The 576,716-nt window shown below is 41.1% G+C and overlaps 1 protein-coding gene across 2 annotated transcripts; it reads right to left on the reverse strand.

Moving 5' to 3' along the window:
• Positions 1-13,042: 13,042 nt before the first annotated feature.
• Positions 13,043-380,356, reverse strand: EPHA6 (EPH receptor A6; the record flags this gene model as incomplete). 2 transcript variants are annotated; one of them, XM_084201421.1, is made up of 19 exons in its annotated part: positions 13,043-13,157; positions 16,136-16,285; positions 18,752-18,945; positions 24,075-24,224; positions 53,964-54,173; positions 64,019-64,076; positions 77,111-77,237; positions 92,168-92,353; positions 97,543-97,668; positions 99,571-99,641; positions 102,388-102,496; positions 110,935-111,097; positions 111,525-111,572; positions 129,982-130,106; positions 194,520-194,855; positions 203,355-203,510; positions 293,227-293,890; positions 353,283-353,347; positions 380,254-380,356. In XM_084201421.1, 19 exons carry the CDS (start codon positions 380,354-380,356, stop codon positions 13,043-13,045), a joined length of 3,156 nt encoding a protein of 1,051 aa, XP_084057547.1. The 2 variants fall into 2 exon arrangements, with proteins under 2 accessions (XP_084057547.1, XP_084057546.1); XM_084201420.1 differs by having other exon boundaries at positions 102,388-102,562.
• Positions 380,357-576,716: the final 196,360 nt, after the last annotated feature.

A 576,716-nucleotide genomic window follows, 5' to 3' on the forward strand; every position in this document is an offset into this window, starting at 1 on the left:
CACTGGATAACTCAGGTTGCAAGCTGAGGAAATCATAGCAGGAGGGGGGAAAGGTAAAAAAACCTTCATCAATAACAAATCTTTGATCACACTTCTTCAATAACTGACTACAAAATGATGGTTAACTGCTTTTTAGTAATTTCAGAACTTTGCATTTAATAAAGTCACACAAGTAATCATTCTGGCTAAAGGATGATTTTTCCTTTTTTAGTACATGCATTTCTTAGAGCTTTCTCTGGTGCATTTTGATTCGGGACTGGCCAAGAACCACATTACAGCTACACAGAATTATTACCAGGTTAAAAAAACCCAATATTAGTTATAGCAAGTCTCTCATTCTCACTCCCTTTGTTTTACGTCCCACTCCTTTTCTAATCCATATATACAACTCAGAGAGCGAATTAAAGCTGTTTATTATCAAATTACCCTGACAAAACCCTGCTCCAGCACACATTACTTTCTTATCCAATCAAGAGCTTCATCTATATATTCTAGATGATCAAAAAAATAGAGGATCAAAAAAATACATTCTAGAGGGCCAGAAAAATACATTGTAGGCACTCCTAAAATGAAACAGGAGGAAGTACAAGCCCTTAAAAATACTTCTATAGCTTCACTCCTAAATACAAAACCCTAAATACACAACAGTTTCTAGCAACATTTTAATTAGAGCCCTGTTTTTTTAGAAAATTTCCTGCCAGTTGGCACAGTCATCATTTAAGAACACAGTGGGAAAGAAATGTACCCTTGACTTCTTGCCCTGCCCCTATTTTCATGTTTTTTCTCATCTCTGAAGAGTTACAGCAGTTACAGCTAACACAGGTGCCTTTTCCCCCCTTTTTTGCCAGCTGGTATTTTGCCTACAGTCCTATACAGCATACATCAGACACCTCAGAAAATTATTTAAGCCAGAGTTTGGTCCAGGAGCTTAACAGGAACCTCTCTAAGCTTTTTTCTTCAGAAAGGATGTTCTTTTATGTCTGATCTTTGTCTATTTTCAAACCTAATCAACAACAAATGAGATTTAGTCCGTGAAATAGAGAGCGGCCAACAAACAAGCGCTAAGTGATGTCCACGTGTTAGAAAGACAAACGAATTTTTTCGGTAGAACTGCCTTGCTTAGGTTTAGGGCTAGATATATTTCAATGGTCTAAGATCCAAAAGAAGGGAAAGACTGAGCATGTGGGCTAATTAGCATGGGAAGCAAGACAGTCATTAGCCAACAGAACACAGGCTACTAACTGGTAAGTGTTGCAGCCAGTGAACATTACGCCTTTGTTTGCTAAAATGTACAAACAGTGAAAAGCTTTGGTAGCGGCCGTGCTGGCTTGGAGGATTTGCCGCTTAGCTCCCCTTTCTGCGCAGAACCAGAAACAAATCAAATACCTCGGCTCAGTGCGCGGCTCGGCCTCTGGCACACTGGGTGTCCCAGGGCCGGCCTTCCCTCCCTCCCGTCCGCACCACAGGGCCTCGAGCCACCCAGGCAGCGGCCGAGGGTCCCTTCTCCCAGGCCAGGACAGGGTCTCCTCTCCCAGAGCGGCACAGGGTCCCCGGGAAAGCCGGAACAGGATCCCCAGGGCAGGCCAGCCGAGGGTCCCCAGGGAAGGCCGGCCCCGGGTCCCCCCTCCCCGGGTGCGGCCCCCGCATCCCCAGCACCGACCTGGGCCCGGGAAGCGCCGGCCGGGCCCGCGCGCTGCCGCCGCCGTTGCCGAGGAAACCAAAGCCCCGCCCTCGACCTGCCCCACCAATCGCGTCCCGCCGCCCCACCCGCTCCGCCTCTTCCGGCCAATCGGGGGAGGGCTTTGGGGCGGGGCCCGCCCGAGGACACGCCCCCGACGCAGTGGGGCTGAGGGGGTCCGGGCAGGTTGGAGGGGCGTCCCCTTCGTTCTCCGTGTCCAGGGCCTCGGGAATTGCTTGTTTCCAAGCACTGCCACTGACCAGAGTGGCTGGATAAATCCTCGTGAGGATTGCGATGAACACAGAAGGAAACCCCTGAGTAAGAACGGCCACCGGAGATGTTGACAGCACCGCCCGTTCCGAAGCGGGCGTTTTGGCAGAGTCTGGAAAATCTCAAATGCGCACGTCATTGGGGCAGTGGCAGCAGCAGGGCTTGGGGAGGAAAGCAGCCTGGCCAGGCCAGGCAGAGGGGCTGAAAATACACTTGAGGGTTTTTTTTTTTGGTGGTTTTTTTTTTGTGGGTTTTTTTTTTGTTTGTTTGTTTTGTTTTGTTTTTTTGGTTGGTGTTGTGGTTTTTTTGGTTTTTTGGGGGTTTTTGTTTGTTTGTTTGTTTGTTTTTATGCGTGGCATAGTCCCGTCAGATTGGTTCAATGTTTCCTGTATTTCCTGTATCAGGAAGGTTCCCAATAAAAGCTGAGATTCCCTTGTAGTGGCATTATGAGCCACTAAAGGAACAGGCAGGTAGCATTAATCCCACAGTGAAACTCTGTGATGAAGCACTTCTAGACTCTAATCAAGTTGTGAGGTATATATGGTAGAGGAAGGTGTTTCTATTTGAAATCAGCCCGTATCTGTGGAGTTGTTCCAGATTCAGTGGAGAACACAGAACGACAAAGGCATTTCTGTAACCAGATCTAAAATGAAATATTCATTCCTCATTATGTACACTGTGTTAAACCTGACAGTCTGCAGTGAGAAAGCTCTTCCCATATAAAATAAAGAGGATGTAATGGACTGTGGGCATCTGACACTCATTTCATATTACTTTACAGCTACTTCTGTTCAGTCTTGCATTGCATGCATGTGATTTTATGCAATGAAAGGCTCATTATAACTTTAAGCTTTTTGAGGAAGGGTCTGGTTATTGTGTATGGCATTCACTTCTCTGTGAATTGTCGTGTGTTGTCCTGGAATTATTTACATAATATGATCAGTTTTAAAACTGCTTTTGTCAGTGAAAGCTTTGACAAATACTAGAGGAGTTGCATGGCTCAGTGAATCACCATGAGGAGGGTGAACGGTACTGCAGAATCTTAATAGCGCATTAAAAGCCATTTAAAATTCAGATTCACAGTGTTTCCCAAGAAGGAGAGAGCAGGGCTGTTTGCAGCTTTTAATGTGCATGGTTTTTTTTCCCAGATGCTGTGAACTGTATGTGCTTTTTGAGCATAAGTGCTCAGTGGTAAGCACAGAAGAGCATTTTTTAGCTGAAGAAAACAACACCACCCTGAAGCATCTGAAGTGTTGGAGAGTATTGCCAGTCCATCTTTATTAGTACACCACCCTGTGTTAAGCAGCTGGGATTTTTTTGCATGATCATGTATGGCTTCACTGTGGATCATTATATTAGTAACTTAAGGCCAAACAAACACCATTAACTCAAAAATAACCACCAGTACTGTAACTTTTATTTGCTAATAAATATCTTAATAAACAGGCTTACCCCATCTGTAAGACCTGATAATGCCTCTTAGGAAATCATAGAAAAATAAAATACAATAATAATCAATAACTTGTACTTTGTACAAAAATCTCATTATGTTGCTCAGCAGGTAGTTTTGCCAAACCCCATATTCTTTCTGCAAAGAGATGGCATATGTGATGCAATTCACCTTAAAAACACTCTAATGTTGAGAGCTGAGCATTCTATTACACTATTAACTTGTAGGCATGCCAGCACATGAAAATTTACATGAAACATCATAGTATCATAGGAATAGAATCATAATAATAAAGAAAAGAAGAGAACACCATTTTCAGTAAATAATAACAACTTCATGTCTAATGTAATTTCCCCTTGGGACTGCAAATCAGTAGGGTAAGTTTTTTATTCCACGGATATTCCTACAGTACCATTATAAACAGGCAAAAAGAAAGTGCAGTGGGATGTGTATGGGAGATGTATTAGGTGAAGAAAAGTAATTTTGGGAAGTGAGGCAGTCCCAGGGGGAAGCATCGACACTGGCTGTGTGCAATGTTCATCTCCCAGAAGGAGCAGCTCCAGTGGCACAGGAGCTCAGACCCATGGAGGTGGAGCCCAGAGCCTCTGGAACTGCAGCACCAGGGCAGCTCTGCTGGGAGATGAGTGCTGAAGACTGAGCCACGGGTAGTTGTCATTATTCAAATATGTCTTGGTTAAAGAAGCAATGGCAAAACAAACCTTAGCAGGGGTCTTTAAAGAAAAGGTGGGTTTCAGACTACTGGTAGGGATATGAGATCTGTGCTGAGGCCATGGTTTGATTTTGTAAAATAATTTGCAAGTATTATGACTATACCATTGCTTTTGAAGCCATCTACCTCTGAAGTTTTGACATGGCTGCTTAAATATATAATCTAAAGTGTCTGTCATCAAATATTTATTCATATATACACATACATTGATACATTTTATGGCTATGCTAGAACAGCAAACTATGAAGAGCAGTCATATTTAGTTTTGTACAATCTAATTTCACAGAAGAGACAGAGATTAAAACCCCTTTTAATTCAGATACATTTAAAACCAACACACAGAAATAGATAGAGGCTATCCTGAGAAAACATACCAACCACGTTATCTTCCAAAAGTAAATCAGAGCTAATGTTTGGAAGGTAGCAAAATATTATTTTTGTATTTTTTTTTCTGAAAGTCAAAATGGTTTGTTTTTCTTTAAAAAAGTGATGACAAAATTAAAACTGTTAATTGCAGCTAGATCAATGCATGTTGCTTTGCTAGAAAATAAAGTATTGCCTTTCAGTAAACAGTTTCACATGACCTTTTAAAGATTTTTTTTTTTTCTTGCTGAACTGCAGGTGCAATCCTGAGAAGTGCAGAGAAGTTCCCAAAGTTAGTAGGATTTATACCACCCCAGAGAAGAATGAGCCCTTTTTATGTCTCTGGGTTTTCACTCACAGCAGCACTGTGTGTCATGTAACTGATACCACCAGAGAATGAGAATGCAGATATTGGCCTCAACAGAAGCAGGTGGAAGGCTCTGGATAAGAGCAACAAACACTGAATCCCATCACCAGAGTTAACAAAGAAACAACTTTTCCCACTTTTACTGTGAAATAGACCACTCAGCCTTACTTAGAAGAGTTGGGAGAAGACATTGCTGCAGAAGAAATGGTAGTAAAAAACTACACTGCCAATTCAAAGCTCACTGTTTCATGGGGAGAGGCAAATAGGGAATCATGACCATTAAGCTGGAAAATGCTTACAGGTTTACTTATTAGGAATCTTGGAGTAGGATGGTTTTCTTCAGCTAGGGAATTAGTAAAAGAATCCAGAAAATGGAACCACTAAGAGGGCATTTGTTACTTTATTTGCTATTGTACCATTCATTAACTGGAAAATCTGAAAACTTAAGACTGCAGTGCACCAGGAGTATGAAGCAGCTTTTTCAAAGAGGCAAATCATCAGTCAGAACGTGTATTATGAAAGGGAGACCATAGTGCATCCTGATTTATGTTTAGGAAAGAAGAAAGATAGAAAAGTCCTATTTGTTTTGGAAGTTCTATTTGTCTGACGGGGCTGGTGGTTTCATCCTGAATTTAAATCCAGTAGTTTGGGAAATTATCTGGGGAAAAAAACCTCACAAAGCCAGACAATTTCTGCTAGATACCCTATTAGATGTGTAGGTCATTTAGGTAACTAATTCCAAAGTCAGAGTTGACTATCTATGCCAGAGAAAACAACAAACACTGCAGCACCCAACTTTAGTACCTTTTGCATTTTACCTTTTCCATGCAAGTGACCACAGCTTACTTGATCACATCCCTGAGGTAGCAGCCTTTTCTTTTAGGCTCAGTGCACTCTCTTCTGCCTTTTATATGAGGCCATCTGTTCCAGGAAAATCTATAGAAACCTTTGATTCAAAACCTGTTTCACTCACTTGACCTCTTCTTATGGATACAGCTGACTTTGGATCATGCCCTTAGGGACCAACCTACATCTCAACCAGGAACACTTCAGCAGAACAATTAAAATCAGCAAAAAGTTTTAGCAATCTGTTTGAACAAGACAATTCATGTCCCAGTAAATGCTGGTTCTTTAACAAGAAATTAACCATGACAGTAGTGGGGTGCAGAAAAGGAGAATCTGTTTGCAGAGCTGGAGCCTACCTACAGAAAATAAGGACATTGGGCCTATCCCACTGTGATGGAAGTCAGTAACAAACTGACTGTTTTTATATCACAACAACACTATTGCCTATTAACACAAAAACTTTTAATTCCTCACAGTCACATCACTCTCCCAGGAATTAATCAAGATGTTCATTAAAATCATTCAGCAGGATTTGGAAATAATGGGTGTGGTAGAGCAGAACTTCCCCAAGACAAAAATCGAAATTCCCAAACTGACAGTTAGTGACAAATAATCTACAGATTTGGAACATTGGCTGCACTTTGTCTTTTTCAGCTAATCCTATTTTACACAAAGAGATTGTGATAGTAAGTTATACAGCTCAGAGCACCCAGCTTCTTACAGGGAAAAAATAATAATCCTATTATGCTTTTCATTTTTGCTATTAATAATTTTCAGTTAAAAAGCGGACTGAATGAGAGAAAACTGAAAACTTGGTTTCCAAGACAATATTAACTGGAGATTTCTATGTTTTATTATTTATTACGTTCCTCTCAAGAAAGTCAGTACGTACCTATAAGAACAATTAGTCATTCAGAATTCTGTCTGCTGGACTTTCTAAACTGTACCTGTTTTTTTTGTCCTAGGCTAGAACTTGAAAGGTCAGAAAATAGATTTTTTTTTCCTTCTTATCACTCAGAACATTATGTGGTGATGATACTATGAAAATAGTCCCTAGACTGTTTTCATTGGGCACTTTTCCATCATCCACAACCAGAAAGGAATATTTGGGTTCCAAAGCAGATTTCTCCCAAACCTGACTTTCCAGATTCTAGATTCAAGGTTACTTTCTCTGGAGTTCCTTGACATCCCATAGTTCAGAATGCAGACACCTGGATTTCTCTTTGATTTGCGGGTTTTCAGTCCCAGGGTTTTGGCTTACCTACCACTCAACATGCATGCTGCTGCTGGCCAGTTCTTCACTGAATTGTCAGAAATGAAGAGGTGTTAGTATAGTAAGGCAAAATATCTCATCTCATGGTGTCTTACAGATATTTTATAGGGGTTTTAATTTTTGATTATGCCTAACTCAGTCTTGTATAAAGTTCCATGTCAAATCAGCCTTTTTATATGAATTAAGCTGCACAAACTCAGAACTGTTTACACATTTAGGAGTTTCTGAGGTGGCACTGAGATGTGTGCAGAACCAGTCAAAGTACTCAGATAGATACAGGTAAAAATTTTGGACAGGAACAAAGCAGAACAGATGTGAAAACTTTAAATTACTTTGAGACTATCTTTTTAATTCTATTGTTCCCCCCATATCTTCACTGTCAGAGCTTGCATTTCTTATTCCAGTTTAATTATTCAGGTGTGAAAATATCAGATAATATGCTAAACCTTTCTGGAAGAGATGGGTACTCTGGAAATCTCTTGCAGGAAAGGAAAGTAGGATATACTTGTGCAAGATATTTAAAGAAACATACACAGAAATAGATTCCACTGAACTGGTGTTACCTTATTTCACATATAAAATATGGAAATATACTTTAATCTGTTTTTTAACCTTAGGCTTTTCATCAAAAGTTGTTGTTGTTTTTCCCTTCTAAAAGTCAGCTTATCTTTTTATGCTATATGTTGGCATATCCCTTCTTTTATGCCCTTGAAAATTTTCCACATTTTGACCTCCTAAGTGTCCATAAATGGTCATTTAAAAGAAAATAATTTATATACTCTGTAAACATCTTTGGTGATCTCAGCAGAGGAACTGAAAATTCTTTATAGCATGGACTCCATCTTGCTAGTTCTGCTGGCTCATGGGCACCTTGTTCCCCTTTGGGATCACTAATTTCTGCAGTAATTAGCTGAGTGGAAGAGAATCAGGAGGAAGGGATTGGGTGAGGTGGCAACAGAAGGGCGAGCAGGCAGCTTTCTCTGAGCCAGTTGGAAAAGGTTTCTTTCTACCAGTGGAGGAAAAGAGGCTGTCCATTTCCAGCTGACAAGCCAAGGAATTTTGGGAAGAACCATACACACATAGTGCATGCCACAAAAATTTTTAAAAGCAAATAAACCCCATTAGTGCTGTTGGTAATAGGTAATTAATTCTGTAGATTTGAAAAATCTGATTATTACCATATATATTCTATTTACAATTCTTTATGTACATATAGACAAATATTTTATAACCACAACATGTTCACCATATCCTGGTCCATAATCTGAAGAATTATATACAACACTCATGGATGGGCAGTGTGCACTACTAAATACAGGATGTGATGGTGGAAAGTTTTGCCAGCTGTAAGTACTTGGCACTGTATTATGCAACTCTTGAGGTTTTTTTAGAGCTCCTTGGCACAGTATGGACAGTTTTCCCCTTTTTACCTTATTGTAGCTTTTAGGGAGGTTTTTTTTTTTTTCCTTTTAAGAGCTGATTCATTTGTTTCCCCAGGAGATTTCAAGATCATTGTCCTACTAAGAGTTAGCTCAGGCCAACACGTTTTTTCCTCACTCTCAAAAAATAATTATAGTAGTGTTATAAAAAAGAAATTATCTTTGCCATTTATTCAGGAAAGATTCAATACAATTGGTGAACAAGGGTATTCTGAAAGAAAACCGTTTAACAGAATACAGAGTTCTTCAACCATGTGCAAATGCCACAAGTGTCGCTATTTTTAGTGCTTTTCCTGGAAGATGCAATGGAAGACAGACTTTTTATAATGATTTTAACTAAAGAAATGTTGGACTGGATTAGAGGCAAGTCCTGCTTTTCACTCCCTGAAGGAATATTCCAAGACAGAGTGAGCCCATGACAGGGTAGTTACAGGTACCCTGTGTTCATAAGAGAATTCTGAGCCGCCAGAACGTGTCCCACAGAACCATTCCATCAGCTGAGGTAAAACAGTTCCATAACTGCTGCAGTTCACAACAGGGCCAGCTGCAAATGAGGAAGTGCTCTTCAAGACAAGGTCAAGAATGTTCTGAGCTGGTTTACCTTGGTGGCTGATGTGGTCCCATGGGGTCATTCTGACACAGAAAAATTGCTGCAGGCAATGCAGTCTCACTAGGCATCTCCACAGTCCCTGCTATTCCCCATGGTAAATCTCAGCTGATTCTGGATAAAGGGGGTCTGTTTGTTACTTATGACCCATCTTTGGATCCTGTAGGAATCTACATTGAAAAAGAAATTAATGAAGCCCTGTGTTTGGCTCATATTAAAAATGGCACATGGATAGTCAGTCTTAAGTGATGTAAAAATCAAAGTACTGCAGTCTGTGAGTTCTGTGTCAGAATAATCCAAGTAATACCTAAAAGAATATTGGACACAGAATTTATTTGACTAATTTACTCACTAATTTATTTTATTGTTGAGTGAATATTTGCAAGTAAAGGATTGCTTTATGCTGTCTGATGTCCTGAAGCATGGCATGTTTCTAAGCATTTATAGATGGAGACTGGATTTAAGTTCATGGGAAACAAAAAGGGTAAATTTTGTTTGAAAAAAATTTAAATGACGTGGCTCAATTCTCTTCCTTTCACCTCTTGGCTTCCTGTTGTTTCTTAATAACTCCAATGTGCAGACACCTCATGAGTAAATTCTATTAAACATTCTGCTGTGGCTTGTTCAGGTTTAACACCATGAACATCATGAACAAGACCCTCTCTGTTTCACAGGTTCAGCAAAACAACTGGATACAATTAAGGCATGAAATTCATCTGACCAAGCACAAATATCAGAATGGATGAGCTGTCACTGAATGCAGAGAAACAGGTAAGAATTATTTCTTTATACACATCCACGTTATAACACCTTTTCTTTGTTGCTTGCATATAGCTCACACTTCATTTTGTGAACTTTCAATGGGTACTTTTAGTCATAAAGCAGTCTGTAATGTGGGCCAGAGTCTCAAAAACAGCCTATTTAATTTGCTTTAATTTATCAAATTTCAACTCCAGCTGCACATTGCAGTATGCAGGATAATTAGAGCTAATTTGTCCTGAAGAAAGAATTTCCTGTAACAAAGAAAGTTACTTTAATTTCACATATGCATTTGTGGCCTGTACAGAATTTCACATTTGGAAAATAACACTTGTTAGGGTTGGTTTTTTGTTTTGTTTTTAAATTAAAAAAATATTAAAAAATCGCTAAACTAAAGCAAGAATAGACTAGGAATCAGCACAAGACCACATGAAACATTTCCAAAATGGGGAAAATGTAAATGTCATCAAGATAACTATTAGAAAACTGTCATACTGCATCACCACAAAAACAACAACAGAAAAACAAGCTGTAAAAGTCCTGGATTTACAATGTTATTAACAAATGTGCTCACTCAAAGAATCCCTTGTTCTTTCCTTTCTGGTCACCCAAACTCTTGTTTATATAAAAAATATATCTGATTATTAAATGTTTTGCTTTTGTTATATTAATTTCTATTGAAAAAATATTTTCAGTAGTGTGATAAATTTAGAAATTCATTTTCATTAAATATATCCAGGTTGTGTGCATATAACTATGTCAATTCTGCATCCTCACTACCAGGAACAAAAAAAACTGGCAAAAGACAATTTAAAAGTGCACATACATGGTTTGGGTTAGCTGTGAATGATTTTGAAACCTCATTAACAAGTAACAGGCTCCTACCTCCTCAGTAATGGATTTAGTTTTGAGAAAGGCTCATGCCACAGATGTCCTGTTGTTGGCCATGGAAGCAATGATAGGCAAAATGGATAATAAAATGATGAAGCAAAATCACTTTTAAATTTCTCTGTGGTGTGTCAGTATTTTTCAAAAGGTTTCAGGTAAGTATGGTTTTCTTTCTGTAAGAGTACCTCTACCAAAAAATTATTCAGATATGGAATTCAGGCAGAATTTTTCAAGTGACAGTCACAGAAGAGAACAAATATTTTTTTCCCCACTGAAGGGCTGTGATCCTGCAAAACTCATATCCTTGTGCTGGACTGATGACTTCAGTGGGAATACTCCTGCTGACAAAATTACCTTTGGAGCTACAATAGGATTGAAGCTGCCCTTCTTTAAACAAGCTCATCAAATCGGCATTGTAGAACACCAGTGGCTCCTGATCTTCAGAAAACTCTTTCCTCAGTTACATCTGCCCTTTTTTCTTTTAATGAAAGAAAGAAAAAATTACTTAGTGCATTCCTGCTATCTCACCTAAATTAATGCAATTATTCCAACATGAATTGACAACAGGGAATCAGGCCTCGTGTGTTCTTACTCTGTGATCTGGTTGGAAGCATAATCTTTTCTGAGTTGCTTTCTGATTTTCATTCTTTGTCACTGATATACAATGGCAGCCTTTTCCAAGACTTAGGAAATACCTTGTGATTTACAAGCTGTAAATGAAGCAGTAAATACCATTATGATTACACAAAGTAGTTAGTTCCTTTTGATATACACATAGATTATACTGATTACCCAAATGCACATTTTAACAGAAGAGCTGCAATGCTTGAGTACATTGGATGCCACAGAACTCAAAAATACCCTCCAAAGGACACAGGAATGAAGAGAAGCTTCTGCACAGGGTTACATGTGACATGCATTGTAGATCTGCGTGGGGTTCCCACAGCACGGCCATGCGGTCCTGTCCCTGCTCCCAGGAGTGCATATCCCATGCAAAAGTTTGGAAATGTAGCCCAGCACGTCTGTGTCAGTTGTCTGAACAAAACATGGAAGCTGGAAGTCTTAGAGAGGTACAAATATTATGTTAGGCCTTTGCTGACATTTTCTTGCATGTAAATATGGCTATTGAAGGGTTCTAAAGGTAATACTTCCAATGTCCTTTAGAAATCTGTACTAAATGAAGATCTGGCCTGGAATGACCAGAGCTCCATTTCAGCAGTTTGCTTTTTAACTTCTAAAAGCAGTTAGAAGTAGGCTCAAGGCAACATGTTACCACACTGCTGTCCTGCATCTCCTTTTTTGCCTTTGTGCAAGGTCTGCATCCTGCAGCCTGTAACGTCCAGCAGCAGTGGGGCTGTACTGCTGCCCTTGGCTGGAAGAGGATATGGCCAGCCTGCTCCCACAGGAATGATCCCATCATCCCACCCATGGCTGGCCCTCTGAGCTCTGCTGCTGCTGGAGATGATTCCCTATCCAACAGCAGAGACCTGCATGTTTGGAACAGAAAGCTCTTCTAAAATCTGTGCGTCCGCAACAGAGCTGATAACTGTGTTTTACATATGGTCATGGGAACACTACAACCAGTTTTCCAGTAGGAGAAGCAAACACTGAGTATTACTTAAAAAAAAAAAAAAAAAAGGGTTGTAGGGTGGTGAGGAATCCCAAGGCTAAATAAATTTTCCAACCTAATCTAAAATTTAAAGCATAAAAAGTGTCAAGTGCTAAAGTAATTGAAAATCAAGAACCTTCCTCACTATGCTTCCAATTATTCACACAATGAAAACTCGCTACATAAAATCATCAGTCATTTCTGCAAACAGTACTAATGTTTTGAGGCACCAGCTTACCAGCATTCAAACTATTAGAAAGCAATAGAATGATAGGACACATACTTTTGGATTTAATTAAGAGATAAAATAAATATTTATGTTAAACTTCTTTTTGATTGCACATTTGGTGTTGGAAGTTACATGGTCACAGAACATGAAAGAAGTCAAATACTTTTTGATCTACCAGCAAATTCTAAATACATCGATAAAGAAGCCACACCAGGCCAAATAGATTACTACTTTCAAGTAAGTCCATGAAAGTTTCCCAAATACTGTTATACAAAGTTACACATCCATGCTGAGTTATTCATCAATGTGTAGCAAGAGTCTTGCAGTAGGCCAGGATTTTATCGCCAGAGAACTGGTGGAGGAGCTGTGCAGTGTGATTAAAAATTCCAGTTTGGAAGCATTAACATAGAAGTACTTGTATAGTCTGAACTGGAGACTGCAGTTCTTGAAGTTGGGAAGAGCAGGAAGGAAGAATGAGAATATTTTTCCATTTTAGAAATGCTGAGGCACAAAACACAGTTGCTTCTATTACTTTCATACATGAAATCCTTTCTCCTGTATGTGCATCATGTGTAACCGCAAAGTCTGTAAACTGCTGACTATTCGTCTCTGGTGTCCAATGAGTGCAACTCCAATTCTTCTAATGTCACTGCAAGATAAAAAGTTTCATCTTGGATGCAAATATAATAAAGCCTCTGGTGCACAAAAGAGTATAATTATATGATGACTTTTTCTCCAGGACAGTTTACCTTCCCGGCCACAGCATATAAGAAAGCTGCAAATGTTAAATTTTTCTGCATCTGTCAATCTCAATTTTTGAAAAAACCAGTCATTTAAGAAAAGGAATATAATAAAAATATGTATTTAGAGCACTGGGCCTTAGTGCTCTAAATTAGTGATACTGAGGCTTATTAGTGATACTAATGGTCCATTAATCTTTCCAAATCTCAAGGACTAATCAGGTGAGTTCCAATAGCCCATTTTTAGTAATGGGTATTGTAGCAACTGTTTCCCACTCGTACTTGAAAGAGATTGGGGCTTACACACCCAGTATCACAGTTCTGAGGCAGAAATAACAGAGGTCCTGCTTCTGATTTGGGCAATGTGAGTGAGGCAGTGAGAGATGGTATAAAGATCAAATTAGCAGTGAATTTTCCAGACTGACCTTGATTTCCCTCCCAGTTTCCCTTCATCTCATTTAGCCCTGCACCCCAGAGGGGGTAGCTCTTGTCACCCACAGGGCTCGACTCTTTGGCAGGAATGAAGTCAACAGCCTCCAGAGTTCAGCACAATCCACCACTTTAGTTTTTCTCTAAACACCCCCAGCTGCAAGAGCTGAGAAAGATCACAGAGGCACTCAGGAGAGGAAACTTCAGATATGCCAGATTTGTCCATTATGCAAATCCCACACTGGGACATACACAGATATTGCCTGTTTATCCTCAAAAACTGTATGATGACACAACCAGTAAAGGAGCTCATGGGATAAAGCATGGCCTTCATGAGTTTCAGATGTGCACTTCCAGATATCTGCATCTGATCTCCAGATCGGTATCCTCCAGCTGAGGAACCACTGCAGAGCTTGAAACTATTATGTGCTTAGGCTTCACATTCTCATGGGGCATGACAGAAAACACTTGAGGTCAAAACTATTGAGCATCTGAGAAACTAAAAGGAGTCAGTGTAAAGAATAAAGCTTTACAGTAGAGAGGGGTCTTAGAAATGCAAGACAAATGCTTAGCATTTATCAGGAATGAAGGCCTGATAAAGCACAGAAAGAAGCCAGCAGGTCTTCTGTAACACAAATTATTTGAAGAGAGAGGGAGTCTCTCAAAAAGTTGAAATGGTATCTAAAGAAAGTAGAAAGGATGATAACCTTAGATTAACTGTAAAAGCACAATAAGGCAGACTAAAAAGGAACTTGAGTAGCAAATACAAAAAACAACCTCAATAATAAAATATAAAAAATAAAACTTATCATAAATCTTTTTGCGAACTCACTGGGTACAAGAAACCTGCCATAAAATGTGTAGAGTCTAACGATGATTTGGGCATAAAAGAGCACTGAAGGAGTGGCCATTGTTGGAAAACTTGAACCATTTGAGTTGACATTCACTGTGGAAGAAATTGAAATTACTCCCATGCCAGATCATTTCTGCGGGACTTGCCAGAGTATCTGAAGTGACTGCAGGAGAGGTTATAGGAAAAACTGTGAAAACAAGCAGCAGCCCATGTCCAGACAAGATTATATTTAAGCAAAAGTTCCAAAAGAAAATGAAGATGAAATAATGGACTTACTATCAGGGTTGTGAGAGAGGGAGTTACCAGCTGTGCTCCACATGTTAAAAAATTTCTTGGTGCCTCAAGTATGGAGAATGGTGCCAGACAAAATGTTTCCAGGGAAGATCTGGGGAACCACAGACCCATGAGTCTGTGATCATTACAGGGCGTAAGAGAAACTACAGGAAAGGACAAAATTACTGGATGCTTGGATAAATGAGCTACTTGAGTCACCATGGCTTTTGCAAATAAATGTTCTGTTTTATTAAATTACTTGTTTCCAGTGGATGCAGATGATCCATTTGATACACCTCACTTGGATTTCCAAAAGCTTTAGAGAAGATTCCTCAAAAAAGCTTTATAATGAAAATGAGGAGCAACTTCTGTGTAACATGGGGTATAACATAATATATGTATATAGTTTGGTCTTTGCATGACTAAATAACAGTTTAAATACAGGAGGTTAGCAGAAAATGGTCAGGTTTTACAATGTAGTCATTGATTTAAATCTGCAGGGACCTCTGATGGGATAATGTTGAAGATTATTGTTCAACAAATCAGTAAATGGTCTGGGAAAACATCTGAGCAAGAGGTGAACAACTCAGCTGGTGAGGCTGAATTGTTCAGGGCAGGAAGGGAAAGGGGCTGCTGTGCAGAGTTTTGGAAGGATCTCACAAGACTAAGTGACTATGAATTCCATCTACCACATTATGGCAATGTAGGTGAATATGAAATGATGCACGTGGGAGAAAATCAGTCCTAACTTTACATGTAAAATTCTTCAATCTTAACTGACAGCTACCATTAATACAGGCAGTCCCAGCATCAAATAAAAGATTGGGAATTCATGGAAGGGAATAGGGAGCAAAAAGATCCCATCATCATGCTATCATATGAATCCATAGTTTGCCCAAACACTTCTGTATTGAGTGAAGGGTTTGCATTAAAAAACCACAGGGTGGTGTCAGAGATGGTTGCAACAATTTCTTTATTAGGACTGATAAAGTCTTGATGATATTCATAGCAAAGTAAGAAAGTATTTTTGCCACTGATTTCAGTGGTCTAGATCAAAACTGATTCCCCAAGAAACACTCATCCCTGGCCTTTGGTTGCGTTTGATGTAGTCACAGAGTGGATCTAATAATTCTGGGTCACTCCATCATACATTTCTTGTGTTGTTTTAAATAACTGTATTTTTCTTTTGTGAGCTGAGGAAGGAAAGGAAATGAAAACACTGTTCCATACTCGGCAATATTTGTGTGTCTGCAGCATCCAAATTCAGATTAATTAGTCACTGTAAGGATAATAGATTATATACTTACTCAGGGAAATAGATTATATACTTACTCAATATTCATTCTTGAAACCATATCCAAAGTTGTGAAACCTGCTGCCATGAAGTTATTTTTGTACTGACCCATTTTTATGGAATCCAGCCAGTCACTGACTGAAACAAATAAAGGATATTCTGGAACTTCACCAGGTGAATCTGGCATTCTGTAAACAAAAAAAACCAAAAAAAACCAAACAAAAAAACCAAAAAAACCCAAACAACAACAACAAAAAACCAAACAAAAAAAAAAAAAAAAAAGAAAGAAAAGAAAAGGTTACCAAGCAATACAAAATGTGACACCAAATTTACCCTGGTAGACATAGCTTTTACTAAAAGGCAGAATGAATGAGAGAGGAGTCTGAGCTGTAAAGGTCAGACCTTAAGTGAGGATCTCTTTAACCTCTTGTCTAAAACTTATAAATCACTTCAGTCTGCCAAGCTGCACTGCTTAAACAATACATTTTATTAAAGAACTGCAGCTCAGTAACACACTGAGGAATCGGCCTCTCCCATTGCACTTCTTTTTGCTCCCCAGAATGTTTCATTGCAGCTCAACGTGTTCAGGATTATAATAATTTTTTGATACAGTATTCAATGTAGAGGACAATGAAAATTTAGCATAAGATGCAATTTAAAAAATTAAACCACCATGAGATGATTTTTACATCTACCTACAACCACCCCACCCCAGATGGCTCCTCATTGTGATACCATTATGCTACAGGAACACTTTGATTACAGTACTCAAAAGCTAAAATTCACCCTTAAAAGAAGCCAAAAGAATAAAATGTCATATCTTTGCTTTTACATGGAATTACATAGAATAGCAAATAAAATGGGAGGAGCTAATTTAGTCATATTTATTTTTGAGCTCTTTCCCCTAATATTATCACAACTGAAATAGAAAGATGGAAAAAAAAAAAAAAGATTGTAATTTTGGGGCACTGATTTCCAGTCTTCTATTGTGTGCCACATTTGGAGGGCTCACAACTTCCACTTGCTTTATACATTTTATGTAGAGAAATTGTATGAACAAAATGCAGAAAATGCACACTGCTGTTTGTAAAAGCTTTATGATAGCCTTTAGGAGAAAGGCATAATTTATTGTAAATGAAAATTTACACAGCAGAAGCCAGCCAACATTTACTGATGGAACATGACTTCACATGTAACATAGGAAGCAACACAGCCTCATATCTTTATGAACCAAGTTTCACCCACACATACTCAAATACAGTAAGTACAGTGATTTTCATTCATATTATCAAAATGATAGAGGGAAAAGGTGAAGGACAGGAGAACCCAGTTAAGTACAAACTGTAATTAAAGACCTACCACGGTCCCTTCCCATCTGAATTACTCTATGATTCTATAGAAGGTTACCCAACAACTGCATCAAGCATTCTCAAATGAAAGGAAAATACTTACACAAGCAGGTGAAGTCAGTCATAGTTTAATAAAGCATAAGTATTTTAGACCCTAAGTTATGATTTAAATAAAGAGATAAAAATACATTACTCTGTTGCTAAAAAAAGTGATCCAGGTACAAATATCAAGTCATATATATATGCATATATATATATAAAAATATATATTTATAAAAATTTATATTTATATTTATATTTATATTTATATTTATATTTATATGCATACACACATAGAGGATGCTAACTCTAAGGCATGAATATTTAATCCATGCCAAGTCTCCTAGTCTGTGTTGATGAAATGGCTGCAGCCCTCACTCCAGGTTTTCCTATCAACTTCTCCATTCAGCCTTTCCCACAGCAAGGTACCAGCCCCAGTTTTGTCTTGTCGCTCAGCCCTTCTCAAAAACATTTAAAGGTTCTCAGCGAGCCCCACTCAGGGCTGGAGAACCCTTTCAAAGCCCATGGGGTCTCCATGAAAGCACCTTCATCTTAAGATGACTCTTAGCGACTGAAGAGAGTGAGGCCACCTGGACCTTTGCTGATTTCAGCTGATATACGCAGGGACAGCTTGGATCAATAAGCCTACAAATACTGACAAATTCTTCTACCTCAGCCTTGCTTATCCTGTGGCTGCATTCATTTTGAAACATTATTAATGAAAAAAAAACCTGGGCAAGAATTTTTTGTGGGATGGTATAGACAGCATAGTCTCTTATTTGATCATTGCTGCCATTCTGCTGCAGAAAATAAAGATTTAGCAAGCTAAGACACAGCTACTTCTGCAGGATATTACTCCAAGGCAGTTCACAAATTGCTTGAGCACTGTCAGATGGAGAGACAGGCTGCTGAATGGAGAAAAAAAATTACAAAGAGAAAACAAGCACATAGGAAAAATGCACACACACACAAAAAGAACAAAGAGATTCACAAAGATTAAGGATAGATAGTGCACAAACAGAACTCAGACAAAAATAATAATAAAAAAGCCTAATATAATCTGTATGGCTTGAGAAAAAAAACCTCCTTGTACAACAGTGTATTAACAATGAAGCAAACCTTAAAAGGGGCTTAAAATTATTTGAACCTGCATGACTTTATGAACTCAGAACTTTGTGGTTCTTCCACCCCTACTTAATGCCTTAAACCCAGAATGATAGCCACTATGTGTTATGAAAAAACAGAATGTATCAAAAAGAGTCTTACACAAGGACATCCTCCACTAGGGTGTGAAGGGTGCTGGGGTTGCGGATCAGCTTGTCCAGGAAGCTGACAATGTCACTGAATTTGGGACGGTGGTTCCTCTCCTTCTGCCAGCAGTGAAGCATGAGCTGGTGAAGAGAAGCTGGGCAGCCCATGGGAGCTGGAAGCCTGTAGCCCTCTTCAATGGACAGTATAACCTACAGAAATACATACTGTATGGTTACCAGGCATTAAATGCTGAAAAGACAGTGTGACACTGATAATTAGAAACCAGGGATGATAAATTATCCATGGCACAGCCACCATCACTTTATGCATTGCTGGGGCTTCACCTGGGGAATCAGGACTGGCAGGGGTGTGACCAGAGGAGACAGGAAATATTTTGTAGGCATATGAAACACAGTAGGAACTTTTTTAGGGTCACTGGTCATCCCCTTCAAACAGCTAAGCAAGCAGGAGGGGAATAAAGAATTCAGCAATACCACCATCATTTTCCACTTCAGGGGACCACAAACCTACCTGGTGTGGCCACTGCATCCCACCGTGCTCTAATATTTGCATTTTGACACAGTGTTTGTGTGTAGCAATAATCCAATACAATCAAGCACCAAAATACACATTGTGGCACCTGATAATTTACTTGGTATTCACATTTTTTGGCTGATCTTTAGAGTATGATTAATTCTGACAATGTGCCCCACACCAAGTTACAGCAATGTTATTTTGTACAGTCTCCCTTCGAAGCCTGGATGTCTGAGATGTTTGTGACTAAACAAAAGTTAATGAAATTATGGTATTACCCTAAAGGGAGTGAGACCTTCAGTCAGACCAGCAGGTACATAAAATGTGTTTGGTAAAGATTCAGAAAGAAGCAGATCTGCTGCCACAGGTAAATCATGTAAGAAAATCATATAAATCACATGTTGATCCAAGTCAAAGGAAAGCTTATTTTCAGTAACACGGGTAGCAAAAAACATTGAAAAGAAGAGTCGCAGCCTGGCTTGATAGGAGTTACAAAAGCTAGCTAAGTTACATGGGAAGCTTCATGGATTCATAACAGCTTACATGGATTCATCCTATGTAAGGCTTGATTTAAAAAGGTCAGGAGGTTCTGCAGTGAGTGGTGGTAGCAGTGGGGATGATGTTACAAATTACACAGTCAGGATTCTTTTTTGTGCAAAAAGGAATGCAAAGCTACTCAGTGGCTGATCAAAAACGAAGCTAGGAAAAAGACCAGCCTTACCACACATGCATAACCCTCCCACATAAACATTCAGCCAATGCTAAATGTTTGCTAATGTACAAATGATTGCACACAATATTTATAACCACACAGTGCATTTAGGAGGAGCATACCTGCTGCACTGATACCCCCTGAGCTGCAAGGAGACATTAATCATTTTCACACAGATGTATGTACATGCTGCAAACATATTAATGCAGCTGGAATGGGTTACATTAAACTGTTTGCAGCAAATCAATGTTTTACAGCACCAGCTCTGGCTTCAATATATTCAATCTTATTATCCTGGAATATATCCCTGTTCTCTATTTGAATTCTGAATTAATGCTGGCACTGCTCAGCAATGCCTAATGCTTATACTGCAAGCATTATGTAAATAAAATAAGAGTAAGTAGGCCACATTAGGACCTGAACTCCCCTTGATTGCACGGCAGGAAATGGAATGAGCCTTTTGTCGGTGCTCACAGCTCCTTGTCTGTTTTATAAACACAGGAGACCTGGTCCTGTAGTGTCCTTGCTGCTGTTACAGGAAAAACGCCACCATCCCAATGCCAGGGAAATATTTCCTTCAAACCTTGCCTCCCAGTGATAAAAATGCCCCCATGGACTCAAGATGGGCGAAACTCAACCATGTGCATTGAATTTTATTCACATTTGTTTTTTCATTTATTACTAATATATCTCAAGCAGTTTGTCAGAAGTGGGTTCATAAAACACTCCCGACAGGGAGGGGCAGAGCTTACTGGCCATCCTTAGCAGCCCAGAAATGCAGATATTGAAATTTTTTACATTAAAACTCTGCCTGTTGCAAATGTGGAATTTATGAAATGTATTTTGTTTTTAAGGCAACAGGAAAGCTGCTCTACTTTTCAGAGATATATAGCATTTTCTCAACACAACAATAGAAGGCTGATGAGGTTTTGCTGAAGTAATTTATTCAGGAAAAACCCAAAAGCAATCATAATTTTCCAGATATATTTTCTCTGCCACACTTTATTTTAACACATCTCTGAAAATGAAGTCACAGTGCATTTTGTTTCCTCTCTTGTTCAAAAGGAACATTTCAGTATGAAGAGAAATGCCAGCTGATACTGGGATAATTATAATTCCTTATTAATACCAGCACATTTGAAAAATAAACTGGAAATATTGCCTCATTAGTATCCCTTGTGAGGCAAGTATTATTTTTAGATTCTAAGAAGCCAGAGTAAAGATGTGATAAGTGTCTAATACTGCAATGGGAATCAAGTTTCAAAGGAAGAATTAGAGCATTTTAGTTTGTTATTTATTTATATATTTATTTTAGCTCTTGCTCTACCATGCACATAGCACCTATCTCTCTCTGTTCAGAGAAATCAGATATCCATGTACCTAAAAGGGAAGAAGTATTAAGTTTTTCTTAGTAATATAAAAATTGTATATTATAAAACATGTAAAGAATTTACATGTTAACTCCTCCCAAATGCCTTTTCCCCTTGCCAGTTTAAGGCTGACAAAACACCACACTAATCATGAAATCTGCATCTACAGGAAGGGCAAAGCAACAGCTTGTTTGATGTTAGACATAGCTGTGAAGTTTGAATATTAAGAGTTAATATTACATATTGGTTATAATTGTCTGAGCAGTATTTTATGGGCTTCTACACAAAATTTATACATGTGCAATTTCAAAATAATTGGCAACTGGCAAAAATGCCATCTGAAAATAAAGCTGTAATCTTCCTGATAGTTTCAATATTAATAGTAACAAGGATTCTTGCTTTCAAAAGTTAACTGACAGCTTTTTTAATGAGACTGAGACAGAAGAGAGTCCAGAGGGACATTGTCCCTGTGTCCTCCTGACATCTGAAAAATCTACCAGGAGGGAGAGGCAGCTGCTGCTGCCTCATGGTACAGAGCCAATCCCAGGCACCTGCCAAGTGTTTTGATATCTGTGAGTTGAAAGAGCTATATTAGGATAAGTTGGTTTTTTTTAAGTATTACAAGAAACTTTCAGGAGTGTAAGTAGTTTTATTCTGTTTGCTACAGTAGTTTCCTTGCATGCCAATTACAACCCATTAAATATTCTTTTCATTTCTTTCCTTCTTTTTGAATACTGCAGCTCTGTAACATGCATTAATTTATATGGTGGCCTCTAACAGGTGTCCCAGTAGACTTCACTCACAGCTGTTCTACAAACCAAATGCATGGAATATAAATCTTCCTTCCCTCACATAAGCATTAGCAAGCCAGACTCTTAGCACAATCTGTTCATCAGTACACTAGTTTCCTTGGAAAGTTCAATATCTTGGCTAATGTTTATTAATTAAGCAATAAGACACGACAGACTGTGCAGCTGCCCTAATTAATGGACACCTCTGGTGCCTGCCACACATCTAAGAAGCGCATTAATCAGCACTGACACAGTTTGTAAGTGACTTACTACAATAATAAAATGGTTATTTACTTAAACAAGAGCAATTCTCAAACTTAGCAACATTTTTAAGCCTCTGCATTAATTTTGTGAGAACCATTTTGCAACTCGGTTTCCTAAAGTTGAGCTTCCAAATCCTTGCTGGGGAATATAAATAGAGGATGCGGGATTTGCAGAGATGTTGAGTCATTCCGGATACCTGTGAGCAGCTGTAGACTCTGAACACCAGACTGGGCTTATTTAGGTGGCACGTACCAGTTTAAAGCTTTTCTCATCAGCTGTGTTCATCACTTGCTTAGCCATGGTCTAAAAAAGAAGTGAGTTCATTTTCCAAAGCTATACTGTATCATTAGAAAAGCAATTGGTAATGGAATGAGAAAAAAAATCCCAAACCAGACCTGGTTCTGCAGAGTTTATACTTGGAAAAACTTTTGGTGATCTACCAAAATTCACCCAATTCAAGAAATATTTTGATTGCTATCTTGACAAGGACTTTATTATGATCAAAACTCAGTAATGTCTTAATGATAATGTCAGCAGACATTCTGATGTAGCAGAACCTCTGACTATACCCATATAAGACTTTATTAACTGTTGTTTGCATCCTGTGTCTTTTATGAATCTGTTTAGTGCACATCCCTCTCTGTTGTTTTCCCTGCCATCTGTACAGTAGCACTGACCTTTGAAAGTCCTATTATTTCTGCAAAATAAGCCCATGTGAATTCAGGGAAATTTACTGTACTAAAAGAGTGGTCCCAATATCCAGTAAAATAAACTTTACATTATGTCTAATAACTCAAAATTTCCCAATGACACTTGAAGTGACTAAATGGATGTAGAAGGTCACAGATGCTCACTGCTCACATTCTGGCACTGAAATCCTTTGGGTAGGAAAAAAGGAGTCCTTTGTGCTGGGAGCTGCTGAACTGCAGGGAAAGCCCCCAGCAACTGGCACCACTAGGGCCTGCAGCATCATTTTGTATTAACAGATATTTTTATTTTGGATGTAGGAGTAATTAAATGTAGCTATCTTCATGCTGTAGCTGATTATCTAATATATTCTAAATGGAGAGGTTTGTGGTAGTCTTTTTTTTTTTTTTGTTTCTGACAGGTTTGGTTGCCTCTTTCCTTTTCTTCCTCAAACAGTGAAATTATTTTTTAAAATTAAAATCTCTCTCAGATCCTTATCCCCAAATGACCGATCAGCCTTAACAAGCAACCAGACTTGAACAGCTGAATAACTTAGCAACAATGTAAAAACAGCCATCTGGGAATGTCTTGTCAATTCTTCAGAACCAATGCAGGAATATTCCAGGCACATAGATAAGAGAGGTTAAGGTGGCTTGGCTGATATACCACATTTTGACACAGAGCTTGATGGCTGGTGTGAAGACTCAGTGTACCAGTTTGAGCTGTCACAGGGATCCATCAAACAAGAGAATTTGTGAAAACTTAAATTGTGGTAGAGAAAAAAAAACTTTATCATTTCCCCTTTCCCATATTTTCTTTTGTAGAACAAGCTTTCAGTTATACTAGAAGAAAATTTGTTCTTTTTTAAAATTGAGATTCCAGCCTAGAAAGAGAACAAGACAGCAAAGCAGGGCAGGGAGTGGCAATAACTTTTAAAGCACATTTGAAAAAGATGCAGATGAATCCTGGGCATCACTCACATCCTGGTTGGACATCTCCCAGTAGGGCCTCTCTCCATAGGACATCACCTCCCACATGACAATTCCGTAGCTCCAGGCGTCACTGGCAGAGGAGAACTTGCGGTAAGCGATGGCTTCTGGAGCAGTCCACCTGATGGGGATCTTTCCACCCTGGAAACAGGTTGAAAACTTGTCAAGGTGATTAGGATACAGAATAACACATGTTTTAAAAGAAAAGATAAAAAACCCCCCCCGGATTCTGATATTCTACATTCTGACTTCCATCAGTTCGCCGTGTCAATTCGCTGCAAGTGGAAAGGAAGAAATAAGCCTTTTTTATGGAATTTGAAAAAAAAATTATTTCATATGTAGTCTAATTCACCAATACCTGCACTCTGTGAAAACAACTCAGTTCAAAGAGCAGAAAGCATTTGAGATTATTAATGTTTGTTTAGTCATATAAATAACCAGAACATGCATTTTGATTGAAAACATCCCAAGCCTTAAATTCCTAGTTCATTGACATTTAAGCTTTCTCCCTGAATGAAAGAGAAACATCTATTGCGAAACAGAACACTGAAAGCTCTTAATAAAATTGTATAATCAGGAAAGAAACTATACGTGTTCTATACGCCTTCAATTTGATGATATATTTTACTTTTTGTTGTGCCCTTTAAACATCCCGGTAGAAAACAAACCAAGTATGCTTCTAAATAGGCATTTCCTTAGGATATTCACCAGGCCATTCTGCAGCCTGCAATTTAAAATCCAAGCTCTCCCACCAAAAAAAAAAAAAAAAAAAAAAAAAAAAAAAAAAAAAAAAAAAAAAAAAAAAGGAAAGAAATCAATCAACAAACCTAACTTACTGTTTACAAGACCACAGGATGCAGAATTTTTCTCTGACATAAGTACTTTACACCACTGAATCCTTTCTATTCTCTCATAAATAGTTTCTGTGTGAAAACTATTTTTCCATCTCAGAAAAAAAAAAGGTATTTCCTCTCCAGGTACATTACTCATTTCAAAAGTGTATTTTTTCTTTTCAAGAGTATACATTTATTATCATTCTCACTGAACCCTTTGGAGATAGAAAAGCAGTATAGTCAAAGTGCCACTAGATGGTAGAAGGAGGCAGTCAGTAGAGCTGAGCTCACTCAGCAGTAGTTGCTTTTAACAAGCAGTAATAGATTCTGCTCAGTGTTTAATTGTATTTCTGACTGAAACAAAAGAGGAAATGAACTAGAACATCCATTTGGCAATGAAGAGAGGCCACAGTTAAAAACGAGTATGTAAATCTCTACTAATTTGCTTTGAATGTATGAAAAATTATCTGAGACTTGTTGAGGCCTGACTTTGGCCGGCTGAGAAGCTGTTTGTTCTACCAATAAATTGTTCCAAATCCAGGCTCTGTGTCTGTGGGGATATGCCACTCAGCCACGCTCTCCTTGCTGATGGAAAATGCACGGTTAACATTTATGTTCTATGACAGTGTCCAAGATGTCCTTTGGACATTTTTACATTTTTTGCAGCTGCTTTTTCAAAGCTTCTGCTTCCTCACATGTGGTAAATCACTTACTAATTTAAGCACTAATAAGGTATTTTTTGTATTTTTCCCCAAGTACCTCCACTATCTGCCTTTTATTTATCTATTATCCTGCTGGTCAGATCACTCATCTGACACATCAGAAATGCAAAGACTTTGTGCCTCACCTGCTGCCCTCACCAGCACTGCAGAGTGTGATGCTCTTGGTCCCGTCCTGGTACACCTGTTCCACTTCAGAAGCAATTAAAAATACTTATTGGGAATGTGAATGAAGAAACAGGGGGAAAAAAGAGAGTTGTAACAGGAAATTCTCCAAGGAAAGGCCAGGCTGATTTCTTGTCTCTTCTCCAGGAAATATTTATTTATACCTCCTAAAGAAATTGGATTTGATTGCCCAGTATGGTTTCAGTGGTCTTTTCATGGAATATGCAAGGCCAGGCTCCCTGAGGTAGTAGAAACATCAGCTATTCAATGCCACAAGTGTGCACCTTTTACACAAACCAAAAGGATGCATCTGAGAAACTGAGAGTTTTAGGGTCTAACTGTAAAAGATATTCCAAACATATCTCTTCACACCTCAGAGTTATGGGCCTTGTCCCTTCTACTGGATTTGGTTTAGTTCTTTACTTATAAAATCTTTATCACCAAACTTATGTGATTCCATCCTCAGAAAAATTCCTGTTTTGGAGAGTTTTATTAATAATTTATTTTTGTTTAATTTTAATGAAATTTTAATGTTACTAATTAAATATCTAGTTGTAGATAAAAGACGAAATTATACACATGAATCAAAGGCATTTGGATATTTATAGATTTTGATTTTAAAGTATATATTAACATAGTATGGATAACATAACAGGAAAACTATCTTTACACTGCATCCTGTTCTTAAATCTGATTTTGTATTCTCAAATGATACTCAAAAGAGAGGGCATATCTTGAGCAGTGTTTGCAGCTAGATTTGTGACTCCTGGCTAAACAAAAATGAGTTTTAAAGAATCTTATCAGACTCTATAACTACTTTCATGACACAGCTTCACTGACTGATCCCTTTTGGACTGAAACAGTAGCGGCTCATTGAGTGTGAAAATGAGAATGAAGAACAGAATCTTAACAAAATTCAAGGCAGTTCACATTCAAGGGCATAAGATGTGTTCAGAGTTTTAATGTAAAATAAAACACTTTTGTGCTGGCTCTAAAAGCCTGTAAAATTTTTACAATGGATTAATCTCATGTATGAAAGAGTTTTATTCAAGAAAATGTGAATTTCAATACTTAATTATGGTTGCAGAATATATTTTTATGCAAAAAGTTGTTTTATTTATTTGAAAGCCATTCAAAAGGTGGAGATTGCAATGAGTACCTTAAGGAACATGTATGACTGAACAGTAGTAATAGCTGCTCATGCATAATAAAAGAACACCAAAGATTTAGAGTGGCTGAAAATATATTTCCTGTTCCTGATTAGAGTAATAAACAGTGTTACTGATATTGGATATGCCTTTTTATATTTTAATCTAACTGGGGAAATAATAAATGTAATACTGTTTGTACAATGCCTCACCTTCAAATTAAGATAATTTATAAATCATCTACATTTTGCTGCTATAGCAATGGGATCTCTCAGAGCTGCCTGTGTTAGAAAGCCCTTTTTGCTTTTAGGTTATTTTCTCTTTTTTTTTCTTTTTGGGGGAGAGGGTGGGGAGGAGGGGCAGAATGGGTGTTAGGAAACAAATTGTTTTTCTGTTTCATCTCATACATTAATAATGATATCAGTGATAACCTAATTTTGTTTCCACACAGTGAAATAACACTAACTCCACTGTTCAAATAATTAGAATTCAGCCTTTTTTTCCCTGTATGCTGCCAGCTGAACAGTGACTATCTCCTCATTTTTTTTGTGATTGTAATTTAATAAGCAATTTTACCACACAGCATAAGAGTCCCCTTGGAGTTATAATATTAGGTTCACATTGCTTAGCTTGTAGAACTGTTCAGAGATGAGCCCTTGAAATGAAATTTACCCCCTCAGCCACACCGACACACCCGCTGGCTTTCCCTGCAGAACTGACAACAGCACAGTTTGCCTTTAAATAAAGGCAGGTCTGGAACTCCATAGAGCAAAACACCTCATCTTTACCTCAGGCCATGCATGAGAGAGAGACAGTCTTCACCAAGTGCCATTTCTGAGCTCACACCACCAAAAAGTGCTTATGATGTCTTGTGTGGCCACAGCTGCATTTTGCTTTCTCCAGAATGATTTTTTTTTTCCTATTCTACATGTTAGACATCTCTTTAAAAGCAGGACACATCAACAGTTCCTTTAATTAAAATCGAACCATATTTCCAAACTCCAGCAGAACAATGTAGCTGGCAGGTACAGCCCATGATTCTACCAAAAAAAGGTGGGGATGCATCAGCAAACTCAAAATGAGTGATGTGAAGAAATAAAGGAGGAAGCCTTTTAGATGCCCAGAACTTCTGGCATGCCCTGGTAGCTAATTAAAGTGAGGAGTGGTAACTGAGAGCCTGAGGTGAAAAACTAAAGGCAAGGTGTGTGAGCAGCCAGCAGCAAACCCAGTGAGTGCTCTAGGCTGACTGTGCCCCAGAGGTGTGAAAAATGCCTGTTTCTGTGGAAAAGCCCCTTCTGTATTTTCCTGGAATGACAGACACTTCAGAGGGACTGTCACAGCACTGGCTGCAGGTCTCCTAAATGCAGAGGTGCAAACCCATCAGATCCAGATGAACAGGCATCTAGAACTGTGTGATTCTGGGAGAAAAGGTGCTGAACTATGTGCACCATTAGTCTGACCTGGCACAGGAATTCCTGTGCATCTGTCAGTTACTGCTCCTTCATGTGCAGTGCCACTGAATCGTGCAATCACTTTCCAAGACACAAGCAGAGTACCTGTCTTTACCTCAATGACAGAAACAGGGGGGAAAAAAGAGCCTCAGAGGGAAGAGAGACACAAGTAATGAAAGAGACTAGTTTTAAATATTGGACATAATTCATCATTCTGTACAAAGACCTTCTGCCACTTCACTAGAGTGATGCTTTTATTTGATGCTCAAATTTTTCATGTGCGATGCTACAAGTAGTCAGAATTTAACATCCTCAAATCATAATTTAGAACTATTCAGTACTATCAACAGTCTTCTGTTGTGCCTTTTGAAAAGTGTCTATTGAAATACCAGAGAAACTACATGGCAAGATAACAAAACTGCTCTGCAAAAGCATTTCAGAATTTGTGCTCATTATGCCAACTCCAGTTAGTTCTACCAGTCTCATTTCACTCAGAACTGAAATGAATAAACCCCCCTGATTTTCAAAAATACTGAATTTGCTTTTTATCTCTGGGAAAGTATTAATTTTCTTTCAAATGTCCTGATTAACAATGCTGAAGTTAAATATGTGGAACTTGATTTTCCCCCCCTAAGTTAGCTATTCAAATTTTCAGAACAAGATATTTATGGTTTTGAGAGTATGTTAATTTTAGTGGCTGTTAACCCCTACACTGCACATCTATTTGTGTCTTCCAAAAGAGGGAAAGCTCTTGATAGATGGAAGGAATCAGCACTGAGATACTGGCAGAATTACAGCAGACAAGATAGAATGCCTGTCCAGAGATCATCAGAAATACTTCACATTAACCAGCAGAGGTGAATCAGGGTGCTTCTCCAAAATACTCCACACCATCCTATAATTTTGTCTTCCTGAAGGCCATGAGATGGATGAACTGAGTAGTGCTGCACACATATGCAAACCTCCAGCAAGGCAGATATATCCTACCCTGTCACCTTTTAGCTCTGACTTTGCTAAAATTCAAAGAACTATGAAATCAGAAACACTCTCTGATACAGTGGAGATTCTCATTAGGAGTGGCAGCAGCATTTATTTCCTTTGAAACAAAGCCCTTCAGCAGCCCCTTGCCTGCTCTGAGGCACTGATCCTACCTTGGGCTGAGAGATAGTAAGAAGGCTAAGAAAAATACATAGTTCTGACCCTCAAAATCCACATAAGTGAAACAATAGAGATTATTTTTGACCATTTACATCTATCCTGCCTTCTTTTTTTCTTGACAGAGCAGTTTAAGGAACTTTATACAGTGACAAAGAACTCCCAAATAGAAGTGGTTGATACCATTGCCTCTTGTCTGTGTAACTACCTGGATTATACATATTTTCTTGTCAGACAGGATCCCTTTATCTACAAGGTGCTCAGTGAAAATAGATAGATTTTTTTGCCAGAAATATTAATTTTAAAATATTTGTTAGGTTTGAAAATTAATTCCAGATCAGGCAGGCTAGTGAGTTCTGGTGGCATCCTCAGAGCCCTGGTGAAAACCAGTCAAGTGTACAAAGACAAATAAACACAATTATTTTGTAAAACCTCTTTGAGACTGCTCTTTTGAAAGGTAATGATGAGACTGGAGGGGCCAGGGAGTCTCATACTGTTTCAGGGAGTGGGACTTCACATTTCTTTGGGATTAAGAATGTATTTTACAGTATTGTGTACTTGGCTCTTGATCAAAGAGAAACACTTTCCTCTTCTGAAATTAAATATCGGGAGCATGTATCTCTACCAAACCCAGTTCAGAAACTACAGCGCTATTTGACAATAATGACAGGAAAAAATATCATTTTTCCTTGAAACTAATATTTCTGGCAAAGATCTATCTCTTTTCAAGAGCATCAATTTCAAGCTATCTGCCAGCTGTGTCAGCACAGCTCACATTACAGCCGTAACCAATTTCTTGAGAGTTACTCCTCCAGAGTCCTTCAATCTGCACATCTAGCCCATCCACTTTGCTTACACAAGGAGTCCTACCAAAGTCAATGGATAAGGTGAAAAGGACTTTTTTTTTTGTTCTGAGATGCTTATTTGAAGGATGCCTTACGTTGCACAACTCTGCAACAAAGGAATTTGCTACGTGGTCCATTCTTCCAGCAGAACTGAGTTACCAAACACAAATATTTCTCTAAACTCCAGTAATTTAAGTTGAAAACAAAAAAGAACTTACCAGGCACTATCTTTTTTTAAAAGCATTAAGGAAGGCTCCTCTCTGAAATTATGCCCCTGCCTTGCCCAGGGCTTCATGAAGTATTTATTATTGGATCAGAAATAAACTGTTACATGCACTGCCTGAACACTGGATGTTATTATCCATCATTAACGATTTCACAGCTAGTGATTTCCAAACTCGTATTGAGCTGACATGCACAGCAAACACTTCCCAAGTTTCAGGAATCAAGTGGCCTCTCTCTGCACTGTCATAATGCCCAGATAAATAATTCCTCTGCCCTGCCCCTGAACCCTGCCACAATTCCATCTATACCACACAATTTGAAGTGGCCAATAAAAACTCAGAAGCATCCGAGAGCTCGGAAAGTGAGAACAAACTGAAATGGATCTAAATGTAAAATTAACACTATATAAGCTATAGTACTGCCTCAAGTAAACATTTTAATATTCTATTATTTGGGATGCTGTTCTAGAGAGAATGTAGGAACCTAGATACTGAATTAACATACAGCTTGCTCTGGGGTACATGAGATTTTATTTACATAGGGCTTCTTCAAAATTTATTCCAGAAACAAGTTGGAAACACCACGAAAATTAAGCTTCTCTTCTGAGACTTGCAGTGCCGCACATGGATGATGATCAGAATTATTATGAGGCTGAGCTACTCTGCAAGTATCACTGCTTTAGTTCTCATCCCAGCTGCATCAAGAAGTGCAGAGGAGAATTAATAGCTTAGTAACTGATGGATTACATTTTCTGCTCACATTTTTGTGAGGTCACTTCTCATTTTATCCTGAAGGAGTTGGCTGGTTATTTAAGTTTCAGTCAATTCATGGATAAGTAGCTGGTCAAAAGATGGGAAACAAACAGTCAGGAAGAAAAGGTCAGTTTTTAGAGTGGCATCCCCCAGAGATCAATGCTCATGTTCTGCTGGCAGTGTCTGTAGAATCTATAATACAGGCTGAACAGGGAACATCTAAAATTGTACTAGAAATCTAAAGGTATTCATAGCAGTAAAGATGATGAGAATTTACCAAAAAAATTTGCTGAAGAACCTTATGATACTGAATTGAAAACTGATAAAATGTCATAAAATTCAGTGTTATAGTGATGCACACAGATTAAAATGCTCCTGACTTTACATAACAAATAACACAACTGTACTAAGCTGTCACAAGACAGATCTTGTAGTTACAGCACAGACTTGGCTCTATAACAATATCAACCCCCTCTTTAAAAGCAGAGCAAAGGGGAAAATAGAATGAAATTGTAAAAATAATCAGGAAAAGGAGGAAGCACAGCACTGCTGAAACCTAGGATAGTCCTGCATATTGCTTACTGATCACAGTCTTGATCCCTCATTCCAAAAGGACGCATTGAAACTAACAGACAGAATAGGTTATCAAAGGTACAGAATAAGGAAAGTAAGAATGGTCTATAAAACCCTGAATATAATGGATCAGATGAGAGATGGAGAGAATAGACCCAAAGTACATCAAACATAAGTGGCAAGCAGCAGATTAAAAACATTAACAAAACAATTTTTTTTAAAAAACACATTGCTACAGGATGTCACAGACTCTAAAAATTCAAACCTTTCCAAAAGCTACTAGGTCAACTTACAGGAGAAATATTTGTGAAGGGTATTACACACAAAACCTGCCTCTGATTTAAAGAAGTCTTGGAGCCACAGACTGCTGAAAGCTCAATAACCTGAACTGAGAATGCATTGTGTGCACAGCATGTGCACTTATTTCAGAGAATCTGGAATTCCTCCTTGGAATCTCCTGCTTGTTTGCCTTTTGGAGTCATGCTTTGGTGCTCACAAGCATTGCAGCCGTCTCAGTTAGGCCATTACTCTCTTCCCATCATCTCAGTTTGTTTGCAGGTGAAGTATAAGCACATGGTTAACAGTGTCACTGGAAAACAGTCAAGGATGCACATGTCAACAGCATTTTGTGGGAAAAGAAAATTTAAAAAAAATTTAAAAGTTAATTTTAAGGGAAGTCATCTGAAGTGAGGTGTTCTTTGATGGGAAAGAGTGTAATTGTAGATGGGTATCTGAAGCATCACAAGTCATTTTTTGTTGTTGATTCTATGACTACATTCCTGTGTCTCTACCATGTTCATGGATATCTTTTGTGACCAAACCTTTTGACAAAAGGAAATAATCAATTCTACTCTTAGTAAGTTTTAGCAAAGGAGAAAGCACTGCATACTAAGGAGAAGAGTCTGTAAAAGTATTGCCCTGATAGTGGGGGCTGACTCCTGGATGAGCACGTGGAAGTCTTATGCTTGCTCCATAGAGACACAACACTATCTTGTAAAGATTTTAGTAACATATCTTTCATCAGCAATAAATAATTGCACTTAGGAGAAAAAAAAGGAATAAAAGTATTCCCAGACTGCGGGATATCATGCAAGTTTCATGTCTAAATCATCCCATGCTGCATAAAAGTATGCTTTATATATATATTGAAGGGGAGATGGGAGAACAGCTGCTGATGAAGGAGAAGCAGCTGAGTCCAGGGCCACGGATTAAGAAGCATGACAGGGACCAGGGATGTCTCAAACACTGAGCACTGTGTCCTGCTTTCCCATCTGGGGACAAAGGGACGAAGACAAGGAAGGCTTTGCCAAGGCAGGGTGGGCTGTGAGGCTCAGCAGAGGAGAGCATGGTAACAGCCATATTCCCCACAACAGGCCAAAATGCTCCCAGTGCCACCCTGCTGGTTTTCCAAAGAAAATAAGTGCATGAGCCCCAGCTGTACCCCAGCACATCTGTCTGCCAGCCAAGCCCAGGCTGGGCTCAGATCCACTGGGAATTTAAAAAGCATGGCTGGTAGGAAGGCAGCATGGGAAAGACATCCAAGGCTAGGTCCAATCCCCTCCTCGTGGTCTCTAGTGTCCCTTTTGGCACTGCCACCTGCTCACTAGCTGTCACTTTAGGAAATGCAGTTCTCCCACTGTCTTGTGTCTGTCTGCCAGTTCTCTGCAGAGATCTCAGGGACCATTGGGCCTCTATAAATACACAGCTGGTTCCTTGCCTGTTTCCCCTGTGTTTAATGAAAACCAGTACCAAGCAAAGCAGAGAGATCCTGTACTTCTCCTGCTGGAAGACCTCAAGATGCTGCTGTACTTCTGGGCCAGGCAGCAGCTCCGTGGCCCATCAGGTTGCACAATTTCAGGCACAACACAAGTTGCCCAGCTGCTAAATATTTGGGCTACTGGGGAGGCAGGTATAGGGATGTGAAAGGCTTATGAGTAATTTGATATTGTGTGAGGCCACAGGAGCATGGGAGGGATCTAAACTTTAGCAGGGAAGTGGAAGAACTGAAGCTGGAGGTATTGTGAACTTGTCTGGGGAGATTCTCAGAAGATCAGAAGCTGTGCTATAGAGGTTGCAGAAGGCAGCCTGAGAACCAGGGTAACCGTGGCATGAAGATGCAGCTGATGTCTGTAATGGAGCACTGGGATACAAGGCTTTATTAATATAAATAAATGAAATAAGATTTTCCCTCTCCTCTGACCCTGGAAGGTATCCCACATATTCACAGATTTTTTCTGAGTAGCAAGAGACATACAAGGGTCATGGAGTCCAGCAGAAGGTGCAACACGGTGTTGTCAGACACTAACTGCACAAACACAGATGAAATGTATTGCCAAAAAAATGCCAAAGAAATGAACGTACAAGAGAAGTTTTCAGTCCAAGCAAGGGCTGCTTCACAACAAAGCTTCTCTGATGTTTCTATTTGGTGTAGTGACACAGTGGCAGTGTCCATAGATCACTGCAGTGTGGCAGAATGCAAATTGTTGAATAATAGGATAACCATCTGCTGGATGATGAATGGCTTGGCACAGGAATGTGGCCAAGCCTTCCTGCAGATACCCACATTCACCCAGATCTCTGCCAGCTGCCTGAGCAAAGGGCACTGAACATCAAGCTGGTGTCTATGTCACACTCATCTGCAGCTCACCAGAGCACAGCCCTGACTGATGAGCCTGATGGCAGCTCCAGTCATACCAGTGGCAAGGCCAGTTTCATATACTGGTGTTTATATAGTGGTGTAATGTTGGCTTACAGACAATGAGGATCTGCTTATGGCCTTTACAACAATCACACTCCTTAGTATTGCACTTCCTAGACTTTTGTACTTTTTTCCTGTATCTTGACATACTTTAATTTAGGCTGTTTGTGATTTGTGGCACTGGAATACCTTTTGTTCCATAAGTCAATTGGATTTACACCTTGTAATCCCCAGATGACTTTGAGTTTTTCTGACAGTGCATCATACTAAATCATCATCTGAATGGGAATAACATATTAACATAATTTATCATTCCTGTACCTTGCTCAGGGGATATTTTACTTTATCATATGTCACTTCCATGACATATTACAGTAAGACAACATCAGAAGGAAACATTTTGATGAAGTAATACTTTGATATCAAGGCCAGGTTGGATGGGGCTTGGAACAACCTGGGATAGTGGAAGGTGTCCCTGCCCATGGCAGGGGAGATTGTAACTAAAAGGTCTTTAAGGTCCCTTCCAACCCAAACCATTCTGGGATTCTATGACTATTCTATGAAATCAAACTTGCCACTGGTGCTAGACCAGCTGTGGTTTATTTTATAATGACACCCTCTCAGCAGTTGGAACTCTTGTATTACCTTCATAAATTCACCACAAAGCTTCATCAAAGTAGCTGAAAAAAAAAATCCAGCAAATTTATTTCACTTAAAAAAACCAAAACAAAACAACCTAGCTCAGAATCTTGGAAAACAAGTACAGGGTTTTTTTAATCATTACTTTTAATTTAGAAACAATAATTTAGTAGAGGTAGATTTTTCAAATGACAAAGCTTCTTAAAGCCCAAATTTGCTGAGGGACAGCCATTTTAATAATTTTCAGCATTGAGTCACAGGTGCATGACAGCCATGCTGACATGGAAACTTGCATTATATATGGGTGCAACTTCTGCAGGAAGCATCTTTTTGTGCCACAAAATCATATGTACTGACAGTTTCATCTTTTTTGAACATCTGAGTTACATTTATATACTGAGAAATGAACATATGCATATATGAATATAAAGTTAGGAAATGGATTTCCAAATCTGTGGTGGACAAACAAAGAAATGCATTGCAACAGGAAGCTCTAGCACAGCTGTGCCTGCAGCATCTGAAGGCAAACTCTTTCAGGTAGAGCAAATCAAAAACATCAGCAGAACTTTCAGGAAAATACATTTCCTACTCAGCCTCTAGATAATTAACACCCTACTCTTTTGCTCCCACTTGATTTCTGCATTATGACCTTGTATACTTAAGGAAATTAAAGCCAAACAGTTTTGATATCAACAAAGTTATGAAATACTAATGCATGGTTTTGATTTCTTGTTGTTAAGGTCTTTTGTGTAAAGTGCTAAAGTTCAACCTTATCTTCAAAATCTGTTTTACTTGAAAAGAAACCAAACCAGAATGCTAATCAAGACAATACTTATTTTCATGCTCACAGCAAAGTAGGGTGTTTTTTATAACAAATGCATTCCTCAGTTGCCTGTTTTTGGTGTAGACTAGAAATTCCTGGAGCAGCCTGGTGATCATTCTCAGCAATTCCCAAAAAAACAGTAAAAATCCAGTGAAAGAACTGAAGGAAGAACTTGAATCTTTCAGAGGATGGGGATCATACTTTCACCCCATAAAATAGCTCTATCAGCATGAAAAACCTTCAGGTAAACTCAGTGTCCAGTGATTTAACACCACCAAAAACAACACTGGAAAGAAGCCACCATTCCTTATCAGCAACTTCCAGAACATTACTTGATTTATTCCAGGTACCAGAGAGCTGACTAATTACAGCCTTAAGAATTTGCTCTGGGAAACTGATACAGATCAGTCCTCTATCCTTAAACTTCCATGCCTTCTGGAATACTCTCTGAGACTCTTCCCCATGACTACAGCATCAACAGCTCTGGGGCATGTATTCTTCTAACCAGTGAAAGGCAGATTAGGCTGCACTTTTGGCATAACTCAGCTCAATTAAAAAAAACCAAAAAACAACCACAACAAAGTAATGCCCTCTATCCCCAATCACAAAAGAGTTAAAGAAAGCAATGAACAATCGTTTTTCATGTGTATTGCTTTTTACAATATACAGTGTTTCCATGGACTAATGCCATAGCATTTTATTACACATTTGATCTTTTTTAGTGCTTCAAAATCTTTCAGTTGTATAAGATTTTCAGCAGTGGAATACAGACAATTGCTGCTTCATTAAAAATGTATAGCAAAAATAAGCATGAGTACGCTTAAATAATTTTGTTTATTTTGGCACTTGAGGGTTGAAAAGCTCAGTGTTGAAACTGCCTTCTTTAGATTCATGATAATCACAGCAAATGCACCATACAAAACCTCAAGTCAGATAAACAATCTTGTTTTTGTTTTGTTGCTCAATTGTCTTTGCAATTCCCTAAAAGCCTATAAAGATTTTTTTTTTCAGGTATGCTGACCAATAATGATTTTTCCAAGCACTGTAACCAAATCTGCAGAGCTGTTTTTCACGCTTCATATTTTATGTGTATTTCCAAAAACAAGAGGTGATTTTGCTGAAATGATTAAACATGAAAATGGTGCATTAACACTGCTCACCCATTTTGCTCCTCAGCATCTTTTACAGCCCCCAACTAACTACTCTCATGGCAAGCCTCTGAAGAACCTGCTGTCTCCATTTCACAGTGGGAAAAACAGAGACAAAAGTTAAGGACCATCAAATATTCTGAATATCTGCAACTCCCACTGGCAATAACTGGATTTCTGGATGCTCATTGTTACTGAAACCAGGCTGTAAATGATTTATATGGTTAAAACAGCAAGGTAGAAGAGAAGAATCTCTGAAATAAAGTTTTAGCTTATGCAGTTGCTGTGTTCCTGGGCTGTGCCTTCATCTCACATGTGACTTATGATAGATTTTTTTACTTATAAAAATAGAACAAAATAATGGTCTACTACTATGAGTGCTTATGTGGGCGCCTTTCTCATTTGCAATGTGTATACTTCAGTAAAAAATCCACATACAGATTTTAAAGAATAAAGTAGTTATAGGCAAAGTACTAATTTGGTATGGAAAATCACAATTATTCTCAATATGCACCTAACCAGGAATGGATAAACTATGCAACTCAACAAAAGGTATTACTTCTAACAATTCCACCTTGGAACAATCTTTATAATGCTTACCAGTCCTGCATTATATTCCACATGCAATGGAGAAATGCTGCTGAAATTATTAAGCCACAGAAACACATATAGACCTCTAGGCTGTTAAATAATGAATCATACTCACTATAATAAATCAAACCTTTTCCTCAGTGCAACACTGTGTTGCATGTCCCAAAGTACAGCAGTGTTGATCTGCTACCTCAGATTTTGTAAGCACTACAAAACCAGCAGAATGGCATTCAACCTCTAAGATCATAAAATCTGTTTTATTTTTTTAATTTCTCCTTTTCTGTTATTCGGCTTGCATGCTAACTTTCATAATGGAAATTCAGTTTCATATTTTAGGCTTGGATTTGTTTTAAGGTGTTTTTTTTGTGTGTGAGTGTTTTCTATTAAGTCTTATTCCTCTTACCATTAATTTGATTAAACACACATCAGCAATATTAAGCTGCAGGAGGAAAACGTTGGGTTTCTTGTGTTGCTCTGGGACTTGTCATGGAGCCAAACTCACAGATGTTCCAATGAACACACAGCATTTGGTCCATTTCTAGGATAAACATGGTAGTTTGCTTTATCCACACTGTCGTGACCCTGGATAAGTAAGCAGCAAGATCAGCTAAGTCCCCTCACCCACTCTGTACTTTTGATAAGCTGACACAAAGCAGGAAGCAAAAGTGAAAGAGGCAAAATTAGGGAAAAGGGAAAAAAATCCATGTGATTTTCATGCCTCATCCCAGAAGACTTCCTTCTTTGAAGATTTGCTTCTTGTTTTCCCTGTTGTGGCAAGATACATATTTTTTTACAAACAACAAGGCAGGTAGAAGTAGGAAAAACTGTGCAATTATATTTAGCAGCTGGGTAGAAATGTGATAGCTCCTAAGTGCATGAATAACCCTCCCAGAATCCTCACGGGGTCTCACCAACTTCTGTTGTGCTCTTGAAAGACACTGGCCTGTAAAAACTTAGTAAGACAGAAAACTGGGAATTGGTATGGTGAAGGACTCTGACATAAAGAAAACAACACATGTGCCTACATGAAGGAATTGCTCATGAGCAATGAACAGCTTGGTCCATGGAGATGTCAGCAACAAAGCAACTGCAAATAGAAGTGTGTGATGCCAATGAAACCTGCAGGAACACTGAACAGCTGGGAGGGGCTGTTCACATGAGCCATAAAACTGGTGTGGCACAGCCAGCAGCAAGAGTTGTGTGCATATTAGCTCTGAAAAATAGCTTTTTTACCATCAAAAAATCTATCAAAATATACATCTCTCTAGCAGCAGGGTAAGATCTTGGGTGTGGAGAGGTAGGTTCCTCATAAAGGCCTGTCCCAGCCTAATCTCCCATGAAAAAATTATGGGCCCACTGGAAAACGTTCACTGTATTTTCTATTTGTATTTTGAACAAGTACTTGTACTTGAGGGGGAATTTTTAAGACACATCTTTAAGGTTTTTTGTGAAAAGCACCTGTATTTCAGTGCCATGATCACTGCAGCAGCTGAAGCTTCCCAAACAAAGATAACTCAGAATAAAATCACCCATTCTGACAAGTGAGATGCCAACAGTTTGTGGGGCCCAGCCTGTGTCTGCTGTAATTAAATTTGCACACAAATTGAAGCTAGCAATGAAATAGCTATTTCTCTTAATGGAACAGACCTTCTGGACAGAACTTTCAGAGCCTGAGGTAGTCATCTCTGCTTTGATGAATCTTTGGCATGCCACATCAATCTTTACTTAAAATTTTGTATGAGCTTTAGATATTTCTATTTTACTGCAGAGATTAGCAAAGAACATCCCATCATGTACAGCTGACTAATACAAATACTTTTTGCTACTTGTTATGTCAGTCATCCAGTCAGGAGATGGAGCAATAATAGGCCTTTTTAGAACAGGAAAAAGGCAGCAATCCTGTATGATGGATATTTTCATTCTTCTTTGGGTTTTTAGGTGAAAGCCCTGGGTGAGGCTCCAAGTTTCCTCCAGCTCTACTTCTTAGGCCCCTTTGCTTGGGCTGCCACTGACTCTGCTCAGGGAGGGGCACAGAAAGGAGGATGTGACAGGCAAGAGAGAGCCTCAAGAAGTTTGTGATGATCTGGCAGCCAAACCTCAGAGAGGAGAGGAAGAACTTCCTAGAGATGAGAAGGCACAATTCATGAAGTCCCTGATTAAGCCTAACCTTCAAGCAAGATCTGCATTTTTTTGCCCAAAGCTCTGGCTGACTCAGGGTCCTGTCACCAACCTTTTGTCCTCAACTTCCAATAGGGACTTAAAGCCCTGATGAAATTAAAATATTTAACCCTGAAACCTGGTATCTTCTGCATGTCAAAATGATGATTCTGTCACCTACACATACCAATGGGATATTACTATTCTGTGGAATTAGTTGCTGCCAAAAATATGTACAAGCCCCCTCACTGTTCTCTCCTAACTAAGAAGCAGATGTTATTTATGGTACTATTTCTGACAGAGGCCAAATGTTCTAAATGCAATTGGAAAGAAAAAAAACCCACATATAAAAACCTCAACAAATACTGAAGCTATGGATCCCAGCATATTTCTTTCAAGAAGAGTGTAGCAGATCTGCTAAACAATTTATGAGCATGACAGTTTCATGAACTTTTGGCAGCTCTCATTTTGAGAAGACTGAAAAAAAGTCTGCACACACAGTGTGCATTCATTTAATTAAATAATTTACAGTGTATTGTGATGTGGCTTTCCCCCCCTTTTATTCTATAAACTGAGCAAATTTCAGAAGAAATACTATACAATGAAATATATTCCTTTTGTTAGTCACAGCTGTTAGGTGTATCTTTCTATTTGCTCCCTTTTTTCTATACCTCCTTTTATTGTGACATTGCTGTACCATGAAAAAAAACAGAATTTGATCAAGAGACTAAAAGAATCCCAGAAAGTTTTTCAATCTTTCTCATAAAAAAAGGGCCTAGTCCAAGAAAGTTATTGCTCACAAGAAATAATCCATTTATATGGCACAAAGCATGCCTTCCTGTTTCAGAGGCAATACCCAGCATCAGCCTGTCTCCAGCACAAAGGAACAAGGGGCAGAGATGAAATCTTGAGAAGCAGACAGGCAAATGCACAAGGCCAGACTCACTAGAAAAACAAGAGCAGAAATGCTGCTGGCTTATTCTAGTGCAAGTACAAGAGAAAGACAAGAGTTATTTCAATTAGCACATGGAATAAAATTACTATTTTAACTTGGTAATTCAATGCCCATCTCTGATCCTAAAGCCAAGGGAGACTGTAATAATCCTACAGTAAGGCTTCTATTCTTCTAGGCTTCTATTCTTACCCAGAAGAGCTGGCTATAGGAATATTTTTTACATGACATATTAAACTGGAAATTCTGCAAATCAGAAGGCTACATGGTTAAGCATAAAAATTAAATAAAATAATTAAACGTGTGTAATTACACAGTGTTAATTAGAGATGCTGGAATAGTGATCCTTGACTTCCCTGGATGATTTGTAGGGTGCTTTATTGACTTCCTCCCCTTTTAACAACTCCAAATGTTTACTGAGTAAATCTAGACCAATATATGATATATTCTTTCAATTTAGAACAACACAACTGAATCATTGTTACTCAAGACAGATACACACCGACTCTCTCAACTTCTGGGAATACATTTTCATCCCTAATCAGCATCTGCACATTTGAATAGTATCCTGAGTAAACCACAGCCCCAGCACAGGAGCTGTTTCCTTTTAAAACACATTTGAATTACTCCACTCCTGTAATGAACTATACTATACTTATTAGGAAAAGATTAGGCAGAGAGCTATTCCTGAGAAGGTTATATCAAAAATCAGACCAAGGGAGCAAAGACCAAATTAAACTTTATATCAAGAACATTTACTAAAAGATGTTGAATACATGATTTGGCAACTTGAATTAATTATTCTAGCTTGTTAGAGAAAAAGGTGAAGAGAGTCTCTTCACGTTAGGTACTTTCACTAAGCCAACAATTTCAGTAATAGTTTGGTGAAAATTCAGTGATCATTTCAGAGAAATCTGTTTAAGTACATTAAGCATAATACAAAAGTGACACTACAATGATTGTGCAAGGCTTATTCACTGACACAGAATGAAACCAGGGCCAGGCTGATGGACATCCCAGTTCTCCAGGAAAAAATAACTATGAACAGCGTGCCTGCCTACAGATTTAATCAGTGGTGCTGCTCCTGTAATTCTGGGAGTGTATCAGCCCTGAAAGGCCTCTCTGTGTTTAAAAATAAATTAATCTATAATCATGACATTGCTAAAGAGGCTGAAATAAGAGAAATGGCTAAGTGTGGTGGTTGACTTCCAGGATTTGGGAATGAAATTAATATTGGAGTTCACTCTGCCTGCTATAATGATGAATTTAAGGGAAGCTGTGTAAAGAGAGGCAAATATTTTATAATTGTTCCCAGCTTCCTCATTTCGGAGAAATGGTTCTAGCATGTTTTTCTTAGGCTACAACTGGTTGTTTCCCAAGTGTTCTTTTGTCCAGGCTGTGACAGCTACAGTGGGGGAAAGAGCTCAAGGTAATTGTTCTTGCTGGATAACACCTTATCCACATTTAGGAGTATTCATTTCAGGAGAAGTTCTGAAGATTTGGGAGTTATTCAGCCTGAGTAAGGATAAGCAAGCTTCTAAGGAGATGTGCAACACATTTATGATGAGATTTACCCTAGAGCTTTTTTTAAAAAATAAAGATTAGGGTGACTGCATTTTTATTCAAAAGGATCCCTCAGATATGGATCCTCAAGAGGGAATTGAAATGAAAAGCAGAGTGCCTGATGGAAAAAAAAAAAGAGATAGTTCCAGAGGGTCTGATATAAAACAAGATACAATGAAAAGAGGAAACACAGGTAGCACTAACAGGTAATGCAATGAGAGTGAAGATAGAGGCAGATAAAAATTAGGGCGGAAAGGAAAGCACAGTCAGTGATGTGGTGTTATGGGGGAGGATGATAAGTCTCATCTCAAAATGCACTTCAGCTAATTTTAGAAAAATAATGAAATATCATAACATTAAGCACGGTGACATTACTAAGAAGAAAACTAGATCTTCCATGTGGGTTCAAGTGTTTATGTATCTCTCTTTATATCCAAATGCCACACATTTCTTTGTGAGGGCAGTTAAGCATGTCCATCTAATGCCTCACTTGCAAACAAAACTATTTTGAGATAGTAGTGAATTTGAGTTTTTTAATGACTCAGTTTGCCAAATCTTTTACTCCACAAAACTGACCCTGGTCCTCACTGAATCAATTTCTGACGTTCGAACTGTGAACCAAAAGGCTCATATGAAACAGGCAATGATATGAACCTGTGAAATATTTTATAGGAGACAACAAAAAGCCATGAGATTTCTTAAGAGTAAAAATTCCCCCCTTCCCCCCCCCAAGCCCTCACAACTGAAAACAAAATTCTGTGGCTCTAAGCAGAAAAAACTGGAACAAGGAGTCCGGAATACAAAAATATAATTTCCTTTTCATGCATTAATACACACAGTTACTGCACAGAGATTTTGGAATTACTTTAACTATTGTAAATATGACGTTTTGCAGTTTAGGTTTTTTTAAAATATTCTGTTAATGAAGAGATGCTGAGATGCTTAATATTGGGAGGCACAAGAATCTGTGAGCCTTTAAGCTGAGGAGGACACAGCCACAGTGAGGCAGTCAAGGACAAGATACCAGATTTGCCTCTAGAGCACTTCCAAAAGCGCAAAGAACAGATCAAATATTTTAGATACTAAGGGCAAAATCCCACAGTGCTTAGTCAGGCAAAACTCCCATTGGCCTCAACAGGAGTTTTGCCTGAGTGAGTACTGAGCAAAGACTGTGATGTCTGACCTAAATTTATCGGAGTCACACCAATCTAGCATGTTTTTTGGCCAGAGAAGCACTGTGCTGCAATATTCCTGCGACATTCTGCTTAAAGGGAAACCAGAAACCACAAACTATGAATCATCCTCCCTTCCCAACCCCCCCTTATAAAGAAGGGAAGAATTCACAGCTGGGCAAGAAGCTGCTATCCTGAAAGTCTGCCAAAGAGCAAGACTAAAAAAGAATGAAAGAAACTAAAAGTTTACCATTGCAAAGTTTTGAAAATCTGATCAATAAGGAAAGCACACAAACGAGATTCCCAAGTGATTGTGTATGACTGAAGATAATCTAGCTTTCATTCTTGTAAGCAAAAAGGCAACAGTGAAAAGCTTCTTTCTGTAGTTATCTTTTTGATTTAGGGCAAATCAAAATTCCTACATGGTCAGTGGAAATTCCTCTGCTTGATTTCACTGGGGATTAATTTAGGTGAATAACTAGGTCAGTTATTCCCACGTTAACATTTCTATTACAGAAATATGAAAGTAGATTAAGTTTAACACAGGTGTCTACCTTGCTTCACAAACTTCCTTCTGTAATTACAGAATCCCATTTACAACAACTTTGATATCATGTACAGAAGAAATATTAGAATTAGTATCAAAGTGAGCAGAAAAATTCATCAGCATGTGAGACGTGCTTGTTTTTTTTTACTTCCTTCTACCAGCTGAAGTGAATACCAAAATCTTGACAACAGCAATCAGGCCACAGGTTCTCCCAGAAGAGATTATGAAACATCAATTCTGCATCTCCCAGAAGAGATTATGAAACATCAATTCTGCATCTAAACACAAAAGCAAAAATCATACTAGGCTGGAACTCCGCTGTTTCATATTTCACTGGATCTACCCTTTGGCAGATTCTTTATACAAATAGTAGTTGAGCAATATGGAGAGATACTCCTTTGTTATCTGTGAACTCTTCAATCAATAATGTATCCTAAACCCTCCCAGGTGTGCAATATTACCCAGAGAAACAGGCAGAATCATAGAATCATTTAGTTTGGAAAAAACCTCCAAGTTCACCAAGTCCACTCATTACCTCACCACCACTGTGTTCAGCACTAAAACACATCCCTAAGTACCACATCCACATGGTGACTCAACATATCCATAATGCTGATATTTGCCCCCAGAAAATCCCCACTTGCTCTCTTCAGTAAAAGAAGAAAAGGAATCTGGTTTTCCCCAGACTTCTGTTTTGAAGATTGGATATCAGAATCCCAGGCTAAAATCAGTTAGGGTCTAGTCCTTGCTAAATTAACAGAATTTGTTTTCTGTGTTACCATTTATCTTCATGGAACATGAACATAGATAGCATCTCTGAAATTTTAATGCTTCTTTCTCATTTGATAAATTTCAAATTGATGACAGTCATTAAGAAACAGGGGCCTAGCCAGTCACATGCAAATGCAATGTAGGGTAATTCCTCAGGAACCAGTCAGAAAACCCTCCACCCCTTAAAAAACAGTGCAACCATATGACAGATCTTTAGCACACAGGAATTCCCAACTCTGAAAAATAAACAGGATTTCATCACAATCTAGCAGCACTGCTGAGAATTTCCCACCTCTTCCAGGGTCATAACTCCTTGCTGTCCAGCTGACACAGCCAGCTCAGTGCAACACACAGTACAGGAGGGGAAATGAGACAGAACCATAAATGACCTACAGCAGCTGAAGACACAGGATGAGTCTCCTCCTCTCCAAGCTGATTCCACATGAGCTTTGAAATATACACCTGATCTGTGTCTGAACAACTGACTGCTTTTAAATAAGCAAGTCCAACAGGTGGTTGGTTTTTTTGGGGGGGAGGGGGGGTTGTGTGTGGCTTTTTTTTTTTTTTTTTTCTTTTAACCAGAGTCAAGATATCATTTAATTATACTCATGGACATAACATATCCTGCTGTGTAATATGTCAAGATTTAATTATGAAGCTTTACAAAAGCCTGGTGAAGCCAAGTGCTTCAAATTTTCAACCCAGAAGTTTTATATGCCTGTATGCAGAGTAGTAGTTACTTTTTACAGTGGTATTAAATGTGGCTCATAAATTCCCACTGAGAGTGGTACAAAAATGAAAACGAAAAATCACCCAGATATTTCCTTTCACTTACCAATAACTAAATAAAGGAGTTAGAGCTGAGCTGTTTGGCTCACTGGAGCTGAATGGTTTTCTTTTCCCAGTAAATTACTTACCTCTTGTAAGCACACAGTAAAAAAATTTTATAATAGTTTCTTGACTCATTTTTGGAAGGTACCAGTAGTTTTTAATGAGAAAAAAAAATAACACCTACATGAGTAAGCCACATTATTTTTCAAGGGGTTCAAGAGATTGTCCTGCTTGTTCTATAGATCAAAATACCATAACCTATGGGAATTGCTGTCAGCTGACAGGCTACTGAAAGCAACTGCTTTGACCTTAATGGACTGCCTTGACGCTCATTAAACAGTGTATCAGGAACTGTGTATAGTGCAGGTGTGTTCCAGCACAGGAAAGGTATTTTATGATTTACTGCACCTTGGTTGATACAATGAATACTAAAACCCTAAGTGAACTGTGATCCTTCATTTGCAATAAACAAAACAGGCATTCAAGATTGCATTCATTCACAGAATTAGCAACAGAGCAGTAACTTTGGTTTTATGCCAGTGCACCTACTTTTTTACTCCTAAGTGTGGATAGTATTGTTCTGAGTGAATAAAGATCTCACTAAAAATGTATAAGCATGTTCTGCATGTTTACAATAGCTTCTTCAATTGTAGCTTGAAATTTACAACTCTTATTAAAAATCATAAATGCATGCTATCAAATCCCAGCTGTGTCTGAAATTAGATTAATATTCTGAAAATCGTTAGCTTTAAAAAAAATTCTATGAACAGTATGAGGAATTAACAACAAAATGACTGCTCATAGTATGCACTGCATGTATACACACACATACAACTGTGCTGCTTACATTTATTGTGCTGGTTTCCAGGGAAAACAGTGTGCACAGACCATTTTTCAAGGTCTTCATGCCCAGCTGAGAGATCAGTAACTCTGGTGCCTTGGTCAGCCCCATGTCTTTTCAAAAACACCCCCTGTAGCTTTCTGAGATTCACAATCCTCTTTTAACTCTTACTTTAGAAATTATTTGTGAGTGCACTGAGTTTTTCCACCTCCTCTGTCCTTGCACAGCTACTTAGGATTTGCTCAGAGATGTAACACTGCATCTTTGTATGGAATGAATACTGGCAAGCTTTGAATCTTACACCAAAGACAGGCTTGACAGTCATGACTCTCTGTGAGAGGAAAAAATGCAACCACCTGCAGGGTTAAATGTCAGAAACAGATGCATCAATTATCTCGTAAGATGCAAAGATCCTCAAGAGCACCAGAACTACAATCTGTAAGTAGCTCACTCTCAATCCTGTGAAACATTTGTAAATAAAACCGCTGAGAGATGTTCAGAGAGTCAAACTGAGAAATAGCAAAAGCACATACATGTAGAATTCAAAACTCAAATTTGTTAATATGACAATGGGAGGAGGAGCCAGAGAGACAAAAAGCTGAAATCTGAGCTAAAATAAAGACAGAGTTTGCAAATCTTTAAATCTTTAGATTGATTACACTACAATATATTCTTCTGATTTGAAATTAAACTGGATTACAATGAATGAAGGATGTTGCTTTGAAATCCACATTAGGAATGAAGTATAAAAACCCACAATTTTTACAGCCAAACTTGTGTTGAATTCATCAACATCATAATTTTGGGAATGAAAAAGTGAAATGCAAATTTCCAACTGTATTTCTCTGCCAAATCTATATTTGGAGTTCCTACTTGGAGTGGTATGGAAGAAAAAAGGAGGGATGAGATTAAGTTTTATAATTGAATTCATCATTAAGCTCCTTTTAAATTTCTGCACATCTAAATGCAAATTTGCATGCATTCTCAAAACTCAAATGACTGTGGAAGCAAGTAGTCACAGAAATGCAAAGTTTGACAAAACATGGAGAGAGTTTAATTTTACATTCCTGTCCTGGGATCTTCCTCCTAAGGGTCTGCCTTTGTTGTGGTCTTTCATAGCCTTTTTGTTTCTATAACTAAATTTAAGGAGGGTTAAATAAACCAGAAAACTTCTTGGATGAACTTGGGATCACAGCTGGATAAAAGCTGAAGAGAGAATTTGAAAATTAATGTTTCCAAATGTTTAAATTTTGTCACATATTTTCATCTTCAGGGGCCACTACAAACAACAAAAATAAATAAAAGAAATAAATAGCAAGCATCACACCCTGCACTGAATGGCTCACTTTGGGATTTCTGTTACTTTTAAACACACAGCTACTAATTAAAAGTCATCAACCTCACACTGGTACAGCTCAATAGGCAAAAAGTCCTTTTTTCCAAGACACTCCTTCCTTTGGCTATTCCTTCACCTGTTGGCTACTTGTCCTTGAGAATGCTCTGCCCAGGGCACCAAAGCAGATGACAGAGGCTTGAAGAAGGCACATGCAGAGTCTTCAGCCCCAGGCATCCTCTGAGAGCAGGGAATGGATCCAGCTGAAGCTGACACTCATGGGTAGGTGGCTGATCTCCCCACCAGGGGACACAAATCCCATCACACACTTTAAAACCAGTTACTGCAATTCTCACAACTGGGCCCATCAGCACAGCTCTTGTGAACTTGCTTCCTTGCCCACATTCTGAGGTATTTACTCTCTTCTTCAAAATACTGATGTGTGTGCCAGAGTCCCAGCAGAGGAATTCCTACTGTTACACGGCAGGTAAAAGCAAACCTTTGTCCTCAGCAGGGTGGTGCCCAGCTAAGAGCAGGGACTGGCAGTGCCTGGGGGCTGGCAGCAGCAGCTGGATTCCTGCCCAAGAGCACAAGAATCCTGATGAGGCAAGATGGCACCAAGTTACCTATCCAAAGACAACCCCTTTGGGATCCCATTGAGGTCTGTAGCTCTAGTCTGGCAAATAATACTATAATCTCACACAGTAGCCTTGGAAGGATATTTTATTTTTCTAACATTCAATCTAAACCTCCCCTGTAGCAACTTGATGGTTCCTCTCATTCTGTCACTCATTACCAGGAGCAGAGGCTGAACCACACCTGGCTCCTTTCAGGGAGTTTTGGAGAGCAATAAGGCCCCCCCTGAGCCTCCTCTTTTCCAGGCTGAGCCCCTCAGCTCCCTCAGCCCCTCCTAATCAGACTGGTGCTCCAGACCCTTCACGTTGTGTCACACAAGGAGTTAAAGAGTTGACACCATTTATGCTCAACCTTAGGTCACCAATGGGTTTTAAGAAAACAGGTTAATGCAGACCTTTGCAGCTTCTTTTTCTTACAATGGTTGCCAATAACCAATTTACTCTAAATGATTAATTCCATGACTAATTCCAACCTTAAAGCAAATACTTAGGCAATATGCTTGCCATAGCACAGAGTTTGTTCAGAAACTATTGCTAACATCCCAAACTCATTGGAAAATCATTTAAATCCTGTTTTACTTTTCAGCAAATTAAACCTTCTCTCCCCAAACCTGTTACTTGTGTACCACTCAGGGAAATCTGAAAGTGTCTTGTAATGTGGAAAGTGTATTAACAAAGTAAAAAAATATTAATGTTTCATCCTAGTCCCCCCAGAGTTTTGCTACTTGCTAGCATTTATAAAGATTACTGGCATCAACCTTTGCTCCTCTAATGGCTCTAATAAGTCTGAAATGTTCCTGGATGGGTTATTTCACCCAACTGGCTTGAGAAGAATCAGACCTATAAGGTTTACAAAGTGATTCAGGAAATACAATATAATAAATCAACTCCCTAACTACTATTATGAAAAGAAGAAAATATTTCATATGGTAAGGCTGAATGAATGAATTCAGAATGGATTCAGAAATAAAGCTGATAAAAGAAATCTAGAATACATTTCTTTATCACATAATTCCATTTGTAGCAGCTTTTTGTCTTGCTAAAAATCAGACATCATGCAGACTATTAAGGTGCTACCTGTAAAAGAAACACCAGTTCAGTCCTTTTTGCAGTAGTGCCACAAATTCTGTGCTGATTATAAACATTTTGCTATATGTAAAGAGTTGTTCTAGGGCCATGTGGTTCCTTTTAAAATATATGTGAACCCAACCATGTTTTAAACTAAATGAATATCTAACAACTAACACAGTCTATCTAAAAAACAGAGATGCAAGAGACTAGATGTCCTCTCTATGAACAGAAATGCTTGTATATATACTAGGAATGTCCTTTTATCACTGTTGCCTGGGAAACCATTACTAAAAATGAAAGTTTTGCCTCCAAAGGCAAAGCCCACATAGTACTCAATTATCCCAAAGTTTGCCTTATCTTTTCCTGATCAATCAGGAACACAAAGATTTGCAGACAAATGTTCCTGGGATTTAATTCCTCCTTTCTATTCTAAAATGGTATCTTGATAAATTTTTTTATTCCATGTAACAAACAGGAATCAATATTTTATTTCCTAAAAGCCCTCTCATCAAAGACATATTTACATCCTTTGTCTCAATAGGCTAGAAAACAAAAAAGACACATTTACACAATAAATGACCACTGCATCATAGATATACAAGTCTATTTATATTTGGCTTACAGTGTATTGTATAAAATTTCCAAGGAAAACATCCAATTGTACCATTCAGTTTCTGACACCAGGACTAAGACAAAAAGGGGAAGATAAAATAATCAGTTTCCTATGAGCACTGACAGTGCTGTACAGGAAGATGCGAGACTAAAAATACCACTATTCAATATGCAGACCCACTCTGTGGATTTCTTGCAGTTACAGGTATGGGGCTGTTATCAACAAAAATCTCTGTGGAGGGGAAACATTAATTCTAAAATACTCGAATCTTTGAGAGAACACTGAGTGTTTAACTTTCTCATGGTAAAAACACAGTATGGAACTAAAGAGCTGCTATAAAATCCTCCAGGAATACACATGGCTTGTTGTTGGGAAGATGCTCATGAGAGGGAAAAAGGTCAGTGCCAAAGTGATGGGCAGGGAGAGCTGCAGGAGGATTTGGCACCTAGTGTGGGCTTCTTGTCCCTTCTGTTACCATGAAAGCCTTCCCTGAGTCCTCCACAGGCATTGTGACAAATCTTTGCTTCTTTGTGTCCCCACCCTATTTTGGTCAGAGTTGTGCTGAGTCCTTTTAAAACTGGCAGGATTTTTGACTTCCTGCTGAGTGTTCCTACAGAGAAATCTTCTGGACTTGCTCAAGGGGAACAAGACCCCGAGGATGGAGCCCACTGAAGACAAGAGCATCCCACAGAAACCTGGCTGTCCCCAGTTCATAGAGTGAGTGTGACACAGCACATGGACTGCAGCTGTCAATCTGCCCTCAGGAATGAGGGAAGGACACTTCCCAAGGACCACAGGTGACAGGAAGAACTAGGCAGGCTCTGCCACAGTGACTAAAACACTCAGTGTGTGAGGACGCACTTGCAAGGACAGGAAAGATGGAGTGAAGGAATAAGTGATTTGAAATGCTTTCCATTTCCCTTATACCTGACTCTGTTGCTTTGAACTCTTCCCATTTACAAAGTTTTTGTTCATGTCATAATGGTACACAGCATTTTTCCACCTTAGTTTCAATGCTTTTTGATCTTCTTTGGGGGGGTTCATGGTCAAAACAGATTCACCTTGGATGCCTGGCTGCCACAGGGACCTGCCACTGCCATCAGCCTCTGTGACACCCCCTCCTGCTAGGCATGCTCTAGGTACCTGCTCAGCAGCATTTGGTAGTCCAGCACCTGGCTGCAGCCTTGGCAGGGTGGGGAAGTGGCTCTGAGGCACTTCTGAGTTGTACACCTACCCCAGGCTCTCATGTTTGGGTGAAAAGGAAAACAGGGAGCATTTCAACAAAGCCTGTTCTATGTTTCAAGGAAGTCCTTCAGCACAGATAAAGGAAAAAAGGAATATGTCATGGCACTGTTTGTTTTTTTTCACAGCATAGAACTTCCAGATTAAAAGCAGCTCTAGCCATGATGACCAGGACAGGCACTAACTACTCTGTAAAGCTAATTGTTCTGTGTCGGTATCCAGCAGAAAATTACAGGATAAATTATAGCTGAAAGCCTCCAAGTCTCATTTGCTGTCTTCCCTGTACCTCACTGGGAGAAGGGCTGCCTGGCCATTCCCAGGGCCTGGCACCAGCTGAGGCTATTTGCCTTGGCTCAGAGTTGACAGTGTCACTTGACTCCTGTCACTGGGGCACTTGGTGCCAGCTGAGCTCCTCGTATGGGCCATTAGCCAGCCTCAGCCCTCATGTGAGAACCTGTTCAGCTGCAGCCATGTTTATCTTCCCTTTCAAGCCTCTTACTAAGAAGCAATGTGAAGGAAAACAGGTTTTGAGAACTAAATGAAGGAAATTTCTGCTATAAAGTAAAATCTGGGGTCTTTTTTTCGCCCAGCTGGCATATTAAAACCAATAGAAAAGCTTGTAAAGTGGCATGTTCTCCTCTAAGTCAGCCTACAGTTCTGTATAGAACTTCTAAGAAATGGAAGTTACAGCAAAATTATCAGAACACCTCTATTTTAGGCCAAAACTAAAAGTAAATACATATTCTACATATATAAATATATAAGATCTAAAATCCCATTACAATATCTTAATTGAATTCAGTAGATGCACCACAATACTTACTGCAGTACAGAGAAATTAGATGAGTTCCTTATTTTGGCCATACATCACTTTTTAAAGTGGAATAAAAAAAAAAAGGGTAACATAAATTATTTAATGTTCATTTATCTTCTCTATCACAATTCTGTCACTGTGCCCTATCATGGGAATATACAAATTCTGCACATTTTGTGAGAGTAGTAATGAGAATGCATTCTGCCTCTTAAATAGTTTTAGTTTAAATGATAGAGATGAAAGTTACTCAAAAATCAGCTTGCAATTAACTGTTGTGACAATAATTGCATCTGAAATATAGTTTGGTATCAGAAAAAATGGTGTATTGGGACTTGTCATTTCTTCTTCACGTTCAAGAATTTTTCATTTCACTGGAAACCCCCTACAACATCACAAACCAAAAAAATCCACCCAAACTCCCCTCACCCAAATCCCATTTTCCAGTTTATTTGCATCACAAAAGGAATTAAGTATTAATAAACTGAGACCTAAACCATGCAAAGAAGGTCCTACATGTCCTGCTAGAAGATAAACTTCAGTGAAATGAAATTAAAATTCTAATTTATTAATGCAAGGCTTGCATTGGCAGTGTCCTTCCAACAGTCAAGCTGCTAAGATTCTCTCCTCTCCCATCTCTCTTTTACCAACATATCCTTGTAAACAAACACAAATTTCCAGAAGACGAAACAACATGGGAAAAGAGTCTCCACAGCAAACAAAACCACAAAGAATGGAAAAGGTCTCCCACTTATACTTGCACATTTGCTTAAAATAAACTTTTGCCGAAGTTTATTAACACATCCCTTAGCCAAAAAAAAAAAAAAAATTCCCTTAGCACTGGCAGTGCGTTTGCTGAATCACATGACTGAGGAGGGAACAAAGCCAATTCCAACTGTGGCACAGACAAATCTGAAACTGGAATAGTGTTGGAACCCAGGACATTCCTCTGGCTGCCCTGGAGCAAGGAGCTCAGAGGCCTTGGCACGGACTCAAAGACACCTGTGCCTTTGATTTTGGCCCTTGGAAAAACTTACCAGCTTTGTGTGAAGATTACCATCCACAAGGGTTTGAATAGAACAATAGCTAATTTGTCACAGGGTGAAAAAGTAGAATTTTGGGCATTTAGAATGGGGGTTCAAGAGGCCAGATTGAGGAATCTGGGCATGATCTGTCCTTCTTCTTCTTGCCCTCCATCTTCTGCTGTGATGGTGACACTTCTGGATTGGTTTAGAGTAGACATAGACTGCCTAACATAGGTGATAGGTATTGGAAAATTATCATAAATAAAGTACACACAGTTCTTAGTACAAAAAACTAACACCACACCAAGGGTGATCAGTGTGCCTCAACCTGACCTGCCAGACAGACCTCAGCAGGTCAGAGAAAGAATGTTATAGATAAGACAAATTAAACAACCTTGAGAACCAGAGCCGAGGAATGTCAACTTCTTCTTTGACCGTGGGGCTGGGAAAAAAGACATTTTAGTACCTAGGGAGCCATTCCAACAACACAAAACCCAAGAGAACAGAAGAGGCACCAGGCAATCAGCTTCTAAATTAGATAAGAAACTCACACTTGTGGTGTAGGCAGCTTCAGGGTCGTCCTCCAGCACCCGTGACAAGCCAAAGTCCGAGACCTTGCACATGAGGTTGCTGTTGACCAGGATGTTGCGCGCCGCCAGGTCCCGGTGCACGTAGCCCATGTCCGACAGGTACTTCATGCCAGAGGCAATGCCCCGCAGCATTCCCACCAGCTGGATCACTGTGAAGTGCCCGTCGTGCTTCTGCAAGGCACAAACAGCACAGCTACTTCCCATTGTTTCATCCCAGTGATACCAAACACAGCTCTGATTTAAAACACTTCTGTCACCCGTCCAGCAAAGCTGCCCGCTAGTAAGCTTGTTTTTCTTCAAGGACTTAAGTTGCTTGGCAGTGCATCCCATCACATCTCTCATTGTGCAGCTTATCCCCCTTTCCTCCACATTTTCACACATTTCACAGTCTTCCTACTGAACGTTTAATTGCTCTCATACTTGGTTACTATGAACACCTTCGCCAACACTATTTTTAGTACAAGAATGAGAAACAACACAAATTTCTTCACCTATGGCCTCAGGAAACAAAGAACTCTCTTTTTATTGTCTCAGCCTTGATTGTCTGAGGTACTGCTGTTGCCTCACTTTTACGGTATTTTTTTGGGGAGAGTTTGTTTGTTTTAAAAAAAAAAATCCCAAAATAACCTGAAAAAAAATTTGGGGCTTTAACTCATTGCTGCTTGTGCACTTTATACCTAATCTCTGAACACTAGATCAGATGGGGTGGAATTCAGAAATTCAGCTTTGCCAAAATTTTCCTGACAGATTAAGGTTAAGCTCAGACCCATGAATGCATTAAACTTCTTGACACTTTCTGACATCTACTGTAAATAAGAGTTATGCCATTAACTGTGCTTGCCCAGGTGGGCAGCCTTGCTGGGCCTCAGTTTCTCCATCTGCAGCATCAAAGTTAACACTTCTCTGTGTCCTGCAGCATACAGCTCCTGAATTATGTGGCAGTGGGGACCTGCACAGAAATGTGATCGCAGGCTCTCTGCCTTGTTTAGACCTGCCCTCTCTACCATTCACAACAGACTGCTTGCAGGAGTATTTTTGTGACCTAAACTGGCAGACATTTAGCTTCTCATGGACTATTCAGTGACCCAAGGCTTTTTATGTTGACAGGAAACAAACAAAAACAACTCCTGCAAACAAGTTAACCTAGTTAACCTTCCATTTTCTCTTTGAACACTTCAGGCATTGGCTACAGACAAATAAGTTCTGATCAGCAGTCAGGACACTTCTATTGCTTAGCTCATGCATTTAAGCAAGATGATTTTTATATGGGGAGAAGCTTACAGGAAGGTCTGCAAATCCATTAGATTCAGCAAAGCAACAGGCTGAACTATGCTTAGGTTTATTCCTGGTCAGCAAAGTACTTCAGCATTCCCATAATGATTCAATGATTTGGGGACTGTATCCAGCTAGTCGGGATATGAACATTTAAAGACTATGACAAAAATCAGAAAGAAAGAGGTAAAAAGAGGATTTACAAGAAACACACCTTGTCAGCTAGATGACCTCACTGCCTTATTATACTTCTCAGCAACACTTGTATTTAAGGAGCCATTCCAAACACCACAGCCACCTCCCAAGAAAGCACATTTAATGACACTTCTTTAAAACCAGCTATTTACAACTGATTTAAAGCATTTTTTTTTTCCCCTTGAATGTGTAAGTGTTTTATGTCAGGGCAGTAAAGCATTTCTGTCTCTTAAAATCTCCACACTGAAGTAGAGACACCTCTCCCCAAGGAGGCCACACCGTCCCTTGTTGTCACCATCAAGGCCATGGATGAGCACCTGGTTCTGCAGAGGACACTCAGCTGAGGCTCAAGACACAACTTCTGTGAGTCCTACAGTACCAGGGACAGATGTTTTCAATAAACTAATTTCTTCCAGCAATTAAACAAAGAGGGACAAAAGATTGTATTCTTAACTATTTTAAGCTGCTTCCTGTAAAGGAAGGACAGGAATTCTAGCCAGCATTTCTTTAATGAGGACAACTGTGATTTCTGGGTTTGCCTTTTATTTAATAATTCTAATTGTTCAATTGATTAAAAAATTAGAAAGCTGGTTGCCAGCAGTTAGTACTCTTCATACTTACCATGGATGGATTACGTTTTTCAGATAACTGTAGAATTAGGATTTGGAACAAAGTGCCACCTGATTTTTGCAAAATGACCATTCAAGTCCCTCTCTACCCCCACAACAAAGCACCAAACTAAACCAACCCCTCAAACTTCTAGATTTTACCTCCTCCTTAACAGCTCCATTTTTTCAACAAACCTCAGAGTCATCTGCAGCACCTCCCTTAACCTTTTGTCTTCTTGGACTGCAAACATTCATTTCTTCCTTTTTTAATTTCTGCTCTTTCAAATCTAGACCATGCTTGGCTGATTTTTCATAAAACATAACCTTTTGTCTGCTCTTGCCTTACCAGTATAGCTGTAATGCCTGAGTTTAAAACAATCTCATGCTTTTGCCATTCTCTCTGCCGCTCTTTCAAATTTTTTGGGGATTCTGCCTTGGCATAAAAAGTTAAAGCTTCTTATCTTCACTGTTAAAGAAATGACAGACCCGCTAACGTACCAGCTGCAATTTTATTCTGTCCTCCATCTCCCTCTGTATGTTTCTCAGAATCCTCTACTGCATCTGTAGATCTCCTTTCTCCTCTCTCTTTTCTCATGCTTGGTTTTATATATTTTCACTGCCAGCCTTGCAGTTGGACCAGCTACATTTTTACTGTCAGCAGAACAGTCTTTTCTCAATCAAGTCTCTTTGTAATCACTTCTGCATCAGTTTCCATGCCAGCTGTATCCCTTACAAACTATAAACTTATCATTCAATACATCAAATTTTTTTTGATGTAAGCTGACTGGGATACAGACTATGAGCTATATTTAACCTTTGGAAAATTCAGCTAGCTTGATGAAATTATAGCAGGTAGAATCTGACCTCGTATTTTCAGCATTTTTCAAGCCCCCAGATACAATCCTTTGGAAACTTTCCTCTATCTTGTTTCATTCACTTGGCATATAGGGAAATAAAACACTCATCTGACTGATACCATGGTTGTTGCCCAGGGCTTTTTTCTGATTCCCACAGCTTAGATTTGAAATATGCTTTTGATAGGATTCCCACTGGGCTGTTAAGGGTGTTAATCAATACTGGCAGCAATTCAGACCTCAGTGGTCTCACCACATTTATCCTATCATCCCATTAAATTTTAATCAAGCTTTGATGGCTTTTCTAAATAAACTTTTCTCAACAGCTGGGTATAGATACAATATCTGAGTAACTGCTCTTGCATTCATGCAGACCTTGAGAATGCCCTGGGAAAATTATTTTTATTCAGCTACAGTTTGCTTTTAAGAACCTTATGAGTGAAATTTTCTCCTCATGTTACAGACCTTTCAAGAGGACTAACTTATAATGGGCTGCTGAAGAGGTTCAGTTACTGTAGGGGAAGAAGGAGGATATCCAGAGCTTCTCTCATTGCATTTTGCCCTCCAGTTTTCAGCCCCAGTGCCCAGTGTAGTGGTTTTCTACAAGCCCATGGAATTTTTCTTCTCCAGAAGGTTTTTTCCATTTTGCTACCCAGTAATCTTTTGGAGGCATGGCCACTGGATTTTTCTGTATTGTTTCTGGAGTTCCATCAATTCCAAAATCCACTTCCTTATGTGCCAAATGACTCAGAAGACTTTTTTAGGCCTTTATCCTCTGTGCAGGATTTACTACAGGTCTAAAAATTTTACTGCAGATTATTTAGATCTCATTTTAGATGGAGAACAGCACTGAAAATGGTGTGTGTGTGTGTCTAACTTATATCATATTCACAACTAACACTTCCAGCTGGGTGAAAGATGCAGTTTTTGCTATGCATTTATTGTTACAGTTTTACTGTGCAAAGTAAATGGTGGAAGTTTCTCAAGACAAATATTCCAAAATTCAACTTGAAGCTTGGTATTTCTTGGATGTGTAACTCATTCTTCGAACTATCATGTGTATCACACTAAAGTTTATCTTTTTGGTACTATATGAGGTCAGCTGATAATTTCTTCTTCATTCAACTGTTGACAGAGCTCCATGCAGACTTAATAATTATTAATAATTATTAATTCAATTTCTAATGATATGAGTTCATTTTAAATGTCAATGAGTGATCCTACACAGAGTGCAGAATGACCCCACCCCATACTTCCTTCCATCCAAATTCCATTCCCTCCACAGAGGGTGTAGCAGAAATTTCATGAAGACCATATTTCCCTGGCTGCTCACAAGCATCTCGTGTGAGAGGGTTTTAAAGCCTTACTGAAGCCAAAGTTTATGAGATCAACTGCTTCTCCCACAGCCACAAAGCTGAGCCCTGATACAAAAGGAAATCAGATCTGTTTGACAGAATTAGTTCTTGACAAATCCATGTTGGCTCACACTTATCTCACTGTTATCTTTAAGATGCTTAGACTTTGTTTGATAATTTGTTCCAGAAATCTTACAGCAGTTGACATTAAGCTGACTGCCCTGTAATTTCTTGGCTTCTTTTTTCTTCTCTTCTAAAAGACATTTAAAATCCCTTCATTTAAAAGACACTGGCTCTGTTCTGATCTTCTGATTTCTCATTCTTGACAAATTCATAAAGAGCACACTGAGAGAGTCCACATTACCTTTCAAATTCTTTTTGCCTTCAAATACAAGACCATTTGTAAAAAATTTCTTGTTGCTCAGTACTAAGAATATCTACAATATTTAATGTCTACGTAAGAATGTCTATATATTAAAAATGCCCAGCATTTCTAAATTAAATTCTCGCAGCATCAGAAATGCTGTTCTATACATCCTTATAGGAGAGTAAAACATTGCTTGAGTACAAATGCTGGCACTGTAGCATCAGTGACAGCTTCTCAGTGCAATCTTAGGTTACTTAAATACATGCTGCTTACAATTTCACTATTAAGGTAATGCAGGCTTTCAAATTCACTTTCTAATTGCTCAGTCCAATTTTAATGTTAAAAAAAAAAAAAGAAAAAAAGTATCAGCAATTTCCAGGTTCCCAGTGCATGTGTTCTCTTTTGCAGACTGATTTTTGAAAGCAAAATGCCACCTTTATCCTGCCAGGAAAGGAACGTGCCTCCAATAAACTAAAGTGCACATGAGTACTGTGTGGGAAAGCAAAATAAGGAATACTAGTTATGAGCTCCAGTGTTTTTGCCTCTCTGAATGCAAATAAATAATAACAGGAACCATTAAACTTAGGAAAGGCCATCTGGCTTTTTTCCCCCCACAGCCTACTCTGTCTAGTGAGGCCATGTTAGATGGATATATAACACACACTTTACAACACTGTTTCACAGAATTTGCTGCAAGTGTTCATTTTAGTCTTCTCTCACTTTCCCCCCAAACTTGCTAAATGTGTCTGCCACAGCATCTAAACTGTAGCTGAAAAAAGGGTGAGTGTGATGGCAAAGCTGCTCTGAGAATAACTTCATAACCATTACTGCAAGAAACAGCAATATATCACAATATTTTCTCTGTCTAGTAACACTTATCTTAGCCTCTGCTAGGCCAGCCTCGAGGGATTAAAGCTGAATTCCAGGGTTTCATTTGCTGTAAAGTCTGCTGCAGCTGGTGCTCTAAGGCAATTAAGCTTATTTCTTAGATACTCTTAGAAAGAAAGAAAGAAAAAAAAGTGTGGCAGCATTTTCACTTACTATGCTTGCCTGTATGTAAATCTAACTTTTTTCCACAAGTATTTTAATTTTCTGAAGTGAATGGAAATCCATCAGCACCAGTTTTGAGTAGGAAGAGGAGAATTACTATGGCAAATAGTAAAAATGATGAAAGCAAGGTGGTGCTGTGATCACCCCAGGTAAAGGCATCCCTTCCTTTTACAGCTCTGAGTTTCACAAAACTGGGGAAGACTGGAGCATCTTTCAAACCTAAATATCTCTGTCTATTCAGCACACCTTGGACAATGAGCAGACTTACTCTGGTAAGTCTGCAGCTGCAGAAAAAAAATACTGCAAGAAGTTCAGACACTTTTTTTGGTTCATTTATGTGATTCTATATAGCCAACCATGAACCTCCTCCAAAAGGCAGCTTCCAGACACGTTAGTTTTCTGTGTTTTAATCCATGCCCACACTGCCTGCTGCACGAGGAGGTGAGCACAGACCACAGCCAGCTCAGAGCTCTCCAGCAATCATTCTTCCCAAGAAGCCTCCTAAGCACCCTGTTCCTCTCCATGTGATGCTAAATCCAATTATTTTAGCCAAGAACGACCCCTTAAATGGAGCTGTGAGAACAAAATGGAGCAGATGAGATTTTAACCTGAAGAGCCCCATGAACCTGTGAGGCACAGGCTTGGAGAGCGGGCTGAGGGGGGGACGCTGTGTCAGGGAGAAAAAACCAACCTCAGGGAAAGGACTTTTGTAGGAATTACTGCAATCATCTCATAGGCTTGGGTCCAACAGCCATCTCCAACCCACAGCAGGGCAAACTGCCAAACTGCTTGCTAAAAAGGTTTTGTGGGTTTTCAGCTATTTTTTCCTCTACTTTGTGGTTATTCTGCATCTCTCCTGGTTGTCTTTCTTGTAGTCTCTTCTGCAGCCTGTATCCACAAGCCTGAGCAAACATATCTGACTGCAACTGCCCTGTCTAATCACTAACATCTTTCTATCAATCCAGAGAGCTGCCCTTTCAACCCTTCTTGCCTTTATTATTTGCCTCGTATGCCTGCAGAACAAAGGATTGCTGAGATCTCCATGACACAGGCAGATAAAACATAATGACAATGAGCCCCATCCAAAATCTGTGTGGGCTAACAGGAAATTTTAGCTGTGTCTCCTCAATTCCCAAGGGTTAGCCACTTTCTTTCCAAGCACAGATTTCCTCTGTCTGGAAGCTGTTGGTGTAATGCTGGAAGAAGCTTCTAGCCCCTAAGGAAATGCTTAGCTGGAAACCCACATCCTTTTTCAGAGAAATCCCTCCAAGTGTTACCAGAAATGAAGCCACATGAACCTCATTTCTGGTCAAACAATTGTTTCATTAATGGCAAATTTCAGGTATACTTTTGTGGGATGATTAACCTACATGTCTCAGTCTTATGTGATAAAAACTCCCGAACAACACTACAAAAAACTAAGTTTCATCTTTTGTAAATGAGTTTTATATAATAGCAAAAATAATGCAGTATTTCAGAGGAAAATTCAGTGTCAAGTGTATCCAGCAATTTTGGATGTCTGATGAAGCACAATCACTGAAATTAATTACCATCAACTTACAAAATTAGTTCTAATTAGCTGATGCCTTCCCACTTCAGAATATCTCTGAAGCGGCTTCATATTGCGAATCCATGCCAATGTTTTTTACCCAAAAGCTCAATGCTAGCAGTCGGCATGCAGGATCCTTTGTGGGGTGGGGAAGACATAATTCAGCTGAGCTGGGTGTTAAATCCACACAAATAGCAGAAAGTGGGCACTGCTGCCTCTAAAGCAAGGAGTAAAGGCTTTTTAGATTTTAGAGGTGAGAGATTAAAGGGTGGGGGGAGGCTTTTGATTCGTGGCATAACCTGTACTGGCATGAAAGCAAATATCCCACCATGGCTGTGAGGAGGGTGATGGCCCATGGAATTCTTCCTCTGGAATACCCTCACGTGGGTCACCACAGAATCTCAGTTTGAATTTGTAAGACTGACCCATTTTTGCAGGCTTTTGGAGAAAGACAGGTGGAGGGATGTGCTGGGGAATTTTCGCCAGTTGTGGTATGTGGGGAAATATTTCTTATGGTGAGAAATGGACTTTTTTCCCCTCTGTGTAAAAACACTTTGCACTGGAACAATTGATTCCTTTAAATAATAAGAAAGACAGACTATGTGATAAGCCCTTCCAAATCCCACAACATTTGTTATAGTCACTGAATGCCTTTCATTAGGATTGCTAAAGATAAGGCCTCTCTGCTGCTTTGTATCTTCACAAAAGCTTTTAAAAATGTGGACTTATATCTGCAGAAAACAACTATTATTAATGAAGCAGCTGGATTTCTTTTTAAATAGGTTACTTTGCAGCCATTTGCTCTGCTAATTATAAACAGAAATGCTGACATATATCTACAGTGCTTTGGGATGTTGAATATTATCTAAAGTACATTTAAAAAGCCTTTTAGAAGAATAACCCATATCTGAAGTATGAATTGAAGCTGTAAAATAATATACATGAAAAACAGCTTCAGGAATTATTAGCTCACATTTCCCCCCAGCAGTTCAGCTTCCAAATATATCTGATGCAATGTGAGAAGCATTGCTCCACAGTAACATCATAATTCTGCTGATGCCACTTTCTATTAAAGAATCCTAATAAGTAGTAACTGTTCTGATACATGAATGCATGTGAAATAAACCTGGAATATAGATATCACACCAGAACAGTTCAGAGAAAGGTAATTCTCTCTCATGAATTATTTCAGGACTTGGTTCTATTCTCTTCTACGAAATTCTCCCCGCACACACACATGCACAGAACAATGTTTTAGACAAATCTTCCTGGGGCGCTGCTGAAAAATCACAGAGCAAGAAAGCTGCAGGTAGGTACTCAGACCAGGGGCAGTTCCTGTGCTGCAGATGGATAGAGACATGAGCTAGAAAGGAAAGGGGAGTAATTTTTAAAAACTAGCCAGTGTCCAAGACATGGATGATATCAAATTCTCTATAAAAAGAACTTGCTTTTGAGAAATCAGCAAATTATCATAGGAAACTGCTGGTATGTTTCTGACAACATAACAGATATCTGTTATGTGGGTTGACAATGGAAAATAAAATATTATTTGGGAGAGTAGGTGAGGAGGACAACAAAGAGATGTCAGAGAAAAATTACTATGTCATAATCCAAACCAAAAAGTAAAGAGAATCAGGGTCTGGAGGTATCTGTGGTAGTGGCTCTGCTGTACTCCCAGGGCTGCATCCCTTGCTCCAATTGTTCTTCTCTGGTGGCTTCCCCTCTTCCCAGCAAGTACTGCCTGCATGACTTTCTCCCCTCTCATGTAAATCTTTCTGAAGTGCTGGCTGCTTTTCCCTCCTGCTTATTCACTGTTTTTCTCTAAGCAGCGCCTTCCTCCTGGTACCACAGAAGAGCCTTCAATCACCATCACCAAGATTTTCATGCCAGTATTTCCACAGCTCCCTGTTGAATGTCTCTCCTTTGGGACATCCTTTTAAACAAGTTCCCAAACCCACAGGCCCCTGACTTCCCACAAGCCCAGATTTACCATTCTGCAGGATGGAAATGACAGTGGGCTACAGAGGGCTGGTGTTTAATTTTTTGAGACATATCTGAGATACCTGACATTAAAATAATTCACACAGGTTCTTAGGTCAGTGGGTCTCTAGGGCATTTCCAGGGGTTCTGTTAAAAAAGAGACTATTTTAGGGTAAGTTTACCTCGCAGGGGGGGGGGGGGGGGTCATCCTTTCCTTTTATATTTCCAAAAAGAATGAAATACAACTTTGCCAGCATATTACATTTTCTGTAGTCCTTCTTTAATGTTTACTAAGGACCTTTGGGGGTTAATTAATGCCAGGACATTTCACACATAAACTGTTTTCTAATTCAATTTGTTAAATGCAAATAGCCATAAATATTATAAATCAATTACTGAGTATATTCTACGCTTCACCAACCAAAAAAATCATAACAGAGTATTTTTGAAGCTGACTGAGAAAAATTTACCACTTCCATAAGGCCAGGCATTTATGCTTCAATTTATCCTTTCTTTCACAAAACCAATTTGAAATACATTTTGCTAAATACAGGAACTACTTTTGTAGAAGAAATCAATTATATTCTGAAGTTTAAATCTTCTTTTTTTTCCAGCCGTGCCTTAATGTATTACTGTACCTCAGAAATGTACCCTGGGGAAAAGGCTTCTATTCTTCACTAGAAATCCATGAATAACATTATGTAGAAATTAATTTGTGATAAATGATTTAAAATCTTAACCTAGAATGGTTTCTGATTCAAATGTCATCAGAAAATGGCACCTCACCCGCAGGAAGGAGTCAAGGGATCCGTTCTCCATGTATTCAACTACAATCATTACTGGTCTGCCTGCAAAACAGCAAAGAGACACATCAGCATTATTGACATATTATGGGGCTTTTGCAATTCTAGCTGTTCTGCAGAGGTTATTCAAAGTAGCTGAATATATATTTCCAAAATTCTCATTTATATCACAAGCAAAATTGTCTGTGTTACTCCTAAGAATTATTTTCTATGCACATTTTTTTCCCTTTTGTTCTTACTGGATTAGCTGCATACACATCATTCCCTTTGGTGTGTTCTCTTAAAAATTATCAAAGAAGAGGCTGCTATCTCCAAATAGCAAAACTTGCTGTGTAGCATTTGGAATGTATGGGAATTAAGGCAAATCCCAAATCTTCATAAGCCACGTCCAAGTAATTATAAACTGAGGATCATAATTTTCCTCTAAAAAAAGTAAAAATCTCAGTGACTTACGAAGAGACAGGAAACAGAATGGGGCGTCACAAAAAAAGTTGTCCTAGATCTGCTGTGTGCATTGGGTGTGTATAATCCAGACAAACTCAGAATTCATATGTTTGTAAATACCTAAAATATACACAGTGCTACTCAAATCAAGGTTTTGCTTAACCAGCATAGTCCCATATCCAAATTGAAGCAGAAAAAACCATTACATTTATTTCTTGAAAGGATATCCAAATGTGAAGATACACTTTTGAAGTGTGTACTTAACTTAAACACAAGCTCGCTGCTGGTACCCTTCAAAAAAAAACAAAACCCTCTATAGGTGCTTGACAGGAGAGGGACAATCAGGCTGCCAACCAGGCTGCACAGCAATTCTTAGCATTATTAATATCCCAAAGCAGCCATTCTAGACAAAACAATTAATGAAGAAGAATGTTAATAAGATTAGGAAGGAGGCAAATGGGCTTAAAATGGCAGACTTTTCTCTTCCTGGGAATGCCCATCTCTTTTGGGGTTTGTGGGAAACCAGAGCTGTGCCAAGTGGTGACACTGTAAGTCCACCATTTACCTTCCTCAATTCCACACTAGATGGGCCAATATTTTTCAAGCCCAAAAGAAGACTCTTTCATCACTTCTTTTTCCTCTTCTGCTCAAATTATGTTTGTGAGTTTTTTGGATAAGGGGATGAGAATCAAACACAGTGTTGGGCTGATAAAACATAGAAGGGCATTTTGATTGTTTCACCACAATTGTCCATTTCTGTTCAGTTTGGTTAATAGTGAAAGTGTTTATTAAACTGCCCACAATGTACAACAGGCCACAGCCAGGTACTTCTCCTGAGCTGTTACAGTTTCCCTTCAATCTAAAAAAGGGAATGATCCATTTCTGTGTTTGCTCCAGCATGCTGACCCAGAGTTTTGGGTTCCTGATAATGCCCATTCACAGAGCTTAGTCTGTCTTTTTGTAGTTCCTATCAATATTCCCTCATTTCCTCTAATAAAATTTGTGATTATTTCTGTATTGACTCTCATGTTCACATCTTCCATGAATAAAACATTTCATAGTGTTGTCACAATACACCTTTTTTTTTTTTTTTTGTGAGTGTGTGTGGAAATTCCCAGATGCCTTGATAGTCTTTTTGGATAGCCCTTGGAAGTGTGAAGAATAACCAGCTTCTTTCTTTTTAACTGAATGTTTAGCCTCAGCTGCTGACATGCATCTGCCACCAAATCAGTTATATTAATCTACACCCATTGGTTATACCCTGGTTTTGCAATATAAACTTAAAAGATACATCACTTTTAAGTCTTAGAGATCAGAGGTTTTAAAAATTCATGTTTCCTTTAGTTCAGTTTGCTGATGATGACTGGTTGTACAGCCTACTCTCTTTAGTTTCCAGCACATGAATGCCCCAGATTCCCTTCCCTTTATCATTTCCTTACTGTCACAGGGCTGACACCTCCAGATGAAAGGAAAATCCTAAAACCTAGAGAAGTAAACAACCTGCAGCCTGATGCTAGAGAGTCTTTCACTGTGCAAAACTCTCTTGAGTAAGTAGTAATTTCTGAACTGATGCAGACAATAGCATTTTTCAATAAGTAGGGGTGTAAAGCTGCCTTTCAGATGGCATACTGGGTCAGAAATTTCTATTTCTGGGTAAATCAACGACTAAGACACCTGTACAGAAAATTTGCATTTGAAGGGAGGAACAAATGGAGCTTTAAAAGAGCACCCCTGGTTTCCTGTGGGGAATCCTTTGGCACGAGACACTTTCCAGAAGCTGTAATTTTTTTCTAGAGGTTCACAGGCCATCATTGCAGCTTTTATGCTCCTTAGATTCACATCCTTCAACACAAATTATTTTCATACTTTCTAAACAGAACTATTAATTCTTCTATATTCTCTCACAAAGTATTCTTCCCTCCAAAAACCCCACCTGTACTTCCTTTTGCTCAGACCCTCTGCTCCTAAGTTAAAGTACCAATGAAATATATTTATATGCATTAATCTGTAGATTTAAAGAAGATATTTTGGTATTTTTTTCACTGGACAATGAGTTTTTAAACCACTCAACTTCAATGACTTGAAATGATATGCCTTAACACAAAACCAGCTCTTCCAAGTGACAGCACAGGAATGGCACTAAATACAACAAAAAGTGCAGCATTTTCCTTCTAACAAGTTGCTGTATATCAGAAAATCAGCAAATCATAAATAAATTTAGTCCCTTAGGCTGATAACTTCCCACTGACTCAGTCTGTATCACTTGCCATGCTACCTAAATTTCAAATGAAATTAAGGTGGGATGTGTTAAGACACTACAATGTGTCATAATACCATGAAAATAAACCTGGCTCCATCACTTGATTATCTCAAGCAAAAATCTTTAACCTGGACACAAACCTAAATTCTCAAATAAGCTGGTCTTTAGTGTGACAGCACTTGATAAAAGCCACCTGATTTTGGCTCCAAGTTTAATGTATCCCTGGAGCTATTTATGTATTCCAAGCCAGACTGTGACAGTGACGTTTTTAGTCAGCACAGTATTTGTCTTTGGAGCACCTGTGGATTGAAAATGTCTCAGCTGTTGTTAGGGTGGCTTGAAGACATAGCCAAAAACTCTGTTACACAGTAGAATCCAGTGAGAACTTCTACCATCAAAGTGGCAACACTAGCTCTACTGCCAATGTGTTACCCTTTACAGAATAGTGCAATTTGAGTCCAGAAAAACTTGTAGGTGCTGGACCCCTGTACAAACAAAAAATACTGCTTTAGTTTTAAAGAGGACTACAAAACTGACTTCAAAAATAGTACTGGGAGATTTCTTAACTAGTGTAGTGTTTGCATCTAAATATTTTTTAAAAAAAGCCTATTACTTAGATTATGAAAATTCACGTTGTTCTTATGGCACTAAGAATTCTTCATCCTCAAAACAAAACCAGGAATGAATAAATGGGGGCGGGGCAGAGAAGTCTCTGAGACAAAGAAGCAATCTTTGATTATTTTATCAAGAGGTAGGCTAATGCAATGCTGGAAGGCATTGAATTATTTTCCCAGTTTTGCTTACAGCACAAAAGATGGAGAATAAAGAGGTTTAAGGATAAAGAGCAGCGGGACACAGATGGCAGCCAAGGCACTCCTGGGAGTGACAAGGACCTCCATAAATGGCTGAAATCTCCTGGGATGGGAACACACCCATCTCCAGCCCAAAGAACTTCCCACTTCAGGGAAGTGTTTCCACACAGATGCAGGAGCAGGTACAGGAGAAGGATCTGAAGAACTGAGTGAATTTTACAGTCAAGAGCCACACAAGAGAAGGAATGGAAAAAGGATATTGAAAAAGGCGTCGTTAGCTGAGGGCTTGGAACCAAGGAGATAGGAACTGTGGGTGTTGCTGGAGGAGAGCACACAGCTTCTTGTTTGAACTGGGGGAGGATGAAATAAAAATGTTTGAAGCTGGTTCAATGATCAAATCAGCCAAACAAATCAGACTTGCAGCAGTTTTAGATGCTTAGCACTTCTGGAGTGGGGAGTACTGGGAGGAAACAGACCTTGTAAAGCAGAGGAATTATGTGTCCTGAGAACCCTAAATACAGATTTTACACACTACATACATCACATTTATAATTTGCAGCACATTATAACGTGTATCATTTTACTACATAGGTAAGATAACAACATGAAATAATAACTGTATTTATACATGGCACACACACTGATACCATCCCCACATTCTCTGTTCTCAGATTTTTTCTGAAAGCATAAATATTCCTGCCCCAGACACATGTGGGATATTGTCTAAAGCAGTTTTCCCTCCTTGCACATGGAATAACTGTGACTCTGGGAGATCATTCATCAGAATTCCAGCATCTCACAAAGCCACACTGAAACAAGAGCAGCACTGGAGTATGACATAATGCAGAAAAGGACAGTAATTCAATTTATCCCAACTGAGATGAATCTATAGAAAGGGCAGGGGCTGTTCACTCTTTTGAGGCAACTCCCACCTTGTGACAAGAGGGTGACTGCTTTGGACAACTCTCCCTAAGAAAGTTCTTCACTGCAGTTCTCCCACTCAGCTGTACTGCAATGCCACTCAAACAAAGCCAGTGAAAATGACAAACAACCTGTATTGATGTCATGCCACCCCAGAATATGCTGCAATCTTGTGTTTTCCACTGATCAATCTGCCTGTCATTTTTTAATAAGCAAGAATGCAAAAAAAAAAAAAAAAAAAAGAGAAAAACCCCCATACATTTCCAAATAATATAAAATACTGATTAAATCTGAAATTCACATTGTATATATTTTTAAGGGGTTTTTTTTCCACAACACAAGATTTTGATAGCATGCAATTTAACTGAGTGCCAGAGTGATGAATAAGGAGGAGAATCTGAAGTGTCATGCCAATGACAAAATATTCAGCTTGTTGTCTCCTGTTGTCATTTTAAATAATACAGCAAAGCCTCCTTTAATGAATGTTTTATGTAAGATTAATCCTCCAAAAAGAACAGTTAGCACGTGTTTTTTTTCTGCAGACTTACAATGAAATCTCTAATACCAATTATGGGGGTAGATTTGTTAACATAAACACATGATCCTCATTCTTTCACTTAAAACAGCACAGGCTGGCACCTGTTCCCTGGTTCACATTAGAAAAAATTGCTCCATCACTTCTGTGGTTCAAAATCCACATGGCTCAGGAAATCACCTCCCTATCAGGCATCTCTTCATTCCAAAGCCATGTTCTGCTGTTGGTTGCCAGGGATTTATCTCCTGCTAAAGCAGAGATAAGCCAGCCCCAAACACAGGGGCACACCCTTGGTGAGGGCTGTGCCTTCCACACTGCCAGGGAAGCCCAGGGGAATGCCCAGGCCTTGGGAGGCACCCCTGGAGCTCACAGCTGCTCCATTCATTGCACACCCCTTCAAATCAGAGAGCCAGTGGCCACGGCACTGCAGCTGCTTCTCTCCTGTCTCCACTAAAAATGCATTTGCATGCACCAGAACAAATTAATTTCAGTGATTGAAAAAAATATTTTTCCATTATACAAAGCAGGTAGAGGAAAAAAGAAAGAAAACAAAAGATTATGAAAAAACCGCAAATAAAAATAATTCTGCCACTTTGCATTTTTGGTTTTGCATTGTTAGCCCACATCAATTCACATGAAGCCAGTTTGGATTTTACTGCAAGCCACCACACTTGAATTATTGACTCACAGTAGGCCCCTCAGACCTGTGTCCAAGCAGCCTCAAAAAATAGAAGTTGCAGTTCCAAACTAATTTTTGAGAGTTTAGAAGCCAGAGTTAGCAAACAGGATGAGGTAGCATATTTACATCGTGCTGCCACAGGAATTCCCATAGATACAACCTATTTATCTTGCTCCTAGAGCACTTTGGATTTTCTCACGTCTATATACCAAATATTATTAGTTAAATTAGTTTAGTCAGGGAAAGATACTTCTGCAAAATCAATTAATAACACTTCAAAACACATGAATGACCATAAGATACTGCTGAAATGTTAGGAAGGTATAACCAAACAGCTACCACTGCTAGCTGAAGATTTATTGTGTATCCACACAATCTGAAAAGATTTAATAACGTAAACCTGTTTTCCTGTAATTATACACTAAATGCTTTTCTACTTACTACCTTGTGACCCACTGGCAAGAATTTATGCCTGTTAATATATTTTGGAAGCCATGAAAAGTCTGTATGTATATTTATAAAATATTTATATTAATTATTAAATATTTATAAAAACCTTCTCAAACCTTCTGGTCTGAGACCCTGCAACCTTGTGCTGCAGGCAGCACTGCAAATAGCTCTCCTGGCTCCTCACATGACAAAGGAAGAATGTGCTTTGGACAATAAAAATTTGAGGAGTCCTGCTCCTCCTGCAAACCCTAATCCACATCAATCCCCCAGTGTGAGTACAGAAGATATTCTGGAAGATTTTGAGGACAGGAAAGTGGATCTATAAAGAGAAAGCAGCTATGTTGTTTCCATTTCTGATCCTTATCTTCCCATGAGAGAAGCAAGTGGAGTGCAGGAGAGGGTAAAACCAGAAGAAATAGGATTTTTTTGTCACTACTTGGGGGTTGGGTAGGTGAGAGAGACATAATGGCTAAAATTATAGGAATACAAAAAATGGCACTTTTGCTTTAGCACTGAAGCAAAGCTTAGGAGGAAAAAAATCATAACAGATAATGCATTCTGTTCAGATCTAGTTTAAGAGAGAGACTTTTGCCCAGTTGGATTAACCAAAACAATTCACCTTGTTATTTTATAACTGAAATTCAGCATACTTCACTTAATCTAATGACATCTCACCCTGAAGCTCCTCAGGGTTCATACCAACCCACATCCTCCTGTGGAAGGAGAAAGAGATGTTCTTTGGTTCAGCATTAGACCACAGAGTCCAACTGCATCAATGACTTGCCCTGCTGACCCCAGAGCACATAAAGGAGTTTGAGCAATGTGAAATCTGTGCACAAATCTGGGCTTCTGTACTTCATATTCAGTCTGCCATGATTCATAAAAAGTTCTTAGAAAACACAAGGAGCAAATCCTACCTAACTTCTGTTGTGAATTTACCTATTATCATAGGGGCATTATATTTAGAAGCTATAAGCTATAATGTAAATTTGAAAAGGAGCAAATTTTTAAAAAAAGCATACCCAGGGTTACAATGAAACAGGGCTTTGTGTTTTCATAACCATAATGATGTGGTTCAGGTATTATTTCAATCCTATTCTAAAATGTCATTTGTTGTTTATTTGATATTATGCCTAATTGAGAAGTTGATAAGATTCTGACATGATTTTAGGATATCCTTGTGTATTTTTCCATTTACTATTTGAGCCATTCTGTCCCATTTCCCTTTAGTCTACATAAAGATTAAACATCTGAGATACCACTGAGCTATGAAAAACTCATAATCCACCACTCTTCTTTTATGAGCAAGGCATCATTTCTCATGTGCAGAAGTAGTGCAGGTCACCCACCAGCACTCCTGAAGTTTCTGGAACCCACAAAGAACCTTTGGTTATAACATGTGGGCTGCTAAATCCAAAATTAAGAAAACAAAACATCATGAGTCAGAGCTCCAACAAATACATGATGCCCTGGACCTAACACTGTGATTTTTGTGATCTCCTGGGGTTTTTCATTATTTCTCTTTGAGGGTTTTTACCTTCACAACATGAAGGCACATGTCAAGCTTCTCCTTCCAACTCTGATTCTAACTGTGTGTACACACAGGTGACATGATTGTACAGGATTGTCTAGTCCTCACCAACTGCACAAGCCACAATACCACTGCAAAAAATTCAGATTTAGGCAGATTCTTTCCCTTACTCAGTATTTGGGCCTGGGAATGCTACTTCAGCAAGTTGAATTTGGTAAAGGCACACTGGCTTCCTACCTTAAACAGACCAAAAGAATTTAAACATTATTAAAGTTAGCTGTTTCTCCTGCCTCCTATTTCACAAAAATGAACCAATTCTGATTATGCTTTTACATCCAGTGTTCTATCACTGGCAAAAAAGGGAGTTCAGTTTTCCCTTAATCTTGAAACAAAGAAAATCCGTGTGCATGTCATTTACAAATATACTTGTGTATATCTGTCAAGTTCCTCCTGCTCTCTTCATATCTTTCTGTTTCTGTTAGTAAGCAACAGCAACTTGGTTCAACTAACATGCTTATGACAATAAATATATGCATTTTCTATAGTCAGATTTTTAAAATATGCAATAGTAGTGTTTATTATGTAAAAATGACACATATGCAAATACTTTTTTTCTGAACTTCTAGGATTTAAATGTTTGGAATTGTTTACCATGACCACCTGAGCATGAAATTAGATGTTTAGCAAGGGTGAAGAACAAAAACCTCTTTTTATCATGTCCTACATTCAGAGCTTAACCCCACTTTTACAGTTCCATCTTAACCCTAATTGACCAGCACAAAATGTGTTTCTTTCAGTATTAAATGCTACTTGCTGCTCATCCTTATTTTGGTTCTGAAGTACTCCCTGCCTGCCTGGGAAAGTCCATCTACATTTGGATTTCTGTTCTCAGAAAATACATGCCATTATGTATTAGTTATAGGGTTTATAAGGTAAACATTCCAGTGGAACAGCACTGAGGCTGGGAAGAATACACTGGAAGAGCCACTTGGCTCATGTATCCCAGGAAATGCATATGCAATAGAAGAATCAATTTATTAGTCACTGGGAAAGGATTAGCAGTTTTCATTTAACAACAAATATAGAAGTGTAGGTGCTGGAATTCAGAATAAAGAAAAATGCATTAACTGGGAATAAAAAAAAGTTACTTTTCTCATTATTGGAGTACTATAATCATAGTTGAATTCAGTATGTACAATTGCTCCTTGATGGTTCTTGTTGAGTAATTTTGTTCAATAAGGGTCTGTCAATAAAATTTGCTTTCAAATGTCAGTTTATATAATATCAAGAATAATGGGCTCACTCAGGTGCACTTGGAAATTGCAATAAAATATTAATTTTGGGCAAAAGAAAACTGTTAATCATCTAGTTTAGTACTCTACAATTATGCATGAATTTTTTGAGGAGCTCTGTGGAATAAATGTGAACATTGTAATGTGTGTTAGACAAAGAGCCATAAATAATGAGGCAGTAAAACACTGAAGAGGGGATATCCTCTGGAAAATGTGAAGAGGAGTCCAGGACAGCAGTGAGCAAACCATCCTATATCACTTCCAGTTTCTGGAAAGTAAGTGCATTCTCAAATACTTGCATGCCATATATTTTTTGAGGTTCACAAAGGTCGGTTGTTTCACCAAGACAAATTTCTTTACTTCTATTTTTCCTACAATGTCAAGGAGATGGATAGTTAACACTCACAAATTAAATAACTGATGGTCACACTTCATTAAAAAAGTCACATCAGGATATTTCCACAGAAGCTCCAGAAAGGGGTTCTGTGAGGGGAACAGGGGGAAACGATCCAGCTGCTGACCACAGCATGATGGGGAGATGATATTCACAGAGAGGAGTTTATGTCAAGAATAATTTTGATGGTTCTCTCCTGCTAATGCAGTTTGAATGCTGAACAGTCTGAAGGAGAGGTCTGGCTAACAGAACCTTTCCATGGTAGCTCATAGCCTGGCACCCATCTCTAGCTCTTGTTGACAGAAAAACTCAGTGAAGGACTTCAACTTAAAAGGAACAGTAGGAGAAGTATTTGCTTTCCCTTTTTTCCTTCCCAGCTCAGCAAGCTGAGCAATCTCTGGCTCTTCAAAGACAGCAGAACACCGTGGAGCTTCCTGCCTGTAACTTCTGTGGGCATTTACACAACAAACCCTTCACACAACAAGAGCTTCCCCAAAGTGGAGCAAAGAACAGGGCATGTCGCTTGGAAGAGAATGTGAAGAGAGAGAGGCAGCTCTGGCAGTTTACAATTTGGGTTTTCACAAGGTGTGTGTGTGATGAAGGAAGCTTCCACAGCTTGTGCCAGCATTAGTGTGATGAGGAGTGTAAATGCTAAGTGGTTTAAGAGTTTTATTTAATATATGCAAGGCTATCACTTGAGAAAAGGTACTTATTGCTCATGTGAATCCATCTGTCATTGCAGACCTCCATCAGCTAAGTCATGTCAATTTGTACTGCTAACAGGTGGAATAACAAGGGATGAAGTAATTTGTGACATAAATGATAGCTAAATAAAAAGGAAGCTGTTCTCTGCAAATGGTCTTGTTTTTGCAAGTATCTAAGGCAAGTTTTTTAGGCCTGCTTTAAGTTTTGCTTCTGGTGAAACTGCTGTACAGCAGTGACAGACTTTTGATGTAACTATCACATATAAGCACTATTGCATTAGAAATTATGTCTAGGCTTGAAAACCACCAACATTTGAGACAATCTATTTATGCAGAAAGACATAATGCCTTGTCCCAGCAGTATAAATTAATCTTTAAATTGGCTAAATGAGGATAGCTTTTGCATAAGAGAATCTCTGCACAGTGTAAAAGCTGAATTACACAAAACTGAACATCAGCTGTCAGTGCAATTGTAAAAGAAATACACTCCTCTCAACTACTAAGATTGAAGTAGAAAGGGAAAAAAGGAAACCAACAGCTGCATGGCCCTGCCAAGCTGCTTTCCAGACACTTATTTATAGCAGCTTTTCTAGTTTAGTTCTGTGTTTCATTAAAACATCTGTGGTGAATTTTGTAGAAAAAAGAGCTAAAAGCATGTTGTCTTTTGTTAGAAATAAATTTTCGGAGTATTTGGAAGGGAATCTGCCACTTAGCTTGAGTTAAAGGTTTTGGTAAATAAAGCATCTCATTATCTTTGCTTCCAATGACCCTATAGCAGAATAATGCTAGCATTTAAAGTCCTTAATGTAGTTAAATGAACTGAAATCTTACTCATAACCAATATGTGAAACAATTAGGTTATAATTCTGCAGTTATTAAATGTTAAGTACCTCTGTTAGGCTTATGAGAGCTACTGTCCAGGACAAGCCCAAACATCTCCACTGAATCATACACAGCAAGAGACTCAGCTCTCCTACATCCCACATCAGCACTACCTTGTTAAGATTTCTTTTCATGGTTTTTTTTTGGTTTTTGGTTTTTTTCCTTTTCCCCAAAATGTTTGGGATTTTTTTTTTCTCACATGTAAAGCAAAGCTACTTTTAGCAATTTAGAAATGGAAAGGGCACCCCCTGGTCATCTCTGATGAAAAAAGAGGCAATTCAGAATTCATGCCATGATTAATATAAATGTAAATATGATGAAGTAAAAAAGGAAGCGTTAAATAGCACTACAGATAAGGTTGTTGAGGTGTAACTGTTAGCAGAAGTTCCTGGCCTGCACTGCAGGGCTTCATCCCCCCTGACCCCCAACATGCATTCTTTCTCAAAGGTATACATCTCACCCATTGGATTTATCACAGTTCTTCATTGCCTCTCAACTACCTGAAAATCTTCCCTTTCTTTGGGGTTGCTGCTTTGCTCATTTTTTTATTTTTTTGTTGCTTTTGACATGATCAAACAACAACATTTATCTCCATTAACTTGAGAGGGTATCTGTTACACATCATGCAGCTGCAGTTCCATCTTTTCCCATTTTCAATGTTTCATCAGATTGAATCACAATTCTTAGTAAAAGACATTAAATAGCAAGGACTTATGGATGATCTTCATTAAACAAAACACATTTAAGAGTTTTAAGTCCATAAGACGAAAAGCTTTACAAGTACTCTGAAAAACAACATTCCTGAGGATCTTACAAAATCAACTTATAGGTAGGGAGGTAGTTGAGAAGCCAGTTCAGGAATTTGAGGCCATTTGTAATTTAACAGAATCAGTGGGATGCTCTACATAACACTGCGTTCAAAACAGAGAATTTTATGGGGCCTGCAATATTTCCTGCTCAATAGTTGTTTAGTTACAGGTACCACCTCATTGTGATGCTGACTGCCACAATTCCTAAGGGCTATTAAACACTCTGAGATATCCCATGGAGAAAAAAATATGGAAAATATTTCACAAACTGTCGACAAAAGAAACTCAAACAGTCATAAGAAAAGACATCAAAGCTGCTGAGATGCTTCTATTCAAAGAAAGCAAAAAAAGAAATAATAGCACTTGAAATAAAAAGAAAACTAGGAATAATCTTGTAATTAGAATTACTGCAGTAGATAAAATGGGGCACAGAGAATTACAATAGTTTCTTTTGTATAGCAAGTCAATAACATTACGTAATTTTCCAATTTTATCTCTTTTTTTACCAGAAGAGATTTTTTTTTTCTTTCAAGAAAAACTTTTAAGTAACACTACAGATAAGACAGGATGTCCAGAAAAGATACCAGTCTGACATTTGCCCATTCACAGGTCCATTTTTACACAGAAATACGTAGTTTGGAAAGGAACTTTGATTCAGCTTTAACTATAGTTGTATGTTATTTACTCTTCATTTACTACTTTTGATGGAAGATGGTGTTTAATGGCTCCAGAAGAGAATGGATAACACAAGTACCTGTCTTGGAAAGGATGCTAACCTGTCCTCACTCATTTAAAGAGAATTACAGGAGTTCAAATCACGGTAGAAGTTATTTAAAAAAACAAAAGGTGGTTTTCATGAGATACAACTTGCAGCTACCAAAGCACACAAAGGTTTCACACACCACATTAGTACATAATTAAGTTTTCCCTTTCCAAATTTGTGTTGCTTCCATATTTTAGCAAGGGAATATAAATTTTTAGGTAAGAGTCACAGAGTCACACAAATTCCAAGATTTTACAGCGGCATGTTTAAAGTTCTCCTTCTTTGGTGCACATGGACATGCTTCATGAAATGGATGACGAGAGGATACCAGGCCTTCTCTTCCAATATTTAGGTTGGCCACTTAACTGCAGCACAGCTTCCCTCACAATTTCTCCTGTGTATTAATTCAGTAAAATGGCTTGTTCCCAAGAAGCTACTGTCTTTTCCATTTCCTTTTGGTTTGGCTTTTTATTGGAAAAGACATCTGATCTCCCTGTCTGACAAATACCAAATTTGACTTCCCTGAGATGTGTGGAGAGATGGGGAAGAGAGTGAAGGAAAAAAAAAACAATCTGATGTGTGGGAACAGGCTGGAATACCTACCAGAGGAAATGCTGGGGGGTAAAGATCCACCACCTGCCACTGGATGTGAGGCCAGGATGCTATTTAAAAATCCCGCCCTCAGGAATCTCGAAAGAGACTTCACCCCAATGGTCGGAAAGGATCCTTTCAAAGAAATAGAAATGATCATTAATCAAATGGCTTGTTCTCTGGCTGACAAAAGAAGTTTACTGTTTAAAAAAAGAACAACCAAATCTCTGCAGAGTTAACAGTGGTTTCATGGGAACAGATCTCATGAAAAGCAGTTAAAAGCTTTTGTTTGCTTTTTAACCAGGTCATACAAAACACAGCTTTAACCAGAAAAAGGTTTTCTGCATAGTTTGCAAATGGAGAATTCCAGCACTTCTAGGAGAAATAGAAAAGTTTGTGTTTCAACAGCAAATTGCACCTGTGGGATACTCATAATGCATTCCAAACGACTCCACCATAGAGGCACATTACAATTTTGTGTTCAAATCAAAGACAGACCAGTAGAGGTGATGCTATAACAGCAAAGCTGTTTTACACCAGTATTTTAAAGCCACCTGACAAAAGTCCCATAAGGGAAGGGGCAAAGAGGAACCAGAATTTGCAGCTAAAATATTGAATTCTGAGTCAAGGCAGCTCCAGCAGTCAGAGCTTCTGTCACACCTCCCAACACCTGTCAATGTATTGATACAGGCAAAATCAGGAGTATGGATAATGCCTAGAGATTTTTAGCTTTTTTATATATTTTTCATATAATTGTAACTTTTTGATTTTAGGCAATGTGGACATGGCCCCTTTCTGCTTTGCTATCACCAGAAGCTCAACACATTTTATGCTTTCACTATAATAAACTGTATATTCTTCTTATTGCCTACATGTATGGTTTTAATCCTGGAAACAATGATTATCTCATCCACCTCTTCTAAAACAAATATTTGTGACATATCTAGTACAGTGGTGAGAAATGAAGATGCCTTAGCATTTGATCCACTGTTTCAGCTTTCAGCATTTGTACAGAGATCTGCAGACATCATTTCAACTTCCTCATGTTAGTGCTCAGCGAGTGCCAGCATCAAAGACGGATCTGAAATGACAGCTCTGCACATCTCACTTAAAAGCACAGAGTCAAGGTTCTCCCACCTGGCAATAAATCTAAACTGACAATCAGAATAATCTGGGTATTTTTGGAAGTGCATCAAGTAAGCATCCATCCAAAAAGTCAGGTAATGGCAAGTTGGTTTTCCTCACCTTGCAGGTACTTCATATTTGTTCTTTTGAGAGACAGAAAGCATCTTGATTTTATAGACAATGAGAAAAAGAAATAGCCTTCAACAGTTGAGATTTTTTTTTCCACTATTAAAAATGCATTAAGGAAAATTTACCCTCAAAACACATGTGCACTTGATGAATTTAAAGTAGCCTAGGAGAGCTTTAGGTTTCTTAGTTTTGTTTTCAAGCAAAAATTCTAATGTTTCCCCTCAATCCATCTGTCCTTTAAATTTTTTAGTTAGCCATGCTGCAGTCTGTGGAAAAAGAATTAATTTAATTGGTGGTCTAGATGCAGTACTTTTATACCTGATGGCTAAAGGTAAGTTTTCCCTCTGGACACTCAAGAAAAGTCTTTGGCATTCCTATAAAAGTGTTTCCATATTCCATGGCTTTCACTTAAAAATACTTGCAGAAGTGATCCAGGACAGACATTACAGAATGCAATACACAGAAATTTAATTTTAAAATGGAAATTGTTCCATTAACTTCAAGATGTTTGGTACTAAAGAGCATCTTAAAACATAAAGGCTAAATAATGAACATATGAAGACTTCCCAAATAGAAAATTGCTCCTGTTTCAAAATTTGAGTTATACCAACCATAAGGTATAGCCACTGAGTCACACACCATATGTACAAACCTTCAGAAAAGCCAATCAACTTCAGCTTCACCATTGACATTTTCCTCTGTTTAAATGCTGTTAAATGGCAAATAGCTCCAGTTTCCTAACAGTCTTACAATGAGTTACTTTGTTATAGAAAGTAATGAAGACAACCCCAAATTAATTTCAATTACTGTACATATTCAGAAATTAAAAAAACCAAGGAGTAGTGAATTTTAGGGCAAGTGAATCTATGAATACTAAGAAGAGAACTAGAGGGCTGAAATTATTGAGGTTTTATAATCAGCAAATAACTAAAAGAACACATATAAATAACACTTTTCTCTCACACTCAAAAGTCAGGGTTCAGTTGCTTAACTGTAAATGGTTTTTGTCATTTGAGATGCTCTAAAAAATCTGAGACATTCCCAGCTGAGTGGCAGACATGACATGATCAGCAGGAGTTTTCCACTCTGAAAGTGGCTGTAGGAGGCAAAGCAGCAGTTGGCTATTTAAGAGGAGGCACTGACTGTCATTTTAGGCAGCTGAATCCCATCCAGTCTCCTGTCACCTCAGACATGTCTCTGACTAAGCAGAACTCAGAGTTAGTAGAACAAGACCTCATTTAGTTTCTTTCAGAAGTCCACAAACACCTCCTGAAAAGGACAAGGTTGGTGACATTCATCCCTGACCAGTATCCATCAACAAAAATTCCAGACAAATGAGAGATTAAAAGTTCATTCATCTTGAAACATGCACAGCTCTAAATTTAAATATAGCCCCAGGATGAACTTTTTTTCAGCCCCAGGTGTGCTTTTTTCATCATGTGCACAATGTGAAAAGGATTTGAGACTTGATTCTGTGATTTTATGTTGGAAAGGTGATAATCACTGCAGATAAAGCAAATTAATTCTTGTTAAGCCACATCAATCACCACCAGATGGACAGAGCTTCGATAAGAGCTTTGGGCATTTACAGTAGTTTAGAAGTTACTCAAACATTTACTTGTTTGCCTAAACATTCATGAAATATTTGAATGAATGACACAGAATCACAGAATGTTTAAGGTTGGAAGGGACCCCTGGAGTCAGCTAGTTAACCAGATTTCTTGAAAAATTACACCATTCTGTCAGTCCACCTCACACAGACTCGTGTTTCCCACCACTTCTGTTGTTTCCTGCAAAAACTAACACTCATTTTGCAGCGGGTGCCTCATACTGATGGAAAGATCTTTCAGTACAAGATTCTAAACTGGGAAAAGGAGACAAGAATATTAAGCCATGATTCCTCAGTGCCCCCTAATGCTGTTGTTATTTAGCAGTTTACACTCATGGATTCATTGAGGAGAAAACCCCAACCTCTCCCTGCTCCACAGTAACACACTATGAACATTGTATCACCTTAACATGGGAAACCATATAAGTTACAATATTCGTTGGAAAAGTATGTTGAACTGTAGAAATACATGGAATAGCTGATAGTTCATGAAGTATCCACCACTTTCTGAGCCTTGTGATACCACTGTAGAACTCAGTGTAATTCTTCTGTTTCACGATAATTACAGCTAAGTGCCTGAGCTCAGAAACAGTGGGGGAGTGCTGAATCAATTAGCCTGCCTTCCACCTTCAGCTGTTGTTCCTGGGGGAATATCATCCCACAAATTGTGGAATTTGATAGGGAAGTCACTGGGACGGCATCCTAAAGTGGCATGGGTTTAAGTAGGATATTATCCCCCTGAGCAGAAGGGCAGGAGAGGGTGGCTGGGCAAAGGAAATCCATATGCTTAGCTCAGCTCCAGAGCACAGACCTTAATTCACACTCATTTATTGATACAGTGCGGTCACAGCATGGCCAGCCAAGGGGGACAGCCACTGCTCCCAGCCCACATCCCATGGCCTTGCACCAGTGAAAAAACTGTGCCCTGTTCTTTGTCACTGCTGGTTTTCCTTATTTATTGCTATTATTTATTATTATTAAGTATCTATTCAATACTTTCTGCAGGTGGAATTGACTATTTCATGTGTTGTGTACTTCTGAGCATCTAATTCAAAAGCAGCTCTTTGGCTGCCTAATTGAACAAACTGGATTGAGAAGTTCTAGACTAGTCACAATTGCCTTCTTCTATTTGTTTTTACAAGTACCATCTCTTTACTGGCTCCAGCAAAAGAAGACTTTAGTCTGTTGTTCCTTTCCCACAGATTTGGTTTGGAAAGAAAAGAAAAAATGCATGGGTGGTATATTTAATGTAAAAAATTCCATTGCTATTTATTTCTATGTAGTCAGTTCTCTTGATGCTTTCCATGCAGGGATTGTAAAAACCCAGCTAAGAGAAAATTCTCAGGAACTCTGCACATGAAGGCTTTGGGGAAGGGAGGGCTGTAAGGAGCTTTTGCATTCAGTTTGGCCAGAAGCAACTGGCTGTTTTCACTCCAAACTGCATTTTCGGGCAGGGTGGGCTGACCATTTAGTAACAGAATACTGGAGGACAGGGTCCAGAAAGTTTTCCTGCTTCTGCACAGGGGAATTATTCAATTTTATCACTTAATGTCTGAGAGAAGACTGGCTTCTGTTAGGAGCACTTCCCATTCTAAAATAAAACCTCGTTTTTATTGTTACTAGTGTTTCCTTGAGGAAGTCAGAAGCAGGGTTAGAGCATTTTTTTTCCAAAATCATTTGAAATATATCCATTATGGAAACTACTGAAAACCAGTTGACTTTTCTCTCACATGATTTTATTGATTTATCCTTGCTAGACCACCAGGAATAGCACATTACTTCATAATCTTTTATGAGGGAACATACGGAAGGTTTTTATAAGGAATGGCTTTATAAAACTTTGAAATTATGATGTCAGATTACAATTTTTAAAGCACTCAAAAGGCTTGACTAGCAATGGAAAAAAAATCAGAAGCAGGGAAAAAATGTATCCCTGATGAATTTCTTGGATCATGTTTTCAGTAAATTTAGAAAACATAAACTTTTTTCAATGCAATAATCTGGAGATTTAGAATATTCTCTTAATTTACTTTAGAGCTTTTTTTTCATGAAAGCAAAGGCTGATAGAGTGGTATGCCTAAATGCTTACCCAAATAATTCATATCTCTTAGAAAAATCTAATTTTAAAGATCACTATATAGTATTTTTCAATAGACATCAGAAAATATTAGAGCATAGCAAGAATTGACAAAAATTACTGTGCTTAACCCCTGCTGAAATCACAGAACACAGAAGGGCTGAGGTTGGAAATGAGCTCTGGAGGCCACCAAGTGCACCTTGCAAATAACACAGTGAAACTCCTGAAGGCTGAATTCTGCTCTAGGGTACCTAAACCAGTAAAACCAAACCTACCTTGTGCTGTGCAGAGGGAAATTTATTCTCTCGTGTTCAGCAGCATATTTTCAAAGGGGTGGTCCTCTTTTGGTTCCCCAGATTTCCCCAGAGTAGCGAGATCACACCCACAAATAATTGTGCCATCCCTCACGGAACTTTCAAGAACTCATAGAGTCCTTTGACTGCTTTTTCCTGGTGTCTGGATTATTTATTTTAATGCTTTTTACTCTTCAGTTAGATTTTAACTCTGAATTTCCTTCAGTTTACTGGTTTGGAAATAAAGAAGCATTCCTATGCTTTGGCTTCGTTTCTGAGGAACAGACCCTTCTAGCCCAGCTCTTGGGGAACATATTTTCAAAGTCCTACATTTCCATATCAAGTTTCCCAATTTCTGCTCCAGATTTAAATTGACAGGGTCTGTCTGGAAACATGAAGAAGACAAACACTGGGCAGGGCAAAGCTGCTGTTCACATCTGATCTCCATCCCTGATGAGTTTAACCTTGAAATCCTTGTGGAAGACAATGCTTCCCTACAAACCTGCACTCTCATTTCTTGGCTGGCAGATGGGAATAAATCCAGAGGTAGGAATATTTACACAAAATGAGACTGTTTTAGAAAACCCCAATTATAACAACTTCTGGCTTTACTTATGACTTCTCTGGGACAAAAAGCAAATGTGGAAAGAATCTTTCAGTTCCTAAGGAGGAACTGATGAAAATTAAAGAATATTTGGGAAGAATATTAACATCTATTTTAATTTCCCTTGCTGCTTCTAGACAAACAGGGTATTTGGGGGGGAAAAATGAGGGAATTGCTTGAAAAGAGTTCTACAAACACTATAGGCATTTATTTTGTGATGTGTTAAATGTCAATGCACACTGAAGTTCTGGTTGCTGGGAAGATTGGTGTGACAACATTAATATGATTAAGGCTTTTAACAGCCGTAACAAGTGCTGTGTTGAATCATCTTTGTAGCCTTAATGGAATAGAAATGGAAATACTGAGCTTCTGTGGGATAAAACTGTGTATGCTTAAGCTGTCTACTAAATAAGTGTTTTTCAGACCCTGCTAAACTGAAAATAGCTTTAGCACAATGTACATAAGAACCTGAAATCTTTATGTGTTTATAAGGATGTATGATACCCAGGACACTGCTACAAGTACTGTATGCTGTACATTTGGATCTCATTATCATGCATTCATGTATTATTAGATGAAAACAAAATGCTTTAAAATTAGTTTTCATAATAGAAGAAAACAATGCCTGTAATATCAGCTGAAAACTTTTTGATTCATTTTGTATACATCATTATTTTAAGGAATTATGAAGCCATTAATAATTATCTCAATTATCTTTTCATCACTCACTTTTTGTTATTTTGGAAGGAAAAATCTAAGCATTCCTGTAATTTGGAATTCTTTGTTCTTTTAAAACAGGCTACTCCCATGTGAAATGTTGATGGTGTGAATGGGATGGTTAAGAAATTCCAGTGGCTTTTTAAATTTTCAGTTGCCCATTTTCATGGTATTTCCATAAAAACCAGAGATTTGATTTTAATTTGGTACTTCATGTTTAGAAATTGCAGTAAGTTTAAATTTAATGAGTGAAGAAGCTTTTAATGGGTGACATCTGAAGGCAAATGTGTTCATGAAGCTGCTGTGCACACTGCAGTTCTGCAACTAAGCTCTGATTTTCTCCTCTTTTAGCCTTGTTACCCTTTTACAGTATGAACCAGGGCTAGCAGACAAACACTCCCAACTTTTAGACAATAGTCAGTATCACTGAAAAAGCCTCATTGTGTTCAGTTGAAGAAACCCCCTTGGGGCTGAGTGATTTTCTGCTGAACAAATGTATGGTACAAGTTGAGGATTCCTTTTGCTACTTCACATTCATCCATTCACAATTCACTGTGCAGTAATATCAATGAAATTAAGCCCATGGGTTTGAATTCCTTCCTTGTAACAAACAGCAAGTGACTTCCTCATATAAAAGATGCCAGGGTTAGAAGGGGAAAATCGCTGTCATTACCAGAATTATGACTTGGAATGAACTCTTTGATTAGAAGTGGATTAAATGCTGGTTTAGATTCACAAATGTGTAAGTTAGACAGAAAATCCTCTTTGCCTCTGCTCAGGGAAGGTGTCCCAGCCCACCCCTGGTAAACCAACACAGGTTGTGTTTGCTCTCTGACAACCTGAGGCACATGGACAGGAATTCTGCTTTCCTTTTTGAAAAATGCTGCTGACCAAAGAGAATTAGCTGTGCTTGTTAATTATCTCCTTGTTGATACCAGTGGACTCAGAGGATTTTCTCTGCAGCTCAAAGACCCCTTGGTGTTCAGTGAATGCCATGTGGTAAAACCTCTCTCATTTCACCTTCCTTGTGCTGGTTTTGGCAACAGTGACTCTGTCAGGATGGATGTTGGGCAGCATTTGTTTACTTAGGCCACAAAGTCACATTTTTCAATGCTTATAAAGACATTCATTGAAAACTGGAAGTAAATTTCCAGGTCTACCTGAAACACTTGTGTGCTGAAGAATGTGCTCAACTACAGGGTAGAAGAAAAAAACAGAGAAAGGAAAGAGGGGAGACTCTTTTCCAAAGTGGCTAAATTAATTATTGTCAGTCTAGGGAGATATTAACAAGTTTCTGTTGTTTCAGGAAGAACGGTAATTGATTATGTGAATTCTAGCAACAGTACAGTGGTTTGTTTCAGGTTTTTACTATTATAAAAATTCTGTACTATGCTCCTCTAGATAAAATATTGAAATGAAGTCATTATCAGCTAAACTTGATTGCTTTCAAATTTTATTCAGCAGAAATTACCTTGTTAAAGTTTAGTTGAAAAATGACAATATTTACAGATGGATGTTGTTATGAATCTATTCGAGAATGTCTGACAGAATACATTTGCTTCTGAAAATGTGTTTACAGGATTGTCATTAAAGTTTTGTGCTTATATTTAGAACATACTTAAACTGAATACTCTGTAACTTCACACCATCTATAATGATGTTTTAAAATCATATTCTTTTCTTTCCCACGCTGCTTCTCTCTTTCAATTGTGTCTCCCTTAACAGCTTTATCACCCTCTCCTGATTTACAAGCACTATGTTTATCTCTGAAGAAATGCACCATTTATGAAGGATTATTTTGTGCAAACTGAATTTCCAGCCGGGAGTTTGGAAAGGATCCCAAAAAGTTTGCATCTAAGTTATTTATTCTTCTGGAACCTGAACTATGTATGTATTAAAATCAGAAAGATAATTATAGTCAGTGAAATAGTTTCTTTTCCTCACATCTAACTCTCACATTTATATAAAATATCAGATATTTATATGAGAAAATTACCAGTCCATTTCTCAATTCTTCTCCTTGATATGAAGGAGAAGATATCTGCTGTTAAAGACTTCTTAAGCTTGTTGCTTTGCATTAGAAATTTGGGTATGAGCTTTAAAGCTGTAGGAAATATCATAATGCAAACTTTTGCAGCAGAAGTTTGAATGGAGAGACTAGACCTGGAGGGTCCATGGGTAATAATAAACAAAAATATTAATAAATAATACTAAAAGCCAATAATGGTTGCTAGTGAAAAACCACACATATTTGAAGATGAGTAACACAGGTCAAATTTAAAATTATTATTTCCTCCTTGTTACATCCTGCTTTCACCAGTAGAAGGTGTAGCAGGATGCTCTGCCTGGAATGGGGTGAAACAACTTGAACTTTGCCCTGTGTATGCAGAGTTATCCCCAGCCTTTTCCAATGCTCAATCACATGTACATTTACTAGTGTGTTTTTGCCTCTATACAGAAGAACAAATGAATGTACACTTATCAAAATAAATGAACCAAATAGAACTTGTGAATTGGGATTATTGATTGCTTCTATACACTCTTTAACCCCCTCACCCCTTTGGCTGTAAGCTGCAGTTGCCATTGTCATTTATTATTGTTCTCATCGTTGCTTTTATGGTTTTCCTGCACAGGCAACAGATCAGCCATGTTGTGCAGCAAATCTGTCAGAACCGGGCAATCTTGTCTCCCCCTGATATTCATTGATCTTCTAGTTGCTGTTGTTAAAAAAGTCCCAACCCTTCATATGTCTCCTGCACACTCTAAATATCTGGCCCTTTAACTTATTGTACCCTATTCTTCTTTATTTTCATGGTGGAGGAAGAAATTGCATATCGTATTCAGATATCTCAGATGGAAAAGCAATCATTTATGGTTAATAATGATGTTAATTATGAAAAATTATGACCATGCATTCCCTTCAAAAGAAAATGAAAATGAAATAGTCTGGCTATATTTTATCTACAGGACTTTATCTTTCTACAGTAGTTAGTAGGAGTCATTTCTGTCACCTATTTTTCTACTACAACCACATCTCACGTCAAAGCATGTGAATATCTTTGAAAGTCAGGTCCTGTGTGCCTGAACACAGACATCTGAAGGCAAAAGATCCTGAAGAAACTGAAATCCTGTTTCTCAGCTGTAACCTATGAAAGCAGAATTATGGAATTTAGTTATGTTAGATAGTGTACCCTGGTCAGATTAAGCTGCTGTTAACAGGGTGTTACTGCTTGACTGTTTGACAATGTGCTTTTTCTTCACTGCTTATCGTCCTGTGAAAGATGCAGCAGCAGAATTGACAGTCAAGATGTATGGCTTGCTAACTGGCAAAAAGGGAAAAAAACAGAACACAGAAATGTGCCTGATTTGAACTGAAGGAAACCAAAATGGCCCCTTGATATTTGGAACAAAATTTTCAGAATGAAATGCATGAAAGACAAATGTACATTTTTCCAGAAGGTTAAAACCTCATTTCTTTTAAGTATATGCCATTCAGGAGAACTGAGTATTGTGGATTCTTAACTTTTGCCAGCAACCTTCAACACATGGGTGCATGGTGGTTTGCATGTGTAATTTGAAATGTCCACACGGATGCATGTATGTGTAAAAATAGCTCATTACATTTCTTCCAGTCCCAGTCAGGAAGAGTAACCTATTTTGCAAGAGGGCAACAGATATTTTGTGTTGTCTGTGTTATGTACACAGCTGTAACTTTCAGCTCTGTATTTTGGATGATACTTCAATAAACTCACAAATTTGGCTAACAATGCAGGTGGTTGGTGGCTGTGGGTTTTTGTGTTAATTTGATGGCCACGCCAACCCTGGATTCAGCAATGTGTTGCAATATTTATCTATGAATAAGGATACAAAGGAAATTAAATGGAGTGAGCCAAATTTAAATGAACAGCTCCACTTACTGAACAATTTATAACACAGCTGAGATCCTGCTGTTTTGTCTTTCATTATGTGCACAACTACAATAATATTTTATCAGAAAAATTCAGCTTTATGCTCAATGCTAATATGACACACAGTCACACCACCACAGTGGCTTGTCCATAAGCAATATTTAAACTTTGCAGGATCCTGCTTCCTGGGAGTACAATTTCACCATCCATGACCAAGGAAAGAATATGGTCAATATTTCCACAAAAGTGACTCAATCCTTTTGTGTAGCAACAAAATATACAACATTATGTGTAAAATAAACACATGTACTACAAAATATGTCACCTTCTGAAATGGATTCTGAATGTAATTTAACAGGTGGGAGAAAAGAACAAATTGTAAATTCATTACAATAAAGGCTCAAAGGCTTCACTATGTCCTGTTTTTTTTTCTAAAAAGGGGGGGTGGGGTGGGGAAAGAAAGTCAGATATTAAGAGCTTCATAGGGTAAATTCCAGTGAAAGTGGATCACGTTGCTGCTCTGCTTCCCTCATGGACAAGGTAAGGTGCACTGATGTTAGGGCTTTTGTTGCACTGAATGGGTTATGTACAGTAATTTGAAAATAAAATCAATGATTAAAGCTTTAAACTGCTTTGAAAAGGAGTGCCTGAAGATTTCAGAACTGCAATACTCTTTACAATTTGAGAGCCATGAAATCAAAACAGTGAGGAGACAATAATGGAGTCATAAGTGTCATTCCAAAGCCAGGCTTGATGTCTGAGGATGTGAGTTTACACAGAACCAGAGGTCTAGCTGCTGCCTTCATTTATCCTCCTTTTGTGAAGGGACTATTTTGAAAATCCTTCTGGAGAATACAAATGTACATAGAGAATACATAATTCTGGAGAATACATAATGCTGTCAAAGAAAATGAACGCCTTAAAAAGATTCCTCTTGTACATGTGATGGGTATGAATCCTTCAGCAGTCAAAATCTGGAACAGACGCAATTCCTTAGAACTAATTTTCAAGAATTGGAAGTTATTTAGGGTAGAGTTTGTGGGGGAGCAGAACAAACAGATTATGAATGTAATAAAGCCCTTGCATGTATTGTTATTTTTTATTGAACCAGTATTACATTGTACTGGTTAGGTTTTTCTTTAAACTACTGTGTAAGGCACTGTCAAGCAAAACTAACTAAAGATTCCAGTCTGGATTTCTTCCAGTACAGTTACAATAGTCAGGGACACTTTTTCATGCCTTTTGTACATACAGTTATGCAGCCTGTTTTTTTTCTGTAGGCACAGCTTTAATTTAATTTATAGACTTTCCATGGGAAGTCTTCAACATGATGTAGAAATGAAGACACATCTTACTTCCCTAGAGCCCAGCTTTCAGTGTTGGTCACACGTGTTTGAGCTGGAGAAGGAAATTGTTGCTCTTATACCTGTTCATGAAATAGCAGCAGCTTGGCCACAGACCTAAAACTTACCTGAGCATGCCCTGGCACACCCAAAAGAACTCCCAAAATTATCACTGTGCTAACATGGCTTGAAAGGAAACATGGATGTTTTTATGAAGTGCCCAAGCATCTATGACAAATTTGTGAGGCAATCAAGCAGTCTTTTGTGGCAAACCATGCAAGGAATGGTGTTGCTGTAACAAAACCAAACAAGAATAAAGTTTCCCCTGTGAGTTCTGGTTAGCAATACAAGTGGAACCAGATTCTGTGGCATGGTGCCTTTGCCTTGGCCCAGCAAATTGCCCTTGAAATGAACTCCCTGCTAACAGAAAGCTTGTGCTACAGCAACTGTTCTGCTTACTGCCCTCTGTGATTAGGGATTGCAGCTAGGACAAATGAGAAATGAAGCCAGAAGAAAAGGGAATTAAAACTCTATTTCAGAGCTACTTTTGAGCAGGCTTAGTTTAGCATTTCTTTCCTCCTGTACAGTGCATATTCCACAGCAATTTTGAAAACAGTATAATTTAAAAGTTAACATTTGCTTAGCTGGTAGCACCAGATAAAAGCTCTCATTTGCCGTGAGCAGGCGAATTTGTTATTGCCCCAGTCAATAGCTATTGACCTGGTACACCACTTCTGCTTATTACAACCAAATCCTTTTTCTTTTTTGTTCAATAGTCAATGACACTGTAATGGAAGGCACTGCTTACAAACTGATGCAATATCTATCAGCAAGAGCTAGAAGTTAATGACTAATGGTTACACAGAGGAAAGCATGTGCTAAGAACAGCAGTACACATCTATTAATCAAATATACTGCATCTGATGTGCCTTTATAGCTTAGTGGAACTGCAAAGCACATCAGATAAATAGTTTCTGTTGTTATTAATCTAGGTCTTAGCACAAAACACCTTTTATTCATGCTATCAACACATAAATAATTTGGCTAGAAAAAGTTTTGTCTGACTTTTAGAGCATGCCTTTCAGTAATATGAAATTTGGATTCTGCAATTCTAGACTTAGTACTTTGGCAAGGCAACTGCTTTCCTCCAAGCTAAAATCATGTTATTCTCTAAATACCCCACATGGGGCAGTATAAATGCAAGGCAATACCCTAAAGACGAAATGGGAAGAGCAGAGTGCATTTTTGTCCATGGCTCAGCCTGCTCATGGCTCAGCTCCTTCTCTGTGGCACAGCAGTACTGCACAAGCCTGTCCTTTAGAACTTGTGGAACTTGCACTTTCTGTGCCTGGGGGTGAACTTTGCCCATAATTCATGTAGTCTATTTTAATTCTAAAATTATGTCTGTGTAATTGTTTTATTTTTTTTTAACCCTGCCTGACGCCAAAGTATTTTCTTTCAAAGTTCCACTACTTATACCTGAGAGATGTGTATTTTTAGACAACAGTGTGACTGTAACAGTAACACCTGCTAGTTCTATACTACCTTCAAACACTACAAAGCATTTATGAAGATTGAAGTTGATTCCTTGGTGAAAAGCAGAACTATTAATGATGACCTTTTGGCTTACAGTTCTCTATAATCCTTCCTGTAGGACATGCAATACTCCACTATTGGAGCACTGATTTATCTGTTTCTCTTTCCTGAATGCCACCTTGATTTCTCTCTAGACTGAGATGATGAGGCATTACAGAAAGAAAACTTACAAATATAAAGATTAAACAATCATGCCATTCCAAGGACATCCTTATACTGTACTCCCTATGCACCATTTAATTGGATTTAAACAATGCTCCTAAACCATGACATTTTGCCTTTTTCAGATGAGACACGCCCTACAAGATCCACCATGTGGATCCCAACCAGACCTGTGATACTGATTCATAAACTACCCCTGCTGGTGAAGACTGTTGGAATTTAATTGCTGATATGCTCAGTGTGAAGCAAGAGCTACATTCACTTAAGTTCCTACACATTTACATCTCTTGACAAGATCTCCAGTGCTGCTCAGCCAGCATTAACTTGTGTTCCTGCTTGTTGTGACAGAGCTGTTACTGACAGGAGAGCAGACTAAGTTCTGTCTTTCCTGCAATGCAATGGGCTTTGTTAGCCTACTAACCAAACATACCTAAAAACCAATAAATTTATTCTTCCAATACTGTGTGTGGAAGGAAAAAGATCATCTTAATTTAGAACCACAGAGAGACAGATTTGAACATGGTCAAGTCATTCCACACACCTACTGAAATTCCATTCCCACAACATGAGTTCAGGAGCTCAACTTTCCTCCTTGTCCTTAATTTTCCAAATATACCTTTGCATGTTGTAATTAGCTGAAAACAAGAAATATTCATAACTTATTTGTTGTGTTTACTGTGATGGTAAGAGCACACTGCATTATACACATAACATTTCCCTTTAAATGAAAAATGTAAGTTCTGCAAATTAGCAAACAACATGGCTTGGTTGAGACAATGATTGATTTTGAAAAGAATATACCATGAGCTTTTTAATTCATTACTGAAAAAAGTTGTCATTGAGGAAATTACATGCATGTTAATTAGACTTCTTACTAGTTAAGTGATAACTGGATGTTTCAGCCTTTCAGAAAAGTCCATAACACCACTAAACCTGCTGGATTTCAGAGGCAAGGGATCTCTCTTGGCAGCTGCAACAATTATAAGGAGTAAAACATTTCAAAGATTATTCTGGAATTTTAGTTAATCATTTGCAGTATACAACAAGCTACAAAGAGTTTACTTTTTATTTCTTCAAAATAGGAAATTCATCTCTTCTGGTACCAAAACCAGTAAATCTCAATCAAATAAATAATGAGCACTTCTGCAGAAATAAGATACTTTACAAGATGACTTCATTGTCAGCTCAGTTACATTTGTGGTTTTCTCCACTTGCCCTTAAGCAAACTCTCCATTCTCTTTCGTAAGAACCGGTAGAGACTTCTCTTGAATGAAGGTAATAGTAATTAAAAAATAACAATGAAACATTTCAAATTGCAAACAGACAGGCTATGCATTTCCTATTATGATCCCAAACTTTGCTGCATTGACTGTCAATGATTTGGAAGATTTCTGAGAACTGTAACCTGTACTGAATGAGGAAATAATGTTAATTTCAATACTAAATGAGACAGAATGGGAGAGCCAGCATAAAAGAATTAAGGAAAGGTATTAGTGACTTACTTTTTGTAACAACTCCTTCAAGGCGAATGATATTTGGGTGATCAAACTGCCCCATAATACTCGCCTCCCTCAGGAAATCTCTCCTCTGCCTGTCCATATAGCCACCCTTTAGAGTTTTTATGGCAACAGGGATCTCTCTTTTTCCTGGTGTCTTCAGACGTCCACTGCAAACTTCCCCAAACTCCCCTGAAACAGATCAAATGTCTGTTAGCAATTCACAGTGCCTGTACAGAACATTCAAGGAACTGACACATCCCATAAAAGTGCACAGAGAAATAACTGATTGAATATTCAGATTTAAGAGTGTCATCACATCCCAGAAAATCAAAATATTCAGCAGTATTCATGAGAAATGATCACCTTTCCTCTGTGCCACAGCAGAGACCATGGGACCTTGTACTGCAAAAGGCAAATCTCCAGCCCTCCCCACTGAGACTGAACATTGGTATCAACAGGTTTGGCATACATAACTGAGGAAGGAATGCAAAGACATCTGGATTTTTATTCCACTGATGACAAAATATCTATTGATAGAAATATTTATCTCTAGGGGTGAAATGCACTAAGACCTATATATTAAGAAAAGCCCTGAGAATATCAGAACACTTGACTATCCTTCAGCTACATTTAAAAAGTACTTTATGCTGTTATGACCTAGATAAGCACTTGCACGTGATTTATTTAAATGAACTTCCACACCTACTTGAAATTAATTACATATTTCCCTGTTCAGACAGCCAAAGGCCAACAGTGCCAACAAATCTGGAGTTGTGCAGAGAGCAATCTCAAAACTTGCTTCCCCTGATGTTTCCCTGTCTGTGTAGGGCCTGTGAAGGGTGTGTGCCACCCTGCATTCTCCTTACACATTTAATAATTCAATTTGTATGGAAACCACAACTTTCCTTTGATCTTGAAGTCACACAGAAATCATTTACAGCCCCTACCAAACATACTTTTAGATGGCTGCAGGTCAGTTTTCAATGGGTCATGATTCACTAAATGAAAAACAATGTTCACAGAAATATATCAAAGCATTTCTCAGTGCAGGTTGCTTTCACAGCAAATCTACATTTTTTACCCTAGTCATTTTGGAATCAGAACTGCAAAAAACCAAAAAGCAAGTAATGAACAGATAAATATTTAAGTGGGATTTAACACTCCTTTGAGTGCTGTCTGTATTAGTTTTCCCAAAACTTTAAGAACAGAAATAAACAAAATAAAAGAGCTCTATTCTGTAACAGTGTAACTTCAAATATGAACCAAATCTAGAAGAGAGGTACATTAAAGGCACAACCTTCACCTCAGAAAATTATAACTCCCTGATGTTACAGGATTAGAATGGATATTGTCACAAGACTTTTATTTTATTAGGTTCTGTTGCTTCCACTAAAACAAAGCAAAGTTTTATTATCTTTAGATCCAGGAAGGGTGAGATTAAAATAACAATTTCATAGCTTGTCTTTCACTTCAATGACAGAGGCATCATCAAGTGCAGGAGTACAATTAACACATGCTGAACATAGCCTCTGAATAAATTAGCAGCTTCCTAAACAGCTAAAAAAAAAATCAAGTTGTCCCAGGTCTTCTTTGTACAGTTCCTCCCACCAATTTATTTCTACTTAATTAAAAAAAAAATTAAAGATGTGTGCAAATATAAGATATGTGAAAATATGTGTCATTAGAGTGATGCTCTAGGAATCTTTTGACAAAAGGGGAGGTTGTGTGAGGATTTTCCCATATGATTTTGTCCCTTTCACCTTTAGAAGACTCTCCTTAAAAGTTTGCTTGCCTGACTACTTGCACTGAAAAAGCAGTAGATCATTTGGACTTGTAAAGTGCTCCCATAAAAGGAAGTGATGAAACCTGAATGTTTTGCAGGAGACATGGTCTTTCAGACTTCTGTTCTGTGACAGGTTCAGCAGAACTCCTCTAAAGCCATGACCCTATTGCATCTTGCTGGTTTTTCAAGCTTAAATATCTAAAATGAGATTTTTTTTCTAATTTTTTCTCTTGACAAAGCAGTGAAAAGCAAAAATACTAGAGCCTTAATATCCAGATTTTTAAAGAAATTCTGTGGCAAATAAACCAGCAGAATTGCAAAATCTCATTTTAAGACTAATTTGGAAAGCATAGGTTATAGAATAAACCATTTTGCTACTACAAGATTATACAAGAATATTACAGCTTCAGAATTTCATAAATAATGGCATTCATCCCTCAGGGACTGAAAAAGGCTGCTACCAAGTGCTTTAAAATGAATTAAACTGAAGGAGGCAGCTGAACAACTTGCAATTCCAAGCTTTATTATCTGTATAACATCCAAAGCAGAAGAAGGATGTTAGGATGTTTTGTGGTTTTTTTTTTTTTTTTTTTTTTTGTTTTTTTTTTTTTTTTTTTAATGCATGATTTGGAAAGTTAGAAAGAAATTTCCCTCCCCTTGGATATTGGGATTGATAAACTGGTGAAGACAAAGACTACCAGCAGGTTTTTTATGACATGCTATAAAACTTGAGACCATCAGCTACAGAACAGACAGAAACCTAAGGTGTATAATAACTTCTACTGCTTTAGACTAGATGGAGATCAATGGTAAAATTTAAAACATTGAATTATTTACACTGAGACTTTGACAAGATTTCATCCCACAGTAGCTTTTCTACACTTCTGTTCAGATAAAGAATTTTCAATGTTTTTAAAGTCAAAGGGGAATGGGTTCAACCAAAGGGGTTTTTCACATCTAAAAATCTCATTCTCCCTGCTCAAGTTTGAAGATAAACAGGATAAATGTTGACCCTGTAGCAGCTGAGGTTCATGACTGCATGTGTAATAAGTTGAAGCTAAGAGCCTGATGTCAATGAAGTCAACATTTTTCCTTGCTCCAGGGAAAAGGCTGATCACAACTAGAGAAAAAGATAGAGTCCACTGCCTGCTGAGTTTTAATAAAATGTAAATATCCTCCAGTTTAATAACAGAAACCTCACCCACCTTACTGTATATTATACAAAAAGGAGCTAATTGAGCAGGCTAGAAATTTAATCTGTACAAACCACACATCCCTTTTTGCATTCAGCAGGGCATATGTGATACTGAAAGTGAAACAGGAGTAGTCAGTCCCTTAAAAATCTGATGTGCAGCCTGGTATTACTGCATTGGATCAGAACACAGGTCTTACAGCACAGACAGTGGCTGCTGATAGAACTGAAAGGTCACAGCACCAAGCACAGCTCAACTCACTTCTCCATTTCTGTCTTTATACCTGTGGGAGAACCTGGAGGAGATTTAGAGCATGCAAAGAATATTGTCTGCTCTGGGAAAAACTGAAGAGTTGGTCCCTTCCTTGAGTTTCAACTATTTAACAAAGAAAACAGGAGGATAACTGTTAATTTTAAGACAGACTTGACAAAGTACCTCTGGGAATTCATTCCTTGAAGAGGGGCTGAACCCTTAAACTAAATAGCAAGAAGAGATGGAGCAGAAAAAAGTGTATAGGTGAGATATAGTTACCAAATACTGTAAAGTATAACTTGGGTACAGAGTTAGGTTGGAGTTAGCTGAAAAAAGAAACTAGCTAAAAATACTTGCCTTGAGTGCCACAGCCATCAGAACTGCAAGTAGTGAATTATCAAGAACTTGTGGACATGACTTTTTCCATTGAAAAAACAAACTGGAAACTGCTTTCAGGAGAACAGTTTTAAAAATGTCATGACCAGAAATGCTAGAATTTTTTTTTCCAAGTATTTGTCATTTTCCACTTTGGCAGTTTCTGAATGAAATCTTTTGGTTCTTGAATGGAAATAATTTTTGTTTGAAAAATTAAAGTTACAGAAATTAAAAATGAGAATTAATGGCCAAAAAAATGTTAAAACAAAAAAAAATTTGGAAATGCATCTATTAATTGACTAGTTAAAAGATATTAATGTTTCATTTTGGAGAAGAGGCTGATTTTTTGTTTCACTCAGGTGAAAATTGTAAACGTCTTTTAAAAGTAATTATCTTGTGATAAGAAATCCATTTTATATCCAATTAAAATGTGTACTACAGAATTAGAGAGAATGCACAGAAATCTTTAGGACTGCTGAGAATTATACTGATGTTATGTCCTCGAGCAGCTACTGAAAAACTGTGTGGGAATTTGTACTCTCCCTGCCTCAGCCATGGTATTTAACCTGTATCGTGTATGCATGGAAATGAGTTTAAATTTCATTTCAACCTGTTTGCAAGTCCTGTTAGGTGAGTATTGTTGAAGTTGACAAATTACTCATGTAATTTTAGAAAATAAAAACCATAAAAATAAAACCCATAAAAGTAAAATATGTCAAAGCATACACTTCCATGCATACAAGAAAGCAGAGAGAGAAGCTGAGAGAAAAGTTTTCATACAAGAATTAAACTGAGATTAAGGACACAATTTTAATTTGAACTAAAACAATTAACCCTTGTCTGTTGTATTCAACTGAAATCAGCAGTTAAACAGATGTGGAATGTAGCTCAATCTGCTTTATAATCTAAGACATCAATATCTGTAGTGTGTCTGAAGAAAGGGAAGAAATAGAAGAAAGCCAACTGAATATTCCCTGCAGAGGTCAGCCCTCCGGGGGCTCTCCCAAGCTCATAATTCCAGAGGTGCACAGCTCCAGTTGGAGATGATGCGGCCTAAGCAATCAGGTAACCTCCAGCACTACGGACAGCAACGTGAAAGAGATTTTTCTCTTTTACTTCCTCTCTCCTGTCTGCTACCAGACCTGGTTTTATCTCTGTAGGATTATTGCACAACGTTTTCTAGTGCATAAAACACTTCTTAGCAACACTGGGAATATTTCCATGTTTATCAGTGCAGTAACATATCATTGAATGAGGGGTTTAAACTTAAAAATACTATTCCTTTCTAGAGTGACTAAGATATATGAAACAATATTAAAAAAAAAAAAAAGGATTACATGGCATCATCTTTCATACTGTCTACATTATCAACAGATCTTCCTCTTTACCCTCTCTGCTAGTGATCCACCTCCAGACAGAAAAGCCTATCCCAAGCCAGCCTCTCCTTTTCCTCCTTCATCCTCCTCCAGTTTTCTATTTGAGAAAAAGATTTTCTCAGTCTTCAATATTCAGAATTTATATCCCCATAGAAAGAGATTCTGATCTAATTTCACCCTCAGTGACTGAGAATCCATGACAATAACTATGGCAAATGCTGAGTGACACACTGTTTTGAATACATCTGGAAAACAAAACAAAAAACAAAACAATCACCAACAAACTAGGTAAAAAATCAGTCCTACACAAAAAAAACTGTTAATGAATTAATTTCCTAAAGCTTATGAAAAGCAGTATTGCCATGCCTAGAGATTTTTTTACAGTAGGGATAGTTTTACCTGCCCCAATGACTCTTTCAATACGAATTCTTGAAGGATCAATCTCCTTGGCAAACTCATGGACAGCAAGAGATGGATCTTCATAAGTGTCTGGATCTATGTATGTTTTGAGTCCTGGGAAATGTACTGCAAGAAAGAGAGAATAAGAGGAATCAGGAACTCCTTGACATTCATGCATTGCAACAATAGTTTTCTTTTTCTTTTTTTTTTTTTAGACTAGACAATGGAAAGAACTGAAAAAAATATCTTCCAGGTTGAAAATTTCAGAAGCCAACAGAAGAAGCTGGTCACCTGAAAAAGGGTCTGCAGAGACAAGTGAAGGCTCAATGATATGGGGAAAAGCATGGCCTCAACACAGCAATGATTATTGCCAAAGCAGTTTATCTTCCCCTTTGCTGCTCCTTGGGCAATTGAGGCAATCTGTCCTTTACTTTGAAAACAGTTGTTTCTAGTTCACTCCCTTCATTTAGTAGATGGCAGAACATCCTGTTTTGCCAAACAAGCGAGGTCTTTGAGTTCCTTTTCTCTCAGGATGAGTCCTGGAGTGCTGTGCTGCTTTGTTCTCATCTGATCAGCTGGAACAGCCAGAGAGCCAGGTGCAAGATGACAACAAAAATATCCAAATCCATTTTCAAGATAATTTCTGTGTGTTTCCTTGGAGATGGCCATGGCAGTAGTGGGTTGGGGCCAGATTGCTTTGGCAGGCTCCAACAAGCTTTCATTTTTTGGCATGGCTGATATCCCTAGTGTTCCTGAGTATAGCACGTTCAAGAACTTGTCTTGTTTCTCCTGGATTATATGTGTGGGAATTCTTTTAAGCTGTTGCCATATTGTGATTAAGTTCTGGAAAACTTTCAATCCATTATCAGAAGTGGATGCTAATAATCCATCAATTTATCAGGACAAAAAAGAGGCATCTGCAGCTGGGTCCAGAGAATACCTTTAAAAAGAATGAAGCATTTCTCAGCCTTCTTTCTCCTGTGAGTTAATAGCTGTCTAAAACAGTAATTCCTCTTTATTCTTGGTTCTGTGGAGCACATATATGAGTAGAGACTTGCCCCCTTCGGTGTGAGGCTGAGACCACTACAAATGAATGGAAGGCTCTGAGATGAAGCTTTGTGTCAACATGAAATACAGTCATCATTTACCCTGGCCTGAAAGACACTGAGCGAGGCTTTTTTCAAATTCAGTCATGGTCTCAGAGGCATATATCAAACTCTCCAGGAGGAGGGTTTTTGTCTTCTTTTATTTCTGGCCATGCTTGGAAACAAATGACAAAACCATCTTTCTAGGCAGTATACTTTATGGGCAAATGTGCCCTTTTCCTTGACAGAAAGAGACACTTGGCTCGATATAGTGGTGTCACCTGAAAAAATATTTTACTTCTGGTAACTCCTGTGTTGATCATAGCATTTCCAGAGATGTTATCAAAATGATGAAATAATAAAATCTGATACCCCTTGTGCAATTCCCTTCAAATTAAAAAAATACATTTAAATTGTTACTCCAACAGGAAACAGTAAGGCAACTAATTTAAACTAGGTAGCTAAACTAAGCTATATAAAGTAATTACTGCCCATGAGAGAAACCCAGGATTTTCTCTCACTGTACTGATCAGTGAGCAGGAACATGAAGGAAGACAACCCATTCCACTTCTTATTTCTTGGGTGGCTAGAAGCATAGATCCCTAAATCCAAAGAGAACTAGATACAAATAAGTCATACAGTCACCAGGAGAGGAATTTTGAGGCAGAAGTCCAATACCCAGAACAACTGAGAGTTCAAAGAAATAAACCTGAAAACCTGCTTAATATTATTAGCTGATTACCAAAAACCCCTTTAATAACAGATTTAATAAGAATAGATTTAGTGAAATAGCAAACAAAAAAAAAGACCGTTGATGATGCAGACAATAAGGATCTACTCAAATAAACAGATTAAAACATCAAGGGCAAAAGTTGTTCAGGAAACAGTGGACCTTCTTCATTTAAAATATGATATAGATATTATATAGTGTTGAACTACTTACAGTGTCCATTTTGCAAATGAGCCCTTCTTTTCTCCTCAGATTTCATTTTGGCCTTTATGTACCACTGGCATCTTTCAAGAAAAACAAGTGAGGTTTTAAATAAAATACTTGCCATGAATAAAACAGATGTACACTGAGTTTTATCTGCAATTTTATGAAAGCCAAGTTCTTTGCATTTGGAATATATATTTACTCATGAATTTAAAGAGGGAAATATTCATGATGAACTACAAATAGATTATATACAAAGAAAAACAAATCATGGTTGAATGATTAGCATGACAATAACTACCTGAGTTTAAGTTTGATGTAATACTTTTTTTTGACTACTCCAAGAATTCTGATACTTCAATAAATTATTACTTTCCTGCATTCCTGTAGTAATTAAACCTTATCCCATTAACTTTCATATACAGTGGGTAAAATACCCTCTCATTTTCTTCATAACAGAATTATAATGATTTCACTGTGTTTCATGAAAAAAGAAAATATCTTTTCACATCTGGCCCCCTTTTTTTCTCTTTTGCTGAGTGGCTTTGTGTAGTTTGAGCTACTGAACACTGCCTACCTGCAGGTCTGATAATGCTGATTTAGGAGGTCACATGGCAGGACCACCTGTTCCAGTCACAAAAAACCAAAATATTTGCTCTTGGTCTTAAGGCTCTTTCTCACTCACTGAGCAGCCTCAAAATTAGTATTTTTTTTACTATTAGAGGGAAATATTTTGTTTAAGGGATAGCAAAGGGATAGCACAGGTTGTGATGCCTGTGGAGAACAGCAGTGCCTGTGGATGTGTGCTCTGGAGTACAGACATGCAGTTCCAAGACCAGCTTGAAAAAAAAAAAAACACTGTCCTCTGTGAGAACACTAACAGCATTATAAAATTAAATAAAACTAAATACAATCTGTAAATCCATACTAACAGTGGAGATCCATGAGGAATAGGTGAACACGCCCACTTCATTTCAATGGTTTGTTTAAACTGCTGAAACACAGCAGGAACAGTTGCAAGTTCATTCACTGCTACACAGGTGATGAGGAGGAAATTGAGGGCAGAAACTCCTGTAGCCTATGTGCCCTTGAGGAGGGAATGCAAACCATTGGATTCTCAGACTCTGTGGAAACTTGAGATTGAACACCACTTGCTGGGACTCCCTAAGGATGCCGGTGACACTTTTAGGACCTGAACACATGATCGGTAGGGTGCCACCTGTCCAGAGGTGGCACCTCCCTAAAAACAAGCTCTTACACTCCAAGTGCTTGCCCAAGGGAACAGGCAAAGAAACAAGACTTTAACTTCACCCAACCCTCCTAAACTTCCATGTAGCCCCAAAGTTTGACTACAGAAGCCAGTGGAGAAGTCTCCTCATTCTGTGCTCATGCTGGCTGCAGAACAATCAGTGATAAGGCTAAATCAGACTGAGCTTTAACATCCCATTTCCTGAAACTGAGCCAAGATCCCAGCCCTGTGTCTTGAAGCCTCTGTTGCTTCATTCCTATCTGCAATTGACAGCCCTACTTCCTGCTTTCTCCTGGTGGATAATGACCCAGCACAGTGCAGAGGCAGGTGCTCATTTCATCCAGCCTCTCCACTCTGAATAGGCTCATCAGCAGCCCTGAGACTCGACAGCTCATCAAATTGTTAATTCTCAACAGTGAAGCAGAGCACATCTGTAGGGTACCAGTGCCATTTTTCATGCTGAAATTTGCCTCTAGTCCTAGAGTAAATTGAGTATTTATTCAAAATTTCCTTGCTCTTTCTTCTGTGGAACATGCTCTTATCACTGCATTTAAACAACACTTCAAAATGAATTCCTATCTTACATAATTGAAATGGTCCCATTGAGTAAGGCAGTAGAAAGCTAAAAGAATCTCTGATATTCTTAACAGTAAAAAACAGGAGGAAGAAACAGAAAGAAACCCATTTCCACATTTTTTTTTCATTCCCAAGTTTAGTGATATTTTTCTAAGGAAGTGTTCGAGCTATTTCAGGATTTCACATATGGATTCCACAAAATCATTTTCTCTGGAAATTGTCTCTCTAAATAAGTCCTCTCTCTTCTAAAAGATCCTACTGCTTGTCACCTTCTGTAGTAATTGCAGGAATATTTACTCAGCCTCTAAGATAATCTAAGGCCACAATATGTTCCAGGGTTAACTGCTCTCATTACCTTCACCAGAACATTAGATTTAACTCGTTTTATTATTTAGAAGAGAGAGCATTAATTCACATAATGGCAGCTACTGCAGTGCCATATTTAGGGTATTGCTGGGGTATTACAAAAAAAACCCCTCTGGCCTGCACTGATAGAACTTCACTTTATGTTCAAATTAGAGGTAATGCTACACCAACAAAACAGATGTGTAATTACAAATCTAAAAGTGCAGCACCCTCTGTTGATAGCTGAGTAGTGCACTCCCTAAAGTTTTGCAATTGACAGCTATGAGATTTTGTAAAATACACTGCAGGGATTTTCTTCTTCTTCTTTTTTTTTCTTTTCCTTGTAATGTCAGAGCCTTGAAGGTGCAGCAGGTATATTGCATTTTTAAATTATCACTCTGCAGGCAAGAGGTCCAGAAACTTATTTTTAAATATTCAAACTACTTCCTGATTTCACATAATTTCTTATCTCCCCAAACTGTGTCTTTATGGAAAACCACAATTACAAAAGAACTGTATGACCAGTGCTGAACAAAGAGAATATTCCGCTTTGTCTAACCCTAATTTTAGCTCTGAAAATGTGCTTTAATGAGTTGAATATTATTCTTAAATTCTGAATTTTAGATGGGAGTATATGAGAACAGTGTTTTAATTACCTGCCAGTGATGAGGAAGAACAAAGTGAGGATGACCAGCAGAGTGAATCCACCCACAGCAGCAGTGGCAATTACAAGAATCTGTCCCTGCTCTGCAGCCATATCAGAAGCTGAAAGAGAAGTGCAGAGAAAAGGGGTTGATGCTCCATCCATCACCCAGGGATTTTGCAAAATGGCTGAAAAAATTTCAATGGTCAAATATTGCAATTTGTTTTTAATGTTCTCCTTAGTGTTTAGCAAGGGCATCAGATGCATATGTGTCTGTGAAGTGAGAAACCATAATCTATATCCCAACTAGTATAGAGGGGAGAAGATGTTTGCAGGTTTCCAAAAGGAGGATTTGTCACTATCAGACACTTGCAATTTATGAAAGTTTGAATATGGCAGGGTTTTGGACAAAAACCTGTATTTTCTTCCTTAGCTTTATCTCAGTCCTGCACCTAATTTGGATGTTCTCTCCATCCCCCATCCCAGTGAAGTCAGCAGTGCTGGGTATGTGAAGATACTAAACTGGGTTCAGGAGAAAGCAAAAGCCAAACCCCCACACCTAATTTGTAGCTTCACATATTCTTCAGCACATCTAGTGTTCAGTTTCATTGTCACAAAATACATAAAGTTTATCATAACATGCTTTGTTGATTAGAAACTCTGTAGTTGACAAAAAAAATTAATCTTTTACCTCTTGTTTTTCTCTCTGCTTTTTTTAGGAATTTGGGGGTTTAAAAAGACCACCTGAAATTATCCAGTTGCTGGAGACTTCCCAGTTTTGTTAATTTATTGTGTATAACATTAAATTTTTACATTGAATATTTACCTACTTACAGTTCAGGTGATCCTCACTGTCCAAATACTACATGAGCAGAAAAAGAATTAGGCTCATTATTTTTCTCTGTCTCCCATCTTGTGATTTCAAAGTTTTATTTGTTAAACTCTGTTCCACTTGAACATTTACACCACATGACATTTACCCAATTCTTACTATTTCCATGGGAAATAAAACATTGTATTGAAAGAAGAATAAATAATTTAATTCAATGACTCCTGAAAACAGGAGTAAATACAGAAAAGGGATTAATTTTTATGTCAGGGAAGCAACTTTGATTTGCTAAACTTGCAAACTGTTCAATAAGCAAAATCTTCAACTTTCTTTAGGCATCAGGTGATTAAAGCTCAGGGAAATCACCTAGGCTGCTGTCTAGAAAGCTCAGCAGGTGATATTGTCTCACTTTGCAGCAGATGAAGCTCAATGCAATCCACTGAGCATTTTCAAGGGAATAGACACCAAAGCCTCATAAAACACTGTTTCCTAGAAAAGCCATTTGGCTTCTGAACAAGATTTGTGTGTGGCTTAAAAACTCTTGATGTAAACGGGCTTTATAAGAGTAATTTTCAGCAAAACCAACTGTTTAGGTTTCTGCCATTAGGTTTCTGTCCAAATAATTGGATGGAAGCATGCACAGGCAGTAAATTACAAGGGATTCAGAGGGATTCAGTACCTGTGGCCAGACAAGTTAAATATACACATCTTCCAAGAAATAAAGGAGAAAATATTGACTGAATAGTTAAATGATATCTAATGATGTTATGGCAGTGGATTCCAGCTCTGTGTTACCTTCCACAAGTTCAGGTTTAGTTGGAAAAATGCAACATAAGAAACATCATTCCTCACAAGAAACAATGCAAATGCTGAATACAATTTTCAGACTAGTGGGAGCTGTGCTAAATGTGGCAAAGATGATTAAAGTCAGGCATGGTTTGAAGTTGTACGTGGAGAAGGTTGCAGAGGAGTCTTTCCTGCCCATCTCTGCAGTGGAGAGGACAAACTGCAGCTCTTCTTTTGTTTTTAATAGGAGGAAGACGTGTGCAAAAATAGTGAATTTGGCAGGAGGAAAGCAAAACCTAAGCTCAAAATTAGCAGCAAAATTTATTTGTCAAAACACAAATTAACTGTGATTTTTTTCAACAGATGTTCACTGCCAAAGCAACAACCCAGGAACCTTCCTGGTGCAAATGTAGGGGCTGATTCCATGGCCCAAAGAAGCACCTGCAGCTATCAAGATGAAGATGTATCCTAGATCATTTCTGGATGGAGCTGCTATTTTTTTTGTGTTCTAGCTAAAACAGGATTCAATCTACCCATTTAATAACATACATTTTTCTATGAGGAACCAAAGTCACATTAATGGAGGGGAGAAATTTAGACTGATTTATGTTCTTTCCACCAGTAAACAATACAGATTTTTAGCTGAGGCTGTACCTACTTGAAAAGTGATAATTCTGTTTCTCTTGTTTGTATGTTAGAGGCCAGAGTTGAATACATTAGGCTTTTTTCCTTCATGTAGTTAAATCACTACAAGGAGTTTTCAAGCCTGAAACTTCCACATGACCTTAATTTACCTGTCAGATAAAAATGTCAAATGACAGACAAGAATAACTGGAAAATGTGAATTTGTTAAAAACTGACAGAGAGGCTGGTAAGGCAAAATGATGGAAACATTTATACACAGACTTATCACATACAAGTAAAAGGTTCCACAAAAAAACTATTCAAGCAGTGAGAAGACAGTAATCAGGGACTCTCAATGTCTCGAATTTTTACAGCATTTTACCATTCTAAAATAAATTCTATGTGTCTCTCAACCTCTCTGCTCTTTTCTCATTTTTCTAGCTTTCTCTTATGGTGAAGTTGAAAATACTAAGAGCATTATTTGTTTCTGTTGTGCATGTTCTTGAATATTTTTTGTCACTTCCCGGTTTTCCTTTCTTATTTTTTTTCTGTGTATATTGGTCTATGATCCTGTGTTTCTCCTCAGAACTTCTTGGTTATGCAAGGCAGAAAAACACATTCTAAAAACCAACTTTGTCAGGTTGCAAAGCCAAGCAAGTTCCTGCAACCTCATTTCATCCCTTTGAGTGTACATATGAGAATGCTGCATCCAATCACAGAAGTGCGCAGCACTTTTTCCAGAATCTCATGTTGGACAACATGGACAACATTCCTGTACCTAAAATCAATATTTTATTGTCTCTACACTGTCCAGGGCACTCACAAACCATGAGCAGAGCTAAGAGAGCTTAGCACCCCTCTAACTGGGCTGACTACTTAGTCTGGTTCTATTTTTCATTCTGTCTACATGTCTGCTAAGTGAGCTCACTTGGACAGAAAACACTTAAAAAATGAGTAATTAAGACAAGAAAAAGGGAGAATTTATGTCTTATCCAAGACTTTTCAGTAGTATACTGCAATGTTTGGGTGGCAAAACTCTTCAAGAACATTTTACCTGCTACTGGTATGATTAGTCCAAGAGATTTTAAAACTGGATTATATATGCACCCAGGAGCTTTTTATCCAGATAAACTCCTCACTGCCATTGCTCTTCATGCTTAACTCATGCTATATGCCTGAAATGATGCTTGAAGTTTCTAATTGCATTGTTCCAGCTTCCTTCCTCAACACCATGCCCAAAAATCCCTTCTGCATCCAGCCTGGTGTCAGTTCTGCCCCTACAATCCACTTTTTACATCCATGCCCTGTCTCATCTTCTCTCTACCTTCTTCAAACAAATGTATGGAGGAGGAGCTGCACCTTCCCTCCCCTCTGGGCTGAAGGGAAATAATCCTCTTGTCCTCACTGGGCACACTGGAAGAAATTGTGCAGATCTTTTATTCAGAGTGCAAGAGGCTGCAAACCAGAGAGAATCTTTCAGCTCTGCTCTTTCTTTGAGCAAATTTTTCCAAAACATTTTACAAGTTTATGTATTTGGTATAAGAGAGCTGGAAGCCCTAATGACAGCTCACTTCTGTCTCTCAGTTACATCCCTTGCTTACTTCAATTTGACATCAATCAGGCAGCAGACCCTCCAGCAGACTGAAAGATAAAAAAGTGACAGAAAGACAGCCAGACTGATAACAGCGAGCAGCTGTAAGACAGATAAGAGTGGACAGTGAGCACTGGAGCTCAAATAGACAGGAACAGGCTGTCAGGGGGATTTACAAGGCATTGTAAACAACAGTGCTTAAGAACAGTAGGTAAGAAAAACACAAAGTCTCATTAGGGAAACCTTTACATTTCACAAATGCAAATGCATATCCTGTGCAGTTCCTGTGATACAGTGAGCAGATGGGCTCCAGTCAAATGGGACATGAGAAGGCAAAGGTGAACTTAAAAGGGACTGTCACTTGCATAAGAATGTAAAACTTTTTGGTGTCTATTCACTTGAAAGCTTTCTTCCGAGTATTTTCCCCTAATATCCACTTCCTGGCCAGTGGATACATGGAAAGTCTGTGCAGGCAGTTTGAGATCTGAATGAGGATGTTGCTCTTGTTTAGGAAATGCAGAGGAGAAGTGAAGTCTGGGTTTCTGGACACATGCAGTGGTGCAATCAGACAGACCAAAACTAAATGTGAAGAACAAATGGCTAAAAGTATTAAACACACCAATGAAATAATTAAAGACAAAATGAGACATTCATTTAGTATCCAGAGCTGACTAATACTGAATGAACAGTAGGATGTGGAAGAAGTGGGGAGAGATCCAACCAGAAGTTTCTAAATATGAGATATGTGTCATCTGATTTGTTTTGTTTCAACAAAGAATTCAGTGTACTACTGTCAAAACATTAAAAATATTAAAAAATCCAAGAAAATTCTATTTTGCATTGGTAATGCAATAGATTTTCTAAAAATCCTTATGATGGCTTCTCTGTCATGGCACGAACCAGGGCACGTGCTTAAACCAGTAATGGACCCGCACTGGAATCAAATATTCAGGACCCTTTTCTTGGGCTTTGGAGTTCTGGAAAGAATGAAGTCACATCTAGTGGCAAACCCAAAATTGACCTGAGGATGAAAAGTAAAAGATAGATTTTGTGGATGTAGGAAGAGGGAGAAGAATGTGAAAATTCAGCAGAATTTTCTGGCAATACACAAAAATCACCATCTGAGACTATGGCAAAGAAATTAAAGTTATTGATCCATCAAGACTGCAGTTTCAGCCAATTATTTTTTCACAGTCTTCAACTTTATAAAATACCTAATCAGGTATGCCATTAGCATTTCTGAAATGTTAAGGGTTTTATTGTTAATAATTTAAAGTATACAAAGTCTGCATTGCTTTGGATTAAATATCATAATGTGCTCACATTTATTGCTCTGTTCAGCCCAAGCACAAGTACACAGTGCATAAATGTTACTTGGTCCCTTAGGTCCCTTCCAGAACAAGCCAACCATTCCACTTGAAGATTATTTTTTCCTAATGATGAGAAGGCCAAAAAGGAAAATACCCTTGGTTTTAGAACCAGCCCTGCTTTGGCATGAAAACTGTCCAAAAGCTGTAAATTGTCTGATATTTTACAAATTCCTCTGGGCAGAAGGACCCCTGAGGTAATGTAAAGAAAAAACTTCTCTAGGAAAAAAAAAAATAAATAAAAGGTTTGAATCATTAATTAAAAAAAGAACCCAACAAAACCAACCAACCAAAAAAGGTATTCCATAAACAGCTGGTTAGAAGAGAGGGGGGGAAAAAAAACCAGAGAGGGTAACAATCAGAGATTAAAGCATCTCTGCCCTAGGAAAAATGTTTTTCTTAATTGTCAGAACACATTTTATTCTCTGTTAGGAAGGACCAGAGTGTTTCTGTGGTGACTCAGAAAGCTGGTTATTCTGACACATAAAAGCAGGAGCTACAAGTGAGGTTTATGCTCCAATTTAAAGCCCCAGCAGTGGCAGCTGTGTGTGTGCTGGAGTGTATGAAAGCCTGCCAGCTTTGCTATGAGTGTTTTGCCTGTAAGGTGCTGAAACAGAGACTGAATAAAATGACAACAAGAAACAAAGTCACAAGTGGTGGTTGCTGTGTTTTGGAAAGGTTTCACATTTCCCAGGTGCAGCCTCTGGGCTTTAAAAGAGGGAGAAATGCCTGTTAGCATCCATTCATCCGTCCCTGCTTCCTTGAGGAGAGTTTTTCTGACTATCCTAGGTAGCTCCATTTCCTATAAAAATAAAATACAAATTTTACTCTTTTGGATGCTCCACTTGTTTCTCTTTGCATCAGGGAGAAGAGTCCACAACAGAGCTCCCCAGGCCGTGGCTGCCTCAGTCTGTGGGTCAGTAAGTGAGGGTGCTTCCCAAATATACATCAGCATTAATAACTAACTTCTTTCACTACTTCTGCAAATTTGCTCTTCTCTCTCCCTCATGCACCACCTTTAGCATACCCACCAAAATGTTTTAGTGTTCCTGGTAATGATGAATCTATTTTATCCTTTATACCTTTATAATTGAAAAGACACAGGTAGTGTTTCACCCAGTACATCAGAAAAGGCAGGACACTGTCCTGCCAAAGGACAGTGTGTTTTAGGACATTGATATACACATCTTAGAGCTGATGAATCATTAATTTTCTATAATTAGGCTATTAAAGAAAAACCTTAATTTTTGATTGCTTGCTTTAGCACCATCTACTAACAAATTCTGTCAACATTCAAGCAGGGTAAATGGAATAACCTTGGATGTTTACTTGCATCTGGTCTGAGAATCAATTCTTCTCCACTGTAGCATGTTCAGCTGGCAGAGAGCTGGAGAATGTTACAATCAAAGGCCAATAAAAGATGACTTTTATCAAACACAGAATTTAAAATATTTTTTGTTATTTTCATGAGAGTGTTGGTTGATAAATTCTCTTTTCACAGTACAGACTTTTAAAACACTATTCTTCCCAGCCTTCTCATGAAAATGCTTCCTTTGAGTTAATTCAAATCTAATTGAAAGGCCACAAAAAGTAACTGCAAAAGTGGAATTTTCACCAAGTAACGTTTCTAGTGAGGAGGGTTGGAGAAAATTGCAATAGGCTGCTTTGGCCTAATATTATTTGCTATCTTTCAGAAAAATTGAGAAAAATGTATAGTAAAAAAAAATCCGAAAATTTTCAGCTGAGCTGCCCACTGCCACAATAGTAAATGATGAAGAGAGATTCCTACACAGCTGGATTAGGACTGGTTTGTAAGACAGATGCAGGCCAGCACAGGCAAATTAACATTTATGGGTACTGACAGGACCAAGCAGCCCAAATCTCAACACAGCTCTCCCAAATCTCTCTGTGAAAATGTTAGTCAGTATCTTGAAATACTGAAAAAACCATTGCTGTATTCTATTTCTTCAGCTATGTGAAACCATGTACTAGTTTAGGTAGCAAGTGCTTAGACACATAAGTAAAAGAAATCAGAATTATTGAAAGATAAACTGTGTTAGGTTTGTTTATGGCACCATGAACAGATTTATTTTTCCAGTTTATTTCAGTGTCAGGTTCAGCTTTGATGTTATACTCAAAAAGGATGTTAAAATTAAGCTTACCATGCAGCCACCTGCATCAGTGCACTGAGAAAGAGAGATGGGACCAGGATGGAGTAAGGGGAATGTCACTGCCAGGAGATTCCCTCAATACCAATGAGGGGAAATGTCACTGGAGCCACAGTCTTCCTGATTTAGATGGGCAAGTGACATTTTCACAATGTGAAACCTCATAGAGGTCTAAACACTATTTTCTTTTTACATGAATTAAGCCTTGTATTTACTGCACTAGAAGATACAGGCAATGCCTACTGAAATTCTTGAAAGCACCCAAGTGCTCAACTTCTATTCAAACCAATTGGCTTAAGCACCCAGCAAATTTTAAAAAGTCCAATTAGGCATTAAGCACTGGGAAATCTATCCCTGATTGATTTTTGAAATAGAAGTTAAGAAGCAATAAAAATGGAACACAAATCCCTGGGTGCTCTTGGAAGCACTTACATAGTTCTGAGTCTGTACATTAGCTTAAACAAATTGAATTCTAAAACACTAATGAAAAACATGGTATACGTAATTGCCTAATTAAAGTAATTTAATTAAGTGAGTGTTTTAATGTTGTATCTACTACACTAATTTCCTCTCAAATTCACATAAATACCTTTTTCTATGTTTCTTTGAACATGGAAGGCAACACATGACAAGTACAAATTCGTTCAGAGTGTGAACATCACACATGAAGCCTTTTTGCATATTTTGTAGGAATAGGAAGGCCTCTTGCCTCTTAGTGCCAAATTTAGTAGGTTTACTGGCTGATGGAAATGCATATAAAAGTTTTCAATTTTTTATTTGTGGATTCTGGGAGCACTGACAATTGCAGGGTGAAGAGTCCATCACTGGGAGCTTGCATGAAGCTGCTGGACTTAGGGAAAACCTGACTAAGGGTATTTCTAGATCTTAAGAGGCAAGACTTCTATAAGGAAAGAAGTGATCAGAGAATCCTAGAGCATCTTAGCTTGGAAGGGACCACAAGGAAATTTTATGGAAGAGAACATTTCTTCAGCTGCAGCACTGGGCTAACATTTCTGTGTTGTTGTAAATCCAGAACTGTGAGTCTGAGGCTTGTTTTTCATCCCATAGCACTGGTCATTTTGTGATAATCAAATGGTATGGGTTCAGCCATTCAAACTCCCAATGTCTCATTGGCTTAGAATTAGATGCTACTTCTATTGTATTTATTTTTTTTTTTCCTTTCAGTGAAACTTACTTTCATCTCCAGTTTCAAATTCAAACTTCTGGCTATAGCCGCTGTATCCTGCTGCCGTCCTGACTCTGATATGAAATATATACTTGGTGGCTGGCTTGAGACCTGTGATGATAACACTTGGAGCCTTGGACCTTGTGGAGGAATAGCTGAGCTGCTCATGCTCCTGAGGGACAAAAGAGGGAAGAAATGATATCAAGTTGAGTTGAACAATCTTTGCAAAAATTATATAACAGAACTGAAGCTCTATATTCTTCTCATGAATGTAAAATGTGTTTATAAAAGGAGGTGCAGATATGGATTGTTGTACTTTGGTTCTGTGCTATAGTCAGAATGTATGATATGGCCTTGACTTCTAGATTTCAGATTTTTTTGTCTCTAACCCTGCATACAGACATGTTTTTGTGACTTGGGTTAGCAACCAACCCAACTGCAGTCAAACCAACATGAATTTCTACAAGACTACATTCACAGAAAAATGGCAACTAGAATGGAAGCTCATTATTTTTGCACAATGGACAAACTAGGAGGTCAGGAAACACTACCAAGCTGCAAAATAAAGATGTGGGAGTATTCAAATACCCGCTACTCACTTCTACCCGCAGGTAGTGCCAAAATGCCGGCGCTATCCGTGGGTAGACCTGTGGGTAAAAGAAAATAGGAATTAACTTTTTCTTTAAAGCCTGTCGACTTTGAGCATGGTTCAACTGCTTCACTGCTGCTGAGCTCATGTCTCTTTCCAGGTAGCTGTAATGTAGTCATACATGAAATTCACTTTGAAATTCTAGAAGGAGAAATACTCTGTGCAAAATTCCCCTGTTAATCTCCTGGCAGTTGATCCCAGGCAGCTGCTGAGAATTCCTGAGTCTCACAGAGATCCCTGAGAATTATGGGCTCTGGAAATTACCACTGCAGACCAGCTGCTTCAGTATGGAGACCAGAAACATCAATTTCTGTGCTTTAACTGAGTGCTGCTTTGCTAGACAGGTCTTGGATGATGCTTTTACATGAGAGGATGAATTGGAAGAAGAACATTTATTCCCTGTCATTAGTTACTTGATAAACCAGTAATCTGTAATATTTTATGTGCTGCCTTAAGGCTAGGTTTGCTCCCTTGGAGCAGGATTTGTCTTGAAACCAAGCAGGAATGTCCTTGGCATGTGCTTAACAGTCCAACCGTGACACCCACAGGGCACCATACAGGTCTATTATACCACGCAGTGATATTAGAGCAGGTGTAAGTTATTCAAAGGGTGCTTCTAGCCTGTTCAGAAAGAAATCTATTTCACAGAAGAGATATAACCAGGAGAGGATTAGGTTTCAGTCAGATTCTGTTGGACTTTTAACCTCTTCTCAGTAATATGCATGCACTTTTTACATAAAACAAACAGTATTTATACAACAGTATTAGTTAACTTCAGCCATGTGAAACAAATCACATTAGCACAGGGCAGCAGGTGGATCACTACTCCTGTATACAGGGAGATGGCTGAGAAAACCAGATTAAGGAACAAACACACAGAAGCAATCCCATGATTCTGTTAAGGGAAGGAGCAAGAGGAAGGTAACAATGATCAATATTAAAAATAACTGCATTTAACTTGCACTTCAAACAGCAGAAATAATTTGAGAAAATACAGTAGAGGAAGTATTGATTTTTTCTACAGTCTGTTACCAAAGTTGAATCCATGAGGAGCATGTATTCATATTGAAATAGTAGGACAAAATGTACATGTAATCCTATGGTTAGAGACGATAATTAATACAACTAATTACTTCTTTACGTATAAGACTTCTCCCAATTACTTGAAATGTTGTAACTTCACTTTGAACAGATACAGTGGATTTTAGACATGCTTTAATGCATTTCAGAAACTACCTATTTTTTTCTGACAGAAAGCCTACTTGTTTGAGTGATAGGTGCTACTTTTTTTTTTCTGATTAAGCTTATATGACTTCCTGTGAAGGAAAGACCTTGGAAATCTTCATTGCAGATTATGTAAACAGCAAAGGTTTGTGTTATACAGGTATTAGACGAGTCTCTCATAGCCCATAGATGGGCAGTGACTTTATACTTTGGAATGCTCTGGATATTTCTATTTAGACTCTGTAAGCCAAGGAAGAGACCAGCACCTAAGGGATTTCACAGTACAATGTAATAGTTGCAAGCTGTTTCTACCTTACTGCTTGAAATCAAGTCCTAGCATTTAACAGTATACTGTTTCTTCTGACCTGCTAGAGAGATTGCTGAAAAAAAAGATGTAATTGTAAAAAGAAATAGGGTCTTTAAGGTATTAAAAAAAAAAAAAATCAGTGGAGATTCCCCAAGGTCCATTGACAAGATTTACTCCCTGAAGCCCGCAGAAAAAAGCCAGCAGCAGCAAAAAGTGGAAATGACTACTGGAAAAGAATCTGAGAAAGATTGCTTCTTTTCCAAATTGTTTCTTTTCCAGTTTCTAAAATGACTTTTGGAAAAGAAACAATCAATTATATTATTATATTATATTACAGGCTAAGTACTGCTTGTGTAAAACATACATTTGGGATACACTGCCTGCATAGCCAGGGGTGTGGACAGGCAGGCAGCAAATATAATTCATTGTTTTTCATTGGTCAAAGACAATGAGTGTGACAAGGGCTGTGAAAAGACAATGAGTGTGACAAGGGCTGTGATGGTGAAAATGGGTCCTGAGGGGCAAAATGGTTCCTGAGGGGCAGCCATCACTGCCTGTCCCTTCTGGAAGGTATTCTGGCTACCTCCAGGGGTTGTCTGGCCTGTTGCTTCCTCACCACCTGCCTGGGGTTGCCTGCAGGAAGCCCTGAAGTGTCCCTCCTTCATGCCCTCCCCTGTCCTTTCTTTCTGCAGCCTCTCACGCCATCCATCCCACAGACTGAAAAATGATGTCTGGGAGTACCCAACCTTAAAAGTAATAGTGCTGTCATGTGGGGAAGGGGGCAAGATTTGTTACTGCATGTGAAATAGTGGAAAGGGAACCTGTCACCTTGGTTTGAGAACAAGCTTCAGGAGCTTGAGGAAAAATTTGCTCAAACTCAAGACAAAATGATTCATAGCTGGAAACTTCCCAGGGCTGGAATGTTTTGCACAAAGAATCCAGCCTTTTAGGACTGGGTTCATACAGAGAACCCTCCAAAGAGTGGATGCTTTGCCATTGCTCCATTCTCTTGACAACTGATCTGCAGCCTACCTGGAAAGCCAGAGCTTTCTACAGAAATGCACGGAGGTGGCTCTGAAGGCTGGCCACTCCTTCTGCCATGATCTTTCCCAGGAAGGCTGAAGATGGACTCAGAACAAAAAAAAAATACAATTCTAGTCTGCACAGAAGTACAGGATGCTTTGTATTATTCTTGCTATTGACCATATGCACTCACTTCTACAGGAATTCTGTGTTCAAAAAGTCAATTTTAAACCGAAGGACCTAACTGTACTTCTTGGATATTAGTGCATGCTTTTCCCAGATCCTGCTTTCATGTTGTGGCAAAATACAGATATATATCGACTCACTTACCATGTACCCTATTTTCCATCAAAAGGAAGCATGATTTTGTGTGCTAGAAGGATCTATGTCTTGTGATAGATTTCTGACCTAGACAGTGATAGGGCCAGAATCAATGGGAAAGGCCACTACATTTATTCTGTACTTGATAACTACAGACTGCCAAATCTGCAAAACAAAACAGAAGTTTAACTGATATGGCTGCACCTCCTCCTATGGCACATCAGAAGTAAGATAATATACAGTTGGCCACTATGTATGGCTCAGCGTTCACAAAAAGAGAAGGGACACAAGAAATGCTCTGATGCTTTACACCAGTATCAGAGCAGCATTTGTGATCTTAAGGTGGCAAAGGACTCACAAGAAGCAGCTCTGAGAACACAGGGGCTGAGGGGTTAAAAATGAGTTAAAGGAGTCTATCTAATATAATATACTCATGTAACTATGAGACACAATCTGATATGAGGAAATTCATAAGACCTCTTCCATATCCTACTGTAAATTTATCTTGGTGAAAATCTGTAATTAAAACATAAATATAACCCAAATGCAAGCGATGCCAATGTTATAATACAATGTAATACTAACTCTATGACTACCTATCCAAGTTAAACAGAATTATATTATGAACTTTGAAAATGCTATCTCTGTTTCTAAGGAAATTGTATTTTTCTTATTGTTTGTGTGATTCTTCTTGCAAATGGAATCTGTTCTGATTATGAGGGACAGTGTTCACAAATTCATGACAGTTTGCTCTGTGCATGGACAGGAAAACCTTTCAGAATCAAATTCTTTCCTTCAGCCACCTCTGCCTATCTGGATCTGTATCTATCCTAATTTTATTCTTGGCTTTATAGATAAGGCATTTTCTTCATCTCTAAAGAGACAGACTGGCTGAGTGGAAGGCACAATGGTGCTAATGGTCTAAGACTAGACAACCTCATTTAATGGAGTAGCAACATCACAGGATAAATATTAATGAAATGTTTTCTGCTTCTGCAGTGCATCAGAGTAGCAGTCAATATTCAGATGTTCTATTATTGTGATGATTAGCACCATTTTTCTCATATACTTAAAAGAAAGGGGATTCCCCCCAAAACATTAACAATTTTAAATAAATAGATGACTATATTAAATAAATAAACTATCACATTCCACACCTGTGTGGAAAATATTGCTCTCTAATTTTATTCCCACCTTAGTACAGAAGAAAAGAGCACAGAAATGAAGACTTTGTGGACATATATAAGAAAAATACTGACAAAGGCTAACCAAAATGTGATGGCCTTTAATCACTTTAGACTCCTATGGCAATCAAAGAGTGCACATACTGATGTAGGTGAGAAAAAGATTATTTATCTCAAAATCTTTAGTGAAAAAAACCATTAGAAATTAAAGCTGAAATGCTGAATTTTGCTTGTAGTGCTGAAATAACCTTTAAAAGATTAACTTTACCAGTAAAGCACTGATAAAATCCTGGCACTTTCAGGCATACAAGATCTGTCACCATTAATATTTGAGTGGCTGAAAGAGACATGGCTCTAATAAAAATAGTATCAGTATTTAGTTTAGCAGTATGAAAAGATAACCAAATGTAATTTGTTATGATTTAGATTATATAATGGGAGCTATATACTCTTAGTCCAGCTTATTTTATGAATGACAATGAAGGTATTTTGCTCATTGAGTGTCACAAGTGACAAAAATCTTCTTAAACAGAGATAGGGAAAGGGATTTCTACCTTCTGCCAGCTAAAAGAGACTTATTGTCCCCACAACTTTCAAGTGTGTGTGTGCAGAAAGAATCCAGGGAGAGTAACTGAATTTACTATCAGCTGTTTGCAAACACATTTTCCTGTCTATATCTATTGTCCTGAAACATGAAAATTCTGTATTAAGCCACCTAATCCCACTTGGCCTTTTCAGAGCACTGTTATTTAACTGAAAGAAGAACTATAGAGATTAAATCTTTATACCACAGGGACAGGTCTTTATCCTGTACACTGAAGCACAATGTCAAAGCTGAGTAAGTACCACATTAAAGTAAAGAAGATTTGGAGTTTCATGATTCAGGTGCTATAAATGTTTAAATAAAAGCACCAAGAATAAAAAAGAATTTTTATGAGACCATTTGGTCACATTTTTCCTCTTTCCTGGATACATCAGCCTGAGGAACACACACAATGTGACCTACAGAGGAAGCATCATTATTTTAAAGGAATGACCATGATTCTGGAAGACAGCAATGTTTACTGATCATAGCTCTAGCCCACTGTGCATGGAAATCTCCAAATTCTTTCTTACTTTTCCCATGGGATCAGCTATGCTGGCACTCCATAATCACCTGAACTTTAATGCTGTGCTACCCATTAGGGTAACACAGTAGTTAATTATTAGGTATAGTCATTGACTGATTCATCAGTTCAGATAGAATCTATTAGAGATAAATAACATCAAGCTGTGGAATTTGTACTTACTCTCTGTGATGAATAAAAACAGAGTCCCCACAGCTCTAATTTATGGAAACTGCCTCTGATTTATAGAGTCTATACTCTTCTCACAACTAATTTTCCCCCAATGATTCTCAAAAAGTGTTTACTTTTTTTACAATAAAATATTTTCATAATATGATTTCTGAATGCCTGTCGCCTCTAGTCACAGCACCTTTGTCACCTTACACAGATGTAGACAAGGACTAATTACACTGAAAGCAATAAAATTAACTACACCTGTGGAACTCTGTGTCTGCCTTTGATAGTTTCTTTAGATTTACAAATTTTGTGTGTGATTTTCTCCTAGAAAACTATTTTGACCTACAGTACATCAACTAAGAGGAATGCTGGCAGAAGATTTGAGAAAATACTTAAATGTTCAAAATAGGGCTTCTAACATTAATTACTGATTACAATCTGATCAACAGGATTAGTAAATTTTTAATGTAACACAGAGTGGTAGGAAAAATTACAATAAGAGAACAAGAAGTAAAAGAGACCATTAAGATTCTTTGAAAAATGCTCTTCCTAAAAAACCCTGTATCTCTGGTCTTCAGCTGAACCACAAACTTGAAGTAAATTTAGAAAAGTGATTGCAAAGATCTGAGGACCAATCTAAACTAAGTAGAAAACTGTGCCAGCAAAAAATCAGGGCCAGATAGAAAATTGCCAATGGCTCTAGTGTTTGCTTCAGAGGAGAAATCTGCAGCACTTAAAGGCATCAGCCCCTTCAGGTTGTAACCCTGTCCCTTCCCTCCTTGGCCTCCCTCCTGATTAATCTGAGATGTAACAGTCTGGGGAGCTGAAACACTCAAGTGTCCTTTACCTGTTTGGCCATTCAATATTTTATATTTTGATTGCCTGTCAGTCAGCTCATCACTTTTTCCATATATAAAAGTGAAGCTGTCAACATGAAAAGGGGAAGAACAGATAACCAATCATAAAGAAAATATGGAAAGGTCAAACCCCAGACAAAATGCATTTTAATTGGATTATATACTTGGAAAGGCAGAAATGAGTTGATGTGAGGTGAACCATGAAAAGCAGAAAATTAAATGAGGAGAGAGATGAGGACAGGGAGGCTTTAAAACAATGTTAGAATTCTCACCAGCACAGGGAGGTGAGGGCTGGGCAGAGCAAAAACTGAGTGGTTCACATGCTGGGCCAAGTGGGACTGCCAGGTGTGAAGGCAGCAGACAGGAGAGAGCTGATTGTCCCAACAAGGAGATCAAAATGAAATAAAAACAGGCCTTAAGTTAGGGATGGAACAGGGTGCAATCTAGCATATAACAAAGGCAGCTGGAGAACATGGCCTGGGTGGTCAGATGAGCACAGATATTAAATCCCATCTTTCTGGCAGTAATAAGCTACTCTGATAATGGTTGTTTGTTAATTAAAAATATTTACCAGTGAAAACCTCTGCACCAGGACCTCCAGAAGACTCTCTAACTTCTGAATATAAGAGTGCCAGCTTCTTCAGCTGCCTTGAAGATTTTTCTCATCTTTTCACTCATTTTAAGTTTCTTTTCCAGTTCGAAAGAAGCAGGAAGCTACTGCAAGCACGAACTAAATTTCAAAGGTAAAAAATTCAACTCAAGTAATACTCAAAATTCACCTTAGGACAGTAAAGCACAGTTTCTCCTGGGATATCTAATGCTAAGATTTACTTCATAATGATGTAATAAACCTGCAGACAAATACAGTGCAACAGAAAACAGAAGCAATCCTGAAAATTTAAAGATTGGAAGGCTTCTGTGACTTTCTTTGCTGTGAAACAAGCCCAGAGAACTGTGGACATACAGTGAGCTGATTCCCAAGTCATTTCCTTTGGTGTATGAGGTTCAGGGCTCACAATTCTGAACGAGGTCCTGGTGCCACTGCAGGTTCCTTCTCCCCATTCTTACCCTTAACGCTCCCCCAGAGCCCAGAAATCTGCAGATCAGTGGCTTTCTGAATTAACTAAATTTGTGTCATTGTGTCTTACAGCTCATGGACTTTTCTTCCAGGAATTTCCTTAATTATTCCTTCAACCAATTTTGCTTGTGGCCTCCAAAACATCCCTAGGCAAAAAGTTTAATTAAAAACTGTGTTTAAAAAATACTGTGGGGATTTTAAAAAAAATTACCTTTCTGACTATTTTTTAAAATACACTTTAGTTTCTTATCTATAAAAATTAGTGATTAATAATCAATATCAATAATATGTTCAGCCAATTTCAAAATATCTGTGTATATAATTGAAACAGAACTTCTAGTTACAGATGGGAAGTAGATAATGAAATATTTAAATTGAAAATGCAATACCCTGTAAGAAAGATAACAAAGAGGGACAACTTGTGTGATGTGAAAAAAGTCACAGTCCAAACACCTGAAGGTCTCCAAGTTGCTGAGCCATGGGGCAGGCAATCTTCTCATACCCAGCATTACCAGCATGGGTAACATCACAGCTGTGCTCACAGAACTGCTGTGTCCCTTCATGGCAGAACTCAAAAATGTGGTGATCCTATTTCCTACTGAAGTGTGAAGGCAACTTAAATGCAGAGAAGCATCTTACAAAGGAAGTGGAATTTCAATACAAGAGCAATCATCCAATTTTTCAGAAGACTTGTACAAGGAGGTGACTTGCTACAGTACAGAGCAGCCAGCACTCTACTTTAACAACCCCCCAGCAAAAACCACTACAAAATAAACAAAAAATCCCCTAAAAACCCCAAAACCCTTCCCCCTCCCCCCCTCCCCAAATCCCAACAGCTCACAACATATCTTCAATGTGAAAATCAAATTATTCTACCAATCCAAAAATATAGTACAGCACTGAGTCAGCTACACAGAAGTCAGCTCTAATAGTGCTGCCGACAAATTGGCTTAATTCACTTCATTTCAGAATCCCTACAATATTCACAGGCCGACAGGACCAGGATTTGGATTAGGGCTTCCTTTCAGTGCTGAATATTTTGTCAGGTTTGTAACACCTTGCTGGGAAATTTCAACTCCTGTGGGATGCTTGCAGCTCCACAAACACCCTCGTAAAAACCACATTCTGTACTAAAACCACATTACTAAAAATCTCTTGTGGAATCATGCCTTTACAACTCCTTTCTAAGATGTGTTGCAGCCTTTTAGGATGTTAGGACATGTAGACTCCCTGGGCTTATTTTAAGATTAGTTTCAGCTTAGCTTGAATGTTCTACATAAATAAGTTTTAATATTAGAAGAGCAGACTAATGCAGAATTTTCTCTTTTCATTTGCTACTGAATGTTTCCTGCCTGGCAAATCCAGAAAAGATCCCTAATGATACACAACAGCTTGAAAATAAATTCAGTGGTATTAATAAAGCTCGCTTTTATTTAAGTAAGCAAAATATCTACTTTTATAGACTGAATTGATTCAGATTGCTATTCAGATTTTCTATTCTGGAAAAAAATGACTGAAGTCATTAAGATTAATTTCAGATGATATGAATGTTAAATGGTAACAAGTCTTTCATATGCTAACTAGGAATACATGTCTTTGGGACAAATACTTCCCTTTTCAAAGGAAATTGGGATTTATAAGCATAGAACAATGTTGACAATGTTAAGATAGATTTCAACCATCCAACAAATTCAATTTTGGAGGAAGAATTTTGGTCCTAAAACACAAAGTCTGACACTAACTAATGTTTGACTTTAATCACTGCAATCCAAATAATAAATCAGAGGCAAGAGGGAACTTACTGATCTCTTTATAGAGATTGTGTATTGCTTTTCATTATGCAAGCCTCTTCTGATATACACATACAATAGCTATTGAAGTCACTGAAATATCACATTTTTTGGTGAATTTGTGAGCACATGCAAAAATCTTTTTGTGTCTCCATGCAGGGAAACAGCAAACATCTATCTTGTAATGCTAACTCAGAAGGTCTGAATTCACCTCTGGTGTCATGACTGTAGTGCAATACATCAACACTAAACACAGCATATTCCTTAAGTTTATGTTTTCTTCAAGCACCTCTGTGAGTTAATGGGGTGTAAAGCAAAAACAGCAATCTTTTTTCCAATTAATTGAACATGAATTTCAAGGGCAAAGTAAACAAACCAGCAAATAAATCAAAAAGCTGATTTTGCACTTTCAAAACTGACACAGCAAGTTTTTGCTCAATTTTTTTGGGATGTGCCCATCTCTAATGTAGCTAACTGGAGCAGAAATATAATTTCTGGTGGTGGTAAAAGCGAACAACAAGAAAAAAATCTGGAAAAATGTTAACAAAAATTCACAGATGGATGTCAATACCTTTTCAAAAAGAGCTGCTCCAGCCACGAAAGAATTTTGTTAATATAATATAAATACTTGTATATGCATGAAAACCAGGTAGTTTGTGCAAGGTCACTGCAAATACAAGATGCGCCAACCTGGTGAAGTTCCTACAGCAACATAAATGTGTTTATGAGCAGCAGGTGAATTCCTGCAAAAGACTCTAAAGCTATTAACAGCTCGGTAAGGAGTACATAATAACAGGTTGTTAACTCAGCCATCCCAACAAGCACATCAAGAAAGGGCACTTTGAAACTATTAATGCAAATACATTAAACAACTCAAAAGAAAAGGAGAGAATTGTAAGATTTTGCTTGTTTCAATCAATCAAATACATAATTGTGGGTTTATTCGGGGACAAGAACAAAACTACATGGGAGTTACTGAATGAGGTGAAATTTTTATGAATTCAAGTTGGCTGATGAAATTATTAATTTAAATTAAAAGCTCCTCTAATGTTCATTTGGATTCCAACAACCACATCCCCACACCAAACCCACAACTTTTGTCTGACACATAGTAAAGTGATTATACTGATATTAAACAGGAAACAGTGGTTTAGTGCATTAAAATGGAGGGACTCTCCCTAAAGCGGCCTCCTCTTTCCCTCTGGATATTTCTCCCTTCTCCCAGAATGACTGCTCTGGGGACACTGCTACTTAATAAAAAAGAGACCATTCAAAGAGGAAAACTAATATCCTGTCTTTTTCTGTGCTTAAAGTACAACTAAAATGCAGTCTTAGAAAAAAAGAAAGGAAAAAAAAGAACTTTTTTTGGTTTTACTCTCACACCTTTGTACCTCTCCAGGTATCTCTTGAATGCATTGAATATTGAAGGAAGAAACTGTAAATGAAACAATACCTGAACACTCCTTCATTTAGACAAAGATATAAACTCATGTCTCAAGGTATGTATCTTGATTTAATCTGTGCATCCACCTTTATGGCTGCAAATCAACAACTTATAAACAGTAAGCCATCTGTGTATTGCGAAAATCACTGTGCTAGCTTCAGTTTTTAAGAGTTTGGGCTCACAGACGATTTTTTTGAATTCTCTACTTTGTATTTTAAGAGCGTCTAAAGGAAATATTCTGTCTTGTTTTAGAGATCTGGAGACGTAGACATTGTATTTAATTTATAAATAAGGCAATCACTTTCATTTAGATGACCATCTTTTGGCAGGTATGCTTGTTAAATTTAGGTCATTGTTCACAAAACTTGCCTTTTTTTTTTTGGTAAAAATCTGTGAAACTTTCAAACCCAAAGTTTGACTCCTGAATTTGAGTTAAGGTATCTGAGAGAACTCCAACTCCATTATCATATGCAACTAAAACTTACTGCACCTAAACTGGAAGGTGAACACACTGCAGGCAGTTGATAATAACAGACACAACAAAAATAAAATGCTTTGGGAGTACATTCTCTATTTTCTTCATTGAGGATTAAACATGTTCAACTCCTTACCACTTCCTTTTGTGCAACTGATACGTTATCTCTGATGAGAAAACAGTTCTTTTTTACAGTATGTTCATCAAAATCGTCTAAATGTTGCCTTAGCTGAAACTTTCTGCTCTATAAAAAAGATGCTTCTGATTTTTGACCCCACCGAAACACATACTTATGATTAACACTGATTCCTGAGGTTAACATTATTATTATTCTTGCTGTGTCAGTGTACAATTCTGAAAACTATTTTTCCTGAGGTTCAAAGGCTTTAGAGGATAGAGAAAAACATTTAATAATTCCTTTTATTAGCAACCAATCTTTGTAATCAATGGATTTAGCTTTTCTTCATTTGAGGTATGAAACTAATTGTGTTTGCTATCTTGTAATAGTTTGCATACCTCCTATGCTTATTCCTATGCCCTTGAAAGCATTTGAAAACCTCTTATACAAAACCATTAATACAGTTTTTCTGAATTTGTGCAGCTCTTCAAGCAGTTACTGGAATAAGCACTGTAATTTTCCTTGGAGAAAATGGTATTGGCTGCAGGCAAGAACACAAGATCAGCAGAGACTTAAGTCTGGGGTTTTTTTTAATATCAAATCTATCAGGTTTGCTTAAACAGCATTATACTTCTCACTGAGAGTTTCTGGTTCAGCAGGAAAAACAGCAATACCTCTATAGGCTACTTCATTATTAAATACAAAAGTTCAGAAGCTGTTTCTAAATAATTGACAACAATGATTAGTGGACAAGCCAAACCAGGCATCTAATAGAGGTCTAGCTTAGAACTTCTTTGATAAACCCTTTGCTGCATGTAATTGATATTTAGATGCCAGATTTCTTTTCCTCCTAATAGTAATTACATAGGTGTCATTAATAATGGCTGCTGCAAGGTCCTTAGGTTCTTTCCTGCAAGGCAAAAATTTTATCTGGTCAGAGAGTCTGGTAATTAGTCACTCTCATTTTCAACAGTTCTGAGACCTATTTTTTTTTTCTTCTCTTTTTAGAATCTGAGGCTTTTACATTTTTTCCCTTGGGAAACTGGGTTAATAACAGCAGAACAGGAAAACTGAGAAGCTTGTTTAACACCACTTACTATGCTAAAATAAGGTAGGAGATTTAATTTTAATGATTATATCCAAAAGCACATTTGTAGCAATTATTTTTTAAAAACATTCAGCAGACATGGTTCGTTTCCCAGGAGCTACTAAGGGTGGAGAACACCTGAGGTGCTGCTCAGAGCCCTGGTGCCTTCCTGTGACATGCTATGAACAAACACTAAGACCTGCCTAAAACTACTGTCCAAAAGCTCTTGTACATCCCAAATACTCAGCACTTTTGTTTTGATGAGAATTGTTGAAAATGTAATGAAAATCTATATTGCATGAGTCCTAAGTTTCTTGATTCCAGTCATATCAAAAACATTTTACTTGCAGGCAGAAGATTGCTATTTATGCCTTAAATGATTTGAGTAATTTGAAAAATTTTACATAAGAAAACTGTTTATTAAAAAAAAATTGTTATTAGCATCAAGTTAAAAATTCCCCAGATGATCCTTTGAAGCAAACAGCTTTTTACACTGTGTATACTCAATAAATGGCCAGATACCTGAAGTGCTCAGGTGCTTACCCCTACTGTTGTCACTCTGTACCCACTCCCCAATCCCATCACTGATGTGGACTTTAAAATTTAGCAACAGGGATAGCAACAGTAAAGGAACATGCCCAGAAGAAAAATCTGAACCAAAAAAGTAACAGCTGGTGCTTAAAGGAAATAGGGGAGTAGTAAGAGCCATGTCTGAAATAATATGTTCTTAGTTAAACACATCATTTCTTGTATAAGTTGAGTGAAGACAGCTGTACACTGATAGAAAAATTTTAAAATTTAAACTGGTGACTAAAGAAGTGCAGAGAATGGAGACTTTTGGCTCTTTAAGTAGTGGGGAGGGTGAGGGTCAATGAGCTTCACACATGCCACACAGACCTCACAGAAAGGTAGAGAAATTTACAAGAGAAATGACTGATTTTACTGCACATTTCAAAACTCAACCCAGAAATTCTGAGGACTGAATATGATCTACATGAGGTGGCTTCTTATGAGAAATGTCCTTATTTTATCTACTGAGAACACATGTGGCTCCTGTTTACTGAGGCTGATTCCAGCCCATACTCAAGCAGGGTCAGGTTAATTAATGTGAGAAGATCAAAATGCAGTATCTCCTTAGCTGGAGAAGACACAGAGGAACATCTGGTGTCCTCTAATCTGGGATGAGTCTCATGGTGTTTATAATTTTCAATATTAATTCTTATAAAAATAATTCTGTCATTCAAAACATTATGCACTGAGAGTCTTAAAATTTCTCATTAATCCTATAATGTAATTTACTTAAAGGTCTGTCACTCAAATTCAGGATGTCTCATTTTAATTCATATTAATGATTACTCGAAGAAATAGCAGTCTTTGGTTTAATATTAGATTTTAAGACTGCACATAATTTCTTGTATAAGTTAAGTGAAGACAGCTGTAGACTGATAGAAAAATTAACAAGGTCATGCTGCTTTCAAATTCTTTAAATCTGGTACTCTCCTCTATCTCTCTGCCTCATCAGCTCCTCATCCCTTTTTCAAATCTCATTGGAAAACTAATTTCCTCCTTGCCTCTACTGCTCAGTTATTTTCTCACTTCTATTTATTAATTCAATTCTAAATAATACTGGGATAAGGAAAAGTGATATCTGACATCCTACATATCCTGTCCACTCACTGTCCTATGGAGGTGGGTTAATTTTTTAATGTGAAAACTGCCTGTGAGCTGCAAATTGAATCTCCCAACAAAATGAAGTATTTTGACAAAGGGATTTGGCTTTAAATTTCATCAAAAGACAAGAAAGCAAAGAAATATCAGCCCTCTCCTTCAAATCCTGATTCTAAAGATATTCTCTGATTTCTCTATTTAGAGATTTCACTGCAATGCCTCGGGTTACTGCCTGGGTACATTCCATTAAAAATCCCTTCTCTACAGACAGGCTTCTTTAGCTAATTATATGTTATCTTTTGTGTAACAGGAAATGTAATCCAGCTGGTGTGCTTGAGCCACGTGGGAGAACAAATAACAACTTAATACAGTTGCTGATACGTGCACAGCTTGGTGTGCCTAATACAGGTCTTAGGGAGCATTAATTTTTGATGATTAACTTTCTGGGTCTGGATGGAAAGGGGAGGAATAAGTGTTTTCCAGTTCAGCTGCACAACCTGGAGTGCAGCTGGTGAGGTTTATATCCACTGTGTGTGGTGTTCCCTTTCCCATGAGGGAATTCCTGCAGAGGGAGGAATTGTCATTACAAGGCTCTAAAAAGGCCCCACTCCTTCATCTGCCTCAAACATGAAACCCTTTTAATGAGAGGTTGAGAGATTATGATGCCCTGGAATCTTGCAAGTAGTGCAACCTTTGGTCAGTGCCTGAGTAATAGTTTAAACTATAAAAGAAAAATTAATTGCAATTAGCAATGGCAATGAGATTATATTAATGAGTTTGATTTTTAAAGGGAAAGACAATATGGCACATGAGAGATTTTTTCCTTTTAGAAGTAGTGTTTGAGGATGATATCAAGGGATCACAGAACACAAAGGACAGAGTGCAGAATAGGGCAGACACCCTGTACCAATGGAGATAATTTGCAATGTTTAGTATGTCAAGACCCCAAAAAAGGTCTATGAAGAAATGCTTTTATGAGCATGTCTTAGATCTCCAAGGGCAAACATCTTGTGTGCTGCTGTAAAGACTTATTAACCAAGGCATAGCTTTCAGAATGATTCCTAATCTACCTGAAATCAGGTATTTCAACTACCAAGCCTCAACAATGCAATTATTTCAGGATCATGATGTTCTCTCCTTGGTTATATCACACAACTATTCAAACCGTGGAAAACCCTTTCTCTTTGCTGTGACAGAACTCAGAGAATCTTGGACTGAATGTCGAGGAATTTTTGTTCTCCCAGGTCAAATCAGCTGTCTAATTATGTCCTGGGTTAGATTTTGTTCACTGCATTTTTGGCTGAAAGGCTGCAGGACAAAATGACCTCTTGTCAGACAACCACATAAAAACGTACCAGTGCACTCCTATATAAGAAACTACAAATCTGTACAACTGGCTCACAATGAAATTTTGTTATTGTCACAAGATTTTCATTTTAAGAGACAATATCTCCTGAAGTTCTGAGTGTTTTACAGCAATTTCCTGGAGAAATGAAGGTCATATAGGAAAAGATACTTTAAAGCAGAAAAATTATTGAACTGCTTTATTGTCCTTTGAAATTAATGTATGATTCCCTATTTGTAACTTATTGAGACCTCTGGATAACTCTCCTTCTCTCTATTTCTTTATAACTTGGTAGTCTTTATCAGAAGAATATTTTTCATAGAGAGGACTTGATCTTTTGATACTTCTCTGCGAGTGATTTGTATTTTACAAGAGTATAAATGCAAGTTTCTTGCATAATTGGCACAGTGTAGCCTCCTTTTGCTGCTTCTGGAAATGGATGGAAATGTGGATCTTTCTGTTCCATGCTCATCATCATTAATTTGTCTTTCTTATGAAATTGTTGGAAACTGCCCCATTTTGTAGAGTGCTTACAGTTTATTGGGCAGCTATTTGATTTCTGAAGTTTACATTTCTTCCAGGGAACATTGGGAGCCCATGACAAGATACAACTTCCATTTGTGAGCCACAGAATTCCTACCGGTGATAATTAAAAGCAGGCTGCTCCCCTAATGTGCTCACCAAGGATGTACTGACAATTTTTCAAATGTAAACAAGGAACCTTAAAAGAAATAGCAGTAATAATTGTAAAAGTTTAGAATATGGCATAATTCCTCAGAGCTTCAAGAAGTTAAGAAACTGATATAATAAGCTGAATTTGAGGGATTGAGTGGTTGTATTTGATGGAGACATTCCATTTCTTATATTGTTTATCAGAATAAAACCTTCCTTTATTAAATGCAAATGACAGCAAGAAAAGGGTAAAGATGGACTGCAAAAGTTGTTCCATTTTTCTGCCTAGTGTGTTTATAGGTAGCTAAGACTACTGTTTTCTGCCTTTTTCTTGACTCCCTAAGACATTAAAAAAATTTTTGACCTTTTCATATTTAACATGTTATTCAACTTTACCTGCATTTTTTATTCTCTGTTAGAGGGATGCCTTTGTGATAAATTTATACTAGATCCAGTAGAAAATGATTTCACTCTTATCATATTTCCTATGGGCATGCAAAAACATCCCTATTTTGTCACTTCTGCTGAGAACAGGAATGCTGGTATTCCCCTGTTTCAGAGTTCCTGGGAAGGCTGAGAGATTACAGCGTCACTGGCTACATCTAGCCCTGTCATAACACAAACTATACTTTTTAATACACAGAGCTTGACATTGAAGAAGAAAAAACTAATTGAAACATAAAATTATTTGTGCATATTAATATTTTCTGGCTTTGAGGAAGGAACCATCCCTTTTTCTTTTGCAATATAAAATTTCATTTGCATTTGGTCACTACACTTAGTGTTGTAATGTATGCTTCTGAATTTAAATATGATAAAAGCAAGATTTAAATATTATTTAAGTGGTGTGAAATAACATTTTCCAATTTAATGCTGTAAATAAGCAGACTGACTTGCAGTACTGGATTATTAATCTCTGTGATCTAGAACGTGGTCTCCAAGAGAGGTCTTGCAAATTACACCTGTGTCACAGCACTGGAAGGTGCCAGCAGTGAATTTTATTTCCCCTGACCTCCTAAGAAAGAGTTTAGAGATAGAAGATGTTCCTTATATATTTTAGAAGAAAAAAACCAGAAAATTGTTCTTTTTTTTTCTGTAAAAACAGATAAGAGTGTTTTAAACTGTGTCTAGCAAAGGGTCTTAAAGCTTGTGCATGTAGTCTTGCTGCTCAATGGTCAAGGCTAAGGAATAAGTAGACCTCTAATAAAAATTATTTGCCTTGTCACTCAGCCCTGACTGGTCTTGGCCCACAATCCATTGAGAAAGGATTTTGTTACATACATATCTAAGATTTATAATTTAACATCCATACTAATGGCTACAGATCTTTGGAACTGTTCCAATTCAAGTGAATAAAATCTCACATTTTCTTGTGTTTAATTCACCTCTTTAATATCAATGAAGAGAAGAAGTTCAAGTTATAATGGGGCTTGCTATGAGAATGGATCAGAACCCGAGGACTTCCATTAGAGTAGGAATAGAGGGTTCCTTGCTTTGGCTTACCAAATATTCTAAGCAATCTGTCTTCTCCTTCTAGCTACGCTATTTAAATTGTTTGGATTTTTTTCCCAGTTTACCCTTTTTTCTGCATCATTAAAGCAGCATAATCTCAACAGAGAAGTGAAGTCAAGGAATAAAATTCTCAAATATTTATAGAGCCTAATATCCCTAATACTTTTTTCCATGACTTGGTTTGTATTTCTGTTCTTTGTGATCTTCATATACATCAGTTCCACTGTGACTTCAGATGAGGGCAGGAAAACACAAGAACTGACTTACCAAGGAACTGTTTAAGGTACAGACACCAAAAATTTCCTGTCTGTGTCTCCAGGATTGAAGGCACTGGTCAGCACAGAATTTTTTACTGGTACCAGGCCCTGTAGCAACTGGAAATGACCAAATATGTTTTGTGCTTATGGAGAAGGAGGCTTCAAATTACGCTTTTCCAACACATGCTGTGTGTGCACCTTGTACCTCTACTTGTAGTGCATGTTGTAGCTCTCTTCTGTGTGAAATTGCCTAATTTTGACAGAGCACCAGAAATCCAGGTTTCTCTCTTGTAACCCTTTTGTAACCCTCTAAACAATGCTGGTGCACCTATCCTTTAAGCACATATTATTGCTTTATTTAGCAATAATAAACAAATAAATACACCTTTGCCTCAAAATGAAAAAATGTTCCCATTCACTTCAATTCTGTTGTGTGTCACTCAAATGTGAACTTTTACTGTCCATAAATCAAAATATGCTGAAGCATGTGATCAGTTTATCCCTGTTTTTAAATGTAGTTACTATGAGATGAGTAAATGTACAATCTGCTTGCTGCTCTACTCAATTCTGATGTGAAACAAGACAGTCATTAACAAGTTAGGAGCAAAACAACAAAAAATCAGCACGAAATAAAACGTCCGGCATACACACACAGCATTGTATGTTGGGTCAAGTGAAAAGATTTTAAAAAATACTATAAAAAGTACAAAATGCATTGTTCTTTAGGATCTGAGTGTGGGTGATGCTGTAAGTGAGACCTACTTTCTCATAGTACTTGATCTCGTAGTCCAGAATTGCTCCATGGGGAAAGTCCGGCTCTTGCCAGGAGAGGGCAATGCTGTTTTGGGAAGCCCAGTCCTTCCTTACCATACCTATCAAGGTGGGTGCTGAAAGGGAAAAGGATAACTAAGGGTTAAAGACGAAGCACACGGTTTATCCTTCCAACCTCCTGTCTGAGGATACCAACCCGAGGCGACTTGGAGTGACCTCCAAACAGAAAACATGACAGATGGCAATTCTCAGGGAAACCATATAACCTGGAATTAATGTCTCAAGTACACGCTGGTAATTCCTCTGCTGAAGTGCAGAGCAGGTTCTGGAAAATGGCTGTGTGCAAAAATACAGAGAGAAACTGGGCTGGGTGGGCTCTGCCCCAACCAGGCAGCACTGCTGGCTCCAGGGACACCGTGTCCAGAGCAGAACCACGCTGCAGAGGCAGCAAATTCTGCATGCAGCTTAATCTTCATTAAATGTTATGATTCAGGTGTTTAGGATGTACATTCAGTTTACTCCTGGGGGTAAAATAAAGTGACACAGCTGAAAATAGATGCAAGGAATCCCTTTTCCAGCAGGCCCTTTGTGAGGTGTCTGTGTGCCTCAAGAGCCGGCTCCTGCTGGAGCCCCTGGAAGGGACTGGGGTATGGGCAAACTGGGGGGAAAAAGCAGCTCTTGGAAGGGACCCAATATGCATGGATGCACCCAGGAGCCAAATTATCTCACTCTGGCATTAACCAATTTTAAGAACCAGTTTTTCTGCCTCTTTGGAAAAGAAGGTGCACAGTTATCTATGCAATGATTTCAAATGGTGCAAAGATTGTGCTCCAGAAAATTATCTTTGCTTATTTTATTAATCTGGTCAAGCATGTAAAAATATTCTCCAGACAGTTATGTGGTTTTAATAGTATTGATGTGCAGCCTTCCCAAATGTTACAGCAAACCCAGTCATATTATTCAACAGTCCTGAACAAAACTAAGATCAACAATCCAGCTACCATAAGTGGTTCACAGATTTCATTATTTGTCTTTCCACTAAAATATAATACTTTATTACACACCCTCCCCCATTCATCTCTCTTCTGAATCTTACTTAACTTCTAAGTTTCCATGGAGTTGTCTCCTAAAAATAACACATTTTTATGACTTCTGGTTTTATATTTGAACAAAAGAATCTCCCCACAAAAATGAAAAGAGAATCTGCTTTTAGTCACAAAATTTAACGCATTAGTTTTCTTTCCTATAAACATTTCAGGAGGTTTAAGAAATGAAAACAATAAATTCTAGAATGCAAACAAACACTGAAGAAAACAAAACCATGTGTTTGTCTTTGAAAAGAGAGAAACTCTACACAGAGATGTGTGCATTTTTTCTCTGTGATAATGCATTTATGAGACAGAAAACAAATTTCCATCCAGCCTTACCTTTGGGTAACTATTCTGTGGGATAATAGTTTTGTCCCCGCTGATGTGAAAAAAACCCCAACACAACACATAACACCAGAAAAAAACCCTACCAAAGGGAAAGAGCTTACACAGGAAACTTCTACACCTTTGCCACTCTAACCACAGGTCTGATGGAAGAAGAAAAAAAAAAAATTTCCTGCCATGCAGAATAAAGGATTAACCTAATTTTCAGGAAGCCCTTAAGCAGCATAATGTAAACAACTGAACAGAATATAACACAAGCTAATAAATAAAAAGCTTTCACAGAATTTGAACCAAAATGTTATCCCTGGGCAGGTATAACTACTCCCTTAGCTAAAATGAAACTTTTACTCTTGAAACTGAGGGTAAAGTTGAGCTCTCACAATACTTCTCTGGGGTACAATCAACTTCTTCAAGCAAGATACAAAGACAGGTGTGTTTAAAGGAAAGCAGGAGCTAGCAAACATGGATTTGTTATTGCTAAACACTGATCAAGGGCCTAGGAAGGCACTGTTGACATAAATAGTTTTATTATTTGTTACTTTGAGTCATTCACTGGCATTGAGCTGGGATTTACAGGTGGGTCTGAGGGAGCTATAGCAACCTGTCAGATACATCAGGTACCCCCTGTGTGCCTGCTTAGAAGTGAAGAGCATCAGCTGGGCCCCCTTCCCAGCACACTGCAGCTTCATCCCACAGCAACTGGGAGCTCACTTGTCAGAACAACCCAATCCTTGCAAAATTATTAATAATTAAGAAAACACCCAGTTAAGCTGTAGATAAAATTATATTCTTGGCTCTTTTAGGCTTATAAAATATACACTGCTAATATAATACATCTTCAAACTATAGCCTCAACTTTACAAGCTTTTCATATGTACTGCATGATAGGGATTTTTCTTTGTGTTCTAACTTCTAAATTTATACAGCAATTCATGCATGTTTTCAGCCTGAACTCAACACAGTAATTCTTCCATTTGATGAAGTGCATTTCAAAAGCACAGTCATGGTGCATTGGAAGATCCTCTCAAAACTTCAGTATATGAAATAATTCCAATTGTCTTCCTGGGAAAGAACTCAGTCAGAAATCAATGGAACAAAATTACTTTAGATCTCCCCTAAACCACCTGTGAGGGACCTGGGCTTGAAACCAATGAGCCCATACAGCAAGGCTCACATCATACCTGTGGCACTGTGCCAGCAATGAATCCTCTAAATCCAAATGCAGAGATGTGCATGTAAAGCTGTGAATATGAGAAGTGTATTTGTGTTTTGTATCAAGTAAAAAAAAAAAAAAAAAAAAAAAGAGTGTACTTTTTAACAAAAAGGCACAGAAGAACCACCACTGACCATTTCCTGTATGTGCAAAAGGATGATCCTGATTTTGGCAAATAGGATTCCAGTCAGAAATTTATTATAGGAAGAAGCAGACAAAAAACCCCAAGTAATTAAAAGCACAGCAAGCTGACTTTCTATTTCTTTTGCTGTGAGGTGCTACTAAAGAGCACTCATTTTTTGGAGATATTTCAGTTCCTTATAACTGTTCCTCACCAGAGCAGAAGTCAATTAGACCTCAGAGATCGTATCCACTTATTGTTAAAGCTCTTTTTAACCAGAAGATTGTAAGATAGGTAAATCCTGTTTTCCTATTCCTAAAGGCTGCTCTAATGTCCCTATGATGAATCAATGGGAAGTTCTTTTAATTGTTTAAAATCCAGTAGCTGCAGGAGAACTCCAATATGGTTACCTAATGAAACCATTCGAAAAAAGGAAATGCTTAGAAGAGCAGCATGGGTTTTAATCACTTTAAGAGCAGCATTTTCTTGCCATTGGTCCTAGGCTGAAGGGTAGTTTCTGGCTCTTGAATTCAGCACTGATCTGTGTTTTGTACAGAGGATTCTTTGCACCATCTGTTACATCTTCTACACTGTTATAAATTTCTTGAATTATGATGAGTCATCTACAATGTGGTGAGCTCCTCATTTAATTTAGTCCCATAAGCTTCTTGGTCTTTTCAAACTTTTATTGAATAATGGCAGTGCATTCTTTAATTCAGAGTAGGATGATTTTATTCTAAATTCTTTTGACTTCTCCTTTTCAGATTCCTTTTTTTCTCATGCAATACATACAGGAGAGAAAATGTGTATATAAACAATGACTGGACGTAAGTTTTTTTTCCCTTGAAAATTTCTTTTTCTGAGGCTGACTTCCATTATCCATAACTGTCTGATTTCAAAACAGGTGATCTTCATTCCTTTGAACACCATCCTCACGAGAAGGCTGTGGGTGTCAGTATGTAAAATATTGGGGGTCTCATTATGTAAAAAAATGCCTTTTGGGATCACATATTTAATTCAGTTTGTTGTTTCTATATCTCTGCCATTAGCAACAATAACACAAATTGCATAATTAAATGTTATTCTTTCCTTGAGACCTCTGCCTGCTTCAAGGTACAGGAGAGATCACACTCACCAAAATATAGGGCTTTGTCACCTCTTTTCTGAGCAGGGGTTTCCTTTCAGAGGAGGGAATCCACCCCCGTCCCTGCCTCTTGCTCCTCTCTTATCTCAGTCACTTCTCAACTGCAGTTATGGGAAAACCCTGACTCAACTCCATGCAAAGCCCTATCTTCTCTTTTAAAACTCATTAATCCCTCTTAAATTCCCCCTACAGAGGTGAAACTGCTTTAACATCCTGCAGGGAGCCTGCATTCCTCCTGCTGGGGAACAAGTTCTTTCAGTAAGAGAAGGACAGTTGAGGGTGGAAGAGGTATCAATGCTGTAAAGACTACTTTACATTGACTGTGTTGGATCAGAGAACAAAAGAAAACTGTTTTCTTGGTCATGAAAAGGAAAATTCAAGCTTCAATTACAGGTTAACGGCACAAATTAAACCAAGAGTAAACTATGTTTAACACTACAGAACTTACTGTTATCGAATAATTCCAAGCCCATTAAACAAAAATGTTAGGGAATCAATGGAACAGAATAAAGATGTATCATGGTCTAAATCTGAAGTGTTCTTCCAGATGGTAAAAACACTCTTTGCACTTCTTCTATCCAGAAAATGCTATTATAATTTCACAGTGTTTCACCAGCCTACATTCTGTAACTATATTACAATTCCTATAATATTGGACACTGAGTATGATTTTATATTATAAATATCAATAAAAAGAGCACTGAGATTTCATTCACAATGCAAAATTTGGAAAAAAAAAAAAAGTCATTATTTCAAGGCATTGCCAAGGATTTTCCAGGGAAGTTAAGAGGCCTGAAGCCTTGATCCTGCATTACTAATGCCATGTGTGAAGCATATGATCAGTCATCTGAAGGATGTAGTTGTGCTGTCTGTCATCCAGAGCAGTCTTCACTCCTGCAGTATGGTTATTAATCCTCCAGCAGAGATGCAGTTCATGTTTTTTTTCTTTTGTGTTTGTTTGTTCATCTTTCTGTTGCTATCTTTGTAGGATAAGGGAAGAAAGAGTATCTTATGAACAAGGGATGTGATAGGGATCCAGGAGACCTCTGTTTGTATTCTTTTCTGGTCACGCTCCAAAGATTTTCTTTAATCTTTTGACTGAGCTATTTTAACATACAATGTGAATGTCAATAAGTTCCTTTATTTGCAATACGTGAGCACTTTCTTGTTAGGAGTGTGAGTGTGTGAACAAAAAAGACTAAAACCTAAGCACAAGCTGACATGGGAAACAAACCACTGAAATATGAACAGAAAGAAACTTTTATTAAAAAATCCCCAGTTCATAACCCACCTCTGTATATTAAAGATGTTCACGTGGATGAAACATCTTTAGGTTTATACTGAATTCAGCAAGAATTTCTTTTCTTACCACACAAGCTTGCTTTCAATTAGTACAGTGACTAGATAAGATATTTGATTCTTCCCATAATAGAATCTCTTATCTTCCTACTAATTTCAGTAGTAATTCAGTTACAATGCTTGGAGGGGATACTGTTAGTGGCACTAACCTTGGAGTTCAAAGTTGAATATGGTGCTTCCCTGACAAAGCATTACAGCTTGCAAATTAACAAGTTTGGGGTTTAAAAAAGTATTTTTTACTTCATTTTCTTACACTAGTTCCCTAAAGGCTTGCACTCAAAAGACAGCAGAGCAGCGTGCTTCTTTTGAAGCACTTCATTTACTGAAAATAAGCCTCCAGCAAGTTATAATTATCATCTCTCCCTCCATCTTAAAATCTTTCCCCTTGCAGATCTCCTTTGCTTGCTCAGAAATGGATGGAAGCCAAGTGAACCCAATACCCTTGTCAAAAACTGGATTCTGCCTAAAGTGTTGTGGGCTAAAGGTCATGAAAGACACAATCCCCAGATTTCCTCCAGGGTAAATGTAGATTCAGCATGGCTTTTTTTTTTGTGATCCACAATGCAATTCTTTCTTCCTTGCTGCCTAATTTCACTTTCATCTATTGTTGATCTTATGTAAAGAGACAGTAATTATTCATCCACATGATTTTGCAACACTACAGATTTTCTTTCACTTCCAGAATGTGCTGCCATTCTCCATTTCTCGAGCTTCAGACTTCTGTCCTAAATCTTTACTTCTTAGAGGACCTACTCAGCTTCTGCTACTTCAAAGTGGATTTTAGTAGAAGATACTTAAAACAACAGGACAAAATAAAGCCTTCTCAGCTGTCAGACAGACTGTGTTGCTGTTCTGCTCTCTCTGATGATGTGTATATGCAAAGCCTCAAAGATAAAAAGTATTGTGAGATATTTGACACAATTTATAGCACAATGAATGATTTAAAATATCTTAGTTACAAGGTTTTTTTTAATTGCATCCCTTAAAAAAAATCACACAAATGCTTTACCTAAATGCATGTTTTAAGGAGTTTCTTTATATGTTCTGTATGTCTAAAGCAAGAGGAATAAATTCAGTTCAAAAAAGCATAGAGGGAGAGTGTGAGTCCAGGAATCAGATGCAAACAAAAATATTTGCAAAACTAAACCAGTTTGCCTGACACATAAATGGAAATAATGTAAAATCAACAGGTCTCTAGTAACCAAAGGGATTTGAATCAGAATAAGCAGATTCTTGGATCCTTTCAATTGCCTTTTAGGGCTGGAAGAGCAGGAGGCAATGAGAGATCTAATAGGTATGGGTATTCCTGAGGGAACAGCTCCCTGAAAACCGGAGCTGCCCTCTCCTTGTTTGGCAGAAGGCAAAACTGAGGTTGTGTGGAGCTGGTACATCAGCTCACAACAAGTGGCAACAACTTCTGTGACTGAATGGCACAGTAGAAATGTGATTACTGGGGGAAAAAAGGCCCTTCTATTCATTGGCTTCTTTTGGGCATGTTGTTCTGGATCAAAAAGCAGGGAAGGGTGCAAGAGGCCACTCCAGGCAAGTCCATTTCTCTCGTATAACTCCTTATGATGATTAGAAACCCTGCTGTGGTACCTAGAGGAGAAGTAACAGAACATTATGCCCCTAACCAGCAGATTTTCTGCTTTTACAACCTCACATGTTCTGTGTTGTGCTGCTCACTGTTCCTCCTGACTCAGACATTGTGGTGAGCCACTGACTGTCGGCTGGTGGCACGTTTGAAATTGGTGTGTGTGCTTTCCTGGGCTACTATTCCTGACACATAGGAGTCCTCTAAAAAGGAAGGCAGAGTGGCTTATGGGGTTTCCTTTTTAAGGAAAACTGTGTTAAAAGAGAAGGAGGCAGGAGAAATTGGTTTATCAGCAGATTCAGATTGCTACTATAATGATGTTAATCAGCGTGAAGAAAGATGTGTTCCAGCCCGCGTGTTATATAAGTTAAAAATATCATTCCAGCACTGCTAGGTGCCCTGTGATGACGAGACAACCTGTGGTGACACAGTTCTTCAGAGAACTTTGTTTTCAGCCTCCTGGTGTAACTTGGGTATTGCTATAAATTGATTGGAAATACAACTTGAGGTTAAGAAGGCGTCATTCATTGCAGCGAGGTGTCATTACGGAAACAGAGCAGTAACTAAGTCTCATTCAGCAACAACCCCTCCAGGGTCAACTGCAACCAAATTGCTCTGCAGAACTTCCTGCTGCTAAATTGATCTCAGAAGTTGGAAAATGAAATAAGCAGGTTAAAAAGCACTAGGAAATCTGCCATCTTTTCACTCCATTAATTGCCACTCGTCCTGTGATGTAACAAAGGAAAACATAAAACGTGCACTCATTTCAGCAAATCTTTCCTGCTCTTGTTTATACCCAAATACGAGGCTAGATCAGATTGTAAGTCATTTTCAGTCAAACAGTACTTTACAGGTCTGAAAGAGGTTTTTCTTTTACCAAGACTATCATGAATATTTTATGTGAACATCTTCTGTGAACCTTCTGTAAAAGCTGTGTTTGTTGGCATGTGCAGAGAATGTCAGAGCTACTGTACTTCAATATTTTGAGTGAATGTGTGTAAGTGCATAGAAACACATCCAATACTGACTTTAAATCTACATCTTCAAATGATTTCTCCACAAATGTTGATTTTAACAAAGCCTTCCATAAACCACAATGGTGCTAAATTAATATGCCCTTATAAATTAATCCCAGAATGATGTTATGAACAAAATTATGTAACTTATTACATACTTCATAAATACTAAAAATATTCCAAAGGTTTAGTCTAGCTCTGTTTCATTGAGGATCAAATATCTTTTAAATCTTTGATGTGGAAACCTATGCACAAAAAAGCAGACCATTTTAAACCCTGGCATACAGACAAGAAACACTTCTAAGGGGCCAGGAAGTCAATGGTTTGTACTTGATGCACTCGAATCACTGAAAAGCACTGCTGCTGTCAAATGTAGCTTAGGTGTCCAATTTCTAGCCAAGTAGGGTAGAATCTGGCTTGACTTAAGTAAGATAAAAAACTGGGGATTAGTTTTGGCAAGTTGTCTTAAGTCCCTCTGTAGTCAGGAGATGAGATGCTGGACCTGCTTTGTGGGCTGATAGATCATATGTTTTAGCCACAGTGTTTAACACATGCATCACTACCATCAGCACAGAAGTTCATTGCAAAATCAGTCATGGATCTTCTTTAAAGGTGACCTCTAGAGCAAAGCAGGAGTAATTTTAGATATGTCAAGATCCTAAATAAATTTCTACTATTTTCTTTTTTTTTTTTAGTTGGGTGTATCTATCCAATACTTCTACATGAAGTAGCATATTTAAGCTACAAAAAAAAGGTGGACAAAATATCAAGGCACATGCTCTGCAGTGAAAGATCATTTATGTGTTCTTTTAGTCAGCTCATTGGGGATGTTTACACATCTCTGAGTCTGAGGGCAGGCTCTCAAGGTGATGGATAGAAGCAATGACACCTGAAGGTATCAGGGCAAATCCACTCTCAAAGCAAAGAGCTGCTGGCCTTTAACTTCTGTTATGTCTAAAACCTGAACTACAGAAGAGGCCAGTGGTCTTTCTGTAGTCTTTCTGGACTACAGTGCTCATATTCTGAAAACATGGTACACTAATATTAAATGCATTTGAAAAATAAATGCCTTTTTTTGTGTGTTTTCATCTTTCAAGAAGATTGAGTTGCTTTTGTTCACAAAGACAAAACTCTGCAGAGTTGAAAAACCACTGGGATCTAAAGAGTTTTCATCTTTCTGACTGGGATATAAAGAGTTTTCATCTTTCTAACAAATTAAAACATCTTTCTGCAAACTAATGCAGCAGATTTTAAATACTATGCATTTAGTAATAAGTTGTTAATCTTTACAGGGCAGGGATGTCTCCCCAAAGTGCAACTTGCTGGTTGAGTACTCAGGAAATGCATCTCGTAAACAACTTATGTTCTCTCACTCAATCAGCAAGAAAGAGAAGTGTAGAAATTAGACCAGATGATAGGCAGTAAAATATATTTCCAAGAGAGGTTTGTGGAAGGCTGGTAATTATGGAATAACCTTTCAAAAGGGAAGCCTCTTCAACTATTTGCTGCTCATGCCCTGCAGCTTGTGGTTTAATACTTATTACACATATCCATGCTCATGGAGAGGCAATCTCCTGACAGACACTCCTGTGAGAAGGAAACCTGAGCATCCACACCTCCAGGTCAGTACATCACTTAGCTTAAGGAGTCTGCCTTTTCTTTCCAAGAAATTAATTATCCAAGGAATGCCCTCCTAGCAAGAGCCTCTGAATTGTCAGAACTCTTCCATTTTGCTCCTTTGGTATTTCTATTGTTTTTCTTGACACTTAATGAGTATTTTGTGTTCTTCAATATTCTGTGTGCTGAACTCTGCCCTTGGAGATTTTTTCCCAGGTCTATTTTTCATCTCCTATCTCTAGTAGCATAACAAATGTTCTTCCTACAGAAAAAAAGAAAAGGCTTGAGGTCGAAAGCTGAGCACTGCTGTTCTATACAATCTCTTCCCTTCCAAGGGATGAAGTCTAGGGGACCTACTGACACATGAAGAGTTTGAACTGGTTGTTTTTTGAAAAGGACCATAGAAAATCTGCGGTGCCCAAAAAGTTAGGGAGTCGACAGACACTGAAGCAAGAAAAAGAGAAAACATTCCTTATTAACTAAGATGCTACAGAATGCTGCTGGGAACTGGAAGACCACACATGGAGAAGCATTATTTGACACTTTCCTGATCTTCTTCCATCAGTGCATCCCATTGCTTTATTGTCAGAGGAAAAAAAAATAGACTAGATGAGCCTTCTGAAATTCAGATACACTATCTGGTTACAAAGCTTTCTGTTTAGCTCAGTCCAAAGGCAAGCTGGCTACATACAGCTTCCTTCTGGAACAAGCTTTCATCTGTCCCCAAAGGGCCTTCTGCACTGCAGAAATTTTACAGAGAGAAAACACCCTGCTCTTGCAGCTCTGGGAGTTGCTTGTAAGAACTAATGGCTCATATCCACACAGTACATTAGTGACATGCAGCTGAGTGCTTTGGGGTCTAACTTTCAAGTGCCTGATCCTCAGAATTATATTCAGTGTTAAATTATGCTCTCTGTCCACTATGCTCCTTAACACTGTCAAAACCAGAAGAAATCAGAGCATGCACAAAATCAGAGCTTGACAATTTAGACAACTTTCAGTTTGACAGCTAATGTTAAACACCAAGGTTACACATTGGTATTGCACTACTGCAATGCTGTTACATTGGAAAAAACCCACAAAATAATAATCTCAGTAGCAAAATTTTGCTCAGCCTCTTTTATCATGAAGGAAATCTTCCTTATTTGAATCTTAGATATTCTAAGTAATTCCCTTTGTCCAATATCATACTTTGATGTGTGATTCAGTTGCGAGTCTGTAGTTTTGAAGGTCTAAGAAATCAGTGTGTCCACACAGGATATTTAAAGTTTTTTGGCACACAAACAAAACCAAAGAGTAAGACCTGCAAATTCAGCCCCATATCTCAGTGCTTGGCAGTGATCTCTGTTTCTGTGACCTTCGTCTTAAAATTTCTACAGCAGACAATCATCTCAAATCCCGGTGTACTCAAACATATGGTGAAACCTGGGCAAGAAAAACCCTACCAAAAAAACAGCAGCCAAGGAAATCTTTGATAGAGGAAAAAAAAATCCTCCACACATGCAGCAATTCCTTGAATGCCATCTAGAGGACACTAACCTCCCATGGCTATGAATGGGTCCTGACACACTCAAATGTGTCAATTCTGGATCTTCTAGCTCTTTATATTGTTCAGAAAATAAGGGTTAGTAAAAACGGGCAAAAAGGAAGTTTAAAAATACCAACAAAATAAATAATAGATGATAGCTTTGTAATAGCTTCTAAAAAATACTATTCTGCACAGATTAATTCTGTGCCAATAAATTTGTGGAAAATAATTACTGGAAACAAAAGGACTATTTGTAACTTTTTGTTCTAAAATATACTGGTTATCATTTTGACGGTCCTGCATCAATATCATGAATTTGCTGAGCCATCATGCTAACTCTGCAATAAATCAGAATTTTCCATATTTCATTAGTGATCATGATCACAAAGTATTTGTAGTGTTGACTTAACTACTCATGACACAGTTGGCTAGATATATCGTGATTGTGTTTGCAACTGCTTATGTTATGCAAGGTGATCTTCCCCTGAAATGTCCTCCCAAAAAATTCCACATTGCATAAAATGTGGCAAAATTCCACATGCATAAAGTTTTGAGGAAGAAAGGCAATAGTGATAATTAATTCATTGGCTCTGGCTGACAAGAACTCTTCAAACTCTGTGAACTGTTTGAGTTTTTCAGTTTTTGTTTCAGACTCCACTTGCTGGTCAGGTCCCATTAAATTTGCACCATCTACTCTTACTTACTTTAAGCATCTAATTCCATGAGAACACCTAAAGTTAGGAGCATCAAGACCCATTATGCAGAAGAAATGTAGAAATTCTATTTCTTCTCAAGTCTTTAAGATGGCACATCTTAAATATATTATTACCTCAGCCTGTCTGGTCCATGCTCTGCATCTCTCCTCAGCGCCTACACTGGAAAGACACTGAGTTCTCTTTCTTCAACCAGTGACATGTGTTACCTTTAATCTACACTCACAGAACCACCTTAATGTTTTTGTTTTTAAGATAACAATCACTCTAACCCTACTCCATTCTATAAATGTTCATAACACCAGTAAAATATTTTAAATTATGTATTAAACACTTCATAATGCAGTCTTTTGCATCTGAACCTCCCATCAGGTATAATCCTGCTATATTGCCAAGTTCAAAGATGTTGTTTGCTTCCTTTTAAAATAGGCAGAAATACAAGCATGGAGCCTCAGAGTCTGATATTATAATAATAATAATAATAAGAATCACCTGACATTTCAGTAAGCATTCAATCCTGAACATAAAATATAAAAAGCTGAGAGGGAGACATTTATTAGCACTTTCAAGTAATTGGAACCAGCAAAGAAGACAATAGCTGACATATTTCAATGCTTACACATGTTGATTAAATAATTAAGAAAATTTCACCTGTTTAAGAATGATTTCTAGAAGGTTTATGATTCAGAATAATAATTTGTAATACACAGTTGTTATGATAAACACATAATTGAAATACTCAGCTATAATAATTCTGTTTCCAGGGTCATATGCAGACTGTTCTCAGTGTCTGAAAAACATGTCCATATTCTACATGTGCTTTTTGTTTACAGCGGACCAAGTCTACCAAGACCCTTTTGCTGTATATTTTGCTTATACTGTGCTGGTTTGGATGCTCATAAATGATCTGCTGAGATGACAAAGTCTGCTAAACTTAATCAGGGTAGAAAAAGGGAGGACTATGGAGAAATGTGGAGGGGCTTCACGAGATCAGATGACTGGATAATAAAATGGCAGATGAAATTCAGAGGAGAGTAATGCACATAGGAAAAGAATGCCTAATTTCATAAGCAAAATGAGCTCTGAGCTGACCATTTCCACCTAGGAACAAGATTTTTGAGTTCTAATAAATAGGACTATGAAAATGGCAGCTCTGTGCTCCAACGTAATCAGAAAAAAATTAAATGAAATGTTAGGGATTACAAAGGAAAAGAAAAGCCACCAAACCTTCACACTGAGACAGCATATGTGCACATTTGAAACAGCTTTTGAATACTGTGTGTAAATTTGGTTTGTCATATCAAAAATGGTATGCAAGAATAGGGAATATCTACAGTAATTAGTAAATTAAAGTTGTGGAATGGCTTGCACACAGCTAACTCAAGAAAAGAAGTGGGCTCTGGAAAGGGGGATGCAATGAAAGGTTGAAGCAGGAATGACACAAAGAACACAAGGTGTGATCATTTCTTCATGCAGCACAAAAGCTGGACATGGCAAGTGAAGTCAAAAGGATGTGATTCTTAATCAAATGTGAAATTAAGCTTTGGAATTCCTTGCCAAGGGATGCCATAGATTTTAACATGTATTTAGTAATAAATTGTTAATCTCTACTGGGCAATAATGTCCCCCTAAAGTACAACTTGTCAGTTGAGTAATCAGGAAATGCATGTCGTAAACTTTTTCTGTTCTCTCACTCAGTTCTAATCTTCACTTTTTGGCTACTGCCAGACAGGATGTGAAGCCAGATGAGCTAATGGTGTGATCCAGGACAGCTGCTCTTTAGTATAATCAACAGGAGCAGAAAATGAATGTAAGAGGAGAGCAGGGTTGCTGCCTGTTTTGCTACTTAGTGGCTTGATGAAGAGTCTTAGCCTTTTTTGTTTGTTTTGGTTTTTTCTTTGGTTATTTTTTTTTCTTTTGTTTTTTTTTGGGGGGGGGGGGGGGGGTTGTGTTTTCATCTCTCTGTATGTAAGCATGGTAGTGAGAAGCCTGGAGTCTTCTCAATGAATCTGCTGCACATCCATGGAGAAACTGCTTGCATCTTGCAGTGGATCTGGCACCTCTGCTGTATCTCAGACTCACTGCAGTCATTGATCACCAAGCCCACCTGCACGTATTCTTTGTGAGGAGCACAACAGTTTATCACAAACTGGGAAGTGCTGACCATGCCTGAAGTCAGAGGAGTGAAATACACAAGTAAACCTAAAATGCAGAGCACTCCCACAAGATCCTATGGACAACACACCAAGGAATTCTTCAGCTCATTTGGAGGCTGAGGCACTGGGTGCTGCCCCCACAGTCAGGCAGTTCCCAAAACCCTGCACATCTGCTCTTTGGACAGCCAGCCAGTCTTCCAGAAGGGAATCTGCCAGGCAGACAGGCTAAAGAAATGTGGGAATTTCTTAAAAACAGATACATGCATTTGGCTGACTCTGGGGGAGACAGATTTTGTGTCTTTGGCCTGGGGCAGACTCAACAGAGGACAAACTCCTCTGGGATGCTCAAGAATGGGAAGAATTCTGTCAGCACCATTTGTTATCCATGCATTGGGCCTGAAGCTGAGCAAAGGCTGCAGGATATGCACTGAGTGAAGAGAAATGCAGGAGCAAAGACACCTCAAAACATCAGGGCTGCTGCAGCAGCAAAGAAAGAAAAGACCTTGTGCAGGGAAGCACTGCAACAAAACTTACTGGAATATCTACAGGGAGTCAGTGGTACCAAAAATGGGGTAAGCTAAAATATTAGTCCATCTGTGAGTGGATTATCCAAGAGACATCTGCATTGCCTGTGGATTTTTATAACCACACGAAGTAGGTGCTGAAATTCACACACCACTGGATTGATCTTTTTTCATAAGCCTCAGAGTGGCTGAGACATTAATTTCTTTAAAGTACAAGCTTTAATTCCTTAACACAAATTTCTTGGTTTAAGAACTCAAGCACTGTCTTAAGTATCATCACTATCAAAATAGCAACCATTTAATTCAGTAAAGATGGAAATGGATGGGAAAACTCATGTGGAGAGATTTATTACTTCATAAAGTTTGCATAGCACGTTTAGTCTGGATGTAATTCATAAAACCTTGGATGTTCACTGCTTATATCCTGCAGTACATAAAATAAGGAATATCTACTCCCCTTCCACAGGTCAAAAAATAATAAGCACACTTTGGCTACTGATCAAACTGAACATATGTAGAGATTGAAGCTGCCCCATCTGTGTGCTGGCAGCAGAAGGGCTGAGGCACGATGTGTCTGAATCAGAGATGTGAACTGAGTCCTGCCCTGCCTGTGCCCTGCAAGCCCACCACAGCCCCTTCAGCTGCAGGTGGAGGAGCATCTGCAGGCTCAGGGACCAGGGTGGCACTTCAGGCTGTCAGTCACATTCTGATGGACATGTGGACCTACAGACATCTGTATGCTGTGCCCACACCAGTGCAATGGATCAAAACACAGGAACTGGCTTTTTATTGAAACTGCCCAGGAAGCAAGGCTCTGCAGGGATTGTTTTTAAGTCTCCCTGGCATGTGAACTTCAAAATGCATAAAACCAGGCAGCTCCTGGGAGGCTTTACAGTGCATTACATTTTCTGTCATTGTGTCTACATATGTATTGACTGCAAACTGGTTTTACAAAGGAGAGATGCCTCAGCATGTGAAAAACCAAACCAAAACATCCCTTCTGCTCCCACATTTTCTACTCATGATTATGCTGTTATCATGCAATGAAAATTAAGGAAAGACACAAACTTCTTTGGAAGGTTAAACTGAGTTTTCTTCTCCAGTGGCAAGAAACAACAGTATGAATACAGAGATATGCCAGATGGCTTCAGTCAGGTTTTACTAATTTACTGAAATTTTGTAGGCAGAAAGCATGTATATTCTGAACTTGAATTACACTGCCTACTTGTGAAAGTGTGTATGCATTACTTAGGAGGTATGAAGAAATCACAGTGATGCAAGAAAAAAAACACCAGATGAAAAATAGACTTCCCACGAAAAATATCCAACTCTACATGTTTCTAGAGAGAGCACTTTTGTTGTCCATGTTAAGAACGTATTTTCACTTCAGTTTGCAGCACCACAGCAGGTTTTTATTTGTGGTTTTTCTTTCATTTTTATAAGTAATTTTGTATCAGAAACATATTTATCCTTAACAATTATGGTAACTCAGTTACTCCTTCAAAAATAGCTTTCTGTGAATTATTTTTGTTTAAAATAAAACAAAACAGGTAGAGATCAGAATCTGTTATTATTATCTATTAACTGCACTAGACTTTTTTACTTGATAAATAAGTGCATATAAAACTGAGTGGTTATTTCTCTCAGTGTTTCCATCCACAGTACACAACTGTATGGCTTTGCCTTGTGAGCAAACATATGCTACTTGGAATCAACAGGGTGAGCAACCAAAGGGAATACAACTGATTTAGACATAAAACTCTAGTTATTTTTCTTTCCACATGGCTTATTTCTGCTCTTAGTGCATGCTGTTTAAAGAAGGCATGCTGTCAAAGTGGTCAGTAAACACACAGAAAACATTTCTGTACTTTGGTTTCCTACTTAGAAACCATCCTGCTTCCCTTCCTGTCTTATCACTGAAGAGAAAGGTGTTTTCCCAGCCAGAGAAAATCCTGGCAGAAAACAAAGATTGTTTATATTGTAATTATCCATTTCAGTATTTGTGTAAATAGAATGTAAAGGTCACACAGTTTAGTCCGTAACTCTGAACGCTTTAATTTGGGAATGCCTGGGGTGTTTCATTTTCAGTTTTTATTCAGGTACATCATGATTTTATTCCTTTACCAGATTTCCTATAATCCTTTTCTAGTTGTAACTAGATCCTTGTTGTAACTAGATCTTTCTTTAGGCAACTGATCCTTGGGACATCAGGCCATTGTGATTGATGTGACAAACTGCCTCAAGGGGACAGAAGAAGATGGTGACAAGAGTAAATTACAGCTCTGCTCACAGCCAAACTTCAATTTCCAAATTTTTCTTTCTGAAAGCAAAACCTTTCCAATAAAAACACACTTTTCACAATGGAAATGATAATTTTAAAGGAAAAAAACTTTAACCAGTTGGTCAATTTTTACATCTCTAAGCTTTTTGATTTCTCCCTGTAGGATATACTTACATATTTAGATGTCAAAATGACAAAAAATTTGGATGCTAGTGAGCACATAGGTTCATCCTGGAGCACACAGGACTCTTGGGAATATATTTGTGAGACACAGGCAGCACACATTTTTTAAAGGAATTAAAAACTACTCTGATCAAAATGATACACTAAAATCTTACAGAATTTATATACCACAATGATCAGGTGAATGCAAATTAATCCCAGGACTCTATGGGCTGGCTTCACCACAAGCATGGCAAATGAGACATGGGAGGAGGGAGGGGAATTTTCAAAATCAGACCAGGCTAAGAATCATATTCCTGAGACAGAGTGAGTCTAGTCTTGCACAATTTACAATGTGGTAAAAGCTCTTAAGATATGACAGATAGGAAAAGTGTACATCTGAATTCCTAGTCAATAAAATCATAAAGAGATAGGACTGCTACCAGGCTGAAGTCTCAGATTTACTGCATTTGGAAACACTGGAGTGTAGACAAGATAAATACTGGAGATTACACTGGCAGTCAATAAAAGTACTTCAAAGTGCTTGATTATGATCCATTATTTATGATCTAACATGAAAACTGTGGGTAGGAGGGAAGAGTCCCTGTCTCAAAGGCTTCAGTATGAGAGATGAAGGATTAAAAACAGAAGGGGAAGTAAGAGATGATTTCCTAAATGAGGACATAAATTGTGTTTTCCTGTCACTTCTAGCAGACTTCCCCAATGTTTGGAATATGTAACAAATTTAGTAAAATTACTGGAAATTATCTGAGAGCATTTGTATCCTAAATAATGCAAAAGCAGTGCTGGTTACTGTTGGAATCATTTTGGACTGACCCAGCTTCTGAAATGTGAAAGTGCCTGTATGGAGTCAGCTTTGTTTAAAGCTACCTATCGAAAGAAATGCATATGATCTTTAAATTAATTGTTTCAGAGCAGCTCACACAATTATATTAAGATTTCTAAGACTTCTGTTACAAAAGTGGATGATTTATCCTAACAGACATTCTTTTGAAAGGTGACTTGAAATAGATATTTTATTTGTACTTAAAATCTCCATGTTCTCCTACCACAATGAAGACATTTATATGGACAGAAAAATTTTGGTTTTATGCTTTGACCAAGAACAAAAAACCCCATCCTGTAACAGCTTCAAATTTAGCAAACCGCATTAAAACACACTAAAGGACAAGAAAATTTAAATTAAATTTTAATACAGTTCTTCATTTTACATTGTATTCAGCACAAATATTTCACTCAATTGCATTTGTTTACTCACTGATCCAGAAAAGAATGTCTCAAGGTGTAAAGGCAAATGCAATAAAGCAACTCTGTTGTTACACAGCAGAATCTGGCCTTCACACAATCACAACTACCTACTTCACATTTTAAAAATTCTGAACACAGAAGCTAAGCAGTATTTGTCTCAAGAAAATGCTGAAACTAATCCTAAACTGAATTTTTAAAGATATTAACAATAACTTGGGAACCACTAACATCCATTCCTTCTATCTCTCTTCAGCAGTAACTAAAAGCAGTGTATTGTCTAAATATTGCAGTGTGAAAAACTGGAATGAGTGTTTCTCCCCTATAACTAAAAGTAGAGCCAAAACCTGTCAACCACATTCTTACATTGCTATCATTATCTTGACATTCCTGACATCGACAGGAATGTCTCTGCTTTCAAAATGGCAATGTGCATGAACATTTTTGTTCATGTTTTGTATTGCCTAGGATGGGGTGTTGAGGGTGGGGAGGGAAAGGGCAGTTTGTTCCTCATGCCCCAGCCCAGGTGGCCTCTTAGCAGCAGGTTGGCTCAAGCAGGCATTCCAATCTCAAATCGTTTAGTGAGTGCTTCTGTGCATGCTGAACAAAGCCCGCCATCCTCTCCAGCTCCATCACCCAGCATCTTTCAATCAACAAATTGCACTTTGGCATGAACAAAAGGTTTAGGATGGACTTCTGCCACCCTCCCAGTCCCAAGCTAAATGGCTGTGAACATATGCAGAGATTGTGCTGCTCATTTTTAGGGCTTTATGATGGCACATTTAATTGTAATAAAAGTGCAATTGATGGAAAGTGAGTTACAGATTGAACAGGCAGTACAGCAGCTGTACAAGGTCATTCAACAAGGACTACTCATTACTTCAAATTACCGCCCATGAGGAGAATCTACAGAATATGCCAGGATGGAGCTCTTTCTCTGACACCTCATCTTTCAGTTTCATCCCAAAGGCCATCTTTGTTTTCTTTACGGATAGCATTTCCCAATTAGAACCTGCTGCCTTAAGTTACAATGACTCAATTGCCATCTCTAATGCAATTCACACACATGAGGCTGCTCCTGCTGCTCCCATTCATTCTGAGAAAGGTGATTGCTACAAATTGCACACAACAGTTTGTCTCTTCACAGACCCGTGTTTCTGCCCCATTTGACAGAGTGATGAAAGACAGATGCCTTGTTTAGTTTTAAATCACATTTGCATTTGATTTTCATTTATCTTTTACTTTCATAGCTCCTCGTTGAGCTACAGCCTGACAATATTTGTCAAGAAAAAAATAACCCATTCCTTGCTTAACAGTTTATAGGATTTGGCAGCATTGGAGCTTTTTCTTGATTATCTTTCCTGGAATTCACAAACAGAGACAAGTATTAGATGGAGACAGCTAAGTGGAGCACAACTTCGCTCATTCTTCTGGGAATTAGCAATATTTTACTGGAGATAGATCATGATCTTTTTTATTGACTGCTGCTTCCCAAGGAGCCAACATCAGAACCTTCACACTTTTCAAGTGATTTCCCAGTGAGCTGGAAGGGAAGTATTGCCCTGCCTATAGAGAACGCATGGGTGAGATGGAGTTAACAAGATATTCATTAAGGAATGCTCACTCCAAGACCTCTTCAAATTTCATTTAATAGAAATTCAGATTTCCTATCCAAAGAGTCCCTCTCTAAAACAGAAGAAAATGCCAGCAATTAGCTCAGCTTTCTGCAAGGCTGCCTTGCACCATGGCCCTGTCTCACAGAACTCTTACAGGGAGGAAAGGCCACATGTCCTCCTGTCACCCCTTCAGATGATGTTTTTCTGACACCTTCATGGCTCCCTTCCAAATTCTAGGCCTCTTTGCATGAAAAGTTACTGTCAATAGTTTAAAAAATATTAACTATAAATAAATATATAAAACCAAATATATTAACTATATTTTACTGTATTGGTCAAAAAAAATCTCAGAAAATAGGTACATTAGAGCCCTTCACCTTGTATTTTTTAGCTGGGATTTGGTGTAGAGTTGCTGACAAAGGAATAGAATAAATACCATATTTACAAATAGGAAAACTATGACTCCATATCACCTTCAATCTACAGTCTCAAAACTGCTAATCTAAAAAAATGCAATAAAAAGATAAAGCTGAACTGGAGATCAGTAGCAAGGTTGTTATTTGCAAGCACTATCAGCAGAGAATATCAACCTTTTTGTCAGGAATACATCAAGAAAATTGATTCAAGTTCCTCTAGTTTGAAATATGGTCCAATACCTTTTAAACATGCTCATTATATGTCCTGGAAAACACACACACAAAAAAAACCCCACAACAACAACAACAACCACCAAAAAAAAAAAACAAAACCAAAAAACAAAAAACAAACACAGAGCTTTTTACTTAAAAATGAAAAAAAAAAAAAAAAAAAAAAAAAGAAAGAAAATTATTTACTGGGCGCATTTAATAAGGTAACTGATAACCCTTATTCTGAATGGCTGCAGAACATCCAGAACAGAGTAAATGTCTCTTGTTCATTTTCTTGTCTTCCTGTTTCTCCAAGATCTGGCAGAAAATATATTTATTTATGAGTGGTCACCTATAAATCTAATGATAAGAACTGCTTCTTTTAACCTAAAGTGCTGAGATAACATGTTTGTTTAACAAACTATTTTTATCAGTGTGCTGTGCACATCACTGTGCTGCCCCACCTTTACTAAATTCAAGTGCTACAGAGCCTTCAGGAGTATCAATCAGTCAGCAGAGACACTCACTGGAGGTTTTATTGTTTTTTCAAATGGCACATAGTGCCATGGACTGCACAGCTGTCACAACTGATAAGAGCTCCTCAATGCTGGACAAATCCAGCCTTATTCTGTTTTTCTACCCTCATTCTCTGTCATTGTTTATCTCTTTCTTGCAACACCTAGTTTTTGTAGTTGACAAATACAACTTCTAATCATCATGTTTTTCTGAAAAATGCTAATTGCACAGTGCAGAAGTACTTCTTGTTCCCCTCCCCATAAATCCAACCTGCAATCATTTCAAAAGGCATCTGCTCTTGTGGCTCTCACAACAGTACCATAGCTTTTGGGTTGTAAGAAGCACTCTGCTCAAGAAATGGCTAGAAACAGTGATAGCAAAATACTGCAAGAAGAAACCATCTGAATGGGAAGTATTTGGAATCTATGAGCATTGATAAGGTTCCTGTACATGACTTAGAATCATTTAAGAAGATAAAAAACCTCTCCTTTGTTTTTCAGAGAGTAGGCCCATGCACTTCACAAGAAGGCATTATATATTTCTCAAATTAAAGGAAAGTTATGAAATTATTGCAAATTAAAAACAGACAGTAAAATTACAGATGTTAGTACTGTAATTTAATTTATTTTTAGAAGACAGACACCCTAAATGCTACCAATAAGGCACCAGGTCTGTCAGAAATCACAGAATCCCAGAATGATTTGGGCTGAGGGACCTTTAAAGATCATTTAGGTTCTACCCTGGGACATCTTCCACTAGATTAGGTGGGATGCCACAGATGAAGACAAAACACTTCCAGAAATGGTCCACTGGCACTGAAGTCAAACTGTGCTGATGGATCAGTCAGAACTCAAAGTGCTGACCTTTGCACTGCCCTTATTTTCCACTTTGATGTGAGCTCTGATACCGCTAATCTTAAAAAAGCAATAAATTAACAAAATTTTTATAAAGAGAAAACTCTCCTACATTAGCAAGTGAGTAAATGAAATATTATTTCTACTGCCTATTGATTATTGGGTTTTTTAAAACCCTTGAATTTCCACTCTCCCTTGTCAATTCCAATTTAGGGGGATATCAATAGTTTATGAAAAAAATAAATCAGGTTCTAAGTCTCACTTTGAATGGACTTGCTATTGTCATCTTACAAGAGTTGGGGGAGGAAGGGCTTTTCTGCGATTTTACAAAGAAACCTTTACTAATGCAGTGGTACTACTACAACTACTACTGAATTGTCTTCAATAAATATATTATTTTGCTTAAAAAGGTATGCAGATTATTCAGTTATTTATAACTCTGTTTCCACTTTTACCTAAATAATACTCAGAACTTGGAGGACTACCAATATTAATGGAAAACTGACACGGGTAGCTCATTTTGTGTATGGACAATCACTAAAAAATAGCTATACATCTTGAATAAAATTGATGCAATTCTGAGTACAATGAAATGTTTTTTTTTACAAAGAGTAGAGAAAAACATTCTGTACCTGTGAAACTTCAATGTAAGAAACCCAATAACTCAGCAAAGGGCTGGATGTTAGGTGTACTGCAGCCCACAGTTCATAAAACCTTGTATTTTAAATTTAGATTAACTTCTTTTACAGAATATCAAATTCTTATTTGCTTAGGGGCATCTCTTTAATATCATAAGAATTTTAGTAGGAGTTAATGGAAGAAATTTTGAATCACTACCACTGAAGAAAATTGGATCCTGGCAGGTGTATTGAATAATAAGATGATGAGGACATAGAATTGGACAAAGCTTTATGCAGCTACTACCATGCCCACGTAACGCTAAATTCATAAGAGACAAAGATCAGAGAAGTCTTTCAAAAATTAATTAATCAACCTTCACACCACTGAGATAATACCTTCTTTCAAATGTTTTAGCATGGTTTTTTTGACAGCTTCTCCTTGCACAAATCATCACCTTGATTTCAGCTACCCCACAGCACTTCACTGTTTAAGAAGACATTTTCCAAACTGTTTTCATCTACCCTGTATCCATTCCACCAGGATATTTAAAACTCAGAACTGCTCTGCATGAGACATATTGCTCCTTCCTCACCAAACCTGAGGGGAAAGTTTCTGAGCAGTGTTAAAATAATGGCACCCATTAGGGAGGAACATACTGGGAAGGAGAGTGAGAGACAAGCATGAGTCTACACTACTGGGACCTGTGATGTAAAGAGAGAGCAGACGAAGCAATTAAACTCTGTCAGATGGAGAAAAGTCAGTAAAAAGAGATGAGAGAGGGAGGTAAAATCGAGACATGAAAAGCACTCCTTGGATCAGATCTGCACAGAGAGAAATTTACCATGGGCCAGTGACCAACCACAGCCTGCTCCAGCTGGAGCAGCACCAGGGCATGTGTGGCTTTCCAGAGGAGTGACCAGTCCCTAAAGGGCTTTTAGGCCTTTTCAGAAAGCCAGAAATCAGCTCCCCATGGTTCATGGGCTGCTGCATCTCCTGCCTGGCAAAGGAGCAGGGCTAGCACAAGGAAGGGCTGCTGGATAACATGGACCCACAGCAATGCAGATGGAGCGAGACACCTACAGGCAATTTACTTACACCTACAGCCTCTCCTGGACACCAGGTGTCTTCTGATTCCTGTCCTGTATCAAAATGGAATCCAAAACCTGGAATCCAAAATCATCCTACCTGGAGGGAGCCTCTGTAATTTCCTGGTGGCCAGCTCCTCTCCGCTCTCTGACATGTGGCACACGACTTGTGCCTCCTAATTGGTCATGCAGTTCAGTATGTGGCTCTCAGGGTTTCATGGGACACTGATGCACTGAACAAACATCCCAAGTTTTATTTGCAGCAGCCATTCAACACTTTAAATGTGTGTTTCAGCACCCATTAGAAGGACATTCAAGGCTGCACCATGTTTTGGAGACTCTTTGGCTTTCAGTCAAGTGCTGTATCTGGAGAGCAAACAGGAGTGAAGTGGAACCAGGCAGCTGTGCCAGCTCCACATCAGCAAGTTCAAGTTCATGGTGCTGCTCAGAATTTTCTGTTCAGCTCAGACAGCTTCCATTCAGGTTCCCACTGCTCTCATGCCCCATGCAACTGGTGAGTTTAAGTGCAATTATTAGGTGCTGAATAAATGTCACGAAATGTTATCTGATATTTCTGTAATATACACTGCATTAGTATGTGCCACGCTTGCTTTCTATTGCTTTCCCATCACACAGCGTGGTGTTGCATAAAGGCTTTTATCCCCAGAGAGCCTTCTCATGAAAAGTGCTGAGACACTGTAAATCTATCCAAAACAGTGCTGCTATCTTTGACTTTGATAGAACCAGTAAAAAGGCACATTGGAATACACTAAGAAAGAAAAAAACCCAAACCAAACCACTCAATTCTGAGTTGATTCAGTGCTGATGTGTCTGAAAAAAAGTTAGGCAGCAAAACACTTCAAAGATCACTCTTTCCAAACAATAAAAAAAAACTACCTTAAAACTTGACATTTCCAAAATGATGAATCTTGAATTGAATCATGTGAAATGTCAAAATGAAGAGAAAAAGAAAAATCAATAGCTGTGCAGATGAAGCACTGTGAGGTCAATCACACTGAACTGCTAGTGCCAGCCACCCATGTCTTTTTAATAGCAGGATTTTCAAAGTCTACAATACCTGAAAGACACTAGAGATTAATTTTCAAGACTGAATTCCTTCTCAACAATAAAGTTATTACACATCTTGTTTTTAGAGACTGAAGCAGGGGAATAATGAAACAGCACATTTCCAAAAGTTTTTACAGTATTCTTGGGATTAGTTCATCAACATTATCCTCAGAATTTCATGTTATATAAATTTTCCTTTGAATTTGAGATATTTTTTCCTGCCAGCTAACTGAAAGTTTTAATCAGAGGAGAAAAAAAGGCTTAGAAATCATCACTGCTTTTGAAATGTGTCCTGAGCCAGCTGTTGACCCTTTTGTGACAAAACCCAGTACTTTCCTGTGAAATTCAGTTGTGGCATAAAGACACTGGGCAGCCCTAACTTGAGCATGTCCTGATGGATGGAGTTGGCCTCTCATTCCCAGGCTGTGTGGGAAGCTGACAGTGGCTGGTGGAACAGAGGTGCCCAAAAGTAGAAAATATGAATAGCCCCTGTATTACGTTTCAGGGTGCATCATCATGAAGTAAACCTAGGGCATTTCCTCTTATGTACTAAATGTTAACTTTTTTCCTGAATTTGTTTCTGAAATGGAACACCTTGGACCAGCCAGTTGAATACTGACAGGTACCTGTAAGTAAAACATGATAATCCCCAAGTAAGAAACCTCTTGTTGTTCTAGTGAATACAATGATTTTCCTGTTATCTATAATCACTGGTTTTATTTAGGTTTAAAAGTCTTTTTAATTAAAATAGAGCCTAGCCATGGAATATTAGCACAACTGTTTTTATTGCAGCACTACTCACATAAAAAGCTAAATCAAAGTGCGGTGGAACTGGATTACTCCTGGATAATTCTTCAAGAGGAGACTGAGAGAAGCTTTTGTTTCTTTTTTTAAAATCTCATCAGTGGAAAAGAAGGTTTATTTGAGGAGAAAGAAAAAAGAAAGGCATTTCAGAGAAAGAGGATGTCTGTACTGATATTAGAAAGTAGACTTATAATGAGTGATGTTAGAGATTAGCCTTGAAAGATTAACAGCATGAATTTATGAGGCCATCCCTAAACCTCTCTAGTCCTTCTAGGACAGTATACAATCATATATTTTTACAGCCTGAGCTGTTTTAGACCTTTAAGATGGAGACAAAATGGAGACTCAATCTATAAAATACAGTTAGTGCTAGTAAAAGAAAACTCTCTCTGAATCTTTTCTTTTAGATTTTCCTACAATATTTACTATCTTCTATTGCTGTTTAAATAGGAAGTTTGGGGAAAGCCTTGCTTTGAAGAATATGAGAAGGTTTTGTCATTGAAAGACTTTTTCGCAGCTAGTAAAAAAACCTGGTAGCCTTTGAAATGAGATTCTTCCACTCCACCACCCAGTGTAGAGCTAAGGTAAATGTGGGGTTGAACGGCACGAGCCTCTGTAAATTCTCTCTGCAATTACTAAGCAGAGAAGGGCATTTCAGAGCATGGCTGATGGTTTCTTGTTTCTCCAAATCTGGCAGCAATCTTATTCAACTGAATGTGGTCAACAGAGGCAAATAATAGAATATTTACTGGTTTTGATGAGCTGCTGGTTAAAAAACTTCAAAAATTTTGGCTCTTACCAAGGCAACACCTTCAAAAACTTTCATGCCTTTGAAGAGGATGAAGAAATGCCCCAGTTTCCCTTTCTGTCATTAGCAAGTGTATAGAAAAAAAAATATGAACTGCTTTTTTCAAAACCATGACAGCCACATGATAAAAATCTACACAGTGCAATGCAGAAAAAAATACATAATTTAGCTCTGCCCTCGTGTGAACATTGATGCTTGGAAATCACAAAGTGACCAAGGAGGGGGAATGATGCTTTCTTTCTGAGGGCTCAGAAGAATGCCTTAAAATCATGTTATGCTTGCATGGTTTTTTATTTCCTGTCAGAGCCAGGAAACCTACCAAATCTAGAAAAATGATGATTTCAACAACTTCTGCAACAAATTACTCTCCTAGAGGGGCTCTTCCTTTCTACATAAAGCATACACAGCTCTTGTATTTACTGTAATGCACATTTTTTAGGTATGGAGCTCACTGTAATTTTAAAAATTGTTCTCAGGTTTCCATTTGACCTATTTGGAAAACTCAACTTCTCTATTTAAACCAAAGACTGAAAGCAAAAAACCTTTAGGAATGCTGTTACTAAGAACTACTTGTTTCTTTTCTGCTTATAAACCAGAATGTTTTGGGACCCTCCTACTCCTATAGTATAAATATGTACCAGATGTGTGTGAAAAAAAATCTGGTAATCAGCCTAATTAAGCCCATAGATTTTATTGCATATTTTAGCATTTCATCAGTGATCTGTAAAATCAAATTGCAAATTCTACTTACATGAGCCACAAGTCAAATGCAAGCAAAATAGCTCGCTCAAATAGGGTGTTCTTTCTTGTTTTATTGTAAAAATGCATCTTGCAGATGCTTGCTACTTCCACCTAAATTTAGGGTATTTGGATAAACCTCTTTAGGATTATTGTTAGCATTAGATTTAAAGAGGAAAAAAAAAAAAAGGCCTCCATGGTCTGCCATATATATCTTGTCAGCCTCTCCTCAGGAACTTCTGACTTGATAGTCAATCCGAATCAAGCTGGAGATGGAATAATTTGGGATGGAAAGGACTTTGGGGGGCATCTGGCCCAACCTTTGGCTCACAGCAGAGCCCAGTAAGATTTGAGCTTTGTTCAACAAGTTTTGAGTATTTCCCAAAATAGGATAGAAATCTGCAGGGTATCAAGTTTCAGCAAGTATTAAGTATTTCAGCAGATTATAAAAAAATTTTTACCATCCTTCACTGAACAAAAGACTGCTCTCAGCCCTTATGAAACACCAGACAATCCACACAGAAGCGTCTGAGACATAAAACCCCAGCACATGGGGCTTCTCTAGGTTTACTGTTCTCAGAACCAGGTGTTCTGCTGGACAGAAACTCACAAAAAACTGACAGAACTTTCAAAAATCTACATCACAGCTGTTTATAACAATACATTAGCATTAAAGCATCCCCTTAAATATGCTAAATTATGTTAGTTAATCTAATAAGTACAGAGGTGAATGATTATTGATTGTGAATGAAAGTATACCACAGACTTAGCAAACATGTGTAATGAGCTTAAGCTTTCCATCACTATACACAGAGAAAAGTTTTAGAACAACTCAGTAGTTGAAACTATGAGGTTTAGTTTTCTCACATGATCTGGAGCTGGGCTCTTTGCCCATGTTTTGTTCATTCTGTTTCTCACTGTAAAGAAAAGTATTTAAACAGATGGGATTAACAGAAATCTTAGTCTCAGTAAGAAAATCAAGTGATCTAAAGATCCATTTCTCTCCAAAACTGCCACCCAACCACTTTTAATTTGGTCCTAAAGTTTGCTGAGTGTTTGATAGCCCAGTTGAGTAAGTGAGTTAGGCTCTGCTAAACTATCAGCCAAGAAACCATAAATCAGCTTTCTGGGAAAAGAGATTGATTAAGAATCATGCAATTTCTTAAAAAACAACCCCAAATATTTAAGCAGCACTGCTAGGATTTGATTGCATCTGTGGTCATTGATTCAGGTAAGTTTTTTGCACTGACTTTCACCTCCAAGTCTGTTGGTTGTTTTAGCTTTTCTCCAAAGTGTTCCTCACGCCAGGAGCTTTGCCTTTCTTTGACCTGAGAGTGAAACAGTGAAAACATGAAGGCACAGCCTGAAGAGTTTCAAATTATGGTCGTGTGTCATCCCGGATGTCATGGAGGTGCCTCAAACTCTTTCCCTATGGCACATTTCCCACCACACAGAGGTTGCCTAGAATAAAGATTAAATCCTTAGGTGGGAGGAGACCTCTGGCTGATTAACTAGGTATGATTAAAAACCTCTACCAATCAGAAAACATGTCAGGAGAACTTTGGAGAAAAGATAAATTGTCTGAATAGCCCAGATTTAGGTTCAAGTCTATCTTAACAGTTCAGTAAATACACTGCTGCCTGTGACAGCCCAAACTTTGGGTTAAGCTGAAAACACAGAGGTCTCTGGAGTCATCTCAACCCTTGGTGAGCTGCAACTAAACCAGATGAACACAGCAAATACCTCAGGTGCATGTGACCAATCCTCTGATTATAGCTTTTGCTTGGCTCTATGTGATGATGTGGTGTAGTGCACCGGTTTATACATACACAGTCTGTTACTGACTGTTATTTTATTGTTTGGGCCCAATTTGATTTAATGTATTCATTACCAATTCAGGCAATGGGATGAAATAAACTCTCACCAAATTTGTGCTCATTACCAAATCTGCAGGAGTGGCTGATACATGGAGGGAAAGAGCCACTAAAGCCTGGGGTGGCTCAGGGAGGTGTTACTGCTGTCCATAAATACCACAGAGGATGGTTTAGAGATGAAGCTGGACTATTCTCAGAGGTGAACAGCAAAAGGACAACAAGGAAAAGTTGCAGCCCTTCAATTTTAGCTTAGGAAGATGTAAAGGAATATAGCTTTTCACCATTTAGATGGTCAAATAGTGCAATAGATTGTTGAGAGGGACTGTGGAGAATTCTTGGAGACATTCAAAACTCAAACATGAAAGGCCTTAAGCAACTTCATCTCATTTGACATATTTTGATTAGAGTTGAATCAGATGATTAATAGATATCTAATCTGACCTAAATGATCCTGTGATTACATTATTTGAAATAATATGATAGAACCTAAAAGTTGGTAATGTTATATAAGTATTGCTATCACAGGTAACCATATATTTAATTATGTTTAGAAGGTAAGACTGCAGTGTAAAGCATTCAAAATTTAGAAGAGTTTAGATTTATGGCTGGCCATTAACCAATTAAACACTATGCATTTAAACCATGATATTATTCTTAATTACATGCATGAATCCATTATTCCACAACTTGTTACTGAATGGGATGAATCATATTCAGTGAATAGGAAGTAATTCAATATTTCTTATCTTGAACCAACATGGTTCCAGATCAAATTTGCTGTTGGCTCTAAAAAGCCATCATCTCACTCTAGGAATCTGTAAATGTAATACCAAGATGGAGTGTAAAAATTGTCTTTGTGAGGTGAATTACTTTCTACATTTAACAGAAGAAAAAAAAAAAAAAGGCAAGGATTTAGAAGTTAAGTTTCTTGAAACATATAGGCTGCCTTTGGCATAGAGAAATCTACGCTGCGATAGCGTGTTCTAAAGTTTCATTCCATCATACAGAAGAGAAAGAAAATCAAAATCCATGAATTTATGGCATGCTAAACCAGTACCACCCATTCTTCCCAAGTTCTGAAAATACCAGTTTTAACACCAGAGCCTTATTTCATGCCTCAATATATTCAATTTCACCCATTGCTGAAATGAGTGGAATTGGCATAGTTGATATAGGGAATTACAACAGAATACCCTGCTTTTTCATACTCATTTATGTGCCTTAATAACCCCCTTTCTTTGTTAAAAAGAGAAACAGATCCAGTGGTCAGAAGCACAGATCTAAGAAGAGACCCAAACATCAACTGAGCCATGGCACACATATTCTCTGGTGACCTAGGCACAGTATGTGAAGGCAGGTTTGGGGCTAAAAAGCACAAAATGCTGACATACCACATGCTGAGATGAAAGGGGGAGCAGGGAAGCTCCAGACAAAGAGAAAATTAGCAGAAGACAACAAGGAGAGAAAGCCCACAGCAGTTCATCCAGCAGAGGGGGAGGATGAGGAATAGGTACTCTGGCTGATTGGAAAAAAGAAGCTCAAAAGTATCTGAAATGGGAGTTTTTTATCAACTACAGGATGAGAAGGATAAAAAGTACTATTTTGATGACATGTCAGAATGGGACCTAGATTAAAAATGCACTTAAACATTTCTTTTGCTTCAGATATTAAACAAAGATTAAGACTGTTTAATTCAAGATAGAAAAACATATTCTATAGATAGCACAAACCCCAAAGAGAAAAAAAAATGTTTGCAAGTCAAGGAGGATATGGCCCTACATGCATCTCACCTTTGCATGGCATTTGGGGTGCATTTAATTAAGAGCACATTTTGAACAAGAAGATTGCATCAAGAAAACAAGTTTATAGAAATCAGAGATATCTCAAGTCATTTATTATAGAAGCAAAACAACAGGTATTTTCCTTCCTTTTTTTTTTTTTAAATTTAAAATTTGCTTCAGTTAGTGACATTCACACTGTAACAGCTCAATGAAGATCTTATACAAAATGTTAGCAAATGCCACTGCACTGCCTGTAGAGAATAAGGGGCTTATTGACATAGCAGCTTCCAGCATAAAATGTCATGATTGCAGTATTGACTAACAGCATATCAAAATAAACATCTGAAAGTCAAGGTAATGCTTGAAGACAATCATCCTGAACCACCAGCTCTGCACTTAACAAAAAAGCCCCATGCCTTCCTCCTGGAGCATTTTAAGATATAAATTAGAAATTCTGTTCAAGTGGTTGAGGCATAACATAAAGACTCTATCAATTTAGCCTTCTGTCTTAGGCAATTTAGCTCTTGACATTTTTCTCATTATTTTTGCTCTGTATCTTCAGTATGTATCATTCTGTGGGCATGGCAGCAAAGATTTCATTTTACTTTATCAGAAATACTTGAGAAATTGTCTTGGGAACAGCTTTAACAGTGCAGCAATGTAAAAAACAATAACTTGCCTCTGCTAGTGATTACTAAAACAGCACTGAAGTGTTTATAAAAATAAAGTTCATTTAGCAGCAGAAAAATCCACCCTATTTGCCTTATTTGTATAGCAGGTGACATACAAAAAAAATAAACAAGCCACATAAGAATGACTGTTTGATGTTCTTCTCTCATGAGGGTTTCAAAGTACACTGATGCTCTCGCCTTGTCAGGCTTCCCACAGACACCAGGACTTGAGTTTGTCAGGAATTAATTTTTCCAGCTGAATAAAAATCCTAAACAGGAATAGGAGTCCTAAATCCTACACAGGAATAGAATTTGGCCGAAATCTTTCACGGTAATATCTGGGCACATCTTTAGCAGATGACGGGTGTCTGAAATTCCTTCCTGAATTTAATCCTGGTCTCTCCATCCATTTTATTATTGGAGTAAAAGGAAATATGGATGGGAATGCAGAATTATTTATCAAGTTTTATTTCTTTAGGCAATGCCAAACAGTTGCACACATATTCTATTTTCTATTATTTTTAGGCTATGCAATGTGGGGGGTTTTTTAAACACCAAAGTCCTCAAATGCATCTAATATTAAAAAAATGCATCTATATTAGACTCATCAGTTGTTAACTGTTTTAAGTAGTTCTTAACATGTACTTCATTGGATTAGAAAGAAACAGGATGAAAAATGTAACTGCTCCACTCAAATGTTTTAGTTCAGCCCCAAAGTGCAACCTTAGCTGCCAGAGACGGGGAGAAGGGAGCAAAATGCAGGCTCAGATTTTGAACAGGGTTTGGGAGATTCGTGGTGTCATTGCAAGTGAAACCTCTCCTGCCTCATGCCTCTGACCCTCAGCTTTTCCATTGATTTGCAAACCTGAGACAAGCACAGCTTGCAGCACAAACATTCAGAAGTGAATGAAGACTGATCAGTGGACAACGTGGGGATGTACCAACCATATGGCATCTGCTGCAGGTGCATTCTCTAGGGAGCTGGGCAGAAAAAAAGCCCAGGACAAAATCTTTTTTGGAAATGGGATCCACAGTTTTGGAAACTGGTTCTGACAATTTTAAAACTAAATAATTGAACTCTGTGTCTCCAAGTGTGGTGTATAGGCTTTCTTTTTTTTCCTGAAGAGTTCATGCTGTCCTTTAAATAATCAGCTTTTTAGAACTTCTGGGACACTCACAGGCACCTGGATATTTGTGCAGATTAAATATGGGCAGATATTCATGCAGTCTGAAAGAACAGGAGCTCAGGGCAGCCCCAGTTCTGTCTCCTGCCTATAAAAACACATTATTTGAGGTCAAGTAACATAAAATTGCTCATCTGCTTGTGACAGACTGAAGCTGTCCAGTAGTCTTCATCCTGATAAAGCAGAGAATTCTCTTTGCATAGACTGGTTCATAACCCACAGCACATTTTAAAAGGACATTTCCACAAAGTAATGATTATTAATGGTATCAGACATGCTCTAGAATTGGTGCCACACAAACCCTTTATGTGGCCTGGCCTGGCCTTTGCTTGTTGTGCCACTCTCCATTCCTGCTGCAGCTGACAGTAAATAAACTTCTCAGTTTAGCTGCTGAAACACTGGGAACATGCCCTGATTTTCAGAAATCATTTGCTTTCTTTTCTGGCAGATGTATTTTGCGGCAGATATAGGCACGTTGAGGTGGGTCAAACAGTCAAGTATGAATTAAATTACTTATTTTTTTCCTTTCCCTGACATCAATAGCTAACCCAGTTTTAATCTGAATAGAGACATCAGCAATTTTTCAGTTACTACACAGACGAAACATAAAACAAAAATTCTTTCTTTTATTTTTTTAAAATAAGAGAGGGATGACTTTTTCATTGCCTATAAGAAGGTTCTCCATCACAGCTACAGTTCTCTTACTGTGAAAGGACATGGAATTTTTTAGTTAGAATTCAACTCAACTTGGATACTTCCTTGTAAATGATTACAAGAAACAAACCTAATTAGGGAGGAACTAATAATGAAATAGGAAAGGTAGACTCTCAAATCAGAGTAAACTGCATCACTATTTATGCTTCTTTACATCCCTGAAGAAGACAGATATTATAAATCAATATGGCAAGGAGGACAATTTAAAAAAAGAGGATTTTTTTTTTTAACCTATTGTAAGTATGTTTTTGTTTCTACATGGTACAGTTTCACCTGTTCAGAAACCTGAACTTATAAAAAAAATATGCATTCTGGAAAAGATACCAGGTACTTTCAAACTGTGGACCTACCATTTTTTCCCTCATCTCCTGGAAAAGAGCCTCTGTTGAACAGTTTCCTGACTGGATCGGTCTGCTGACTTTTAATGCTCAAAGGGAAACTGCAAATCAGCTCCTTCTACAGAGGGTGAAAATTAACCAGCAGCAGTGAGAAAAGCAAACTCTGGCAACATGGCAATCTGCTGCCTAATGAAAACTAATAAACAAACCTCGCACCTGCCATATAATTATTCCTGCAAGCTAAAGATTTTGTCAGCAGGGAGCTGAGGTGCCCAGAGAAGCCCTCTGCATCCTCTGATGTCTGCCTGCTTTTATCTCCAAGGATGGAGACCCCACTTCTCTGGGAAACCTGTGCCTGTGTTTGGTCAGGCTCACAGCAAAGAAGTGTTTTCTAATCTTCAGGCAGCCCCTCCTGTGCGCTGGTGTGTGCTCATCAGTTCTTTTCTTGTCACTGGGCAACACTGAAAAGAGCCTGCCTCTGTCTTCTTTCCACCCTCCCTTCAGATATTTCCAATCTGCATTTATTTTTCATCCTACAGAACAGCCTCTCTTAACTTAGCAAATGCAGATAATAATTTGAGCATCATTATAGCACATCCTGAGGAAAACAGACTAGTAAATGAGAGCCAGAATGAGTTCTGATGACTCATTTGGCCCCCTACTACATTTCCCCAATGTATTTTTAAAGCCTCACATTTTAACTTACAAAAAAGAAGTAATTTTGAATACTTAAACTATTAAACTTGAAAGAATTTTGCTTGTAAAGGACCTGTTTAATTCATACAAATAGAAAAGAAGCAGAGACACAGATTTTGAACTAAATTACTAATAAATGAGAAGTACAGGTTAACTGGAAAGTAAACACTGGGAGACCAAAATTCTATCTCCATTACAAGTTGCAGCTCAATTAACTCCATCAGTATTGCCCATGTAAAACAGAACTAAACTGATTGGTGTGCAATTCCAAAGCAAGATACCACTTCCTTTCTTTCCTCCCACCCACAAAGATGTGCTATAAGGGAAAAGATGAAATTAATTGCACAATTGAACAGGATGTCTATGATCTATTCATTGAGCATGCAGTGTTAAATACACGTGGGCTTCATTTATATTTTATTCTGAGTAACTCGGCGGTGTTGATCGCAAAACATATTCATTTCCTTGAATTGTCAACAGAAATTAAATCTCATGCAGTGCTGGATCACTAAATGAATGTGAAACTGGATCAGTATAACTTAGTGCACCCTTTCACAAGAAGGTAAAAGTGAAACCTTTTCCTTCATTTGTAACATGGCTAAGAAGGCATCTGTCTAGGTCACCTCACAGGAATGATTACTAAAGAATTAGCTCTTTAACTCCCTGTGGGGTTATTCTACCTCAGCAAAAATTTTTTTTTGGAAAAATTACTCAGAAAATTCAATAAATGTTTAACAATAAGGCTTATATAAGGTCAGCTACTGTGGAATAATTTATTTTGCAACAGCTATTCAGATAATTTCCAAATGTAGACAAGCTACTTCATGCTCTTCCCTTTAGGAGGGCAAGGACATATTTTGCTTATCTCCCAAACCTTCCTGAGTGATCACAAGAGGAAAGCTGAAGAACCTTGTGCCTGAGGAACCCTCACAGCAAATGATGGAGTAATTGCCATGGGTCTCCCTGGAATGTTTGGTTTCAGGGGCTTTAGAATGTGCTATTTTCTCAGAGATCAAAAGGGGAAAGGATACACCAAGACAAATATTTACTCAGTTTTAAGGAAAAGGTGCCAGCTGTGTTGTGTTGACCCTTTATTCCCTACCAGCTCTGTTCTGGTTTTTATTTTTAATTTATAGCCAGGGTTGGGTACAACCTCCATGGCAGATGTTTATTTTGAATATTTATGTAACTTGTATCATACGAGGGAGGAAAGGAAGGAAGTAAGGAAGTTGCCTCGTAAGGCAGGGAGCTGCTTTTTGTCTTGTCACTTCCCTTCCTTCCTGTGAACAGCTCATTTGTTGCTTTACCTGAGCAGGATTTGTCAGCCCGGAGAGTTCTGGTGATGCCAGCTCTCTGAAGTGCGTCATTATCCGTGGCTGTGCCTCGCCAGGAAGGAGTTTGTTTGCTGCACGTGAACTGGCAGCTTCCTTCATGTACTCTGCACTATTCCTCACTGCTCTGCCAGCTCAAAGACAGCATGCAGTCCCTCAACTCTGATCATGCCCTGACACTTCACCAGATTCAGGAACAACAAGGAGCTGTTGCCCAGCACTGATTATTTAGTTGGCCAGATGAGACATCAAAAGGATTTCAGCACAGGAGAGACACCAGCTGCGGTCTTGGCAAACAAAGGGAGATTTTCCCAGCCTTAGATTCTCTGCAAAGATTATAAACACTCAGATCTGAAATTTAGGATAATTTAAACCCAAATGGCAGGAGAGAACATGCTGCTTTAGTATTTACGAAGCTACAGGTTGCTGCTGTTATTTTTCTCTTAAAGGAGAAGAACCTCTTTGCTTACCTGGTAAAGAGGAGCATGGAAATTTGTAACACACAGACACAGGGATACAGTAAGCGTTTAAACTAGTAATGTTTGGTTTGAGTCACAAATTTCCTTGAGCTGAGTCTAAATGAACATGTGCATGTAATTTAATGGATACATTTAATATTTAAAGAATGATGATTTCTGGACTAATGATTATGTAAGACTATTAGCATCCTGTTGTGTGAGGCCTTCAATTCATATAATTAGAAGATTACTCTAGCAAGAATTTAGAGAAGAAATGCATTCATATAAAAGCAACCAAAATAAAATTACAGATCTGGTTAAGGTTATACATCCTACCTCAGCACTTTTGTAAAATTTACATGGTTTAGACACAACTTCATAATACTAGAAAATCAAACTCAAGAAGTTTTCCCAGCAGGGGCTACAATGACACAAATCCTCTCACCAACAAAATGCATCCCTCTTCTTTCTCATCATTCTCATTCTAGGGAAGTCCTTTACTATCTCCCCTTATCTTCCTCCCACTTTTCACCATTTAATATTAAAGTTATTCACATAATTTTGATTTTTTTTCCTCAAAACTGGTCATGCTCCTTTCATGACACGCACACACTCACTCCTGCGTAATTGTAACATCACAGAAATATAAGAGGCAGAGGAAAACCCCTACTAGCTGAAGATTGCTCTGAGAGGGACAATGTCAGCCTACATTGTGTCTTGGGTTTCTTAGGACTGCTACAGCAGATCTACCAGCACATAGCCTGGAAATTGTAGCAGCATCCTCTGTGCTCACAGACCCGCCACGGAAATGTCCTGTGATGGACAAGGTGAGGGCATCAGAGCTCTCATTCCACATCCTGTGCCAATGCTCAATATTTCTGTGCATCTCATAGACTTTTAAAATCCCTATTTCCTATCTTTCTGAAAGGATACAATAATCACCAGTCACACAGAGGGAAACGAAAGGGGAACAAGATGAGGTCTCTCCAAACTCTCTAAGACTACAGACTTCCTGATTTTGCTCTACAATGAAATGTCAGTGTGGTACTGATTTCCCACAGCTCTTCAGCTGCTGAGGCAAAAGAGCTCTGAACAGTCATGTGGGCCCAGAATAAAGTCGGGCCTTTGGTAATATCCTCCATTTTTAGTCACTAGACCATTCTGTGTTAATGCCATTTTCCTGCTGTTGTGTTTTTTTTTCAGTGCTTTGATGCAATACCTGTTCCATGGGATGTTCACAAAGACATTTACCAAACTGAGGTCTCTGGAATTCAGGCTTCACTCTTGGTGGTGAACATCAACACCTCCTAATCTGTCAGTAAGGCTTTTATCCACTAAACACAAAGTGTTTCACTTCATGCCTCTTTTCACCTCTTTGGACACAGCTGAAATGCTGATTTACTCATGAGGCTGGACCAACATCCTCTTATCCTCAGAGGAAATTTATTATTGACCAAGAATGGCAGGGGAAGGGGTGAGGGAAGCTCATTTTCACTTCACTAAAGTATTCAGAATTATTTTTTTGCAGATATAGTTAATTTCTATACAAATTAAGTGGAATATGCAAAACTATTCATAATGAATCTGGATAAGCCACCAGGAACTTATTAATAGATCTGTAGTTCTGTGAAAGCCTTTATCTTTCTTGTCAAAGTTTAAGTGGTCCAGCACACTGGAAGCCTTCAGAAAAATGTCCTGTTGATGCACTTCTTTACCTTCCCTCTAAACAGCCACCTGGCAATTATTTGGGGGTTTCTTTGCTGTTCAACCCTTTGTTTTTATGTCTCTTCTAGATGGCTTTTTTACGCCAGACTACGCCAAGGTTCTCAGTACTAGAAAAGCGGTTTCTCAATAATTGTATTTTCATTTGCCATTTTCTAGCCTCCAACAATTTTGGATAATTTTTCACAGCAGACATCCCTGTTGTGATGACATACACATTACATTTTTTTCTGTTCAAATGAAGAAAATTACTCTTCCCCACACTGTGGTGGGAATTTCACTGCTTTAGGAGTCCATTCAGCTTAGAGGACAGGACTTGCTTAGAAAGCCTTCAAACCGCATTTTTAAACATTAAAATTAATTTTTCTCCTAAACCAATTTCAAATCATTCTGTTTCTAGCCAATGCTCACAGATATAAAGGTCAGGAATAATTGCTTCAAAACTCTATGAATTTGTCCAGATTTTTATATGGCCTATATATTGCTTAAAGGTGACTATTGTAGCACATTTTATAATGAACAGTGAGACAGAACTTCATTCTTTGCGGAATCTGAAATACAAAGTTTTTGATCTGACAGGAACATGATTTTTTGAACTGGGTTTTTCTCCACTGATCTTACTTATAATTCACCAGAGGGAAGAGTACAGTGCCACTGCTTTAAAATCAATTTAGTTCAATTTAAAATCTGCTAGGAATGATGAGATGTTTTCATAAAAATAACTCAGTAGTGAAATTTTAATCTTTTGTTCTGCTTTCAGTACTTATGACTATGTTAAAATGAACAGCCATTTGCAAGACAGGTGCCACTTTAATAATGGCATAAAATTATGGAATAAAATTGCATAAAAATTCTAAAGTACATGAAAATATATGCACCAACTTTTGAGCTATTTTTAAAATTGCTTGGTCTTAGTGAATTTATTCTCCTGCCTAAATCAGCAGAGGCAATGGAAGAAAAAGATGGGCTTAATGAGACTGAGGTGGCTTGGGGCAGGATGTTTGGCCCCCAGAAGAGCTGGGAGCAATCAAAGAAGCTGTTCAGGCTTGGCACAGGCTCAAATACCCTGTGCCTGCTCAGTGTGGCTTCCTGGCAAGGAGCAATGTGGTCACAGGGCTTCCAGGACAAAGCACCTTAATAAAAAGAAGACTCACAGAGGAGTTCCTCTGTTTATAGCATACTGCAACAAAATGGAGAACAGGAACGAGAGGAATCAGACATTCTATATTTATATTTAACAGAGATATGCCACCTCTGTTGGTCACTTAAGTTATAAACCCTACAGTAAAGTTGCCCAAAATATCACTTTGAGGTCATTAATAAGAGTTTGTTACTAACATAAATTCTGCTTTGGTAATACAAACAGAGGATCCTCTGAGCCACTTAGTACCCTTCTCCATGCTAGCACTCCTAAAAAAAAGTCTATTTATTTAGGAATTCTCAGCATCAGTTTGCTTGAACAAATGCTGCACACGTGGACAGCTTGGAGAAATGTGTAGGACTTTGCAGAGTGTTTATCAAATATCTGTAACATTTTTTTAAAGGATGGCATATTAGTGAGGCTGTTCCTTGAGGAGATACTGAGTCTTATTCATTGTTGAAATGTATCTTCTGTAAGTACTTGCATTCATACAGTATGAGGGCTAAAAGATATCAGCTCAGAATAACACTATTTCCCTTCTCTTTGCAAAACTGAGCACATCCACACAAGATGAAAAGTAGCAAAGGATCACACACAAATTTCTATGTTTTTTATTGCTACTTTTCCTTTTGTCTGAAACCAAGTGCAGCTGCAAGCACAGAACCTGAATGCTTCTCTCTCAGCTGAGCATATCCAGCAGTAGTATTAGAGATAGATTAAACTATCCAAAATTACATTTTAAGCAGTATGACTCCATCTTATAAATAAGTGGTTGCATTGAAGCTGTAAAGGAATATGTACTCCTGTCTTAACATTGTATTCTTCCTTTAGCACTAAGCAACTTACAGTTCAAAACTCCGTAATTCTGTCACTTAGAGAGCTGATAGGTCATGAAAACTTCTGCTGTCTTGTCTAAGCTTAAACAACCAAATGAGGTAATTCTGATAATGGCGGTATACTGCACCAATCACAGATGTGGCTTTTTTTCTAACAATTCTTCTGATGAGATGCTGAAATAGCGTTTTCACCTTTTCTCTTTTCTCTTTCCCTTCATGCCTACAGCAATATCCCTGTGGCTATCCTCGTTTCACAAGAGGCCAATAAGGATTTGAATAAGATACCTCTATAACAAAGTCAGATACTGAAGGAATGTTTTTCTGATCGCTCAGTAGTTACTACTCTCTAATCAGTATTGAATCAATACTAAAGTTACTGTGTGCTGTTTATCACGGAATATTCTGAGCTGGGAGGGACCTGCAAGAAACATCAAGTCCAACTTCTAAATAAATTGCCCGTGCAACAACCAACTTCATGACCTTGGTGTTACTGGCATCACCAACTGGCTCTCACCAACTGAGAGATATAAATTTATTTATTTATTTATTTAGGTATATAAAAAGAGATAAATAAATAGCTTAGATACAGAAAAAGCTGCTGACAGTTCACATAAATATTTGCCATTAGTTCTATTCAAAATGAATTTGAGAATGTGTGTTATTTCCATTTTGCCTCTTTAATTCTCCTGTATTTTCTAAAAGCAGCAGTATGATAGTTCCTACCCAGACCCTGCTGCATGAACTTTGACTTATTTTAGGATCTTTTCCATGAGATCCCTGTTGTTCAGTGCCATAGGATTGGGAGCCAACCTGTGTTGTTGACTTGTCTCATTTGTGTGCGGACCACACCCAGTGGTGCAGACTGAATGAGCACAGAAGGGACCCAAACCTTTTCTAGCCAGGCATAGTTTTAAAATCTTAATTCCTCTGGCAATCTGCCCAATGTCCTTCTCCACCCGTACAGCTTTCTCAGCTCCTGGTTTTGTAACTCTATTTTCTAACTGTGCATGTGAGATCAATACACTCTCATGAGCTGGATTATGAAAAATTAAGCTCTGAATTGCAGAAATATTCATATGGAAAATGATGCCTTCGTGATCATGAAAGTCAGTAAACAAATTAGCCTATAATACCTCATAATGTCATATTCCCATGTCTGTAAAGATCATCAGTTGCACTAATACTTGCAATCTTTACATTATTAGTTTTCCTTTATTAGCTTCCATTTTAATTGAGAAGAAGTTTTCATAAACCCCTCTATTATTTCTCAAAGAGGATGGAGGCAGAAATAGCAACCTGTGGAATATTCCCCCTTCTCCATGGAGGGCAGTATGTACTATTGTTCATTTCAGTTTTCTATTAGTTTGACTTTCTCCCCAAAAAACATCCTCAAAGGCCTGAAGCTCAAAATGCTCCCCCAGCCTGATAGCATCTTAATGTGCTCATGTAATGGGTTCTGGAGCAGGTGGCTAATAAATTAACCAGAGGTATGCAATCTATTACTGACTGGCATCATTCCAACCACACAGCTCTCAAATGGCAGCTTGTTTCATGTAAATTTTATTGTATTGAAAGTTTCATTTGTTACCAAGAGGCTTCCTTACAGATGTAAAGAAAATGCAAATAATATTTTCCACTTCACATAGGATAATGCTTAAAAAAAATGCAAGCAAGCAGGATTTTCCTCTAGGCCTTAACATCCTATTCTAGGATGTTAACTAGCAAAGTAAATATGTTAAAAACATAGCAGCTTGGTAATGGAATAGATAAAAATAATATATAAAGAGTGGTATGGTGCTTTTTCACACTACCAAACAGATCAACTCTGAGGCAGATTATAAAGCTCTGCACTAGCAGACATCTGAACACTGCAAATTTAGCTAAATTTTGCAATGTAATACTGTATAGATTATTTGGAAAATTTTTATTTCACTCTTTTACTGAGCCAAATGGCCTCTTTCTTAGAGATTTCTGATCTCTCATCACCCACTGATATCTATCCCTAAAAAAGTACAGCAAAGGCTTTTCTGCTAAGTCTCTGCTTTCCTTCCTTCCTGCTGGCTACTTATTTCCTCCTGGGTATGAAGCCATGAGAAGAATACTCTTAAGGGAGTTATTCTGGAAGGAAAGTTTGTTATTCATGAAAGACTGCCAAAATCTCTCTCCCTCCTATTCCTACATCACCCTGCAGAATATTTTCTTGCAGAAATTCCTGCAGGACTGGAGGTGGGGCATGGGACAAGCCACATGAGCTGTGCGTGTCCAAATCGTGCACAAGGACTGAACCACAGAGTTTGAGCCTGATATATAAAGTTTAAAAGGACTGTAGGGCACTAAGAAAAGCTGTGTATTTTCATAAGTAGAAGAGATTTGAGTCTTCCCTTGAAAGTGATTTAATTTGGTCTGGAGAGAAAATTAATTTGAAATCAGTATTTCAAGCATGCATTGTATTACTTGTGGATTGTTGGAATGGGTGACTTTACATGCTATGATTGACATATACATATCTCAATTTTCTAACTTTAATGTCAAAGGAGACAAGGGGATTGACACCTTTTCCTGTAATACAGCTGAATAAATACATTCTTCTGAACTGATGATTCCCTTTGTTAATCCTTCCACCTAACAATCCCATCCCAATAAATATGAAGAACACTGCACTAAAATCGATTCAAATATTTCCACAGATAGACCTATCTTGTTTTTACCCATTATTTTGCTGTTTACTATTCTATGTTCTAATTCTGGACCAAAAAATTACTTCTGCTATGAATTGTATTTATTGATTCTGTATTTTTCTGTCTTTACTCACTGATGTTTATAAACTCATCCAATAAGTCTTTTAAGAGGTATTTTATTCTTCACCATAGCCACAGCAGTTGAAGCATAACATTTAGTCATTTATAGAAAATGGGGTTGTTTATAGAACAAACAAAACAGTTTTCTTCTTTCTTTCTTGAGATTGCTTACATGGTGAAGAAATATATTGCTATTCATGATATTTAAAAACTTGAGTTTTCAATTACTATTTTTAAATTAAATAAATAATAAAAAATCAAGTACTGCATTTGTGAGGTGGCAACTTCAACAGAGGTTTGGTCACTTACAAGAAGGAAAGCACCCAGTAACATTTTCACGGAAATGCTGTGCTGAAGGCAACACCACAGAGAAACCCTAACCTGTCAAATACACTTTTAGGAGTTTCCCTAAGCAAGTATGTTCACAGCATACATTAAAAAAAAAAAAAAATACAAACCCTAACGTCAGTAATGAAATTTGCCAGTATAGAGCCATTAAATAAAACAATGAATGCTGTAACGTAGCACAAATGAAATAAGGAAGGTTGAAACATAGCACATTTATTCTCACACATGTTTTATAGTTAATGAATCCTGTTCTGTGGGAACAGGAAATGTTTTCTGTTTTGAGTTCTTTTTATCTGCTTCCCTACTGCCACTGCTTTTTTTTACTTCTGCTCAATGTGCATACAAATTGGATAATCACAATGGTTCTTCATACAGAAAAATAAAGGCCATAAAAATGAGCTGTCTTGATATTCCAAAAAAGTTTCATAATAAAAGCCAGCTAATGGTTTGTGCCCGTGGAAGCTGTAAGGAAACACCAATAAAGCATGGCAGGTTCCAGTGGCCTGGCTGAACTTCCATCTAAAAACATGAATACATGGAATGAAACACCTACTGCCTAATTAGCATTCAAAAGTTTTGAATCATGCGTCAGAACATCCTTTTCTGTCCACACCTGGGATAATATCCCTGCAGATGTGGTGACAGCTACTCAGAATACACCACAGGATAGAGCGTTTCAAACAAGAGTGACAAAACTGTCAGGAACTCATCTGTTCTTCCTCACCAGATTAACTGCACTGGGGAGCTAATTCTGTGCTCCTCACACCTTCTCCCCACAGCACAGATCCAGGGAAGCACAGGAAGTCCTGGGAAATCATATTCATCCTAAGACATCCCATATCTCTGAAAATCAGTCTCACTTTCTGTCTAAAATAAAGTTCATGCTTTCTCAGATTTGTATCAAGCACCTGATGCTGCCTGAGCAGGATCAGGGCACTGTCCTGCAGAGGAGTTTTGCACAGGCAGGCAGGGCTCCTTTTAACCCTCACAATTAACGTAGAGAAGACATCAGCCAATCCTTTCCATTTTCCTGACTTCCCTTGTATCTTTTTTTTTTCTTCTGAATTCAGTTATATTCTAATTAAACCTTACCTTTGCATTATGTTGAGATGCAGACTATTCCCCATCATTTGTTTACTGGGTGGAATTAAGAAGCCAGGTACTAGGAATTATCAACTAAGTAATGAGTTATTAATGCTGAAATGGCAGTTTCACTGGCATTTAGAAATTATTTTGATTATGAGTTTAGGTTTATTCTACAAAATTTTTGATAGTGTTACCTCACTTGTCAACACTTTTTGTTTTGCATAGATAAAAATTAATCTTAAATTTCATTAAGGCATTTCATTTGAAATTTGTGGATTTAATTTCAGGTTAAAAACTGCATCTCATTTTGGAACTTCTAGCTCTTCCCATATTTATAAAATTTACTATGACAAGTACTTTTGTCAGTAAGGATCCATATCAAATATTTTCCAACAGTATTTTGATGCAATTATGTCATTATTATACAGTGCAGTATGATTTACTAAACAATATGTAATTATGTAATGTTTTTATCCCAAGGAAGATGCTTTTATTTCATCCTTGTTCTTAGATTCACAAGAGACAAAGAAAAGCTGAAATAGTTAGATGGTCAGTTTGATTTCATTATTCTGCTGTTCTGTTCCATGTTTGTCCCTGTGTCTTCTTTTATTCTTATTCTGAGCCACTGGGTGCTACCATGGAAAGAACAGATTCACAAGCATTGTATAGAACACTTGATAAATCGATCAGATACCATTATTGCTACATTCATCAGGCTGACATTTAAATTGTCTTAGGCTGTATCAGTACAGTATCACCAGAAAACTTCAAACTGCAAACACTACAGGTGAAATGGAGAAAAGAGCACAGAATAAACTTAAGAAATAGGTAAAATAATAGGATGAAGTAAATATTTCCATTATTTTAATCCAAGGGAAGAATTTCTTGTTCTGAAAACTACTCTGAAAAATTAAATAGTGACAGATTACTTGTCTTTTGACTTGATAAATCACTTATAAAAAAAAGTAGTTTTGTGTTTTTCCATTGTTTTTCTTGTCAACTAAAGTGTGCTACTACCATGGGTATTTATACTCCATTGTGACAAATTTGCATCTCAGGCAGTTGCTCCTTTTAGTGTATAATATCAGCAGTCAGACAAATATAGAAGAGCTTTTTAAAAAAAAAACAAGCTTTTTCAGCAGATCATGTATGATATGCTCCAATTCCATACAATTAAAAAGTGAAAAATTTAAAAAAAATAAATGAATAAATAAGTAGGACGTGATAAGTAAAGTGGTGATGAATGAGGTAGAAAAGTAAAAGAAAAAATATTTTAAACAGTCAAAAACCTGAAAATAGCCTTAAAACCTTAGGGAGAATTTTGTGTTTCATTTTTATAATCTCACAGTGGTTTTACTCCATGTGTACACACTCCTGGAACTGTCTGGGTTTGAGCTCTCCAAGACAAAAAGCAAAGCAAGACCCTCTCAGTGAGCTGCCTCTAACCCTGGAAGTCACACACACCTTCAGTTCCCAAAGGACTGAGCTTTATGTCAAACTTTTATGACATTGAGCAGATTCCTGGCTAAGCCTCTGAGAATCATAAATGTTGCAGCTTTTTTTTGGTAATTTTTCCTTTTTTTTTTGAGTTTACTGCAAATAATAGAGGGCAATGTGAAGATCTTCGTAGCACAAAGGAACATTAGTCTTTCCAGAATAAAAGTCTAAAATTTTGGTTCTGTGGCAGTGAGGATTTTGTGTTTTCTAAACCAAATGTACCTAAACTGACTGGATATTGAGAGATAAAAAACAAGAAGTTCTTTAAAGCACATGAATATTTTGAAAGGGATAAAATCTAACCAATACAGTAAATACATGGCATTTCACTTCAGATGATTATCTTGTAACTAGTAAATAATTCTTGAATTTTACTCAGAATTCTGTGGTATTGATACCTGTCAGAAAAATTAATTAATGGCTCAAGAGGATAATTGATATGATCTGCTAAAGCCTGCTTTCCATGCTAAATTGAAAAAAAGGTAAAAAATTCTATTATTTTTACAATAATTATTATAATTCCTTTCATTGCCAATCAAAAAGGTCCTTGCAGTAATGAAGTTCAGAACTTTGAGCACAGAAATGACTGCTTTATAAAATTATCTCTGTTCAACATATTTACTTTCATGAGACATTTACTTTTGTTAATCATATAGACAGAGTATGTTTATCAGGAGAATTTTCCAGACAGAAATATAGGTTTCTACATTTCTCCGTATGGGCAGGACCTAATGCCACCAAAAACTCTAAAAAAAAAGAAATTCTTGGACAACTTCAAAGGAAGCAAAAGGCAAAATCTCCCCTGAATTCAGGAATCATTTAGTTTCATTGTATTCTGCCAGTTATTTCTTTCTGCATTTCTAAAACCACTTCCAGTGTTACTCTCTGAGAATCAATCCATAATATTAAAAAGAAAAAAGTACCATAAATTGACCGTCTTGTGTCTTTTGCTTAGTTAATGACTGACACGAAAAGATTTCATCATTGCTAAAAATGAGAGCTCTTTATCAGGAAATGATGCAAAATCTCTGTAAACAAAGAAGAGAACCATTACAGGGTATAGCTGTGGCCAACATTGCATTTTAACAGAAACACATCTAGCAATTTATTTATCAGTCAGAATTCTGAGTCCCTGTTATTGACATTTGACAGAATCATGACTATGGTATAGACAGCTTCTCAGACCTGTCATTTAAAACCCCTGCAATTTTAAATGGACCCTCCATCATGTCTAACACCTAATTATCTTGTCTAAGTGGTTTTGCAAGGCAAGGAAGATGAACAATTATCAAGGAGGCTGGTGAATTTAGAATGATTGCATTTGAAGAAAGAATAGTTTTGACCCCTATACATGCTTAACTTAAACGTATGCTTCAGATTTTTTTTTTTCACTCAATTAGTATAATTTTTTTTTCAATATTCATTATGGCCAGTGAGATGAAGGATCAATTAGTCCCACAGCTTTGCTCAGGACACCTGATGAGCTGGGAAATTACAGAAACTATGAAAATGCTATCATTTACACTGGCAGAAACTTTGAAGGGTTTCTATATTTACTTGGTCTGTGAAACACATTCTGAACTCACACATCCTCTAAAAATGATGGGGTTTATTTTTTTTTTTAATTTGACTCTATTCCTTTTTCTGTATTGTATTTCCTATAAACACCTAGAATCTTGTGTGGTTTCAACTGTAAGTTTGCTGCCTTTCTCAGCCCACAATTCCCTGTTTTTGTTAGAACAGGATGATCTTCAAGGTCCCTTCCAACCCAAACTATTTTATGATTCTGTGATTTTTTTGGTGCATGCTCAAGTCACCCGCTCACCCATGTCTGGTTTCAAAGGTGGTGAGAAATTCTTCCCTCTGGACTGCAATAAAAATCTCCATAGTTTAGCAAGAGGAGAGGAGAGATAAAGTCTCCTTACATGGACACAATCACCAGCAGCACCAAGAGATCCCAATTGCTTGTTCAGCACCTGGTTCATCTCAGAGTTCTGAAAGGGTACTTGAGAAGGTACTAAGAACTGACACAGTTAAGGAGTGAAATTCCTATTATTTATGGAAGTCATAACCAGGACTTCAGAAGGCCACTAGTGCAAGTAAACTGACTTGTAAAAAAACACAGCAGATTTTCAGAAAATAATACATTTTCAGTTTGCACAGCAGAAACCAGTGAACTGCTGTGATAAATTTATATACAGCAGCTGGAACTGTAAAACCACTAAAAAAAGCTGCTTCTCATAAGATTCTTGCCAGGCACATTTGGCATGTGGAATAAAGCTAAATAAAGTATTTGTGAAAAATTAAAAAGGTAGCAATTTGTACAGGACTATTTTTCTTATCCCCAGTTGCTTTTTTTTGCCCTTTCATTTGTGAGGCAATTAAAACTTTAAATAAAAATTGAATGAATGCTAGTGAGCATTAATGCAGAACATATGAAGATGAAAACTGGTAGCAATCTGTTCTAGCAACCAAAATTATGTCTTCCAGGCAGGCAAAGGCTTCTTTCTGAAGTGACCCAGCCTGTAATCCCTCTAAAGTATATTGGCTGAGACAAGTAATAAGATCTGCCAAATAACTAAATAAATGCCTGTACAAGACATTCTCAAACTAGGATTTAGCAACTGCAATAAAAATGGTTTTTTAAAACCTTCATTTGAAATGGAAATTCTGGGGGTTTCTTACCTAAGTTGAAGAATTCCATAAAAAATAAAGTTAGCACCTCACAGTCTGATGGGAAAAGATACAGCTTAACTAAGAATTCCTTTCTTTTCCTTTTACACGCAACCATCTGACTCTAGATAAGGACAACAGGAGGAACAGCAATATTTAAAATAACAGTACCAGCAGCACTAACAGTAGGGGATAATAAAATTAACAAAATAGGAATTGATTCACTGCATTCTGATTACTGAGGCTTTTGCTATTTAGCCATAATTTGGAGAGCTTCCTTACAACTGATCTGAACATTATGGGTCTAGAAATCACCATGAAAATGCCAGAATTGTCACCATCTCCACTCTGTAGCATACGTGAAAAACCAAAATGTCATAAGCTCTCTGCTCTTTGGGGTATTTCTATTTCTGCTCTGTGTTTCTGATTGCTAAGATGTCATTCAGTGTATTCCCTGGCTGCAGCCATTCTCACAGCATTGTTTCCAGATCTCCAAGTTGCCCAGCAAGTGACTCCTTTGTAATTCAAGAGTGTAGAAAATGGGCTCTGATCATTTTCCAAGCAGATATGTTTGGCTTTAAGAACTTAATTTGCACAGTCACAAATAAACCACATATGTGGAAACCTTCAGAACTTCACACAGCATGGATTTGATGATGGGGAAAGGGAGTGCCTTATCAGCTCTGCTTCATTAAATTGTCTATTTATGTGAAGTCTAGCAAAAAGATAGGATTTTCCTATTTGCAGTAAGGTGTTCTCAAGCCTTAGCTCCGTCCTGGGGACTTAACTGCTTTTAGGACTTCTGTGGTTGTGGGATTTCACCTTGTTTTTCAACTGGTGACAAGCAGTAAAAAGTATTTGTGTATCAAAACAGAAACTGAGACTCTTGCTGAAAGAAAAAAAATGTACCCTAAAGCAAAAATCTTAAAACAGACCTTTCTGAAAATATAGCAAATATTAGCACAGAATATGCTGAGTTGGAAGGGACCCCCAAGGATCATCCAACTCCTGGCTCTAGGCAGGACACCCCAAGAACCATACCCTCTGCCTGAGAGCATTGTCCAACTGCTTATTGCATTCTGTCAGGCCTGGTGCTGTGACCACTTCCCTGGGGAGCCTCTTCCACTGCCCGACCACTCTCTGGGTGAAGACTCTAGCTAAAGTTTTGCATTAACTTAAGTTAGTGCAAACCAAGCTAATTACCCAAGAAGTCATGAATATCAGAAACTTAATTTTGGCAAAAAAAAGGTTTTACTGAAGATGCCAGATCTTCCAGAAATGACCTTGTCCAAATTTTCAGGGGACTTGTGAGTAAAATAACAGTTGCTGCCCAGAGTACACCAGTGTGAGGCTTTGACTGATAAAGGTCAGAGGGCAGGCAGAAATCTCGGCTTCCCAATCGATGCACAACCCTTTCCAACCCAGGCACTGTGGGAGGGAGGTCTCTGCCTCCCCATTTCCAGCGAGGTCTGACATGACAGATCTGTTCCCCACAGGTCTGTGACGTGTGACATCCAGCAGGTTGGCTGTGATGCTGCTTTAACAGTGATTGAAGAGCAAAACTCGATTTGTAAAAGCTTCCACAATTCCTCCAGACCCATCAAAAACAAGAAGAAAATCTGTCAGAAGCTGTTCTGTGCCAGAAAGGACTGAAGGCTTGACCAGGGCATCAGATGAAGAGAAAAGGCACTGCCATCAGCTGGCAGCGGGCACCAGCAGCCACCCCAGGCACCGCAACTCAGAGCAGCAACAGGAGCTGGAGCTTGGCTCCTTCATTCAGTTCCAGGCTCCAACCCCTGCTCTTATTGTCTAGCTGTGGCTCTGTGGAACAGCCTGGGGACAACAGGGCTCCCTGCTTATTCCTTGACATGGCTGTGCTGAGCTTGGCATGAGGAGCTTCAATGTGCTAAAGCCAAGAGCTCAATGGCAGAAATGTCTCTATTTCCTAAGCTGGACTTCAGGAAGAGCCAAGGTGCAGAGAGATGTGCAATGGTACCTGGCCACAGCTCAGAGAACAAAGCTGGAGCTGGCCAAGTGCTGCCTGGAACAGAATGCAGAATGGGTTGAACGGTGTCAAACTTTTAAACTTCTTTCTTTATTTTTATCTCTCTGCGTAAATATGCAAAGAAGCATGTGTGTGTATATATATATATATATATATATATATGCTTCTATTAATTTATTCTGGCTTTGTCATTACTTCTCTTCAGCAAAGGAAAAAAACCCAAGACAAAATTAAGTAAAATGAAATAGTACCTTTAAAATGAAACAAGATTTCCTCCTTCAAAAGCACTTCATGAGGGCATGCTGTTTGACCATCTTTTTCCTAGCTCTTCACAAACAACCTTGGAGAAAACTGGCAGTTTTTGGACAAATATAGAGAAGTCCAAAAGATCTACCTCTGTAACTTTCAAGAGAATCAATATCTTCATTAAGATAGACCCAACAATAAATGCGTAACTGTGAGTGAATTGTGGTGATTTTTGCTCATATTCCAGCCAAATAAGTAGGAAATTGAAGAAATAGTCTCAAGCACCAATGTGAAGGAAATGAAGTAGTGCCAATCCTGCTACTGACAATACAAATAATTAAGCCTTTAAGAGAAAAAAAAAAAGAATATTTTTACAAAAACACAGAGATAATACATATTAAAAAGAAGCAAAAGGCTGAAATTTGCTAGGCATGACTTTGGATAAAGATTTTATACATGTCTTGATCTATTTATATCCTATATTCAGACAGAGATATCTCTGGATATGAGAAAATGTAGTTTCTAAAACTTTCTACAAAAGGAAACCAGAACTTATTAAATTAACAAAGTTCAAGTTAAGGACCTGTATTTATGAAGGCATAGTACAAGAAAATTAAAGTTTCCAGAGATTAATTAAGTGGAACAAATTTTATTAGGAGGCCTCATGTTCTTTGGAATTGAGACTTCTGTTGCCAGAAAAAAAAAAAAAAAAAAAAAAAAGAAAAAAAAAAGAAGAAAGTATTGTGATTTTTACATCAGCCTTTTAAGACATGACTCCAAGATAATGCCTCACTTCTAAATCACTGCAGAGCAGGTAGATCTCTTCGTTAAAAAGCAAGCTGGTAAATGGTTACACACAGAACCTCACTGAAAATGCCACAACACAATTTGTGATAACTTCAGATGACGTAAAAACAATCTATTCCTAGACATGTTTCTCCCAAAAAATAGTGGTTTATATAGAACTACTCAGGCAGATCAGGAGAAGGAATATAAGCAACAAATGTCTGAAACCAACTCTTTTAAACAACAATTAAACACTTTTGAACTGCAAGATATACTAACTACAAACTGCTCTTTTCATGTTCTCCAATGAGATATTAGCAGATTGTGTCTAAGTGTAGTTACACAAGTTAAATAATTCTATAAAAGATATATTTCAAAAGGTAATTTTGAATGCAGCAAGTGGAGACTATTGAATTTCAGATAATGCCAGCAAGACTGCCTTTTTCTCAACAGAAAGTTTCCTGTTTCTCTAGCGAGCCCATGCCCAGCTCTGTGAGCTTGAGTGAGCCGCACAAGGATTTCATACTCTGAATTTCAAGGTCTGAGTCTCCCTTTTTCCAGTCCTAACATTCTGTTCAAGTAGCAGGCAGGCATGACAAAACACCAGAGTTAGAGCAGAAAGCTCTGATTTTTGAATCTCCAAAATCTTGTCAGAAGTTGTCTCTTTCTATGCAATCCATATAAAGGGCTTTGTTCTTTTGATTTTTAAAAATTTTCAGTTTTTCTGCATCAGTTGGTCTGTCTTTATCTAGTATCTTGACACATTTTTTCTGCTGCAAGGGAAGTTTTAGTTGCAAAAGAAAAGGTTTCCAAACTACTAGGAGCTTTTCTCTCATCATGATACCAGCCTACCATAATTATTTTAACAGTTCACTAAATTTTAACTCCTGCTCTGATGCTCTACAACAAAACTCTAACTTGAAAAATAAATATTTATGGTGGAATCTTCCAATTTTGAAAACATGCACAGTAGGAATATTGGAAAACTCTCAACTACATAAGCAGAACCACATAACATGATAACAAAATTTGATTAAAAACCCTCAAAAATAAAGAGGGCTTACATTTTTTGAGAGCATACAGCATTTATCTCACTTAATGATCAGCAAACTGGTACAAGACTCAAAACCACAGAGGACACTGAAAGTCTGATGTGCATTCACTCATGGGTTAAACCAATTTTTAACTTTCAGGCTGTGCCCTCTAAGAACAAGCAACAATTAGAAGAATTCCCAGGCCAACTGACAAGGTATGGATGAATGGATAGACATATGCATTATAAGTCACTGCAAGGCAGAACAACACCCACAGATGACACCACCAACTTTGCAGTGGCTAAAGAAATCAAGCAGGAGAGCAGAAAGGAAGTGGAAGGGGGGAGAGGTGAGTACCAAGCAAGCTGCTCAGTAATGAGGAAAACAGAGAGCTCAGTTTGGTATTCTCATTTATACTTTCACACTTGCACTGGGAGCTCTGTCTTAACTCATGATAAATGTTTAACTTCAAATACTTCTGTCCTTAGTTTAGGAGGAAGACTCCCCTGCATTGACGCAGCATTTGTAGTTGGTTTGGGTTTTTTAATATTTTTTCACCTGAGGCAAACAGATAAACATTTCACTGCTTTATGTACTGTCAAGGGCCTTTTCATGCTGCTAATAAGGAAGTAATGCATTGCTAGAAAGAACAAACAACTGATTAGTTGTGAAATTGTCCCACTGATACTGAAACTAACACTAAATCTGGAACTTCAGAAAAAGGAAACTTGTCTGGTGAATCCCTGAATGTTGTTGTGTCTGCTTTTACAGCTGTGCATTTTCTGGACAGAGAGTAAAATAAATGAGAGACTAGTTAAGATTTATAGCTTTGCTCGCTTTTTAAGGTCACACTCTCTTAATGAGTAATTGTTCATCCTGGCACTTGCTGCCACTAAAACAGTTGATAGCAACTCTAATATCAAGTCAGTAGTGATAGAGATATATGTCCCTAACCCCCAACAACCTACAGCTGAGGGAGAACATCTCCTGCATCTTTCAGTCTTCTCTCACATTTTTAAGCTGGCAAATGCATTCTGAAGGGAAGTCACCTTCACTACACACAGCTATTGCCACACTTATTCCCATAAGAAATGCCCATTTTTAAAAGCAGACTAATTTTTATTAGTATTTCTTTATTTTTGGTATGTCAGATGGCATTGCTGCAAAGAAAAATATTGGTTTATGATGGCTTTTCCAATGAGCATCATCACTTTTATTCCAAGCTAGCAATTAACTTCCTGCCTAATTTGCAACAATTTAAAATGAAGCATGCAGCAATTTTTATAGGCAGAGCCGTGACATTTGTGTTTGACTGAGGCAGTGGTCACCAGCAGTCTCAATTTATCACTTTTAATTTGAACTCCCATGCCAATGATTTTCATTCTAAAAGCTATGACTGGCATTTATGGATTTCAAAATCAAAGGGAAAATAAGCTACAGTTAGGAATTCAACCACTCAGATCAATGAAAACTTGTTTTATAACAGAGTGCTCCAGTTAAATCCCCATCTGCCTGACAGAAGGAATTTAATGTTTCAAACAGTTCCTTTCCCACTTTAAACTGAGAGGAACTTTTTATTGCAGTACTAAGCCACCTCTTGCTGGACAGATGCCGACTATTGATGTTGTGTTCCCAGGAAATATTGTGAAGCAAATAAAGGTGAGTGCACTAACCTAAAGAACCATGAACTAATAACCAGATGTTGATCCCTGAACTGTCTGACTGTTGCTACTGTTCTCTTTTCAGACATTTGATGCGCTATTTCATTGCTGGAAGGTAGTAGCAAAAACTTGAGAGGAATTAGTAAATGGAAGAACAAACTTCATAGGAATTTATTGTGAAAATAAACGTCAAATTTCTGAACCACTTAGAAGGTGAATAATCTGGATTATTTGGTCCAATATCTCACAATTAGGAGTTAATTTGATTTAGAACTATTTTATATCACTTTAAAAGGTTAAATAGATAGGTACTTTTTTAAAACTTTGATTTCTTGTGAAAATATGTACTAAAAAAAAGACTGAATAGAGACATCCACATGTCTGTATATAGTGGTGTCATAAGAACACTAAGAACACACACCCTCCCAGGTCACAAAAATAGAGAGTGAAGGAGAGCAACAGAAGTCCACATATTGTTCCATACTACTCTGTATTACACAATAATAAACAATCTTGTTGTATGGAAACTGATGTAATTGAAAAATGTTAAAATATACTAAATGTGGATATTTGGATGGAATGCTTTATTTTGGTTTGTTTTCTAAATAGCCTTTCCTTGGCCACAGTTTTCTATCCAGAAAGAGATGCTATGATCTCCTAAACAACTCCTCATCTTTTGGTAAATCACTATTTTTTCGAGATCACTGGTGTCATCCAAACACCAAAGATTTTAGCTGTGAAATAGCCAAAGATGATTTGAAGGCCATTTTCTGTCTCATTAGTCTCCTTGCACATCTTTGAATTTGCAGGATTATCTACCCCCACTCTGCTACTCTGAGTTGGTTCCCTTCCCAATTTATCATCCAGTAAAGAAGCAAAAAGGAACGTGCTGCACTTTGTAATAAAATTTTCCATACAGGAAATAAGCTTCGAGAAATAAAACTACATAGAAAATATGTACCCATTAAAGGATTGATCATATACATTTTGTTTTGCATAAAATGGCTGTGAAAGTCACCAGAAGTAAAATAATTGCCTTAATTGAAATCTGGAGAATTTGTATTACTGCAGACAAATTTGTGCCATTCTTGCTTTCTGTTGCAAATATTGCAGCTTTTACAAGGACTATCAAATATTGCTGTAACTCAGAATAATGGAATATTTTCATACTTTAAATTCCATAGAGTATGCTCTAATAATATTTACCCTTATTAATTCTTTCTATCTGTAATAATTGAAGGGGTTTCTAAAACCCCAAATAAATAAGCAGAAATATCTAAGAAGAAAGAACAAATAATCTGAAAAAGTTCCATGGAAAATATGTAAGTATTACAGAATATTTCCACAAAATTAAATATTCTTATAGCAAATAGAAAGATGTTAACATATCAACCTGCATTTAGTTTTAGTTAGACAAAAAATCACTGATAAACTATTATTTCACACTATTTAGACATATATTGAAAGACTTCTTTTTATAATATATGGATGCATGTAGTATCAAAATATATATAGTAGGCATTATGCCTTTTTTCCTTCAAATATCTTTAATTATAGAATAAAATCATATTGATATTAAAATTAATTTTAATCTTCCATCAACTGAGACTAATAGTGATGTGTTCATAAAAACTGACATATATTCCACCCACTCCAGTTTTTTTTTGAAGATGTCAGCATTATCCTCCCTAAACTGCCTTAGAAAGCCACATCTTTAATGTCTGACAATAAAACCATCATCCTGAAAGGCAAACAAATTTTATTCACCATGCTGCTTAAAAGAGCTTAGCTTTATGATGTTTATGAGAATGTAAAGACTATCTAGGAAGTTTATCCAGAATTCTACTATAGATATGAATATGGAAGACCAATATCTGCATGGATTTCTCTTTTAGAATTGTTCACCACCCAGAAATGTTGCTGCATTACTGATGCTTAGCTAGAAATGTTAGGCCATCTTTATGAACCAGCTGTGTTACAGAGACATGGTTAGCAGAAAGAGAAATATTATAACAGGAGAAGATAATGAAGTAAATGCAGTATTAGATAGGCTGCTAAACAGAGAAATAGATAAAACCTCCTGCAGCATGTCCCTAACCCTGCAGAGAGCTGCACTGAGAAACACTTTGGAATGTGATGGTAAAACCTCAGTCCATGATGATGCCTTGGTGTGCTTGGGGCAGGGCTGGAGGTGTTGGGACACAATTTCCTTTCACATCAACTCCTATGGGTTGCACCATGAAAAACTATTCTCAGTGAAATTTGCCTTCAAAAATCTCACAAATATTTTTTTGTTTAGCTGAGATTAATAAATTTTTCAGTATTACAGTGTGCTGTTTCATGCAGCAAAGGTTACCATTGACACTGGCACCACTGAACCTGATGGTTTCAGGAAAAGGTCAAGGAGATGAATGCAGATAAAAACTCTGCTCTTCTGCTAGAGATAATTCCCCAGCACCAAAAGAATAGATGTCAGGGAAGTAAGTTAATTCAGCTCTGTAACTACATGTATTCTCTGAAAAGGTAAAGATTTTCATCTTCATCTTAAATTATTACAATTTTGTTTATTTTTCATACGATAAATTCTTTCATTATCATGGCTCTTTCTTTCATTCAGATTTGCCATGGGAATGGTTTTGTGTGTCATCTTCATTTCCTTTTGGCTATCCTGACTCTACACATTGATAGAAAAATAAAACACTTGTATCTGATGCAATGTGTGCCACTTTAGTAAGAAAAAACAACAAAAAACAAAATACTCTGAAAAGCCAATCCTTCACAGAATTAGTTGCACTTGCTCTAGGTCAAGAAGTATGAAAAGGATTTAAAATGGTTTTATTGAAAAAGTCCACTTTAGAACCTCCTGAATTTTCCTGCTTAAGTAAAGGTTTTCAGTGAAGCCTCAAAAGAAGAGAAATAAATAAAAATATGCATATTTAATATGCAAAAATCAGTTCTTACTGGAAACCAGATATGCATGCTGGATGGAAATAAGATTTAGCAGACTATGAGTGTGGATTCTTTCAGACTCAAATATGAAACCTCACTTCAAATAGCTGTTTTTAAAATACAAGAAAGGGTATGTTTAAATACAACATCCATTTCTAAATTGAATATTAGGTGTGCATACCCTGGCTACTATAAACTTTCCAGAGGAGCAATCGTTATTATTCATTCGTAGGAGCGCAGCATAAATTTTATTACAGTAGGAAAACATTCAAATAAGCAACACAGATAGGAAAACAGCAAACAGATGTCTCTCCTTGTTAGTCTGGGCAGAAAAAGGTAAAAGCATGTTATTAGAAATATCTTGAAGCTAACAGAGCTGTAAAATAAACTTATAAAGCTTAGGAAACTATGTAAATTTGAGTCTGCTCTCATTCCAAAGTGCACAACTTAATGCCATTATTGTGCATAAATTAAAACTATTTTCAAAATGTGAGCCTAAGGCAAATGCATATGGAAGAGCCAAGAGTTGTTGAGTGTAATGAAGAAACTATTTTTAGGAAGCAAATAATTCAGACAAACTGTTGAAACATTATTGCTTTAAAGACCCTGAACATTATCAGAATTGGTTTGTAATTTCCTCTGTCTTTCATTCTGAACACACTCCCTAAGGATTTGTGTAGAAGTCATGAGAGGTATAAACATGAATTTTTTCAGACTGACAATTTATGATGAATGTCTTCCTTTACTACACTTAACCAAAATCACTACTTTTACCAAGAATGCAACATAAGTCATAATTTCACTTCTCATGCCCTGGAAACACCAGAGTTTCCTTTGGTTTTGTGCTGATCTTGCTTTACCTAATTTGATTGGCTGGTTTTGTTTTTTAATGAAATATCTTTCAGAAATACTTTGAAAACAGAAGGTTCTTTGTGTAACTCTGAAGATTTTCCTGAGTTGGTCAATTAACATTTGTTGTAGAAGTTTCTAATTCACTAATTGAGTTCATATCTGAAATACCTTGTTCCCTATCCTGACTAGAATACTCAATGGTGGTCCTTTCCACTGTGTATCATTCATTGTGAGAGGTTCCAGATAACTGAAATTTGCTTAATTATCTTAACATGGTTCTTAGGTGAGCGTGGAGATAGCACCAATGAGGGTATGTGACATTCTAGTTAAAATCACCAAAGTCAGTAAATACACATTTCCTTCTTAGGGGTTTTATCATGCGCTGAATGCCCTTCACAGCTACTGACTACAAGAAGAACAAACAAAATCAGAGCAAATTTCTTATCTCAGTGCTGTGTGCCTGTCAATTTCTTTGTAATCACTATTTTACATACTTCTCCACAAATGCCCCTTTCACAAATTGAAATAAACTATTTTTATTAAATATAAAATTCTTGCAGCACTTGGGTGTTGCATTTTAGCGACTACAACTGAAATCAGAAATCTCCTGAAAATGCATGTCATGGACAAATTGCTAATGGTTATGAATAATGGTGCACTCTGCAAAGAAAGAAACTATTACAGCAGCTGAAAGACCACACTGGTAAGTAAATTGTGGGAAAAAATATAGCATTGATTAACCTTTCCCCTTCTCATTCAAACTAGAATTTAATTTTGTTCTCCTGATACTGTGCAAGTTAGAGGAATGTATCTGAAAATACATGTATTGGCTGACTCACTTATGGCTAATTCTGGTGTATGAGAAATGAAAATAAATGCAACCAGGTTGACTTTTGCTACCTAAAGAAAAATGAGTGGCCATCCAAATTCTCCAGCAGAAAAAAAACATATCTGTTAAAAATTTATAAGCATTAAAAAAACCATTCAGGAAATAAATCCAGATTGTTTCAAAAGCCACTTCTCTCCTATGAATATTGTATAGTAATCAGGCATATGTGCAAAAAACGTCAGCTACAAGTAGCGTAGCTGTACAGAGGTGACCAGCAGATGAAAATCTGTGATTAATAACTATGTTGCACTAAGACCTTGGCTCTAAACTCTTAATTCTGGCAGACCTCAACAAGTCTGAGAACTGAGATGCAGAATTTCTCTCTAGTGGTTTTCTTTCCAATTGAAAATGCTTATTTATTTACACACTGCTGTAAATATGCATACATATTCATATCATAAACACACTGAATATTGTTTACATAAGTCTGAATTCCTTTAAAAATGTATTGTTTAAATGTATTATCATGCATCTCGAGCTTTTTTTAAAAACTGTACTCTTTGCTGTCTTCCCATCACCTTCAGTATAGATGTTTACAGACTGTCCCTAGTCAGTCACCAAGAAGCTGATATTTCTCTTCAAATTTTTCCCAAAAATAGCATCAGCAATGCTGACAACAGTGCAGTGTTGGGTGGAACTCACTGCAGCTGTAGATGTCCAGTATACAAATGCCATAAAGTTCTTTTTTATTGTCATCTATGAAAATGTCATGTTCTTTCGTCCATGTGGGCTGGAGCTTTGGCAATGTCTGATGGAAGGTTTTGTCAATGTTTTATAACCAGCTTTTATTATTTATGGATCTGCTATTCCAATAATCAGCCATTTAGAAGAGCTGTTCCTTTAGATTTACAAGCTATTAACATAAACAGTTTGGAAGAGGATTCAAAGGGCTTCATCATGTCATTATGAAAAAAGAGGCCTTCTTGACTTTGAAGTCACAAATGACAATCTTGTCTGTAGAGATTTGAGGCTCAGGGGAGAAAAAAGGAACGTTGACTTTTGATTAGGGTGAATGTTGGATGCTGCTGTGGGAATCTATTTAGGATGAATGAACAGGGAACTCCCCTGTCACCCCAGTGAGGATCCTGAAACTCTACTGTCACCAGCCACAAGACTCAATCTTGATAAACTGTCCTGGTAGTCTTACTGAGACGCAGAACATCAGCCAGATGAGGCTCTTAACCACTTACACCTCTCCCCAGTGATTATAATACTTAGAGCCTTTAATTCATGGTGGAACAGTTGTGTTTATTCCTGGAAGAGAAACTGAAATCCTTCCATGTATTCATCAATTCCACAGTAATGAGTGATAAGAGGTTCCTCTTTCTACAGACTGTCTCTACTGAACTATAAATATGTCTGAGGAAGCCACCTGCACTAGAAGTATACCTTAACTTAGTTAGAAACAGGAATTATATTAAACACTGGCAAGATTTTTACCATCAGATCAGGAAACGTCACCTAGGATGTATCTGCCAACGGCTTACATAAAATAAGATGTATTACACAACAGAATCCTGACAGATTTGCACTTCTGGGGTCTGACTGAAACTCTCAGCTGTCAACACCAGACAGACACAGAAAAATGAGACAAGTGTTTAATACAGTGATAGGGTGTGTGCCTTCAGAGTGAAGCTGCTCATGCCTCAGATGGGAGCTGGTAGAAGGTCTTTGATGTCACAGAGACCAGAGTCATCCACAAACTGCAGAACTGAGCAAGGAGAAGACTTTCCAGGATGCAATGGGAGAAAGGGAATTTCTCCAGAGTAAACATTCCACCACTTGGGATGTGCCTCCTACTCCCATTCCTTATAGTGTAAAGTTAAAACCCCCTCTGTTCTTAAGGAACAGAATGTATGAATGCACAGTGAATGAAAGACTACATGGACTGTTATTTGGAAATAGGAACTTAGGTTCTGTTTTGCTTAATTATTCATAATTTACTACTTTAATTATGCATGAAAAACCTCCAGTACTTCTGAATTTTCTTTGGGCAATGCAGACACTATGGCATGCTAAGAAAGTTATATATTGAGATGTCTCTTCCTTCCATTAGTCATAAGAGAAACATAAACTCAGCATATAATTCTCTGCTTCTTCACACAATGATTTAAAGTTGATTGAGCACAATTACTTTGTACTCAGCATATTTACTGCTGTATAAAACTTTCTCTCTCTCATAAAGAAAAGGCATCCAGGCACTTTTCTGAACAATAGCATTGTTAAACATTTTTTGATGAGGCTTTTTGTGAAAACATGTTTTATCTTTCAGTTGTTTACAAATCACTTTAGCAGTGATTTGGGAAAGTGCTTTAATATGTACTAATGTTCCTTCTTGAGCAGGAACTTTGCTTAAGTGCTTTTCTGAGCAGAATCCTGTTTATCTGTCCATTTATCTGAGTTTAAAGTGAGAATTTATTCTGGTATCTCAAAACACTTTGAAACAAAGCTACTGAAGGGTAGCATATAGATCACTTCCCTCATCCCTCCATCTGCAACATTTGTACTTCCCAACACACCCTGCCCTATCCTTGTTTGCCACACTGTCTGGACAAGACACAGCACATGCTGTGATTGTACAGGACCATAAATAAATATATATTTTCTTGGCTAGCCAGTAAACAGGCAGACTGAGTGGTCATTCAGCTGGTGGCCAACACAGAAAACAACTCTCAGGTTGAACTTTGCTTTTCAACTTGCAGACCTAACCAAGGGCTTGGTGACTGAAGGGTCATTCTTCACAATTCTGCTGGATCTTTTTTGCTGTTATTAAACTCATGTTGGGTAATGGGCTCATATTTCTTTGTGGTGCCTGACAGACAATGTGGCCACAGAAATTTTGTTTTCTAATGGAGCTGAGGGTTAAAAAACAAACCCATTGATGTCAAACTAATGAATCCTTGTATAAAATTAAAGGAAAAGGTAATCAATATTACCAAGTGAATTTTACAAGACTTACTCATATTAATGTTAGTAAAGTTTTTAGTATTTGATCAGGTCTGGTAATGCTTTAGACATCAAATTACAGAGAGGTTTGAGGGATGCAGTTTGCAAAGCCTTTTTCAAGTGTTACTTTCCTTCAGTCTGCTCCTTGTCACTGTTAAAGCTGAGTACCATGCTTAATCTTGTTGATACTTGCAACTGCATGAGGAGGCAGTTAAGATTTTTATATTAGTTGTGGTAAGGTTCTGTGCATAAAAATCAGTTTCAATCACTTTTGAATTAATTCACTTCTCCTGTCAGCAAATATTTCCCCTCTTTGATACTCTCAGACTATTCTCTTCACTAATGTGGCAGAATGCAATTCTTCCGTTTCTGTTTATGCCCACAGAACTCTTCACTGAATTACTTTATTCAGCAACACTGTTCTCCAAAAAGAGAGAAAAGAAAACCCCCTGAAGAACAAGCTAATAATTTTGCATGTTAAATGACAAATCTGTTAATTTCACACAAACCACTCAAAAGAAAAGGCCACTAGAGGGAAGTAAATCCAATATGCTCAAAAAAATAAAATTAAAAAACCCCTATTCCAAGCTATTGTTAGCTAACAGAATGGTTTGGACTTACAACAGCAGAAGATTTTGGTCTGTATTCTTAACAAAGATATGACAACTGAATAAAACAATGTATTTATAAAGAGGTCTTGCAATTCATGTAATGTGCATACCAAAGCCATTAAAACAGTATGTAGGAAAAGACTGCATATTAAAAGGTAGTATCAACATGGAATAAATATGCTGTGTGGGTAGAATTTATTGCACACCTGTGTCTTTCACATTAGACACATATCAAATGCAAAAAAAAAAAAGATTTGAACCAATATCTTTGGACTTCTGGTAAAGCCATCCTTGTAAAAACAAATATATTTTAGTCGTCATGTCATATGTTTAATCTTGGATCTTTGTTTTCTATGAATATGCGCACAAACCTGCGGCATCATGCAATAACTACCACCCATTTAATCAGAATTAAGATTATAAGGAAAGACTACCAGCAGTGAGTTTATAATAAAATCTCTGCAATGTTCTAAAGCTTTAGTTCTACAGCTTGCTTTTTTGAGGTTGGATACCCTAGCTTTTTCTATATCCCTTGTTATGACTAAAAGTAACTCAAAAAGATGTCCATTTTTCTCTCCATACTTTCCATCAACAAAAACTCCATGAATGTTTCTTCCACATTTCATAGAATGCTGCATTTCTTTCTTGTCCTTTTGAATATATAGTTACCATGCTTATAGTTTTATACAACTACACAGCCTGTAAGCCTACAGAAATTTTTTTTTCTTTATAACTACACTTTATATATGACTCCATTTCATTTATTACAGCACTTTCTTACACAAAGCTGTCAGACAAACTGACAGATATTCTGAAAATCTGGTCTTAAATCCTATGAAGCCTTTCCAATAGCATTTTCAGTAATGTAAGAATTATTAAAGGGAATGCAAACAGTATAGAGTTTACTGTCAGTGTGTCAAAAACTATCAAAGCATTGGTCTTTTCTCTGTTTTAAGTAAATCACAGAGAAAATCTATATCCTTAAACCAGGGACAGACAACAAAAGACATTATTTTTTAAAAGCCTACCATTTAAATACACATCACAAGCTGTGTTTGTACACCTGTTTTTCTTTTAAAAATTAACTGTATTTCAGGTGACCTCCACCTGGATGAGCTTAATGACTGCATTTAATACCATGGAGCAAAACCTCCAAAAGGAAGTTTCCACAGGGGAAGTTTCTGGCACCTCACTTTCTCCCTTAGTGAGAAAGGGAAAGGGAGATGCAGGTTTCCAACATGATACATTGCCTCAGTGCTTCAGGCAATTGTCAATGCAAGGCCTATATATCATTAGGCATCTTATATAATTAGCTCTTCTGTTTCCACCATGGACAGTGAACAAGTGGGTTTTGTGCTTTTCCAAATCAATTTTCATGAATATTATTAGTATTACCATCACTGTCATGATTATCATCATCATCACAGCAAGCTGTTCATTTTTGTATGCCCAAAGGCAAACGAGTCATTACTTACTCATCGACAAAACTACTCGTCCCAGATACACAGGTAAGCAGATTTTTGCTAGGCTGATCAGTGAAAGAACCCAGGGCCTTCCCTACAAGTGGAACATAACAGGATGCTCCTGAACATTAGCACTTTTACTTCGCAGAAACATATCATCAAATGTGTTCTACTCCAAACAGCAGTTCTGCAAGCTCAGTTCCTGTTCTACGTTAAACACTTCAGCTGCAGTTGCAATGTCACTGCACAGCAGGTGAAAAACATTTCTGGAACAAATGTCAGCAAGGGATAATTCTGAAATAACCTTCTTGACTACAGTTACACAAGCCAGAAGAGAGCAGTGCTATATGGATTGCACTGTTGCTAACCTATGATGCCATTTTGTGGCACAGTAAGTACTTCTAAAGAAGAAAAAGTTGCAGAAAAAAACAAAAAAAAGCGAGCTCTTTTAGTTTTCCATGTTCCTCACAAAGATTCCATGTCCTCACCTTGGACATGAATTCAAACTGAAATGGGGGCAAGAAAAAGCTCAAAACAACAATGCAAAGTTTATAATTAAAGGAATAAAAGGAATCTATTAGGATAGCTTGCCTGAGGGAATGGTTCATTCAGATGGAGAAGTATTTTACAGTGAGGTAAGCTCTATTATCTGTGCTATGAAACACAGATACCAAAGAAAGTGAGCTCACTTTCACTCTGCCTTTGAATTGTGGAGCTGTAATGGATAACCTGTGGTGTTTTACTCTTGCAAAACTGAAGTTGCAAAAGCACCAGAGAGACTCCAGTCCTGAAGAACCCCTGACACAGCTGGTCTCAGATGGCTAAAGCCTGCACTTAATTTCAAACAGAAAGGTATGGGTTTGTGCCCTGTGTAATGGGGTAAAGGGCCACCTGCCAAAAGCAATTAATGCCCTCATCAGCAGAAGCTGAAAGTCCTCATGGAAGGCACTTAAAAGCCTTCAGCAATCTGCAAAACCCCCTAACCACTGCCCCAGGCTTCCACGAAACACAGGATCCCCCCAGCGAACGCCCAGGTGGCAGGGACACGGCGACAGACCGGCAGCGCTGGCACTTACCATCTTGGTCTGTGGTGACCGTGATGGCTGTGAACTGCTTGGGGGAGAAGCTGAGCTCCGAGACGCCGTTGGTGGCCTCGATCTCGAAGGTGTAGTTGACGTGGGACACGAAGTCGAGCACGGTGACGGAGGAGTTGGTGAGCCCCGTGTGCCGCGGGATGAAGCGGATGCCCCCGCCGCACACCTCGCACTGGCTGGCGTCGGAGCCGCACTTCTTACACACCACGCTGTAGGTGAGATCCTTCCTCCCGCCCGTGTCGCTCGGGGGGCTCCACTCCAGCATCAGAGCTGTCTCGTTGATGTTAAAAACCACATTCCTCGGAGCAGAAGGTGGCCCTGCAGAAAAGGAGGGGAAAGCCTGATAAGCCAGTGTTATCTACTTTGCAGAAACAATTGCCTTAAGGCAATTATTTGCAAAAAAAGAGCTACATTTCAGTGACAGATTCAATGTAAAAATTAAAAGTTGTCTACATACAATCCTTGAAAAAAAATTAGCAATAAATTGGTGACATCATAAAAAGCTGAATAATCAAAATAACTTAGAATTAATTCAGAAAGTGTGGAAATCACATTCTCTGAAAAATCCCTTTGCCCAGGATGCTTCTCCTGGGAAGCTGAGACACTTCAGAGAAAAAGGAAAACAATAATTATCTAATTTGCTTCTCCTGTGTTGTACTCACATGTGGAATGTGTTTGGAGATTGTTTAACAACATATGATTATTTCATTGGATTCTGGTGTGAGTTGTTTTGACTCAATGCCAATCAGGGCCAAGCTGTGTCAGGACTCTGGAAGGAGTCAGGAGTTTTCATTATTATCTTTTTAGCATTCTGTAAGTATCCTTTCTGTATTCTTTAGTATAGTTTAGTTTAGTATTCTTTAATATCCTATAATATCCTAAAATAATTTGTCTTCTGAGAACATGGAGTCAGATTCATCTTTCCTTCCTTTGTCTGGGGGCAACACAAATACAATAAGACAGAATTTAAGAAAACACAAAAATTACTTGAGAATGTCAAACCTAGACTACATAAACCAAAATTTCAATAAATGGCTCTTGCTCCTGTGGCATATTGAGGGAGAGCTCTAACCACATAATTTATATCCTTATTTTTTGTCTAGTAATGTAGGCTTTTCTGAGACTTAAAATCTTTGATTTTGTAAGAGACAAATTGACTAATAAATAAATAACAGCCCTGGAATAAAGGCAAGAGGTAAAATTGTTTGTATTAGTTTTGCACTGCCAGATACTTCTTTCTATCCTTCACTGCTTATCCCTAGGGATTTCTTTGCTGCTGTTCATTAACAGGGTTAGGTGGCAACAGGCCAAGACTATTAGGCATAAGAAACAGTTAACAAGTTTTCTTTCTTTCCCACCTGGCATCTCATCAGCATCAAGATAACAGTGAAGACATCAACTTTTTAACTTAAAGGTGTAAAAGGATTATCAGGAAGCAGAAAGTACCTTAAGTCTATGAGGAGGAATGCAAAGACAACAAGCAGGTGTTATAGCTGTCTGCACACTGCCAGAGAACAAGTGACCCATTTCCAATTTCCCACTCATCACACAATAGTCATGGACTGTCCAACAAAGTTTTAGGTTGCTTGCTGACTTACTTGTGTTGGATAACATGGAAATAATTTAAAGCTTTATATATTTATATATATATATGTAAAAATAAATATATAGTGTGATCTAGTGATTGCCCCCTGCACTGAGCACTGGTGTGGCACTTCAAGTCCTGTGTCCAGTTCTGGGTCCCTCACATAAAGAAAGGCATTGAGGTGCTGGAGAATTTCTAGAGAAGGTCAATGAAACTGGAGAAGAGTCTGGAGCACAAGTCTCATGAGGAGCAGCTGAGGGAGATGGGGATATTCAGCCAGGAGAAAAGGAGGCTCAGGGATGACCTTAACTGCTCTCCAAAACTCCCTGACAGGAGGGTGCAGTCAGAAGGGGGAGTTGGTCACTTCTCTCAGGCAATAAGTGACATAAAAAGGGAAATGGCCTCAAGCTGTGCCAGGGGAGAGGTTCAGGTTGGACATAAAGAAGAATTTCTTCACAGAAAGGGTAACCAGGCATTAGGATTTACTGCCCTCAGAGACGGTGAAACCAAATTCCCTGGAGGTGTTCAAGAAACCACAAGATGTGACACGTAGTGTTGTGGTCTGGTTTACAAGGTGGTGATTGATCTAGGGTTGATCTTGGTGATCTTGGAGGTCATTCCAACCTTAATGATTCTATGATTCCATATCAGGTTCCACAGTCTAACAGAAGAACTTTACCACCTCATTATTTTTTTGATAGGAATTAATGAAGGGGTGACAGAAAGGTACAAATTGTTACAGGATATGTGAATCGTCTTATCTCAATTTCTTATTGTATTACTCTTCTTCCACTTAATATGTTTCAAGCAAGCACTTACAGATGTATGATTTTAAAAACCAATTTGGATGTAATCCCATAATAAAAATTATTATAAGAAACATGGACTTGGAAGAATGTGAGGCCTTATTCTCCCAGTGTTGATGTATGTGAGATAACTGTGGTAAACCCAACTGCTGACCTCTGGGATTTTTGGGCTGAGTGAGTTGAATAAGCACTATATTTCCCGCTCTCAATAAAATCACAGTGCTTCACCATGGTTAGCAGAACTTGGAAAACTTTCAGCTTGCTTTGCAGCTTTTGATGATTTAGAAAACTGCCAACAGGACTTAGGCATCAAGTTTTGATTGAGACACTGGTAAAATTTTGAGTGAGCTTTTCCTTATTTCAGAAGTTCTTAAGCAGACTGAAGGCTACAAGAAACATTTACAAATGACACCAGCTAATTTTTACAAAGAGTTTATAATTCATAATTTTTAAGTGATGCCTTTTATTTATTTATGTGGCATAAGCATGGGTATAAAACCTGGAATGCTTGTAAATAAACAAGTTACTATTGTGTGGGAGCACTAATGTGAATAATAAACATTAAGCTTTTCTGTGAACTGTAATTCAGCCACTTTTTCATTTCTGGTATTTACTTGCAACTTATAATAAGAGAGTAATTAACTTTGCCCTGAAATAAATGATGAGTTACCTGCTGTATTTCAAGCACTTGATATTTAAAATAGATGGAAGTGTTACGCTGCTTTGCATTTTTTTAGTGGATAAGAAAGTTTAAGACCTTTTGAAGGGATGAGCATTTATTGATACATTTATCTGTCCAGATTTTATGGTTAATAGATCACTAATCTTCCCACAAAATAACTATAACAGTTCTAGCTACTCTAGAAAACAGTCCTGAGATTGGAATAAGATAAAAGCAGCACACATTACTTCAGCTGCAGTTCTTATTCTGTCCAGAAGACAGGAACAATTATGTTTCCTCTAAAATCATGCTGTGAGAATTAAATAATAATGAGATCTTAACAAATTCCCACTGTTAAAACCATGGAGGAGTTTTAGGAATATGGAGGATGAGCTGTAATCGCACTTCCATATGTGCATAACTTTAAGTAGATGAGTAATCCCCTTGAATAATTGGTAATATTAATGCACGTAAAACTAAGCAGCTGTGTAATTGCTTTAAGGGTTGGAGTCAGTGTTCTAAAACTAGCTTAAATTTAATCTTACATAAACTACAGATAGTATGACAACAGGTCATCATGGCTCAAATTTTTTTTGATATATTTCATCTTTTTTCATAGGTTCAAGTAGCAATGAATATCAATCTGGGCAATAGGAGAGTTTTGTCTGGTTTTGTGGATTTTGATTTTCTATCAGATTTTCCTTGTACTATATGAATAGCATCTATAGAAGAACCAATACAGCAAATAAAATACTTATTAAAAATATTTTTTTTCATTTGTACTAGAGAGCAAAGATTCTTATAGTCACGGTTTGTTACTTATTTCTCAGTTGTAAGAAAAATCACATATTATTGTGCATTCACATTTCAGTGAAAAGGAAAACTATCAATTATGTTAGAGGTGTCTTAAAGTATATGACTGTCCTCTTGCAAATGCAGGAAAAACCTGCAACCATGCTTCATACTCAAGGCCCCTCATGCCAATTAGCATGAGGATTAAATAGCTTTTTAATTGCTGTTAAATTATGCCAGTTAAACTGTGATTTCATGCAAATATTAAGCTGTAATGACATGCAGTGAATCATTTACTAAGATTTAGAACTTGGAACAAAGAGAGACAATTAATTGTAATCCTCAGATTCAGCTAAATTATGTGTCACTGGGCTTTTATGAATGTGGCCTGATTGCTTTGTTATCATTTATAAATTATACAAAGATTATTTGGCACATTGGAAAAAGCTGGCAGCAATAACCCTTCTGCAGACATCTGTATGCAAAGCTCTCAGGGTTTTCCTTATTGATTTTTAAGAAAAACAAGTATATTGATGAAAATAAAGGATCCTTTCCTCACAGCAAAATTCATGACTTTGAGTTTTATGCAAAAGAATAAAATACAGTTCAGATGGATGAGCATTATAAAAACATGCGGCTCTTCTGCTGAGATGGAACTCAGCCAGAGTATGAGTAATGTCTTTTGCTTCATTTACAAATTACAATGAGGAAGTATTTTGACACTTGCTGTGGAGGAGACTGGCATGGATGTCTTATGGTGAAGCAGGTCTGCTCTGAAAGCAACAGAGCTGAGTTTGTGGCTCCTGCAGTGCTTTGCACCTCATCTCATTTTACGTATTCTCTTCCTCTCTGAAGGCAAAGTGCATCTTCCTGTGTATGGAAGGAAGAGGAGTAAACCCAGAACTGCAGAAGTCTGTTGAGGGCAATGCAGTATTTTACACACTTGAGAGTGAAGACTGCAAAACAAACTGTTACTGTTTAAGTAAGAATTGTCCATTATACACTATTGGACTCTTAGAATTTTATGTCATTTGACTTCTGAGGTTGCAGCAGAAGGGCAAAGATTAACCATCACCTCAGGATACTCAGAATCAGCATCTGGTTGTGCCCCTTGAGTTCATAATTGTATTTTGATATCTATATATGTAGCATAGATAAATAGTGTCACTTGATATAGAATTACATTTTTCCCATCTCACTTATTCTTTTCCTGTGAGGCAGGCAGGAAGAATGGAAGCGAGTGACTGCAAACCAACATCCCAAGTCTGAGCATGATGTTAAATTGCAAAAAAGTGTGTATATATGTAACAATAGAGGCAGTAAAGTCTTCAAGTGTGTTGCCTGATTTTCCTGCTGAAATTCAGTGTTGACTTAAAAATACAGGATATACTTTGTGGCAGAAGTTATTGAACAGAGCATAAGTTTGTAAGGTTCAAATTGTTAAAGCATAACATTAAAAGAGAGGAATTCAGACAACTCAGACAACTAACATAAGCCTGCCTGACCTTGAAAAGATGGATCAATTCATCCAATTACTTTATAGTGGGAAATGTTAGACTTTATGTACAGAGTAATCAGACAGGGGATTAGATATGATGCTATTTGTTGCTCACAGTGTATGCAGTGATTTCTGATAGAGTACTTGCATATGGCAAAGAAACACAATAAGAAGGAAGAGTAGCAGTGAGAGATTGATGATAAGTGTAAGTCAAATGAAAAGAGCCTAGGAGGAGATTAACAATATATTTTAATGTAATTTTCATTCCTCTTACTGAAATTAGATTTCTATTATGGTGTTCCGCAAAGTGAACACACTCCTCTACGAAATGCAGCTACATAAAGTAAAAATGAGAGCTGTACAATTTTGTAAAAGCACACAGTACTTTCACAGAATTAATCAAAGTGGATTTGAAGCTCATCTAGAAAGAAGTGGATCCCTGTCTTAAATAAAGGTGATTTTTTTTTTTCTATAATGCTACACATGCAAGTTTCTCAGTACTGAGGAAGAGCTCTGGAGTGAGGAATACTGCCTAACCCTACACAGGAATGAAAAGAGAAATCAAAGGATCTATCTTAAGCATATTACCTTGCAGGACATGGGGCATCAATAAAGTCAGTTAAGATGTTTGAACAAGAAGACACTTGTAAGGGGAATCCATTGTTCATTCTGTGTTTAATTTAAGAATATCTCTACCTTCAAAGGTCCCAAGAAAAATTTCTGGTTTTTATGCCATGTCTCACATGTCAAGATAGAAATCTGAAAATGAATATGGAAAATGCAGATCTTTCCCAAAGGGGGTTATATAAAAATGGCATTTCATTTCTGCACAGCATTTTATGTCTATTTAGACAAAGTTCCTAATTTTCTTGAAACTTTTTGATTCCTTTTTTAAATATTAAAAAATTGACAGTTTGGAAGGACAATCTAAATTCCACTCATATCTGTATCTTTGTTTATTAAATTTAAATTAGCCACATCTGCATAGATCCAGCAAGAGCAGTGAGGTTGTATTTATGACAGAAACATAACTTTAATAATTAAGAGACTAATTTGAAAGCAGTGGGGCTAAAGATATCACTTAGGGAATTATTTGGCCTGAAGACTTTCCATTACTGGCTGATGTGCAAGGTAAGAACACAGTCTGCCTGTCAAGAGCTTCAGTGTCATTAGCAGAGCTGACAATTAGTGTACTAATCATCATTGTATAGGTGTAAGATGAATTCACCTGCTGTGCCAATCAATGAAGTACCAATACCTTGCAGCCTAAGCTGAATAGGACACAGTGCATGGTGGCACTGAACCAAGAAACCAGAATGTGTTTCATTGTCTCTTTAGTTCTTCCTTCTCCCAAGCTGAGGTGACATGAGGCACTGATATCCTGTTGTGGTTGACTTTTGCCCTGCCTCAACTCACTCAGTTACTTTGGCTGACATCCTCAGCAGCAATGTGGAGGTCTGGCACCAAGTTTTTTTCTGGCAATTTTCACCCAAAGCAGCTCTCTGCACTCATATTTGTTAAGAAATCATCAGGGTGTTGAAGTAACTGCACTCTGATGCCACAGGGCTCTCATGCTCCTCCCTACCTTATCAACATACCAGGGTATCAGGGCTTATAATTGTGCCCTAAAAGATAATTGTGGCATCATAATGCCACCTTTGAGTAATTTTTTCAAAGAACTCTCTTTTGGCAATGAAAAATCAATGACTTATAATTAATATGGAGCCACATCTGCATAAAGTACGAGTGAAACCATCCCAAGCATGAAAGTGCCAAGAACACCTGGGATGTTTTGGCTTTGGAAGTAAGTTCTTAATGGCCTTTGCTTGAGGCATTGATTTGAGTGGAATTATTTGTAATCACCATTTTCCTGTGGGAAGCCTGAAAGGATGCTGTTTACTCCCTCACACAGTGCATGCAAAGTGACAGGCCTATGAGCTTTACTCCAGAGTGAGCTGAGACTGGGGACACTTTCTGAGCCCCTGAGCCCCTGAAGTATCCACAGGCTGGGACTTACCTTCCTCTGGAAAACCCTCTGGTTAGCTTACACAATCTTCTGCCTTGGATCTGAAGAGTGCCATTTTCAGTGACCATCATCACCCCCATGAAGTGGATGGACAATGTCTTGGTATTGGTAATGACTAATGAATTCGTAAATCAACTTTAAATTATCAGGTCTATTCTAAATTTACCCAGTCCAGTGTCATTGGAAAAAGCAGAATGAGCAGAGGAAGTAGCTCAATTCAGTAAGCTCTGTTATTTTTGTGATGCTGCATAAAACATCCCAAAATGCAGCTATGCATTGATGGTTATTGCAACAGCACTTTGTCTTTAGGGCTTTATCTCTTTAAAATTTTGTATACTTAATCTGTCAATACTTTATTAATTTAGCATGTTAGTTTTTTAGAATTCTCTCAATTGTGGCAAAAAAAGTACCAAGATCAAATCCTCCACCAAAAGACTTAATAAAGTGTTATACCAAAAACTGGGTGTCTTAGAGGATTCTGCAGTCTTTAATCACTTTTATTAAATAAGTGATTTTAATAGCCTATTAAAATATAGTATTTTACACACAGCTTTTAAAATACTGCTGTTTGTTCCAGTTTTGAGATTAAACAGATAGAGTTGCTTTAAAATCACTAAATTATTCCCAGTGAGTAATGAACCATGAATGGAAATCTATAAGAAATATTTTATTAAGTGGTAAGAAAACTATGTACTTCTTGACATAAACCCATCGATCAAAGTAATAAAAATCTCTTCTCAGAATTTCTGCTCCCAGAATGGTGAACATCAGGCTTGTCTTAGGGAAAAATATAAGTTAGCCAAAAATCACAAAATTATGTATTCTAAAATTCATCAAATAAAACCTAATGAATTTTCATTATCACAGTTGCATACGAGGGAATAACTGTAAAAAGAATGTGATGGTGAAAGAGCTTTAAATTATATCTCAACCTCATATGATAACTTTTTTTCCTTTCTAAAAAATTATTTTCTTGTCTTTTTAAGAGCATTTAGTTTTCATCTGATTTTGTGGGGATATTTGTCTTATACTTTTCTTTTAAATCTGAGGAGACAGCAAAGCATGTTATATCAGTTTTTTTCTTTACATGACTCCAGCTTTTTAAAAGTTTTTGGACCAACAAATTTTTAATATATAAAATGCACATTGCTGGTAGTGAAAACACCATATTGTTATCTATATTACAACAATTACACTTCCTCCCATTCCATCTCAGAATTACAAGTTCAAAAGTCACCAAACTAAGAAACCTGGGTATGTTTACAGTTATCTAGACACTAAGCAGAATTATGCTGTTTGAATTTTTATTCTAAAAGTCTCTTTTGATTAACAGGAATGGAATTCTTCACAGACTCATCGTTTGTTGCTTTGTTTGTTTGTTTTTTTTTTAATATAAAACCAAATAAAGGAGGCAACAGAATTGCAAACACTGGTAATAAACAGACTTACGGGTACATGCCATAGTTGGTGGGTCCTTCTCAGCTCTGAAATAACCTTTCTCACACTGACAGACAGAAGTTGCTTCTATGTGAGTCAAACTGTGTGGAGGGCACTTGGAGCACTTCACATTTCCAGCAAATGCTTTATAGAATCCAGGCCTGCAAGCTGCAAAGTAAGAAGAAAAGTTTCATAAATAGAAGAACATTTTGATCATAAATAAAATCTGTTCCAAGCAGTTATAATGCTGCTTCTTTCCTTTCCAATCTAGATATAGATGCTTTGATGGTACAATTCCTGACATTTTTTATTTTGGTGTATGGACTTAAAAGAATAAAAAGAATCTGTTCTTGGTATATAATAGGGAATTGTTACGAAAGAAAACTTCCCAATTTTCAGTCAGTCCTCAGTGCTGCTTGAAATTGTCTCTGAACAACTTCACTACTACTACTAAACATTATTTATGTTTTATCTACATGTATTATCCAAACAGAGTGAGATAACTTCTACATCTGCCACAGCTGTTAATATGGCTTCCTTACTGAAGTAATGGACAACTTGCAACACCTAAAATATTTACCCCCACAAGTCCCTGATGAGACAGGTATGACATCCCCAAATATTTACGGCTGGTCTGACTTGACTACAGCGCCCCAAAAAACCTCTGAGAGCAGGGCCACATCAGCCTGTCCCTGCTGACATGAGAGGCTGGAGGATGAGGAAGAGATCATCCAGCACCAACAGGCACAACCCTCCTGATTGGGTTGGGAAACAACCTGGAGAGCAGCCAGCCTTGGCACAGGGAATGTTGGGATGCTCAGAGCTCACCACTTCCCCAGTTACTGTGAGCTGGAGTCCCTGCTGTTCTTAAACACAGCACAAGCTCACAAGCCTTTTTTTGTTGGCCTTTAAAGCAGAAACAAGTCTTTAAAAAAATAATCTTATCCCAGATCTCTTGGGCCTGCATTATAAGATACTATTTTAAAATCATCCTCAGACTTCATCACACATATTTAAACAGAGATTTCTTTCTTTTTCTGCCAGCTACCACGTTTGCACATGCCAAGCATGTATTGCAGTTTCTGGCTTCTGGCTTCCCCATATGAAAACATTAAAAATTAAAGAGCAACTCTGGCATGTGCAGATTTTACAGGCTCCTTTTCCTCTGAACTCCTCCAGTAGTACAATGGAAACCATCACTAAAAATATAATTTTGAGGTTCTTTTTCTCACTTTGACATATTCGAGACTATTTTCTTTTCACTGCTAGAGGAAACAGGCAGTACTTCCTTTTCTTGTAATAAGATGCAAAAAGATTTAAAAGTAGGTGTTTTTAAAAAGTACCTCAAAGAATGCATTTAATGTATTCAGTGTCAGTTCATATTAATTGAGCTATTAAAAAGTATAACTCATAGATAACATACACAGGATCAGTTTTTCTTCTGATTCTGAAGGCCTTTCTTGATGTAAAAGCAGTTTCAGTAGTAGCTGAATGAAAAGGAGTAAGATGACACTGAAAAAGATAACACTTGATTGCCTCTCAGAACCCAAGAGCCAATTTTTCAAATGCAATTTCAAGAGCTTAATTTTGACCCAGCAATTTCAGCAGTTCTCCTCCCAGTGTGCTGTTCTGACTTTGCTGAATAGACATTAGGGAGGTATCCTGCCCTGCTGTCACTGACTGGAAAAAAAAAAAAAAAAAAAGATTTCTGGTGTTAGAGATAAAAGGGGTGGGAACAGCAGGGATTTTCCCCTTGGAAGTAGGCTACTGGTCTGATGCAATTGTGATTATAGTGAATGGCAATTTTCCACTGATTGGAAAGGCAGCAGGTTTGGTGCAGGAAAGAAGGCAGCACTGCAGACACAGGCTGTAGACACTGAATCCTCTCAGCTTTGCTGGAAGGAAGAGAGGAGGTAAGGAAAAATTGGCGGAAGGGTGTAGTGCTTCCCTGCTCCCTCTTCATCTTCTCATGCTCAAATCCTGCCCTGATAAATATTAAATTCTTGTTTTATTTCATACGCACATTTGTGACTCAAGAACTGACAATTCAAGATTACAGTTTCATTCAAAGCAAAATAAGTGCTCTTTAAAATCCTTATTACTTCTGAAATTCATGTCTGTCAGCTCTGAAATCATTCCTTCTTGCCTTCTGTCCCCCAAACAAGAAATTACTTTGGATCGAAAGAAAAACAGATTTCTCTTTCAAGAGCAATATTTTGTGTAAAATTCAAGAACTTCACTATTGCAAAATAAAACTCAAGGAGAAGATTTCTTTCTAACTGAAACAAAAAGCAAATGCTTTATTCTGAAATGGTAGTCTCTATTGTATTTAAAGCAATTATGTTTTTGACATGGAAAAGTCTTCTAAAAGAAAGCACATACATACTCATTGAAAAGGTGGAGGGAAAAAATAAATGGATTAAGGTAGATCATTTTACTTCTTCTGAAGTCAACTCAAGTGCATCTATCCCTTAAGTCAAGTATGTATCAAATCCCGAGGCAAAGAAGCTACAGGGATACCAGGGAAGCTTTCAATTGAGAGGTTTACCAGGGTATTAAAAATCCACTCCTCACCCAAATGCAGAATCTCACAATCATGATTATTGATACTTCCAAATAAAAAACAGCCCTTCATAAACAAGCTAAAATAACATAAGCTGAAAGCCCCCAAATGATCACAAGCTTGGGAAAACTCATCCTTCTGGATAAGTCAGAGCTGACTGCCAGCATTCATGGTGGCAGAAAATAAACTGTTATTGCGCCAAAGTCAAGGAATATGCTCAGTCTGAAACAGAACTTCAGCTGCTGTACGTATCTAAGCTTAGGCTCTGATAAAAATTATTGTGTTTCAGTGGCAAAGGAACCAAAATAATGACTAAATTTACCATTTCCCACAGAAAATCTGCAAATGATTTCTAATGATGACTACTCTCAAAAAAAGAAAAAAAAAAAGTTTGGCTTTATCTTTGTTACTTTGCTAGAGTATTTTTTCTACCTTCCAAATCACTGGGTGTCATCTTGTTTCCCCCAATATTTTCTACCAGAAGTGACTTTGTGAGTTACTGATTATAGGAACTGTATGAAATTTAACTTTTGTGAAGCCTGGGGAAAGATAGTATATTGTCTTGAAGGTTCAGTAATTAACAGGGTATCTGAATGAACAATTCAAAGACACTACAGGTTTCTCCAATAAAATATGAGCAACTAGGCAGAGAAACACTAACAATTTAATTGGCTTCATAAAAGAAAATACATCTATAAATGTGCTTCGCTGCAGCTTCATCAGGATTTGACTGTTAGCTTTGGAAATTACAGAAGTTTTGTAACTGATTTAATTTTCCTTATTTAATGTTGAATAGATGGGATTTAGTTTTGTTTGTTTACTCCATGGCCACTTGAGGGTCTTTTGAACTGCCCAGCCCAGTAAATAAGGCCATGGCTCCATCACTCCAAAACACAGCTGTGGGCTCTGTTGTGGAAGAGTCTTTACTGCTCAAGGCTCTTACAGCCATTAAGTTCTTCCTCAGCCTCAGGGGTATATAATACATAGACAAAAAACCCAGAATACAAAAATGCAGCAGTCATCTGACTGGTCACAGGAGCTTGTTCCTTAAAGAAACCAAAAGCAGCAATTTCACTGCTCTTTGGGAGTACATCATCGTCCAAGATTCCAGTTTTCAGTTGTTTCAGATTCTTAACATATGAATTGACCATGACAGTGTTAGTTGAAGATGAGTCCAAAGGAAACTTAGGAACAACTTTTAGGCATGTCTGACACTGTTGGTCGGTGGGTGGGAAGGCATTTGTCATGAAAATGGATTTTTTATAGCTTGCTGAGAACTCATCAATCAAATTAAATCAAAGAAGACTCTGTTGTCATTTACAATGAATGGCAAATATCAGTAGCTGCGGAAGAGGCATTTTAATCTTTCTGAATCACACACTTTGTTATGCATTTCCACCTCATAGATTTTTTTAACCTTGCTTACTGGATTTCACTAATAGCCTGTGAGACTGGTATCTTTAATATTTGTTATATTCTGAATGATCTCAATTTAAAAGTCCTCTTATCCCTCTTCTATCTGCTCACTTTATAAAAAGGCAAGTCCAATAAGACCTGTTCCATGTTACCATGTGCAGAAAAAACTATGATAATACTTTAACCAATTTATATTTTAGTAGAAGTGTCTAGAAAAGATAGAAAAGAACATGAAAAAAGAATGCAATGAAAGTTGGATGTTCTATTAAAAAAGGCAGAATACAATCACAAAATCAAAATTAGGATATTACAAAATAACGACAATAAAGCTATAAGGACAACCTTTGATTGTGAGCACTATCTGGTTAAATAATCTCATCTTTCTTACATGATTATTATTTTATTCAGGTCATGAATGGACTGTGAGGGGGATTCACTTTGGATCACGTTCAAACTGATAGTGAGACTGTGCAGCACGAGTTGCTAGAAACCTGAGGAAGAATCAAGTGGAGGAAGGCCAGCTGTCACAGATTATAAATTATCAAACATGCTGGTTAGTAGAAATTACAAAATTAAAAAACATGGTATCGAGAAAGCAAAGCTCTAGTTTGATTTAGTTCCTATACAGAGTGAGAATGGGAAAGATGACACCCCTAGAAAAGTTAATGACAGAATGACAAAACTTTGGGGGACAATAGACTGATTTCCCTTTTTCATTTGCAATAAACTTGTTAAGTAATATTTCTGAGTGCTATGGTCTGCACTTAAATGCATGTATGTTCATAAACTGCAGTCAATCTCTTCTCTTGCCAATATCTCCGCTCTCTAATATTTCTATTCTTAGATTCAGAGAACTGATAACAGCATAACTCCAACCCTTGACTTTAGAGAGGAGCAAGGCAGAGGAGACAAAAAGAGGCAGGTATAAGGCTGCTTTTTCAAATAAGACTACATAATGACAATAGGTAAATGAAATTAAATATTCTTCCTCTTTGTGCTCTTTTTTTCCCCCTAGTGACTCTTCTGTCATTCCCACATTTCAATATTCTGTGGAATTTTTTAATGAAAATTATTAGCAGAAATTACAAAGGAGATAACTGCCACCTATCAAACAGTATTTTCAGTTCACATCAGTGCAGTTTTTCTCTGTATAAATCACTAGATTCAATACAATAACTTGAACAATTATTCAGGTCACATAGCATGGTTTAAAAGAATCTGAGGTTTATCAAAAAAATACATACAGACAAGATATTAATTATATTAATTTTATCACTGCCTGTGATACTAAGTACAATCCAACAGCTCATCAAAGAGCTGGGGGCTGTGCTACAACACCCAGGTAAATCATCTTCTGCACAGTACTACAAAAACAGACAAAACCCCTAAACAAAACAAAAATGAGCATCCTAAACACTAGAAGGGAATTTAGGAATATGATTCTAAATGCATAAGTACTATTGAAATAAAGAGATGGAAAATGTTTTCAATCCTGATAAAACTCCCTATCATTTAATTCTTAGAACCAGGTGAAATACTTTTTTTCCAGACTAATACAGTAAATAAAATTTCCTACTACAACAGATAGATGGCATGTAAGGGTGTTCCGCTGAATACAGAATTAGCAAATTAGTGTTCCAACATAATAAATCAATACAAAATTAGCAAAATAGGCAGCTGAAAAGAGGTTAGTTTCATTGAAATACCAAGCATTGAAATCTAGATGAAGATAATATCCATTAAAAAAACCCCTGTTCCTAACACAGGCTACACAGTTGCAAAGAGGGGGTGCACCCTTTTCAAAATACCCCTTAAAAATGTTTAATAAACTGTACTCATGAGTCAAAAGAGATTTTTCTTAAGAAAAAGTTGTTATATTGCAACTTACAGCAATTTTGTGTGTTTTTATTTCAGATGCTCCTTCCTAAACTCTCACAGAAATGCCAAGTGACAAAAATGGCTGCAAGACTGAGGTGCTTTACCAGTGATGGGAAGAGAGAGAAAACCAACAGGATGCACCTTCACTGATTTGTGCTGCTGACTCAGATGTGGGGATCCCTGAAGTCCAATAAATTGGCTGACGTGGGAACTACAAGTACTCAAATGCACTCTTCCACACTCAAATTAGTCTTTATTTCTGTTGATATTTTATGGATAGACCCCATAGAAAATCCAACTGCATAATTAAAAAGATTTAATAAACTCTTAAAGGAGACAGTAAAAATACTGTTTTCTACACTGCAGAATTTTTAAAGGAGCATCACTAAGTTTTAGGAAGATAGTGAATGAAAGGAATCAGTCAGGCTAATTAGGGTACACAATAGAAATGGTAATCAAGGAACATGACAGCAGAGAAAAAGAAGGGAAGTAATTTCCTGCAATATATCAGTTATATCAGTGCATACTCCTGGGATCAGGAAGGTCTGCAGGAAAAGAATGGAAGGAAAAGATCATTACCGCTCCAAGCAGCCATCTCCAGCATCTCCAGTAATCACCTTTAAACAGAAAAGGAGAAATGTATCCCTGAGAACACTTCAGGGCAATGCAGAACTTACTGAGTCCTCAAGTCTGTCCACAGTAGCTGTGGAAACTCTTTATTTTAAAGTATAATATCACTAATGCTTTATTTCATTGTTCTTTTTTACTTTTTATTCATTGTTCCATTGTTGAGATTAGCTGGAAGGACTTTTGGGGGGAAGGGATACAGTTTCTCAACACTGCAGTGAATGCAGAAACAAGAAATACAGAAGGAACCTGTGTTTGATGGAATTTCTCTGTATTATTTCAAGAGGAATTTGTGTCCAACTTCTCTTTCCATAGAACCTTTCATGCTCCTGTGTACAGCTGAGGACTAACTTATCAGAAGACACTGCAAACAAGCAATAGAACAAACTAAATAGCTCCTTCTGCAAGAGGAAAAAATGGTCTGAATAAATCAGATGCATTTTGTGGCTAATTCCTTTGCAAATTATCTATCTCTTGTATCTGTTGCTGAGAACAGTTACAGAATCATCATCCCCTGGCCTGAAGATAATAACCAAATCCTAGAAAAATCCCTCCTACTATTAGAAAGCTTTAAAGCGCCTTTGTATCACACGTACAAAAATTGCTCATCTATGGAGAGCAGTGTGTCAATCACATTACATCCTTAAAATATATATTATATCAAATGCTATAATTTATGTGTTATTCTCTTCCTCTCTCCCTTTTATTGGGACAAAAAGGGAAAATAATTCATATTATTATGTATCCCATAAACTGTAGTTTCTGTCATCCCTCTCCCCATTTTCCTCCTTCTTCCCTTTGTATGTGAAACGTTTGTTTTCAGCTCTGAACATCTGATAGGTACTTAGTCACGGATTTCTCTTTTTCCTGTGCAGTAACAGCCCCTTGGAATCTGCAGATGCACTTTTCTCTATCCATAACAAATTAATCTTCTAGCCTGGGTTAATTAATTCCTATGATAACCATTACTCAATTTGCTTTGCACATGGGAATTTTTTGGTAACCAGTTTTTTTTTTTCTGAGGATGTTTCCACTTTTGCACAAAAACCAAAACTTCCAGCCTGAGTGGTGTTGCAATGAAGTTTTCTTGGCTGGATTTATGTCAAATTGATGTTCTGTGTGAAAACCATAATTTACCAGAGCTGTTCTCAAATAATTAATGTCACTAGGCTTCATGCCTCCAAGAACAGTCAAGGTGTGCAGTGAAATTCTACAAAAGCTCCTCCTGCTATGACTTACAACAGGATAAGCTTTCCAGAGAAGGCAGATCTTGAAGCTTGAAGGAATGAAATATCCTTACAGGCTGTTATTAACAATAAAAATCTGAACACTGGCGCAGTCTCTCTTTCCAAAGTTATAGTTTCTTGTTATGGCCTTATTATAGCATTGCAGTTTTTAATGGCTTAAGATCTAAAACTAAATTTTGTTTGGGTTCACTGCTTTCACTACTGCAATTATTTTGATAATAGATCAGCTAACGTGATGCAATTTTTTCTTCTCTGTGCAATTATTAATGTAATTAGCAAGCTGCAATAGCACTGAGAAAACTATCTAAAGCCACTTGAAAAATACCTTAAATAAACCAATATTTAAAATTGCATTTTTAATTATGGCTACAAAGATTGCACATTCAGGTATAGATTTTGAATGTGTGATTTATTTAAGGCCCTGCTTTATTTGCATGTACAAGTCAGGAGTTTGGGCATCCAGAAAAAATTACTGTAATCATGAGGAACATTTAAATGCCCCAATACAGACACGTAATTGTAAAGTTGGGTAATTCATATGCAAAAAATGCTGAAATGTTCTAATAATATCAGGCATTTTGCCTTTGAAATAGAGTTCTTTTGGATATGTGTGCAGAAAAGCTTACAAGCTTGATTTTTAAAGACACCAAACATGATTAGTGACTCCCAGACTATTTCAGTTCTGACTTACCATTGGAAAAAAAGTACTAATGCCTCTGAGAGAAGAAAATACGATTTTCTTTGGTATTATCTCTGAATAACAAGCTCACAGGAAAATAATCTTGATTATTAAAATATATTTTCAACCCATCTTTTTGTCTTCTACATTACTGTACTCAATTTTATGTAATCTCATTCCATTCTATCATTGTTTTAAGACATAAGAGTAACAAATTGTAGTACTTGTGAACAAAAATTCTGTGATTTATGTCAGCAGCTAACACAGTATGTAAATACCTATTTTGCCATTACAGCAACTATTTAATTGTATTTACACAGGTAGAGATGACACCCACATTCCTGGAGTTGTTTGTGGGTTGGTTTTTTGGGGGGGTATTTGATGGGGTTTTTTTTTTTTTGGTTGGGTGTTTTTTTTTTTTTTGGTGGGTTTTTTTTCCCGCATGAGCAAACATTGCCAGCTTCTCAGAACCCATCATCACATTCAGATGAATGTGAATTTCAATGTATAGGCAATACTTTGGTAACCCAAGGGAAAGCTCTCACTACTGTCTCAAATATTCATCTACTGGCATTCTAGGACAGGAATATTTGGAATATTTGGACAGGAATTTGATGATGCAAATTCAACCCCATATAAATAAAGCAAAAATCATGAAGGTGCCCTTTAGCTGAACAGGGTTCTAATTTGTGTTTCACTGAAGTAGTTTTGTGGGATAAATCTTCAATCCTTGTGTCTAGAATATTTCACATGATTGATGACAAGAATCAGAGTTAAGTATTTCCACTGAATACACTGATATTTCACAGGAATCTCCCAGAGATGAACCATGACTTTAATATGAATTCGCAAATAATCGGGTTGATATGAAAAATGTTCCCTCCAAAAAGACTTCTCGTATTGATAGAGAAATTTGAGCTTAAGAACACAGGTAAGTATTACTATAAAAACATATTAAATCTGCACAAAAGCTGAATCTTTCCTAAAAGTGCTAAAGGAGTACCCAAGAGGCTTGTTTCTAGTTTTCAAGTATACAGTTCACAATGTATATAACTACACAGTACACTACAGCGTTAAGTATTTTCTAAATGAAGATAATAACACTATCCCCATGATGAAAAATGCCAACCAAAGCCTTAGGCTTAGAGAGGTCAGTGGAACTTATTCAAGATTTTCTACCAGGTAATTACCCTGCCCACAGGTGCCAGGCCCTCACATGCCACAGGCCAGGTGGGGCTGTAGCTCTTTAAATGAGGAGCCAAACACCCCAAATTAGCACCATAAGGTCATCCTACCACTGATTTTACTTTATGCTTTTTTACCCACTTGTCTTCACAGTTCCAAACATACAATCAGAGATTTGACATGAAACTGACCTCTTAACTACAGACTGTTTAGCTAAAAAAATATTTTTTAGAAGTTATTAGCATCACCTTAGTAGGACTGTGTGAATATGCTATCCTGCTATTTTTCAGTACGTAAATTCACATGACATTCTGAAAGAAAAATGTTTAAAGTTTTAAATAGGCATATGTGTTTTTGGTAACATTTCAGGGCAATCACAAACCTAAAAAAGCTGGCAACAAATTTTATATATAATTTTTGATATTTGACCGATTATTAGAAATGTCTGGTATAATCACTCAATCAAAAGAAAAATAAAATTCAGAATTAGGATTACACAGTCCACAGAAATGACAACTACTGATGCTGCACTGCCATTCCTCATCAGATTGTGAGTTTAATTCTGGTAAAGTCTAACTCCATTTCAGCTTTTAAATACTTGTTAAGAAGTGTGCAGGATAGAGAGCTTTTGAGTTGATAAATATCTCTGTCCTAGCTGAGGTGTGGACACATGACAGGAATAAAGAGAGCTACAGCTCACTCACTGATCCATGGGCTCTGGTTGTGTCTCAGTCTTCCAGCAGTTAGCATTACATTTATTTCACACCTGGGGGTGGCCCATTGCTTGTATGTGGTCAATTTTCACCTTTTTCCTTCACTTACATTCACATTTCTCATATTGTGAGCAAAATGACTGTGAGACAAAGGTCACGAGCTACAGTTCTGACAGCAAATGAGACACTGGTGCCTTCATTCAGTATTTGGAACTGTAAAATTCAGAATCTGTGTTCACCTAAAGAGTAATGACGGGCTGTATCATTTGGCATCTTTTTTTATTTTATAGGCTAATTTTTTAATAGAAAACTCAAGCGAGACAAAGAGCCACTCTGTTAAACTCAGCTGCAATAATGTAACTACACTTGACATGAACATTTTTAAACACAATAAAAAGCAACATAGCCACAGATGTTTAGTTTCAGAAAAATAGATACATGATACAGAAATATATATACAAAACTACATTAATTTTGTTTGGGAATTAATATATTTCAAGAGAGTCAGCCACATGAGAAGTGGCTGAGGGAACTGGGGGAGAAAAGGAGGCTCAGGGGAGACCTTTTCACTCTCCACAATCCATGAAAGGAGGTTGTAGCAAGGCAGGGATTAGTCCTCCAGGTAAATGTGACAGGAAGATGAATTTGATAACTCAGAGACACCAAAAAAACTGAAATGGAGACCTTTCTATTAGATGATGCTTAATGACATTTATGTGGTGTGAGAACTTTTGTTATGAAATGTAACATTGCTTAAAACTGAAAGATTAGCTTATATTACTTAAGGACAGCAAATAAAAATCTTTTTGATTTGTAATTATTAAAATGATAAATGTTTTAGGGTTCAACAGAAGCAGAAGCTTAGGTCGAAAATGGAAATCAATATGAAATTAATACAACTCATCTCAGTTCTTAATTTGCATCTATAAATTTCAAACCTATCCCAGCTGATAAAGAGGGGCCTGACTGGCAGTCCAATTAAGAAAGGCGCAGGACTGGAGCTACAGGTAATTTCATTTACAGGTATCATTGGTCTGGGAAAACATATACATCATCTCCAGTATTGTTCTTGATATCAGCTCAGGCTACGCACCTATAATATTTCTAATAATTAGGAATTAATTACACCTTCTCTCTAGCCTCATCTCCTTTTCCTCCATCATATATTATAAATTCTGTAATTGCAGAATGGATCCTAATCAGTCTCTTTATGTTCACATAGAGAGGCTATGCATTCAAGGCATACAATCATCCCACAAAGAGCCACTCAGGTAAATTCCCTACCACTTTTGAGAATATTTGGAAGAAATCAATGACCTCAGGTACTATTTTTTACAGAAGGACTTAAGACAGCAATCCAAAGCTATAAGAACAAAAAGAAGTCAATACAAATAGGATATCCATGAGTTACTATAATATTGCTGAAATATAAAATTAGAAGCAACCTCTGTTCAGAGGTACATTAAGTGTTAGCCTTCATAGTGCTTCTAGTATCTCCTTCATTATCCCAATTAAGTCTTTAAAAATTCGTCCCTAATACTACAACTGCTTATTTATAGACTGCTTTCTACTGCAAAACAGAAGTACATACAATCTTAAAGATGTTTGTGGAATAATGAGATTTGAATAAACTATGAGACTCCTAATCTTAATTGGCAAGAGGTGTGGGAAGATGGAAAATCTTCTTTCCCTATAATCTAATCAAACTCAGCAGTATCAGCTTCAAGAGTGCAACGTCAGCCTTTCCCCTGAGGTGCTGAGCAGAAGGTTAGGAAAAAATTAATTGTAAACATTAATGTAAATACTGAAAGTTCATATTGGTCATGGTAAGTAAGCCACCTCAGCAACATTTGTGCTTTCTCTTGAACTGCCTCATTTGTGTTTCTGGTACTGCTTTCAACATCCCACCCCAGCAGGCTGAAGAAGGAGCTATATTTTCCCAAGGGGTGAACTGAAAATGGAAATGTTTTCATGGGAAGCCCACAAGAACCCAGAAATCAGAACCACTACAGACTCATCTGGTCAAAGTCAAAAACAGGGGGAACTTTAAATTCCGTTCTTAATTCAGAATGAAAATATTTCTGCAAGAGGTTTTAGAAAATATTCTCTGACAGAAGCAAGAGGAAAGAACTCCTGTGGCGGTTGTGACAAACTGGAGTTTAGGGCTGTGCTGATATTGCATTACAGCTGCAACAACCCTCCTCTCCTTGATGCTAATGCTCATCAGGTGCATCAATACTCAGGACACTGGGGAAAGACACAGATTGTCCCTGAGTCCCATGAGTGACAACTCACCTCCAGCAAGATGGAAGTGAGCTCATCTGAATTCCTATGCACTTTGATGTGGGCCATGAAGATGAAGAGTGGGGCTCAGTACAATGTGGCACATAGCAGGAATCATCCTGGAAAATCCCCTCTCATAGCCAGTAACAAAGCACTAAAAAAAAAGAAGTAACTTGACTTTTCAAAAACTGATTAAAAAAAGGAACTCTCTTCACACCACAAACAGCAGTAATCCCTTTATGGCTCCTTGAGTCTACATATGCAAGTTTGCCTAGATTTCTAAAAACAGCCTGAAACCATATAAAAGTTGAGGAGATACCTTTTTGTGTTAATCTCCACACAGATAAGGTAAGATTCTAAAATCCCCAAGGCAATCCCCCAAGGCAGGGATATCTGTTTGCCTACAAAAAAAATTCAATGACTACTAACTATCTATCATCTGTCTCCAATCTTTTCCCTAAAACATACAGAAGCAAAGCTGAGGTTTTTGATACACAGCGGAGTAAGAAAGCAGCTGGAATTAATTTATGCATAACCAGCCAGACAAGCTGTTGCAGCTGATGGTTATGCATTTTAGCACAGCCTGCTGTTGGCACATTGTTTAAATAAAAAATATGATGCCCACACATTCAAAGCAATGATGGAGAGCTAATGATCAGTTTCACAGCAGTGGACTGTTGCTTCCTAACAGTTATTTGGACTCATTTTTGATAAGTTAGCGCTGGGTTTTGTTTTATTAAATATTATATTTTATGCAATATATCCTTCATTACATAATATTAAGCTGAAGGGAGGGATTTCAGCTAAAGTGCCAAATTGCCATTCAACTGGGCAAGCCTGGTATGCGCTAACCAGAAACATGGGATCAAACTGATTTTTCTAGAATATGATTGCCTCCCTAGTGGAAAGGCAAAGCTGGCAAGGGTACTCTCAGGGTCAGTGTTGGTAGTGCAGCAGCCAGGATATAAAGGGCTGTAATAAATGGAATATTATTTCATCAGATGCAATGTACCACGGCTTCTGTCTTACTTCCACTAAGCGCACTAAAATAATTCAAGGGACATGGAGTTACTTTTCTTCTCTACTTCTCTGCTACATTAAGTTCAAGGAAAGCACACAGAAATAGAACTGACCTGAACAAATGACTGGCGGTTTCTCCTGGGCTTCAAAAGCAAAAAGGTGTTACAGGAAAAATGCAGAGTTTTACTGACTGTAGGCTTTACCCAGAACAGAAAGAAATACAATTTGTTAGTACTTCCAACTGAAGAAAAACACCTGGCAACTGCCAGCATTTCCTTTGTATGAGACAACTTATAGGAACACTTATATGTACATTAAAAAGCCCAGCTGTCAAATTGAAGATGAGGTCCTTTCAGATGGTGATGCACTATAATCAAATGAGAATTATAAACAATAATAAATATATAATAAAATATTGACCCTCACACTTAGGAAACCCTAGCCCTTAATTTTGCAACCAGTTTGAAACCTGCTAATATTGACTAGAAATTGTTTTCACTGATCTAGTAAATGATTGTTAATTTACTGTGAACTTTGAAAAGGTGCATTCTGTGGCTTAGGTATTCATGGTCAGGAAGGAGGGTGTAGTTGATGGAGTGTTGTACCAAAGGGCAGTGAAAAGAGTAGAAAGAGAGATGATTCGGTGTTGTCAGTACAGACAGTGACCCAGACATTTCATGTAAGCATTGCACAGAATATTAACTGGGCACTGCTAAGAAAACAGCCAACTAGAATTTAACATGGTAAATTGGCAGTCAGACAGATTTTACTTTCTTCACTTCAATATGCCAGTATTTTTGGTTTATTTTTATTACATAACCAGTGGGTTTTGGGGGGTTATAACTCGTATTTTTAAGCACTTCAGTCCAGTTCTGTCCATCTCAATCTGATAATTAGATAGCCCATGGAATCACAGAATTCCCTATGACTGAAGTCAGTGCAGGAGCATTGGTGGCTCTTTGAGTGCTCTGCGTTGTTAAGAAAGGTTCTTCTGAGACCTGCTCACAAACGAAGCAGAACTAATCAATCCCTCTTGGACAAGATGATTACCTGGAAATCAATCAGTCAGGGAGCTTGTTCTGTTGGCCTACAGGATATGAGCAAAGACTTAATGTAGCTTCCAGCAGAAGTAGCACAGAAAGCACATCTGTGAGGCAGATATCTGTAATGCAGATACAGAGAGCGCTGGAGAACAGAATTTCTTGTTACTGTCCCAAAATACTCTGCTGTGACATGGAAAGCACAGACATTCCCATTCCATCAGTCAACTTCTCACAGCAGCTAATTTTCCACAAGTGATCAGGAAGCTCAGAGCAATCTTTCATCATCACCCAGGGAACTGAACTAGGTCCTGGTGCAGAACACTTTGCCCTTCTGCTAATGCAGTTTGTGTTTCAGATTCTGTTTGTGACAAGCTTTGAATTCTGTTTGGGTTTAACATGGCATTACAGCTGCTGGGTGCTTCACTCTTTTACTACCAGGTCCAGAGATAGCACAACCTGGGAAAGGAAAACAAGTGCCTGCAGCAACTGATTGACAGGCCTGAAACACCTGGGAGAAGACCATCACACAAGAAATAATGGCTTAGAGAAAAACAAATTAGGAGCTGATTTATATTCCAGGAGACATTTTATTGCCTGCCATTCTCCATCCCACTGAAATATTGTGATGGATTAAGGTGACAGAAGAGAATTGCTAGGTGCTGGTAGTGACAATTTGAACAACGAGGTGAAGGAAACACACCATGCTCTGACTCTCCAGAACATGGTGAGCTTATTGTGGAGGAAATACAACCCATTAGTCACTGGAGCCACCTCTAGGGGTGTTGTTCCTCTGTACATTCACAATAGCACTACCATAGTAAAATCTTTCATTTGATACCAACCCCCTCAAAGTTACTGAAAACATCTAGAGCCATACGAGCAGAGCTGTTCTGGAAAGTGGTACCTGAAAAGGTACTTGGCCAGGCAAGCAGTGTGGGTATAAATTGAGTCATGGCTTTCCTAAAGAAGCAGTGGCCATGATCCAGCCTAGCCTCAGGTGGTGTGCTACCATGATGACTTGCCAAAAAAAACCTCCAAAAGTGGAGAGGGGAAACAAAAAAGAGAAGAGAACGTTTGTTTCAAAGCCCACTGTCATGAAAGGAGATGATTAGAAGTGAGTCAGAATTCCCAAAGCAACGGAGCTGTCAGTGGTAGTCTTGAGACCTCTGAGATCTATCACAAGAGGTCCTAGGACTGTCATGGAAAGAGAGTCATTCATCAGACTGGAAGATTTCTGGGGGATTCAGGGTGCTTCCATAAAAAGCCTGCATCCCCTCCATCAGCCTGGCTTCTCACTGAGTCTCTGACTCCTGCTGGCTTGTCACCGGAGGGGACAGAGGTTTTCTGTGCCCCTGCTGCTCAGCGTGCACTGAGATGTATCTTCAAGCACAGGTGTTCTGAAGTGAGGTTCAAAATGTCACCCTTGAAAGAAATCCTCAAAAGAAGAGGATTTGAGAAGGAAGATGTGCTTGTCAGGTAAAACTGTGCAGCTGCTGATACACAGCAGCTGGAAAAATAAAGGGCATGATGACCCCTTGTCTCAGGGGTCCAACCACAGCACAGTCCAAGCACTTCATCCAGCCAAAATTAGAGAGTGAAGAAGAAGAGGGAAAGAAATTCAGGGAGAAATCCAACAGCCTTTAGGCAACCATTCAGAAACCAGCTTTCAGTTAGGGAACTGTCATGTTTCCAGGGTTAGCCCAATAATTGTGTTTTACTCTCTAGAGTTACCTGAGTTGGGTTAAACTACCAGTTTGCCTTATAATGCCCAGTAAAATTCCAAAGAAGTCTTTTGGAGGGGATTCCAATATTGGATTTGAAATCAAGGCAATGCCCCAAATATGTGGACCGTGAGGAAACACATGGAATTTCTCATGTTCCACACCCATTTAAATCAGTTCTACATACGGTGCTTTATATGTTCACCAAAGGAAGTTCATGACAGAATTTTCATTAGGAGATTTAATTCATGTAAAAGAAAAAGATCCAAAAATGTATTAAGTGAGTTGCAGGTCTGCTGTGAGGTGAGAGAGCAATTATCAAGATCATTATTGTAGCACATTAGTGTCTAATGGTGTGTGATAAGAATTGTAAAGTGCCTACTGTGTACTTAGATATCTTTCAGTTGGCACTCAGAGACAAAAAAAAATTACCTGTACTGTATGTGTAAGCTGGATGACTGGCAAAATAGAGAGCAGTATCAAATGCTTACAGATGTAGAGCAGAAACCCAACACATAAACAGAAAAAAAATTAAATGTTCTTTCATTTTTATAAACAGCAGTGCCAACTTTGGAAAAAAATGACCTATAAGCAGGTGCTGAGAAGATGTCTTCAGCAAAAAAATTGTTTCCTAGGGTCTCTTAAAAAAAAACAAAACAGTGTGTGTGTCCATATGTACCCATGCACAAAAGACTACCAATTTTATATGCCATTTTGAAACAAAATGTGTTTCTCTCACCACAATTGACTTTTTGAGCAAAAGATGTTTGGCTGAATCAATCTAAAAAGCAACATGGAGTTTGGCAGCAATCCATTTCTGCTGAGATTAAGCCAGCTGCTACAGAATCCATTGATCCTTTTAGCTATTGATTTCTTAATTTAATAAAAAATGAAGTTTTAGAATGTGAACAAATTCACAGCGCTGAAGAGACAGGATTTTGATAAGCTCTGCTGCCAGACTAAGCTGGTAACACTGTCAAATGAGAAAATCACACATGATTTAAAATATTAAAGATTTCCAATGTGGCAGATTGCTTAAAACAGGATTTAAATAGAAATGTGACCTGGCAAAAAAAGCTCTCACAATGAAAACTGTATAATCTTAAAACAGCAGATCTGCTCCCTTTGTTTTCTATCTACTAATACTAGTGACTGAAGCCATTTTACTACACTTAACGCTATTTACTTGGAAAAGTCAAATTATCTTTAGGAAAAAAGAACAGATTCTATTCCTATTACAAGGAAATTTGTGACAACTTCTAACTGAGGACCAGGTTCTCCCTGAGACAGCTCCATGCACAGTAGTCCTTCACTGTGCAGCTCCCAGCTTTTATTCAGTCAAGAGCATTTCCAGCTAGGCTGAGAATCCACAGCCTAAACACGCCATGCTCTGAGCAGATACACAATCTGTACCCTGGCACTGGGATCTGCTGCCTCATTCCCTCCTTGAGGCATTACTGCCATTAGGGTGCCCTCGTTTCCTCATTAATTCAATTCCCATAAATAAATGCTGGTAACTCAGAGGGCCACAGCAATGGCTGGGTAATGGGACTGCCAAAGTGACAGAGTGACCTCTCCTGCCCATGGTGTTTAGAGCAGACCAGCAATTTACCACTGAAATAGATTTTCCCCTGGAAAAATGCTACTTGCAGAAAATTGATGTATTGGGGAGAAGGGGAAAGAAGAAGTTGTAACAAATCTGTAACATGCCCTGTTTTCCTGCCAGCTGTCCTGAAGAACTTGCTTGGGATCATCAACTTCAGCTCTAAAGGCTGCCAGGACAGAGGTACCTGACAACAGCTTTAAGCCATTCAGAGGCAGAATTCTCTGCAATTGAGGTCCCATAATACCAACATAAAATAATCAAAGTATGTGATAAAATAGGAAATATTATTCTTGAGGAACGCAGTCTCCTGCTTGCATTTTTTTTTCCCTTAAAGAATTATCTACAACTTCAGAGATTGCTCAGTTTAGACTTCAGTGACACTCACAGATGGCCACTTAACAACAAGGGTAGGGTAGCATTAGGAAACCTTGACAAAACAGAATAAGAAATGGAAGAAAATCTAGCAATGCATAATGGACTCAAGCTTTATCATGGGCTTTCTGAGGAAAAGGTGAACAAAAGCCTTGACATTGCCAGGCTTTGGCTGCTCAAACTCCTCTCCAAAAATCTGTAGTTGCCACAGCTGAAAAGCGTATTCCAAACACACCACTCTACCCATACAAGCAGTTTCTATGGTTTTTAATTACTAGTGAAGGTTCTTAGGCACTAGATGGGAGACACAAGCTCAAATACATTTCATGACTTTAGTGCAGTTTTTTCTGAACTTTCTTGCGCTGTGACAAAAAGGAGATGCACAAAAAATTAAAAAATTAGCAAGGATGTACATTTTCTCCTCCAAAAATTAAACTAAAAAGCATGAAAACTGGGGGAACAGCCCCTAGACAACTTCAACCCACAGAAGTTGGTTGCTTTCCACATGGTTTAAGCATTACTTTAGGATTTGGGATTATTCTTATTATACCTAATGTTTATACCCTTCATATAATATATCTGTGAAGTAATGTTATAGTGTGTGTAAGATACATAGGAAAGATTAACATCTTCCCATTCTAGAACATGCTAATAGTGCCAGAATTCAAAGAGCTGTCTCCTGGGTGGCCAAGTGAACAGTTTGAAATAAAACATATGCATGCCATGCCAGCAGCTGAGAACACTATTTAATGAAATAAAGAGCTAGAAAGAATTAATACATCACTGTTGAGTCAAGAGCACCTTGATAAAGGAACTCGGCCCATTTTCCATTCCACACAGGTTTGCTCTATTACTGCAAACATGAACATGGGTAAAGAGCACAATAGACAGGTCAAATTCAAGGAAAGCTTCATGTTTCTAGAGGACGTGATGTGAAATTATGGAAAATGCCAAAGCCCAGATGATCTGGGTGAGTATTCATGTGAGTCTTGAGGAAATCCATATACATACAAATATTCACTGGCCATGTAGTTTCAGTCTCAACAAAAGTAACCCAAGGTCAAAGCTATGAATGGCGTGCAGCCTGTGCAATAAAAATGTAAATATCCTTCATTCTGTGGAAGCACAAGTGTGTGCAAGTGGTCATCAGCACAGCAAGGAAGAGAAGGATGAGCCTGCTCGTCACGGACAGGCACTGCAGACATTGATTACCAGAACCATAGAAAATCAGCTCTTGCTGTTACAGTTTTTCCTGTAGATGTGCACATACCACATACACAGACAAATCTGCATGGATCAAAGAGAATGAGGGAAAATAAAACTAAAAGTAGATAGCTTATTCATAGGCTTCAGAAGTGAATAGAGGATTGATGAAACACCTGAAATTATTTTGAACTAATTAAAAAACACTTAAAACCTATCTGCTACTTTTCTGTCTCAATTTATTAGCTATTTTGTACTGAGACAGCAACAGGTTGGTAATGTGGCATAAGCAAAACAGCTTTCCATAGGGCATAAGGTCAATTTCCCTTCCAAGTCCTGATTCCATTTTTGTCCTTTTATATCTTTTTAAATCTATTGTCCTTTTCAGTGGAAATCTACCTTAACATGAAGATGGCTAAACTGATAGTCATGCCAAATCCTAAATACTCCTAGACAAAAAGGTTTATATTTCAAGCTTTGCAGAAGCTGTTCTTTTTAGATATCTTTAAGGATTTTGAATGACATCAACTTGACGTAAGACTGAGCCTTTCACACATCTGCCTTAGCAATTCCAACCATGAAAACCATGGAACATTCAGTAAATTCCACTGATATGATTAAATCAGACAGAAGTTTATTTAGCTGCCTTCAACCTTGATGATCCCAGAGCCATCAACAAGAAAGAAACCAATGTGACTGTGAAATGAAGGAGTAGATGCTGTACATTTAACATGCACTTCTATGGCTCCTGGAACACTAAACCTTCTCAGGACAGGTTATTAAAAAAACATTATTCCAATACTGCCCCCATTCTTTTAAAAAAAGCCACTGGTCACTGCTACCGTTTGTGTCTGAAGGAGATATAACATTAGGTTACCTTCTAAAGAATGGTGAATAAAATAATGTTATATCTTCTAACACTTCGTCCCAGTAATAAAACTTAGTTCTGGTGTCATCCTAGATGATTAGGACAGGATGATTCCTGTACCTGATTCTTCAGCATAGAAAAAAAAGATGTTAGAAACTAAACCCAAACCATAACAAAGAATTAAAACTTTAGATATTTAAATTTAATACACATTTTGCAGTAGAAGTGGTAAACAAATTTTCTTCCAATAGAAATTACTAACCTCAATATATACTTTTCAGAATCAATCTGGCTAGTTCTGTTGTAATAGTTAATGCAATTACAATAATAGCTTTTAAATGGATTTATATTTCAAGTATGATTGTGCTGAATTGAATTATTCCCTACTTATCACACAAATATTGGATGAACATTCCTCATTTTCAACCCACACTTTTAAATTGATTTCCTTCCACTTCAGCACGATTAAATTTCTAAAATAAAGCAGGCAGATACTTCACACTCTCAAGTGCTGTCACAAGTAGTAAATCTTCTCTAGAATGTAAAAATAACTGCAGTAAGTCCAACCTCTCTATACTAATATGCAAATGCCACATAGCTGAGGAAGTCTTCAGAAAATCATCTATTCTCAAGACCAGAATTTCACTTACATAGAACAATGCAATATATCTTTTTAGGTTTTCGTATTAGGGATATTTAATGATTGATGAAATGTTGTTAAGCATGTTCAAAGTGCTATGGAATAGAAGAGGTGCTATGGAAAAGAAAGTAAAAAAAAGGGTATAAACTGAAAAAATGTGATTTTCTCCTCAAACAATATGCAATGCCCAGTTTTAGGTTTTGATTCAAGCACAACTGGATGACTGGGGCTCAGAAATTAAGTAAGAGTCTGGTGGACCCTTAGCAATGACAAGTGGCAAGTAGCAGCAAGGAAAAAAAAAAAGTAACTTTTGATAAAGATGACCAAGGCCTTTGGCTCTGTACACTAAGATTTTCCTTAGAGCTTTCTTCATGGTTTGATGGAGGGACAGCATCAGAAACTGGGGAAGGCCACAACCAACAAGAAACAACCTGTATGAATGCAATTGCCTGCATTCTCTGACGGTCAAATACTGCTGGAAAATCAGACCTTGTAGGAAAATCGAGAGAATCATGTTTGGATCTGTATTTAAATACCCTAAAAAAGTTATTTTAATGATAATTCTTAGTAACAAATCAGAAATAAACAATGTATATGTTTCCTATAATAAAATATACCTGTATGAGAAACCAAGAAAGGTCTGTAAATTATGTCTTGTTTTACCATGCCCTGCCATATTCCCAATGAGAATTAAAAACCCCCAAATCCAAAGTCAATATATCTTCTTACTATATGGCAGAAACCAAAGCAGGAGTCATTCCTAATTCTGTTTCTGAATAGCACTGTAGTTCATTATCTTTACCTTGTTTTTCACAGTCAGCCACTAGAGGTTACAGTTTTCCAATATGTTCATTTTTCTCTTAGAGTGAATGTTCATAGGGCCAGAGGAAAGAGTGGCTGCTCTGCTGTACTTTGAAAAGGAGCAGATGTGCTCCAGACCACAGAGATTAGTGGTTATAGGAACAGAGGAGAGGGAGAACTAAAGCTAAGACACCACAACCTCGGGGTCGAATAATGTTAAAACTTTTATTAGTTCCACATCCTCCAGAAACTCATTATCTGAAATAACATTTGATATTTCAAAAGAGTCACAGGGAGCATAAAAATCTCTCTTACTCTGTTCTTTTACATTTTCATGAAAAGTCTAAGTGTACTCAGTTTTAGTAATACATTTTAAATTTTGCTGTTTGTTTGAGGAAGATATTCAATTCATATTGCCTGACAGTAATTGGGGAAAAAATAGTCCTGATTCATAGAATCCCCAAATAATTCAAGTTGAAAGGAATCTGTCAATCAACAATCAAGTTGATCAGATACTATTTGCCCCTGATAAATTCATGAGGGTTGTACCAAGCAACTTCTTGTTCTCATGTGCCTGGATGTGGTTTTCAGGGGGATTTCCTCCACAGTATTCATGGTGATGGACGTGATACTGATTGGCCTGGGTGCACTTAACCTTGTCTCTCTTGAAGATAGGTGTGACATTTGCTCTTTTCCAGTCACCAGTAACCTCCATGGAGCACTGTGACCTTTAAAGGGTTCAGCAGCTTCACCAGGACCTTGCCCAGTTCCATTGAGTGCATCCAGTCTGGTCCCATAGGCCAGTCTCTAGAGAATTTAAGTGCTCCCTAACTCCATTTTCCAATACTTTGGATGATTCATTCCCACAGAGGGTGAGGGACTTGGGAGGCTAAAGAACAGATGGTGTCAGCTACGACCAGCAAAATAAAAATCTGGCATTGTTTTCTTTCATCCTTATGTAATAATGATATTTTCCACTTTCTATCCTATCTGACTTCCAGAAGTCTCTCTGACTTACACTGACACTCCCCAGGCACTTTAGGTGTTTTACCACTGTTAAGTTTTTCCCCTAAATTTCTCATTCACTATGAATGGCAAAAAGCAATTCCCTTCTATCCTATAAAGTGACCTATTATTTGTTACCTTACCAAACACTGCAAGACACAGACTAACATTAGCAATCAGCTCATTTCTTTCCTTGAAAACTTGTGTTTTTCAAGCCAGTTCAGACTATAAATATTTTGGTCACATCCTACCATCTGCACTGGCAACAGCAGGAACCACTCCTCAGCTGTTTGCATGCTCTGAACCCTCTGGACACATGGCTTTGTAAGTAATTGGAAGTATGTCACACATGCCAAATTTCAGATTCTCTGAGCTAAATTTTAATAATTTGCTTCACCACAAGCAAAAGAGAGGCCAAAGAAATCCCTATATCCATTCTGGTAATTTTCTACTCTACACTTTCAGTAGTACACTTTCAGAGAATGTGTGATTTTCTATGCCTGAGTTTCTTTGCCTAATCTTACAGAAAATCATCAACATCCATCTGTTTATGCCCCACATTCAAGGGACTTTGGTGTTCATTGAACATGAGCCATCTTCTGTGGGATGCAAAGCAGAACATTTTTTATTACCCAATTTTTTAAATGCCCAAAAAGTTTCATGCTGATTCAAGAGACTGTAACAACTTCATTCTTCACTTTGATTATTTGCAGACACATTTTGAGAGAGCAATTGTTGTCACTTCAATTTTGCTCCTCTAAGTTATATATACATATACATATATATATATATATATATATATATATATATATATATATGTAGTCTTCTACTATCAACTTCCTGAAGTAACCGAAGCCCTCAATACACTTTAGATTCATACAGATGGATTTGTGATTTCAATATTTTTTCTTCCTTTTTAAAATTACTTATTTAGATTTATTTTCAGTGGTTTCACTTTTTCTAGCACACTGTGCATTTAATTCCTATAAATTTCCAGTCAAATTATTGGCTCTGGTAAAGCAGAGGTAACATCTGCCACCCAAAGACAGATTTGCTGTGCTGAAAATACACACAGATTATCCCCTGCCCTTTATTTAAAGTGCAAATTAAAATTAAGAGAGACAATTAAAATTCATACAATTACCTCTTACAATCAGAAAAAAAGAAACGTGAAGCAATAATGTTGGTGATGAAAACTCCATAAAACCTATACTTTAACCCCCATTTTGCAAAACAAATTGAAATTTTGTGTCTAATTTATTAACCTAACAAACATTTTGTGCTTTATATTCAGATATGGGGTGTTCAAAATATCAAAGTTTGCAACACGTGATAAACTGGGATTCAGAAAATCAACCAAGTATAAAAACCAAATATGTATAAAAACCAAATATGAACTAAGATAGCACATAATTTAGAATAATTTTAATTTTTCCATAAAATGAGAAGTTATTTGATTATAATACATTTTGTCTGTTAGTATCCTGTAAAGAAATTTTACAGATTTAACATGGATCCATGGATCCATTGAAGCCTTTGCACAGAAGAGTCTTTCACGTACAGGCATCATGAATAAACTTCTTACTTTCCCACTGATTCCTGGTGAGTTTGGATTTAATTTTGAACCAGTTTCAAAGCATGGCAGCAGTGCAAAACAGAGTAACAAACATAATTTAATCATGAGGTTATGCTCTTTGGAGCAATGAAAACATTACTTTTATTTTTGCTTCCTCATAAAGGGTGGGGAGTTGATTAAAAAACCAACAAAAACAAACAAACAAACAAAAAACCCCAAACAGCCTGTTCTTTTCTCCTGGAGTGGATGGCACTCTAACCCAGGGCCAAATTGGAAATCTCAGGAGCTGTCTGGAGCTTTCTGCCACATTTCTCCATTATTTATGTCACCTGCTGCTGTCCTGTTATAGCACAGGCACAGCAGGAAACAAGAATGAAAGGAAGAGCCACAAACAAACGCCGAGCTGGACTGTGTTTTCCCAGAGGAGCAGCGGGAAGTAAAAATGATAGGGATTATATTGCCACTTGCCCTGAGGCAAAATGTTAATAATGGAGGAAACAGCCTTATGCTTTCCTCTCCCAAGGGGTAGAAAAAGGGATCTTTGATGTAGGGAAATTGAGATTTTCTGCCCCTAAAGGTGGCTTATAAACACATATTACTGCATGGGGTAGTTAAAATAGCAACATGTAATACAAGGACTAGATTTTTGTCTCAGAAATGATGTGTTCCTGCCTTCCAAGGTGGCATCAAATAATTCTTCAGCTAATCCATAAGTGGGGGTTTTCGTCCAGGACAACTTTTTTACTATAGCATGTTATTTTTTTGCTTGATATTGAAAGACTTTTTACATTAGATAAGTGCTTAGAAAATAATTATCGTGGTCTGTTGTCTATTATTTTTAATCCACATACATATTCCTATGGAAGATAAGAATAAAACTAATTTTTAGATCCTAAAGTTGATAAGCTTAAATCTAGACACTGAGAAAATAGACAGATTTTAGCCTGTCTTGATAATTTTCACTATAGCATTTCTTCAGTTGCCATTCAACTTTCCACAAACAGCACCAAGTTTGTGATGATGAATTTTGAAAGAGGTACAAGCAAGCACGATGAGTTCTTTTTTGATGCTAAAACCAGAAAACAATAAGCAGCAAAGGCATGTTCCTGATATCATCCCAAATCAAACAAAATTAATTTCCCTATTTCATGACAGTAAATCTTTGTCAAATATTAATATTGAAATACTAATACATAAGAAAATGAATCAGATATTACAAAAGAATTTCCTCACCACGAGAGATTTAGAATGACTGCAGAACACACTATGCTTTGCTGTCCCAAATAATCATTGCTGTCTCCAGCAGATCTGTTGATAGGAAATATTTTAGCACCTTTGCTCCCACTTTCTATACTCAGCAGGCCCTTCTGAAAATACAGACATAAGAGAAATCCCTAGGATCAATGCAATTTATGGGATTTTTCATTTCCTCTGCACAGCTTTGGGTTGTGGCAACCTGTTTCCTCATACAAAAATTATACTTCCAGTTTAAGAACATGTATACATAATTCCCTATGACTTTTAAATAGAATTCTGAGTGGTCATTGCCGAGAGCTAAGTTCCTTGACTATGTTAATGCCAGTGAGAAATGCTACTGGCTTGTGTCAAGCACGTGTAAAAGTAGATTAAAATACAAAAGGTTTATTTTCCCAACCAATAATCACAAGGAATGTAAAATAACTCCACCTCCAAAATTACAGTAAAACATCCTATCTAAATTCCTTAGTAAGATTAAAACTTAACTGAGGGAAAAAGAAGAAAAGAAAAAAAACCAAACCAAAACAAACCCAAGAAACCCAGAACACCTTTCCTTTATTTGTATTTGTTTTTCAATCTGTTTGTTTGTTTTCCAAAGCAAGCGATAAGAACTGTTCATTAAATTGAATCCAGGCTTGCCAAGAGTAAGTCTTGACACCTGACTTGACACCTGAGGATGCTACAGAAGCTTAAATTCTGTTCTCAGTGAATGAGGAAACACAGGCTGGAGAACTGGCAGTGACCCATATACAGAATTGGTAATTTTGCACATGTTTTCCAATAGTGTTAATTACTTCAGTCCTTATAAAGGATTAGAAAAACACAGCAAGTCATGGACAAAATATCTGCTCTGCACAGTCTACAGTAATTAAGCTAAGCTAGCCAAATAATGTAGAAAAATAGAATATATAAATATACACACATGTATATTTGTATAAAAGTATAAAGAAAATCTCTAAAATACAACATACTGTCCTTGCACCAAAATTACCCATGTTTTCTGCTTACTAGAAAGGCTCAGCTGCTGGTTCAGATGTAGACATCTGAAGTCAGGTATGATGAATCTCACCCTGCTAGATTAGAGAGAAGAACTAGTCACTCAATTCACCCCCCTGATAAATGACTATTCCAGGATCTGAAATACACAGCACTCAGGAGCCAAATAATTACTGGCTGTAAGTTCATGGCTATTGTTTAAGGGTCAGAATAATTTACTGCAGTGTCTGCACGTGCCTCTAATCCTAATAGTGAAAAAAATCCCAAAAATATGTTTTCCCTGATAGTAGCATTGTATTTTCAAATTCCATTCTAATACAGGTAGAGCCCACAGGGCCCTCTGTCTCCTACACTCCACACAGCAGGCTCTGCCCTGGGCTGCCACACCACTGAGCCCTCATCCAAAAACTCCCACTCCTGGGCATCTCTGGAGGTGCTCAAAGCCAGGCTGGGTGGAGCTCTGAGCAACCTGGTCTGGTAAAAGGTGTCTCTGCCCATGGGAACAGGATAATCTTTATGGTTTATTCCAACCCAAACTGTACTACAATTATGTGATCTCAGTAATCACATCAGTAGAGATGGTTAAATATTTGCAGCTGCCAAAAAAATTAAACATCTCACTTTACTCTCTTGCCTTTTCCTGCAAAGGGGAAGTGCTAGCAGAAGATCTTTCTGCAGTCAAACTTCTTTGCTCATCCTCGAAAACCCACTTAAGTAAATATATGTTCTTTGATGCTCAGTGCTATCCATTACACAGCTGCAGCACCATAAAGCTCAGGACTCTGCTACATTCATCAGGAAATTTCAATTCTGAAGTGTATATTTTTTTCTTATTCCCATGGGGGAGAAAAAAACCCTGGCAAAACCACTTCTTTCATTTATCCTCCTGTACAAGTCAGGAAAGGAACTGATAAAAAATGTATTTAAGAACATTAGAAAATGTAGTTTGTAAAGCATTTTTCAGATCTATAGCCCATAATGAAGTGTGCAAAATGATGATAAGGATGAGCTACCCTGAATAAGTACTAATTTAATTTCTCCTTATCTGTCTCTTTTCCATGTCATAGCATCAATTTCAGGTTATGATTACCTAGATAAAACCCTGCCTTTAACACCCTTCAGCATTTTGTGTGTCTGTGTGTGTGCAAAGCAATTACAGAGAAGTGGTATGTTTCCTTCTGAGTACAATCTCCACACCCAAGGCTCTCAAGTAATGAATGAAAAAAAAAAAAGTTCATAAAATGAAAAATTGTAAAAACTTATGTTTCTGACTTAATTTATGATTAAAAAAAAGAAAAAATTGGGAAAGTAGAGAAGAAACAGAAAGAATTAAGCATGTGTTGTAAGACATCCTTAACAAAGAATCCTGGTTCTTCCCAGACACAAGTAGACAGAGAAATGATTGCTCACTTTGATGAGAAACCAAATAATTGCTAAAACACTGGAGAGCAGAAAAGGGGGAAAAAAAAAAGCTTGAATACACAAGCTGTTGTTTGGTTGGGGTTTTTTTGCCAACTAATTCTAATGGCACAAGCAAAGTGCTACAAAATTCTGGATTTTTTGGAAGAAAAAGGTGTTGCACATGCATGTAGAACAATCCTACTCAGGGCGTTTGCAGCCACTCCAAATGCCTGCAGATAGGGTTTGCAAGGTGGATGCTGCCAAAGAGGGAAAGTCCTTGTGCTTCTTTCCTTTCCTCTCTCAACCTGGCCACTTGGAGCAACCTCCTTCCTTGTGTAAGATTCAATTATGAGTGCACAGTGAGTTGCATCAGCCTGAAGAGTTAAGAGAAAGCTCTGGAGTTTGAGAGGTTCATTTTGTGTCAGCCAATGGCAGGGCTGATCTTTTTTGCTGTGTGGTTGCCAAATTACCTCTGCGGGTGGCTGTGAAGCTGGGACAGGAGCATGTGGCTGATGAGACAGGCCGTGGCTTTAGGCAGACACACAGCTGGACTGGAATAAGGGCACTGTGAAGTACAATTTGAATTTTTCTGACCTACACAGTTCCTGTGCATGAGTCACCATAGGTATCATCCCCAGGGAAGGCATCAACATGAGCCAGGCCAGGGGTTCAATCCTGAAGCTGGATCTTCCTTGTACTGGCTGCACTGGGCTACAGCTGTGCCAAATATCTGAAATAGGAGCAAGGGGTCAGAAAATCCCACCCAGGATATTAGTGGAGCTGTGTGGACTCAGATCCAATGTGCAGTTGAACTAGAGAGGGCACAGTCAGGGCTCAAAGGGCAAAGACAGAAAACAAATCAGGAAAGTGGAGGAGAATGGGGCTGAATAACAATTTGCCCGTGGCTGGGAGCCAGTGGAAAAGCAATGCAAAAACAAGCAAGAAACCCAGAAAACCTTTCCTTTATTTGTATTTATTTTTCAATCTGTTTGTTTTCCAAATAAGAACTGTGTAAGAAAGGGAGCTCTGATGGGGACAGAGGAGAACTGCTGGAGTGTGCAAAGAGAGATCTGAACCCAGCCAACACAACCTGAGATGGGAGATGGGCACTGGGACCTCCTGCATGGAGACAGGGTTTGGGAATGAAGAGAGCCAAGGTCTCAGTTGAAAGGGCAGGATGGTTGCAGATGCCAAAGAGATCCAGTCAGCAGAGCAGGTGGGAAGGGAATAAGGAAAACTCCCCACATGTGCACCTCCTTATCCGCAAACATCAGGATGCTACTCAGAAATCCAAACGCTCCTATGTTAGCTGCAGCAAACTGATGGAAATCACTGAGCTGCTTGTTTTCATTTCAGCAGAATATCCGAGATCCAAGCATTCCCCACTGCTCTCCCTTACTCCCAGAGGAGGTGGAAGGAGGACAGAGCAGAGCTCAAACAGAGGGGACAGCAGGTCTTGATGACATCAGTGACCTGAACAGCCAGATGGGCATTTTTCTCTCCTGATTTTGCTTCCACTAGAATCAGCTTCCTCCAAGGTATACATTAGAGAGGAATAAACTTAAAAAAGCAACAGCGTTATGATCTGGTGAAAGATGACTTAATAGGATCAATAAAAAATAGTCTTTACCCTGTTTGTATTTTTGATTACAAGAAGAACAACTGAATATTAGTGGCAATATAATCTGTCAAATTTTGCCTTCTGTATATGTGTATGTGTAGATAATGAGCCTCAGAGGGTCTTTTTGCTTGATATAAATTAAACTCCAATTAACTAGACATCTTTATTAATAAATATATGTGTTCTCCCATATATTGATATTAATTAAATTCAAAAATAATTATGCTTAAAGTATTATTAATAGGAATAAAAAAATACACATAACGTGAAGATTACAGATTCAGAAAGCAGGAAAAAAAAATCAAGTTTTTATCTAAAACATAGCCAGATTTTCTCATATTCGGAGATAAAACCAAATGCCACAGCCAGCCAGGAAAAAAAAAAAAATTACTTGTAGCAAGTTATGCTCATCAATAGGAAAGCCAAAACAAATGGAAGATTTCTCACTGATTTTTCATATTCTCTGAAATTTCATTCAGCAAACTGTGACTGCCAAAGTAATAAACCTAAGTATCCAGAACACTTTGTACATATAACATTTCTAGTTACACAAACCTAACAACACATCCAAGGGGTTTATTGGTCTCCTCTGTACATATTAAAGGGGAAAATTTGCTATACCCCATACATTCACTCCCCATGAAACTGTAAATGAGAAGTGCAATTATCCAGCAATGCAATGCGCAAAACCAGACTAATTGCAAATGCATTGAACCCAAATTCATATCAACACATTGCAAACACAGTAAGAAAGGAATGGGAAAATATCTCCAGGCTGTTTGAACCATTTAAATCCAGCAATATCTTCAGACACCTGAGGAATCCAGTGAGCTATAGGGATATTCTGCTTTACAGGGAACTCTGTCCCCTTGAGCTGCGTCTGGCACAGCCCATGGAGCAGCAGGAATTTCCAGAGTGTGCAGTGAATGTAAGACCTTCCTCCAGCTATGAAACCTGCCCAAAATTAGCACACTGGGGCTGTAAGCACCAGGTTTACAACACAGGACTGATCCCAAGCCTGTTCAAGGCAAAGAAAGACCTTCCATTGACTTTCTATTTGCTTTGGCTCAGTCCCCTAAGTTAGCTCATTGGCTACACGAGCTAGACAAAAGAAGCAGGGAACATGAAAATGTGTTAGATGTAGACTTCAAATAAAAGATTTTGGGTTTAGTATAAAAAATGCAACAGAATACTTAAGAGAGAAACCTACATTTTTTTAAAAACCAATTTTCTCACTTTTACTTATTTAAAAGATAAGTTGTGATGACACTATAGCTGTAACAAGCCCTGTACCTGCTTTGTTATTTGCAGGAGTTAATGTAGTAAATCCTAAAGAAAACCAATCAATAGAAAAGTATATTTATAATTGGCTTTCCTCCCCACCTCCGCCCCCCCCCCCCCCCCCCCCTTTCCCCCCACAATTCCCACAGATCCATAGGGCTGGGACTTATTTTAATTCATGCTAGTATAGGCTCTGTGTTGATACTTTGGTATGGCTAGAAATTTGACCATCAAAACCCATGGTTTACAAAAATGCAGAGAAGCCTGGTGATATTAAAAATGCATTCAGAAGAGATTTTCTGAAGACTTCTTTTCCTCTGATTTGAGTCTTGATTAAAAATGATCAGGTTCATGGCATGTTTATTCCCATTCATTTGTTAAACAGACAAATCCTTATAGGTGTCTGTGTATCATTAAAGGATGCTATGAGGAAAAAATATTTCTGTGACCTGTCTCTTGCTACAAAATCTTCTGGCCAATATGTCCAGCCCTAAGCTCCAGGGCAACTGGCTTCAGGCTCCTTTCTGCAGGTGGCTTCAGCCAAATGACCTTGTCCTCTCAACTACAACATCTCTAAAGTGTTTCATAATCATCTTGTAATTATTTCAATAATGGGATTTGCTCCTTGTTACAGATCCATGTTTTTTTGTAAATAATCAGCCCAGAAGTGTGCCTGAGCAGTACTGATCTTTTCAGCTGATCAGAGGTAAACACACAGATGGGAAGAAAGAACAGGCTGCTGTAATAATTAGCCTTGAAAATTCTGAGCAGGAAAAATGCACCAGCAGCATGTACTGAAAATATAAACCTACAGGTTTCAGAGAAAGTTCAGCTCCTCCTGAAAATTGTGTCAAGCATCAATCTGCTCCTCTGAAAATCTGGCTACACAAGAACTGTTTCCTGAAGATTTTTGGAAATAAATATATATATATATATATGCACATCAAAGCAACTTCAAAAAATACACTGGCGTGCTTTTGGCAATTTTACTCTGATTCCAATTTCTACAACCCAGAAATTGTATAAAATCCATATGCCTACTGCCTGCTTCATACAGATTTGCTACTTTTCTTTCTCATGCTATAGACAATAACTTCTCATGATGATGTGTGCCATGAAATTGCAAAACCAGCAGCAACATTTTCAGAAATTATTTTAATTTGAAAATTTAAATTCTGAATACTATGAAATATTTAATTTAAAGCAACTGATTACCTTCTAAAATTGAACCACCTGCTAACCCATATTTGGCTTTTTACAGTTAATCACTGCCATAGAAGTTTTTATACCTACAGTGCACTGAAAGGGAAGAACATACATTTGTGTAGATATAAAATAACAGCGGGATTTACTGCTGCTCTTTACCAAAACGTACAACAAAATGTGCCAAAAATGCAAAAAGCAAATGCTTTAAGTCTGGGATGCACTGCCAATGGATGCGATGGTCTATACTGAATTTGGACTTAAACTGGAATCAAAGGAATTCCTCATTAATGTCACAGTATAAGCTTATCAGAGTCAGTCTGTGCTCCCTGAGAGCCTCTGCAAACATTTATTTAGAGCCTCCAACCCTTCCCCAGGGGATACCTGACCCCATACTGGCTGTTGCTCAAACACATCCTGTTTACTGCAGCCCAACATTTAGGACAAGTCACTGAGCTGCTTGGAACTCTACTTTGCATCCTTTTCCTGACAAGAGAAGGATCCTTTTCATGCTCTTTATAAGACTTCAACTTTGATTCCCCAAACACAAGTGCTTCTTGCACAGGTTAGACAACCTTTAATCTATTTGATATATGCCACAGTGATCTGCACTGCTCTAGTTACTCCATCAAAATTTTGTGCAGTGTTCAAGGCAACACAGAGGACCACAGTAAAGGTATGATAAAAATTAATGAAGTAAGGAACACTAAGGGGTGAGAGATCTTAGAGATTTAATTTCTTTCTATTTTGTAACCCAGTCACAGTCAGTAGATACAGGCCATGAAGTGAATATAAAAAGTGAGAGGCCTTCTTTCCAAAAATTATATGGCATGTAGATGATGCTTGCTGCTTTAAGAGCCAATATAAGTACATTAGTCACACTTTAAAGAAATTATATCTTTATACTAAGAATTTTCAAAATAATTTATAAGAAAAATGTTGAGCTATATGATTTCATATTCACAAAGCTCACAGCAATTAACTTATTAGATAGCCAGATAGTAGCTACTCTCTGGCTGGTGATGCAACATCTGTGTAGAATCTTAACTTACCTAAAAGTGTTCAGTATTGGCTTTATCAAAGAAAGGCTTTTCCTTGAATTTATTTTTTTTTTAATGAATGGGAAATAAAGATTTTGTTTCAAAAAAAAAAAAAAAAAAAAGTGCTGAGAACTGTCAGTTTCCATAACAGCCAAAACAGTCATCCACTAGAAAAAAATAGAAGAAATTTAAGGCTTAGGTTTCTTCCTGCAAACAAATTCACTACTTTTTTCTTAACAGATCCTTCCAAGTATTAGGCTTTTATTTAATGACATCTTTTCATTAGTCACTTGTAGTCTGAAAAAACACCAATAGTAGTGCTTACTGGATAAATAACTCTTCTTCTCTCTCTTGAAATGCTCAGTATTGATTTTCAGAGTTTCAGCTTTAGTTTGATGAAATCTTTGTGGACTAAAGTTACTCTTTGTTCCATTTGACTGTTTTTTAAAGGTGGACTGGTTTTTTAAAGCTTTCTAAAAATCTTCTCACCTAACTGATGGGCAGCCACTGAACTTACTACAAGCAGACACACAAATCTTGTTTTTGAGAAAACTACTGTGAATTTTAGGAGACCCTTTAGAAAGTGTTGCGGTTTAGATGTAAGGGAAGCCTCCCTAAAGCTGTCTTTTGAACATAAGGGAGGGGACCACCTGTGGGAAGCCTTGGAAAAGACAAAAAACTTTAATCTCTTCTAAGAATCCCTGAGGTTTAAATGGATGTGGTGAAATTTGCCACTGACCTCTGCAGTCAGGAGCAATAACCTCTTCATAAAACATAGTGATCACTTAGGGATTTATCAACTGTAATTACTTCTTGAAAGAACAGGAAAAGGAGTCTCTTAAATCAAGTTAAGAAAGACCATAAACAATCAAAATATGTTTTTGCTTCTTAAGATGAACCCTCTTGTCTTCAGTCCTCACAGTTTTCACTTTCTTTAATTCCATATGCTTTGCAAAACAGCCTCAAAGAATGTGCCAAAAATCAAGATTGCCCCTGATTTTTCTTTCATTTAGTAACAGCCTTTAAAATGCAGATGGACATGTTTATTATATTTTATCTGAACTCCAGTTTTCAAACCCATCAGAACAGAAAATAAATTACATGCAGGCATCACACATTTACTTCAGCAACAGCAAAGAGGAACTCTGAACATTCAGAAGTCATTCAATTTATTACCTGCACGTAAAAAGTGAAGTTTAATCCTTGCTATGCAACTAGAAAAGGAGTGATGGATGTAATGGATATAATCTGCTTAACATGAACAATATTAGAGCACTAGAAAAACTCTCAAGACTCTCCAGCACAAGACAAATATGGTGCTACTAATATGGAATACTTCAGTCACATAAATTAAAAAAAGCAGTAAAATGTTTTACAACCTGACTACAAGATCATCTAATTTAAATCAAAAAGTTATTCTTAGTCTGCAGGTTATACATGAGCTTTATGATTTTCACTTATTTTATATTTGACTGTGAGGCTTTTTATTTAAAATATCATGAAATTCAAATAACACTACCCATTTTAGGCTGATGGAAATTGATACAGCTGAAAGAAAATCTGTGAGAAAAAATAATGTATGCAAGAGTATAGAATTGTTGATGTTATTCTAATAATACTATAACACAGATGTTACAAACTAAACTTTTAAATATTCGCATCTCTGAATGTCAATCTCAGAATATTAACCAAAGCCATCAAGAGCCCTGACAAAATTATATAATTGTATGAAAAATCTTCTAAAATGTCTGAATCCAGCAGCTCAGAACAGCCTGATTAGAAGCAACTCAAACTGCTTTTCTAATACAAGAGGTGAATGGATTTCCAAAAGGTAGCTACATATTCTTTAAAAAATACTGTATATCATTCCTGCACTGTTCTATTTTGCAGTAGCATTCTACTGTAGCCCAGCTAATAAATGGGAGAATCGACTTCATACTTAACATCATAATCAGGAAAGTAATCCATCCTTTAGAAGAATTCCATAGTCTCCTCATGTAATAGGTACATTTGGAAGATTTGAAAAGCTGTTACCTAAAACCAGTGGAACATTTACTGCCGTGTTACCATGTGGTGCATCTGCTCAATATTCAGATGTAATTGCCCAGAAGGTGCCTGTTTATCTATAAATATAATTTCACATTATTTCCTGTTGCCTTTCACTATAACAACATTATCTTAGAGTTTCTTTCAACTCACGGACAAGAGTCATTGATTAGAAGTGCTCAAGAAGAATATGAGAACTTCCTTGCTTCTTCTCACTTTATTTTGGTTGAGAGCTGTGCAACCAGAGCAGAATTTAACTAAAAATAAAGCTCAGTTTTCCCTTTTACACGCAGTGTAAATAATATTTTCTCATTTCCAATGATTTCAGGGTTCCCCTTCTGTTTCAGTTCAATAAAGTTCCTAAGGAACGGTCTTCAGATAAAGCAGTGTTAATTCAAAACAAAGCTGCCTTGACCACCAGTATAATTTCAAACTATATAAACTCTTCTGCCCTTCCTTTTGTTCAGTCATCACGGTGTGGGAGGCTGCAAAAAAGACAGGAATCCAAAGAAAATGCATCAAATCTTCAAATAAGTGAGAAAAGAAAAAACAAAATGAGAAAACATCCATTATACAACAATCTGATGAATCCACTGTTACCATATCTTCACCCATTAGGACATATTTCTTCACCTGAAATTACTTTTAAACCTTTATCTCCTAGAGGGTAGAATCCAGAAATAAATAAGAAGTTTACAAGAGATGTGCTCAGGCATGCTGAAAGAGTTGTGCTTTTACACTAAGCAGAAGTCTGAACAACCCTAACAAGACTAAACCAGTTTTCCAAAGAGAGCTGAAGTTGGATGCACAGCTGAGTACAGCAGAGTGCAGAGACTTGAATGTCAAGGCAGAGAAAGGCAGAAATGACTGAAAATGCTGTGGAAAATACTAAAGAAGTGGGTGCTGCTCTTGTTGGGCCACATTCACCGTGCAAGAAAAGCTCCCACTCCTGTGTCAGCCATCTACAGATGCCTGACTCTGTAGTGAGTTTCCTTTGTGGGAAATGACAAAAGAAAACCCAGGTTGAGTGTAATTTGCCTAACTTCATCTCATGTCACAGAATAGTTTGAGAAAAAAAACCGCCCATATCTATTTTAGTGAGGGAGCAATCAACTTTCAAGTGAATCCAAGTGTTGAGCAGCAAACAGACACAGATGGTTTCCTGTTGCCATATTTTTATTCATGAATTCAATTTTGGATTCAAACACCGGCATCATTACTGGCAAGAAACGTTCAAACTTCATTCTACTAAATTGTCAGTTGTAACATTGCAATATATTATGAAATCCTCACCAGAATGAGTGAATGTCTTCCTAGCAAAGCTAAATTATCAGGAACATAAATGGAGAAGCAAAGAACTGGATGAGTCTCATGTACTTGAGAGGAAGTCTGATTTATGCTAAGTGAAGGCATGGATTAAATCATTATCAGAAACAACTTCATGATCTTGTGTGTGCCTTTATCTTTGTCACCCTAGAAGAAAATCTATATCACCTATCTTAAAAAAATTCTTTATCTTCCTATTTAGGTTCTATGCTTCAGAAAGCATAATTGGAATTAAGCTAATATCAAAACTGATAAAAATAAAGAGGGACAACTAGGAGTCACTTCATTGATTATTTTCAGTCAAAACTTCAGAAAAAGTCAGAACGTATTCTACTAGATAGACTCAAACCAAAGTTACCTCTTTTTACAATTACTTTTAAATATAATTAATGCTCAGTGCCAGTGCAATTAAAGGATGACCTGATTCTGCAGAAGGTTATGACTATTCAATAAATGACACTGTCTAGAATCAGGACTAAATCATTATCTGGAATTAGCATTTATTAGTCAACACCATTTTATGAAAAGCACGCTGAGGGGCAGGAACTTGATTTTACAGCTAAGTGTTAACATAGCAGAAAATGAAGTAAAATTGAGACAATAAAGACAATGAACACTACGTTCAATTTAGGTTTAGGTTGTACTGATCCAGAGAATGCAGCTTCTTGCCCTAATCAAAAGAGTATAAGTAGGTCTCATGAAGGTTATTTATTTTATTCTTAAGGTTAAAGTAATTTTATTTCTATCTCCTGATAAACTGAGTAGTATAAAAGGTCCATGCTAACATGGACCTTTCAGCTTAATTCATTTCCTTTTCTACGTTTGCACTTCAAGGCAGTTTACACAGACCGGCATCCTAAAATGATAGCAATGCTTCATTCAGTTGGCTTCAGATATTTTATGCTCCTACCAAAATTTATAACAAAGAAAATGGCTTTTATTTTGTCATTAAAATATAAACTTAACTACTTTTTTCTTAAGCAAGACTGGGAAGAGTTCTGCCTAAATATCAAAATTGAGTCTTGCTTTCTGTTTATAAATGTATAAATACAAATGTCAAGTTACAATTGCCTATCAGTGTGGAAACCAGGCTGTCACTATGTTTCTGATTCAAGCTATTTAGTCAATGGCAACTTGAGGGGTTTATTTTCTTTATCTTGAAAAATAACATCTTGATGCTTAGAAGTATTGCTTTGTAGGCAGTAAAAAAACATATGCTGCGATTTTGACAATGTAATGAAGAAGGGATGAAAAACACCCATGAGTCCTTGGAATATCATTGCAAATAAAAATGCAGGATCTTGTTATTATTCATTATTATTTTAGAAAGCCACATTGTAGTGGCTTGTAAACACAAAGATATAAAATGCCCATTCTTAGAGAGCTTTTGAAGGAATACAGGGCACATTAAATGACCTCAATGCTTCTGGTTTAGGTTTATGCTTCAGGGACCATAAAGATGTTAACCTGTTAGAACTAATAAATATATTGGTGTTTTGACAAATTGTAAAGCATAATGAAGAACAAATTCCATTTTCATTCTTTAAATTTAGAAAGTTTGAGTTTTATCCTTTTATGGCCAGAAATTTAGCTCCTTACTAATCTTATAATGGCTATTGCAAAACTAGTAATAAAACTGAATAGATAAAGAAAATTTCTTTTGAGAGAAGGCATGGAGAAATAGACAGTTCAGTGGTGTATGGCAACAGAAAAACTGATAACTGAGTAAGGCAGCAAAGTTGAAAGGCACTGTCTGTGGTTGAGTGAAGCAGGAAAGAGTGAACACCATCTTGAAAAGGAGAGAGAAAAGCTGCCTGTATGTAGAAAGGAAGAGGTGAACCCAGTGTGAAGAGAAATACAGTAAAGATGTCAAAAAAATAAAGCTAATGGAAAGTACTTGACAGGACCTATACAGCCAAATTTGCCAAGTGTGTGGGTGAAGATTCAGTTAGCGAGGTCTGGAACAGCCTATGGAAGAGAAGACTCATCTTTGCGAGGAATTTTACAACACAAAATGAACTGAAGAGAGTGAAGATTTATGTAAGAACCTAAGGCAGCAGAAGGGAAACAAGGACTGACTTTGTGTAAAGAACCTGACAAGAATCTTAAGGAAATCCAAACTGCCTGCCCTCTCCTGCGCACGTGCTACTACAAAGGAAACTTTGTTGAATGCGAACAGTTTTAACTTGATCGGCACAATCATTCTGCAGCAGCACCACCTCCTGTTCTTGCACATCCACAGAGTTGAAATTGCCCTAAAAGCATATCTAGTGCATAAAGCAGGGAGAAACATAGCAGCAACCTTGTGTCAAAGTCAGAACACATTTAGTAAAGCCATGACATTTATGTTGCCTTTTTTTTGGTTGTTTTTTTTTTTTAAGAGGTGCCAGAATCTGGTCTTGATGGTATTGTCTGAATTCTTGCCTCAAAACTGAGTCAGACATGCCAGACTTAGGCTGTCCCCACTAATCCTCTGGTCCCTTCACCTTACAGCTGAAATCCTACAGCATTTTCTGCTACTGAATTCCCTGGTACTTGTTCAGTACCCCCAAGTGTGCATTTCATAAAGGTTCCCTTCCCCAAAGTTCTCCATCCTCCCTTATCCTCAAGCTTGCTTCTCCTTGCAGACCTGAGTGCTTAGAGGCTTCATGCTCCCTAAGAAAAACTTCTGCTTAGGACTTCCATATTTTCTTCCCTCAGATCACTTCCTATTAGCTCCAACATGCTTTCTGTCCCTTTTTAAACTTTATCCTGTACCCCAGCCAAGTTCACTCTTACTGGCTCCACTGGTGCTGATCACTGCTCTCCCCTTGGCTGCCATGTCTGGAAACCCCAAAATGCACTTGGTGCTTTCTACCAAAGCAACTCTCTGTATCTGTTTCTGAGCTGGATTGCAAAGGTTTTAAAAATAACCACCCTTGAAAGGACAGAAGAAGGAAAGACAGCAGAAGGTGACATTTTGGAAAATCCTCATCCAGCCATACTGGCATAAAACACCAATTGCTGTTATGCCTTCATAGTCCCCCAAATGTGAGCTCCTACATTACTTATTTATTTTTTTATATACATATATATTCACTAGATATAAACAAAGTGGTTAAATGAATGTTTCAAACTGCTGATCTACTGCAGTAATTAGCCTGAGACTGAAGGAAAGCTGGAATTCTGTGCAAAAGACTCCAATATTTTAACTAATTCCTAACATCATGTGACAGCAATGGCTACAAAGCTTGCCAGAAGTGTGAAGTCACTTTTGATGATACAAGTGCAGCACCAAAATGAATTAGTTTTAAAAAACCTGAAATTTATTATCTCAAAATGGTTTGCATTCTTTCCTCATGTTCTTCAGTATTCTCCTTTTCAATATTCAGCATGAAAAGAGGAAACACTTCTTACTTCATCCGACTGCAAAGACCTGCTAATACCATGGGCTGCTACTGCAGAGTTGTTTTTTTATCTAATGCAGTTGTTTTGCAACTACAGAAGAAAAACAACCTGTCACTATGCTCACTTGCACACTTCAAGTGGAATATACTGCTACCATTAGTCAGGAGTGATTCTAAAGCCCACTAAATGCACCTACTTTGTGTATAAAAAAACCAAAAAACCACTTGCTGGCCTGACTGAATCAGAACAATTAGCAAAACAGGAACTGCCCTGCTTTCCAAAGATCCCTGTTCCAATTATGTCTGTACACACATAACCACACTGCAGCATCAAAAACTACCTTAAAGGAATTTGTCCTGACACCCAAACGAGTATTGAGTATCCTGGAATAACACTAAATACACATTCAGACATTAAGACACAACGTATTACAAATTTTTGGTAAAGTAGCTCTTCTTACTGTGTAAGACAAGAAATTTCCTATCCTGACCTGTTCCTTTTGCCAATAATATCCTAAATGAAAATGGAAATTTCCTCTAATAGAAAAAAGGACACTGATGTTTTTTAAAGGACACTGATGTTCTCATCCTCTACAAAAGTATTTTTATTAGTATTCACTTTATAGAAGTATAGAATTTGTTATTGCCATCCATCTGTATATTTAGAAAGTGTTACAGGATCTTGGTGTGGTGTACACATACTGTAAGAAAGTATCTGCATTTAGCACAAAAGGAAGTTAAGAACCTAAACTAACATAAGGTGGGTGCTTCATGCACAGCAGGAAATGAGAAATTAATTCAGATTTGTTATATATAGAAAGATTTCAGAAGACTATTCAAAAAGTATTTTATTTATATATGCTTACATGAATTAAATAGCAAAATTCAGATTAAAAACAAAATCTGGCACACCTTTAAAAAGCAGCTCTTGGATGTCAGGCTTCTAGACTGCTAAGTTGATTTTTTAAGAGTCTTAATGTCTCACAGACCCCAGAAAAAAAAAGATCTCAAGAGTCTGATCCTCAACATTAAGGTAAAGGCTCTAAAAAGAATAAAAAGGCTCTAAAAACTGCTTTTGTGGAACAAGTAAAGGGATCTCCCCCTCTTAAGGGAAATCACTGAATTATAAAGGCCGCTGGTAGCAAACTACACTTTCTTTAGGAGCTGGAAGCCAAATTGTTTGCATCAGAGTTACTGCTAAAACAAACAGGAAAAAATTAGTTGGTCAATACTGAGAGACAATGTTCTGCTTGGGAACATAACTATATGTTAATAATCCAAGATCATGCATTTCCTTCAGGAGCTACACATTAAATTATGAGTCACATTTCTTTTATAACAGCAACGCACCAATAATTTGTAATTTTAATAGTCAAATCCTCTCAGGGCTGAAATTCAGCATCAGGGAAAAAAAGACAATTTCCTTTTTCCTTTATAGTTTTGAATATTATTGCTTTTAGCTATGTGTGTATGTTTAGAATTTCACATACATACTTAAACAAATCAGCGACATAATATTTAAAATATGAACTTTTACAGGCAATTAACTCATAGTTGCTTACTTCTACCTCAGTGTTCAGTTACAATTTCTCTACAGCTCCTTTCTCCCATTTTCCATTTTTCCATCCAGTCACATCACAGTTGGGATCCCACACTGTTTTACTTATACAGCTGCTGGAAATGAACCAACCAAGAAGAAATGGGGAAAAAACAGGAAAATATTTGTACTTATGACCATGCTCCCAAAACAACTCTGCTTATGGGATATGTCTTTCCTGAGTACCCTACTTGGGATTCAAAAAACCACTGGAAAAGCAGATCTCCATCATTCCCAAATCCTGGTGACCTACTGGATCAAAGCTTGCTTAAAAAATTCTATCTGAAATTCCATTTCAAGCGCTTCAAAGCTAAACCTTTTGTTAATGATCAAATTATTAACATGGGGAATGCTGACCCATTTGCTGAATATGACTGGATTAGTTTTTAATGACAACAGTTTTCTGAAACTTAAAAGTAGAGATGGATAGGAAAAAAACACAAACAAGCAAACAAAAAAAAACCCCCAAAAAACAATCCAAATTAAAAAAAAACACACAAAAAAAAGACACCAAACCCAAAACAAAAATGACTCAAACCAGTGGTCCGTTGGCCTGTTTTGTAGCTCATATATCATGATATATATACCATTATCCATCTGCCTCTTCAGGCCTTCTTTCTGGAATAATACTGCCAGGGAGGGCTCTGCCAACTGCACTTGCAATTTTCTGTTTTAAATAGCAGGCAATTTCAGATCCTACTTACATTACTCATATGATTTTTTCCAACTGAAAATCCTTCTGTTACTCTTTTCCACTGACAGAGAAAATGCTGTTTGATTTGCAGTCTGTTCCCTGCCTTCCAGATTTCAAATTTAGGGTCTCTTCATCAATCAGTTTGCTATTTTCTTTTAAGAAATAAACCCTCCATCTCAGCCACAGAAAAACAGAATGAGAAAAGTTAGTAAGTTACTGCCATTCTACCCAGCATTCATACTGAATATCAGAAAACTGTACCCAAAAGAACCTGCAGAGGGATGTAATTAAACAACATTTAAGCAGATCACCTAAACATTAAAGAAAACACTGATGAAAAAACAGAGGGCATTAAAATCCTCAGGAACAAACTACAGCAGATACAGAGCAAAACTTTGTTCCACTGTTACCATTTCCTTACTTGCAAAAGGGGCAATAGTTAAACTTTTATCTTAATTGCCACATTATTAATATTTTTCATTCTTGCCAATACTTTTGCAAACTACTCAGTAATGTGTTATGATCTATATATTGAGAAACTTTTGGAAGATTTTTCTGATTTAGAGAAGCAAAAAGGTAGGAAAGATTGATTTTGCATCCACACGTGAAGGGATGGCTGCTGATTTCTGCCAAAGGGTCTTATTTCTTACTTTAAATTAAAAATATTTAGTTATGTGAATAAAAAAAAAGCAGTATGAAAATTTTAATGACTCCAGAACTACTCAAAGCTGAAGAATGAAGCAGGGATACTCAGGGAGAAAGTTTTAATACACCTATACTTTCATCTGATAAATAACTAATAAAATATTTGTCTAACATAACTGGCACCTAGAAATGAATCCTTTGCAAATCTCAGTAATAGAAAAGGGTGAATTTCCTGAAAATGGCTTTTTGTTGAATGAAAAAAACCCTACCCTTTAAAATACAATACTAACCTTCAAAAAAAGTTTTGTACAGTTTATGCAAGTTTCATGTGGTTTTTGTATTCATAACTAAGATAACATTAGTTACCCAGATGGACTGTAACTTGGAACTTTTTCACTAATGAAGATGTAATCTTCAGGGACAAAAAGCTCACAGAATTTTAAAGCCACTTTATTGCTCCAGGGAGAAAATAGGAAACAGCTCAGGTTCTTGATTTAAGACTGGAGGAGCTGAAAGGTCACCAATTCCAGCTGCTGCCACCGTGCTCAGAAGCCACCAAGTGACACAAAATGAGCAGCTGGTGCAGTCATGTGCAACCTTGAGCTCTTCATTCCAAAGAGTTTCACTGGGAAAGGATTTCTTTACTTTTTTTTAAACAAAAAAGGAGTGGAAATACTGGCAAAGACACCTCCCAAGTCCTTTACCCTCTCCAGCAATTGACTGAGGGACCTGCACCTCCTTCAGCCTCTTCCAGTGTCGACACCCTGTGAAAACAACTGGAAATCAGGACTACAAAACCAGGCTGGGAACGAGCTCTGGGGTTCCTGTGGCTGGCAGGGACTCTGGTCATGTCAGTGATTTAGAACTGCAGTGGTTTCATTTTTCTATTTAATCAAGGTGCAGCTCAGCTTGCAGCCAAAGGAGAAGCAAGACCCTATTAATGCCCAGGTGATGAGAAATGTTGGAAATGGGGGCTCTTCCTCATTCTACCCATCTGGGAAGCTGCTTATCTCAAAAGCAGATTAAAAAAACTCCAAAAAACAAAAACAAACAAAAAAAAAAAAAAACCCCTAATAATTACAATAGCCTAAGATGTGTTAAATTTATAGTTTAGAGAAAATTCACCATTCCATGTATAAAACTGTTATACATTTAAAACAAAAATTAACACCACAAGGCTGGCCATCAGAATTGATTTAATCTAGAGAAATAATATCCAGCTCTCTGGCTAAACTTAGAAGAATCAAAACAACCTTTTAGATAATCACTGTATTTTCGAGATAATTTTAATAACTGAGCTTCTAACTGCCTGGGATCATAGAAAATATTAATAAATGCAATTTTATTAGTTAGGGTAAATGACAATTCAGACAATTTGCATCTTTAATATAAATAGCTAAATTCGAAGGAGAAAATACATTTGTTCTAGTTTTCCACAGGCACAACCCTGATTTTGGATTCCTTAATGACAACTCCTGAACAACGAAGCTGGACAAAAACTTGTAATAAACAAACATAAAAGACATTGATGTGAGAAGACATTTAATGAGCTGTCCAACAGAATTAGAAGGGGAAGTAGCCTATAAAAGAATAAACATAATTTTAAAGTATTATAACCTATTCCCATTACATTGACTGCAACAGAAGCACCACCTTTTGCAGAAACAAATTCAATGACACTATTCTTAATCTCAGTTCAAAATGCTTTAAAAAAACCCCTATTACTTTAGAAAAATGCCTTCAGCTGAGAATTCTAAAGTTAGTGTTAATAGAATAATGTTTATTTTAAGAAGCATTCTACACAATGAACCCTTTATTTTGGCAAACAAGGACACTGTGCGGTGGTGTTCTAGAAATAGGTATTTCAATATTAACAATGATTGTTCTGAATTAAAGATTACACCTGTTGACTTTTGCCTTCAATTCACTGGCATAATTTCTCTCCATTAACACAACAAGTCAGCAATCAAAGTCCCTCTGAAAAGCCACCTACTGAAACAAGTAAAAATGAATTCCATCTTAACAAGAAGCACACAGCTCATTATATTTTAACCTGATTATTAGTTTTCCAATATTATTACTACATAAAAATCCTGACCTCGTTTGCCAGGCAGTCATCTGCTCTAACAACAACACCTTTAAAATAAACAAACAGAAATACCCCCAGGAAGGCAATTTTGTCAAAATGTGTTAAGCTCTGTTGCTAATGACAGAACAAAAACCCACACACATTTAAAAACACAAAGTATTTGGCCAGCACTAAGTGTTATTAGCTACTAATTTGCCTTTTGTTTATCTGTTTCTCTCAGTTTGAGATGTTGATTCTCTATCAGATCATCATTATATGCCTTTCTTGAAACCACTTCCCATTGCTTTCATTGGAGATAAGCTTAACATCCCAGTGTTTATACTGAGAAGTATCTGTTCTGAAATGTAAAAAGCTCACTATTCTCTTATCTAGAAAATAAATATATATGCAAATAAAACAAAATAAAGGAACTCGGAGAATTTTCTTTTCTTTTTTTTAATGGGGTTTTAGCTAAGAAAGACAACTATTTTGAAATTAATTTTCACATCCTACCTACGCTGTTTCAAAAGTATAACTTGAAAAGAAATAGCCTCGGGTGCTTATTGCCAAAGATATACCTGCAACTAAAAAAGTATTTCTTAAATACTGATTTAGAGTATCTGTTAACTTGAAAAATAATATTTATTACAAGATAAGCTTCAGGGGAAAAAAAAAAAAACTATTCGTATGGAAATAAAGCTTTGGGTTTTGCCTTGCAGAGCTTCATTCTCCTCTGGGAGCATGACCACAGTGGAATAATTAGTCTGACATTTAAACATCAGTTTAAATTATTTTGAATTAAGACCTTTAAGGGAAAACAGCTGATTATGAACTTAAATACTTTCCCTCAGTCTGGGCAGAATCCTAGGTTTCCAATATGTAGATAAGTCACCAAAATAAATCCAGCCATATTTAATAAAACATAGTAAAATTTAAGTACTTTAAAGCAGATCTTTTTCCTTTGAGAAAGCATTCCTTTATTGCTTCCAATTTATCTTGGAATGGTAGGGAATACTCCGCCAGTGAACACTAAAGGAAAGGTAGTTTAACGGAACAACTTTAATTTAAATAAGACTCCTGAATTTAAGTTGTGTAATATGCAGATTTTTGTCAAAGTGAAAGGGAAAAAATGCCAAAATCTGAGAAATATGTTGTTTCAAGAGGGAAATAAGTTATATCTGGTATGTGACTGGAGTGGTTGCTAGGTCTGGCCCCTAACATAATTTTTCAGCTCCCTCTGGTCCAGATGGCTCTGTGCTTGTCCTTACTTCAGCAAGCAGCACTCCTCCGTCCAGCCAGCCCCAGCAGGGGAAGCTGCACCTCCCTCCTGCTGCTGGAAAGCCCTGGTGACACTTGGAAAAGGAGGAGAGGGGAAACACCCCAGCCTAGGACTCTCCACACCTCGACCTTGCCAATTCCCAGCACTCCCCATCACTTGTTGACCACCTCATAAAGCAAAAACAGAAAGGAGGTTGCTTAATTAATGAAGTTCCTTCATTAGCCCTGTCCAGCTGCTCTGTGAAAGCTGCAGGCACCTGCAGGTGTTTCTGAAAGCAGCTCATCCAACCCTCCAGGACCTGTTGAGCAGCTGGCAGGGAGGCAGCTGCTCTGACCTGACCTGCAGCAGCTGGGCAGTGATGCCTTTGGAGCCAGCACAGCTGGCTCAGCACTGCAGCCAAATTCCTGCGTCCTGAGAGGTGACATTTAATGTTGATTATTTATGCTGGCAGCTCAGAACTCGGCCATGTACTATTTATGCTCTTTTAAATCCAGGTTTTGCAGACAGAAAAAGCAGAAAGGTTTTCCACTGCTGATATACAAGGTGATGTGATTAACAGGGCTTTTTTCATCTCTGACTTCCACTATTTCCATGTACTCTGAGGCTTAGATTGCCACTGTTCTAAGAGGTCCTGCATACTTTTACAGTCAAAACTTTTCTTAAAATGATGTTATGTGAACTCTAAAAAAAAAAGGGGGGGGGGGGGAATACTGTATTCTAATATTAGTTTCTCTTAGTTCAGAATTGCAGTGCAATAGGGAAGATAAACATACTTCACTAACTCTTATTCATTAATACAGAAAAGTTGTCACCTTGCACATGACATTTCCCAGGTGTATTCCAAGATCAGACTAAAGCAAAAAAAAATAACAATCAATTTTATGCCTTGGCAGTGAGAAAAAAGAAAAAAATCAGCGCTCATTTTTGAGAACTTTTTCTTCCCCCATTCTCATTTCTTCTACCCCTTCTTGCCTAGCAAATATCCCATGTGTCCTTTGGCAGAAGAGTGGGACACACGTGGAGAGAAGCAGAAGACTTTTCCAAGTCTCAGCCCACACAAATTAAGGGCCACACTGCAGAAAGCATCTTAATTCACTAAGATGTTTAAAAGTTAATAGGGCAATTTCATAAAAATCATGAACAAAATCCCAGGTTTTTATAAAATTAATATACCAAAATAGACACAGTAAGGCCCTCCCCTATTACACTCAGGTATCAGTAATTGGGATTTTTTTAAAAATAGGCACAATACTGAATCAAGTCTGATGAACAGAATTAACTGAGAAATACAATTCTGAAAAGTGCTTGCTTTCTTCAAGGTTGGGTTCATAGCATCACCCCTACAGCTACACTGGTGAAAGACCCAGACATGAAACTTTGGCCTGAAGGAGCACATTTGAGCCTGTCCTACACCCTTTAGCAATTGAAAGAGATTTTAACACCACATTGGGAAGCCCTCCTCAAACTGGTCAAATACAGTGGAATTGTGGCTTATCCTAAACACTGACACAATGAGCATCTGAGAGTTGCTAGGGTTAATGATTGTGTGACACAGCAAGGTACATTCATTCACACATCCCTTAATTAACACTTTTATAAATATTCATAGGTCAACTAGATTTTTAATTATTCCCAGAAACTTAGAGTAGCTCAATTTCTATCAAAAAATTAGCCTTTTATCTTTTTATCTATGAAGGGGGGGGGGGGGGGGTTGGAGCAAATGTTAAATCTGTCACTTGGAAAAAAAAAAAGTGTGAATCAGGGAGTGCTCATTAGGATTTGGAAAACTCATTTCAGTGAGAAGTTAATTTAATTAAAACAAGTGCAATATAACAGTGTGGTATGACGAGGTGAACAAGGAATAGTAAAAACATTTACTGAGTGGTCTGATTTGGGATGCAACACTAGGATTGGGATGCAGCTGCAGCATCTATGGCATATGGGCCCAGGCACCAGGAGTGTTTTGGGTGTTTTAACTCTGTCCTCTCCCAGCTCATCTGCTGCTCCTTCACTCTTGATCTGTACTTGTGCAGGAATACATGTATGGAAATTAACTCTGATTAGAAAAAAAGAAAAATAATTCCAATTTCAGCTCAAGAACTTTCAGAATCACACCTTCAAAGCAGCAAAGATCTCTGCAACAGACTCATATCCATCTCCAATAACTACTGAATGCCCAGAAAGTAAAACCTGTGACCAACCTCCTCAGTTTCAATTATTTTGTCTCTTTCCTGTTACAGATTTTCCTTTGGCAGAAACGGCTTTGCAGCGCCACAGCTGAAATATCACCTACAAAGAACCCATTTTCAGGAGATCAAAGATCTGTAACTGCTCAAATGCAAGTTCCAGCACCTTCTCTTCTTGGGAGGATTACAAGTCCTAGGTGTCTGCAATAAAATTGCAGATTTTATTCTAAGTAAACCCAATGATGGAGGCAAGCTGGGCTGGCAGAGCCACTGGATACATCTTGAAAGATAAACCATACTCTGTGCAGAGGACTGTTATAGACATTTAGAAAGTGTAGGCAATTCTTGGATGTCAATGTGCAGATAACGTCTCCTCAAAGGTTAGAAAATAGACAAGAAATGAGTAAAGAACTAAGAAAATCCATAGATGTTTCAAAAGTGGTAAAAGCTACTTTTGTATCTCTTGTATAATCAAGGACTCAGGTCGCTTGTAGAATCACGAAAAAAAGTAACTGAATTGTAAGTAATTTGAACTGGAAAAGATACTGCTGAGCAGAAAAGGTACTTCAAAAATCATACAAGAGCTCCAGGAGATGCACTTGCAGCCAGATGAAAGTTCAGAAGGCTGACACTTCAGAGTTTATTTAGGTGAGACAAGGGGAACACCATTCAAAACTGAATTTTCTCTTTGCCTGGACAAAGACCTTATACTGGAAAACAAAGGCAAAGTAATATAAGATGGGGGAAAACCAGTTTAGGATAAGAGGAAAACATTTGGCAAAGTATAATTTGATGTCTGTGTCTATACAACTTGCTGAGGAGAGAGTTCACTGTAATGCTACAATCAGAAACTGACAGCTTGTGCTCCTTCAAGTTTGTCATTAAGAGAACATGGGGAAAAAAAATTAATTATCAGTTTTTATGAGATTGGTATAACACCTAAAGAAATAGACATTAAAAGCCCTCCTCAGCCTATCTGTAGTTAGTGTCCTTCCTTTTGGAGTCCTGCAACTTAAAATTCCCATCCTGGAAAAGATAAGTGTTTCCTACAACCCTCCTTTTCTTCGAAGACATGTCACCCATTTTTCCATTATATCCTGCTCCTAGTCTCACTCATTATGGTTTACTTTCCACCTTTTCCTCAGTTATTTCCTTTTTAATAATCTCAAGACTATAAAAGAAATACATTATCATCCTTTATGCATTTTACCACCACCAAAAGAAAAAGGCATCCCTTTAAAATAAAATCAGCTTCCTAAATGTAACCTGGTATTGAGTCTTCAGGAATTACACTATATAACAATGACAGATAAATATAAATTCACAGAGAGGAATTAGAGCTCCAGGTATCCAATTTGCAGCAATTATGCCTTTACAAAGAAACAATCTCACAGTGCCTATACTGAAGAATGTAAGTTACTGTTGAGTGTTACACCCAATTTTATGCATGTAAACATAAATTAGATTTTGGTCCTGCACATAAACTCCATTTGAACGGTTTTGAACTCGACTAAAATATTCCAAACACAATTATAAATCCAGAAACCATGTCTAGACTCACAATGCTAAGCACATCCTCTCCATGCCAACAAATACAAAATGAAATGTTCTGTATCTGTTGTGGCTGGTTCCCTCATTGTAAACTGGCCACGTGCCCATCACACAGCATTTGGTGCTCTGGTTTTAAAACACAACTGTTCTTTTCTCATGGTTCTTCAGTTCAGAATAGTTTAATTAGTACAAGGCTCGAGCAAATGAAATAAATCTCCCCCCCTCTAGTTACTGATGAAGTACTAACAGCAAACCATCACAAGGTTTTCAATGATGCTCTGTTTCATGGGGATTTGGCTCACTTGATGGAAAAGTTGAAAAGAAAGTTAATATACTTGTGCACTGTCTTACATCTCAAATCTATCAGAAGCACAGTGAAGCACAAGCACGACTACTGTCCAGCACAAGAAGGCAGCTGTGTATATGCTCCCTTGCTTTAGCACAGCTTATTTCCATTTATCATTCAGCTATGCTTACTCTTTTTCCTCCTGGATTTTAAAGCTTTTGAAAATTTTAACACTATGTGTCAATATCCACTTGATTTTATGGTTTTCAGTCTTTCCACAAAAGACCTCGATCCACACCCCCCCAAAGGATGCTGTACCTACTATTTAGTTATCATGAACATCAAAGGGCAAAACTCTGTGAATAATGATCCAGTGCTGAATTTCAGTCACATCAAGCAACACATCCTTCTATGAGTTTTAACTTTCTAGGAAGAAAATAACTCAGTTATGCCTACAGGAAAGCAAAAATCCAGTGACCATTTCTGAATATTTAGTTAATGGTTTTAAAGAGAAAACAAGTTTCCTTATATAGCATGTGGAATATGAACATCATTGATATATGTCCCACTTCATAGGTTTTATGATAAAAGATGGAACATCTGCTCTAACACCAACCCCTGAAATAGTGAACATTATATCTTAACTGCCTGCTGTGGATACTGATTTAGCAAAAATCTTGGTGATATTACAAGTCAATCAGCACAGACCATGTTTAATCACTGCTATAATTGCAATCATGAGTGTAATTGCTGATTCTTTTTTGAAGTGGTGGTGGGTGGGGGGAGGACACTTTTTTGGAAAACATTTAAGACCAGAAATAGGAATATCTGGTGTCTGTTTCCAGTTTCTGGACTTTCATTTGATAGGCCAAAAGGAAGAACCACAGGCAGAGTTCTGAAAAGCTGATCTCAGTTTCACACTGCAATGGATACCTATTACAAATTGTAGTCCCCAAAAGAAGCAATCACTGGGACTGTTTGTCTCACAATCCACAGAACGTTCCCTATTCATTTCTCCCCTGCATGATGGGAACATAACAGTTCTGTGAATAAGACCCTTAACATCTTTCTATTAGGACAGGAGATATGAGTAGCAATTATGATAATTAAATGTAATTACATTAAAAATAATTAGCACTTTAGCTATCAATTGCTGTGCGCTGCACAGCAATTAAAAGCAGGCCAAATTTCAGCATAATTTTTATTACTCTCCTCTTCATTCAAAACCGTAAATGGTAGGGAATATTTTCTTTTCATCTGGGCTGTGCACTCATTTTAATGGGCACTATCATCATCTAAGTAGAAGTAGTACTACCGGAGGTGACATAATTGCCAAAACATTACAATTTGGACTTTTTCCCAAAAGACTCAAGTAACTTCATTTAAAACATATACTTATGAGACCATGAATGAAAGGGATGAGCCATCTCACTTTAACAGATCTCTCCTCATTAGAGATATCTGAGCACAATTAAATTGGCTGATAGAGTCAAACTGAGTAAACAAACTTTTGAATAGGTCTTATCACTGATGGGCTGCAGCATTAGAAATCCTTCAGGGTGCCAGCATCTTGTGAGAATTCACTTGGGCTGTTTGCACATATCTAATAGGAAAACACACTTCAGCACTTTTAAAGTGTAGCCATTTGGTACAAACCTAAACAAGCCCAACATTATTGTTACAGATCTGTGCAATTCTACTGAAAGGTGATACAGAACATGAGGGGTTCCTAAGAGAGTCTCTGAGCAAGTGAGTGTGGCTTGAAGAGCTCAGAGATGGAAGTGATGAGAGACCTCTGATATACTTGGCTAGAAGTAATTTTCAAAGCCAACTCAGTGACAGACAGTTTCTCCAGATTTGCTCAAGGAAAGACACCTCTCCCCTTCCTATTTTTTGGAGCAAATCCCTCTTTTCTTGCATAAAATCTTAGACTATTGATAATGATTTGACTTGGAAAAGAGATAACCTTTGGTTTTCCTTGTCTATCAACTGACCAGGCCAAGATGTTGATAATATGCAAAACAAATTATTTACTTGCCAGTGCTCCAAATGCAAGTAATAGTCTGCTCAAAATTCAAGCCTTCTCTCAAATCATTTTATAAGAAATGACAACAATCTCGCCAGATCCACATAGAGACATTGGACTGATTTGACTGGGTGAATACAAAGAAAGCAATATATTAATGCGGCATTTCTGATTCAGATAGGACTAGACTAAACAGAATAAATAAAAAATAACACAAAGAAGAAAGTTTCAACCATCGCTGTTGAGATGGCTACACTGACAGAAATGCAGAAATTAGAAGGGAAGTCATTTTCCTGGCCTCTTCCTGAGGTATTTACTATCAACATCAAGAATTCTGCAAGTCATTTTAAATCTATTCATTAATGATTAACATCTGCTGGTCTAGTGAGGCAAGTAGGAATGCAACATGTTAAGAAAATCCCCTCTAAATAATGGCTAAGTGCCTGTGTTATTCACAAGCTTGTGCCATACAAGCAACCATTCCCACACTTGGCACTCTCATTCTCTCCACTTCAGAAAGACCTTCTGAGGCCAAAGCATCACCTGGTCCCACTCAGCATTGTCTTTAAAAGCTCTAACACCATTAACCACAGGACTGTTGTGAGATGATTTACAGTTCAGACTCCATTTCTAATGGAGTTCTTACAGACCTGTGCTTTTAAGGGTTGCAGTACTTAAAGGCATTTTAAGGAATATTAAACTTTTATCTGTTGTTTCTTCTGTGCATCACATTCAACTTCTGCCCTCCACAACCACAGTCTTTAGAGGCATCCAGGGGAATTCTGACTGATTGGCATCATAGGGCACAGATGGGATTTAAATAATTTCATACAGACAAATAAACGCACACGTGATAATAAACACAGATGAGATAAAAATAAACAAAGGCAATGATCAGGTTATGATCTGCTTGGCAAGTCATGTTTTTACATGTCCCTGTCTATAGGTACTTCTGAATCATATACTTGCAGGCCGTGCCATTAATCAAAACCTTTATATTGCTCTCCAAAATAAATCAAGCTATCTTTAATATCTTGCGTATATGTGTATTTTTACAATCCAAGTTCATTTAAAAAAGAGGGGGAACATTTTTCTAGAATGTTGTTGGGTAATGCTGCTTGACTACAGCATTTATAGTACATTTTTAACTCAACTTCTTCATTTGCCTGTGCAGTAACTGGAACAAAATGTAAGGTGAATTAACTACGTTAAAAATAATTCAGAATGTATAAATGGATACTTCTAAAAGTATGCAAAAAAAAAAAAAAAAAAAAAAAAAACAAAACCAACAAAACAACAAAAAAACACCAACTCTACAAAAACCCACAACCAAAAACTAACCTCAAAAACCCCCCCAAAATCCCAGCCTGAAAGGAAGTAAGAAGAATGAGGTGAAATTAAACAACTATAATATGAAACTGAAGGAATTGGGTTAGCAGGATAGAAAAAGGAGAGGGACAGAAGAGGAATAAACCCCTCCATCCTGCTGTGTGTTAAAGAGGGTGCTATCTTATAGATGACGATGTATAAAACAAAATGCTGCAACAAAGGTAAATAACAGGGAAAGCTCTCGCAGTCTTGCAGTGATGAAAGGCAGTGACAGGAAGCTGGCTGTCTCCTTTAGGAAAATTTTTAAGAACCTAATTTTAAACACATCTTCTAGGGTGTGTATGAAGTACAGTACACCCTGCATTAGTGCCAGCAGCTGAATTAAATAACCTCTGGAGGTCCCTGCAAGGCTCACATTTCCATGAGTGCTCTGATCACTGCAGGTAACACATTAGAATATGTTATTAATCCCACTTCATGTTCCACTTACAACACTGCCTGCAGGGCAGGCAAAAAGTAAATCTTGGATTATGGTGACAGCCAACAACTATAATCTTGAAGAGAGTGGGAAGTGGAGGAACGAAAAAATAGCCACAGAAGTGTTAACCCTGTAACCCACACCTGCAGCAAAGTAACACAGACTTAAGGCTAAAATCATCAGCACTACTGACACTGGATGTGCAGAGTAATATACAGATATTTTGTGGGGCTGGGCTTAAAGTGGGAAGAAATATAAAAAAACGGCAGCCTGAGATGGCTGCAGGCTATGCACAAACAATCAGGAATGTATCAGACTGTGCTGCTGAATTAGCAGGGGATTTTCATGCATAGTTGCATATATTTACCAAACCTTCTTCCTGCAGCAGCAGTAATAGCTGCTCTTTCAGAAATCAATAGTTCTGTCACACATTTGTTACAAGGAGTGATTATAATGTCCCTTTTTTTCAATCGGGAAAAAATAATTGAGGCAAAAGGCTCATTTACTGCAGATAAAGGAGATTGAAGAGTTTGCAGTAGTAACCTGGGCCAGAAAGAGCCTTTAAAGAACAGCTCTGCAGAGAGGAGGGAAAGCCTCTGAAGTTTCATCTTGTAGTGCTGCAGTGTTTGTGCAGGTGAATTAAACTGAACTTGCTTACTTCTGAAACTTGATTTTTCACAGGGACAGAATAAATAAGAGCATTTACAAAACTCTCAACCTGCTGTAGGCAGCCCACAACACAATTTGTTCAGCTTAACTGTACTCACTGAAATAAAACTGAAATCACACCTCTTACACTGAAATGAAAGCTGCAAGTTTCACAGCCCAGGACTTCACATTTCTTTTTTTATTAAAACTTGCATAGTAGTAAGCCTCACTAACACCATATTTATTAAAAAATAAACTAGAAAACAAATTAACCAAGACAAAGTTTCCAAATATGTCTTGCTCATAGGAGATAGCCTTCAGAGACCTATTGCATCCTAAAGAAAAGCATGTTATTGCCATTCTTGAAACCTAAAAGTGCAAGTGAGCATATTTAGCTGTGACATTTGGATTTAGCTGACTATATATCCATGAGAACAAGCCACCAGGTTTTCTGCTACCACTTCCAGCTAGCAGGGAAGTCAGTGCTAACACCAGTTCAAGACTCTCTCCATTTAAAAAATCTGTGATGGGGATAAACTCTATTTATTAAATTTTCAAATGACAGCAACAGGGGAATGACTTGATGAAATTCTGAGGACAACAGTAAATTTCAAAGGAGTTTTTAAAAATTCAAAAGGAAAAATAAAAAAGATATTCATTTCAATCTGAGAAGTACATTTTTCTCTCGTGGCAAAGATTTGCTATTTTGTAATTGAACTAAACAAAAGAATTATGTCTTTAAATGTTTTGTGTTCATTTCATATGTTCTTATTCTTTATTGTCAGATATATTTCAGCCCAGAAAATTAAGATTCATGCAATTCCATTCTGGTATCTCCAAACGCTAGCCAAACATTTTGGAACTGATTTAATTTAACAAGCAAAAACGAAAGAGGATATGAATCATTTGGAACTAACATGTCTTAACCTTTTTCTAGTTAAAAGCTTAAGAATCTACTGCACTTGAGCAAATAGATGACCGTTTTATTGATTCTAGGATAATACATCTACTCCTTAGGCCCAATGCCATATTTGTAATTACAGTATCATCTTATTTCATTACAACAGAGCAAAATCTTCAGAAAAATTCCCGAGCAAGCTAGACAACAAAAACATGGAGTAGCTTTTAATCTTCACTTGACAAAAAAAATTCATTTTTGAACTTGGCTGTGAATGTGGTTTCAAAAATTAAAGTTGTTTTCCTACAATAAAATTAACTCTAATATGAAGCTCAAGATGTGGAACTTGATATGTGCAGTTTCCATTCACTGCAGAACAGTGCCTGCTCTAAGACAAGAAAGAAGTGACCTAAAAAATGCTAAAGTTTGACCTTATTTTGTCTGGTAAATGGATCCATATACTTATTTCCCTTTAAATATATAAGAGCTATTTTTATAGACAGATTTGGAAATAATGTTTAAGATAAAACACAGACAAGTATATCACCACCTGTTTCATGTTCAAAACCATCATGAGGAGAGCAGCATCTTCTCAGATGTCCAACACTTTGCCCTCTTCAAACTGTGCTTTTGTGAGTGGATAGGAAAACAAGTAAAACTGACATTTTTCTGCATCTAAACATTGTGTGTATATGGCAACGGGCACATATGGCCATACAGCAAATATTCAAATGATCTTTTGGGCTTTATTCACACTTCAGAGTTTCACACAAACAAATGTGTGCTAAAAGAAATGCAAGTGTATGCCAGAGAAAATAAGCATAACACAGAGGAATGAATTCACGTTACGATTGAGTTAGTGCTATTATCGTCTGTTTGCATTATAAAATATTATGGAATGTCTATATTGATACACATTAAATATTTTATATTATAAAGTATTACATCATGCCTGCTATTTTCCTTCTGAAATCATCTAGAATTCCTTTCTCCAGTTTTTAAACTGTCATCTTCCAAAGCCAAACCTTTGGATTTTTTGCAAGTGAAGCAGCTGACAAGCTGATGTCACGTTCCTCTAAGGCCAGCCATGTACCATGAGCATCAGACAGTATTTTTCAGCTCTCACTCAGGAAGCAGCTTGCCTCAAGGAAGGTCACACTCCATCACTGCAGCAGAGATTCCTTCTGCATGAGCGTTGGCTGTGTGCTGTGTCACTTCACGTTTATAGCAGCATTACTCTGGCTCTGATGTAAATTTTATGACCCAGAAGGTTCTAATCGCTTAGGCACTCTGTCAGATATCTTCAGCCCGATCAGTCAGGCCACTTTGTGACAGAATAAAGCAAAGCCTGCATGCAGCAAGAAGACTGAAGGGTCTCTGCTGTTTTGGTGGGGTTTGTCTCTGAAGGATGGAGCCCTCCAGCTGGTTTAGTTAAGGATTTACTGGAGCAGTGCACACAGAGTGCTCTGTGACTTTCCTTGGGAAGTCACTTCTCAAAGTTAAGGCACATCTAAAGGCAGTGGATCACAGCAGCTGGGGTTTGAGATAATGCTAAATGACAAGCGGACATCCTTTCTGCCACATCACTTCACGAGTCAGCTGTTGCAGAAACAGGAATCACTTCTGGTGCTGGCCCAGTGCTACAGAAGTGCTGCCTTCCCAGTTCCCCCTGCCAGAGGGAGGCAGAAAATAAATCCATATATACCTCCAGACTCAGGCAGCCTTTCCCAGGACACCAGTGCCATAATCAGTACACAGGCCAATGTCAAGACAGATTCCCTACAGAACTGGAAAGAAAGTTCACCCTACAGTTCATAGCAAGCACCTGGCCACAAGAATATTAAGAATATTAGACTCTTACAAAAGCTTTTTCACATGTCTTTTACCTCATTTATGTTTCTGTATTTTTATCATTGGATATCAATTTCTCACCACACGTAAACTGACAGGTTTTTATGTCTGAGAGCCAGGGGATATTTAGGTGTAATACAAGACACCACAATTCTGTGTGCACACCAGCACCACGTAGGGGAGCAAGCTCTTTGTGTGCAACACAGCAGAGGAAAACAGACTTTATCATTTGGGAGGAAATTATCTACTGTGGAACACTCCACACACCTGCAAGATGAAGAAGGGTTGCAAGCCCTTAAAGCACAAAAAAGTCATAAATCCTTCCTTTCTGGGTGAACTTCTGAGGGATTTTCAAGTCTGTGTGACCAACTACCCTGAAGAGCTGGCACGGCGATATTAAATAAAATTAATAGTATGTGGCAGAGCTTTGGTCACAGGCTGAAAAACCTCAAATGGCAGTGATGATCTACTAAACATTAGAGAACAAAGATCATATTTTGGGGTAAAAGATTTTATTTTACAGATATTGAATGCATGAGCACTTACCCTTATATCTGAATTAAAATAAAATTTATGGCTAGAAAAGAGAAACACCAAGCAAAAAAAGCTGTGAATGCTGTACTGATGCAACGAGGAATTCTGTAAAGTAAGATATTCTTTATGTGGAGCAGGTTTTCCTTACTCTGTGCAAGTGATCAAACATTTTAAACAGACACCAAATAAAAAATGACCCAGCTGCACACAGACATGCTTTTGAAACAAGAACAGAACATATGCTTCTTTACAGGAGAAGCAGTTATCAAATTGATAAAAATGCTGGAAGCTACATTTCAGTAGTTAACAAAAAAGTATTGATTAATGTGTAGCAACTGGAATTCTGGAAACACTCACAAATCCACCAAAACCTTAAACTACAAACATCAAGTGGTTCAAATAAACTTCTCTTGTTAGAGAACCACAGAATCACATTTAGTAAACTGTGTTTGTGATTCAGATACTTTTCTATTATGAACATATCTCATACAAACTTTTAAATGAAAATGTAGTCATATAGAAGCGCTTTTGATGCATGCGGGTCCAACTACTATGTTCATCTTCTCCCCTCTCCTTCAAATATTCCTGTCCTTCTTGAGCTATTTTCTTTCCACTTCATGAACAAGTAGCAGCAGACTCAAAATATCTTTTTCTTGATATGGTGCTCAGCTAATTCATTTCCATTCATATTCATATTTAATCAAGATTCCGTCATTTGCAGTATCAGTATTAAACACTGCCCTTTTCCTTTCTGAGCACAATTATGGATGATTAATAAGACTTGCAGTTCATTCCAGACTCTTATTACAAGCTATTTTTCCAGTGGTCTGTTTTGTACATGCAGCATTATGAAAGGCTGGTGTGGTACAAAACATTTTTGGTATTCCAACTTTGCTACTCCTTAAATGTCATCAATCATTGGAAAATACGGCATTGATGAAGAAATATGTTGAAATAAGAGAGAGGATGCAAACTGCAATCCAAAGAGCTGGTGCTAATGACTTCTAGTATAAAAAATCATAAATTTAACCATATAGCCTGATATATATAGAAGGACAAACATCATCTGGAGAGTGCACAGTTGGCATAATCAATGCCAGTTTCGGATAGCATTTAAAGAAAAAAAAACCCACAAAACTGAAAGCCTGACAAATCCACATGAGCTCAGCCTCACATTCCCACTTCTCCATCAAAGACAGCAGCTGTGTGCAGAATATTACAGCTCAGAGAACTGTAAGCTTCTTTCGTAAAATTTTAGTTGTGGCAGAGTTTCTTGCAATATTTGAAGCTATTGTGAGTTCTCAAAGCATTTATACATTTAATAACACGTGTGTGAGGTAAGAAGGGGGCAAAGTTGTACCTCTACAATAACTGAGGTCCCTTCCTTCATAAAAGTTGGGTTTACTCAACTTAACTATGAAGTGTGGTGCACCTCCAGCAGCCTCAAAGCAGGACTGGTGATATGAATATGGATCACTTGAGCTTTTGAAGAGACATGAAAAATGCACTTGGTTTCAATTATTCCTTGTAAATTCAGTAATGAGTAGTGATGAAGGAAAATCTTTTATCTCCCAAGGTGCATGCAGACCAGGACACAGAAGGGTCCTTAGCAGGAGGTAACTGAACAAAGGAAATAGAAATTTCACCTTGAAGCAGTTGTGCCCCAAGAAGAAGGAACACCTGCAAAACATCCCACCCAAGGCAGCTCAAGCCTTTAAGAGTCATGTCCAATTAAGTACCCCTCAAAGAGGATTATATCTTTTATCATATGTAACACCTAAAACGCTAATGAATTAATGGCAAATGATAAAAGTATTTCCCTCAAAAGAATGTGAACTGGGAGGAAGAGGAACTATCTGTAGCAAGGATGAAAAAATGGGAGAGGAATAAAAAAAGCTGCTCTTTTGTAAAGGCTTCCAGGAACTCAAACTTCCCTTCAGAAACCTGTCAAGCATTCAGGACAAGGCTGTGCTTATCAAATATCACCTCTCATTTCTTTTACAAGCTCAGTTACTTGTTACACTCTTCAGAAGTGTCAGAGCACTCTTCCCTGCCTGTTACATTTAAGGAGAAAGAACAAGGTAGGGATTATGCAGGCACAGCATGGTTCACTCAGACACTGTCATAGTCTACTTATAGCTACCACTTTGTAAATAATCTCGAACACTCGGGAAGAAAAGCACACACACTCATCCAAACTTTTTTTTTCTCTATGAAAAGACTTCTGAAATCTGGTAACAAAAGTAATTATTAATGCCAAGAAAAGTAGCTCAGATCCTTACAGAACTATTTCATAAAATACTCCTGAAAAGGAAGAAATGAAAATAATAATTTGTGTACAATTAATACTTCTTTTCTGGCTGATAGGATTACCTCCCTAAGGCATCTGAATCACTCCTGAGTGAGATTTAGCTCCATTTTCTAACAATCAAAGAGCCCTTCTGCAGGAATTTGCTAAACTGTGCAACATCTGCTAACATCTCCTGAACATCATCTAAACGGCTGCTAAAGGCTGCTAAACTTTACGACTCCTCCACTCCCACGGTCGTTTCTAAGCCCGGTCACAGCTCTGCCAATCTGCTCCAACAGATTGCTCTGCTATAAAATGAAACGTTGTGTAAAATAATGAAAGGGCTTCAGACACCAGGTTCCAGGGACTGCGAGTAGGGCGGTGTGGGTGTGCATCCTCATTTTACATAAAAAAACACAGAAAGGAACAAGTTACTACTTATTGAACAGTTTCTGGCTCTGCCCTACTGGGCTTTCCTAACTTGGGGGTAATTTGCTGGGTATGGCATTGAAGGTGCTTGTGCTTGCAGTTTTTAAACTCCCCCGTTGGTGTTATGTACTTAGGAGTGAAAGACGGGTGAGAAAAAAGCATAAGAGAAACACAAAATCCGTGCAGCTGTCAGCAAATTAAGTGTAAGATACCCACATGCAACGCAAAATAAGACTTGCGTCATACTTTTTCTCTTACACAGCAATAATCACATTTATTTATTTATGGTACTTTTAATTGTCTCCATTTATTTTTAAATGTAGACATGAAAAAATTTTTGAATGTTTGGGGTTTTTTTAATAATAATTTTTTAAAATAATTCCTTTCTTAAAAAAAACTTCATCAAATACTCCAGATTAGATCCACTGCCTTCAAACTGTGAGAATATTCAGTTTAAGTACATTATCACTGACAAAAAAGAAGATTGGCAAATTATGAGCAAAGACAAGTCCAGCTACCATATATCTCAGGAAATCTTGAAGCTGTTTAGAAAACCTGGTGTGACTTGGCAAGCACTGGTATGCAACAGTATAAACAGTGGGATAATTTAGGTTTAGTAAGAAGTACTAGTAGATCAGCAAAATTGTATTTCAATGAGATTAATTAACAGATTCTAGCAGTAGCTGGAATTTATGTTAACAAAATACTCTTTCCATTCTAGCTCTTAGCTAAGTAGACACTTCACAAGTTAAGGGTATAATAGAGGTAAGGCACTTCAAAAGTGTAAAATTTCAGCATTTCTACTGTTGTTTCATCCCTAATGAGAACACTAGGAATTCTCTAGGTGATACAACTTTTTGACTGAAACTGGTCTAATTTTAGGGTCCTTTGCATTTTAATTCAGGGCTCCAAGAAGCATCAGCTTTAATTTATTTAATTTATTTATTCATCTGTTCTCTCTGCACAAACCTCAGGATGAAGGGGGAGGGGGGGTGAAGGGGGGAAGCTGCTCCCTGGAACTCTGACACACAACAGTCAGAGTATATAAACAGCTAAAAGATCAGAATCAGTGACCACTGCTGTTTTCATGAGGATGTTTCCCTTCTGGAGAACAGAAACCCCCCAAGTAATATCTGCCTCAGCATCTGAGCCAAAAATACAATCAGCTTATCTTCGCTTCCTGCCATCATAATTCAAGTATATCCAACTAAAAGTGAGGAGTCCCGCAGTGATTTGAAAGTGGAATCAAATTCCTGGAAGATTACAAATCTTTCCAAAACCTAATGACCCAGTCAAAAAGTGTTTCTATAAACAAGATACTTGAGCTTGTGGATATTAATTGATGTAGACTATCAAATTCAAATGCATTAGCCGTTTCTAAAAGCATCCTCTGTGCAACTTCTACAAAGTCAGTAATTGTTGATGCATCTATAAGGTCTGCAACATTAGATATACCAGGAAATTTATAGCAAAACTATAAAGAAAATTGTTTCTCAGCCTAGCTAGATTTTGTTGAATAGTTTTAAAAGCTGATTTTTACTCTTTGGAAGTTGGAAAGAACCAAAAAATTAAAGTTTCGCATTCAAACTAAGTATATTCAACTGTGTTTACGTAACAGTATCTATCCTTCTTTGACTGCTATTTCTGGGCAAGTCAAGAAGCAAATTCCTAATAATAAATTGAGAGAGATTAATTTTACAGGAGTGTAAGAGAAGTCAAGCCTGCTGTCTCAGCTTCAGAGAATTTTAGTACTCCTCCAAGCATTTGCACAGAATAAATGGCAGTTTCATGAACTACAAATCCTGCTTACTGATTTTGGTCTTTTTAAATTCCAAAGTGCTCACAGAGCGTGAGCTATATAAAGAGAGCAAACAAAAAGATTAACTTTGACTTTTAGATAGAAGTCCATAACCTAATCAGAGAGAGAGTATACTTCCCTGACCCTAAATTCACTGACCTCACAGTTGATTTCATCTCAAAGAATGTTTCCTTTTCCTTTCTCCTACAGATGCCTAATTTTGAGACAGCCTGCTTATTCAGAGCAGATCTTCTCCTTTATTATATTACAAGCTGTAATTTCACAGTGCCCAGGTGTGCCAGCCTCAGGCCAAAATTTGCCCCTCTGCAAAAGGGCACTCCTACCACTGAGCTCTTCTCTTCAAAAAACAATAGGAAAAAGAAAATATGTGTTCAAACTGTGCCTAAGATAAAGGTGTTAAACAGAGTAAAGAGAAGAACCATGATAAACAGCAAGTGATGAAAAAATGAAATAATGGCTAGTTTTCCTACTGGTGCAGAAAAACAAGTACGGCTAAATTTAATATATTGAAAAAATGTGAAAGTAGATTTTTTAAACTTGATGAGAAAGGAGATTTAGCAAGCACCTTTCCCATCCTTCCCTGTTAAGAGGATCACTGAATTTGTACAGGTGCACCTTACAGAAAACAGACTAAGTTTGGAAACGGTATGAAAAGACCATCTTCACAATAAGAACTGGCACGATTTGCTTGCTTTTTAAATTATTATATAGCTACAGGAAGAGAATTAAACATAAATGGTTCCTATGAAATAATTAAGTATAAAAAAACCCATTTAATTGAAAAAAATTACACACAACTCTCAGCATCACAAGAGACTTGTATACTTTTTCCACTGTTATAAAGTAATAAGATTTTAAATCTTGTTCCCCAGAAGGATTATCATACTGTTATTCCTAGGCAATATAAAAATTAAAAAGAAGATAGAATAAAAGACTCTGTTCTCTCCTGCTGTAGTCTAACTCTGAAATAGAACTTTGAAACTGAAATGAAGTGGGAATAATCAAGGCAATCCTAATGGTAATTTCTCTGTATCTAAGGCAGCAGGTTTGTACTGAAATGTTCACTAAAGCATCCTTCTTACAAGATTTTGATAAAAAACATGCACTAATTTTGTACCTTACCTCGAAGAATACACTTGAGAATGAATTAATGGTTTTCAGAGCATTAAGGTTTCAAACATACATCTCGGATTTTTTGAAAGGAAACTCAATTTTGAAGCATTGGGTTTCATGCTCCAAAGTATTTTCTCCAATCTTTTCTGTAATCTGGAAATACAGAAGCCAGGAAAGTACAGAAAATCCAGAATGTGCATTATTTTTTTAGACATAATTTCTTACTTTCCTCATAAAGAGGGCCCCCTAAGAAAATAACTGAAAATTTCTATATTTTGTGAAAGTAACATTAATGTGTGTTATTAATGACTATTCTCTAATTTTTGCTCCCATATGCCCACTCATGGTATAATTCTGTCATGCTTTAAATGAGATGTGTGGTATCTCCTGAATTCACTTTTTAGTTCACTCCTACAAGGAATAAAATATGAAACTGGACACTTCAAAAATCTCTAAATTACAGTGTAAACTACTTCCCTGCTCCTGTTTTGTTTTCAATTTTTTTTTTTTTTTTTTTTTTTTTTTTTTTTTTTTTTTTTTTTTTTTTTTTTTAGCCACTCAGAGCCATTATTATGAATGTAAGTACTTCGGAGGCTTTAAATTAATTTTGAGGTGAAAACACCCAAATGGAACCAAGAAGAGGCATATGGTGACCAGACTGTGTTTGGATGTTTCAAAGGGGACACAGCTTTACCCATGAAAACCCTGTCCTCTTTTCCATAATACAGAGGGAAATGAAGTGACATGATCAGCTCATTCACATGGAGTGAAAGAGCAAAGTGAAATCAAGATTTCTTGTTTTCCTTTTTTTTTTTTTTTTTTTTGTTTTCAAGATAAAAAATTCCTTTCCTTTAGATATCAAACCCTGTTCTATTTAGCAAGCAAAACCAGCATTTTAGCTTCAGCATATTTTTACGCAGTTTGAAACCATTCAACGAACCATGGATTTGAAATGTGCAGGACTAGGTTATGCTAAGGATACATCAGAAACAATGAGAAATGCTTTTTTTAAAAAAAAAAATTGTCACAGTTCTGAAAATTCATTCCCATCTATCATACAAGAAAGCTGAAGATGGATTTTTTTAGCAGGACAAGGGGGAATGGCTTTAAACTGAAAGAGGGTAGGGATAGATTGGGTATTAGAAAGGAATTTCTCCCTGTGAGGGTGGGCAGGCTGTGGCACAGGGTGCCCAGAGCAGCTGTGGCTGCCCCTGGATCCCTGGCAGTGTCAACGCCAGGCTGGATGGGGCTTGGAGCACCCTGGTATAGTGGAAGATGACCCTGCCCATGGCAGGGGGTGGCACTGGATGATTTTTAAGGGCCCTCCCAACCAAACCATTCCATGAGACTACAAAGTACAGTAATATTATCCTAATGCTACAGAAATAAATGCTCCCTTGTGGCCATTATAATGAAATAAAGTCTTTTAGTGGAATAAGTTTGAAAAAATTAAGTAAATATTAAGCAACATTGTCAAAAGCATCCTTCCTTTGCTTTGAAGAGAAGAGTATTAAGAGGCAGAAGAACATTAAATCAGTAAAAATAATAATTTAAAAAAAACCACTGCACGTACCATAAAATTTGAGATTAATAAAACCTCTGGAATACATCTGATAAAATTCCACTGATGTAAAACTTTTGATTCCATACAATAAAAATACTTCAAGCCTAGGACAGAGATAATGACTACCCCATAAAGTATAAATCTTTTAAATTTCTCTCTGGTTGTATTAAATACTGGTTGTATTAAATACTTCTTCCTGAGAAGAACGGAGAAATCTGAGGTGTACACAGAAAAGTGCCTGCTTGTATAGGTAGATTAAATATAGACAATTAAACATATATGGACACACATTTAAATACATACTGGTGTTCTTAATTAGATTAATTTCAGCCATACTTTAAAAGTCCATATTGAAAAATAAGGAATGAAGTCACCATAAGCAAATGAGGACTAAAGGAAAAGCTTTGACACATCATTATCTACTACACTGTGCATGTTCTTAGCACACTAATGATCAAGCTGTTGTCTCAGCAAATCCTGAAAGTTCATGAATCAAGATGATTCTGGAGCCATAAATACACAATGTCCTGGTTAGCATAGGTTTTTTCCTGTAGGATACATATAGAATAGGAAATCCTAAGCACAAAATGAACATTTTTCTGGCAGCATGAAGGCAGTTCCTCCCTCCTGGCGATGAGAACAAGACACTGAAATACAAAGTTTTTCTGATGTCCATTCAATTTTTTAGGCATTATTATAACTCTAAGTCTCTAAGCAATTTTGATGTCTTAAATACTATTATATTTGAATTTCTCCATAAAAAAACCAGACTGGTAATTTAAAACTTCATTTTAATATAGTTTTTAGTGTATAATTTGTAATTATATTTAACAAAATTAACATAATTTCTGTATTTTTTAGAAGTAGCATTACTGTGTTTTCTTAATGCACATTCTCTAATTTTTGCTCCCATATGCCCACTTATGGTATAATTCTGTCATGCTTTAAATGAAATATCTTACTGATATCTCAAGTGTGATAGCTCCTGATTTCATCTTTGAGTTCATTCCCAAAAGGAATAAAATGTGGAACTGGACACTTCAAAACCCCCTAAGCTACTGTGTAAGCTACTTCCCTGCTTTTGGGTTTTTTTGTGGTTTTTTTGTGGGTTTTTTTTGTTTGTTTGTTTGTTTGTTTGGGTTTTTTTGGTTTTTTTTTTTGGTGGGGTTTTTTTGGTTTTTTGTTTGTTTGCTTTTGGGGGCAGGGGGTGTTGGGGTTTTTTGTTTGTTTGTTTTTTCCTCATTTTTTCTTATTTTTTTAACAACTAATTAATTTACATAGAAATGCTAAAAAACCTCAAAAAGAGGAATAAAAAAACCTGGGAAATAATTTAGAGGCATCATCAGTACTCACATGCAGTAACCAGAGTACAATAACTCAGTTAGGGGGCTCACAGCTGCTCTCTGTCATTAGAGGGATGCTAAACCACTTAAGTATATTAATAAATACAGCACTTCATTTATAATCATCCAATTGGTCTGTATAATTCAGCTGTTTTGGAGAAGTAAGGGCAGAAATCAGGACAACAGATCTTCATTCCTGAGCTTCAATATCCCGTTTTACTGCTTAAAAAGCAACTCAAAGCCAGTCAACCTCAGCCAAACTTTGCATTTTATGTTTTTTTATATAATACTGGCAGTTTAGAAACAAAGCCATGTCAGCTGATTAAATTTTAACTAGTAAAGCTGTGTAATGATTGAAACCCAGAACAATGTATGGGACTGGTTCCACAGTTAAAAAGTTAGGAGGCAGGTGGATAAGGGAATGTCATCAGCAAAATTATATAAATATACCTTCCCAGCTCTGTATAAAAGAGAGGTAAAACAGAATCAAAAGAGCACGGCATATCTGGAATCTGGGTGTATCTGGTTAGCACAAGTTTTATTTATTGTTTCCTCTATTTTAATCCTCAACTTCTCTCATTTAGCCTAATGGAATACAGATGGCAATGCTGGAAAGCGTAACAGAAGTGAAAAAGAAAACATTTTCAAGATGCTCATAAGCAGTTAATTCAATTACACTTTCTTGTTCTTCATGGTAAAGAAATGCCTCTTTCTTCTAGAATAAGGTGAAAAATTACAATATTGTCACTGCAGGATCTGACAAATACAATTAGGATTAAATTATTCTCACTCCAATGCAAGCCCAACAGAAAGGACTGTGTGTATCTGGGTCACTACAAATTAGTTGAAATCAATTAGAATTGATAAGTGATAATATAATTTCCAAAGTTAGCAAAGAAGAAAACCACAGTAAGTACAAGATTCCAATATCCAGAATTTTCTGTCAAGCCCCTATGATCCTAGGAATTCAAATCACTAAGTACCTCATTAGTTTACTCTTTGACTTCACTATATTGACTTTTACATGTCAAATTATGTACTGGTCAGGATGTTCCACACGATGCTTTAATTAATGCATCTATAGATGACTATTTTTCAAAAGTGTTACTCAAATTAAGGTTCAAATTAGTTATAGATTTTGTGCTCTACTTGAAATATTAGTACCATTCCAGCTGGTACTTTGCAGCAAGTTCCATTCATCAGACATTTGATAGTTTTACAAGAAACCCCTAAACACTCTAACATCTTATTCTCTACTGGGGTGAATTTTGAGTCAGGTTATCAGATGAAAAACATGGAAATATTGTGCCTCCAACCGTGCAGAGGTTGGAAGAGCACAAGTCCCATAACAGTGACAATGAGGTCTATAACCCCAGAGTCTCTTCTCCTTTCCTCTGTCTTCCCTTTTCCTCATGATCCCTAGTGAGCTGCAGGTGATATTCCCCAAAACAATTCAAAGTGGCAACACTAAAATATTCTTAGGTTTGGGACTGGCTACAGGCAGCATGTAGCTTCCCTTCTTCACTTCATACCAGGCGCGTAAAGATAACCTTTGGTAAAGGTGATCTCAGAGTTGCTGCAGGGCTTTAAGTACAAGGTACGTCGGACAGTTCTGCAGAAGGCGTCACCTAAAGCTTCCAAGTATTGAAGGATTTGATGAGGTGAGGCATTTTGAGAGCAAACATCTTCAGATCTGAGTGTACAAGTTTTTTGGGGACACTGAGGGTCCTTCAAATAATTTAGTTCATGACACTTTAGGACATAACTGCTTGAATTTTCTATTTTGCTTTAGATCTCAAGTGCTTGTTTAGAAGACAACCATGTAAAAAATACTTAACAAGGTAAGCAAATAAACTTATAGGTTTTATATAACTATCTTTCTATATTGTGCAGGTTCATGATTAGTAAGACTTTGCAATCAAACAATTTGAGACTGTGCAATCATAGAGGTAAGATGAACAAGACTCTTATTTCTCATGCATGGAAGTAAATGGTACAGAGTGCACGGATGCACCTGAGAAAAAGGCAAGCAGCAAAGCAAGGCTCTGGTAGACTCAGTTAAAAATTTTCCAGGCTGCACTGAAGAACACAAAGTAGAGCAGCAATATTCCTTTGGGCATATTGAAAATGCTGCCTTTGGATGATGCATTGGATTAACTTTGATAGTCAGTGGAAAAATGGAAGAGGTTCCAGTAGCCTTCTGCCATAGTTTGTATGCTCTGAATCCTTTGAATTGGTGCCAGTAAGAGCAGTAGTTTCAGCAACCTCAGGAGGACCAAAGACTGCAGTGTAACAAATATTCTGCTAAACCCAAGTGAAGGCTGTGTGTGATCTGTTCTCCTCTTCACACCTAACTGGCAACAAGTAATTCTGGTGAAGATTACACTTACAATCAAAGCTTTCCCAATTAAGCAGCCTTATTCCATTTCCATGAGAATCATCAGCAATGTCCCTGGGCACTGATTTAAAAATGGAAGGTGCTGAGGTACAATATGATTGGTAAAAGCACAAATGCTAAGGCAGACACCTCTGTGGCAAAGAGTTATTTATGTATGGCATCAGTCATCACCCTCCTCACTTACTCATCTTTTAAAAGCCCCAAAAAACCTCATGATTTCTTGCTATAAAACAAATGCTAGGGAAAAATATAGTCTGCAATCAATGGCCTCACTTAGAGCTAGAGGTAGATAACACCCTACAAATTCTTATGTGGTTTGCCAACGGTCCTCAAGGGATTAAGTTCCTGCAGTTACAGCCTGTCCTGAAAACAAAGGACAGCACACAGAAATCTTCTGTTAAAAGGGACTCTGTGGGGGCCTTGTTAGGTGCCAGAACCATCACGGGTGATGTGAGAGCAAAGCATTCGCTCATTTCATTTCAGCAGGACACAGACTGCACACCCATAAAACATCCCACAAGGGTTACCCAGCCTCAGAATACAGGGCACGAATGTCACTGCAGCACAGATCATTGCTGCACACAGGCAAGATGAAAAATTAATTCCTTACGTCAAAAAAGGAAACTCTACCACAGAATGGAGCATTTCAGGAACAGCTCTCATACTGAGATTAAAATTCATCAAATTATAAGACATTTTGGGAAATGTAGATAGAAGCAGATGAAAAATCAAATTAAGATCCCTGAAAGTGAGCAGCTTATTCCTGGAAAAACACATAATTTCAAATAAAAGGCCAAGTGTTACACAACAAAACTAAAATAGGAAATAATATTCTCTTGCTGTTATGTCTTTATTTTGAAATACTGCTCATTGTTCTCTCTATTCAAATCATATTTGTGTGGAACAACAGCTCTACCTTAGTCTGTAAAAGAGATAAAAATAATTTTTTGGAAGGAAATTATTCTCCTAGGTAAAGATATGTAAAATACTAATTAAAAAAAATACATATGTTGAATGCAGTATTCTATATTGCAATAACTTCTAGTAGAATAATTGAAAATATTTCCTTTTTACCTTTATTCTAAGCAGTATGAAAGTAAAAGAAGTTTCATCTACATAAAAAGTGACAAATTCAATTGAAAAATAACTGGCACTACAACAATGTTTAAAAGCCTCTAAAATTTACTAGACATTTGTTAATATGAACAGTCTGGGCTTAAGACAAAATGACAATGCTGGAGGTATTTGGAAAGCACTGGAGACTATAAGCATATGTTCTGAGAGCATTAAACAGTGAGAATGCTTCGACAGAGGTTTCACAAATATTTGAAAATAGAATTATGCAAAAAAAAGCCCCAAAAACACAAGCCTCAGATTCAAAATCATGTCAGTTTTTACTCAATCTATCTAAATCACCCAGCATCCCATGTGAAATGGAACCCAATCTCTCTTCATCTAATTGCTATGATAATTATCCTCAGACACTGGAAGAACAAGAACAGTCCATCTGTGAAGGAATTCAGGGCTGCATCACATTAAGTAATTCTGGAAAAAATAAAGAATAGCCTCAGTATGAAGGAGAGAGTGTGTGTTTTTCTAGCTGTGTATGGGAAATGCATTTTTAATATACTGTAAGAGGATCATAAGTGGATCAAAATACACACAAATGTGTTTCGTAGTAAGAGAAAATATGAAAAAATTGTATAATGTCATGGGTTTCTATCATATGTTGTAAAATAGTAAGGTAAGGGAGTACAAAGTAATAAAGCATAAAAATTCATCTTTCTTTGGAGTCATATTCAAACAAATTAAAATCTACTATTTCAATTATATACAATGTGTCTAAGGTTGGAAGTCCCTCTTTCTGGAAACTCCTGCTCTTATATTAAATATTCAATATATTCATAGTTTTCTATTTGCTATTTAATTCTACTAATTATAAATAATAATCACTATCTTTTGGATGATCCAAGGAAGCATTTATTGATAAACACATTAGGCAATTAAGAGTTTCTTTCCAAATGGACTTTGATCAACATAATTCAAGAAAAGCTTTATAAATACTGTTTTTAGCCGCTTCTGCAGTAGATTAAATGACCAGACTCCTACCAAAAAGCTGCCTTCTCCTCCATGGAGACAGATGTTGGCTGTGGTTTTTTATTACATCCCCAGGACATTAAAGTTCATTTATTACTACTGAATTACTCTAACACCCTCTCTCTTGCCTTGACAACACATTTTCCTCTGCTCCTCCCTGTTCAGAATTTTACTGCAAAGATCACCTCTACAGATTTTTGCATCCTATCTTTTTCTACTTTTTCCTTCTTTACACTGTCAAATACAAGCCCCCTGTCTTCCTGAGCTGCTTGTGGTCTACCTAAGCTCACTTCCCTTGGCATTCTACGAGCTCCCCTCTCCCTAGCTGGCTTCAAACACCAACCCACATTACCACCTTTCCAGTTAGGCATATTTGTGCTTCCCTGCTTCATAAACATCTGAAGAATAATTTCATTATTCCTACTGAAAAGCTCCCTCACCTGCCATCAAGTCTGCACAAATGATTTTAAAAAGCCAATTCTGAGCTAAGACTGTGGACATTGCACTGCCCAGCAACAACTCATTTACTCTGCATTCACTTTTAGGAGCCAAAAGGGCAGTAGAGTGTATTTTTAGGAAAGTTCTTATAACAGCTTTTAAATAGCACTTAGATATAACAGGTTTCTGTTCTACCTTTAGAGCATTTAGCTAATATAAGTAACACAATGAAAAGATATGGCATGGGTATTAATTTATAACAGATTTCCTTAGTATTGTTATATGTCTAAAGAATATCACTGGTTTCTTTTCCTGACAAACACAAAGCATCTGACTTTTCACTCTTTTTATGATTACTCCACCATGCTAACACAAGCCCTCATTCCTCAAGCACTGCATCAGTTGGTATGACCTGAGCATCTTCTCAAAGAAATCCCCTGCTAAATATGAAATTTTCAGTCCTTTTCCCTCCTTCAGCTGCTGTCTGAATCAATACTGTAATAGATGTACTCTTATTAAAAAAAGCTTTCCACTTTTGACACTGCAATTGGCCAAACAAATGCAGGCAGCTTAAGGCGGTTTAGGTTCCTTCTTTGTCTGGCCCAGTTCAAAAACACTGCTGACCTTGTAAAGCCCAAGATTCCTGGAGCTATTTTATGATCTTCCCTCATTAACCTCAAGGCTATCAATTTGTGTAAAGGTGAGTTCAGCCACAATGGATAAGATCAGTTTGAACTGTTTCATTGTTTGAATAATCCAGGCAGATCTTTTTTACTAATTGCTACCATATCATTTCACTGTCTTCTGAGGGGCTAAGACTGCTTAAAGACTTTTCAATGTAAAATATGGAACTCCTTTAATTAAGATTTCAGCCTTGCCAGAGACTCTGTAGGCTATCCTGCTGATATATGGAGGGATATACAGAAATATTTTTGAAAAATCTTACCTTACAACTTAAAAGTAGCAACACCGACTGCATTTTAATTTAATCCATGCAAAATTGAGAAGAAAAAATAGATTTTGACTTTTCCATTACCAAGAGGGTATTTGATAAAATATCCCCCAATGTTTAGCAAATGTACAAACAACTACTCATTCTTCTGCCTCAGCAAAGCATTTTAAATTTATCAATCATGTTGGAAGCTATTTATGTGCCATTAAATTTTATCGGAATGCGTTATGTTTTTCACAGCTCTGAAGTTGTTCAATGTGTCTCTGCATAATGTTTCTTGGCTTTGCTGCCACCTGCAGCAAGACACAGAATGAAGCCCAGTAAAGATATTTCTGTCCTAATTTGCATAATTTGTTTCCAGTCCCTCTTCATTACCCAAATGTACACAAAGTTTATGAGAAAGTAATAGCCAAGAGTGGCTTATAAAATGATCTAGCCAAAACTGTTAAAATGCTTTGTGGGGAAAAAAAAAAAAGGTATAGGGAGATTGATATGCTCATTTATTTCATTAGACAAAAAAACCCCAAAAACAACAAAACAAAAACAAAAAAAAAAAAACACCAAGAAAACAACAACTTGAAATCATGTAAAATTCAAACATCTCTACCTACCACAACTTTTCAAAGCATCATTTCCCCTTTCAATATTCTAAATACTAATAAATAGAAAGGGAAGGAGTTGTACTACATGCTTAAGTTTCTTTAAAGGTAGAAAACAAAAAAACTCATTACTTTCTTTCTTGGCTGTTTTTGTGTGGTGGTTTTTGTTCTCTTTTTTACAATAACAAATAAAAACTTGCCATCACTATCTTTGACTATCCAGTTCAAAACTAAAAATAAATAGTTAGGTGGATGACTTATTAAAATATTGCTAACTAGAACAATAGGAACTACAACAATCATCTAATCCAACTGCCAGGTATGTACCTCCGAAAAATACCAATGATACTTGTATGTCTTTTTAACCACAAAGTCACAAGTAAAATCTTGATAATAATAGAAGGTTTTATATCTTAAGTCAAATTGGAACAAAAATTATGACCACCACAAATTAAAAACACAGTGCAAGCATTAGGGTGGTTTTCACTGGCATCAATTAGAAAATAAGATTTGTTTACTCCTTCTCAAAGACAATCATTTGTGGCTTTCAAAGTGGAAAGCAACCAGGTTTAAGTGAAAGAAAAGCAATGTAACAAGTTATCACTGAAAGGGACAACAGCCTTGAAGAGCTCCCCAAAATTTCTCTCTCTTTTATGTAAAGTCCACTGGACTTATTGTCATGATAAAAAGCTCTGAGTCTTAAAAAATAATCTTTTTAAACTCAATTTAAATAGTAACTCAGTTTTTCAAGTAACCTTGTAAGAACTGGATGCCACTTTAGATCACTGTCCTAATTTACAATACAATTTGTATGAAGTAATGTTCATATTGGGTCATTTGTCTCCCCTTCAGGCAAAGCAAAGGACAAATTTCAAGTTATGGTATCCAAGATCAAAAAATCTAGTTATGAAACAAGTTCCTTGTTTTACAGGCATCTTAAAAAAGGCATCTGCTTTTTCAATGACAATCCCCTTAAGCCCCTCTATTTCAAAATCCTACTAGGAACAAGTCCATCAGAAGAAAGCTCCACAAACCAAAGCCTGGGAAAAGAAATGCCAAAAATTGAACATATTCTTCTAATCATTTCTGTGCTGCTTGTTGGTGAGGAATGAGAAGCATAAGTAAAATGATGAAGGAAACCAGTAAAATGTTCTAAGATACTCTCCTTGTCTGCATTCTGTCATATTAGAGCCTTATTTTTGACATATTTGTCTGGCACTTAAAAATAAAGTTTGTTGTGTTGCATCCCAACAAGACAGAAGACCATTTAGTTCAGTAGCTACCCCTGTTCACTGACTGAGCCCATGCAGTCGCACAGTGGTTCTTCCAGATTAATTTATCCTGTGAAACTTTTACTGAGGGGAAAAGGAAAACTTCCAGCTTCATTTAGGAGTCTTTCACAGCAGTTTTTTTTTTTACTGGACACAAAAGTTGATTGATTTAGTTGAATGGTTTTTTTCCTACACTAACCTCTGTCAAAAAGACAACTTCTAAGGACAAGAGAGAGTGAGGCTTTTGGCTGCATCCAGCATCCTGAACTGCCAAGCAGACACCTTAGAAGTTTATAGCTTTAAAATCTTGCTCAAAGAACCCAGTAGAGGTTGTGACCCTACTGGGCTTGGTACCATACAAGTTTAAGTGAAAATATGAGATCCACGCTCCATAGAGTTTCTGAATTCATCTTCTCCATCAAAGACAGTAAAATTCTTTGGCAGCAAATCCAGATTTGGTTTCAAGCTACAATAAATAGAAACTTCAGATGATTTTCTCTTTGGTCTCACACAATGAACTCCTGTCAAGTGATGAACAGCAGAGCTTCAGAAATAATGAAAAGGGATAAGAGACGAGAAGACTCAGCACTGAATCTGGATTTCTCATTCTGAAAATTCCATGATGAGCACTGAAGGGGGAAATCTATTGCTTCAATGGAAGCACACACTGGGAGGGAAGAGAGCAGAGTCCCAATAGTGTCTTCCCTGCTGAGCTTGTGGAGACTGTCCCAGAAGGGGTTAATAAGTAGAGGAACTGTTGCTCCCTTGGGATCCTCATGCAGCTGCTCCTCACACCAGTGACCCCTCTCTGCTTGGGCTGGGCAGAGATGTGGGCTAGATGCTCACCTAAACTCCCCCTAAATGAATGAGTTCAAGTTTCAAAATGAACTTGAATGCACACACTCAGAATAATGGCACTTTGAGCGCTGCAGGGAACCTGTAACACAGCCCTAATCCTGGTTTATGAAAAAGTTCATGCCTTGAAATTACAAAGAAAAATTTCTATTGGGAACCAGTGCAAGAGAAGTGAGAAATGAAAAAAAAAAAAACCTGGCCTCATTTCCCATAGGCACTGGAAATTTATGTCTGCTTTAGAAAACAATATTAATAATATTTAATTTGCAAGAAGATAAAAATATGTAAAGTTCAAGTTCTATTACTGCACAAAGACAGATGATGTTCTGAGATTATATTTTATAATATTTAAAAAGAAACAAAAGAAAGAGAGTTAAGAAATGAAGAATAAATGTGGTTTTGTTTTTTTATTTTGTCTCAGAAGTGCCACTTTTCCAAAGAGTACTGATTTTATTTTCAGGGTAGCTTCAGTCAAGAGACCTTAATAGAGAGAAACACAGGTATGGAAAACTGAACCTAGGCATCCTTCATATTTCAAAGCAAAATGGTAGAGAATTAAAAACAAAAAAATTAAACCTCTTGCTTGCTACACTGTTCTTATTTTGTGTCTCAATGGGAAGAGAATGACAGATGGAAGTATAAAGTGTGTTTACTCCTATCGGGCCTTTGATATGCAAATGCTTGTTCAGAAAGAATGAGAAATTCACTGACCAGCAGACATTCCCTCAGAAAAGGAGCATCACAACCTGAGGGAGAAGACAGAGATAAACAATCCTTGGCAAATGCATCATGAGCACTGACTACAGCAAGCTCTGCCACAACACTCTCCCAGTGGAATTACTATGTTTTCAAATGTAATGCCTTAACAATACTTAAATGTAAAGGGTGAAATATCTCAGGGATGCTGCTAATAAATAAAATACTTTCACTCATTTGTCCCTATTTTTAAATCTCACAAATAGGCCTGCTGTAATTCTGCAGAGAAACCAAAACAGTTTTCAAATACACTAACAACCTGTTGTCCACATGTAAAAAGCCAGATTTGCTCCCTTTCCACCCTGCCATGGCACAGTCTGGATGCAGAATGAATGCTCCAAGAAGGTCAGAGTAGAGCAGTGTAGTAACATTTCAGACCCAATAGAAATGACTTCAAGATACATAGCAAGGGTCAAACAGTAATATTTTTCAGCTGATGATTTTAACAGGATATTAAGCAAGATTACTAAGATGGTAAAGCTCAAAACAACACCAGTGACCTCCTGCATACTCAATATATTCAAACTACACAGTCTACTGATTTTTAAATATTTTTAGGGATTCGCTGCATTTTCCCACTGTCACTAGCAGAGAGGCCTAATGAAGAAAGATACTTGAAGGTTTCTTTCAAGTTATCCCCTTTTCAAGATACCTGCCACAGCTAATTGCTAACAGCAAAATTGAGATCATGCAATTCTCTCAAGCACAAGTCCTTTCTGAGAAAAAGAGCTACATATTATTATTATTGCAATAGCTTTATCATGGACTTTTCTCGGGAATGACAGCCATTGTAACCATTTGATTGTTCCTCAGAGTGCCCATGGTTTGTATCCCTGCTGAAGTCCTCTTGATAAACAAAATAAGCCCCCAACAAAAAAAGAAAACCCACAAAAGCACGCAAGAAAGCACAATCTCTGTCCCTTCAGAAAGGGAAAACAAAGTAGCTGCAGAAAGACCCGGGAGAATCTATGTGGAAAAGTAAAAGTGCTGATGCTCTCAAAGTTAAAGCAAAAAAAATAAATACTACTTGAGTATCTTTACTGTTACTACTACTCACTTCTACATTAACAGAAGACTTTAATTGTGCCCTTGTCCTTGATTTTCAGGTTAAATTGCTCTGCTGCTATTATTAACACTTAGGTAAAGAGGGATAAGGTGTAGGTATAAAGAACCAATCAAATACCAATTACTTAAATTGCTTCCATAGTAGCTACACTACTTTTTTGAATGCAGGCAACTGTAAAAACTACTGAAGACAGAGATTTAGTCAAAAATCAATAGGTTGTTTTATAGCCACTGAGCCTTCAGTTCTTTCAGGTTTACCTAATTTATTCCTGAAGTGTAGCAAAGTCCATAAATCAGAAGCAAAAATCAGTTTTACAGGTTTCTCTTGAAGGAAATCCTTTTATTATACAATTCCTTTTCTAACTAACTGTAAATATTACTGCCCAATATATTCCACCAGTGCTTGTAATTTCTTACAAATTATATTACTTTTATTGCTAAGAAGACTGGATACTACTTCAGGGAAAAAAAATAAACCAAAACCAGCCAACCACAACTCACAAACAAAAATAACCAAAAAACACCTTTGAAAACTTGAGAATTTTGAAATGAGACCTTTCACATTTGGAATAAAATACTTCCTTCTAATCACAAAACTGCAGCTTTCCAAAGACATTTACAATGCAATAGTTCCTAGATATATGCAAAAGAGTCAGTACCACATTTAGGATCCTTGCTTGGACACGGCAGCATTGGTAAGAAGAGGTGAAAAGACTGGAAAATGTTTAAGAAGCATGTTGACAATGTAAGACGACTTAGGCACTGCTACAAGAGTGGTGAGATATCCAACAGTATTTCATCTGTGGATCTTTTTCTCTTACAATATTGCCAGATGGAAATTTATTCCAATCCAAGGCCTGTGGGATAAGAGTAATCTCAAGGCTGCCTTTTAAAATGATTAGGTTAGTTTGGGATCATTAGACTCGGCAATGTATTTTATGAAATCATATAATTTTATCCATGGACAGCTTGCTCACATTTTTACTTCACATTTAAAAAGAAATGATTACTTCTTTCCATAGGCTATCGTGAATAGAATGACCTGTATTTTTAACACAACAAAATATGACCACAGAGAGCAATCTGAAAATTACTTTCAGATTTTTACGTTTATATACATTTACATTTATATTGTTGTTACTTCTTCTGCAACAGCTACCTCGAGCATGAGTAGATGGCTGTAAAATTTATTCTCATTTAGTTGGGCCACTTCCTCCCTTCAAGGAGGAACTCAGTTTAAGCCATGTTTCTCTACTCATGGGAGTTTGTGTTATGACATTTTTAGATTTAAATACATCACAAAGTCATTTCTAAGTATAAAATGCCACGATAATCCATCTGCATGTGTCAGATCGGTAGCAGATCTGAGCCTGAACTCATAGAATAGATTTTCCTGGCAACTTTGCTTCATATATTGCACATTCATACATAAAAAACAAACCCAACAAACAAAACCCTAAAACAAAGCACCAAACAAACTCTATGAAGAAGTGCTGCATATCACAACAGTGGAGGATTATGGAGCTATACAGTTGATGACAAGATTTTTTTCTTGATGTGTTAACAATTACTTAGCCAAGCACTGACTTGTTTCTGATTTCCATGACCTTAACAGAAATTAGCCAATATTTTTCCTTTGGAAACTACAAACCTTTCATTCACTATCCCCAAACTGCACCATCACCCTATCTCCAAATTAATTTAAGAAGAACACAAATTAGCATTTATCATTGAAAGTTCTAAACAATCCCTTAAAAGTCCAGACCAGAAGTAGTATATTTCAGTAATTATCTGCAAGTCTACCTCATGTCTACCTCATGAGAGAAATGCATTATTTCATATGGCCCTGTACCACTTGGCAATCAGATTAATCCTGATCTGATATCTAATTAATCCTAATTAATAATGTTTTCTTGCTTCTTCTTGCATTTTTAATTCTAAAATTGCCAGCTGACCAGACATGATTGCAAAATTTGAGGGTGGCTATGAACAGGTTGGGACACAACAGCTCATAAACAGTTTAACACATCAGTTGCATAAAAACAAGGGTGAAAATTACTTTTTTTTCCAGGTAATCTGAGCCATTGATCACAGGTCAGCATGAGAAGCACAGCCAGCCCCCCACAGACTGAGCCATTCAGAGACATCCACCAGTGCAAAGTGAAAAATCTCTGTAATGGGATTTTGTCAATATTTCTTCTAGGATATTAACAATATATACAGACTTCATCCTCTTCTGCTATAATTTTTTAGATGTTTTTCAGTTAAACATTGTAGATTATTTGGGGACTTTTAACTAAATATTTGGATTTTCATCAATTTTTAAGAAGTTTAAAACATGAAATCTGATTTCAAACTTTGAGTCACCTGATCAAGTTAAAAAAACCAATGTAGCTCACACAACCCAAAAAAATATTAGTGAAATACTTAAAGAATAAAACCACAAAAACTGAAACAAACATGAACGCCTCAAACCCCAAATACGAATCCCTTGTGATTAGAATCTGATTTTCTGACAAAAGTTAAACATTTCATGCAATCGCACTAAAGACAAAAAAAAAAAAATCCAACATATCCAAAAGCATCTTAAAACAGAGTTTTAAATTTTCTATACCGCACTAAGAATTTTTTTTTTCTTTTTGTACTATCAGTTTACTCAATGTTTTAAAAGAACATAGAAGGAAAAAAAAATTCTGATCAATCTAAATTTTCCTCCAGAACTTTCTTCTGAAGAGAATTCAGGTCTTTCTTAAGAATTAAATAAGACTTTTTGCAAAATGAAATTCCTTCACGGAATTTCACTTACAAACAGAGTTTAACACAATCTGCTAATTGAAGTAACTGGGTATATAATATTAAATTAAGATAAATAGGCAAAATGGTAATAATTCTAGTTTAAAAAAAGAAATACAGACAGAAGTAATTAAACCCATTATTAATTTACTCCATGTCAAAGAATTCCTATTCAGATCTTGAAAAAAAAAAAAAATACATTTCCTCATAATCTGGGATTTACCTTTCTTGGTATGCTGAATGCTACAAACCCACCCTCTCTCCAGGCATTCCCTTAGACTCTCCCCAGGGTTTTTACCATCTCCTGACTTTTTACGTTCTTTTATTTTTCTGTTAAGCGTTGTGGAAAATTTGTTCTGCCTTAAAATAAAAAAAATATCTTTACATCTTTTATTTCAGTCTTTCATCTCCCAGTAATTCCACACTTAAGTATTGCTACCCTTATCAAGGCATCTTGAACATACAAGTGTGTAATCATTAAATTACATTTAAAAAGAGTGGTTTCTCAAATATTGATTAAAAATAATTGCAAGAAAATTTGTAACAGACAAATACGATGAGGAATATTACCACAAGCACAACCAAGTGAAATATTGACTTCAGGACACTGGAATACTCTTTAAATTTGGGAAGGGTTTTTGCCTGCCTGTACTCCCCCCCTCCCCTAATTTCTTTCTGAACTACCATTGCACACAGATACTGGTATGTAAAATTCTGAACATATTGAAATAACTGTTGAATGTAATTTTTCAGTTCTCCCATCTTGACTGCTCAGTTTCTCCTTGAAGATTGGTTTAGAGTAAAATTGAAATCTACATTTTGATTCTGCATTAAAGATAGACTGCTATTAAGTTCCCTGTTCCACAGGGACTCTATTAGGGCTGCTACTGAACTGTGCATCATTTTAATTAGAATTAACACTTTCATCTTGTTTATGAATATATGTAAGATAAGCTTTGAAATATTTAACATCTGGGAATACAGTCAAGCTGTCACAGCAAAATTAAGACATTTCACATCCATAACTATTATTATATAATAGCCAGATACCAAATAGCTAAACATTCATTGTTAGCATTTGGAGTATAATCTCTCTATGCATACATTTCCATGTCCTTTGGGAATTTATTCATGCTTTGATCAGTATCCCTTTGAAGAAAGTTTTCTTTAAAGAGTGACATTTCAAGTGCAGTCCTTGACTGTGTTAGATGTTTCCCTGGTAGGTATAAGACCTGTTTTACATAATTTATTCTGCTTTTAGTGCACACATCCCTAGATACACAGCTAGAACAGCACAAGCTCACTGCAGCAGATTGGGTCCCAAGAATCACCTTCCCATGCTGGGATATTTACTTTGCAGGACAGAAAGATTCATAGAAATGAATCTTTCATTTCAACCTGTTCAATAGGACACCCTCTCCAGGTCAGCAACCTCAGTAAATTCAAGGTTCTTCCCAGCAGAATATTCTCCTGGGATCTGATGGGACTCCTAAAAATAAAATTAAGGGGGGGTAGAAGCTAATCCAAACCAAAAAAATCCCAGAAAACACTTTAAGGGAGAAGTTTCAGCAGATCTACTAAAACACTATGGGACTGTGAGACATGTCAAACAGTAAATCTTCATTAATTTAGATCTAGAATTTCTTTCTCAGAATTTGGCATCCCAAACTGAGGTAGCTGACATTTTGCAGTTCTAGTTACTGATCATCTCCTCCTGCCAAGAGCCATGCAAGAGTCTTTCAACAGCAGTGCAGCTCAAAAGCAATCCCTCTTCATCACTTCTCTTGAAACTACTGAGGATGGAAAAAATCTCCAAGTGGTGCCTCCCCTTTCACAGGAGTTTTTCTTCCTTTCCCTTTTTTATTATACAAAGGTGTCAGTCATAAATTTTTCATTAACAGTACTGCCTTTGCATTCAAACTTTTCATTTTTTTTCTCCATTCAGCAAGAACTTCAGCTTGTGAGCAGCCTCCAAACTGCTTTGCCCCAAAAGAGCCTCACATGACACAAATTTCGGTTGCTGCAGTTTCTGAGAACCTCTTGAATGCCACTGTCCTTAAAATCCAAGTTAACCTGTGACACAGAAAGACCTTATAGCCTACGTAAGTTTTTCTAAGACAACTGATACTAATTTTTTATATTATTCTCCACTATAAGTTTTCGTAAGAAAAGGCAGAATGTGTTGGCTAAAGGAAATCTTGTCTCATTTGCATTATTACTGAGATTTGCAAAAAGCAAATATGGTTCAAGTTTTTAAACACCCACACACGTTCTTTTGTATTCAAGACAAACATCCTCAGAAATCTCTGTGTGTTCACTCCTGCTTGTGATTCCTAGGCCATGCCAGAGAAAACCTCTTATTGATCACTTTTGAAATTATATTTCTCAGCACAAATGCTTTAATAATTGACTGAATAAAATGATGCTAAACCTCTACAGGAACATTTTCATTACAGAACATGCTTTATGGCTTATTTGTGCAAGTGTTACTGATTAATAACCTGCCTCAGAAGAAATGCTAGTGATTATCTTCAGATTTTGGATCTCCACTTTATGGGTTCTTGAAGGGGACATAACCTATATTGAAAAATTAATAATGATATTCTAAAATGTTCCAATTATTTCAAAGCCCAAATTTAAATGTTTTTGTTCAGAAACTGAAGGAAAAAAATCTTCAAACAAAAAAATCTAATTCCTAGATTGAGACTGAGTCATTATATTAAATATATTTATATAATTATAATTAGATATATTCTACAAATTGAGTCAGATTTCTTATGATTATTGAAAAAAATCCACAATCTACTGTAGTGTAAAAATTTTAGAAACTTTCACTGAGCCCTATGATTAAAATGTTTTTTCTTAGCTTATATTTATTTTCAGGGCTCCAACAGGAATAACAATAATTCCAGAAACTGAATTTCCAAAGACAAATACATCAAGCCCAAATTATTGTGCCAGAACTGTTATTCTCCTATAAGAAATGGCCACGGAAATCCTTAAAATACAATTATGCTGTGCACATAGTTGGGTTCCTTTTTAAAGTGGGGGCCAAGGCTTGTCACAGCTTCCTCACAAAGGATTTATCTTTCACAAGTTTTAACAACTTCCATGAGTAGCACAAGGCATTTTGTATTCCACAAGTGTTATCAGGGCTTTGTAAGTGAAGTATTATGGTTTTACTCTCCTCCATTTGTTGGTCACACAAGACCTCCTCCAAACTCAGATGTACATTTTCAGCACATTGAGGAAACTCAAGTACTGAGGATATGCTGTCATAAAAAACCCCCACCACACTTCTCTTCTAGCTGCAGGAAAACCTCCTCAGCTGTAGGAAGATGCAAGCAACCAATGCTGAAATTTTACATTCAGTAAATGCAGCAGGCCAAGGGTTTCACTAAAACAAAAGTCACCTGCATTTGATACACTTGATTGTAGAAACAATTAAGGTAGAACATGTGTGAAGTGAAATGAACATCCTTCCAAGGCAAATTAATGTGAAATGTTTGAGCTGAAGCTTTAGCTCAGCTGAAACATAATGACTCCCAGAAGAGGGAAAAAAACCCCAAAAACCAAAAAACCAAACATGGCAAGGAAGGAAAAGCTGCATTACCCAAAAGTGGAGGTCACAGTTTCTGAGAGTGTCTGCAGGATGTGACACATTTTGAGGACAAATCCTATGACAGCAAGTCCAAGACAGTACAATTACATAGAGTCAGGGCATTCCTTCTTCTCCCCCTGCCACGCTACAGCATCCAAACTCTCAGTCCTCCTGCTTTTTGGCAACACAGGAGAAACTTCAAGTTAAAAAACAACAAACAGTTTTAAAATGTACCTAGTCTATATATACAGACACACTTGTATTTATACTTTCTGTAAAAGTTAAACAGCTTGTTCCCATTAGTACCACAATTTTTCTATGTGGTCACAACTACACTGCAGATTTTTCAGCAGAATAAGAGCAAGTAACTAATTTACTGTGGGCTTCTCCTAACATCAAATCATGCAGCTCTGTTACCAAGTCACACACAACAGCAAAATCAATCCCTGCAGTCCCTTGGACACTTTTTGTCTACTGTTTATCAAGGATAGCTGGTAGGATCAATATCCAGAGCAATATTCACTAACGCAAAACCTGAGGCAAGACACACTTGAGTTATCAGCAAGCTTTTGTTGCTGAAATTTCATGTCTGCGTGTACAAACAGAAAATATTGAAGTTTTTGAGTTTGAAACTCTCTATTTAACCTCAGCTGGCTTCCTTGCTCTGCTATCAAGGCAGGTTTCTATTCAATGCACATTTCAGTAGCAGAGTAAAGGACAGCAATTTCCAACATTAATTCAGTTTGCAAACAATAAGTTTTCTATTTATGAATAATTTATTTAAGTGCTATTACAAAAATCAAGGCTTTGATTTGAATTTTTACAGTGAAATATTCTGGAAACCAGGTTACAGTGACTAGTGTAAGGTTCTTTATTTGCTCAAAATAATGCAAGTATGACATGACAAGAATTTGCAAACAATTTTTGTTCATTTATTATCACTGGGGCTTCCTTACTAACTAAAATCAAATGTAACGGGCTTTTTTTGTTCTTCAAATCCTTACTTCTGAAAGAGCATCCCTTTTCAGCTGTTTTATGAGAGTTTTTGTGTTTATCCAGCTGAACAATCTGCAGATGGCTGTAGGTGAAGTAAAAAAGGCTTGGTTGTGAGCTGCAATGTGAATTTATATGGCACTGAGATCTTTCTGGCTGTTAACTCAGGCAGTCATTGAAGACAGGTGCCCTCATGTACTTATTTAATTCCTATAATTTTGTTACACTAAAAAAAAAACCCCAAAACCAAAAAGACCCACCCCCTAAAAAATCAAAATCAGTAACTAACTTAAATATCCCCATTTTTAAGGCACGGAAAAGATGATGCAAAAATGCTACAATTAAAACATCCAAACAAGTGAAAACACAACAAACTAACTCAAAACCAGAAACGGCCATCAAAACAACCTAAAAGTACTGAAAGAAAGGTGAAATTACTGAATCCAGCCAAGTCAGACCTCTCTAGATTAGTACAGCTCACTAAAAATTCATCCTTTTGACAGTAAGTAATATCCCATCCATGCCACAGTTCACCATCCCTCATTTACCTCCTATTTCAGCCAGGCAACAATGTTAGTTTTAATGCACACTAATTATAAGCCTTAAGGACAAAATGGTTTTTGTTGTGCAAGTGGAAAAAGTACAAATGAGAGATACAGCCTGAAATAGCTTGGAACATGACCTGCCATTTAGAAATTAAAACCTGGATATGGGAACTTAAAAGTGTTGCCAGTAGCATCTGCAATGTCTCCTCAGAACAGGGAGTAATTTAAATTTTTGTCCATGCAAGTATTCGTTTTTTCTAATGTATACAGGCCTTGAGTTCAGAGTTTTTTCCATATGCTAGCAGCTATATGTGGTTAAATACATTCAGAAGCTTTGAACAGGTCATTATCAATTACTTTTCCATACTCTAACCTACACATTTGCAGTTAACCACAACTTTTATTTTTTTCCCTGTCCTTATTCTTGCCTTGTACTATAAACAACTATTTAGCAGTTCGACCTAAGAAGCGACTCTGGGACTGACAAATCACAATGCAACTTTATCCATATTCATAATTGAAAGATAAAATTTGTGTTGAGTGTTCACAGAGATGTGCAGCCAAAGAAGAGGTTTTTCAATGAAAAAATATATTTCTCCAATAATCACAAAGGTTTCAAGTACTACCATTGAAATGGTGAAATCTAAAGCTCTGCAGACTCACAAATTATGTAAAATAATCACTGCCTAAGCACAGGAAAGAAGTGTGAATTCCTTTCAGACCAGTCACAAAGCTAAAAATCTGTTATAAATTTCATTAAATATATGGCTGTTTACTTGAAAAAATTAATGCAACTTTTAAAAATTGATCTGATAAGTCACAGATACTTTTTAAAAAGAGAACTACTTAAATTATCTCTGTGAGAGATCAAAGCAGACAGGATTGTGATTGCCCCATTTTGCAACAGAGCAAAAGTCTGTGGATCTTCTTAGTTTTCCACTCATTCAGCTTCTTTGAGAAACTCCTGTCTCTGGCTGACAGGAAACAAATTTGGAATTTTACAGCCTGTGTCTTAGGATCTACTCCAGCACTTGCGGAACAGCCCCTGATCTACTGCATGAAGCACTCTGGTGGAAAGTTCTTCCCGTAAAAAGATAATTCATAACCATTGAAAATTTTCTATTTAATCTCATTTTGTCCTTTTTCTGTAGTCAAAAGCTTTTCTATGGTTTTCCTTGAAAGATGCTTCTGTCAGTGCCTCATGAAGATTTGATCTCATAAGCAAATAAACACATGGAAGAACACCCAAAAGGAACCTTACACAATATCCTATCTCTGTATCTTGCAGTTCTAAAATAGTTTATTTCCCCATTTTCCTGTTTTGATGCCAGAACACAGGTAACATGACTGTAACATGAACTGCTTGGTTTCCCAAAAACAAAGCCACATTACAGGTATATACATACATATATATACACACACATATATATAAATGAGGAGGGGATTAGTTAATTAAAAAATGAGAGTAGTTTCCAGTTGGATCAGATCAAAGGGCTAAAGAACACAAAGATCAGCTGCCACAGTAGAAATCCTAACACTGAAACATTACCACAAATTCAAGTGATGAATAATGGAAAGAAGTGTTTGCTCAATTAAAAACTCCATGTGTTCAGACATTAGTATCCCTAGGAAGTGTTGTTCAGTCAACTCAAGGTCAGAGAATTTGAATTTTACATTTTCATTTCTCACTCTATTTGTCTCAATTAAAATAAGCCAGGTGAGCCTGTCAGTGCCTGTTGTTTTACATTCTTAACACTTAGCATTGCTTCAGCTATACCAAATATATCCCACTTTGGAAGTGGTGGCTTCCTAGGAATATTCCTCAAGAAAAAAAAATTTTTTATGGCTGGCAAAATACACTTTTGCATTGCATTTGGATGGTTAAGACTAAAATAAAATGTGAAATTACCATAATAATTACTATTTGCTATATATAATTGAATTTTTCTTTACAATTAATTCTTAACCTTGAATAATTCAGATAATTTTTGGAAAATCATTAAAAAGTCAAACTTCAGTTAACAGTCATCCAATTATTTCTATATCATGCCCTAACAGAACTGAACCATTATGATTAAGTTTATAAAAGGTTCTTTGTCATGACTGTTTGCACCTATGTGAAAAATCCCCACCACAAAGTCCTGACATGACCTGTATATATTATATTTGCTAAATTCAGCAACACTTGTATCTTGGGCTGACATTCAGAGAACACAGAGTATTGAACATGCCACTTTTAATTGCTGTTTACCAGAATCCTGTGCAGCATTTCCTCCTTCTAACCTGAAACTTGGTACTGGGGCTGGTGTCAATGAATTGGCAAAGCCAGCAGCTCATATGAGAGCCATTTCTGATCTGCTTTGCCAAACTACTGGTTCTAATTTATTATGCCTAAAGATACAGAAGAACGTATTAATGATGTTGCTATTTCAGGATTTTGAAAGGAAAATCTTGAAAAGTAGATTCAAATCAAAGACTGATAGATTGTTTACATAATAAACTTAGAAAAGATTGGTATATTCCAGATTATCCCATGAAAAAGGGACAGAACAAAAAGGTACTTGGGAATCTCTTTCACTCAATGCCATTTTTTCACCCACAGACTTCAGAAAGGGAAGATAGGGAATTTTTCAGTAATGTGGGACTATTAATATGCCTCTGAACAAGCTGGAGACATTTGGGTATACATTTAACAGGTATGGATATTTTTATCCAGTTGGGAATTCTTCTCAGACACTTTGGCTCTTAAATCATGCTTTTAAAAGAAAATGCAATGGATAGGGAATACTGAGAGATCCACAGAGAGAAATGCATAAATCTGACATATATTGCCATAATTGAAATGTTGCCAGTTTGGAAAGCAGCTAAATGAGATTTAGGCAGCTGAAAATAACCTATGATTTTTAACAGCAGCAGTAAAACTGATCAAAGACTGGTTTTATTCCCATTCTTGCTGATTTGTAAAACAATTACCAATGACAATGGCAGAATATCCTTCCTTATGCCATTTAGTATTTTGTGAATAGAGAGTCTGTATCTCCACAAACATCAAAATAGAAATTTACTCTTTAAATTCTGTGACAGATAAGCCATATTTGCCATGAAGTTCTCATTCTCCACTGAGACACAGGCTGGGGTATAAAAAGTTTGACACCATGTGTAAGTAGGAAAAATACATTCAAGTATCAGCAAGTATTGCCCACCACCCAATTAGTTTCCAGAAAACACTTCAAAATGCAAAATTAATCTGACTGCTCCTTTTCTTGCAGAAGAAAGAAATTACTCTCTCCTGAGTATGTCACAGATTATGCCTGCACAAAGCACTGACAGAATGGTGCAAAACACTTTCAAGACTCACATTTGCAACTCCAGTAGGGGAATGGGAGAGGAAAAAGGGCTTTGGGTTGGGGTTCGGGGGAAAGACCCAAAATATAGGTATATTCATAAATATAGATCAGGTCTAATAAGGCTAAGATAGAGTTGCTTCTACTCTTCCACACCTAGCATCCCACTCTGAGCTTCTCTTCAGAGAACCAGAATGTAAATTTAAAAAATTTTCCCCTCAGAGTGTTAGTAATTTTCAGGTATTTTTTTAATTTAATGGGTATTAAAGTGTTTTCTCAGTATTTACTAACAAGCAACAACTCTTTCAAACTCTGAATTTGTTATTCATGTCTCAACCAAGAAGCAAAGTCTCAAAATAGAACATTTTGGCTGTCTGAAAGATGTCTATCAACACACACATCATGGTTCAGTACACAACCCTCAACAGTCACACTGAAAAAATCCCACTGTACCAATGCATTGCCAGCTGCCCAAACATGCATCTCCACCACAAGCTCTGGCACAAACGTGGCCATCCTGAACAGGAGGAACCCTTCCACTCATGGCTTACACACTGCAGAGTGAGAACTACAGAAATTAAATTGCGCTCTTTAGTTATGAAAGCATCTCCTGCAGTTGGGCTTGCCTTGGGCATGATATTCACAAAGCAATATAAGACAAATGTATTCTGAAAAACTGTCAGGAAAAAGAAATAGCATAAAAATTTAGACATTAGAAGATGAAATGGACAACATGAACCTATGACAATTATTTCAAAACAGGCAGAAGCTCTATTAGATTCGTATTTTCTAAAGTAGTAATTTGTAATTCTTGGGGCAAACAGATAAGAAGATGCAAAAACTTGAGGCTTTGGGTACTCTATTTCAACTCTGAAGGTCCTTCTCAGCAGATCAGATGGCCAGTTGAATAAACAAGTGGAGTCAATGTACTGCAGAAAACATTTCTGGTAGACTTTGGCTGCTCCCTCTATTGCTCACATACAGATCTAGTGTATGACTCACTTGCATAATGGACAGGAATTCATTCAGCATTAAAGTTTCAGAGAAAATCCTTATCCCATTAAAAGAGAAACCTTTTGACCTTATGTACAAAATTATGCTGGCTTCCAATAATGGCACTGTCAACATTGTATCTTTGCAATGAGTGTATTTTGATAATTAATGCCAGCAAGATCAGACAACAAAGCCAATTTCATTTTCTGATTACAGTGCATAGTGCTTTTAATGCTGTCTATTATCCAAGGTTGCTGTGCAGATTGCCTAACACCATCCAATCTGAGAAATTCTTGAGCAAAACAGCAGAGTCATTTTTGTAAAGGATGGGTACGGACTCTCTCTCCCCCTTTTTGCTATAAAGCCAATATTGAATCACAGCAGACAGCCTCAGCAGCCACTGATATATCATTGTTCAGAACCATTACCACAGAAAAAAGCACCTTATTCTCCAGTAATTTCAAAACTATTTAGGACAGTGGAAGAGTATATGACAGCATATGACTTCTCTTAAAAATTCAAAAAAAAGAAAAATCGAACAATGTTTACTTACCATGACAGGAACCCTCCAGCTCTTCATATCCCACACTGCAGATGCATCGTCCCAGAGGCACCAGCCAATCCCCATCTGCCCCACAATACAATTTTGGGGTGTCCCGTTCCTCAGCACTCTTCACACAGGAGCCCCGTACTTCCACCAGCGAGGAAGAATCCACCCTTGGAATGGTGTCGGGAAACATGGCCAAATTACGGACCGTGAAAGGGCATTTCTTGTAATAGACACGGACTGACACCAAAGCAATACATGCTCCAATGTCCTGGAAAGCCAGATAAAATCCCTTCTTGTTGATGGGCCCAACTTCACGGACTTCCGTATTGAGCTTGAGGATGCGGTCGCCCAAGTCCATCTGGGTAAAGCTCTCATCAGCAGCTATGGTATCAATTTTGGTGTACTGGTTTGGCTTGAATTTTACTCCATGAGGCTCATCTGACTCCATGTAGTAGAGATTGAATGTTTCCTTGCAGGTCCCCAGCACCCAGGGAATGCTGTTGCAGTCCCTCAGGGTGAACTTCATTTCCACGTAGATTTTCTGCGCGGCGTCGCGGGAGACCCAGTTGGTTTGCAGCCAGTTGTTCTGGTTGGGCTCCATCACGTTGCACACCTGGTAAGTGTGGATGGGACGGTTGTGTTCATCCATTTCAGTTATGGCATCCCACTGAAAAGAAAATAAAAGTGTTTGAAAAACAGGAAAAATATGTATTATGCATACACACACATGTGCCCCATGTATATGCACCTATGGCTTAATTATAAATAGTTACTTCAAGTTCAGTGGAAAGTCAGTAGTTAAAAGAAGATAACTACAGAACACCACACAAGTTTGATTTCAGAAACTCCACAATAAATTTCTATTAATAAAAACATCAAAAAATTACTGGGGCCTAGCAAAGAAGGACATACACACCATGTTTATATTTTTATGTTTATCTCCATATACTTTCTATCAAAGGCTCACCAAATGCTTAACTCATTATATAATCTGCTACTTCAAAAGATTACCAACATCCCAAAAACAGCTTCAATATAACTGAATCAACTTTCTACTGAGTAGTCATGATATCAATAGAGCCCTATAGATATTTTTTTATCAAAACACAGAACTATTTATAGTTCTGTATCCAAAAATATTGCACCGCACCAGAAGTTTAAGCTTAGCTTTTAGATGCACTGATCCATTGAGGTAAAAACAGCAGGAAAAAACCCCACAAAACGAGAACCAAAACCACCCTAGATTAAAGTCACATTAAAAGAAAGATGAGGTGCTCCAGAGAGGTCTCAAAAATAAAAAAGAACTTAAAAAAAAACCACCAAAGAACTCCAGCCCACCAAACAGAATTAAAAAATAATTGGCAGTTTTAAAATAAAATGTTGTTTTTAAAATATAGAAGAGTTTTCCAAACTTGCACAGGCCAGCTTAATTTAAAAGCCTAAATATGACACTCTCTCTTAAAATTATTAAGGAAGAAAAAACTATACAAAATATCCTCCTCTTAACCAGAGGATTCTCCTTAGAAATATTTATATAATCACTCTGAATCAATATCTCAATTTGAACTAAGAAATTAAAGTCCTAAAGTTAGCTGCTAACCATGCAGTTAATAGTATAAATCTGTTACTTCTGAAGGAAAGTAAAGGCTCAGCACTCCAATAGGGGTTTCAAAGGATAAAACAAAATGGATTGATCAAACATGGACAGGGCTTTAGTCCATTCAAAGCAGATAGCTCATGCTTTGTGCCTGTGCCTTTCCACTCTGCTCCCAGATAGCCTGCTGAGATCTCCTATTTCAGAGAAATTTACCTTTGGGCAAGAAAAATGTTTAAAATCTGCAAAAATTTTTAATAGAGCTATTAGTCTAAACATCATACATATAAAATACTTGAAAAAGGTTAACATTGAACATCTCAACCCAGCCATTGCACTGGGCCATGCTGGGTAAGGTATGTTACAAATACAGAATGTGCTCTTAGGTACCAGTCCTAGATACTGAGTGGAAACAAGGTGACTTCTATCACCCCAAAATGTCATTTTCAGTGACTGAAAAGTCTGACAAAACTCACTCTGTGATAGTGGACACAGTCTCCCTTCATGAAATATAATCTGCATTTCATTTTACCTTACAGTTGTTTTTCTCATTTGATAAAAAATAGTTAGGAAAGGCAGCAGTTGAATTCAGTGCAGTCAACAAAAAAACCAAACAATTCATCAAACACACACAGGTTTTCTTTTGGGTGTATTTCATATTATAGTTCTCATTTAATAAAATTTTAAGTTTAAGTTGTGCAAAACTTCAAAACCAAATGAACAGAAGCATCTCTCTGGTGATGTCTACACAGGAATGTGATGGCTCCCACAAAAATCCCTGACCTGACACTCACAAAAGCTGCCACGAGCTGTCTGGCTTAGACAAGCTGACAGTTCAGACCTCCTTCAAAAATTGCCAATCCCAATGTGCTGCTCTACCTTCAAAAGCTTTTGATTATAATCCTTTCAAATGAGGAAAACCTCTGCGAATGTTGATGGAAGCAGCAGCAGCATAAAGCTAATTCTTACACTTGGAGTTGCAGGACTCATGGAAAAGCATGCGAAAAGCATTATTTGGAGGAAAGACTTTAAACTTCTAGTTGAAAAATGGAAAAAAAACCAGCATGGCTAAGTGCTTACATTTTACATGAAGCATAAAAGAGGAATAAATCAGTCAAATAGAGGAACATACAATTTGAAGATTGATGGAGAGAAGATTCCAAGATTACTCATCACATCCAAGTACAAGATATGAGATTAGGCTACAAGCCACAGTGGGATTTTATTTAGATAAAGTCTCAGCTGTTTCCATACCTCTACAAACTACTTTACTACCTCTCATTTTTAAATTTCACTAATATCTGACAGCTGTACAGAGAACACTACTAAGAGAAAATCATGTAACTTGAAGCTATGTAATACTGAAATCTATTTTCATTGATTCCAAATTTTTAAATTCTATTTTAAAACAAAACACTGGAAATTTAAGAAAAAACAGCAAGAACCTTTTAGTATATATCACTACTGAAAGCTGTTACAATTAATAAGGATAGATATATCAAGCAGCTGAAAATATATACTTCCTAATGAGCTGATATCAAGGTAAACTTCACATGAAGTGAAAGACATCTCTCCCACAAGATGTCACACTGATTGATGGATTAATATTGGGTTCTTAATCTCATATAACAGTTATTGAGGCACTGAGCCCAGCAACAGTTTGGTAACCTGGAATGGCAATTTTAGAATCCTGCACACCTCAAGATTCTTTATTGATATTTTTCATCATTTTAAGAAAAGAGAGGGAGCATGGGCATAAGTTACCAATGCCCTCACCAGTTTATAGAAGAAAACATCTGCTCTTACAAATGCAGAAAAAATTGTATTCTAATCAAGAAACCCTTATTTTATTCTAAGGATAATTCTCTAAAAATGAAGGATTCTGCACTTGCACATACCTAATCAGTGTATCTGAGCTCACCCCTGAACAAGAGAAGGTTGTGGAAGACTTAACTTGAACACATGTGGGTATCAGGCACACCCTGGGTAAAATATTCTGCACAAACCACTTGTATGGGCAAAACACATGAGGATAAGCACTGTCTTTCCATGAAGAGAACTGAAAGAAGTAGTGCCTGAAAATACCATGAGATAGGAAACTAGGGAGCAAAACCTGTTGACTTCAGCCATTCTGAGTTTTACTATCTGCTAAGAAGACGCAACTGTTAAGGCAAGTCCTCAGTGGTGATAAGTTTTATTCTTACCTGGAAACAAGAGGAAGGTTTCCATTCTAAACTAAGGAACAAATATATAAGGTTCATGCCAGAGAGATCTGGTTTATTCTCTTGGCTTCAGCAAGCGAGGTAATTTCAGAAACGGAATTGTCAACTATTTCTTACACGCAAACATAGGCTGACATTTAAAAATTCAGTGAACCTGAACTGTAGAAATGCAATTTTCTGATATATATATCCCTCATTGCCCACAAACATCCACTTGAGAGAGCTCAGGTCACAGTTAAAAAGTCCATCCTATCAAAGGGATGGACTGTGTTTGTTGTACAAAACTGTTACTATCCTGCAAAAGAGTCTAAAGAAAGTTGCAAGTGTGTCCATGCAACTCATGTACCCCAAAACACTTAAATAAGCATTTTCCAACCACACCCAGGGAGGACAAAAAGAATGCATATAGTGTTTTCTCTAAATTGGTCTCTTTTTTTACCCCACTAAATGGTTTACTACTTATTTAGGTCATCCCAGAACTCAGCTGGGAGCCACCTAATGAAATCTACACATGTAGAACACTCCCAGCTGTTCACTCCTGACAATCTTATAGATCCCATTTCCATGGAAACAAGTAGAACAGTTAAAAAAAAGAGAAAGTTTTAAAGTTTTCAAAAATTCCCTTATACTAATATTTTGTGAGATGATCTTCATAAAAATGAGACCAGAAAGGTCCAAATGAAGAAACACCAGACAAGGACTTAACTTGGCATGCAGCTGCCATCTGACAATGCACATTTACACATTTTGCTGCTGTAGTGACATTCCAGCAAAACCAACTACACACTACATGACAGAATTGAAGAAAAAAAAACTTATTGCAAAGTAATGTGCTTAGGAAATGAACATTTTAAGGCATAGTTGGCATTTATGATGACATTGAAAACAGCAAGACTAAAGAATATTTAAAAGAGCTACAGAATTGCTGTAAGTTAAAGGTATCGAATTAATATTTTTTCCCCTTTCCCACTAACTCATTTTTCTTTGGCTTCACTTTTCCTAAGATCTAAAATTTTGTATGTGAAAACAGGCACTCAGACCCCTGAAGACGAGTGAAAAAAATGAATTTCCAAAGTATGCCTATTTGAAAAAAAAGCAGGCAAAATTCCCCAGCTATTTGTATATGTCTTAGCAAGTATAAGCTGACTTAGCTGGTAAAAGAGAACAGCAACTGAACTACTTATTTTCTTACATTTAAAGTTGAAGTGGTTTAAAGTTGTTTAAGGAATGAATAATGATATGTAGCACAATTTTATTAGCTCTGTAGAACTAAAATGACAATCACAATGCAGGATTAGAGGAAATTGTGACATCTGTTTTCTAGTCAGGCACCAAATATGAGAGTAAGAGGGCAAACCCCTCAAAATCTGTGAAAATAAACATGATTAAAAGAAAATAAAATCAGAATTGAATAAATAAAGAATAGTTAGAGCAATATAAACAAGAGAACACAGGAGAGAAAGTTGTTAATGCACTCAAAATAGAAATCCAAAAGTGAGCTGCTTTTCTGTTATTAACATGAAGCATTAAACAACTGAGAGATGAGCTGCTCCAGGTGATCCAACTCTGCTCTGAAAACTCTTCTGGTTCATATAAATGTTTTCTACAGGCAAGCAAGACCTGGATTTGGTTAGATTTGGGGGATGAACCCTGGAATTCAAGCGAGACCAACTACAGATGCATGAAACAACTGACTCTCACTTGGGGATTAGCCAGCATAGGACTTTAGGATCAGCAGGCAAAAATAAGACAGCACTGCTCCAGCCTTGGAGAGTGAATTGGGAATGTTCCAGAAAGAAAGGGCAAAGGTCTTGAACAAAATTTTGTGCATCTACTAGAAAAGATCAAGATTATAAGAAATGTATTTACATTTTAAAATACCTACTCCAATGTAGGACTCAGGCTAGTGAGGCAATCCATTCATTTGACTGACCAGAATTAAAACAGGAGCATGATAATGCACCAATGAAAAAGTTACGCATAGGATGATGCTCATCCTGTCTGGGCAGGGCAGAGAAAGTATAAAACAGAAGGCAGAGAGAATAATACAAAATTCCTTCCATAACAGATAATGAAAAATTACATTCAGTAAAGAGATGTACAGAAAAATGGGAGAAAACCCAAAAGTGTTCACACACATATGCATACACACCAAGGTTGTTTATTATAAACTGGAATATCATTGAAACCAGCCGCTTCTGTAGAAAATACTTTTCCCCCCAGCACTCTGGAACAAGACCATTGTTTCCCTGAATGCATTACTGACTATAAAAGACTCAATGATTTGCACCAAGAATCTGCAAGGATGGTGTGCCATGCTTTTTAAATAAGACACACTGGTAAAACCTCAGCAGGTGGCGAGAGATGCCACAATTCAGTTTTGAAAAGTGCTGCTGATCACCTTTCCAGGGGCATCTCATCCCTTTGTAATGCAACACTTTCAGTGTATTCAGAGAATGGAAAGTGAGAGCAGAAAGTCTACACATTTTCAAGATACTACAGCTCATAACACTCAACCCTGCTGTGTGCCCTTCAAAAATCTGGCAGTGCGCAGGCCGTGGGACCTGTGACAGAGACCTTCTCTGCTGGCCTCTGTCTTACAAAAGAAATAATAATAAAAAATACATGACCCAGTGGTTTTACAGGTATCTTCCACTAGAATAGAGCTGGCTCTGGTTAATCACAATAGTTGTGTGCTACATTTGGCTGCCAGCAGCTGCAGTCTGCTATGATAAAACACAGAATAATGCTGATAATGCTGATGCTGGCAGGGCAAGGGGAACAAGAGCCCCGCAACCTTCACTTGGCTTAGTGAGATTTATGGGATTAACCAGGAACACCTGAAGAATATGACTGCTCTAAACATCAACACACATTTATTGAAACACAGGGGTCTGCTGTGGAATAACAGATGGGTGGATGAAAGGATCAAGTTTCGTCTCTCAACAGAACCACAGACTGGCTTGGGCTGAAAGGGACTTAAAGATCATCCATGGGCAGGGACTCCTTCCACTATCCCAGGCTGCAGCACCCACAACTTCTCTGGGCAACCTGTTCTGGTTCCAAACCACCTTCACAGGAAATAATTTCCTCCTAATCTATAGCTGCCCTCTTTCCATTTAAAGCCATTCCCCCTGTCCTATCACTACGTTATTAAATGTAGCAGAAAATTAGTAAATATAATTAGTAAATTAGATATATCATGACTTAAAATACGTAAGTGTTAATGCTTGTACTTCCTTTTAATTGGAAAAGGACAAACAAGGACTGAAAAATAAAACTACAAAAAAACTAAATCAAACTGTAGGTATAATCCAATCAAGCTCCATCAAGTATTAGCTGTTTAACAGTAGAAGACTTACTTGCTGCTGTGTTGCTTTATTTCCTAAATATCGGGAGCTACAGCAGTCCTGCAGCTGCCTCTCCCAGCACCTTGTACACTTGGAGTAACTAGAGCAGAATGTTACAACACTGCTCAGTGAAGCCACAGGGTACTTTGGTAATGCTGCACAATAGCTGTCTGCATCAGCTATGTGGCCTGAGGGACCTTGCTGGATCTCCAAAATAGCACAGATAATGTTGTGGTAAACGTTTGTGTGTCCTCAGGTATTTAGAATCAGAAATACAGTGTGGAGGAAGCTTTAAGGGGTGGGGGGAGGGGGAACCAAATAACAAGCCTTGAGCAAGCTCTACTTTTTTAATTTAGAAATTTCTACAAATTCAGAGTTTGCCTGTTAATCTTATTCAGGTGTTTGGGAGCAGCCCTGGGCTGTCACATCACTGCTGCAACAGCTCTGACTTACTGAGCCCCTTGGTAGCCAAGCTGGTCCATAAACTCCCCTCCTGGCAGACCTGCACTTCCCATGAACTTTAACCCTGCCAATTGGGCTGGCCTGCTAGGAAGCCAGAACAACTTCAGGGCAAGCAAAGATACTTGGTAGATTTCGTCAGCCCTCGGTCTGACAGCTGACCTTGTCTGCTCCTTGATATAATGCACCTACTGAGTCAAATGACTGCTTTTACCACTTAAACTCCTCAGAAACTATGCATTGCACATCACAAATCTGACTTGAATGCACAAATTTCCAAATATCAGTTGTTTTACTTGCTTTCCCCTGCCTTGAATCTACAATTCTCATTCTTGAAATTCCCCTGCAGCAGCAGGACGATTTTTTTGCCTTTCCCATTCCAAGCAGTGGAATTTTAGTGAATAGCACAGAATCCCAGCCCACCAGTGGTCCTGGCTATGTGCACCCACAAAGAGAGCTATGAGTCAGTTTCCCATTTTCATTTCCTGACTAGTCACTCTGGGAAAAAAAACATTTCAATACCACTGATGGCAGAAATTGTATAAATACCTTTTTAAGCTCCAGGTTTTCCCACTGAAAAGCAGTGGATCTCAGAGGGTTTTGTTTTTATGTGGGCATTGGCATATTTAAATTCCCGCAATTAGCAAGCGATGAGGTTAATATGGATGAACTGAAACCCAGAAGATTATCTGTCCACTTCTTCCATCTCTCCACAGTTTTTTATAAAGTCTGCTTTCTTTTAAATAAAGAAAAAAAAATCCTGCCTTTTCTACTTCGTTCTAGTTCTGAGTTCAAACTAGTCCATTAGTGATTCTAATTGAAATTATACAAAAGGACACAATTAAAAATAATAATTACACAAAGCAGCTATGTAAGGCTTTTCATCTGTGAAGTGCTTTATAAACACTAACGCATTAATTCAGCCTAAAGACATAAAACTAAAGAAGCAAAACTAAAGGTATTAAGAGGAAGGTGAAGCGACAGATCAGTAATTTTTACTAGCATGCTGTGTGTCAGGAGCTGTATCAGTGTGGATGCCCTGGTCTGACACTACCCACAGGAGCTGAACTGATGATACTGCAAAGCTCCCCTGCAGCACAACTCTTCCTTTGAGCATTTACTAATGGGCTCCTTCAGAACTACTCTCTATTCCCCTCCAGCTCTTGTGCTGCCTGGTGAAGTGGAGCCCATTCCTGTTGCACACATCTGGCTGGACTACCTGTGACACAACTGCTGCAGGAGAACTGAACACTTGCATCTCTCATAAATCACCTCGAGCCTCCCACCACAATCCTAACAAGCATTATCGCTACCTACAAATAACAAATTCATGACTTCGTTTTTTCTCAAGCTACTTATCCCTTTGAGGCAGAGGATCAAAAGGGGCAAAACCAAGATTAGAGCTATGTGACTAATTAAAGGCACAAACTTATATTCATCGGCTTGCAAGGGATCATGTTGATATACTCCAATGAAAGCCAAAAGCAATGCTATTATATCCTGCCATTTAACTGAGCTTAAAACCTCTGGAAATAAAATCTGAGAGGTGAACAGAAGAACCAATTATTACAAGTGGAGCCAACTGAATAACAACATCAGTAGCAGCTCAGTTTATTTGCATGTAAATTCATAGGTTTGTGTATTTCAGCTACATGCATTACAACCTTACTCATTTTCTAGGTTAAACAGAGCCATGCCAAAAAACTCTTCTATTACAGGTTGCAAACATCCTTAACAAAATGTCCAAAATGTGCTGAGAAATGAATACATAAAAATGAGAAGCCTACAGTATTTAAAAAAAAAAAAAATTTTATCCATATGAACCTTATCTATAGTCTGTGAACTCCAAGGCAGAAACAGAGGGGAAAACAAACAGGAAGAGAAAGGAAAATAAAACAATTACCAGTGTTTTCCGCTATATCAAGTTGTTCATCCTTCCTATGTAATTACTTATTTACTGAGGACTTGTAAAGTAGCACTGTCTCCTCAGGGAGCTCAGGGTCAGTCATACTTGTTAAAATGCCCTGGAAGAAAATAACTTGCTACCCTTCCCCAGTGTGCCTTCCTTTCCTCCCATTTCTGAGAGCACAAATGGAGGGAGCATCAAGCTCTTAATTATCCTAAACTATAAATAAGCTGGCATTAAACCCACTCCATTCACTACAGTCAAGGAGTGCATCATCAAAACAAACTCTCAGACATCTCATTTCTACATGGTCCCGCATGTGAAAAGAAAAGATGTGAACTATAATAATAAATCCCAGGCTCTTTCAACATCCCTCATCTCATTACTCATATTGTCAGCTACATTAAAAGTAATTTTGTGAATCAACTTCTGGCAGAGCTAATGGGAGAAAGGAGAAAATTTCATATGACTGTATTTCAGTTTAGGTGATAGGCAGGCAAGGATATCTTATGTAGGTTTGCAATCTCTTTAGGTTCACAAAAATTAGAAAACAGCTAAAAGGTATTTAACAAAGAACTTCTTATGACAAGACATGGAGAGCTTTAGTAACTACATTTATTTCACAGGTCTGCTGTTCAGGTTTCTGAAGGAAAACAACCTATTGTGGAGAGATTTATACATTTGCTTGCTCTATTTTCAGTTCACATGTTTCTTAGAAACACCACAATCTCCCCAATATATGTAGAACAAGCTCTGGCTTCCCAAAAGGACCTTGTTACTAAAACAAAGCACATGAACCATGTGGGCACACTGTGCTTGGGGCATGTCCTGATCAAGGAGATACCTAAATACATGCTGACAATTTTTAGCTTAATTTATTGTGGGATTAATATATTTTTAAATCTTTTGGAATTGATAATAACTATCCTTGTATTTTTCAGATACTGCAATTGCAACAGCTATACCTGACTTCAGTGTTTAAGTAAAATAAGACTTTTTTCACCCAACTGAAACCTAGAGCTTTATTTCAAATCTACTGTAGATAAAAATCACTGCAGCTGGCAAGGGGTGGTCATGGAATGTCAGCTAGAGGTCAAATTAGATGTCACGTTCTTTTGTAATTTACCAAAAGATTACACTTTGCACATTTATCTTCCAGAACTTTCTGTGTTGTCAAAACCAACTTAATCCTAAAAGAGCAATGCTTTATTAAGTTACAGCTGAACACAATTGTTGAGATGTTGGTCCAGTGCCTCTAGTTAATATATCACCTACCAGCAGGACGTTCTTTTAAAGAAAAGACATTCATGTTTGTCATTTCAGAGCAGTAAAAAGAGAAAGGTTTCTTGGCATATGTCCTCACAGGGTGTTTTTTGATGAAGACAGTACAAGCTGTTTGTTTTGTTTTTTAACCAAAATTTGCTACATCAGTAAAGCTGTTCACATATTTATTTAAAATAGTCCCATGACTTTCTGGTCTAAGTATGAAACACTGAAAAAAGCTTTAATAAAAGTTCATTTGATATCATTGAAAAAACACACCAAAAGCAGGCCATTGTTAAAGAACATTACAAAAAGTCTTTAGCCTCTTTTCTGTAGGATGAGATACATTTCTGCTAGGAAACAACTACTCTTTAGTGGATTTTTTTGCTATTAAAATAATGCTTTTAACAGACCTCCCAGTTTTCTAGAACACAAATGCTGGAGTATTCATAGGGCCTGGGAAGATGGCAGCACAATTCAGCTTTGAGAGTTATGAAGAGAATGTCAATCCAATGTCAAAATTAGAAGGTTAGACAAGAACCAAAACTCCAGGAAAAGGGAGTTTTTATCTTCCTAACTCCTCTCTTGGTCCAAGAACTGTCCTGGGAACCACAGCAACGACTACATCTAACTTCGATTTTTTAAAGGCAAAATATTTATCACACAGATATAAATTGCTGTATTCAAATGATTCACTACGTGATAACCATTTAGTAGTTTTCTGACATATTTATAAACTACTTCCTTTTTGCTACTGTGGAATGTTAACGATGGAGAAACACAATACCCCCAATTCCCTGAAAATTTCTTTACTGGCCTATGATCAAACCAGAAATCTGAGTTCTGCAACTCCCTCTTAACAGAATGGAAAAGTAATCAGGGGCAATACTTCTCCCTTTTTATGACATGACCTTGCAACCTTCAAAGCTTTGGCTCTTTCATCTATTTGTATTTGGGGCAAAATCTTGGAATACATCATCCTCCTACTAACCCTGATTATTGTGCAGAGAAAAATGGGAGCCTGTGAGAAATGAGGAAGCTGAAAGCTCCATGGTTCCATACAAAGGAGCAAGGAACTGAGGCTACCCAAGAAGGAAGACACAGCCCAAAGGAGACAGAGAAGAACCTTATAATCACAGATATCACCAATCCATCACTCATTCCTTAACCACATTTTTGTCCTCTTCATCAATCCCAGACATCTAGGTTGGAGTAGATAGAAATGAGCGTGTATGACTGACTGAAACAAATAATTTCTATCAATTTCATGTACAAATAGTTATATTATTTTTGCATTATTGCATTTGTTATGTAGAACCACATGAAGGGCACATTTTTCTTACATATCTGTTTTTCAATAGAAAGCTTTGACTCTCATGAAAACACATCTCAAGATTACTGCCCTTATTTATCATGTTTGAGAGGCTTGCATATGAAAACCCATGAAATTCTATTATCTGCTAATCAGTCTCATAATTACTGAAATTACATGCCTGCAAAAATAAGATTTTTCCTAGACCAGTGTACTGAATTCAAGCCCTCTCCCACCCACCACTACCCCAAACAGAGAAAAACTCTTCCCTAATTATTCTGCTCTTCTGCTGAGACATGAGATGAAGGATAGTTAGAAGCAAAAAAATGTCTTTTGTAAATTGACATATGTAGAATATTGACCTGCAAACCCTTCTCCAATTTGCAGACTCCTTTCTTGCAGCAGACGTGTTAAAATAAGCAGAGTCTGCTGTGTGCATCCGTTCCCTAATGAGATCTGACACAATAATTAGTGTGCAGCAAGCTGGGATAGTTTAATGCACTTCCCTTCTCATTTCTATCCAACTTTATAAAAGTTTCATTAATCTTTGCCACCAACAACAGGAAAGCAATAAAACAGGCGTAACAGCACAAGTCACAGAACCTCACAATCTGCGCTTTTATTTCAGTCCCACTATTCAATACTGGTTTCTGAAAATAACCAGGTGACTTTTCACGAAGGCCAATTAGACAGTTCAGGTAATCTAGGCATGCTCAAGTTCACCTTTCAGAGTTGCTGGAGATTAAAAACATCAGATGGAGTTTTTGGGACAACCTGTGATTTTGATGTGGGAGGGAGGAGCAGCACAGTTGACAGCAATCAGTTTGTTCATGCTCTGATGAGTTGCTGCATTGCTCATTGTTCTGGCACAGCAAGAAATACTTAATCTTAGGATTGTAAATACAAAACCATGAGATCAGTAACCGAAACAAAAGACAGGCACAGAATGAACTGTCAGCTTTGATGTAACACTTGTGCTACTGAGACAGAAAAAGGAAAATTATACTAAAGCCTCAAGCTGACAAAACCACAATAAATACACGTGAAAGAATTTAAAAACTTGAAGAGTAGGGGCTAATATTTTTGTTCCCTTTAGAGATGAGATAAAGTTCTGCCCATGAACTGAGATCTTTAAATCAAATTTTCTGTAGAAAATATTTGTTTAAATTTGACACAAATCCTCACTAAAATTTCACATATTTCATCATTCTTTGCCTTATGTGCATATTCCTGCATCAACTTCATATATGCAGGAGAGGCACTAAGATTGGAAAAGAATAAAAAAAATTACTAAAAATTTCAGATGACAGTCACTTAAAGCAGCTTTTACTTGAAAAGGGAGAGCATCTGCTATACCCAAACATTTTTCTGCCAAGAAGAAAACCATGATGTGCTATAGATGTAGTGAGTCTAAGAATAAAATAAATACATGAGTCTCTTGTACATAAAACAACAGCTCTTGAGTCAGCTCAGGTGATTCAGAGGCTCTGGCTGGAAACTTAAAAAATGCAAGGCTAAAAAAGTGAGCAGAAAAAAACCTCATTTTATTGGGAGCTGCACTTCTGGCATCGTTGAAATCGAGGACTTAAGTCTTCATTTTGTCTTTACCCATGCTTTTTTCTCCCACAGCTTCATAAAACATCATTTAGATTTCACCAGATCATCTGGAAAGTCATCTTATAAGTTTTGGTGTACAGAAACTCTTTTTGTGGGCTTTTTCTGTAGCCAGGACTTGACTTGCTGAAATGAGCAGGTACTTATGCTATTTTAAATGATGCTGTCAAACAAAGTTATGCTAGAAACTGTATAGATTCCTGCTTTTTCCTGCAATTTATTTTCCCAAAGAATATTTGGCCTTTAAAATTGCTGTTTTGCTGAAAAACTATACCAGAAAACCAACAACTATGCTATAGTGTCACAAATCAATAGCACTGCATGCAATATTTAATACAAACTGAGACCCATGGGCCTGCTCTTTTAGCTTTTTTTAGTATCAAGCTTTGCTTACTTGCAACATTTTATTTTAAAATGGCAGTTATGCTTAAAAGAAACAAAGTGCTCCAGTAATCTCTGGTAATATTGATAAGGCAGGCTTCAGCCCAAATAAAGCCTTAAGAAAGTCACAGTAGCAATAAAAATATAAATCTAGGCAGCTCACAAATTTTTAAACCTTTTTCATAAGAGTGATGATGCCATTAAAATTTATTTACATGAAATGCAAAGTGTACTATACAACAGTATTTTAATCATAGAGAGTTTTTGAAATCTAGGTATTTTCTTCTTCATATAATTATAGAAGAAAGAGTAAAATAAGTGGGGGGTTGGAGGGTGGAAAAAAGGCAGAAACAGTGAAAAGCCCCAGCTGCTTTACATCCTATCCCTAGTAGTGACCACTGAGAGAGTCACTGAGAAATTAAATACTGGGTAGGGACACTAATCAAGAATACTCACCAAGCTTTTATCTTCATAAATTTTTCCCAGGCTCCCCTGCCAAACCGAAATTGCAACCTGAAACCACAGTAAAGTTTGAAAGGCAAAGAGGAGAGAAACACGAGGGGAGGGGAAAAAAAAAGAAACAAGGGAACACAGAATAAGAGTGCCTTGATTTGGCTGGATGGGAAAAACAGATAAATGCAAAGCTGAATCTCATGTTTTTCCAATCCTGCCCACATCTACTTAGTAAAGCAAAGATGAATAACAGTGAACGATGTCCCAGGAACATCCTGTCCACGCTGTATTGTCATGGCATTCCCATGTATATTTCCAGAAAAAAAACCTCGTTATAAAACAGCAAATAAAACCAAAAATGGATGGTCTAATTCAGAGTTGTTCTCCAGGCATAGTGGACAGTAAAAGAAAGTCTGATCCATTCTGTCCTTATTCTTCTGTGGAGAAGAGAACACTCCATTATATTTTTGTTTTCTAGAATCCTCAGATGCAAGTTCCTGGCCAGTAGTGGCTTAAAAAGCATGTAATGTACCTAGAACTAATTAATATTTTCATATTTGTCTAAGTGCTGCCTTTGCCTTCCCTTTCTGTAACATGTTTTGCACCATGCAGCCATGGACATTCTGGGCATGGGTGTCAGAATACAAAGTTTCTGGGCCTCTCTGTGCACACAAAATTAAGAACAGCTACAATAAATGATAAATAGCATTTCCTTTACCATTTCATTGTTGGTAAGGGTGAAAATACCTGGCATGCATTTGTCTAAACAAGCAAAGTTTGCCTGAACAAAGATTTGAATAAGTATTTCCAAATTCCAAGGATTAAACACAGCGCTTGTTTCAGCAGCAAATTCTTGCCCATTTTCTACCCTCAGTTCTCAAAAAAACTCCAGAATTTATGTCTGTAAGAGCCTCCCAGTGGTGTCTGACCTTATCCCCATCAAAAAAAAAAAAAAAAAAAAAAAAAAAACAAAAAAATGAAATACAAAGAGTGGAGGACAAAGAGCCCTCACTCTAGCTGCACAGACTTGCACAGGTAGCGCCCACAGATGCTGAAAGCCAGCACTGCCCTGTGCTGAGCCAAGAGAGGCTACCTAGTGTTTTTAATTAAAATGCAGTCAGCTGAAAGTCATTAATATTGCCAGAGAAAGAAAAACAACCTTTACTCTGCTGGGCACGGGTAATAAAGTTTGGGGGGTTTTTAACTTGCTGAGCTCCATCTGTGAAGGTGAGGAGGAAGGTTAGTGACAAGAGCATTGCAGCTCTGTTTTGTGGGCCCTGTGGCTGCACATCCTTCCACCCTGAAATCCACAAGCTCAATCACAGATTTTATTACAAGATTACTTTTTTTTTTCCTCCTTAGAAATTAACATTACTTACTTTCCATAAAAGAAGCGTGCCTATAAAAATGTAAATTTAAGGCAGGCCATCTAAGTAGAGCACAGTGAACTTCAGCACACCAGGCAGGACTAATCTTGCACACCTCTGGTAATTTAGATTCTGACAGTGTAAGAAAACTGCAATTGATATTCTGCATAAAAAAACTAAACAGAGGCATCAGTATTCTGATGCAGACTGGGAAAAAAGCAAAGATACTTTTAAATAAAAGGAATATATTTCAGTTCAGTCTTTAAGTAAAAATGCTTTATTCATTGTCTCTCATACTGAGAGAAAAAAATATGAATCATCTCACGGTAAAAAATCATTATTTACCATTCTTATTTGTAATGGATTTGCCCGGGCCACAGGGCTGTCAGTACACACCTGCAGCTATTTCTTGTGACTACAAGGAATATGTCTCTGAAAGTGAATTCACGGAAATTTTCTTTAGTGTTCCACACCCACAGAATGTACCTGGATTTTCACCTACATTTCCCCCCAGTTCAAAATTGTGGGGTCCTCTGCACTGCAACCTGTTAAGATCATAATTACGAGGCTGAAGAAACATTAAAAAACCAAGAAACATACAAATAAATGTTAGCTCTAATACCATTCTTGCAGTTTAAACTTTTTCATTACTAATGAAAAAAACTATTTGCTCAAGTTTCATAAAAACTGTGAGAGAAAGATGAAGTCTTCAAATAGTGAGGGTTTCAAATAAAAGAAATTCAAAACCACTGCACTAAAAGACAGAAAACAAATCCAAGAGTGACAGGAAAGCCAGAAAAATCCAAGCAATGTATAGTTAGGGGTGTTTTTCAAAGAAATCCTAGAATATTTTGGCATATCAGGCTAACAGATATCCACTAGAGTTTAATTTTTCTTAAGCACAGATACCACAAAAACAGCAAATCTGAGAATCAGAAGACATGAATTATGCTGAATTCACTGCTCAAGTTTAATCACTACAGACAGACATATCCTTCTGCACCTATGGGTGTTTGTCTTCATATAATAGTGCATGCACCTTCCCCAAATAAAAACACCCTATGGTCTCAAAGCCAACACCATTCTGAGTTTGCCCTTTATTTCTGAAAGTCTGTTCTACCTTTATTTTTTGAAGAAAAGGAGACTTCCTTCTAAATTCATCAGACTTTTCTTATGTTAATTTCTGATTCATAATGAAGATCCTTGTTTATTAGTTTTGGTGAAGAATATCCTGCATTTCTCACAGCCACAAAGATAAGGCTGCTTAGTAGAGCTGACAACTATGGTGTGACCTAACAATCCAATTAATTTGGAATGTGTCTTAGTGATTAATAAAGCCTTTTAAAGAATTGCGTGTTTCCTCTGCATTTACAACCTGGCATTAATGACTTCCTCCATGCAGCAAGTTATGCAACACAGATGATCAAATATTTAAGATACTTTAATTTTATAATAAAAATTTGGTAGCGCTATCAAAGCTTTTTTCTCATATTCCAGTTTTATAATAAAATTCTACACATATATAACCTAAATAAACTGGGCAAGAGAAGCAGATGAAGTTTAGTACATTCTGAAATTGATGGGATGCTAGGGGAACTGCTGTGACATCAGTCAGCATAAAATGTACAGCACGTGATTTAAATAAGCCGTTACTCTTGAGGACATAAAAAAATATGCATTTGTGCATAAAATTACAAAAACAGACCCAATAACAGTAGTGTTCTAAAGTCTCATATTATTCTAGGATAATATTCATACTTTGAGAGAGCTTTTCAGAAGATCCAAGTGAAAACCCCAAAGGGTGGTGAAGCTCAACTCAAAACTTGAGAAGAATTTGCTCAAGCAGAGAGGTTTCAAGTCCCTCTGCAAACCAAACTCTTGCTGCCTTTGACATGAAGCCAAACTATTTTTTAGTATTTGTAGGTTTTGCTCTAAATTAGAAAGAAAACCCATATTCAAAGTAGCTTTGGGACTGCTGTAACAAGCCAAACAGAAAAAATAGAGATAGCCTCATTGATTTTTCTAGCACTCAAGTGAAAAACCAGAAAACAAACCAGAATTTTTTTGCTTGTCCCACAACTCTGTCTTCAGTCACAAAGCTTTCACTAAAAACTGCTCTATATTTGTTCTTTTACTATGTTAACAAAAGCAGTGTGCTAAGCTCACGCCCAGCTTCCAGATTTATGACTCATACACAGTCATGACAAAGATTACAACCCTTGATAAGAACTTTTTAAAAAAAAAATAAAAGTTTGTTTTTCATCTTTTGTAGAGATGCACTTCACAACTGTGCCTTACTGTTCAAAAGTGCATTATTTATTAATATAGAAAAATCTTATTTCAATTGCTGGCCATAACCTGTATCTACCTCCTGCATTCCTACCACAAGTAAAATAGTCTCCCATATCAGGAGTAAATATATTTGTTCCTTACTGTTAATTTTAAACAAAAATACCTTCAGATGTCAGCTACTTATTTATTTCTAGTCCATTCAAAAGGTACTTTCCAGTGGCAAAACACAAATAGGACTTTCAAGGTACATTTAATGTAGGATTTATATTACAAAGTAAGGCATCAACCACAGCTCCACAGAATGACAAAATATTTGTACTGCTCCTTTATTTAAAATAAATGTTCCTGAACAGAATATAAAAGGAAAGATGAGCCACAAATAGAATTTCTCAATGGCTGTTTGAATTTCCCTGCTCCATTTCACATCTCTCTACTCCCCAGTAATCATCTTCAGCTGCTGCTGCTAACAGAGAGCTACTGATTCTGGAATTACTTCCTCCAATTATGGAAATTTTGTAAGTAATGAAAACCAAAATATGTCTTTAGCAATGACAGTCAAATTGTGAAATGGTTACAGAAATCCATTATTTGCCTTGCTTATTCTCCAGTACAGGCAAATCCACAAGGGAGGCCCTTAGGAAATAAATCTAGAGCCATTTCCTTTTGGTTATTGAAATCCTACTTCAAGAGTTTTCATTACCATTACAAGTAAATAGTGATTTATCTGCATAGAAAGAATAATATCCAACAAAAATACTGCAAACCATAATAGGACTTAATAGTGCAAGCCTCCTGAGATAGGGAAGAATATGTGAAATACACTTTTAATCAAAATATTTGTTATGTCACATGACTGCTGAAAGCATCTGGATCTCCCCCACAAAATAAACAAATCAAACAAACCTAAAAAACCCCAGTGCTTTTTTGGAGTTTATGATGTTATTTACTAAGGAGTTATGGAATAGAGCTACTGTTTAGGACTAAATGATGGTTTATTCTGGTAACATTTTAAAAGTAAACACGTAAAACAGGAGAGTGAAGCTCATGGTTTAAAAGCAAATGTGCTATAAACAAGTTAAAAAGAGCCAAACAAATCCCTTCTTCTGACACTGAAGAACTGAATGGTCAAATACTTGAGTAAACACACTCCCCCCAAAGAGCTACATGTGATACACTCTACAGCTCATAGGAGTTCAGAGAAATCTCATTTTAGCTAGCTAATTTTATTTCAGTATTAATGACAGAAGGTATTTTGAGCTGAACTTTATAAATGCAATGAAGTTTTAAAAAGATGCAATTAGCAGTACCTTGTGATTGATTTCTTCGCACTAAAATAACCACAACTACAAGCAAACAGCTCATAAAACACTGTCAAAGCTACAGAAACACGTTACCCTCATGTTAAGATTCAACTGTGATCATCTTGTTACTCAAAATCCAGACTTGAAACACGTTTGCCTTAATTTTCAATTTAATACACTGGGATCCAGCTTTGCACAGATGCGAGCTTACAGTCCACAATTAAATATATTTATCAATATCTAGTTCTACAGATGAAAAGTACCTTTTTTGCTTGCCTAAAATGCCTTACCCAGCATGAGTTCAGCAAGTCTCAAGCAGTTTATCACAGTAAACAGTACTTTTTAATGTAATACTTTAAGAGTTATCCCCCCTGTACAACCTACCAAAATACACTGAGCAACAGTTTTTGTACTTTTTAGGAAGTTCACCATGATGCAGAAAAGCAGTGGCTGCACGCAGACAGAGAGAAGGGGAGGGGGAAAAAAAAAAAAAGAGTAAAAAAGGGACATCTGGAAGGTGTCTACTACCACCTTATCTACCCAGCAGATATAAAAGCATATATACAGCAAATACAGAAGAAGATGCCTGAAGCTTCTCTCAGCTCATCCCTGGGGATGGGCATCCAACTAACTCCCCTTGACACCTGATTTAGAGTTTGACAGTGGAAAAACTGCTGTGCAATTAAAATTCCACTATCACAGCCCCATGGTCACTTTACTGCTGCAGCTGAGTCCCCTGAGGCTTCTCCTCTCCAGGCAGAGAGGCACTGAAGGAGCCCCCTCCAGTCCCCAGCTGGTCCTCACACATCATTGATTCAGCCCCTTTTCTTGGTGCTTTTCAGCTGGGCTACTAATTGTCTAACCTGCTTCATGGATCTTCCAGGAAAGCAAATTTTCCCCTGATCAATCAGAAATACAATCAGCTTCTTCAAATCAGCTTAAAAGTCAGTTCATCATTTCTATACCCAAGAAAGCCAGTAAATGGGAAAATGAAGTGTCCAGGAAAAAAAACAGGTACTGGTATATGAGGGAGCGATTGCTGTCTATTAACAGTCTTAGACAATGTTCTATTGTACTATTGCAGAGTGAAGGAATGGTCCCTTGCACATTTTGCACCAGCCTGGCAGAGTTCAAGCAGAATCTGGATAATGCCCTCAGGCAGAGGGTGTGATTCCTGGGGTGTCCTGTGCAAGGCCAGGAGCTGGACTCGATCCTTGTGGCTCTCTCCCAGCTCAAGATATTCTGTGATATGAACAATTCCCCAGATAACTACCAGGCACACTTTTCAGAGTTAAAAATCAAACCTTTCCACAGGCCCTTTTTAATATGCAGTGTGCACACACTGACCCTCTTCCAGAGGCCAAGACACTCCAAAATAGCTGCAAGTTATTCCAATAAACATCCCCAGGCCTATTTAATCTACTGGTATCTCCTATGCTGCCATTACCTCTTAGGGACCTAAAGAGCCTGCTTGTGTCTCTGTAGTTAATATTAAATACACATTCATAGCTGATGTTTTGTGATAACCAAGAGTAAAAAATACTCCTTTTCTCTCATCAGCTGTGTAACATCCCTAACAACCTGTATCAATATCCAGTTTAACTGTGCCATGGAGGAGTGGAGAATCACACTAAAAGTCAAGCAGTGCCACGTTTGCCCTCTGCCATAACCACCAGGGAACTGACTTCCAGTGCCTGTTTATTCTCAACGCATCACACAGGAATAGCAGAATCCTATCTTTTATTGAAATCTCCCTTTCTGTAGCAGTTTTCAGGGAAAACACACATTTTCCCCTGTACAGGAGAAGTAACAATATACTGAGAGATGTGGTAAATACATGGAACACAGTAAATAAACAAAGACAATGTAATTAACAAGAGATACTGGTAAAACAGACTATTCTCAAGTTATGTCTGTTGCAAGATCACTTCTCTTTTTGAAATTCCATCATGAGAAAATTCAAAACTCAAATACCAGGAAAAAATGCAGCGTAACTAAAAGTATATCTAAGACAAATTCTGGGTAGCAGTATTTCCTCCTTAACAGGAAGCCTTTCCCATGGCTTTTATTAGCAATAAAAAATTTTTGCAGTTTCTTGGGAAAAATAAACTCCCTAGCTGATTGATTTTGGATTATATATATTTTTTTCCATATAAAGGTTACAACCAAAGTAACTTAGTCACATTATATTGCCAAAGAACTACATTTCAAATGCTCACATTAAGGTATCCAACAGCAAAAAGCCTTCCCTTAGAGGCCAAAAATTTAAGAGGTAAATATTCAACTAGGATTTTTCATTCTTGTAGAGTTATTACACTGCTGAATATCAATAAAGCTGTAGTTTTAATTTTAAAATTTAGATTTCCTGAAACAGGTGTAATAGCAACAGTAATTAAAGTGTAATTAGTAGTGAAGCAACATACTAATGCAGCCTTTTGAATCGTTACATTCAAACTTTCTACAGAATTCTTTTTAATTTTACTGCAATATCTGCACATTTAGAATCAACACATCTGTGAAATAATAAGCACTGTCTTAGAGGTCTACGTCCACTTTAATTATTTTACAGTAAAATATTTTAAATCAATGTTTATCGTCAAGACATAAGAAAGGCCAGTGTTTTTTAAGCGCTTCAAGATCATTCTCCTTTCACAATACAGTCCACTCTTTTCTTCCTACTAGATTTTTTAAACTCTTTTGAACATCAATTGCCATAATTAGTAAAATCCTTCTCCATAATAAAAAACCCCAGAAATTTAGAAGTACATGCTGGCTCATTTGGGACAAACTAAGTTATAACAGGACACAACAACACAGAAAGCTAACTCATATGTTAAAGTCAACCAGAAAGCTACATCCCACATTTTATCCTAAAAGGCCAAAGAGATATGTTTATACAAATACAAAGGAGCTAAAAACATTTCTTACAAGAAAGAAGTGCATTTGTGGGAACACAACAACACCAGAGATTGGCCACAGATTCCTTTCCTCTACAAAAAACCCTTGAGAACGCAATTTAGGCAGGTTTAAAGTAATACCCAAATGCAACTGCCCTATATAGACCTAACCCTTCAACTCTTTTACACTCAGTCTTCTTCTCAACATTTCTTTTTAAGAACTTGATCTCTTTACACATAGCCCCATTGAAGACAACTCCAATGACAAAGTCCTAAAAGAGCCATCCCTTTGCAGCAGCATCTCATGCCTAGCACAGTATTTCAAAAATGTCCCCAGCACATAAGGGATGCTTTGATATTGTTTTGGGCCCCTTTTCCCTAATTTATTACTTGTTTTCAACAGCAGTCTCCCAAAGGAGCTTAACAGTTCTCCAGGTATCTTTAGAAGTCATTATGCATACTTATCTGCCAATTAAAGGCATTAAAGAGATGTACCAAATCAAATGGCTAATGAACAATATGGCAAGAAAATGACACAAAAAGGTTTGAATCCCTCAAGGAAATACCTATCTTCTAAGCCCTGCAGCTGCCCTGATATTCTCAATATTGATCATTTGCAGACAAAACAACAGAAAAGCAAATTAAAGTTTATTAGGTGGTAAGAAACTGACATTGTGAATCGATGAATCACTCTGTTACATTTAATCCCAATTGATTTGAGTAGTTCAGTACATCTTCCAAGCTTGTCTTTATGTCATACTGTAAAGTGTAAGGCAAATGGAAATTTATTAAGCTATGAATCCTTTATAACTTAAACTCAATAAGCCCTAAATGGCTCATCCATAAATGGCAGCTCAAGTATTCCATGTTTAAATTTTTTAATACAACAGAAAGCTGTAACAGGATTGACACAGCAGTCTTGGGGCAGCCTGATGTTCTGCAGGGAATGGATCTGAACATTAAACTGCAGCTTGGAGCCCAAGGGAGGAGGGGCACAACCCAACAGAGACCGAGTGCTGGAGTTTTGGGAAGTCACAGCCACCAGAGCATGCAACCCTCATTGAAACTGGTGACAACTGGTTACAGGAATTGCTGCCCCATGCCCACCACCTGTCACAGAATTCCTCATCCCAGTCATTAACCAATGGAGAGGTGAAATCCTGATTATCAGAGTAACTGATGAGATTTAGTAGATAAAAATGATTTGAGAAGCTGACAACACAGAAACTTTCCTAGAGGTGGTAAGAGAGCATAAACATCCATACCAGGAACATTTACATGGCCTTTGTTATTCAGCTGCGGGACAGAGAAGATTTAGTTCCTGCAAGTAACCCAAACGCAAACACAGAAAGGCAACAAGCCAATTTTAACACTTAACTGCCTTTTGGGGTCCAGCTCTAAATAAGTTTTCATATTTAGAATGTCTAAACAATACTGAAGTCAAACATGGAATAAGTTAACACTCAGAAACACAGCACTGTAATTCTGTAGTAAGAGCAGAAATAGCAAAAAACCCTCTGTGGAGAAGTATCCTAGACAGCACATTTGGGTAGAAAATAAAAAACTAAACACTTTTAAATTCACAGGGACTGAGTCACAGTACCAATACTGAGTGCACATTTGTCAGCAAAAAAGTGTAAATTACTGACTAGAAAGTTTTAAACTCAATGCTGAGCCAATTTTCACTATCAGAAATATCTAGGAAGTTATTTATTTTCTTATTAGTCTGATATTAAATCCATCTGTTGATGCTTATTTGAAATACAAGTTATTTTTCTGTAATAGGATGCAGCTCCCTAAAATTCTAGGTGAAATAACACATCCTCACACCAAGAAAGTAAATGCAAATTTTGTCATAACTTCTACAGCACAAAAATTTGCCCCAAAGTTTGCTTTGTAGATTGGACTTGTTAAGTCTTCATATAAACATGGAGCAAATATGAAATTCCAAACAGCAAGTAGATGAAGGGGAATTCCTTCAAGCAATCCTCCAGAGGATTCATAAGCTGTTTTCTTTTTTATCAACAAAACCAGTTTTTTTCTGATTATTCTGGCAGTGCATCCCAGAGCCAAGTCATTTAGAATAGCTATTAATAGTATTATTGGGAACTCAATTTTCTGTGTTAAAGAGTAACTAATTCACAGTATTGAATACAGAGTCCCCTTGAACACCACAAGTCTTCAAAACTGAAGAGTTTTGGAGGTTTTGTGCCTCACCCAATTTCTTTAGTCTTTTGCTTTAACCTCCAGAAAGCTTCCCAAACTCTTATGCATGCAGGCTAAGTAGTATAATAAATGGCTATTCACATTGCAAATAAAAAATTGTTGATATAAAAAATATTACAATATTATTCATTGTGCTGAATGTCATTGTAACACATAGAAGTAATCCCTAGGGACATAAAAACCAAATTACATATCAAAGAACACAAGATCCCTACTTGAACTTTCAGAAAAGTTGAGACACAGGCAAAGATAGATAACTCTGATGTCATTCCCTACAACTGCATAAGGAGAAGTGTTTTATTTCAGGTTTTTTATTTTTTGTGTCAAGTTTCTTTCAGAAACTTGTCCCATAATTATTGGGCCATTAGAAGAAGGAGCTGTTGGCACCGTATGTGTTAAAATAAGGATAGAAAGAGTATAAAAACATTCTTAACCAAAAAAGTCACTTTCAGAAAATATTCAATTCAAACCTGCTTATTTACATTGATTCTGACAAAACTAGATTAGAAGAACATGAAGAATAATTTTAATTTGAAACTGCTGTTTCCACTAAGGAAAATTATATTAATATGCATAAACACTTAAATATTTAAAACACATAAATGCAAATAGTTTTTTGCTACTTTTTAAAAAAAATTCATTATGTGAAAATATTCACTGCTCAGTCTTTTCATCCTTTATAGGATTTTAATATACTAGGTAGCTCAAATATTCAATATCCCATTGGTTTTAAATTTTAGTTCTTAAATATCTCTACTCACACACTTAAGGACTGGAGTGTGGTTTAGATTACCTGCATTTCTGCCTATTATCCACATATTACTTTTTACCTCAGCTATCCAAGTGTTATAATGATGCATAAAAAATTATCTATTAATTTTTACACATTATTTTTCAGTTGCCACCATGACAAATAACGATCTCCACCCCTATCAGAGCTTTTCAGTCAGTAAATCACAAAAAAACCACTCAGCAGTTCCCACTGCTTTAGAAATTCATTACTTCTTTGCAAAGAATCAGCTTGCTGAAATACTGTTCACAAGACAATATGGATTTTCCCAATTTCCCCAAGGGGGCTTCTTCAGGATGGTGGGAACGCAGCTTGCGATGAGATTTGAAAAACCAAACCACTTACTACTATAGCATATCAAAATTCTGCAAGTATTCTAATGTTCAGACAGTTTCTGGAAAACAAAAGAACCTGCATGGAATGCTCTGATGAAGACAATTTCATGGGCCATTTGCTTAAAAAATAAATTATTAAAAGCATGAGCATTGATCCTTCGTTCTGGTACCCAATCCTATACCTGTGAGTGCTCCTCAATGCGCCCATCTCAGGCCTTCAACATGCAAAACTCAGCATTTCTACCCCTTCTTTCACAAGAGGCAAACACCTTTCCTCAATTACCCCTGTACAGAAAGTATTTTAATAATACATTGCTAGAAAGTACTCATTCACAATAGAAAGACTGGAATCTGGAGAAAATTTTTTGATGGGCAGGAGAGGTGTACAGCAGTGCTTTTACAAAGATTTTTTTCTCAATTAAAATCTACCAACATGGTTTGACAGGAGGGAGTTGCTAAATTGCACAAGAAACTTTCAAACTGCAGAAAGTAGAAAGTTTAGAACAGTGTAGAACAGTGTGATTTGACTAAATTAACAGCTGAATTTTCTACTCCAGCTAAAAGCCTTTTGACAATAGCTAAGGAAAACTATCTAGCTAGGAAAAACAAATTGCACAGGCAAAATTATCAGAAAGCACTGATTAAATAGGGATATTCACATCATTTCAGGAGCTTCAGCAACAGAGGTAATGTCTTCTTGTATTCACAGACAACAGATCAACCACTCCTACCTGAACTTCACACAATCTTCCAGTCAAAGCAACTGCTTCAGGAACTCAGCCTTTCACATCAAAAAAAAAGGGATTTTTTAGCTCCCAGTCATTAAGTGACTGAGAAGAAAAAATCTTCTCTATGGAGGTAGGATAGGAGAATTATGCCAGAATTATGTAAAGTCTATGAAGCAAGGACTAATTGTTACTAGGAATTTATTCAGGATGGATCCAGACTCTGATCTACTGAACTGCAGTATACAGACACTACTAATGCCTTAATAAAAACAAAAAAAAGACAGGAAGGATTCAGGTGCTGATATATCTTCACAGGATATAAAGCCACATAAATTCTAAAGAAACCTGACCTTCAGCCAGGCTGAAGCAAAATTCTCATGTGACTCACAAGTAGGTCATGCAACAAAACTGAGAGTAAAATTAACAGAAGCATCTTGAAAAACAGAGTGGGAAGTTACCTACACACTCAAAAAAGTTAATGCACAGAGCACAACCTAGGAGAAAGAGACCTGCAAACAAAACATTCTGTAAACAACAATCATTGGACTTACCTGGACTGAAGAAAGTCTCCAATAAGAGAAGCTCAGCTTTGCCTCTTATAAAAATTATGTTCTAAATGCACCTCTCACTAGATAAAAAACTCCTCCCGAAATTCAACACACGTTTTCAGTCGCCTTTGTTCCCTCATTTCTGTTTTTCCAGCATGGCCAGCTGCAAGCAATGATCCTGATAGGGTCCCCCAGCTGCAGCTCGTTAGCAAATCAGACCCATAAACTGGGAAGGTATCACTGCAGCTGTGCACTGGCTCTAAGAACCTGTATTGCTCCTCTGTGAGCCTCAGCTTTCAGGACACGTAGGAATTACAGATCCACAAGGCTGTTGTACTTTTGACACGGAAAATGAGCTTCTTCTCTTTATATGTGGCTTGTCTCCTCACAGCAGTACTATTGCAGTGGTGCTAAATGGAATTGAAATCCTGACAAAATCAGTTCAGTTTCTTTCATCAAGACCTGGAGGCTTACAGGTCTCATGTGAACTACAGGATTGGCCAAATAATGCAAGCTACAAACAGAAAACAACTATTATGCCTCCAATAATAACCCAATACTCCCCTTGAAGTATGTGCCTGTTGATACCTAAGTATTAATATTTGCAAATCACTAGAGATCCAATTAGAAAATACAAAATAGGGTGTCATGGTAACAAGCCACTCTCCAAACAGTGAGACTCAAACACGAAACAAGGAGAGAAATGAGGTTTGGAAAATACATGAGCAAGGGTATGGAGTTAAAGCTCATCAGACAGGAAAAGTGCATGTTGGATTTGTGACAGAAAGCAAAGCTCATCTCGGTGCATACAGAGTGAGATAGTGAAAAGTTCTGTATTTCCAATATATTTTTAGAAAATAAGGAATTTTCAGGAGGATGTAGTACCCAGATTACACCCATCAAAATTAAGTTTCAATCACTTAAGACAGTAAGTAAAACCCATGAGTAGGTTAAAGTAGCCACATTAAACCTTCTTGTGAAGGATTTTCTTGAAGTCAGCAGGCAACTCCTACTTTCTTACTGGGAAATCACAAACAAACACAGACAGTGTGAGGCCATGAGCACAAAAAAAAATACACCCTTCATTAGCAAAGGCACCAGAAAGGCAAAGCTTTGGATGCAACAAAGAGAAATTGTGGACCTAATCCTGATGTCAATGTGTCTGACAGCTCAAGGCTTTGAAAGCAGAGCTTGTTCTGGGAACACAGCTAACAAATATTTGTGGCAGCAGTTTGCCTTTAAAGCAGTGATTCCCAGAATCTGTGTAGGGCCACCAGTGGATCATAAGGCCACAGCTTTTGTTAAATGGGAGCACTTGGACACCCTCTCTCATAAGGATTATGCAATATCCTGGTAGCTGCAACTCCAGGCTGAGGCCCCTTCCCTTGGGTCCTTTAGCAAGATGACACAGAAGACAAATCAACCTTTAAATTTATCTTTAAAGCTGGCAGGAGCTATGACATTTTTCCAAAAAGATACCATTTAGCTACTGGAAAAGGACAAGATTCATCCATGTAAAGCAGTTTTGATAATTATTTGAAATAAAAGTCCATAGGAATAACAGTGAAATAATGAAGACAAGTATGTCAGCAAAGATGCACTATTTAATATTTTACTAATAAAATGAATAGCTAAAATAAGTAAACAGAGAAATAATATCGCAAGTTCTGTCTAAGCATAAGATACAAATTTTTAGATAAAATATATTGTGTTATACAATTTGCTCGTTCTCTTTTTATATTTTTAATAGAGAGAGGAAAGAGAAGAGAGAAAGAAAAGCTAGGATACCAATAACAGGACAGCCATCTTAAGAGTTATTGTATAATTAAAATTCATTTCCTAGGATGAAGTTTTGGTATTAGTGACAGGATGAGCACCAGGGAAATCTATATTATCACAGTATGAATAAGAAAAGTCCACTCATTATTTCACACACGCTGTACGCTAACTGATCTAAATTATATATTAGTAAGTTCCACTGCATGTCTGTTAATTCTTAGAAAAAAGCACTCAGTAATTCAGTTTGTATTGAGTATATGGAAGGTCACTGTGCTTACAGGTTCTAGACACAGGGTCAGTGTAGGTTATCAAACATTTCAAGTATTTATAGTTTTCACATTTCAATTCTGAAAAAAAAGAATCTAGAGATTCTTAAGAGAATTTTGAGAAGACTTGGACTGAACACTGTTGAAAGATCACAGGCTCCTCTTTCTACATCAGTTCCTTAAGACTTTCATATACTTTGCATTTCTGCCTGTATCAGAAATCCTGGCCAGTATGTGTAACAAATGATATCTGAGAAGAAAATGCCTGACGCTCTAAAGATATAATAATTCAGTGATTAACCGAAACCTTTGCCTTTCTGAATAGCAAAGGATTGTGAGTTATTGATTCTCTCAGTCTAAGGCAAAATATGATTTCCCTGCATGAAAGTAATTCACTTCCCAACATCTACATCCCTCCCTTTACCAACAAAAATTGTACTTCTAAGTGCAGTGAGTGCTGGTAATTTCAGTAGTCCCTTGCTACACTGATGAGTAAGAAAATTAATGCAGGTCTACAGCATGAATTCAGAACTACTTCATGGCTTTGTTATGTTTATTACCAAATAACTCCAGCCAAGTGGCGTATGATTTTCATCTCTGAATTGGCAACAGAAAAACTAAGGAAATATTTAATGTGGATATCTCTGTTCAGATACTGCTTCCCACAGTCATACACCACCTTGTTTTCACTCTTTAGAAGAATTTTTTTCTGGAGTAAAGAAGATAGATCAATTCATCTGCAACTCAAAGCAAAGATGGGCAACCATGAGCCAAGTGGGAAGGATGCCACAGTGTTTTTATTTTGAGATAATTGTGCACACTATAAAACCATGCATGAAGTAGTGGTAAAACTGCCTTTTTAGTCAGTGAAAACCAGAACTTTGTTACAGGGGCTCTTATTGCAGCAGCTCTTAATTAAACTCATACCCCTGATGAGCAGAACATACTCCCTCCGCACTGGAGAATGAAGTGTCCCCAACCTGTTTGGTTTTTTTTTTTTTTTCTCACGATTTACATTCAAATCAGGCAGAAATTTTAACTAACCACATCAGTGGGAAACCCTCACCTCTTCCACTGAATATCTGAGCCCTAGCTTCAGCACCAATGATTAAATTAGCAAGTCAAACAAGGTAAATGTTGGAAGAGGAAACAAAGATATTTTTGCTGCACCTTCTCTTCCAAACTGATTATGCTGATGGCCACGCTTTTAGATCCCTGATGTATCTGCCCAAACAATCCATTTGACATCATTTTCACAAATAAACCATTTCATCCTTGGAAATTTTTCACAGAGTTAATCTGCTAACGTAATAAAAGAGGACATTTGGGGTATATACACAAACTAACATCAGTAACTTCCAGACACTGGCAATTTGCCTGTACTTCATACCCCTAATGTGTCCTTTGTTTATTAAGATGGACAAAGCATTCCGTACTTGTTCAGCCAAAGCTGTTGGCAAAACAGGGACATTTATTTTAACAGCCTTAAATTGAAGGGCAAACCAATGAGAAAGGAGCAGGAGAAGAGAGCATTAAAAAATCCATCATACTGACAGAGCTCTCTTCTCCAAGGAACACAGGATACCGGAGACAACCTTACTCCCAGATATCTGCATCACTCAGAATTGGACAATGAAACAGATTTTGGGTTTACTTGAATACTCATTTCATTCGCTCATTTGTTAATTTAAACAGTTCTTAGCTGGATGTTAAAAATCATCCAGTTTCCTTTGAGAAAAGGTGCTGGCCAGACTATGCATTCTTATCCTCATTATCACAATTGTCATCCTTTGTGTTAAGCCACTTTATGTCTTCTCTTCTGCTTTTCATTGAGAAACTTCCTTATTTTCTTAGTCAGCCACAGAAGTATAATTAATGGTTAACAATGAATATGGATAAAAGAAACTTTAGCTTACTAGAGCTGAATGAAGAATTTTATTTATTAATTTATTTCTGGCCAGAAAAAAAAAACCTTTTCCAGACAATAAGAAGCTATTTCCTTGGACATCCCCTGGATGAATGCATGTGTGGTGACAGATGTGGGGTGATGGGGGAGTGGTGATCTTTCCCTGGTCTTTTTGCCAGTTATCTGCTTTATATTTAAGCAAAGGCTTGTTCTGAAAAAATTTTTCACAGTGATGGCACTGAAACTATGGAGGAAATTGTCCAGAGAAGTTGTAGATGTTCCATCCCTGGAAACTTTAAAGGTCAGGCTTGTGCAGAGCTCTGAGCCAGCTAACAGAGTTGGAAGATGCCCCTGCACACTGCAGAGGGGTTGAACCAGAGGACCTTTGAAAGTCCCTTCTGACCCAAATGATTCTGGGATTCTGTGATACTTTACTCTTTAAATCCTCCGGCTACTTCTATCCTAGGAGAGTCCATCTGTTGAAAATGTCATAAAAAGTAAGGTAAACAACAAGATTCACAGTTACCCGAACTTGAACGCTATTTCTTGACAAGGAAAAAAGGCTAATAAATTGTTAAGAAAAGTTAATAAATTGGTTTTTATCTCTCAGATGCTCCCACCAAGAACTCTGCCAGGCAAACACCAAATTAATAATTTCTGTCCTGGACAGCTGCTCTTTTGATCATATACTCATTCCTAATAATTCATTAACAGGAAGAAAACTGTGGCCACATCAGTCTGCTGCAATCCAACACTGACAGGGTTGTTATACCATTAGTTTCCATCCAGCTTTTTAAGTTTGGGCTGTGTACTTTGCCAGAGGATCAGCATGTCCTGCTAGAACACAGCTTTCAGACAACTTCCACTCTGAGTCAAGCTTGCCTGCTGGTGGCAAAACTGCTTTGTTTAATAAGCTATGCCCACATTGTCTTCTCTGGAATGAATTTGCATCCTCAGCCTGTATTAGCTAGTCCTACAACAACTAAATTTAGCACCAACTGGGGTGTTAGTAAGTGTTGTGACCCTAGTTTTCAGTGAATTAAATTACCGTAGAATCTTATATACAAGATGTGAAAAATTAAAATATTCTATTTATATTTACCTACTAAAAAATTAAAAAAAAAAGAAAAAGAGAGCCATACATTTGTTTTAATGTTTACTTTCAGTAGAAGGGCTCAAACAAACTTAAATTGAAAAATTCCTCACTCTAGGAAGCAGAAAACACCTTGGTGCTCAGAAGCTCATCACATTTTCCATAGAGCAACTTTTCACTGCAGAGCTTCAGAGCTCAGCCCATGGGGAATTTGTGCTGAAACATTTCTTATAAAATAAATTACTTTTTCATTTAATAATGGCAGTACAACACTGTCCATTGGCAGTGGTAACTACTCAAGCTAAGTTCAAGGTTAGTGAAGCAAAGCTACTGATTTAAATATAAGATTGTACAGTGAAAGTTATTTTTATTTGGGGCAGTTCAATTTTTAAAAAATTTAATAAGCATTTAAAAATTAAGCCACACACTGAACATTTTATGGCTACTAAACCAAAGGAAAATTTGTCCAGATGGTATGAAAAAAATAGAAAGCTAAATCTACTCTGTGGAAAAAGAAAAAAAATCATGGAAACTAGAGACACCCCAGTCTGAAATTTAGATCATGAAGGTAGATACAGTCATCAAAAGTTTTCATCCTCTACTACTGAATGGGGTAACCACCAAAATATGTAACATTTGTATACAGAACATATTTCTTATCATTTGTAGGAAATTTTAATTAAAAGTCCTGTGTGATGAATTATTTAGGCTAAAAGCAGTAAGATCTCAACTTGGAATCGAAATATTAAAAAGAACAGGTTAAAGGACAGAAAAAAATCTAAGAAAAAAAAATCTATATCTAGCCAAGGGAGGAGCCCTACTGTACCTGACAGCATTTGGGCAAGAGCAGAATTTTTGAAGATAAAAAAGAGCTATACTGACACATCCAAGGATTAAAAAGAGCAGAAATGTGGGTAGGTAAAGAAAAAAAAATCTTCATCAATGTAGCAGGAAAGACAGCTGTAGGGAAGGGGCTGGAAGCATGTAAAAGTACAGAATATGTACACTGCCTCACTTTGAGTTACATCTGAAATAGAAAAATCAGACAAAATAATATAAAAAGAGATTAAAGAGAAACAGAGACAGGACTTCAAAAAGGCACTTTCTGAATTAAAAATACATCCAGTAGCTTTCATCTAAGACATTGAATTTGAAAAAGAGGAGAAAAAAGCCTGTATCCATTTTGCATCAAGCAGGATGATGGTTTATAGAAGTACAAGTCTCTATAAGTCAACGCTGCAAAGCACTTTAATGCACATTTTCCTTTTATTTATATCTCATGTAATGTTGGCAGAATAAGAACAGAGGTTAGGGAGTGGAAAACATGTATTTTATCACTGTGTTTCTGCTTGTCTAGGAGAACACTGGAATGTCTGTAATGAGGACTCTGCCCATGTTCACCATGAAAGAATATGAAGAAGGTTTTGCCTTTTTACACAAAACAGCATGATTGCCCAAAGACACAGATCCCTTAAAACAGCCATGTCTAGAAACTGCTTTATTGCCAACAGTGCAAAAGATGGTTTTCAGGGATTTTTCACTCCTCCCAATGTAGGAGGAGTTGGCTGTCACTGTATCTGACCTCAGCAAAAGGACCTATCCTAATATGATGTTTTCATCAAGTGTGTTTGATAACATGTCTATTGGTACAGAATGGAGAGGTCAGTCATGAGGGCAGTTCATCAGAAAAGATGGAAGAGCACAGGGTCAGGAAGGAGGCGGGATGATGGATCAGCCATGGCTGAGGGAAGGATTCCCCCACAAGACTTCGAGTAGCCCTGATGTCTCACAAAACGACAAGTGCTGCTCCAAAGGCTGAAATGCTGCTTAGAGTAGGCAGAGGAATTATCCCCTGAATAAATTCCAATCAAATGGGTTTAAAAAGGAAGGACTGTTCCTCACTAGATTTATTAGAGAGTATGGAAGACAGTAAGCTAAAAGGTTCATATATTACCAGAGACACATGGCGCTTCTTGGGAAATACAATTGATGCAGGAAGATAAAATCCTTGTAAAGATACATTCCAGAGCAGCACCAAGAGCAACTCAGCTTTGCCTTTTATACGGGTTTTTATCTGGTACATTATTTGGGCCTAATTCAACAAGCGTTCTTCCAGTTTTTTGTTTATGTCCATTAATTAAAAAAAAAAAGGCTATAGTTGTGCTGTTCAGCTTGGATGTAAAGATGAATAATTTTCAAGGTATTTTATCTAAACCTCAACATGAATCTATGGAGAAAAAGTGACTAACTGCCTAAAAGGAAGGTACTACTTGCCTCAGTACAACTACAGGAACAACAAATATACAGCTGTGTCAATCTAAAATAGCAGAAACTGCTGGGTTTTATTATTATTTATTTAAGTGTGGCGCATAAAACTTATTTCCATGACTTTATGTGATCCACTACCACTGCATTTCCTACTACAGTACCCACATAAGTACCTATTTAAGTACAACGAGGAGAAAATTCCTGAAATAACCTCTTCCCCACTCAGGTTTTCCAACAGGATTTATCTGATAACTTTCCAAAACAATGCTGATGCATCCTTGGAATGCTTGGTGGAAGCCCATTGATTTATTTAGAATGCTCTGCAGTCTATCAGCTATACTGCTTATCTTGTAGGATGGTTTTTTTTTATCATGACTCTAAGGATAACATGTCAGTAACCCTTTTTGTAAGGCTAAATTAAATATAGTGCTCCTATGACTCATTTGACAGAAAATGTGTCCTTGTCCATATTAAATACAACTTAGAGTCTAATTAATTGATCTAATGCAATCAATCTTACTGATTTTTTACTTATAATATGTAGTTAATAAAAGATTCTATGATGATCCCTCTCTGAGGCACCACAGAGTGAAAACAGTCTCTTAAATATTCTCATCCATCAAGCTGTATTTTAGATTTCATTAGACTTGTCACAGATGTTAAGGTCACAGATGTTAAGGTCACAGAAGAAAGGAATCGTCAAGATGTGAAAGAAGAAATTTTTGGTAATTTACATAAGGCAAACAAATGAAACAATTGCTGTTTTAAAAAGATGTTGTGATTGTTATTTCTAATTACAGCATTTGCAAACAGATAACCATTTGTCTATCCTTACATAAAGTATGCATTTGAGGACAAATTCTCAATATACAAGAAATCCACTTGATTTGTTGAAGCATATTTAAAAGAAACCAGTACTGTTTTTTCTGAACTATAACATTCTGTGCAATTATTGGTAGAAGAAATGTAACAGTCTAAGGATGAACTGTTGTGCGATGTTGAACAGTCTAAAACAACTGGTCTGAGATACAAAGGATCATCAATATGAAACTGCACTAAGGAATAAATTCAATTATTGTATCCTGAGGGATGTACAGATATTCCGGATTGGATATTGATTTCTACAGATTAAGACAAAAATTCACCCAACTACAAAGAGGGAGATGTAGGCTTACTATGTATTGAAATGTTCAAATATACATTTATTGTTTTACTTCATTTACGTTCATGCCTTCTTTACAAATCACAGAACATATATGAAAAGAAATTCTATATTTCACACAAACTCAGCATTCACCCCACTCCCACTTGGGCTCTCTTACTTGGCCCTTTTTTTTTTTTTTTTTCCAGTACTTTCAGAGTTTTTTATTCCTCGTCCAAGGCTGCCTTTGCTCCATTAAACTGTGTGCAGCCAACTTTATTGATAGCTCTGCCACCTCACATCAGCATTTCAGAGGCACTGAAATGACTTCAACTCAGCTCCTGTAATGGTATTTAAATAGTAGTGCCTCATTTGCCTTTATTGGGGGGGGGAAAAAAAAAAAGTGAGACTTTAAAATAAGAAGGAAAAAGAACCCAGAGCTTGAGTTACCCGTCCTGTAAACTGTGCTTTATATCTTCTTACACACCTTTTTCTTCTTTCTTTTTTTTTTTTTTTTCTATTTGCAGGAAAACAAGATGTAGGTATCCCTTTTACACATTTATGTACTTGAAGTAATCTGCATTTTGACAAGCTTATGCTGGGGACTATTAGTCATTATGTTTAGCCCAAAATCTCAGCATGTAAGATTAAAAAACAATAAAAGAGCTTATTGCTGTACACACAATTAACATGGTTTTCCTCATTTTGGAAATAAAAGCATAGTCACCATTAGCCATGTCAATATATCTCTAGAATCTAGTTTTGTAAATAATAAAATACCTGCATTAGGTATTTTTGCTCTGATTTGCAACATGGGCATTCATGCCTATGAATAATGAAACTGTCAAAGAACTGGGTACCAATACATACACTTTATTTTTCATGCTTAATGTTAAAACCCCATAAAAACACATGAAATGGGAGCCAGCAAATTGCTGAAAAAATTTTCCTCTCAACTTTTTCATTAGCTTTTCTGAAAGACTATTTGTGAATGGGTAGCTGAGCTCTCTTACTGAGGTGATCTGATGCCCAACTGCAGCCTCCCAGTCAACATCAGACAGGCGAAATATTTTCAGTTTTTTTAGGACTCAGAATAGACGCTCCAAGTTATCAGACAAATAAATGAACAGTGTGGGTAATTTCTGGCTGGGTATTGGACTGAACAGAAGCCTTAGGGAGGGTTTCCTACCACATTCTATTCTTAAGGGACAGGCAGCATTGCCATAGACAAAAACCAATTTTCTGTCCTTGCAACTTCAGTATTATCTACTATTATGTACTAAAAGTCTTAAGCCAGTAAAATCATTGGCTTAATACAGTAATGGAAGCAAATGATCTGTATTTCCCCCCCTAATATTTGCTGCTCCTTGCCCTGTGATTGATTACAAGTACAATGTCTGTTTATTTACAGAATTATAGTTCTCTGCATATACTTGTCTCGAATCTATTTTATTTTTCTTGCTGACTTAAATAGGAGCAGGATTAGATCTCTGATGGAAGCTTTACTGCATAGGAAGCATTGATTTGAGAGATTAGCAATACACTGTGGTGACAAAAGATATTCGTCATCACAGCTGAATAGCGCAGGTTCCAAGACAGTCTGTTGAGAGCCTGGTGTGTTTTCATCAGCCTCTGTCATTTTTTCCCCAAAGCAGAGTTGATTACAGAGCTTCATTTTATCAGTAACCTGGAATGGTATTAAGTAAGTGATTTGTTTGTGCCATGGAGTATTCCAAGGACAGGTAAGAAAGACATCTTCTTTATTTGAAAAAGAAAACAGTCTCACTAAAGGCACATACTCCTGATTAAGTGTAACACTGGCATGAAGAAAACTCAAATACAGCTCTGGGGTTCCACTGTCAGGCACACATCTGGAGTGGTGTTACAGCCAGATTTAGGCATTAGATACAAGGCTGCTGTCAGGAATTCCACTTTTCCTTTTGGGAGAAACTTCTGAAGAAATGCTGCTCCCAAACTAATAGCGAGGCCTACTCTGCTCTAATCTATGTACTGTAGCTTTCCTTTTTTAATAAATCACCAATTTTAGAAGCACAGAGACTAAACACTCTCTACTTTGTATGTACATCTTCTAATCTATGCTGTTCTGAACATAAATTTCCTTCATGATAACTAAAACCTGGTACTGAGTTCATTCTAGAGAGCACTCTCAGAAAAACACATTATTTAAAGTGCTGTCCACACAAAAATAGCCTCAACTCCTTGATTCCTTTTAATCCATGTCTCAGTTTTTCTAGAAACAAATAACCTTTTTTAGCAAATAGTTAAGAATTTATGAAAATTTGTTTACAGGAATCTCTTAAGTGTAGCTATTTCTATAAAACCTTCATATATTTAAATGAACTTAGGCTAAAGATTTCATTATCTACAACTAGCCCTACTTAATCCCCACAGAGATCTAGATTTTTATTATAAACATATATTTTATGCATTTAATTGCACACTTCACATTGTTGAAACTTGCATTTTTATTTACTCCCACCAAAGTATGAAAATCTGGAAGATTCTATTATATTCTGAATAAAAATACTTTCAAAAACAATATTCCTAATGTATTCTTAATTATCCAGTGCTTAACTAATTCCTCTAGATAAATATTTTAGTAGTGATGGCATTTTAAGTATTTGCTATAATTGAGATTTTAAAGCTTCAAAATTTGCATCTTGTTTATTGTTTAGATGATTGCAAGTTAAGATGCTGAAACAAACTATTTTATTCCACAGATAACTAAAGATTTGTGGAGTGGTTGCTTTAGTTTTTACTAGATGAATTGATATAGTGGAAAAAGCAGAGAACTTTTCTAGTCTGTCCCAAGCAGACCAGAAGAAAAGCTTTTGTGCATGGAAGACTGTGTGCTGAAGTAGTCTCATGAATTAATGTAATTCTATTTACAAACTTTGTCTAATTTATGTCTACATAGGACCATCACTTTAATTACAGTGAAAAAAGATGTTCATTATTTTACCTGCAACTGAGTACACGACATTCAGATTTTGGTACTTACTGCACATTAACGCTACTCTTTTTATCGATATTAAAAACATGCATTATGTAAAAAAACAAATCCGGTATTATCCCTCCCTTCAATGGGACAGGAATTACAAAATCAAAGGCAGCAGGAAAGCTCTCTTAAGCACCCTTTAAGTTTTCACAGATCTTTAGTGACCTGCAGGTTTGTAGGAAGCTTTGTCTTTTACTGAACTCCATTTCCCACAACTCACCGCAGAGCCCAACCTGAGAATATTTGGGTCATCATCTATAAAAAACAGAAGAGCTTTAAGCATGCTCTTTTTTGTGGAATAGTAGGCTTTTAATAAAGCCTTTCCCCCCCCATTTACATATTTATCCCATTTGTTGTTCTTTAACAATATCTGGGGAAAAAAATGCAAATAAAATGAAAATATAGCAACTTACATTACATTTCTAATCTATCTATTCCATCCAAAAAGCATTAAACCAGCTTAAAAAAATTGTTATATAGCCATGCTGGAGCACTATTTCTCATAAATTTTAATGTATCTATTTCACCTTTTTTCCTACATGGGCCAAATTACTTCCACGTTTTCTTTCTGTCAGAAATATTCATGTAAAACATTTGTTTCAAAAAGACCCCTGATAAACAATCACATTTTACTCATGTTCATCTATTAAATATTTTTGGGCTTGCAAGTAATCACATGAAGAGGGGAAATCTTTATAGAATGGTTTCAAATTAATTCAGCACCTTTCCCTGCCAAAGAGTTTCTTTTTATTTGTGAGTAGAGATGTGACTGCTGTTTGCTGTGGCTGCAGGAAATCTGGAAGCAGCTGCTGTAATTTAAAGCTGTTGTGATCTGCACATTTCCCTCTTGACCCCTAATTCCTGAAAGTCTCCATCCCAGTGCTCTAGTTCTGAGCTCCATAGGATGTGCTCTTTGCTGTGGTCACTCTTGTCACCTATCTGCAGATTTTCCTTCATTTTCCTCAGCCTCAGATGAAACCAAGTAATTGCTGAGAGCTGCATCAAATAGTGTGCAAAACTCTGTACTTGAATGTAGCTTTCAGGTGAAGTATGGGGAAAAAACCTTTTGTGATCCTAAAAAATAGAGAACTTTTCATATGCCACTGAGCTCAGGGATTAACCTACAGAGAAAAGGCTCCGCTACCAGACATCAGATGTTTTGATAAAATTTTCTAACCTCTTGCAGTGGAACCAGACTTTCTGTAGAATTGTCCAGAGTTTTCCCTGAAAAAAAGGTCCCCATGTAAATTCTCACTACAGTAAATCTTGCTTTTGAAATGTCAGATAAGAAATCCGAGTGTAGAATCAGTGATTGCAGCTCTTGTGGAAAGGCAGATCACCAAATACAATGCAATGGTGCAAGAATGGAAGAGAAAGAAAAAGCTTTAACCAAGATTTAAGAGGTTCTTAATTCCAAATGTGGGTCCACTACTGGCTGAGCCTGAGGTAGCTTGGAGTTAGATAAGCCACTTCTTTTTTGTTGCATTTCCCAACTAAGATTTGATCTTTTTCATGGGAAGGATTTGCCATTATATTATTGGCACTATCCTCAGTGAGCCTGAAAGGTTAAAACCTGTTTGCCTTACAGAAATATCAGGTAAGCTGAACCCATTTTTGCAGTCACAGAGGAGAAATCCATGGAAGGCAGGAGGGGAAAGCATCTCCCAGGACAACTACAGCTGCACCAAGGTTCTCCTCTTCCTGCTCTGGAGAACTGCCTTAGAAACTCAGTATATTAATAAAGATAATAATAATCCCACAGAAAATCTCCCTAACTGATGCTCTGATACAGAATCAAAGCCCACAGGATAAGTGTCACAGCCTCAAACTTGAGATTATGTTGCTGGGAAAAAAACCCCCATCTTATGAGGTTATTGAGCATAGAGAGAAATTCACTGGATCTGGGATTCATTCTTGTCAGGAATTCCCTTCTCTGATGGTATTTACAATAAAAATGGCGAAAGCATCTTAACTTGATCAAGACAGACCACTACAGCTTTACTCCTCAGATTCAGTCCTGTAGCGCAGGAAAAACCTTATAGTGCCAGGTTTGTTTTTTTTTTCAATGCTTGAACTTTGCACCTTTTGCAAAGTTCTTTTTTATGACAGATAGAGCATACAAGCTTTATATCAAGTCATTTTGAGAAGAAAAAAATCCCGAAGAGGTAAATGATGCTAGCTAGAAAATGTTTTACAAAGAAGGGAAAATAAGCAACTTGCCTTTTGTTAAAATGAGCTGTTTGTTCCCAAATGCTGTTGGGTAACTGGGTCAAAATATGTTTCAATCACTTTGTATATTCATTCAGGTATCCATGCACCTTTAAGCACTACATGTCACTACATCACATAAATCCAATAACTCTTACAGTGGTAACACAAAGGCTGATAAAAAATGCTATGCTTTCACCTTTTTTTTTTTTTTTTTTGGTTTTGGTTTTGGTTTGTTTTGTTTTAAGTCTGGAGGCAAAAGAATAGAGAAGAAATGACAAGAAATGTCCTTAAACAAATTAAAATGAGTTGATGTAGGCAGAAATATTTTTCTTTTTGATGTATTAATTATAGAATCATCCAAACTGGAAGAGACTCTGCAAAGTCACCTCTAGCTCAAACCAGGATCAACAGTGAATTCAAACTACACTGCTCAGGGTTTTTTCCAGTCAGGCCTCAACTCCCTCCAAAGATTAAGAATCTTCAGATTAACTGAAATTGAGCATTCTGGTATCTTATTTGTATGTTAATAATGGCAATATAAATTTCATATTTTACATGTAACTTATTCCTTTAATTGAAAAAAGCCCAGCATTTCCAAGTGTGACACTTGGTATTTTGGTAAAATGGAGTTCCAGTATCCATGTCCCTAAAAGAGTAATTTTAATTAGATATATCATTTTTATTCCTTAACCATAAAACTTTGAGAGGTTAATATTTATCTGGATGAACATTTCTTGATATCAGCTTTCTTTTTCAACAAGGTAAACTGATCAAAATTCAGTTTCCTGGTAGAAAGCATAATAGGTAACACAGGCAGTTAATTACTTCTTTGAAGTCACTTTTCAAAAGACAAAGAGAGTTTCTTTGGATGGGGATATAATCAAGAAACAGAAGATAGTGTCTTTCTTCTACAGCACGCAGCTAATCAGCATTCAACCAAAAAGAACTTTCTGGTTTTTTCTCACTATTTCTAGGGTACCTGGGAAGACTTCAGTGTGCTTACTGTCATCTTTTTTAATCTCTGTTTTGTACAGTTGGGAATTTTTAAATTTTTTCATATTAAGGGTCTCAGGTGATATTTCATTTGTTGGCTCCCTTTTTTGCAGACCAGCAGAATAATTTGGGAAAGGCTCCTTATCCTCCAGTTCCTAACTGGTGTTTCCAGTGGAGTGTGACTGGTTTGATAAATGCTCCCAGTAATTTCATGCCTTCTAATGACTTTCTTAGGAGAGCAGCAGTGGTGAGGAGCAAATTCTATGAGTAAACATGAGTCATAATAAAGATCACAGTGTTTCATAGATTAAAAATAATCCTTCTATTTTGGTTTCTCGAGAAGATTCTGCAACTAACTGATGTGGAATGGGCTGATATTTTAATCTTTTGGAATTCTCATGCAGGCAATAATATGGAAAACTCTTTTTAGATATAAAGAACAGAAGGATGTGAAATGAAAGTATGGCTAAATAGCTTTTGACTTGTGGCATAATCATGAGTATAAAGGGAAAATACACCCACCACATCATTTTTTTGTGCTTGCCCTACAAAATGAGCACAAAATCCATTATCCTGAAGCAATTTCTCAACAGGCAATAGTAATACAAAACACAATATTGCTATCAGTAAATGCAAATAAAATCACAAACCTATAAAATCTGACTAAAATATTTAAAATTTGTCAAAGAACTTAAATGCCAATATAATAAATTAAGAAATGTTATCATAATCATGGAAAGATCCCACACCTCCAAAGAGTGTAATAGTTGAAATTATGTTGGTTTATCACCAACTTTTCATACTTTTTTTTGACATCAGACCAGAGTTTTCATTGTTCACATACGCAAACTCTCCACCTGAACAATACACAACACCAGACTATTTCTTTCCACACTTTTTGACCTACCTACTCTATACAGTTTAACTGATCTCAATCCCTCCTATCCACAGAAATAGGAAATTTTGATAAATTAATTTTGAATTTTTATAAATTTAATTTTTTATATATTTTAATTTTATAAATTAGGTATTAAGGTTTTTCACCTAATAGATGCAGATTGCTTTCAAAATCACCATCATTCTCTTCTCTTTCCTTTCTTTGCTGTCAATTAACAGATTAAATGTATTATCATTCTCAATACCATACATTGTTTCAACTTTTTATGTCTCAACAGTCTAAGATAATGTTTCATGATAGTAAAAGGCAGTTTGCCAAGATCCTACCCTGCAAGGTACCTGCAGGCCTCTAAGCCTCTCTTACAAAATTAGTAGCCTTTTTTTATTTCATCACTCAGCATGGGAATATTGGTAATTATTTTTGTGTTAGGAGAAAGGACACATACATTTGCATTTTTAAAATATGTTCTAATAATTTCAGAATCTCTTAAATTTATCAGTGGGCCAACGTTCCAAAATTGCAGCTAACTCCAGTGTGCCAAAATCAATTTACTGATCTGAACGATTTGTCATGGATTTTATCACCTTGTCTATCTGAAGCAATACTACAATACACACCACACCTCTACCATCATTCTGTATCCATTTTTTGATTCAAACTGTCTTCCAAAAAGCTACTGGTCTGTCAAGTTTATAATCAAAACATACTCAGCTAATAAGCTAATAAGCTTTGTTGAAATTAATATTGCAGCAAAACATCATTGTTTACTTTTCAGACCAATGTTTTCCACTGTAAGTTAACGTATTTTGACTATGACTGTCTAATCTTTATTGCATCAGTTTTACCAATTGTCCTATGTCACTTTCATGCACTTTTGTATTATTTACACTGATTATCTTTAGATGTTTTTCTGCCAATTTATTTATATTATACATGTGACTCTTCTGAAGCACTTTAGACACATTATAAACATTTGGCCTGATGTGTTGTATATGCTTTACCCATCTGAATAAAAACCAGAATCATGATATATTACTCTATTTGTTAATAAAATCATACATAACACCAAAAAGTAACACCAATATATACCAAGACAAGATGACCTTTTCATTCATAACTTTAAAGAAATTATTTTATTATCTGTTGAAAGAATCTTTTACATTATGACTGTTTTTCCTTAATTTTCTTTTTCTTTTCAAATAATGGCACCTTTAAAATTCATCATTTAAATAGAGTAGTGACAGCCTAATTTTTAACATCTCTGGTTTTCTGGTTCTTTATTCTCAATTCTTGAACACCTATCCAAACCCAGTTGTTCCCAATGATTCCTGCACGAGACACATGCAGTATTATCTGGTCAACATGGCCTAAAAAGGGACCTACTTTCTTACTAAGTCCTGTTCCTTGAAGTGGTTACCATAATTTCTGGCATAGCTTTCATGCAAGAGGTCTTGCTAACTAACAATCTAAACACATCTCTTTTTTTTTCCCAGAAATTTCCTAGGGAACATTTTAGCATCTTTTTGCTGACATCCTCTTAACACAAATGCACAGCTGTAATAAAAAAGCACTTCAGATTTTAAAAGTAGATGCTGTATGCTATACAGCATCATTGTGCTAAAAAGACAAACAACTCTCTTTCCAAATTGTTGCTATTTGGAAAAGAGCACATTTGTTTTCAATATGTACTTGCATAGAGCAAGGCCAAAAGTTATGTTTCAGGGAGGCTGGCCAGCTTGGTATTGTTTTGAATTAGGGTTTGGTTTTTTTTAAGGCTGTGCAATGCTTTAAAGATACTTTATGTATTGTAGATGTTTAGGGTTTCAATGTTATGAACATAAATATAACAAAAAACCCCAAGTCCCAAACCATCTTCAAGTGATATAGCATTATAATACATACATACATACATACATACATACATACATACATACATACATACATACATACATACATATATATATATGTGGGCAATAAAAATCCCTCCTAGTTAGCCTAATTTTGTTGATTTGGAAGACTGGAGCAAATCTTCACTCAATGTTTGATAAATGGGTTCATTTCACTTCAAAGGCTGGCTGTAGTTTAGATTGTTTTAGAAATGCTGGTCAGAGTTTAAAGATGGAGACTACATATTTAATTACAAGGTATCAATATTTTCTAAAACGGCAAAATTTTACTATTGACTCAGAAAACACAATCTGACTACTTACATATTAAAAGCAGCACTTTGTTATTAAATTATGCTTGATATGGTTTGTCTTTTTTTTTTGGTTTGTTTGTTTTGTTTGGTTTAAAGTCCATTAAACTGATGTCACCACAATTTCTTGGCTGTCCCATTTTCCAACTGACCAAATGTCAGTTCCTGTTTCTGGACACGATTCCAAATGCAGTCCAGAACATGGCAAAGTGAATGCAGAACAGATTGAACGCTGAGGGGAACCTGAGCAATGCAGCTAGAGGAGATGAAAATGCTGCAAGCCTGCAGACAGCCTAGAAGGGAAGAGAAGGGAGCCAAAGGAACTAGAAAATGCTGACAAAAAACTTGTGAGACAGCAGGTACAAAAAAGGCAGACTTACAAAAAATTGGAAATAATAGTTATTTCTAAAAGGCAGCACAGCTCAAGAATGCATGCTCATAGAGAATGATCTATAGATATTTATAATAGATACCATTACTGCTATTAACAAGGATCCAACTAATTAAACAAGTACTCTCTGCATTTAATACAGTATTTTAAAAAAGCTGGAAATAGTCATGGTTACCTAAAACATTTTCAATTTTCTGCTGGAAAATTAATTTCATTATATGTCTACATAGAAAACCAGAGTAGCAATGTGGCACGTGTCCATCCCTTCTTTATTCATGCCTAATTCCAGGATTCACAGCAAAATTTCTTTAGTAGTTTGGAGTAGTGTTTTTTTTTCTCCTAGTTAAATGAAATGTAACAACTCTTAAACAAGGTATGATATCAGATATGTGGAATATACTGCCCCATTGATTGAAGACTAATTTCTTTGTGTTTGGAGTAGAGAAAAATGCACAACGTTTTTACAAGGGACAATGAGACACCCTTCATAATTGTCAAATTAGAATCAGATTCCAGGGAAAGAAAATAATCTTATGTCAGTTGTCTGTGGGGTGCTTGAAATTAGATTGAGCTTCCTTTTAGAATATATTTTAATATATCAATTCACCTAGGAAGGAAACCCTTGGTATTTCATTTTATTTAAAAATTGTATGGATATGGAAACGAATTTTCAGCTGCAACTTTTTATTGAATTCCCTTGTCCTAAAAGTGTCTGTTCTTCCAGATGCACTCTAAGCAAGATCTCAGTTCCTGTTGTAAAATGCTACAGATTTCTGACAAAATTTTCTATGTGGAGCCCGCATCCAGGGTGAATGGAGAGCTGGATCCATGGACGCAGATGTAAAAATTTAGTGCACTATTAGAGACATGCCTGAAACTAAAGATACAGATTTATTTTTTTTTTAAATATGAATAGCTCCACTGTTATAGTGTGCTTCTGTTTCTGACAGAAAGTGCAGTACATTAAAAAAAAAAAGTGATAAAATTTAGTCCCCTGTTTTCTTTTAATAAGTGAAAAAAGAGCTGGGGAATCCACGAATGGTAAGAATTTTATATTTGCCTTTAAGGTCTAAAAATGTACTTTAGTCTTTAAAAGGATTTTTTAAAATCCTGGGATTAAGAAAATGGCTGCCTCAAATATCCTCTCAGCACTGGTTGTGCCATTACTTTGGACAAACTAAGATTCTGAATAAAAGTTTTCTTCTTCTAATGCTACATACCCAAGGCTAATGAAAGCAATCATAAATTGTATCGCACAAAGCTGTGAGCTTTACAGGGCTGTGTTTCCCTTTCAATATGAACCAAACAGGATCTAAAAATTGTTGAATGCAATTCAACAAGGAATTCCAAAAAATCCAGGTGGAATGTAATTGATGCAGAATTTTTATAGCACTGTTCAACACTCTTTACATGCTCTATGCCAGTATCATTCCTAAAATTAAAAGAGATTTGATGTATTAGTGCAAAAGTAAAATATCCAAAATAAGAATTAAATATTCAACTTCTGTACTGAAGTGAAGTTTCAAGAAATCAAAACACAGGGAAAAGAAAAGCCAAAAAGTCTACCCAAAGTAACTGAAAACTGTATAAAATACACTCCAAAATGCACAGAAACAATTTTCAGTAATCTCCAGAAATATTTGTGGTTTCTTTGATATCCTTGACCTTATTCTTAAAACACAATTTAGAAGCTAACCCATTTCCTCTTCACTAAAATCACAGAAAAGAGTGATTTCAACAAAGTATTTGGCTTCTTAACATGCAGTTTAACACTTTTTGCACTTTTCTTTGATAAATTTAAGTTCTACATAGAAACTACAACAGTTTTTTTAAAATTAATACTCAATACAAAAATTAGCAAAGTCATTTCAAATGCAACCATTTTATCTAAAATTTAGAAGCTTTGCAAAAGCATCACCTACTTGATTTTTAACATCGTCTTAATAACATACTTTTCCTTAATTTTACAATAACCCAAATTATAAAATCTTATTTAGTAAGCATATATATATTAAAATATTTTGAAATTCTGTACAACTTATGTACCAGCAGAATGTAGGTTAAAAGATGTACACAATTATAAAATTTCATTGAAATGTTCACTGAACATTAAAGTGCTAGGAGATTCTAGACTACAGTTCATATAAATATTAAATCATTCTTGTCCTGCTCTCAAAAAGCTGTCCATTCTCAGTTTAATTTCTGTAGTGAAACTTTCCATTAGTTGGTGGAAAGTGAACTAAGGTGACCAAAGAAAGGTTGTTTTTGTTTACTTACTCCCAACACATCACTAATCGTTGCTTTGTGAAGAGAAAATACAAATAGGGATACTGAAAAGAAAAAAAAGCCCTTTTTTTTCGGAAAAGTGGGGCTGCAAGCCAAATAAACTTTCTAGGCCTCTGTTCTCTCTTTAACATAATGCATTTGACCATAACCATGTATTTAACTTTCTGCTATTATTCTATTTTTTGGCATTTTGTCAACCAAAACTACCTTTCATTGCCCTTAGAAAGTGCTCCTGTGCCTAAATTTGTCTTCACTGAAGAAGTTCTGTTGTTTTTCTGACTAACCTTAACTCTGCGGACATAACACGTGATGAGAATTTTAAAAAACCCTGCTAAATACAACAGTACTACCCATAAAGACAAAAATATGATAGCAGTGAAAAACATGCCTCAACACTCTATAAAGATTCAAGCTTTACTCTTACACAAAATTTATCTCATTGCTTGTGATTAATTTGATAATCCTTTACTTTATTGTATATTCATAACTTTAAAATACATGCAGGAAGTGACAGTACTCCAAGGGAAGCTAGAGATATAAAATTTAATAATCACAGATTATAAATGATCTCTAGCTCAGGCAACGAGGTTGTAGATTCAGGATGATTCCCATGAGAAGGGAATATTCAGATCAAAGCCACTGCAGTAACTCTTACCCTGTTATCCTGGCTCTTCTGCAGCAGTCAAAGCAAAAAATCCTTCAAATTAATAAACAGTCTTCAGTATATAAAACAAAAAAAAAAATATGAAGAACAAAACATTTTCCCCCAGGAAATTTCCTGCACTGACCCAAGTGGGGAAAAAAGTTTGATTGTTTTCATCTACATCAAGCACTGATTGTATATTGCAGATAAATCAGCAAGACTTGTGATGAAGTCAGATTTCTCATGGCACTGCTACCCAAAATACATTACAGAGAATTAGATTTTTTACTGAGGTGGTTTGCTGCGTGCTTGTCTTAACATACATCTATTCCACGAATGACTAAAGATATACATCATTCTGGATGTGAGTACTTCAGGAGAACTTCTCCATTGCATTTTTTTTTTTCTCTCTTCGAGAAATGTGTAAAATTTCATAGAAGCTCAGCTTTCTTTTCCAATTGCTTTGGATGTGTTTTATTTTTAGAAGCAAAGGGAAAAAACGCCACAGCAAAAGGGCTTTGGAAATTTAAAGCTGGGGTAGGGCACTGAAGGGACAAATTCAAACATTGGGTTTTAGTGAGCAGCACAAAGATTGGAGCAAATTCCAAAACGTGCTGTAAGCTCAGAATAGGGAACTGTCCAGCTCAAGTGGGCCAAAGAATCCTAGAGGACGTCTGGCCCACTGTATGGGCACATACAATCCTAGAGGAAAGTGGATCTGTATGTGCATCTCATGTTCATATACAGTCATGACTGTATATATAAAATTCAAGTGTCTGCACATTGTAGAACTAACTAGCTCAGAACTACAGCTGCTGAAACAGTCCTGCTATATTCCATCATGGAAAACTGAAATACTGGAAAAACAGCATGTGTTTTTGGAAGGCTTCTCTTCAGAATCCTGCTCCTAAGGCTATGTCTGTGCCAGCACAGAGCCAGGGCTGGGCAGCGGCTCACAACTGCTTTTTTCCCTTATTGTTCACATCTGTGATTATTCTGAAACAAGCTGGTTACACAAGGCTGGGCCCTTGAAAAATTTAAACATTAAAATATTTTTATAATTAATTTGTTTTTTAATTTTAAGCTTCACTTCAAAAGAAATTGCTATACCTTTAAATATCGACACATTTAAGTGTTTTTGTAAGGTAAAGTCTCAAGCACTTCCACTATACAAGTAAAAAACAATAAAAACAAAACCAAAGCCAAACAAAACAAAACAAAAGAAAAAAAAACCAAAGCAAAACCCAACAACAAACCCACAAAAACTCCCAAACCAACCAAACAAAAAACCCTACCCTGACATAAAAAAAAAAGACTGCCAAAGGAAGAACCTCATTAGTTTCTGGATTTACAGACTAAAACCTACTCATTCCCCAGTCAGAGACTCAGGTAAGAGAAAGTATTTAAAACAGCTTTGTGGAGACACCCATTTCCAAAGCCAGAGCACAGATCCTGGTTTATTTAATAGCTTAGACAAAACTTCATTAGCTGGGCATGAAGTGCCTGTTTTGAATTTACATGTAGACATCTTATTTGCTTTTAAGTGGTTTGAAAATATTAATTTGTGCTGGCTGCAGAATGCAATTTGGTACAAAGACCTCAGAGAGCTTTTTCTCCTGGGACTGGTGTATTCACAGAAGCAAGGCTGTGCAGAAATACAAGCAGAGTTTCTGACAGCACTTAGGTCTAGGGATTTTTTCTCCTTATATAAATTCTGCCCTTACACAGTACCTGTTGGTGTGGATTTGGTGCTGCACTGAATTGGCTTGACCATTTGTGGCTCAGGTGCTGGCTTTGTTGGATTTTGTCAAAAATCTCCACAGTTTTGCACCAAATGGCAGCATAAAGAGTCCCCCAAGACCTTCACTCGCAGGTGAAGCTCATGGTCCCTGTTCATTGCCATAAATCAAATACTTCCTCACACAGACTAGTACTGTTAGCAGTTATGGCAATTCCTACACTTGATTTTATCCAGGGGAATTCTAATATTTGCGCTTCTATGAGGAAAAGAACAAAGCACATGGGATTTCATCAGTCTCTTTAGTTTTCCTTAACAGATGCAAAGCTCAGTTTCAGCAGTGGGTGTTCCATCAGGACGGCAGAAAACCTGAAGTCAAATGACTCTGGGCAGTAAGAGCAGAGGGAAAGAAACTGAAACAAGAACAGCAAAAGCAAGACAAATCTTGATGCAACCACATGGGCAGTGAAAGCAATTGCCCTTAGTTATTTTGTCATGGAATGAAAAGCTAAAGCTAATCCCCTTAGCTTTCCCACGTGGAAGTGGAATCCAAAACTAATCCTTTTACAGTAGCTATACCACATGAAATGGGGTGTTTAAACAAATCCCCTTAATCATCATGGCAAGAATCAGGGAGCTAAAGTCAATCCTCTCAGTAGCCTACATGAAAAAGGGAAGCAAAGCAATCTCCTTAGTTATGCTACTGTTAATAATGAACTCTATCAAGCCTTTAAATATTTTGATATAAAATCATTAGTAGCATTCTTCTGGCATGCCAAGAACCAATGGGACAATGTGATAATACCTAGGATACAACATTTCTATCCAATTTTTTATGGAAGAAAAATTCTACTGCTCACCACTTGACAACCTATTGGTCATAGGCATAATGCAAGAATATCCATATATCCATAAGCTGAGAGGGAAAATAAAATGTTCAAGTTCTTCCTTAAGAAAATTAAGAAATTGGGAGTATTCCTTAAAGCATGGAAAGTTGATGGAAAGTACTAGCAGACATGGGGAGAAATCACTGAAGAAGGCCATATTGAGCATATAATCACATTATTCAGCTGTTGTGTCTGCTAACTTTAACCTTTTTTTTTTTTTTTTTTTACTTCCTCTACAATATGCCCGGCTTTTAACGCTACTAGGAAATCTGAAAGAAACATTTATTGGACTTCTTAAAAGACAAAACAAAAGGTAAAAGGTCAGGTAGAACACCTGTGCTCTTCAAATACTGCTCTACATCTCAACAGCACTTGTGATCTTTCACTCTATTTCTGCAAGTTCTGCATTATATTTTAAACTCCTAGGACAGGATTCTTTTGATTAAATAAAATAGCAGAGGATTATCCTCCTAAATCAAAAATACAGTTACAAATTATTATTCATAAATACATAGATTTATGATACTAGGTTCCTTTCTACTTTGTTCTCCATGGAGTTATGATTATTAAAAATAATTCTTATTAGCAATAATTCCTTATTAGCAACCAATAGACATATATACAAACTATCTATTTTCCATTTTTTGAAGTAGATTGGTAGGATTATGTGAAGAGTATCCAATTCTGCTAGGATTGCTTACATGAATCCATAATCCATGTGGTAAAGGCTCTGTACACACCTGGATGCGTTTGCAGGATATTAAATCATGTGAAAATTACTGTCTGAAGTGTATCTTCTAAAATCTGAAGTTTAAAATTCTCTAGATTTTGGACTAGCAATTGCTGCACAATTTATTTAGTTAACTGCTCTTCAGAGAAGAGTTTTCAAGCTCAAATGCTGTACCAGAGGTTTGGACATTTACTGGCAGAATGCGCAAAGCAGAGGAGAATTTGTTCAACTTTCAGTCCAGCTGAAGTATTTTTTCTTACTTGGTGAGAATTCCAGTGGAGCAGAAGAACTATTTGGATACTGTATTTTCATCCTGGCAATGGTTAAAACTCCTGGTACCCACAAACAGCCTATAATCCTATCGCTTAAAACACCATGAGAACATAAATGACTTACTGCAATTTGCAAAAGGGACGCTGTGTGCCTAAGTATGTAAAAGAGGCTTAGAGAATGCCTCAAGCTTGATAATCGGGTTACTTCTCTGTAATTTTAAAAATTCATTCCATGTATTTAAACATCTGTAAAAGGTTCAAAAGTAAAGTTGGCATGGTTTGGGGTTTTTTTTTTTTTTGCTTTCTTTTCTGTTAAGTCTAAGTAAGACTTCCAGTATAAGGTCAGGCTACTGCAAATCCTTAAGAAAATATTAATTCTTTTGTTTTTCATTATAAATAGGAGATCCACTTTTAGAATAGAAATTATTCCTGGCACTGATCAAAAGAAAGCAGCACTTTGGTTAGAATTTCCCTAAATTACTGAACACAGCATCTGAGTAAAAAGCAGCACCTGGTCATGAGACAGTGATGCATCTTCTGTTGCAGCCAATTTTACCTTTCCTCTTTGAAAAAAAAAAAAATTATGGCTTAGGAACAATTCAGAGAGATTTCTTTTCAGAATACCTAGATATTTATCACCTACTTTAGCATTTATGAGACCATTTCCTAAGCACACAGGAATTTCAAAGGGTATTTCCCAAGAGTTCAATGCAGCAGTTCTGAAGTCTCTGAAAATACTATGGTTCAGATAAAGAGGTGTTCAGTATGCACCTGGTATTTCCATAAATATTGCTTTTCTCCCACTTTATTTTGTTCTGACTTTTCCTTGATTTTTTTACTGAGGGCACTACTCAGTTTGTCATTCTTTCTTCCTCCATGAGTCGGCACAGTGAAGGCTGAATTATAACAGAAATTATTTCATTTATTTTGGAATATACATACGAGTGAATTTTTTGAATTTCAAAATATTTGCATGACAGAAACCATAAAATTCTGGAATCCAACACTGCTGAAAAGACACCAAACAGAAAATTAAATCAACCATTCTTCTTCCTTTGACCCACTGTGTTTTCCTTCTCAAACACAATTCTTTCTATATTAAAAAAAAAGGCAAGAATGTCTTATTTTTCACCTTCTTTTTTTTTTCCTTACTGCCCACTTTGGTAAGCCAAAATATTGTAAACTTGTGATTGCAAGAGATGAATGCGCAGCCTACGCAAACTTAAAAGCTGGTTTTTGTGCACTGAGTGCATCAATGTGCAACCCATACACAGTACTCTTATTTATTTAAATTTCCAACCAGTCTATTTTTTTAAAAAAAGAATACAGAATTAGCATTTATTCTGTGGGCCTGCAGAACTAAAAAAACTTAAATGCTTACTGTGCTCCACCAGTCAGAATGGTTCTCAAACATAAAATGAGAAACACAACAGAAAATAGAAATACTGCTACTGCCACTCTTTGCCCTCCTTTGCTATATAATATACAATACACATTGAAAAATAATCAATATATACAATAAATTTTGCCTTTACTAGGAGTATGTATGTACATAAGACTATTTAAATTAAACAGGAATGGAAAATTAATGCAAAAAAAATATGCAACATTACTATCATCAAGTTCAGATTTACCACATAATAACACTAAAAATACAATAAATTGCATTTGGTCGAGCAGTTCAGAGACTGCTTCTAATGATGCACTATTACAGATTATATATTAGCTGAAAGTATATGGCTGTTCTGTACTGGAGCATACAAATTTGTTCATAATCCTCCTCCATTGTATCTGCTTCCCTCTAAGTGGTTTGTAGGCTTGTATTTAACTTTAGTGGGTTTTTTTGGTGGGCTTTTTTCTGGGAGGTTGGGGGTTTTTCGGGGGGGGGGGGAGTTTGTTTTGTTTTGTTTTTCATTTATGACATCTCATTATTTAGGCTAGGAATGGTTTAGATCTGGCAAGTGGCAAGCACCAGTGGGCCCAAAAGAAGAACACAACTATGTATTTAGTCCAGCCTCTGTGAGATCTGCAACTAGATGTTCCACACAAAAATAATCAGGATACTTCTTAAGTGTATGTACCAAAAAAAACCTGAGGGTGACAAATACTATTGCATTACAGCGCCTAGCAAATTTTTGAATTTATCTATTTCTGATGGACTGTGCTACCGTGACTCTGCATCCACCTAGCAGAGTCTTAAATTCCCAGCACAGCCGCAGCTAATTCTGTGGCTCCAGGGTTTTCCAAGAAAATTAAGATTTTTGCCATTTTACCAGGAAATACAGGCAAACCCAAAAATTTAGACATGCACCAATCGACCTGGACACTGACAGTTTCTAGGACATTCAGTTTTCAAGAAAAGCCTTTATGGTCTAAGAAATGCTCCTAAAAAAACCATTGAAACTAGCCTCTCACAAGCAAGTTATCCCATATGAGCAACTAAAACTCCTTTAAAAAAGCCATTTAACTAGATCATGGATATACTTAATTGTTTAATCTCTGCATGGAAATTAATCTCAAAAAACTTACCCATATATTTAACATTTTTCCTCAAATAATGACTTGACTGTCAAAAAGGATTCTAAATATGGCATTGCAGAGGATGGTATCTGATTATGCCCAAATTACAGCACAAATACGTGAGTACTAATATTTTTTCTTAATGTCATCTCTGTAAATTCCCCATATTGTGTGAAAATCTGATTAGCTTCCTTCCCTTCATCCCTGTCAGATGTTCTGACAGCTAAATCCCTACCTTCTATTAAATTTATTATTAAAACCACAGCCTCTGTAACACCTCTGACATTCTGCTGGTGAACTTTTACAGATGTAGCCTTACCACAACTGAACTGCTTAGGGGTAAAAGAACTTAGACTTTTGGATGCTTTATTTTTTTTTATGCTCAAAAAATGTCCTCAGTTCTTAGTTAAAACTTCTTGCTACTTCTGCAACATCTCCCCACACAGCTGCAGTTCTCTGTTCCACAGACTGCTCATAGTGTCCCCGGGTGGGCAAGGAGGCCGATGGAATCCTGAGCTGAAGCAAGAATAGTGTGGCCAGCAGGAGCAGGGCAGGGATTGTCCCTCTATACCTGGCACTGGTGATATCACAATTTGAATCTTGTGCCCAGTTTTGGGCCCCTCAGGACAAGAAGGACATTGAGGGGCCGGAATGTGTCCAGAGAAGGGAATGGAGCTGGGGAAGGGTCTGAAGTGGTATGAGAAGCCACTGAGGGAGCTGGCGGGAGGGGGGTTCATCCTCGAGAAAATGAGTCTCAGGAGGAATTTTATCACTCTCTACAACCACTTGAAAGGACGGGGTAGCCAGGCAGGGCTCAGGCTCTTCGCCCAGGGACCAAGTGGCATGACAAGAGGAAATGGCCTGAAGTTGCATCAGAGGAGGTTTAGACTGGATATGAGGATTTTTTTTTTCATGGAAAAGGTTACCAAGCATGGGAACAGGCTGTCCAGGGACAGAGCTGAGTCCTCAGCCCTGGGGATGTGCAAAGACAAGTCAATGTGGCACTTACGGACATGGCCTAGTGAGGAACTTGGCAGGGTTAATTTGCAGTCAGACTCAGTGATCCAAATCATTTCCTACCCAAATGATTCTGTGATTTGTTTGGAAGAAACGTGAAATACTTTCAGATAGAAGTCTTTTTATGGTGTTGCTGTTTTATCCTGGTAACTTTCACACAACTTGAATTTTAATAATGTTTACTGTATCTCTCTGGGACAGTTAATTTCTTTCCAGCTGCCCTTCGGTGCTATGTTTATACTGGTGACCAAAACAGTGCTGAGAAAACACCATTGTTTTATTATGTTAAGTATATAAACTTCCTTATGCATCTATAAATACAGTTCAAAGACAGACTATTTAAGGAAATGAATAGTTAAAAATGTTAAGTATTGTAGAAGAATGTTCCAAGATATATTCCCCCCATCACTTTCTGAGATATTTAAAAGATGAAGGTGAAAATGGATGCAGCTCCATTGAAAGAAATGTTTGCAGGCCGGCACAGGAAAACATCAGCGCCATCTGTGACAAACAATACCAAGCCATTAGAAACTCTTATTACTATAAACTACAGAAATGCCTCCTAATTAGGTAAGAATCAGCTAAAAAATAAATTGTTGATGAATGCATTTACTGTAAAACAATTATTTTAACAGAGAGGGTAATATAAACAGTCTGGTAGGGAAAAAACATCAGTACTTTGACAAGATTATTCTCAAAAGATTCATAATACAGGAAGAACAGTAATACTGTATATTAGCAACTGTTATTATAAAAGAATTAAAATTCCTTATAGAAACAATGTATTCAAACCAAAATTGTTTCCCTAGATAGATCAATAGGTAAATTACCAATTGACAAGGAAACTGTTCAAATAATTGTGGAAACTAAAGTAGTTTCATCACTCACAGTGCTGTCAAATAATTTAGAGGACTTCTAGTAGGTTCTTTACTGCTGAGGCCATACATTGTGTCTACTATGACAAGTCAAAATAGCTTTTATAAGTCTTTTCCACATGTAAATGCCTCACAGCTTTGTGCTGTGAGTCACCTTTCCCTCCTTTTAAGCTGATTTCTGAAGTGGCTACGCACAAGTTGGGCTTGTTCAGCCTGAAGAAGAGAAGGCTGTGGGGGGACTTAAGAACACCTTCCAGAGCCTAAAGAGAGCCACAAGAGAGCTGGAGAGGGACTCTTCACAACAGCATGGAGTGATGTGATGAGAGCTAATGGCTCTACACTGAAAGAGAGGAGGTTTAGATTGGATATTGGGAAGAAATTATTTCCTGCGTGGGTGCTGAGGCCCTGGCAAAGGTTGCCCAGAAAAGCTGTGGCTGCCCTATCCCTGAAAGTGTTCAAGGGCAGACTGGGTGGTCTGAGGTTTGAGCAGTGCGGTCCTGTGGCATCCTGTCCACAGCAGGGAGCTGGAGCTGGACGATCTTTGAGCTTCATTCTAACCCAAACCATTTTATGATTCTATGGCAGAAATTTATCAGGACTGGACATGCCTTTATGGCAACAGTCTCCAAACCACAGCTTCTGAGCAAACTCTGCTCCAAAACTGTGTTGTAATGATTAATGTAAAGGGAAATTAATAAGAATTTTTTAAAGTTATGTTGAAGACAGAAGGAAAAAATCCCACGAACTGCAGTTGAATAAGGAATGTTATTTTATTAGTATTTCTGCTAATGTGTAAAGAAAGGTTCTGGACCACTGCATTTCAGTTGCACTTTCAGATTTTTTTAATTTCTTCCCTAGCTCCTAACTGTGTCCCCAAGGTCAGCAAACTGACTTTGGTTAGACTGCTGAATTTTACTTCACATGCACTTGAGACTGCCCACTAGCTCGCATCCACATCCTCTTCTGAAACATATGAACTTGTGTCTCCCCATATTTTGTACCTATCAAAAAAACCCCAAACCTCTGTTCTGTATTTTCAAGGTTATGGAGTGAACAGTTTTGTGAGTAAAGATCTCCTTTCAGAGGGCATGCTTTTTCATAAATCAATCGGTCATTTTGAACTACAGCCCAAAGAACAGAGGAAGTATCAGATGTGTCCATTATTAAGGCAGAAATTTTAGACAGCCCATCACTGAGAAGCTACACTGGAACTCAGTCAACAAAAGTTGATGCTATTGACCTCAGAGATAATGTTTTATGCTGCATTTTTAGGGCTCTAAGCACTAAATTTATTACCTGTTAAAAATACAAGGAAAAAATCTGACGCACAAAAAAAACACATTTAAAAGAAAAAACTATTGCATTCTCATTCTTCAGGAAAGATAAACAAATAACTGGGAAGAAAATTTAAAAACAAAATCACATATTATATTCGCAAGACATGAATAACACAGTTATCACTGCAGCTCAATGATGACTGAAACTGCTGAAAGTTTACAAATATTATGTAATGAATCTACTATAAATAAAAAGTCTGGGAAGCAAAGATTAAGGTTCTGCAAGTTCCAAAAGAACATCCCTATTTTTTTATCCCTTCACCCTGGCCTGTTAGTTTAAAATCTCTGAGGCATACTCAATAATACCCAAATCCCAAGCATTATTATTTCAGTTGCTCTTCAATTTAATGAAAACATTCGTTATTACAGAGTGTGTCAGCAAATTAATGATTTCTCGTAATGTGTCAGGCTCAGGAAAACCCAGCATCCCATCCTCCTAACATCAAAAATGTTAAGCAGAGCAGTAATCATATGTCAATGACATTTTTCTAACACACATAAACACTACACAAACACTTAGAAAAAGGTTTGATTAAAGTAACACATTAGATTTCAGTAGTATCTGAACAATTTCTTTCAAAAAACAGCAACAATACAAAATCTGTCACTCTCAGAAAACAAGAAAATCCTAATGTGCCCATCATGGGACAAAACAGATTCTTATCTCTGCAGTGATAATCTCAATCACACCAATGCTTGCACCATATTCTGGATTATATTAGGATACAAGAGTAACTCAGATTAGGTAGCACTGTGGACATAAATCACCATCCCTAGAAGTGTTCAAGAAGTGTGTGACTGTGGCATCTGGGGATGTGGTGAACACGGTGGTCTTGGGTTAACAGCAGAAGTCAGTGATCTGAAAGGTCTTTTCCAATACAAATAATTCCATGATTTTATGCTACAAATCACTTTTCTCCCCAATATTTGCTCTAACTCCTTTTTTTCCCAAACCACTTTGTACATTTTTGGGAAATATTTTACTAACTTAATCCCAGGTTCTTACTGAAATGTAAACTCCTTTCTGTATTCCAGTAAGTGCTGCCAGTTCTTAATATACAGCAGAGGTCCTAAGACACCCAAATTCCTTAAGAGGCTGCAAAACTATTGTTTAGGGTATGTATGAGGAGCCAAAAATTACATGTTATAATAGCTGTGGTTTAAATTACCTTGGAGTGCACATGTTTTTGTGTTGTATACTGTGGCTATTTTGGAGTACCTAGAGCTTTTAAGAATTTACACAATAACTGCAATTATATCTTTTGTCCTTTCCAAATTTACCATCTACTTCAGTGGAGCTCATCCCAGTGCTCAAGCAAAACATTCCTCACTGGATTTTCTCATCATGGTAGATGACAGTCCTTACTTTTTGCTAGAGTAAAAATGCCTTGGTTCATTTCTCATTGTGGTGTATGACAGTATTTACTTTGGCTGGGATTTTAAAAGGAAAAAAACTTTCAGAATTATAACTCGGATTGCATGGGACCGCATACAAAATGTAAAACACAGAAGTATCTGTGAGAGATGGAAATTATGCCTAGGAATACAAAGAAAAAGAGTAATCCATAAAGTTGAAAACAGGCTGAGATTAAGAAATGTCATATGGCTTGAAATCCCCGAAGGCAAAGACACAGAAGGCATTTTACAAAAATGGATTATTAAGGTGCTGAGGGTAGACAGTTTCTACTTCCTTCAGGAACAGAACATGGCAAATAAAATGACTGAAAATGGAACAAGATGTTTCTCTCAGAAAAACAGTATTTTCTGAGCTCATTTCAGAGAAGCGAGTAATTATATGCCTCATACACAAGAATCAGGAGATAATGCAAGCTAGTATAAAAATAAGTGATACACAGTATGTACACTGACATCAGAACTACAAGTTGATGCAGAACATGATAAATGCTCCAGAATAGTGCATCTTACTTTAAAAGTGAAACGCCAAATGCCCCTGAAACTCTGTGACATGCATTAGCTGAGTGGAAAGAAAAAAAACCAGGTTCTGAAAGTGCAGCCACTGGCAAAGCACTGATGGTTGAACTTTAAAGAGTAAAAATGCTGCTCTACCCCATGCTCACTGTCCCCAAGGATAACAGACACTATTAATGTTTTCACTTTTCTGATTTAGGCAATCTGATGCCATATTATCAAATGCTAAAGTCCATACTAGTTCTTACTTAAACCATAAAATTTTTGTTCCAATTTACAAAACAGAAAATTATTTTTCCTTTTATTTCACAAAAAAAAAAAAAAAGATTGTAACACATTCCTGCAGAATAGGAATTTTTTAATATGAACTTTATGATGTATAACAGTCAGAATTGGATTTAAAGATAGATACTTAGTATTCAGAAAAGCAAGAGAAGAACATAACAATGTTTACTCTTGTCATTCTTGCATCTGTAATTCCAATTCACAACACAGACAGCTCAGTCCCAAGAACAACAAAAATATTTCAGACAAGTCTATATTGCAAGAATATCCACCCATTCACTTCAAAAGTGTCAGAATGCAAAAATCCAGAGCAAAAAAACCAAAAGGGTGAGAGACTTACCCCATTTAAGGGAAATGTTTTCCATCCTAGTTCTCCGAGGGCAGTGGTAGTATCAAGTAACACAACTGAAAATGGAAAAAGAAATGGTGTTTGTGGTATTGCTTGGATTATACACAGCAGAATATTAAAACAGGAAGGACTGAACTTGCCATGTTAACCAGGTTCATTTGGGTTTTCATGCCTCACATTTCATACCTAAAAAAGTCTCAAAATTGATAAAAACCCCTAAATCTTTTGCAGAAATCATTGCCAAATCACAGTATACTACTGATATTTAACCATTAAAAGATGCCTGATCAAACATGCACATTTCTGCAATCCCTTGCCTGGAAAACTGGAAAATCTGCAGCCTTAGCCTTTATTAAAGCTAATAAAAGACACAGCTTAAAAGTAAGATTTTTTTTTTATGAAACCCATAAACTTCCCAGAAATAAATTTATACAATTTACAAATTGAGAACACAGAAAGACAAACAGATTCAGTTTCTCTCTTGGATGGAGTACCACAGCGTTAATATCTGTTGCATATATTTTGCATCACTTCTGTAACATTCATGTTGGTTTTTTTGATATAAGATAGAATGTGTTTCATTGTATATTACCAAATGTTTCTGCATGATTTTAATGTTAAATTACAGTAACTTCCTTTTTCACTACCGTTCACTGATGCTAAACATAATATATACAGCATATGAGACATTTTACCCACAGGTACTACTGCCCTCTAATGGAATTGTTTCATCCGACCCTCTAATTTCAGAAATCTGAATTAGGATTTAAACACAAAATTAAGTATTATACAGGGCAGTTTATTTTAATTATTGAGTCGGTGTGTTTTGATTGCTGAGTTCCTCCTTACAGCCCACTAATTTCAGTCCTTATTTGAATGGTTAAATGATGGAGAAAAATAATTAAGCAATTAATTTAAAACATGACCCTACTATCTACACATTTGTGGGGTTTATATTGCTGTGTGCTATCTTCTACCTCTTGTTTGTCCAAATAATCAATGTACAGCTCTCTCTAGTGTGTTTATAGAGAGCAGCAGCAGAAGCCAGGTCATGTTTTTCTGCTTTATGGAAAAGGCACCTTGGCATGGACACTGAACTTGGAAGCTTATTAGAGGGAGCCTGACCCAGCATCTTCCCTTCTCTTTTGTACTAGTGACATTTAGAGCTCCTCTGCATTTGAATGGATGATGACTTTTAACCTGAAACTGAAGTTTGCTGTCTCGTCAACAGACTTACAGGCAAGTAAAAAGCTCAACATAAACCACATAAAAGCTTAATGGTTTATGTGAAGAAATAATGACATTTTTAAAATATATTCAACAAAGGGGAGTATTCTGCTCTTCACTTCTTCACCACTTCCCTGGATGAAGCTTTGTCAATAATATGAGTATACATTAGTAACTTTTTACAATCCCCATTTTACTTTAAAAAAAATCACTATACTCATTGAGACTATTGCTGTCTTTTATGTGATTTACAGCTGTCACAGTATTTTCTATTTGTGTCAGGCTACCATGCTCTTGTGGAAGGGTCAAAAAAAGCATCTTGTCATTTGACATTTGATGCAGCAGTTTCCTGTGTAAAACTTTTAAGTTGATAACTGGGGATCTGTTATCTCCAAAAAAAGCCATACAAACTGGTTTTACACATTCCTTTTTCATAGAGAGGACCAACTGTTCATCAGGTTTCTGCGAATACTTCAGTTCATCTTAGGTGTTTGTTTTCTTCTTTTCATCTCTCCCCCCCATCTTCTCTCCACCCAGAAAACATGGACTATTTGTTATGTGCTTTGTTTCCAGCTGAGTTTCAAGTTATATCTTGCTCTTTGTCAAGTGCTATTCCTACAGACCTGCAGGCAGGAATAAATTTTTCTCTGAGCAGCATTAATTAGGGGTTGAAGTGTCATTTCAGTTTTACAATTTTTGTGGTAGCAAGACTGCAATTTAATAAACATCATCCAGGTATTCAAAAATTAATACTTCTGTGGAACTAGACCCAAAATACAGAAAGGAAAACTAATTCATTTCTTCAGTGGAGCCTGAATTAATTAATTCCTTGTCTGAATTAATCAAGTACCACTTGAAGGCTCAAAGCTATACATTAAAAAAATTAAAAACTAGAGTAAATTCATCACTGAAAGTATATTAAGTGTAGATTTAGTTGAGCCATGATCTAATAATATTCCTCATATACATTTACCAAATGTTCCCCAATGAGTAACTGAGTTTTGTTAAAATACAATTTTTGATACAGTTGACATACCAAGGCTCTTGAATGCTCACATATTCTCACCTGTAGCTACCAAATCTGTAAGAACTGGAAAATTCAAATCAGTTGGAGAATTCTCCAACTGGAGGATTCAACCCACCAAATAAATACTAACCGGAACTGGAATGGTATCACCTTCAGGGTCAGAAATAAAAATCATAAAAATGAAAAGACTATCTTTCCAAAAGCAGTTGTGTTATAAGACATAAAATAATTATCTATCAAAAATGCGCAAATACTGAAATATCAAGTAAACCTTATGTTTATGCCAAAGAAACACAAACTCCAGCAAAGCTGTGGATTCAACAGAGTCTGCTATACAAATGAGGACATGGATGAAGCAATAAAATCCTTGAGCACTTCAGAGGTTTGGAGATACCTACATGCTAGACTTCAGTGTGAGACAGAGACACCCAAGCTGTCTTTAAACGAGGTGATTAAGAAGCAGCCTATCCCCAGCAGCACAGCCCTGATGGCAGACAAATCTGCACTACCAACTCACAGCTCTTATGGCAGAGAATCCCTATGCCAAAGAGCTCAAGGCTAAGAAGAATGCCAGCATGTAAACATCTGAATTACATACAGGAGTGAAGGCTTCCCCTCAGCCTGTAGGACAGGGAAAGTTTCAAAAGAACTGGAAATTCATATGCAAAAAGACTAAAAAAAGATGGTGGGCACTACTCCTATGATTCTTATAATGAGAAAATTCCCTAAAAAGCTAATGGGATCACAAAGTCATATTTATTGACCCTTGTCCCTACATTTACTTATTTATGCTTCTTTGTATGCCATAAAAAGCTCCATCCTTCTTAAAAAAATGAAAAGTGTCCATTATGGAAAAGCCATTAGCTGCCAGCATAAACAGAAGTGTGTCTGGAACTACTGCAGTGAATATTTTACGGGATAAGCTCTGAGTACACTGGTTGAGACTCAGCAATGTTATTGACATTTGTGACATCCAACCTCCACTTTTAGCAGGCACTTTTCTGAAGTGATGGCTCTAAAACTTGCACAGTGAACAAGAGTTTAGGTCTGCCAGTACAAAGTCATGTCACAATTCAAAATGAACTCAAAGACACTTTAAAAAAATGCTTTGGATAAAAAGAACTCAGATAGCACTTGAATGTCCTTTCTTAAATAACTGAACTGGGGATTCTAACACTTCCATAATAATATACGGACTTGAACATACATCTACAAGCCTATTGTTTAATTACCTGCACATTTCATTCTTAAAATTGTTGAGCTTTTTTTTCCAGCACATACTTTAATATATATTATTATTACTCATTATGTCATATTGAGCTACAGTTTCCTTTTTTTTGGACTCTATCTTACACTGCTATTATTAGACATTACAACTGAAATTAATCTTTTCAGAGGTTTTACCTGGTCCCAAGGAAACTGTTTTACCTAAAATTACAATGAGCAGAGCTCCAAGGACTGAAAGGGTGGAATTTTAATTTTCATTCCAAAATACTCTTTTAAAGATGAACATTGCCATCATGTCTGTACAACCAAGGAAAAAAGCCCTCCAAATATTCATTTCGCCAGTTTCTCATCTTCTTTTTTTTACACATCTCCAAACAAGGTATGTGTGAATTAACACAATTAATACAGGATTTGGGCCAAATTCATGGAATCACAGTCTGATATTGGATCACCCACTTTGATCTGCTCATTTTAAGCATTTCACTGTTACCTCTAGAGTGGGCAAGCCTAAGATTTGCAAGGAAAGCAGAGCAATACACAGACATTCATTTCTGAAGACAGTACTAATAATTCAGGAACATCTCGTCTGTACCACGTAAAAGTTTCAATATCTTCCAGCAAGGTAGGGAGACATTACAGATGACCCCCAGAAATGGGCAAAATTGGCAGCTTTTTTTGGTCCCGAGAACTTTATTATTGACTGCAAAATTTATATTTATAAGACAAAAACAGAGAGCTTTTGAAGTCTCTCACTTCCAGCCCTCAAGAGAGTTGTTGCTGTCTTCTGGAGTGTCTGTATTTCCTTTCAGGTTTTATGGTTTGTTTGGTTTTTTTTTTTTAATTTTTAAAAAGAGGATCAAATGCAGTATTCTGAAATCATTCCTTTTAGCAATATGTATTAAGAGTCCTGGCTATTTTTATATCCTATTTATATATCCAGGGTCACATTAGCCTATTTTTTTTTTCTGCAGCACTGCATTCATAGGCTGCTACTACTCTACGAGATCACTGTCCTGTATAGATTCACTCCTTTTCATAATTTTTTTATTTTCAGTTTAGGTTAAATTTCTGCTCTTGAATGTACAAAGAACCACTGGTTTATAGTAAAACAAATTTCATTTGCAAGGGCTGACCTTTACTAAGTGATAAAGGCTCCTCCCTGTCTGCACGTCCTCCTCCTTTTTTACTTACTGCTCTTTGGCAGGTATTGAGTTTATATTCATTCTAGAGTTACTAATGAAAAATGTTAGAATACTGGATTGTGTATAACGAGTATCTCAGATTCTGTGATTTAACAGTCACTAAAACTACTTTAAGGCTTCTTAGACCTCAGAGATTTTTTTTAAACCCATTTAGTAAAAAAAAATTAAGCTTTTTACTGTCTGAAGACTCTATCATATTCTGTTATATATAAAAAAACTCAACATAGTACTGCTGCGGCTTGTCTGCCTGAGGAAGACAGAAAGAAAATATGCAATATCCAAGTTACCTTGGTAATTAACGTGCAATCAACTGGGAAAAATTATTTAAATGCTTGGTTTTATGACTAGGCCTGTTTTCCATAAACCAAATAAACTGGCATTCATTATACCCGTATCAATAGAATCCTTTTCCATAATTTTCATTATTTTGCATTCAACAGCTATCTGGTTTAGGCAAGATTAATGAGATGCAGTAATAAAGTATGAGGAGCACCTGTCTAGATAGCAATTCTGCCAGGGAAGTGTGCAGGAGTCACAGCAAATCAGAGAGTAAACAAAGTATTGACAATGCTGTTTGCCTGAGATAAGCGGGATTAGAGCCAGCAAAATAGAGAGACTAATCCTTCCACTCTCCTCAACATTTCCAAGAGTTTTATGTCAGACTCCAAGAAAATCCTTGCTACCCTACAGTTGTACAGAAGAGGGAGAGCTGTGACTAATTGGGAAGCTGGGGAATCTCCACTCCAGGAGGCTTTTAAGACACCTTGAACACTGTCAGGCCTGGTTTCTGCATAATCTCCTGTTGCCTTGGGGCAGAGCAGGAGATAAATGACTTCTCCAAATGTGAGTTTTATAAAAATCTAGTTACCTGGTTAATGGCGCTTCCCTTTTCTTTTCAAACCACAACTCTGACACCTACGCTTTTCCAGTATTTCTGAATTCCCTCAGTCCCCAAACTCATTAAATTTACCATCAATAGCCCAGAAATGTCCTCAGCCAATTCTTTCAGGACTCTTGGAAGGGAACTATTTACACCAGATGGGGAGTACTTAATATTCGTCATATTTTATGAATAAATCCCTCATTTCTGATTTTCCCAATTTCAAACACATTATTTTCTGTCTCTTTCTAAAAATAGTTCAATTCCATTCACACAAACATCTTCATTCATAATGCAATAGAGAAATTCCCATTATCATGACTGTTGTGAGACTTGGGCATTTACCTAACACCCTTTTTATTTTTGGCTTTCTACATTTCATATTTTCTAACATGGGCTAATTTCCACATGTACCCTCTCTTTTCTATTAATGATGATAAATGTTTATATTTCTAGTTTCTGCTTTCATGTTACCTCCAATGTAGGCTGAGCTGTTATCCAAAACTGGCTTTTTTTTACTGATCAGTAATTTCCTAATCAAGAACTTTTAAAAGGAATTTTCCCTTTAACCTTTCTTATTCTCATATTTGCACACTCACACAAAGAATTTTAAAATTCTCTTTTGATGAATAAGAACTGGCCAGAATAATTCTTCATGTACTAAACCCAACATCCCATTCATGATACATTCATCTGGTCAGATCTAAGAAATTTGCAACGTTATTAGATGGGGTTATATTGGATAAATGGCTGTCTTTTTCCTGGTACTGTTTTACTCCATTACACAAGGTCTCCAGTGAGAATCTTCAAAACTCAATTACCTCAAAGCACCATTTTTCTTTCCATACGTTACATACAGATGCTAAAGGAATGATTTCCCCTCTTCTTTCATTTGATTCAGTTATGTGTTTCAGTCTTACTTTTTTCTACAATTTCCTGGATAGATATAATTTGAAGTCATGCAGCTCTGAGAAAACAAGATTAAAACAAACAAAGCTCTTTGGGGGAAAAAAAAAAAAAAAACTACCACTCACCTTTTACATTCACTCTTTTTTCCTAGAACACATTCTGACCTATTTCTTAGGAAGTTCATTTTTTAAATTAAACTAAAATTTATCATATTAGAGAGCCAATAAAATGACCATTTCCATATGCATGTTCTCCTCAGAGGAGAAGTTGAAGGCTGCTCCATCTATCTGGAATGGAAACAAACATTCTCATACCCAATATTTCTGTTTTACTACACCTTTTTTTCATACTTTCTTCTATTCTCACATTAAAAATCAACATGAACCCCTTTATTCTCATATTGTATCATTATTAGCATTGCAAACCATTCCAGAACCCTTAGTTACATCGGTTACACCTGTCTCTCTGAAAGTAAGATTTAAAATCAGATTTTTTTAAAAATTGGCAAGCCCTAAGTTAACTTTAGGGTTTAAAGTTTCCATCCACAAACATATTTTAACAAGAGCATTTTTCCTCCCTTACCAATGCCATTTTACTGTAAAATAAGCAATTGTAATACTTAAAACACCTATCAAAATATCTGATAATCAATTACTGTAACTTACAATTTATAAATACCTAAGACACAGCTATTTTCAATAACACAAATCCTTCTGCACCCCAAAGAAATAACAGTAAAATTTTGCATTCTTTTTTTTTTCCATTATTTTAATCCCTGTCCATAACTCCAGAATAGATATCAAAGCGGGAAGAGAAATGCAAAAATTTATCAGTTAAAAGCATGTAATAACAGTCAATAAAAAATTCAGCCTTCCCCAATAAGGTGGATTCCAAGTTTTATTTCACGGATACCAAATGAAGTCTTGGAAATCCACTTGATACATTCAGTAGCACCAAATGCATAGAGAAAATCTGTCAGTGCAGAAACACATGACAATTTCTGCACTGAAACCTTTCTAGGATAACAGTTACAATTCCAAATTTTATATGGCTAGATCTTAACTACTTATTCTGCCACCCAGCAGGTTATTTTGCTCTAGGACAGCTGTAAACATTTCCTATTTTGAGGTCTCACATAGGCACTTGCTTCTCCCATGTGAGTCTTACTCATCAGCACAAGAAAAAATAAAACTACTGAGGTAAAAAGAAAGCATTCTCACATCCAAAATAAATGGGCTTACCTCAGAAAAAGATAAGGCCCCAAGTTTTCCTCAGGTAATTGTGGAATGGAAAATGAGTAGGTAATGTCCTACCTCTCCTAGCCTGTAACAGAGCTTTTTCCCCAAGAGCAGCGTCAAAGTGATTTCCAAGTGATTTTGTTGATCAGTGCACTTTCAACAGGAAAGCAAGGCAGGAGAAGGTTGTGAAATGCACAGCTCAGCCAGGAGGGATAACTCCCACATTTGTAATGCACCAGAGGGGGCTGAGCTCTGCAATGTCAGCCCTGCAGGACAGGCAGTGAGCACAGAACCAATGAAGTCCTGGAAGGCAGAGGCAGATTGCTCTACTTTAATGTGCTCCTCACAAAGAATGAGATGGGGAAAAAGGAGTTTAGGTACCAGGGAAACAATCTGTTCTTACCATTGACTCAACTTTAAGGTACTCCTTTACAGCAGAGATTGCTGTTAAAATGAAGTGATATAAATTAATACTGTTCACAGCTCCAGAAAACACCACCAGACCTGTATTCTTTTTCTATGTTTTTGGTTTCACATGTGTAATACAAAAAGATCAAGAGCTCACCCAGATAAAAAGAGGCATCACAAAATGATGATAGGAGCCCAGCTGCCCTACTTCATAATTTTCATTCTGCCTTGAAAATACTAATTGATATTCAATTCACCATCATGTTCATGTCAACAGTAGATTACTGGGCAGCATTTCCTAAATGAACACGAATACCTGACAGTTTTGTCAGCCCTGTTTATTAACCTAAGTATATCTTCATTAGGGAAATTAGAAACAACTGAAATTCAGACAAACATATTTATCCTTGCACTGGTAAACGACTTGTTGCGTTGACGCCAATTCTCTTAGGTTGGGACTAATGCTAAACTTAATATTCTTCACTGTGCTGTTAACCTGCATTCTTCCAAGCAGTTTCTTTTATGTCTTTTACTTTAATTATTGTATTGGGTGGTGATAAAATGAACAAAACATTAATTTCACAACATCCATAAGTGAAAAAATAAAGACCCAACACAAAAGCTTTAGGAAAATAATAGCAAAACCCATACGTAATGGTCAGCCAAACTAATTATGAAGTTAATAACTCCAAGGCTATTGCTCCTGTACTGCATATTTTTTGGGAATTCCTCTTCAAGGGGGGTAGAAACTTCCTTCTGGAATTCATGGGCATAATCAACCCACCTTAGGCACCCACTGTTCCTTGCCCTGCTCTGATCCAAAGACAAAGCCTCTCTAATAGTAAAGAATGAAATGGGATTGCAAAGGTTTGTTCCTTTTTCCTAATGCATACCTGGAAAGGTTGTTATAGAAATACCTTTCAACCTCATAATCTGTCTCTTTTTAAGTGCAGACAGAAGTGTGAAGTGTTCCACAGCATTCTCTTGAAAGAAAGAAGTTTTAAAGAGAACATCTGATAACATCACAAATAGGGACTGAGAGGACAGATGGCCACTGCTTACTCAAGTAGTCACTTAATAACCATAATGAAAAATTAGCAGTTTTGTGACTCAGAGGAACAGAATACACAAATCTTAGGAGAAGAACAAAGGCTGCAGAAAGTGAAGTTTGTGCTTGACTGGCAGCACAGCCCCATGAAGAGCTGTTCGAGAATCTCTGGGTCAAGGACTAAGACAAGGGATCAGTTCAGGATTTTTGGCAGAGCCCTTGAGGGTGGTGTGTTCAGAGCTGCAGAGTTGCTTCAGACAGGCTAAGGGCAAGAACTCGGAGTGTGAAACCCTCACATAGGCAAATCAGACATGGAAACAACAGTCAGAGTAGTTCCAGACATGAAACAGGAAGGAGGTTTCTTCAGCACTGCACAGACCCACCCACTGAAGCTAAAGACTCTTTACCATTCTCCAACCATCTTCTACTATTTCTGTAGTTCAGCCCAACTTTTTAACTCCAGCAACTACATCTGAGTTTACCTACATCCAGTTCATATTTTTACATCATAAAAAATGAAATGGGGTCATTCTTATTTTGCAGGCAGAAAAGCTACAATGCAGAAAGTAAAGCAAACATCCAGCCCAGAAATGGCAGATCCTGACTTGCCTGATTTTCCCAGCCAACAGCAAAGCTCAACTTGTCTCTTAGAAGTGGTACAGAGGGTGGGAAAGCACAGCTGATTTCAATGCCCATCTGTTGCAGAGCTTTACTCCGTACCACCACTCAGAATTCATCCACAAGACATACAAATGGGCCTCCAGAAGTGACAGGACATTTATTATTATCCACTCAAGACCTATGGCATTGCCACACAAACAGGATGAATATAGTAGTTCCTACTAAAACAGTAAGGCATGCTCCCTGATTTCCCTACTGATCCAGTGTCTTGGTTTGGGCTGGGACAGAGGTAATTTTTTTCTTAGCAGCAGGTGCAGTTTTAGATTTAGTATGGGAACAAAGGAAACACAGCAATGTTTGGGTTGTTGCTGGGTAATGCTCACCTCAAGTCAAGGACTTTTTAGTGTCTCATGCTCTTCCAGTGCACAAGAAGCTGGGAGGGTGCACAGCCAGGACAAGTGATCCAAACTGGCCAAAGGGATATTCCACACCCCAAAACATCATGCTCGGTGTGTTACCTGGAGGGTGTTGGCTGTGAGGGGCTGATCAGTGCTCAGGAACAGGCTGGGAATTGGACAGTGAGAGATGAGCAAGTGTGTTGTGCATCACTTGCTTTCCTTAGGTTTTATCTCTCTTTTTAATTCCCACTGTTGTTCTTCTTCTTCATCACCATTATTACTATTATTATTATTATTATTATTATCGTTATATTACATTTTAATTTGTTTCTATTATTAAACTGTTCTTAACTCAACCAACAAGTTTTTTACTTTTTTTGTGTGCTCCTCCCAATCCCACCTGAGGGATTGAGTAAGTGGCTGCCTTGTACTTGCAATTTACTAACAATGACACCCAAGAAAGCAAGTGACATACAAAGGACAGAAGAGGACTATTAAGGCTACATGTGGGTTTTTTCTGCTGGGTAGAGGTAATGTGATAAGTAATGACTATAGCTGTCAGTAGGTAGGGAAAGTCATCAGTAGAGCCACAAGATGTGGGCATATCAAAGCAGAAGCAGCCGTGACTTTCAAGTGTGCAAGATGCTCTCAAGCAAATAGATCGGTTTTTCTCCTTTGCTTCCTGAAGTGGTATCTCGCTTGTTTGATAGGTTATCTGCCTGAGAAGTGAAATATTTAATATACTTGGCCTTACGACTGTAGTTGGAAAGTGACCATGACGTACAGAGGAGGAGTTTAGAAGAAGTTATATGTAAAAAAGCTTCCAGGATGGAAGAGAAAGGCAACTCAGAAAATGAGCTTAACACTTGGCTATATTACGTTTTCTTTTATTTTAATGCAGAACCTCAAAAATATGCAGTTTTGTTACTCTCATGACAAATATTCCCAGAGATATCTCCTAGTTTCGTGTTCATAATGTTAAAACATTTCTTATCTCCTTTGATTAAATATCTACATGGCCAGTCAGTTTAATGTTTTTGAGCTTTGTAATTCTCTGTTCCACTTTGTCAGTCTGTGCCTTCCACTAGCTCTTTATTTATAATTTATGGTGCCAAGCACTAAGTTTTCACAGCATGAGCATTTTATAGGTGCTAGGTCAGGCTGTAAAGTACAAACCAATAATCAGTGGCTTTAAAAATTCTTGGTCTCTTTACATACAGTGGAACATCAACATGAAGGCTCAACTGTTTTTATGAATTAATCAGGTTTGCAATACTTTTAACATTATAAACAAATAAATATACAGAATCTTGTCACTTACTTGACAGGAAATAAGTCTGACTATCTAACCAAAGATCAAATTACTTTAAAATATTGGACAGCATGGAGTAGCCAACTCTACTATGCACAGACTTTCAGCTTTGAATGATATGCTTTTAATACACATTCACAGAGATTTAAATTTCAAAGATAACTGAAGAGCATTAAATAGATCTGAGAATGCCATCATTCATGTAGTAAACTGTTGAGTAACTGGGCTCCTATTCCACAGTATATGGTTACCCTCCTTTTTCCTTTTGTACATGAAATAGTCTAATTGAACAAAAAAACCTAATTTTTCTGATCTCACATCAAGAAGTGAAAGTAAAAAGACTGCCTTTCCATTTTTTTAAGTGTTCTTTTTCAGATTTTCTGTAGTGCAAGAGGTAATTTAGACAGGTACAGCATTGCATCAGTAGTCAAGTGCTGGAAAGGCAGCAGCTCTCTGGGACTTAGCTCAAAGCACCGCTTCAAAGGGCTACTTGAGACTTAAGTGCCTGTTACACAACCCAGTGATGCAAGAGCAATGTCACTGAGGATGGCTGGAGCACTGCCCAGAGACTCTGCAGGCAATGACAAATATAGACTATATAATAATACATGCACACTGCCAGTGAAGAAAACAGGAACCTTTATATTTCAATGATTACTGCAAAGAAAATATTTGAATAATAAAAAGTCCTCTATGATATTTTTCTTCAAAACTTTCTTTTTTCCTTCTTTTGTCATTCTGCCTGAAATATCTGAGCACAGAAAACATGAGAAGGCCAGAAACAGCACCGTGACTGTGCAGATGAGTTACTTTATTAAGGGAAAAAACAGGCAATACATTTTTTGAAAATTTTTTTTTCTCCTATCTGAAGACTAAAACACAATGAAAATGCTCATTTTGTCTGGGAAGGCTACCCAGGATACCACAGAGTTATAGAATTATAACTCTATAGAGTTATAGAATTATATGGAAATATAGCTCAGGTCAGAGGAGTCCTCTACAGATTACCTAGTCCAGCTGCATTGACAGGGACACCTTCCACTATCCCAGATTGCTACAAAACCCACCCAACCTGGCCATGGACACTTCCATGGATGGGGCAGCCACAGCTCCTCTGGGCAATCTGTGCCAGTCTTTCACCATCCTCACAGTAAGGAAGCTCTTCTTTATATCCAATCTAAATCTACCCTCTCTCAATTTAAACCAAAAAGGAAGAGAGATGTTATGCTGAAAAGCCAAAAAAAACTTCACAACAGAAGGCAGAACTGGAGTGGAAGGAAAACGGGGATTGGAGAATGCTACACAGTCAGGATGGGTACTGAGAAGTAGTAACATATTTAGAGGTTGTACAGGAAGACAATGAACACTGACTGTTAAAAAGAAACATTATTATTCTTTGCACATCAGGAATGAGGTAGGAGTTTGAGAAGGGATGCAGCTAACAGGTTTTGCACAGATTTGCTTCCATTAGAACAACCTGTCACCACAACTGCAGCTAGAATCCAAAATATATCATCAGCAACTGATTAGTATAAAATTCTAAATCACTGTAAGTAACTGATCTGTGTAAAAATCTAGATTGCTGTCTTTCAAAATGCAGCAATTTACCCGACACACTAAAACTAAGACAACTGAAGCTGTCTTCACTTCTCATTTCAGACTGCATGGCAGAAGGCTGTCTGCAAGAAGCAAGGTTTCATTTTCAGTAATGATAGAGCTATTCTGGAGTGAACAACATCCTTCAGAGAGTTAGTATAGATTTAATTGAGACTCTTGGGTCTATGAATAGTTTCAGGCTAAGCATTTTTTTACCTCATGTATGGAGTTGATTTTTTTTGCCTATAAAAAGAATTACTGAGGATTTTAAGGAGTCAGATGGAGAAAATCAGAGTAAAAAGGATATGTTTTATGGTTAAAATTAAGTATACGATTACATCCCTAGTTAAAAGAGCAACTATAAAGGGGATAGCATTTAAAATTGAAAATAAATTTATCACACAAAATTCATAAATCCAGACTAATCCAAAGGTTCCTTTTTTACAACCACCATACCTGAGCAATTGGAAATACTTTATTGCTCTCACTTTCCACCTGTTCAAAATCATTCTCAGCCTGTGAATAGAATATTTTCTCATGGCAGGTTAATCTAAACTCTCCATAATGCAATCAATTATTGTTTAGTGCTGTTTCCCACCACCAATAATGAATGCCTTGATCAGAATCTCAGAGTGCTTTTTTGATTGCCCACAGTCCCTTCATTTTCAGCACTTGCTCTCAATCAGATCAAGTGATTTAAATCTCATACTTAATTTAAAACAGATGAAGGGGGAATTTTAGATGTTTCATTCGTGTAAATACCAAATTTATAACAATGAATATTATCTTTTATATTGCTACACAGCTTAATTTATTTCATCTAAGAGCAATAAAACAGAGTAAGCACTGAGCAATCCTAATAGCCAAGCAAAATCAAATTATGGAAGAAAAAGCTGACATCTGAATTATAATGCGTTAAGGTAAAATTACAGCTGAATTTGAGGATAATTTCATTCAATGTACTTTCAGCAGTACTTCTTTCAGCATTAATTCAGAATTATATGAACCAAAAAGTGTTTTGAATCTATAAAAATTATTTATGTTTTCTTTTAAGATGTAATGAAGTTATTGCTTGTGTGACAACACCATATTGGTAGTGAATATTTTAGCTTATCACGTACACTTCATTGTATAAATGTCAGAAATAAGTCTGGGTTGGGAAACTAAAAAGTTGTTGAAGAGTTTTTAGCTGCTTTAAATACAGAGCTAAAGATGTGAGCAAGTTCATAAAAGACATGGTTCTGAGACAAAGAGATTTACGTCTGCAATTTGTGGTGCAAATCTTCAAAAATAAGTCATGAGACTGATATTTTTTGTTATTTAAGTAACTTCCTTGTCCAGGATAGGCTTGGTCTAATGGGGTTTTTTCCATGGAAAAGGTGGGAGGCATTGTCAACTCAACTAAAGGCTGAAACGCTATGGGGCAGGGGGAAGCTATGGGAAAAGAAGGAGTAATTATTTTCTGGGGTAATATGGAAGGAAGAAAGTAAGGACATTAAATATAAAATACCAGAACATCCAAAGGGAGCCAAGCAGAATTCTTTTCATGAAATGGGAATCTAGAAGCAGCCAGAGAGAATAAGACATCTGCATATTAATTGCTGACAAGCCAACGAAAGACCAATCCAACAACACGGGAATGAAAGAGACAAAAATCACAGAACCTGTCCAATATTCAAAATTACAAAAATACTACTATTGCACAAAGTACCAGAGAAATCCCACCACCAAAGCTGTATGTGGTTCTAGCCACATCTTTTTTTTCAATAAATAGTGAATTAAACAGGACGAAGAAAAAGGATAGTCAACTGTAACTGTCACAGAGATCAGAAATCTCTTGAGTGAAAAAGGAAAACCACACACAAAAACCCAAAAGAAGAGATGTGACTTCTACAATAGTGAGCAGGATAAAAAATTATAATGGAAAGGTGTTCTTGAATTTTGATACAAAGCCAGCACAAGCATAAATTAATAAGCACCACTCGCTAATAAATGCGGCCCATAAATGTACTTGAATTTCACAGCCCTGAAGTTCAGAACAGGAGCAATGAGGGATCATGGCTTAACTACACTGAAGATGAAAATTAATAATTTTATACAGCATCACTGGAGGCATTTGATTGTGGTAACAAAGTTCTTTCCCAATCCTGTGTAACAGAGCCCCTTACTGCAGTGTAAATAATCTTGGCAGGCACAACTATAATGCAAATACAATTCTTTCTCTCAAGAAAAATTTAAAAAGTCTTTCAATGCCAGTAATGTTTCAGCGACCTATTTTCCTCACCTATATGGAAATGAAGCCACTTCTTGAATGACGAACTGACCCTTCCACTGCTAATTTCATTTCCTGTTTGAAGCCAAGGGTCACCTCTCCCTCCAACCCATTTGCTTTTGGCTCACAGTAAAAAGAACTTAAACAATAACTGAACCCCCTTCACAGAATTTCAATACAGATCTCTCCAAACTACTGCATTTATCTTCAACGTAAGTGTCCAAAGGGCATAATCCACATTATGGACTAATAGCCTGTAAAACTGCATTTTATGAAATGTAGCAGTTTTCAGCAATAAAAATAGAATCAAAGGACTCAAGCTGATAATACTTCTTTCTTACCCAACATTGGAATTATTCAATTTTTTAATATTTTTTAAATTACGTACCATTTTAAACGCACTTGAACCTTTGGAGTCCACAAATCTCTATGCTTACAGCTATAGATGACATATTGTTATAGAAACTTTTTTTTTTACAACAAGACTAGACTCAAAATTTTGTAAATTACAATATTCACATAACAAAGTCAGGAAAATTAGGTTATTTTTTATCTTCTCTTCCTTCTTCTATTTTCTTCCCCTCCTCTCCCTTATCAGAAATGTACTGCTCCATCTCACCGTCTGAATAAAGGATGGCTCACTGCTATTTAAGCTTTATTCATAAAAATTCATTACTTTAGTGTAATGAAAATCATACTGATGTGCCTCACAACTGCATAAATGTTCTGTTCAAAGAACACTACCTCCGTGAAGCTCACAAAAAATAATTTTCCTTTATTCATAAAGCATGTCATGGCAAGGCTATTTCTTCATTTCTTTTCATAGTCTTCTCTTAATTTAAACCAGATCAAAGAACTTCTAACATATATCCCATGCAATAAAGGCCCAAAAACCCAAATATTCCAAGTAATTTTTTTTGTCCATGTTGAGTAACTGTGAAGTCAACCTGAGCTACTACCTGGCAGCTCAAATAATCAGGTAATTTGGATGATGCATTCACTGAATTCAGTGCAATCACATCCCATCTGGAGATAGAAAAACCAGATACCAGAAAAAGAATCACTTGGGCCAGTGAGAGACTCAAGAACACAAAATCACAGTTAAAGGCAAAATAAATTACTGCAAAAGACTGAGCAGTTCTTCAATTCTTCTTTCCACAGACTGAACATGAACTCATTAACTTTTTCCTTTCTTTCAGACACTATAGAAAAGAAGACCTTTAACTAAGCAATGCTTGACTGAAGGGTATTATTTTATATGAACCAAACACTGCATCTTTGAATTACAGTGTACCCTTGATTTTATTTACAAGGGTGAGTGTAGTTCCAGATGATTCACTTCAGCCATCCATGTTTGCAAATGGACATACAGTAAATATCTTAGCGCAGGGAAAATTGCTATTAGGGGATTTTTTCATTAATTCATTCATTCATTTATTCCTACTTCTGGAATTTTGGGTGAATTACTGGAACCAATTTAATGGGTGAGTCCCTTACAAAAGTGAAGTCACTTGATTCCACAACACTGACACATTTAGTTACTAACCACACTGAGGGTAAAGAAAGTTGTAGGGGACACTAGTGTAATTATCTGATAACAGAGCACATTGAAAACTCCTGTTTTGAAGTGAAGAAGGTACTTAGGCCAAATATCTTCACAGGGTTTAAAGAATACATTTTTATCAAAGGATCACAGTTCACATTTACACAAATAACATGGAAATAATACTCACAGCTTGCGAGAGGAAACAAAGACCAGGTCAAGATTTCTGTCAATGCAACCATGCCATGATTTACTGATTTTATCAGAACTCAGAAGCTGTAGGGGTGGACTCATCTAAACACTTAAGCAATTCAGAATTTCATAGAAAAAGAATCAAACATTTGCTGTTTCACATAAAACAAACTAGATTATAAACCATCCAGCCCTCCAGGCTGAAGCCTGAACAATCAGATGAGCTATATGGTAATTTATCCATTAACCTTTACAATGTGTGTCCCATGATCCACCTGAACCACAAAGGGAGGGACAAATGCAAATCAAGATGAACACTGTCTGTTGTCACTACATTTAACATAATCTATGTGCAGTTCTAAATGTCAACATCTAATCAAGCCTAATCTATTATTTATCATCTTTTTTGTTTTCAAAATATTCATCTACAACACAAATTTCCATCAGCTTTTATTTCTTCAGGCACATCTCTCAAGTATAAAATGCATCTGTCAGATAAGAGTTATTGAAAATAATTTCCTAATTTGCTTTAAAGCAATGGAAACCTACTAATGATAAGGCCTCAGGGCATTACTTACAATCTAAACTACTCATTATAAAATTTGTAAGGAAAATTATTAGTGATAAAGTGAATAGGATGAGCATTACAGGAACTTTTAATGTACTTAGTGATGCTGAAAGGATGCCATGAGAAAGTAACAGAGCAGCAAACTCCCTACAAGTGTGACTTCCGTAGGCCTCCTCTATGGTTTTGTCTCTTGATAGTTAACTTCCAACAGAGTTTTTTGCCTTCTAAACATGGAGTTTGAACACAGAGCACAAAAGTTTCAAAATTCCTTTGCTGCTTAATGTAAACTACATGTAAGGTGAAAGTTTTCATTATCATCTAATGCTGATATCCTGGAAGATGGCAGTTCTCTTCCCTTAAGTAATTTAGGTGACGTACTAGAGGATTGCACTGTCAGTCTAAATAAAGCACTCTATGTGAATGATATGTGAAAAGGAAGAGAAAAAAAATTAACCTTTTAAAATACAGAATTTCTAGTAGGAAAGTTTGTATTACCTACATTTTTACACTAAGGGGATTATCAACTACCACACACAAAAGTCAAGAAAAGCCAGAGCTGAAATAGTCCCTGTGGCTCAGAGTCTCAATCAAAGAGAGCTGGTTCCTATGATACTGGGAGTCAAACAGCTCCCAGAGCCAGCTACCCAAGGTTCCTGCTGGGAGGTTCACATCTTGCCCTCAGGAAGGCTTTAAGAGACCAGGTACACAAAATGGCAAGGTTTCAGGTCTTTAGTACTACTTTTAGTAGTTTTGTCTACTGCTTTTAGTAGTTTTGTCTTTGTGGTACAAACCTACTTCATTTGCAGTTAGCATTTTGAGAAACTGAATTTTGGTACATCATGGATTTTTAAAACAGGAAGACAGTGTTCCTAGCAGAGAGCAACTCAGTTACAGACACAAAAAAAAAATAACGAGTTTCACTGAAGACCACACTGAAAGCCAGGGTGCTGTATCTACCTCTACCACCTACATCTGAGCACATCAAAAACTAACTCTTTGGGATTTGCACTGGGTGTCACAGCCTGGTCACCTGAAGTAAAAGCTTTAGCCTTTAACTCTTCTCAGATCAGTGCTATACAGACAGGAAGGTTTACTTAAAAGAAGAGTAGTTTTTAAGAGATTCAAGGCTGAAAAAAGAGCTCCGCATGCAGCCTAAAGTTTGCACAAAGCCTTGGATTAAACAACAGTGGCAAAAATGCTGGATTCCTTCCAACCACCAGCATTAATCTTTCTACACTAGGTGTGATGCCCTTTAGAGTAGAAAAACTGGACTATATAATACCATTATATTCATCTGCATCAAGAGCAACCACTGAAATGACATGGAATACCATCTGATTTCCTGGTTGCCTTTTGTAATCCCAGATTTCTTCAGATGTGACTTCTATATGATACCTGTCTCCAGTGGACCATTTTTCCTCTTTGTAGTGCACCCAATCACTCCTCTTTTTTTGAGAACACCACCATCTAACAGAGGCAAATTCTTACCCTTACCTTGAGATGTGTATCAATATCTCTTAAGAGACTTTGCTTAACTCTCTGAAATTCTGTGTCTGGAAACCTGTAAACTAGTAACTTTTTTACCACAGACCAAAATCACAGGGTAAGCATTCCGACAGCTGTCTCAACAGCAACAGAGTTTGGGTTCCCATCGCATCTGATGGAGGCTGAGAGAGAGTGTGGCTGAGAAGCTCTTGTGTGCCACAGCTCTCATCACATTTCTCCATTCCTAAATGCTAATAGCATTCATCTTTACCTAAATTAAATGGTCCTCTAAAAAATAAAGTCCACTAAACTAAATTATTAAATCTAAAATAACCCTCTAAATGGGTGTTTCTCCTGTATCATTGTGGCATGGAAGTGTTTAGCAACTTCTGCGATACAAACAAAAGCACTCTACCAGAGATTAAGGTTTTACATTTCCCTTGTTTTCCTTTTCAAAGGTCTTCAGCAGCCACAAACAAGAGAGGAAAAGACTGTGCAATTTTGTATGGTCCATTTTTGTTCAGCAGAAAGTGCTGAATTCAAACCACATTTTGAATTATGAATCCTTCATCCAAATGTTTTCCACGCAATCAATTTTCAGCCACAAATACTTGAAGCACTACAGAAGAAAGGTCCCCTTTGATTTTTTTTTTCTATGTCCTAAATATATTTGGACAATTTTAAATTTTAGCAAAATTTTTTTCCTATAAAATTTTATTTTAAACCAGCAAGTGAAACCCACTGAGAAAATTAGCCTGGGGACATGCAGAAAGAATGTCACTATTACCCAGATTAAAATGCTAGTGCATTATCTTATGGAATGCTTTCTAATTTCTTCTTTTATTCCTTAATTTTAAGGAAGAAGCAACCAGCAGTCAGAGAATACAAATTACAGCAGCAAGTGCACTCTTAACCAAGGGTCCCCAGCCAAAACAAATCACTCATTACATGCATCAATGATACTGTTTGCTGTATGTGACTTTTCCCCTTTTGTTCTAGGTGCAGAAGCCATTAAGTGGATTGAGGCAGTGGAGCTCCCAGCAAATTCACCTTTTAACTGTGTTGTAATTGTGTGTGTGCACCTCCACAGGGGGTTGTTACACATGGTGCCTGCTGCCCACCTTTCCTTCTGCACTGAAGTGACACAGCACTGTTTCAATCTAAACCCTGGGCAATGTCAAAAACATGCTGGCATCAAGGAAAGCTGTGCTATCAGTGCAGTTAACATACCCACAGATTAAAATGTTCCTTCTAGATTGCTGCATTTATGTCACTGCTTCTCACCTAAGTATTGCTTGTGCTCTCCCACCTCCCCTCATTAACGGGATGCTGCTCCTCTTGCAGAATCTGTCAGCAAACACCAGACACCTTCAAAGAGTGTCTGGGACTCAGTCAAGTGACAGCAAACAAAACCATCTCTCAGGAGGGGAAAAAAAATAAATCTGTCAGCTTCCCAGAATTCTACCTAAACACAAACCAGGAATTTCTATTTAGAGACAAAGTACATTTTAAATCCTCCAACTGTCCTACAGAAAGGAAATTTTATTTGCAATCTAATCTCCTCAAAAATAAGTGCTTTTGAATTTTAAACACCTGCCCCTACTTGACTGTCAAAAGAAATGTAAATAATATTACAGCATTTTAAAAATCTAGTCTTAATTTAAAGATCAAAATACCCCTAACTGTTTTTAAAAACACAGAGTAACTATTGATGCTTTATATATGTAGAAAGAGAACAGATCCATAAAAGAAAGTAATAGTAGCTGCTGGCTTGAAGGTGGAGGAGTACTATGACCTATTGTAAAACAATTGTTTAAAGAGCAGAAAACTGTTTGTACAGTATCATAAACCAGAGGGGGAGAAATACCCATGCATTTTTTGGGCAGAGATTTTTTTATTATCTATAAAATGATCTACAGTCTAATTAAAATACCTTCATTTATTAAAACTAACAAATCTCTAATTATTAATTTTCAAGGTATTCAGCACTTTTTTTTAACAGGATGACAGAATTTAGTCCAAACACAAGTATCAATAAGTGAGAGGAATGCTGACTTCAAGAAGTATTATGCTGTAGTGGTGACACAAATAAGCAGAACTACTGACTAGAAAAATCTTAAGGAGATTTTGGTTTGAGTTTTGTTGAGACAATTTTGTGCTTTGTTTTGGTTTAGCTTTTTGGATTTTTTTTTAATATGATGGATTAGCCAGCTTCTAATACAGAACATGCAGTTTATTTAAAGACAAGGTTGGTCTCTAAGCTTTGCTCTGTACATTAAAAATTAGTACTGAGGTCATAAATGGCTGCTGGATTAACTCAAGTGACTTCTCCTTTGATTATTTGGAACAGACTGGTTCTTAGACGTGGGAATGATCAATAGCTGACCTACACAAAAGGTCTTGCAATACTGATAATAAAAGCATCCTTGGAACTAAAAAAAGGATAGATGGAATGAGTCTTAAGAAGACTGAGGGTATTATGAGAAACAAACAAGCTAAAGATAATTTCACTGTTTAATCTTTTTTTAAGGTTCAGAAAGAAATCCTGCAATAAAATTTGTGGTTTAATCATGTCAGAGACATCTTTTCAGCAGTAATTCTCAGTTCTAACACCTTCTCATAAAGACTGACATATCATTTACAAGTTAAAACCCAGCTTCTGAAGGCAAATTGTTCACAGCAGATAGTTTTTTAGTTTTTTGTTGACCTCTCCTCCATTATAATATGGCTTCTGGAGATCAGGATAGATTATGGATAAATAATTCATCCATTTTTTCATTCTCTCAGTCACAGAGTTCAGCATGTTAAGGGGCATATCAAACACAAGGCCAGCCTCATCTTTGTGTCAACGTCACACTGGGGAAATCCAAGGATCCTAATGAAACATTCCAGCTAACATACACAGCTGGAATAGGAATAGATCCTAACCCACCTTTGCTATAATGGGATCTAAGTACAATAAAATCCTTCCCATATTGTACACATGCATAATTTTCTCAATATCCCTAATCTGTTAAATGAGGTTTTTAAACATTAGACTTCTCATGAAAAAAAAAGAAACAAAATGGATATTGACTTTCTGAGTAACTTACTGACAAACAACTTGCTGAACTTTCTGACTTTTCTAAAATTCTCAAGTGAAAATGTTAACATCAGATACCCTAAACAAACTCTCAAGCAGAGTTAAGACCTAAAAGTATCTATCTGTAAAGACAGAGGAGATTTTAAGAAAAACTCAGTTTCCTATATGCTTTTTCCTTCTCTCTTTTTCCTCCGTAAACTTTTTGACCTCTCAGAGGAAATGATGTCTGACCAGAGAGTTAAATTGGTAAACTTCAGGAAACATTTCAGTTCATCTGTGGTATCTCCACTCCTGCAAATTACGTGAAAACTACTGTACTGATTTGGTTTTAAACTGTATCTGCTTAAACTATGCATTTCTTAATATTTAGTATTTCCACACCAATCATTCTCTTTTGTCCAAAAAAGAAAAAAATTCACAAAATATCCAGACAGCCCTTAGTACTTCCAAATACAACACCAGGAATGATCCTGAACCATTAATTGCAAATGTGTTCATTTCATGGCATACAAATCGAGGCTCTTGGGTAACAACTCATTTCATGCATATCTAAAACTGCAGAGGTTCCCAGGCCTTCATTACCACAAAAGTCCATATGGATGTAGGATTTTACACAGGGGTAAAAATATTGTTTAAAGTTTCTTAAGAACTTGAAACTAAAATATAATTTTGCTCATGATTTTATCTACATGCTGAAAAGGGAATGACACACATTTACTGCAATGGCTTTGTTTATTTAACTTTCTCATGTTTCTGTAATGATGTAAATGCTTATTAAAACATGAGATGGACAACTGAACATCAAAATTACCCAGGACTAGCAAAACACAAGCAGCAGCACAGCCTTTCCACAGTACTTTAAGTCCTCAAAGTAAGAGATATCTCCTAGCAGCAAAACATCAGCTTCATTCACAGAGAATTTCAATCTCCCCACACTTAGTCCTTGTTCTCCTTATTGCTACAGAAAAAAAAAAAACCCAACGAATTCTGTATTCAGAAAGAGTGCCTAGATTGCACTTCTGTAAAAATAAATATGGGAATGAAAATGAGCCAACTTCTTTGAACTGATGAATACCTGAAGGTCATTAGTAATCTACCTGATATTTTACTACCAGAATCAAAAAGCTTTATTACCTACTTTGAGCCACCCGATTTACATCAAGTGTAATCATTGTGAAAATAAAGGCCGTATGAATTTCAGAACTGACATTTGACAATATTTCTTACCTCAACTTCTTTTTTTGTAAGAGGAGAAAAATGAATGCAGGTGCCTTTTAGAAGTATGAATAAAAACACCACGCTTGCATAACCTGACAAGAAGTAATGATACCTGGAAACTGAAAAAACACAGCTTTTTTACACCTCACTGATAGACATGACTCATTATGAACTTTGCAAGTTCTATAGTTGGCTTCAGGAATTAATTGTCTGGTGATACATAATGGTAGATACAACCTGAAAGGAGCTAGGGTACAGAAACTCTTTCTGTTTGTCATATACATAGAAAAAAATATGGTTTCTGATTTTTATATATGTAGAAACATTTATGTGTGCATGCTTAGCACAGAAAACTGTTGAGCCACTACTTGGTGTGACCTTTATCTCGAAAGCTCCCGCAAGTTTTGCACAAGGAGCTGCACAGGTCGGGTGCCATTGTCTGTAATTTTAGGTCTGACAGCAATTGCCCAATTCATAGTGTTCTAGCAAGCAAAGAACAAAGCTACACCACAGCACACTGAAACTTTGCACAGCAGCCTGTTCATGCTAGATGTGAGGGACAACCACTGGAAATTTGTATGAACATGCAAGCACTCAACCTCCACCATTAACTGAGCCCTCTGTTCCAAGTAGTTCTGCCACACACTGCAGTGGTTACTCCCCCTATGAAATTCCAAACCCTACAGGGTTTTTCTGAGCAGTAAAAATTAGACCTTGGCGTGGTCATAATATGTTTTTGAACTGACCATTCCATGAAGATGAATGAGTAAGCTTACTTCCCTGCCAATACTATTGTTTGTGCCTGCCTTGCTACAAATTCTCTAAGACACCACACATTGATTTACTGGGTGAAGAATGACAACCTAAGAGCCTTACAGCTATATAAAAAAATACATTTATTTCTTTCTGTTTGACAAGACCAAAAAAGATTAATCCCAACATGGTTATAATAACAATTTATAAGACCAGAGTATATTATTTTTCTGAAAATCTCTCTTTAATAATAGGAAACAAACCATTAAGAATGAAGTGGAAGGGCTGTCTGTTTACCAAGTCAGATTAATAAACCTATTCCCCTTCCATCCTTTTCACCCAAACCATCACGAGACGAAACAAGACATTCCTTTGCAATTTACTATTAATGCTGGTATGTTTCTACATACAAAATAGAAGATGAAATATACCAGATAGCAAAGTTAGTATACCATTCTAATAATTATTAGTGGAAACCCAACAACAATTATTGTGAAGATGTTTTCAAGATGAGCATGCTGAAAATATCACTTCAGGAAAATTCAAAGAAGATATGTTTCATCACAAGATCTTTAAAAATTCATTGCAACTGGGATTCCAAGTATTAGTAAATGGCATTTTAACCTTCCACATTTAAGTGTTTGCACAGTGGGCAACTTTTTTATTGTTGTAATTTCCTTTCCTTCAATTCCTGAATTTAGAGAAAGTTATCATTAAAAGCAGACTCTTTTTGCTAGCACTTTATTAACAAGGTGTGGGGGGGTATGTACAAAAGCATCTGTTTTAATTCAGTCCATTTTCAGTTCACTTGGGTTTTATTGAGTTATAATTATTTGATTTCTATGGTGATATGGCAGTACCAAGGGTAGGAGGCTACTTGTTTTACTGAAGTTTGGAAGCAACGTGCAGAAAAAGAAGTTCGTCAGAAGTTAGGAAATTCACCAGTACGGTCTGCAGCCAACACTGCAACACCTGGACTTGTTAGGAAAAGTTACATCAACATCAAGAAACCACTTAATCCCTGACATACTTTTGGCAACTGTCTTCGCCATCCTTTAAAAACACTATTAAAACACTTTTAAAACACTATTTAAACACTACTAATCTAATCCCAGAATATCAAATACTAGTTTAGAAACTAAAACTGAGTTGCATTAGTTGATAAAAACTCTTTGCCTTTGATGCTGTTATGCTGCCCTAGCTATCCTACAACAGCAAGAATACAGTTTTTTTTTAAATTGTATTCATGTGTGGTGTTAGGCCTTGTGATAATGCAGCAGATATTAGCATGCACTAATGCCCGTGACATCAAAGGAAAACTGGGTTGTGCCACTGTGAGAGTCTGATGTCTTCCAAGACATAAGAAAGGGCAAATATCAGCCTTGATATGATTGCAGGATTTAAAATTACAAACTGCATTTATTCATCACATTTAGCATGGAAGAGGTAAAGGAATCATACTAACTTGGAATGTCCTTGCCAAAACTTATCCTGATGGCACAGGGGCTTTGTGGCCATACTTAGTTCTTCCCTGTTTTCTAGAGATCTTATTCTCTGATTTTACTGCTACTGAGGTCAATACAAAGAGCACTGAAAACAGACTGCAGAACAAAACTATGAAAATACATGAACTATATATTTGATAGTACTCCACGAGTAAACCCAGTTTGTTTTCTTTCACCGTTACTTTCCACCATCGTCAATTTCAACGCTCCTGTCAACATAGCAGGTAAAGCAATTTCTGCCAGCAGTAACATTTAGAGCTACCCTTCAATTCCTATAGTTTCAGTCACATCCCACTAAAACATCAAAAAAGACAAATTCTGCAAAAATAATGTTAAAGGTACAGAAGCCTCTCATACTGTGGGAATAGATGCATCCTCTGCAAATTAAAAAGACAGATGTACATAAAACGAGCAGTTCAGGAAATTCTCTGCTCTATCCAGATGCTTGATAACATGTAACATGATGTTTCATAATCAGGTCTGGGCTCTTTTATTTAGTTGTTCCTAACAAAATACTGTATCCTCTGGGAGTGCTATGAATTTTTATTCCTATGAACAGGATGATTCCCTTCTTAATCCAGAGGTAATTATCTAAAGCGCACACCTTAAACCCGAAGAATTAAAATATCGTCTTCGGTGCGACCTGATGAGCATGCACCTGTTACCAAGATTTTAAATGGGTGTTTTTCAGACAATCAGCCCGGAGTACGCAGAAATTAGGTGTTAAGGGCAGTCAGGCACCTTTTGAACAGCTCGCTCACCAGCAGCAATTCCCCCTAAGGCGCGATCAGCTCTCCCAAACCCATTCTATGGGATCTGCGTTCCGCAGGACCGAAGCAAACAACAAAGCCACACTTCAAATAAAATGATGCTAGCGCTCCACCTCACCGGGAGGCAACTTTGGCTTCTCTGCTCTCACTCCCACACCCCGGCCGCCGACGGTGCCCGGGGCGACAGCGGAGACCTCCCGGCAGCCGCGGAGTTATCCCCGGCGGGGGACGGCAGCGGAGCCCGCTGCTCCTCCGGCCGCAAACCCCCAACTTTTGGGGGCTGCAGGAAGGGGTGACGGCCGGGAGGCGCCCGGTCCTGCATCCCCGTGGCCCCGCATCCCCGTCCGCGGCCGGGAGAAGCCGAGCTGGTGGCCGCAGGTGCGGACCCCTCCCTCCATCCAACCATCCCCTCACAGCCCTCGCCCGCCGGAAAGTTGCGGGCAGCCCGCTTCGCAGCGCACCCGCGGCCGCCCTCACTCACCGTGGTTGCTGGCGACGTGCCCGGCGGCGGCGGGGCGCGCTGTCAGCAGGGGGAGGAGGAGGCCGACTCTCCAGAACAGTGCCCTCACCTCACTACACCCCATGGCTGGTGCCCGCCGAGCGCCCCGCGACCTCGGCCCGCCGAGGCTGCCCGTGCTCCCTCAGGTCGGCGGGGTCCACCGCCGCCCCGCCGGGCTGCGCTGCCTGCACTGCCGCCCGGGGCTGCGCGGGCCGGGCCGGGCGCATCCACTGCCGGGCCCCCGGGGCAGGCGGCAGCACGGAGAGCGAGGGCGGGCGGGGGTGCCGGCAGCCCCGCTGCCGCCCTGCCGCGAAGGGCGGCGGCGCTGGGGACGGGGAGAGCTTCGGCAACTTCCAGGCGGTGGTGGAGGCAGGGAGGGTCGCGGCCCGCTCCCTCCGCCGGCTCGAGCCGGTGGCACCTTCAGTCCCGCAGGAGCGCCCCTGGCAGCCTCAGCAGCCTCCTGCGCGGCAGAAGCTTCCTCCCCCGGCCGCGCCGCACGGTGCCCCGCATCCCCGGCCGGCGGCAGCGCCGAGGAGCTTCAGGTTTCCCAGGTGAAACGCGACGAGGGCGAGAAGGGTCGGCGACTCCTCCTCACGCTCCCCAACGCATCAAGGAAACTTGCAGGGCGGCATCCCCGACCCTCCGCCGCCGTGCCCGGCTCTGCCGCTCGCCCCTCTCAGTCAATCTCTGTCTCTCCCCCTCTGCCGCGGAGCAATCAGAAACCAGGCGGCTCTGGTGTGATGTTCGCTGCTCCCTCCTGATTTGCGTTCCGCGCTGCCGGCTGCAGTTTTTTGGTGCCGCTGCTCCCCTGCCACCCGCGGAGCGCTCGCTCGCCCCCTCCTCCGGTGCGGCCGCGGGGCCGCCTCGCTGCGCGCAGCCCGGCGGGTGCCGGGTCCGCCGGGAGCCAGCGCGGCCCCGCGCCGGGGGCGCTCCGGCACTCGCGCCCCGCCAGCCAGCGGGCGGCCCGGCGCGCCCGGGGGCAGCGGGGGAGGGAGGGACGGGGGGAGGGAGGGAGAGAAGGAGGGATGGAAGGAGAGCGTCGGAGCGGCGGCCCCTCCTCAGCCGCCCGCCCGAGGGGAGCGCGGAGCGCGGTGCGGTGCGTGAGGCGGGCGCGGAAAGCGCCCCCTCGCCTCGGTGCTGCCGGCAGCTCCGGGCCGAGTGCGGCGGGCTCGGCGCTAGAGGGGGTTCGCGGACAAGGTACGGGCAGAGCGCAGCCCGGCTCGAGAAGGGCCGCAGCCGCCGCTCCAAGGGGTGCGGGCCCCACCCGCGGGTGGCGGCGGCTCCCGGGACAAGGGGACCCGCGCGGGGCCAACTACGCTGCCGCTACTCCGCAAAGTTACAGCCAGGGGATGCAAGGGAACACCGAGTGTGAGCCGGGCGTGTCCGGGCATCCCAGGAACCCTGGAACATTTACTCTTTTTTTCTTCTTCTTCTTTTTTTCCTTTTTTTTCTTGAATTAATTTCTCCGCCGGGTACCAAAAGCTTGTGCAGAGCTGGGGAAGCCGCCCTTGGGGTGTGTGCGCTCATCTGATCAGGTCAGATCTGATCTGCTGGCTGCTCACATCCCCCCCACCCCACGCAGGGTGCGACGACACCTGCGATGGGCACTTCCCTGTGGAAGTGCCTCACTCCCTCCACACTCCACATCCCGGCCGATATCGTCATCATCATCATCATCATCATCATCATCATCATCATTATTATTATTATTATTGTTGCTATTGTTATTATTGTTATTGTTGTTATTGTTGTTAATACTAATACTAATACTAATACTAATACTAATACTAATACTAATACTAATAATAATAATAATAATAATATTTTACAAGGGCATGGAGAAAAAGAAACAACCCAGAAGAAGATATTGATACTCGTATTTCCGAATATGAATCAAACCAGGTGTCTAAATCCACAAGCAAGAGGGGAAAAATAAGAAAAGCTAATTCCCCTTGCTTCCCAGTGTTCAAAAATCCCACTGAAATGAGTGGGTAATGCAGCTACAGGAGAGTGCACCAGAGAATACCAAAGTTCCTGCTGAGGTTCCTAAATGGAAGTTCAGAGAAGCTTTCTGTGAGAACACTTAGATTTGTAATGCAAGAATAAAAAATGTTTTAAAAGTTATTATTTCAAGGATTATTTTCAGAGGAGTTGTTCAGTGAGCAAAGCCAACACAGAAATATGTATTTGTGGGTATTTGGAAGGATCTTTAAAGAGTCGAGTGAGCCTACAACACTGCAGTATTTCTATGGTTAGCTGTGTTTACAAGGTTCTATAAGGAAAACTTTTATTCAAAAAGAAAGTCAACAAGAAAAGCTTGAGGAAATATTTCAAAATAGTGAAATAGTGATTAATATTTTGTCTTAGGTTCAAGGTCAGGTAAATTTATAGAGTTTGGGTGTTAAGATGACCTTTTAAGATCCCTTCCAACACAAATTATTCTTACACCATGAGTCTCCACACTGTTCTGGTTTAGAATTCACACAGCGAAAAAGAAAGTAGCACCAGCTAGCTACCAAGGTATGCTTTTTGGGTAAGCAGTGAGAATTCTGACTTGAATTATTTTGCAGGTCCTGGTTGAGTAGTAAGATGCTTCCCAGCCAGACTGCCATAAAATATCAATGTAGGATATCCTTTGTAAAGGGCCCCAGGTGAAGATGAGTCGTTTGGAGCAGTCAAAAACTTTTCCCACATCAGTTGGGAAGGCCAATTAATTAGCACAGCAAAAGTGAACTGAGGTTCCTTCCCTCACTTCTGCTGTTGCATAGTACAACTGTGGGGTTTTACACCAGGCTTTTCTCAGACAACCCCAGCAGCGCGTGTATTTAGATGTTTGTATGTGCATTTATGAGCTTATGTCTGTGCAGGCACTCTCCAGACACTTGTGAGCACTTGTGCATCCTCATGTACACCTGTGTGAACCACAGGCAGGCAATTCCTTCTTCAAGGAGCTTGGAAGGTCTGGTTTGCCATTTCTGTTACTTTTACAAGTCATGTCAGACTACAGCTGAATACAAAAAGGAGGCAGGGAGAGATGTGACAAGAGCATAGACAAAATGAGTGTTTCTTCTCACAGCTTTGCCTCCTGCAAGCTTTGAACTCCACAAATCACAGCAAACTGTTGGGGAACCAAACAGCTAAAAAGGATCAGTGGCATTCCCTCCACAGTGTCCCTGCACCAGCTTTTAATCTGAATTTTAACAGAATTTCCAAGGGAACAACTTTGTAAGATAAGTGCTCATTCATCTAGACACAGATTAATTTTTATAACTTTGTGTATTATTCTGAATTCCAAATAAAATCTTAACTATTGTGTTTTTCCAGATGTATGCAAACATACTAAATGCAATAAAAAGTGGCAAAAATATTAAATATAAAAAAAGCTAGAGTCCTACTTTTACATTTTTCCCCCTGAAACTTATGCCACATTGTATAGCAAACTTTGAAGTATTAAACAGGATGCTTGCACCAGGTAAGATAAAGAAAGAGAGCACCAGTTTGAATACCTTCCTCCTCAGATTTCTACAAAGCATGATTTTGTAGAAGCAAGGAATTCCATACATTACCAATCTTAAAAAAGCCAAAATGTGATCTGCTCTGTGAGCAGAAAAACATCTGTTCTATTTTTATTATTTTCTTAAATAAAGGGATAGTATTTCTGTTAAGAATAAACAAAACCCCAAACAAACAAAAAACCCCAAACAAACAAAAAAGCAACAGGAAATATAAAATATCAATTTCACATAATGGGTTGTCTTTTTTTCTTTGTGTAATTAACTCTACATGTTTTATCTTTAGTGTTGATAATTATAATAAAACTCTGACTTTCTCAAAAAAAAAAAACCCAAAAGCCATTGATTTTTCATTTACATTTCTCATAATATCATGTTATATTGTGTATTAGTCCTTTGAACCATCACTCTTTACTGTCTGTTTTAATGTGATGAAAGCAAATATTTTAATTATGACACTGACCAAGAACAGATTTAAAATAAACCCGAAACACTTTTTCCATGCAGCACTCATTAGGGTTTGCTGATGGTAAAAATGCTGTGATGTTTGGACCAAGACACCTGCATTAGGATTTTTTAAAGAGTAGCACTCACAGTTGCTGACTTTAACTACAACCTGTATACTAAGGAAAACACAATGTATTATTGATCTCTTGAAGTCTGAGGCAAGAGCTTTTTAGTGAATAGAACACACTGCTGATTTGGCAGTGTAACCAGAAATAAACCTTCCAAGAGTATCTCTTTTTTTCAGTTATAAATGGCACTTTCCCATAACATTGAAAGTGAATTCCATTTTTTTACACATTACATTCTTGTGAGTAGAATTGTACACTTTTTTGTTGTTGTTTCAATGAGCAGAACTTTTACTTTATCAACATCTTTTAGTGTGTTTAATGACAGGCTGACGCCAGATTATTATCAATATTTCTTCTTCCTACCATACTCCCCAAATATGCTCATGGTGTGTGCAGAAATTCACATGAAGTGCTTTTAAGTATTTGCAGATTTTGACAATTTTCTATCACACATCAAGGGAAGCAAAGTAGAAGTTTAGTAAGTTTTGAGGTTTTCCTCCTATTGTGGATACAGAAAAAAATAAAGAAAAAGGTATGAGAGTCATAAAGAAAATTGACTATCACAACAAACCTTCTAAGAAAGACAAGAATACCAAAAGTAGGCTAAATAGCTAATTGAATTCTGAATTTCCAATATTTTAATTATAGAACCAACATCAACACTTTAGTTATGAACTTATAGTGCTGCAGAACACTTGTTGTAGGCAATGATTCCTTCCCTTATAGGAAAGTCATTGGCCAAGTGTTGCCTGTTAATTATTTCTGTTCCTAGATTACATTTTTCTTTTCAGTTGGCTTGTGTATGGTTTGCACCTCTTCTGACCTATTAGTGAGCACACTAATTCTAACACTACACTGTGCAATTTAATTAAGCAAAAGGGAACCAATTAGACTAAACCAAATTTTGGGGAAATTACTGATAAAAAATGCAGTATGGTTTCATCCTTATCTCATTATATGCACAGGCTTAGAACTGCCTCAAATTATTTTTTCACTATAACAAGATTACAAGATTATATAATGTACAAAAATTTTAGATATTTTTCAAAGTTTACATATTGATGTTACAGAAATACCCATATGACAGCACTTCTTCAATGCCACTATTTTCATTTACCTTTCCATATTAATTTAAAAAAACCCAAATATATCCAAATTCTAAAGCAGTGTTACAGACAAGTTAAGTTTCCTAACTTTGCTTTTCACTTGCAGTTTCTACAAATAAATCTGATTATTTGGATTAATAGGCAAAGCAGTAGATACAGTCTAAAAAGTTCATGTTTTGGAGGAGGTTTAATATTAATAAAATTGTCCTGGAAATCTTTCAAGAATAACAAATTGCTTGGCAGAGAATATTTTCAATATTTAAATTTAGTGAGTATAATCTTGCTGTGGCAGAGCAAAGGGATTCCAGATAAAAACAGATGAATTAATTAAATCACAGATCCTGAAGGAGAGGATTGGAACATCTAGACCAGAAAAAGTAAATATTTTGGCCTCATCGAGACTGAAGGAGCCAAACTTTTCCTCATGGTGTTGGCAGAGGTATTTTCAGAGATGTAGATGTGCATGTGTAGCATCTGAATTAAAGTGCAAAAGAGACCAGAATTACAGACTAATCAAACTTTGAAGTCCAAAACAAGTAAACTTCTAATAGAAATGTTTTATCCATCTCACTAAATTAAATAATTCCAGCTGAGTGATTGAAAATTGAGTTGGGTCTTAAAATTATAAAATAAACAAAATGTTCTGGAAAAAAAGGAGACAAAAGCCTTGTGGTTACTAGAGAGTGAATCAGATTTTCTACTCATTCTATCCCTTTGGTATGGGGATGGTGAAGTCAGGGCACACAACAAGGGTCCTGCAAATTAGAAGATTTAGGGTTGACAGCACCTAAATCCTCTTAGGTTCTTTTCTGAGAACATGGATGTACCATTTAATGATTGCAGTAGGATATTTGTTTTTTCATTAGAAGTGATAGTGAATACAACCATGACTGATAGTGAAATGATAATGCTGTAAACATTTTGGGTGACATTAAAAAGATTAAAAGCCCAGTTTTACTGTCTGGGGTTATAGTTATTTATTTCAGGTTTCCATTGAAGTATTATTGCTAAAACTTATTACACCCTCCCATATTTACAACTTTAAAAGAGACTTATATTTGGACCCTTTTGTGAGGAGGCAAGAACTTAAAAATTATACAATACCCATTTAAAATGTGAAACCAAAAGTGAGTTCAGAAATATTAATTCCTCTTGTAGGTTTTGATAAAACTGGAGTTTTGCTTTTGTATGGTGTTAGCTATGGACAAATTGGAGCTGTCTGTATCTAAATATCCTACTTGAGATTTATAATACTTTAGAAAAATGGAAACAGTTTCACATTTAGTAGACTTTGCTTCTGAAATCAAACCCTGTGGCTATATACTCTTTTACTTGAACTACTACTGTATGTACTTAAAGATTCAAATCTCCCTGATTGTTTTTCCCTTTTGGTATTTCTTGTACATGCCTTGTACATGAAAATGAGAAAACATTGATGCTGGCTCAGTACAAATAACAATAAAGGCAAACAACCAGGCTTATAAAGATGGATCATTTTGCCCTTATCCAACTGCAGCTTAATGCAGGAATTGCTTCAGGCACCTGAGCAGATGTGTTTGTCATTACCACAGATTAATGTTGTGGTGGCACAGTGACTCTTGTACATATTTGCATGATTTTACCAAGTGATGTGATGTGATACATCCATTTCTGCATGAGCTGATCTGACCCGCTCCACAAGAACCAATTCTTATACAAAACTGGTAAAGGATGTAATAACTACCTAATGTATGAGGAACAGGGGGCAGATTGTATCAACACAGGTGATATAATCTGAACAACTCCTGGAAATGATAAACCAAATTATTTTCAGTTCTATGCAAAAGTCCTTCACCACACCACCTAACTAATCTGCTGCAACAATTTAGTCCTAAATTCTACACCAAATATTGTAACTAATTTGGGAAAAGTATCAGAATCAAACAGACTATCCCAGATCTGAGAACATCTGTCCTTGGCACACACTCACATTGACATATAGGAAGTAGCCAGTCACTGTAACTTCAGTAAATTTGGATCTCTCAGGCAGCCTTTACTTTGCTCTTAAAAAATGAAAAAGATATCTTGGAATGGACATGCTAACTTTGCAAAAATGGCACTATGTCATCAAGTTTAATAACTTAAAATATCCACAAAATATCTTAACACTTTTAAACACAATGTTCATTAGTGTCAGAAGCCCTAAAAGTTACCTCTTTGCTTATAAATGAAGTATTTCCATTATTAGATGCTGGGTTGGGACATTGTGATCAACCGATAGGTACAAGGATAAGGTTCCAAGTGCTGTTCATGATAAAGAATTAAGGGAATTGTTAAAGAATGTTGCTATGTACCTGCAAGGCTATTTTATAAAAGCTTGGGAATTTCATTTTCACTTTAATAAAATAACTTCAGTAAAAACAATTAAACTATTAAACTATTAAAATAAATTAAACTATTAAAAATAAAGATTTGAGCATTACTCTTGTAAAGAAGCATTGCAAATTTATTATTTTGCTAGTGTAAGTTCATATGGTTTAGTGTTTAGTGCCTGATCTCTGCCTCCTTCAATGCACAGGATTAGAGTGTTCAGGGCTCTGAAATCAAGTGACACAGCAAAGTATTACCAGAATCACGTGCTATGTGGGTTTCGGGAAGACAAACTCAATTCTGTCCTGACCCTTTGCTGTGACACTGTCACTGAAGTCAACAATAATCACAGGTAGCTGAAGAGATCATGTAGGCTGCAATTGTCAGGAATGGATAAAACAGGGAGTGACCAAAGGTCAGAAAGTTTAAAAAAGGTCTGATCCTTTTCCTGGACTATGAGTGGCTCTCTTCCCATCCATCTTGGTATAACCTTTCCTCTAAGTACTTTTTTTTTTCCTGTGAGAATACAGTTTTTGAATATATTTCTTGCTTGACCGATCACACACAACATTAAGGAAAAATGGGGCATGTTACTGCTGGGAAGTAAGAAACAAGAGACCTTCCAGAGTTTTTCAATGCCAAAGCCATTGTGATTTTAGCTAAAACTTCGGTAAATGAAAAAGAAATGGCAACACATTTTCTAATTGACCCACACTGATCAGCTGTCTGTGGTACAGTGTCAGATTGCAGGTTTGCTTCCTTCAATTTCCACCAAATTAAAAGGACAGATCTGTAAGGGCTCTTTGGAACAGGAGGATTGCTCTGAATAAAAGGGGGATGCCACTTTCCATTGTAATATATTATTGGTTAGGTCTGTTCAGGTGTATGTAACAGTCAGAGCTAAACTGGAGCAGAAATAACCAAAAGAACCAATCACCCTGCTGTTAAATCTGGTACAAATGAAGTGAAATTTATCACAGAGTATAAACCCCCTAAACTAGACCACATTACTAAACCACATTCCTGTAAAGTCACAGCTCTAAGAGGATTGACTAAGTCAATCAAGAAAATGCATCTTCTGTTAAAAATTTAGGTGAGAGGGCTTAGTTATCTTTTAGCAAAGAAGTCAATAATAATAATAATACTAATAAATTAAAATCTAAGTTATGTATGACAATTTTGTGCTACCAACCCCTTGGAGGGCTTACTTCAAACTTTAAAACTTCCCTGCTTCCAATGATTGTCTCTACACAGGCGTCTGTGACTTCATCTTGGCTGTTATTCATTATTTCCTAAGAACTTAAGACCTTCTGCCTGACTTTGCCAAGACTCTTTTCTGCCACAACTTCATCTGCCTGCCTCTTCCTAATCCTTGTAGTGTTTTCTAATAATGTGGAACAGGATTTGAACACCTCCTTCCTAGATGGATGGTTGCTTCTATTCACTAAGATTTATCCACAGTATAATTTACTGTGGTGCTGTGGAAGCTACATAAAAATAACCAATGTCCATGGGCTATTTGAAAATATCCTGTCAGGGCTCAGAGGGACTGGGGGTAAACAGTGTTCTTCACAGGTTTTGAGGAATATGTGCTTGTATACATTTTATCTCCAATCCACAATACTCCACAAAGCTTCAGTTGTGACCATCTTGTCCACTGAATTTAGTGAAAACTGGCAGTGTTCCAATAGGACAAAGGTTTTGAGCTTTAAAAGATTATTAAAACTACCCCCCAAACCTCATATGTTCAACACAGAAATTGTTCCACTTTGGTTCCTGAAATCTATTAATTTGCATCACCTTAAACACTTTGTCAGCTTTGTTAATAATTACTGTTAATAATCATGTAAGAATGAACATAAAATACAATGGCCTCTAAAAAATGCCTTTTTAAGTGTCTACCTGGATGCAAACATTATTTCTGTTAAGAACAAGATATTCCTGTAAATAAAAATGACTAAATATACTTATTGTAGTCACCAACTGCTGATGTAATAGGAGAAAACTACAATAACAAAGGGTAGGTGTTGCATCTGGGAACCTAGCAACTGAAGAAGTAGCTAAAATCTTACATTATTATTTAGCATTACACACTAAGAATAACTTCATCTTTTGATCTGTGATGTTTATTTAATTCCAGAATTTGAAAGACAACCATAATCACTGGAACTAAAAGGCAATAAACAGCAATTAAATAAGTATAAACTAGACATTTCAATTTGGAAATGTAGCTGCTTCTAAGAGAAAAAGAGTCTTTGAAAGAGAGCAAATCTGTTTGAACTGCTGATCATGGGATAATCAGTTGCTCATAATAACTCAAGCAGGAATTTTAAATATTGGCACAGATGCTGTTAATATCTAAGCCTGAATTTTTAAAACAACTTTTCAAGGTGGATTGCAGTTATTTCTGAAATGTTTACTTAATGCTATATTGAAAGTTAACAGTAGGCAGATGTTAATGGGTTTTGCCCTAAGGGCAAATGTTATTCTCATGGAGATGAGAAAGGTGAAATAAAATATTGCCAGTGACGCAGCTTTAAAAAAAATCTATTACTTCTAACTGCTTTAAACAAGCAGTTTTCAAAATACAAAGTACAAAACCATTTAAAATTATTTTATAGCCAGAAGCAAAAAAAGAGGTGAGAACTGAGTCCTTACCTTCTTAATATTTCAGAACTAGCAGTGACTTGACACAACTTGCTCCAAATACTAAGCAATAACAACAAACCCAACTTTCAGGGAAAAAAATTAATATTAAAGATGCATTATGTGAATAATGTGAACACAATCTGAACTGTTACTGGGACTATGAAATGAGTTTAAAGCTCCATACTGTTATGCTTGTCTAATTGGTAGATTTTAACTGTTGCAGGGATTAGGAGTGAAAAACAGGACTAAGCTTTTATGGCTCTCTTACATACGTGGTGCCACTAGAGGGACATGTGCAGCCAAGAGTCACTCGCATGGGCTTCAGAAAGAATTGGAGATAATTTATTAGCAAAAATGGAAATATTAAAAAACAGTAGTTATATCTATATTTTTTAATCACACCTAAAAATTACTCAGCCTTTTCATTTCTGTCTTTTCTTATGAGTATCTTAATTTATTTTGTTTGTAATACTGACATCCTAGAAAACCTCACGAACATAGCTTTATGATTATATCACGTTCCTAAAAATAGACTGTTTTGATTTCTGAATCTGATTTAAGTTCCTCTAAAGTTATCCTCACTCCCCTTGATTAAAATTCAATTTGTGCAATTCCAAGAGTTCATTTGATTCTTTGTGAGCAGCATGATGTAATAAAACAGGATGCAGAGAAATTCATATAGAGAGACCATGAATATTCCATGAAGCAAAAGGATTGAAGGATTTTCAAATGAATTTTGAGAGGTCTTTGCAGTGATCTGTTTGCACCACAAAAGTGAGCTGCTAAAATGGGACAGGGCATTTTCTACCCTGCACTTATAAAATGAACACTTGAACTGCACTAAAAAGGTATTTCCGTCATTTTAAGCTTTTCAAAACAACTGTTCCAGGTAGTAAAATAAGCAACATTAGCCCAGGAGAAGAAACATTGTATTACTATAAAAAAGAAATAAATTGTGGAGTGAATTATGTAGCCAAACTGTCGGAAAAAAAAATATTTTTGTAAGTGCTGCTGTAAAACTCAAAAACCCATAAGAAAGTTATATAGACATCCAAAGTAAAATTTACCCCATTAGGCAACAAGGAAAAGTCAAAAGATAGAACTGGACAGTTTAACTTTTAAGGAGCTGCTGAAGCTTGTATTTCAGACACATTCACACAAATATAATTTGTGGTGTTACAAATACCTGAGGGTAGGAAGAGAGGACTTGCATAACTAAAGGTTTTGATTGAAATCTATAATTAAAAAATTGTTTGCATTAAGTGGATTAAATGGAATAGTCTTGTTTCTTGGGGTTTTTTTACATCATCTGACAATATCTAAACAAGCACTATTACTAAAGGAGCGTGAAGTGGGAAAAGTGAAAAATATAAGAGAGGCGGTTCAATTTCTCCTCCATTCATTCTGTTTTAAATCCCTAAACAGGTTAAAATTAACACATATCACAAAATACAGAAACAATACAAAATAAGCGTTAACGTTTAACAGTAATTAGAATATCAGGAAATCTTTTGCCATTAGGAATTTAGGAGCACATATTAAGGCAAACAACTTAATCCCAACCTGAGACTTAAATTCTCTCACCTTGTCTCTCTCCCCGGTCCTCTCCCCATTTCCTTCTCTCTTCATTGAAAAATCTGTTGGAGATGAAATTTCAGTATCAGAACTGGATATTTGGTCTTCTTAAAAAAAAAAAATCCACAGCTTTCATCAAGTTATTAATCATTTTACCACTGATATGTCTGACACCAGAATTTGTGTTCCAGATTACTGTTGCCTCCATAAGATTTTGGTATTAGATTTTAAATTCAATCTTGCCAAAGGCAGTGTACAGATGGGACAGGCTTCTGAATGTGATTTCAGCTGAGAAAACATAAAAATTTCTTTGATTTTAAGGGGACTCTTACATAATTTACTATCCAAATGAAAATTCTCCTTTCTGAAATCTTTTGTGTTGTGGTCCTTCCATGGCTAGTTAAGTTTTATTTAATTTGCTAATTCCTCACATCATAAAGGTCCTTCTCTTTCCAAATATATTCTTTTTGCTTAAGGTTTTTGAGCACTTCTCTGCTTCTAACTAGTTGATACGAATGCTTGAAAGCACTTAAGCATCCTTTGGGGCAATAATTTATTTTAATTTGAACAGCTATTTCTAAGCATATTTGGAGATTAATTCTTCTTAAAAAAACATGAAATCCGGAAGAGGTATTTGTGGGAAAGGACCTCTCCTTTAATAATATATTGCATATCAAAAGGTTTATATGGAGTTGTATTTGTACTAACTTCACCTTTCAAGTGTTCACAAGATTCTTCAAATATTCTGTTTATCAGTGTTTTCCAGTGTCTTCTAATCTTTGGACCCAAGTCACAAGTTTCATAGACTAAATGGGAAATTTATTAAACTGCATGAAAAATGTTATTTTGAAAGAAAGCTTCTTCCTTTATGTTTATCCCTTTTGGAAACTGCCACACTCAGGAACACCGTCTGCCTTGAGGCATCTCCAGCAGCACTTATCAAAGACATTCTCCATCATATCAGAGTCTGGCAGAGCCTGGTGCAATCATGAACCCTCCCTGGGGTACACAGTGACAACAACCCCCTCTTTACAAGCCACCAGGGCCACATGCTTGGCTCATGCTCAGCTGCTGCTTCATGAGCAAACAGAATAATCAAAATTCCTGGGCATCACAGCATTCCAATTTTGACCTCCAGAGAGTCTCCTGGACACATCTCACTGGTGAGATCAGAGATGATTTGTTGTTAATACCAGGTCCATCAGCCATGTTTTATTCTGGGTACAAATCATAAAATACATTTAGAAGCTTGAGCACGGAGGTATGAGTGCAATGTTTGAGCATAAAACTTTTAGAGCCTGGACTGTGTAGTGGAGTTTAGTCTCAATCTACACATTTAAATTTTCTCCAATGCATATGGGAATGATGAATGTCTTTAGAATGAAATTCACACAAGTGAAACACCAAGGGATGTCTGAACTAGAAATAGGAAATTATCAGAATTTTTTTGTTGTTGACTTCTAAAATGCAATTTTTTTCAGCTAGAGTTTTAGATTCCTAATGCCACGGATTGGTGGAGCAGGGTGGAAGAGAGGGCAAGGTTTCTGTTGCACTACATATGGGAGAGCTGCTTCCTACATCTGTAATTAGGGTTGCTTGTCCCTTGAATAATTTGCATTGTTTCTTTATTATATAATGACTATATGTACAGGTTTTCCTTTATATTATTTCTCTTGAGCTTGTTTTGGAGTAGGGATTTTATTTATCTGGTTATATTTTTGTTGTTGTGGGTGTGTTGTGAACTTGTTTCTAAGGAAGGAGTCTAAGAGTGGGTGGGGTATTTGGGAGAATATTTTGTTGTCCCTTTTAGCTGTTCCCATCATCCACATTAGGTTTTATCTCTTTAGCAGGCTGCACATAAAATTCAAAGAGGGAAAAAAAAGTTTTTACCACGACTGATACAATGGAAAATAACTTTTGAGCAGCTTGAAAGAACAATGTCAAATGCTGAGATTTTTCTGAAATTTCCCAAGTTTACAGATGTAAACCAAAACATATCCTGTGTGGGAATGGTTAAAGCCTATGTTACTAGAGGTGGCAGAGTTATCAGCAATAGCAAACTCCTTGAACTTCTGCTGCAGTTAAGGAGCCTTGAAAGAGCCTTTGGGGAAAAAATCTACATTTCCATATCATAAAAATGGACCATGTTAAGCTTCATTTCTTTGATCACAGGTTGCTTAACTCCTGCAATGAAGATATAACACTTTATTACATCTTCTCACAGTGGAACCCAATGCACTTTTCCACAGGCGTATAAGCTACAGTTTTGATATTGGTAAAAATTATTCCTTCATAAAATTCCATTGAATTAATTTCCTGGTAATATTATCATTTGCCATGCATATAGACAATTTTTTCCTAACACATCTGTTTGAAACACTTTTGTTTCAAATTTGCACAGTGTTTATTCTATTGTCAGGCAATTACATTTGTGCCTTTTCTTATTAGAAATACTATCTTATATTAAATTTATAGAAATTCTTCAGAGTTTCAGAAAAACTACTGTGAGGTTCAAAGGTCATGAAAATATCCATCCATATATTATCAGTGCTGTATTTCTAACTTTGTTATATTCATCATTTTGTGATTTAAATGGAACTAAATAACTTATAAATTTGTAACTTCTTTCTGTAATAGGTAATATATTTCCTAATTTCTAAACACCAGAATTCTCTCAAGATCCACAGAAGTAATTTGTTTTATTAGATTTACTATCTTTAGAAAAAGAAAATAAATTGCTGTGAGAATAATATTTATGGACATAGTTTAATAACAGACTTTGATTTCTTAAGAACACCATGATTAAGTATTGAAGATATACTGCAATGTTTTATTTTTTTTTCCATTAGAGATTGCCTATTACACCATTTTCAGGCTGTAAATTATTTACGCCTATTGAGCATTCTGCCTTGAATAATTTATTTACTATGAAATTGTAAATTGCAATATTCTGTCAAATTTCAGGCTACCCAATGAAAATAATCATATTTATTAAGCACTGATATTATTGGTTACATGGGATTCCCCAGTAACTCGTAGACAGCACTAAAGGATCTTTACTATAGAATGAGAAAGGAAAAGATTAAACTGGGCAAAAAGTCAGGAAATTAACAAGTCTGAGAGGTTTCTAATTGAGGCAGTGAAATAAAATTCCAAGCCCAAAAAACCTTGCATATTTGCCATTTGATTGGTTATAACATGTCAGAGATTTTGATTACACTCTCAACCAATTGTCGTTTAATTGACTGTTTTATTTACATAGCAGCAACTGACAGCAGTGGTTAGCTCTCTTCTGAAATACAGTCTACAATTTGCATGAGCTAATAAAAAAAATTGTATTCCAAAAGGAGAATGTGTGATTGCTTTTTCAAATAAGAAATATGTTGGAAAAATAACTAATCTTTCTTCCTTGTATCAGTCTGTGTGAAACCAGGAAAAATAAAGCTTGGGTGCTTTCCAATCCATTTATGGAAAGTATTGCTTTATTAAGGTTAGTTCCATTAAACTTTATGGAAGCAAATTTTTTAAGTAAGGCAGATAAGATTTGGCCAATGAAAGAACAATTATGCATTCTTTGAAAAATAAACTAACAGACTGTCTCCCATGACAGCCCAAAGCTGGATTCCTGCTGACCCATATGGGCTGTTCAGTAACATCCAGGGACACTATTCTACCATAACCGATTCCACAGTGAAAAAAAAGTGAAAACCGTGTTCTCACAAGAGAAAAATCCCCTGTTTGACACACAGTTAAACACCTGTGAAGTCAATATAGTAACGGATATTTATTTGAATAAGTAGACACATTAGAGGTCAGATTCTTCGTTCTGCGCTTTCCAGAATGTCATTAGCCTTCCCAATGCTATGCTTACTTCAAATTCTTCTGTTTGAGAGGTATGTGTGATGCCCTAATTATCCTTTTAAACTGGGCCAATACAGAGTAACCATTTCCAAATCCAGTAGATTGCAGTTGTGCAAAGAGCAGAAACGAACAGTTCCCAGTTCCTGCCCTGATATACACAGATTGCACACTCAGAGGATGAATTGCTTCTGTAAATGCTGGACTAGCCTTCTTTAAATGGCTCTCTATGAGTGCTGCTTTATTTTATTTATTAAGCAATTTAGTTTTAAATGGAAGACAATAGATTTACATCAGACAGAGTCAGATATTCCTTAATAATTTTAAGTGGATTATGCTGTGTATGAAATTATGTCTGCCTTCTGCCTTTCCAGAACATAAGATTGGAAAAGTAAAACTGCTGCACATTACAGCAAGATATTCCTACGATTCTGATGGCTAAAAGTGCAACCACCTTCAGCTTGTTCCAAAACCTAATTACCATTTAATTTCAAGTACTCTATACACAATTTTTCTTTTCCTTCCAACAAAAAATTAGTTCCAATACCAACTGACCTGTGGTTGTCTTTCTTCTTTCAGATCTGAAAGCTAGGAAGACTTCAGTTATTCAAACCAGCTACATGATTGAAGATAGAAGAAAATCTGACCTGGATGGGTACCAATTACTAAAAATTGGATTTAATGGCTGTTTCCCAGTTTTCCAGCCACTAGAGGGCAAGGTTTTTCTGTGTCTTTTTCCATGTGAGGAAGAATTTGACTCCTAACAGGAAGATGTTATTTCCTTTTAATTATATATGGCCTTCAACATGCCAGTCAACAAGGTAACTTTGGACTAGAAGCCTTTCACCACTGTGGAAACACATTAAAATAACATATAAAATTTGAGATGCCTACAAGAGGATTACAAGAGGATTTTCTTAAGTTGGCAGTCATAATAAACATCAGCCTACATTAATTCAGTTCCTCCCTTATTCAAAGTATGCAATCTGAACCTTTTTGTCACATGTGTTATTAAGTTCTCAAATGTACCAGCATAATTTAGAATAAGGAGGGCCAGTCCGTCAAACCTCTGGAATTTGAAAGGCAATGTTTATTCTGAGATCAAAAAAAGTCAGCTTCTATTTTTTGTAAAGAAGCATATGGAACCTTCTCTTTGCTTTTCTTCTCCTTGTGGTTTCTCCTTTATTTGTCTCTGGACATGTATTTCCTCTTCCAAATGAGAACCTCTTGGTTTTTCCAACAGAAATTAAATCCCTTTTTTTTTTTTTTTGTATTCTACCACTGTGATTTTTAACACATTCTGATTTTTTCCGTGCTAGTTTAGTGTAAAAAAAAAAATTATATCTACTTCAAACCTCCAGAGATTTTAATTGATCTTCCTTCTTGGTGCTTTTAGACCGGGTGAATGTAACAAATTTTACTTCTGAATGAAAGCAGAAAAACAACCTGAAGGGAGCATTTTCATGTGCATAGATTCTAACAATCACTCTTTGGTCCTCGAGAAAGTCCATCAAACAGATATAAGAAACAAAAATACAGCATGAAATTATATAAAAAAGAATCCAGAAGCAGATTGAGTAGCACTGTTAGGAAAAGCTGTGTCTGTAAGGACTGGAAAAATAAAGACCACAAGAATGTCAAAGTTACTTTTGTTTGAGTATATTATCTTTCCTGACACATCTTCTTTAACAGATAAGATAGGAAAAAGAACTGAAACCCTTCTGTACAACTGAAATTCTACCCTGGAGAGGTGTTCAAGCTGTGAGTGCAGTAATATATCTGCAGTCAGAGATTCTGACTCTCAGTAGCCCCGTCAAGTCAGCAGAGCTTTACAGTGCCAGGGAGGAAAGCACTCAAAGTGGGAAGAGAGATAAAACATTCACAGCTACCTCTCCATTTAGAATATATTGCCTACTACTGTCCTGGCTGGTATCTACTGTCAGAAGTGTAGTTTCCCAACAAAAAAGAAACGTTAAATACTATTTTCAAATAAACATAAATTTAAGTATTTCCAAGTCAAAATGTAATAATGTTTGATGAGTAAAATCTGATTGTTCTATATAAAAATATGAACAATGGGGGAACAAATCACAGGAAAGGTATATAATTGCTCTATTTTGTATTCCACTCAATGATTTGAAATTGTAAAAAGACTGAGAAACTGTAAACTCTCCATTGAATACATTGATAATACCAGGCTAAAAATGAAGCATTCTATAACAGTAAATACAATAAAATACAGTAAAATATGGTCCTTAAAATACCACATAGTAATAAGATAAAAAAAAGACAGCTTGTTTTCCTTCATCTGAGGAAGGTGAAGTTACTAGTGCCTTAAAATGAAGGTACACTGTCCCCTGCCTCATCAGGTCACCACATACCACAAGAATGAGCATAATAATATCAAATGTAACAAAGTTATTTGGGATCTCTTCAGCACGTGGATGAATGAGGTGAGAAGTTTTATCTATACTCACTCCAGCTCTGTGAATTACAAAACACATGAAATTCCCGGAGAGTAAGAGCTAACGTAAACTTTACACAAATATAAGGACTTCACTGTTACAGTTCATAAAAGGCAATGTGAAATTGGGGAGGGAAAATATGCACAACTGTACTCTGACATTTTTAAGTAGAATTTCTATTCACCAGACACAACTGTTCTCAGGCCATCATTATGTTTATTCCTTCACATGTAAACAACAGAAACGAATTATTAAGAAAAAAAACTACTTTTACAGGCAACCATTAGTCTGGAAATAACATTAAAGCAGAAAACAATCAAAAATTTTTCATATAAAAAATGTAGGCTTTAGTAATAAATTCTTTTCAATCAGCAAAAACTTAGAGAGCATTGTCTGGGAGAACTCGTTCCAGTTGCCTGGCTACAGGAGCCTCCCCAGCCCTGCTGACAGGGACCGGGGCGGGGCTGCTCCTGGAGACAAAGGGGGCCGCCAAGCTCCTGACACGGGCCCCGAGTACAGGGCCCGCACGCTGGCAGCTCACCAGCACCACCAGCAGCGAAAGCGCACGCCCAGGCCCTGGTTACAGGTGGGTCGTGGTGCCCACGCGGCGGCTAAGCAGCTTCGCGCCTTCCTCAGAAAGCAGGGTGCGGAGACAGGGGCACTCACCCTCCTTTACAGGGTTGCCCCTCTCTCTGGGCAGCCAAAGGAGCACACAAGGGCAAAAGGCCAACCACAGCAAAGACCCAGCCCTGCGCACAGGGAGGGCGCCCAGCGCGAAGCCGGCCGCGGCACCCTGAAGGTGCCCTGGCCCGGAAAAGCCCTTTGCCCAGAGGGCCCCTCGTGTCCCTCTTCGGCTCCGAGCCCGCTCTTGCCTCGCCGGCCCGCGCTCGAGCTCCAAGACGCTGCCGCTCTTGCCTCGTCGCCCCGCGGCTTCTGCCAATGCACGACGACACGCTCAGGCCTGAGAAGCTCCAGACCCTCTGCCTGCGGGGAACCCGCCACCCAACAGCCCCACGAGGGACATCCCCAACCAGCCACCCACAGATCCTTTCAGCTGCCCAAAAGCCTCCCCCCCCTTCAGCTCCAAGATGCTGCTCTTACCTTGCTGCTCCACTCCTGAGCTCGAAGCCGCCAACGCTGAAGCTCGCTCTTGCCTCGCCGTTCCACTCTTGGCCTCGGAGAGGCCGCTCCTGCGGCTCGCTCTTGTCTCGCAGTCCCACGGCTTCTGCAAACGTCGACGAGGACACAATCAGGCCTCAGGAGCTCCAGCTGCCAAAGGGAAGCGCCGCCCAACAGCCCCACAGCGAGACCCTCATGCCACCAGCCGCACAGCCCCCCCGGCTGCCCAAAAGCCTCCAACTTCAGCTTGACTCACCATGGCGATGTCCGGCGCAGTCCCACGCTGTGCTGGGAGCGGGGCCCTCTGGGCAAATGAAGCTGGGCACGCAAAGCAGCGGCCAAGAGGACGCACCCCTGCTTACAGGGGCCTCAAGCCGCTGCCTGGACTGAAAAGTGCCCGGGACTCCAGAGCACTGGCCCCCACTTACAGGGCGGCTCTGCTCCCCAAGGCCTACGGAGGCTCCTTCTCTCCGATTCTGGGGCGCTCCCCACTAACGGGGCGGGCGCCCCACACAGGCTGCCAGCTGAAGGGAGCACAAAGGCTCCCAGACCCGCAGCCTGTTTACAGGCCGGTGCACACCCAGGGAAGCCACGGAGCTCGACCTTCCCCCAAGGCAACAGGAACCTGACTCTAAAGTCAGGCAGTCGACTCACGGCCTAAAGCCGAGGGGCCCGAGGGGTCGCGAGCCCAGCCCCGAGGACAGGGAAGGCACACGCCCGGCCCCATGACTCCTGGCCCCACGCCTCTGAAAGACCGGGGCCAGGGACACCCGCCTGATTACAGGGGGTCCCTCCAACCGCCCGCCGAGGCCAGGGGACGCACAGAACCCCGCTTACGGGGCCGCCCCCTGCTGCCCGGCACCCCCCAAAAAACACTACGGAGCACAGGCTCCCACCTGCGCCGCCCACTTAGGGACAGGCCGGAGCCCGGCCGCAGCGCAGCACGGCAACAGGGCCGTCTGCAGTGCCCCGGGAGCCTCCGCTACGAGGCCGCCAGGGATGTGGCGCCAGCCCGAAGCCGGGCCAAAGGCGGGACCGTGCCCTGCGGCACAGCTTCTGCAAGCTGCCCCCTGGCAAAGGCCTGGGAGCGCTCGTTCCTGTCGCCTGGCTACAGGAGCCTCCGCAGCCCTGCTTACAGGGACCTGGGCGGGGCTGCTCCTGGGGACAAAGGGGGCCGCCAAGGTCCTGACACGGGCCCCGAGTACAGGGCCCGCACGCTGGCAGCTCACCAGCACCACCGGCAGCGTAGGCGCACGCCCAGGCCCTGGCTACAGGCGGGTCGTGGTGCCCACGCTGCCGCTAAGCGGCTTCGCGCCTTCCTCAGAAAGCAGGGGCGAGGCCGGACGCTTTCTCCACCCGTGCGTTTCGGGCACCCGCCTGTGGCTGCACAGAGCTCCTCTTTCCCTCCTGGGAAGTCTAAGCTACGCTGCTCCGTTTCTAAAGGGGGGGGCTGAAGCACAAACACACTTCCCTCACTCACACCAACTAAGGGGAAGACAGGGGAGCGGGAGACAGGGGACGGGGAGACAGACGGTCCCAGAAGAGGGAGCAAGCTCTGTGCGCCAACCTACTCTAGGGAGCCATTCCTAATGCTCAGCGGGAGAGGAAAGCGTCCGACCTGCCCGTGCACTGAGAGGAGGCCACAGGGGCCTCCACGCGCTGAAGCGCTTCAGGCCTGGCACAGGGACGCCGGCCGTGACACGCCCCGAGTACAGGGGGTCACGCTGGCCACGGGCTGGCAGCAGGCAGAAAGCTGCCGGGGCTGGGGAAAAGCCCGGCCCTGCTTACAGGGCAGCTGGGCTGGGGGCCGGGAGAGCTCCGTTTCCCCCCGCCGGGGCGGAGACAGGGGCACTCACCCTCCTTTACAGGGTTGCCCCTCTCTCTGGGCAGCCAAAGGAGCACACAAGGGCAAAAGGCCAACCACAGCAAAGACCCAGCCCTGCGCACAGGGAGGGCGCCCAGCGCGAAGCCGGCCGCGGCACCCTGAAGGTGCCCTGGCCCGGAAAAGCCCTTTGCCCAGAGGGCCCCTCGTGTCCCTCTTCGGCTCCGAGCCCGCTCTTGCCTCGCCGGCCCGCGCTCGAGCTCCACGACGCTGCCGCTCTTGCCTCGTCGCCCCGCGGCTTCTGCCAATGAACGACGACACGCTCAGGCCTGAGAAGCTCCAGACCCTCTGCCTGCGGGGAACCCGCCACCCAACAGCCCCACGAGGGACATCCCCAACCAGCCACCCACAGATCCTTTCGGCTGCCCAAAAGCCTCCCCCCCCTTCAGCTCCAAGATGCTGCTCTTACCTTGCTGCTCCACTCCTGAGCTCGAAGCCGCCAACGCTGAAGCTCGCTCTTGCCTCGCCGTTCCACTCTTGGCCTCGGAGAGGCCGCTCCTGCGGCTCGCTCTTGCCTCGCCGTTCCACTCTTGAGCTCGGAGACGCCGCTCCTGCGGCTCGCTCTTGTCTCGCAGTCCCACGGCTTCTGCAAACGTCGACGAGGACACAATCAGGCCGCAGGAGCTCCAGCTGCCAAAGGGAAGCGCCGCCCAACAGCCCCACAGTGAGACCCTCATGCCACCAGCCGCACAGCCCCCCCGGCTGCCCAAAAGCCTCCAACTTCAGCTTGACTCACCATGGCGATGTCCGGCGCAGTCCCACGCCGTGCTGGGAGCGGGGCCCTCTGGGCAAATGAAGCTGGGCACGCAAAGCAGCGGCCAAGAGGACGCACCCCTGCTTACAGGGGCCTCAAGCCGCTGCCTGGACTGAAAAGTGCCCGGGACTCCAGAGCACTGGCCCCCACTTACAGGGCGGCTCTGCTCCCCAAGGCCTAAGGAGGCTCCTTCTCTCCGATTCTGGGGCGCTCCCCACTAACGGGGCGGGCGCCCCACACAGGCTGCCAGCTGAAGGGAGCACAAAGGCTCCCAGACCCGCAGCCTGTTTACAGGCCGGTGCACACCCAGGGAAGCCACGGAGCTCGACCTTCCCCCAAGGCAACAGGAACCTGACTCTAAAGTCAGGCAGTCGACTCACGGCCTAAAGCCGAGGGGCCCGAGGGGTCGCGAGCCCAGCCCCGAGGACAGGGAAGGCACACGCCCGGCCCCATGACTCCTGGCCCCACGCCTCTGAAAGACCGGGGCCAGGGACACCCGCCTGATTACAGGGGGTCCCTCCAACCGCCCGCCGAGGCCAGGGGACGCACAGAACCCCGCTTACGGGGCCGCCCCCTGCTGCCCGGCACCCCCCAAAAAACACTACGGAGCACAGGCTCCCGCCTGCGCCGCCCACTTAGGGACAGGCCGGAGCCCGGCCGCAGCGCAGCACGGCAACAGGGCCGTCTGCAGTGCCCCGGGAGCCTCCGCTACGAGGCCGCCAGGGATGTGGCGCCAGCCCGAAGCCGGGCCAAAGGCGGGACCGTGCCCTGCGGCACAGCTTCTGCAAGCTGCCCCCTGGCAAAGGCCCGGGAGCGCTCGTTCCTGTCGCCTGGCTACAGGAGCCTCCGCAGCCCTGCTTACAGGGACCTGGGCGGGGCTGCTCCTGGGGACAAAGGGGGCCGCCAAGGTCCTGACACGGGCCCCGAGTACAGGGCCCGCACGCTGGCAGCTCACCAGCACCACCGGCAGCGTAGGCGCACGCCCAGGCCCTGGCTACAGGCAGGTCGTGGTGCCCACGCTGCCGCTAAGCGGCTTCGCGCCTTCCTCAGAAAGCAGGGGCGAGGCCGGACGCTTTCTCCACCCGTGCGTTTCGGGCACCCGCCTGTGGCTGCACAGAGCTCCTCTTTCCCTCCTGGGAAGTCTAAGCTACGCTGCTCCGTTTCTAAAGGGGGGGGCTGAAGCACAAACACACTTCCCTCACTCACACCAACTAAGGGGAAGACAGGGGAGCGGGAGACAGGGGACGGGGAGACAGACGGTCCCAGAAGAGGGAGCAAGCTCTGTGCAGCCAACCTACTCTAGGGAGCCATTCCTAATGCTCAGCGGGAGAGGAAAGCGTCCGACCTGCCCGTGCACTGAGAGGAGGCCACAGGGGCCTCCACGCGCTGAAGCGCTTCAGGCCTGGCACAGGGACGCCGGCCGTGACACGCCCCGAGTACAGGGGGTCACGCTGGCCACGGGCTGGCAGCAGGCAGAAAGCTGCCGGGGCTGGGGAAAAGCCCGGCCCTGCTTACAGGGCAGCTGGGCTGGGGGCCGGGAGAGCTCCGTTTCCCCCCGCCGGGGCGGAGACAGGGGCACTCACCCTCCTTTACAGGGTTGCCCCTCTCTCCGGGCAGCCAAAGGAGCACACAAGGGCAAAAGGCCAACCACAGCAAAGACCCAGCCCTGCACACAGGGAGGGCGCCCAGCGCGAAGCCGGCCGCGGCACCCTGAAGGTGCCCTGGCCCGGAAAAGCCCTTTGCCCAGAGGGCCCCTCGTGTCCCTCTTCGGCTCCGAGCCCGCTCTTGCCTCGCCGGCCCGCGCTCGAGCTCCAAGACGCTGCCGCTCTTGCCTCGTCGCCCCGCGGCTTCTGCCAATGAACGACGACACGCTCAGGCCTGAGAAGCTCCAGACCCTCTGCCTGCGGGGAACCCGCCACCCAACAGCCCCACGAGGGACATCCCCAACCAGCCACCCACAGATCCTTTCGGCTGCCCAAAAGCCTCCCCCCCTTCAGCGCCAAGATGCTGCTCTTACCTTGCTGCTCCACTCCTGAGCTCGAAGCCGCCAACGCTGAAGCTCGCTCTTGCCTCGCCGTTCCACTCTTGGCCTCGGAGAGGCCACTCCTGCGGCTCGCTCTTGCCTCGCCGTTCCACTCTTGGCCTCGGAGAGGCCGCTCCTGCAGCTCGCACTTGTCTCGCAGTCCCACGGCTTCTGCAAACGTCCACGAGGACACAATCAGGCCGCAGGAGCTCCAGCTGCCAAAGGGAAGCGCCGCCCAACAGCCCCACAGCGAGACCCTCATGCCACCAGCCGCACAGCCCCCCCGGCTGCCCAAAAGCCTCCAACTTCAGCTTGACTCACCATGGCGATGTCCGGCGCAGTCCCACGCCGTGCTGGGAGCGGGGCCCTCTGGGCAAATGAAGCTGGGCAGGCAAAGCAGCGGCCAAGAGGACGCACCCCTGCTTACAGGGGCCTCAAGCCGCTGCCTGGACTGAAAAGTGCCCGGGACTCCAGAGCACTGGCCCCCACTTACAGGGCGGCTCTGCTCCCCAAGGCCTACGGAGGCTCCTTCTCTCCGATTCTGGGGCGCTCCCCACTAACGGGGCGGGCGCCCCACACAGGCTGCCAGCTGAAGGGAGCACAAAGGCTCCCAGACCCGCAGCCTGTTTACAGGCCGGTGCACACCCAGGGAAGCCACGGAGCTCGACCTTCCCCCAAGGCAACAGGAACCTGACTCTAAAGTCAGGCAGTCGACTCACGGCCTAAAGCCGAGGGGCCCGAGGGGTCGCGAGCCCAGCCCCGAGGACAGGGAAGGCACACGCCCGGCCCCATGACTCCTGGCCCCACGCCTCTGAAAGACCAGGGCCAGGGACACCCGCCTGATTACAGGGGGTCCCTCCAACCGCCCGCCGAGGCCAGGGGACGCACAGAACCCCGCTTACGGGGCCGCCCCCTGCTGCCTGGCACCCCCCAAAAAACACTACGGAGCACAGGCTCCCGCCTGCGCCGCCCACTTAGGGACAGGCCGGAGCCCGGCCGCAGCGCAGCACGGCAACAGGGCCGTCTGCAGTGCCCCGGGAGCCTCCGCTACGAGGCCGCCAGGGATGTGGCGCCAGCCCGAAGCCGGGCCAAAGGCGGGACCGTGCCCTGCGGCACAGCTTCTGCAAGCTGCCCCCTGGCAAAGGCCCGGGAGCGCTCGTTCCTGTCGCCTGGCTACAGGAGCCTCCGCAGCCCTGCTTACAGGGACCTGGGCGGGGCTGCTCCTGGGGACAAAGGGGGCCGCCAAGGTCCTGACACGGGCCCCGAGTACAGGGCCCGCACGCTGGCAGCTCACCAGCACCACCGGCAGCGTAGGCGCACGCCCAGGCCCTGGCTACAGGCGGGTCGTGGTGCCCACGCTGCCGCTAAGCGGCTTCGCGCCTTCCTCAGAAAGCAGGGGCGAGGCCGGACGCTTTCTCCACCCGTGCGTTTCGGGCACCCGCCTGTGGCTGCACAGAGCTCCTCTTTCCCTCCTGGGAAGTCTAAGCTACGCTGCTCCGTTTCTAAAGGGGGGGGCTGAAGCACAAACACACTTCCCTCACTCACACCAACTAAGGGGAAGACAGGGGAGCGGGAGACAGGGGACGGGGAGACAGACGGTCCCAGAAGAGGGAGCAAGCTCTGTGCAGCCAACCTACTCTAGGGAGCCATTCCTAATGCTCAGCGGGAGAGGAAAGCGTCCGACCTGCCCGTGCACTGAGAGGAGGCCACAGGGGCCTCCACGCGCTGAAGCGCTTCAGGCCTGGCACAGGGACGCCGGCCGTGACACGCCCCGAGTACAGGGGGTCACGCTGGCCACGGGCTGGCAGCAGGCAGAAAGCTGCCGGGGCTGGGGAAAAGCCCGGCCCTGCTTACAGGGCAGCTGGGCTGGGGGCCGGGAGAGCTCCGTTTCCCCCCGCCGGGGCGGAGACAGGGGCACTCACCCTCCTTTACAGGGTTGCCCCTCTCTCTGGGCAGCCAAAGGAGCACACAAGGGCAAAAGGCCAACCACAGCAAAGACCCAGCCCTGCGCACAGGGAGGGCGCCCAGCGCGAAGCCGGCCGCGGCACCCTGAAGGTGCCCTGGCCCGGAAAAGCCCTTTGCCCAGAGGGCCCCTCGTGTCCCTCTTCGGCTCCGAGCCCGCTCTTGCCTCGCCGGCCCGCGCTCGAGCTCCAAGACGCTGCCGCTCTTGCCTCGTCGCCCCGCGGCTTCTGCCAATGAACGACGACACGCTCAGGCCTGAGAAGCTCCAGACCCTCTGCCTGCGGGGAACCCGCCACCCAACAGCCCCACGAGGGACATCCCCAACCAGCCACCCACAGATCCTTTCGGCTGCCCAAAAGCCTCCCCCCCCTTCAGCTCCAAGATGCTGCTCTTACCTTGCTGCTCCACTCCTGAGCTCGAAGCCGCCAACGCTGAAGCTCGCTCTTGCCTCGCCGTTCCACTCTTGGCCTCGGAGAGGCCGCTCCTGCGGCTCGCTCTTGCCTCGCCGTTCCACTCTTGAGCTCGGAGACGCCGCTCCTGCGGCTCGCTCTTGTCTCGCAGTCCCACGGCTTCTGCAAACGTCCACGAGGACACAATCAGGCCGCAGGAGCTCCAGCTGCCAAAGGGAAGCGCCGCCCAACAGCCCCACAGCGAGACCCTCATGCCACCAGCCGCACAGCCCCCCCGGCTGCCCAAAAGCCTCCAACTTCAGCTTGACTCACCATGGCGACGTCCGGCGCAGTCCCACGCCGTGCTGGGAGCGGGGCCCTCTGGGCAAATGAAGCTGGGCACGCAAAGCAGCGGCCAAGAGGACGCACCCCTGCTTACAGGGGCCTCAAGCCGCTGCCTGGACTGAAAAGTGCCCGGGACTCCAGAGCACTGGCCCCCACTTACAGGGCGGCTCTGCTCCCCAAGGCCTACGGAGGCTCCTTCTCTCCGATTCTGGGGCGCTCCCCACTAACGGGGCGGGCGCCCCACACAGGCTGCCAGCTGAAGGGAGCACAAAGGCTCCCAGACCCGCAGCCTGTTTACAGGCCGGTGCACACCCAGGGAAGCCACGGAGCTCGACCTTCCCCCAAGGCAACAGGAACCTGACTCTAAAGTCAGGCAGTCGACTCACGGCCTAAAGCCGAGGGGCCCGAGGGGTCGCGAGCCCAGCCCCGAGGACAGGGAAGGCACACGCCCGGCCCCATGACTCCTGGCCCCACGCCTCTGAAAGACCGGGGCCAGGGACACCCGCCTGATTACAGGGGGTCCCTCCAACCGCCCGCCGAGGCCAGGGGACGCACAGAACCCCGCTTACGGGGCCGCCCCCTGCTGCCTGGCACCCCCCAAAAAACACTACGGAGCACAGGCTCCCGCCTGCGCCGCCCACTTAGGGACAGGCCGGAGCCCGGCCGCAGCGCAGCACGGCAACAGGGCCGTCTGCAGTGCCCCGGGAGCCTCCGCTACGAGGCCGCCAGGGATGTGGCGCCAGCCCGAAGCCGGGCCAAAGGCGGGACCGTGCCCTGCGGCACAGCTTCTGCAAGCTGCCCCCTGGCAAAGGCCCGGGAGCGCTCGTTCCTGTCGCCTGGCTACAGGAGCCTCCGCAGCCCTGCTTACAGGGACCTGGGCGGGGCTGCTCCTGGGGACAAAGGGGGCCGCCAAGGTCCTGACACGGGCCCCGAGTACAGGGCCCGCACGCTGGCAGCTCACCAGCACCACCGGCAGCGTAGGCGCACGCCCAGGCCCTGGCTACAGGCGGGTCGTGGTGCCCACGCTGCCGCTAAGCGGCTTCGCGCCTTCCTCAGAAAGCAGGGGCGAGGCCGGACGCTTTCTCCACCCGTGCGTTTCGGGCACCCGCCTGTGGCTGCACAGAGCTCCTCTTTCCCTCCTGGGAAGTCTAAGCTACGCTGCTCCGTTTCTAAAGGGGGGGGCTGAAGCACAAACACACTTCCCTCACTCACACCAACTAAGGGGAAGACAGGGGAGCGGGAGACAGGGGACGGGGAGACAGACGGTCCCAGAAGAGGGAGCAAGCTCTGTGCAGCCAACCTACTCTAGGGAGCCATTCCTAATGCTCAGCGGGAGAGGAAAGCGTCCGACCTGCCCGTGCACTGAGAGGAGGCCACAGGGGCCTCCACGCGCTGAAGCGCTTCAGGCCTGGCACAGGGACGCCGGCCGTGACACGCCCCGAGTACAGGGGGTCACGCTGGCCACGGGCTGGCAGCAGGCAGAAAGCTGCCGGGGCTGGGGAAAAGCCCGGCCCTGCTTACAGGGCAGCTGGGCTGGGGGCCGGGAGAGCTCCGTTTCCCCCCGCCGGGGCGGAGACAGGGGCACTCACCCTCCTTTACAGGGTTGCCCCTCTCTCTGGGCAGCCAAAGGAGCACACAAGGGCAAAAGGCCAACCACAGCAAAGACCCAGCCCTGCGCACAGGGAGGGCGCCCAGCGCGAAGCCGGCCGCGGCACCCTGAAGGTGCCCTGGCCCGGAAAAGCCCTTTGCCCAGAGGGCCCCTCGTGTCCCTCTTCGGCTCCGAGCCCGCTCTTGCCTCGCCGGCCCGCGCTCGAGCTCCAAGACGCTGCCGCTCTTGCCTCGTCGCCCCGCGGCTTCTGCCAATGAACGACGACACGCTCAGGCCTGAGAAGCTCCAGACCCTCTGCCTGCGGGGAACCCGCCACCCAACAGCCCCACGAGGGACATCCCCAACCAGCCACCCACAGATCCTTTCGGCTGCCCAAAAGCCTCCCCCCCCTTCAGCTCCAAGATGCTGCTCTTACCTTGCTGCTCCACTCCTGAGCTCGAAGCCGCCAACGCTGAAGCTCGCTCTTGCCTCGCCGTTCCACTCTTGGCCTCGGAGAGGCCGCTCCTGCGGCTCGCTCTTGCCTCGCCGTTCCACTCTTGAGCTCGGAGACGCCGCTCCTGCGGCTCGCTCTTGTCTCGCAGTCCCACGGCTTCTGCAAACGTCCACGAGGACACAATCAGGCCGCAGGAGCTCCAGCTGCCAAAGGGAAGCGCCGCCCAACAGCCCCACAGCGAGACCCTCATGCCACCAGCCGCACAGCCCCCCCGGCTGCCCAAAAGCCTCCAACTTCAGCTTGACTCACCATGGCGACGTCCGGCGCAGTCCCACGCCGTGCTGGGAGCGGGGCCCTCTGGGCAAATGAAGCTGGGCACGCAAAGCAGCGGCCAAGAGGACGCACCCCTGCTTACAGGGGCCTCAAGCCGCTGCCTGGACTGAAAAGTGCCCGGGACTCCAGAGCACTGGCCCCCACTTACAGGGCGGCTCTGCTCCCCAAGGCCTACGGAGGCTCCTTCTCTCCGATTCTGGGGCGCTCCCCACTAACGGGGCGGGCGCCCCACACAGGCTGCCAGCTGAAGGGAGCACAAAGGCTCCCAGACCCGCAGCCTGTTTACAGGCCGGTGCACACCCAGGGAAGCCACGGAGCTCGACCTTCCCCCAAGGCAACAGGAACCTGACTCTAAAGTCAGGCAGTCGACTCACGGCCTAAAGCCGAGGGGCCCGAGGGGTCGCGAGCCCAGCCCCGAGGACAGGGAAGGCACACGCCCGGCCCCATGACTCCTGGCCCCACGCCTCTGAAAGACCGGGGCCAGGGACACCCGCCTGATTACAGGGGGTCCCTCCAACCGCCCGCCGAGGCCAGGGGACGCACAGAACCCCGCTTACGGGGCCGCCCCCTGCTGCCCGGCACCCCCCAAAAAACACTACGGAGCACAGGCTCCCGCCTGCGCCGCCCACTTAGGGACAGGCCGGAGCCCGGCCGCAGCGCAGCACGGCAACAGGGCCGTCTGCAGTGCCCCGGGAGCCTCCGCTACGAGGCCGCCAGGGATGTGGCGCCAGCCCGAAGCCGGGCCAAAGGCGGGACCGTGCCCTGCGGCACAGCGCTTCTGCAAGCTGCCCCCTGGCAAAGGCCCGGGAGCGCTCGTTCCTGTCGCCTGGCTACAGGAGCCTCCGCAGCCCTGCTTACAGGGACCTGGGCGGGGCTGCTCCTGGGGACAAAGGGGGCCGCCAAGGTCCTGACACGGGCCCCAAGTACAGGGCCCGCACGCTGGCAGCTCACCAGCACCACCGGCAGCGTAGGCGCACGCCCAGGCCCTGGCTACAGGCGGGTCGTGGTGCCCACGCTGCCGCTAAGCGGCTTCGCGCCTTCCTCAGAAAGCAGGGGCGAGGCCGGACGCTTTCTCCACCCGTGCGTTTCGGGCACCCGCCTGTGGCTGCACAGAGCTCCTCTTTCCCTCCTGGGAAGTCTAAGCTACGCTGCTCCGTTTCTAAAGGGGGGGGCTGAAGCACAAACACACTTCCCTCACTCACACCAACTAAGGGGAAGACAGGGGAGCGGGAGACAGGGGACGGGGAGACAGACGGTCCCAGAAGAGGGAGCAAGCTCTGTGCAGCCAACCTACTCTAGGGAGCCATTCCTAATGCTCAGCGGGAGAGGAAAGCGTCCGACCTGCCCGTGCACTGAGAGGAGGCCACAGGGGCCTCCACGCGCTGAAGCGCTTCAGGCCTGGCACAGGGACGCCGGCCGTGACACGCCCCGAGTACAGGGGGTCACGCTGGCCACGGGCTGGCAGCAGGCAGAAAGCTGCCGGGGCTGGGGAAAAGCCCGGCCCTGCTTACAGGGCAGCTGGGCTGGGGGCCGGGAGAGCTCCGTTTCCCCCCGCCGGGGCGGAGACAGGGGCACTCACCCTCCTTTACAGGGTTGCCCCTCTCTCCGGGCAGCCAAAGGAGCACACAAGGGCAAAAGGCCAACCACAGCAAAGACCCAGCCCTGCGCACAGGGAGGGCGCCCAGCGCGAAGCCGGCCGCGGCACCCTGAAGGTGCCCTGGCCCGGAAAAGCCCTTTGCCCAGAGGGCCCCTCGTGTCCCTCTTCGGCTCCGAGCCCGCTCTTGCCTCGCCGGCCCGCGCTCGAGCTCCAAGACGCTGCCGCTCTTGCCTCGTCGCCCCGCGGCTTCTGCCAATGAACGACGACACGCTCAGGCCTGAGAAGCTCCAGACCCTCTGCCTGCGGGGAACCCGCCACCCAACAGCCCCACGAGGGACATCCCCAACCAGCCACCCACAGATCCTTTCGGCTGCCCAAAAGCCTCCCCCCCCTTCAGCTCCAAGATGCTGCTCTTACCTTGCTGCTCCACTCCTGAGCTCGAAGCCGCCAACGCTGAAGCTCGCTCTTGCCTCGCCGTTCCACTCTTGGCCTCGGAGAGGCCGCTCCTGCGGCTCGCTCTTGCCTCGCCGTTCCACTCTTGAGCTCGGAGACGCCGCTCCTGCGGCTCGCTCTTGTCTCGCAGTCCCACGGCTTCTGCAAACGTCCACGAGGACACAATCAGGCCGCAGGAGCTCCAGCTGCCAAAGGGAAGCGCCGCCCAACAGCCCCACAGCGAGACCCTCATGCCACCAGCCGCACAGCCCCCCCGGCTGCCCAAAAGCCTCCAACTTCAGCTTGACTCACCATGGCGACGTCCGGCGCAGTCCCACGCCGTGCTGGGAGCGGGGCCCTCTGGGCAAATGAAGCTGGGCACGCAAAGCAGCGGCCAAGAGGACGCACCCCTGCTTACAGGGGCCTCAAGCCGCTGCCTGGACTGAAAAGTGCCCGGGACTCCAGAGCACTGGCCCCCACTTACAGGGCGGCTCTGCTCCCCAAGGCCTACGGAGGCTCCTTCTCTCCGATTCTGGGGCGCTCCCCACTAACGGGGCGGGCGCCCCACACAGGCTGCCAGCTGAAGGGAGCACAAAGGCTCCCAGACCCGCAGCCTGTTTACAGGCCGGTGCACACCCAGGGAAGCCACGGAGCTCGACCTTCCCCCAAGGCAACAGGAACCTGACTCTAAAGTCAGGCAGTCGACTCACGGCCTAAAGCCGAGGGGCCCGAGGGGTCGCGAGCCCAGCCCCGAGGACAGGGAAGGCACACGCCCGGCCCCATGACTCCTGGCCCCACGCCTCTGAAAGACCGGGGCCAGGGACACCCGCCTGATTACAGGGGGTCCCTCCAACCGCCCGCCGAGGCCAGGGGACGCACAGAACCCCGCTTACGGGGCCGCCCCCTGCTGCCCGGCACCCCCCAAAAAACACTACGGAGCACAGGCTCCCGCCTGCGCCGCCCACTTAGGGACAGGCCGGAGCCCGGCCGCAGCGCAGCACGGCAACAGGGCCGTCTGCAGTGCCCCGGGAGCCTCCGCTACGAGGCCGCCAGGGATGTGGCGCCAGCCCGAAGCCGGGCCAAAGGCGGGACCGTGCCCTGCGGCACAGCGCTTCTGCAAGCTGCCCCCTGGCAAAGGCCCGGGAGCGCTCGTTCCTGTCGCCTGGCTACAGGAGCCTCCGCAGCCCTGCTTACAGGGACCTGGGCGGGGCTGCTCCTGGGGACAAAGGGGGCCGCCAAGGTCCTGACACGGGCCCCGAGTACAGGGCCCGCACGCTGGCAGCTCACCAGCACCACCGGCAGCGTAGGCGCACGCCCAGGCCCTGGCTACAGGCGGGTCGTGGTGCCCACGCTGCCGCTAAGCGGCTTCGCGCCTTCCTCAGAAAGCAGGGGCGAGGCCGGACGCTTTCTCCACCCGTGCGTTTCGGGCACCCGCCTGTGGCTGCACAGAGCTCCTCTTTCCCTCCTGGGAAGTCTAAGCTACGCTGCTCCGTTTCTAAAGGGGGGGGCTGAAGCACAAACACACTTCCCTCACTCACACCAACTAAGGGGAAGACAGGGGAGCGGGAGACAGGGGACGGGGAGACAGACGGTCCCAGAAGAGGGAGCAAGCTCTGTGCAGCCAACCTACTCTAGGGAGCCATTCCTAATGCTCAGCGGGAGAGGAAAGCGTCCGACCTGCCCGTGCACTGAGAGGAGGCCACAGGGGCCTCCACGCGCTGAAGCGCTTCAGGCCTGGCACAGGGACGCCGGCCGTGACACGCCCCGAGTACAGGGGGTCACGCTGGCCACGGGCTGGCAGCAGGCAGAAAGCTGCCGGGGCTGGGGAAAAGCCCGGCCCTGCTTACAGGGCAGCTGGGCTGGGGGCCGGGAGAGCTCCGTTTCCCCCCGCCGGGGCGGAGACAGGGGCACTCACCCTCCTTTACAGGGTTGCCCCTCTCTCCGGGCAGCCAAAGGAGCACACAAGGGCAAAAGGCCAACCACAGCAAAGACCCAGCCCTGCGCACAGGGAGGGCGCCCAGCGCGAAGCCGGCCGCGGCACCCTGAAGGTGCCCTGGCCCGGAAAAGCCCTTTGCCCAGAGGGCCCCTCGTGTCCCTCTTCGGCTCCGAGCCCGCTCTTGCCTCGCCGGCCCGCGCTCGAGCTCCAAGACGCTGCCGCTCTTGCCTCGTCGCCCCGCGGCTTCTGCCAATGAACGACGACACGCTCAGGCCTGAGAAGCTCCAGACCCTCTGCCTGCGGGGAACCCGCCACCCAACAGCCCCACGAGGGACATCCCCAACCAGCCACCCACAGATCCTTTCGGCTGCCCAAAAGCCTCCCCCCCCTTCAGCTCCAAGATGCTGCTCTTACCTTGCTGCTCCACTCCTGAGCTCGAAGCCGCCAACGCTGAAGCTCGCTCTTGCCTCGCCGTTCCACTCTTGGCCTCGGAGAGGCCGCTCCTGCGGCTCGCTCTTGCCTCGCCGTTCCACTCTTGGCCTCGGAGAGGCCGCTCCTGCGGCTCGCTCTTGTCTCGCAGTCCCACGGCTTCTGCAAACGTCGACGAGGACACAATCAGGCCTCAGGAGCTCCAGCTGCCAAAGGGAAGCGCCGCCCAACAGCCCCACAGCGAGACCCTCATGCCACCAGCCGCACAGCCCCCCCGGCCGCCCATAAGCCTCCAACTTCAGCTTGACTCACCATGGCGACGTCCGGCGCAGTCCCACGCCGTGCTGGGAGCGGGGCCCTCTGGGCAAATGAAGCTGGGCACGCAAAGCAGCGGCCAAGAGGACGCACCCCTGCTTACAGGGGCCTCAAGCCGCTGCCTGGACTGAAAAGTGCCCGGGACTCCAGAGCACTGGCCCCCACTTACAGGGCGGCTCTGCTCCCCAAGGCCTACGGAGGCTCCTTCTATCCGATTCTGGGGCGCTCCCCACTAACGGGGCGGGCGCCCCACACAGGCTGCCAGCTGAAGGGAGCACAAAGGCTCCCAGACCCGCAGCCTGTTTACAGGCCGGTGCACACCCAGGGAAGCCACGGAGCTCGACCTTCCCCCAAGGCAACAGGAACCTGACTCTAAAGTCAGGCAGTCGACTCACGGCCTAAAGCCGAGGGGCCCGAGGGGTCGCGAGCCCAGCCCCGAGGACAGGGAAGGCACACGCCCGGCCCCATGACTCCTGGCCCCACGCCTCTGAAAGACCGGGGCCAGGGACACCCGCCTGATTACAGGGGGTCCCTCCAACCGCCCGCCGAGGCCAGGGGACGCACAGAACCCCGCTTACGGGGCCGCCCCCTGCTGCTCGGCACCCCCCAAAAAACACTACGGAGCACAGGCTCCCGCCTGCGCCGCCCACTTAGGGACAGGCCGGAGCCCGGCCGCAGCGCAGCACGGCAACAGGGCCGTCTGCAGTGCCCCGGGAGCCTCCGCTACGAGGCCGCCAGGGATGTGGCGCCAGCCCGAAGCCGGGCCAAAGGCGGGACCGTGCCCTGCGGCACAGCTTCTGCAAGCTGCCCCCTGGCAAAGGCCCGGGAGCGCTCGTTCCTGTCGCCTGGCTACAGGAGCCTCCGCAGCCCTGCTTACAGGGACCTGGGCGGGGCTGCTCCTGGGGACAAAGGGGGCCGCCAAGGTCCTGACACGGGCCCCGAGTACAGGGCCCGCACGCTGGCAGCTCACCAGCACCACCGGCAGCGTAGGCGCACGCCCAGGCCCTGGCTACAGGCGGGTCGTGGTGCCCACGCTGCCGCTAAGCGGCTTCGCGCCTTCCTCAGAAAGCAGGGGCGAGGCCGGACGCTTTCTCCACCCGTGCGTTTCGGGCACCCGCCTGTGGCTGCACAGAGCTCCTCTTTCCCTCCTGGGAAGTCTAAGCTACGCTGCTCCGTTTCTAAAGGGGGGGGCTGAAGCACAAACACACTTCCCTCACTCACACCAACTAAGGGGAAGACAGGGGAGCGGGAGACAGGGGACGGGGAGACAGACGGTCCCAGAAGAGGGAGCAAGCTCTGTGCAGCCAACCTACTCTAGGGAGCCATTCCTAATGCTCAGCGGGAGAGGAAAGCGTCCGACCTGCCCGTGCACTGAGAGGAGGCCACAGGGGCCTCCACGCGCTGAAGCGCTTCAGGCCTGGCACAGGGACGCCGGCCGTGACACGCCCCGAGTACAGGGGGTCACGCTGGCCACGGGCTGGCAGCAGGCAGAAAGCTGCCGGGGCTGGGGAAAAGCCCGGCCCTGCTTACAGGGCAGCTGGGCTGGGGGCCGGGAGAGCTCCGTTTCCCCCCGCCGGGGCGGAGACAGGGGCACTCACCCTCCTTTACAGGGTTGCCCCTCTCTCCGGGCAGCCAAAGGAGCACACAAGGGCAAAAGGCCAACCACAGCAAAGACCCAGCCCTGCGCACAGGGAGGGCGCCCAGCGCGAAGCCGGCCGCGGCACCCTGAAGGTGCCCTGGCCCGGAAAAGCCCTTTGCCCAGAGGGCCCCTCGTGTCCCTCTTCGGCTCCGAGCCCGCTCTTGCCTCGCCGGCCCGCGCTCGAGCTCCAAGACGCTGCCGCTCTTGCCTCGTCGCCCCGCGGCTTCTGCCAATGAACGACGACACGCTCAGGCCTGAGAAGCTCCAGACCCTCTGCCTGCGGGGAACCCGCCACCCAACAGCCCCACGAGGGACATCCCCAACCAGCCACCCACAGATCCTTTCGGCTGCCCAAAAGCCTCCCCCCCCTTCAGCTCCAAGATGCTGCTCTTACCTTGCTGCTCCACTCCTGAGCTCGAAGCCGCCAACGCTGAAGCTCGCTCTTGCCTCGCCGTTCCACTCTTGGCCTCGGAGAGGCCGCTCCTGCGGCTCGCTCTTGCCTCGCCGTTCCACTCTTGGCCTCGGAGAGGCCGCTCCTGCGGCTCGCTCTTGTCTCGCAGTCCCACGGCTTCTGCAAACGTCGACGAGGACACAATCAGGCCTCAGGAGCTCCAGCTGCCAAAGGGAAGCGCCGCCCAACAGCCCCACAGCGAGACCCTCATGCCACCAGCCGCACAGCCCCCCCGGCCGCCCATAAGCCTCCAACTTCAGCTTGACTCACCATGGCGACGTCCGGCGCAGTCCCACGCCGTGCTGGGAGCGGGGCCCTCTGGGCAAATGAAGCTGGGCACGCAAAGCAGCGGCCAAGAGGACGCACCCCTGCTTACAGGGGCCTCAAGCCGCTGCCTGGACTGAAAAGTGCCCGGGACTCCAGAGCACTGGCCCCCACTTACAGGGCGGCTCTGCTCCCCAAGGCCTACGGAGGCTCCTTCTCTCCGATTCTGGGGCGCTCCCCACTAACGGGGCGGGCGCCCCACACAGGCTGCCAGCTGAAGGGAGCACAAAGGCTCCCAGACCCGCAGCCTGTTTACAGGCCGGTGCACACCCAGGGAAGCCACGGAGCTCGACCTTCCCCCAAGGCAACAGGAACCTGACTCTAAAGTCAGGCAGTCGACTCACGGCCTAAAGCCGAGGGGCCCGAGGGGTCGCGAGCCCAGCCCCGAGGACAGGGAAGGCACACGCCCGGCCCCATGACTCCTGGCCCCACGCCTCTGAAAGACCGGGGCCAGGGACACCCGCCTGATTACAGGGGGTCCCTCCAACCGCCCGCCGAGGCCAGGGGACGCACAGAACCCCGCTTACGGGGCCGCCCCCTGCTGCTCGGCACCCCCCAAAAAACACTACGGAGCACAGGCTCCCGCCTGCGCCGCCCACTTAGGGACAGGCCGGAGCCCGGCCGCAGCGCAGCACGGCAACAGGGCCGTCTGCAGTGCCCCGGGAGCCTCCGCTACGAGGCCGCCAGGGATGTGGCGCCAGCCCGAAGCCGGGCCAAAGGCGGGACCGTGCCCTGCGGCACAGCTTCTGCAAGCTGCCCCCTGGCAAAGGCCCGGGAGCGCTCGTTCCTGTCGCCTGGCTACAGGAGCCTCCGCAGCCCTGCTTACAGGGACCTGGGCGGGGCTGCTCCTGGGGACAAAGGGGGCCGCCAAGGTCCTGACACGGGCCCCGAGTACAGGGCCCGCACGCTGGCAGCTCACCAGCACCACCGGCAGCGTAGGCGCACGCCCAGGCCCTGGCTACAGGCGGGTCGTGGTGCCCACGCTGCCGCTAAGCGGCTTCGCGCCTTCCTCAGAAAGCAGGGGCGAGGCCGGACGCTTTCTCCACCCGTGCGTTTCGGGCACCCGCCTGTGGCTGCACAGAGCTCCTCTTTCCCTCCTGGGAAGTCTAAGCTACGCTGCTCCGTTTCTAAAGGGGGGGGCTGAAGCACAAACACACTTCCCTCACTCACACCAACTAAGGGGAAGACAGGGGAGCGGGAGACAGGGGACGGGGAGACAGACGGTCCCAGAAGAGGGAGCAAGCTCTGTGCAGCCAACCTACTCTAGGGAGCCATTCCTAATGCTCAGCGGGAGAGGAAAGCGTCCGACCTGCCCGTGCACTGAGAGGAGGCCACAGGGGCCTCCACGCGCTGAAGCGCTTCAGGCCTGGCACAGGGACGCCGGCCGTGACACGCCCCGAGTACAGGGGGTCACGCTGGCCACGGGCTGGCAGCAGGCAGAAAGCTGCCGGGGCTGGGGAAAAGCCCGGCCCTGCTTACAGGGCAGCTGGGCTGGGGGCCGGGAGAGCTCCGTTTCCCCCCGCCGGGGCGGAGACAGGGGCACTCACCCTCCTTTACAGGGTTGCCCCTCTCTCCGGGCAGCCAAAGGAGCACACAAGGGCAAAAGGCCAACCACAGCAAAGACCCAGCCCTGCGCACAGGGAGGGCGCCCAGCGCGAAGCCGGCCGCGGCACCCTGAAGGTGCCCTGGCCCGGAAAAGCCCTTTGCCCAGAGGGCCCCTCGTGTCCCTCTTCGGCTCCGAGCCCGCTCTTGCCTCGCCGGCCCGCGCTCGAGCTCCAAGACGCTGCCGCTCTTGCCTCGTCGCCCCGCGGCTTCTGCCAATGAACGACGACACGCTCAGGCCTGAGAAGCTCCAGACCCTCTGCCTGCGGGGAACCCGCCACCCAACAGCCCCACGAGGGACATCCCCAACCAGCCACCCACAGATCCTTTCGGCTGCCCAAAAGCCTCCCCCCCCTTCAGCTCCAAGATGCTGCTCTTACCTTGCTGCTCCACTCCTGAGCTCGAAGCCGCCAACGCTGAAGCTCGCTCTTGCCTCGCCGTTCCACTCTTGGCCTCGGAGAGGCCGCTCCTGCGGCTCGCTCTTGCCTCGCCGTTCCACTCTTGGCCTCGGAGAGGCCGCTCCTGCGGCTCGCTCTTGTCTCGCAGTCCCACGGCTTCTGCAAACGTCGACGAGGACACAATCAGGCCTCAGGAGCTCCAGCTGCCAAAGGGAAGCGCCGCCCAACAGCCCCACAGCGAGACCCTCATGCCACCAGCCGCACAGCCCCCCCGGCTGCCCATAAGCCTCCAACTTCAGCTTGACTCACCATGGCGACGTCCGGCGCAGTCCCACGCCGTGCTGGGAGCGGGGCCCTCTGGGCAAATGAAGCTGGGCACGCAAAGCAGCGGCCAAGAGGACGCACCCCTGCTTACAGGGGCCTCAAGCCGCTGCCTGGACTGAAAAGTGCCCGGGACTCCAGAGCACTGGCCCCCACTTACAGGGCGGCTCTGCTCCCCAAGGCCTACGGAGGCTCCTTCTCTCCGATTCTGGGGCGCTCCCCACTAACGGGGCGGGCGCCCCACACAGGCTGCCAGCTGAAGGGAGCACAAAGGCTCCCAGACCCGCAGCCTGTTTACAGGCCGGTGCACACCCAGGGAAGCCACGGAGCTCGACCTTCCCCCAAGGCAACAGGAACCTGACTCTAAAGTCAGGCAGTCGACTCACGGCCTAAAGCCGAGGGGCCCGAGGGGTCGCGAGCCCAGCCCCGAGGACAGGGAAGGCACACGCCCGGCCCCATGACTCCTGGCCCCACGCCTCTGAAAGACCGGGGCCAGGGACACCCGCCTGATTACAGGGGGTCCCTCCAACCGCCCGCCGAGGCCAGGGGACGCACAGAACCCCGCTTACGGGGCCGCCCCCTGCTGCTCGGCACCCCCCAAAAAACACTACGGAGCACAGGCTCCCGCCTGCGCCGCCCACTTAGGGACAGGCCGGAGCCCGGCCGCAGCGCAGCACGGCAACAGGGCCGTCTGCAGTGCCCCGGGAGCCTCCGCTACGAGGCCGCCAGGGATGTGGCGCCAGCCCGAAGCCGGGCCAAAGGCGGGACCGTGCCCTGCGGCACAGCTTCTGCAAGCTGCCCCCTGGCAAAGGCCCGGGAGCGCTCGTTCCTGTCGCCTGGCTACAGGAGCCTCCGCAGCCCTGCTTACAGGGACCTGGGCGGGGCTGCTCCTGGGGACAAAGGGGGCCGCCAAGGTCCTGACACGGGCCCCGAGTACAGGGCCCGCACGCTGGCAGCTCACCAGCACCACCGGCAGCGTAGGCGCACGCCCAGGCCCTGGCTACAGGCGGGTCGTGGTGCCCACGCTGCCGCTAAGCGGCTTCGCGCCTTCCTCAGAAAGCAGGGGCGAGGCCGGACGCTTTCTCCACCCGTGCGTTTCGGGCACCCGCCTGTGGCTGCACAGAGCTCCTCTTTCCCTCCTGGGAAGTCTAAGCTACGCTGCTCCGTTTCTAAAGGGGGGGGCTGAAGCACAAACACACTTCCCTCACTCACACCAACTAAGGGGAAGACAGGGGAGCGGGAGACAGGGGACGGGGAGACAGACGGTCCCAGAAGAGGGAGCAAGCTCTGTGCAGCCAACCTACTCTAGGGAGCCATTCCTAATGCTCAGCGGGAGAGGAAAGCGTCCGACCTGCCCGTGCACTGAGAGGAGGCCACAGGGGCCTCCACGCGCTGAAGCGCTTCAGGCCTGGCACAGGGACGCCGGCCGTGACACGCCCCGAGTACAGGGGGTCACGCTGGCCACGGGCTGGCAGCAGGCAGAAAGCTGCCGGGGCTGGGGAAAAGCCCGGCCCTGCTTACAGGGCAGCTGGGCTGGGGGCCGGGAGAGCTCCGTTTCCCCCCGCCGGGGCGGAGACAGGGGCACTCACCCTCCTTTACAGGGTTGCCCCTCTCTCCGGGCAGCCAAAGGAGCACACAAGGGCAAAAGGCCAACCACAGCAAAGACCCAGCCCTGCGCACAGGGAGGGCGCCCAGCGCGAAGCCGGCCGCGGCACCCTGAAGGTGCCCTGGCCCGGAAAAGCCCTTTGCCCAGAGGGCCCCTCGTATCCCTCTTCGGCTCCGAGCCCGCTCTTGCCTCGCCGGCCCGCGCTCGAGCTCCAAGACGCTGCCGCTCTTGCCTCGTCGCCCCGCGGCTTCTGCCAATGAACGACGACACGCTCAGGCCTGAGAAGCTCCAGACCCTCTGCCTGCGGGGAACCCGCCACCCAACAGCCCCACGAGGGACATCCCCAACCAGCCACCCACAGATCCTTTCGGCTGCCCAAAAGCCTCCCCCCCCTTCAGCTCCAAGATGCTGCTCTTACCTTGCTGCTCCACTCCTGAGCTCGAAGCCGCCAACGCTGAAGCTCGCTCTTGCCTCGCCGTTCCACTCTTGGCCTCGGAGAGGCCGCTCCTGCGGCTCGCTCTTGCCTCGCCGTTCCACTCTTGGCCTCGGAGAGGCCGCTCCTGCGGCTCGCTCTTGTCTCGCAGTCCCACGGCTTCTGCAAACGTCGACGAGGACACAATCAGGCCTCAGGAGCTCCAGCTGCCAAAGGGAAGCGCCGCCCAACAGCCCCACAGCGAGACCCTCATGCCACCAGCCGCACAGCCCCCCCAGCCGCCCAAAAGCCTCCAACTTCAGCTTGACTCACCATGGCGACGTCCGGCGCAGTCCCACGCCGTGCTGGGAGCGGGGCCCTCTGGGCAAATGAAGCTGGGCACGCAAAGCAGCGGCCAAGAGGACGCACCCCTGCTTACAGGGGCCTCAAGCCGCTGCCTGGACTGAAAAGTGCCCGGGACTCCAGAGCACTGGCCCCCACTTACAGGGCGGCTCTGCTCCCCAAGGCCTACGGAGGCTCCTTCTCTCCGATTCTGGGGCGCTCCCCACTAACGGGGCGGGCGCCCCACACAGGCTGCCAGCTGAAGGGAGCACAAAGGCTCCCAGACCCGCAGCCTGTTTACAGGCCGGTGCACACCCAGGGAAGCCACGGAGCTCGACCTTCCCCCAAGGCAACAGGAACCTGACTCTAAAGTCAGGCAGTCGACTCACGGCCTAAAGCCGAGGGGCCCGAGGGGTCGCGAGCCCAGCCCCGAGGACAGGGAAGGCACACGCCCGGCCCCATGACTCCTGGCCCCACGCCTCTGAAAGACCGGGGCCAGGGACACCCGCCTGATTACAGGGGGTCCCTCCAACCGCCCGCCGAGGCCAGGGGACGCACAGAACCCCGCTTACGGGGCCGCCCCCTGCTGCTCGGCACCCCCCAAAAAACACTACGGAGCACAGGCTCCCGCCTGCGCCGCCCACTTAGGGACAGGCCGGAGCCCGGCCGCAGCGCAGCACGGCAACAGGGCCGTCTGCAGTGCCCCGGGAGCCTCCGCTACGAGGCCGCCAGGGATGTGGCGCCAGCCCGAAGCCGGGCCAAAGGCGGGACCGTGCCCTGCGGCACAGCTTCTGCAAGCTGCCCCCTGGCAAAGGCCCGGGAGCGCTCGTTCCTGTCGCCTGGCTACAGGAGCCTCCGCAGCCCTGCTTACAGGGACCTGGGCGGGGCTGCTCCTGGGGACAAAGGGGGCCGCCAAGGTCCTGACACGGGCCCCGAGTACAGGGCCCGCACGCTGGCAGCTCACCAGCACCACCGGCAGCGTAGGCGCACGCCCAGGCCCTGGCTACAGGCGGGTCGTGGTGCCCACGCTGCCGCTAAGCGGCTTCGCGCCTTCCTCAGAAAGCAGGGGCGAGGCCGGACGCTTTCTCCACCCGTGCGTTTCGGGCACCCGCCTGTGGCTGCACAGAGCTCCTCTTTCCCTCCTGGGAAGTCTAAGCTACGCTGCTCCGTTTCTAAAGGGGGGGGCTGAAGCACAAACACACTTCCCTCACTCATACCAACTAAGGGGAAGACAGGGGAGCGGGAGACAGGGGACGGGGAGACAGACGGTCCCAGAAGAGGGAGCAAGCTCTGTGCAGCCAACCTACTCTAGGGAGCCATTCCTAATGCTCAGCGGGAGAGGAAAGCGTCCGACCTGCCCGTGCACTGAGAGGAGGCCACAGGGGCCTCCACGCGCTGAAGCGCTTCAGGCCTGGCACAGGGACGCCGGCCGTGACACGCCCCGAGTACAGGGGGTCACGCTGGCCACGGGCTGGCAGCAGGCAGAAAGCTGCCGGGGCTGGGGAAAAGCCCGGCCCTGCTTACAGGGCAGCTGGGCTGGGGGCCGGGAGAGCTCCGTTTCCCCCCGCCGGGGCGGAGACAGGGGCACTCACCCTCCTTTACAGGGTTGCCCCTCTCTCCGGGCAGCCAAAGGAGCACACAAGGGCAAAAGGCCAACCACAGCAAAGACCCAGCCCTGCGCACAGGGAGGGCGCCCAGCGCGAAGCCGGCCGCGGCACCCTGAAGGTGCCCTGGCCCGGAAAAGCCCTTTGCCCAGAGGGCCCCTCGTGTCCCTCTTCGGCTCCGAGCCCGCTCTTGCCTCGCCGGCCCGCGCTCGAGCTCCAAGACGCTGCCGCTCTTGCCTCGTCGCCCCGCGGCTTCTGCCAATGAACGACGACACGCTCAGGCCTGAGAAGCTCCAGACCCTCTGCCTGCGGGGAACCCGCCACCCAACAGCCCCACGAGGGACATCCCCAACCAGCCACCCACAGATCCTTTCGGCTGCCCAAAAGCCTCCCCCCCCTTCAGCTCCAAGATGCTGCTCTTACCTTGCTGCTCCACTCCTGAGCTCGAAGCCGCCAACGCTGAAGCTCGCTCTTGCCTCGCCGTTCCACTCTTGGCCTCGGAGAGGCCGCTCCTGCGGCTCGCTCTTGCCTCGCCGTTCCACTCTTGGCCTCGGAGAGGCCGCTCCTGCGGCTCGCTCTTGTCTCGCAGTCCCACGGCTTCTGCAAACGTCGACGAGGACACAATCAGGCCTCAGGAGCTCCAGCTGCCAAAGGGAAGCGCCGCCCAACAGCCCCACAGCGAGACCCTCATGCCACCAGCCGCACAGCCCCCCCAGCCGCCCAAAAGCCTCCAACTTCAGCTTGACTCACCATGGCGACGTCCGGCGCAGTCCCACGCCGTGCTGGGAGCGGGGCCCTCTGGGCAAATGAAGCTGGGCACGCAAAGCAGCGGCCAAGAGGACGCACCCCTGCTTACAGGGGCCTCAAGCCGCTGCCTGGACTGAAAAGTGCCCGGGACTCCAGAGCACTGGCCCCCACTTACAGGGCGGCTCTGCTCCCCAAGGCCTACGGAGGCTCCTTCTCTCCGATTCTGGGGCGCTCCCCACTAACGGGGCGGGCGCCCCACACAGGCTGCCAGCTGAAGGGAGCACAAAGGCTCCCAGACCCGCAGCCTGTTTACAGGCCGGTGCACACCCAGGGAAGCCACGGAGCTCGACCTTCCCCCAAGGCAACAGGAACCTGACTCTAAAGTCAGGCAGTCGACTCACGGCCTAAAGCCGAGGGGCCCGAGGAGTCGCGAGCCCAGCCCCGAGGACAGGGAAGGCACACGCCCGGCCCCATGACTCCTGGCCCCACGCCTCTGAAAGACCGGGGCCAGGGACACCCGCCTGATTACAGGGGGTCCCTCCAACCGCCCGCCGAGGCCAGGGGACGCACAGAACCCCGCTTACGGGGCCGCCCCCTGCTGCTCGGCACCCCCCAAAAAACACTACGGAGCACAGGCTCCCGCCTGCGCCGCCCACTTAGGGACAGGCCGGAGCCCGGCCGCAGCGCAGCACGGCAACAGGGCCGTCTGCAGTGCCCCGGGAGCCTCCGCTACGAGGCCGCCAGGGATGTGGCGCCAGCCCGAAGCCGGGCCAAAGGCGGGACCGTGCCCTGCGGCACAGCTTCTGCAAGCTGCCCCCTGGCAAAGGCCCGGGAGCGCTCGTTCCTGTCGCCTGGCTACAGGAGCCTCCGCAGCCCTGCTTACAGGGACCTGGGCGGGGCTGCTCCTGGGGACAAAGGGGGCCGCCAAGGTCCTGACACGGGCCCCGAGTACAGGGCCCGCACGCTGGCAGCTCACCAGCACCACCGGCAGCGTAGGCGCACGCCCAGGCCCTGGCTACAGGCGGGTCGTGGTGCCCACGCTGCCGCTAAGCGGCTTCGCGCCTTCCTCAGAAAGCAGGGGCGAGGCCGGACGCTTTCTCCACCCGTGCGTTTCGGGCACCCGCCTGTGGCTGCACAGAGCTCCTCTTTCCCTCCTGGGAAGTCTAAGCTACGCTGCTCCGTTTCTAAAGGGGGGGGCTGAAGCACAAACACACTTCCCTCACTCACACCAACTAAGGGGAAGACAGGGGAGCGGGAGACAGGGGACGGGGAGACAGACGGTCCCAGAAGAGGGAGCAAGCTCTGTGCAGCCAACCTACTCTAGGGAGCCATTCCTAATGCTCAGCGGGAGAGGAAAGCGTCCGACCTGCCCGTGCACTGAGAGGAGGCCACAGGGGCCTCCACGCGCTGAAGCGCTTCAGGCCTGGCACAGGGACGCCGGCCGTGACACGCCCCGAGTACAGGGGGTCACGCTGGCCACGGGCTGGCAGCAGGCAGAAAGCTGCCGGGGCTGGGGAAAAGCCCGGCCCTGCTTACAGGGCAGCTGGGCTGGGGGCCGGGAGAGCTCCGTTTCCCCCCGCCGGGGCGGAGACAGGGGCACTCACCCTCCTTTACAGGGTTGCCCCTCTCTCCGGGCAGCCAAAGGAGCACACAAGGGCAAAAGGCCAACCACAGCAAAGACCCAGCCCTGCGCACAGGGAGGGCGCCCAGCGCGAAGCCGGCCGCGGCACCCTGAAGGTGCCCTGGCCCGGAAAAGCCCTTTGCCCAGAGGGCCCCTCGTATCCCTCTTCGGCTCCGAGCCCGCTCTTGCCTCGCCGGCCCGCGCTCGAGCTCCAAGACGCTGCCGCTCTTGCCTCGTCGCCCCGCGGCTTCTGCCAATGAACGACGACACGCTCAGGCCTGAGAAGCTCCAGACCCTCTGCCTGCGGGGAACCCGCCACCCAACAGCCCCACGAGGGACATCCCCAACCAGCCACCCACAGATCCTTTCGGCTGCCCAAAAGCCTCCCCCCCCTTCAGCTCCAAGATGCTGCTCTTACCTTGCTGCTCCACTCCTGAGCTCGAAGCCGCCAACGCTGAAGCTCGCTCTTGCCTCGCCGTTCCACTCTTGGCCTCGGAGAGGCCGCTCCTGCGGCTCGCTCTTGCCTCGCCGTTCCACTCTTGGCCTCGGAGAGGCCGCTCCTGCGGCTCGCTCTTGTCTCGCAGTCCCACGGCTTCTGCAAACGTCGACGAGGACACAATCAGGCCTCAGGAGCTCCAGCTGCCAAAGGGAAGCGCCGCCCAACAGCCCCACAGCGAGACCCTCATGCCACCAGCCGCACAGCCCCCCCAGCCGCCCAAAAGCCTCCAACTTCAGCTTGACTCACCATGGCGACGTCCGGCGCAGTCCCACGCCGTGCTGGGAGCGGGGCCCTCTGGGCAAATGAAGCTGGGCACGCAAAGCAGCGGCCAAGAGGACGCACCCCTGCTTACAGGGGCCTCAAGCCGCTGCCTGGACTGAAAAGTGCCCGGGACTCCAGAGCACTGGCCCCCACTTACAGGGCGGCTCTGCTCCCCAAGGCCTACGGAGGCTCCTTCTATCCGATTCTGGGGCGCTCCCCACTAACGGGGCGGGCGCCCCACACAGGCTGCCAGCTGAAGGGAGCACAAAGGCTCCCAGACCCGCAGCCTGTTTACAGGCCGGTGCACACCCAGGGAAGCCACGGAGCTCGACCTTCCCCCAAGGCAACAGGAACCTGACTCTAAAGTCAGGCAGTCGACTCACGGCCTAAAGCCGAGGGGCCCGAGGGGTCGCGAGCCCAGCCCCGAGGACAGGGAAGGCACACGCCCGGCCCCATGACTCCTGGCCCCACGCCTCTGAAAGACCGGGGCCAGGGACACCCGCCTGATTACAGGGGGTCCCTCCAACCGCCCGCCGAGGCCAGGGGACGCACAGAACCCCGCTTACGGGGCCGCCCCCTGCTGCTCGGCACCCCCCAAAAAACACTACGGAGCACAGGCTCCCGCCTGCGCCGCCCACTTAGGGACAGGCCGGAGCCCGGCCGCAGCGCAGCACGGCAACAGGGCCGTCTGCAGTGCCCCGGGAGCCTCCGCTACGAGGCCGCCAGGGATGTGGCGCCAGCCCGAAGCCGGGCCAAAGGCGGGACCGTGCCCTGCGGCACAGCTTCTGCAAGCTGCCCCCTGGCAAAGGCCCGGGAGCGCTCGTTCCTGTCGCCTGGCTACAGGAGCCTCCGCAGCCCTGCTTACAGGGACCTGGGCGGGGCTGCTCCTGGGGACAAAGGGGGCCGCCAAGGTCCTGACACGGGCCCCGAGTACAGGGCCCGCACGCTGGCAGCTCACCAGCACCACCGGCAGCGTAGGCGCACGCCCAGGCCCTGGCTACAGGCGGGTCGTGGTGCCCACGCTGCCGCTAAGCGGCTTCGCGCCTTCCTCAGAAAGCAGGGGCGAGGCCGGACGCTTTCTCCACCCGTGCGTTTCGGGCACCCGCCTGTGGCTGCACAGAGCTCCTCTTTCCCTCCTGGGAAGTCTAAGCTACGCTGCTCCGTTTCTAAAGGGGGGGGCTGAAGCACAAACACACTTCCCTCACTCACACCAACTAAGGGGAAGACAGGGGAGCGGGAGACAGGGGACGGGGAGACAGACGGTCCCAGAAGAGGGAGCAAGCTCTGTGCAGCCAACCTACTCTAGGGAGCCATTCCTAATGCTCAGCGGGAGAGGAAAGCGTCCGACCTGCCCGTGCACTGAGAGGAGGCCACAGGGGCCTCCACGCGCTGAAGCGCTTCAGGCCTGGCACAGGGACGCCGGCCGTGACACGCCCCGAGTACAGGGGGTCACGCTGGCCACGGGCTGGCAGCAGGCAGAAAGCTGCCGGGGCTGGGGAAAAGCCCGGCCCTGCTTACAGGGCAGCTGGGCTGGGGGCCGGGAGAGCTCCGTTTCCCCCCGCCGGGGCGGAGACAGGGGCACTCACCCTCCTTTACAGGGTTGCCCCTCTCTCCGGGCAGCCAAAGGAGCACACAAGGGCAAAAGGCCAACCACAGCAAAGACCCAGCCCTGCGCACAGGGAGGGCGCCCAGCGCGAAGCCGGCCGCGGCACCCTGAAGGTGCCCTGGCCCGGAAAAGCCCTTTGCCCAGAGGGCCCCTCGTGTCCCTCTTCGGCTCCGAGCCCGCTCTTGCCTCGCCGGCCCGCGCTCGAGCTCCAAGACGCTGCCGCTCTTGCCTCGTCGCCCCGCGGCTTCTGCCAATGAACGACGACACGCTCAGGCCTGAGAAGCTCCAGACCCTCTGCCTGCGGGGAACCCGCCACCCAACAGCCCCACGAGGGACATCCCCAACCAGCCACCCACAGATCCTTTCGGCTGCCCAAAAGCCTCCCCCCCCTTCAGCTCCAAGATGCTGCTCTTACCTTGCTGCTCCACTCCTGAGCTCGAAGCCGCCAACGCTGAAGCTCGCTCTTGCCTCGCCGTTCCACTCTTGGCCTCGGAGAGGCCGCTCCTGCGGCTCGCTCTTGCCTCGCCGTTCCACTCTTGGCCTCGGAGAGGCCGCTCCTGCGGCTCGCTCTTGTCTCGCAGTCCCACGGCTTCTGCAAACGTCGACGAGGACACAATCAGGCCTCAGGAGCTCCAGCTGCCAAAGGGAAGCGCCGCCCAACAGCCCCACAGCGAGACCCTCATGCCACCAGCCGCACAGCCCCCCCAGCCGCCCAAAAGCCTCCAACTTCAGCTTGACTCACCATGGCGACGTCCGGCGCAGTCCCACGCCGTGCTGGGAGCGGGGCCCTCTGGGCAAATGAAGCTGGGCACGCAAAGCAGCGGCCAAGAGGACGCACCCCTGCTTACAGGGGCCTCAAGCCGCTGCCTGGACTGAAAAGTGCCCGGGACTCCAGAGCACTGGCCCCCACTTACAGGGCGGCTCTGCTCCCCAAGGCCTACGGAGGCTCCTTCTCTCCGATTCTGGGGCGCTCCCCACTAACGGGGCGGGCGCCCCACACAGGCTGCCAGCTGAAGGGAGCACAAAGGCTCCCAGACCCGCAGCCTGTTTACAGGCCGGTGCACACCCAGGGAAGCCACGGAGCTCGACCTTCCCCCAAGGCAACAGGAACCTGACTCTAAAGTCAGGCAGTCGACTCACGGCCTAAAGCCGAGGGGCCCGAGGGGTCGCGAGCCCAGCCCCGAGGACAGGGAAGGCACACGCCCGGCCCCATGACTCCTGGCCCCACGCCTCTGAAAGACCGGGGCCAGGGACACCCGCCTGATTACAGGGGGTCCCTCCAACCGCCCGCCGAGGCCAGGGGACGCACAGAAGCCCGCTTACGGGGCCGCCCCCTGCTGCTCGGCACCCCCCAAAAAACACTACGGAGCACAGGCTCCCGCCTGCGCCGCCCACTTAGGGACAGGCCGGAGCCCGGCCGCAGCGCAGCACGGCAACAGGGCCGTCTGCAGTGCCCCGGGAGCCTCCGCTACGAGGCCGCCAGGGATGTGGCGCCAGCCCGAAGCCGGGCCAAAGGCGGGACCGTGCCCTGCGGCACAGCTTCTGCAAGCTGCCCCCTGGCAAAGGCCCGGGAGCGCTCGTTCCTGTCGCCTGGCTACAGGAGCCTCCGCAGCCCTGCTTACAGGGACCTGGGCGGGGCTGCTCCTGGGGACAAAGGGGGCCGCCAAGGTCCTGACACGGGCCCCGAGTACAGGGCCCGCACGCTGGCAGCTCACCAGCACCACCGGCAGCGTAGGCGCACGCCCAGGCCCTGGCTACAGGCAGGTCGTGGTGCCCACGCTGCCGCTAAGCGGCTTCGCGCCTTCCTCAGAAAGCAGGGGCGAGGCCGGACGCTTTCTCCACCCGTGCGTTTCGGGCACCCGCCTGTGGCTGCACAGAGCTCCTCTTTCCCTCCTGGGAAGTCTAAGCTACGCTGCTCCGTTTCTAAAGGGGGGGGCTGAAGCACAAACACACTTCCCTCACTCACACCAACTAAGGGGAAGACAGGGGAGCGGGAGACAGGGGACGGGGAGACAGACGGTCCCAGAAGAGGGAGCAAGCTCTGTGCAGCCAACCTACTCTAGGGAGCCATTCCTAATGCTCAGCGGGAGAGGAAAGCGTCCGACCTGCCCGTGCACTGAGAGGAGGCCACAGGGGCCTCCACGCGCTGAAGCGCTTCAGGCCTGGCACAGGGACGCCGGCCGTGACACGCCCCGAGTACAGGGGGTCACGCTGGCCACGGGCTGGCAGCAGGCAGAAAGCTGCCGGGGCTGGGGAAAAGCCCGGCCCTGCTTACAGGGCAGCTGGGCTGGGGGCCGGGAGAGCTCCGTTTCCCCCCGCCGGGGCGGAGACAGGGGCACTCACCCTCCTTTACAGGGTTGCCCCTCTCTCCGGGCAGCCAAAGGAGCACACAAGGGCAAAAGGCCAACCACAGCAAAGACCCAGCCCTGCGCACAGGGAGGGCGCCCAGCGCGAAGCCGGCCGCGGCACCCTGAAGGTGCCCTGGCCCGGAAAAGCCCTTTGCCCAGAGGGCCCCTCGTGTCCCTCTTCGGCTCCGAGCCCGCTCTTGCCTCGCCGGCCCGCGCTCGAGCTCCAAGACGCTGCCGCTCTTGCCTCGTCGCCCCGCGGCTTCTGCCAATGAACGACGACACGCTCAGGCCTGAGAAGCTCCAGACCCTCTGCCTGCGGGGAACCCGCCACCCAACAGCCCCACGAGGGACATCCCCAACCAGCCACCCACAGATCCTTTCGGCTGCCCAAAAGCCTCCCCCCCCTTCAGCTCCAAGATGCTGCTCTTACCTTGCTGCTCCACTCCTGAGCTCGAAGCCGCCAACGCTGAAGCTCGCTCTTGCCTCGCCGTTCCACTCTTGGCCTCGGAGAGGCCGCTCCTGCGGCTCGCTCTTGCCTCGCCGTTCCACTCTTGGCCTCGGAGAGGCCGCTCCTGCGGCTCGCTCTTGTCTCGCAGTCCCACGGCTTCTGCAAACGTCGACGAGGACACAATCAGGCCTCAGGAGCTCCAGCTGCCAAAGGGAAGCGCCGCCCAACAGCCCCACAGCGAGACCCTCATGCCACCAGCCGCACAGCCCCCCCAGCCGCCCAAAAGCCTCCAACTTCAGCTTGACTCACCATGGCGACGTCCGGCGCAGTCCCACGCCGTGCTGGGAGCGGGGCCCTCTGGGCAAATGAAGCTGGGCACGCAAAGCAGCGGCCAAGAGGACGCACCCCTGCTTACAGGGGCCTCAAGCCGCTGCCTGGACTGAAAAGTGCCCGGGACTCCAGAGCACTGGCCCCCACTTACAGGGCGGCTCTGCTCCCCAAGGCCTACGGAGGCTCCTTCTCTCCGATTCTGGGGCGCTCCCCACTAACGGGGCGGGCGCCCCACACAGGCTGCCAGCTGAAGGGAGCACAAAGGCTCCCAGACCCGCAGCCTGTTTACAGGCCGGTGCACACCCAGGGAAGCCACGGAGCTCGACCTTCCCCCAAGGCAACAGGAACCTGACTCTAAAGTCAGGCAGTCGACTCACGGCCTAAAGCCGAGGGGCCCGAGGGGTCGCGAGCCCAGCCCCGAGGACAGGGAAGGCACACGCCCGGCCCCATGACTCCTGGCCCCACGCCTCTGAAAGACCGGGGCCAGGGACACCCGCCTGATTACAGGGGGTCCCTCCAACCGCCCGCCGAGGCCAGGGGACGCACAGAAGCCCGCTTACGGGGCCGCCCCCTGCTGCTCGGCACCCCCCAAAAAACACTACGGAGCACAGGCTCCCGCCTGCGCCGCCCACTTAGGGACAGGCCGGAGCCCGGCCGCAGCGCAGCACGGCAACAGGGCCGTCTGCAGTGCCCCGGGAGCCTCCGCTACGAGGCCGCCAGGGATGTGGCGCCAGCCCGAAGCCGGGCCAAAGGCGGGACCGTGCCCTGCGGCACAGCTTCTGCAAGCTGCCCCCTGGCAAAGGCCCGGGAGCGCTCGTTCCTGTCGCCTGGCTACAGGAGCCTCCGCAGCCCTGCTTACAGGGACCTGGGCGGGGCTGCTCCTGGGGACAAAGGGGGCCGCCAAGGTCCTGACACGGGCCCCGAGTACAGGGCCCGCACGCTGGCAGCTCACCAGCACCACCGGCAGCGTAGGCGCACGCCCAGGCCCTGGCTACAGGCGGGTCGTGGTGCCCACGCTGCCGCTAAGCGGCTTCGCGCCTTCCTCAGAAAGCAGGGGCGAGGCCGGACGCTTTCTCCACCCGTGCGTTTCGGGCACCCGCCTGTGGCTGCACAGAGCTCCTCTTTCCCTCCTGGGAAGTCTAAGCTACGCTGCTCCGTTTCTAAAGGGGGGGGCTGAAGCACAAACACACTTCCCTCACTCACACCAACTAAGGGGAAGACAGGGGAGCGGGAGACAGGGGACGGGGAGACAGACGGTCCCAGAAGAGGGAGCAAGCTCTGTGCAGCCAACCTACTCTAGGGAGCCATTCCTAATGCTCAGCGGGAGAGGAAAGCGTCCGACCTGCCCGTGCACTGAGAGGAGGCCACAGGGGCCTCCACGCGCTGAAGCGCTTCAGGCCTGGCACAGGGACGCCGGCCGTGACACGCCCCGAGTACAGGGGGTCACGCTGGCCACGGGCTGGCAGCAGGCAGAAAGCTGCCGGGGCTGGGGAAAAGCCCGGCCCTGCTTACAGGGCAGCTGGGCTGGGGGCCGGGAGAGCTCCGTTTCCCCCCGCCGGGGCGGAGACAGGGGCACTCACCCTCCTTTACAGGGTTGCCCCTCTCTCCGGGCAGCCAAAGGAGCACACAAGGGCAAAAGGCCAACCACAGCAAAGACCCAGCCCTGCGCACAGGGAGGGCGCCCAGCGCGAAGCCGGCCGCGGCACCCTGAAGGTGCCCTGGCCCGGAAAAGCCCTTTGCCCAGAGGGCCCCTCGTATCCCTCTTCGGCTCCGAGCCCGCTCTTGCCTCGCCGGCCCGCGCTCGAGCTCCAAGACGCTGCCGCTCTTGCCTCGTCGCCCCGCGGCTTCTGCCAATGAACGACGACACGCTCAGGCCTGAGAAGCTCCAGACCCTCTGCCTGCGGGGAACCCGCCACCCAACAGCCCCACGAGGGACAGCCCCAACCAGCCACCCACAGATCCTTTCGGCTGCCCAAAAGCCTCCCCCCCCTTCAGCTCCAAGATGCTGCTCTTACCTTGCTGCTCCACTCCTGAGCTCGAAGCCGCCAACGCTGAAGCTCGCTCTTGCCTCGCCGTTCCACTCTTGGCCTCGGAGAGGCCGCTCCTGCGGCTCGCTCTTGCCTCGCCGTTCCACTCTTGGCCTCGGAGAGGCCGCTCCTGCGGCTCGCTCTTGTCTCGCAGTCCCACGGCTTCTGCAAACGTCGACGAGGACACAATCAGGCCTCAGGAGCTCCAGCTGCCAAAGGGAAGCGCCGCCCAACAGCCCCACAGCGAGACCCTCATGCCACCAGCCGCACAGCCCCCCCAGCCGCCCAAAAGCCTCCAACTTCAGCTTGACTCACCATGGCGACGTCCGGCGCAGTCCCACGCCGTGCTGGGAGCGGGGCCCTCTGGGCAAATGAAGCTGGGCACGCAAAGCAGCGGCCAAGAGGACACACCCCTGCTTACAGGGGCCTCAAGCCGCTGCCTGGACTGAAAAGTGCCCGGGACTCCAGAGCACTGGCCCCCACTTACAGGGCGGCTCTGCTCCCCAAGGCCTACGGAGGCTCCTTCTCTCCGATTCTGGGGCGCTCCCCACTAACGGGGCGGGCGCCCCACACAGGCTGCCAGCTGAAGGGAGCACAAAGGCTCCCAGACCCGCAGCCTGTTTACAGGCCGGTGCACACCCAGGGAAGCCACGGAGCTCGACCTTCCCCCAAGGCAACAGGAACCTGACTCTAAAGTCAGGCAGTCGACTCACGGCCTAAAGCCGAGGGGCCCGAGGAGTCGCGAGCCCAGCCCCGAGGACAGGGAAGGCACACGCCCGGCCCCATGACTCCTGGCCCCACGCCTCTGAAAGACCGGGGCCAGGGACACCCGCCTGATTACAGGGGGTCCCTCCAACCGCCCGCCGAGGCCAGGGGACGCACAGAACCCCGCTTACGGGGCCGCCCCCTGCTGCTCGGCACCCCCCAAAAAACACTACGGAGCACAGGCTCCCGCCTGCGCCGCCCACTTAGGGACAGGCCGGAGCCCGGCCGCAGCGCAGCACGGCAACAGGGCCGTCTGCAGTGCCCCGGGAGCCTCCGCTACGAGGCCGCCAGGGATGTGGCGCCAGCCCGAAGCCGGGCCAAAGGCGGGACCGTGCCCTGCGGCACAGCTTCTGCAAGCTGCCCCCTGGCAAAGGCCCGGGAGCGCTCGTTCCTGTCGCCTGGCTACAGGAGCCTCCGCAGCCCTGCTTACAGGGACCTGGGCGGGGCTGCTCCTGGGGACAAAGGGGGCCGCCAAGGTCCTGACACGGGCCCCGAGTACAGGGCCCGCACGCTGGCAGCTCACCAGCACCACCGGCAGCGTAGGCGCACGCCCAGGCCCTGGCTACAGGCGGGTCGTGGTGCCCACGCTGCCGCTAAGCGGCTTCGCGCCTTCCTCAGAAAGCAGGGGCGAGGCCGGACGCTTTCTCCACCCGTGCGTTTCGGGCACCCGCCTGTGGCTGCACAGAGCTCCTCTTTCCCTCCTGGGAAGTCTAAGCTACGCTGCTCCGTTTCTAAAGGGGGGGGCTGAAGCACAAACACACTTCCCTCACTCACACCAACTAAGGGGAAGACAGGGGAGCGGGAGACAGGGGACGGGGAGACAGACGGTCCCAGAAGAGGGAGCAAGCTCTGTGCAGCCAACCTACTCTAGGGAGCCATTCCTAATGCTCAGCGGGAGAGGAAAGCGTCCGACCTGCCCGTGCACTGAGAGGAGGCCACAGGGGCCTCCACGCGCTGAAGCGCTTCAGGCCTGGCACAGGGACGCCGGCCGTGACACGCCCCGAGTACAGGGGGTCACGCTGGCCACGGGCTGGCAGCAGGCAGAAAGCTGCCGGGGCTGGGGAAAAGCCCGGCCCTGCTTACAGGGCAGCTGGGCTGGGGGCCGGGAGAGCTCCGTTTCCCCCCGCCGGGGCGGAGACAGGGGCACTCACCCTCCTTTACAGGGTTGCCCCTCTCTCCGGGCAGCCAAAGGAGCACACAAGGGCAAAAGGCCAACCACAGCAAAGACCCAGCCCTGCGCACAGGGAGGGCGCCCAGCGCGAAGCCGGCCGCGGCACCCTGAAGGTGCCCTGGCCCGGAAAAGCCCTTTGCCCAGAGGGCCCCTCGTGTCCCTCTTCGGCTCCGAGCCCGCTCTTGCCTCGCCGGCCCGCGCTCGAGCTCCAAGACGCTGCCGCTCTTGCCTCGTCGCCCCGCGGCTTCTGCCAATGAACGACGACACGCTCAGGCCTGAGAAGCTCCAGACCCTCTGCCTGCGGGGAACCCGCCACCCAACAGCCCCACGAGGGACAGCCCCAACCAGCCACCCACAGATCCTTTCGGCTGCCCAAAAGCCTCCCCCCCCTTCAGCTCCAAGATGCTGCTCTTACCTTGCTGCTCCACTCCTGAGCTCGAAGCCGCCAACGCTGAAGCTCGCTCTTGCCTCGCCGTTCCACTCTTGGCCTCGGAGAGGCCGCTCCTGCGGCTCGCTCTTGCCTCGCCGTTCCACTCTTGGCCTCGGAGAGGCCGCTCCTGCGGCTCGCTCTTGTCTCGCAGTCCCACGGCTTCTGCAAACGTCGACGAGGACACAATCAGGCCTCAGGAGCTCCAGCTGCCAAAGGGAAGCGCCGCCCAACAGCCCCACAGCGAGACCCTCATGCCACCAGCCGCACAGCCCCCCCAGCCGCCCAAAAGCCTCCAACTTCAGCTTGACTCACCATGGCGACGTCCGGCGCAGTCCCACGCCGTGCTGGGAGCGGGGCCCTCTGGGCAAATGAAGCTGGGCACGCAAAGCAGCGGCCAAGAGGACGCACCCCTGCTTACAGGGGCCTCAAGCCGCTGCCTGGACTGAAAAGTGCCCGGGACTCCAGAGCACTGGCCCCCACTTACAGGGCGGCTCTGCTCCCCAAGGCCTACGGAGGCTCCTTCTCTCCGATTCTGGGGCGCTCCCCACTAACGGGGCGGGCGCCCCACACAGGCTGCCAGCTGAAGGGAGCACAAAGGCTCCCAGACCCGCAGCCTGTTTACAGGCCGGTGCACACCCAGGGAAGCCACGGAGCTCGACCTTCCCCCAAGGCAACAGGAACCTGACTCTAAAGTCAGGCAGTCGACTCACGGCCTAAAGCCGAGGGGCCCGAGGGGTCGCGAGCCCAGCCCCGAGGACAGGGAAGGCACACGCCCGGCCCCATGACTCCTGGCCCCATGCCTCTGAAAGACCGGGGCCAGGGACACCCGCCTGATTACAGGGGGTCCCTCCAACCGCCCGCCGAGGCCAGGGGACGCACAGAACCCCGCTTACGGGGCCGCCCCCTGCTGCTCGGCACCCCCCAAAAAACACTACGGAGCACAGGCTCCCGCCTGCGCCGCCCACTTAGGGACAGGCCGGAGCCCGGCCGCAGCGCAGCACGGCAACAGGGCCGTCTGCAGTGCCCCGGGAGCCTCCGCTACGAGGCCGCCAGGGATGTGGCGCCAGCCCGAAGCCGGGCCAAAGGCGGGACCGTGCCCTGCGGCACAGCTTCTGCAAGCTGCCCCCTGGCAAAGGCCCGGGAGCGCTCGTTCCTGTCGCCTGGCTACAGGAGCCTCCGCAGCCCTGCTTACAGGGACCTGGGCGGGGCTGCTCCTGGGGACAAAGGGGGCCGCCAAGGTCCTGACACGGGCCCCGAGTACAGGGCCCGCACGCTGGCAGCTCACCAGCACCACCGGCAGCGTAGGCGCACGCCCAGGCCCTGGCTACAGGCGGGTCGTGGTGCCCACGCTGCCGCTAAGCGGCTTCGCGCCTTCCTCAGAAAGCAGGGGCGAGGCCGGACGCTTTCTCCACCCGTGCGTTTCGGGCACCCGCCTGTGGCTGCACAGAGCTCCTCTTTCCCTCCTGGGAAGTCTAAGCTACGCTGCTCCGTTTCTAAAGGGGGGGGCTGAAGCACAAACACACTTCCCTCACTCACACCAACTAAGGGGAAGACAGGGGAGCGGGAGACAGGGGACGGGGAGACAGACGGTCCCAGAAGAGGGAGCAAGCTCTGTGCAGCCAACCTACTCTAGGGAGCCATTCCTAATGCTCAGCGGGAGAGGAAAGCGTCCGACCTGCCCGTGCACTGAGAGGAGGCCACAGGGGCCTCCACGCGCTGAAGCGCTTCAGGCCTGGCACAGGGACGCCGGCCGTGACACGCCCCGAGTACAGGGGGTCACGCTGGCCACGGGCTGGCAGCAGGCAGAAAGCTGCCGGGGCTGGGGAAAAGCCCGGCCCTGCTTACAGGGCAGCTGGGCTGGGGGCCGGGAGAGCTCCGTTTCCCCCCGCCGGGGCGGAGACAGGGGCACTCACCCTCCTTTACAGGGTTGCCCCTCTCTCCGGGCAGCCAAAGGAGCACACAAGGGCAAAAGGCCAACCACAGCAAAGACCCAGCCCTGCGCACAGGGAGGGCGCCCAGCGCGAAGCCGGCCGCGGCACCCTGAAGGTGCCCTGGCCCGGAAAAGCCCTTTGCCCAGAGGGCCCCTCGTGTCCCTCTTCGGCTCCGAGCCCGCTCTTGCCTCGCCGGCCCGCGCTCGAGCTCCAAGACGCTGCCGCTCTTGCCTCGTCGCCCCGCGGCTTCTGCCAATGAACGACGACACGCTCAGGCCTGAGAAGCTCCAGACCCTCTGCCTGCGGGGAACCCGCCACCCAACAGCCCCACGAGGGACAGCCCCAACCAGCCACCCACAGATCCTTTCGGCTGCCCAAAAGCCTCCCCCCCCTTCAGCTCCAAGATGCTGCTCTTACCTTGCTGCTCCACTCCTGAGCTCGAAGCCGCCAACGCTGAAGCTCGCTCTTGCCTCGCCGTTCCACTCTTGGCCTCGGAGAGGCCGCTCCTGCGGCTCGCTCTTGCCTCGCCGTTCCACTCTTGGCCTCGGAGAGGCCGCTCCTGCGGCTCGCTCTTGTCTCGCAGTCCCACGGCTTCTGCAAATGTCGACGAGGACACAATCAGGCCTCAGGAGCTCCAGCTGCCAAAGGGAAGCGCCGCCCAACAGCCCCACAGCGAGACCCTCATGCCACCAGCCGCACAGCCCCCCCAGCCGCCCAAAAGCCTCCAACTTCAGCTTGACTCACCATGGCGACGTCCGGCGCAGTCCCACGCCGTGCTGGGAGCGGGGCCCTCTGGGCAAATGAAGCTGGGCACGCAAAGCAGCGGCCAAGAGGACGCACCCCTGCTTACAGGGGCCTCAAGCCGCTGCCTGGACTGAAAAGTGCCCGGGACTCCAGAGCACTGGCCCCCACTTACAGGGCGGCTCTGCTCCCCAAGGCCTACGGAGGCTCCTTCTCTCCGATTCTGGGGCGCTCCCCACTAACGGGGCGGGCGCCCCACACAGGCTGCCAGCTGAAGGGAGCACAAAGGCTCCCAGACCCGCAGCCTGTTTACAGGCCGGTGCACACCCAGGGAAGCCACGGAGCTCGACCTTCCCCCAAGGCAACAGGAACCTGACTCTAAAGTCAGGCAGTCGACTCACGGCCTAAAGCCGAGGGGCCCGAGGGGTCGCGAGCCCAGCCCCGAGGACAGGGAAGGCACACGCCCGGCCCCATGACTCCTGGCCCCACGCCTCTGAAAGACCGGGGCCAGGGACACCCGCCTGATTACAGGGGGTCCCTCCAACCGCCCGCCGAGGCCAGGGGACGCACAGAACCCCGCTTACGGGGCCGCCCCCTGCTGCTCGGCACCCCCCAAAAAACACTACGGAGCACAGGCTCCCGCCTGCGCCGCCCACTTAGGGACAGGCCGGAGCCCGGCCGCAGCGCAGCACGGCAACAGGGCCGTCTGCAGTGCCCCGGGAGCCTCCGCTACGAGGCCGCCAGGGATGTGGCGCCAGCCCGAAGCCGGGCCAAAGGCGGGACCGTGCCCTGCGGCACAGCTTCTGCAAGCTGCCCCCTGGCAAAGGCCCGGGAGCGCTCGTTCCTGTCGCCTGGCTACAGGAGCCTCCGCAGCCCTGCTTACAGGGACCTGGGCGGGGCTGCTCCTGGGGACAAAGGGGGCCGCCAAGGTCCTGACACGGGCCCCGAGTACAGGGCCCGCACGCTGGCAGCTCACCAGCACCACCGGCAGCGTAGGCGCACGCCCAGGCCCTGGCTACAGGCGGGTCGTGGTGCCCACGCTGCCGCTAAGCGGCTTCGCGCCTTCCTCAGAAAGCAGGGGCGAGGCCGGACGCTTTCTCCACCCGTGCGTTTCGGGCACCCGCCTGTGGCTGCACAGAGCTCCTCTTTCCCTCCTGGGAAGTCTAAGCTACGCTGCTCCGTTTCTAAAGGGGGGGGCTGAAGCACAAACACACTTCCCTCACTCACACCAACTAAGGGGAAGACAGGGGAGCGGGAGACAGGGGACGGGGAGACAGACGGTCCCAGAAGAGGGAGCAAGCTCTGTGCAGCCAACCTACTCTAGGGAGCCATTCCTAATGCTCAGCGGGAGAGGAAAGCGTCCGACCTGCCCGTGCACTGAGAGGAGGCCACAGGGGCCTCCACGCGCTGAAGCGCTTCAGGCCTGGCACAGGGACGCCGGCCGTGACACGCCCCGAGTACAGGGGGTCACGCTGGCCACGGGCTGGCAGCAGGCAGAAAGCTGCCGGGGCTGGGGAAAAGCCCGGCCCTGCTTACAGGGCAGCTGGGCTGGGGGCCGGGAGAGCTCCGTTTCCCCCCGCCGGGGCGGAGACAGGGGCACTCACCCTCCTTTACAGGGTTGCCCCTCTCTCCGGGCAGCCAAAGGAGCACACAAGGGCAAAAGGCCAACCACAGCAAAGACCCAGCCCTGCGCACAGGGAGGGCGCCCAGCGCGAAGCCGGCCGCGGCACCCTGAAGGTGCCCTGGCCCGGAAAAGCCCTTTGCCCAGAGGGCCCCTCGTGTCCCTCTTCGGCTCCGAGCCCGCTCTTGCCTCGCCGGCCCGCGCTCGAGCTCCAAGACGCTGCCGCTCTTGCCTCGTCGCCCCGCGGCTTCTGCCAATGAACGACGACACGCTCAGGCCTGAGAAGCTCCAGACCCTCTGCCTGCGGGGAACCCGCCACCCAACAGCCCCACGAGGGACATCCCCAACCAGCCACCCACAGATCCTTTCGGCTGCCCAAAAGCCTCCCCCCCCTTCAGCTCCAAGATGCTGCTCTTACCTTGCTGCTCCACTCCTGAGCTCGAAGCCGCCAACGCTGAAGCTCGCTCTTGCCTCGCCGTTCCACTCTTGGCCTCGGAGAGGCCGCTCCTGCGGCTCGCTCTTGCCTCGCCGTTCCACTCTTGGCCTCGGAGAGGCCGCTCCTGCGGCTCGCTCTTGTCTCGCAGTCCCACGGCTTCTGCAAACGTCGACGAGGACACAATCAGGCCTCAGGAGCTCCAGCTGCCAAAGGGAAGCGCCGCCCAACAGCCCCACAGCGAGACCCTCATGCCACCAGCCGCACAGCCCCCCCAGCCGCCCAAAAGCCTCCAACTTCAGCTTGACTCACCATGGCGACGTCCGGCGCAGTCCCACGCCGTGCTGGGAGCGGGGCCCTCTGGGCAAATGAAGCTGGGCACGCAAAGCAGCGGCCAAGAGGACGCACCCCTGCTTACAGGGGCCTCAAGCCGCTGCCTGGACTGAAAAGTGCCCGGGACTCCAGAGCACTGGCCCCCACTTACAGGGCGGCTCTGCTCCCCAAGGCCTACGGAGGCTCCTTCTCTCCGATTCTGGGGCGCTCCCCACTAACGGGGCGGGCGCCCCACACAGGCTGCCAGCTGAAGGGAGCACAAAGGCTCCCAGACCCGCAGCCTGTTTACAGGCCGGTGCACACCCAGGGAAGCCACGGAGCTCGACCTTCCCCCAAGGCAACAGGAACCTGACTCTAAAGTCAGGCAGTCGACTCACGGCCTAAAGCCGAGGGGCCCGAGGGGTCGCGAGCCCAGCCCCGAGGACAGGGAAGGCACACGCCCGGCCCCATGACTCCTGGCCCCACGCCTCTGAAAGACCGGGGCCAGGGACACCCGCCTGATTACAGGGGGTCCCTCCAACCGCCCGCCGAGGCCAGGGGACGCACAGAACCCCGCTTACGGGGCCGCCCCCTGCTGCTCGGCACCCCCCAAAAAACACTACGGAGCACAGGCTCCCGCCTGCGCCGCCCACTTAGGGACAGGCCGGAGCCCGGCCGCAGCGCAGCACGGCAACAGGGCCGTCTGCAGTGCCCCGGGAGCCTCCGCTACGAGGCCGCCAGGGATGTGGCGCCAGCCCGAAGCCGGGCCAAAGGCGGGACCGTGCCCTGCGGCACAGCTTCTGCAAGCTGCCCCCTGGCAAAGGCCCGGGAGCGCTCGTTCCTGTCGCCTGGCTACAGGAGCCTCCGCAGCCCTGCTTACAGGGACCTGGGCGGGGCTGCTCCTGGGGACAAAGGGGGCCGCCAAGGTCCTGACACGGGCCCCGAGTACAGGGCCCGCACGCTGGCAGCTCACCAGCACCACCGGCAGCGTAGGCGCACGCCCAGGCCCTGGCTACAGGCAGGTCGTGGTGCCCACGCTGCCGCTAAGCGGCTTCGCGCCTTCCTCAGAAAGCAGGGGCGAGGCCGGACGCTTTCTCCACCCGTGCGTTTCGGGCACCCGCCTGTGGCTGCACAGAGCTCCTCTTTCCCTCCTGGGAAGTCTAAGCTACGCTGCTCCGTTTCTAAAGGGGGGGGCTGAAGCACAAACACACTTCCCTCACTCACACCAACTAAGGGGAAGACAGGGGAGCGGGAGACAGGGGACGGGGAGACAGACGGTCCCAGAAGAGGGAGCAAGCTCTGTGCAGCCAACCTACTCTAGGGAGCCATTCCTAATGCTCAGCGGGAGAGGAAAGCGTCCGACCTGCCTGTGCACTGAGAGGAGGCCACAGGGGCCTCCACGCGCTGAAGCGCTTCAGGCCTGGCACAGGGACGCCGGCCGTGACACGCCCCGAGTACAGGGGGTCACGCTGGCCACGGGCTGGCAGCAGGCAGAAAGCTGCCGGGGCTGGGGAAAAGCCCGGCCCTGCTTACAGGGCAGCTGGGCTGGGGGCCGGGAGAGCTCCGTTTCCCCCCGCCGGGGCGGAGACAGGGGCACTCACCCTCCTTTACAGGGTTGCCCCTCTCTCCGGGCAGCCAAAGGAGCACACAAGGGCAAAAGGCCAACCACAGCAAAGACCCAGCCCTGCGCACAGGGAGGGCGCCCAGCGCGAAGCCGGCCGCGGCACCCTGAAGGTGCCCTGGCCCGGAAAAGCCCTTTGCCCAGAGGGCCCCTCGTGTCCCTCTTCGGCTCCGAGCCCGCTCTTGCCTCGCCGGCCCGCGCTCGAGCTCCAAGACGCTGCCGCTCTTGCCTCGTCGCCCCGCGGCTTCTGCCAATGAACGACGACACGCTCAGGCCTGAGAAGCTCCAGACCCTCTGCCTGCGGGGAACCCGCCACCCAACAGCCCCACGAGGGACATCCCCAACCAGCCACCCACAGATCCTTTCGGCTGCCCAAAAGCCTCCCCCCCCTTCAGCTCCAAGATGCTGCTCTTACCTTGCTGCTCCACTCCTGAGCTCGAAGCCGCCAACGCTGAAGCTCGCTCTTGCCTCGCCGTTCCACTCTTGGCCTCGGAGAGGCCGCTCCTGCGGCTCGCTCTTGCCTCGCCGTTCCACTCTTGGCCTCGGAGAGGCCGCTCCTGCGGCTCGCTCTTGTCTCGCAGTCCCACGGCTTCTGCAAACGTCGACGAGGACACAATCAGGCCTCAGGAGCTCCAGCTGCCAAAGGGAAGCGCCGCCCAACAGCCCCACAGCGAGACCCTCATGCCACCAGCCGCACAGCCCCCCCAGCCGCCCAAAAGCCTCCAACTTCAGCTTGACTCACCATGGCGACGTCCGGCGCAGTCCCACGCCGTGCTGGGAGCGGGGCCCTCTGGGCAAATGAAGCTGGGCACGCAAAGCAGCGGCCAAGAGGACGCACCCCTGCTTACAGGGGCCTCAAGCCGCTGCCTGGACTGAAAAGTGCCCGGGACTCCAGAGCACTGGCCCCCACTTACAGGGCGGCTCTGCTCCCCAAGGCCTACGGAGGCTCCTTCTCTCCGATTCTGGGGCGCTCCCCACTAACGGGGCGGGCGCCCCACACAGGCTGCCAGCTGAAGGGAGCACAAAGGCTCCCAGACCCGCAGCCTGTTTACAGGCCGGTGCACACCCAGGGAAGCCACGGAGCTCGACCTTCCCCCAAGGCAACAGGAACCTGACTCTAAAGTCAGGCAGTCGACTCACGGCCTAAAGCCGAGGGGCCCGAGGGGTCGCGAGCCCAGCCCCGAGGACAGGGAAGGCACACGCCCGGCCCCATGACTCCTGGCCCCACGCCTCTGAAAGACCGGGGCCAGGGACACCCGCCTGATTACAGGGGGTCCCTCCAACCGCCCGCCGAGGCCAGGGGACGCACAGAACCCCGCTTACGGGGCCGCCCCCTGCTGCTCGGCACCCCCCAAAAAACACTACGGAGCACAGGCTCCCGCCTGCGCCGCCCACTTAGGGACAGGCCGGAGCCCGGCCGCAGCGCAGCACGGCAACAGGGCCGTCTGCAGTGCCCCGGGAGCCTCCGCTACGAGGCCGCCAGGGATGTGGCGCCAGCCCGAAGCCGGGCCAAAGGCGGGACCGTGCCCTGCGGCACAGCTTCTGCAAGCTGCCCCCTGGCAAAGGCCCGGGAGCGCTCGTTCCTGTCGCCTGGCTACAGGAGCCTCCGCAGCCCTGCTTACAGGGACCTGGGCGGGGCTGCTCCTGGGGACAAAGGGGGCCGCCAAGGTCCTGACACGGGCCCCGAGTACAGGGCCCGCACGCTGGCAGCTCACCAGCACCACCGGCAGCGTAGGCGCACGCCCAGGCCCTGGCTACAGGCGGGTCGTGGTGCCCACGCTGCCGCTAAGCGGCTTCGCGCCTTCCTCAGAAAGCAGGGGCGAGGCCGGACGCTTTCTCCACCCATGCGTTTCGGGCACCCGCCTGTGGCTGCACAGAGCTCCTCTTTCCCTCCTGGGAAGTCTAAGCTACGCTGCTCCGTTTCTAAAGGGGGGGGCTGAAGCACAAACACACTTCCCTCACTCACACCAACTAAGGGGAAGACAGGGGAGCGGGAGACAGGGGACGGGGAGACAGACGGTCCCAGAAGAGGGAGCAAGCTCTGTGCAGCCAACCTACTCTAGGGAGCCATTCCTAATGCTCAGCGGGAGAGGAAAGCGTCCGACCTGCCCGTGCACTGAGAGGAGGCCACAGGGGCCTCCACGCGCTGAAGCGCTTCAGGCCTGGCACAGGGACGCCGGCCGTGACACGCCCCGAGTACAGGGGGTCACGCTGGCCACGGGCTGGCAGCAGGCAGAAAGCTGCCGGGGCTGGGGAAAAGCCCGGCCCTGCTTACAGGGCAGCTGGGCTGGGGGCCGGGAGAGCTCCGTTTCCCCCCGCCGGGGCGGAGACAGGGGCACTCACCCTCCTTTACAGGGTTGCCCCTCTCTCCGGGCAGCCAAAGGAGCACACAAGGGCAAAAGGCCAACCACAGCAAAGACCCAGCCCTGCGCACAGGGAGGGCGCCCAGCGCGAAGCCGGCCGCGGCACCCTGAAGGTGCCCTGGCCCGGAAAAGCCCTTTGCCCAGAGGGCCCCTCGTATCCCTCTTCGGCTCCGAGCCCGCTCTTGCCTCGCCGGCCCGCGCTCGAGCTCCAAGACGCTGCCGCTCTTGCCTCGTCGCCCCGCGGCTTCTGCCAATGAACGACGACACGCTCAGGCCTGAGAAGCTCCAGACCCTCTGCCTGCGGGGAACCCGCCACCCAACAGCCCCACGAGGGACATCCCCAACCAGCCACCCACAGATCCTTTCGGCTGCCCAAAAGCCTCCCCCCCCTTCAGCTCCAAGATGCTGCTCTTACCTTGCTGCTCCACTCCTGAGCTCGAAGCCGCCAACGCTGAAGCTCGCTCTTGCCTCGCCGTTCCACTCTTGGCCTCGGAGAGGCCGCTCCTGCGGCTCGCTCTTGCCTCGCCGTTCCACTCTTGGCCTCGGAGAGGCCGCTCCTGCGGCTCGCTCTTGTCTCGCAGTCCCACGGCTTCTGCAAACGTCGACGAGGACACAATCAGGCCTCAGGAGCTCCAGCTGCCAAAGGGAAGCGCCGCCCAACAGCCCCACAGCGAGACCCTCATGCCACCAGCCGCACAGCCCCCCCAGCCGCCCAAAAGCCTCCAACTTCAGCTTGACTCACCATGGCGACGTCCGGCGCAGTCCCACGCCGTGCTGGGAGCGGGGCCCTCTGGGCAAATGAAGCTGGGCACGCAAAGCAGCGGCCAAGAGGACGCACCCCTGCTTACAGGGGCCTCAAGCCGCTGCCTGGACTGAAAAGTGCCCGGGACTCCAGAGCACTGGCCCCCACTTACAGGGCGGCTCTGCTCCCCAAGGCCTACGGAGGCTCCTTCTATCCGATTCTGGGGCGCTCCCCACTAACGGGGCGGGCGCCCCACACAGGCTGCCAGCTGAAGGGAGCACAAAGGCTCCCAGACCCGCAGCCTGTTTACAGGCCGGTGCACACCCAGGGAAGCCACGGAGCTCGACCTTCCCCCAAGGCAACAGGAACCTGACTCTAAAGTCAGGCAGTCGACTCACGGCCTAAAGCCGAGGGGCCCGAGGGGTCGCGAGCCCAGCCCCGAGGACAGGGAAGGCACACGCCCGGCCCCATGACTCCTGGCCCCACGCCTCTGAAAGACCGGGGCCAGGGACACCCGCCTGATTACAGGGGGTCCCTCCAACCGCCCGCCGAGGCCAGGGGACGCACAGAACCCCGCTTACGGGGCCGCCCCCTGCTGCTCGGCACCCCCCAAAAAACACTACGGAGCACAGGCTCCCGCCTGCGCCGCCCACTTAGGGACAGGCCGGAGCCCGGCCGCAGCGCAGCACGGCAACAGGGCCGTCTGCAGTGCCCCGGGAGCCTCCGCTACGAGGCCGCCAGGGATGTGGCGCCAGCCCGAAGCCGGGCCAAAGGCGGGACCGTGCCCTGCGGCACAGCTTCTGCAAGCTGCCCCCTGGCAAAGGCCCGGGAGCGCTCGTTCCTGTCGCCTGGCTACAGGAGCCTCCGCAGCCCTGCTTACAGGGACCTGGGCGGGGCTGCTCCTGGGGACAAAGGGGGCCGCCAAGGTCCTGACACGGGCCCCGAGTACAGGGCCCGCACGCTGGCAGCTCACCAGCACCACCGGCAGCGTAGGCGCACGCCCAGGCCCTGGCTACAGGCGGGTCGTGGTGCCCACGCTGCCGCTAAGCGGCTTCGCGCCTTCCTCAGAAAGCAGGGGCGAGGCCGGACGCTTTCTCCACCCGTGCGTTTCGGGCACCCGCCTGTGGCTGCACAGAGCTCCTCTTTCCCTCCTGGGAAGTCTAAGCTACGCTGCTCCGTTTCTAAAGGGGGGGGCTGAAGCACAAACACACTTCCCTCACTCACACCAACTAAGGGGAAGACAGGGGAGCGGGAGACAGGGGACGGGGAGACAGACGGTCCCAGAAGAGGGAGCAAGCTCTGTGCAGCCAACCTACTCTAGGGAGCCATTCCTAATGCTCAGCGGGAGAGGAAAGCGTCCGACCTGCCCGTGCACTGAGAGGAGGCCACAGGGGCCTCCACGCGCTGAAGCGCTTCAGGCCTGGCACAGGGACGCCGGCCGTGACACGCCCCGAGTACAGGGGGTCACGCTGGCCACGGGCTGGCAGCAGGCAGAAAGCTGCCGGGGCTGGGGAAAAGCCCGGCCCTGCTTACAGGGCAGCTGGGCTGGGGGCCGGGAGAGCTCCGTTTCCCCCCGCCGGGGCGGAGACAGGGGCACTCACCCTCCTTTACAGGGTTGCCCCTCTCTCCGGGCAGCCAAAGGAGCACACAAGGGCAAAAGGCCAACCACAGCAAAGACCCAGCCCTGCGCACAGGGAGGGCGCCCAGCGCGAAGCCGGCCGCGGCACCCTGAAGGTGCCCTGGCCCGGAAAAGCCCTTTGCCCAGAGGGCCCCTCGTGTCCCTCTTCGGCTCCGAGCCCGCTCTTGCCTCGCCGGCCCGCGCTCGAGCTCCAAGACGCTGCCGCTCTTGCCTCGTCGCCCCGCGGCTTCTGCCAATGAACGACGACACGCTCAGGCCTGAGAAGCTCCAGACCCTCTGCCTGCGGGGAACCCGCCACCCAACAGCCCCACGAGGGACATCCCCAACCAGCCACCCACAGATCCTTTCGGCTGCCCAAAAGCCTCCCCCCCCTTCAGCTCCAAGATGCTGCTCTTACCTTGCTGCTCCACTCCTGAGCTCGAAGCCGCCAACGCTGAAGCTCGCTCTTGCCTCGCCGTTCCACTCTTGGCCTCGGAGAGGCCGCTCCTGCGGCTCGCTCTTGCCTCGCCGTTCCACTCTTGGCCTCGGAGAGGCCGCTCCTGCGGCTCGCTCTTGTCTCGCAGTCCCACGGCTTCTGCAAACGTCGACGAGGACACAATCAGGCCTCAGGAGCTCCAGCTGCCAAAGGGAAGCGCCGCCCAACAGCCCCACAGCGAGACCCTCATGCCACCAGCCGCACAGCCCCCCCAGCCGCCCAAAAGCCTCCAACTTCAGCTTGACTCACCATGGCGACGTCCGGCGCAGTCCCACGCCGTGCTGGGAGCGGGGCCCTCTGGGCAAATGAAGCTGGGCACGCAAAGCAGCGGCCAAGAGGACGCACCCCTGCTTACAGGGGCCTCAAGCCGCTGCCTGGACTGAAAAGTGCCCGGGACTCCAGAGCACTGGCCCCCACTTACAGGGCGGCTCTGCTCCCCAAGGCCTACGGAGGCTCCTTCTATCCGATTCTGGGGCGCTCCCCACTAACGGGGCGGGCGCCCCACACAGGCTGCCAGCTGAAGGGAGCACAAAGGCTCCCAGACCCGCAGCCTGTTTACAGGCCGGTGCACACCCAGGGAAGCCACGGAGCTCGACCTTCCCCCAAGGCAACAGGAACCTGACTCTAAAGTCAGGCAGTCGACTCACGGCCTAAAGCCGAGGGGCCCGAGGGGTCGCGAGCCCAGCCCCGAGGACAGGGAAGGCACACGCCCGGCCCCATGACTCCTGGCCCCACGCCTCTGAAAGACCGGGGCCAGGGACACCCGCCTGATTACAGGGGGTCCCTCCAACCGCCCGCCGAGGCCAGGGGACGCACAGAACCCCGCTTACGGGGCCGCCCCCTGCTGCTCGGCACCCCCCAAAAAACACTACGGAGCACAGGCTCCCGCCTGCGCCGCCCACTTAGGGACAGGCCGGAGCCCGGCCGCAGCGCAGCACGGCAACAGGGCCGTCTGCAGTGCCCCGGGAGCCTCCGCTACGAGGCCGCCAGGGATGTGGCGCCAGCCCGAAGCCGGGCCAAAGGCGGGACCGTGCCCTGCGGCACAGCTTCTGCAAGCTGCCCCCTGGCAAAGGCCCGGGAGCGCTCGTTCCTGTCGCCTGGCTACAGGAGCCTCCGCAGCCCTGCTTACAGGGACCTGGGCGGGGCTGCTCCTGGGGACAAAGGGGGCCGCCAAGGTCCTGACACGGGCCCCGAGTACAGGGCCCGCACGCTGGCAGCTCACCAGCACCACCGGCAGCGTAGGCGCACGCCCAGGCCCTGGCTACAGGCGGGTCGTGGTGCCCACGCTGCCGCTAAGCGGCTTCGCGCCTTCCTCAGAAAGCAGGGGCGAGGCCGGACGCTTTCTCCACCCATGCGTTTCGGGCACCCGCCTGTGGCTGCACAGAGCTCCTCTTTCCCTCCTGGGAAGTCTAAGCTACGCTGCTCCGTTTCTAAAGGGGGGGGCTGAAGCACAAACACACTTCCCTCACTCACACCAACTAAGGGGAAGACAGGGGAGCGGGAGACAGGGGACGGGGAGACAGACGGTCCCAGAAGAGGGAGCAAGCTCTGTGCAGCCAACCTACTCTAGGGAGCCATTCCTAATGCTCAGCGGGAGAGGAAAGCGTCCGACCTGCCCGTGCACTGAGAGGAGGCCACAGGGGCCTCCACGCGCTGAAGCGCTTCAGGCCTGGCACAGGGACGCCGGCCGTGACACGCCCCGAGTACAGGGGGTCACGCTGGCCACGGGCTGGCAGCAGGCAGAAAGCTGCCGGGGCTGGGGAAAAGCCCGGCCCTGCTTACAGGGCAGCTGGGCTGGGGGCCGGGAGAGCTCCGTTTCCCCCCGCCGGGGCGGAGACAGGGGCACTCACCCTCCTTTACAGGGTTGCCCCTCTCTCCGGGCAGCCAAAGGAGCACACAAGGGCAAAAGGCCAACCACAGCAAAGACCCAGCCCTGCGCACAGGGAGGGCGCCCAGCGCGAAGCCGGCCGCGGCACCCTGAAGGTGCCCTGGCCCGGAAAAGCCCTTTGCCCAGAGGGCCCCTCGTATCCCTCTTCGGCTCCGAGCCCGCTCTTGCCTCGCCGGCCCGCGCTCGAGCTCCAAGACGCTGCCGCTCTTGCCTCGTCGCCCCGCGGCTTCTGCCAATGAACGACGACACGCTCAGGCCTGAGAAGCTCCAGACCCTCTGCCTGCGGGGAACCCGCCACCCAACAGCCCCACGAGGGACATCCCCAACCAGCCACCCACAGATCCTTTCGGCTGCCCAAAAGCCTCCCCCCCCTTCAGCTCCAAGATGCTGCTCTTACCTTGCTGCTCCACTCCTGAGCTCGAAGCCGCCAACGCTGAAGCTCGCTCTTGCCTCGCCGTTCCACTCTTGGCCTCGGAGAGGCCGCTCCTGCGGCTCGCTCTTGCCTCGCCGTTCCACTCTTGGCCTCGGAGAGGCCGCTCCTGCGGCTCGCTCTTGTCTCGCAGTCCCACGGCTTCTGCAAACGTCGACGAGGACACAATCAGGCCTCAGGAGCTCCAGCTGCCAAAGGGAAGCGCCGCCCAACAGCCCCACAGCGAGACCCTCATGCCACCAGCCGCACAGCCCCCCCAGCCGCCCAAAAGCCTCCAACTTCAGCTTGACTCACCATGGCGACGTCCGGCGCAGTCCCACGCCGTGCTGGGAGCGGGGCCCTCTGGGCAAATGAAGCTGGGCACGCAAAGCAGCGGCCAAGAGGACGCACCCCTGCTTACAGGGGCCTCAAGCCGCTGCCTGGACTGAAAAGTGCCCGGGACTCCAGAGCACTGGCCCCCACTTACAGGGCGGCTCTGCTCCCCAAGGCCTACGGAGGCTCCTTCTATCCGATTCTGGGGCGCTCCCCACTAACGGGGCGGGCGCCCCACACAGGCTGCCAGCTGAAGGGAGCACAAAGGCTCCCAGACCCGCAGCCTGTTTACAGGCCGGTGCACACCCAGGGAAGCCACGGAGCTCGACCTTCCCCCAAGGCAACAGGAACCTGACTCTAAAGTCAGGCAGTCGACTCACGGCCTAAAGCCGAGGGGCCCGAGGGGTCGCGAGCCCAGCCCCGAGGACAGGGAAGGCACACGCCCGGCCCCATGACTCCTGGCCCCACGCCTCTGAAAGACCGGGGCCAGGGACACCCGCCTGATTACAGGGGGTCCCTCCAACCGCCCGCCGAGGCCAGGGGACGCACAGAACCCCGCTTACGGGGCCGCCCCCTGCTGCTCGGCACCCCCCAAAAAACACTACGGAGCACAGGCTCCCGCCTGCGCCGCCCACTTAGGGACAGGCCGGAGCCCGGCCGCAGCGCAGCACGGCAACAGGGCCGTCTGCAGTGCCCCGGGAGCCTCCGCTACGAGGCCGCCAGGGATGTGGCGCCAGCCCGAAGCCGGGCCAAAGGCGGGACCGTGCCCTGCGGCACAGCTTCTGCAAGCTGCCCCCTGGCAAAGGCCCGGGAGCGCTCGTTCCTGTCGCCTGGCTACAGGAGCCTCCGCAGCCCTGCTTACAGGGACCTGGGCGGGGCTGCTCCTGGGGACAAAGGGGGCCGCCAAGGTCCTGACACGGGCCCCGAGTACAGGGCCCGCACGCTGGCAGCTCACCAGCACCACCGGCAGCGTAGGCGCACGCCCAGGCCCTGGCTACAGGCGGGTCGTGGTGCCCACGCTGCCGCTAAGCGGCTTCGCGCCTTCCTCAGAAAGCAGGGGCGAGGCCGGACGCTTTCTCCACCCGTGCGTTTCGGGCACCCGCCTGTGGCTGCACAGAGCTCCTCTTTCCCTCCTGGGAAGTCTAAGCTACGCTGCTCCGTTTCTAAAGGGGGGGGCTGAAGCACAAACACACTTCCCTCACTCACACCAACTAAGGGGAAGACAGGGGAGCGGGAGACAGGGGACGGGGAGACAGACGGTCCCAGAAGAGGGAGCAAGCTCTGTGCAGCCAACCTACTCTAGGGAGCCATTCCTAATGCTCAGCGGGAGAGGAAAGCGTCCGACCTGCCCGTGCACTGAGAGGAGGCCACAGGGGCCTCCACGCGCTGAAGCGCTTCAGGCCTGGCACAGGGACGCCGGCCGTGACACGCCCCGAGTACAGGGGGTCACGCTGGCCACGGGCTGGCAGCAGGCAGAAAGCTGCCGGGGCTGGGGAAAAGCCCGGCCCTGCTTACAGGGCAGCTGGGCTGGGGGCCGGGAGAGCTCCGTTTCCCCCCGCCGGGGCGGAGACAGGGGCACTCACCCTCCTTTACAGGGTTGCCCCTCTCTCCGGGCAGCCAAAGGAGCACACAAGGGCAAAAGGCCAACCACAGCAAAGACCCAGCCCTGCGCACAGGGAGGGCGCCCAGCGCGAAGCCGGCCGCGGCACCCTGAAGGTGCCCTGGCCCGGAAAAGCCCTTTGCCCAGAGGGCCCCTCGTGTCCCTCTTCGGCTCCGAGCCCGCTCTTGCCTCGCCGGCCCGCGCTCGAGCTCCAAGACGCTGCCGCTCTTGCCTCGTCGCCCCGCGGCTTCTGCCAATGAACGACGACACGCTCAGGCCTGAGAAGCTCCAGACCCTCTGCCTGCGGGGAACCCGCCACCCAACAGCCCCACGAGGGACATCCCCAACCAGCCACCCACAGATCCTTTCGGCTGCCCAAAAGCCTCCCCCCCCTTCAGCTCCAAGATGCTGCTCTTACCTTGCTGCTCCACTCCTGAGCTCGAAGCCGCCAACGCTGAAGCTCGCTCTTGCCTCGCCGTTCCACTCTTGGCCTCGGAGAGGCCGCTCCTGCGGCTCGCTCTTGCCTCGCCGTTCCACTCTTGGCCTCGGAGAGGCCGCTCCTGCGGCTCGCTCTTGTCTCGCAGTCCCACGGCTTCTGCAAACGTCGACGAGGACACAATCAGGCCTCAGGAGCTCCAGCTGCCAAAGGGAAGCGCCGCCCAACAGCCCCACAGCGAGACCCTCATGCCACCAGCCGCACAGCCCCCCCAGCCGCCCAAAAGCCTCCAACTTCAGCTTGACTCACCATGGCGACGTCCGGCGCAGTCCCACGCCGTGCTGGGAGCGGGGCCCTCTGGGCAAATGAAGCTGGGCACGCAAAGCAGCGGCCAAGAGGACGCACCCCTGCTTACAGGGGCCTCAAGCCGCTGCCTGGACTGAAAAGTGCCCGGGACTCCAGAGCACTGGCCCCCACTTACAGGGCGGCTCTGCTCCCCAAGGCCTACGGAGGCTCCTTCTCTCCGATTCTGGGGCGCTCCCCACTAACGGGGCGGGCGCCCCACACAGGCTGCCAGCTGAAGGGAGCACAAAGGCTCCCAGACCCGCAGCCTGTTTACAGGCCGGTGCACACCCAGGGAAGCCACGGAGCTCGACCTTCCCCCAAGGCAACAGGAACCTGACTCTAAAGTCAGGCAGTCGACTCACGGCCTAAAGCCGAGGGGCCCGAGGGGTCGCGAGCCCAGCCCCGAGGACAGGGAAGGCACACGCCCGGCCCCATGACTCCTGGCCCCACGCCTCTGAAAGACCGGGGCCAGGGACACCCGCCTGATTACAGGGGGTCCCTCCAACCGCCCGCCGAGGCCAGGGGACGCACAGAACCCCGCTTACGGGGCCGCCCCCTGCTGCTCGGCACCCCCCAAAAAACACTACGGAGCACAGGCTCCCGCCTGCGCCGCCCACTTAGGGACAGGCCGGAGCCCGGCCGCAGCGCAGCACGGCAACAGGGCCGTCTGCAGTGCCCCGGGAGCCTCCGCTACGAGGCCGCCAGGGATGTGGCGCCAGCCCGAAGCCGGGCCAAAGGCGGGACCGTGCCCTGCGGCACAGCTTCTGCAAGCTGCCCCCTGGCAAAGGCCCGGGAGCGCTCGTTCCTGTCGCCTGGCTACAGGAGCCTCCGCAGCCCTGCTTACAGGGACCTGGGCGGGGCTGCTCCTGGGGACAAAGGGGGCCGCCAAGGTCCTGACACGGGCCCCGAGTACAGGGCCCGCACGCTGGCAGCTCACCAGCACCACCGGCAGCGTAGGCGCACGCCCAGGCCCTGGCTACAGGCAGGTCGTGGTGCCCACGCTGCCGCTAAGCGGCTTCGCGCCTTCCTCAGAAAGCAGGGGCGAGGCCGGACGCTTTCTCCACCCGTGCGTTTCGGGCACCCGCCTGTGGCTGCACAGAGCTCCTCTTTCCCTCCTGGGAAGTCTAAGCTACGCTGCTCCGTTTCTAAAGGGGGGGGCTGAAGCACAAACACACTTCCCTCACTCACACCAACTAAGGGGAAGACAGGGGAGCGGGAGACAGGGGACGGGGAGACAGACGGTCCCAGAAGAGGGAGCAAGCTCTGTGCAGCCAACCTACTCTAGGGAGCCATTCCTAATGCTCAGCGGGAGAGGAAAGCGTCCGACCTGCCCGTGCACTGAGAGGAGGCCACAGGGGCCTCCACGCGCTGAAGCGCTTCAGGCCTGGCACAGGGACGCCGGCCGTGACACGCCCCGAGTACAGGGGGTCACGCTGGCCACGGGCTGGCAGCAGGCAGAAAGCTGCCGGGGCTGGGGAAAAGCCCGGCCCTGCTTACAGGGCAGCTGGGCTGGGGGCCGGGAGAGCTCCGTTTCCCCCCGCCGGGGCGGAGACAGGGGCACTCACCCTCCTTTACAGGGTTGCCCCTCTCTCCGGGCAGCCAAAGGAGCACACAAGGGCAAAAGGCCAACCACAGCAAAGACCCAGCCCTGCGCACAGGGAGGGCGCCCAGCGCGAAGCCGGCCGCGGCACCCTGAAGGTGCCCTGGCCCGGAAAAGCCCTTTGCCCAGAGGGCCCCTCGTGTCCCTCTTCGGCTCCGAGCCCGCTCTTGCCTCGCCGGCCCGCGCTCGAGCTCCAAGACGCTGCCGCTCTTGCCTCGTCGCCCCGCGGCTTCTGCCAATGAACGACGACACGCTCAGGCCTGAGAAGCTCCAGACCCTCTGCCTGCGGGGAACCCGCCACCCAACAGCCCCACGAGGGACATCCCCAACCAGCCACCCACAGATCCTTTCGGCTGCCCAAAAGCCTCCCCCCCCTTCAGCTCCAAGATGCTGCTCTTACCTTGCTGCTCCACTCCTGAGCTCGAAGCCGCCAACGCTGAAGCTCGCTCTTGCCTCGCCGTTCCACTCTTGGCCTCGGAGAGGCCGCTCCTGCGGCTCGCTCTTGCCTCGCCGTTCCACTCTTGGCCTCGGAGAGGCCGCTCCTGCGGCTCGCTCTTGTCTCGCAGTCCCACGGCTTCTGCAAACGTCGACGAGGACACAATCAGGCCTCAGGAGCTCCAGCTGCCAAAGGGAAGCGCCGCCCAACAGCCCCACAGCGAGACCCTCATGCCACCAGCCGCACAGCCCCCCCAGCCGCCCAAAAGCCTCCAACTTCAGCTTGACTCACCATGGCGACGTCCGGCGCAGTCCCACGCCGTGCTGGGAGCGGGGCCCTCTGGGCAAATGAAGCTGGGCACGCAAAGCAGCGGCCAAGAGGACGCACCCCTGCTTACAGGGGCCTCAAGCCGCTGCCTGGACTGAAAAGTGCCCGGGACTCCAGAGCACTGGCCCCCACTTACAGGGCGGCTCTGCTCCCCAAGGCCTACGGAGGCTCCTTCTATCCGATTCTGGGGCGCTCCCCACTAACGGGGCGGGCGCCCCACACAGGCTGCCAGCTGAAGGGAGCACAAAGGCTCCCAGACCCGCAGCCTGTTTACAGGCCGGTGCACACCCAGGGAAGCCACGGAGCTCGACCTTCCCCCAAGGCAACAGGAACCTGACTCTAAAGTCAGGCAGTCGACTCACGGCCTAAAGCCGAGGGGCCCGAGGGGTCGCGAGCCCAGCCCCGAGGACAGGGAAGGCACACGCCCGGCCCCATGACTCCTGGCCCCACGCCTCTGAAAGACCGGGGCCAGGGACACCCGCCTGATTACAGGGGGTCCCTCCAACCGCCCGCCGAGGCCAGGGGACGCACAGAACCCCGCTTACGGGGCCGCCCCCTGCTGCTCGGCACCCCCCAAAAAACACTACGGAGCACAGGCTCCCGCCTGCGCCGCCCACTTAGGGACAGGCCGGAGCCCGGCCGCAGCGCAGCACGGCAACAGGGCCGTCTGCAGTGCCCCGGGAGCCTCCGCTACGAGGCCGCCAGGGATGTGGCGCCAGCCCGAAGCCGGGCCAAAGGCGGGACCGTGCCCTGCGGCACAGCTTCTGCAAGCTGCCCCCTGGCAAAGGCCCGGGAGCGCTCGTTCCTGTCGCCTGGCTACAGGAGCCTCCGCAGCCCTGCTTACAGGGACCTGGGCGGGGCTGCTCCTGGGGACAAAGGGGGCCGCCAAGGTCCTGACACGGGCCCCGAGTACAGGGCCCGCACGCTGGCAGCTCACCAGCACCACCGGCAGCGTAGGCGCACGCCCAGGCCCTGGCTACAGGCAGGTCGTGGTGCCCACGCTGCCGCTAAGCGGCTTCGCGCCTTCCTCAGAAAGCAGGGGCGAGGCCGGACGCTTTCTCCACCCGTGCGTTTCGGGCACCCGCCTGTGGCTGCACAGAGCTCCTCTTTCCCTCCTGGGAAGTCTAAGCTACGCTGCTCCGTTTCTAAAGGGGGGGGCTGAAGCACAAACACACTTCCCTCACTCACACCAACTAAGGGGAAGACAGGGGAGCGGGAGACAGGGGACGGGGAGACAGACGGTCCCAGAAGAGGGAGCAAGCTCTGTGCAGCCAACCTACTCTAGGGAGCCATTCCTAATGCTCAGCGGGAGAGGAAAGCGTCCGACCTGCCCGTGCACTGAGAGGAGGCCACAGGGGCCTCCACGCGCTGAAGCGCTTCAGGCCTGGCACAGGGACGCCGGCCGTGACACGCCCCGAGTACAGGGGGTCACGCTGGCCACGGGCTGGCAGCAGGCAGAAAGCTGCCGGGGCTGGGGAAAAGCCCGGCCCTGCTTACAGGGCAGCTGGGCTGGGGGCCGGGAGAGCTCCGTTTCCCCCCGCCGGGGCGGAGACAGGGGCACTCACCCTCCTTTACAGGGTTGCCCCTCTCTCCGGGCAGCCAAAGGAGCACACAAGGGCAAAAGGCCAACCACAGCAAAGACCCAGCCCTGCGCACAGGGAGGGCGCCCAGCGCGAAGCCGGCCGCGGCACCCTGAAGGTGCCCTGGCCCGGAAAAGCCCTTTGCCCAGAGGGCCCCTCGTGTCCCTCTTCGGCTCCGAGCCCGCTCTTGCCTCGCCGGCCCGCGCTCGAGCTCCAAGACGCTGCCGCTCTTGCCTCGTCGCCCCGCGGCTTCTGCCAATGAACGACGACACGCTCAGGCCTGAGAAGCTCCAGACCCTCTGCCTGCGGGGAACCCGCCACCCAACAGCCCCACGAGGGACATCCCCAACCAGCCACCCACAGATCCTTTCGGCTGCCCAAAAGCCTCCCCCCCCTTCAGCTCCAAGATGCTGCTCTTACCTTGCTGCTCCACTCCTGAGCTCGAAGCCGCCAACGCTGAAGCTCGCTCTTGCCTCGCCGTTCCACTCTTGGCCTCGGAGAGGCCGCTCCTGCGGCTCGCTCTTGCCTCGCCGTTCCACTCTTGGCCTCGGAGAGGCCGCTCCTGCGGCTCGCTCTTGTCTCGCAGTCCCACGGCTTCTGCAAACGTCGACGAGGACACAATCAGGCCTCAGGAGCTCCAGCTGCCAAAGGGAAGCGCCGCCCAACAGCCCCACAGCGAGACCCTCATGCCACCAGCCGCACAGCCCCCCCAGCCGCCCAAAAGCCTCCAACTTCAGCTTGACTCACCATGGCGACGTCCGGCGCAGTCCCACGCCGTGCTGGGAGCGGGGCCCTCTGGGCAAATGAAGCTGGGCACGCAAAGCAGCGGCCAAGAGGACGCACCCCTGCTTACAGGGGCCTCAAGCCGCTGCCTGGACTGAAAAGTGCCCGGGACTCCAGAGCACTGGCCCCCACTTACAGGGCGGCTCTGCTCCCCAAGGCCTACGGAGGCTCCTTCTCTCCGATTCTGGGGCGCTCCCCACTAACGGGGCGGGCGCCCCACACAGGCTGCCAGCTGAAGGGAGCACAAAGGCTCCCAGACCCGCAGCCTGTTTACAGGCCGGTGCACACCCAGGGAAGCCACGGAGCTCGACCTTCCCCCAAGGCAACAGGAACCTGACTCTAAAGTCAGGCAGTCGACTCACGGCCTAAAGCCGAGGGGCCCGAGGGGTCGCGAGCCCAGCCCCGAGGACAGGGAAGGCACACGCCCGGCCCCATGACTCCTGGCCCCACGCCTCTGAAAGACCGGGGCCAGGGACACCCGCCTGATTACAGGGGGTCCCTCCAACCGCCCGCCGAGGCCAGGGGACGCACAGAACCCCGCTTACGGGGCCGCCCCCTGCTGCTCGGCACCCCCCAAAAAACACTACGGAGCACAGGCTCCCGCCTGCGCCGCCCACTTAGGGACAGGCCGGAGCCCGGCCGCAGCGCAGCACGGCAACAGGGCCGTCTGCAGTGCCCCGGGAGCCTCCGCTACGAGGCCGCCAGGGATGTGGCGCCAGCCCGAAGCCGGGCCAAAGGCGGGACCGTGCCCTGCGGCACAGCTTCTGCAAGCTGCCCCCTGGCAAAGGCCCGGGAGCGCTCGTTCCTGTCGCCTGGCTACAGGAGCCTCCGCAGCCCTGCTTACAGGGACCTGGGCGGGGCTGCTCCTGGGGACAAAGGGGGCCGCCAAGGTCCTGACACGGGCCCCGAGTACAGGGCCCGCACGCTGGCAGCTCACCAGCACCACCGGCAGCGTAGGCGCACGCCCAGGCCCTGGCTACAGGCAGGTCGTGGTGCCCACGCTGCCGCTAAGCGGCTTCGCGCCTTCCTCAGAAAGCAGGGGCGAGGCCGGACGCTTTCTCCACCCGTGCGTTTCGGGCACCCGCCTGTGGCTGCACAGAGCTCCTCTTTCCCTCCTGGGAAGTCTAAGCTACGCTGCTCCGTTTCTAAAGGGGGGGGCTGAAGCACAAACACACTTCCCTCACTCACACCAACTAAGGGGAAGACAGGGGAGCGGGAGACAGGGGACGGGGAGACAGACGGTCCCAGAAGAGGGAGCAAGCTCTGTGCAGCCAACCTACTCTAGGGAGCCATTCCTAATGCTCAGCGGGAGAGGAAAGCGTCCGACCTGCCCGTGCACTGAGAGGAGGCCACAGGGGCCTCCACGCGCTGAAGCGCTTCAGGCCTGGCACAGGGACGCCGGCCGTGACACGCCCCGAGTACAGGGGGTCACGCTGGCCACGGGCTGGCAGCAGGCAGAAAGCTGCCGGGGCTGGGGAAAAGCCCGGCCCTGCTTACAGGGCAGCTGGGCTGGGGGCCGGGAGAGCTCCGTTTCCCCCCGCCGGGGCGGAGACAGGGGCACTCACCCTCCTTTACAGGGTTGCCCCTCTCTCCGGGCAGCCAAAGGAGCACACAAGGGCAAAAGGCCAACCACAGCAAAGACCCAGCCCTGCGCACAGGGAGGGCGCCCAGCGCGAAGCCGGCCGCGGCACCCTGAAGGTGCCCTGGCCCGGAAAAGCCCTTTGCCCAGAGGGCCCCTCGTGTCCCTCTTCGGCTCCGAGCCCGCTCTTGCCTCGCCGGCCCGCGCTCGAGCTCCAAGACGCTGCCGCTCTTGCCTCGTCGCCCCGCGGCTTCTGCCAATGAACGACGACACGCTCAGGCCTGAGAAGCTCCAGACCCTCTGCCTGCGGGGAACCCGCCACCCAACAGCCCCACGAGGGACATCCCCAACCAGCCACCCACAGATCCTTTCGGCTGCCCAAAAGCCTCCCCCCCCTTCAGCTCCAAGATGCTGCTCTTACCTTGCTGCTCCACTCCTGAGCTCGAAGCCGCCAACGCTGAAGCTCGCTCTTGCCTCGCCGTTCCACTCTTGGCCTCGGAGAGGCCGCTCCTGCGGCTCGCTCTTGCCTCGCCGTTCCACTCTTGGCCTCGGAGAGGCCGCTCCTGCGGCTCGCTCTTGTCTCGCAGTCCCACGGCTTCTGCAAACGTCGACGAGGACACAATCAGGCCTCAGGAGCTCCAGCTGCCAAAGGGAAGCGCCGCCCAACAGCCCCACAGCGAGACCCTCATGCCACCAGCCGCACAGCCCCCCCAGCCGCCCAAAAGCCTCCAACTTCAGCTTGACTCACCATGGCGACGTCCGGCGCAGTCCCACGCCGTGCTGGGAGCGGGGCCCTCTGGGCAAATGAAGCTGGGCACGCAAAGCAGCGGCCAAGAGGACGCACCCCTGCTTACAGGGGCCTCAAGCCGCTGCCTGGACTGAAAAGTGCCCGGGACTCCAGAGCACTGGCCCCCACTTACAGGGCGGCTCTGCTCCCCAAGGCCTACGGAGGCTCCTTCTATCCGATTCTGGGGCGCTCCCCACTAACGGGGCGGGCGCCCCACACAGGCTGCCAGCTGAAGGGAGCACAAAGGCTCCCAGACCCGCAGCCTGTTTACAGGCCGGTGCACACCCAGGGAAGCCACGGAGCTCGACCTTCCCCCAAGGCAACAGGAACCTGACTCTAAAGTCAGGCAGTCGACTCACGGCCTAAAGCCGAGGGGCCCGAGGGGTCGCGAGCCCAGCCCCGAGGACAGGGAAGGCACACGCCCGGCCCCATGACTCCTGGCCCCACGCCTCTGAAAGACCGGGGCCAGGGACACCCGCCTGATTACAGGGGGTCCCTCCAACCGCCCGCCGAGGCCAGGGGACGCACAGAACCCCGCTTACGGGGCCGCCCCCTGCTGCTCGGCACCCCCCAAAAAACACTACGGAGCACAGGCTCCCGCCTGCGCCGCCCACTTAGGGACAGGCCGGAGCCCGGCCGCAGCGCAGCACGGCAACAGGGCCGTCTGCAGTGCCCCGGGAGCCTCCGCTACGAGGCCGCCAGGGATGTGGCGCCAGCCCGAAGCCGGGCCAAAGGCGGGACCGTGCCCTGCGGCACAGCTTCTGCAAGCTGCCCCCTGGCAAAGGCCCGGGAGCGCTCGTTCCTGTCGCCTGGCTACAGGAGCCTCCGCAGCCCTGCTTACAGGGACCTGGGCGGGGCTGCTCCTGGGGACAAAGGGGGCCGCCAAGGTCCTGACACGGGCCCCGAGTACAGGGCCCGCACGCTGGCAGCTCACCAGCACCACCGGCAGCGTAGGCGCACGCCCAGGCCCTGGCTACAGGCAGGTCGTGGTGCCCACGCTGCCGCTAAGCGGCTTCGCGCCTTCCTCAGAAAGCAGGGGCGAGGCCGGACGCTTTCTCCACCCGTGCGTTTCGGGCACCCGCCTGTGGCTGCACAGAGCTCCTCTTTCCCTCCTGGGAAGTCTAAGCTACGCTGCTCCGTTTCTAAAGGGGGGGGCTGAAGCACAAACACACTTCCCTCACTCACACCAACTAAGGGGAAGACAGGGGAGCGGGAGACAGGGGACGGGGAGACAGACGGTCCCAGAAGAGGGAGCAAGCTCTGTGCAGCCAACCTACTCTAGGGAGCCATTCCTAATGCTCAGCGGGAGAGGAAAGCGTCCGACCTGCCCGTGCACTGAGAGGAGGCCACAGGGGCCTCCACGCGCTGAAGCGCTTCAGGCCTGGCACAGGGACGCCGGCCGTGACACGCCCCGAGTACAGGGGGTCACGCTGGCCACGGGCTGGCAGCAGGCAGAAAGCTGCCGGGGCTGGGGAAAAGCCCGGCCCTGCTTACAGGGCAGCTGGGCTGGGGGCCGGGAGAGCTCCGTTTCCCCCCGCCGGGGCGGAGACAGGGGCACTCACCCTCCTTTACAGGGTTGCCCCTCTCTCCGGGCAGCCAAAGGAGCACACAAGGGCAAAAGGCCAACCACAGCAAAGACCCAGCCCTGCGCACAGGGAGGGCGCCCAGCGCGAAGCCGGCCGCGGCACCCTGAAGGTGCCCTGGCCCGGAAAAGCCCTTTGCCCAGAGGGCCCCTCGTGTCCCTCTTCGGCTCCGAGCCCGCTCTTGCCTCGCCGGCCCGCGCTCGAGCTCCAAGACGCTGCCGCTCTTGCCTCGTCGCCCCGCGGCTTCTGCCAATGAACGACGACACGCTCAGGCCTGAGAAGCTCCAGACCCTCTGCCTGCGGGGAACCCGCCACCCAACAGCCCCACGAGGGACATCCCCAACCAGCCACCCACAGATCCTTTCGGCTGCCCAAAAGCCTCCCCCCCCTTCAGCTCCAAGATGCTGCTCTTACCTTGCTGCTCCACTCCTGAGCTCGAAGCCGCCAACGCTGAAGCTCGCTCTTGCCTCGCCGTTCCACTCTTGGCCTCGGAGAGGCCGCTCCTGCGGCTCGCTCTTGCCTCGCCGTTCTACTCTTGGCCTCGGAGAGGCCGCTCCTGCGGCTCGCTCTTGTCTCGCAGTCCCACGGCTTCTGCAAACGTCGACGAGGACACAATCAGGCCTCAGGAGCTCCAGCTGCCAAAGGGAAGCGCCGCCCAACAGCCCCACAGCGAGACCCTCATGCCACCAGCCGCACAGCCCCCCCAGCCGCCCAAAAGCCTCCAACTTCAGCTTGACTCACCATGGCGACGTCCGGCGCAGTCCCACGCCGTGCTGGGAGCGGGGCCCTCTGGGCAAATGAAGCTGGGCACGCAAAGCAGCGGCCAAGAGGACGCACCCCTGCTTACAGGGGCCTCAAGCCGCTGCCTGGACTGAAAAGTGCCCGGGACTCCAGAGCACTGGCCCCCACTTACAGGGCGGCTCTGCTCCCCAAGGCCTACGGAGGCTCCTTCTATCCGATTCTGGGGCGCTCCCCACTAACGGGGCGGGCGCCCCACACAGGCTGCCAGCTGAAGGGAGCACAAAGGCTCCCAGACCCGCAGCCTGTTTACAGGCCGGTGCACACCCAGGGAAGCCACGGAGCTCGACCTTCCCCCAAGGCAACAGGAACCTGACTCTAAAGTCAGGCAGTCGACTCACGGCCTAAAGCCGAGGGGCCCGAGGGGTCGCGAGCCCAGCCCCGAGGACAGGGAAGGCACACGCCCGGCCCCATGACTCCTGGCCCCACGCCTCTGAAAGACCGGGGCCAGGGACACCCGCCTGATTACAGGGGGTCCCTCCAACCGCCCGCCGAGGCCAGGGGACGCACAGAACCCCGCTTACGGGGCCGCCCCCTGCTGCTCGGCACCCCCCAAAAAACACTACGGAGCACAGGCTCCCGCCTGCGCCGCCCACTTAGGGACAGGCCGGAGCCCGGCCGCAGCGCAGCACGGCAACAGGGCCGTCTGCAGTGCCCCGGGAGCCTCCGCTACGAGGCCGCCAGGGATGTGGCGCCAGCCCGAAGCCGGGCCAAAGGCGGGACCGTGCCCTGCGGCACAGCTTCTGCAAGCTGCCCCCTGGCAAAGGCCCGGGAGCGCTCGTTCCTGTCGCCTGGCTACAGGAGCCTCCGCAGCCCTGCTTACAGGGACCTGGGCGGGGCTGCTCCTGGGGACAAAGGGGGCCGCCAAGGTCCTGACACGGGCCCCGAGTACAGGGCCCGCACGCTGGCAGCTCACCAGCACCACCGGCAGCGTAGGCGCACGCCCAGGCCCTGGCTACAGGCAGGTCGTGGTGCCCACGCTGCCGCTAAGCGGCTTCGCGCCTTCCTCAGAAAGCAGGGGCGAGGCCGGACGCTTTCTCCACCCGTGCGTTTCGGGCACCTGCCTGTGGCTGCACAGAGCTCCTCTTTCCCTCCTGGGAAGTCTAAGCTACGCTGCTCCGTTTCTAAAGGGGGGGGCTGAAGCACAAACACACTTCCCTCACTCACACCAACTAAGGGGAAGACAGGGGAGCGGGAGACAGGGGACGGGGAGACAGACGGTCCCAGAAGAGGGAGCAAGCTCTGTGCAGCCAACCTACTCTAGGGAGCCATTCCTAATGCTCAGCGGGAGAGGAAAGCGTCCGACCTGCCCGTGCACTGAGAGGAGGCCACAGGGGCCTCCACGCGCTGAAGCGCTTCAGGCCTGGCACAGGGACGCCGGCCGTGACACGCCCCGAGTACAGGGGGTCACGCTGGCCACGGGCTGGCAGCAGGCAGAAAGCTGCCGGGGCTGGGGAAAAGCCCGGCCCTGCTTACAGGGCAGCTGGGCTGGGGGCCGGGAGAGCTCCGTTTCCCCCCGCCGGGGCGGAGACAGGGGCACTCACCCTCCTTTACAGGGTTGCCCCTCTCTCCGGGCAGCCAAAGGAGCACACAAGGGCAAAAGGCCAACCACAGCAAAGACCCAGCCCTGCGCACAGGGAGGGCGCCCAGCGCGAAGCCGGCCGCGGCACCCTGAAGGTGCCCTGGCCCGGAAAAGCCCTTTGCCCAGAGGGCCCCTCGTGTCCCTCTTCGGCTCCGAGCCCGCTCTTGCCTCGCCGGCCCGCGCTCGAGCTCCAAGACGCTGCCGCTCTTGCCTCGTCGCCCCGCGGCTTCTGCCAATGAACGACGACACGCTCAGGCCTGAGAAGCTCCAGACCCTCTGCCTGCGGGGAACCCGCCACCCAACAGCCCCACGAGGGACATCCCCAACCAGCCACCCACAGATCCTTTCGGCTGCCCAAAAGCCTCCCCCCCCTTCAGCTCCAAGATGCTGCTCTTACCTTGCTGCTCCACTCCTGAGCTCGAAGCCGCCAACGCTGAAGCTCGCTCTTGCCTCGCCGTTCCACTCTTGGCCTCGGAGAGGCCGCTCCTGCGGCTCGCTCTTGTCTCGCAGTCCCACGGCTTCTGCAAACGTCGACGAGGACACAATCAGGCCTCAGGAGCTCCAGCTGCCAAAGGGAAGCGCCGCCCAACAGCCCCACAGCGAGACCCTCATGCCACCAGCCGCACAGCCCCCCCAGCCGCCCAAAAGCCTCCAACTTCAGCTTGACTCACCATGGCGACGTCCGGCGCAGTCCCACGCCGTGCTGGGAGCGGGGCCCTCTGGGCAAATGAAGCTGGGCACGCAAAGCAGCGGCCAAGAGGACGCACCCCTGCATACAGGGGCCTCAAGCCGCTGCCTGGACTGAAAAGTGCCCGGGACTCCAGAGCACTGGCCCCCACTTACAGGGCGGCTCTGCTCCCCAAGGCCTACGGAGGCTCCTTCTATCCGATTCTGGGGCGCTCCCCACTAACGGGGCGGGCGCCCCACACAGGCTGCCAGCTGAAGGGAGCACAAAGGCTCCCAGACCCGCAGCCTGTTTACAGGCCGGTGCACACCCAGGGAAGCCACGGAGCTCGACCTTCCCCCAAGGCAACAGGAACCTGACTCTAAAGTCAGGCAGTCGACTCACGGCCTAAAGCCGAGGGGCCCGAGGGGTCACGAGCCCAGCCCCGAGGACAGGGAAGGCACACGCCCGGCCCCATGACTCCTGGCCCCACGCCTCTGAAAGACCGGGGCCAGGGACACCCGCCTGATTACAGGGGGTCCCTCCAACCGCCCGCCGAGGCCAGGGGACGCACAGAACCCCGCTTACGGGGCCGCCCCCTGCTGCTCGGCACCCCCCAAAAAACACTACGGAGCACAGGCTCCCGCCTGCGCCGCCCACTTAGGGACAGGCCGGAGCCCGGCCGCAGCGCAGCACGGCAACAGGGCCGTCTGCAGTGCCCCGGGAGCCTCCGCTACGAGGCCGCCAGGGATGTGGCGCCAGCCCGAAGCCGGGCCAAAGGCGGGACCGTGCCCTGCGGCACAGCTTCTGCAAGCTGCCCCCTGGCAAAGGCCGGGGAGCGCTCGTTCCTGTCGCCTGGCTACAGGAGCCTCCGCAGCCCTGCTTACAGGGACCTGGGCGGGGCTGCTCCTGGGGACAAAGGGGGCCGCCAAGGTCCTGACACGGGCCCCGAGTACAGGGCCCGCACGCTGGCAGCTCACCAGCACCACCGGCAGCGTAGGCGCACGCCCAGGCCCTGGCTACAGGCAGGTCGTGGTGCCCACGCTGCCGCTAAGCGGCTTCGCGCCTTCCTCAGAAAGCAGGGGCGAGGCCGGACGCTTTCTCCACCCGTGCGTTTCGGGCACCCGCCTGTGGCTGCACAGAGCTCCTCTTTCCCTCCTGGGAAGTCTAAGCTACGCTGCTCCGTTTCTAAAGGGGGGGGCTGAAGCACAAACACACTTCCCTCACTCACACCAACTAAGGGGAAGACAGGGGAGCGGGAGACAGGGGACGGGGAGACAGACGGTCCCAGAAGAGGGAGCAAGCTCTGTGCAGCCAACCTACTCTAGGGAGCCATTCCTAATGCTCAGCGGGAGAGGAAAGCGTCCGACCTGCCCGTGCACTGAGAGGAGGCCACAGGGGCCTCCACGCGCTGAAGCGCTTCAGGCCTGGCACAGGGACGCCGGCCGTGACACGCCCCGAGTACAGGGGGTCACGCTGGCCACGGGCTGGCAGCAGGCAGAAAGCTGCCGGGGCTGGGGAAAAGCCCGGCCCTGCTTACAGGGCAGCTGGGCTGGGGGCCGGGAGAGCTCCGTTTCCCCCCGCCGGGGCGGAGACAGGGGCACTCACCCTCCTTTACAGGGTTGCCCCTCTCTCCGGGCAGCCAAAGGAGCACACAAGGGCAAAAGGCCAACCACAGCAAAGACCCAGCCCTGTGCACAGGGAGGGCGCCCAGCACGAAGCCGGCCGCGGCACCCTGAAGGTGCCCTGGCCCGGAAAAGCCCTTTGCCCAGAGGGCCCTTCGTGTCCCTCTTCGGCTCCGAGCCCGCTCTTGCCTCGCCGGCCCGCGCTCGAGCTCCAAGACGCTGCCGCTCTTGCCTCGTCGCCCCGCGGCTTCTGCCAATGCACGACGACACGCTCAGGCCTGAGAAGCTCCAGACCCTCTGCCTGCGGGGAACCCGCCACCCAACAGCTCCACAGGCTTAACTTCCAGCAAGGCAAGTGGAATTACTAGCATTTGTCTTTTAAGAAATTTACTTTTGGAGTGCTGTGTGTAATCATCAGTCTCTGATTGTTGATACCCCTCAGTTCCATCTCATAGTTTAGTAAATGATATTTTTCCTCCCTTTTGGCATGTCTGTGCTACATTAAGTTTCATTGATTTGTGGTTTATTATAGCTTTAATATAATCAGTGTTTTTTGCAGATATGGCATTATACTACATTAGCCCTTGTTGCATCTTTATGGTGTAGGTAAAATTTCTGATTAAAAGACTTTTGAGTAGTTTTGATCTTTAGAAATTATATGACTTTACCTTTTATAGATGTGGTCTGCCCTCCTTTATTCTGAGGAAGTATATTCAAATAATCTTACTTACTCCTATTAAATCTTTTTGGCATAAACCTATGACAAAATCAGATCTAAGTATTGTATTAGCCTACCCCAGGTTTCTCTCTGAGGAGTTTAGAAAGCAATGGGGCAGTATTTTGCAATTCATGACTCATCAGGAAGGCTTTTGCAAGAGATTTTGTCTGCAGCTCCCCCTATGCCCAGGACACACCCTTCTAAAGACTCAGAAGCTTTCAGCTAAAACTGTCACCTCTTTCCCTTTCATTTTATCACAGATTGTCTATTAGAGATACTGCTCCCTACTTTTGTGTTACAAGAGACTCTCCCTGATACGTGCTCATTTTTCCTCTCTTAATTACACCAATTTCACCGGTCTCAAAAGGGCTAATTTGTTTTAACTAGGTTACCTCAGGTTTTCTGAGAAGAAAGTCACTTCGGCACTCCCCAAAAGAGGGCCTCTGAGTTTTACTCCAAATCATCCGCTAGCCGTGTCCGATACATCATCTAAGATTTTATCCCAAATATGTTTGTTCTCTTCCCCATACACTTCCTCTGATTTTCCCTCCAAAATATCTCTTACAGATTAACAAAGATTTTGCTCCTCAAAAGTTCTATACCATAGAAATTTCTTTTTTACTTTGATTCATTCAACTGCAGATTAACTGAAATTTCAAATTAAAAATGTTCCGTCTTGTCCTTGAAATTACCTCAAGTTTTATCAGAAAATTTTCTCTGCCCCATGTCCCCAAAATACCTCAGCCTTTTCCCCAAACCCAATTTTCTTCCCTAGGCATCCCCTGTTACCTTACTGCCAAAAAAAAGTCCGCTCTATGGCCCCCCTAGGTTACCGCAGCTTTTGTTCCCACACTACTCAATTCCACCCAAGAATGTTCACTCCTTGCCTCACAGGTGAAGCCAGGAAATTCCAGCATTGGTCCTCTCTGCAGTTCTTGCTGACTCTATGAGTTACCTCATCTCTACCCATGGCAAACTGAAACACAGTTTACAGGCCTGGCGTCCATTCTTTCTCTGTCTCATCCGAGGGAGGCTCGAGGGCGCCTCCCGGCCCGCGCATGGAAGCCCCGCCCCCCGCCCGTCGATCCACCGAGACGGGCGGACCCAGCGGCTTCTAGCTGCTGGTCTCGGGGCTGAGGGGCCCGGGCTGCGAGGCCGCCGCCACGAGAGGACACCGGGTTCGAGTTCCCGCCTCTGCGGCTGAGAGAAACGGCGGGGCAGGGCCGCCCCGCAACTGCAGGAATCCTGCCCTGCGGAGCCAATCGAGAGGCGGCGGCCACACGACGGGAACACGCCCACAGCTTCCGACCCTCAGGGAGGGACGTTCCTCAGAGCATAGCGTCAGGGAGTCTCCCGTGCCCGCAGCAACACCCGGCAAACCCGCACCCCCCCTCAGTGAGCCTCACGCCCCCTCAGTGGCACGCACGGCATCTGCCACCACCTCAGGTACAGGCAGGGCACACTGCATCCCTTCTCACGGCTTCCTCAGCCACACTAGAGGCACCTGCCACCACCTCAAATCCCCTTTGTGTGCCCTTAGCAACATGCAGGGCACACACCAGTCCTTTAGTAACCCGCATGCCCTCTCAGTAACACACAGGGCATTTGCAATCCCTTCAAGGACCCTCATGGCCCCTAAGAAAAACACAGGGCTCCTGTCTCCTCTCCAATGACTCCCACACTCCCCCTCAGAGGAACACAAGTACCATCAGAATCCGAAACCGTATGCAACAAAAGACTATATTGTATCAAGTAACTGTAACAAGTAATATCGTACAGAGATGTGCAGGTGAAACAAGGAAGACAGCAAAGCCAGTGACATAGCAATCACCATCCAGACCAAAAGTGCAAATTGTAATAACACTTGCAAAATTCAAAATTAGCTAAAAAACATAATAGACTGCAAAAGACCAAGAAGCACCAGAAATGTCCTGTAGATAGAGGTAAACATTTCAAACATAAGGAAGCCTACAGAAGTTTTCACAAAATAACCACCAAAAGACATAGGATCACAAAGAAACTGACGCAGCCATGAAATTAACAAACTCGCATAGAACCATGACACAGCTCTACACAAGTATGAGTATGCTAATGATACTTTGTAACCGGGACTTTACATTTTAGAATCAAACTGAGGGCAAAACAACATTGAGTGAGGTTTGGCAGAGACATTCACCTCACTCCCAGCTCTGAATACACAAACACCTGCTCCGTAGCCCTCTGACTATAGAGTTTTGTTTCCTTGCCCAGCTTTGGGCTTCACATCTACCTCCCCCCTCACGAACACTCATGGCCCCTCAGCAGCACACTGGGAAGCAGCCATCCCTTCAGGGACCTCAGTTACTCCCTCAGAAACACATGAGACACCTGCCACTCCCTCAGGAACACGTCTGCTGTCATTTGCACGCATATTCCCTCAGTGACTCTCAAATCCCCTCAGCATCGCCTGGAGAACCACCTCTCCCTCAGTGTTAATTGTGGACCTCACAGATTACCTCAGGATTTCTTTCCAAAGTATTCTGTCAGTCCCTTAGCAGTTTACCTTACATTTTACCCCCAAAACTGCTCCTTTGGGCCATTAAGAATGACCTCAGGGGTTATCACAAATTTTTCTGGGTCCTGCTTACCCAAATTACCTCAGACTTTTCTCCAAAAACAATTTTCTCCACTGGAGAAAGGTTTTCCTTCCAAAAATGTCCACTACGTGATCGCCACAGATTACTGCAGCTTGTTGTTCACACACGCCTCAATTTTAGCCCAAGATGTTCATTCCGTGCTCTCCAGGTGATGCCGGGGAATTCCAGCATTCCTCCCCCATGAAGTTCTTTTTCTCCCCTCAGACGTACCTCATCTCTTCCTCCCGCAAACCGAAACACCGTGCACACGCGTGAGGGCCGTCCGTTCCTCCTCTGCCTCAGCCCAGGGAATGCCTGAGGGCGCCTCCCGGCCCGCGCGTGGAACCCCGCGCGTCGCCTCTCCGAGCGCGGCGGCCACAGCGGCTCCGATTTTCCCGCCCTCAGCGCTGAGGGGAGCGCCGGGGCCAGGGCGCCCCCTAGCGGCCAGAGCGGCTCCGGTTCCCCGCCCTCAGCGCTGAGGGGAGCTGAGGGGCGCGAGCGCTGCCCCAGGCGGGAACCGCACCCTGCGGTGCCCCTCAGCAACAGAGCCCTCAGCCCCCTTAGGGATCCCCGCACCCCCTCAGTGCCACGCACGGCATCTGCCACCGCCTCAGGTACAGGCAGGGCACACTGCATTCCTCTCTCAGGGCTTCCTCAGCCACACTCGAGGCACCTGCCTCCTCCTCAAATCCCCTTTTTGTGCCCTTAGCAACATGCAGGGCACACACCAGTCCTTTAGTAACCCGCATGCCCTCTCAGTAACACGCAGGACACTTGCAATCCCGTCAGGGACCCTCATGGCCCCTCAGACAATCACGGGGCTCCTGTCTCCTCTCCAATGGCTCCCACACTCCCCATCAGAGGAACACAAGCACTATCTGAAGCTGAAACCGAGATAACAAAAGGCTCCACATTTTATTGTATCAAGTAATGGAGACAAGTAAGAGTGCACCAAGATGTGCAGTTGAAACAAGGAAGATAGCAAAGCCAGTGACATAGCAATCACCATCCAGACCAAAAGTGCAAATTTAATAAACCATGCAAACTTCAAAAATAGCTAAAAACACAATAGACTGCAAAAGACCAAGAAGCACCAGAAATGACCTGTAGATAGAGGTAAACATTTCAAACCTAAGGAAGCCTACAGAAGTTTTCAACAAATAACCACCAAAAGACCTAGGATCACAAAGAAACTGACGCAGCCATGAAATTAACAAACTCGCATAGAACCATGACACAGCTCTACACAAATATGAGTGTGCTAATGATACTTTGTAACTGGGACTTTACATTTTAGAATCAAACTGAGGGCAAAACAACATTGAGTGAGGTTTGGCAGAGACATTCACCTCACTCCCAGCTCTGAACACACAAACACCTGCTCCATAGCCCTCTGACTATAGAGTTTTGTTTTCTTGCCCAGCTTTGGGCTTCACATCTACCTCCCCCCTCACGAACACTCATGGCCCCTCAGCAGCACACTGGGAAGCAGCCATCCCTTCAGGGACCTCAGTTACTCCCTCAGAAACACATGGGACACCTGCCACTCCCTCAGGGACACATCTGCTGTCACTGGCACACATATTCCCTCAGTGACTCTCAAATCCCCTCAGCAACACCTGGAGAGCCACCTCTCCCTCAGTGTTAATTGTGGACCTCACAGATTACCTCAGGATTTCTTTCCAAAGTATTCTGTCAGTCCCTTAGCAGTTTACCTTACATTTTACCCCCAAAACTGCTCCTTTGGGCCATTAATAATGACCTCAGGGGCTATCACAAATTTTTCTCGGTCCTGCTTACCCAATTAACTCAGACTTTTCTCCAAAAACAATTTTCTCCACTGGAGAAAGGTTTTCCTTCCAAAAATGTCCACTACGTGATTGCCACAGATTACTGCAGCTGTTGTTCACACACGCCTCAATTTTACCCCAAAATGTTCATTCCGTGCTCTCCAGGTGATGCCGGGGAATTCCAGCATTCCTCCCCCATGAAGTTCTTTTTCTCCCCTCAGACGTACCTCATCTCTTCCTCCCGCAAAGCGAAACACCGTGCAGAGGCGTGAGGGCCGTCCGTTCCTCCTCTGCCTCAGCCCAGGGAATGCCTGAGGGCGCCTCCCGGCCCGCGCGTGGAACCCCGCGCGTCGCCTCTCCGAGCGCGGCGGCCACAGCGGCTCCGATTTTCCCGCCCTCAGCGCTGAGGGGAGCGCCGGGGCCAGGGCGCCCCCTAGCGGCCAGAGCGGCTCCGGTTTTCCCGCCCTCAGCGCTGAGGGGAGCTGAGGGGCGCGAGCGCTGCCCCGGGCGGGAACCGCGCCCTGCGGTGCCCCTCAGCAACAGAGCCCTCAGCCCCCTCAGGGATCCCCGCACCCCCTCAGTGGCACGCACGGCATCTGCCACCGCCTCAGGTACAGGCAGGGCACACCGCATTCCTCTCTCACGGCTTCCTCAGCCTCACTCGAGGCACCTGCCACCACCTCAAATCCCCTTTTTGTGCCCTTAGCAACATGCAGGGCACACACCAGTCCTTTAGTAACCCGCATGCCCTCTCAGTAACACACAGGGCATTTGCAATCCCGTCAGGGACCCTCATGGCCCCTCAGACAAACACAGGGCTCCTGTCTCCTCTCCAATGACTCCCACACTCCCCCTCAGAGGAACACAAGCACCATCTGAAGCTGAAACCTAGATAACAAAAGGCTCCACGTTATATTGTATCAAGTAATTGAGACAAGTAAGAGTGCACCAAGATGTGCAGGTGAAACAAGGAAGACAGCAAAGCCAGTGACATAGCAATCACCATCAAGACCAAAAGTGCAAATTTAATAAACCATGCAAACTTCAAAAATAGCTAAAAACACAATAGACTGCAAAAAACCAAGAAGCACCAGAAATTACCTGTAGATAGAGGTAAACATTTCAAACCTAAGGAAGCCTACAGAAGTTTTCAACAAATAACCACCAAAAGACCTAGGATCACAAAGAAACTGACGCAGCCATGAAATTAACAAACTCGCATAGAACCATGACACAGCTCTACACAAATATGAGTGTGCTAATGATACTTTGTAACTGGGACTTTACATTTTAGAATCAAACTGAGGGCAAAACAACATTGAGTGAGGTTTGGCAGAGACATTCACCTCACTCCCAGCTCTGAACACACAAACACCTGCTCCATAGCCCTCTGACTATAGAGTTTTGTTTTCTTGCCCAGCTTTGGGCTTCACATCTACCTCCCCCCTCACGAACACTCATGGCCCCTCAGCAGCACACTGGGAAGCAGCCATCCCTTCAGGGACCTCAGTTACTCCCTCAGAAACACATGGGACACCTGCCACTCCCTCAGGGACACATCTGCTGTCACTGGCACACATATTCCCTCAGTGACTCTCAAATCCCCTCAGCAACACCTGGAGAGCCACCTCTCCCTCAGTGTTAATTGTGGACCTCACAGATTACCTCAGGATTTCTTTCCAAAGTATTCTGTCAGTCCCTTAGCAGTTTACCTTACATTTTACCCCCAAAACTGCTCCTTTGGGCCATTAATAATGACCTCAGGGGCTATCACAAATTTTTCTCGGTCCTGCTTACCCAATTAACTCAGACTTTTCTCCAAAAACAATTTTCTCCACTGGAGAAAGGTTTTCCTTCCAAAAATGTCCACTACGTGATTGCCACAGATTACTGCAGCTGTTGTTCACACACGCCTCAATTTTACCCCAAAATGTTCATTCCGTGCTCTCCAGGTGATGCCGGGGAATTCCAGCATTCCTCCCCCATGAAGTTCTTTTTCTCCCCTCAGACGTACCTCATCTCTTCCTCCCGCAAAGCGAAACACCGTGCAGAGGCGTGAGGGCCGTCCGTTCCTCCTCTGCCTCAGCCCAGGGAATGCCTGAGGGCGCCTCCCGGCCCGCGCGTGGAACCCCGCGCGTCGCCTCTCCGAGCGCGGCGGCCAGAGCGGCTCCGATTTTCCCGCCCTCAGCGCTGAGGGGAGCGCCGGGGCCAGGGCGCCCCCTAGCGGCCAGAGCGGCTCCGGTTTTCCCGCCCTCAGCGCTGAGGGGAGCTGAGGGGCGCGAGCGCTGCCCCGGGCGGGAACCGCGCCCTGCGGTGCCCCTCAGCAACAGAGCCCTCAGCCCCCTCAGGGATCCCCGCACCCCCTCAGTGGCACGCACGGCATCTGCCACCGCCTCAGGTACAGGCAGGGCACACCGCATTCCTCTCTCACGGCTTCCTCAGCCTCACTCGAGGCACCTGCCACCACCTCAAATCCCCTTTTTGTGCCCTTAGCAACATGCAGGGCACACACCAGTCCTTTAGTAACCCGCATGCCCTCTCAGTAACACACAGGGCATTTGCAATCCCGTCAGGGACCCTCATGGCCCCTCAGACAAACACAGGGCTCCTGTCTCCTCTCCAATGACTCCCACACTCCCCCTCAGAGGAACACAAGCACCATCTGAAGCTGAAACCTAGATAACAAAAGGCTCCACGTTATATTGTATCAAGTAATTGAGACAAGTAAGAGTGCACCAAGATGTGCAGGTGAAACAAGGAAGACAGCAAAGCCAGTGACATAGCAATCACCATCAAGACCAAAAGTGCAAATTTAATAAACCATGCAAACTTCAAAAATAGCTAAAAACACAATAGACTGCAAAAAACCAAGAAGCACCAGAAATTACCTGTAGATAGAGGTAAACATTTCAAACCTAAGGAAGCCTACAGAAGTTTTCAACAAATAACCACCAAAAGACCTAGGATCACAAAGAAACTGACGCAGCCATGAAATTAACAAACTCGCATAGAACCATGACACAGCTCTACACAAATATGAGTGTGCTAATGATACTTTGTAACTGGGACTTTACATTTTAGAATCAAACTGAGGGCAAAACAACATTGAGTGAGGTTTGGCAGAGACATTCACCTCACTCCCAGCTCTGAACACACAAACACCTGCTCCGTAGCCCTCTGACTATGGAGTTTTGTTTTCTTGCCCAGCTTTGGGCTTCACATCTACCTCCCCCCTCACGAACACTCATGGCCCCTCAGCAGCACACTGGGAAGCAGCCATCCCTTCAGTGACCATTTACTCCCTCAGAAACACATGGGACACCTGCCACTCCCTCAGGGACACATCTGCTGTCACTTGCACGCATATTCCCTCAGGGACTCTCAAATCCCCTCAGCATCACCTGGAGAGTCACCTCTCCCTCAGTGTTAATTATGGACCTCACAGATTACCTCAGGATTTCTTTCCAAAGTATTCTGTCAGTCCCTTGCAGTTTACCTTACATTTTACCCCCAAAACTGCTCCTTTGGGCCATTAAGAATGACCTCAGGGGTTATCACAAATTTTTTCTCGGTCCGGCTTACCCAAATTACCTCAGACTTTTCTCCAAAAACAATTTTCTCCACTGGAGAAAGGTTTTCCTTCCAAAAATGTCCACTACGTGATCGCCACAGATTACTGCAGCTGTTGTTCACACACGCCTCAATTTTACCCCAAAATGTTCATTCCGTGCTCTCCAGGTGATGCCGGGGAATTCCAGCATTCCTCCCCCATGAAGTTCTTTTTCTCCCCTCAGACGTACCTCATCTCTTCCTCCCGCAAAGCGAAACACCGTGCAGACGCGTGAGGGCCGTCCGTTCCTCCTCTGCCTCAGCCCAGGGAATGCCTGAGGGCGCCTCCCGGCCCGCGCGTGGAACCCCGCGCGTCGCCTCTCCGAGCGCGGCGGCCACAGCGGCTCCGATTTTCCCGCCCTCAGCGCTGAGGGGAGCGCCGGGGCCAGGGCGCCCCCTAGCGGCCAGAGCGGCTCCGGTTCCCCCCCCAGGGATCCCCGCACCCCCTCAGTGGCACGCACGGCATCTGCCACCACCTCAGCTACAGGCAGGGTACTTTTGTATAATAAATAATTAATAGCAAATATCATTTATTACAACTATTTGCTTTCTTGTGTATGGAGTAGTGTCAAAATTCAACATCATTCAGTGTGTAGTTAGTATATTCTACATGACCAAGCAGATTAATTGTGTATCTAGTAAAAGTAAGAAGTGTAATTATTGGTTTGCTGATAGCATTTTGATTTACAGTTTGAGTCACTCAAGGACAAAATTATGACTGTTTCCTTTATAAATAAAAAGGAAGTGATATGATGGCTGGTTTAATTCATATGTTCTAATTATTGACTTTTTTTTATTCTCTGTTTATGAGAACCTAATGTATTTATGGCTTTTTCTTCCTACAAGTCTTTTAAAAGATGCTTCTGCTTCTCCCAGGGACAGAGTCAAAAAATTAAAGACTCAAATATGGCATCATTAAAAAAGAAGGCCTTGCCTAAAACTTTTACTTTCTTTCCAAGGATTCCCTCTTTGATTTTTTTAAGACATAGGGTAATGACTTTCAACCAATATCTCTCTGTTCGGGAACTTGCTCTCAGTGTTTCGTGTGGTTTTTTGAGTGTATTTTGGTGAACTTTTCTCATATTCACTCAGGACCTTGAGCTGACATAAACTGGAAAACACAGTTCACATATTAAATTAGCTTTCTCTAAGGACACATTTCTAAGAATTACTTTAAATCCCTAGCTGTAAGTTATTGGTATGCAGTTGCTTTATCTCACTGGAAATTCCAAACCCCTGCTCATTTCTAAGGCCAAATTCTCATGGATGACTGGAAAGGCATGACTTATGTTCTGAACAGGGCAAAAGAAAAGCATCAAGGGACTCCAGGTGCTTTCAGCAAATCTACAACTCATGATGATCCTTTGTAAAGCAAACTTCAAATCCAAAATTTTTGAAGTTTACAGTTCTAAACAGTGTCCAATAATTTTTTTTCCAATAAAATATGCAAAGCAAACAACAACAAAATTCCAGCAAGTCAAGAGTTGGTGTTGTTACACAACATCATGGACACATTTTACAAGCTTTGTATTGTCTGGCTTTGATCTCATTTACAATTTCTAATTTCAGTCCAGTTAATGCTGACGTGCCATCCCATCCTGCATGGCAGCTGTGACACTGGAACATCTGCCTGATTACTCAAGTCTCACTGGTTGATGCTCTCCTAATGAGCCAGGGTAAAATCATTAAGAAGTTATTGTGTGCAGGTTTTACAGATAGGTCTCTGCTCTGCAACAAGGAAACCCTGACAGACAGTAATATTTCTAAGGTAAGATACTCCTCCTTTCTCGTTTAATTAGCCATAGATTTTTAATTTAGAGGTTTTGGTGATGAGCAGGATAAAGAGGTTGATCTGGAGCTATCTGTATGTTATTCATGGCTTTATTTGTACAGACAATGGGAAGATGGGAGCCAAACCCAGCTCTCAGTCTCCCCAGAAGTTCTGTGTTGCTGTTTCCTGTGGTAATTTTCAATCCCAAACCTAAATGCATATTTGCTTTCTGAGGATGGGCAGTGTTTTCTACCAACCTTTCATGTAAGCACAAACTTATAAACCCAGGAGTTGAGTTATACAGCAAAACTAGAAGAAAATCTACTTCCAGTTTGTGAAATAATTCAGAACATTTTTGTAGCAGCATATTTTTCATCTCTTGAAGATGGAATGCAGCTATATTGTGGATGGTCAAAAACCACCATTCAAAAACTCTCCCAAAAAGAATAAGGAAATTTAAAGATAACAATTACTTAAAATAATTGAAATTTTGTTAGTATACTACATTTACCATTAAACACAGCCTGTCTGACACTAATTTTGTGATAGTATCCATGAAAATAGGAACAGCCCCATATAAACCAGGTAATATATGTCCTAAAACAGCTTGAGAAAGATTTTGAAATCTACAAGAAAATAAAGACACCATTTTCATTGGCTTTCATGGTTTCATAAGAGCAGTCTGCTAGACTCCACTTTCACCATGCTGCTACCAAAATTTCAGCTTTTAGCAGCCACTACATTGCATCTCCTTCATCCCACTATGCCTTAGCTTTGCCTGTTCATGACCCTGTCATGAACAGACATCCAGTAAAAAAGAAATTGGGGAGTTGGGAGAGAACAAAGTTGAAAATTCTTTGAATTATCAGCTGTACAATAATATATTCTCAATTGCCCCTATCAGTTTTCACCATCTCTTGATGAGAACAGTAACAAGAGCAAATAGCAGAGGTCTGAGTAGAGATATTCTCAGGCAAGTTGAGTCAAATTATTGTGGTTTAATCTCCAGATATTGATGTGTCCCCCCAAAACAAAGACAAAAAATAAAGTTATCCTGACTACCTCATTTGTGGAAAGCATATTTTGTGCAATGCTTTTATGTCAGTTCAAAAGACCCGAATTTAATTCCAGCATTCCATCAGATTAACTCCCTTTTCTGACACACCAAAAGGAGGGTTTTGTCTAATGGGGAAGATGGGAAAATTGTACTTTGTCTGATGCTCTGTATCTACCACTTCTTTATCTGGTCTGGAGAGAGACAAAGACAATCAGCCTTACACTTAACCCTAGTGAGGATTGAGGGGTTTGGGTTCATATTATTTACATTTGGACTTTTCAAAGGCTAACCACAGAAGCTATGTAATTTCAAGGAAACCTCTTAAAACAGCAGTATGAAAGGTATAGAAATGTGCATAGTTGACATTATTTCATGTTGTAGATCTCCACACACACATTCTGGTACATCTTTAACTTCCCAGATGAAAGAGCTCAAGTTACCCTGAGCCCTTTTCTTGATTTCTAGAGTTTTTCAGCTCCAGTTTTTATGGGAAAGGATATATCCCTTCTCTCACATCACAAGGCCCATTTTAACTCCCCCAATCATTATAAACAAGTGCTGCTTGTTTCCTCTCCATACTGTCTCTGTCCTTCTCTCACCTTACCTAAATTGATTTTTTTTTTCCTAGCTATCTAAATTGATATATTGTTCTATCATCATTTCTGGTGATAATGGCATCTGCACTGTTTAATGAATTTCTTCTGTATTTCCACACTTCCCTACCACCAACTGATGTTACACTACAAAGCACTGCCCCACAAAAGGGAAAAGCTTTGGTCAGGGCCTGATGCTGCTGATTCACAAGGGTTCTATGAAATCTTCATCTTAGTACTGTAATATCAAATCAAAGGGAAGAGATTCTCTAAATTTTTCCTCCTGCCTTTGGAAAATAAGATAATTTGATATGTCAAACAAGAGATGCTGTTACAATAAAGAGACCAGAGAAGAAGAAATGATTTTTTAATACTGGCCCAGAAGGAGCATTGACTTTTACACCCGGTTTCAATATAAAGTTTTTTATGTGTCCCTCAACAATTCTCTAACTATGGCACATTTTCCCTTCTGTATAAAATATGGATTACACTTGCTTACATCTTTGACTGTAAGAATGGAGGCTCTGTCTCAGAATGAGCTCTGCACATTTTGAGCTTTGTTCAAGGCTGACACCTGCCCCACACAATGCTCTATAGGCACAGGGTAGTTTAGGGAGCACCTCATTTGATAGTTCAGAACATGATACCCCTACAAAAAATGTCAGTTCCATATACTGAACCTTTAGATCAGACTGAAAGAGCAAATCTCATAAAAGCATTTATGCTTTGTCCAGATAATTTTTCTATTATCTATCTTTCAAAACTCAGCTGAAAGGATATATTTTAATTTTCCTCTATATTCTCTTCTTATTCCTAGAGCTACCTAATTTTTAAGACCACTCAGGTATCACCAATGTTATAGGAAAATATGATCAGAATCCATGAAGACAATGCACAGTTATGAAATTGTTTTCTGATTTCATTCCTGGAGGATTTAGCCTTTATCTAGGTAATTGGTGACATTTTCAATCGTCTCCAATCTCCTCTAATGTTAGACATTATAAATTGCATACTGAAAGCTATTGCTTACTGAATTTCTTTCTGCAACTGAAAACATTCAATGTCTTCAAGGAACTAAGCCTAACTCATCAGCCTTCTGTTTATATATCATATCTAGACTATTCATCCTGTAAATGACATCACACATGCTGTCAAAAGTCCTTTAAATGTCAAGAGTTTCTACAGAACTGTGTAAACGTGCTTTAATAAATCTGTTCACCTAAAGGATAGGAGGATATGAAACTTACGTGGAAGTTGGAAACATAGTTTCTAACTTCCCATCAAAGAAGGAACTGAGCAAAAGGAAGGTAAAGAAAATAGTGTCTGTAATTTGAGGAAGATTTCAGCCAAATATGGGAAAAAATTAAAAAATAAGTGGATAAAATCAGAGCAGAGCATTAACACCTTTACTTGTTTACATAAAAATAATTTTGTAGAAAACATTCAATTTCATTTCTCTAGGGTGCCTTCCAAGGTGAGTTTGGGGTTGTGGAAGACTTACACTGCAATATTCACTTTCTCCCTCTGCCCTGAGAAAAGTAGAACATTTCTTCTTAACGAATCAAAGTTTTCAACATCACCATTCCTAAAAAAGAGGCCTCATGAAGTCTTATGCCCCCAAAAAATATAAAACATCTCTATCTGCACCTGTGTCAGGGAGCTAAAAAGTCTCTCAGAATTCATTACAAATTCAGATTCAAGCCACATACCTGTTCTCAAGTAGACATATCTTACTTTAGAATGGTTTTGTCGCATATTTAGTCAACTGCAGATTTGTTCCTCTTCCTAAATTTCATGCAAATGAACCTTAATAATCAGTAGTCATCCTGGGTAAGATGGAGGTGGACACATGCTTGGATTTATCCTCAAAAGAATTGTGTGTAGTCATTGAAATATAGATCAAGAACTTTTTAATTTTTATTCAGACAAAGCATGAAGCAAGATACACATGCCCACAATGATCAAATTGATAGAATAAGTTTTATTTAAACAGTATTTTAAAAACATTTACTTCCTTTTGAGTTTATAGCAGTATTTTATTGCCTTTTTGTCTTCTACAACTTTGAGATGTGCCACTCCCCAGAATAATATATCCCACTGAAAAGATTTATCAGAAATGCCATAACATAAACCTTCAGAGAATCTTAATTCCATCTGGGTGGATGATTTCAGCTTCCAAACTGCCAAATCAGTTTTAAAGAAGCAGCTTCCTTCTGTCTGCTTCCTACAGATGTAGACATATCCCCAAGGAATTTCAGTTATAGTTGGATTTCTGGTGCTCCCAGGAAGGTATAAACAGGCATTAGACCAACAGAAATAGGAGAAAAATAGAATCAGCATTAAATGGAGTAAAGAGAAGTAGCATTTATTACACAAAATGCTTCTAAAGAGCTGTGACTCTTCATCTGGGGCATACAGAAAAGGCAATTATTGGCAAAAGCATTGAGTGGAAAAAAAAAACCCTGAAATAGTCTAGTATAATATAAAATCTGTTTCATAATGAAAGTTGTTTTCTCTTTTATTTTTTCTGAGCAAGGATTTTTTTTGTTACAATAGAAATGATGCTCTTTGCTTTTTCAATCTAGTAGAATCCTAAACAACAGAGATAATTATTGTTTAAGAGTTTTTACTGGTGTTAAGAAATTAAATTTTATTCCTCATTTAAAACTCATTTAAAATAAATCTTTGTTCCACAGCCCATCTTCCATCTTTTTTAAAAGAAATTATTTGAAAGTGATTTTATTAAAATTGTCTAGTGTGCATTCAATTTTGTCTCTATTGTAGAGCACAAAAATTCAACTGAAGTGAAATTGGGGCAAATTTGGAAGTCAGAAAAGCTGTGTGTAGGAATTGCTCCAAGGACTTCAGGATCCATTGACTGGATAATAACTCAGAATCTCAAAAAGCTGATATATTTTCCCTGAAAATTTCTGAAGGATTGAGGTGAAACAGCCTCAACGCATGAGCAGAGTTTGGACCCAGACAAAATGTAGTCAACCACCAGTGGTTCTTTGGTGTTTCAATTGTGACAATTCATAATTTATTTTTATTTTATGCTGGTCTCAAAAGTAGTTCATTTTAACATTTGGTTATACCAATACTCTGTTTTAACAGCTTCATTTGAAAATACATTTTTCTGCTCAAGTGGGAGCTGGAACTTTAAACCTTTGCCATTTTGTTACTGTCACAAACTGGCTTTTTTTTTTTTTTTTTTTGCTGTTCCATGCTGCCAGTTTCTTTTTTTTTTTTTTTTGCCAGGCAAAGTATTCTAACTTTTCACAACAGCCAAGACCACCAGATCTGGTGAATCAACAAAAAGGTTAAAGAAAAAGGCAATGTCTGATAACACCTGCCTTCACTGAGTAAATCAAACAAAATGTTCCCAAACTGAGCCGCTGGCTGGGAGCTGTGAAACCAGAGATGGTTCCACACATGCCTTCAAGTATTAAACCCACACTCCTTTCCCCAGCCTTTGATTCTCCATCTACTGCAGCAGCCATGAAAGAGTGGATGATGTTACAATTCCTTGTAGCTTATATCAATTAAGACAGACATCTGTATTTTCAGGGCTTTATGATTATCATTGTATTAAAAAATACCAGGGTTTTCTATTTCATAGATGCTTTTACTACAGCAAAACTTTTGCATTGGTTTCTTTTTGTCTTTCTGCAATCAGAATTGGTTTTTCAAGTGTCAGCAGCACCCAAATATGCCACAAGGAACCCAGTGGCTGCAGTATCAAGGATGTGCCACCTCCACCACCAGCAGTGACCCTCCAAATCAGGGACCACTTCACCAAAGTTTAGCCAAGCAAAAAGATAAGAACCATGATCTGAAGAACTGAAATACAATCATATTTTTATATAGAATATAATTATATTTATATATAATGAATTATCCTCTCATCAAGAATATTGTTTTGCCACACATGGGAAAAATAGGTCTCTCTGAGTAGGTCACAATAAACCCCTTGGTTTATTGTCAAGGTGGATGGTACATCAGGTCTGACAATTCAAAAAGTGTTAGGATAGTGCTGTTAGGGCACAAGGTGTGATTCTCAGGGTATTCTGGGTAGGGCCAGGAGTTGGACTCCCTAATCCTGATGGGTCCCTTCCAACTCAGCATATTCTGTGATGCTGTGAGAGATTTTTTTGTTTGATTCCAAGTGGAAATTAATGTCTTTGTCCAGGGAGCAGAAAATGCATGGTTTCCAACAACCTTCCTATTGAACTAAAAGCAGATCTTATCACTGGGGTGATGCTACAACATGAAGATGGAGGAATAATGACTGTAATTTGTCCAGGTGCTAACACACTGTGGCTGGAAGTTTCTTGCTGTTGAATGCAGAGCAATAAATTACTAGCAGTCTATGGATCTTGAAATATCCAATCCATTGGTACATTTGCAGAAACTTCTTAGATACTCTATAATGACTTAATGCGTTATTTGCCAACAATATAGAAATAGAAATATTGACATTTATTACAGAGCCACAGGAAATTCCTGGTCCTTAAGGCATAGGAAACTTGCCATTCTTCACGTGTGGTCTGGATTTTTTTTGTCAAATACAGCTAAGAAAATTTAAATGTAATTATGAACTAGCAACAGAAAGACTATTTTTTCACTCCTGTTAATTTTTATGGTGGTTGCAATGCTAGTTGATCCTAACTAGTTCATTTTTATTTCACTGGAGTTGTTATCTCTAACACTGATGCTCTTGCATTCAGTCTATGCCCATGGGTAACCAGCAAGGAGGACTGAATGTTAAATAATCAGATTATAAACTAACATCAATTTGAAGGCTTTCATCTAGACTTTCACTGTTCTGAACTTCAAAAGAACCAAAAGAGCATCTTAGTATGTCTCTCTCTAAAAGCCCAATGTAAATCCCCCAGAAAATTGCGCAAAGCTTGTCCTTCTCTTTAGTAACACTACCCTTACAGACTTAATTATGGCCTTTGTTAACATATTACTCTTTGTGTCCACCTTCTTAAGACTATTATGTAGAGAATATGTTTTCCATAATTCAGTTTCTTAAAAGAAAATCCAAGTATTGAAATGATATCTGCAGAAACTCTTGTGGTAAGGTCAGTAAAGAAGATTTGTTTATATTGACTTGCTCCCCTAAAAGAGCACAGGAAAAAAACTTCTTGTGGTGCACAGTATTCTTTCACAGCCTAAAACATTGCTCATTTTGGTGATCAGGCCCTAATAACAGCTCAACATGGAGAAGAATAAAACATTTACCAATACACAAAGCAGGAATTTTAATGCTCTGCCAGGTGCATTCTTTCACAACGCTGAATGGGAAGCCCAAAAGTGCCCAAAAATCTTGTAAGACCTGTTAGATAGTGTTGTATGCATTTACTAGAGACAGAGTGATCTGTACCCAAATAAAAAATTAGTAACTACTACCAAGTATTAACTTGTCATCTTAGATAGCATGAGTTCTAACAAGATTATAGTGGAAGGATTTCATATTGCCAGAGCTTCTTACCTCCTCAACGTTTCTCACAAGCAGCTCCTCTATGCACTATCCATTCCTGATCCTTGCAGCAATCAGCTGACTCCACCAAGCCCAGACTCCACCAATCCACTCTTTTATACCACTTGTTCTTATTGGCTACAGGTGTGGCCTGTTAAACTCAGGCCTGCTTCTAATCTTTAGTAATTGGTCCAGCTGCAGCTCATTGGGGCATAGAATTACCTTCTAAGCCATTTTCATTTACCTATACTGTATTCCCCTACATTAATTTTGTCATAGATCTGGATGCTGCTCGTCTGATTGGACTGTGTGGAAAAGGAACCAGTATAAACCCCATGAAGTAAAGTTTTTTAAAAGATCAGACTGGTTAGATGTCATGTACCAGTAGGCATGATCTAGTTACGAAAAAGAAGACAGAACGTCTGCAACCTGTGCCATAGGAGTCTGGGCATCTCTCCCTTTTTTCAAGGCACTAAAATAGGAAAAGCTTTATCCTCCCTGTTTATGCAGTGTGCAACATATTTCTATCTTACAGGTCTATTTCGCCACAGAAAATGTATTCTATTTAACATGACACCCAGAAGCCAGGGAGATGCTTAAATGTCAAAACCCCATCTATGACTGGTGTGTCAGAAGTTTATCTTATGTTATAAAGTTGTTCAACAGCTGTATGTCTCCCCTGAGAAAAAGTCATTTTACCCTCTACACTGGAGCACAATTGCTTGAATATATTTACAGTGAGTAATCAGTGGTGAAGCAAATGCTAAGATGAAGTTTCACCCTCCTTACTGTGGCTGCAACATGATTTAGAGTGTGATTTTTTTCATCTTGACATTTAGTCTTTGAGCACAGATTACTCAGGGTGGGGCTATCAGGGTTGTGTTTCTTCATCCAGGAGCTGCAACCAAAGCCAGAAAAGCCCTGGGGTTCATGTAGGGCCTGTATGCTGGCTCAGGGCTGGCACAGGGATCCCAGGGATACCTTAGGATTTAACTTTCCTATATTTCAGATCCTGTACTGCTTTAGTGTATAACTCTAAAACTCCATGGTCTGTCAGCTGCTGTTCTCCTATTTTATTGAGGCAAAGCAATTCCTCTCTGAGCCTAAAACTCAAGGACTGTCTCAGGCCCTGAAAGATGTAAACAACAGTGATTTGGGGGGCAAACTTGGAGTAAATGACTTCATTACCTGGAACTGTAGTTGGACGATTAACCTCTGATATGTAAATGGACCAGAATTATATCTGTCTGAAAAACTCATGGCTGTGTCCTGGGTATAGCCTCTCAGAGGCTTTTGACTGCCCACGGTGTATCTATTGAAGGCCTTCCAAGAACACCCACTTTTATTCCCTTAATTTTGCCTACCCTCTATTTTAGGTAGCTGTTCCAAGGCATCAGCATTGCCCCTCCATGTGCGGATTGTGGAGGGAAACCTGGACGCAGAGTGAGCCCTCTCTCCTGACTTAAAATGCCTACAATTATCCTGAAATCCCCAAGGCACTGGGTGAGGAGTTTGGGAATGTTTCAGAGGGTGCAAATGTGTGTTTTTAGGACCACCATGCACCAGAGGCTAAAACCTCAAGCGCTGGGCGGGGAGGGTTCTTCTAGGACAAAGCCCAGAGACAAAATGTCCTTGGTCCCACATCCCTGTGGATCTCCTGCTCTGGCTCCAGGCATTTCAAGGTTACCTGGACAGAGGAGCTGCTGATGGTCCAAGCAGAGGAGGGACTCCTGCCCCAAGCCCCTGCCAAGGTGGGGACAATTCCTGAGGACACCAGCCCTGCTGTGATATCTGGGGACAGGGGCTGGCAGTCCCATGGGGCTGAGGGGGGTTCAGAAGCCCTGGAAAAGACATCCCTGAGTGCCTCAGGAGGGCCCCTAAACCCTAGGGTACCTCAGGCTACCACAGGGAAGGGGCGAGGAGGAGGAAAGTGCTGAGTAAATATTTAAATGTGTTGTTGATTTCAATTTTGTTGTTATTAGAAGGATAAAAATTTACAAATTATGAAATTATTACTCTGGCTGTTTTTATAAATTATAGCTGAATGCTGAAGAATTAATTACCCTTTTTCTCTTGGCATCCATACGTGAAGGCCACAGACAAGGCCAGGATCCTTCAACAATGTCCTCCCTGCCTCACACTGGAGTCTCCTTTGGTAACTATTGGAAATACGCAGCCTTTTGTGAGCACAGAAAACACAATCTGCTGGCTATTTCTATTTTAAACTGACTGACTTACCGTTTTTCTACTTGCAATGGTTTGTCCAGAGCTACACAATCTTTTTACCTTTATAAAATCAGAGGTTTAGCCCATCATTTCTGTGTTCAGATGTTTATTCCTGCCTCTAAACTCGAGTCTCATGCAAAGCATTAAAAAGAAACTGATTTGTTTTTCTACAATATCATCAGAATTCCAAAATCTGCTTATTTAAGAGGTGCTATATTGCAAGTTATTTACCCCCCTTGTGTTATGAGTGAACATACTGGATGTCTCTCTCACTAGGCTTTGGGATATTCAGTGATAAAGCAATTTCCTGAACTTGCTCCAGAAAGTCTACACAAAATAACACTTCAAGATCATGTTTCCCCTATCACCCCTTCCAGAGATTTCTCTGCAATTCTTCCCTTTTCTGTGGCTCTCAGGAGTGATAGCCTTATTTGCTGGATCTTGAGCTGACAACTGTGATTTATTCACTGGCAGCCATCTGACTTATGCACAGATCTAGGCCTGAACACCATAAAAAATGTGTTTAACAACAGAGAATAAGATTAGTACAAGTAACAGCCAGACCTGAGATTACATTTTAAGTTGTTATCCCTAACAATTCCATCATACCCCATTACTGTTTGGTTTGTTGCCTTCACTGTTAACAGCAGCTCTCAGGTCTGTCTGTGGCATGCATAAACACAATTTCATGCTGCAAGACTTCTCAGGTGTAGTAAGAGAGTATTCTCAGGAATTCAGGGCACCAGGTTATCTTCTATGGCAGACCTAGTTAAGATGTCCCACTGGCCTTTATTTTAAAACCTCCATTTTATTTCCAGGCTCTTTTGTCCCTCTCCTTTTGTTTAGTGTCCTTGTCAGCCTTGCTGTCATCTCCTAGATTAAATCCCTACATGCATTCATTACTGTAGTGTGGGAATATAAACAACTCCTTGAACTACTTCATACCCGTGGAAAATGAATGGAGCAATATCACCCCTCAGTGAAATGGAATATACATCTTAAGCCCCTGACACTTACTCTATTTAGTTTAAAAGCTTCTTTATTCAAAACGTATTTTCCTTCTGTGTTTAAGAAAACAACTGCTTGGCTACTTAGTATCTCACAATAAGTGTCACATCCTTTGCCAAGGAAACGATTACTCCCTTGCAAAGACAAATGACAGAGGTCTAAAGCAAATCCGGGGCAAAATGCCAAACACAGCTGAAATTAGAGAAGCTGTGAATCAGCAATGCGCTGACATACATAAATAATTCGAGAAATTTATTTTGCTTAGCACAAGCAAACAAGGCTGCAGTGATGTATGATGTATTGCATTCTTTCCAGAAGCTGCTGCTTCACAGGTACCAATCTGCAAAAATTGCTCCAAACATTGCCACCTTTGGCCTTGGCATTTTTAAAAAGGGTCACAGATGTACATCTAACATGTCCCATGGCTTGGCAGCATGGCTTCTGATTGTTATTGTTAAATTCTCCAGCGTTTTTTTTTAAGATGAGCCAAGCTGATTCTTTTTTAAAACCTTAGGGTAGCAATGAAAATAATAGTGTATAAGTAATAATTATTGTTCATTGTTTCACCAGTCAGATAAATGTTGCTGTCAGTATCTGGCTATATGTAAATTTGTTACATTTATCTTGTATTTTATATGTACTTTTTCATTATCTGTCTGGTTGAGGTTAGGCTTCATACCTGCGTTATTTGTGTATTTCAAAGATTTTTATTGAACTCTGCATTAATTCTTTACCATCTTAATAAACTGTTTAAAATCTCTATGCTTTATTCTGTAGATGAGTCTTGGTTAGCAGTTGATTAGGAACTGCTAAATACAGCATTTAACATGGATTTCAAGTCAAATTCCATCTCATTTTCATCCCATCTCAAGGTATGTAAAATTGTCCTTTAATTAGGAGTATTAACACAGCAGTATCTAAACACATCATCATCTTTTCTTCTTAGCTGGCAATTGAAACAAATAGCTTTTAATTTGTATAAAATATATTTTTTCCTATAATATTTGATTGTTTTCTCACTGCAGAATGATCAGTGTTTCTCAGTAGCCAATTGCATCTCTAGGACTATGATTAAAGAACAATTTTGAGGCTGAGATATTTGACTGCATGACAGGAAAAGATTCAAAGGTCACAGGAAATTTAGAAGAGCTTTTAGCTTCAGCTGTATTTCCAAGGCTGATGCTGTGCTAATGAAGTCTGTGTGGTGAAAACTGCAGATGTTTGCAATACAATTTAACTAACACATATAATTTTAATTAGATCACATTTTGCCAAACCCACCTGCAACACAAACAGCACTATAAAGGAAACCTCTCAAAGCTGGTAGAAGGATGGGTTTTAGCAACTCTGTGTGTCTAGCTCTTTATTATTCAGTGTTTCAGAGGATTACTAATTGTAATACTTTTGCTTATTTTGCTATCTGAGTTGCCGCAAGTGCTGTGGGACTTAAACATAATTCTTCTGTTTTTTTGATTTGAGCATTTGTACTTTTGGAAAGGAAAGGTAAGAGAAAACAGCTTTGGATGGTCATTATATGTTGAGGCAAGTGTAGTACAGCCTGAAAGTTATTCTACTGAGCAATTAAAATAGTTTATGTAGCAACTAATCACTCATATATTCTGTGAGCTCTGTCAGAAACTTGCAGGTAAACCAGAAGGGAGGCTATCTACATGCAAGTTTGCTACTTGAAAACATTAATTAGATCTTCCACATAAAATCTTTAAGGTTAACAATATAAAGTGTCCAATTGTTCTATAGCACTTTCAAGAGTATGAATCATAGTAGTAAATAGTAGTAGGAACAACACTGTTTTGTATTCTTAAAAGCATATAGATGGCATTTTGTCTCTTATCTGTTATGCTAGTTATGCAAGATTTGTTGTTAGAAACATGTGGTGGTATAAGCATGTATGGTTTTTTCCATTATGTGTTTTTAAAGGTTTTTTGGGTTTTTTATTCTTATGAAAGTAAGCTTAAACAAAAGCATGGCTGATTCTTTTTCTACATGCAACTATTAAGAGATGCAGCAACAAATTTTTTCTCTACAGCAGTTTTAAATACCAGGATTCCTAGAGGTAACTGGGATTAGCAATACTGAGGGACAGCAATACACTGGACTTTGTCAGAATCAGTGTGTAGTGTCAAGTAAAAAAAATATTTGACCTTAAATGCATGATCAAGGTTAATGTTATACAGTACTTTGATAGGCAGCAAATATTACTGGGGCATGAGTTGGCAGTCCAAGATTAATTTTTGAATTAATAATGGAATTTAGGCCATGTTTTTGATCTGTGCAGGTGTGAGGTGCAGCTGGAGGGGGTTTGCTTGTTAGTGTTCCTTGGTCTGCGTGGACACCAAAGAAATGAACCCTGTCTGGTGAAGAAATTGGACAATTATATGAGTTTTCTTAAGGGGCACAATAATGAAGCAAAATTTTGCATTGTACTTTCCATCCTCAAATAAGAAGTATTTCGTGCTGAAGTCTCCTGTTAATTTTAAAGGTACAACCTTATGTACCTTTAAAGAGCTAAGCTAAAGCTCTTGTCTTAGTATGAAATTAGCTACTATGAGTTCGCATCCAAGCCTGATGTCTTGGCATTTCTTCCAACATGTACACATGCCAGGGGATTTTCTAGCTAATGATCACATTCTTCTGTCCTTTCTATCTAAGCAGCTGGTAAGTCTTTTTACTGGTCTTTCCAAATGCTTTCAAAAGTAGAAGAGGCCATAAATTTAAGCAGTACTTTAAAATAACACTCTTTCAAAAAAAGAGATTATTCTGAAGCACTGTTGAAAACAGCTCTTCACTTGGTGTGAAATTATACTCCCTGAAAGTGCCACCATTCTGCTTCAAGGTGGAAATGAAAATGACTGTTCTGAGGAACCAGAAGGTTACTGCATTAGTTGTAGGATTGATTTTTCATGTGGAAGAGCATGGTCTAAATGCTCCCTAGCTCAGGATTTGGGACCTGGGTATTTTCACAGCTGCATGATATGATAGTCCAGAGGATGTTAATTTCTGAGCACTGAAATTAAGTTTTATGTGAATTAAGGCCTTCATTTATGGGCATCCTGAAGCACCTATTTGGGGTTTGGAGCAAATCAAGCTGTTTGTACAGATACAGCTGTAATGTCACTTATTATTCCTGGCAACTAGTGTGACAAAATTTGACCTGAAAGTCCTGAAGCAAGCAATTCTAGGGTATTAACCCAGTTTGTTTAGCTCACAGTGTAGTTTAATAAAGTTATCATGTTCGTGGAAAACGGCATATTTAAACACAGATTTTGATTACATAGCTGCAATGCTTCCTGCAAATGATATGGAGGGTAGGGAACATTTGTGTTTTCTACACTAATGCCTCAAGCCTCTCATATTTGCAGAGCTCAGAGGTTTGGCAGCAGGCCTGCAATATGATAAGGCTTGTTCAAAGGGTTTTTTGGTCTCTCTATTTTTTTTTCCTAGATCAGCAAAATTTTGAACTGTCCTCTGTAATTTACCTGTTAGAGTGCAATTTTGCCAATAGAAATCCTGCATTCTGTCTTAGGCAGGAGTCAAAGGGCACCTCCCAGCTGGCACAAAAGGAAGTGTGTTAGAACTACTGTATGCAAGAGGAACAGGGATTTAATTTTTGTATGTTCTGCTTACTTGAGAATTAAAGACCTGAGTTTTGATTTTTTTTTTTTTAAATCTGTTCAAAAGCTTCTAGCCAGGACATGGGACTAGGTTTCATAATCAGCTCTCTATATTAATTAGGAACCTGCTTTTCTGTAGGCCTAGGACTAGATTTTTTCCTTGTTGTTAGGGTTGTTGGTTCAGACAAGACAGGCTAAAAGAGATTCTATTTTTGGAGTTCTCCTAAAGCCATTCTCTTAGAATTCACTCAGGTGAATAAGCAAGTTATATTAATATATGATTGTTGCAGTTTGTCAGATGATGTCTTTTTCCAGATTCATTCACAAAAGGGACCAGTTTAGCTTAAAACTGACTTAGAGGAAGACTTCTTTATAAATTGCCTAAATTCTTACCACTTAAAAACAGTGTAGAGCACTCACAGCAAATTTCCAAACCAAAACTGATTAAAAGAAAGAGACAGAAAATGAAGACGTGGTCTGTATTTTCCAGCTTGCTTCTACTTAACATCAGGTAAACTAGTAAAGATGCCATCTTTTCAATTCCATTATTCTTGTCCCAGAAATGAAAGAACACTGAAAAAGGTTTAATGGAAGCATTCTTGACTAACATGGGAGAACTGGGACCAGTAAATACTACTTTAAGTATCTCACCATAAATAAATTGGAAAATTTGCAAAGAAAACTGTGAACATGGTCTTATAAAAGAAAATTCAGTCCTCTTCCCCTCTTGGTTCCTTCTGATGGTTTTAATACACATGGAGAATGTGATACATGAGGGTTTTTATCATGTAGTTTACCATCTCATCAGGTTGGCTATGAATTTGTGCTAGAAATTAAATAGTGAAGTGGTTAGCAGCATTTTCTAAAGAACTGTTTAAGGGCACAGACAGTTTACTTTTGCTTCTAAATCAAAATCTTATAACTTTGCTATCACATGCTCAGTTATCTATCACCCACAAATATTATAATGGCACCACAAGCTTCTGCAGATCTGAAAAAGAAGAATTCATAGACATTGCTCTCTGCTTCTCTCTTTTGCTCCTTCTGTCTGGTGAATTCTGTCATAGGTTAGGAATGGGAACCAGGGCAATAGCAATTTGTGGCAGAGCATGACAGAAATCTTCAGCCTGAAATGCTAAAGGTGAGATTAAACCAAAGGAAAAAATCCTGTATCAAGTACCTGTAGAATGTTATTTAGGTTTTTAGAGTAGGGTAAAAAACCCCTCTTGGTTCAGAAATATTTATTTGCCTGAATTGCAAACATCCCAGAGCTGAAAGGTGTAAGAATTCTGATGTTGCTCTTATTTCTCATGCTGCTGATTGCCTGGATTTTGTGTCAAACCACAGCTTTGTGACTTTTTTTCTTCTTGTGCTGATCTCCTGGCACTCTCAAAGAGAAGTGTTGGCAGCCTAGGAGTTGGAACAGAATTTTCTGTTTCTGTCTCTGAGCTTTGCTGCCTGTGCCTCAGCATCCTGGCTCTTCACCTCCCAGTGGCTGTTGCAGCCTTTTTCCCCCTCTTAGTTCCTTGATATTGGCCACTGTCTGGTGGACTACAAAAAGACAGAAGGAAAAAACCATGAAACAAAAACTTTTAACAGTTGAAGGTATAGAAATGGAAAGTACAGGGGCAGGGAGAAGGAGCATCCATTGACACCACTGAGCTATCACAAGTGAGTCAAGAATGAAATACATTCTCATTACATGAATGAAAAGTGAAATATATTCTTTCTAGAAAAGCTGAATATAAATCTTGTTAATAATTTTCCTTACAGTCAGGCCCTGATCCCTACAGTCCCCGTGCCAGACACAAGGTGAAGCTTTGAGGAGATCTTGTGTCCCACTGCAGTTCAGTGAAGATGACTCCTGAAGACAGCACATCCCCTATTATTTTCTCCCTTAATTCCATGTCACATAAAATAGAATTGTCAAAGTTCACAAAAAAAAAAGGGAAAAAAGGGAAGCTATTTCTCTGCATTGGAGAAGCAGAATGACAAACTGCAAAAATAGCAGTTTGGTTTGTTAGTGTGTGATTCTGTATTTGAGACAACTTCTCTAGGTTCTTGAGATTTTCTCTCTTTTTTTACTTTCATCTCCTACTGTTCTAATTGCCCCTGAGTCTGATAACTAATATTTATAGAAAAAGATTATCAACTGCCTTTTTTTAAAATCATGAAAATAATACAGCATTCCTCTGGATTTTGTAAGGTTAAAGAGGAAAATAAACCCAGCAACTTTTATTGTGCACAGTTTTATTAGTATATTGTCAAAAAAGATTATTTGCATGTTTCTAATGATTACACACAAACATATTTAATCAAATGGGATTGCTTTCATTGAATCTGAACCAGTGCTGAGGAATGAATAGTCTTATCTGAATCACAAATCTACTGCTAAATAAAATCAATGAGAAGTGCAAAAGTCAGTTGAATTATGAGCTGACCCTGCTAAACAGGACTCAGGTGACCAGCAGCAGATTTCAATTATTGGATCACCTCTAGGACTTGCTGTATACTTTACAATTAGCTATTGATTTAGCCTACTTCCACACATCATTCTTTTGTCTTGAAACGTAATGGTTTTGTCATTCTTTTCAACTCCCCAGTTGTTGTACAGCTTATTCCCAAGTCTAAATGTGGTTGGTTTTTTTTCCTACAGGATGTATTTTCTGAGTCACTTGTCTTGTAGTCACTCAGTAAAGAAAAACTAGATTAAAAAAGACCTAATCAAGGCTGTTGGAACAGAGTTTATAAAGGTAGATAGAGCATATTGAAGAAATTAACTTCTCTTCAATTAGAGCCAAAGTTTTTACTTTTTCAAAGGTATCTTTTCAATGGACAGAAGTGCTTAATCTTGTGAATACTGTTCTGTGGTGGAGTCCAGGAGCAGTACTTTCAAATGTAAATGGAAAAGAAGAATGGATATATTGTGAATAAGATTATTGTGGTGAATTGCATCTTTGAGGCCTTTTTGAAGGGTGCAGACAATGATGTTTCACACAATAATAAAGAAAGTTGCTGCAGAGCAGTCTCACTCGAATTGTTACAAATGCATTGTGCTTGTCCTGAGAGGTGTTTTGCAAAAGAAAGGCAGAGCCATGTTGTCCCCAGCTGAAGGTCTTGAAGGAATTTTTCACCCACAGTTCCTGAAAGCTTGACAAGTCTCAGCTTTGGAATAAGTGAATAATAGAAAACAGCAAGCTAAAAATACTTCAGTGAAATGGATGAATACTGAAAACTAGCAGAGGGGTTTATTGTTCCTTTTTTCCATTTGTTATCCCCACAATTGCAACTGCGGTACGTGCTTAGAAAGTAACAAGTGTATTCTTGATTATACTGATTAGAGGCTCTGATAGAGCAGTCTTCTGAGCAACAAGAAATTGAGCTAGAGTAAGCATGCACTGTGTCTTAAGTGGTCAGTGTACATGGGTAAGAAAAGAGGGGAAGACTGGGGAGAAAAAAAGACTTTCTCTTCCTGTGGGTGTGCAGTGAGGGACAGCAGGGCCAGGGTGCCAGTCATGCCTGAAGTTTTTTACAGCTTTTTATCTATTTTTCATATAGTTTTAACCTTGTGGATTTTCAGTATATACATTTGTGTAGCTTCTAGTACATTTTGTGCCCTCTCACAGTTTAGCAGATTCTTACTAATATGTTCTTGAAATTCTGTTTTCTCCTTAAGAAGAAAATTTCTGACTTTTTCTTTCTAGTAGAACTTGAGACATAACAAGAAATGGGGCAAAGGAGCCCCTGGACCAACTCCAAGGGGTTGAATCAAGGGTGGGGTGCTGGGCTAACTGGTCTGTTATTGGATGGACCTGCAAGATATATGAATTAACTTTATAAAAATTGTTGTAATTCTTTATCACATGAGTTCAGAGCCATATTTGTGCACCTGAAAGCTTTCATTAAAAAGTGCTTTTATCCTACCACTGCATGGTTTTTTCCTTTTGCTCTTAAGCAACACCAGAGCAGTAGTGGGAGTACATGGCATTCACATTCTCTGAAAAAATTCCTTTGCCCAGGATTTTTCTCCTGGGAAGCTGAGAAGCCTCAGAGAAAAGCAAGACAGTTTTTATCTCATTTGCTTCTCCTGTGTTTTGCTCATGTGGAATGTGTTTGGAGATTGTTTACCCACAGGTGGTTGTTTCATTGGTTTTTGGTGTGAGTTGTTTTCACTCATTGGTCAATCGGTACCAAGCTGTGTTGGGACTCTGGAAAGAGTAATGAGTTTTCATTATTACCTTTTTAGTATTCTCTAAGTATCCTTTCTGGATTCTTTAGTATGGTATAGTATTCTTTAATATAATATAGTATTATAAAGTAATAAATTAGCCTTTTGAGAACATGGAATCAGATTCACCTTCATTCCTTTGTCTGGGGGCAATGCAAATACAATAGTTCAGCCTAATTGTAAAGTATTATTTGGCATAATAATTCTCTGGCCTACCCTTTTTTAAGCCTGGAAGCTTGCTTTTGTAAGTCATTAGTAGTTCTCAGAACCTGCTGAGGGTTTCACCAATGTTAATAGCCGCTTATGGTTCTGAGATGCCATAGCAGAATTCCACATGCCTGTGCTAAAAACAATGAAATGGTCACTGAACTGACTTCACTGGGCCAGCATTATTACAGAATGGGGGTTTTTTGACCCGTGGGTCTTTAGAGAGTATCACTTGTAGGTAGGCCACTGTTGGGATATTGGGACCCAAGACAGATGGTAGACTTTGGGCCTTATTAGCATAAGAAATTTGATAAACAAAAACCCTTGGCAAAAGCAAATGGAACTTTGGGAAATAAATCAATATTGCAAGAAAATTAAATCAGACATGTTTACCGGAAAAAGAAAATTTCATTAAACTATGCGAGCAAGAGACATTGTAATATGCATAAGTTTGTGTATGTGATTTTAACCTAATCATTGTAGTAAACGTTACTAGTCTTCCTAGAATAAGTATATAAGCAGGTGTACTCTACAATAAATTTGGTTTCTTTGACCATCTCAAAGTCTTCCCCATCTCTCTTCATCACCGGTAGGTCACTGACAAATTCTGGTTTGCTTGGGCTGGCTTCCTTTCCAGGGTATTTAAAATCCAGAGTGTGCATCCCCTCTCATGGTGGATGGGACATCTATGTGGTACTAAAGAAAGTGCTGCAAAATCATTTGCTGTAATGAGAAAGCTCTGGTGAAGCAGCTGTAGTCACTTGTTAATGCTTCTGAAAAAGCTGTTCCTTTGAATGGTACCTTAATGAAACTTTGTACTAAATAATGCAAACTTTAGCCTTTGCACATATTCAACTGCTCCAAATTAAATGGTGGAACAAAAGGTTGGTGGGAGTTGTTGGTTTATTTAATTGGGAGTTTTGAATAATTGTCTTCTCAGAGGAGATTTAACAAGCTTTCTCAAATTGTTGCTTTCTGAACTTGGTTCGTAACCAGAAATCAACATTTCAGCCGTGGGTTTGTTTGTTGGTTTCTTTTTTTCTAGGTAAGGTGTGATGCCTTGCAGGGAGTTTGGGTATCTCCAGTAACTGAACAGGGATTTGGACTGGGTTTTTCTCCTTTGTGAAGAGAAGTCTCTATACAGCTCCAGCAGGAAACCTGCAGAATATTTCAGTTGATGTCAGAATGGCTTATAAAGCATGGTGATGGAGGAAATGAATTCTGTTAGAACAAACCTGGATATACTAAATGTAAGTACCTGTTGGGTTTTCCTATGATTTTCCACTGTGCAGTTGTAACTGCACCACCTTGTCCTAGAGAGATTAGACATATTCCCAAGTGTCTAATCTCATTTTACTCAAGAAGAAATCTGTATTCCATATTTCCATTAATTCTGGTGGAACAGCTGGTGACTGCTTAATTTTATGTATTACTACCTGATGGCATGAGCTCCAGCTTTGTTTCATCTGAAGTGAAAGATCTAAGTGATTCAGAAGCTAAATGAACCCCAGTAGTTAATCATAACAAAGTTTAATGACATGGTGTGATTTTAAATGATGATGCTGGCTTTGCTACCAATTGGAACTCTGGAAAGAGTCATGAGTTTATTTTTAGTGTTAAATTTCTCTACTTCTCTTACTTTATATTTTCACTTTTGGGAGGGTAACACAAAATGAAAGTTGCAGACTGACATGGGGAATAAACAAGTAATATCTTTATGTTGACACATGTTACCATAATAGAAAAATATTGTGAACGCTCAGAAGTTTTAATAGATATCCAACCAAAGTGTTTACCAAGATTTTTGAGAGTGAGTTCTGCCAACAAGATTACTTGTTTATTAATTTAATCCAACATTATGCTCAGTTTGGCACTGCAACACAGAACTCTAATGCGTGACTTTTATAGAAGCAAGCTTCATGCTTATTTTGTAAAGAGATCAAGAAACAAAGATAAGATTTCTCAATGTTTGTATTCATTAGATCTTTAAATATCTGGCATTGATTTAATAATGAAGTCAACTTGATAAAGGCCAACAGATACTACAGGAATAAACCCAAATGTTTCTAACCTGAAGCTGGTGAACATAAACCTTATTTAGGGTACAGCTGGCTGCTCAAACAAAAGGCAGCGGCTGCTCCAAAGATGTTCCTATCTCAGGATGTGAATGAGAAAATGATTATAAGCTCAAGGCTCTTCAAAAGAAAGTAAGAATAACATCTTCAAATTAATTTCATATAACTGATTTTTTTTCATCCCAATGCAATGCTTTCATCTGGATTTTATCACATCTTCTGTAACATTAGTGAGACTTTTGAACACCTTTCAAAAATACTATGGAGCCACAGATTTGACATTGTTTCTGCCAGGAACTTGAATCTAAACATTCACAGTTTGTATGCAAGCAAACTTCATCTCTTAATCAGGAATTGGAAGGACACGCAACTGCCTTTAATATTTTAGAAAGTAAAGGAAGACCAAAATCTACCTTTGAAATTTGAAATTTTGTCTTAATTTGAAAAGAAGACCAGCAGAGAAAATATTTTAAGAATTTTTTTGTTGGATTACCTTTTTTCTTGGACTGTACTGGCTTTTAGAGCTTGAGATGTCCTTTTCTGAAGTCTTTAGCTCTGAATATTGCCAGCACAACAAATGTCCTAATGTAACTAAGATATATGTTACGATCTGTAATTCAGGTCATAAGTATTTGGAAATGCCATTTATCTAAAATCAGATTTTCTGTTTTTGAATGTCTAACAGATTTCACTCCCTGAAATTGGTACCAATGAATCTAAGCTAACTCAGATTTACCAAATGTCAAAATGTTTGCTGATGATAATAATTCTTTCTCTCAAAACCACTCCCTGCTTTTCCCTATTCACTTCTCTAAGAGCTTCTTTATTCCTATTCTTTGGGGCACAGGTTTAACAACCATTATCTGTGTTGTACTCTCCCATGTCTTTCACAACATTTTTCTCTGCATTGTCATTTCTGTTTTCTGTCCAGTAGTTAATTTTCTTTATACTGTGACCTTTATTTTTTCCTTTTTCAGCCTACTGCACAAATTTATATTTCACATTCATAACTTCACTTTTCCCATTGCCTTTTTCTTTCTCATTGCTTTCTCTAATTTTTGTGTCTTTCTCATTGCCAGACTTTTCTCTTTCCCCTGCTGCAGGTGGAACACATATCTCTAAAATGGTGATTATTATTGACACTTTATTCACATCTGCCACCAACTGCTGCCTCTCTACAGGCAACTGAAATTAAAGCACCGAAACACAGGAGCTCTTTATACTGTCTGCCACTAATTTATCAGTGATATTTTCTTCTCACTGCTTCACATACTTGCTGTAATTTTTTCCCCACAGATGGACTTTTGACAACATGTCTGCACTGTCATGGAATCTCCACCTCTGTCTTGATATGATTATTTGATTTTACATCATCAAAAATATATATTGGGCTTTAAATAAGCATGACTACTACTTTCTGTCAGGGTTTTGTCCATCAGCCCCTCCAAGTCCCCTATCTCATGGCCTCTGTTTAGACTAACAGTCTAATTTAACACGTGACTTGTAATGAAAATAAACCACAAATATAATAAAAAAGGGCAGAACATTAGAATTCTGTAATTACCATTTTAAACTATGCATGAAGTTTTGTCTGTCACCAAAAAGTGGCCTAAGTTTATGTAATGCTGATCTGCCGCATCTGAATCTGTCATCTGTTGAGGTAGGAAAGTAAATCTAAAGCCAAAGAACAAAAACTCAAGTCTGGGATCCCAATGAAATAGGTGTGAGATGTTTTTCTGCTTCTGTTATGACTTACTTGCACTTTTCCATGTCTGACTGATATACTGGTAAGCAAAATGGCAACTCCCCTCCAGATTAAAGCTGTGTGCTTGTGTGAGTAGCAAAGTTGAAACCCATTGCTAATCCTGCTTACAAATTCCATAAACTGTTCAGCTGCTGCAGCTGCACTTTGACAGTTACTGTTGTATTTTGTATCTGATGTGAAAAATATGGACCACAAGGGTAGTTTTATCTCCCTCCCCACAATTCCTTTAAACCCCCCTTTCAAGGCATCCCACTGGTTTATGTAAGTTATCTAGGTACTGGCTGGGTTTTATTGGCACTGAAATTGTTTATTAATATTTAAGAAAGCTCTTTCAGAACGGATCCTAAATAAGAATAGTTCAGTTCCATTTCTTTATTTGTTACTTAAAAGGGGAAAACTTGTATATCTATGGATCAGTCACTGTAAAAGGAACAATTATGTTGCAATTAACCTTTAGAGTTTAAAAGAACTTAATGATGGCCAGTGATGAACAGAGGGAGATGGGGTGATAACAAGGTTGAAGTTAAGGAATGCTTTAAAAAGGGATGCTTTAAAGTGCCCTAGGCAAACTGCAGAGCTTATCTCATCTGCTAGAAAAAGAGAAGCTTTGTTTTCAGTTAGGCTTTCTTCCATACCATTCAGTTCGGGAGCTCACCATTCTTAAGGAAAGAACACCTTTTTGTTCAGTGACATCCTAATTTGTCTTCTTTAGGGCTTTTTGAGATGAAAATAAAGATGTATCATGTCAGAGCATCTGCTGCTGTGTGTGTGTGCTGGAAGAACCTTTCCCTTACACTGTGGCAATGTAATTTGCATAGTCCAGGCTCCCTTGGGGACAGAATTTGTAGAGCTCTGACCCTTTAAAGTTATGTAAATCATCTACTACAGTGTCAGGCAGATGTGTTTCAGATCTTCTGAGTTGCTGCTGTGGATTACGGTGGTCAGCACAGGGTCCTGAAGGGTTACCAAGAACAAGACCCCTGGCCACAGGGCTTTTTACAAGTTTGGAAAAATCAGCTTTTTTCAAAAGAGGATATTTATCTGTAAAACCAAGCTGAAGATTTGGGATTCATGTAGCAAGGCAAAGCACAGTAAACTTTCTACAAAAAGTCACTCTGTTTTCTGTTTTCCCTATCCACCTCTAGGGGATGGTGGAGTGAGACATTGTAGGATAAAAGGGAGAATGTGAGGGCTGAGGAAAAATAGAAGAGGTGCAAGGAAGGGATAAATACACTGTGAATGATAAACAGGAAGGGAGGAGGTTTGATTGAAAAGGCAGTCAGCATAAGGTTGAGAAAATACAATCAAGACATCCTCTCAATTTACAGAGATCTCTACTTTAACAAGCTATTTTTACAACAATGTCTGTGTACTCAAATTCCTATCTAAAGCTCCCCAATATTTCTTCTGTGGAGCTGCCTTGTCTTGGTTTCATCTGGGATAGAGTTTATGTTCGTCTTAGCAACTGGTGCAGTGCTGTGTTTTGGATTTATTATGGGAATAACAAAGGTAACACAGCAATGTTTCGATTGTTGCTCACCCCAAGTCCATGGGGTCTCATGCTCTGGCAGTGCACAAATGCTGGGAGGGTGCATAGCCAGGACAATTGATTCCATACCCCAGAAAGTTTGTGTATAAACTTGGTGAGGTTTTCTGTGAGGAGCTGATTGTTACTCAGGGCTGGGCTGGGCATTGTTCAGTGCATGATGAGCAATTTTGTTGTGCATCACCTGTCTCCCTCAGGTTTTTTTCTCTCTCTTTCATTACAATCATTATTATGATTTCATTAGTATACTTTACTTTGTTTCAATTATTGGACTGTTTTTGCCTCAATCCGTGAGTTTTACTTTTTTTCCTTGATTCTCTACCCTATCCCACCAGAGAAGGGCAGGGGGAAGGGAACAAGATCTGTGTGGTTCTCACTTGCTGGCTGGTTTAGAACATGAGGTACATAATAAAGAAGGAGAAAAGAAGTATCATCTCCAGCATCAGTCAGAGAGAAAGATTAAAACCTTTTCTCCTCACTTCTCCCACCTCTGCCAGTGAAAAATCAGCATGAGGTCTTTATCTGTTATTTTTCAATGCGATATTGGAAAACAATTGCCTTGCCAATTGTGGCATATCAGCATGAGTGTGGAACACTGAGAATTAGCTAGACCTCTTTGATACAGCAATTACTGTTTGTCATAGAACTCCTGCACTGGAATATAGAAAATTAAGCAGATCTGTTATGTGGCTTTTTTTTTTTTTCAAAACTGCTGTAATGAAACATTGTAGTAGTGGCAACAAATCACAAATGGTAATTTGCACTCACTAGGCAGCCAATTAAAATTCTGTGTAAAAGCATTGGCAAGATAATATTTTCTGTCTAATATCATGGATTTTGCCTTAACTTCTCTTGTTCTGGGTGGTTTAAAGTGCTAATGCATGTATCTTTCCAACATTTATTTGCCTGGTTGCCAATAGACTAACTTGGAGAATGGCAATGTTTTACGTTCTCTTACCAAGTTTCTGCACTATGTTGAAAAACACTGATTTTTATACTCTCTAATAGATAGATAAAGCACTCTTTGGTCTGATAAATGTTCCACAGAAATGATTGCATAATGCTTTAAAAACTATTTATTCTTCATCACAAAATTTTCACATTTTAAAATTTGATTTAAAAATGCATACTAGAACTAGCATGGTTTTGCAGACAAAGGATAAATAGACAAATATGGAAAAAAGGAAGTATTATAAATTACCTTTCTTCAACACATTTGGCCTTCACTTTTATTAATGCTGCTTCAAGATTCATCAGTGGGGAGATATTTTTGTTGTTCTGTACTTCTTCAAAGTGCCAGTCTCCTCAAGCCCATTTAGTTTGAAGACCTCTGTAGAGTAAAATAGGCTTATTTCTTTTAAATTACACCTCCTGAGAAAATAACTGCATTTTCTTATAAATGGAGAATTCTGTCTTGCTTTCAATTGTGCCAAAAAATATCTGAACATGTGTCAAGTTTTGTTACATGTTTCTTTTGAGACAAAGCACTGATGAGAGTACTGTCACTGACACTCCAAGAGATGCTCACTAGAGAACAAATGCTGCTGCACTGGGCTTTGTCAAGCAGCAGCTCCATGTGTAGAAGTCTCCAAGGAGCAAAAATCATTCCTACTTGAGCAACTTCTACGCACCAAGTGTGGTGTGGCTGTGCTGGCACCGAAGTGGTTTCCTGAAAAGTCTTTGGGAGAAGTTGTCTCCATGTGGTGTTGCTCAGGAGAAATTCTGTGGGGTAGCTGGTGCTTGAAATACTGAAATCAATTCACATTTTGTGCAGAAGCACAGAATATAAATAACTGTCAAGTTCTGGGGGGAAAACTGTGTGGAGTGATCTCTCTGCAGGTATGTGACAGACCAAAGTGACTTGGGAAACCCTTGCCAAAGATGCCTCCTCTCTCTGATTGTCACTTCTTATAACTGGTTCTTCAAGCTTAGAGAACAAGAGACTGATGGAATCTTGGGAGCATCATTTTGGAGTGCTTGGCTCAGAGAGGGGGAAGGTTGTGTCTGCTGCCAGGCTTAATGTGCCTGTGAGAAGCCACAGGTTTTCCAGTGGTCCTGACAAGTTTTGAAACCACTAGGGAAAAAAAATCCCACTTAATTGCAAAGTTTAGCCAACAGTTACTCTTTTTGGAGGCAGGCCCAGGAAAATTCCTGTCTCTGCACTGTGTCCATGCAGTTTTCTCACAGCAGTTTCTGTTTTCTTCAGCTACAGACTTAAGTCCATCTAGAGTTCCCCAGAAGAGGAGTCCAGAGTTTGAAAAAAGCAGTGTTTGGAAAATAATGAGACATTGACTTGCCTAGGTATGTCTGACAGAGGTTTCAATCTACTTTTACATTTTTTGTTCAGGTTTCTGAGTTGGGAATTTTTGGTCTTGAAAAATAAATCAGTCAGGACCAGCAAATTGTTCTTTGCTCCCTGCTTGTTCTGTGTATGTCTTCTCTAATATTGTGTCAAGCCTGTTTTATCATATAACTATAATAAAAAACTTGTACCCTGATACTTGACTTAACCATAAAAAAACAACAGGAATTATTTTGTTTTTCTTAAAAGAAGACCTAAACTTTCAGATAATCTTTAAATGTTCAAGCAAAAAAATGCAGCAACTGGAAAAACTGAAAACTGCATGTGGCTAAAGCTTAGTATTTAAAATGACAGTATTACTGGTAAAGAAATGAGATTAGTGACTGAAATAAATAGCCTTAAACATGTCTTATTGGACCTGGGAGGGAAGGCAAGATTTAGGATTCCCTGACAACCTCTGCAAGGAAATAATCTGATCGAAGTGCAAGGGCCAGTGGCTATGGGTCTCACCCACTGCAGGAGCTGATTGAATGTAACATTTTAGCCTGTAGTTTGAGGGATGTTTGTGTAGCAGTTTCACAAATCCTCTTTTTTTCCTTAAACTTTCTCTCTGTGTCCTTGATCCCTCTTTTGAGCAGCATGCTGGCATTTTTTGATACACAATTGATTCCACTGGGCAAGAAAATACCATATCTTTCTTCACTTCTGCTTACCTGGTCTTCCATCTCTTAATTCTCTGAATGTCACTTCTGTCTTTGCCTCTGTTTGCTCTCTCCACCTTCATTATTCCTGGCCTCCCTTGCTTAATCTTGTCCTCTGAGTGCCTACAATCCTCTGGAGATGCTTCTGGTCACGGGAGCAGAACAGAGCTGTTTCATTGCAGGGATTTTTTAGGCTTCCTTTGGAACTGTGAAGGGGAGGTAAATGTCTGCAGGTCACCACGATCTAATTGCTTCCCCAAGTCCTGAGGGCTGGCAGGGAAGTGTCACTGCCACTTTTCAGCTCTTGTACTTCCTTTTGAGCCATGTGATGTTTGTTGTTTTGCTTTTCTTTTCCTACTGGGGTAGTGATGACATGATTATTTAATAATTTGTTGTTGTGCATTTCAAGAAAGCCACTGCTACCCTTTCCATACATAATTAGAAGAATAGAAATATAATCCTAAAATTTTTAATACCAAACCCCAAATATAGACCAAATTGTTGTGTTCTGTACTGTGAGTTTTTATCCAGTTGTGATATTGGCCAGAGCAAACTTTTTTTAAAAATATTTTTCTAAAGGATAGGGAATATGGAGGGAAAAGAAATTTTTAATTTACTTTTCTGAGGAACTGCTATTGAACCCCTGAAATTATGGCTGTGGTAATGTTCTGTCACCTTTGCTAACCCTGTTTGTTGCTCCGCTTTATTATCTGGAAGCATCATGTTAAACCAGAATATCTGTGACTTTTCCCCTTGAGTTCTTTAGAACAGGAATCTGACAGGTGTGTAGGGACACCTGTGTCCAGGCATATTTCCTTATTCATCTTCCAGTTTATCTACCAGTCTGTGTTTAGGGCAGTAATTTTAGAAGTTCTGCAGGCACAATACTGCCCACAGAATCTATTTCCTCTGTATGATCTCAGGAGATGAAGTACTGTCTAAAGAAAAATCATGTTGCAGAAGCTTCAAGGTGCTTAAGTCTCTGGCTTACACAGTGTGATCTAGAAGATGGCACAGGGGGCACTTCACTGATCAAGGAGAAACACCAGCAAGTCCCCACTAGTGCTTTTCAAGTAAAAGGAAGGAAAGAAAGGGTCATAAAAAAAAGAAGTTAAGAAAAGGGGGGGGGGGGGGGGAAGTGCATCAGACAGGAGCTGTAATGGACAGAAGGTCGAAGCAGTCAATAGCAAGGCATAATTTAAAAAAATTTAATAAACAGACTATAAGCACACCAGCTAACTAAACTGAGATCAACAGTGTGTTCCAATTGTTTATTAAACTGTAGTTTTCCTTGTGCTAAGTTTCAAAGTGAAATGATTGCTCAACACCATGAATGATACTTGAGAAAAAAATGAAAGGGTTGGGATAACTTCCACAGGTATTGACACATGGTGACAAATGAAGACAAAGTGTCAGGGAGAAAAAATGGGTGAAAGGAAGCTTACAAATGTTAAAAGCTCCATTTCCAGTTGGCCACTGTCAGCTTTAATGAAAACAGCTAAACACCTGTGTGAACCTTTCAAACCTGGCAGACTTGGGGCATGGCTACTAAATCTGGGACAGGGTTTGTTCCACTTTAAAGCAGGCTAAATTTTGACTCCTATTCCATGATTATTCTGTTGAACGGACATTAAAAGATCTTCTTTAGCTGAGAGCTCAGAAATGCTTTCTTCTTGCAATGAGAAATGGAGCTCCTACAGATTCATGTGTTTTCTGGGTGTAGTATGGGAGTGCTCAGGCAGGGCCTGAAGTGATTGTGCTGCTTGTCAAATCCTTTGCAGGTTCCCACGCATGGCACATTCAGCAGCTCTGTCCTGCTTCCAGGTGAGACAAATCCCAGATTTTTATCCTCCCTTCCCACTCCTGATTGCAGCTGCTTTGGAGAGAAGGTACCCATGACTTAATCTGGCCAGGCTCACAGTTTTGACAGCTGGAGGATCAGACAAGGAAGGGACAATGCCAGGCACTATCCCTGCCTGACCCTTTCAGTGTGAACTTTATGGGTAATAAAGGTGAATTCCATATTGGGTCAAAGTTAAAAACTGGCTGTCTAGAAGGCTTTTTTTTTTTCCCTCCAAGTCATGCCAACCTTTGTTTCCATGGCAATAGAAATGAAAATCTATTGGCAACTTGTAGGCAGGCAGCAGATGACAGCTCTCAGTACCAGATTTCAGCAGTTGACTTTCAAATAACAGTCCTAAGAACCTACTGCAAAAACGACTACGAAGATTTTACTACAATATTGGCTCCTCATGTATGTCTTACTTTAAAACAGAGAAAATGGATAAAATTATTACTTAGAGAAGTGTTTGTGCCTCTCTATTGCCAGCTGCTTGCTTGTGCTTTTTCTCTTCAGCCCTGCAGCGTGGGTAGATGTAATTCTATACTTTCTATGCAATACATACATGATAGTGCAATTTCTGATAATCAAAGAAGCTATTTGGTAGCTCTAAAAGGGGGGAAGTTTAGGTAAAGAAACTTGAAGAGGCTAAAAAAATTGAGAATGTAGAAGGGAAGAATCTAAAGAAACTTTGGTGAGGAATGTAGGTTTTCCCATCAAATGTAAAGGGAGATTTCAAGGGAAAAAAACTATGAAAAGAGGTGACTTGGGGATTCTCTGAAGAGTTTCCCAGGAAGGAACAGTGCAGTAAAACATTGCTAAAGAACAGGCTTTCTGTTTGTAAGAGTGTTCCAGGAGAACTGAGTCAACACCTCTTTGCATATTTAATCACTTTTTTATGTAGCTTGCATGTTTTGCATAAATTTTTCTGGAGGTGTTTACCTTTTGGAGAGTGAAAACAAATTAAATTTCAGTATTTAAGTCAATTTCAGTGATGTCAGTATTTCATAAGCCTTGTGGAAGCCCCATGCTCACAGAAAAATTTCTAAGCTGTTTTCTTTCTCATCATTCTGTTATGAATATCTCCAAAAAGGTCAGTCCATTAAATCACTTCTCATAAGAGGCCTTAAAAGCTCTGAATTGTTAATCCTAAACTCTTCTCCTCATATCCAGGACTAAAAAAATTAAAGGTGATGCAGTTCCTGATAAATATAGACCAAAGGGCAGTGACTTGAGGTGGGATATTCAAGTTCACTGACTTCTCTCCCTGCTTGAATAACTAGAAAGGAATTCTGCTATGAATAATTACAAATGCCTTGGAGAAAACAACAAAATGAAAGATTTCTCAATAAGGAGTAAAAAGGGAAAAAAAAAGGGTGACTGTCACTCGTTAGGTGGTGCATTAAGGTATTTAATTTTCTCTCGGTGATGCTATTTTCTGTGGAATCCAAATTTTTTTGATCAGTAGGAGGATTTTATATGTAATTGCATGATGTCATGCTGTTTCTCTTGGGGAAAAAAGAGGTTTCTGTGAGATTCTAGCTATTTCTTTATCTGTTTCTGTATACTGCATCTAATATCTTCACTTAGTCCCAAAACACCCATGATTAACAGAGGAAGTAAATTTTCATGAGTTCTTCTGCAGAGGGAAGAATAAGATCCCATTTCTGGGTGGAAAAGTGCATGTTCCAAAGGCCAGAATAAAAGCGATTAAAGAATTCTTTACTAATGAGACCCTTCCCTTCCTTTCCAGTCCCCTATTGTGCCAGTCTTTGCTAGAACATTACAAATCCCAAGCTAAATATTGGCCATTATGGGGCTAAAATAGGGTACTGGTGCTATTCTCAAGATTTTGGGCTTCAGAAAAGAGACTTTAAGTGTTGGACCACTGGTTTTTTGTCCAAAAAATTGTTTGCCACTATCTTTCAAGGCAGATTATATATTTTGTTGTCTGCATCTCTAGGAACTTAGCACAGTAACACAAGTGGCTCATTACAAGTTCATTAATTCCTGACACTTTCAGAAAAGTGCACTAAAACCTCTTAGAGCTTTGTTCTTTGAAGAACTCAACAATTGAAAACCCTCTCAATTCACAGTAATGACAAGTGAAAATCTGATATGGTTCTAATTGAGTATTGAAAGGTAGCATTAAACAAACCAAACAGAACACCGCTGTCAGGATGGTGTTGGGAGGCTGTTTTTAAAGCTGGAATGTGTAGTAAAAGTATCACTTCTGTGGCCTGTGTTAAAGGGAAATTGATAGATGTTCGGATCTGCTCCTAGTAATGTGAGGGGGAATATAGATAGTGAAGTGAGTAATTGTGATGTGCTAAAGTTATGCTAATTTTTGAATGTCCAATATGCCTGATTAGAGCATCAGTAGGGTTTCTGTGAAAAGGAAATTAAGAGAAGGAAAAAACTCACTTTTGAATTATGAAGCCTGTTGAAACCACACAAATATTCACTCATCATCCATCAGTCATTTGTACTGAAGTTGTGGTTGCAACTAATAAATACTATAGAACAGAAGTTTCTATACCCTCCTCAACTCTATTTCTTCTTGTATCCAGATTCAACCTTTTCCCCTGAATCATGATTCCTTATTTACAGATGTCATACTTTTATTTTCTGCTGTTGTCTAATGAGGCACTGAAGTGATCTATGTGAGAGGCACAATCTCAAAATATTTGTGTAAAAAGGTATCTGAAATTCTCATCTTTGGGCATGGAGAAGTTTCTCAGAGTGACTTAAGTGCTACACTTTAAATTCCCTGTGTCCCTGTAATGTAAAAAAGCAGGAGGGATAACACTTCACGGACTCAGAGGTGAGCATATAAAGAAATGTTTTCCTAAGAATCCAAATTATGTTCCTCGAAGCTGAAATACTTTATCTTCAACCAATCTGCCAAAGCAGAAAAGCTCTCAACATGACTTTCTTCTCTTTATGTTAAGCGTGTCTAGAATAGAAGATGGTTCTTTGTGAGGAAGCAGCTAAAATCTTTAATATGCTGAAGATCTTTACAGACAAGATGGTGGTATATGTACCAAGGCAATGTATGAATAAACTATCTAATTTTATACTAATATTAAACCCTGTTTAACTGATGTATAATATTTAGGGTCTTTCATTCTCTATTTTTTGCTATTGGTTTGGCATTGCATGCTTTGGGATTTTTTTGAGTTTGTAATGAGAGTCAACCTATTAATATTTTGGGAAAAAAATGGAACATATTGAGAGAATGCTGAAAGGCTGCAGTGTAAATAGAATTTAAACCTTCTTAACAGCAAAAATAAAAACTGGAAGATAAAGTAGTGTGAGAAAACCAAAGGCACAAGTCTGGGTCTGTTGGCATTAATTTCCACAGGGCCAGCCAGTTACTTGACATGTGAGAGTCTATATCAGTGAAGAACAGCCCCAGTGTTCAGTTATTTTGTTGCTTCTGTAATAATCTGAATTGTAATTTTCTGCTGAATTTTCAGCATTTAATGGCCCTTAAAATTACTTCACAATATAGGAAAATGTTAGCCCACCTAGGCATCTCTCCTTATGTCTATGAATCTTTAATCTCTTTTTCCATCTTAGGATGTTCTAAAATCTAAATAGAGGAAAAATTGATATCTACATAAAATTATGTGAAATAATGCTGTGCATCAAAGCTTTTAGGAAACTAAATATATAACAATACACATTTAAAGCATAAATCTGAATTTATTTCTCTGGTGCTGTTGGAACAGAGAAAAAACCTTAAGCCTATCAAAATTCAGATGTGAAAACCCAATTCAGTAGCAGGCATCAAGAAACTAGTTTTTTTTTCTTTTATTGTTACCCAAAATTTATAGAATTGGAACAGAGTATGTCATTGAGATGACAGCTATTTAGAGATATTCTTGTGAGGTGGTGCAGGGATGCAGAATATACTAATTTCAGGTGAATAAAAGCATCCTGTTTATTACTCCAAACCCTATTTTCCCTAATAAAAACACTGATTCCTACAAAAATACAATGATTTTTTTTTTCTGGTAACCTTCAGAGTAATAGTATAGCAGGGTTTCTATGAATGCATGAAAGAAATTATTTCTAACTATGAGAGAAATATTTTTAACACAAAAATACTAATTCCTGATAAAGCAGCCACTTAAGTAGTAGGGTTTCATGAAATAATGAAAACAGATCTTAAACCTGTAATTCAACTAAATGTGCTCTAACATCTATATCTCATGGAAGACATAAGGACTAGAAAGTACAATTCTATTCTGAATTCAGAAGTTCTGCATCATTACAGTGAGGGCATTTTCATTACTCTGCTCACAAAGTATTATTCTGAAACAAAGAAGTAGAGATGTTTCAGGTTATTGGTATAAGCAAGGTCCTGAAAATTATAAAATGGAAAAAAGCTGATAATTCAATTCTGGGATCTCCAGTATGATTCCAGTCCATGCAGGGGCTAAGAAATGCTTACCTACTTGTCAGTTTATTTTGGTATCTCTTTTCCAATGAAGTTTTCTGCTAAAATGCTTCAAAATGAAGCAGATGTAAATTTCTATTGAACACATAAAAACAGAGGAACCAAACAATGAGTTCTGGACTTTTATTCAGTAGGTCTTAAATGAAAATCTTAACATCTGATGAATAAAAAAAGGTTTTTCCCCCCTGTGTGATAAAGGGCTTCACTCACTGCTCTGTCTAGGGGTTGTTAGGAACCACAGGCACACTCTCTAAGGAAACATTTTATAAATTATTTCAAAGAGACCATTAACAAGCTGTAAAAATGTAAGAACACCAACAGATTTAGGACCTCGACGTTATTATGAAGCCCTTGCATGCGTAACTGCATGAAGAAAATAAAATCAATAAATAAGATTAATTTGGGGAAAGAGAGAGCTCCAAGAAGTTTTCATGTAGAACTTATTGACTGTAAATACACAGTGTTTGTGCATTTTCTCTCTCTCTCTTTTTTTTTTTTGTTGTTGTTTCTCACAAGAATGTGGACTTTTTATGGAACTGTGTATCTGCACTGTAGGGAGGATGCCATTGCTTTTCTAATGTTTTTTTTGCTTTTCTAATTTTTTTTCTTTGCAATGATACTTAATAACACTTTGAAGATTACAAACTGTCTTAGAATTAAGTTTGAAACAGCCCCTGACTGATGTCACAGGTCAGAAGTGAAGACCTTGTTACCACTGCTTCTGTGACTGCATTCAAGGGAAAATTTGGATTATGATAAATTACATTATTTATTACATAAATCATATTGTTTGAAAGCTTTTCATACTCTCCAGGAAGAACCTATTTCTTCATTTTTACTTAAGCTACAAGAAAAGCAGTGTAAATCTACGCTGCATTGAACAAAGATCATACACAGACATTGAAATCACTAAATCTAACTTCTAAAGGTGTAATTCAGGATTGTGTTCTTTTGTATTTGCAATTAGAGGGTTGAACAGATGTGGAAGGCTCAGTCTGACATGAAATGTTAAAGAATCTTTTTTTTTTAAGGTTTTGCTCACCTAGAGAAAAGAGTAGAGTTTATTTGTGGATTCAGATATTTGTTCTATTTAAATATATTTAAGGTTTGAAGGATATAATTTTTAGGCATATGAATGTTCTATTGAAAATTCCACTTGAAATAATTCTCATAATCGATTTGATTTCTACTGGTTAATTCTGACATAACTGAGAGACAATGGGAAAGGATTTTTATAGTTCTTACAGTTAGATCACAGAGGTAGCCAATAAAAATCATGCCCATATTTTTAATAAAATGCTATTTTTTTTTCCCCCAAGATACACCATAAAATTGCTTTTTCTGTAATTGCACTGCTGCAACCTAAGTTCTATGCCTAAGACTGCTGAACATTCATGGTGAATCACACAAATACAATAGGGAAAAGAGAACAGAAGTGACATTTTTCCAGGGAGTTGTTTTCAGACCTGTGAAGTAATTCTGAAAGCAGTTATTTCAGCTGTGAAGCGAGGGGAACATATTGCTGAAGCCTGAAAGGAAAGAGGTTGTGCCCAATGAATAAGTATTTTTTGTCAACCTATTTACTGGTAGAATGTAAATATAATTTGTTTTTTTCTTAGATTATTACCAAAAGCTGCCCACGCATTGGCCATTGCCCTCCCAATATTGTTTTCCATTTGTTCTTAATTGTTTTTCTTTCAAAAGATGCTGTACTTGATCTTTTGCTCAAGTACTCTGTACAGATTGAATTGCAGGGAGGAATCATATATTCCACATATGTTGTGGTAATGTGACATTTTCTTTAAAATAGAAAAGTCTTACACTTTATAAGTCATTAACATTGTCCACAGAATAAAGTCTGTAAGAACCAGAAATGCCAGAAACAGAAAGCTGTAGTCTTTCCATGCAATATAAATGTAAATTTTTTTCCTGGAGTGTTATGAATGTATGTTCATATACATTTAAACACCTAGTCTTTAAGGTCAACACCAAATAACTGTCATGTAATAAATAACAGATGGTCACTGACCTTAATTTAAACAATTGAGGATAACAAGCGCAGCGTGATTTATGGGAAGTATTGAGCCAGAAGTAACTCTTGGTGCTAATTGAGAAGTCTGGCTGCTGAGGAAAGGCTGTTGCGGTTAATAGAACCCCAGGCAGAGTTTTCTAATTGTGAAAGCATCTTGCCACTGACAAAAACTACCTTTTAAAGACCCTCGTGGCTATTTATAGATATTCTCCTGAATGTCTCCTCAGCTGAGCAATAGCAAGCTTGGATTTTAAATGCCCTGAACTTAAGGAGCAAGGAAGAAACCTCCCTAACTGAAAATTATTCTGAGTTCTACCTCTATAATCATGGCTGCCGGGACTCTTGAATATGTTCACCAAGTAGTCTCTCTTTGCTTGGGTTGAAATAATCTCTTCTCCTTGTTCACCAATATTCCCAGAGCCTCTCACTACTTCAGTTTGGTGTGTGCATGCTGCCCTAACAGGGACTGGATTCTGTTACCTTATTCATGCCCAGAAATGCCTCCAAATAAAGTTGAATTGAGGTAATGAACACTTATCCTGAAGCTAAGGAATGGAGGCTGACTGGTATAGTAGCTTGGAATATTTTTAAGGAATCCCTTGAAGTCTGCCCAATAATTTTAAGGGTGTATAAAATTCTTTTAAGGCAGGAGAAACCCTTTTCCCGGCACATGTTTGGAAATTCTGGGTGGACACTAAAATGGCACCATTGAAACTCCTGTTTCCATGGCAGAAGTCTGCATGGATAATAATCTCTTTATAATAAATATAACCACAAATGCATGAAGCCAGATAGAGGTCAAAATCCACTAGAGGAAAGGATGGAGGGTCATATGCAGAGACAAGGAAAAGAGGGAAATCTATGCCAAAAGAAGTTAACTAAGAAACAATGGTGTCCTTCCCAATCAGTGATATTTAGCAGCAGAAGAATGAATGAGAAGTTTCTGCAGCATTAATTGTGCCTTTTCCTCTCAAGGGAGCTCCTCCTTCAAGGATTGACCCCTTGTCTGGCATTGTGTGAAATGTGATTTTGTTAATTAAATACCAGCTTCTTGAATGCACTGAGCTCTTCAAATTGGCCTATTAGCAGTTTAACACAATTAGATGAATTAAAAACAGAATTCCTGCTTCAATTAAGACAGCATTTGATCCTCCTTCATAACCTTTTTTTTTTTTTTTTTTTTTTAATACCCATTTCCCAGCTGTTTTTAAATTATGTGTTGGTATTGCAAAGGCTGCCCTGGCTTCTCTGGCCAAATTCTGCCATTCTAACTCGTGGTGAGTAATCCTTCCCTGCCTGAACTAAATCCCTCCATCTAAAATGAGCTGTTCATCTTGAGCCAAGTGTTGCTCTGTGGAGCTGAAGTGGCAGAATGGAATCCTTGCTGGAATTTTGCTGTACAAATATTCACAACATGGAGTTCTGGTGGGTGAGGTTGTTATTTCTTACATTTTTGCTTAACAAGACTTCCTGCAGGAATCATTACCTAAAGGGCCCCTAGCAGCCAGCACTCATTGCTTGTTAAAATAGTCTCCAAAAGAGAATTTAGATATTAGGAAACCTAATTGAAATAGGCAAGGGGGTTTTTGTTCTATTTTTGTCTTGATAAAAACTTCCAATCAAAGTAAAACCCTACATAACCCTTCAGATGTGATAGGTTAATGCTGCTCTGTCACCCTGCTCCCTGGATTGCTTGGAGCTGTAGGCAGGACGTGGGGAGGTGTGGGTGGCTGCATGTGATGTAACTGAAGGAAACATTCTTTGAAGAGGCTTTGAATATGCAGTAAGTAGCACTTTAAAAACTAACAGATTTTGCACAGCCATACTTGGCAGCTTGAGTGTGATAAATAAGATTTAAAATGAGGCTTTTTTTTTTCCTGACTGAATTTGTCAATACAGACACTGCTATTTGAGCCACAACCATTGAAAATGCTCTTTAAAAATGGGCAATTTTAAAAAATTAAAGTCTTCTAAAATCCTGTGATTGCTTCCATGGGAATTGATGAGAATGGTTTGCAGCTGGTAACTAAGCTTAGAAGTAAACAATGAGTAATGAGGGGTGGTTATGAGACAGGGAATATCCTCATGCCTTTCCTCAGTACCCTCTGAGGCAGCCCAAGCCCTGCAAACCATTCCAGGCTGTATTTGGCTGAGTGCAGTTACAAAAACAAGACCAGGTTTGGTATGCATAGTAAAAATGTTCTTTTAGAAGTTTAGAACCTCTAAAAGTTCTTTTAGAAGTGTTCCCACTCTTCATTGTGCATTTGTCCCACTGAACATGCTAAAATTGCCAATTACTCTGTCATGTGGTCTCATCTTTAAAGAACTGGTAGCTATAAACCAGGTTATGAGGTCAAAGTGATGTATAAAAATGCAGTTCAAAGAGGTTTTTTTCCTATAGATGCTCCCTAAAATTTTCTTTTAGTGTATGATGAATGCCGAGACTCCCTGGAAGAGCTACCAAAAGACCTGAGAAATTATGTACTGCAGTTTGCTGCATTTTTATAGTCTCTGTAGCATCTGAGATATCACTGTCCAAGGAAGGTCTTGCAATGACCGTTTGTGAGAAGTGATGTGACAGAAAACTCTGGGGTTTTTGTGGATTGCTGAAATCATATGAAAATCTTACTACATTTTATCTTCCATTTTATCCTCATTCCAGAAGTTGTGACTGAACTAAGTTTAAATCCTGTCTCCAATAGGCCTGTTATCTTTTAGGAAGTTGAACCACAGAAAAATAGGTTCTACAATCTTCTTTTTTGTTTCATATTGTATTGCAAAAATATTTTCCCTGAAGTTCAAAACATTGAAAACACAGAGTCTGTTTTTCTCTACCTCCCTCCCCTCCGTATATAGACAACAACTTGCCTTTTTTTTTCATGCAAATGTTTTTTTTTTATAATAGGAAAATATTATACTTCTGGGCTTTTCTCAATTTTGAGATGTTCTATAAACCAAAAATAGGGAAGTGGTCAGCAGTAATGATCTTATAGTCCAAAAGATAATGTGAAAGGAGTAACTGTTCCTACCTGGACTAATGTTCTCTCAGCAAATGCTGGTTTAAGCATAATTTACACAACATTTAATACTCTTAGGATGGTTGAAAAGCAGTGCAGTCTTAGATTCTTTTAATTTTATTTTGATTTTTTTTCTTTTAATTTCACAGAATGCAGCTGCAAGTCCTTGTCCTTCAGCTTGTGTACCTTTGTTTTCTCCAACATCTTATGTGAATTAGAAAAAGCATTGTAATACTCCAAAAATCAAGGCCAGAGGTACTTCTCACCACAGAATGGGTGCATAAGAAACTCAAACTCTGATCCTATTTATATTCTAGGTATATTTCAGAAACTGAGATTCCAAATTTTGTCTGAAATCTGCTTCTCAGCTATTTTCAAATGGAAAAGGAGGAGGATTTTGGATGACAACAATTCTAATTTCATCACCTTCATAAAATGGCATATTTTTATTAAGTCTTTTATCTCTCTGATTAATTGTTACTTCATAATGAGTAAAATTTTTCTATTATAGTGTATAAATCTATATAATAAATAATAATAAGTCAATGTTTTTAAGCTGGGCTCTGTAAAGCTGGATTTGAACCACAGAATAGATTTTGCTGATGTCCTGTAGGTAAAAGTTGAAGGCTTTTTCTTATTTCCAGGTTTATACATGGATTTTTTTTTCCAGAGAAGACTTTCAGAACACTGTTTGAAATGTTACTGCCTTTTTAGGCCCCTTTTTACTCCCTTTCAAGCCATCTGCAATGTGATTTTACTACAGCAGCCCCTACACAAAATCTACCATCTTTGAGGTGCAGCTGATCTCAGAGTACCTGATTGAGTCATACTGACAGCACTTTATTGTAAAATATTTTTGTAATCAGCTGTAGGAACATCTCAATGGAAAGTACCATACCAAACTGTGACAGTGACAGGTGAGGAAAACAGACAAACCTAAAATAAAAAGAGCTTCCTATACAGCAAGCATTAAAATAATCTCTTCAATCAGAAATGAATGGGAAATATCCATTCCCTATTGATATATGATGCAGTTGTACAGAAAGAAAAAATGATCAGCTTTGCTTCTAGAGTGTAGAAAAGACATCCTTAAAATAATTGCACAAATATGCTGATGTGTGTTTCAGAAAGTCCCCCAACCCCTGGTAATTTACCAATCTAAAAAATGGCCAATATAGCATTAGTTAAGGTAAATAGATTATGACATTAGCATCATCTTTTTTGAAATCAGCTCTGAAGAAATTAATAATATTGAGAATTTTAGTGTTTTTTGAATATTCAATGAACGGAAATCAATAAAAGCTGGTATAATGCACAGAACAAGTATAGTAAATAGAAAATATGAATTATGCATTTGTCTCAAGGGTTTTCTGATGCCTTGATTTGAATTTTAAGTATGCAGTGAGACTAATAAACATCAAAGGCTATACATATCTAGGAATCTTTTTAGAAATGGTCCTGCTGTATTTTGAGGAAGGTATTTTTTCTTCTGTGAATTATCCCTGATGCACCACCAGGAAAGCATCACTAAGAGGTAAAATAATTTGCATGAGACAACAGAACAGGAAAGATCAAAGTGTAGAAGAAAATCTGTGTCTATTTTTTTTCCTTCTCCTTTTCTAAACACTTGATACATTTCTGCTTGTTCAAGACTGGCCACAAATTGGGAGCGCTTTTAATATTATAATGAGCAGCTGTGATAAAATGCTAAAAGTACTGGGAGCTGTCATTGAACCTCAGAGTTTTATTAAGAGTTTAGAATTCTGGTAAAATAAAAAAACAAAACAACAATGTTGTAGTAGCTAAGATAAGCATTTCCCACAAAATGCTGACAGAGCCAGAAAATTATATACACAGAATAAAAAGTATTACAGGAATATGTTGCAGGATAATCTAAATTCATGGTTGTTACCTGTTGCATTTGAGTGTCAGCAATGGAAACCTGCAACAGCTGAGTGATGCTTTCCTTTGCAATGTCTTGGGAAAGCATTTGTTTAATCATTTTCATGGCAGCATGAATGAAGGAACTAGGAATTATTGTGCAGTTGTGTTCTGGGTTTAGTGAAAATAAGGCAGAAAATTTAGATACAGAAACAAAGGCTTACATTAGTTACACTTAAAAAATTAAAAATTAGAGAAAATGCTCCAAAGAATGGTTTTTGGGTGCTCAGAATGTAGCTATCTCAATGCAAAACAAAAGAAAATCAGATGTTATCTACATTTTTCATGTATGACTATTTTAAAGGTAATTGTGAGAAGCCCAATTTTAAAACCTGAAGTGTTGAGGACTAACAGTCAATCCCAACAATTTTATTGCTGAATCATCTTGCTGGATCATTCCATCTGTGTAGTGGCAGCTACTCCTGTGTATCTCTGGGAAGATTTTGGATTTTGTACTTAATTCCAATTTATTCCCTTCATGCTTTTAAAATACATTTTTAAAATAAATTTTGCCCATATTTTTCATCTAGGCACACAGGAATGCTCCTCTGTTTGTACTGGAACAATCAAAAAATTCAAGAAGTTTTAAAGAAAGTGGTTGATTTTGTTCCCCCCCTTCTCGCAATTCCTGTGCAAATATGGAAAATAGCTTTCACAGAAATATGTTGATTTTGTTTTATTTTAATGATGTGGATTTCAAAACCTAAAAAACTAAGACAAAACCCAGCGATTATCCCATATATTGCAGCAATCAGAAACCGCTGTTATTCAGCCATTCTGTTCATCAAATCTCTTGTTATTAACACAGGTAAATACCTACAGTGCATCTGGCATTGTTTCTCTTCCTTTCTTTCTAAAAATGTCTTTTATTTTTATGGCCACCACCTGTTTTTTCCTCCCTCACTTTCTCTTTTTTGGGAACGTGGTTATGTTCTTTTACCTGCTTTGATTCTTTGTCTGATTCTCTCAGAGTGTCTTTTTTTTTTTTTTTTTGTCCCTTTAGCAGATGTTTCTCTCCGATGCCCAAATTCTGGTTGCTTCTCCTTCCCATTTTTCATTTGTTTTCTCTCTCTCTCCTGCTGGCAGACAGATGGGGGCTTGCTGCTTGGCACTGAAAATGTTATGGAGAGGGTTAGTTCCCATCCCACTATGAGAACAGGCTGTTCCTGTGATATTTCTTTGCAAATAGAAGGAGAATGCTCTGGAGTACCAAATGGCACCTTCCTGGGACTGCTCTATTTTCATGACATTCTGAAAAGTCCTCCAACAAGTTTATGGAAAAATTTGATGTAGGGCTAACAGCCTGGATTTGAGCCCTTTTGTTTTCCACACAATTGCTACTGTCATGTACTTGATCTATTCAGCTTTGTTTTGGTTTTTTGGGGTTTGTTTTGTTTTGTTTTTTTGTTTTGGGGTGGGTTTTTTTTTGTTTGGGTTTTTTTGTTTTTTGGGTGATACATTGAAAGACAAATGTGGAAGAAGAGCTGGCTTCTGCTCTTGCGGTATCAGCCTGGAGTTCTCAAAACACAAAATGTTCTTTCTCTCAAGAAATAATACATATACATTCTGTATATGTTGAGCTGGAACTGTGTCTAAGCATACATCAGAGGCTTGTCTCATATGTCGTTTTTTATCTGAGCAGCCTGGCAAGGCAGCCATACCATTAACAAGCATCATTCCACCCAGGCACATCCTATGGAAAACTTCTGCCACTTTTTAAATAGTAGGTGAAACAAATAGTGGATTTTTTTTGTGTGTGACTTATAGTTCATATGTATTTGATTTGAAAACTAAAATAAAAGTGTTCCCAAAGAGTTGGTACAATTGATATCTACAACTGAAGAGGCAAAAACAACACTCAGAAGGAACCTACAAACAGCATCACATTGGTTTTCACATGTAGCTTTAATTTCTGAGGATGAAGCACTGTCTTCATCTGACCTCTAAAAAGTTGAAGTTCAATATACTAAAAACCTCATTTTTCCAACAGACTAAAATATTCCATAGCCAAGGATCACCTTTTTTTTATTTTTATAATTGCTTATTACCCATGATCATGTTAGTTATTACCCATGAGCTAGTTGATTACTAGAAGAAGCATCTAAATTTTTTTTTCTTTACTCATTCAGTGGCACTTCAGTGTCTCAGATATGAACTTCATGGCGTGCTCACCACTCTTACTCAGCTGAGTAAGAGCAGCAAAACTTCCTTTGCAGTACAGGAAACTGAGCTTCTCTTCACTGCTGCAAAAGAAACCCACAGAGGCAGAATTTTAGATCTCCAGCATACAGAGCAGTTTTCATATTTTATCATAACTCCAGCCCAGTTTGCTTCATAAGCAAGAATTGCTGAATCATAGAATAATTTAGGTTGGAGGAGTATTTTAAGTTCACTGAACCCAATCATTAACACATCACAGCCATGCCCACCACTAAGTCATGTCCGTGAGAGCCACCTTCACTGCCAGCAGGCCAGAAGATGCAGTCAGGTAAAGATAACCAGCAGGGAACCTGCTGCTGCCATGAGATGAAGCTGCTCCCACCCTTTCTTCTCCAGAGCTGTGCTCTGCTCATAGGCAGTTTGCTGCTTCCCCATTCAGCTTCCAAGTCCCCATGAGTGGCAGACAGAAGCCACACAATTTGCAACTGACCTGGGGCACAGAGGGAGGACAGAATAATCTGTAGAACAGCTCAAGTCCTCAGCCCAGCTTAATGATGCCTTTAGAAATAAGTAGAAGCTACATAGAATAGCATTTGGAGGAGGCTTGTGGAGACCAAAACTGCCTTTGCTCTCCCCTTTGCTAAGTATTTGGCAGTTTTGAACATAGACTTAAAAGAGGCAATTGAAGGAGCTTGTATTCATCAACCATCTTACAGGAGAAAAATGGGTTATGTAAGAAATAGGACATCATTTATATGATTTACACTAATTATTATATGTTCCTTTTTTACATGCTCTTCAGTATGGTGTTTCAGTGACACCCATAAAAGCAAAAGCATTCATTTTGTTTCAAATTGCTATTCATTATTAGAAGCTCTTCCTATTATTTGCTGAAGACACACCAACAAATGCAGTTACACCATCCAAGCCACAGTGCAAGTCTCCTGGAGTCACTCAAAACCCCTCAGATGGGAATTTTCCTAAACAATTCAGCTTACATTTCTAAAGTTTTGATAATTAACTGTTACTAAAGTATCAAAGGAAAAGGATCTCATGCCTATTCTGGTAGCAGTTCTGTCTTACGCTAAGAGCAGAATAAAAGCTTCCTTTTTTTCCCCGCAACTAACTGTGCTCCCACTTGACCAATCATTAGATGTAATAGATCAGCTTCCTCTATTTGCTGCAGTAGTCCTGAAAAGTGGAAACTATATCCTATTATTTTGCAGGGACAGTCAAAGCAAAAATTGATGCATAAGTTTAAAGTGGCAATTAGGAATCAAAAATATAAAAAGAACATGCATAAAAAGGTTTCTGGAAGTTATTTACTGTTTCTTGAGATAATGGTGCATGAAATGATGCAATTCAAAGAGAATACTACCTTTAAAAGGAATGAAGAGAAAAATTTTTAGGGTTTTTTTTCATAAACCCAGACTCATTTAAAACAATCACTTTAGTGCCCAGATGTCAAAGTCACAAAATCATTTGAGATCTGAGACACTTAGATGAATTTGCCTCAAACATTTCTTAAATTTCCTCAATTTTCCAATATAAAAGTTGCTTATTACCCATGAGCTAATTGAGTACTAGAGGAAGCATCTAAATTTTCTTATGGCCAATAGGAATATTTCTTTATTAAAAAAAAAAAAAAGTAGTCTCCTTGTCTTTATACAATAGGAAATTTTTATATGAAACAGCCCAAATCCTGAATTTCCCTATAAATGTTTCTTTTGAATAAAAATTGAAGAAAACACAGAAATGGGAGCTACTCTTACAAACTTACTCTTATCACATGCATATGATGGAGGCCTGATCTCCCCAGCCTTATAGCAATGAATCCCTTCACCCAGAAGGATCCTCCAATAAAACCTTCCTAGGAAAGACAATAAAACTGGATATCACTGGGCAGTAAAAAGCACTGGAAGGAAAAAACTTGCTTGCAATAGGAATTCACTCCTTTCGTACAAAGCTTTCTGCCATTACAGATCACAATCAACTCTTCATTCCTCCTTCCCCACAGACATTTTAGCCTGAGGTGGATGTGGGACAATCAGAATAACTGCTGGAATGAGATAATTAACTGAGATTGCTGACACATGGACTCATACTGCCAAAACAAATTTTAAAAAGCCCAAACCAGGTGATGGCTATCTGAAGATTTTTTGTATTCTCAGGTGGATTTGATCTCTGTGATGAATCTGGTCTTGTCTTTAAGAGGGCTACAGAAAGAACTCTGAGCATGAAGGTGTCTATAAGCAGTGGTTTTAAATGAAGAATTATCAAACAACATAAAAAATAAAGTTTGGAGTGAATGTGAAGTTGTAAAAAGAAAAAGGAATTTTTGTGTGGCCTGGTAAGTATTCAAAAGCCATGGACTGAGTTTTTCTGTTTCTTGTAGAATTGAAAATAATATCCTTCTAAAAGTGAACCAGGGGGATGTAGGTCTCTCCGCATGGTGCTGAGAGTGTAAGGAGCGAAAAGAGTTTGGTTGAGATGCCTTATTGTTTGAGAATAAATGTAGTAATGCCAAATAGATTCCAAGAGATATGTTTGTATGTGTGATATCTAGAAAACTAAATATGCTGATATTTGGGACTGTAAATGTGTGTATTACAAATAATTTAAATGGCACTTTAAAATGTTGTTAAATTCTACTGGTTATGTAGGATGAGGCTAGTCAAGGGCTAAATGTTGATAACCTACTTGGGAACAAGAGCAGTACTCTATCCTCTTAACTTTCAAATATCTTGACATCAGAATACAGTAAAGGTAGTTTTGTAAAGATCTTGATAGAAAAAGGCTAAAATGTTTAAGTGTTTGAGCAAATGTTTTTGGTTTTGGGTTTTTTTTTTTTTTTGGATGGTGGGAGGTTGTCTTCTTTCTTCAGACAGAGGGTGACAAGTAAAGGAATACATCAAATGAAAAGTAGGGAGAGGAAATTGCAGCCTTTGATTCTCTCACTTTCCTTTTGATTTTGAAAAGATCACAAAAGCAGTAAATGGACCACTCAATAATTCCTTTTCTCTTTCAGCTCTGGGCTGCTTGGAGAGCTTTTACTTTCTTCTGACCCCTCTGTGGCATCCAAGGCTTGCAGCTGTGCAAATTCCACTTTTTAGATTGATAAATTGCATCCAACAAAGTGTTAGGATGTAACTGAAGAGAGAAACAGAAAAGCATCAATTAATAGGAAAAGTGAGTCTACCCTGACACCCTAGGAAATATGAGGAAAACTGATCCATGTTTTCATGTTTTTACACTTTTCATGTTTTTTTTACTAATGTAAGAACAGAAATAGTGATGTTATTTCTTTTTGCTTTTCTAGGCCGTGAATTTGGAAGGGAAGTGATGAAATGTGGTGAGTAGGTTGAGGTGGAGCAGCACTGTAATATGCAAATGATTGCCTTGGTTATATCATCTTGTTTTCCTTCAGTCACTTGTGGCAAAATAAGATTTCTGCAATGCTGACTTTATTTTCATGGAGCAAGGAGGTAACTCTGTGGGTGGTAAGGGTTGAAGGGCAATTTACACCTCACTGGGCAGTCTGTGTCACTTCACTTGTTATGATCTTGTTATGTATGCAGCATCTTTCTAAAATTTGTGGGACTTCTTAATGTAATTTATTCCTGCTCTGTATTAACTTTTTTATGGGATTGAAAAAAAAAAAAAAAGAAATTTTATGTTTCCTAACTTATCCCAAATCATTCTTGGTCTCTTTCAATGTTTTAAGCATATGAAATGTTCTCAATTCACATTTCAGTGAGATTCTGTGGGATGACAGGAAAATTTATTCATCACTGTGCTTAATTTCTATTATTTGCTGGGGTGTCTTATATTAAATGTGAACCAGAATTTTATCCAATAATGATCTGAGCATGTTCTGGGAGTTCTAATTTTTTTTTCAAGTTTTCTCTTCCAAATATTTTTTTGAATTCTTGTCAGGAGCCATGACCTGTCTTGTACGGTAGCTCTGAAATCAGTTGGCTTGTTTAAAAACCCCAAATGTTTTCTATTTATCAATAATACCTCATAGCTGATATTTCCATGGTCACTGTCAGGAAGACTGGCAGAGAATTGACAAGAAACTGGTGAGTTGAAGGGAGGCCCCTGTGGATGTGTCTTGGATTCATTCTCACCACTCTTGTTAGTGTACATTGTGAGCAGCTGTGGGATTTGGAAAGCTTGGCTACCAAAGGGTGGCATGGAATAGCTGTGTTTGATTCTTTCTGCAGATGTGGAAAATGCACAATGGAAGTGTGTGATAGTGACATGATGGGTTGGGAGGAAATGATTGTAGCAGTCTCTGTTTCTGATAGAGTTTTCAAGTCAAAAAGATGTTTTTGTTCCACTTTTCTTCCTCTCGCCCCCTTTTTGTTTTTTCCTTTTTTCCATGGTGTTCAGATTATGTGTGAGACAGATGCTCAGCCTCCAGCCACCATCCTCCTGTGGCTTTCAAACCTCCAGTTTGATTGAATATGAGCACAGCAATGCTTTTTCTCCTCAAGACAGTCTGACAAACTCTCTTTGTGTGAACGGTGCACTCGGTTGCTCTGGTAAACAGAGTTGTCTTTTTATCCAGATGTCAGGAGAAGTGATGACTTCCTCACAGTGCACCTGAATTGTACCATATCTCATTCCTCCAGGGAAGCAGAGGCTACAGATGTCATCTGATATTTCTTTCAGCTGATTCAGAAATATTCAGGCTAAGGCCAAATGCTTCCTTGTTGTGGAAAAGCTGTAGATAACAGCTCTTATTCAAAGAACTTTTATAAATATTCACGTGATGGGGCTCTCAGGAAATGTTCCCACCTGAAGTGAGGCATTTTCAGCCCCATAGCTGTGCAGTGGGGCAGAGAGGATTACAAGAGCTCAAGCTCCCTTGCCACCTCCTTCCCAGCCTGAACTTTGCTGGGTGGGAGGGAGGCGACAGCTCTTAAAAACTGTGAGGAAGAACAGATTGTCATTCTTGTCTCAGTGGTGAATGTGACGAGTTTTGGTTTGGGGAGTTTTTGTTGTCATTTTAAATTTTTTTTCTTTTTTGTCAAAACCAAAGGTGGTCTCTTGTCTTCAGAGTGCTCTTTTCAAAGAAAGGGAAAGATTTCAGTGTTATTGTTAAGGCACAAGCATATTGCTGAGAACAGAAGTCTAGCAAGCCACACAACTGAGATGACAAGCACAACAAAATCAGGGGTGTTGAAAGGACTTTGACAGTTTTCATTAGCAGAGTTGTCTGAGGGAAATGCCTCCTTTGCCTCCTTTTGGCAGTGAGTCAAGACAGCAGTGTAAGGAATGTTACCTTGGGCACTGAGCCAAGTCACTTTGTGGCAGCATTTTAATGCAAAACATGGTAAAGTTTTGACATAAATTAGAGAATATCAGTATACCTCCTATTTTAAATGTCAAGTTCTTGACTTAACACTATTAGAACTAACTGGGAGGACGACCTGTGGAAACTTCTTAAACTAGGCAGTCTTACCATCTAAAGTCTGCTGGACAGTGATATTTGTCTTTAAATTGGAGCTCTGTTTTCAAAGTGTGGCTTTTTCCTATGAAATCATCTTAAGCACTTGCTGGCTGCTTCTGACTTTGCAAAATAATGCAGTTTAAAAACTCCAGTTACCAGAGAGTCTCATTGAATGAAAGGCAGCACTAAATCTACTGATAATTTCAGGACAGCCTTCAGAGGTTTCCTTTATTTCCCTCAGTCATTGCCCTGAACTTGTAAGTAAATGATGCAGCTTAATGAAATGACTGAAGACACTTTCTAGTGTATTCATGCTACAAATTACTATAAATAGAATAGTTTCATGCCATAATGCCAGAACCTCTCAGATATGATTCGTGTCCAACAGAACCTCAGAACTGTGGAAATCCACAGTCACTTATTGTGTGCATTCTGGAATTTCACTGTGGTGATTCAGGGGTGTCTCCCTACCTAAGAGCGTGGAGAAATTCATTTCACCTCAGCATGACTTTCATTTTCAGAGAGCTGCTTTGGAAGGGAAAGTATGAACATCATGGAACTGATTTGGTTGCTAAACTCTGTTAAGATGTCGCTGATTTTTCACAGAAATTGGGTGCTTTACTTTTCTCCCACCCCTAACATTCTGATTGCACTCCCTGCTTATGTAACGTGCATATGTCTTGCCATGCATAAATTTTTTTCCCATTGGCTGATACCTGACAGGCTTCATAAACTTGTACATATTTTAGAGCTTTCTCTGTGAGGCAATTTAGTTTGCACTACAAATGCCTGACTTATTTTCAGTTGTTTGGATCTCAGGTTTAAATTTGGGTGGGGTATTAAAATATAAATCTGTTGGATAGACACTTGCAAATTCTGTCTTATTCTGTGAATATATGGATGTAAAACACAAAATATTAAACTTGATCTACTTCCCCTCTCTTTTCCTTCCCTGTACACCATACACATACACACCAGTTTTTGTCCACTTTCTTGCAGGAGGAAGAGAATGGGCATAATTCTGCCACCAGCCTGAGTTTTCAATTGGACTGTCCACTCTTGCCTTTCAAAATCAAGGGTCAGAGCATGAAACCTGCATTTTTTCAGGAAAATGCAATTCCAGTTAATCTAAAGAGAAAGAAAAATATTGGCCACTTAAATTTCTGCTTGCCTTTTTGTTGACCACAATTGGCTGTGACAGAGCAAGATTTGCTCAAGATGGATTCTGTATTGTAGAATCCTGAGCTTCCTGAGAACTCTGAATTTTAAATTTGCTTTCCTTTTTTCTCAGTGTTAGCAGGCAGGGTGTCTTCTGTGAAATGTAACTGTGACTTAGGGTAACCTTTCTGCTTTGGGTAAAGTACAGACAAGGTTCTAAATTGCTGGCACCCATATGTCACTATTTTTTTGTGCCATGACAGCAAGAAAATGGCTGAAGACATCCCAGTGATTCGTGCTGCACTTTTCAGCCTGGCTTTGGTAATACACACAAAGCTGGCAATGTTTTTCACAGACCTCCTTAGGTTTGCAGCGTTTGTGAGCAAAAACCACCTCAATATCTGGTGTCTGACTGAGCTTCAAGTACTTTGCACAGCAGATTCTCCTTGGGGTAAACAAACAGGTGCCTTGGGCTGAGGTTTCCTTCACAGCTCCTTGGAACCAGAGGATGCTGCTTGGGTCTAGATATCCCCACATCGCAAACTGTGTTTCACAAGACATTTGGCCCAACTCTCTGTTGTGGTACTGCTGAGCTGCTATTTTATGGGGTTGGTGCAAGCCTGATTGGAATGAGGGGAGAGTGTTTTTGCCACATTTTCCAGCCATACTGTGGAATGTGAAAGTGCAGGTACTGCATGGGACTCCACTAATGGGAAGGCTGTAGTGTCATTCTTGGACATCTTCCCAAGTTTCTCACCTTCACTGTAGCTCTCATTTAAAAAGCTGTTTTTGATAGGTCAGTGTCTCTAGCAGAGAATACATGGGGTTTTTTTTTCACCCCATTGGTGTGGTAGTGTCAAATGATTCTCCTTCTCAGATGAAAAACTAAAAAGTATGTTAAATAGCAGTTCAGCTCCTCAGAAAAACATTTAGGTACAGATGCTGGCATAAGCTTGTCCTTGCAGCCTTCTGTACTTATAGATGCCTCTGTAAATTTCCCTGTTCAGTGAGACCACCCATTGTAACAGCACTTTCTACAAAGAGAGACTTGAACAAATGCAAGAGAAATTTTGCATTTGTGTCTTTATGACTTAATGCCTTTAAAGCAGCCATTGTTTTAGTCAATTACTTGTTTTCTTCTTTTTATGCCCAAGTACTCTTTTGTTGTTTTTCTGCTGTAGAATCTTTTATACTGGAAGTCTATTCTTTTTTTCCCTTGTTCTGTGAAAATGTGTTCCAATTTTACTTCTTAAGAGCTTATTTTAGTGGGTTTGTTTCATTCCCTGCTCTGAGGAAGTGCTGCAATAAGAGATTATTTTTCTGAGGATGATGGTGCTTTTTGCTTGAAACAGCAAGGCTGATAAAGGTGCTTGATATAAAATGTACCTGACAACTCCAGGCAATGATGGGAGGGTCTGTGCTCCTGTGGTGGCTCATGAAACCTCTTCAAGCCTCATGATCAGGTTGTGATTGACAATAAAACAATAGAGGCCTGAATAGGTTGTGTGCTAAGCTTCTCCTGAGTAGTAATGAGGAATAATTCCAAGAGAGGAGGCTTAGAGGGTCATTTGGTGTAGTGTTTAGTTGACAGTGAGCCTACAAGGAAGGTAACCTCTTGGGTATACCCAGGGAGGTCTGAGATCAGGCTAGAAGCTCTGCTAGGGACTTTGTTTATGAAGCCTGTTCTTTCAGTTTTCCCATGGCCTCAGCACTTTTATATATTTATTGCCAGGTACAAATGGGTCTTACTGGAACTCTTCTTTAAAAACAAAGGAAAACCCCTTGCAGTATGGAGGAACAAATCCAAATCCCCAAAGCTGGAATGCCAGTCATGCTGCATGATGCCAGGGACTGACCTCTTACAGCATCTTGTGCAAACTCTTTTTATTTCAAGGAAGGGGCTTGACTGAATATCCAATCTTCTTCACATATCATTCTACCTGACTAAACAATTTTTTCCAAAACCCTGGTGATAATAGATGTTTTTTTTCTTTACTGGCTGCCTTCCTACTGTGTTGCCAGTCTGCATAAAACAACAAGAATTGTGCCAGAACTTGACCCTTGAAAGAACTTACTGGGTTTTGTGTGTGTGTGTGTTACTATTTCATCTTCCCCTCCCCTTCCTTTTTAAGATGTCATAATCCACATTCTGCATTGAAGGAGTAAAACACAGAAACATGACAAAAGCATCTCATTCTTCATTTTTCAGTGGGTGCATGACAGCTTGGGGACTACTTTATCTTTTTATTTCCCTCACAATTTGCCATTTTTGTTATAAATATGAAATGACTGAACATAATGGCTCTTTCCCCTGATATTATGAACAGTATTAAGGCAAGGAAGATGTTGAGTGATGCCTGCCTTGCTTACTTTTACTGGCTTTATAGGTATTTAGCACACATTTGTAAGCATATACAGATGTTATGCTAATATTTCTTGGTTTAAAATATCACAGAAAGGAAATAGCCTAAAAAAAAGTACAATACTCTGACTTTTCTCTGAAATGTCAGTGTGCCAGGTAATTCTTCATGATCAAATACAGTAAGAACAGAGAGCCTGAAGTATTTTAATCTGAGCGGAATTAATTTACTATGTAAATTAAGTGAGAAAGTTGTACAGATGTGAAAGAATAGGAAATTTCACATTCTAAATCCAACTTCTAATGTCATTGCATGAGTTAATCTTTTCTTTTAGTAATTTTCTGTTAAACTTAATAACAGGTATGTAGGAGAACTCCATAATGTAATGACTAAAGGTTTTGCACTGTAAAACTACATATATAGAATTTGTATACATAGATAATCCTATGATGTTTGCCTATTCCTTTGACTTGTTAATTATTTGAAGTAATCAAAGCTCTGCAATACTTTAGTGTCTCAATTCCCTAATAATTTCCACCTAGGTTTTTATATAGTGTGCTTCACCTCCAATTTATTTAGAACACTGCTCAATCACATATTCCCAGTCAGGAAATCTTTGTAAACTTGGCTGTCAAAGCATAGCAATTTTCAGGAATTTGCCTAAGTGTGTGTCCCCTCAAGGATGTCTCTATTTCTGACTATGCATTTTGCAGACTATGTAGAATAGACTGTATTTAAAATATAGACTAGTTAGGATTTATAATAACATCACCTGACCTCCTCTTGTAACTCTATAGGGCTGAAAAGTCTGAGTTAATCAGTCAGTAAATGTTGGTTACTAAAGCAATGACAATCTATAAATACAACTAAAGTGGAAGCTGTGTCCTTCAGAACTTACCAATGGTTATTTCAACTGGTTTAGTTGTTCAATTAGTCCACAAATTGATTAACCACACAGATTAATAAGTGTTTCAGGCTCACTATCCTACCTCTCCTTTCCTTATGATTTTCTCTTCTTGTCTTTCTCTCTTTTTTATTTTTATTAAATTATGGAAAGTATTTATCTATATTTGAATACAGATGATAAACCTCTAGAGGTGGTTTTTGGAGATGAAGCTTCAGGGGATGGAAAGATAGACATTTACATTTAAAGTGCAAATTATTTGGGCTAGTGGGTTGTTATGTCTTCAGGGCCATTTCTGCCAGTGTTCCTCTAAATGTGACACATGGGACTGACTTCTTCAGCCTTAATAAAGATGAAGGTTACCAGAGCATGAAACTTTACAAACAAGTTCTATTGATATATGCTGAAGATTTCACTCATTTCCATTTTAAGTGGAAACCAGTTTATAGCCTTGTAAAATGGAGGATCCTAATAATTGTTTTTAGCACTAAAAATAACTGATATGGCTGCAGAGCTACACAGCCCTTCAGTAATGCAAAGTAGGAATTAACTGCAAAACACAGACATAGTCTTGGAATAGCAAACAATACAGTGAAGGAGAACAGGAGATGGTGAGGAAAAAGAAAGTAAAAAGGTTGGTTTTGGTTTTGTTGGTTTTTTTTGTTTTTTGCTTTTTTTTTTTTTTTTTAAGTGAGAGAGCAGTTATGGAGAACCAATAACCACCAAGAGCAAAATATAAAGGTGCAGCAATCAGTGGATCCTCCAGACAACAGCCAGGGGTTTCTATCCATAGTTTAGGAAAGCAGGATTTGAGGTAAAAAACTCTTGAGGATGATGAGACTAAACCTAAACTTACATAAAAACGTCTGTGAAGCATATGGAAGGAAGGGGGTGAGGAAGGTAAGAAATGAGGATGCATTTTTCCCTAGTCTTAGGGGAAAGGAAGAAAAGACAGTTGGTTAAGGGAGACATGTCTGCCAAAGTGAGAAGGAAAACTGAGTGGTATTGAAGCTATCAGCTTGAACAGTTTGAGCAGTCAGTCTGCAGACTTCCATTTGCATATTTGATGCCTTTTGCTTTTTTCTGCTGTATCAGTGGTATTTTCCTCTTTCTTGTTCAAGGTAGACGTGGAGTTACATTCAGGTTATTGATATCAGCTTTGAAACTTCACATTTCGCATGATTGGCCCTTTAATGGAGTAAAATGGCTGAAGGGATGCATTTATGTTCAAAGAACTTGGAATAGTCCCTAAAATCCCATTAGTGTGTGTTCAAAACAAGAAACAGAGAGAGACAGAGACTGAAAAACACATTTGACCCTATAACTTCAAATATTAAGTGTATCTTGCTCTGCTGTGCATGAGAGTTCTTGGATACAGGTAACAGCAAACCTGTTCCCACAACCTTCCATCAGTGAAATCATGTCCAGAAGGATCAAAGGCAAAGAATTGACCTAAGGTCTTCCAGCGCAGGCTGGTAGCCAGTCTCTAGCCATGGTATCTGTAAAAGTTTATAGGTATTTGACAGGCTTATGTGAGTCTTACAAGCTCCTTTACATTATGCTGCCCTCCTGAAGGTCCTTTTGGGTACAGGCACAGCCTCAGCTCACACACATGGACATTTGTAACTGTCACCTTGTGAGACAGAAATGAAATGTGAAAGCCTTGAGGCAGGAAGCCTCGGATGTTTGATGCAGGTTTGGTCAGCGAAGGGAAAAAAGGTGAGCAAAACCTCCTTCCTTTTGTAGCAACACAAGGAGGAGATTCCCCTGCTAATATAAAACTCCAAAGGCTGGTAAGAATGTCTTGATAGTGATAAGAAACTTGAAAGAATGTAAGTTATTTCACTGGCACTTTCAGGTGGGACTGACTAGGTCTCAAAAAGTCTAAATCAGCATAGCAATCACACATGCCTGCGATGAATATTCTGGATAGGATGGTGGGCTGTTGTTTAGGTATTGGTTTAGGGGTTTTTTTGGTATGGAGTGTTAGTGTTGTGTTTTCTGGGTCTTATGGGATTTTTTGTTTGTTTGTTTGTTTTTCTGGTGGAATTTGTCTACTTAAGTCACTTGTCTTAGTCATTTCTGAAAAGCAGTAGGAAGTGTGGAGCTGCTACAGATGGTTATGCACATGCCTTCCTCTGCTGTGTAGGCTTTCTGCTCCTGTCCAAACTTTCTCCTGAGCTTTTTTTGGGGAAAAAAAAGCGCAAAAAACCCTCTCCTGATGAGATTTCTGTATTCCTCACATCAATAATTCATAATGTTCATTCCCTTGCTGCTCTGAAGAAAGGCAAAGAAAGAAGGAAGATTGAGGTAGAGTGAGGTGGAGAAGCAGGTTATTTCAGGAGAAAAGGACTGAGAGGTAATATCATCTAAAAGTGGATTGTAACTGCCCTCAAACTGGTCTTTATTGCCCTGAAGCCTCTAAATTATCTTTTCATAAAAGCCTGCTTCTGTAAGATGTGTGTTCTATTCCCTTTCTGGTCAAGAGGTCTCAGATTTCTGTGCTGCAGAATGATTATCCTGACAATCGATAAGCTTACACTAATCCACCTGTGATTTCCCATCTGAAATTATTTACTTACTGGAAGTGTCATGTAGATGACAAAATTGAGCTGAAACTGGAAGAGTTCTGCTAAAAATGCATTTATTTCCATTAGTTCTTTCTGAGAATTTCTTAGACCTGAGCTTTTAAGAGTTGTGGTGCTCCAAGGAGCTGCTTCAATTGGGAAGGCGCACTCCAAGCTGATGAGTGGGAGGGAAACTTTTCCCTCACTTCTCAGGGGGAGCTGTGTGACTGCTGATGTACCAAGTGATCCTTGCTCCCTGGAGGCTTTGATCAGCAGATGCTTTCTTCCCCCTCCCTCAAACACATTTTCCTGGGAGAGAGGTGTGTGTGATCCCATTTCCATGGCAGTGTCGCTCATGTGCCTTCGCAGAATCCTGGCTCTCTTCCCTTTGGCTGCCCCTGCTGCAGGCAACTCTCCCCACAAAAACTTCATGCCAGTGTTCCTTCATGGAACTTAAAATTCCAGTGATGTAGAGTGGGCTTATGTTTGCTAAGTTTATATCCAGGAATTGAATGCTAGGTAGGAGAAGTGTAGCCTGACCAATATTTATTTCTTGAGAAAGCACTGTTAGTTGGATTTTCCACTATAATACTTCAGAGTGAAGCCCTGAATGGAGGAGAACCCTTAGAAAATCCTATGTCCTAAATATTTGCAGAAAGTGGTTTTTCAGACTCTGCTTTTCTATTCCAACACTGTGATTTTTGTGAATTTCTATTTCCGCTAAAATGTTTGGAGTAAGGAGTCTGATACCAAACACTGGTCTCAGTTAGATACCAATGTTCTTCTCTGGACTTTCTGAGAATCACCTTGTGGATAAGCTGAATGTTTTCCACACAGCTTAAGAAGCCATTTTTGACAGAAAACCTAAGACTACAAGACTTAATTGGTCAGAGCATGTTGCTAATAATGCTGAGGTTATGGGTTCAGTCCCTTTATGGACCATTCACTTAAGATTTGGACTTGATGCTCCTTGTTTGTCCCCTCCAACTCAGGTTTTCACAGAATATTCTTACTTTCTCTAATTTCTGAGGGTTTCAGAATAATCTCTGGGAAATTTTAATGTATCAAACAAGAGAACAGTGTTTCTCTCCCACATTTTCCCCTTTCATGTTCTTGCTTTAAGCTCTTTTCTTATTTTTAAAGATTATCTGCCTCTATTCCCCTTTCATCGCATTTTTTTTTCATGGGAGAATTATTATGACAAACAGGAGAGTGCTTAGGAGACTTGGGTGAGGTGTCATTTTTCACTCACTGCTTTATTCTGCTTGCCTTGAGTGGTGGTAAAATTATTAATATATGAGATCTGAGATGTCTGGCTAACAAGTTTATCCTGAATAAAAGAGCATTCCCTTTAACTACAAAGTAAGTGGGGATTACTTGCAGCTGCCCCCTACTGCACCGAAATAACACTGTGTGTGCCACTCCTACAGGCTCAAACAAGAGCCACTGCAAGATGTCACACTAGCTACTGTTTGCCTTTTTAGAAGTGCTGTTTTCTTTTTGTTTGTGTTGTTTTTTGTTTGGTTGGTTTTCCCCTTCTGAAATACTGTATAGGTTGGGTCTTTGAAATCACTTGGCAGAGAAAAGAGGAACAGAGGGGGAAATGCTCTTTGTGTGTTCTCTCACTATGATCATAGCTAAGGAGGCTTTTGTCTGACCTGTCCTGAATTATATTTTCATTTGGAGTGCTCAGATTTCCAGCACCAGAAAGTTCAGTTTCTTCATTTTTGAAGAGTCATTAATAGCCTGATGTTCTATAGAATATATTGAGAATTTGGCTGAAAGATGTTATCAAAGTGGTAGTAAGTCAATCTTTCCCTGATTTACAAAAAAATGGAGGGAAGATCATGTATTTGGGTGTGAAGGATAAAGAATGGAAAGTAACTGCTAGGGTTTGTTTACTTAACTTTCTGCATCTGCTGTTTTGGACCTATTTATAAATCAAGACTTATAGACCAAATCTACTTCTTTCTGTGTGTAAGACAAATCTTGGATTATAAGAATTTTGCTCAGTGCTGAAACAAGCAGGGAAAAGTCCTTCTGTTGCCTGTGAGGTGTCTTGGGTCCATAAACAGGTTTCACTTGTCTATAACTTGATGAATGTTAATGTTGCTCTGAGCTGGTATCGATTCAGGATAAAGCAAAGCTTGCTCTGAGTATGTCAATACAGTTTAAAATATGACTTGTTCCAGACAGAGAAATGCCAGGCGAGATACTGCTGACATCTAAAATGTAAATATCTTTGCTTTTATACAGAATGTGTCCACACTTCCTTCTATTCAGTTTTTATTTCCCTGACACCTCCCGGGACTCCCGCATTCTCTGGAAATGAGCTTCATTAATATGGATCACCCAGTAATCCACCCATCCTTGTTAGTTAATTGTAGGAACATCTGGCTGCTTGGAGGACAGTTCCAACACTGTTGCTGCCAGTTCAGCTTGAATATAACTTCATGCCATTCCAGTCAAGACCAATATGAATAATTTTGCGCATAAGTCCATTTCAAATTTATTTAGCGTCTGTTCCAGCACTATTAGACCTAAATGTTGAACTTAAATGTAGTGAGGCTTTAAAACTGGGATCTTTATGTATAACTGGTTGTATGAGTTTGGAGGTTTTTATACATAGTTTAATGAAGGAAAACATGAAGGAAAATCCTATGCTACTTGTACTCCTGCACCCCAAACCTATACATGTACATATATTTTTGCCTTTGCAGAATTTCATTAACTTCAGGTCAGTTTGCAATCTGCCTGCCTGTGTAACAATGGAGAACCAGAGATTTGTTTGTTCCATTGTACCGGAATTGAGGGAAAAGCTTTTTTTAAAAAAAAAACCAAAATGAGAAAACAAGTTTTAAAGCAGAATTTTGTGGAATATAAGTCATTCAGTAGTTCGGAATGATAAATACAGAACAGAAAATTAGATTTGTTGTATATTTGTATGTCTTTTGGGCTTCTCTAGGGCTTGTATTATGGGAGTTGCATACAACAATAAGGATACCTCTCTTATATACTTCTAATGTTTTCTGAACTGTTTTTTTTTTTCCTCTGTAACTATTACCATGAAATAAACCTCAGTATTAGGGGGTGAATGTCAAAGCTGTGCATGTGGAATCACATGCTAGAAATGAAAAGGGGACAAACAAGCTATAAGAATATATTCCTATGGGACTAAGAACTTGAAGACAGAACAAAATCTAAGGGTATTTCTCTCCTTCTGTATTTTCATTCTTTGTGTTGAGAGGTGTTTTGGGGAAAGCCAATAGGAAGAGTTAATATAAATATGCCAATACTCATTGAAAAATCCCCATTTCATCATTTCACTAATGGTGTGTTGGAGAGAACAAAAACAGTTCTATGACTCTTCCTGGTTCTTAAAAAAACTGCTGTGTGTGCTGAAAAGAGCCCTAATTTGTAGACTCAAAGCAGAACATTCCAGTTCTGGGCATATTTTGTAATCACTTATGATTTTGACAGGGTTAGCCTGGAGCAGAAAGAAAATAAGTGTTGAATTCATTTCTTGTGTAATTTCTCTGGAATAATAAGGTGTTTTCCGTGCAAAGTCAATGAGAGAGAGGGGAAAAAATGCCCCAACATATCCTTAAATGGATTTTTTGTTTTTGTGTTTTTTGTGTTTTTCCTTATCATAATGTGGACAAGTCATCACTAGAGGGACTTTCTGTAATCCATTCAATGACTGGAGGAAAATACTGGGCAGTGTAAAAGGGCAAGCCACTAAAATAATCTAGCATTAACAGAATCTAACAGAATTTGAGCTTTTCATAATGAATTTTCAGAATTGTCTTCTATTCAACCCAATAAAGAAGATCAGAACTTTAAAAGAAATGTAATTATATTGTTATTATATTACATCATGTTATTGCCCCATGATCTAATTTAAAGTATAACAAATAGGTGTCACTTAAAGATTATTTGTTGTTGATGATGCTTTCAAAATTCCAGCAGAGATCTTTTTCTTACAACTTATACATGCAATAAGTGTATTTGAGCTTCATTAAACTCAGTTGCAGGATTCTTCATTATAATTTCAAGATTTTTTAAATGTAAATTCAACCACTGGCCACTGAGCTTTCTTGCAATTCTGTGTGAAATACCAAATCACCAGATTAGATGATCAGAGTGGTTTTTATGACTATCAAATACAGGCCCTCTGAGATGGATCACAGTGACCAGCAGACCTCCAGAAACTATTCAGGATAAATAAATACGGCTCATTTTATTTTATATAACAGCATCCTTAAATCAAGTCTTCCATATCTCTGGCAAATGTCATACTTATAAATGCATTTCTGGGAAGTGTTCCTTTGTATCCAGTCAGTTTTTCTATAATTTCTTCAGGATTTTTTTTTGGTAAATATTTTAGCAAAAATTTCTTTCTGTGTTTGGTGCCATATCAGACAGCTCTCTGTGGAACTCAACCACGAAATCTAAATTTGCTACAGGCAATAAAATATTTAAAAGGAGGGTGGAAGGGGAAGTAAGTTACCTTAAATGTAATTCTAAAAAGAAACAGCATTTATTTTTTTCACCCTACCCATAAGGCTGAAAGAGCATAAAGTTCTGCTGAAAATATGTAAAGTCATGTGGTTATATGCATTATGAGATTCATATGCTTCTCTTTCACCATTTTCTTTTTTTTCCCCTCCACCTTTATGTGAACTCTTGACTATAATTCTCGAGGACTTGTGAATTAATAAAGCTTTTTGGCAAAATACCTAAAAGCTAAGATTTTTTTTTTGAGCTCTGAAGCTCTGAAAAGCAGTACCTATAAAAACTTCTGCTGTTCAGAATTGACTTTTTTCTCCCCTTTGGATTTTTATTGCCTCTGGACAGGTTAAAGCAGTAAGGCCTAAAAATGAACCTTCTTTTGAAGCAAGCAAGTATTATTGAGTGCTTCCAGGGCATAAGATGATATTATTCTCTAGATCATGTTAATTGAGATGTTCTTATGCGAAAAAAGAAAAGTGTATGTGCTCCTCAGACTGTATTACAGATTGACCAAACAAAATCTTTGTACTTATTATAACATAAGGCAGCAAGATGCAAAGGAAGGAAGACCAGAGAAAGAAGCATGAGTATTTGGGGCTTTTAATGTTTTTTTTTTTCATTTGTTTTGCAGTTGGTGACTTATTTAAAACATGTTAAATAAAATGAGTAAACTTAATTTGCAATGAGTAATGCTTGTTGGAGAATGGGAACCTTTTCACTGAATAATAACGAGGAGTGGCTGCCTAAGCTTTGAACTTGCTTCATCCACACTAACTTGATTTTCTTGGCATGCTCTAGATGAAAAATATTTTCAAAGCTGTTTCCTCAACAGCAAAATGTTTTTATAATAAAGCACTTGTGAAATAGTGTAGCATGAACTGAAGATCACAGTGCTATGAGAATATATAGACATGAGGGGAGAAAACCCTGCCATTTCATTACTCTTCTTGGTGGCAGTACATAGGACTGGGTTATTTGATTGCCTTCTCTTCCACACCTGATATTCATTATTTTCATTATAAATATAAACCTGTGTGTCTATTCAGATGTCATTTGATAATAAGATTTTTCTATAGTGTACATCCTTTTAGTTCTATTTTTTGTTTCACACTAAAGACGACTTTTTATTTCTTTTAGCAATATGGTTCCTCATTTATTACTTTTTTTATCTTCAGTTCAGTGGGTGGGATTGTTAACTCTGAAGCTAATTTGGCTGTGTAAGCACGTACCACACTGTTCTCCTGAAGTGTGGGTCAGAGGTAAGATTGTTAGCTGCAAAACTAAAAGGACTGCAAACCCTAAATGGTGTCCGTATGTCAGCAAAAATATCTTGGATGTATCAACCAATAAGCTCTTATTAAGTATTTTGTAAAATGGTTTGGGTTGGAAGGCACCTTAGAGACCATCTCATTCTAACATAGACATGGAATCATTCCACTGTCCCAGGCTGCTCAAAGCCCCATCCTTTAACACTTCCAGGGACGGGGCATTCATAGCTTCTCTTGGGCAACCTGCTCCAGAGCCTCACCACCCTCACAGGAAAGAATCTCTTATTAAATTCTAATCTAAACCTGTCCTCCTCCAGCTGAAGCCGTTTCCCCTTATCCTATCACTCACTGCATGCCTCTGGGAATGGACACATGCAGGTAGCCAGAGTGACCATCAAACCACAGCTGAAATGCAAGAGAGATTTATTTCATTGCCTCTCTAACAATGCTGGGCTGCAGAGACTCACAGGGACTTTGTTAGGCTCAGTTCATCCATGGGCTGCTGTCTGCCCCAAAATATCAAAGAGCTTTGTGCACACATGGTTTATCACCAGGTTTTGCCTTTATGATTTCTCTCTCCCAGCAGGAGACTCAAGCTTGTGTTTCAGAATGTGTTATCTCCATGCAGGAATTCCTCCTCTCAAAGCAGGCAGAGGATGAACAACAATAGGTATAATGAAGGGAAGGTTTCCCAGGGCAGTACTGTTAGCATTCTCAGCTGCAGGGTAACTTTGAGCAAAGCTACTCCCTCTTTACCAAATCTTCTGCTTTTAACCCTTTCCTCCCAATGGCACCCTAGTAAAAACTCCCATCTTTCTTGTAACCTCCCCTAGGCACTGGAAGGCTGCTATAAAGTGTCCCCAGAGGCTTCTCTTTTCCAGGCTGAATGACCCCAACTCTCTCAGCCTGTTTCCATAGAAGAGGCACTCCAGCTCTTTGATCAGTGTTTCCACTTAGAGGGAACCTTCCTCAGCTCCTGCTAAGTAAATCCAGCAGCTTCTCAAGGACTTCCCCTCAGATGTCTTTTGCCTGCCTCCAGGCCATCCCTGGCAGTGGGGCACTATCTTTTATCCTGCCCTGGGGCACTCTGCTGCTTTGCAGGGTTGGGAGAGGAATTGATTGGGCCCTCCCCTGCAGAGCCATGACCAGGAGCTGAACTGTGCCGATCCCATTCATCACCTCTCTTCCAGCCAGCTCCACTTACATCAGCTTTCTGCTCCTTGCATAAGATCAATGAATATTCCTGCTGCAAAGAGGAGTGCCACTGAAATGTCTGTGAATTGACAAGAAGTCTGAATGCAGCAGTGAGAACTGTAGGGCAGGGTGAAGAGAGACGTTTACACTCCTTGTAGAGAAATGTGGCAAAGAATTCTTGGAAAATTATTTTCTTCTCTATGGTGAGGGCCTGAAGTGATATCTTTAAATCACTGGCATGAAGTCAGTAAATAGGAATAGAAATGACTCTTTCATCTCTGCTGTGTATTCACCTCACATTTTTTTATTATGAACAATCAAGCATTAAAGACAGTATTGCCTTTAATTAAGAGTATACCAGAAGTCATATGACTGCAGAAAATGACATGGGGGTAATCTTTAAATGCTTCTTTTTGCTCTGAACTGATCATTTGATTTTCTCTCTTGTCTTAATTAGACAAGCATTTCACGAAATTCTGGGTAAAACCATAAGATTAGGAAAATAAATTCACACTAAACTTGATTATGTCTATTTATATCTGGCTGCTGCTTTGAAATGCTGCTGAGATGATTTGTGCCCCCAGATCCTCTGTTTGCATGTTGAATAATACTGGCCTAGGTAGGGAGGAGAATGCTGTTTTGTAGGATGCCTTTCAATCTTCTTATGTGACATCTTTTGTAGCAATTGTGTTGCTTTACCTCACCATTTACCCCTTATTTTAGTATGGTCTTCTTTTGCCAGGTTCCCTGAGACTTCTGCTAAAATCCAGAATTCACACTGTCTTCCTTTGTCTGCCTTATCTTTCACTGCGCTGTAAAAACCTTTCAGGGTAGATAGTGCCAATATCTGTTTCTCAGGTTTTTTAGAAAATTCTTTCCTGTTTCTCAGTAAGTTCTATAGGGAATGCTTAGACACACAGACTTTTTTATTCTTTTTTATTTAGTTTTTTTGCTTACTTAGTGTTATGCCTGTACTGCAAAGTAAGTTCAGAGGCTGACATGCGTTTCTGAGTCATCAACATGAGCATTAAGACAAAGAGCTTTTGAGCTGCCTAAGGGATCCGAATGCCCAGGTCCCACTAAACTGAGAAGAAACAAAATATCCTGATTCCTTATCATCATTGTTTTGCGCAAAATGTAATAATTAGCCTAATGGCAAAACCATTTCTTATTTCTCATTAAATTACATTTGTGTCAGCAGAAAAGGCTTGAAGTTTTTTGCACACAAAAAGGCTGTATGCTAAAAAATACAAAGTTCATCCTAAAGGTCTTGTTTCCATTTTGCCTTTGTATCAACTGAAACTCTGTTTTGCAAATGTTAGCACATTAGAAGCCATTCCCCTGTTCATTTTTTTCCTCTTCTTTGTTCCTGAGATTCCTGTTCCAAGCTACCAGGCATCACCTTAGAGTAGCAGCAGCCCCTGTGGTGGGGACAGCATCTGTGGGGAGAAGATTAAAAGCACCAAGATGTGTTCAGCAACTTCTGTAAATGTCAGATTTAAATTTGTTTCTGCATATAAATCAAAATCTTCAAACCTAAAGGATGTTGCTCCAGGAGGACTGGGATTCTGCTTTGGGATATGATGGAGAAGTGAAAAAAATCTGGTCTTTGGTGCAGAACTTTGTTCAACCTCAGCATAGGGAAGGAGCTGTTCAAGGTGACAAACCTGTAGAAAATAGCACATCGATTAACAGCTGTTTTTAAGATTATCTTTTAAGAAAATACAAAGCACTCTGGAAAGCTGGCAATGAAAGTTTTCTAAAATTTATTTTTCAAAGTGTTTCTGGGGGTTGGTATTTCCTTTTTGCTACAGTTCAGGATGAAGCTAGCTCTAGAAGGACAGGAAGCACACAAAGGACCCAGTGCATCCTCTGTTTCTACCAGCGGACAGATTTTTTTCTGGAATGAAATTAATACAAAGTATTCTAAGCAAAATTAGAAGCTTTTAAACAATGATGAGTCTAGAAAAGTCAAATATGCAATTAAGTATGCAATTTTTTTTTCATGGAATAAAGAAAAAATAGTTGTCTTCCTGTGTTTCAGTACTTTATCCGGGCATGGTTTTTTATAGCACTTTGCCAATAAAATGTTCTCTCTAGTTTTAAGACAGGTCCCTGGGTTTTTCCTCTCTGTGAACAGGCATTGGATTGTATATTATAATTTATTTAGTTTTACAAATACTAATAAATTTTAATGACTGTTTATATTTACAGAAAACTTTCAATATGCAAACTATATCCCTTTAAAATGCTCTGTAAACTAGGTGAGGCTTAATGGATCAAATCCAAGCCTTCTGAGTCCTGATGTGTCATCACAAGTTGATAAACAGTCTTAATCCTTAAGAGTGTTCTCCCACACTTCCAAACATTTTTGTGGGTTGAGATTTATTCATGTGGGTCTCACACAGATCTCAGGACTCCATAACAAGTCCAAAGCATCCTTGGTAAAATATAGTGAATTTTTAATGAGTAATAACAGCTTTCTGTTCCCTTTTGGTGTTTATCAGTTACAGCAAGAAGAAGAGTAAAATATATTTATTATGCCTCTTGGTGCACAATAATTTTTAACAAGTGCTGTTTTAAAAAGACTATGCATCTCTGCTGCTAACAAATATTTTATTTAATTCTTTTTTTTTCTAAAATGGTATGTTTAAAATATCTCAGTCTTGTATGTTATAAAGCTTTGGCAAGTATCTGGATTAAAAATTGCTTTAGGTGATAAAAGTAGAAGACAATTATAGAGATTAATGGGTTTCTGCAGCTTCTCAAGCTACCAGTCTTCCAGATGACTTTTATGAGGGAAACATGTATTTAGTCCAGCATTTCTGTAAGCTGCAGTGCATGAAAACTTGGTCAGCTCTCAAATGAAGGACACGTGACAAGGTGAACCTTTCACACTTTGGGTTGTTTATTAATGACGTCAGTAAACAGAGAATGATGTATGATTAAAATCTATTTTTGGTAGGCACTGATTATTAGAAGCATTTCTTCAGAGTTGAAAGAGATTTAGATTCTGAGTATTTTCTATTTTCAGAATTTGTATTGAAAGAAGACAGTACAGCAAATAGAGCCCACAGCTGCTATGATAGATCCTTTTATATATTTTTCATTTAATTCTATTCACTATTCCAATTCGGGTACAGAAAAAAAGGCATTTCAATTGGAACTTGTTTTACTATTCCAACCTTGCTGTTGTGAAATTTGGAAACAAGACAGCCTGTAAAGACCAGTGGTTCATTTACAGTCCTATTAAATTAGTCTTTGTATGTTTGTACGCACACAACAACACAGTAGCTGTGTGTTATTAATGAATACAGTGAAGCTGCTTTTTAAGATGTACTTTATTTTCTTTTCTTCCCCTCACATTTTTTTTTTAAGTCTAGTAAAAAGCTTCATTTTCATGGGGACAAGAAAAATGAAAAAGCTTAAATTCCCTCTAATTTGTACTTTTCCAAATGTTTGCTATAGTCCTTCCCCAGTCACTGAGCAAATATTCTTGAGATAATGTATTGTTCCATATCTAAATATAGCCAGATGTCTTTTGTTTAAGAGCATATGACAATATTGACAGCACTTTTAACTTCAGAAATAACTTATTTGTTTCTTCCAACTTCAGAAAACAAATCACAGGGAACTAAATATTGAACAAACCTTTTAAAGGCACAAGGTCTCTATTTCTGTCTGAAATTGTAACCTCCAAAGCCTTAATCTGACTACAGGTTTTGCTTGTTATTTTTTTTGGTAAAAAATAAAAAAAAAGTGCAGTGGGTTTTTAGTTTGTTTGGACTGGGTAGGTGTTAAAATACTTTGGTTCTCTCATTTCTGTGTACTTGTGCTGTAAGTGTTGCATAAAAAAATTAGATTAGGATAAATTAAAGGGTAGAATTTAATTTTTCAGCATGTCATAGAACTTTTCATTTATTTAATTCCTGCTTTAGATTGGTTTTCCTGATGTGCAAAACATAGAAAACAGAGGCAAGTCTGTTTCGAAGAGGGTCTTTGCAGCTACCACAAGAGGTTCCAAACCATTCAAAGAGGTTTTGTCCAGTTTGTACTTGCTGCAGAATTAGACCTGCTTATTAAACAGTCATGATTCAAGGCCTCACTGCTCTCTGGGAGCTCCAAGAGCCAAGCTCTATTCTCTGCTATTTTGATACAATAAAAACCATTCTTTTCTAACAGCTTCTGATTTCATGGACTAGTAGGTTTTGCTATAAATGGTGTAACTGTGTGTCTGCTTTTGAATTCCTTTGCTAGAGGAAGGATAATGCTGACAGTAACTACCATATCCAGATTTCTTTTCTTATTTTCAAAAGGCCATGCTCAATGTCAGTATTTCTACAGCAATTTATTTCCAGCATTTCCCTGTGTTTATTTTTACACTTCAAGCTGCACACAATGGTCTGAGAAACTTATTTCAAACAAAAAATTTTGTTTTCAGAAAGCTAACAAGAAATCTTAGGCCCTTCAAAATAGAGCGGCACAACAATATGTGACTGGCAGCTAGGCCACTAATGACAGTATGGTGATTCAAAGCTTTAATAGTTTTAAATGGTCTGAAAATAGAAAGCTTGCATTTGGAGGATTTGTTACGTGTTTGAAGAAAAAAGAATTTAGAAAAACCCATGGTAATCTATTTCAATTAAAAGCTTAGGTTGGGGTGATGGTTGTGATCTGGTCATGGGAGGTTTACTGCAGATAAATAACTTGCTAAAAGGATTGTATCTTCCTTTTTAAGGAAACGGTGTGGGGGGGAAAGACAACTCCAGGCAAGAGTATTAAACATCCAGATAAAGGAGCATGGTAAATTCACACTCAGAAACAGCCTCCTTTGCTGTTGTCGGAATGTCGTCTCTCTGATTTTGGGTTTAAGCAGGACATTGGGATATAGAAGTTTAGATTAGTTGAAGTCCATTGAACCTGAGGCAAATATTACAGGTAAAATGCCAGAATGGTTTTGGTTTTTTCTTTTCATTTTTTATTTTTCTTACTGATGTTACACAGGGATTTTTTTCATACAGGAGTGTTTGGTTAGATGGGTTGAGCTGCTTTAAAATTATTTGCAATGCTTTCAGATTTTCAGGTTTGCAATGCTTTCAGGTTTTCAGGTATCCTCTAATCAAGGTATTAATGGAAGAAATTTTTTCAGGGCAAGCCAACTTTGGAGAGCACTCTTGGGTCCTTAAGGATGGTCAGGAGTTTCACTGAATCATTATTAAATATCCAGAGTAAGAGTCTGTAAAGTAAAAATTCTTTTATTCCTGTAGGTACCTGCCTTAAACCTCTTGCAGGAAGCCCCTTAGCATTAATGATATCCATTAAAAACAATTATTAAAAATCATTGTGCATGCCACATAGCAAACAATGCCTAATAAATCCAAAATCTTGTTTATTGCAAAGCAACTTACTTGGTGAAAACTGTTTTCTTCTTATCGAAAATGAATAACAAAGCCTTTTTTCATTTCCCAGAAACTGGACTCTGGGCCTATAAAGCACAGTTTTGGTAGCAAGGACAACAATTTTATTGTTGTAGTGTGTTGCAATTTCCTGTTTCAGACTTCCCAATCCTTTCCCAGGTAGCAATAGCCTCTCTGTTCCCCTCCCCCTACCTCTTCCTAAGTGATGTCCATCAAGCTTAACTTTCCAGCAAGGGGCTGTCGAGTGATTGGCAGAAGTTCAAAAGATGCTTCTCAGCCCTGGGTCATTGGCCTGTCTAAGTGTCATTGTCCCCTGAGACTCGCCCTCTCCCACCTGGTTGGTGGCTCACCTATCCTCTCCCTTCCCCCTCCCCCTGGGCTTAAAAGGACCTGGGACCATGGGCTGGGATTCTACTGTAGCTGTACCAAGATTCAGAAATCTGCAGCGAGGGCCGGACAAGCCTAGACACGTTCCATCTGGTAATATTGGAATATTATACCAACATTTTATTACTGAGATCTTTCAGAATTGCTAAAATTCATAGCACTTAAACTGTGAAATTTTCATTTTTAAAAAATTACAATGTTAAAAAAACAAATTGATTCTGGGTGTTGTGAAAGAAACATTAAACTAGGGGTTATCAACTGAATGATCCTAAGTCAAAACCAAATTTTAAGGTTTGGACACAGATTCACTTTGATTGAACTCAGTAACTTAAAAGTATGTCTGTTTGTGATCAGTGCTAATGCATAACCTTGTAGCTAATAATATAATGGATGTTTATTATTTTTTTAATAATTCTTGAGGACGTGTGTTGCGTCAGAGTGGTAGGAGAAGAGCTGGACCCTGAGGTTTGTAATATTTATGTGTAAGAGGAAATTGTTGTATTGCGCAATATTTTTGTCTGTTGTTCAGCATTTTGGTAGATCGCTGTATTTTCATGAACTTGGTAGGGATAGCTTGCATTCCTCTGCTCATTTTGATGTTTCTGCCTTTTCAACTTTCATTTTCTACCTTCATTGAGCCTAAAAATAAATGTGTCTGAGGGACAGCCCTGGCAGCAAGACCCCATTTACACTTACCTATGAACGGTATGGGTACAGCATTATTGAATCTTCTTTTACACATGAGCTGTCAACAAATAGAACATGCTGCACTTGTGTTTATGGTGTCCCCAAAGATTCAGGTGTGATAAAAAGGAAAGACAAATACAGAAGTTACAGGTAACAATGCAATGTGTTGGGAAGGGGAAACAAGTTATTAAGGCTGTGCTCAGATATGCACATGCAAGTTCCATGGGATTTTACTAAATGGATTCAAACGCACAAATTACCTTTAGAAAATTATTTTAAAAATGTTTGGAAGGTAGTTAGAGGCTATATCAATATGGAACATATATTGAGGTACAGAGAGTATTTATCTAATAGAGATATGTATGGATTTTCAATGCTTGGAAATGCCACACAGATTTTGTTGTATACAACTTCAGTGTAGAATTATGTGGGTCTTGAAATTGTAGTATAAAGCTTTTAATAGCACCTGTTTGACATAATTGTGCTACTTAGTACTTGAAAACTTATTTGTAATTAAAAAATTGCTCTCAGTCTTTCTTCTCTGCCACACTGTGGTGCGTGTGGAGAGAAAACAAGAGGCAAAGATCAAAGGAACTGCACTTTGGAACTGCCTCAGAACAAGTTTTGTGTCATTCTGCCATTTTAACTACGTGATTTTCAATATCTAGAAATCCAGCTGTTAGGTCACCACAATGACCCAAATGCCCCTGTGGCTCTGGGCAAGCTGAACTGTGTCTTTCCTCTGTAAAAATGGAAATGATGATATTTACCTTAAGCATTTTGAATTGTTCAGAGGGGAAAAGACATAGTGAGCTAAATATATTGACTATTTCTGATCCTTTAGACTTCTATACATGATTTAAAATAGTTTAAATATGAAATTTAAAGCAGTATGTGATTTAAGACGGAAGTGCTGAGGAGTGAGGAAGAGAAAAGGAGAGAGGAAATAGTGCTGTTCTTATCCACCTCTCCCTGGATAACTGAACAATGACTACTCTGAGTTTCTTAATCTGGGATTTATACCAGTCTTAAATGTGCTTAGTACAGCACTGGTACTGTAAAGAATAGATGGGCTGTGTATTGCTGGCACCTCATAAAGAAATGCTGTGAATGGCATTCACAACTGGTGTGATATCCTTTAACTGCAGCAAATCATCTTAACCATGATGTTAGGATTTTTATCCTAAAGGTACCTGCCATACTTGCATGAAATGTTTATCTTGTTAAATTTTATAATCTTTTGAATCCAAAAAATACTATATAAGCAATGTATATTTTCTTCAGTGCTTTGTAGGCTTGAGCAACTGGTTTGGCTTGGGTAAAGAGTGGATTTACTGAAATTTAACAGTGAATTGGCAGAGCTTTCATTCATGTGTCATCTGTCTCATATGTGTAAAGGAGAATATAGAATGAATGACTGAATGATATCTGTTTGAGTTCTGCATCAAAAGATAATATTCCTGAGGTAACTTGTTCTTCCATTTTCAAGTGTTCAGCTGCTCAAACATTCCTTGCCTGGATTCTAACATCAGAATATTTAGATTTCATATTTCCTCATGGAAAAAGCTCATTGGGGGTGTTGCTTTTTCACAGGCTTCTCCCTGACAGATTGAATTTCTTTCAATTGCTGCTAGGCTCCAACAACTGATTTATAGCACCAAGGTCACATGCTTCACCAGTTCTTTCCTTATTTGTAAATTTCTGGCTTGGTTTAAAATTAGGGATTTTCAGTGGGCTGCACCTATATCACAGCACCTTGTCTTCATTCACCTTTTCATGAGGAGATTTGCTCCAGTAATTTCTCCAATCTACTGGTTCAGTGTACTGCTGAATCAATGCGCAAATAAACAATCATGGTGTGCCACACATGTTTCAGCTACTTGGAAAAAAAGGGCAAAATTAGACAAATGAGTCTGTGCAAAGCAACTGGCTCAGCTGCATTTCATCTATTACAGTGTAAAAGAAAACAATTACCATGACATGAATAAAGAGAATAAAATCTGAAGAGATTTTACCTGGCCTCTGCAAGACACAATTTAAACTTGTTTTTCAGTACAAGCAAAGACATTTTCTGTGGGATGGCCTGTCACTGGTTCCAGGCTCTAACACCCTGGAACCAGTGAAAAAGTGAAGTCACAAAATCTACCATGCAACTATATGGTGTTAGTAATGCTGGTCTCACCTCTGTGCAGCTGAAGGCAAACTTTAAAGGTATTCAAATCTTGTGCAGAAATCATTTCATGCTCTGCTGAAAAGCTGTGAAACAAAGGGACTGCTCAGCTACACAGAAACCCACTTGGATCTGCATGGGAAGTTTAGGTTGACAAACTGTAATTACCTGAGGTTGAGTCTGGCCATGACACTGAGATTAACAATTTTGCACTTAACAGGAGAGCCATGGGAACATTACCAGCATCCATAAGTGGCTGGGATCTTGGTTTTTTGCCTTGTGTTTCTTCAGAGAGACATAATATTATATCCCCAGTGACACCAGAGAAACTGAGCTCCCAGGCTCCTCTGTCTCCTGTGCTTGGCTCACTGTCATAGGACACAGGAGGAGTGCAGGTATTTTGCACCCTGGGAATCAGACTGTGCAGGCTGAACATGAATTTTGAGTCACACAGCTGTGCTGAAAGCAAAGTGAAAGTGCTGGAGTCTCCATCCCTGAAAGTATTTCAAAAACTTGTGGGCATGGCCCTGAGGGACGTGGCTTAGAGGTGGACTTGGCAGTGTTGGCTTAATGGTTTGGCTTGATGCTCTTAAGGGTCTTCTTATAACCTCAGCAGTTCTATGGTTCTAGTATTCAGACATCGTAATTCAGCAGCTAATCAGCTGGGTCAGTGATGATTCAAAACAAACACAGTGTGAAAACAAAGTGGGTTTAGTGTATTGAACCTTAACTGCCTGTAGAGTTTTATATGCTTTGCTAAATTGAAATTTCATACGTAGAGAATACCTGTAATACCACAGTGGCTTCTCAATCCCTTGCTTTTGTGATAACTTCCTTTCAAGAGGAGAAAATAAAATGTAAACTTAATTGCTTAAACTTGAAAAATGCTTTTCTTTGAACTCAATGAAGCACAAAGATGAATAGTTTATTACTAAAGGGAATTTAGCTCTATTTACAACTGCTTGTACTGTGAAATTGGTTATTTGTGATCTCTAAAGACTTGCTTTCTTTTCAGGGATATTGCTCTGTAGTTCAGACTACAGTGGAAAGCAAGACTGTAAGAAAATTACAGACTCTAGGACAGCCTGTTTCGATTTTTATGGAAAATAAATGTGGAGCTTTACCAACTTTGGGATTCAAAGCAGGGAACTTGTTAAAAATCACTGAAATGTAAACGAACTGACTCTGATGGTTTTAAAAGCAATTACTCTGAAATTCTAGATAAATGCTGTTCTATTTGTGCCTGCTACCTCATTTACATCTCCAGTGCTGCCAGGCCAGCTTTGAAAAACAGTCCTGAACACAGACATAGCAAAGTCAGTTAGGTGTGATGGACAAATGCTTCCCACACCAAGTTCTCAATGTATTTGTGAAACTTGTGATCACTGTCTGGTGACCTCCTGCACAGCAGAAACGTAGGCCAGTGATTTAGCACATGCACATGGATTTCTCAGCTTTCTGAAGTTCCCAGCTAAGTTGGCCAATTAAATTGGAGTTCTTCCTTGTGCAGCAGGATAAACCAAGATTTTTAAGTTTGTCAGCATTTTCTGGGTCATCTTGACACAAAGAAGGGTTGTGTTCCCTTCTGACCAGCTTTGCTCCGGAACAGGTTTCAAACTGACCTGAATTCAGGGAAGATCAGTGGAACAGTGAGATTCTCTTACCCAAAGAGACAGAAAGGGTCTGATCTTCAATTCAGCCCTGGCAAGAACTGAAAGGATCATCTTTGCAAGGCTTTTTTTCAATAGAAATGTGTGGATATGGGGATATTGGAGGAGGTAAGAAAGCTGACACTTCCCAAATAGCTTTTGATAGCTTGATAAGTGGGATGATATAAAGAGGGTATAGCCACTAAAATAGCAGAGCAGGGAGACTGCTGAGGCAGGAGGCACATTCCAGATCTCTGTTCTTGAGAACTGGTTGCCTTTAGCAAATAGCTCAACTCTGCTAAGAAAAATATTGAAAGACTTAAAAAATATTTAAAAACTTTTTTAAGATAATATGCTCCTGGTTTGAAATGCAGCTCTGAAGGCACAGAATGGGGGATGAGAATTTCTGGTTAAATTTTTAAAGCATAGGTAGAACTAACTGTGATCTGGATTGCAAAGAAAAGGAATTGTTTTTATATATGAATAGGAGGTCAAACTAAATTAATGGTTTCTAGTATACCCACCCAGTTATTAGTCTCAATAATGCTACTAAGGCTAATAGTTTCAATAATACTTGCTAAATTAACTGAAAACATCCATGCTCTAGATCTACAGATATTTTCTCTGTGTCACACATGTATTCTAAGGACCTGAAGGTTTTGGTTTTTCTGTAAAATAGAAGCGTAATTAATCACATTTCCATGAAAGACTGGTACAGCAGGATTCATGCAAGCTACTTCGATCATACCAATAACATCATTTTGGTAAAAAAAAATTCAAAATGCATTAAGCCATCCATATAATGTATTTTAAGGGCCACCACTTTTCACTACGTTGTCAGTTTATTACATTTAAATTAAACAAATGCACAAAAATGATGGCATCTGAAATCTGCTTTTGAAGACCCAGAGAACCACTATTGTTTGGGGTTTTTCTGAGTGTATTTTCATCCTGCATCTTAGTTTTGGCAAACAACTCCCTTGTTTCAGTTCTGAGAAGATGGATCATGTTGCCTGCTCTGTTTGGTCTTAGCCCTGTGCTGTTGTGAGCACCTGCTTCATGTTTTGGCACAGAAGTTTTGCAAATCTGTCAGATGTGTCCCACCTGTCTGCACTGAGTACTTTGGGCATACTCATTATCAGTACATCTGTATTACTTGCTACTTATGATCCTCCTGCAGTCAGCCGTGGAGTTGGAATTTGAAGGCATTTAAACCAAATACTTTACTGAAAATATACAACATTTACAGAGAAGGGTGAATCAACTGGAATTACCTTGGCATGTGATGAAGGGTGAAGGGGTTAAATGCCATATTCAGCTTGCTTAGAGCTCTCATAAGGAAGGTTTCTGCCAGCTTATCTCTCTCACCGTAGGAGTTATGCCTTAGAAAAGTAGTTCTCTTGTCCAATAGAAATCAGAGTATTTAGAAGGAAATATGAGGCCATTTGCCAAATGAAAGCACCAAAGAAATTCTAAGTTTGCCACTGGTATTTAAACAATTACATTTCTGTATCCTCAAAATTTAAGCTTCACTTTGATATTTTAGCTGCAGAACTGAAAAAAAAAAAGTACAAGAAAAGCATCTGTAATCACAGAGATTACATGAACCTTTCCATCAGGGCATGAGAGCTCCATTTATTATGGAGGATACTTTGTGACAGGATATCAGTTTTTTATGATATAAAATACGACTGAAGAAAAAAAAAAATCAAGTGCAAGTGACTTCTCATTCATGCACGTGTGAAAATGAAAGAATGTCTTGAATATAGCTGAAGGTTTCTCTTGGGCCTATGAATATCCAATTTGTTTTGTTACTTTAAGGTAAAAATTTGCTTATGCCTTCATGTGGATGAGACTGTAAGAAAGTTTGCAAATGGGATTAGAAGTTCAGGTGATTTTGACATATAGAAGATGTGGACTTTGAAAGGGAGGTTTTGCTGAGGTATAAATGCTGATAAGCACACATACAGTCTGAGAAACAGATTTTGTATCAATTCTCCATGCTATATTAAAAAATTAATGTAAATCATCACAGCTAATGTGGCAAGGGAAACGAGTTGGCTAACCCAGAAAACCTAGAAAACAATGGCTGCAAGGAAACTCTGAGTCAGCTTCAATTCTGGAAAAAGAAATTCAATATTGAAATAAGCTCCTCCCTGAAGAGTAAGAGAACAACCTGTTCTCCCTATACACAACAAAAAGGACTAGAGCAGATTTTACCAAAAGTTTTCCTAAAATTTTTCAGTGCTATAATCACCCTTTGCTCTCTTGTTCCCAAGTTATTCTCAAGTCAACAATTATTTCCAGTGATCTGTTGGATTTGTCTTGTCAAAGGTTTTTTTATTCTACATAGTTTATAAAACTGTAGAAATGAAGGACAGATCTTGGATTTTGGTGAATCTAATAGTCTATGTGAAAGAAAAATATTCAAGTCAATGAGTGGATTAAAAAAAATCCTAATTTTCCTAAGCAAAAAAACTGGGGAAAATTGTTGTAAATTATTCACTTTAGCTAGATTTTTAAGTTTTGCTTATTATTGATGTTTAAGTCAAATAATGGGGCAATATGCAAATTTAATTGTTTTTCTTATTACTCTAAACACAGCTATTCTCTCATTGCTTTCAAAATATGCATCTTTAGATGTACTTTTGAACAGTCAGTTTACATAGTGATAGCTGATGATTTTGTGCTAAAATCCATGCATTCTCATTCGGTGAATAATGGAAAAGTAAGGGCAAGTAAACATGATTAACTGCAGGCTGTGATGCTAAACATATTCCATTATTCAAGTAAATGTTTCTCTCTCTTTCAGCTAATGAGAAATTTATGGATTAGCCTTTTCCTCCTTCCCTGGTGGTTATTCCCTCCTATTGTTAAGAATCTAGGGGATAATATAATGAGATGCTCACTTGGTTACTATCAATAAGACTTCAAATGTTGGTTTTTTTACAAAGTAGCAGTCAAATTCATCCCAAGTGCAACACCAACAAAATCAATAATTTAACAGTAATGAATGAAAGAAAACTGCCTACATCACTGAAAGATGTCTGTCTGATCATTTTGATTGAAAACATTTTTTCATTTTCAAGCATGTTTCTTAATTACATGAAATCTTGCAATTTTTATCCAAAAGCTCAGCCTGGAGAAAGGGCCAATCTATTGAAAATCTGTGTCAGCATATTCATGTGACACACACCTTGCTGAGCTCAGGAAGGGGCAGGGTTCAGTTCATGGGTGTAGATTGTTGAGGGCTGAAATGAGAAATTCCCAGGGATATCCAAGCAGCCGCTGAACCTCTCGAAACCAAGCACCTCCTTGGAAACCAAGCATCTCCACAGAGAGACTGATTTCATAAGAAAGGTGTTATTTTAAAGCCTTTTCCTTATCATCTTGCTTGGAATTTCATTGTAACACATCTTTAAACAATACCTTTAAAAAATACTAGAATTGTGTGCTCTTGCTAATAATATGAGAGAAATCTATCATGAACTTATTGCTCATTTTTAATTAAAACTTTCTATTCTGTAAAGCATGAGTCTTAGGCAGGCTGGCAATCATTCAGGCTCTTGGAACAGAAGACCTTAGCAGAGCTTCATAGAAAATTCAGTGAGAATTTCCTGCAGGAGTTCCTTTTCCCACAATGAGATTTCAGTAAATTACTCCATCCCTTTCAAGAGTAATTGCAATAAATCTGGCATAACCAGCAAACATGAAAAATGTCAGCGCATCACAGTTCATTACAATAGGATCTCCATTGTGGACCAATAATAAATAGTAATGCTCAGATAATGGCCAAAAAAAATGTAACATCTGAGCATTGAAAGAACATAAATAAGGATCCAAACTCATCAAATCGTGTTGGGAAGAGAATAAATGGATGCCCTGTGGACTTTTATCAAAGTGATGGATGAGGGGTTTTCTTTTTTGACTACTGAAAATGCAAAGAAATAAAAAGTGTATCCAATGCCCAGACTTCCAATGCTCTCCCTGCATTTCCTGCAGCTCTTCCCTTCAATGAATGATTGAGGACTGTGAGCCCAGAATGTGAAGGGCACCTGCTCCAGCAGGAATAGCTGGGATCATAATCCAAGCTGTAGCAGTACCTTGGGCATTTAAAGGGAAATGGTCAAGAATTCTGCTGTGGGTTTTCTTTTGCTTTACTTCTCAGTGTTTTTTTAAAAATCGTGGTTTCTGGCATGCATAACCCTATTTCCTTTTGCTCTCAGTTTGTCCTTGTTTGGAAAGTGTTGGTTCCTTCCCTTCATTTCTTTTTGGAGCATGATCCAATTCTGCATATTTTTTCTGCAGTGCTGATCCTGTCAGTCAATAACAAGCAGTTATATTCATTTTTAATACTTTTTTTTGCTCTTTCAAGCAACTCTTTTGAAGCAAACTGCAGCACATTTTAGCTGCAGCACAGCACACTTTATTTTAATCTTTCACTGATACTAGAGGATGCACAGAAAACGAGACTTTCTTGCAAATTATAACTGAATAATTTAAAACATGGCCAGATTATTATTGCGAGCTCATGAAGGAGAAAATTAAAGGTTTAAGGGACAAACACAATTCTGATCTAAAACTACCATAACATGTGGAGATAATAAAATGTAGATCAGTAGTGAAAATTGGTCCAAATATAATTTCTGAATTCAAATTGTGTGTGTGGATAATCTTGTGATGACTTTTTATTATTTTTCAGGCTGAAACAGAAGTAATCAAATCTCATTTGTCAAGGCTGGTTTCTTATTTTGAGCAGCTGAGGGAAATATTTTTTTTCTGCAGCTTAGCAGGTCTGTTGAAGGACTTTCCTTTTGTGAGTTGTATGGTAGAGGACAGAGACAGGACACCAGACTTGACTAATGAATAGTCTGAACCATTTTGGAAATCCCATTCTTTATTCTTCTTTATTATTTCCAGCAATTTATGCTGCTTACAACCTCAGAAGCCTTTAATTGTTTGTGATGGCGTTTCCTTTGTAGAAATATTACTCATGCAGTTCTTGTATGGATAATAAATATTATTTACAATATTTAGTACGTATTATACCCTAAACAGATCAAACACATACATCTATTTCAAACTTTTCTTAGTGACTCCACTTCCATGGCTCAACAGAAGTTTGAGAGATGCAATGTCTTGGTGCTCAATACAATTGTTCCACCTGAATCCAGCAGGATTGCTTTGCTCCTGCAGGAGTCTTAAAACTCAATTATCTTGTCTCCTTCTCTCTTGTTTGAAATAATAACAGCTTTGTTACTTTTAGAAAATCAGAAGTGATTGCAGAGTGGGACTGAATGAAAAGCCCTCTTGTCAGGGATCCCAGTGCTGCAGCTGATTGTTAGACAGCAGGCCTGGCTGATTTCAGAGCTGACATGCATAATGCCTCAGCAAACTCCTGCTCTAGGCTTGCCCAGGTGTTATGATAATTTTCCTGTCCTGTGTGTATAAAGATTTTAAAATCCAAACTAGGTTGCTGAGATTGCCTGATCTGATCTCCTGGATGGCAAAGCCTTTAAAAATAGAAGATCCTGATTTTGATAGCAACAACATAATTTTGTTTGGAATTTAAATATGCTTTTTTCGAATTTTATTTCTGTTTGTTTTTCAGAGTGAAAGTAATCCCTGGAAAATGCATCTTTTCCAAGCCTGTCTCGCTCATGACATTTTCATTCCAATGCTTATAGTCTTAGCTCTGGGTAAAATTGCTCCCAATTTTTTTGTCTAATTTTGCCTAGATCAACCTCTGACCTTGTTGTTGCATCTGATTGTGTCACTCATGACAAGTTTCTGGTATTAGAAAATTGCTTTTTGAACAAGCAGTTGTAGGCAGTGAGGACTTGCTCATCTATCTCTTGGATAAAATGCAGAATGTGAAGCAGGGCTTCCATGCTTGCCATTGCTCGTACAGGGTGTATGGCACTAAACCCCTTCTCCCCAGCTTTGGAATGCTTCATACCAGAGTGTACACAACCACATACTGACCTGATACTTTGTTCTTTAAACTTAGCAATAAGACAGAATTGTGAGTAGCTTGTTGTCCTGTTGACTTCAGAAGTCCTTTTGCCCATGCCAGAATTTAGCCAGGAGATTGTAGAAGTCTGAGGTTACTGCTGTGCTTGTGCTGGGGGACAGATGCAAACCCAGGTCAGTTCTGCCACTTCATCCTTTTTCCAGCTTTTATTCCTTAAGTATATTAATATCAAACCCAAATGCAGCCCTTCAGGTTCCAACATTCTTACCACAGAGATGCACTTTTCATGTTTTTTTCTTCCTTGTGTTCTCTGAAGGAAGGGCAGCCACATCTACAGCTTCAGATCTGTATAAAATTTAATTTTTAAACAGTGTCATAGTTCTCAGCAGAGAGATCAAACCAGAGTTGCATCAAATTGCATTCTGACCTCGGGGTATTATCCTCACACTGCAGTCCATGGTGCTTCCCCTCATTAGTTTAATGAATGCTACAGCAGTTTGTCTCGGTTGACTTTTTTCATAAATAATTGGAAGTCCTTTGTTGCCATGGCTTAATATCATTTCATGCCCTATCCCTTAATGATTCACAGCCAATTTGTTAATCCAGTACTCTGTTTTCCCTGAAACACTCCTGTCCACAGTGATATTTCCATAACTGCACCAAGCTGATTGAGAACTCCAGGTCCTGCCTGTGAACCATTACTCTATCTCCATCACAACAGATGCTAAGGAAATTTACTACTTTACTCTGATGACTCTTTTTTGACTAGAAAATTTTGATCAGTTGCTTATTATGTGAACAGAGGGCTTGATAGTAACTAATTTGCATTACTTGTGTATTATCTTCCTGATCTAGGAAGGTTACAGACTACATGTGCTGCCTGCTGACTCAAGCTGAGCAGCTGCCAGTGTGACTGTAGAAAGTGTTCATGCTGAATTTTCTGATCCCACTGCAAGGTACAAGTTGTTGGGTGAGCAGCAGAAGAGGACAAACTGGCCCTGCTTCTCACAGATGAAGCTGCCTTTGCTTTCCAGAGGTGTTTTTTCACTGATGAACTTCCAGAAACTGCCAAACTTGTGTCCCTGTTGCTGTTGTGGTGTACTGTGGATACAGATGTTCAGAAGTTGAGATTTATTTGGTTTTAGTAGCATTTTCAAACATTGTATTTCAGATCAGAAGTGGGCTTTGGGAGGAAATCTTCCAGTGGCCACCACTCCCCACACTTAGCCCCATGAAGTGCCCACATTGGAGATTATTTGGACCAGAACAGAGTCAGGCACTTGACTATACCCAGGGATTGTAAAAATCAGAGAAATGTGAACTCTTTATTTCTCCCTTTTAAAATATTTTTTCTGGGTGCTCAGATGATGTAGCTGTTAGCACCAATCCTGGAATCATCTGAAAATTTGTAAGATTTTTGTGAATATTTGTTTTTATTCCCTTAGGGTAGCAATGTGGAGAAGGGCAGTGAAGATCTCTGAAGTGTTCAATGCTTTTCTTTTGTACTGGTGGTGCATATTACAGTGTGCTGGGTTTGAAGTGGCCTGCAAGAAAGGAAGCGTAGTTGGGAGACAAGGCAACACCTGAAAATATCTGTTTACAGGTAAACAAGTAACAATATATCCCTGAACAAGGAAATGGCAAATAATACTCAGTTTTATCTCTGCAAAAGTGTGCAGACTTCAATGACCAAGGATCTAACTGAAGACTGATTTAGTGCTAACAGCACAGCACAAATTGAAGGTAAATAGAGATGCACACTTGCACTCTGTTTGCAGAAATAAATTCCTAAACTGAAACTCTTCTGTGGCCTTGGGCCCACAAATATTCCATTTTTTTCTCAGTGACTGTGGTGGAGGAGTGGGGAGGGAAATCATGAAGTGAAGCCTCTGGTCTATTTATGGAACGTACTGATCTACAAGGAAGGCTTGTAGGTGCCCTGTTCTTGCACATAGCAAGAAAAACAGATTGGTTTGGTGCTGGGGAACACATGGGTTGTGTGCTGGCATCAGATTTAGCATGAACTTGAGGGATTTAATTTTTAGGAGGACATTTTTTCATATGTTTGCAACTTTTAAATGTGTTTTGTTAGTATAAATCATGTCACTGGTTTTTTTTCTAACCTCGCACATATTAAATTCCCAGTACTCTGGGCAGTGGTCTGGATTTTCATTCAAAACAAAACAAACAGAAAAAGGAACCCCCCCAAAAACCCCACAACAAAAATGATCAGAGCAAAAAATAATTTTGTTCACCTATTTTGGATACATCCTTTTCCAACATAACCTCATTTTTCTCTCTCCACTGGATTGTCACCAGTAGTGCAGCTGGCACAACTGATCTTAGCATTGAGCTGAAGAAGTGCTTCTCTCTTAGCTGATCTTAAATATACCTTTTTCTTTACTGCAATTTCTTTTTTGTTTGTTTGTTTGTTGGGGGTTTTATTTCTTGTTGACGTTTAATTTTTATTGATGGTAACTTGAAGAATTATATCATCTGTGAAATGGCCAGCACTTAAAAAATTAAGCTATTACAGATCTAAGCATTACTAAAAACAAAGCAATTTAAAAGATGTGTACACCCATCCATTCTGCACTCAAGCAAAATAAAAAAGCAACGTTTTATGCAGAAAAGCCCACATATTTCACAGATCAGCACATTGCTATTCCTATGCAAAATATTTATAGACAACTCAGTGAGTTTTAAATTCAGCTCAATATGGATTAGAGAAAAACTAAAGAAGTTTGAATGAATCAATAAGTTTCTCATTAATACTAGCTTTAGAGTGAGAATGTTTTTTATTAATACAAAACACCATACTTTCTCTACAAATGAACCTGTCATATCATTTTGGGTTTTGTACATTGTTCTGCTCAGTAATTATTGATCTATCAACATGGAAATTCTATGGATTTCCTATATAATACCAGCCATTTTTCTCATGTAGGAGTGGCTGGTTATTTTAAATCAAGCTAATATCATTAAAAACACTGCAAAATATGTCTAAATTGTACAAATGGGAATAGGTTTCACTTGTCTAGGGCTTTGATAGACCTCACCTTCTGTGATTGAAGGTGGGATTTTGTGTAGGAAGTGTGATTTTATTGAAATTTCACTCATGGAAGTGAGTGTTACTTCGGGTTTCTAAGCTCAGAGAGGTAACTCTGCAAGCATTGCCCATTTCAGGGAAAAAGAAAAAAGGTTGTTGAGCTGCAATCTGTCTGAGTTACAAGGAAAACTTCCAAATGTGCAGCTCCACTGTTCTGCTGGGCCCAAGCTGAGCGAAAAATCAGGGGAGAGAAAAAGAAAATCACTGGTCTTGTCCTGCAAGGATCTTTGTTTCGTGGTCCCACTTGAAATCACTTTTATTCCATAGGGCTGAGCAGTTTGACATCCAGTTCACACCTGAACCCTACATTTGATATTCTCTTACAGCACTTCTGCTTTAGTATTTGTCCTTGGTGAATTCCAGGGAAGCAGGAGATGTGTTTGGCTCTGGGAATCCTGCATGTTGGCCTGTGCTGATCTACTGTGAGCACTTGTGGGGTTCACTGGCTCCAGGAGTCAGCAAAAATCCTCATCAAGTCACAGAAATAAGTTCTGTGCATGTCAGTCTGGGAGAGACTGTAAAAAAATTGTAAAAGGGATTAACAGCAACCAGATCACATGTGAATCTAGTCAGCTCCTGACACAAAATCAGAGGAGCTGAATCTCAGGCTGTGTCCTAGTCAAGAATATGAGTTCTCTTGTAAGGCCTAAAGCCTAGGAAGCTTTTAGTGTTCATGCTTATGGACTTGCTTATATCTTCAAAAATATCTTCTAGAGAGCTCCAAGAGTTATGTACAGTCGTCTTCCTTTCATGTGCCCACAGTGTGGTGGGAAATGGGCCACAAAAACCAGGGAGTGCTTGAATGTCCCTGAGAAATTGTCCCTGAGAAATTTTCATGACAAAACATTACTCCTGAGTTGCACAGTTAGGAGGGAAAATGGGGTTCATCTTGTTGTGATATCTCTGGGCAAATGAGTGCAGGGAACCTTTTCACACCTTTTAATGAAATCTGGGTTTGGAGCATGCTTTTGAAAGACAAATTGTTTTGTAGCCTCGCTCTTAGCACACATCTGCAGCTTATTGCCAGCCAGGCAGAGTGGGCTGAGGGCTGCATGAATGATGTTTTAACCACAGAAGTAACCAGTGCCTCTGGTTGCTCCCTCTTTGAGGGCTGGGAAGGGGGAAACTGAGGCAGGGTGAGGGCAGAGCTGAGAGCTCTGGGCTGTCGCTGTCTGGAATCAAGCTGAATCTTTTTGTTTGAAAGCTCACACATCTGCCATATGTTAACTTGTGCTGCACCAGAGGTTCCAGAAATATTTCTGGAAGACAATACCTTGAAAGTCCCTGCTTCTACAGATAATTTAGGCGTAGAATTTAGATACCACACTGAAAAGGTAAAATCACACATAATGGGGGAAAATATGTGTGCTGTGTACGCAGCTGGATGTATGTTGTCTAAGTAATTCACATGAATATTAGAAAATCTGACAGATTTATAAGTGACTTAACTATTATTTCCATATAGTATTGAAGAAGACATAAATGGAAATATCTCCTTAAACAGTTTTGAACATAACAATCATTATCTACAAAAGAAATCCCTTAATTAATGTGTCCATTTGTCATTATGTTATCAGTGATAATAACCTAATGAATGAATGTACTGATCCACAGTTCTATTAAGAGATGCTTTTGATGCCCAGTTCTCTCTAATTGCTACGTGTGCAAATGTGTAGCTCTGGCAAATTGCTAAAGACAGGTTGATGTAAACACAGTGTTTGAATTTAGAAGGAGTGACAGACCTAATATAGGAAAATAATCAGAATAGATCTATTTGACATAGCCAGTAATTATTCATTTGAATACCAATTAGTTCTGAGTAGGTAGGTTTATTCCAACTCTTTCCTTGGACTTGAAAATGCTTGTTTTCCTTTTCCAAACTGTCCAGAAAAATAAAGGCAAAACCTCATAATCCAAAACCAACAAGTGCCTGGCACTTGCCTTTTCAGTATTTCTGTTTACTGCCATGCTGCAAATCCATCTGCTCTAACTAGACAAATTGTTACCCTATTGTCGAATTTAAGTAATAAATCTATCAGTGAGAGACTTCTGCAGGTGAGGGACATCAAGCAGGACAGTGTTAAACAATGAGGGAAAAACTGAAGATGTATTGACAATGCACCTGCTTTTCTCACAGCAGTTTATTTATCTCACATTTGGAACTGTTGCCTTTAATGGTATTCCTATTTTGGTGGAGGCTTCTGATCTTCTTTTATGAGTGACACATAATCTATTTATCTACCTGTCAATCAGTCCATCAATCCATCAATCAGCTATTTTTATAGGAAAAGTACACCCTGTTTCCCCTCATATTTCCTCCAGGATTGCCATGGGGACTAAGTTAAATTGATTAAAATTGGAACTTCATGATTTTTTATTAGCTCTGAAATGCAAATAAGTGTCTGTACTTTCTGTAACCAAGCATTAGCTGAGCAAATACAAATTTGCATAGCTTGGAAAGTTGGAGTATGGGTTGATTGCAAAGCCTGGTGTTGCAGAAGAAAAACTTGTTAGAACTCTCAAGGTTATTTTTTATTCTAGCCACTGAAAATATAGAACTAAGTCAGTAAAACCATGTGAGTTTGTCATTAACCTTACAGAAAAATCTTTTCCCTCCTGCTTTTAAATATATACATATGAACAAAAAAATTTAATCCAAGAGTTTAAGTGAGTTCAATATTTTCATTCTTCTTCTGAAAAGCAATTCATGTGAGACAATTCCTTGGTCTGAAATCTATAACATCTATTAATTTCTAGGAGAAGTAGATACTAAAAGAGGTAGAATGGTGCAAATCTGTCTCTGCAAAATTGGTCTTTTCTGCTTTGAGCATACATTTGGATTAGGCACAATTTTACTGTTGGAGCAGTTAATACTGAGAAGAACATGGATGTTGGATATAAACACCCCTCAAGGATTTTTTTCTACCAAACACTTTTAAAGTTTAGGATGAGATTTTTGAAACATGGCACTCTCCTGTTTTTAGGGGCTTTATTTTAGGTAAGAATATTTAGTAAGAATATAATCTTATTAAAGTGAAGAGATCAATTATGTTAGCAAGAATCAGCTGCATGAAAGAGAGTAAGATGTGAATTCTCTCAAGTTGTCATATTCCAGGTTAGTGAAAGGATTGTTGAAAAATTGTATCAGAGAGAGAAGATGAATTGATGATGTGTGAAGTGATGGGGTTTAGTATGCCATGAGAAATGTTTAAAGAAAAATAATTTCATGCAATGGGTCTCTTGAAAGCAGATTCACAACAGTTGAGCAGATCTGAGAAGTTTCAAGGAAATGATGATGAACCTGAAAGGAATCTCTTTGCTGATTTTCATCTGGCTTTGATGTTTTACATCCTAGCAGAAATTTTAGGTTCAGTTCAGCAAAACCTTTGTTATTTGCTTTTTTTTTTGCATGTTGCCGATGTTTTCTTTTGCAAAGTGGGCAAAATCCAGGAGGAATTTGTTGTAAATGAATCAAATATGTATTTTCTTCTTAACATGAGGTGTATTTTTTGAATATCTTAAGTCTGGAAAAGCCACACTGAGCTGAAACTCTTTGTACTCTCAAACACCTGTTTCACATACCAGAAACATCAATTATGCCACTTAAAATCTGAGACACTTTTTGCAATGCTCAGCCAAAAGCTGTAGTGAAAAAGGTACTGGTTTATTCCAGTGAGTAAATAGGAGTTACATTTTCATAAATGTGTTTTTGTTTTTTTTTTTTTTTCTCTAGGTTTAGTTATGGAGAACTCTGGGCTCTCAGGTGTACAAATCCACCTGCTAACTACAGCATTTTTCTTAATGAGAGAAGGAGTTAAGTCACTGGAGCTTGAGTACAGGTAAAAAAACACCTTTCTTATATTTTAAGGAAATGTCACAAAGGGAATTGATCCTGTTTGGACACAAATGCCAAGACTACATTGGAAACAATTTAATTTTTTGGAAGGCTGGTTTAGAGCATGGTGTGCATGTCAGGTTAATTAGGTGAAACTTGTGTAACAATGAATGTTTGTTCTCTCTAAACGCTGTGACAAGAAAAGCACTCAGAGCTTTGTTCAACAAAGCTCAAGATTTGCTGCTTGTAGAAAGAGTACACCTCAGAGCAGTTGCATTCAATTTTTTTCATTTCAGGTTCTTTTATTTTTGTTCTTTTTGCAGTTCCTGTGAGGAACACTAAGGCATTTAAATCTGACAGCATGTCAAGGGCCATTTAGATCTTTCAAACTGGCAGGACAACCTATACTCTGACTTAAGCTTCATTTCATGAGCTCATTAAGAATTAAAATAAACAAACATGACAGGGATTTGCAGGTGACCATGGCCCCATAAATGCCCTTTAGCCCTTCCTGCCCTGCCTGCCAAGCCCTGCTTTGACTTAATGCTGCTGCTCCCAGCGCACATCAGGGCTCAGCATGAACTGGGGTAGCCAAAATGCCAGCAGGAATTGAGTGAACAGTCCCACAGCACCCTTGATTTCCTAGTTCAGTTCTTCATGTCTATCCAAAAGCCCCCAACCAAGAGACTGCAGCCTACTACCTTTGGATAATGTTTAGGTGTAGCAAAGAGGACATTTCGGGAAGGAAAAGATAAATAAATGAGATGCTTTTTTGATAGTTGGATACCCAGAATGAGACTGTAAAGAAATACCAAAGTCTCATTAAGCAGATGAACACACCAGACATATTTTGTAAGCCCAAGTCAGGTTCAGGAGAGCTAATGACAATCACCCAATTATCCATCACCATTGATAAATACAGGTTCTTGTCCTCATCACCTGTGTGCGGCGGCTCTCAGTGCTCTCTTTAAACTTCCGTGCCAGAGAGCAGTTTTATTGTCAGTAACAGTGCTCAGCTCTGTGTTCACTTTGTGCTTGCCATCCTTCTCTCTCCAGGAGTTAGCACTGAAACTCCTCTAAGTAATAAAATGCAAGCCCAGAGCCTCTCCCGAGCAGCAACACTTAGCACCTGATTCAGTCTCTGCAATCGTTGCTGATTATGTGATATGTGTGTCAAAGCAAGGGACATTTGAGACCTTCTGGCCCTCAGGAGGGGCACTTAAATGAGAGATATTAACAAAACCAACACCCACTATGAAATCTCTTGTTGATAAGAATTGGTTGGGTACCCTAAAAACTGTTTTTTAGGGTTGTCTCCCAGCAGAAATCAGTCCTTCCTTCAGCTCTAAACTCTTACAAGTATATCATGGGTTAAAATCAACCACTCCTTTCTGTTTCAAATTTATTTGGCTTATTTATTTATTTCCATCACAATTCCTTTGCTCTCTCTAACTTCTCTAAACTAAACTCAGGGCTGTATAGACAAAGGTAGGAAATACAACAAGCCTGTTAATAAACAGTGTTTTAATTAAAGACTTCAAAAATGTTGGATTCCAGTGAGTCTCACCTCCAGCATTTATGCATATTAACTACCCTAAATGGTCTTCTTTTAGGTTTTCTGTGAAACTCCAAAGAACAGAATTAAAACAAGAACTTCTAAGAGATTTTATCCTTGAAATATTAATTATTAATGACATATTAAAATTCCTATGCTTTCTATTAAAATTACTTTAATCATCAAGACAGCAGAACAAAGAAGTGCCTCTGTAGTTGAAGATATTATACAGGTGGTTGTTTCAAATAAATCTGGAGAATTCTAAGAGAAATATAGATATACGTGATTTTGAAAACATCTTTTTGCAATATATTCATTTCCTCAAGGAGTGGGAATGAGTGGAAAATTGTTTACATGGCTGATGTTGTCCTTGCACACCACAGTGTTGTACTGTTGAGGTAATGAAAGTGAAATTTATCCATTAAACTGCAACTACAGGCTTCATTTGCTGGGGTTAGGAAGAAAGGGGGGTTAATTAATGTCTGTATGCCCATGGATTTCACTTTCAATTACTCCTTTAAATTCTAGCTAATTTTTTTTGTGTGTTTTTTTTTTTCTGAGAAAAAGTCATTAAAAAAAAATCACAGCTGATATGTTCATTCCTGTAAGATGGTTAGTGCCTTCATTTCTCATCAAAGTCATTGCAAAATGAATGAATGCAACAGATTAAGAAATTGAATCCTAAATTATTCATTCATTATTCAGAGGACTGGGAATCTCTGAAGTGGCCAGGACGATTCATAAGGGAAAAAATGCAGGATACTGTGGGAATTACTCCAATTTTGGACATGAACTTCAAGTGACAAGGTCAGATCACCAACAAACTGAGCAACCTTGAGAACTGCAAGAAAAGTGTGTCAGGCTATATGGTTGAAATAAAGCTGTGGATAAATACAATTTAGTGCATATTTAGTTTTAAAATGCAAAGTTTGGGGAACTCATTTCAGTGGTTAATACTGAAAAATTAATTGAAAGATAGTTAGAGATGGAATTAGTACATCTACAAGGTTAATCTCTGTTGTTCAGTATCTTTTGGCAGCTGTAAAATAGAGCCAACACAAAATTTATTTATGGACGGCTTAGGGAATTGAATTTTTTTAGTTGGAATAATCATATAAAGGCAGATGGGAGTACAGAAGGTTAAATTAAAATTTTTTTAAAAAGTAGATGGAGTGATTGAGGACAAAAATAAACTGAATACATCGGACTTCCAAAAGGATGTTTCAGTTCTGGAGATCCATGACTGGAGAAGGTAAATAATGTATTAATTTGATAAAATTTGGTATCCACTTAATAAAGTTCTTTCTTCTTCTGTGCTGCAAGAGGGAGAGCTCTTTCCAACCCAGATTGTAGAAGAAAGTTTCTATCATCATCTCAATCAAAGGGCTCCAATCCTTAGAATCATTTCAGGTTATTTCTATTAAAGACTTCTGTCTCTGTGTGTGTGTGTGTGTCCAGTTGCAATAGGTCTCTACAACCTCTTCGGGGTCAAGCTTCAGGTTTTAAGGCCAGGACATTTTTCAGCAGTCTGTGAATATAAATCATTCTTTTCTGCAAGGTTTTCTTCTGATGTGGGGGAAAAAAACTCTGTTTGGATAGCTAATACAGAAAATTACTGATCTTTAACAGAGAAAAAGTCATTTAAAAAAATAAACTTTTATAATCGGTGTTTCACCATGCTTAGAAAAGTAAAATTAATATCTTTAGGATAAAGTTTTTACAATGAATTTAGAGAATTTTATGCTACTTTTAGCATAACCCAGACCTATAATTGTCATTGGAAAATAAATATTTCTTCATAGAAAAATTGTTTAGGGCACTGAATGCAAATAAAGTACTGGCAATTTACCATGTCCACTGAAATAATAATTTAAAAAATACAGACATTTTGCAGTTGCACAGGCAATTCTTGCAGTAAAAAAGGTGAAAGACAAGAAAAAAGGCAGCTATTTTTCATAAGGGAGAAGAAGAATCAGTTAAAGCATAAAGGTTAACTTGATTGACCTATCTTTCCTGGTAATATGCTGAAATTCATGGTTCAACAAAATATTTGTTTGCATCCAGAAGACAAGGAGAAGATAAGAACCCATATTCATTTATCAAGAAAAAAGTCACTTGATACTTAATTTCATTCTAAGACAGAATCATAACTCATTGGAAAAGGGAGAAGAAATAGATGCCAGAAACTTGATAAAGTTTTTGGCATTTTCTCAGATGACATTCTTATCCACAACATCGGGAAAAATAAGTAGAATAGGAAAAATATAAGTTCTGTGTGAATGTATTTAGAGTTCCAGAAGGAGATAATCATTGAGCTTTGCTGTCAAAATGGAGGGATGCCCAAAATGAGACTCAACAGATTTCCTGATGGCTTCAAATTCTCATGGGTGACTTGGGTAGGAGAATTTGGAATATGGAATTTGTAGGTGAACTGTAACTAGGGATGCTTCAAACACAGGGGAGAGCACAATTCAGATTCAGGATGACTCTGCTGAGGTAGAGGAAGGCACCAAAAGTGCACAATACAATAAGAGCAAGGTAGAAATCCTAGGAAACAATTACCTGTGACAATATATTGGAAAATGCCAATTTTGCAGGAAAAAGGTACACAGTTATCAGGTGAACACATGTTAACAACACTGTGTTCTTGCAAGAACAACAGACAATATGATGATGTACATAAGTGGGCCCACTTATGCAAGGCACGAAAAATAATCCTTTTGCTTCACTTATTTCTACAGCCTCAGCTGGAGTTCAGTGTCCACCTTCCTGGAAAGTTGTGGAAAACTGAAAACGTGATGAGTTTTCCTCTCCTTCCTCCTTTCTTAACCTTTGTTCTCTAATTTTGTTATTTTATTTCCCTGGTCTACTACTTAATCATGGCCATGCTTGTTGCTTTGGCTCCTCCAGCCTCCAGACTTGCTGGGTGACAGCAGAGAGCAATTCCTAAAACCAAAGAATTGCGATTCCTGCCTGATCTTTGCTGGATGCTTTCTCTGATCAGCTTCAGAAGCAGGTGATGTTTGAGCACTTGCAGCCAAGGGGGTCTCTCCTCCACAGTGAGCAGTCTGAGCTCTTCCCTGGCCTTTAACATATATAAGAATATAGGCCTTAATAATTGAGTAGCCTTTCAGTGGAAATATTTACAGAGAAAAGCCTGGGAACAAAACTCAAGCAGACTTATCTCCCTTTAAATAGCTCCACAGATGGAAACTTACATGAAAAGTGTGTAACTGGGCAGAAAAATCATCCTTTCCAAACTGGCAAATTGATATCACTTGTTAATCCTGGTTGCAGTTTGTTTAATTGAGTCTTATTTAGTTGATTAATGCTAAATGAGAATTAACTATTTCTGACAGGCCAGCAGCACCCTCAGTATTGCGTTCCTGTCTCAGTGCATTTGTTTCATCTCCTGAGGGCTGTTCTCAGGCAGGTGAGAGCCTCTGAGTGCCCAGCTGGGAGGGCAGAGCTCCTGAGCTGCTGCTCAGCCCAATCATTCCACATCCATCCAGAGTCCTGCAGGGGCAGCTGCTGCCTCACACCAGCACCTCCAGACTTGGAAAACTCCACATCTAAGCAGATGGAGATCTCTCACATCACTACCAACCATTTCACTTCTGTTGCAGCTGCCCTTGTTCCTTGCCAAACTAATGCTCTTCTTTCCTATTGTCATTAATTACTTTTTTTGTCATTTATATATTCTTTGGAAAAGACAATTTTCACATTATTGACAAGAAATTTTGCCTCTATTTGTTGAAATGTTTCATCTGACAGTAAGACGACTTTCCTCAGTTTGTCATTTAGCATACAGTAATTTCCCCCTTATATTCTGGGTTTCTTAAAATGGGTTGAAATCTAAAAATATTTCTGACAGAAGCAGTTACAGCAGACATCTTAATTATTATGTTTCCAAGGGAATGACAGCCAGTGTAAGGAAAGCTGACTTGTACTCCTGCAGCTTTGTGCTCTTTATACTAGAACTTGAGGCTATTATAAATTACCTGGGAGTGGGACAGCCATGAACACCTTATATCACATTTATACCCGGTGCCATGTTGAGGGGGCTCACCCTCTCCATTCTCATTTTGTTTCTGTGCTATTGAACTTATTGATGAGCACAGACATCTCAGGTAGATATCCAAACATAAAAAACCATTATAATACATGATAAAAAACCATGATAAAAGCAGCTGCTCTACACCCTGATCCCCAACAGTGACTGCAGGCAAGGCAGGGCTCTGAGACAGGGCAAAGGAGCAGCTGTTCAAAAAAACTCCACCTGTTTTCCTTGAGAACCACTGTTTGATTTCTAGGCACTGCTGATTTTACCTGTTGCCACATTATTTTCATCTGTCAGGGCATAGGAGTGCTGCACCTGCTGCCTCCTGGTTAAATGGAAAAGGAGGAGATCCTCTCACCCCACACTGTGCAGCTTGTAGGACAAAAAACATAAAGAGGAAAGTAAATTTAAAAATAGACCCTGCTGGTCAGGTGTTGTGTTGTATTACACAGAAATCTAATTGTTCAACCAGTTCAGAAGACATTGATTCTTCAGGAAATGTATGACAGGAAAAGCAAAAAAGGAAAATATTTTATAATTTAATATTATGTGTTAGGATTATTCTGCTAATCCTAAACTCCTCCTAAAAGAGGGAAAAATAGCTGAAAGCAAGGCAAGCAGGTCAATGTTAAAATGGACTTCTTATATTATCAATGAAAATAGAGTGATCTCTGTATAACTTTGAATAAATTTATTACTAGAGAAAGAAAGGATTATTAGAAAAAATGCTATATGGAATTTTATGTAAAGACTTCTCTGCAATTTTGAGCAGTAAGCTGTTGTCAACAGCAAAAGAAACATCACAATTGTAAAACAAATACTGACAGTCAGTAATTTTCAACTAAAACATATTGATGTCTGATTCTCTCCAGCTGTTAAAAACTAACTTACCCACTTGTCACTCAATTCCCTGATGTTTTCATCAACACTGCCTTCCATGAGCTTCCTGAAGCCCACTTGCCTGAATATTCAGTGAGATATTAAGTTTGCGTAGTGAGTTTTTGAGGGCATGAGCTGTTTGGTTTCTTTTAGTCCTAAAAAAGAATGGCACAATGGCCACACATTTAATTTTAGGTGTCCCTGATCTGCAGACCAGCAGTAGGAAAATTTAAGAGGTAAATGTAAGAATTGATAACAGCACAGAGATCCCCACCCCTGAAATCTCCCCCTTGCCAGGAAACCCCAACAGGTTTTTTTGTAGATGCAACTTCTAGTGTCATAAACTTGAGAAAAATTAAGTACCAAAATGTTAAAAGCTGTTAAGGGTAATTCAGGGACAGGATCCCATGTTGCTGAAAGTTCGCCTGAAATATCTGAGAGAGGGGTTAGCCCACAAATTAAATAGCTTTTCTGAACTAGAAGTGGGTAATTAGACTTAATGAATAACCCTGTTTCCAGCAATGTCTAAAGAACTGACATTTCCTCAGAATTTTTATGTAACTTCAAGTTTAATATATCCCATGCAAGAAGGTTTTAAAGTATGTAAAGATTGCTTTTGCAAAGATATGTTTTATTAGAGAGAAAATCTTACCTTCCTGGTGTTCCCAAGGCATTGGTAATTTCCATCATCATGTTGTCCATCATATTTCACCATCTCCAAAGTACCCTGACAGTCTCTCTGTAGACCCTTCTCTAAAGTCACTGAGTTGTAAACTAGAATTTCGTAGAGAAAACCAGGCAGGAAATCAGTTCCAAAATATATTAAGAGCTGTAATTTCTATAGAGCCAGATCCCATGAGTTGCAATTGTTGTTTATAATAGAGTGTGTGAAGTTTGAGGAAGACTTAAACAAAAGAACCATCGCCGTTTCGAAAACCTGATTTTCTGGATCTCAGTGCATTGCTGCTGAGTGAAATCCTTGTTAGGAGGAAATGTCTGGCTGATGTGTCTGTAAGTAAAAATGAACTGAGTGTCAATGTCATGGGACATCCCTGCAGTTTTGACAGGACAGCTGTAGTTACTTGTGCTGAAAAAGCTGGGGAACAGGTGAGCAAGATTTTGGGAAGCTTCAGAAAGAGTCATCTACTCAGGGTTTTACTGCATGTTGCCTACAGAGAGTGCTCAACCTGCCCTGACAGATGTTGAGCAAATATTTATCTCGTGTAATATATTTAATATATTTTTTACATATATATTCATTTTCATCTAATCTGACTTTGCAGTGTTGCCTTTGACTGTTTCATGCACAGGAAAAGGAGGCTGGGGAAAAGAAAGGTGAATCTTCATAAAAGAATAATTCATGGTACTTCTGTCTGGATAAAGGCATAATGAGACTTTATAAGAACTCACATATGCATGAAACAAAATGTCTTTAAGGTGCCAACATTAATCTTTATTGTTCATTTTCACCAGCCATGAGAAAATCCTATGTGGACAATTATAACCACACATATAACACAACATCTTCTGTCCTCTCTGTTGAGTATAATTTCTTATATTTAGTTAGATTTTAGTGGATTCATTTGTGAAGAGGCATTTACTGCCTTCCTGCAGCAGATGAGAGCTCAGAGACTGAGAATAAACCTGTCTGCATTGAAGAATGGCTTGAGTAAGAGTAAAAAAAGGAATTATATCTCTGATCCCTACTGACAGATTTTTTTATCTGCCTTTTCAGTTTAAGGTTTCTGACCTGGTGATCTCATTAGCTCTGTGGATTATTTCTGTGTATTCAGGACAGTGAATAAATTAAGGGATTTTTCCCCCCATATTTTTACTGGATTTATCAATCTGGGAGAGATTCCCTGTACTTCCACAAGCACTCGTGAAACACCAGCAAAAATGTCAAAATAGAAGAAAAGTATCAAAGTTAGCCATGTATTTGTCATCCAGAAGATGAATTACTGAGCTGGGTACAGGTTAAGGAATTTCTAAGAGGTATTTTTTGCTCAAAACCTCAATAGGTTATGCTCCAACAGCATTGATTTCATAAGGAACTGTATAGCTGCACTTCACTCAAGAATCAATGCACAGGTAGTGCCAATTTTGAAGCCAGAAAACTATGCAATGTTAAATATTTTAATTTTGATTTCTATGGGGAAAGAGTGTGTCCCTCAGGTGTCTGCCGCGTGCTGGAGAGCTCACACCAAGACACTTCACATGGACAGGTCAGGGAATCCTGTCGGAAGAGAAGACAATACTTTGAAGGTCCTTCCTAGTGTGGCTTCTTGGATGAAATTTGATGAGTTAACATTTATAATGTCACCTGTCTGGGTCCCCATGTGGATGGGACAGGCCGGTAAGGGGCAGGAACAGATTTCCTGGGTGTGCTGGAGTGAACAGCAGCAGCGGCAGTATAAGGAGTGTGGAGGTTTGAAAACAGTGATGTTGTTCTGCTGATGGATTCTTTGGAGCAGAGGGGGCTGGGCTCTGCTGCACAGTCACCTGGGATTCTGCCTCAGGTCGCATCCTTTAACTTTTCTTCACATTGCTACCCAGCTACAAACTGGAGATAACAGCCAATTTTTCCCATTTCAGTTGTAGGGCTGTTAAGAAAGAAAATCTATTTCTCTGTTGTAAAGATGTCATCTGACACCTTTGGTGGAGGAAGCATAAAAATAATCACATTACTTGAGGGGAAAATGCTACTTTTCCTTTATAGCTATCTCCTCTCCTGATAAAGTCAGAGCCTGAGGATTTGTGTTGGCTGCTGACCCTGGTAGAGCTGGACTGAGGTCTTTTGGAAGGCTGCCTGTGCTTGACTTGCCTTCTCAAGTTCTCAGATCTAGTGAGGATAAATTTAACTTGGAGCCTGTTTTGTAATTTTTTTTAGCTATTTCATAACTGTTTGCTTAAATAAAAGAGAGAAAAGAAGAAGAGAATAAAAAAGCCTCCCCAAAACGAACCATAGAATTCAAAGTGAAAGGTTTTGGGAAGGTAGTTGCAGCCCTTGCCTCTCCCTTTTCTTTCTGTTTATGCTGAAACTCAGAAGCTGCACTTTTTCTTAAGTACATAATGATTTGCCAGTTACAAAACAAATTATTGTGCATGTATAGATCTAATGGGCTGAACAAAATACTATGAAACAATGCTTAGAAGGTTGCTCCTGCTCCTTCCAGTGCAGAGCAATGACCATTCTTTAAAAATCCTAAATTTTTAATCAAGCTTTCAGGCAATTAATACAATCAGTAGTGGATTTTACCTACATGCTCGTTCTTTTTAAAAGGCCTTTATATTCATCAGCATGCCTGAAAAGAAAAATAAAAATCAGCCTTAATGCTGACAGTAAGGCCATCTGTCAGGGAGCAGTTCCAGAAGGGCAATGTAGGAAAGGCATGGCTTTCATCTGTTATTACATTGTTTGACAAATTTGGTGGTTTGTACATTCTAATTATGAAAAAGAACCTCCAAACCCTGAAAAAAGATCATAAGTGTCTAATAATTGCTTCATTTTTATGCTTAATTTCAAACCATGTCTTCTCACTGTTCCTGCACATTTTACAAGAGGTAAAAAGCAAATTCTCTAGTATCTATCTTATCCTAGGAGCTGGCCCAACAAGAGGCTTTTTTTGTTTCAACCCTATGAAACTGCCACCTACTCTTCTCTTTGATTAACTGAAGAAAAAAATGCTACTCAATTTTCCCCAGCCTTTTTAATTATCAGGTCTTTGAAATTAATTGAATTTGCAAAGATAATACATTTTTCTCAACATCTTCAGGTCAAGATGTTATCAGACACCTTAGATAACTCAGATGTGGGAAAAAAACCAGGATTGAACTGAACTCATCTATCTTTAGCGTCCTTTAACTAAAAGGAAGACAAAAATCACATTTTCATCTCCAGTGGCAAAGAGTTCTACAAGTGATGCAGTTTTACTATAGAATTCTGTCTGTCAGCACAAATATGTATAAATAAAATTCACATTTAATAGGGTACAGAGATTGCAGATTTCAACATTGGCTCACATTTGTATGACAATTTTTGTGTGAAGTAGACATAAAACAACAGAGGGCAAAATGACACTTGGTACAAAAAAATCATCCAAGCAGAAAAAAAAAAAATCACAGACAGTGTCTAGGCCGTTGTATAGAAAAATAGGTATGAAATTATATTTATTAATCTTGATAACTTCATACATTTCTGTGCCTGAATTCTTAAAAACAAAAAAATATTTAGAGGGTTTTTTGGCTGCTTAAGTTACCTTCAGAAGAGTTGGAGCACGGGTACAAAATTTGAAATTTTTGAATTTTGACTAAGGTAATAGTTCTCCTAAAAAATTAAAAGAGCATAGCTTTGAAATCAGAAATTAAACTGGAATTATTTGTAATACTCTTTTTACAAGGCAGGAGCCTAGTCAGGTAGGTACCCACTGATAGATGCCAATAGATACCTATTGTCAATTATAAAGATAATTGATAAGTAGAGATGAGGATTTTCTCCTTGACAATTTTATGAAATCCCTCACGGATATTATATAGGCAATTTTTACAATGTCTTTCTCAAACTTGGGAAGACCAAAAGTGAACAAAATATTCCTGGTATGACTTAAATGCTGCACAGAGGCGAGTCTTTGTTCTTTTTTTACTCAGCATTAGGATTTCTAAATTCAGAATTTCCATTGAACATCCACATGGATTTGCTGTTAGATTCTTCTTCCTACTCAAGGAATTTTTTACTTTATTCTCCAAGTCATCAGTGCAAATTGTTAAGTTTCTATTTAAAGGAAGCTCAAAGGTCTTGGGGCCAGCAAAACTGCTGACACAGAAGTTAGCAAGATCACAGAATACCCTAACAACGGAGTTTAGTGGAGATGTAAATTAGGCTATTTAGCCTGTTGGTTTTTATTTTAAAATACAAGCTGTATTCATAGCTTTAATAGCAAATTTATACAGCACAGATGAAATACTGTTAGAGCCATGTTCACCTTCTAGGCTGCCTAATCAGGCAGAAATCTGGGTGATTTTATATGACTCTTGCCCATCATGTATATAAAATTAGAATTTAATGAGGACTCTACAAAACTGTTGAGTTTTAGCCACAGTTAAAAAAATTTATAGTGAATCTTGAACGTTGATTTCATGTCTTACAGAGACAGAAGCTTTTCAGAAAACCCTGTTTTGATTTATGGCCCTCATGACATTTGTAGATTAATGCATTTGATATTTTATTAAGGGTCCCCTTCTATGATCTCAACATCTGTAAGTTGGGAACTTCAAGAGGCAGATTTGGAGGTTATGACTTTTTTAGCATAAGGCTAAATCGTGATATAAGTTAAGGAGAAAAAAAGAACTGCCAGATTTCTTTACAGTAACTTCCATTGAAAAAGTATTATATTAGTATTATATTTTTATTTTTTTCTCCCAAATTTTTTTGTCATACTCAGCATATCCAGTCTATCCAGAATGTGTCTAAAAGAAAAAAACTGCTGTGACTAGCATATTAGATGATTAATCCTATCTTTTATCATATTTTGAGAGAGAGAAATTACACCTGTAGTGGACTTGATCACAATTTATAATTATGATTAATAGAGCCTTTTTTTATTAGCTATACTATGTAGAACCTGTTCCCCATTTTCAGAAGCTTTAGCAAGCAAAAGGTTTTCCAGAAAAAATATAACTGAAAAGTAAAAGAGTGTTTTTAGCTGAGCTTCTGTGTGGGAAAAAGCAACGCGAAAGACAGATAATTATCCCTAGATAAAACATCAATTACTTTTTCTATTTTAGCACATTAAATCTTCTTACCTTACCATGTGCTGATAAAATGGAACAAATATTTTCCAGAAAATCTAAATCTTGCTGTCTAGACTGCTTTTTTGACGAGGGGAGGGAAAAGAGAGGGAGGCAAATAAACATCTCTGGGTTACTCAGCACAAGCAGGAAGGGTTCCTCAGGCAGCCAGGCTGCACAGAGGTCTCCTGCCTTTTCCTTTCTCTGGGGTTGCTCTTTGTGACACTGATGATGACTTATCTACTTCTTCCCATCAGGGGCAATAATATTTTCTGCAGAAGCCTTGAATAAATTTTTTTCTCTTACACAGAGAGCTGGTTGGGAATCAGAGGCTGGGAAGGATGAAGCACAAGATGGCAGGAACTGTTCAGCTCACTCCCAGGGCACGGTGAGAAATACTAATTCCTAACAGTTTTTTGCCCAGCCTGGTTTTTTTTTTAGCTCCTGACGTGAAAATTCCATAACATCTCCTTCAGTCTATCCGGTCACTGTGTTACTCTTCCCTCTACCTAGCTCAAATGCAAACTGACTGTTTTCCTTGTGTGTTTACTGAGCAGCATCTGTTTGTGCACCCCAAGAGAAGACCCAGCCTACTTCTCTCTCTTCTTTTAACTGAACAAAGCAATTTGGTTCAATCTTACCTCACAGATTATGTTTTCTAGAGCTTGGATCATTCCTTCTGTCTCTCTGTGAATATGAATTGGCCATTGCATTTGTTTAAATATCCCATATTACAGAGATATTAATTCAGCCAAGGTGTCTCTAGGGCTGGGCAGAGTAGAGAACTGGTCTGTGTCTTACTTAGTCCGGTTCCAGAATGGGTTTTTTTCGTTTCCCAGCAGCATGGCATTGTTGGCTATAATATTGTTTGTGAACCACTTCTGTAGAACTGCAATTAAGTCAATTACATTTGTCTTGGTGGTTGTTTCTCCTTGACTAACACAGGTTGATATTCTGGGATAGGTTGATACGATTTTTCAGAACATACCTATATGGAAACAGGGTTGGAATACAACATTTCCTCTGAAGTAGTTTCAGTTCCTTTTGCCCTTATGTTTCTGCACACTTGGTAGTTCTGTTTATGGAAAACCGTCATTTCTCCAACACCAGAACACCTGATTTGGAATTGCTCATGTTTGACAAGTGTTCCTGAAATTCAGAGCCAAGGTCTGAGCTTCTGCCCAAGTATCTGACCTCACTGGGGTCCCTGGGCAGTATCAGAGTGGCCTGGGCCAAAGATGACAAGAGTGTGGTACTTCTTTGGGAGAAATGGATCCTGTATTCCTGACAACTACAGTAGAGTTTTAATGAAAAACCCTGAGTGTGAGAACTTAAAGATCACTAAAAATCCTGAAGAAAAACAATTTAGTCTGAAAATGCTGCTCTCCCATTGGAAAGATTGCCGGCAAGGAAAAAGCTAAAAAATACATCTCACTGCCATTGATAACAAAGGGTGTCTCAGATGAAATGAGAAATATCCATTCAGATCTCTTATAAATTCTGCTCTGATAGCAGCTGTTCCTTCTTCTCTGTCAGTGACCTCTAGTGCCTACACCAATTCCTGGTGGACAGATGCCCATGCCAGTAAAATACAGAAGTGCAGCTCTGCTGAAGATCACAGGTTGAACATACACTCATGCAGAAATGCCTTTCTTAACCTTAGGGGGTTGTATATCACCAGAGTGGTGTCAGGAGATGTGTACAGCATCGTAAAGAAACCATTGCTCTCACTCAAAGGACCTGATCACAGAGCACAGTGCACATAAACCATACTGGATTTCACCTCTTGCCATTCTCATCACAAGTACTTAATTTTACATTAAAGGACAAAAGAGAATGAATTTGAAAAATGTGTAAGAATGGCTTTCTTTGTTACCATGCACTCAGTGTAAGAATTTGACATGACCTTGGTTTCTCATTTTTCCCCTGTATTTCTTTTCTTAAATGATAATTCTAATCTTAAGCGTCTTTTCCTAATGTTACAGTTACAATCATGTTGATATATTTTCCCAACCTTTTGCAGCCTACCTCTAAATTATTTGTTGAATAAGTGTTATCTTTCAATCACATGCTCTTGCCCTCTGTCATGTCATAATTCAAGGTTCAAATGTGTTTATTTTCTTATACAAACCAAACTCCTCCAAGCCTATTCATTACCACCCTTTCAGTCTACAATTTTCTCCCTCTTACACAGCAAAAAACTATTTTGAACCTTGTCTATGAATCAGAATTATCAACATAAATTCTTTCTCATTCAGATGCAACATGGCAGCTATTCGAACATTTGATTGAATTTTGCTTTTCAGCATAGTTCTTATTCTTCACTGATTATTAAATTAATTTTTAGAAAGTATTTAAGAATAATGGGTTGCAAGAAGATTAAAACAGCCTTCACTGATGTCTGTTCCTCTGATTTATGGGGCTCTTTCCCTGCTTCTGACAGTGCAAAGATCTGTGAGGGATCTGTGTCACCTAAACAGAGGCTGCTCACTGCAGATCCTTCTGGACAGACAATATTAGTTATCCATGGTAATCTTAACAAAAATCTTTGAGGCCTTGTTTATAAAGGCTTCTTATATATTTGTCTGCCTTTAAGATGAAAAAATTTTCATGTGTCACCTTAAGATCTCTAGGGGGAAAAAAGCAAACAAAATACTCAAAAAACAAATAAAACTTTATCCCACTATTTCTGTTCTTGAAGAAACAAACATTGAATAAACAAGCCAACAAACAAAAAGAAGTGCTATAGCCTCGGAGCCACAATTGGACTGTTTGCAGCTGAAAACCCATTAGTAAAGCCATCACCTGCTTCCAGTTGCTAAACAGCTTGGGAATTATCTGAATCTCTTATCCATAAAGTATTTAGGCTTTATAATGAGATTTTTGGAAGACATGGATTGATCACCTCTTATGCTCACTTAGAAAATGATACCCCCTTCTGGATTTTAGTGTCTGTTTCCACTAATGTCTGCAGTTCAGAATTCTATAATGTGTTTAACTATGATCTGCCCATAACAATATCTGCAGTGCAGGAAAACACCATTAAATTTTAAACAAGCAGGATTCCAATACGTTTTTTAGCTTTAAGGCTGCTGCTAATGGTAAAAGATTATAATATTTCATGCCTCTATTTCACACAGAAAAGATTGAACCTCTGCAATCCTTTGCTTCTCTCTTTGCCAATTGCCAATAATCCAGCTGTGTCCCATTCCCAGCTTGGGCTGCATGGCTGCTTGGTTTCCCTGCATCCCTACAAAATATTGGTTTTCAAAGAAGCAAATGAACAGACTCGATTTGCAAGTGCAAGGTTCAGGCTGACCTCTGAGTTTTATGCTCTTAAAAACAGATTTAAAAAATCAAAATAATGCAGAGATAAAGAAATGAAAGATTCGGGTGAGGAAGGGTAGGAAAAGGGGTGTGAGGATAGAGTCAGAAGAACAGGGCAAACAACATTTTATTCGGAGGATGACATGAAATTTTAGTAATAGGTATGGGTGAAGCAGGGGCAAGGATAAACTTTTGAAATTCTGAACTGGAATAGGAAATGCAGATCAATTCTGCATTTCACTAATTAGAGGTGGGCAACTTTCTCTCCACTTTCCCTCCACTCTCCACTAAAAACACTGGAAGCAGACAAAAAAGGTTTAATAAAGTCACTGAGTACTGAGAGCCAAGTACTTATAGGAACCTTCTTTTCCACAGAAGAAAAATATTACTTACTGTTAAGTTTATAGCAGCTAAGAAGGACTTCAGTGGTGGCTGGAGTTTCTGCTTGTGATTGTCAGAGAAAGAGATACAGGACAAATTCTACATTTTTGAAGAGAGGCTAAGTGGAAACCAAGTCCTGACACCACTGACCTGACCTTGGAAGCTTTGTTGTGGGAATGTGAGTGCCCCTGT

Source organism: Fringilla coelebs (assembly GCF_963513975.1).
Source record: "Fringilla coelebs genome assembly, chromosome: 2".
In the NCBI taxonomy this organism is placed as follows: domain Eukaryota; kingdom Metazoa; phylum Chordata; class Aves; order Passeriformes; family Fringillidae; genus Fringilla; species Fringilla coelebs.